The sequence below is a fragment of the Pelodiscus sinensis genome, chromosome 4 (genome assembly GCF_052426305.1).
Source record: "Pelodiscus sinensis isolate ZL-2025 chromosome 4, ASM5242630v1, whole genome shotgun sequence".
NCBI lineage: Eukaryota > Metazoa > Chordata > Testudines > Trionychidae > Pelodiscus > Pelodiscus sinensis.
Genome location: NC_143055.1, coordinates 65,422,411 through 65,956,020, shown reverse-complemented (window position 1 = coordinate 65,956,020; position 533,610 = coordinate 65,422,411). Strand labels below are relative to the sequence as shown.

General features: G+C 41.7%; 5 protein-coding genes, 2 long non-coding RNA genes and 1 pseudogene across 11 annotated transcripts; 4 read left to right on the top strand and 4 right to left on the bottom strand.

Annotated features, from left to right (window-relative positions):
* Nucleotides 1–3,854: 3,854 nt before the first annotated feature.
* Nucleotides 3,855–9,874, bottom strand: SPATA4 (spermatogenesis associated 4). The gene is made up of 6 exons (XM_075930231.2): nt 9,727–9,874; nt 9,517–9,646; nt 8,595–8,713; nt 7,707–7,924; nt 5,934–6,047; nt 3,855–4,449 (listed from the first exon to the last, which is right to left on the bottom strand). Exons 1-6 carry the CDS (start codon nt 9,825–9,827, stop codon nt 4,373–4,375), a joined length of 759 nt encoding a protein of 252 aa, XP_075786346.1. The 5' UTR covers nt 9,828–9,874; the 3' UTR covers nt 3,855–4,372.
* A 20,686-nt stretch (nt 9,875–30,560) lies between these two features.
* ASB5 (ankyrin repeat and SOCS box containing 5) lies at nt 30,561–93,900 on the bottom strand. 3 transcript variants are annotated; one of them, XM_006131593.5, is made up of 7 exons: nt 93,608–93,900; nt 41,069–41,148; nt 38,148–38,255; nt 37,131–37,281; nt 36,852–36,986; nt 33,527–33,718; nt 30,561–31,135 (listed from the first exon to the last, which is right to left on the bottom strand). In XM_006131593.5, exons 1-7 carry the CDS (start codon nt 93,801–93,803, stop codon nt 31,008–31,010), a joined length of 990 nt encoding a protein of 329 aa, XP_006131655.1. In that variant the 5' UTR covers nt 93,804–93,900; the 3' UTR covers nt 30,561–31,007. The 3 variants fall into 3 exon arrangements, with proteins under 3 accessions (XP_006131655.1, XP_006131657.1, XP_025044696.2); XM_006131595.5 differs by lacking the exon at nt 93,608–93,900 and adding an exon at nt 59,607–60,104; XM_025188911.3 differs by lacking the exon at nt 93,608–93,900 and adding an exon at nt 50,797–50,973.
* A 5,980-nt stretch (nt 93,901–99,880) lies between these two features.
* LOC149524525 (uncharacterized) lies at nt 99,881–100,363 on the top strand. The gene has a single exon (XM_089778201.1). The coding sequence runs from the start codon at nt 99,881–99,883 to the stop codon at nt 100,361–100,363; it is 483 nt and encodes a 160-aa protein (XP_089634327.1).
* Nucleotides 100,364–114,888: 14,525 nt separating this feature from the next.
* On the top strand, nt 114,889–124,295 carry SPCS3 (signal peptidase complex subunit 3). The gene is made up of 5 exons (XM_089777907.1): nt 114,889–115,215; nt 117,273–117,348; nt 119,528–119,602; nt 120,888–121,003; nt 121,544–124,295. The coding sequence occupies exons 1-5, from the start codon at nt 115,073–115,075 to the stop codon at nt 121,674–121,676; spliced, it is 543 nt and encodes a 180-aa protein (XP_089634033.1). The 5' UTR covers nt 114,889–115,072; the 3' UTR covers nt 121,677–124,295.
* An 11,221-nt stretch (nt 124,296–135,516) lies between these two features.
* LOC142829630 (uncharacterized) lies at nt 135,517–337,627 on the top strand. Its single transcript, XR_012904248.2, has 5 exons — nt 135,517–135,625; nt 218,760–218,870; nt 316,946–317,041; nt 334,676–334,765; nt 337,492–337,627. It is a non-coding gene; the product is annotated as an uncharacterized LOC142829630 (long non-coding RNA).
* Nucleotides 299,625–414,186, bottom strand: VEGFC (vascular endothelial growth factor C). Of its 2 annotated transcripts, none has more exons than XM_006131592.5 (7): nt 413,168–414,186; nt 341,457–341,670; nt 339,055–339,245; nt 312,110–312,261; nt 307,148–307,257; nt 306,516–306,849; nt 299,625–300,140 (listed from the first exon to the last, which is right to left on the bottom strand). In XM_006131592.5, exons 1-7 carry the CDS (start codon nt 413,309–413,311, stop codon nt 300,026–300,028), a joined length of 1,260 nt encoding a protein of 419 aa, XP_006131654.2. In that variant the 5' UTR covers nt 413,312–414,186; the 3' UTR covers nt 299,625–300,025. The 2 variants fall into 2 exon arrangements, with proteins under 2 accessions (XP_006131654.2, XP_075786350.1); XM_075930235.2 differs by lacking the exon at nt 413,168–414,186 and adding an exon at nt 412,586–413,119.
* A 58,895-nt stretch (nt 414,187–473,081) lies between these two features.
* Nucleotides 473,082–493,461, top strand: LOC112547194 (uncharacterized). 2 transcript variants are annotated; one of them, XR_003090941.3, is made up of 6 exons: nt 473,082–473,159; nt 474,227–474,280; nt 481,410–481,521; nt 490,998–491,089; nt 491,448–491,530; nt 493,290–493,461. It is a non-coding gene; the product is annotated as an uncharacterized LOC112547194 (long non-coding RNA). The 2 variants fall into 2 exon arrangements; XR_003090940.3 differs by lacking the exon at nt 481,410–481,521.
* A 17,285-nt stretch (nt 493,462–510,746) lies between these two features.
* Nucleotides 510,747–512,282, bottom strand: LOC149524524 (zinc finger MYM-type protein 1-like; annotated as a pseudogene).
* Between the last annotated feature and the right edge of the window lie 21,328 nt (nt 512,283–533,610).

The following is a 533,610-nucleotide window of genomic DNA, read 5'->3' as shown; positions in this document are numbered from 1 at the left end:
CATCTGCCTCCCCTGCTTCTTCCAACCCTCCTGCACCATGGAGATGGCCTAGGCTTATCAGATAGTCAACTACTCAACTAGTCACTTACATCCCTAAAGACATGTCCTCATTTTACTAAGCAGAAACTGAAATAGACTGTGGTGATCTGCCCTAAGCTACAGAGGAAGTTAGAACTCAGAAATTCCTGGAATCCAAAGCACATATTCCAGACAAAGTGTAGAAAAACATTTTTATTTTTATTTTAAGTTTGAAGTTAATTTCTATAAAGGGTGTGTTTTTGGCCGCTCAGAGAAATAGGATATTCTAACTACTACCCCTTCTTTTGTAAGCCATCTTTACACCTTTATTTGGGTATCAGAGAATTAGGTATCACTTTATAGCTTCCACCATTTGGGATTTGTTTCTCTTTAGGGAATTAGAGTTGGAATTCAGAAAAAAAGACAACATTAATTTGTAGAGGAACTATAACCTCTCTAGCTGTGAATAAACAATGGGTTACTTTTTTGAATCAGAGATCAGTAGTTACCTTGTGTTGTGTGACTTGTGTGGTAAAAGAAATCTAGGCATTTAACAGATAGGGAAAGATGGAGAGTACTGATCTTCAGTCCTAATGCTTGTTCAACTTTATGAATTGGAAACTGAAGGATTGACTCAACTGCCACTCTATTCTTTAAATCTTTAGTAGTAGCTTGAAGACTTATACTGCTACTGCTGTATTTAAATCTTTAAATAATTATAAATATGTAGTATAACTGCATCTGTTTGTGAAAATTGTGCCTTAATTTGGAACCTCAGACAAATCTTTTTCTTCTTTAGACGCTGAGGAAGGTAAATTATTTTATTATGTTACATTTAGATTATACAAATTAAGTCAAAGGGCAGCTTTTATATTAGAAATATGTCTGCTAATAGTCTTTGTAAACAAAAATTATGTTGCATTTACTTTATGGCAGTCTTACCCTATGTGAAGGGGAAAAATGTCAGGAAAAATATTGTAAAATGTGCATTTACTGTTAAATATGTAGTTGCAACTGTCAAAACATAGCTGCATCAATGTTTTCTAAACTAATTTCAGGTTGTTTGCTAAAATGTGATTTCATTGTCAAGCAGAACTGCTCAACTCTAAGCTATTTCTCCTTCACTTAAAAAAACTCTCTTGTGTCTTCATCTTCAAATAAATGTGCTTGACCTATACAGTGTCTGAATTTCTTTATAGCTTTCCAGGCAAAACTATTTCAAGCCTTACAACTTTTATACCCTGTAACAGGTACTCTGAAAAACCTCGTGATCTTAGTGTTCTTGGAATAAGTGTTAAATTTATAAAATGTCTCAATCAAGATAACACATTTGTCAAAATAAAGAAAAGCCATGTCAAACCTATTATTATTATTGTTCTAAATTTCAGAAACAGGAGGCAAACACAGTTCTAAAGTTTATTACACATCTTAGTGATAAACTAACTTTATGCTGTGATATGAAATGTAATTTTGGACAACTCAGATTTTTTACTTTTGTAACAAAAGTTTATTCAGTACCACAAGTAAAAGGACACTAAATGTGGACAAGGACTACAAAATACTTTACCAAATTCCAGTGATTGAATAGGCCAAAAAGTAAGATTGAAGAAAAAAAAAAGTTGTGTCCCACCTAAAACTGATGATATGATGTTAAAAAAACCAGTTATTTTCCAAGTGTATAAGCAGCAAATTAAAATTCTATTCAGGGTGCAAATAGACAAAGGTATTTTTTAAAAATTAAACAAATAAAAACTTTATTAAATAACTTTAATTTCTTTAAAAGTAAATCTATTTAAAATTTGAAATTGACAACTCTAAATATTAAAATCATGTAAACCAAATAAATGAAATAAATAGCACATTTGATGTAATATTTTAAAATCAGGTTACTGAACTGTTAGGACCCACCTGCTAACCCCCTGGAGCCAAATTTCAGAAAGTTAAGTGTATTAGTCTGTTTCAGCAAAAACAAGGAGTCCTGTAGCATCTTAAGGACAAGCAGATTTATTTGGGCATAAGCTTTTGTGAAAGCTTATGCCCAAATAAATTTTAATCTTCAAGGTGCCACATAGCTCCTATTTTCACCTGGAACCAGAATTTATTGAAGTGCTAATTAGGGCTGTCAAGCAATTAAAAAATGTAATTGCGATTAATCGCGTGCACTGCCCCTTTGAAACGCTGCAGCAGTATTTCAAAGGGGCAGCACTGTGGAAGCCTGGAATCAGCTGGAGTCCCCAGCTGACCCCGGCTCCGTGCCTTTCTGCTACTTAGAAATGCCAGATTGGCACTACAAAGGGGCAACGTAACCCGGAGCCGGGGATCAGCTGGGCAGTGCAGCTGATCTCGGGCTCCACATTGCACTGCCCCTTTGAAGCACCACTCCAGTGCTTCAAGAGGGTAGCACAGCATTAACGCTTGTGATTAATGTGTTTAAAAAATTAACGCATTAATCCTGCCTTGCTTTAATCACAGGTGTTAATGCAGATCAATTGACAGCCCTAGTGCTAAGCAGGTTTGACAGCAGTAGCCTCTTCCAAAGATTCAGAAAGTAATAGATGTTTCCCTTTGTTCAGTAAAACAGCTAGCTTTAAATGCAAAACAGGTCAGATAAAAGTTTGAGTTTTTCATATTTAAGATGGAGGCTGAACCTCTCTAGTCCTGAATTCTCTTGTCCAGCAACATCCGTGGTCTGGCATGATTTTAGTTAGCTGGATGTCTGCTTATGGACGAGACCAAGTTTCCTGCAGTCCCATAAAGTTTGCTTACAGACACCAGTCATGGTTCTCAGTATTTTGTGATATTATTTAGCTCTAATTTACCTCTAAATGTCTTCTGAGAGCCCAACAAGCAGTGAAAGTATTTGTAATGCTTCTAAGCATAAGTATGGTTTCTATGCCTTATCTATTTATTTCCTTGTGCCAATACAGTAAAATTATGTAGCAACACTAACACTTTGTTATGAAGAGAGCTAATGAGCACTGAAATAGAACTTGATACAAATCAAAAGTAGAACATGAATCATCTACTGAGGAATGTATCATCATTTTCTAACAAAAAATGTAAAAATTAAGAATGTGAATAAGTCAATTTCTATGACTTGTGTTATAGAGATCAAATGGATGATCATAATATTTCCTTCTGTCATTGTAATTTATGAAAGCTGTGTTAACTGCTTAAATGGATATATATTGTATCCTTCTGGTAATATCCAAAAACAAAAAACCCCACCAAATTTAGTGTAAAGAATACATTTAGTTGAAAACCACAATTTTTTAAACTTTTTTTCCTGAAAGTACAAAGGCAAAACATGGCTAAAATAAGATTTTAAAGCCAGGTGTCATACAGGCTGATTTAAAGCATGATAAAAATTGATATTTAAATCATTTTAATTTAAATAAGTTCTTTCCCCCTCCTCTCCCTCTTTCCTTAGTCAGATCCTTACCGTGCACAGAATCATTTCTAAGGGAATGTTCAGTGGCCACGGATTCTAAGATTCCAGTAAAAATGTTTGTTTCTAATTTTTCACTCTGAAGATCACCTTCAAAATGTACAGAATTAATATGACCCTGAAAAAACAATGTTTCTCCTGAAATAGAACTACAGTCTTTGAAAGGCATAAATAGGATACGTACTGAAGCAAGAAACAATTTTTATGGCTTTAATTTGAATGTAATAATGTCAAAATCTGTGAAGAGAAAGTTACTTTGAATACTTCAGATCTGTACATTTATATATGAAGGAAATAATCAATGGCCTGTTTTTGAGATAAATATTAATTGTAATCACTTATTTCAAAGCTGCATATAAAAATCAATGTACAGTAGGACAAAAGAACACAAAATGCAACTCTTAATTTATTTAGTTAAACTCATCACGTTACAATATTCAACAAGGTTGACCACAAATCGTCATTACTCATCTTGCACCACTACAATCTGTAAAATAGGAATATTTCAGTGATAAAGAACTTGAAATATTAAAAACAATTCAAAGTAATCAAGCCTAGGAGGCTGAGCTGTAAAAGCAACTATCACAGCAAGCCACTGAAGCCATCCAACAATGGGAAACTTTTAGATGCTGCTTTGTTTTGTGATGTTTTAGCTTGTCACAATTCTACAAATACTAGATTTCTAGTTTGTATTTTGTTTTGGCATTTACTAGAAAAAATACTTTGATTTAGCAGACACTAAAACCAGTCAGGCATTTCTCTCCCAGTGGACAGACAGAATTATAAAGTTGATCTTGAATATTTTCAAAGCTGTGGTTTCTAAGTCTTGTTTTTTCCAGTGTTCAGTTAGAGACCTTTTTATCTTGGTGCTTGGAGCTGCCATGCTTATACATCCACTGTAAAAGTTCATCTGTCTGCTTGTTTCACCTGAATTTCTTTGAAATGAACTCCAGTTTTGCTTCTGATTTCTGGGAGCCCTAGGTCTAAGAAAAGAAGCAAATGAAAAATGTAACCATTTCCTTTTGCTGCTGATTTATGAAATACCACAATTTAACTACAAAAACATTCTGAATACAATGTCATTTATCTCAAATGGTCAACACAAGCTTTGTTTATACATAAGCTTTGTATCCATTTAGTTATATAGTGGTACAACCATCCAATTTATAATCCACTTAATATGGATGCACTTAAATTGGTATGAAGTTGCTTATAGCAATAAAATGTATTTATACTGGTATAGAAATATCAGAAGAATTGTAGCTAACCTTGAAGTTAGGCAAATAACTATACTGAGGGGGGCGGAGGGGAATCAGACCTCTAACTAAAACCGTTAACTCATTACAAAAACTGTGCAGATCAGGCCACAGTATACCTCAAACTATCATAGATTTGCTCCTGAACTCTTCTACAATATTATGATCAAGATTTCGGATCAAATCAGTCACTAGGCAACGCTGCCAATCCTCTTCCCAGAGTTCTTCTGGAGATTGCAAAGAACAGCTGAACTGTGATAGGGTACATCTATGCTGCAGGGCAAAAGTTGAATTAAGCAACAGAACTTGAGCTATGTCAACTGTGTAGCTTAAGTTGAAATAGCTTAAGTCGGCTTTTGGTGCTGTCTACACTAGAGTTTGTTACACACTGACTTTGTTGGGAGTTCTGCTTAAATAGGGACTGCAGGATTTGTCCAGTAGAGAAGAAATAAAGAACAGCTGTTACCACTACACAAAAGAAAAAGAACTGCCTTCAGAATGTGCTGCTAAGTATGGTGGAAGTTGTAATCATAAGACAAAATTCTATGGTGTAGAAAAGAAGCAAGTTTGACTTCTGAAATATAAGCAGAATATGTAGCTGCTATCACTGAACAGAAGAACTTTTTGGAAGCACTGTAGTTATTTCCTAGGGTATGTCTACACTACAGAGTTTTGTCAGAAAACCGCCAATTGCATTCTTTCGCAATTGCATTTTTCCGCAAGAAAATCAAAAGAACAGAGGGGTTTTTCCGGCATTGGCAATCCTCATTCTATGAGAAAGAAGCCTTTTTACAAAACAGCTCTTTCGCAAAAAGACATGTATGGACTGGGAAGAGGGAGTTCTTTCGGAAGAAGAGGAAAGAAGAAATAGCAGAAGTGTCCTGGTGACCAATCCATTCATAGTAATCACAGCTTACATGCGAGAGAGCGTCCATTAAGTCTGGACGCTCTCTTTCAAAAAAGATCACTTTTTCGATGCACTTTTGCAGTATCAATGCTCTCTTTCAGAAGAAATTTTTCCAGAAGATCTCTTCCGAAAAAAGCTGCTTCCAAAAGAAGCCTGCAGTCTAGACATAGCCCTAATTAGATCCAACAGCTTATTTTTTAAACCATTTATAGAATTTGTTTTAGTAAAAAGACCACTTATACATATAATCAAAGTTAAACAACAAAAATTTAGTCCAATGGTAGAGATTAAAATGAAATCTTACTTGACATAGAAGAAAGTTTCTCTCTCTGGATGTTAATTGCACTGCCAGAGAAACCTTCTGCTGCTGGATGACGAACTGCACGTTCTGCCAAGCTTGGTTTAATGTTAAACCGCTCTTGAAAATACAATTACAATTTATTCATTACAATCCATAAAGTCATAGCCTCCATACAACTGGCCACTTATTCAAAGTCATTTTTTTTCCTTATTTGAAGAATATTTCCACCTTTAAAAACTAATTAAAGAAACCAAGATAATCACAAACTTCAGCAAAAGAAAAAAGTGCTCCAGCCAAAAAATAGTGTAATTTTATTCTCCAAAAGCTACATGCAAGGGGGGACACAAAATCCAGCTTGCCCCTGGATCTGGCCCCTGAGGCTCAGGGCTCCCCCTCCAGCACTGGGGAGCTAGCGCTGGCACTTAAGCTCCACTGCCACCCCACCGTGTGACTGGACGCCATAAAATCTAATAGCCTGCTCCTGCCCCCCTTAGGATCTGGTGTGTGAGGAGATAGACACTCTTCACTTTCTCCTTCTTGGTCAGGGGCCACATCAGTGAGGGTTTTTTTGTTGTTTTTATTTTTAACTTATCACTTGTATGTGGCTGATTTTTCTGTGGGTAGGTGGCCCCCAACCCAAAAAAAGTTCCTCATCCCTGCTTTAGGTAAACAAAGTGATGCAGTCCCATTAGAGCAGTGGACCCCAATCTTTCGTGGCTGCTGGGCTTCCAGGGACGGGGCCGCTCACGTGCCGCGCTTCCGGGGGTGGGGCCACACATGTGCCACACGCCTAGGGCAGGAGCCACCCACGTGCCCTGAGCCCAAGGCCGACACCACACATGTGCCGCGCGTTGGGGGTGGGGCCAGCCCAGATGTTTTGGCGGGCGCCATGGCGCCCACGGGCACCACATTGGGGACCACTGCACTAGAGGCTTTCCTAAAGAAACACTGCTTTAGTCAAACAAGTTATGGAATTTCAAACAGATAACTGGGCAAAATATAAATGGCCCCTGCCACACAGGAGGTCAAACTAGATTGCTTATGGGCTCTTTTGACTTTAAAATTCTGTCAATACATACATTAGTATTTGCAGGATCAGGACCCTAAAAGAATAATTTTTAAAAAGACTAGTTGCTTTTAGCAAAATCACCCAAGATAAGAAAAAGTGAAAGATAAGAATAATTGAGCAAGCTCCAGCCCAAGCCTACCGTCCAGTTAAATTAAATTGACCTAATAAGTGGACAGCTAGGTCCAGTACTTCCCTACTTGTGTGTTTTTACTAGCAGGAAATCATTGGAGAACCAAGGAAGATCTCTCTGCTGCAGAAACATCACTTCAACTAGGAGTTAAGCCACCTAAAGAACCAATGGCAATAGTGTTTAATGCCAAGGAATGGCAAAATGGGGATGAATCACTTGTAAGTAATATGGCACTGATGGAAATTGTATCGGTTATTTAAATTATATTTCATTATTGTAATACAGGTTGAACCTCTAAAATCTGGGATTCTAGGATCAGAGAGCTCCAGCTGACCAGGTTCGGGGCTACACTGATGGTGGGGAGTGTGGGGCTTCATGTTATTCATGCCAATAATTCCACTAACTTCAGTGGGGTAACAAGTCATAGTTAAAGAAAACCTGACTTGCCCCAAAGATAGAAAAATACTTGAACTATTTTCCATTTTCAATCATCAGACTAACAAACTAGGACAGCACACGCGGGAAACAATCACTTGCTCAATGTACACCAGTTCTTTACACTGAAAAAAATACTCACTTGGATTTTCTTCCCTCTCTACCAGTCTCTGTCGTGTATGCATTTTGATGATGGCATTAACTTTTTGTCTATTTTTGTTGATGTTGGGTTCTATCATTATTTCTGTTAGTTTAATGTTATTCTTGATAGCTTTTGAAGCTGTTGACCTGGCAACCATTGGTAACTGCTCTTGATAATAGTAGTCTGTAAAGTCAACCTCATCCTGAATATTTTTAATTCTGGGGGGAAGGGAAGAAAAAAAGCAAATGTAAATGAGTCAATTACATTACTACTAATAAATACACAACACATTATTATGCTCAACTTTTTTTGAAGTATGGACCATTCTTAAGAGAGTGTCTTCTGTGGGCCACCTTCATTCACATTCCTAATCATAATTGTGTGACATATTCAAGTCACAATTGGAGCCAGAGAGCAGCAGGAGCTTTCTACAGCTGTCTATCTTGGGGGAGCTGAACATGCAGACCCCTGCTGATGCAAGTTACTTCACTCAAGTAATCATTAGACTAGAGCTGTTCACATGCACATGTAAAACATATATGAATGGTTAACTGTCCAGATAATACTATGTGCTTTGAAAGCTTTAATATACAACACTATGTACATCACCATCAAAGGAACAACTTTGCTTTTTCAATTAATGAATTAGAGCAAAAAAACTGGTATTCTTTGTGATGCGGGTAAAGATTCACAAGGGATTTAAATATTTTATGTGTGAAGTAGGCATCAGATGACCCTGGCCCTACTGAAGTCAAAACTCAGCTGACTAGATGAATATTTGAAAAATGATGAGTAACATTTACTCATTTACATGCTAAAAAAATGAATCATTTATATTGTCTAGTAAACCTTATACGTAATAAATACACTTCTGTAAACAGCACTCACTGTCTATTTGTCAGCATTGAGTAGATGTCTTGTACCAAAATTTCTGCTGCTCCTGGTTTACAGTGAATGGTCCCATCTATTAGTTCTTGGACAGGCTTCAATTTTTGTTTGGAAAAAAACTATAACAAAAAATAAAAACTGAGAGCATTTTAATTCCTAGTACTTGACAGGCATAAGTCCATCCTTCCATGCTTTTTATGTGATGTGTGACTGATCACTTGTTTTCTCTCTGCCCCTTTCCAATACAGTCTCACACTAAAGAAATTATGCAAAACAAGGCGTGAGAACTGAAATATAAACTGAACAAAAATTCAAATTTGTTGTTTTCAAAACAATTTAACCTCCCGCCACCCATTGCTACCTATGAGATGCATTTGTTAACTGTACAAAAACTGGTGAAGCCAAGACTTTCATGAGAGCAGTAGGGATGTGAAGGAATACAGGACAGGATAGTCAACTAGTCGCCCCCCCTCCCCCCCCTATCAGAAAGAGGAAGCAAGGGGGAGGGGGTACTTCAAAGTGGTAGGGCTGCTTGAAGCCTGGGGCCAGACCCGGGCTCCATGCTGCACTGCTGCCTTGAAACGCCATGTGCAGTCCAGGGCCAGCTAGGGTGACCTCAGACTGTATGTGGCATTGCAAAATGGCAGCACCAGGTGGAGCCCAGGATCAGCTGGGGACTCCACTTCAGAGGTGGAGGCTCCCTATGGAATAATCAATGCAAAATGCATCAACTATTGGATTAGTCAATTAGTTGCTATTTAACACCCTTAGTGAGCACTAACCTCATTATTCACATGGCAGATGCTAGGAACAAATCGCTGGGCTTGGCCAGAGCCAGGGGAGTCTGCAGGTAGCAAGGGGGCTGCCCCAGACCAGAGCCGCGGCCGGGCTCTTGCGCCGCGCCCCCCGCCGGCTCCCTCACCTGGGCGAGCTGGGACCAGTTGCTGAGCTTGGTGGCCAGCGAGGCGCCGTTCTCGTAGCTGTGGCTGTGGATGTCGGCGGGGTAGTACCACGAGAAGATCTCGGCGATGAGGTAGCCGTTGGAGAAGTCCCTGCCGAACAACGACAGTAACGGTGAGGCCGAGGGTGGCGCGCGCGGGGCAGCGCCCGGTTCGCCCCCGCCCCCTCTCACCGTCGGAAGTTCCTAGGGAAGAAGCTCAGGTCCAGGCTTTGCAGCCACCTGAGCACGGCGCGAGGCAGCCCGGTGCGCCTGGGCGGGTGCGGGTACGACATGGGGGCGCGCGGGCTGGGACGCTCAGACAACTGCACGAGTCGGAATAGGTTACCTAGCAACCGCCACAAACCATGGAAGTAGGCGGGGACTCATTCGATTCTGCTCACTCGGCAAGTCACGAGTGGTAATTGCCCGAGTGCGCCTGCGCAGCGCTAGCAGTTGAGTGCCTGTGGGCTGCCTGAGGTGAGCGTTCTCCTGGGTGAGGCGGGCGCAGCACCACACAGCTACTTGGGGTGGCGCCAGTGTCCCAGCTGTGAGTCTCCCCCCCCCAGCAGCGTCCCTCGGGACAGACAAGAGCTCGCCCCCCCTATCGGGGCTGCTTCGTGGTAGCCTCCCCCGCCCCCTTCCCCTGCTGCCTCTGATGGGGGGGGATTAAACTGACTCCCCCCAGAACTGGCTGCTGCCCCCCCCATCGCCTCTGATACAGAGGTAGCAAGGTGGGGGGGATGTGGATGAGATTAACCGTTAAGTCCAGGTATATTGGTTAATCGTATAGTCCGCTACACGCTGACATCCCTAAACTCAACTGCACAAATGTAGTAGATGGAAGAAGAAACATGTGGTCATGCTTTTTGGATTCAGAAAAAGCATTGGATATCTTGAAACCCATGTCCGGGACTGCCAGGGCAGTTGCAATCTGCTCCATTTCATCCAAAATAAGTGAAGTCCTCATTGTAAACAGAGGGAAGCAACACTGAACTGTTTAGAATTGGTCAGTACCCTGACCATCCCTGCTCCTGAAACAGCTGAATTTTCCTAATCCCAAATATACACTCATACTGACTTGTATGCTTATTTCACTCCTATATTCCTGCAGTTAGTTCTTAACATGGTATCATAGAATAATTTGAATTCTTTAAATTTATACACACACACATATAAAGAGGAGTATTAGGATTTTTTAAAATAATTTTTAAGTTATTATTTTTCTTTCAGGAAACAGTTATTTTCACTATTCTCTTTTGTACATAGCTTGGAAAGACTTTTCCTAGTACATTAGCAGACATAGATTCATGTTGCAGTTCATGATTGTTTGATGGAATATCTGTTTTGTCTCATTTCCTGTAATTTGCATATCCCATCAAAGTTGTCATTTGCACGAGAAAATTATTCCACATAGATTTGGATTTATGTTTTTACATTCTTGAATTTATTCCACTATACAAATAATAAAGTAGCAAAAGAAAATGTATTTTACAGATTATTTAGCTGTATTGCGTTGAACTGTTGAACTCATTAATTTTTTTTCATTCACTAGCTTCTCACATGAAGTATCACAGCAGGTGTTTATTTTCTGTTAGAGAAGCTTCCAAAAACCACAGCTGGTGGATCAGGACACTTGCACAAATGCAAGAAAAATAAGCAATGTCAGGATGTCTAGAAATCCAAGTAGTATTTAAAGATTTAGTTCTAGATCCTCAAAGGATTTTAGGCATCTATCTTCTTTTAGGAACCTAAGTTCACAATTTAAACTCCATGGCTACGTCTAGACTACATCCCTTTTTCAGAAATGGGATGTAAATTAGACGTATCGCAATTGCTAATGAATTGGGGATTTAAATCTCCCCCGCTTCATTAGCATAAAAATGGCTGCCGCTTTTTTTCGGCATGGAGCTTTGCCGGAGAAAAGCGCCAGCCTAGATGCTAATCTTGTGGAAAATAAAGCCTTTTCCGAAAGATCCCTTATCCCTTATTTCAAAGAGGGATAAGGGATCTTTTGGAAAAGGCTTTATTTTCCGCAAGATCAGCGTCTAGACTGGCGCTTTTTTCTGACAAAGCTCCGTGCGGGAAAAAAAGCGGCAGCCATTTTTATGCTAATGAAGCAGGGGAGATTTAAATCCCCGCTTCATTAGCAATTGCGATACGTCTAATTTACATCCCTTTTATAAAAAAGGGATGTAGTCTAGACGTAGCCCACTAGTATTATCAATACTACTGCTCATTTGCCATTTACTACAAAGTGAATCTAAGAAATCCTTAAAATACTTGAAATCCTGTCAGTCTGCATACACAAAGACTTCTTCCAACAGCTAGGCTACGTCTACACTGGCCCCTTTTCCGAAAGGGGCATGCTAATTTTAAACTTCAGATTAGGGAAATCCGCGGGGGATTTAAATATCCCCCGCGGGATTTAAATAAAGATATCCGCCGCTTTTTTCCGGCTTGTAGATAAGCCGGAAAAAAGCGTCTAGACTGGCCCGATCCTCCGGAATAAAGCCCTATTCCGGAGGATCTCTTATTCCTGCTCAGAGCTCTAGCTCAAACTGAAGCACAAAATACCCTGAAATGGGATTTTCACTCTAGGCTGGGGAATGCCTGTATCATTAGCAGGGCCCCATCCTGTATTGTTGGTCTAATTTTGCCTATACAGGGCGTCCCCACTATAAGTTGCCCCCGTATACATCCATTCCACACTAAAGTCATTGACGTTTGTAGGAACTGATGCATTATAAGTCCTTCCATTCCCCACTATAAGTCATGCAAAACATTCCCCTCTCCCCCCAATTTGCTTAAATGGAAGTCAGCTGCGGGGAAAAAATTCCCCGCTTTAAGTTGTTTCACTCTAAGTCTGAGTTTTTTTGAACATACCTTGGATTTAAAGTGAGGAGGGCCTGTACTTGACCCTGTCAAGCCCTAGTCACCAATGGGGAACAGCACAGCATCCACACAGAAGATGGCCAGGGACACAGGGAAAGAAGTATCAAGAGTGATCCGAAGAGAGAGAGGATTTTAGGCTTTTATGGCATGGACTACATGAGCAACAAGTAACCTGGCTTAGGTACCTAATTCCAGGGAAGGGTTACTTGCTGAGGATTCCTAGTGGAAGAAAGTACCTCTCTGTGGCTTGTCACAGAGGCTGTGTCTAGACTGCAGGCTTTTTATTGGAAGAAGGTTTTCCAGAAGAGATCTTCCGGAAAAAACTTATTTTGAAAGTGTCCACACAGCGAAAGCACCACAAAAAAGTAATGTACTTTTTTGAAAGATAGCATCCAATGAATGTGGACACTATCTTGCATTTAAGTTCTGATTGCTTGGAGGGAGTGCTCACCAGGGCACCTGTGCTTTTTCCTGGAAGCTTCTTCTTTCGGGGGGGAAAAAAAAAAACCCTCTGAGAGGGGCCAGGCCAAGCTGTGCTGGACCAGGCTTTCTCCCCAGCCTCTGGGAAGAAGAGGGGAAGGTTAGGCCATACGCAGCCCCAGACCTCCTTGTAGGCCTTGGGAAAGGCCATGCTGGGAGTGGGCAGGGCTTGTTCCTGAGAATGCAGAGTGATATGATGACATCTCTCTGTCATCCCACAGGAAATTTTTACATATATATAAAAGAGACTTGTATCCATATGAAATACAATATAAATATGCTTGGAGATTTTTATCAGTAAATGGCAATTTTACCATACCCATAGAGAATCCCCAGAATATTTTGATTGATAATAATCCAAATTTACACATAGTAAGAAAAATGCTGCTTACAGTTTAATTTAAGGATATTTATTTGTGTATTTTGACGTGATGTTGACAGATTGTGTTTTAACAGATATATAGTTTTAACACTTTTAATCTGAAGTCTACTGTCATTAAATTGTTTGACCCACCTATTTTCCCATAAGTGTGAAAATTTGAATTAATAAAAATAATGAGCTTGAAAATAAACATCACTATTATCAGTCAAGCCAAGCCTAAATACAAAGATTTTGAAAGAATAAGAGCAAAGCAGTTCAGCTGACACCTGTTCTAATAAATGTGGAATAATGTTTTCACAGTTATTCCATAGTTTAATGTGGCATCCTTCCACAACCTTTGCTATGTAAAGAGAATCTATTTTGCAGGTTCTGAATTTTTTTACTGCAGTGTTTGGATTGTTTCCAAATTATCTCACGAGATTCCCGAAGTTAGTTCTGCTGAAGACACAGTTCTGCTGGAGATGAAATTAACATATATATCATAGACTGCCTAATACAGTGGAAATAGTCTGCACATTCTTAAACTCCAAAATAGTCCCCCAAGATTCTGTACTTCTGCAGTTTAAAATCTAGGCACGGTAGCCCACCCAAAAAGGAACAAATAGTTTTCTGTAATTTTATGTGCTACATTTAATGGGGGAAACAAGTGATGTTTCTACTCATTTATCATATTCCTTCATGTTTCTTGTGATGAATATGTTCTACCACAAGAGAATTAGCATATAAGTAATGGAACACATTTTGATTTAATTACACCAATGTAAGCCTTGAATAACTACCAAAGTCAATTATGTTACTCTGGACTTATACTTGTGTAAATGAGATCAAAATCCAGACCATCTTTTTGTCATATATATGCAGTCCTTCCCATTTAAATCTTTCTTGACTGTACAGCCAGACTTTTAAAAATAGTTAAATAAAAAAACTGTTAAAATACAAGGTGCAGTTTATTTTTGTTGTCTGATCTTGGACCGTGGGAAAATGTTTAGATTTCTTTTCCTTTGTCATGATCATGAGGGTTAGCCAGCAGCCTGGGGATTAAGGGGTTAACTATGTCCCTTACCTAAGCCAGGTAGAGTCCATCTAATAGGAATGTAAATAGGATTTTCAAACTGGGACAAAGGAATTTTTGGGGTTTTCTCTCCTTTGTCCCTGGGCAGTTTTTTTGTTCTCCAGCTAGTGAGGGGAACAGACAGAATGTCTCCCTCCAAGAAGAGACTCTTCACTATCTGCAAGTAGGGTAAAGTTTAGATAAATCTGTTAGGTATTATTGTTTTATGGTTTGGGAGATGGGATCTGATGTCTGCGCATTTAAAAGAATGGGTTTTTGCTCTCTTTTTTAATTAAGTCCTGGCCCATGGGGGTTCCCCTCCCATGGGTATATTAATTTGTGACTTTTCCATCTAGTCATTATGCTTGCAACAGGAATATTGTGGTGATAATAAAAGTTCTTTGATTTGTGTGTCCCCGTGGGTGCTCCACCAAAGGTGTCAGGCTCGTCCCAGTGCTGCAGCTCGGAGAGTTTTCTCTAGCAGTAGCCCCTGGTAGACTGCGCATGCACAGAAGCCATCTCGCCCCATTCGTGCCTTTTCTGCATCACGCGGTCCTTCCTGCCAGTTCCTCCTAACTGTCCATGGTCGCGGACGGAGTTGGAACAAGCTCCTACCTCTGCCCTGAGGAGAAACATAGAATAGCAATTAGATTATCTTTTTCGTCCCAGTTTAGCCCCTACCCTTTAGTTATAGTAGAATTACAGTTCTAGTTAGTTTGTTGTATCTAAAAAAAAAAAAAGTTCTCTCATTGTACATAGTTGTTGGTCAGCCGACCAACCCCCCTTTTTAGCCTTCCTCAATCATCATGCCAGGCTCCCCCGTGTTCAAGAAGTGTGCCTCATGCGGGGACACCATGCCAGTGTCGGATGGCCATTCCTGCTGTATAAGGTGCTTGGGGGAAGGCCATATCCCTCAAAAGTACACTCTTTGCTCAAAGTTACCCGCCCACACCAGACGGGACAGGGAAATGTGGCTGAAGATGCTGCTGTTCAATAAAGCACTTCAGCTGCCATCTACGGGACATACAATGGATGCTCCTGGAGCATGTAAGTCCCACGATGGAAAGAGCTCCACTCCATCTAGGAGTGTAAGTGCGGGAGACGCACTGAGCACATCGGCTCTGCCACCTAGGCACACTGTGGCAAAACCATCTAAAGCCCACAGCACTTCGGTGCCTAGTCCCACGATTTCCTCCGCGCTGGTGTCGGAGTTGTGCACGGCACCACGCCTGGAATTGGCACCGTCTAAAGTAGTACAGGCTCTGGCGGCACTGAGAGCCAAAGCGGCACCGTCTCTGGCACCGAGGGTTGAAGCAGCAGTGACACCGGCGCAGAGGGGCGAAGTGGCACCGTCACGAGCGTCAAAGCGATGCCAAGACTGGCTTCCGCGGCACCAAAGCCTGGCACCGTACTATCCATGCCCCCCGCCTTGTCAGCACCGACTTCACCGGTGCCGCTGTCACCATCCAGCGCTAGAGAGCTGTCGGAACCACGTTTTCTCATCTCCACACCTGCTAGTCCACTACCTACGGTGCCTCCTCCAGCAAGGACTTCCACACTACCAACGAAAGCTCAGAGGAAGGCTCGGCACGTGTGCACACCAACACCAAGGCTGTGTTTTCCCCAGAACCTTCCCCTTCACCGCACCGTCACTCGCACAGACATGACCACGGACGTTTTAGATCACCTTCAAGGCACTATTGGAGATCCCCACGTCGGTCTCCAACGCCTTCACATTATCACCGGTCATATCACTTTTGCTCACCATCGCGCTACACAATGCGATCAAGATCTTCAGGGTTCCCAGCTCATTCAGACTACTCCCATTACAGGAGTGTGAGTTCCTATTCTCCTGGGCATTCCCCACATGCTTACCATCATGGTATTCGCTACACCTGCTACTACCGTGAACTCCCACGCTCCTGCAGCGTACTTCATTCACCATCCATATCACCAGAGCGTGTTTGGTCACAGTCTCTACATATCTCAACCCAGGACACCCTACCTCCAGCGCAGGCTCCTCCAACTCTCACAGGTGATGCGCCCTCGACTTCTACCCAACATGTAAGGGATAATAATCAGTCTTCCATCTGTGAGGAGCAGCATATGGATTCCCCGACTGAACAATCATCCTCTTCACCAGATGACATGGTCTTCCAAGGCAACTCTTCTCCTGTAGATGGTTATAAACAGTTTCAGGAGCTTTTTAAAAGAGTAGCTCACTCTCAGGATCTACGCGCCACCGACGTACGCTCTCCTGAGAAATCTACAGCAGTCACAAAAATTAAAGTTGGCTCTCCCCTTTGATGAAGCCATTCTCGAAATAGCCAATGATATATGGCAAACCCCAGCTTCCATGCCACCCACAAATAAGCATACCGACAAGAAATACTTAGTCACAGCCAAGGAGACGGAGTTCCTATTTACGCATCCCCAACCCAACTCCATTGTTATGGATGCCACACAACAAAAATCAAAGACAGCACATGGCAGGAATTCTGCGCCTGACAAGGAAGCAAAATGGCTGGATTTGCTGGGTATAGAAAGGTCTATTCTTCAGCCACAGCAACAGTCAGGATGGCTAATTACTCGGCACAACTCCTAAATCATGACTTTGACAATTATTCCAAGCTGGCCCGCCTCATGGAATACTTACCCGAACCTAAGAAACAAGTCCTGAAGGCTGTAGTACAGGAGGGTTACACAGCAGCCCACGCAGTACTTCAAATTGCCCTTGATATCACTGACATGGTCTCCCGGACCACAGCAACTTCAGTGGTCATGCGCCATGCTTCATGGCTTCACTTGGCTTCCGTACCAAAGGACCTCCAGCCCAAAGTGGAGGACTTGCCTTCTGATCGCCAATCCTTATTTGCGCAGAACACAGACCAGGTCTTCCATTCCGGCAAAGACTCTCAAACAACCCTGAGAATGCTCGGAATGTACAGTCTGCCCTTCAGGCGAAAGAGGTTTGGTTCCTACAACAGACAATGGTCGTTCTCATGTGCTGCGCCACGCTTTAGACCTTATGATCAGCCAAAACAAAGACAGCAATCTCAACGGCGTCGTCAACAACCCAGCAAGACATCCAACCAACAACAATCCCGGCAACAGGTTTGACAAGTCAGTCGAGAGACTGCGCACTATTCCCCTTCTAGAGGCTCCCCACGACGTGACCAAATTATTTCAACGTTGCTAGAGACCGTACTCCTGGTTCACCATAACCACAGACCGATGGGTCAGAGAGATTATTACATCCTGTCTCACCATTCCATTTTCTACCCGGTCGCCTACCACACCACCTCTCCTCTCCCCTCCCGTCCCTTTTCAGGGACCCCTCTCACAAAAATCTATTGCAACAAGAGGTCTCATGCCTACTTACCATCGGAGCAGTGGAGAGGGTTCCGTACCAATTCAGAGGGAGAGGCTTCTATTCCCGGCACTTCCTCACACAAAAGTAGTCTGGAGGATGGAGGCCTATTCTGGTCCTCCGCGGACTCAACCGCCACTTTCAAAAACTAAAATCCAAGATAGTTACTTTAACCTCTATCATTCCAGCTCTGAACGAAGGGGACTGGTTCGTGTCTCTCAACCTCCAGGATGCGTATTTTCATGGGACGGTGCACCCGGCCCACGGGAGATTCCTCCATTTCACACTTGGCGACGAGCAGTATCAGTACACAGTGCTACCATTTGGCCTCTTGGCAGCACCAAGAGTGTTCTCCAAAACCCTAGCCATCGTAGCCGCTTACCTCCAACATTCTGGCATCACAATATTTCCTTACTTGGATGATCATCTGAAGGTGCCTACTGCAGACGACGCTCGCGTTGCGGTCATCACAGCCAGGGAGACATTCGAAGCTCTGGGCCTCATTATCAACATACTGAAGTCTTCCTTGACTCCTTCCCAGTCTCTTGAATTCATCGGGGCGAGACTGGATTCCACGACCGCTACCATGTACTTACCTCTTGACAGGTCCCACACTATCCAAGACTTAGGGAGTATTCTACTCACTACTCCCAAAACTTCTATACTCACATGCCTAAAGCTCCTCAGACACATGGCAGCAGCTACTTACATCGTCCCCCATGCACACCTTCACTTCAGATGCTTTCAGCATTGGATGCTCACCATTTATACACCAGGCACGCAGAGTACTCGCAAGCTTGTTGTCCCCAAGCATGTGAGAGAGTCCTTGCAATGGTGGCTCAATCCTGGGAATACTTTAGTGAGCGTCCCCTTTCATGCCAAGAGGCCAACTGTCCAAATCACTATGGATGCATTCCTCGTAGGCTGGGGAGCCCATATGTATCACCACCAGATCCAGGGGCTACGGACACATCACGAGTCCCTCCTTCACATAAACTTTTTGGAGTTACGGGCAGTATTCAATGCATGCAAACATTTCCTACATATGATACAGAAAACCACAGTGCAGATCCTCACTGCACCTTCTACTATATCAACCGGCAAGGGGGTGCCAGATCCTGATCCCTCTATGCTGAATCCATTCGCCTGTGGAATTGGGCTATCTGCCATGGAATCACACTCACTGCCGCATACCTCCCCGGCAAGAGCAATATCCTCGCAGATGCTCTGAGCAGGACCTTTCATTTCCAACACGAGTGGGAACTGCTCGACAAAGTAGTCTGCAGCCTCTTCGAGATCTAGGGATATCCCACCACAGACAACAGAAAGTGCCATCTTTACCGCTCAAGAGCGGGCATAGGGAAAACATCTCAGGGAGTTGCCTTTCTTATCGATTGGGGAGTGCACCGCTTGCTATACGCTTTTCCTCCGATCCCGCTCATCCCACAGGTGCTGGAGAAAATAGCTATGGATGGGGCGACGGTGATAATGATAGCACCGTTTTGGCCACGGCAAACATGGTTGACACAGCTAATGCGGATGTTGGCATCTCAACCACGACAACTGCTACAGTCGCGCAACTTGCTGTCACAACAGCATGGGATGCTCCTTCACCCACACATCAATCGGTTACACCTGACGGCTTGGTTCCTAACTGGCTACAAGGTCCAGAGTTAACCTGTTCCCAGGCAGTCAAAGACGTCCTTATGCATAGTAGGTGACAAACCACACAAAAGACGTACCTTCATAAATGGCGTCGTTTTTAGTCCTGGTGTGAGGCAAAAGATATCAATCCCCTATATGTAACCATACAGCTAATTCTTGATTTTATTCTCTACCTAAAATCAGAAAACCTAGCTATGTCTTCACTTAGGATACACTTGGCAGCAATTTCCATCCCCCCATTGATGGCAGCTCAGTCTTCACTCATCCGCTCGCCAAAAGGTTCTTGAAGGGCATTGCAAATCTCTATCCTCCATGCAATCTGCTTCTGGAACCTTGGGACCTAGGCCTAGTCCTGGGCACGCTCACTTGCCCACCGTTTGAACCATTAGTGACTTGCGATCTGCAGACTCTCACCATGAAAGTGACATTTCTGCTTGCCATCACATCCGCACGTTGTGTGAGCAAGCTGGTGGCACTTTTGGCGTATCCTCCCTATACGTTATTTACTGAACGGAGAGTGACACTGCGTAGTCACCCAGCATTTCTGCCTAAGATCAATTCGTCATTCCACATAAATGAACCTATTACTCTTCCTACCTTCTACCCAAGACCACACTCCACTTTAGAAGACACACGTCTACATACACTGGAGGTCAGAAGAGCACTTGCCTTTTACCTGAATAGGATGTGTCCCTTTCGAAAATCACAGCGTCTTATTGTCCATGGAGGACCGTTCTAAGGGCCAGCAACTTTCTTCGCAACGTATCTTGTCTCACATCGTTGCCTGCATCACTCACTGCTACTCTCTGCGTAACAAGTCATTGCCCTGCAAACCAAGGGCTCATTCAGCTAGAAGCATGGCTACCTCTACAGCTTTTATTAAGGGCGTACCGCTGAGTGACATATGCCGCGCGGCTACCTGGTCCTCTACATCGACCTTTGCCAAGCATTACGCCCTTGCAAACATCCTACCTACTGCCAGTGGCAGTGGCTCACACAGTGCTTTCCTCCGTGCACAGACCATAGGGCCGAAGCACAATACTAACACTGAGCTACTACTTCATATTCACCGTTGGTGGAGCACCCAGGGGGACACTACTTGAAGAAGAAGAAGAAGAAGAAGAAAGAGTTACTCACCTGTGCAGTAACATCTGTTCTTCGAGATGTGTGTCCCCATGGGTGCTCCACAACCCACCTTCCCCCCTGCTTCGAAACTATTGTCCTTCTATTTTTCAGAGGTTCCGGCTAGGAGGAACTGGCGGGACGGACCGCGCAACGCAGAAAAGGCGCGAACAGCGCAAGATGGCTTCTGCTTATGTGCGGTCCACCAGGGGCTACTGCTAAAGAAAACTCTCTGAGCTGCGGCGCCGGGACAAGCCCGACGCCTTTGGTGGAGCACCCATGCGGACACACATCTCGAAGAATAGCTGTTACTGCACAGGCGAGTAACTCTTTCTTCCTTCTCTTTTCTTTTTATTAACCTGGTATAGGTTAATTTTTGTGTCCTGGTTTTTACTTTAGGGGTGAGATTTCCCAAGTGATCTCTCCCCTGATTTTTCTTATCATTACTTGGGTGGTGGCAGCAGATTTTATCCCCAAAATCTAGATTTTTTTTTTAAAGATTTTCGGGAGGGGGGGAGTTTATACCAAAGCTGGAAAGATAAGGTTTTGGGGTACTTTTGTGGGCCCCCACTTCTGCATTTATCGTGACAGAGTGGGGAAGAAGCCTTGACATCCTTCCTTTGTGAGACTAATTTTAATGTTGGTTAGTTAGAACAATAATCCAAGGTTGCAATTAATATTTTCCTCTTTTCAGTTTAGATCTACATACTAAATTACCTTTTTTTACCTACATACTACATACTAAATTAAGCTTAGTTGTTTAGCCAGTTGTTCCATCTGAAATACACCTACATAATCATTCTTTCTAATACAATTTGTAGAGTTTAATAGTTCCTGTATTACCAATTATTCATTTTCTTTTTTGGAGTCTGCTTGTTGATAGTCCTTAAGAAGGATCTGATCCTGCAAACCCTTACACACACAATTATCAAACTTATGGTTCCAGTGGGTTAAACAGAATAGCTCCAAGCATTAGATCAGTGTTTCCCAATTTTATTTGGCCATGGAACTCTTTTCAACTCAGAATAATTTTGTGGAACCCCTGACTGACTGTGTGCACAGCGCTGAGTAGTGACATCATCGTCCCCACTCTCTGGCTGAGCTAGCATTACACAGGGACACTTATCGTGGCAAACACAAATGAAAATTGCTTGGCGACCTGTTATCCTTTGGCTAATTTGAAGCCGCAGGAGAGTGTTGCCCTAGGGACGTGGACAAACAATTAAATCAAAATGGCTGACGGAGTGGATATAAAAGGGGAGAGGGAGTCCCTACACAGAAGAGAGATCTGTCCTGAGAGCCGTATCTAATCACCGGTGAACCTTTAGCCACAAATCAGGCATACACAATTTAGGGCCAAACCATGTATTTTGAGTAAATAATGGAACAGATATACAGTTAACAGTAATTTTCAACAAACCAACCCTCCCTAACCCGAAGAAAGGAGATAGGACAGTTCCCTAGATACATAAGGTATATACAAAGCCTGAGGCGATCGATGCCTGCGACCTTCAACCCTCGGGCTATTTGTAAGCCTCTGGGGAGGACAAGCAGGGAGATCCCACGGTAGTGAGTCCTCTGTGAAGAGACGACCCCGATATGGATCCTCGATCGGGAAAGGAATTCCCTCTGGACACAGTCTGATCTGTCCTTCGACAACACCGTCTGCTCCAGTAGGTGAGTAATCCAATAAAGATGACAGGAAAAGAGAGTCCTAGTTCCAGTGACCAGTGCAGACAGGAAAACCTTGTGGGTATTTACCACACAAGGGTAGCACAGTTCAAAAGTCCAGGCCTCTGATTACATAGATGGTATCCAAGCTTCAGGCAAACAGCACAAGGAGCAACTAAAAAAACCAATCCAAGGCTGGGGAATATCCAAGGACCCAAACCCTTGATACCTCAGGGCTCTTATTGGCCCAGAGGCGGAAAAAAAATATGCTAATGAACTTAGGTAAGTATGCTAATGAACTTAGGGGTTGAGTGCAGCTTCCTAGGGGCTGTGTGCAGTGTTTTGGTGCTGAGTGCACCAGATAGTAACGGGTGCACAGCCTGCTTGAGAGGGGTGCACAAGGTAGTACCGTGTGCACATCAACAGTTTGAGCGGGAAAAACCTCCATCATGTAGAGAAAAGGAACTGTCTCTTTCAAAATGGAGCCCACTGAACTAAACTATAATACAGCCCCCTTTTCTAGGGTAACAAGAGGAACAGCCCAGGAGATCCCTCGGAGGCTGGTTGAGAGCGATGGAGTTTAGTTCACCTTCTGTGAAGCCTCCGTCCATGTCGTCTCTTCCTGTTCTTCAGATGCAGCTGGAACTGGCGATTGACGCTAGACTCTCTATCCTATACTTAACCTATCCTAAAATAAAACCTTAACTAATCCCGATGTGCCCGATGAACAGTCTCGACGACGGCCGACATGCGTGGACCGATGCGAGCCTGACGAACATACACGACGACGAGATCTACCCTAACTAAAATTTAAACTAACTAACTAACCTAGCCTATAGGAAGGGAGGGTAAACCTTCTGTTTACCTCCACATCAAAAGATTTCTAGACCTCTCTCATTCCTTTAGCTAAACCTAGGACCAAGACTTTAGACCTCACACACACTCTTTAAGCTAGATCTATGACTAAGCTCGACGCCCCGTCGCAACACCAGAAACGGGCGTTGCTCGGTCTTATAAAGACTAGGCTTATTCATGCAGGCTCAGGTTTAAAATGATTGGTCAAGAGATAATGCTCATTTCCATAGATTTAAAAGGATTCGTTCCTTAGCAATAACACAAGAATATTCATATCAACGCTCGATTGTTTTACATATTCGTAAGTTTTCAAATTCAAAGAGTCAGGTATTACTACATGCCAGATGACTAGACGCTAATGGTCTCTTAAGATGATTGACAGTTTAGGTTACAAAAATGATACACATTACAAGACATGCCATGATACAGCAATACATGATGGATACAATAATGACATTTCAAAGTGAGTCACATACATTAGGCTCACTATTACAGAGATACATTTGTATAAGCCTTCAATCATTGAATACTTTGCAACACATTCCATTACAATAATTCAGGTTGTAATGGAATTTTCTTGAAGAACCCTTATTTTCACTTTGCAGAACCCTGGGGTTCCACGGAATACCATTTGGGAAACACTGCATTAGATCATTCACATGCATCAATATTTGGTAACTCCAGGTGATGTAGTCGTCCACAAACTGAAGAAGTTTTCAATAACAAAGGCTGGTAATGAAGGGCTAATAGGGCAAAACCTTGTCAATTAATAATTCTCTTTTCTTTAAACAAATGAAAGCATTTTTTTCCTCTTCTTTTTCTCTCCTCTCCAGAAAAAGCAATGGAGGGAACAAAGAAGGGCAGGTGACTGGCTGGCTGGCTGGAAATAGAGACTAGCAGCTTCCAAAACTTTCCATTCAGCAGCACCACTGCATGCAATCAGGAAAGGGAGAGTTGGTGAGTCTAATGGTATGCTGACCATATAACCTAAAAGATCCAGGACAGTCCCAGATTTCAGTCTCCTGTCCCAGTGCCTCCAAACTCCCTGAAAAGAATCCCTGAAACAGCAGCACAGCTAGAAGCGCTGCATGCTGCTGTTTCCCCTACCCCCCTTCCACAGCTCTTACTAGGTTTAAAAGGCAGAGAGGCAGCACAGCTGTAGCTGAGACTCAGCTGATTACCAGTCCCACTGCATCTCTGCCCTTTAAACTTAGCAAGAACCAAGTGCTCTTCCTAGATTTAAAGGGCAGAGCCAGCACTCTTCACAAAGCAAGGGCAGCTGATTTCAAGCTCATTTGGCCCTTTCCCGTGAAGGTCTGCCTTTTAAATCTAAGAAGAGCAGCGTGGCTCTTGCTAAGTTTAAAGGACAGAGCAGCAGCCAGATGGGAATCAGCTGATCTTTTCTGCATTTTAAACCTAGTAAGAGACATGCAGGTCTTAGATTTAAGAGGCGGAGCTGCATGGGATGGCACCAGCTGAGACTCCCAGGTACTAGCTGAGCTGCCTCTGCCCAGTCCCCCCATCAGCACCCTGCCACTGCTCCCTGGCAAGACCCCCATCAGCACCCTACCCCCTTCCCTTGGCTAGACACCCACCAGCACTCTGCTCCTGACTCCTTACTCCTGGCCAGACATCTATCCCCAGCTTGCTCCTGTACCCTATTTTCCACCCAGATTCTGCACCCCCATCCCACTTACTGGCAGCCCTGTCCCACACAATGGATCCCTCATTTTTGGCCCCACCAAAATCCAGTAATCCTGGAACCGACGAGTTAATCTGGCCTAAGGCCTTGAACCTCTGTCCTACCTCCCCTCCCCTCTATGGGGCTGGAGTGCCAGGGGAGTGAGGTGTCTCAGTTGGGGCCACATCAGTGAGGCTTGGGTTTTTTTGCATCTCACTTGTGTGGTCCCCGACTGATTTTTCTATGGGCCAGTGGCCCCTGACCCAAAATAGGTTCCCTGCCATAAATAAAGACAATGCTGAAACGTTTCATTTTGGACATAATATTTTATTTAAAAATAAAGCCTGGCCAACAAGCCCCTAATTGGGGCTAAGCCCCCATCTGGCTGCAGCTTTAGAACACTCCTGCACCTCCCACACACCACAAACCTGTGCCCATCATACTCCCAACCCCCCTGCCCTGACCCCTCATACACCCAAACCCAAACTCCTGCACCCCCACCTCCACTAGCCTGTGGCTTGCTCAGCACCCCAATCCAGCACTCCCTAGCCTGGAGCCCCCTCCCTCCTTCTGCACCCAAATTCCCTTCCAAAGCTTGTACCCCTCACCCCTTCCCTTACCCAAATCTTTCATTCCCACTCCAGAGCCCTCACCTCTTGTCTCAACCCAGTGAGAGTGAGTAAGGGCTGGGGACAGCAAATGATGGAGAGGGTGGGGCTTCAATGAAGGGGTGGGGTCTTGGAGAACGGATGAAGTAGATCTTGGCTTGCCCCAACATTTAAAAAATGATCGTGGGTGTAGAAAGGTTGGAGACCACTGCTCTAGATAGTTCCTTGCCCGCAACCCCAGCCCGCTCACTCACCACCCTGTACCTCCATCCTCCCTCACATACACCCTCCACTGAGACCCTACACTCCCAGCTCAGTTCTGCACCCTCCCTTGCTCTTGCACCTTCTTCCTGGCCAGACTCTTCACCCTCACCTCCTCCTACCCAGAGTCTTCACTCCCACCCCTATCCACCTCAGATAAGTTACTTCCCGCACAAGGGGGCCCACAAAATCCACTAACTCTGAAACCCCAGAAAAGTTACTCCCCTCACTGTGAGGTTAAAGCACCAGGGGAGTGAAGTGTTTCAGTTGAGGACAACATAAGAGAAGGTTAGGGTTTTGAGGAGGGTTGGGGGGCAGGAATTAGCAAGCATGGTGGCACGGTCGGTGGGGGTGCTAGAGAGTTTAGCAAGTAGTGGGGATAGCCCACTAATGTAATTGTAAAATTTTATTTTAGTGTTAAAATGAATGCAAAGAGCAGGAAAAGAATGTACACTTTTACTGAGACTTTGCAAAAGGAATATCCTTTTTTAAAGAAACTTGACAATCCACACACAACATTTTGCACCTAATGTAGTAGTGAGATAAATGTTGTTCATGACAGGAAATTTGACACCACATATTCAATCAAAGAAACATCAGTTAGATGTCCGCTCTGTAGCTTCCAGAGCTTCAAAGAAGAAATGTATTATAAAAGATTCTATGAAAATGGAGCTGGTGGCAAAGGAAGCAGTAATTGTATATCATACTGTAAAACACAATCACAGATCTTTAGATTGCACCTCTAAGCTAATTTCTGCATTGTTTGGGCCTAAATTTTCATCTGCACAAACAAAAAGTGAAGCAATTGTGAAAAACATCCTTGCTCCAGAAGCTCAAAAGATTTTGCAACAGGAATTAGGTGAAATTTCATGTGTCACTGTTATGATAGATTCTTCTAACCACAAAAATCAAAATTTTGTTCCTGTCTTAGTAAGATATTTTCATGAAAGTACTGGAGTTAATGTGAAAGTTCTTGAACTTGACATCCTGACACGTGAGACAAGTGATCAATTAAATGATTATGTTTTCTCTGTTCTGAGTCACACCCTTTACTTCCAGTCATGTGCCCATCTCAACCTTTCCAGTGGCAGGTGGGCATGACTAAAGGGAGTTGGGGGCATGGCTAATGTGTCCCTACTTTTGATTCAGAAAATATGGTCATCCTATCTAAAGTCTTCCAGACCTTAATAGAGTTCATCTTTCTATTAAGCAGAGTAGTACCGAGAGAACTTTAAATAGCATAGACGATGTCATATGGCATGTACACCTGAATGTAACCATTACCCAAGTTATTAAATCATTAAAAACAAAACATAGAGAAATCATGGAGTTCAGCTAATCATCAAAATTTACATCATTTTGTGCAGTCATTATAATGCCTCAAAATATCAAGTCAATGAGGGTCTGATGAAATACATCCTAACACAGGCATTCCCAAACTTTTTGACACAGGGACCAGTAAATTCATTCATGAGCTTTTGGAGGACTGGTAACATATATTTGCATATTCATTAAGCAAATGGTGACTATTCAAATAAGTTGTTTCTGGTCCTCCCAAAGCCCTCAGTGCCAGATTTAGTAAAGCTTTTGATATGGTCACCCACAATATTCTTGCCAGCAAGTTAAGGGAATATGGATTGGATAAATGAACTGTAAGATGGATCAAAAGCTGGCTAGACCAGGGTTTCCCAAACTTTTTATTTTAGTTGGAACCTGTTTTTTTTTCCAGTACTGTTTTTTGCAGCCCAAAAATATAAACACACACAAAAAAAGAATTAAAAATGAATAAATTTTCAGTGTTTCACCCGGCTGCATCCTCTACCCAGCCTGAGCCAGGGCTTGGGAGACCTGGCACCACATGGGCATGTCAGGAGGTGGGAGCAGGAGCAGATTGGGGGTAGGGTATCTGGCTAGGAGGGAGGATGCAAGGAGTGGTAGGGTTGCCAGGTGTCCGGTTTTGTACCGGACAGTCCGGTATTTGAGGGTTCTATCCGGGAAACAAATTGAGAAAATACCTTGACTTTAGTAAGATTTTTAATATTGCCTCATGTATCCTTCTCATAATAATAATAATTACTAATAATTAATAAAAAGCTATGGAAATACAACCTGGATGGAGCTACTATATTGGGGCAAGGTACCTAACTGGTTGGAAAACTGTTTCAGAAAGTAGTTATTAGTGGTTCACAGTCAAGTTGTACAGACATATCAAATGGGGCCCCCAGTTCTCCATATAGTTCTTCATTGGTGATTTAGATAATGGCATGGGCAGCAGCACTGCAAGCATCCTCCTCATGCTGCTCCATCATGAGTCTTGCTTCTAAGTTTATTTCCATACTTAGTCTCTGATCTCATTTGGGAGCTACAGACAGTTGCCAACAGAGATGACAATTCCAAACATGGTGGTGATTGTGATGTAGACCTGTTTGCTGTTGGAGATGTATTATATTTAACTATCAAAAGCTGAGGGCTTACCCAAAACTTTTCTGAGGGTCAAGGTCTAGTAGATTTTGTGATTCCCCCATAGGCTCTGGTGCAGAATAAAAAATGAGGGATTCAGTATATGGGAAAGGGCTGCTGGGGAGTGGGCCAGTGTGTAGGAAGGGTGCAGGAGCAGGTTGAGAGTTGGGATTCCGGGGTCAGGGTTGGAGGTAGGGTGGAGGTGTGGAACTGGGCAGGAGTTAGGGCATAGGCTGAGGGAGGGAGTGTGGGGTCTGGACAAGAAGTAGGAATCTGGAGTGGAGTGGAGGTATAGGAAAGGACAGGAAATTGGGGTGCCTACCTGGCACAGCTCTCAGGGGACCCAAGTAGCTACACCAATGAAACCAATGGGGATGGAGCTTGCAAATGAGCACAGTGCCACAGGGATAGAGCTTCCCTATTGGCAGCATGCAAAGCCTCTTCTTCCTTCCACCAGGCAGAACCCACGTGCCTGATTCGGCCTACGGCTTGCCTTGATCCGTCTTGAGGGCCTTGGAGGCTCTCCCTAGTAGTGGGAATCTGGTGCTTGCACTCCAGCCGTATGGGGCGTGGCACTGAGACTCAGCACTCTCTTCCCCGTCCCAGGGGCTGGAGTGTCAACACAGCTTGCCCCACTGCAGGGCCGGTGGCGGGGACAACGTGCAAATCCCTAAATCTCATGGCCCCTGTGGAACGGCTGTTGAATTTTTACCAAAATATTGTTTATTTTTATTCTTGTGGCTAGTCTGCCTTTAAATCTTCTTCAGAGATGAAATTTTGCATTAATGGGTTGAGGTGAAGTGCTTTGATTTAAGTTATTAGAAACAGTGAAATTAAAACATTTTAAAGAATGTTAGGGTGAAATTTTCACACAAAGAAAGAAGCTTGTTTCACACTGACAGTCTTTTGGCTACTTTCAAAAATTTTACCTTACAATTAATTTTAATATAATATATAAAACAAAAATGTTTTTACCATCTTATGAATTAATGTTATGATGCTTTTCTGTGATTCGTTCAATGCACAGTAGGCACATTCTAAATGTTGAAGAGCAAAGAGAATATTTACAAAGAAATATGCAACTAAATTGAAAAATGACTTTTTGTAGAAATAATCCTTTTGTTTCTCCTTTACAAACAGGGCCCATACTCTGTATAATTTATCAAATTTAAAATACTAAAGCATAATTAACACAAGAGATTTAAAGAAATCGTTGTGTGGTGCTTTTGTTTCATTATTGCAATATAATTTCAGTATTTTGCCTAGAGATTAGGTGTTTTCACTTGCTTAAGATTCATGCCAAAATTTTCAATAGGTTGATTAAGTCACAGTCCCTTTTGAGGATTTGGATTTTCAGAACAGCTGGCTAGTCAGGCCAAATGTCCTGATTGATACAAGAAGGTAGTTTCAGGCGGTGTTAAGAAGCCAGCTGTTCAATCAAGATTTTCAAAAGCCACAAGCTTGAGAAGTCAACAGGTATAGTTTACTGTTCAGTAGTCCAGCAACTCCTTTGTTCTGTAATCCTGGGATCCTCAGTCTATTCAGATTTTAAAAAACACGAGCATGGCCACTGTGGTGTCCAACACACTAGCCACATGTGGCTATTTGGCTAGTTGAGTGTGGGTATTAGCTATTTGAGTGTGGCTAGTTTGCTATAGCAATAGCCACTATAGTACTGGTTGGACACTACAGTATTAGAGAGCAAGACAGCAACCATGTAAGCAAGCAACAGTTGCCATAAAGGTCTTGTTGGGAAAGCCGGCGCAGTCACTGTCCGCAGGGAGCTCTGCTGTATCAAAGGCAGTAACGCAGGGTGGCAGACAACCAGTCTGGTGCGGAGTAGGTATGTTAAATGTCAGTTAATTGAATAGTCAAGTAACCTCATGAATTCTTATTGGTTAGTCAAATATTCTCTAGTCCTTGGTGATGGGGCCAGCAGCAATGTGGGATGCCAAGCAAGAGCTAGTGTGCCAGGGGAGCCAGTTTAAAAACCAGCTCCTCTTGCAGACCAGCTATTTGTTGCCCTGTGATGCGGCCTCTGACAGAGAGGCAGCAGTGCAGGGTGGCAGCAGCCCCTGTCTGCGGGAGTGTGGAGTCTGAGCTCCTGGACCTGGCATGAACCGGAACTGAGCCAGGCTGCCTGCCCACCCGGCTCCTAATATACTTTAAAGTCACGATGGGGGTAGGCCCCGCACCCGGTGAGAGCTAGAATTGAGGTGGCCTGCTGGCCAGCCTGCTAAAAAATGTACTGGTTGGGGGAGAGGGAGGGAAATGCATGTAGTCTATAGCATTAACCTACATAAGAACGGCCATACTGGGTCAGACCAAAGGTCCATCCAGCCCAGTATCCTGTCTGCTGACAGTGGTCAATGCTAGGTGCCCCAGAGGGAGTGAATCGAACAGGTAATGATCAAGCCATCTCTCTCCTACCATCCATCTCCACCCTCTGACAAACAGAGGCTAGGGACACCACTTCTTACCCATACTACATAGGGAAAGCAAGAAAGAAAAATTGTGAAATCTATTTATTTTTTCAACTTATAGGATGCACCTATTGCCATATATTTCTAAGCACAAATAACAGGCATTCACAAAATACACAGTCCAAATTGACAAACTCAACATTAATTGTAAAGGAACTCTGTGGGATTTGAGATGTATCAAACAGATTATAATGTACAAATACAATTAATGAACTTTATCGGCAAAATAGCGAATTAGTAAGTGTTAAACTAAAGCTAGCTATACCGTCATTTCCCAGAGTATTAGCACACTTCATTTTACTCAGTTGTATTAGCACCTTGGCACTGAGTCGTTCAAGGGCTCCCAAATATTCAACTTCTGGTGTAAAAGACTTAGTATGGTACTATGTAAAAGACTATTTCCCCAGAAGTTCTTCATGTGGAACCTACACTATATAGACAATATATAGACAAAACAGTACTTGTTCAATTTTCTAAAGATTAGCCGCTATTTTATCTATACTGTAAGAAATCCTTCAATATTGTTGGCAACTGAAGTTGGGGGATAAGATGCAGTCTTGCTCTTCCTATGCAATTTCGGATACATAGTCGGCAGAGTTGGCAAAGAGAGCAAGGAGTAGCTAAAAACAGATAAGAAATTGAATTAAGTAAATATTCAGTATCTTTAGGAGTTTACAACATTTTATATTATTATGGAGTACCTAAAAACATTCATTTTTAAAACTTCTGTTTATCAGTCTTATTGATCTTACACAGTGTAGTCTCTTAGGCCGTGTCCAGACTCAGGGTTTTTTTCGGGAAAAGTAGCCTTTTCCCGAAAAAACTTCCCCTGCGTCCAGACTCAAGCCGCGTTCTTTCGAAATTATTTCGAAAGAACGCGGCTTTTCTTTCGATGGCGGTAAACCTCGTATCGCGAGGAAGAACGCCTTCCTTCGAAAGTTCCTCTTTCGAAGGAAGGCGTTCTTCAATGTAAAGAGGCCGTCTTCGAAAGAGAGCATCCAGACTCGCTGGGTGCTCTCTTTCAAAAAAGCGGATTTCTCTTTCGAAAGATCCGCCTGCAGTCTAGACGCGATCTTTCGAAAGATGCTCTTTCGAAAGATGCTTTCGAAAGAGCCTCTTTCGAAAGAAGCCTGCAGTCTAGACATAGCCTTAGATAAATAACTGAATAAAAATATCATTAAAACTTTATTAATGATTAAGGAAACAGAAAGATCAAGGAAACTTGTGTTTAACTATCCAGAAGAACACATATCAATTAACTCATGATGTTGTGTATAGAGACAGCAAGGGGGGGAGGAATCAACTAGTCAACCCGACTATCTGATAAGCATTTGTTTATCGGATAGTTGACTAGTCCTTAACATCCTTAGTAACCACATAACATTTTAGTGGTTACATGACTGTTCAATAGTTCCCAGGGGGCAGAACCGGCAGCCAGTGCACTCCTGGCCCCACTCTTGGGGAGCCCCTTGCTGACTCACGCTGCTACCTCTGAAACAGCAGAGCTCAGACTCCCACAGACATGAGCTGCTGCTCCATGGGCTGTCAAAGACAGAGACTGCTTCACAGCAGCCTGCTGTGCTAGGGGGAGCCAGCTCCTGCTTCCTCTCCCCCCCCCCCACCTCTGTAGGAGACAGCAAGGAGGGAGGAGTCAGGTCGTGGAGAGGGAATGCACAGCCAGCCAGCTTTTAAGCTGGCTCATCACGTGTCTTGGCTCCCACCTGCCCTCCTTATCCTCTGGGTTGCTTCTTCTTTATCAGAGGCAGCAGCATAGGGGTAGGGGGACAGGTGGATCCAGTGTTCGTGGGGAGCCATCTTAAAGCCAGTTCCCCAGGGACAAAGGCTCCCACTTCCTCTCCACCCTGATGCCTCTGATACAGAGGCAGCAAGGGGGGGGGGGGAATCATGGAAATCTACAGGATTAACCAATAAGCCTAGTCTTAAGACTAGGCTTATTGGTTAATCGTGTAGTCATCTACACACTGACATCTGTACTTCCTTGTAGGCAACACTTTTAGGAGTTAAACAGAAGTTCACCTTTCATGCCCATCCAGTTTTGGCCTCTTTGCTGAGGCTTCCAAAAATGCTGCTGGCTGTGATATTGTGTGTTTGTGGTGTGTATGCGTGTTTTAAGGACATTTGATCATTTAAAAACTAGACCTACATCCTTCAGATGGTGCTATTGGAGTTGAATCAGTGCCAGAGATGCAAAATGCTCCCTCAAAAGTCTCCATTAAAAATGTATCAGCCAGCTACTGTTTTAGGGCATTATGTTATGAAGAGCAGGTTGGGTGTTAATTTGATCACTGTAAGTACTTACATGGGGAACAAATATTTGGTATGGGCTCTTCAATCCAGCAGAAAAAGACATAGGATCCAGTGGCTGGAAGTTGAAGTTAAACAAATCCAGACTGGAAAAAAGCCTTTTTGAGTGTTTGTTAGTGAGGGTAATTAGCCAATGGAACAATTTACCAGGGTCATGGTAGATTTTCCATAGCTAATCATTTTAAAATCAGGATTAGATTTTTTAAATAAAAAGATATGCGCTAGTTCAAAATAATTATTTTGGGGGAGATTCTATTGCCCTCTCTCCTGCCCTCCCCCAGCAACAGACCCCCTCTGGCTCTTACTACATTTAAAAGGCAAAGGCGCAGCAGGAAATTCGCACGAGCCGGGACTTAGCTGACCTGGCTCACGCCCGATCCCCCGCTGTGCCTCTGTCTCTGCTGTTATCCCCCCCTCCCCTGTGGAGATTGTGCTGTGAACCAGCTGCTACCCCCCTTGCTGCCTCTGATAAAAGCAGCAGGGGGGGGGGGGGGAGAAGCGACTATACAAGTAGTAACTCAACTAGTTGCTTACATACCTACCCTTCACCCAAGCCCTGGCCCCAGAATTTTAATTGAGTGTAAACAATCATTTATAAACCCATTATCAGACTGTTTTTCCTGATTCAAGTTTGTGCAAGACAAAAAATATATAATTATCAATAAAAGTATATCTGTCCCACTTACCTTCTTGTAGAAGCAACATTCTCTCCACCACGCTGCTTGGGACAGCTAAATCTACAGGCCGTTCAAAATCTGTATTCTTGGCATTAATGTCCGCTCCAAATTCAAGAAGTAAATTTACTATCTCAGTACTAGGTTGCTGAGCCGCTGCATGTAGTGGAGTGTCCAAATATTTTCCTTTCTGCACATTAGCTCCTATATAAATATATTGGACAGACAGAAACAAATAGATGAATTAACGTTGTCAGTGCTAAAAATTAATGCTTTAAAATCTGGAACAATGTTTATAAAATTAGTGTCTAAAGTTACATTCCTAAGTTTATAAATAGATATCTAAATAAATGATCAAAAATCCAAAAGTTCTGAGCACTCACTAATCAACGTGAGCTGGATGCTCAGTGCCCTTGAAAGATAAACCACCTATTTAGATATTGAAACATGGATTTAGGGGCCTATCTTTAGGCACTTTTAAAAATCTTTGGCTTGGTCTTAGTTTATTTCCACAATGAATTCTGCAATGGATCAAAATCTTAGTGGTTAACACTCTAAAGATCAAACACTGATACTGTTTTAAAAATATTCTGTACTTTAATGTCCACATTTACTAGGTAAACTCTCAAAGGATTACTGATAATTATCTAGCCTCATCTGGTGACAAGTATCAGAGGGGTAGCTGTGTTAATTTGAATCTGCATATACAATTAGAAGTCCTATTGCACCTTATAAACTAACAGATTTATTGGAACATAAGCTTTTGTGGGCAAGGACCCACTTCATCAGATTCACGTCCTCAGCTGTGACACTTACCTAGTCTGGGGCTCCCCATGAACATATCTTTTGCTACATACAGTAAACTTCTGATAATACGGCACCTTTAGGACCCAGGGGGTTCCGGATTATCAGATATGCCAGACTATCAGAGGGGGGGGATGCCACCCCAGACCCCTCATAGCCCCCCCCTTCCGATAGTCCGGCTGTGCCCTAGGCGTCCCTGATTCAGCCGCTGCTGAAACTGACCAGCAGCGGCTGAATCGGAGACGCCTGGGGCAGAGCAGCTGGAGTGCTGCTGGGTTGGTCCGGTAGCGCTGACCCTTGGCGCGGCGAGACCAACCCGGCAGCACCCCAGCTGCTCTTGGGGACGCCTGGGGCAGAGCAGCTGGGGTGCTGCCGGGTTGGTCCCGCAGTGCCGCTCCTCGGCGCTACTGGACCAACCCAGCAGCACCCCAACTGCTCTGCCCCAGGTGTCCCCAAGTCAGCCACTGCTGATACTGATCAGCGGCTGACCCCAGGAAGCCTGAGGTAGAGCTGCTCTGCCCCGGGCTTCCTGGAGTCAGCCGCTGGTCAGTTTCAGCAGCGGCTGAATCAGGACGCCTGGGATAGAGCAGCTGGGAGGCTGCTGGGTTGGTCCCACAGCGCCCAGGTGCGGCACTACTGGACCAACCTGGCAGCACCCCAGCTGCTCTGCCCCAGGTGTCCCCAAGTCAGCCACTGCTGAAACTGACCAGCGGCTGACTCCAGGAAGCCCGAGGTAGAGCTGCTCTGCTCCGGGCTTCCTGGAGTCAGCTGCTGGTCAGTTTCAACAGCAGCTGAATCTGGACGCCTGGGACAGAGCAGCTGGGGCGCTGCCGGGTTGGTCCCCGCAGCGTCCCACCTCGGCGCTGCGGGGACCAACCCGGCAGCCCCCTAGTTGCTCTACCCCAGGTGTCCCCAAGTCAGCTGCTGCTGAAACTGATCAGCGGCTGATTCCAGGAAACCGGGGCAGAGCAGCTCTACCTCGGGCTTCCTGGAGTCAGCCACTGGTCAGTTTCAGCAGCGGCTGAATCGGGGTCACCTGGGGTGCTGCTGGTAACCCTGCAGCCCCGAGGGGCAGCGCTAGGGGACCTACCCAGCAGCACTCTAGCTGCTCTGCCTCCGGCTTCCCCCATTCAGGGAAACTGGGGGCAGAGCAGCTCCAATGGTCTGGCTGCCCGGAGCACTTCCGGGGTCCTGATGGTGCTGGGCCATCAGGAGTGCCGGACCATCAGATGCCGGACCATCGGAGTTTTACTGTATAAAGATGTAAGGGACTCATCAGCTGTGTCTACACCGCAGGCTTCTTGTGCAAGAATTTTTTGCGCAAAAGTTATTGTGCAAGAGCACGTCCACACTGCCATGTGCTTTTGCACAAGAGACGTGATCTTGCGCAAAAAGGCTTATTCCTCATGGGGAGAGGAATAACTCTTGCGCAAAAAGTCCTCTCTTTTGACAATCTACTGTAAACTTTCTTGCACAAGACGGGCTTATAGTGTGGACGCTCCACAAGTTTTTGCGCAAGAATGACTGTTCTTGCACAAGAAGCCTACAGTGTAGACATAGCCCCCATGTAATACTTATAATTCAGTGAAACTAGATCATTTAATTTCAAAGATTGCTAAGAGCCAATTAGATGATAATTCAATAAATTGTTGCTCAATAATTATAAAACTAAATTTCACAGCTGATTAGGAAGTTGGGCTCTAAATGAAAATGAACATTAGTTACCAGATTATTTATGCTAAATATAGCTGTGTGGTATTAACTGATATCTAATACTTGTTTTGTATAAATACTTCCTTTTAAACATTATTTTAATTGCTTTATATCAAATATAAACACAAAATGAAACACATACAAATATATGTACAAAATAAAAATAAAATAGAAATAACAAAATTCAGCATTCATTATTTTAAAACCTAGAAAAAACCCTGAAGCTGTTGACATCAGTTATTACACAGACTGAGCAAATAAATGAGACCATATAACCTATTAATGTCAGGACCCAATTAGGGATGTAAGCGACTAGAGACTCGACTCATCAACTATCCAATAAGCAAATGCTTCTCAGATAGTCAACTAATCACTTCCTTCCACTTGCTGCCTTTATCAAAAAGAGGCAGCGGGGGGCGGGGGCAGGATCCGGTGCTGTGGGGGGAGGTCGGCTTAAAAGCCGGTTCCCCCTACCACCGTCTCTGTGCAGAGAAAGGGCAGGGGCTCAGTGGGGAACTGGTGGCTTTTCCACCTTTGAAATGTAGTAAGAACAGGGCTCTTGGTACATTTCAAAAGCAGAAGTGCTGCAGGGACTCAAATAGTCCTCTGCTCGCTCCGTCCTCCCTGCTTTTGAAATATAGAAGAGCCCCAACAGGGTTCTTGCTACATTTCAAAAGCAGAGGCGCCTTTATCAACTAATCAAATAGTCGATGCAAATTACATCAACTATTCAATTAGTTAATTAATCTAAATTTAATATCTTTAGGCCCAATGTAACAGTATTAAAATATATTAATATTTTAAGTAAATGAACTTGTACCTGCATAAAGGAGTTTTCGAATGCAATGGATCTGCTGTGAAACACAAGCTACATATAGAGGTGTTCCCAGATGAGGAATGTCTTGGTCAACGTCTATGCCCCAGGAGATCAGCACTTCCAGACATTCACTATGACCTGCCAAAAGAGTATGACATAGTTTGCTTGCCTCTTGAGTTGGACATTCCATTTACGAAACCTGATACATTTCGTAACACTATGTAATGTTATTTGTCAACTGTTCTATGTATGCTGTATGTTCTATGTGTGCTATTTTTTTACCTCTACTGGCTGCTTCATGAGTTGGTGAAAGGAGACATGACTCCCACTGAGCTTTGGCACCATATTCCAACAAAAGCTCTGCACAAGACGTACTACCTCTTGAACATGCATTAAATAACGGAGTCACTCCATCAATTGTTGTAGCATTTACCTAGAATAGAAAGATATTTCTAAGATGGGAATGCAGTAAGGGATGCATGTTATGGAAAATTCTGTTAGCACTCCCCTATCTCTATCATCCTATAATTCTTTCTTAGTATTCCACAAGCTCTAAAGTTATTACTATGAGGCATTAGTCTTCTACTCTACACATACCCTCAAAACCCCCTAAATTTAAAATAATTAAATTGATATATATTTTTAAAAATGTGGACTCTCCATTTTAAGGAGAGGGAATTTCTCTGGAAGCTTTACTGTTGGATACGTGTGTGTAAAGGTAGCTTATACCATCAGAAATGAAGAAGCATACCTAAATACGTTTCTTATGCTTTTATTTGTAAATCTTGTGTTCCCTTTTCCCTGTTTCCCTCACTGTTGCTCTCCCTTGCTATGTCTTGTTTCATATTTAGAATATAAACTCTTTGGTAACAGAAACATTATTTTTCTCAGTTTTGGAGGAAATATGTATGGCTGCTGTGGAAACAATACATTTGTGGGTTCTCCGTTGTTGTTTTTTTCTTATCTATTTTCTGTTCTCTTGTCTGCCCATCTTCTGTGTGGTATCTTATCCTATCCACACGTTTTACGTAATCTTCTCTCTCCTCTCTACATCTACAATTTTCTCTGTCCTCCACTATGCAACTATCCCATCATTCTCTTTTGCTGTCTATCAGTAAAGACTTTAAAATAATCAGCTATTACTTTTAAAAAACCATAAAAGACAAACCTGTTATTAACAAAGGAAACTAACATATTGAATCAGGGAAAATGTGGAAATGATAGCTTTGAAAAAATCAAGGAATATGTCCTTATCAGACAAGCTTAGTGCAGTACTTTACGTATAAAAAAGATACTTACATTTGCTCCTGCTTCAAGAAGGATTCTTGCACACCCTACATGGTCTCCCAGGCAGGCTTCATGCAGTGGAGTGACTTGGTCAATTGTCAGAGTATCCACATTGTAACCCTAAATAAAATAGGAGCCGCACAGAAAGCTAAGAGAAAAAAGCTATTCGAAACGGCTAAGTTTTCTACATTATTAGTTGCAAGCACCACAATTTATTAGAGCCGAGTGAATAAAGAATTTTTCAGTTTTCTGGCAAGTAAAAAAAATTTAAAAATAGTTTCAGGTTGAACAAAAACAACATTTTACAAATTTTTCAGTGAATCAAAAATAATTTAGTTTTGATTCAAAATGTTTCATTTCAGTAATATTGAAACAAAATGTTTTGTTTCATCCTGAAAATGTTAAATAAAATGTTCAGGTATTTTGATAAAAGTAATAGAAAGTAGGAGTTAATTTACAAACAAGGAGAGGAGGAAGATAGTCTGCTGTCAGTGTACCTTCTTATAAGCTTTATCCACTAATTAGGGGAGTCAGCTTGGAAGCCCAGATTCAATTCCTCTCTCTTTGTGCTGTGGAGAAGGGATTTGAATTTAGGTTTCCTTTGTATCACGAAATTCCTAGATACTGGGAATGGGATATTCTGATGTTTGGTGCCACCTCAGAGCACTGATCCACTCTTTCCAATGTCCCATCTCCAATTATGGCCATCTCTGACACTTCAGAGGACGGAGACAAAAAAAAAATTCAGAATAAATTTGTGGAAGCCCTGGAGGTGGGCAGCTGAAACCCTAAAACATGAGCTTTGATGAACATAACACACAAACCAGAAGTGACCTGCACAGCTGCTGTGTACTGCTCCCCACTCAGGATGTTAAATATCGATTAATTTACTAGTCAACTTTCCATCGACTTCTACTGGTCGATAGGCACGGGGGCTCTTGTGCATTTCAAAGTTGGAACTCCACATGCAGCCCGGGCCAGCAGGAAGTCCCACTAATTCTGAGCTCCACGCAAGCACTTTCACTTTGAAATGCACAAGAGCCCCCGGCAGGCGGTGTGCCCCAGCGGGGGCTCTTGTGCATTTCAAAGCGGAAGTGCCCACAGGGTGCTTGGGGCCAGCAGAGGGACTCAAAGTCCTCCGCTCACCCTTGGCTTCATGAGATGCTGCCACTTTGAAATGCCGCACAGAGCTAAGGCCAGCTGGGGACTTCGGGTTCTGCAGAAATGCTGAATGGAGCCCAGGGTCAGCTAGGAAGTCTCCAGATGACCCCAGGCTCCATGTGGCGATGCCTCTTTGAAACACCATGGCAGCATTTCAAAGGGCCAGCGCTGCACAGAGTCTGGGATCAGCTGTGCGGTGCTGCCCCTTTGAAACACCACCACAGCATTTCAAAGGAGCAGCGCCACATGGAGCTTGTACCTCAGGCTCCGTGCGGCACTTCTGCTTTGAAGTATCCCCTCTTGCCCCCCTTTGCTGCCTCTATCAGATAGAAGCAGCAAGGGGGTGGGGAAGAAATGATTAGTCAATTAGTCCTTAACGTCTTTACTCCCTACCATCACAAGTAACCTCATCATACAACTACACTCAAATTTGTCCAGCTCTCAAAATTAATTAAATTGTTTGACCGCACAACTCTCATTGGGAGACTATTCCAGAATTTCACTCTGTTGATGGTTAGAAACCGTCTTTTAATTTTCAGCCATTAGTTTGTTCATGTGCTCTGTATATCCATTTGTTTTTATGCCACCAATGTGGCATAAATAGCTTCTATTCCCCACCCCCGTATTTACCCTTCTGATGCATTTATGGAAAGCAATTATATTTCCTTTTAAACTGCTTTTTGCTGCTAGACTAAAAAAATCAACCTCTTCCAGTTTCCTGTCATATGATAGGCCCTCTGTTCCCTTGATCATCTTTATCTGTCTTCACTGTACTTGTTACAATGTGAATTTCTCTTTCTTGAATATGGGTGACCACGATTATACACAGTATTCTAAAATGAGATTTTATATTGCTTTGTTCAATGACATTAAAACTTCTGTTTCTACTGGGAATGCTTCATCTGATACATCTGAGGATCACATTTATCTTTTTCATAGCTACATTACATTGGGGGCTCATAGACATCTATAATAACTGCCAAATAGCAGGTTTGCTGTTGCAATAACAGTAAAACTCCTGATTTTACTTTATCCCTTTGCTATTACAAACTAATCTTTGGTGTATTTTTTTATTACTGCGGTGTACTGGGCTGATATTTTCAATGAATTTTCCTTAAGAATGCCAAAGTCTTTTTCCTGGTCAGTAGACAGGGTGATTGCTTTATTTAGCATACACTAATCCTTTCTCCCACAGTTAGGGCTATAAATTCAGCTGGTGGAAGTTGATATAGCTATATTGAAACCAATGCAATGATATCAGTTTATATCAGCTGAGGAGAGAAGTCAGGGCAAATATGCTGATTTATGGTTATGTGGCTGTAGGCACAGCTCTGAGTAAGGGCTGGTACCTAAATTGTACCACCCAAGAAGTAACCCCAGGATGCACTGTGTTTGTAAGACACCAGTCTTCCTTAATTCTCCAAAATAAGTTTATTACTGCCTTTTTTTTAATTAAAATAAATAGGTAGCATCATTCTAGTCCTTAGGAACAGTCCTAAAGGAGTAACAACATTTGCAAGGAAACAGTTTTTACAGGTTTAATCTATCAAGGCTTCGCAAAAAGTACATTTTAGAAAATGTTTTAAAAGCCAGTGGAAAAGTATCTTGGGATGTCTTTACATTTTACAGGATCGGAAGCTCCCAAATAAAAATATTTCAGCATTATTCACATGGAAACACTAACAGATAATCAGGTCAAATTTACCTTTTAATGGGTTGTCATTAAATAAGGTGTAATAGGAAAATGTTTTAAGAATCACATTGGCATTTACCTGTGACAGTAAAGTTTTTAGAGAAAGGAGACGTCCTTGGCTGGCTGCCTCATGCAGTGGTGAACGATCTGCCCAAGAACCTACAGAATACAAATATTTATTGAAAAAAATAACAGCAATTAGACTTTTCTTAGGATGCACAGAAGAATAGCAGAAGTGGTTAAGGAAAAAATGAACTCAAAGATTCTGTGAAATGATGTAGTCTCTTTTTGAACTAAGCGTCTTAAATACATGTATTCTTTCTGAACTCAGGACAGACAGGCTACATTACTAATATTAAACATCTACACTGAATAATTCTGTTGTATGAAAGGAGAAAGAGATTCTATGTGGGTTTTTTTATTAATGCATTTTAACTACTTCAGCAATATTCATGATGCTTGACTACCAGAGTCTTTTATAATTTTCTATAAAAAGTAAACTACTTGGTGTTGTAGTAGGCATTTCAAAATTTACTAGCTTCAACAGGACACACAAACATATTGGATTCATTATCTGATGCAAAAATGTTGATCACACATAGGATTCCCAAACATCCAGTTTTCAACCGGAATTGCAGGTCAGCACTGTTAACCTGACAATTAAAAGTCCAGTCAGTGGCACAGCACGGCTAACAGGGCCGGACTAAGGGGTGGGTGAGCTGGGCAGCTGCCTGGGGCGCCAACTGATGGGGGGCACCTGATGGCAGTTGTAAAGGGTGCCCCCCTTATAGTGCGGTGCCCCTTATAGCTGCCATCAGGCACCGCATGCCCGGCTCCTGGCAGGCTGCGGTGGCTGCCTGGGGCGGGGGCTGTGTTAACCCCCGCAGTGCTCTTCCCCCTGCGGCTGCGGGGCCCTTCACAGCCAGGTGCAGCCTGCCCAGGAGGCCCTGGGCTGTACGCCAGCAGTGGTGGCTAGGCAGCACATATGACGTGCGCCTGCCCGCGCACCCCGTATGCGCCGCGCACCCAGAGGCGGGCCCGTGTGCCCCTGGGGCAGGCTCACACATGCGCCGTGCACCCAGGGGTGGGCCCACGTGCCCTGGGGGCGGGCCCGCGCATTCGCCGTGTGCCCCGGGCGGTGCCGCCTGCCCAGGGCGCCAAATGGCTCGGGCCAGCCCTGGGGGCCAAGGCATGCTCACTGTCTGTCCTGGCTCCACACACCTCGCAGAAGCAGCTGGCATTTCCCTTTGGCTCCTAGACAGAGAGGTGGCCAAGGAAGCTCTGCATATCACCGCCAGCACCGCCACCACAGCACCCTTGGCCAGAAGCCACAGTCAATGGGAACTGCAAGCAGTATGCACTGCACAGAGCCACTTGACCACACCTCCACCTAAGGGCTGGATGAATTAGCTGGGCAGGCAGGGAGTTTGCCTTAGTCCTACTATGCCACTGACTGGGAGCTATCTAAGGTAAGGTTGGAGCCCACATGCCAAATCCCCTGTCCCAAGTCAGAACCTCATCCCACATCCAAACTCCCCACCAAAAACAATGCTCTATACCTCTTGCCCCAACTTTGAACCCCCTCCTACACCAGCCTCTCATATCTGTCCCTATCCCAGAGCCTGCACACACACCCTAGTCGAGATCTCCTCCCTACTGAACACCAATTCCTTGCTTCAGCCAGGTGAAAATGAGCATGTGGACAAGGGTGGGAGAGAGCAAGTGACAGGTGGGGGGATGCAGTGGGAGACAGAGCCTTGGAGAATGGATAGGGCAGGGATGGAGTCTTGAGAAAGAGGTAGAACAAGGATGTTTGGTTTTCTGCAGTCAGAAAGATGCTAACCTTAATCACACTTGCCTTCAAACACATTCCTGGAAGGAAAAAAAAAAAGGAAAAGCTGTTCTAAAACAAAAAATAACCCTGAATGTCCATGGCTGACAAGACCCATCTATATCCTCCAGCCTATGCTTCCCCCATGAAATCTGCATGTAAATCCCTGTTAAAGGGTTCCCATGGTAAAAATAGGCTTTTAGGGCTAAGCTCTCTCCCCTAGATGAAATCCAAGGATTTATGCTTTTGATACAAAGATATTTTACGGGGCTTGGAAAGTAAATCTAGCTTCCGTCTCAGGCCACAGAACTACTCTGCATTTTCTAATGGAGACAAGAGTGTGCCCAGGTCTTTTGTGACTCTTTTCTACAGGGTTCTACTCTATTGTACAAACTTTTGTAGAGAATCCCAGGAAGTTGGACTCTCCAGTATACCATGAGAATTCCTGGCACAAGCTCTCAAAGAGTACGTCTACATTGCATCCCTAGTTCGGACTAGGGATGTAAATGGAGACAACCGAAGTAGTTAATGAAGCGGGGATTTAAAGATCCCACGCTTCATTAACATGATCTTTCTGGAGCACTAGTTCGAATCACGGCTGATTCGAACCAGGAAGTGCACACCAGGACACGTTAGTTCGGACTAAAGCCCTTAGACCGAACTAACGTTACTCCTCATTTTTTGGTCTGGTAGCACGTTATAGACTAACAAAACATGTAGATGGTATCATGAGCTTTTGTGGGCACAGCCCACTTCTTCAGATGACTCGAGTTAGGAGACAAGATTTGAGGGGCTTGGTAAAATCCTTCTGCACTTTTTTGTGGATCCTTAGCTGCTTGCTTCTGTAAGAGGGTGTTGGCTTAAGGAGAGCTGCAGAATGTTCATGTAACTATTAGCCTGCAGCAACATTGCAGGCACCTACAACATAGGGAGAGGATTCTTTTTCTGTCTAATTGTCTGGGGTGGAGGTTAGGTGTAGGTTTTGGTCTTTATTCTGCAGCATCTTTCAGGAAATTTAAGTTTGATTTTCAATCCCGTTTTCTTACTGCATAAGCTTACTGATGCTGGAATGCCACAGTAGCAAGTATGTTCAGCATATGGAGTCAGATAAAGTACCATGTCATTGTCACTTAATAATAATCCCTTGCTTGATTGGTTTTATTAAATAGATGCTGGAACTACGCAGAGAGTATTGCAATCAATGTGAATTGCAATGAAACTTCAACGCAAACGATGGATTTGTTTAGTTATGAAACCAGAGAAAGTTTACTGCATGTAGGAAACAAAGTTCCCTCTCTCTGTCACAGTTTTTCTTCTGTCAGTTCTCCCTCTGATTTTTTTTCTGGGTGATAAAATTGTTAGTGGGATTAATTGTATGAGAAAGGAGAACAAGAATTTCTAGATACAAGGTTTTGTAATATTACTGTACAGCATCAGATATATTCCAGACATATTTTTCATCAAGCTGACCAGTTAATGTTGTCTGTCTTAAATAAGAAGCTGCTACAAATTTCACAGCGCTCTACACAAGCTTAGTGAATTGGCAACATATGAAACTGAAAGTTGATAATGTGCAAAGCAATACACATTACAGGAAAGTAATACAAGCTGCTGATAAACCTTACTGGGTTCTAAGTTAACTGTATCAATTTAGGAATCAACTTAGAATCATAAAATTCTAGAACTGGAAGGGATCATCAAGTCCAGTCCCCAGCCCTCATGGCAGGACCAAGCACTATTTAGACAATCCTTGATAGATGTCTGTCTAACCTGCTCTTAAATATCTCCAGTGATGGAAATTCCACAATATCCCTTGTCAAGGGATCAGTATCAGTATGGACTAATCAATGAAGACCTTTGCTTTGTCTACTAGTATTTTTGTTGGTCAGGAGTGTGAAAAACACACTCACTGAAGGACATACGTTTGGACAGAGGTGTGTCAGTGGGAGATGCTCTACCACCACCATAGCTACTGCTGCTCTTTGAGAGTGGTTTAATTATTCCAGTGGAAAGAGCTCTCTTCTGCTGGCATAGAGTGGCTACAAAGGAGACCTTACAGAAGCGTAGCTGCAGTGATATAGCTGTACTACTGTGAGGTCCATTGTATAGACATGATCTTAGTCTCAGTGTGCAGTTGTGGAAAAAATAAGGCAACAAAAGTAGTAGGATACATAAGTAATGGAGTGGAGACGAATATGAAAAATATAATGTCATTATATAAATAAATAGTATGGCCTCATCTGGAATACTGTCTGCAATACTTACCATCCTCTCGAAATGATATTGCAGCTTCAAGGGCAATGTGATGTGTAATAAAATGATTACAGCCCTGGAAAACACTCATAGGAAGTGAGATTGGAAAGACTGAGATTGCTTGCTTTAAAAAGATGAATAAGCGGGGACATAATAGAAGCATATGAAGCGAGTGGTAGAGAAGGCAGATGTAGAGTTTCTGTTTTCCTCTCAAGAGAGCAAAAGGACATTGATTGAATGAAGTGTGAATAGTTCAAAACTGATAAAATGAAATATTTTTCATCCCACACATGATTAGACTGTGGAACCCTCTGCCACATGGTATTACTGAGACCAAGAACTCAGCTAGATTAAAAAAGAAATTGGACTTTTAAATGGATAGCAAGAATACTGAATTATATTAATAAATACTAAAAAACAAAATTTGACAAAACTTCATGCATCAGATCTTTAGTGTGTCTTGAATTCAGAGGCTATTTCTACACTTGCACCCTCTTTCGAGAGAGGGATGCAAATGAAGACATTCGAAATTGCAAATGAAGACGGGATTTAAATATCCTGCACTTCATTTGCATATTTGCGTTATGGCACTATTTCAAAATAGCGCTATTTCAAAATAATAGCCGCTGTTAAGACACAATTATTTCGAGAGAAAACCCTTCTTTTGAAATAACTGATAAACCTCATTGTGGTTATGTCTACACAGCAAAGTTATTTTGAAATAACAGCTGTTATTTCAAAATAACTGTACTAGTGTCTACACAAGCCAACTGCTATTTCAAAATTAATTCAAAATAGTGGAGGGCTTATTTCAAACTTGGTAAACCTCATTCCATGAGGAATAGCGCCTATTTCGAAATTGCTATTTTGAAATAAGTGCTGTGTAGACGTGGAATAGGGGCTATTTCGAAATAGGGGGCCTCCAGCCCTTCCCAGGGTGCCCTTCTGGCCACTCTGGCCCCAGCCAGGAAAACTCCTCTCCTCCTCCCCTCCCCGGAGCCCTTAAAGGGGTAGAGTCTGGCTATAGTGTCTGTGCCAGCTCCAGGTCTGCCAGCCCAGAGCCAGTATTCACTGCCCCTGACCCAGTGGCCCCAGCATGAGCCAGGCAGCCAGTGCCAGCCAGCCCTCCACTGCTCCCTGGGCCCAGTCCCCCAGCTCCCAGGAGCCTGCCAGAGGCTGGAGAAGGTGGGCACATTCCTGGTCCAGTGCGAAGATCATTGAGGTTTGGGGGGATGCCTCCAACATCCATGATCTCACACTAGACAGAGGAACATGGTCATCTACAGCAGGATGGCTGCCAGCCTGGCCACCAAAGGCCACATCTGAACCCAAGAGCAGGTTTGGATGAAAAATAAGGAGTTGTGGCAGGCCTATGCCAGGGCCACAGGGGGCAGCTCCCAACCAGGGGCAGACCCAGAGAGCTGCCCTATTTTGATGCTCTGGACTGCATCCTGGGGAGGGAACAGTCTGTGCCCCCCAGGTGGTCATCGACCCAGGGGCAGAGGACCCTGACCAGGGCACAGAGGAGGAGGAGGAGGGCCAGGAGCCACAGGAGCCTGGAGGGAGCATGCTGTGCAGCTAGGACCCCTGAGCCATCCCAGTGGACCTGTCGCCAGTGTCATCCGGGGAGGCAACAACGTGAGTGCCATCATTGTCCCCTTATGGAGGGGAGAAAGGGAGACCAGGGAGTGTGCAGGTGGGCTTTGCTGACCACGGATCACGCAGCAACCTGTGCATGTGCAAGTACGTGCTGTTCCACCCCTGGGCACGTGGCTCCAGCTGGCTGCATGAAGAGACATGACATGCTCCTGTCCCCAGGATGGGACACAGCAGGATGCCCTCCATCCACAAGCCCCCTCTACACAGAGGCAGGGGACATCTCCCCCCACACACTATATACAGCACTGAGGCATGGGTGCAGTCGTGGGGCAGCTCCCACTCCCGGGGATAGCAGGACATTCCAAACATGGCCTCTGTGCAAGCACATCGTCCCTGCCTTGCAAAGGGGGGGCTGGGTTTCACCCACTGTGTCCCCAGGGATAACTAACCACTTCTCTTTTTTCTCCACAGCTTCACCAGCTCTGAGTGCAGGGCACACCACACCACCCAGGACATCCTCCCGCACCTGAGGACTCCGCAGGCCCACCCGTGCAATGGAGGGTTACCAGCAGGATACCTGCAGCTCCAGCAGGAACAGCTTGCCCAGGGCCATGCCATCTGTGAGCACCTGCAGACCCTGGTGCAAAGCTTGCAGCCTCCTGTTGCTCCAGCCCCTGCTGGCTCCCCAGCTACCGCTCTTCATCCCACTCCTTCTCCCCCTCCTGCTTCTTTCTCTCCACCCCACTGAGGATGCTGAGGCCCCCACATCCACAGTGCTGGGAGACAGTTGTGCTGGCGAGACCCCCAACCCTGAGCCCTGAGTTTCTCCTCCCCCTTCCTCTCCTTGCCCCCCCGCCAGCTCCCTCCTCCGAGGTTCCCCCTTCACTCTCCAACCCTCCCTCCTCCCCTCTCCCACTTTCTTTTCCCAATCTCACCTCAGTTTCATTCTCTTCCCCCACACCCATTTTGTTCAATAATGAGACTTTGTTGTAATGAACACATGTGTCTTTTATTGTACAGCAGGAAGGGGGATTAGGGAGGGGTAAGTGGAAGGGCGTGAGGGAGGAATGAGGCACAAGCCCCCAGTGGGGCACACCAGGGAGACTGTTACTGCCTGCAGAATGTGCTGCCAGGCTCACAGCAACACGTCCAGGAGAAGCACCAGAGCGCCCAGGGGCGGCTCCGGCTCCATGCTGCAGAGTGCTGTGGTGCCCTGAGTGAGGGCAACCAGAGCACACAGAGAAAAAAATGCTTTGCTCTCCCTCAGCGAGGTTGGCAAGCAAGCAGGGAAACCTGAGAACTGGATGTCCGGGAGGGCCCTTTAAGCACAGGCTTCAGATAGCCTCAGGCAGCAGCCACACAAGGTAACTCCTGACCTGATGACCTGCCAGAACCGGTTCCAGCTGGCCTTAAATGTGATTCAGCATCCAATCAGTGTGGATGCGCTATTTTGAAATATCAAAATGCTATTTCAAATTGCATTTTGTGTCTAGACTTGTTATTTAGAAATAACTATTTCGAAATAACTATTTTGAAATAAGATATTTCAAAATAATGCTGTAGTGTAGACATACCCTGTATGAGGAATAAGGGTTATGTTGAGAGAAGCGTTTTCTCTCAAAATAACCGCATTTTAACAGTGTCTGTTATTTCGAAATAGCACCATAACGTGACTATGCAAATTAAGCGCAGGATATTTAAATCCTGGCTTCATTTGCAATTTCGAATGTCTTCATTTGAATCCCTCTTTTGAAAGAGTGTTCAATTATAGTCGTACCCACAGATTAGGAAGAGAATCCTCTATTTAACATTCACCTACTGTGGAGCTTCTTGAACTTTTTTTTGATGTGGTGCTGGCCACTCTCTGAGATAGTGTCTTATCCATGGACCACAGGTTTGAGCTTCTTTCTTTCTTTCTTTCTTTCTTTCTTTCTTTCTTTCTTTCTTTCTTTCTTTCTTTCTTTCTTTCTTTCTTTCTTTCTTTCTTTCTTTCTTTCTTTCTTTCGCCGTGTCCAGACTCAGGGGTTTTTTCGGGAAAAGTAGACTTTTCCCGAAAAAACTTCCCCTGCGTCCAGACTCAAGCCGCGTTCTTTCGAAATTATTTCGAAAGAACGCGGCTTTTCTTTCAATGGCGGTAAACCTCGTTTCACGAGGAAGAACGCCTTCCTTCGAAAGTTCCTCTTTCGAAGGAAGGCGTTCTTCAATGTAAAGAGGCCGTCTTCGAAAGAGAGCATCCAGACTCGCTGGGTGCTCTCTTTCGAAAAAGCGGATTTCTCTTTCGAAAGATCCGCCTGCAGTCTAGACGCGATCTTTCGAAAGAGGCTCTTTCAAAAGATGCTTTCGAGAGAGCCTCTTTCGAAAGAAGCCTGCAGTCTATAGCCTTTCTTTCTTTCTTGCTTGCTTTCTTGCTTGCTTGCTTTCTTTCTTCTTGGATCTGGACTTCCAACACTTTGGTCATCTGAAGGAAGTGGGTTGTGCCCAAGAAAGCTCATGATACCATCTACATGTTTTGTTAGTTTTTAAAGTGCTACTAGACCATTGGTTGTTTTTTAAGTTTTTCCTGTTGCAGACTAACTCGGCTACCCCTCTGAATCTTCCTATTAAGATAGCCATATCCTGTTTTTCATTTTGGATTATTTGCTATAATTGGTATTATGTGTCCTTTCTATATATTATTTGATTAAGGTTAAGCACATTTTGCAATTCTTAGTTTTAGTGATAATAGTCAAGAGTTAAAAAAAGGTTACTAGTGATTGTAGGTGATATAACTTTACGGTAACCAACTGGGAACTCTTTGAAGATTTCTGATTTTCAGAAAGTGCTGGGCATTCACCCCTTCAAATCAAGCCTTTGTATGATATTTAAAATAGGCTACACAATATTGCCATCACTTTTGAAAACCTGAAAAGTGAATGAAGATCTAAAACAATGTCTATGCCCACAAAACAGGTAGTGAGTAAAAGTTATCTTCTTGTATCTGCAAATGAGTCTACAAGAAAAATTAGGCGCTCACATTGAGAGCCTGCTTTCAAAAGTGACCTTATATCTCCACTGAAAAAAAATCTCTATTCTCTTTTGGTAGCCTATTCCATTGCCAGTTTAAGATGAAAGAAAAAAAATACTGCCGTATTGTAGAAAACAATCAGATAAAATGGTACATTACACAAAGCACAGAAACATACAAAAAGTCTTCTAAGAGATTTCTGAATGCTGGTGCTATGGACATTTTAGATACAGCTAGATACAAAAAAGGAGGGATATGCAGGCAGAGTTTCTTTCTGCAATCCATGTTTACTCCCATCTTTGCTTCCCTTGCCTGCCTCCTTCACACGTGCACTCTTTGAATTGCTCAGGAAACTGCCTGCTAATGTCATTACTGCAGTGACATGTGAGAATCAAATGATACTAGATTGCATTCCAAGTTCTATTTTGTACTTAGCCCCTCCTTCAGTTGCTGCCCACAAGATCAGTGAAATCCAGCAGCTGATTGCTTCTGCTAAAGCCATTAAATATAGAGGGCTTAGTTATATGATTGCTTCCATTATTATAAACAGCATACAGATATTAAAATTACTACAGAAATATTCTATGCAAATGAAGTTTAGGAAAATTCTACCACTGTCCAAGGATTTGCTTCTGCTTCCATTGAAATCAATAGGAGTTTGTCTTTAAGTACAATGGGAACAGAAACAGACTCCAAATCACGGTCAACTCAGCAAAATGGAGCTTTCCAAATAAAATATCCAAAGATGGCTATAAAAAGCAACATTCTAACTTATTTATCTCTTTGTTTTCTGATGATTTCCAGTCTTGCAATTTCTGCTATCTAGAAAGTGTTAAGAATATTAATAAATGTACTTATTCATAATGCCATCTAAGAGCAATATTAGCAAATAGGGTCTCTTCAAAAACAATCTATCATGTCTCTATGTTGTGGTCTTGTTTTATGCTAAACACAGACTGCCTCTCACTATATTTAGAAATAGCACTAGTTCCAAGACATCTGGTATATAATTTACAGGAACAGCAGCCTATGCTGTTCTGTAATCACAACAGCAGTAAAGTAAAAAAGAATTCATATTATTAAAGACTACAAATAATTATGACAAAAATTCATACAATACCTAAATCTCCATCTCCCCATGGCACATCCAGCCAATTGTAATTATAAATTCTACTCATTTCCTTTTGTGTGAAAATAAAAACCTGTCCCCACTAGCTGGGGCCAATCTTAATACACCTCAGCCATGTTTGGAAGGAGATCAGCAGCTTCTTGTAATATGAACTTTCACCTCTAAAACCTATGAGGTAAACACAATTTGAAGGCATCAGCTTAGGTGACAATAATAACCCACTTATTTTCTTATTAAAAAGCAGCACCTTCCATTTAAAATAGCTATATGAAAAAGTTAACATATTGGGAATATTAATTGCTTTCTATTATTTTTGATCCTGAAATCTCTACACAAGTGAAATTCTAAAGGAAATCAATGGAAACGTTGCCTGAATAAGGACTATAAAATCAAGCCTTAATTATCCATCTTTTACCTTGTAGAATGAGATGAACTTATGAAAATAAATTATTTTACAGGTATCCTCTCAACTCATTATAAATATATAGTCTTATGAGTGGGGATATAGGCAGTGATCACACAGACTGCTTTATTATATTTCAATACTACTTTTAAAAGTAAATAACATTGCTGCTAATTTGTGAACTTGAGTCAAATGTTGTTCTCATCAGTGAGAAAAACAGGATGGTGTTTTTGTGTTTTTCTCTTCTGGCTGTCTTCTTGCTGCTCACTACTGACTGGTAGAAATTCTTAATTATTAGATGTTTATATTGAATTTTGAGCTACTTTTAATGTTATTTTTTCCAACTTTGAATTAACCAAGCATATTGACTTTTTAAGGAAATGAATTAAAATCCTTTCTTTCACATAACAAAGCTTGAAAAAAAAAACTAGTTAGCCACTGTGGCCTGATTCAAAAATTATCATTATGATTATTGGCAATAAAGTAGTACCCAAAGGAACCTCAGCCGGCTCCTTGCCTGACCCACCCCCACTTGGCACTCAGGAAAGCTGACTGCTGCAGGGCCATGTGCTTCTGTGAATGCTGAGAGTGCAGGTGAGGGGGCGAAAGGCTTCTCACATAGCACCTGCCCCCCAGTAGTTCCCATTGCCAGTTTCTGGCCAATAGCAGCTTTCTGTTTGCAGGACAGGCAGCATACGAAGTGCTCCTCCCTCCTCATCCCCCAGTGTTCGCAGCAGCAAACATGGCCCAAAGGCAGAGGACCTGGTTAAGCAACCTGCAGGGTTGCTGGCTGGGGGCCAGGCAGATAAGGTCTCCCAGCTAGAGCTTGCCTCTGGCACCCCAGCCCCTCCCTTTCCCAACCTTCTGCCCCCCTCCAGTACCCATACTCCATGTATCCCAAACCAATAGTTAAACAGACATCGAGAGATTGACTAGTTTGTCCAAAATCAAAACAGAGGACTGTAAAAGCCAAAAAAGAATAGGTCTCTTGACCTCCATTTCTATGCCTTAACCACCAAGACTATCCTTTCTTCCCCATTAATACCTGCTGGTCCTTCCTAGTACGGGCCATATAATAGATTCCTCTTAATCCTCATGTAGACTCTCCAGACATTCTATATAAAACTTTCTTATACAGACCAAACCAAATTTCTGTGCTTTGTCCATAAGAGATTCAGTTTGATGGGATAGCCTACAAATTTTACTGTTTCTTGCCCTCTTCTCAAAAACTGTATGTAATCTGAAGAATGCAGTATCCCAATGCAGAACTTAGCAAATATTGAATCTGACCTTCCCTAAACCTGATGAATGCTTGGGCACTGGGTTTTCATATATCTTCCATGTAAAACACTTTGCTTTACCATTATTATAATTTGTAGGATATAATTACTACAGGCCTTGATCAGGTTGCAGCCCCACTGTGCTAGGTTCATTTCAAATATAGTAAACAGCAATCCCTTCTCTTAATGATTTTACAATCTAAAAAATAGTCCATCATAGTGTTTAAGTCCTGAAAGGTTTGCCAGATCATCTGGTTTGATCTAAGGATTCCTCTAAACTGTGTGGCCATGCAGCTTCCTAATAAGCCCTGTGCAGGAGCTTATAGCTGCCATGCAAGGAGCTGCCACATCGAAGGGAGAGGCATGCTCCTTTGGCCCCAGCAGGGAGCTGAGGCAGCAAGGGAGAAGATTGCTACATCAGCCCCAGCAGCAGTGCTGATTAAGAAAAGAGCGTTAGAGACTGGAGCCCCAAAATCCCTGTGTTCTGGGTCAGTCCTTCCTGGTGGAGGAGAGGGAAAAGATAGCTCTGCATACTGCCATTCCTCCTCCACCTCCGCCCTTGGCTAGACCCACGTCACTCCAAGCGCCAGGAAACTCTGTCCCTGCAGCTCCCATTTCCCTGGAATTGTGGCAAATGGGAACTGTGAGGCAGCACAGAGCCACCAAATGGGAATTGCAAGCAAGTGTCCCACATCCCAACCTCTACTCCAGCCCCGAGCCTCCTTCACCATTCCAGGTCCATCCTAGACCCCGTAGCCCAACCTTGAGTGTCTTCCTGCACCCTAACTCCTGGCCAGACCTCACATTCCCATCCCAACCTCCTACCCTGAGTCCGCTCTCACACTCCAAACTCCTTGGCTTCAGCCTGGAGCCCCTTCTGCACCCCAAACACCACATCCACAGCCTCCAGTCAGATTCCCCACCCTCACCATGGGCGGTGAGTTATATGGGCTCGTGGTGCCCATGCTCCAGCAATAGTCAGAGCCGGGGGCCCTTGTCCACCAATATTTGGAGCTGGGTCTCTCCCCCGGCCCTGCCTCAAGTGAGCCTTGGCCCCCACTGCTGCCTCCCCGCCCCCCACGTGTTCTCCTACCCCAGCCCCAAAGCATCTCCCCTGTCCCTGTCCTGGCCCTGCTGTGCGCAGCTTTCAGTCCGGCTCCCTCTTGCCAGTGAGCACTGCCAGTTGCTGCTGCCATGTGCAGCATTTACAGGTGAGCAGGGAGATGCCCAGGCGTGACGTCATGGCCCGGGACTTTAAAACTGCTCGGTGTGGCATCGCGCCGTGCAGCCTTGCTCCTGGTTCAGTGTCTGGGGACTTCTGGGGCCCGAGCGCAGAATCTGGCCCTGCAAAGTGGAAGGCAGAAGGTAAGGGGAAGGGAAAGGTAAGGTAAGGGGGAGGGGGAGAAAAGGGCTTGTGCGGAGGGGTATGGGGAGGGGGAAAGATAAGGGGAGAGGGAAGAAGGGGTTTGTGCGGAGGGGGAGGGGGAAAATAGGGGAAGAGGAAGGGGCTTGTTCGGAGGGGAGGGGGAAGAAAGTGGAAGGCACCAAGGGACAGCGTGGAGAAGAGACAAATGCCAAGGAGCCAAGTGCAGACAATGAGGAAAAGTGCAGGAGGGGAGGTGTCAGTGAGAGGGGGGACAGGGTGATGCTGGGAGAGAAGTGGAGAGGGGAAGGGCATTGGGAGCTAGAGGGGGAGGCGGAGGTGCTGGGAGAAGGCTTGAAAGAAGGGGTGGGCATGAGAAAGGCGGGGATGGAGCAAGTCGTGTGAGGGCACAGAGGGGCATGAGGGGAACGGAGGCAGAGGGTGGTGAGGGGGTGGGCATCAGGGAAAAAGAGGGCAAAGGGTGCAGGGGCAGTAAGGGAAGGAGGAGGGTGAAGAGCTAAGGGAAGGTGCAAGTGCCAGGGGTTTCTGGGGGTGAAGCAGAAGGGCAGACACCTGCAGAGGAGGGACCAGCACCAGAGGAGAGAAGCAGGGCAGATGTGTAGAGGGAGGTGTTAGAAGAGGGGATGAGGAGGGGTAGCTCACATGATCAGAGTGGGGCTACTGGAGCGGGAACGGGGCAGAGAAGGGCTGGTGGAGGGTGGCAAGCCGCAGGAGGGCTTAGGGCAGTGAGAAGGGCAGGAGTCAGGACAGCAGAGGAGGGTGAAGAGTTGGGGGGCAGCAGGCAGCAGGGGAGCTGATGGAGCAAGGGGAGGAGACATGGCAGCAGAGAGAAAAGGTAAAGGTTTATAAAATATTTATTAAGAACTTGGGTGCCACAGTGGCACATCCAAACAAGGCCTATGAACTCAGTACTGGTGCACAACACAAAATTCATTCTGGAGAAAACTCTTAGGCTATGTCTACACTGGCGGCTTCCTGCGCAAGAACATCTTGAGCAAGGATTCCTATGCAAGAAGTCTTGCGCAAGAACATGTCCACACTGCCATGGGCGAGCTGTGCTTTTGCGCAAGAGCATCCATGGCAGTGTGGACGCTCTCTTGCGCAAGAAAGCTCCGATGGCCATTTTAGCCATAGGGGTTTCTTGCGCAAGAAATCCCTGCTGAGGGTCCACACTGCCCTCTTGCACAAGAGAGCTTACACCTGTTAGAAAAGAGCATAGCTCTTGTGCAAGATGCCCTCTCTTACCACGCCGTACTGTAAATTTCCTTGCGCCAGAGCAGGCGGGCATTGTGGATACTCTGTGGGTTCTTGTGCAAGAACGTCTGTACTTGCACAAAAAGCCGCAAATGTAGACATAGCCTTAGAGGGAACCCAGCCTCTCTGCCCCCCAGTTAATGTCACACACATTGGGTTAATGTAATTGCAGGATAGTTTCACGAGGGGGGTTTGGTGGGGGCCAAACTAATCCCTGTTGGTAGGAGGATAGTGGGAAAAGTCCTTCGAGAGGGGTGACATGACACCTTTTATTCTGGTCATGTGTCCATCTTGCCTCGAGCGTGTTACCTCCAGAGGCCTGGTTAATGGGGGTCAGCGGGTGTGGCTAATGGGGGTTGAGGAGTAGTTAACGGGTTGGGGGTTGGCTAATGGGGCACCACCAAAAATTATACAAACCTGCCGCCCCTGACCCTCACCCCACTCTGAGTCCTCTCCCTCACTCCAACTCCTCTGTCCCACTCATGCCACAGATCATCCATGTGCAGAATGAATTTTGTTATATGTACCTGAATGGAGGATTCCACATACAGACATAAAAAATTATGTCCTGCCTATATATCACAAGGCACCAACACCACCCAGGACTCACACACTAACTTACCTAAAGATGATCCAAAGAAGAAGTGTTTGGGGTTCAGGATGAGGACCAAATTAGGGCAACATTTCAAGTATTGATATTACAGTGCTACTCTTACAAAACTGCACTGAATGGTGGAAATCTCACAATATCAAATAACCTAGAATGATTGACTTCTCATAAGATTAGTTATTCTTTTAAGACTTCTTCTATCTTAGTATGACATCTCTCTAGCACTGTTGTTTTCCAAGACATCATCTCTATCCAAATTCACCAAGAGAAAAGAGCACCTTCCACTTTTGAATCCAAACTGTTAAGCCAATGTTAAACACTTTAAAAAATCCCGGTTTATCAATAGATAAGTGGTGTCCATAAATTTAGTGAAGATAGTACAGCATGAGAGCACAGAAAAAGTATAAGTAGGCTATATAATTTATAAACAGTGTAACACTAGCAAACCAGGTGCTAGCTCATGCTAAAGCCCTAGGCCTCACTGAACACTTACAAAAGCATTGCTGAAAGTGAGACCAATCCACATATGTACTGTATAGAAAAGGTGATTGTTAAATGTATAAGAACATATTTGGTGTTTAAACTTCGTAAAAACTAATGGAATGTTACATACATTATTTTCACTTATCTACATCCTGTTATAATGTAATAGCAAACATATAATTAACTTGGCAAATGAGAAAGAAGTCTTGTGTAATGCAAATGAAGAACTTTAACACTGCATTTGAAAGCAAGTGGTTATATGATGATCAGAGATCAAAGACTTTAAATGTGCTTCTGTCTCTGCCAATGAAAGAAAGAGTCTAAGTGCATACTGACCCAGTCAGCTTGTTTTCTGTAAGAAGCAGTATGCATGGACTCAAGGAGAAAATTATTCATCCCTGGATCATTTGTATTCTAACGGGACAGAATAACTGAACATAAGATAAGAATATAAGAACAGCCATACTGAGTAAGACCAAAGGTCCATTTAGCCCAGTATCCTGTCTGCTGACAGTGAACAATGCTAGGTGCTCAGAGAAGGAATGAACAGAACAGGTAATCATCACGTGTCCTCACCCGTTTCCCATTGCCAGCTTCTGACAAACTGAGGCTAGGGGCATCATTCCTACCTATCCTGGCTAATAGCCACCGATGGACCTATCCTCCATGAATTTATCTAGCTCTTTTTTTTAACCTGGTTAAAGCCCTGGCCTTCAACGTCCTCTGGAAAGGAATTCCATGGGTTGACAGTGTGTTGCATGAAGAAGTACTTCCTTTTGTTTGTTTTAAACCTGCTTCCTATTAAATTTGGTGACCCTTAGTTCTTACGTTATGGGAACAAGTAAATAACTTTATCTTATTCACTTTCTCCACACCAGTCATGATTTTATAGACCGCTATTATATTCCCCCTTAGGCTACAACTACATTGTAGCCTTCTTCCAGAAAAGCTTATGCAAATGAAGCGTGGCATGGAATATCGCTGTACTTCATTTGCATAATTAATTAGCAGCCATTTTTGCACAAGAGGCTTTTGCACAAAAAGGAGCAGTGTCAATGTCTCCTTTTTGCCTATGTCTCTGGCCTGAGCTCATCAGTCAGCATCATATAAGTATCTTAGGAGATCACTGCATTAAAATGCAAATGCTTAAGTATTATCATGGAATGGTATGTAACTTTTTAAGGGAGAAACAGAACTAATGTAAAAACTACAACGTGTTACCTGCTTCAAAGGACTCTAAAAAACAATGGAGCAGAGAAGACAACTTACAATTGAGGTGAATTTTTAGGAAATACTTTGGAAGAAGGGAATGCAAATTACTCACTTCCAGAGCCATCCTTTTAAAGCAGCAGGTTGGAGAGAAGCCTAATTATCTGGCTGATTATCTATTAATGGACTCTTTAAAGCCACAAACTAGATAAAGGAGGGACAGCCCTACTGATGGAGAAGCTAGTTGTGAGAGAAAGCTGTTATGGACTGGTTACCACAGAAAAAATCCTTGTGTGAGGATTGAACTACTAAACACCTGAAAATACTCTAGTCAAAAGGCAGAGACACACAGGTCTATGAGTTCTATGAGTTTACTCCAGAGAGGTGATGGCTGAGCATCCTGCGGGGGGGGGGGGCAGGGAGACAAGTACAGTTGGCCTGAACTATGAGGCTGTGTCTAGACTGGCAAGTTTTTCCGCAAAATCATCTGCTTTTGCAGAAAAACTTGCCAGCTGTCTACACTGGCCACTTGAATTTCCGGAAAAGCACTGACGATCTCATGTAAGATCGTCAGTGCTTTTCCGGAAATACTATGCTGCTCCCATTCAGGCAAAAGTCTTTTTCCGAAAGACTTTTGCGCAAAAGGGCCAGTGTAGACAGCACAGTACTGTTTTCCGCAAAAAAGTCCCGATCGCGAAAATGGCGATCGGGGCTTTTTTGCCAAAAACCGCGTCTAGATTGGCCACGGACGCTTTTCCGCAAAAAGTGCTTTTGCAGAAAAGCATCCTGCCAATCTAGATGTGCTTTTCCAAAAATGCTTTTAACGGAAAACTTTTCTGTTAAAAGCATTTTCGGAAAATCATGCCAGTGTAGACGTAGCCTGAAAGTTTATATTCCTGGTCCAAAATATCTATATTGAATTCCCTTTTCCAGGTTTCTACACATGTACCACATTTGAAAAAACATTATTATTATTATTTATTTATTGTATTATGCTTTTGCCCTTAAAGAAATTAAAGCTCTTTTTAGTATAATCGCTGCTATTTCTATTCTTGAATATATCTTAATTGTCAATATCAACAGTAGTGAAGGTTATCACCATAACACTATTTAAGTATTCTTACATTTTGCCCTACTTCACAACTGTGTTTTATATTTTAATTTTTTTATGCCAAATGTACCCTTTAGGGTGTAACTCAAAACTTTCCCTTTTAGCTCTGTGTCCTTTTTCTCTATTATTTTAACATACACTGTTGTATCAAACATTTGCTGTTTTTTTCTAAAATCAATGCTGCTAAATGTTGATGTTTTTATTCTCCTTTTTTCTCATTTTAATCCTAATTAGAGTATGATTACTATTTTAAAAAATACTCTACCATGTTTATTCCTCCAAAAGTGTTAATCCAGTCTGTCTCTGATAAGTGTTTTATTTTTCTAATTTCTGCTTTAACTATCATGTAACAAAACACTTCTAAAATATTCCCATCATATCCTCAGGCTTATTATTTAAGATATCCCTTCTCAAAATGTCCCAGTTTATGTCCAGGTAATTTTAAATACCTCTACATTCTATTTTGTTTTTCATTTCATAATTTTTCTCTTAATGTTAGTGTCTAGTCTGTTGTTACATTTGAACAGATTATCTGTGGTAAATTCCTAAAATCAATGTACTCTATTCAGTATCTGTACTAAAAAATATAATGGTTCTACATTGCCTGTACTTATTCGAAAAGTTTCCTTAGCTACTTTCAAGCCTCCCTTAACATATAGTTACTTATTCCCTTGAATTCCACTTCTTCGGATCAGGATTACTCTTTGTTTTTAAAGTTACAGACTAACAACACAACTGCCCCTCTGAGACACTTGTAAACAGTCAGCTCTCAGCATTTAGTTACATTGACTTTTGTTTCCTTACTACAAATAAGGCAGATAAACAAGAAAACATACTGTGGATGAGTTTGCAACATTAGAAAACGTACAGTCCAAAAATTACATTAAGCTGTATTATCTCTGTAGTAACCCATGCAAGTGTAATACACTATCACTAATTATTATAAGCATGATTTTAATTACAAATGTGATTATTGAAAATTCAGTTTAAGTTAGCATGCTAAAAAACTGGGTCAGCTTGATATATTTTCGTGCACTGTCAGCTTGTGAAATGGCTGCTATACTAACCTTGGCTGGTCAGAATACCCCAGCAAGCTTTTCGTTTTGCAGGACACTCCCCTATACTTTCTAGGCTTCTTTTTACGAGATTCTGGTTAGTGCAGCTCCTCTGAATAGCAGTACTTGTGATCATAATTAGTTATTTTTTCTCTTGCAGAGTCTGTTTACCATTAGTGCAGGTTCTGTACTGAGGAACATCCACGGATGGATTTCTAACTACTGTTTTCTACCCCTACAGATTTTCACAAAGGATCTTGTTGTACTTACTGTAGAAGGCTAGCTACAATGCTGAAATCCAGTGAGTGCACAGTGGGGGAAGGGAAGGATAGCTCTAGCATTTTCTATTTTTAAAATGGAGAAAAAAATCAGCTTAGATACAGCATGAGTCTTAACTACTTACTGATGTAAGTGGAAAGAACGTAGTCTTTTTTATTGTTATTAGACCAGGGAAGTAGCTGATTATTAAAACATAACACCGTTCATGCTTTAAATGAAGTTTGCATACTAAACAGCTAAAAATAGAAAAAAATATGAGTGTGTTAATAAAAGAATTACGATTCTGATAGATGACAGCCTTAAATAGTGAACCCACCCACCCTCAGTAATAAATACTGTCTCATGACCAGCTTCAATTACTATAAATCTACAGTTGATAAAGAATTTGCATAGGACTTGAGAATTATTCAACAATGCAACACTAATTGTGTATGTAGAGCACAATATTGGATAGAAATAAACTAGAAAAATCTTCCTGAATAAGCAAATGCTTTCATATGGCAGCAGAAATGGTGTAATTGGTAACTTTGCAGGTGGTGTCCAGATATGATAGTAAGATTGTAATCATCTGAAGGAGTCCCAAGTCACTAGTTTTTGATAACAGGGTAAATAGTAACAAGGACAACAAACTAAGAACAAGGCTCCTGGCTTGTAATGCTGGAAACAAATCTGCATGGATAGGCAAAAAGCACAACTAATCCCTGATAAAATGACAGCATGGATTAACTAGAGCAGTGATCTTATTACTGTAGTAATATGTTGACATGCTGTTTAAAAACACTTTTCTCACAGTCTTGTTTTATTAATGTGCAAGCTAACCTGTTCATCAACACTTTTAAAATTACACTATTACTTTGCATTAATATTAATATTAATCAGTTAACCCTCAAAATACCCATTTTACACATACATTCACATAAATAAAAATAATCAAACAAGTTAGCATCTCACAATTCTATACCAAATATAGAAACATAAGATCATTAAAGTAGATGACACTGTCCCACCAATCAGTGAGATATTTTTATCTGTCTTGAAATTAAATTGAGTTTAGAAATATCAAATTGCATTTTTGCCTCTTTTTTCCCTTTATTTCTCTCAAACAGAACTTAAAAAAATGGATAGACTAAAAGTAGCAGGCACAAGAGAGTAAGGGGAGGACATGGCAGAGGGCACAATGAATAGATCCACAAAGGGGATGGAGAAGTGGGTCACTCTGGGTCCTGTGTGAAGTTCTGGACCCTATACCTGTCCTGGATGGCATGCCCTCGCTGATGGGGACATGGGCTGGGGGCTGCACCTGGTCACCCAATACCCTGCCCAGGCTTACATCTGTGCTGTTGGCCATATAACATTGCCTGCTATGGGAGGACTAAGGCAAATTTGGAGATGGGTCCCACAAGCCCCCCACCCCACCCCGTGCCACCCTTAGCTGTCCCAGACATCCAATAAGAAATAGGATTGTCGATCTTCTAGGATTGTCCTTGAATTTCCCAGAATTAAAGATTAACCTTTAATTAAAGAAGTATGTTATGTGATGAAGTATGTCCAATCAAAATTAGCAACTCTATGCAAAGGAGGGGGAAAAGCCAAAGTGTTACCCTTCCCCTCCCCCCCCCCCGAAAAAAGGAGCTAGGCACCCACTAGAGGTACCTTCCTCTGTTCGAGGTTCACAACTGTGAACCTTATTCTGGGCTAAGGTGCTTAAGCCAGATCAACTTTTTTCACAAGCCCAGAGGTTACAGCCGTGACCTAGGATATGAGAGCTATGGGTGCAAATCTTTCTTTTTCCTGGTGTAGAGCAGAGATTTGAACCCATATCTCTCGCTCCTGGTCTATACTAGGGGATAAATTCTAATTAAGATATACAATATTAGCTACGTCAATTGTGTAGCTGAAGTTGAAGTATCTTAACTTGAATTTTAGCGCCATCCACACTACGAAAAGTCAAAGGGAGCACACTCTCCCTTCAACTCCGCCCCCCAACTTACTCCTCATATAAGCAGGATGACCAGCATTGATGGGAGTGCCCTCTCAGTTCAAATTAGCATGTCTTCACTAGACCCACTAATTCAAACCCTGGAAGATCAACTGCGGCTGCTTCAATCTTATCTGTAGCATAGACAGGGCCTCACTTCCTAGGAGAATGCCCTAAACTATAGAATTCTGGGGTAGGGCTCTCTCTCTCAAATATTTAAATAGCTATTGAGCCAGAGAGATTGTGAATGAGAATGACTCTAGTCTAGTGGTTCGGGCACTCCCCAAGGAAGGGAGAGACCTAGGTTTAAGACCCTGCTCATCAACAAGCAGAGGTGAGATTTGAGTGCATATTTACTACATTGCCATGGGTGACTACTCTAACCACTGGACTATCAGGTAAAGGGGCAGCACACTCAGTATTTTGTGAGGTTCAATCAATAGGTGGCCTCTGAGCACACCTACCACACGAAGAAGATGCAGGGGGAATGCTGAGTTTGTGACTCCAACCAAAGGTTAGTCATGATTTAGAGGCCAGGCATCAGGACTCAGGCAGATTCGTGTGTGTCCATGGGTAGAAATTTAGGCATCTAATGGATTTTACTGATATAAACAGAGGCACCAGCCAAGCAGAGATTTTGAGGATCTACATTAATCAATTAGGTACCCTGAAGTGGCAGTTAAGTGGCTAAATCCCTTTGTGGAGCTAGTCAAGGGGTCTTGCACATTTGAACTAAATGTATATGCAGTCATGGGGCCTCGCAGTCTTAGTACATAAAGAGCCCAAAGGAATTAGAAGTGAGAAGTACATCTCATACCATCCTGGCCAGCAGAGCAAAGCTAATGTAGAGGAGAGTACATGCTTCATTCTCTCAAAGATCTTGCAGCTCCTATACATGTATTTTCCTCTGAAGGATTCTCATTGAGTGAGCCAGAATACCTTCAATGTTCCCTCAAATTTTTTATGTATTATTTATACCAATATGGAGATGATGTGCAACACATCACCTCCATATTGGTGCAAATAACAAAACTCTTTATGCATATGGACAATCTGTGGCAGGGCTGAAGCTGAAGGCTTCAGAGTGTGAGAGGAGGCTCAGGGTTAGGGGAGATGAGGACTCTGACTGGGGGTGCAGGCTCTGGGTGGGGCTGGAGAAGAGAGATATGGAAAGGATCGCAGGGGTGGAGCAGAAGGGTTGGAGTGCAGAGGTGAAGGCTGTGGCTAGGGGTGAAGGATCTGGGATGGGGGTGGGGGTGAGGCATTTTGGGTACAGGCTCCCTCTGGAGAAAGGGCTCCCACCAGGACTCTCTCAGGGTATGTCTACACTACAACGTTAATTCGAACTAACTTAGTTCAAATTAGTTAATTCGAACTAAGCTAATTCGAACTAATGCATCTAGAACTAAAAACTAGTTCGAATTAGCGTTTTGCTAATTCGAACTAGCACGTCCACATTAAGTGGACCCTGAACCAGGCTTAAGGATGGACGGAAGCAGTGCTGGCAGGGCATCAGAGGAGGACTTAGAGCGTGGAGATGCTGTCTCAGGCTAGCCGAGGGCTGTGCTTAAAGGGTCCCGACCCCCACCCCGGACAGACAGTTCTCAGGGTTCCCCGCTTGAAAAGCAGTCCTGGCTTGGAGTGCCCTGAGTGCCCACACTGGGCACATCACAGCACTCGGCCATCAGCCCGGCTGCACTTGCCGCAGGCTGCCATCTGGGGAGAGGGGGCAATTGGGGGGCTGCAGGAGAGCTTCCACCCCCAGAAGCCCGCAGAACCAGCCCAGTCCTCCCCATCGGGGGCTCATGCCCCATTCCTCCCTCACCTCCTTCCATTTACCCTTCCCTAGCCCCACAGTAACATGGAATCTGTCTTTATTGAACAAAACTGGGGGAGACTGGGAAAAGGAGGTGGGAGAGGGGAAGAGAGAGGCTGGGAGAGGGGAGGGCAACTAAAATGATCAGGGGTTGGGAACAGGTCCCATATGAAGAGAGGCTAAAGAGACTGGGACTTTTCAGCTTAGAAAAGAGGAGACTGAAGGGGGATATGATAGAGGTCTATAAAAGCATGAGTGGTGTGGAGAGGGTGCATAAAGAAAAGTTCTTTATTAGTTCCCATAATACACAGTTCCATGTGTGTCAGCCCTAACACCCTGTGTGGGGGTTATTAAGCAGTTGTGCCACCACATGTCACATCGCTTAGAAGCAGGGGACTCAAACTCATTTTACCTTAAGGCCAGTGCCAATCCTCAAATCCTGTGGCTCTGGGGAGGGAGAAGGAAGGGTTCTGTGCCTGCCCCCCTGCATGTCTCCTAGTCTCACCTGCTGTTGCATGCATTCCCCTCCTCATGCATCCCTCAGCCTCACCTGCTCCCCCTGGGCAAATAAAGTGCCCTGGGGCCCCCTGCTGCCACTACCAGCAGCACAGTAGGGCTAGACTGGCTTCTGGATGCTAGCTGCTGGCCCGGGGAAGTTGTGTGTAGAGCTGTCTCTTCTGTAGACCATCGTGGTGAAGCACAGTAACTTGGCTGGCCTGGGTGGTGGCAGAGTGGTACAAGCTGCTGTGTCACTCTGCTTCTTTGTGGCTCCCATTGCCATGGTGAGTCCGGGGGCAGGCATCCCTGCTGCTATCCCATATCAGGCCCCTCCAGTAATGCCTGAGGCCACGTCCCGCAGAGAAGAGAGTTTGAGCAAAAGGGTTCAATGCAGGGAAGAGGAAGGACCTGGGATGGGAGGATGTGGGGCAGAGGGTGGAGCAGGGGTTGGATTTTGGGGAAGGATTTGGAACATCCCCCCACCCATGGGCCACAAGGACTCACATTCTGGCAATGGGCTGGATTGTGGAACTTCTTGGGCCATAGATGGCCCACTGGCCATGAGTTTGAGATCACTGGCTTAGAGGAAACTTAGTTAGGGACCACATCAAAAGGAGGACATATCTCTACAGACAAGGGCTTGACTATAAAAGCCAGAACAAAACCCTACACTTGATGGAGGGTAGGTGCATTATAAATTTAATTATAATATTAATAAAGTTCCTTGTTAAATTGGCAATATTCTTAAACAACTAACTGAATTATACATGAGTGAGAATGTCAATAATTTCCCCATCTTTCATGACTTTGGCATTCTTCTAGCTTTCACAAACCCTTTTGACTGTGTTTCCATTTGAAGGGGAATCCAGATGCTTTTGAGAGGAAAAGCAAAGCTACAGATGAATTTGTGATCTAGGATAGGATGCTATTGTTGAAGAAGGGCTGTTGGTTAGGAAGGAAGTCCAGTCTTACATACTTTTAGGGGAGCAATGAGTGCATTTGTCAGCTGAAAATGAGGTTGGCTAGCTTCTCAGGGCAGTTAAGCAAACAGATTTATCAGCTTGGAAGGAATTCAGGTCAGTGTGTTTTCTAAACCTCTGCTATGTTGTCTATGTAATCGTCAGCAAAGGGTGTGGCTAGCAGGAGCAGTAGCAATGAAGTTAGCAGGCACCGTTTGCAGCTAGAATACAGCTGGCAACTGCTGCTGCTTCAGAGGAGTTGAATTGGGATGCCAGAGAAGCATTTTCTCCCTCTTCCCCAAAGAATTTGGCAATGGAGCAGGAGGAAAATATGTGAGAAGAGAGTTGGGATGGCTCAAAAAGCTGGCGTCCTGAAAGCAGGGATGCTGAGAGGTATAGCTCCTTTCCCATAGATAATCAATTAGATAATGAATATGACTGTCCTTATTTTCTACCAACTTCATCAACATATTTTAGATACTTTGGAGGATGTGAGAATATAACACACAAAGAGGTGTGAACATTCTCCTAACTATTTTAAAGGATACAGAATTTATCCTATAGAGCATCCTTGAAATTTACACCTTCTCTGAATGTGTTAGTGCACAACTGTTTTTCTTATGGGCAAGAGTCATACTGAAGCTGTGAAATGGCTCTTTCAAGACTGACAGCAAACTCTTCTCAAAAATAAAATTTTTAAAAGGAAATGATTAGTGGCCTAAAGTTTTCAGTTGGAAACATAAAAGAAAAACACACAGGTGCCAAATGTATGCAAAGGAAAGATGGATTTGTGGTTCACCACTGGGACACAGGACACCTGAGTTCCATTCCCAACTCTGCTATGCTCTTCATGTATTATTTTGCACAAATCACTACTCAGTTTTGCTATTTTTAAAACAGGAATAATATTTCACTTTCTCTTTGGGCAGTTGTGAAGATCAAGCCATTAATATTTTTGAGGTGCTCAGATACTACTGTGAAATGTACCAGATAAAAGACATTTAAACACCTTCAAAATCCTTTAATAAAAACATTTGATTAAACATCCATTTATAAGTACTATATGTTCAGCTGTTGTGATGGACAAGCAATTAATTAATTATTTTTATGTCAGTGTTATCTATGACTGTGATGCTGTGACCATCAGAGCAAAATAATCTAGGGGAAGGGGCACAGTCTGAAACATGTGAGTATGGAAACTAACTAAAGGATGTTATTCATAGGTATGGAATGTTGACACACTTGATTTTCCTAATCTAACTGGTAAACATGATATAATTCCCTGGCTCATATTCCAGTGTTCCTGTCAACATCTGTGAAATTTAAAAAAATATTTCCCATCCATTTCAGCAGAAAAGCATTTTATTTTGAAAGAAGTTGCGACAAGGGGTCGCCTACCTCCACTTGGTGGGACACGCCCCCCTGCACTCGGGGTTCGGGACGGGGAATACATTTGCCCGATGGCCTCAGGCCACTGAGGGCTTGCTGCGTATGCGCGCTAGTGACCTCACAAGAGGGAGCTTTAGGATCCTGGGGAGGGTTGTGCTGCGGCGGGAGGCATCCGGCCGCACAAGAGAGTGGACCGGGGCACTTTTGAGGAGACACAAGAAGGGAGGCGGGGGGAGGCTGTTGCATGAGTGATGTCATCCTCAGGGGCCAGGCAAAAGACTGGTGGTGGGGGATTTAAAAGAGGGCCGACTCCCAAAGAGAGGAGAGGGGACCCCAGCTGGGGTAGTTGGTTGTACTTTCCCTCCTCTCTCCCCCTCCCGGAAGGTGCCGTGGCTATGAGGAGAGAACCAAGGAGCGCCAGGAAGCCAGCGGGCCAGTGTAGCAGCCTCAGGTAGTGGCGAATGGCTGTTCTCGAGTGAGGAGCATGGGACTGAATTTGAACTTTGAATGACCAGGAAGACTTGAGTATCACAGAGGGTAAAGTATCAGAGGGATAGCTGTGCTAGTCTGAATCTGCAAAAGCGGCGCGGAGTCCTGTGGCACCTTATAGACTAACTGAAGTGTAGGAGCATAAGCTTTCGTGGGCAAAGACCCACTTCGTCAGATGCATGTAGTGGAAATTTCCAGAGGCAGGTATAAATATGCAGGCCAGAATCAGACTTCAAAGAGAAACTGCTGAGCTACAGTTCATCTTCAAGTTTGACACAATCAACTCTGGATTAAACAAAGACTGTGAATGGCTTGCTAACTACAAAAGCAGCTTCTGCTCTCTTGGAATTCACACCTTCAGATCAGCTATTAGAAGTGGGTCTCATCCTCCTTGATTGGATCCACCTCATCATCTCCAGCCTGATTCTGGCCTGCATATTTATACCTGCCTCTGGAAATTTCCACTACATGCATCTGACGAAGTGGGTCTTTGCCCACGAAAACTTATGCTCCTACACTTCAGTTAATCTATACGGTGCCACAGGACTCTTAGCCGCTTTTACAGAGGGTAAAGAAAGACTAAAAGGCAGCACAGGGCCTGTTCAGAACCAGACTGGGGGTCTCGGTAGGACCTGCCCTGTCACAGAAGTATTTAAGACAAGTTTCAAAGTGTATTTAACAATAGAAATTTTGTTTTGATATAATTTATAGGAAAATGGGCTCTGCTATTATTTTAATTAAAATAAGGATTATTTTTGTAAAGTTTTGTGCCTTAGTATTAGTACATTAATTGCTACCTTATTCTAACTCCAGATGAATAAATAACATTGAATAAAGTGAGCTTTCTAAATAGAATTCTTTAAATGAGCTATTAAGATCAATGAAAAAAGTGAAAGCTCTTTTATCTGGCATGCATGAGGAATAGGAGTTGCTGATTAATTGAATGTGCGAGATAATAAATCTTATTGCTCTGCTCAGCACATCTGGCTTCCACAGCTCAAGGAAGACTGAAGGGAAAGGAGGCGGCTACTGATGACATCAGCTGGCAGTGCCAGCTGGCAGAAATCCTACAATGGCAGGCTTGACAGGCACAAGTCAGACATATGTGCCTGTAGACATGGTGGTATTGTGGCTAGAGACAAGGCCAGTTAAAGTTTTCTGGTTAACAGTAGGAATATCAAGTCCCAGTTGATCAGTTAACTGGTTAAATGTTACACAATTCATAAGCTTCTGGAAAATCACTGACACAAAATAGTATTGTGATTATGAATAGTATTGAGGTCAGTAATTTTAGTAATTTTGCACAAAAGATTAGATATTTATACAGATAATATCCTCAATTACATGAGACGGAGCTGAAATATATAATTACTCATGTTTCAGAATTTAAGACCTAGTGTTTAACTGGTTAACCAATTAAATGGGATCCGGGCGGAGGACCACTCCAGGCCAGCTGAAGCAGTCCCCATCCTGTGGGGCTCCCACTCGCAGCCCTGCGCTGGGGCTGGTTGCCCGCATGGGTGCCAGGGCTGCTGCTGGCTCTACCAGCTTGCAGCTCCAAAACAGGGCCTGGGACTGCCACCAGCTCACAGTTCCCAGACCTCACTGGAGCAGCCCTTGTCTGCATTTCACATCGCTAGTTAACAGAGTGCCAGAGACACTTTTACTGTGATTAAAATTACTTTGAACTTGTATGGTACATTACTTGAAAAAATCTGAGTTCTTTATAGATATTCAAGAATTATGCCTCATAACATCCATAGATAATAACTCAGTTTTATAGGTTGCAAAACTGAGGCAAGGAGAAATTGAGTCGTGCCTGTGGTCTCACAGATAATTTGAGATAAAGTTGGGAATAGAACATAAGTTTCTCAACTCCCAAAAGATTATTCTTTCTCCTTAATAACAATGACACATTGAATATACATAATCCCAACATGGTGCTTTGCCAAGGAGTGAGAGTCCCTGATGATGCGGTCATTGGGCACTGGCCTACACTCTAGTACATGACAGCCTTCAGGAAACGCTCCACCCCCCGAGATTTCGGAGCTTTTGGGGATCTATTGGACATCAGGTGCCCTGGCCATGCCCTCTTTTCCCAAACTTATTTATCTAGGCATTTATATGGCCTCCATGACCTGTGTCTGAGGGTATGTCTGCGCTGCCCATGCTACAGTGCAGCCATGTCACTACAGTGCTCAGGGGCGGCCCATGACTATAGGCCGACTTGGCTGTCGCCTAGGGCGCCGCCTTCAACAGGGCGCCCGGGGTGCCCGATGATGACGTCACTCCATTGACGGCCATGCAGGCGGGGGGCACCGATCGTACATTCCATCTGGGGCGCCAACTGCCACAGCCCACCTCGGGCCACTCCTGACAGCACTGTAATATGGGAGGTATAGCCAAAGTTTCATAGATCATTGATCACAGAATCATAGAATATTAGAACTGGAAGGGACCTCAGGAGATCATCAAGTCCAGTCCCCTGCCCTCACCAAGCACCGTCTAGACTATCCCTGATAGATGTGTATCTAACCTGCTCTTAAATATCTCCAGTGATGGAGATTCCACAACCTCCCTAGGCAATTTATTCCAGTATTTTACCACCCTGACAGAAAATGTTTCATAATGTACAACTTAAACTGCCCCAACTACAATTTAAGCCCAGTGCTTCTTGTCCTATCATCAGAGGCCAAGGAGAACAAATTTTCTCCCTCCTACTTGTGACACCCTTTTAAATATTTGAAAACCACTGTCATGTCCCCTCTCGGTTTTCTCTTTTCTAAATTAAACAAGCCCAATTCTTTTAGTCTTCCCTTATAATTCATGTTTTCTAGCTCTTTTATAATTTTTGTTGCTCTTCTCTGGACCTTCTCCAATTTCTCCACATCTTTCTTGAAATTTGGTGCCCAGAACTGGACACAATATTCCAATGAGTCCTAATCAGTGCAGAGTAGAGTGGAAGAATGACGTCTCATGTCTTGCTCACAACACTCCTGCTAATGCACCTCAGAATCATGTTTGCTTTTTTTGCAACAGTATCATACTGTTGACTCGTATTTATCTTGTGGTCCAATCTGACCTCTACATCTCTTTCTGTAGGACTCCTTTCTAGACAGTTGCTTCCCATTCTGTATGTGTGAAACAGTTTGTTCCTTCCTAAGTGGAGTACTTTGCATTTGTCCTTATTAAACTTCATTCTATTTACCTCAGATCATTTCTCCAGGTTGTCCAGATCATTTTTAAATTACGACCCTATCTTCCAAAGCAGTTACAACTCTTCCCAACTTGGTATCATCTGCAAACTTAATAAGCATACTCTCTATGCCATCACCTAAATTGTTGATAAAGATATTGAACAGAACTGGTCCCAAAACAGACCCCTGCAGAACCCCATGACAGTGAACTGTTAATAACTACTCGCTGAGAACAGTTATGCAGCCACCTATGTACCCACCTTATAGTAGGCCCATCTAAGTTGTATTTGCCTAGTTTATTGATAAGAAGGTCATGCGAGACTGTATCAAATGCCTTGCTAAAGTCTAGTACACCATGTACACCACTTCTCCCTTACCCACAAGACTTGTTATCCTATCAAAGAAAGCTATCAGATTGGTTTGACATGATTTGTTCTTTACCTGTCATTTTATTATCTTCCAGATGTTTGTAGATGAATTTTTTAATTACTTGCTCCATTATCTTTCTTGGCACAGAAGTTAAACTGACTGGTCTGTAGTTTCCTGGTTTGTTCTTATTTTCCTTTTTTAGACCTGGGCACTATATTTGCCCATTGCCAGTCTTCTAGAATCTCTCCTGACCTCCATGATTTTTCAAAGATGATAGCTAAAGGTTCAGATACCTCCTCTATCTACTTCTTAAATACTCTAGGAAGCATTTCATCTGGTCCTGGTGCCTTACAGACATCTAACTTTTCTAAGTATTTTTTAACGTGTTCTTTTTTATTATTTTATCTTTTGGAACTACCCCATTTCCACTAGCATTCATTATGTTAGGCATTCCTGTATCATCAGACTTCTAGGTGAAGACTGAAGCAAATACGTCATTAAGCACCTCTGCCATTTCCATGTTTCCTGTTATTGTTTGTTTCTCCCTCTTCACTGAGCAATGCGCCTACCCTGTCCTTGGTCTTCCTCCTCCTTCTAATATATTTATAGAATGTCTTCTTGTTACTCTTTACGTCTCTAGATAGATTGAGTTTGTTTTGTGCCTTTACCTTTCTAATCTTGCCCCTGCATACCTGTGTTTTTGCTTATATTCATCCCTTGTAATTTGACCTAGTTTCCACTTTTTATATGACTCCTTTTTGATTTTTGGTTCATGCAAGATCTCCTGGTTAAGCCAAGGTGGTCTTTTGCCGTACTTTATATCTTTCCTATGCAGTAGAATAATTTGATTTTGGGCCCTTAATAATGTCCCTTTGAAAAACTGCCAATTCTCTTCAGTTGTTTTTCCTCTTAGTCTTGCTTTCCCTGGGACCTTTCCTACCAGCGTTCTCTGAGTTTACTAAAATCTTCCTTCCTGAAATCCATTGTCTCTATTTTGCTATTCTCCCTTCTACCATTCCTTATAGTCATGAACTCTATGATTTCATGATCGCTGTCTTCCATGTTCAATTTTTCAACCAGTTCCTCTCTATTTGTTAAAATCAAACCTAAAACAGTTTCTCCCCCAATAGCTTTCTCAATCTTCTGAAATAAAAAATTATCTCCAATGCAGTCCAAGAACTTAATGGATAGTCTGTGTCCCACTGTGTTAGTTTCCCAACATATGTCTGGATAGTTGATGTTCCCCATCACCACCAAATTCTGTGCTTTGGATGATTTTTTTAGTGGTTTAACAAAGCCTCATCCACCTCTTCTGTCTGGGTAGATGGTCTGTGATAGCATGAAATCACCCTTGTTTTTTACCCCTTTTAACAGGCCTGGGAAAAATGTGGCCTGTGAGCTGGATGTGGCCTGCCAAGCCACCAGATCCAGCTTGCAAACATTTCAGGGAGCCCCAAGCAGGCTCCCCACTTGCCTCTCCCCACCCACACACCACTCATAAACATGCCTGTAGGGTGATTTTTCTTTAAAAACTGTGAGTCCGGCGAAGAATTGGGAAAGCTTTAGGAGCAGCTCCTGCTTCCAGCACAATCCCATTGGCCAGTTTCTGGCTAGAAACCAACCGGCCAATGGAAGCGGCTTGTTTCAATAACAGGCAGCCACGAAGCACAAGGGGATCCAAAGCACATAGCTGCAGCCTGTCTGGATGTAGGGCAGACAGCAATGTTCCCTCTAAGCTATGGGGCAGCACAACTTCACAGGGAGCTGACTGACTGGGTGCAGCTGATTAATCACCTGTGAAGCTGTGTAGCTTAGAGGGAACATTGGCTGGCAGGGAGGCTGATTCAGGAATGGGCTGCTGGCTGGTAAGTCTGCTGACCAAACCATGCCTCTGACACCCTAGCCCCTCCCTTTTCCAACTGTCTGCCCCTCACTTCTGCCCCCTATTCCACATACCCATATTCCCTTTGCCCCCCCCCCCCTGCACCCATATCCCCTCCCAGATCTGGCACCCCTATCCCCTGCCCCAGATCACAGTCCCCCCCTGCCATAGCTCACAACCTGAATCTCTGCACACACACCACGTACCTCAATTCCTTGTCCTAGGTCACAATCCAATCCCCAACACCACTGTCCAGTGCCCCAGGTCACAATTGCCTTCTTCACCCAAACTCCCTCCCTTACCTCTTCTGCACCCAACCTCCATCCCAGATACCCACACCTCATCCATTAATATCATGGAAGAGTGTGGCTCTTGACCACTTTCTAAATTCATGAAGTGCCCCCATCAAAAATTATTGCCCCCCCTGCCTTTTAACTTGACCCAGAGACTCTCAACACGTCTGTCTCCTATGTCCATCTCCACCTCAATCCAAGTGTGCACATTTTTAAATATAAGGCAACACCTGTTCCCTTTTCCCCACGCCTATTCTTCCTGCGTAAGATGTACCCCTCTCCCCAGGAAGCATAAGAATCTTACACAAAAAGGGTTTTTTGCACGAAACAGACAGGGCCACACTGCTTGTTTCTGTGCAAAAACAGACCAAAAGAAATTATACAAGAAACGAAGCATGAGAAAATGCTAATCTGCGCATCATTTGCATTGCCTCTTTCGGTAAAACTCATAGTGCAGAAAAAGCCTTAAGGATGAGTGGTATCCAGTGAAACTCCTAGTAGAGACCCAAACTCCTGGCTGTAAATTCAGGCCTATAGTGATTCAGGGCAAGTTCTTAGACTGATTAACCTAGAGAAGAGAATTTCTGGTGCAGTAGCTTCTTGAAGATTTCATAGAATCATCGAATACTAGAACTGGAAGGGACCTCAAGAGGTCATCGAGTCCAATCCCCTGCCCTCATGGCAAGACCAAATACTGTCTAGACCATCCCTGATAGACATTTATCTAACCTACTCGTAAATATCTCCAGAGATGGAGATTCCACAACCTCCCTGGGCAATTTATTCCAGTGTTTGACTACCCTGACAGGAACTTTTTTCTAATGTCCAACCTAAACCTCCCTTGCTGCAGTTTAAGCCCATTGCTTCTTGTTCTATCCTCAGAGGCCAAGACGAACAAGTTTTCTCCCTCCACCTTATGACATCCTTTTAGATATCTGAAAACTGCTATCATGTCCCCCCTCAATCTTCTCTTTTCTAAACTAAACAAACCCAGTTATTTCAGCCTTCCCTCATAGGTCATCTTCTCTAGACCTTTAATCATTCTCGTTGCTCTTCTCTGGACCCTCTCCACTTTCTCTACATCTTTCTTGAAATGCGGTGCCCAGAACTGAACACAATACTCCCTTTGAGGCCTAACCAGCGCAGAGTAGAGCAGAAGAATGACTTCTTGTGTCTTGCTCACAACCCACCTGTTAATGCATCCCAGAATCATGTTTGCTTTCTTTGCAACAGCATCACACTGCTGGCTCATATTCAACCTGTGGTCCACCATAACCCCTAGATCCCTTTCTGCTGTACTCCTTCCCAGACCATCGCTTCCCATTCTGTATGTATGAAACTGATTCTTCCTTCCTAAGTGGAGCACTTTGCATTTGTCTTCATTAAACGTCATCTTATTTACCTCAGACCATTTCTCCAATTTATACAGGTCATTATAAATTATGACCCTATCCTCCAGATTAGTCGCAACCCCTCCCAGCTTGGTATCATCTGCAAACTTAATAAGCGTACTTTCTATACCAATATCTAAATTGTTGATGAAGATATTGAACAGAGCCGGTCCCAAAACAGACCCCTGCAGAGCCCCACTTGTTATGCCTTTCCAGCAGGATTGTGAACCATTAATAACTACTCTCTGAGTACAGTTTTCCAGCCAGTTATGCACCCACCTTATAGTAATCCCATCTAAGTTGTATTTACCTAGTTTATTGATAAGAATATCATGCGAGACCGTATCAAATGCCTTACTAAAGTCTAGGTATACCACATCCACCGCTTCTCCCTTATCCACAAGACTTGTTATGCTATTAAAGAAAGCTATCAGATTGGTTTGACATGATTTGTTCTTTACAAATCCATGCTGGCTGTTCCCTATCACCTTGACACTTTCTAAGTGTTTACAGATTATTTCCTTAATTACTTGCTCCATTAACTTCCCTGGCACAGAAGTTAAACTAACCGGTCTGTAGTTTCCTGGGTTGTTCTTATTTCCCTTTTTCTAGATGGGCACTATATTTGCCCTCTTCTAGTCCTCTGGAATCTTTCCTGTCTCCCATGATTTTCCAAAGATGATAGCTAGAGGCTCAGATACCTCCTCTATCAGCTCCTTGAGTATTCTAGGATGCATTTCATCAGGCCCTGGTGACTTGCAGGCATCTAACTTTTCTAGGTGATTTTTAACTTATTCTTTTTCTATTTTAACTTCTAAAACTACCCCCTTCCCACTAGCATTCACTATGTTAGGTGTTCCTTCAGATTTCTTGGTGAAGACCGAAACAAAGAAGTCATTGAGCATCTCTGCCATTTCCAAGTTTCCTGTTACTGTTTCTCCCTCCTCACTGAGCAGTGGGCCTACCCTCTCCTTGCACTTTCTCTTGCTTCTAGTGTATTTATAAAAAGTCTTCTTCTTTCCCTTGCTTTTGGGCCCTTAACAATGTCTCTTTGAAAAACTACCAACTCTCCTCATTTCATTTGTCTTCATAGTGTTCTTTTCCATTAAAGAAATAAAAGCTTCTAAATAGGGTGCCCTTTAATTGCAGAAAAGCTTGCTTGGACTTGTTTACACCTAGAGGGATGGGAAACTGAGTCACTTGGGGTATGTCTATACTACCACCCTAGTTCGAACTAGGGTGGTAATGTAGGCAACCGGAGTTGCAATTGAAGCCCGGGATTTGAATTTCCCGGGCTTCATTTGCATAAAGCCAGGCGCCGCCATTTTTAAATGTCCGCTAGGCGGACTCCATGCTGCGCGGCTACACGCGGCACGGACTAGGTAGTTTGGACTAGGCTTCCTAGTCCGAACTACCATTACTCCTCGTGAAACGAGTAATGGTAGTTCGGACTAGGAAGCCTAGTACGAACTACCTAGTCCATGCCGCGTGTAGCTGTGCGGCACGGAGTCCGCGCTAGAGGACATTTGAAAATGGCGGCACCCGGCTTTATGCAAATGAAGCCCGGGAAATTCAAATCCCGGGCTTCATTTGCAACTTCAGTTGCCTACATTACCACCTAGTTCGAACTAGGGTGGTAGTGTAGACATACCCTTGCTCACTTGCAAGGCTGTGCCTGATCAGTGTGGGGGTACTGGGGTTACTTACATGCAATTACACTAAGCCTAGGTAGATTAGTGATTTTATCCTCACAATATGCCCATGAGGAAGGGAAGTGCTATTATTTCTATTTTGTATATGGATAACTAAGACACAAAGAATAAATAGTTTTTCTATGGTAACAAAGGAAGTCAAAGGGGAAAACTAGAAATTAAACATAGACCTCCAAGTCTTAACTACAAGACTATCGAGGAAAGGATAACATAGAAGCCAAAGATATCTCAAGTCTAAGTAGAGAGAAAACTTCACATGTCTAGGTCATTTGGCTTAGTGTCCACCTTTTGTGCTCCTGCGTGAGGACAAAATGACTAGGACCTCATTCTGATATTTAGAGGGAAGAGTTTCAAAGAAGCCAAAATACAGAAATGCTAATTATCAACATTTTATAAAAATCTTAGACACTCCATCTGACTAGAAAATTATCAGAAATGTTTTTTGTAAAAACTATACCATATATTTAAATAAACACATGAGCTTTTCCCAGTGAACTCAATGGTAGAGAATTTTTTTCTCTTGCTTTCTAGAACTCCTAATATATTAATGCATCACAGTTTGACTCACTTGCTACCAGTCTGGATTGAATGTTATAGAAATAACCCAGTGATCATCATTGTCACTGAATCGGTAAATTACTCCCAAATTGTAGTATATTTCAAAGTACTAAATAAAAAAAAAACACAAGAAGAAACTAAATAATCATGCATTTTACATTAAAATTGAAGCCTACAAGAAGCAGGATTTTTAGAGTACAAATAAATGTTTTGCCTTGACAAGCTAAATATATATGATGGTTTATTTACAAATATCATTCCTAAATTCCTAACAACATATACTTGAGAAGTATTTTTGAATGCCTAACACTATAGACTATATATAATCTATGAAAATAGCCAAATGTTGGTGTCCTACACACTGAGCAGTGTGAATAGCTATTCTGTGCAACATTCTTTTCATTATCAAATGAATCTCTATTGTATTTAGGAAGCTAGTAAAGGTGTTATATGGCTTTTATTAATAGAATTATGATCTGTGTGGAATGTGAGTTGAGCTTATTTTTCTCCCCAACAACTGTTACTAAATGACATTACCAATTGTAAGAATAGATTATAGGAAAACATTACTGGCTACGTCTAGATTGCATCCCTTTTTCATACAAGGGATGCAAATTAGATGTATCGCAATTGCTAATGAAGCAGGGATTTAAATCTCCCCCGCTTCATTAGCATAAAAATGGCTGCCGCTTTTTTTCGGCACGGAGCTTTGCTGGAAAAAAGCGCCAGTCTAGACACGGATCTTTTGGAAAATAAAGCCTTTTCCGAAAGATCTCTTATCCCTCTTAAAATAAGGGATAAGGGTTCTTTCGGTAAAGGCTTTATTTTCCGAAAGATCCGCATCTAGACTGGCGCTTTTTTCCGGCAAAGCTCCGTGCCGAGAAAAGCAGCAGCCATTTTTATGCTAATGAAGTGGGGGAGATTTAAACAATCCCCGCTTCATTAGCAATTGTGATACATCTAATTTGCATCCCTTTTCATTAGCAATTTACGAAAAAGGGATGCAATCTAGACGTAGCCTACTCCGTTTAACCACATTCACTGCAGTTTAAATGAAGTCACTCTTTTCAGACTGTGGATCTCCAAAAGTGAACTACAATACTATTTATGTCCTATATTTAATGGCTTAGGTCTTTGGGTCTGACCAGCTGTGTTTGTGCAGGCAGGACTGGGCAGGAAAGGTGCTAACAAGGCTTAAAACTATTTTTGTATTTTTATGATCCTGAGAGGAGTGGGAAGCTCCAAGCTTAAATCAGAGCAATCTCAGGGATGGTCTAATTTTACCTATCTGGAGATCACTAGAGCACAGAGTACTCAGCCACAAATCCCATCAATTCCTGACTTCTCCTATGTTGGAGGGGCTCAAGAAAGCTGGTTTATGTCTGTTCTTCCAGAAGTGGAGATTTCTCTACCCAAAGCAGCTAATCTCATCTTTACACAAAGAGGATATATCTGATTTGAGGATCTGACCCAATATCTAGGAGTTACTTGGAGCGAGGTGGAGATGGACATAGGAGACGGAAGTGTTGAGCGTCTCTGGGTTAGGCTAAAAGGGATTAAAAACAAAGGTCATGTCATGCTAGGAGTCTACCTCAGGCCACCTACCCAGGTGGAAGAAGTGGATGAGGCTTTTTTTAAACAACTAACAAAATCATCCAAAGCACAAGATTTGGTGGTGATGGGGAACTTCAGCTATCCAGATATATGTTGGGAAAATAACACAGAGGGGCACAGACTATCCAATAAGTTCTTGGACTGCATTGGAGACAACTTTTTATTTCAGAAGGTTGAAAAAGCTACCCGGGGGGAAGCTGTTCTAGATTTGATCCTAACAAATAGGGAGGAACTAGTTGAGAATTTGAAAGTGGAAAGCAGCTTGGGTGAAAGTGATCATGAAATCATAGAGTTCACAATTCTAAAGAAGGATAGAAGGGAGAACAGCAAAATAGAGACAATGGATTTCAGGAAGGCGGATTTTGGTAAGCTCAGAGAGCTGATAGGTAAGGTTCCATAGGAATTGAGACTGAGGGGAAAAACAACTGAGGAGAGTTGGCAGTTTTTCAAAGGACATTGTAAAGGGCCCAAAAGCAAGCTATTCCGATGTGTTGGAAAGATAGAAAATATGGCAAAAGACCGCCTTGGCTTAACCACGAGATCCTGCATGATCTAAAAATAAAAAAGGAGTCATATAAAAAATTGAAAGTAGGACAAATTACAAAGGATTAATATAGGCAAACAGCACAGGAATGCAGGGGCAAGATTAGAAAGGCAAAGGCACAGAATGAGCTCAAACTAGCTACGGAATAAAGAGAAACAAGAAGACTTTTTATAAATACATTAGAAGCAAGAGAAAGACCAAGGAGAGGGTAGGCCCACTGCTCAGTGAGGAGGGAGAAACAGTAACAGGAAACTTGGAAATGGCAGAGATGCTCAATGACTTCTTTGTTTCGGTCTTCACCAAGAAGTCTGAAGGAACACCTAACATAGTGAATGTTAGTGGGAAGGGGGTAGTTTTAGAAGTTAAAATAAAAAAAGAACAAGTTATAAATCACCTAGAAAAGTTAGATGCCTGCAAGTCACCAGGGCCTGATGAAATGCATCCTAGAATACTCAAGGAGCTGATAGAGGAGGTATCTGAGCCTCTAGCTATCATCTTTGGAAAATCATGGGAGAAAGGAGAGATTCCAGAGGACTGGAAAAGGGCAAATATAGTGCCCATCTAGAAAAAGGGAAATAAGAACAACCCAGGAAACTACAGACCGGTTAGTTTAACTTCTGTGCCAAGGAAGATAATGGAGCAAGTAATTAAGGAAATCATCTGTAAACACTTGGAAAGTGTCAAGGTGATAGGGAACAGCCAGCATGGATTTGTAAAGAACAAATCATGTCAAACCAATCTGATAGCTTTCTTTAATAGGATAACGAGTCTTGTGGATAAGGGAGAAGCGGTGGATGTGGTATACCTAGACTTTAGTAAGGCGTTTGATATGGTCTCGCCTGATATTCTTATCAATAAATTAGGTAAATACAACTTAGATGGGGTTACTATAAGGTGGGTACATAACTGGCTGGAAAACCGTACTCAGAGAGTAGTTGTTAATGGTTCACAATCCTGCTGAAAAGGCATAACAAGTGGGGCTCCGCATGGGTCTGTTTTGGAACCGGCTCTGTTCAATATCTTCATCAACAATTTAGATATTGGTATAGAAAGTACGCTTATTAAGTTTGCAGATGATACCAAGCTGGGAGGGGTTGCGACTAATCTCGAGGATAGGGTCATAATTTATAATGACCTGTACAAATTGGAGAAATGGTCTGAGGTAAATAAGATGAAGTTTAATATAGACAAATGCAAAGTGCTCCACTTAGGAAGGAAGAATCAGTTTCATACATACAGAATGGGAAGCGATGGTCTGGGAAGGAGTACGGCAGAAACGGATCTAGGGGTTATGGTGGACCACAGGTTGAATATGAGTCAGCAGTGTGATGCTGTTGCAAAGAAAGCAAACATGATTCTGGGATGCATTAACAGGTGGGTTGTGAGCAAGACACAAGAAGTCATTCTTCCGCTCTACTCTGCGCTGGTTAGGCCTCAATTGGAGTATTGTGTTCCGTTCTGGGCACCGCATTTCAAGAAAGATGTAGAGAAAGGGTGTCATAAGGAGGAGGGAGAAAACTTGTTTATCTTGGCCTCTGAGGATAGAACAAGAAGCAATGGGCTTAAACTGCAACAAGGGAGGTTTAGGTTGGACATTAGAAAAAAGTTCCTGTCAGGGTAGTCAAACACTGGAATAAATTGCCCAGGGAGGTTGTGGAATCTCCATCTCTGGAGATAACTAAGAGTAGGTTAGATAAATGTCTATCAGGGATGATCTAGACAGTATTTGGTCCTGCCATGAGGGCAGGGGACTGGACTCGATGACCTCTCGAGGTCCCTTCCAGTTCTAGTATTCGATGATTCTGTGAATTACAGTATAGGCTATGCCTCATTCATTTTCAAGTATACTTTTAAAGCAGTCTCGTCATATAGAGATAGGAGCCCTCTCTGTAAGGATATTGTTTTTTTGGTTTGCAAAGTCATTATCCAATAATAATTAAAACACCAAAACGTAAAAAATAAAAACACTATTCAAGAAGTGCATTTATACTAGCTATTCACAATTTCATGTAGTCTAAAGAACTTGGCTTTTGGTCTAAGGCCTCTGAATCCAAGAATTTTGTATAAAAGCACCAATGGTTGTTACTGATTTTTTTTTTTACACCTTACTAAATTCTGACATAAAGGCTCCTAGGTCTGTTAAGCAGAAATGCGTTCCCAATGTTTATAAAAATTAGGGCCAAATTTACTTTTTGTGGGCTCTGATCCACACACATTTGTGGGGCCCCCAGAGGAGCAATGGAATATGACATGGGAAGGTGAGTGCTTGGAGTGAGATGCTGGCCAAGTGCAATGGGCCATGGCATGGCAGGAGCAGTCCCTTTCCGCCCAAGATGAGAATACTTTTTACAAACCGGCAGTCACCAAGTGCACACTGGCCTACTCAGCCCTGTACTGCCAGCATACCCCCTCCCCATCTGGGTGAGTGCAGGCAGTGTCATACAGCTTCCCTACCCAACACCTCCTGGACCTATTATGCCCAGCAACCTCCACTCACTCACAAATGCACAGTACCCTGAATACCACCACCCTGCCCAGTGTCCTTAGCCCCACCATAACTACCCAGTACCCCCACATAGACCCTCCTACTGCTCAGCATCCCAACCAGCACAAATCCACCCCACCCCCACTTTCCTGCACCCTTACCCACAGCCCCACCACCATAACAGGCCCGTATGTGCAGTGTAGGGGTTGCACAGGGTGCAAAAGCATCCACCATGGCCCCCTAAGTAAGCATGCTTTGGCTGGCCAGGGGAAGGCAGGAGCAGCACGCTGCCCAAGCCTCCCTTTCCCATGCTCTGGCTGGCTGGGGGAAGGCTGGGGCTGATTTTCCCGATTACCTGGGGACCATGGGAGGTGCATTCACACCTTTGTGATCCACATTTACAAAAAAAGCACCCCCCCCCCCAAATTCCTGTATACAGAAAACTGAAAACTACAGCGCTTCACACAGACTATCCCTGCTGTCACTGTCTAGCACCCCAAAACACACAAACCTCCTCCACTGCCCGGTGTCTCCCACCTCTCAGCATTCCCTGCACAGATCTACTCTGCCATACCCTGCCTCCAGGTCCTGATGTGACAGTGCAGAACATGTAGGGGGTAGGACAGCAGAAGCTTGGGAGCAGAGAGCAGCTCCATCCTCCAGAGTCCCATGCAGCCCTACTTGCCTGGCACTGGTGCTTACAGTACAGAAGGTGTTTCTTGAATGGCAGGCAGCAGCCTCCAATTTTCCCACTCCTCCACTTCCACAGAACAGCAGGAAAAGGTGGGCCCTGCGCCTAGGGAGCCCAAGGAGTGCAAAGCCTTCTGTGCTCCCAGCTGCCTGCTAGTGCTGGGGGCGGAGAGGAGCCCTCAGCCAGTTGCTGGCCAACAGAAGCAAGCAGTGGGTGGCAGGAGGGGTTATGTGGTGGAGAGGAGCCAGTGGCCCAGGCCAGAGAGTGTAGAGAGAAGTTCTGGCCAGCTGGGCAAGAGGAGCAAATGGTGGTGGGCAAAGCAGAGAAGTGGAACCAGCTGAACTGGACACAGCACAAGTGATCAGGGTAGTGCTCCTTTTGAGTGTGGGCATAGGGGTGTGGCACCATTCTAAATCTGGTACAGGTTGAATCTCTGTTAACCGAGACATCTGGTCCAGCCACATCCGTGGTCCAGCCTGACCACAGATGTTCCAGGATCAGACAGTCCCAGTGGAAGGCTGGTGCCTGGGCTCCCTGTAGCTGGGCTGCCTGGTACGCCACAGCTGGGCTGATAGGTACAACCCAGTGGGGCTGCCTGGTGGGGCCAAGAGTCCGGCTCCCCACAGAGGGGATGCCCAGCATGTCCAGGAGCCCAGCATGCTGCAGAGGGCTGCCTGGTGAGTCCAGGAACCTATACTGTAGTGGGGCTGCCCGGTGGGGCAAGGAACCCTTGCTGTAGTGGGGCCAGGAGCCCAGTGTACAGGGAGCTGGGCTACCTGGCTTAGCAGGGAAGATGGGGACTGGCAGGGAGGTGAGGCTGGCGGACAGGGGAGGGGAGCTGGGCGGCCAGGAGGCTAGCAGCCAATCCAGTGCTTGGGTGGGGGGAGGCGGTAGTAGCGGGGCCAGAAATGACCTCCCTTGGTCCAGCAAAATTCTTCATCTAGAACCACTCAGGTCCCAAGGGTGCTAGACCAGGGAGGTCCAACCTCTACTGATAAACAAGCCTTTATACTCTTATTTCTATGCTCAGCCCTAAGGGTACATCTAGACTACATCCCTCTTTTGACAGAAGGATGTAAATTAGGCACTTCAAAATTGCAAATGAAGCTGGGATTTGAATTTCCTCCGTTTCATTTGCATAATCGTATCATGGCGCTCTTTTGAAAAAGCACTATTTTGAAAATAAAACCGCAGTCTAGACATGGTTCTTTCAAAAACAGAAGCCTTTTTCGAAAGATCCTGTAAACCTCAAAAATGAGGTTTACAGGATCTTTCGAAAAAGCTTTCCCCTCCCACCCTGACCCCATAAATCACAGCTGCTGACTTTCTATTCACTGGTGAGTTTCAAATGTTTACATCTATTAATATGGCTTATATATTTAATTTAAATGGCCTTTATCAGTAGTTTAAGGAAATAGTAAAAATATTACTTCAGTTTTCCCTTAACAGATAGCTATGCTGCTTCTAACTTTAGTTATGAAACCCAATCTTAACAAAAACAAACAAACAAACAAACAAACAAAAAACCTAAGGGAAAAATGTTTCATGTAGACACAAAATGGATTTTTTTGTTTGTTTGGGATTTGTTTGTTTTGGCAAAATGAAAAACACACCAGAAAATGAAACATTTTGTTTAACCCAAAATGAAGCATAATGTTTTTTTCAAAGTTCATTTCAAAATACTTTTTGAAGTTTTAGAATTTTTTTCAGCTAAGATTATTTGCCAAATTCAACAAATTGAACTAATTGAAAATATTTTGTCAAACAAAATTTGCCTTTTTTGCAAACTATTCCTTCAAAAATAATATATATTTTTAAATCCCATGACCATGAAACTGACCAAAATGGGCCTTGAATTTGGTAGGGCCCTACTAATGACACAGCTGAAAACAATAGAAGCCACTATCCAAGTGATTGGTCATGCATGCATGACAAAGTCTGATGAGGCATTAAGTTGTGTAGGATCAGGGGTTCTCTGGTTGCAGCAAAACCTTGTAAGAGACTTTTTGGTTAGGAAGCAGCAGTTGTCCTTGTTATCCAGCAAAAAGGCTTTACTGCTCTGGTCCAACATAAGTTTGCTGCTGGGAGAAACCAGCCCAGTAAACAGCAACCTCACTGTTAACCAATTGCAAAGAAGGAAACAGCTTTACCAGTCACTGAAGAAATGTATCAGGAAGGCAAAATTTAATCTTCAACTAGTCCTTGGGCCTTATCCATGGTTTTAATTAAGAAGAGATGGCAGCACTAGATTCTGTAAGGGCTATGGAAAGCTAAATAAAGTATTTTTGTCCATTACTGTGAAAGCTGGATGCTGTAGTAGGTTCAGTGTGGTTTTCCATGCTAGATCATAAAAGTGATACTGGTAAGGGGAAGTGGAGCTAAGACAAAGGGAAAAGACTGCTTTCACACCAGGACAAGGCCTACAACAATTTAAAATTATGGCATTTGACTTGTGTAATGCAGACACATTTGAGAGGCTTTTAAATAATAGGAATGTTAGATAGTGATTAATGGAATACTCGTCTAACTGCACAATATATTATTGGTTACACAACAATTCTATAGTCCCAGGGGACAGGGATGGCAGAAAGTGTGCTCCTGGCCCCAATCCCGGGAAGCCCCATGCTACCCCACGCTGCTTCCTCTATATCAAAAAACCAATGTATTTAAAAATTGGTTCCCCATGAAGGCCAACTCTTTCCTGCCGCCCCACACTGCTGCCTCTGTATCAGCGGGGGTGGCAGCAGCCCCTGTCTGTGGGGGGTCCGAGCTCTCCATGGACAGAGGCTGTGCCAGCATCCCATGAGGACAGAAGCTGATCCCTGGCCCCCCTCTTCTGTTGCCTCTCTCTAATGGAGACAGCAGTGTGTGTGTGTGTGTGTGTGTGTGTGTGTGCGCGCGCATTGGGGGGCAAGCAGCTCCATGGGGCCAGGAAAGCCAGTTCTCCAGGTGTATTGCTCCTGTCTTGTTCCCCCGACCCTCCCATGCTGCTGCCTCTGATAGAGAGGCAGCAGCATGGGGAGGGGCCAAGCAATTTGTGTGAGCCAATACACGCAGGAAGCTGGCTTAAAAGTCGGCTTCCCATGTGTACCAGCTCCCACCTGCTCCTTTCACCTTCCACATTGCTGCCTCTCTATTAGGGGTAGGAATCCGGGTGGCTCCATGGGATGTGGTACTTATGGGGAGCCGGCTTAAAAACTGGGGGGCAGAATGTGAGTAGGCAATAAGATTAACCAATAAGCCTAGGTTTATCTTTTAATTGTGTACTTGACTACATGCTAACATTCCTACTAGATAAAGTATTGCATTGCGTATCTGTTATAGTAGCCATGGATGACAGATCTTTCATAAAAGGAGGAGCACAAGGCCCTGCCCCTCTGTGGTCCTGTTCCTGCCCTCCTTTTCCCTGGAAGTCCTGTCCCCTACCCAGTATGGAATCCAAAGCCTAGCCACGGTAATAGCGTCCCCGCACTCAACTTGCTGGGTGGGAGGCCTAAGAGCAGCCTCTGATTCATGTCTCCACCCATGGAAAGTTGAGAGTCCAGGGCTCTCCACAGGTGCCCAGGCTTCCCAGGCAGCTATGTCATGTCAGCCTAGCTCCAGCTTCTACCTATGGAAAGGGGAAAAGGACTCAGGGGAGCCAAATATCAGCAGCTGGGCTGAGGTAGAAGCTACCCAGGGAGCCTGGACCACTGTGGGGAGCCCCAGACTCTATACCTGTCCTGGGTGGTGCACCCCAGGGAGCAGGAACAAGGGCCAGAGGCCACTCTGGGGCCCCATTCCCCCAGCCCAGATGAGGTGGATTGTCCAGAGCTTCTCAAAGCTACTCAGGATTCCTACGTGGCTTACCTTGGCATCTGGCCTGGTTGGGGGGGGGGGAGCGGGGCTCTGGTTAGAAGAGGAGGGAGCAGGGGGTGAGGACCTGTCCTGAAATGTGGAAAGGCCATGGTCCCAACTGGCTGTCCTGTTCCAGCACCCTTGTACCTAGATAAGATTGTGGTCCTTGTTAAAAACCTTTGAACAGGAGCAGATATATTTACAGTCTGTGATAAGTAAAGCATAAGATTTTGTCACAGATATTTTTAGTAAAAGTCACAGACAGGTCACAGGCAATAAAGCAAAAGTCTTGAAGCCGTGACAAAATGGGATATTTTACTAAAAATATCTATGACAAAATGGGAGATCAGCTGTGGGAGGCCAGTCAGAGATTCAGGGAGCCCCCTACCAGTGGGGATGGGCTCAGAGCTCCAGGTTCTTCCAGCCACCCATGGAGACCAGGAGTTCCAGGGTACTTCCACTGGGTGGCAGGAGCCCCTGCAGCTTCTGGCCAAAGGGGGGGGGGAGGCTTAAGCTATGGGGGTCACTGAAACGTGCAGATTCCATGGCCTTCATAACATCCATGAAAAAAAAACATTACCTTAGTGACGAGTTTAAGATCACCAATCTGAACCTGAACCAAAAGAAATGTGAGATATTCCAAAAAGAAAAAATCTGTCTTGGATACACAATCAATGACAAGGGAATTTCTGTCATTCAAAGGAAAACAGTGCATAATGGTCAATCCATCAGGCACTTGCAGACATGTAGAGTGGAGACCACTCTTTCTATTACAGAATAGTCATGTTCAACCATACGTACATGTACCCCTGGGGATACTCAGGGGTACATCATATTATCTAGATATTTGCCTTGTTTTACAACAGGCTACATTAAAAGCACAAGCAATGTCACTAAAAACTAAAATTTTCATACAATGATTTGTATATAGAGTAATATAAACAATACATTGAATTACAGTATTTATATTCCAATTGATTTATTATTTTATAATTTCATGTGATTGAAAGGAAATCAGGAAGTGGGGGAGCCCAAGTAGATTCAGGTGGGAGTAAAATCATTTTGGGTTGGTGATGTGAAAGTCTTGTCAGAAAAACAAACATTCTGTAAATATGTAAATAGGTTTGTATAAATTTTAATTTGTTAAATTTCTCTTCTTTTTTCCTTCTAGCATGAGTCATTCAGGGTGTCATCTTTTTAATGGTTGCCAATGGGTAAGCTCCTTTGGTCTGTCACAGAATCATAGAGCTGGAAGAGACCTCAGGAGGTCATCAAGTCCAGCCCTCTGCCCAAGGCAGGACCAATCCCAACTAAATCAACCCAGCCAGGGCTTTGTCAAACCGAGACTTAAAACCTTCTAGGGATGGAGATTCCACCACCTCCCTAGGTAACCCATTCCAGTGCTTCACCATCCTCCTAGTGAAATAGTTTTTCTTAATATCCAACCTAGATCTCTCCCACTGTAACTTGAGACCATTGCTCCTTGTTCTGCTATCCGTCACTACTGAGAATAGACTTTCTCCATCCTCTTTGGAACTTCCCTTCAGGAAGTTGAAGGCTGCTATCAAATCACCCCTTATTCTTCTCTTCTGCAGACTAAACAAACCCAAATCCTTCTGTCTTTCCTCATAGGTCATGCGCTCCAGCCCCCTAATCATTTTGGTCGCCCTCTTCTGGACCCTCTCCAATGCGTCCACATCCTTTCTATAGTGGGGGCCCCAGAACTGGACACAATATTCCAGATGTGGCCTCACCAGAGCCAAATAAAGGGGCATAATGACATCTCTGGATCTGCTGTCAATGCTCCTCCTAATGCATCCTAATATGCCATTAGCCTTCTTGACTACAAGGGCACACTGTTGACTAATATCCAGCTTCTCATCCACTGTAATCCTCAGGTCCTTTTCTGCAGGGGTATGTCTACACTGCATTCCTCTTTTGAGAGAGGAATGCAAATGCAGCTGAGTGAAATTTCAAATGAAGCGTGGATTTGAATTTCCCGTGCTTCATTTGCATAATCACATCCAGGCACTATTTTGAAATACCCTATTGCGAAAAAAGAAATGCAGTCTAGAAGCGGTTATTTCAAAAGAAAACTGTTCTTTCGAAATTACCCTTACTCCTCATAAAATGAGGTTTCTTGAAAGAGGAATGCAGTGTAGACATACCCCAAAACTGCTACTTAGCCATCGGTCCCCAGCCTGTAAAAATGCTTGGAATTCTTCCGTCCCAAGTGCAGGACTCTACACTTGTCCTTGTTGAACCTCATCAGATTTCTTTTGGCACAATCCTCTAATCTGTCCAGGTCACTCTGGACCCTATCCCTGCCCTCCAGCATATCTACCTCTCCCCTTAACTTAGTGTCATCTGTGAACTTGCTGAGGGTGCAATCCATCCCCTCATCCAGGTCATTAATACAGAGGTTGAACAAAACCAGTCCAAGAACAGATCCTTGGGGCACTCTGCTAGACACTGACCGCCAACCTGACATCAAGCCGTTGATCACTACCTGTCGGGCCCAACAGTCTAGCCAGCTTTCTATCCATCTTAGAGTCCATGTATCCAATCCATATTCCCTTAACTTGCTGGCAAGAATATTTTAGGAGACCATATCAAAAGCTTTGCTAAAGTCAAGGTATAGCACATCCACTGACTTTCCCATATCCACAGAGCCAGTTACCTCATCATAGAAGCTGATCAGATTGGTCAGGCACGACTTGCCCTTCGCGAATCCATGTTGACTATTCCTGATCACGGCTCTTCCAACGGCTTCAAAGTGGATTCCTTGAGGATCCCCTCCATGATTTTTCCAGGGACTGAGAAAAGGCTGACTGGTCTGTAGTTCCCTGGATTGTCCTTCCTTTTTTTAAAGATAGGCACTACATTTGCCTTTTCCCCATCATCCGGGAACTCTCCCGATCTCCACGAGTTTTCAAAGATAATGGCCAAAGGTTCTGTAATGACATTTGCCAACTCCCTCAGTACCCTTGGATGCATTAAACTCGGGCCCATGGATTTGTGTATGTTTAGCTTTTCTAAACAGTTCCTATCTTGTTCTTTCCTCACCAAGGGCTGTCCAACTCTTTCTCTTACTGTGTTGCCTAGTGCATTTGTCTGGGAGCTGACCTCGTCCATGAAGACAGAGGCAAAGAAAGCATTGAGTACTTCTGCTTTTTCCACATCATCTGTCACTAAGTTACCTCCCTCATCCAGTAAGGGCCCCACATCCTCTCTGATCACCCTCTTATTGCTAATATGCCTATAGAAACCTTTCCTGTTGTCCTTCACATCCCTTGCTAGCTGCAATTCCAATTGCATTTTTGCCTTCCTGATAACTCCCCTGCATTCTCGAGCAATATATTTATACTCCTCCCCAGTCATCTGTCCAAGTTTCCACCTCTTGTAAGCTTCCTTTTTGTGTTTAAGCTCACCAAGGATGTCCCCGGTAAGCCAATCTGGTCATCTACCATATTTGCTTTTCTTGCTGCACATTGGGATGGTTTCTTCCTCTGCCTTTAATAAGGCATCTTTAAAATACTGCCAGCTGTCCTGGACTCCTTTCTCCTTCATGTAAGCATCCTAGGGAATCCTGCCCATCAGTTATCTGAGGGTGTCAAAGTCTGCTTTTCTGAAGTCCAGGGTGTATATTTTGCCACTCACCTTTCTACCTTTGGTCAGGATCCTGAAATCTACCACTGCATGATCACTGCTTCCTAGGTTGTCACCCACCTCTACTTCCCCTACTAGTTGCTCCCTGTTTGTGAGCAGCAGGTCAAGTTGTGCATGGCCCCTGGTCAGTTCCTTCAGTACTTGTACCAAGATGTTATCCCCAATATTCTCCAAAAACTTCCTGGATTGTCTGTGCACTGCTGTATTGGTCTCCCAACAGATGTCAGGGTGATTAAAGTCCCCCATGAGAACCAGGGCCTACGATCTGGAAGCTTCTCTCAGTTGTCCAAAGAAAGCCTCATCTACCTCATCCACCTGATCTGGTGGTCTATAGCAGACGCCAACCACAACATCACCCTTGTTGCTTCCTTCTCTAAACTTAACCCATAGACTCTCAACAGGCTTTTCTCCCTCTATATACTGGATCTCCAAGCAATCATACGGCTCTCTTCCATACAATGCAACTCCTCCTCCTTTTCTCCCCCACCTGTTCTTCCTGAACAATTTATACCCTTCTCGACAGTGCTCCAGTCATGCGAGTCATCCCACCAAGTTTCCGTTATTCCAATCAAATTCTAGTTCTTCTTTCGGGCCAGGGCTTCTAATTCTTCCTGTTTGTTTCCCAGGCTTCTTACATTTGTGTACAAACACCTTAGATAACCAGTTGATTGCCCTACCTTCTCCATCTGAATCAGGAGTCCTCCTTTGTTGCTCGTTCCTCCTTGTGATTCTTCCTGGTGTCCGAGTTCCTCACTTACCTCAGGACTTTGGTCACCGTCCCCAAACGAACCTAGTTTAAAGCCTTCCTCACTAGGTTTGCAAGCCTGCCCGTGAAGATGCTCTTTCCTCTCTTGGTTAGGTGGATCCAATCTCTTCCTAACAATCCTTGTGCCCGGAGCAGAATCCCATGGTCAAAGAAACCAAAGCCCTCTCTCCCACACCACCTGCGCAACCATGCATTTACTTCCTCAATTCGACGATCCCTACCCAAACCTTTTCCTTCAACCGGAAGGATGGACGAGACCACCACTTGTGCTTCAAATTCTTTGATCCTTCTTCCCAGTGCTTCATAATCTGCTGTGACCCGCTCAAGGTCATTCTTGGCCATATCGTTAGTTCCCACGTGGAGAAGCGGGAAGGGGTAGCAATCCAAAGGTTTAATCACTTTCGGAAGACTCTCGGTCACATCCTGAATGCGAGCTCCTGGTAAGCAGCATACATAGATCTGACTAATGGCTGTACTAAGCACCCTCCTTTCAGGTTAAATGGAAGGAGCAATTATGTAGTGAGGTAGCTGGAAACACCATCCAAAGAGAAACTAAATCCTGGAAGCTGAGGTATTCCCTGCTTGCAAATGCAGGATTAGGATACTGTTTGGTAAGCTGGGGGTGTATGTTCCTTTTCTTTTGTAACTAGAATGACGACTTTACACATTTTTGTCATGCAAAATAATCAACCTTAGGTACCCTTCACCACAAATAAAAGGAAAAACTAGGCACAATCATAAACCTATATAGGCCCTGACCCACACGTTTAGTGCTATATACCTGAGCAGTCTCACTGAGTTCATCGAGACAACTATGAATATAAAGTTGAGCATGTGAATGTTTGCAAGATCAGAGCCAAAGTTAAAAAATAATCCCGGTAATGGGAACTTTATAATAGACCTGATCCTTCTCTCATTGAAGCTATTTTAAAATATGGGTGTTACCATTAGCTTCACTGGGAATGGAAGTAGGCTCTTATGACTTATTTTAAGACATTAACTTTCCCATTTGAAATGGATCCATCAGAAAAGAAAAAATATATTTAATGTCTTATTCGCATATGTGTCTATACATAGAAATTTATTCCGTATGGATACATCTACACTGCATGGCTCTTTTGGGGTATCAGAGGTATCCCAAAATAGCTACCCTGCATTTACACAAGCCGCCCATTATTTTGAAATATTTTTCAAAATAATGTGTGTGCTATTTTGCTATCCCAGTAAACCTCGTTGTATGAGGGATAAAGGATGGCTGTGTAGACGTGCCAAATTTCAAAAGCTATTTTGAAATTGTTTCAAAAGAAGATATGTAATTTGCATAGTACAAATTGTGTATCTTATTTCAAATTTAGGGTGCTGTGTAGATGCACCCTATATGGCTACTGTAATTTATACATGCATATTTATTTTTTGGAACTTTGAACACCCAGATAGAGCTCAGAAATACAAAAGCAACATACATTACACATTTGTTATTTTTTACTCAGAAACTACCTTCTATTTTTTAACAAGAGACCTGCTCATTTCCCCATAGCCCCTTCTCATTGATCTCTTTTCATTAAAATAAATCCACTTTCACCAAATTTAACATTACTTAACTTAAATTACAAAATTCAGCCACATTCTCCCCCACCAACTCCCTGGAAATCATTATTTTTTAAATCAACCCAAAATCACTGCTAAACTGTATTGCAGATAACAGCTAAGAAATCCAAAGTTAAGGATCACATATTGTTCTTAATGAAAACCAATGCTATATAAAATAACTGTTCAGTGCAACAAGACATCATCATCTTTAATCTTAAATATACATGTTCCTTCGGGCCTATTTTTTGGGGGGGGGGTCTACCAACTAGTGACATATCACAAATAAACTAAATAGACAGAAATTCCATCTTCTGTAACTGTATTGACACCCCCACTCTCCAATGGCTCACCTGAAGAACTGGGACCTTTAGATCAGTTCAGACCTCTTAGCCACTTGAGCTAACTGTAGCTTTAAGCAGTAGTAAATTCTTATAATTCACTTCCAAAATATGGGTCTCATCTTCCTATATGGACAAGTCACATAGGAAGATAAGACCCATATTTTGGCAGTGAATTTCAGATAACAAAGGAACAATAAGACTCAGGACTCTTGGGTTTATTTCCAGTTTCTGTAAGGGAATGTGCTATAATGTGCTATAGTGGTTAAAATATTCTTCTAAGCCTGGTTCCACTATCTACTCCAGCCTGTCTCAGTCTTCCTCTCTCACTCAGCACCTGTCTTAGTCTCCCTCACAAGCACTTCACCCCCACTGCATTAAATTCAGGGTAATTCCTTTTCCTGTATGCTACATGAGTTCTAGAAGCGATCTCAGACAGATATGGGAGTAATTTCAGGGAAACTTCATCCCAGAAGTCTTGAGCTGAACAGGAGCATGCTCATCAGTGGGGATGCTGCATGTGCACACAGGAATGATGTAGAGGTTGAACATGCTCAGAACAGATGGACTCTTTGGAGAATATTGCTGTCAAACTGACAAATCTCTGCTTGAGCAAGTGTGTACTGTAATTTTCAGAGGCTTAGAACTTGATCAAATATGGGTGGATTTTTATGAGGATGCTGAAAAGTCCATTTCTGACTTTTTGGTAATATTCCTGCCAAATGTTAAGTCCTTTGGCTATTCTAAAACATGACGATTCTAGAGCGTCTCAAAGAAATGGTTGTAATGATTTTAATATGGGCAAAGCAAAATATTTGTCCTTAATTTGTTGAAATATTCTAAAATACTCTGCCTGAATCAGAAACATGGCATGGAAAATTCAGAAACATGGCATGGATACTTCTGGTATCCTGAAATAGTGTTTTCTGCATCTTGACAGCACGTTATTTCAAAATAGCTTTCAAAATAACAGGCATGCTATTCCAACATCCCTGTAAACCTTGTTCCATGAGAATTAAGGGACGTTTTGGAATAGCGCTTTATAACACTGCCAAATTTTGAAATAAGATATTTTGAAATTAACTTGAAATACGCTATGCAATTTGTATAGCTCAAATTGCATAGCTTATTTCAAGCTAAGGGTGCAATGTAGATGCATCCCAGCAGTGTTATATGAAACAAATCATAGGGCCTTATAATGGAAAGTCCTGGGCAGCCTTAACTGTAGGAGTAACTATCAGTGCTGCCCATAATCATTCAGTTTTATACAATATCTCACACGTTAACCTATAACTCATAACTAATGTTTTCTAATATATGTTTCTCTGGAACATTCCTCCTTGTAATTTTTTGATATAAACAATATCAAACATAAAGAGATCTAATAATTAAATTTCCTGATAATAATAGAAAAGATTCCACCAGCTATACTCACAATATGTGGAGCATTTCATGGAGAAAATTTCTACTTAAGATAAGGATGACAGAATATGGCCCAAAATAAACAAAATGATAATGTTGTAATATGAGCTATCTTATATTGAAAAACAAATCACACACAAGTTGGCTTAATGAAAATATATTTTTTAAATCACATGAGAAGTTAAATACCTAACTCCAACAAAAACAATCCAATGGCAATAAACTAAAATAATAAGTACAAACATACCTTGCCCTTGAGGAATTCCATAAAATTCAGCAGCTATCCTTGCTGCCTCCTTACGATTCCCTTTTACAATGTAGAAATGACTGAGGATGGCAAGGCTGATTTTCACAAAAAGTTTAAAACAAAAAAGTGAAAGTATAGTAAAGTAGACATTGGAGAGTTGCTGGGCAAAAGGGCGATTTTCCTCTATGACAGTCATAGCTGCACCAGAGTGTTTGTCAGTGTTTCGGTACAAATCTCAAATGTGTTAATAAGATCATATGGCTCCAGTCAGGCACTCCTCAGTGCCAGGGACAGCTGGTACTGAGGAAAGAAAATATCAGCTGGTCATGATGCTTGCTGCTCAAAATATGATGATTATTTATACTGTACATAGTATTGAGTTCACTACAGCTCGTGCTGGCCTGATGATATTCAGCTAGAGCAGAATATCCACAAACAATTTCCGACATTCAGTTTCCAAGATTCTTCCATTTAAAAGGTCTTTTTCATTCCAGAATTTTTCTCTAATTATTTCTACTTTTTCTTACTTACAAACACTGTCAGAATTGTTATTTTAAAACCCTTTTACTCAGAGTTGCCAATGAAAGTGCTTTGTAACCTTCAATATGAAACCAATTTTCCCCAGATGTGTTCCCTCTGTTTCTCATGTTATTACTGTTAGGTTTCTAGGATGATGGACTGCTGCCATATATTTTTCTAACAAAACCATATCCTATCAGTAAAGAATTTTTTTTTTAAATATATGGATTTGCAAATAGATAAGAAAATGCAAAGTAGAATAAATTTTGGCCTATCAATTTCTATCAATTTAGTGTGTCTCTAATTCAGGAGTGACAGGAATAATGACATGTTACTCCAGAGTACCTGTTTTGCATCTAGTATTGATGGTTTACCTAACTGTTAACTGATATAATATCAAATAGCTGCCAAGAGAAACAAATCCTGTATTGCTCTTATAATTAGATCTGCTGCTCAAAATATTTAAAAATTCATAGGACGAAGCACCTGTAAATATACAATAGGGAATAATCCTGCACTGGCAGAGATTATGACCCAGTAGGTCTTTTCTGATACGCACTTTTATTATGGTGTGCCATGTTATTTTATATCTATGATGTGGCGGGTTTATGTCTTGACTTGTTTGAATGCATTCCTTAAATTCTTCAAAGAGAACTGATTATAAACCCATTACTCACACTGATCACTTGTTCCATTAGTGTGAGTAACTGCTCACAAGGAAGCAATGACTTCACAATGTGACACAAACAGAAGAGCAGCAGGATAGATCAAGATTCTTCTGAGAGAGCCACAGTCCAAAAATAACATATTAGGACAGAACATCTGTGGATCTCACACTATTCTTTTTTTTAAAATTTTGAATATAAAAAAGGAATTAATATATTTAAACATAATATGAAAGTATCAACCCAAAAATATAGACTGCAACTTCCTACTCTTTCAGAAATTTTAAGAAAGGATTTTTGTTAAACTTATCAGGTCAGATTACTCCTCTAATTTGCTCTAATTTGAGGTATGTAATACCGGAAGACTACTACTACTGACTAGAATCTGTCACTGTGTGAACTTCCTTATTTGATCTGCCGTGCTATATAAATCTTAAATCTGAAACACCCTTTCTACTCTATTCCTGGCTCTTTTGCACAACAATTACAACTCATGCAAACTTCTCTATGAATTTTAGAATATGCAGGAGGTACTAATGGCACGCATGATCCGAAGCCCACTCGATTCAATGTAAAGACCCCCTCTGATTTCAGTGACCTTTCGGTTGGGCCCTTAGGCAGAACTACCAAACATATTTTCATGTGTGACTCAAAATAGGATTTCAATGCATGTTACCAGAGTAAAAATGGCAAAATTATAAATCTACTTACCACGGAGCTCTCAGGCTAAGTTGTTAATGTGAAAAGTGCAATGATTTCTGAAACAAGGTTGCCAGCTTCTAACTGCAGAAAACCAAATATCCTTGCCCCACCCACTGCCCCACTTCTTCCCCATGTACTGCCCCTTCTCCAAGGCCCCCTTGCTCACTCCATTCCCCCTTACTTCCTCTACTCACTCTCACTCACTCACTCACTCACTCATTTTCACCAGATTGGGGCAAAGTGCTGGGGTGTAAGAGGAGTTGAGTGCTCCCAGTTGGGTGCAGGCTCTGAGGTGGATCCAGGAATGAGATGTTTGGGATGCAGAAGGGAGCTCTGGTCTGGGGTCAAGGCATTTGGAGTCTGTAATGGAGTTTCAGGCTGGGTCTGGGGATTGGGGTGTAGAAGGAAGATGATGGCTTCAGCTGGGAGTGTGGGCTCTGGAATGAGAGTTCGGGATATAGTAAAGGGGGCTCTGGACTTGAGCAGGGAGTTGGGATATGGGAGGGGATAAGCGCTCCATCTGGGGATGTGGGGTCTGGGGTGTGGCCAGGAAACAGGGGATTGGGGTACAGGATAGGGCTCTGGGCTGAGGGAGGGGGCTGTGGAGTGGGAAGGGATATGAGCTGAGATGTGGGCTCTGGGGTAGGGCCAGAAATGAGGGGTTCCAGGATATAAGAGGGGGATCCAGGCTGATGTTGGGGGAAGAAAGGGAATGGATCTGACTGAGGGTGTGGGCTCTGGGATGGGACCAGGAATGAGGGTGTGACGGGGTGAGCAAACCCCTCACTAGAATGGGAGGGATGAAAACCCTGTGGGCGGAGGAAGTCCCGCTCCTTCAAGCAGACTGGGCATGCTCCAAGTGCAGGGGCAGTATACAAGGCCAGGGAGCAGCTCAGTCTAGGGTGGCCAGGGAAGGGGAAGGTTTTCTAGATGGAGCTCCAGCACTGTTACAGCCCATGGTCCAGATAGAGGGAGCTGAGAGGCAGCAACTGCTCAACCCCTATGGAGATCCAGGGAGAAATCACTGCAGGGGAACAGGGAGAGCCAATGGCTACATGAGATGACTCCCTGATGGGACTGGTAGGAAGTGACCCAGGGAAGGTGCAGGAGCCGCCCATCCCACCCAGGTATCCTCAGTGTATTTCGGCAGGTGTCCTGCTGAGAGGGAGCGGTAGGCAACTCATACGCTCATAGGGCCCTGGGTTGGGACCCAGTGGAGCAGGGTGCTCCTACCAGGGGCAAAACCCTGACTCACTGACTCTGGCCATTAGGCCTTACTGCCCTGCAAACAGGGGCACTTATTGACTCTGGTCATTAGGCCCTAGTACTCTGGAGTCAAGGACATCTATTGATTGTGACTAGGAGACTGTTAGCCTTATGGAGCAGACTACCAGTGGACTGAGAGTCCTGCACGGGGCAAGGGAGTTACGGACTAGCGAGTGGGCCGGGAGTCTGGTGACCAATCAAGTGCAGCAACCACACATCAGAATAGCCAGTCACGTGACGGGTTGAGCAGATCCCATCCACAGAGAGGGTTGGGGGTTCTGAGGCACTCCAGGCTGGGGCCAAGGGATTCAGAGTGTGGAAGGCGTTTCAGAGCTGGGACAAGAGGTTGAGGTGCAGAAAGGGGGTCAGAGCTGAAATGGAGGTTGGGGAGTGGGAAGGGATGTGGGGCTTGGGCTCCAGAAGGGAGCAGGAAGAGGCCCAGGCAGGGCCGTCCCACAACATTTTGGCACCTGAGGCGTGGAGCTCAAATGATGCCCCCATACCTCCTCGCTTGGGCCAAAACTTAGAAAGGTCTCAGTTCTGCTTTCTTCCTGTTCTACTCCTCTCATGGTACTGTTCTGCTACCTACATATGCACCAGCAACAGACACAATTTTCTACACTCTGGATCCTAGTGATGCCCCCCTCCCCCAGTCTGGCACCTGAGGCGGCTGCCTCAGTTCACCTCGTGGTAGGGCCAGCCCTGGCTAGTGGAGAGGTGTGAGGCACAGGATAGGGTACATGCTCCAGGAGGAAGATTGGGTGTGGGAGGGAACTCAGGGCTTGGGCAGAAGTTTGGAGTGTAGGAGGCGGTTTAGGATGCAACCTCCAGGCAGTGCTGACCACAGGCAGCTCCTAGGGAGTAGCAACATGTATCTCTAGGTCCTAGGCAGAGCATGGCTAGGAGGCTTCATGTACTGCTCCTGCCTGCAGGCACCACCCCTTGCTGCTCCCATTGGCCAATAGGAGCTGGGTAGCTGGCACTCAGAATGGAGGCAGCACATGGAGCCCCCGTGGCTGCCCCCAAACCAGGGAGCCATGCCAGCCATTTCACAGAGCCAAATGGAGCTTGTTAGCCCGTCTGTCCTCCTAAACAGACTGGTCAGCAGTGCTCACCGGAGCCACCAGGGTCCCTTTTCAACTGGGTGTTCTGATTGAAAACCAGACACCTAGCAAAGTGTGAAAAAACCTCTGTGAGCAGAAGGGTGGGAGGAGAACATCCATTTGAGAATAAATATCAAGGTCTTTTGCTGCTTGTCCTTTTAATTTTATCTTAAAGAGAGGAAGGAGAGTTTTATGTTATTTTCTGAAAAAATGTTAATGTTTGCAAAATCACAGGAATAATTGAGAAAGCAATATACAAATAATGTATCTTATAGAGAAAAATATACTCTTTACACTTAAAGTTTGTTCATAGACATTTCAGTGACCAGCTAGCATAAATATTGCTTTCCTAATAAAATAGTGAGAAGCATCAGTGAGTATTTGAGAAACTGCCAGATGAAAAGCCCTCTTTATATTTGGCACATTGTTATCTGATACTGAATTGAAGTGGCATGTTTTCCATAGGGATAAATGTGTACTATGTTCCTACCACCGCTGCCAATTTCCGCTTCAATCATTAACAGAAATTATATTTTCCTTAGTCATACACCCAGTGTTTGATGTTTCATATTTTCCTCCTCACCTTTTTGTGATGTTATAAAAATGTATTCAAACAGATAATCAGTACTTAGCATTCCCCAATGTTTTGAAGCACTTGCCAACTCTCCATTCAGAACAATGAAGAAGCACAATTTGCTGATGAACAGAATTGCTTTCCTCTTGGAGGAGGAAACAGTTGCCCCACAGGTGTACTCTCCCTAATTTCTAGCAGTTAAAAAAAACAGCATTGTGTTAATAAACAAAAACCCAGTAATAGCTACTGATGATGGATGGAACTAGTTGTGACATCTATAGTTAAAGTCACCGAACTCTTAAAACTGCATGGCTGTGTCTACACTGGGCCACTTATTCTGGAAAATCAGCCGCTTTTCCGGAATAAGCTGTGAGCTGTCTACACTAGCCCTTGAATTTCCGGAAAAGCAACGATGCTCTACTGTACAAAATCAGCCGCTATTCCGGAAAAGCTATGCTGCTCCCGCTCGGGCATAAGTCCTTATTCCGGAACACTGTTCCGGAAAAGGGCCAGTGTAGACAGCCCAGTAGTCTTTTCCAGAAAAAAGCCCCGATCGCGAAAATGACAATCGGGTCTCTTTTCCGGAAAAGCACGTCTACATTGGCCACCGATGCTTTTCCGGAAAAAGGGCTTTTCCAGAAAAGCAGCCTGCCAATGTAGATGCTCTTTTTCCAGAAATACTTATAACGAAAACTATTCTGTTTTAAGCATTTCCGGAAATTCATGCCAGTGTAGACACAGCCCCTGTTTATAGGTGCTTGTAACTTTTCCACATTTAAACATTTGACTTGAAGTTTTTCATGCTAGAAATCTGCCTCAGACTGAATGTTTTGAGACATTCTCAGTAAAAGTGACTAAGGGTATGTCTACACTACTGAGTTTTGTTAAGGAAACTAATATTGACATGCAGAAGTCACCATAAAAAAACGTTGTCAAAGCATGTTTACATTTTCTCCCTCTGTCGACAGATTGTGTCAACATCTTTAGTTCTCCCTTCAACAGCAGGAGCAATGCACTGTGGGTCTATGTCTCACAGGGCCTGACAACGCCATATGTCACTAGGTGTTGTGGTATTGCAGAAGAAAGCGCAGGGCATCTTGGGACCATGCAAAATGTCCTTTTGAGCACCACTTTGTTCAGGAACTTCCAGCTTCTTTTTGTGTCCTTTTTCCAACCATCATTCTCTATTGTGCACTTTGGCAGTGAGAAAAAAAATGAATCCTGTACTTTCCCTGAATGCTCTGTTAACAGTTGTCAGGACCTCGCACATGACAGCGGAGATCATCTTGAAGTTATTGACAGAGGAAGACTTGAATAGTTTGACAGTGTGCACAATATGGACAGCAGCAACCTGACATTGCATTTGGCACTCAGAGCAGCTGTACAGGATAGCCCATCATTTCTGGGCTAGAGAAACCAGTACTGATTGGTGGATCACATTGTCATGCAGGTGTGGGATAAAGACCAGTGGCTAGAGAATTTTAGGATGCATAAAGCACCCTTCCTGGAGCTGTGTGCTGAGCTGGATCTTGAACTGTGGCACAAAGACACCAAAATGAGAGCTTCCCTCTCATTTGAGAAGCATGTGACAATTGCTGTGTGGAAGCTGGCAACTTCTGATTGCTACCATCCAGATGCAAATCAGTTTAAAGTGGGGAAGTCTACTGTTGGTGCTGTACTACTGCAAGTGTGCAGGGCAATTAATCACATTCAGCTACAGAGGACCGTGACTCTGGGAAATTTGCGTGACATAGTAGCTGGCTTTACGGACATGGGATTTCTCAACTGTGGAGGGTGGGGAATAGATGGTGCACACATTTTGATTTTGGCGCCAGTCCACCTTGCCACTGAGTACGTCAATAAGAAAGTACACTTCTTGATGGTTCTGCAGGCACTTATGGATCACTGCGAGTGTTTCACAGGATGATGCACACATCTTCAGGGTGAAAAAACTTAAAAAACAACAAATAGTCCTGCCACACCTTAGAGAATAACAAAAAATGTAGATCGTATCATGAGCTTTTATGGTGCATGATGCATACTTCTACAGGAACACTGGCCTGTACAGAAAGCTGCAGGTAGGCACCCTTTTAAGACCACATGATTACAATGGGGGGTATGTAAATACCCATTGTCAGGGCTCAACAAATAGTGTAATCTACTCGCCCGTGGCAAGTAGATTACACCCCCGGAAGAGGTGGCACGGAGCGATCTGCGCATGCGCAGAGCGCAAAACCGCGTGGCTGGCGAGCGGGCCTCGCCGCCGCTCAGCAAGCCCTGCTCACTGTGATCTTTGGAGCTCACCCCTTACAGCCCTAGCTCATGAAACTGTACACAGGGAACCTAGACAGCAGTAAGGAGCATTTTAATAAGTTGAGCAGGTGCCACATGCTGGTCGAATGTGCCTTTGGGAGACAGAAGGTGAGAATGTAGGTGTCTTTATGGCAGGCTAGGACAAATTTCCCTGGTTATCACAGCTTGTTGCACTTTGCATAATTTGTGTCAAAGTAAGGGGGACTTGTTTGCTGAGGGATGGAGCACTGTTGTACAGCACTCACACTATGTCTAGACTGCAGGCTTCTTTCGGAAAAAGCTTTCCAGAAGAGATCTTCCAAAACAACTTCTTCTGAAAGAGAACGTCTACACAGGAAAAGCGCATCAAAAAAGCAATCTGCTTTTTTGAAAGACAGTGTCCATTCAGTGTGGACTCTATCTCACATTTAAGCTGTGATTACTATGGAGAGAGTGTCCACCAGGGCACCTGTACTTTTTCCTCTCTCCTCTTTTTTCACAAGAACTCCCTCTTCCCTGTCCACACACGCCTTTTTCTGAAAGAGCTCTTTTGGATAAAGGTTTCTTCCTCATAGAAAGAGGTTTACGAATGTTGGAAAAACTGTTCTGTTCTTTTGATGTTTTTTCAAAAGAATGCAATTGAAGTGTTGACCTAAGTAAAGTTTTTTTCGGAAAAATGGCCGTTTTCCAAAAAAACCTCTTCAGTCTAGACATACCCTTAGTGAAAGAGTTTGAACAGCCAGACAGAGCCGTTAGAGGAAGTGATAGGGCTGCTGTCAACATCAGGGAGGCTTTGAGTATGCACTTTTAAAATAAAGGACAATGAAATAAACCTCTGTTATAGTTGCTTCCATGTGACCCCCACCCCCATGCAATACATACTTGGGAACATGCTTTTAATGCCTGCACCTGGGCTCCTAGTGATTGGTCTGTGACCTAGTTAAACAGTAAATAAAAGCATAGAACCATTCTAAAATTGTGCCTTTATTCATAGAAAGCAGTGCACTGAAACACAATGGCTGTGTCTAGACTGGCAAGTTTTTCTGCAAAATCATCTGCTTTTGCGGAAAAACTTGCCAGCTGTCTACACTGGCCGCTTGAATTTCCACAAGAACACTGACGATCTCATGTAAGATTGTCAGTATTCTTGCAGAAATACTTTGCTGGTCCCGTTCAGGCAAAAGCCCTCTCACGCAAATCATTTGCGCAAGAGGGCCAGTGTAGACAGCACAGTACTGTTTTGCGCAAAAGCGCGTCTAGATTGGCACAGATGGTTTTCCACAGAAAGTGCTTTTGCGGAAAAGCGTCCGTGCCAATCTAGATGCTCTTTTCCGAAAATGCTTTTAACGGAAAACTTTTCCGTTAAAAGCATTTCTGGAAAATCATGCCAGTGTAGACGTAACCAATAATGCAGCCCTCCCCTCCTCCAGCTGGTAAAGGTGGTCCAGGTAAAGGGTAACAACTCACAGATGTGTGTAGGTCAGGGGTGGGCAATAATTTCTGATGGGGGCCACTCCAAAATTTTGGAAAGTGGTTGAGGGCCGCACTCTTCCATGATATTAATGGAAGAGGTACAGGGCCTGGGATGGAGGTTGATTGCAGAAGGGAGCTTGGGGTAAGGGATTAGGGTTCGGGAGGGAATGTGGGCTCTGGGAGGGAGTTTGGGTGAAGGAGCATTCAAAATCATAAAAATGAACTCAAACACGTTAGCAGCCATCAAGTACTAGATTTCATGTCTCCCCAGTTCTTATATACCACTTTACAATATTTTTAAAGTACCACAACTTCATACTATACCCAATGGATAACTGCCAATCACATGGTGACAAATTCCATCATAACAGTTTGTCTAATATAAAACAGTCCCTGCTATCAGCAACGTCATCACGTGAATGTGTTTGGTCTACTTAACAACTCTATCTATTCATTCAGTTATAATAAGATCACATAACATGGGCCCTGAACATTTGTCTATGCTAGAAAATTGTATTAGTTAAATTGAACTGTTCATACTGCAGCAGGTTAAATAAATGGTTAAGTGAATCCATACTTGCCATCCTGAGTCACATTAAGTACCCTTGCAGATGTGCCCACGCACTAGACTTATATGAAATGCTTTTAGGTTGCTATTGTGCATTCGTCTTCCTTATGACATCTGTATCCTATGGATATGCTTTCTGGATAGTTATTACACCATAACCCCCCCAAAGTAATATATTCTAGAAGATTTTTAAAAAGCCACCTTTGTACTGAGACATTAGAAAGATGACTAGATTGTTTCAGTTTGCATGGTTCCATACTAGAACTAAAACAAAATAGTTCAGACTAGAGCAGTTCTTAGCTTCACCAACACAGTGTTAGCTGTTTGGAACATTTTAGTCACTTGTTCTAGAGAGAGCAAATAATATTTAGTAAAGTACATTTCTCTAGTGTAGATTTAATTTGAGATGAAACTCTTCATGGCCTGATTTTCAGATTGCACATTTTTATGCTTGAAAGTGTGTAGGCTTTTTCTGCAGTCCATCGATCTGGACTTCTCAAGTGAACCTATCAATTTGTTTTTAAAAAACCTGAGTAATATTTGCTTCATTCCCAAAGGAAAACTGATAGTTCCTCACATGCACACCCTGTTTTAAAACTGTATTCTCTCATTTTAATTGAACATTGTATTTTCTCTGTAGCAGTCATAGCAGTAAAGACAAGAACTTTCTAACTCTGAAATATTTCAAAGTGGCTTAATTCTACAGTTCTTAAGCAGGCAAAAGAACAACAGAGACAACAATGAAAACCAGTAACTATGACACATCTGCAAACATCTTGGCTGATAAGAAGTGTTCATAATTTATCAAAATTTACATTGATACATTTTAGCACTCAGTGTACACATAATGCACATACCAAAACTTGGCATTTTGATATACTAAACATTGTTTAAAAATTAATATTTGTATTGCATTACTGTACTGCTAAGGGACCTCAATTAAATTTGGGACCCTATTGTACTAGGTACTGTGTAAATCTAAAATAAATGTCATCCTATTTATTTTAAATTCCTCTTCCTACAGGTACTGGTTTTCACTATTTATAGGTGGTCTTGTATAAACCATATATACAATAAAACCTCCAAACAGGTGTATTACTTTATATTAGAGTACTAAGAATTTCATGATCGCTTTCTAGAATAGCTAATGGTTTGCACAGGGTTTTCTGTAACAAGGCTTGTTTGCAAATTGTCAACATTTCTTTTTCAGTCTTAGTCACTGATTTACAATCATATGCCCCTGGGCTACCATCTGGAGAGGGACAGTTTCTAAGATCTTCTAATGATCATTCGTAATTTCTAAATATTATGGGACTTGTACTCCTGTATCAACTTTTTTTAATGCCTTAATACTTGCAAACCTCGCTGTGACATTCTACCCCAGGATGGCCAACCCACAGCTCATGAGCCACATGCGACTCCTCAAAGAAAAAATTGTGGCTCCTGCACCTGCGGCTCTGAAAGGGACAGCATGTTTCTGTCTGCACAGGATGAAGGTGCAGACTTCAAAATGGCTGCCTTCAAAATGGTCACCTGTGACGGGGCCGACAGGCCCCACACAGAAGGGCAGGGAGTAGTCCAGGCTCAGCTGGCTGAGAAGGCCCTGCCCCTCCAGCCCTGCTGGGCATGTGCCCAGCAGAGCAGGGTATAAAAGCAGAGAGAGCCTTACAGCAAGGGAGGCTGCAAGGGGAAGAAGTAGTCCAGGCTGTGCTGGTGTTTCTGCAGAAGCTGAGACTGGAGTTGCTGCCTGTGTCCGACCCTGAAGCAGAGACAGCAGCCGCCAACCCCAGGGAGGCAGGAACGCACCTGCAACCCTGATGGCAGCCCTGGCAAGTTCTGACTGAGGAAAATAGACCACAGGGGAGCTAGGGTGTGGTAGGAAGCAGCCCAGGGCAAAGGACTTGGTGTGTATTGGCTGGATTCCCCACCGAGTGGGCAGGAGCCATGGTCCTTGCCTAAAGCACCCTGGGCTGGGATGTGGTGGAGAGGGAGGGCCTGGGTCCCCCTACCACCCATTTTCCCTACCCTGGACAATCAACCCCTGGTCCAGGAGAGGCTTCTCTGGGTGGCTAGGCCACAAAGGCCATATTTACCCTGGTAGGGGGGCACTGACTTTAGGGACTAGGCTGCTAGAGTTGTATTTATCACTGGTAAAGCGGCATTGGTTTTGTGGTGGAGCCAAGGGGGGGGATGAGCCCGTTGGCACCATCTTAAAAGGGCAATGCCTGCTCTACTCTTAAAAAGGCTGCTGCCAGGGGCTTTTTTTTTCTCAACAATTTTTTTCCCTCCACTCTTGTCTCTGTATCAACCACTATTTTGGCTCTTCATCTGTAGCTGGTTGGTCATGCCATTAAGCATTATTTTGAGTGAAGCACTTAATTGTTAATATTAGGAGTAAATTTACATAGATTCTCAGGTCCATCTGTAATCTCTCCTTGTTTTGCAGGTCTTGCAATTTATGCAATTGCTTCTATCATTCATGGGTCCATTAAAACTCTTATTGATCTAAATTTATGCAGCTCTATCTGGCATTTGTTACTGTTCATTTTAAGATTTTTTTTTTTCCTTTGGCAAACTGCAGAACATTACATATTTTCATTGTGTTAATTTATTTTCCCCAAAATCAGCAGACTATCAACTATTACTTCCACTCTTTCCAGATTCTGGAAGATTGAGGATGTGCTGTCTTGTCTCTGCACATCAGCCTATTAAAAGGAGAATTGAAGGTGAAGAGCTTTATATTTTGTGTTTTGAGTCAGGGATGCCAAATGTTTTAGTTTGCAATACTCTGGCATTTTGAAACTAAGACATGACCCCCCACAACGGTTTTCTTGCATTTGCTAGCCTTATTACAATCTTTTGAATCTCCATCATTCCTTAACTTATTCAGTTTTACTTAGCAGGTCTTTAAGATAATTGACAGTGGTCTTATCTTGTGTTTAATTTCATGTAAAACAATATTTGCTTGGATCAAATTATTTTTGATATTTTAAATTGTCTAGTAACTTGCAGTCTTCATGATTCCCCATGGAATTTACTGTACACTTCCAATAACTATGTGAGAGCTGCCATTATAGGAGAGGGCAGGATTTCAACCCTCCCTGACTTATCTTCAGTAGCATTTGTTTTCAGAAAAGCGTGAAACTGTCTTGCAATTCTGAGTCAGGTTGTCTGCTAGTGACTGAGAGATGAAGAGGACTACATGTACCCTTTTTTCCCCAAAGATTTGATTAATTTTCTGATACCACGATAAAAATCTGACTGGTGCAGCTCATTTCTGTTTTGTGGCCTGAATTACATGACATGGATTAGATTTAAAAGATTTTTCCACAGTCACGTGAGTTGGTAACTATCCTACTATTAATGTATTTTAAAAAAATCCTCCTGTAAAAATACTATCAGTTAAGTGACGGTAGAGCCCACAAAACAAATCCTGGCTTGAGAAAAGGAATAACAACCTCTAGTTAAAAGTCATTGGTGCTTTGACAAGAGACATAAAAATACACTGTGACAGAGGACAAGGAATTGACTGGGGGGAGTGAGATAAAACCACCGGGAGGTAGATCAGTGAGTCAGGCTTCTTGCCATGGAATGCAAATCACAATGAAGGTCTCAACTAAAACAGTGACATAGGAAAGGACTTTACCTTACAAGGCTTTGTATGCCATGTGGGCAAAAGCAAATTAGCTTGATGCCAAAAAAGTGCTGCCTTTAGCTCCAAAGCATATTTAGAACTGATTTGGGATCCAAGAATATTTGGGGACTTGTCTCTTAACTAGTGTGTTTGTAACCCTTCTGCCAGGTGCAGCCAGCCATAGCCAGGGCCAAGTTCAATATCTAGGATTTCCTCTTCATCCATCCCACACAACTGGTTTGAGCCCCCACTCAGCAACCTGGGAAGTTCTCACACCACCCTCAGGGACCTGTAAGAGGCAATAATTCCCCACTTGAAAGCACCAAGTCAGAGTGTAGAAAAGACACTCTTGATCAAAGAGAGGAAAGTAACTTGGCATTCATTTGGGGGAACACTGCAAATAAAACACTGATTAAATGTCCCACTTCAAGTAGGTTGGGCAATGTCTTTTTTCCTCTCAGTTTCTCAAGTCCAGCAATGTAAATGTCCTCTTCACATGTTTAACCCTTTTCTGCACCCCACTTTCATTGTGCCCTTGATCAGAGCAGCTCCAGAGTTCAAAAACTCTGCAGATGCACCTATCTCCCATCCTGAGTGGAGGGAAGTAAAGAGGCATCTTACTCTGCTAGTCTCTCACCTGTTCACTGCTGTCTGGCACCACCTTGATGGCCATTCGTCTCCTCTCTCTGCTGCTCCCTGGCTAGCCACTCATCATGCTACAGCCCTTGTCACATCTTTTTGCCACCTCCCTGCTGGCTCAGTCATGCTCTATCCACTTCTTGGCTGTGACTTCTGCCCATCAATCTCTAGTGATTTCAGCTCCCAGTGATTTCAACTCTTAGCAAACAGGTTAGAAGAAACAAACTCCAACACAATTAGCGTGCGTCTAGACTGGCAGATTTTGCGCAAAAGCTATTGCTTTTGCGCAAAAACTTGCCAACTGTCTACCCTGGCCGCTTGAATTTGCACAAGAGCACTGACTTTGTAATGTACAAAATCAGTGCTTCTTGTGCAAATGCTTTCACACTCCTGCTTGGGGGGGGGGGAAGCCCTCTTGCACAAGAATACTTGTGCAAGAGGGCCAGTGTAGACAGGAAAGAACTGTTTTGCACAAAAATGCCCCGATGGCTAAAATGGCGATCAGGGTGTTCTTGTGCAAAATTGCATCTAGACTGGCCACAGATGCTTTTGAGCAAAAGCAAATCTTTTGCACAAAGGCACTTGCCAATCGAGGTGTGCTTTTGCGGAAATACTTTTAACTGAAAAACTTTTCAGTTAAAGTATTTCCACAAAATCATGCCAGTCTAGAAGCAGCCCCTATGTAAAAGAGAAACATCTAATGATGCCTGTTTAGTTCTGTTCTTTGAATAGTGGGGGAGGGAGGAGGTGTTTTGGGAGGCTAAGGGGGTCAGCAGCCATACATTCCAGGATATGGTTTGCTTTCCATCCTGTTCCCCGGATGCTAAGGGAGAGAAGGGAAAGTGCTTGAAATCTCTGCATGTCTTTCAGTGAAGGGAGCTCACCAGCCAGGAGTGAGAGGCATGCACGGATTGCAAGCACTTTCCCCTCACTCCCTTAACGTTCAGGGAATGGGATGAAAAGCAAGCTTTATCCTGGAGCACATGGCTGCTGCCTCTCCCCTCCCTCAGCCAGCTGGAATGGCACCCTTGCATATTAGTCCTGGAGAAAGCCTGAGCCACCAAGCTCCTCTCCCATGCAGTCCCTTAGAATGGAAGTTGTTTGTGATTGTAGTGGGTTCCTATTTGAAAACATGGGAAGGTGGGTGGGCATAGCCTGCCACGTTCTAAAAGCTCCTCCCCCAGCCTTGTGGGAGGGATGACTGGATCCATGTTCAGCTGATCATGGGGGACAAATAATGACTAAAGGGTCCTGGGGTTCAGGTCACAGGTTTAAAATGAGGGAACTGGATGGGGACACTTAGCAGAGAACCCCAGACAGCACCCACTGATCCTCAAAGCTATCGCTAGAGCCAGTGGGCACAGCTCAGAGGAACTCTGCCCGGATACGTGAAACCAGGGAAAACGGAAATAGGCCCCACAGTCGCAGAGAACTGCCTCATCCAGCATCCTCCTCCTGGTATTGTAGATGGCAGCTTTTGCTAAGGCCAGGAGGCAGTTGACGAGGAGGTTTCGCGACTTTGTGGGGCCACAGATAGGGTGTGTATAAATGAAAAGGTGTGGGGTAAAGTGCAGCCAGAATCTCAATAAGAGGTTCTGGAGGAGCTGTAATAGGGGCTGCAGCCTGGTGCATTCTAGAGATGCATGTGCCAGGTTGTCCCCCACACCACAGAAGGGGCAGGTATCCGGGACAGGGGTGAACCATGCCAGGTACACACCCGTGCTCACAGCTCCATGCAGGAGCCACCAACTGATGTCCTCAGTGGGCTGTGGGATTAAGGTGGAATATACACTGGCCCATCAGGGTTCCTCACCCTCTATTAATCTTAAATAGTTCTGCCACTTGGTGTGTGGGCAGGACACAAGGGTGAACAAATGCAGAGTGTGGAGCATGAGCATGTACAAGTGTTCTTTTGGCGTGGTTTGGAAACAGACTGGCTGTAAATCCTGCAGCGGGCTGGGGGACCAGGGGTGGGAAGTGGGTGGGTTGGGGGGGGGCCATGAAACAGAGGACCGATAACAATGGATGGAGGGTTTGCAGGAAGGGGGGGGTGAACCCTGTTGCCCCTGCAGGAAATCAAGAGTGGGCTGTGGTAAAGCTACCTTCACCACCTGGACTAGATGCAGGGGCTTTTTTTTGGGGGGGGGGGAGAGCCCTATGCACTGAGTGATGGCTCGGGGTTCCACCCAGTTCCCCCTGTCATAGTCCAGGAGGTCTCCGACCTTGGTGGTTTCTGCCAGGATCAGCCTCCAGTGCACCGAGGAAGACTCCGTCACCTGTACACACAAGGCTGGATTGTGGAGCAGGGGTATCACGTTACTGGATTTTAAGGGGAGCAGCCAGATCACTGCTGCACCCCTAGGGGGGTGTTGGCCCCAAAAGTTGGTACAAAGGGGACCATGTGAGGGGTCAAACAAAAGCTTATTGTCTACGGATTCTGTATATGCTCTTCATATACCTGTATAGTGTGTGTGTGTGTGTGTGTGTGTGTGTGTGTGTGTGTAGCCAGACACAAACCCGATTTGGTCCCCCCCCCCCCCCCCCCCCCAGAGAGCAATGGGATCGCAGGTGTGGTGCCCTGGGAACGCAGGTGTGGTGCCTGTCCCTGACTTTACCATAAACAGAAACCAGACAGTAAATGGGCTAGCTGATGACTGGGAGGTCTCCCGTCGCCATGACGGCTAGTACCAGTAATTGACACGCCTGCACTGTCCCAGGAGAGGAATCTTCGCCCATCACATACCAGAGGTGCCCATTGTCTGCATTTTCCCAGGTGTGAATTATGCTTTGCACCCTTCGTGGGAAACTTGGCATTCAAAGCCATTTTTCCTAATTGGCCACTTGAGACCAGGAAGAAGCCCATGTGACCCAAGGGGTATAAAGAGGGGTTGAGTTGCTGGCAGGTATTGATTGTCTCCCGAGGTCTGTGGGATGCCCAACCTTGCCCTACTTCTTCCTGAGGGATTGAGAGAGAGATGCTGGCCACGCCAAGTCTGGAACGCAGGGGTGAGAATTGTACCTGCAATGTGTTTTCTTTGTGTACACTTTAAACTTACAACAGAGTGACAATTAGTTACTTTATTATAGTTTTCTTAAGTCAAGCTGCTTCATTTCTATTGTAAACTGCCTTTGGTAAGGTGATTTAGCTATAAACTTTGGGAATAAGTGGGGTGCCCTCATTCACTTATAAATATATATATGTATACTGAACCAAGTTTCTTTATTTCTTTTCTCTTTCTTTCTCTTATAAATAAGCCAGTGTGTGTCAAGCTTCTGACTTGAACCCGTGCTGCTATACCCAAACCGAACACAAACAAAAGAACTTCAGCTGGTCAAAAGGGACAGGTATAGGGAGAGCTTGGGCGTTTTGGATTGTCACTCCCCGGTGGCAGATCCATTGGGGCACCTCTCAGTCTTTCCCTAAGGCTGCCCGCTGCGAAGGAATCTTGGATTCTAGCAGTTAAAATCTGAGGTGTAATAAGCTCTTCCTATAAACTCGGGGCATCTGAGAGCCTGTTGGCTGCCTTCTGCGACGGGACCCCGGTCCTAGCAGTAAAGTCACAGACGTTAAACTATTTTTCAGGGCACCCTCCAGCCTCCTAGGCTGCCCACTGCAATGAGACTTTGCATCTCAGCAGATGAAGACTTGGGTGTAACACACACGCACACGCTGCCCTGACCATATTGGCTGACAGTGTGAAGTTATAAATATATACTCTGTGTTGATGCTGAAAGATTCTCTGTCTGAGGCAGAGCAATGGTCCAGGAATGTTTGCCCATGGATATGCTAATGAGCAAAGCTCCATGGAACAATGGACCTCTGGAAGCCAAAGACACACCTGGCCACTGACCATGTGACTCTCTCCAGCTTGGAAGAAGCCGGGGGGGGGGGAGGGGGGCTGAGATATAAATAGGCCATGTGGCTGACTCCATCTTGGTGCTCAGACCTGCTCTTGACCCCAGATGTACACCAAGGACTTTGAAGCCAGCAGTTATAACATCTCTGCTGCAAGGCTGCATCGAGAACTGGGAGATTCGATGCATGTAATGTATGATACTTTAACAACCGTACTCTCATGCTTTCTTTCTTTTAGTAATAAACCTCTAGATTGTAGATTCTAAATGATTGGCTCAGCATGATCTTGTGGGTAAGGTCCAGACTGTAAATTGACCTGGAATCAGTGGCTGGTTTCTTGGAACTGGACAGAACTTGTTGAGGGTAGGTGAGATTGGGTTCCAAAATCCCTTACCTGGGGGCAGGCCCAGGGCTGTTTGGGGCATGGAGAGCACTGGAGTGTCGGAGGGGTTTTGCTCGTGAGGCTTCTGGCTGGTGAGGCAGTCAGCAGAAGTGCTCTGTGGGACTGGTTTGTGGCCTATTTGGAAAGGGCCGCCAGTCAAGGGCTAGAGAGAGCCCTGCATTTGAGCAATTTGCCCTGAGCGGATGTCCTCTGCGGTGCCCAGACCCAGCCCAGTCTGTCACAAGGGGCTCTGCGAGGACACAATGGACCTGGTCACTGAAAACAGTTTCCAGGTCTGGAGGAGTTCCTGATAGAATTCCAGCAGTTCTGAGAGGTCTCACGGAAGACTCCTCGAGTGGATAAAAGAGAGCTGCCGGTCATATCGGAGCCCTCGGAGGCGGCAGAGGAAGACATGTGCCAAAGTGCTCCATGCCAGACTACTTGCACTACAGAGGAGTCTCTGCAGGGCCTGGAGGCGGAAGGTCCAGACCTGGCTGTGCATGCAGACCAGGCCCTCCCCCAGAGACAGAACCCCTGCAGAGACCCAGTACAGTCCTGGCCAAAAAAACTCCAGGGCCATCCTCTGGAATTTGGCCAGGACCTCCAGGGCCGGGCTCAGGGTGTTGGTCCTGTCCATGCTCTAGCACTGGCTCAGCTGATTTTAGCACCAGTACCCTCCTGTGAAGGGAGACACTGGAGCAGTCCTGTCTATCTCCACAGCCACTCACCCACCCTGGTTTCCAAACCTTGCCAGTTTTCCGTCGAAGAAGGATGAATGGCGGATAAATAAATGCTTAGATAGAGAAGCGAACCCGCGCTCCACCCGATGGCCTGAAGTGAGGGTGGGAGGGAGCCTGCCCGCCACCTGTCCCTGACCACCAGACCAGAGCTCTTGACCCAGTTGACTTGGGCGGAGGGTAGGGCAGACATCATCTGGCAGATCCCAGCATCCATCACTCCAACAAAAGAGCAGACCAAAAATATTTCATTATATCAAAGAGTATGAACTTCCTTTTCACCCACCCTCCACCAAACTCCCTGGTAGTCGATTCCGTTAGACACAAATCCAGACAATCCAGTATGAGATCAACACCACAGGACAAGGACCACAAAAAAATGGACATCCTGGGTTCTGGTAAAGTATACTCCTCAGCCACTCTGCTCCTCAGAGCACTAAATTATACCACCCAGCTAGCAGATTATGATTATTCCAACTACTCAAAGCTCCAGGACCTGGTACAATACCTACCTGAACACAATATCATGCAGGAGGGCTACACAGTGTCTTCCATTGTGGACTGTAGTAGACACAGTTGCATGCGTCACAGCCTCCTGGTGGATTAGGTTCTCTCAGTGGGCGATAGGGTAGATCTTGGCTTGCCTTGACATTTAAAAAGTGATCTTGGGTATAAAAAGGTCGGAGACTACTGGTGTACTGTATTAGCTGTTTGAAAGTCTGTCTCTGCTGACAATTGTGTATTTCCAGTTCTAAATGATGTGAGTGATTGGTTAGTTTGTAACTCTGGTGTTCATAATGTTGAGATTCTTCTGTAGTTTACTTTTCCACAGCTTCTGTTTTTGAGTTCTCTCTGTGCCAGTTCACAGTACTTCCAAACAACAATGAAGTGAAATGTGATATATTACACTTGACTTTCATTTCTATTCATAGGGTTCTAAATAGCAGCAGGGAAACTGACCATAGTCTTTTTGATTCCACTGATGTTTAGTGGAAAGCTGTATGTAGCAGCATAGCCAAAGAAGCTATCTACCTGTAGACAAAGGTGAACATTGCTTCCTCTCACATTTTTGAAGAGCATCTTTGCAACCAGAAAGGCTAGAAATGGAGACCTTTTCAGTCCCACAGCTTTACAGGAGAAGCTTTGTACTTGTCACTGCCAAATAGGCCAGACACTTTTTTTTTCAATCACTTGAAAACAAAATCCACTTTTCAGTGACATCACTGGATAGCTTCAACACTTAACTCCTATCCCTATGGCACAAATACTCAAGTACTTAAAACTACACTTGGGACAACAGACCAAAACAATAGCAAATAAATGGTTGACTCAGATAAAAATCAGCAAGCTTGACTGCTACACAACCATCACGCTAGGATCTGATCTACATAGTCTTAACTTCTATTCTTTTGGAGGTTGACTGTTTCTCTAGCTCTACACATGAAGTTCAGTTAAATGTAGCTGAACTGATGCTGCCACCTGCTGTCTGTTACAAGTATTTTTCCCTACTGCAAGCCAAGCCTAACAGACTTCCTTAATAGCACAATGAACTATTCAATGCCAGCAGAGTCTCCAGCACACGGGGCTTGTCTACACCGGCACATTTTGTTGCCAAAAAAATCTTTTGGAAACAAAACAGTGAGAGCAATTTGACTTTTGTTGGGAAAAACACCCAGTTTTGGTGACAAACTTCTAGCCATCCCTTTATTGTTGACAAAGAGCCAGTGTAGACTCTGCTGTTTCTTTTGTTGAGAGAACTGGCTTCCACTTGTACCCCTGATAGATTGTGCTCAGTGTTTTGTGATCTCTGCTACCCTGCAGGAATGCACCCTCTCCCCCTTTCAAAGCTCTGAGAAGTATCTGACAGCTGAGTGAGCTGCTCCATTTGAGAAACAAATCATTGTAATGCTCATGTTCTTCCCTGATAGGAACATAGCAGCAGGCAGATGGCTGCTGTAGGGGGAGGGCTGGAGAGACTGCTATAATGCTTTGACATTCCTTAGCACAGGGAGCTCACAGAGCTATAAGGGGATCCCAAGAAGGGTAGAGGCTCCTATATTAAGCACCAGAGGTCTGAGGTTCAAGTCTGCCTGGTGGTGGTTACAAGTGGCATCTCAACTGGGTCTCTGAAACTCAGGATGTACTTCACCCAAGGAAAATATGTAACCTGCACACCTAGTAGGGTTTGCTATCCCATATAGTGGCACTTGGACCACAGCAACAGCTAAGACAAGAGACCTCAACACACCATAGGCTGAGAAGCAGTTGTAGCTTCTAGCTCAAAGGGTAGAGGCTCCTATACTATATTAAGCTCCAAAGATCCCAGGTTCACATCTGCCTAGTGGTAGTTACATAGGGATCAGCTCTGCCTTCCCACAATACTTCACTGTGGGATGCTTACTCACACTGCTTTGGTCTGTCAATTAGGTGCTAGCAATGAAACATCCACAATGGGAGGCAGAAAAACCAGTTTCACTGTTTCTGACTTTTGCATGTCAACAGCACTTTTGTTGCCAAACTTTCCCAGGGTAGACATAGGCCAGTATAACTGGAGCTGGTAACAGAGAGACCCAAAGCATGGTGCAACAGAGGCAGAGAACAAACGACTTGGCCATCAATGGGCCAGGAAAGAGACTGACAGGGAGAGACAGTCCAGACTCCAAGAGACTGAGAGACGGGTCATTAGCAATGCAGCTCTGCAAGGAGGATAACCCCAGGGCTGGGGGGCAGGCGAGCAGCGTGGCTGGCAGGGAGGGGCGGGGGTGCTAGCGTTGGGTACCAGGCAGAGGCTGGGGCAGCGCAGGAGCTCGATGCCGGGGCTGGGGCAGGATGTCCCGCCTCCCCAGGACTGGGTTGATGCAGCGCGGCTCCTCCCCGCTGGCTGGGCGGGCTCAGGCGCATCCGGCCCGGCCTCTCTCCCTGCGGCGGCGGCTGGGTCTCGCACCGACGCGCTTGCTGCTGCTCGTGGCCCCGCAGGAGCTCGGCGCCGGGCGGCTGCGGGCGGAGTGGGCCGTGGGGCGGCGGCCGGGGCCTGCGTGGCTGAGCGGGCGGAAGGATGAACACGGTGCTGTCCCGGGCCAACTCGCTCTTCGCCTTCTCGCTGAGCGTCATGGCGGCGCTGACCTTCGGCTGCTTCATCACCACCGCCTTCAAGGAGCGCAGCGTGCCCGTCCGCATCGCCGTCTCCCGGGTCATGCTGTGAGTGCGGCCCGCGGGCGGGCGCAGGGCCTGGGGCTGCCGAGGCGCCAACGGCTCCCTGCGGCTGCGGGGGGAACCGCGGGCTACAAGCGGGGGGGCTCTGGCTTGGGGATGTGGGGCGCCCTGCTGCCTGCCCCGATTGCGCTAGGGAGACGCTGCACACGTCGGCACTGCGCGCTCTGTGGCTTGGGCCTCGAATAAGTACCCCAGGGTCTGCCTCTGCAGTTACCTTCCTTCTGCTGCCTCGCTTCCCCTGCCCGGGCCAATGAGGGAAGCACACGACAGGCAACTCTGCTGTACTGCTGTCCTTTCCCCGCCTCCTCTGCCAATACTGTATGGAAGGGAAGGCTTAGACAGTCACACAGGCCAACACTCTTGCTTTATGTGAAGGCGAGCCATGTTAACCTGGGGGAACATCCTCTTCAATTCAGATTCCTTGGGTGATTTCTGTCGGGCTTAATGCTGGGCTTTTCAACATGCCAACTTCCTTTCTTTAATCACTTTCTTTTAAAAAGAGTAGTTGATTATATAAATAGGTACTGACAAACTTTAAATGTCTGAATACCTTTCATCTCTGTAAGACACACTTTTAAAAAAAACCAAACTAGTCACCCAGTCAGAATGGAATTGAAGTTGCATAGTGAGGATATCCCTGCTTGCATCTTTTTTCATACAGGTTCATTAAAATACCATGAAGGTGTTAGGGACAGTTCATAGTCTTCAGAACAAAAGCTTGGGGGCTTTTTTGGCTTCTTTAATTTTGAAGTGAGGAAGGCAACAATGTGGCAAACTTGAATGTTTTGGTTTTGAACTTCAGTTCTGAAGTTTGTGAAGTTTGTTAATAAGCTCAGTTTTAGCCTGGAGCAAATTTTAATATTGGGTTCAAAGTTCTTGAAGTTTTGGGGGTGAGGTTTATCCATTGCCAACCAAATTATGGCATGATTAATTACATAATGACTTAATATTGTGGAGACAGCATAAACTTTCAACTATTGTAATATTTTTTATTTTTGAGGATTGTACATGTTAAGGAAGAGCTTAACTGTGTGTGTGTGTGTGTGTGTGTGTGTGTGTGTGTGTGTGCGCGCGCAGCACAAATATGAAATTAACCAGGGTTAACAGGTGGCTAATGTAGATGGGGAGTGGGGGATGGGGACTCTCTGTGATGTAAAATCAGTTGGTATAACAAAATAGTAGTTACAATCAAAATGCCTGACTTTGCTGCTGCAGATGTTCAAATTGCCATTGACTAGTTCAGGGCTACTCAACAGGTGACCCACATGCATTTGTTTGTGGCCCGCAGTGCAGTTTGGACTTACGTGGGGCAAAACACAAGACCCACGGGTGGGATATTTTGAACATGGCCTTCATTGGGAACACACTCCACCATGGCAATTCAATATAATGGTCTTCTGTTGATATGCATTTCAACAATTAAATTCCTGAACTGTCATTGCCCATTAAAAGTGCTGTCATATGGATAGAAATCGGTTAAATAGTGCATTTTATTAATATCAGCAGAACTGACTTAAATGGGGCCTGCTTGTTGTGTAATCTTGCCTTAATCTTTGTATTTATGCTCATCAGTATCAAAGAAGCTATTGGCATATATACTTGCATGTATATGCAACTTAAGTTGCGACCCTCGCCATGTGCTATGAGTATCACTGTGGCTCCTGAAGCTTCCAAAGTCGAGTAGCCTTGGACTAGTCGGTGATGGCTACATATTCTTGACAAAAATCAAATTAAGTCCAATTTAGCTGCCCATGTCTCTGCAAGCAGGAAAAATTCCATCAGTTATTTGTTACTTATCATTTGTATTCTAATAGTGCCTAAATGTTCCAATCAGAATAAGGGCACAATTGTGCTAGGGAGTGTACAACGAATAAAACAATGTCCATGACCCAAAGTGCTTATGATCGGATTGATATTCATGTATTGTCTCTTAAACAATCAGAAAGGTGGAAAATGTACAAGGGAAACCAATAAGAGTATTCGCTGGCATAAAACAAGTAATGCTAATTTAGTGTTCATGCTTTTTTTTTTTCTTTTTTTAGAAAAAATGTGGAAGACTTCACTGGTCCCAGAGAAAGAAGTGATCTAGGCTTTGTTACATTTGACATTACTGCCGATATCCTTTATATAAATACGTTATTGCTTAATCTATAAACTCTATGTTGAAACTGCTTCCATACACTTTATTATTGTAATATATGAAACCAGTCCTCAACAATTTAAACCAGAAGACATTGGAAAAGTCTTCAAAACAAAAGTGTATCATTTATGGAAAACCAATGTTTGAGGAAAACCACCAATATCTCTGGAAAGCATTGTTATAAAGTAAATAGAGAAATATACTAGATGAGAAATATACTAGATGAGAAAAGACATACACCAGAACATCAGAGTTACGAACATTTCAGGAATAGAGGTTGTTCATAACTCTGAAATGTTTGTAACTTTGAACAAAATGTCATGGTTAGTTAAGTTTACAACTGAACATTAACACTATACAGCTTTGAAATTTTACTATGTAGAAGAAAAATCCTGTCTCTGCTTTTCTTTTTTAAAAAAGTTGCTTATGTATAATAGTACTGTACTATATTTGCTGTTTTTTGTCTCTGCTGCTGCTTACTTGTGCACTTCTTTTTTCAAATGAGGGGTGTGGTTGACTGGTCAGTTCATATCTTTGGTGTTAGTAGCTTTGAGGTTCTATTGTAGTTCTTATCAGATAAACTTTCCAAGCCATTTTCTGGAAATCTCATCAGCAAGGTGAAGAGTCCTCCAACCACCACCAAATATGGTCCAAGTTCAGTCCTTAGTAAACTGTGACCTTGTTTGGCCACGCATGTGTTTAGGATCCTCTGTTAGTTCCAGGTGTGAAGGCTGGCTGCACCTATATTCTGGCCAGTTTAAAATCAGTTCAGAAGGGACCGCGAGCACTGTGGCAAATAAAGCTGGGTACACGCATGGCTGGGTCAGTTAGACTAGTCTCAGATGTCAACCACAGCTTATTCTTCACACTACAATATCTCAGAGAAATGGAAGCAGGACAGAAAGGGCCACAACATTTACCTTGATGACAAGCATGTTCTTCGGTGGATGAAGTAATCTGTATCTAGTGGTAGGCTCAAGATTAGCACTTACCTCCGTCACTCTGGCTGTAGCATTATCATGATGGATGTTGGAGGAATAATATTCTTACTACAGAGAGCCATAGTAGGGGTGTGAGTCTGGTTATGTAATGCATATTTTATGAATGGATAGAGTGCCTGGCTTTTTATTTGACTGTCACCTAAATATCTATGACATGGGTTTCAGACTCATGGGTTTCTATTAGGAAAGCCTGGTTTACAAGTTAAGGACTTATAATATGCATGGGTGTCAGTGGGAGTATTTTTATTAGAAGATTGAGGGCAGAAATTGTCCTTTATTTAACTAAAATATTAAGTATGATTTGCATTTAGCATCACTCATTGGAAAAAACTTACTGAGCAGCATAGACAAGTATATCAAAACTTTTGTCGTCTGTTTTTTCTCCCCGTCTTACTTTCTTCCTTTTCTTTCTATTTTTGATCGCCAGTCTCTTATTTTTGCATTTCTTTTATTTTCCTCTTTGGTTATTTATTGGTTCATACTCTCTGTCTCCTCTATCCCCGTTTCTGGCTCCTTATCCCAGTCCCTTTTGCCCAGCCAATCCCATTTCTTCCTCTTTGCCAGAGCAGCTCCCTTCTGCCTTGACCCAGTCTTTTCCCCAGCTCCAGACAAGAGTTTGAATGATTCTCCATTTCCCTGGTCAGCTTCCACTTTTGCCCAGCCAGTTCTAATGTCCCCACTCTCGTTGCACAGCCAGTCCCAGTTTCTCCCTCCTCCCTGCTCAGGTTATACTAGCCTCACTAGAAACCTTGTCCCAGTCTATTCCTTTCCCTTTCCCCTGGTTTAGCTTTTGTCCCTTTTGCATTTGATCAGGTACCTCTTTGCTTGTCTTTGTACCAGCAGGAGGAGGAGTATTAAGAGCACAGGAGACGCAAATTCCCTGCTCTCAGTTCTGGTGCCTGACTAGAGCAGCTGGGAATGATCATTACAAGGGAAGTTTGGCTTTGCAACTAAAAATAGGTATTATAATTGGAATTGTCAAAGAAAGAAAATCTTTTAACTAGTATACCCTGCGCATCAGATACCAACAGATATTCTGAAATGTAGGAAAGTATAATTTATATTCTACTTGGATATAAGCTGATCTATGTTAGAATTCAGTAAAAATATTATTTAAAAATAAAATTGATATATTATTTCCTTAACTGGTTCACATCTGCAAACTATATTTGATTGGAATGTTAAACAGTTATTTCTGTATTTATCTGCAGAATATTCAACGAAAAACAATGTAAGTATGAAATACAAAATTGAAACAATTAACATTATTTAGTTTAACTGCTATTTAACATGCAGTGGTAATCCTAGGAAAGATTATGGTGCAAAAATTTTATCATCTGGCACTCTGTTAACCAAAACATTTTGTTAACTGGCATTGCTCCCATTCACAATACCGCTGCATCTACATGCATGCATGCCTGACTCCTGCCTGTCCAGCTGGCTGTTGCGGGCTTCTGACAGCTGTTACTGCTGGCTTATGTCATCAGCTGGTGCTTCCTTCCCCCTCAGCTTGCCAGGAGCCAGATCTCCAGTAGGGAGCAAGGATAGAGCATTAATCTTTGTTATCCAGCACAGTCAGTTAACTGGCAAACCCCATTCCCCATCAGTGCCAGATAACACAGCTTTCACTGTACTTTGACTAGTTGAGATGAGTTCATTATCTGGTTTCATATTTTAGAAGTTCAGTTTATAAACAGCCAACTCTTATAAAATAGGTACATTATAATGGCATATTTGTAGGCTCTTGTTCAAATGCATCAGAAGACATTAGACAAAATTCTGAGTAACCCCAAAATCATCATTGCTGAATAAGCAGTTCAGAAGAGATGTATAAAATGTCTTTTATAAATGAGGGATGTAAAGGGTTAACTGGTTACCTAGTAAGCATCACCCGCTAAGTGCTATGTGGTGTTAACCAGTGGCCTGGCTGAGCTGGAACAGCCCCCCTTTTCCTTCTTATCTGTGAGATCTCTGTTTACCAGTTAAAGTTTAACTGGTTAACATTTTAAGAGGGATTTTACATTCCTATTGTAAATTCAAGATACCTCACTGAGGCACAATTGTTCTTTTGGAATTATACTTGAAATCTGAATACAGCAATCTTTCATAAAAACGCTGAAAAATTTGGACAAAATGATGAGCTTTGACTTCAGTACAGCTCATCTTTCAGTCCTGAGACAACGTCCAAATGCAGGTTACATTGCTTAACATCGCTTTTTCATTTGTATTGCTACTAAAAACTAGCATCTTTGGCCTTTCATACTTTTTTTTTGTTTACTGGTAAGTCTTTAAAATCTGCTGTTAAAATAACGTTCTGTCCAATCTGCTATTGCTGTCATATCTAAATATTTTAGTGGTACGCCTTTTTTCTTCTGATAAATTGTTCTGTTATACTCGCAATCCAAAAACCTAAGTTTATGCTCTTCAGAATCAGTTTCTTGACTCAATAATGCTTTTAATTTCCAATGGTCAAATATGCTTTGTTGTGTTAACTCAGTGAATAATTGTAATTGTAGGCCCTGAACCAAGTTGTCCTTTGGGATAAGATCATTTTGAGAGGAGATAATCCAAAGCTGTTACTAAAAGACATGAAATCAAAATATTTTTTCTTTGATGATGGAAATGGTCTCAAGTGAGTAAACTTCATTTCTTTATTATGTAGCTCTTCTGTACTCTGGATATTTGTGTGTTGCTGAGGTTGGGGGTGGTAGAGAGATAAGAGGGAAGGTGAATATTTAATGGTTCATTGTTGTTTTATATCTTATAATTTCAAGACAATTACATCTTCATAAAGCAGCTGATGAAATGTGCTATGTGGCAGAGATCCAGACCTCCATGGTCTGCCCCTCTTATTCAGTGGGCTGAAAAGCAAGTAGCTGCTAAAAGTGCTTGGCTGCTAAGTTTCAGTGTATGACTGAAGTTTCATCCTGTGGCTACAGAACTAGGGTCATGTCCTGCAAAGTATGGAGACTCCTCAATTACTTTGCAGGAAAGCTATCTGAACTCTAGGGCACAGTCCATGCAATAGCTTTATGCAAATAATGTAAAGGAATGCAAACTATGTAAATTTAAAATGCCCATTTCTGGCACACAGAAAAGGTGTCATATTCAAGGTAATTTATGTCTTTATAAGTTGTGTGTATTTCTCTGATGATCCATTTTGATTTTACAGGGGAAACAGAAATGTTACTTTGACTCTCTCCTGGAATGTTGTACCAAATGCTGGCATTCTACCTCTCGTGACAGGATCAGGACATGTATCTGTTCCATTCCCAGATACTTATGAAACAGCAAAAAGTTATTAAGTTATTATGCTGAATCCTAAGCAACATATTTTTATACTTGTATATAATGAATAAATTTTATCATTTTTTTTCCTCCTATCCCCTGCAACCAGAGGTACCTGATTTCTTTGGTCTAATTGAGCAGGAAAAGAACAGCTGAAATTTAGCCCTTACAAAATTAAATAAAACATTGATGCTAAAACTTCAAGGAAAGGTAAACTGCTGGTTTAATTTTTTTGAGAAACTACCTTTTTTTCTTTTGTTGGCCATGTGGGTAGAAAAATATGTTTCTTATAAATAAACATTTAAAATCAAAACAGTTTGATTATTTTTAAATGTATATGAAAGTTCTTTATGTAATCCATCCAAAGTTCAATGCACAAATGTCAGTGTTGTAGTTAAAAATATAGTAGTATTTACATGTTCATAGGCAATGTGACTATTGTATTGTGTTTTTCAGCTGCTGCTAAATAAGCAAGTTTAGAATGCTGCATTAAGGTAGATTGTTTGCTTTCTAGTAGCATCAAAAGCATTCTGTGGAAATTGTGATTCTTTGATGGCTCATAGGTAATAATCAGGAGTATTTTGTTACTATTCCAGCTCAGATTTGATGTTGGTTGGGTGGAAATCCTTATTTGAAAGATTAATGTAACATTCATACAATTTTACAAGAATAGGTGTTTAAAAAAACCACATCTTTTAAGAGTTGTTTACAACACAGATTCTGGAGAATTCGTAAGCAGGGTAAAACAGTAAGAGAATACCTCTAGCATATAATTTTTTGCTTAGTCGTAAAAAGTTTAAGAAATGCACCAAGAGCGTGAATTTTTCTCACACTTGCACAAATAAATAGTTTTGGGTTAATTAAATGAAGAAGATAATCTCCAAGCATTTAGGATGTGTTGTGCAGTATACAAAATAATCCAAAATAAAAAAGTACTCATAGAATGCATGATTTTCTTGTAAAATATTTGGAATTTTTGACTTTCAGTATTCTAGGCAAGCAAAATTCAAATATAGTAAAACTCTGAGGATAACTAAAGTTAGACTTTCATAGGAATAGATTAAAAAAGATTGGAACTACTTAGCTAGGAGACAAAATACTCTATGAAATTAAAAAGCCTACAAATTAAAAACCTGATTGAAGGAAATACTATCTTGTACAATTCATAGTAAGTCTGTGAAGTTTATTACCCCAAAAGCTGAGCAGAATTTTAAAAAGATGCAATATTTATATACATATAAAATCAAAGTCAGTTTTGTTAGTTAAAATAAAACCAAATGGAATAATTGAATTCAGCAAGAAATACTCATTTTGGTAGATTATTTCATAATTGACCTCTGTGAAATATGTTGCCTTCTCCTAAAGTATGTGAGAGCAGCAATTATCAAAAACAGAACAGTAGAATGGACATTTAGTGATCCTCTATGACAGTGGTTCTCAAACTTCATTGCATCATGACCCCCTTTTGGCAACTAAAATTACTGTGTGATCTCGGGAAGAGGGAGGGAGAAGAACAACCACAACAACTGAGCCTGCCCTAGCCCTGCCACCCCAGCCAAGGGCAGGTTGGGGGAGTGAAGGCCATGGCTTTAACCCTCAAGTTTTATCTTCAACCCTGGATGGTAGGTCTAAGGCAGAGAGGTCCTGGGCCCCAGTAAATCTAATAACATTCCTTGCAATCCCATTAAAACAGGGTTCTGACCCACAGTTTGAGGAACCTCTGCTCCATGACAAATCCATGTTGATATAAGTGATTTGACTCTCTAAAAAAAATTCAGACAGTTTGCACAGGATTATCTTTTCATCCCAACAGCTTGTTCTTTGTGAGGAGGCTGGATAACAGCTGTCTGCCACCATGCTGCCAGGGTGTGTAGAAAATTTTGCTCCAATACCGTGTGTCCTAGGTCATCTATGTGCAGTGGCAGTAGGGTGACCAGATGCTCTGATTATTTTAGAGACAATTCTGATATTCAGGCATTGTCTTATATTGGCATCTATTACCTCCCCATCCCCAGTCCTGATCTTTCACAGTTGCTATTTGATTACCCTAATGGCAGCTTACTGTATGTTTTTCTTTCTGGCCTTTTTCTGTTGTGCATCTCCTTCCTTTATGAGAAGGGTAGAAAGTGGATTATACCTCAATGCATACAATTAATAGCATTTAAGAGGGGAATGGATTATGTGGTTTAAAAAAAAAAGTCTGCGTAAGAATGTACATAGGCCAAGATTTTTATAAGTGCCTTGATTTTTTTGGATGCATCTATGTTTGTGTGTTCAACTTGTGGCTCTTTAAAGAGTGCTGATTTTTCAGAGGGTAAGTAAGTGCTCAGCACTTTTCATTTCCAAACTTTCCAGGCATCTCAGGTTGGGTGCTTGAAAATTCATGCTCTTGAAAAGCTTGACCATCCAACTGAAGCAGCTGCACTCAACTATAAAATGTATCTTTGTATTCATGTTTCTTTGGAGGGACTGTTAGTGAGGTTCTGCCAACTTGATTTCTCTGCGCTTAAATGTGTTTACTCTTGCCTGCTTTGCTGCAGAGAGAAAAACACCACCGTTTGTTTGGAGTACTAAAATAGAATTTTGTACTGTGGGCATTTTGAAAAATGCGTTTTAATAAACCGTTTTAAACAGTATTCCTAAGTATAAAGAATCATGCCTTGTTGATATGTTATCTTGTAATTGCCAAAATTGATAGATGTTAATGAAGTTAAAGCTGTATTGGACCAGACAGCCCGGTATTTACAGCATATGTCCGGTAAAACGAAACAGAAAATACCAGACATGTAAAACCCAACATGTTTTTTCTTGCTTGGGACATTCTTCCCCCGGGGGGGGGGGGGAGAAGGGAACGTGGAAGTGTGTGGATATTTAAAGGGGCCGTGACTTTGTCTTTGTGTGTGTGTTTTGTTGATTTAAAAAAAAAAAAAACTTTGGTCCCCATTTTTTTTTTTTTTTTTTTTTTGTGCTCAATCAATTTTTTTTCCCGCCATGTTCGGTATTTTTTGTTTGGTATTAACTAAGTTTAATATTCACACATATGAACAAAAACAATCAAATAAATAACTGCTCTATTCTCCTGGCTTTCCTCAAGGATAAACTGTTCTTTCTGTGTATTTAAGCTTCTTTCTTAGTTTCTTGTTTCAGTTTCTCTCTCGACTTGCAGGGAAGAAAATTCTTGTTGTATCTTAGATTATGATATAGTCATAATTCATAATTTTCCAAGACCTTGTCCAAGTGGTTAAGAACTTGTATTCAGGAAGCTTCACATTAGCTGTACTTTCTTCTCTGGAAAGGATCAAGGTATATTCTACTAGATCTCTTCTTTAGAATGAGTTGTTCCTCTAGAGCAGTGTTTCTCAGAGTGGTCCACAAAACCACTTGGAGAAACCTGCTAACTGGCCGCTCCAGTGTGTTTATTTTCTAGCTCCACAGCCACAGAGCCTCACAGCTCCCATTAGCTCCAGTGTACAGCTTGCAGCCAAGGGGAGTCACGGGAAACATCGTGAGCTGAGCCATGGCTTCCTACAGCTCCTCTTGGCCACACGCCGCAAACTGGAGCCAATGGGAGCCACAAAATAAAGACACTGGAGCAGTCAGGTATCCACATAGAAAGCAGGTACTACAGTGGAGACTTAGTTATAGGCTATAGAAATTCTGTACCATCAGAACATGTTGTAATAGAGAAATTAATTCGGAAACAGAATAATCCATATTCATGTGGTATTGCTTGCCTAGTATCTACTGAGGAAGAAGAAAACCCAGCAGTAAGTGGTGTTGCAACTAGGCCAGGAGAATCAACTGAACAAGTAAAAGTATAAATTACTTTCCAACTATTGAAGTTGGAACAAACAATAGAAATTACAAATTTTATCTTACATTAGATTATAATATTGTTGGGGCAGGGACTTGTCTTTGTTCTGTTTGTACAATGCCCAGCACAATGAGATCCTCATTTCTGACTAGTGTCTAGGCATAAAAGTAATACACATAAGAGACATTAAAAAAGACTGTCACAGTGGCAACTTGGTATACTCTCACTCTTACGTTGAATGTACTGACCATTCGTCACCATTCCATTTGATTTTCTCCAAAAGTAGTATTAGCCTAGAGACTTGAAGGCAAAGTTTGGAGAAAAAAAATCTAAGTAATTTATGAGCCTTAAATCACTTTTTTGAAAATTTTACCTGTGTGTCTTTCTCCATTTGCCCTCCAAGAACCTGCTTTCTCTGTTCAGGTCCTATCTTGATACACATTTCTTTCATAAAGCCTTCTATTGGTCAGGTACTGAAATGGCTTTTACCCACAAAAGCTCATGATCCTATTTATTTTTGTTAGTCTCGAAAGTGCCAAAGAACTATTCATTGTTTTTAAAGAAGGGGGAGTGATGGAAAATACACAGCTTGTGAGGCTTGATGATCTTTTGCATTTAAAATAATTTGCAAGTCTAAGTCGTATGTCTAATATACAATGTGAATTTTGGGGGGGAAGATACCAGATCTTCCTTTGTTTTATAGACTGAATGGTGTGTCATCAGTTACAGATTTAAACAAGTCAGAAGTTGCTTATAACTGACAGATTGGGGACAGATCTATCTCTGTCAGCTCTACATCAGTTCCGGAAACTACTTCACAGCCTTTGCTTTGTATTGTAACCATCATGGGGGGTGATGTTTTGGGAGTGAAAGCATCTATTTTGAGGCCATGCTTTGACCGTCAGAGAAGATGTGACTTGGCAATCAACACCGAGTTACTTCTCCCTGCTGGAACAATGACTTTACATACTTCTCTCCATTCAGTTTTCAGAATGGAGAGAGGTAACTATTGTTGTCCCCCGGGGTTTGTACTGGGACCAATCCTATTCAGCATATTCATAAATGATTTGAAGAAAGGGATAATCTGTGAGGTGGCAACATTTGCAGATAATACAAAATTGCTTAAAATAGTTAAATCCACAACGGAGTGGGAAGAGCTTCAAAAGGATCTCACAAGACTGGGTGCCTGGGCAAGAACATGGCAGATGAAATTCAACATTGATAGATGCAAAATAATGCTTATAAAATATAATCCCAACTATATGTATAAAATGATGGTGTTTAAATTAGCTGTTACAACTCAAAAGGAAAATCTTGGCATTGCGGATAGATTTCTGAAAACATCCATTCAATCTGAAGTAACAGTCAAAAAAGCAAACAGAATATTAGGAATCATTAAGAAAGAGCTACATAACAAGACATATTGCCTCTTTATAAAGTCATGGTATGCCCATATCTTGAATACTGTAGACACGTGACTGTCACATCTCAAAAAAAAGACTGGAATTGGAAAAGGTTTAGAAAAGGGCAACAAACGATAGGAGTATGGAAAGGCTGCCCGATGAGAGATTAATAAGATTGGAATTTTTCAGTTTAGAAGGTAAGTAAGGAAAAAACGTTATTTGCTCCCTCCCATAACATGAGAACTAAGAATCAGCAATGAAATTAATAGGCAACAGGTTTAAAACAAACCAAAAGGAAGTATTTCTTAACATAATGCACAATCAACCTTTAGAACTCCCTGCCAGAGGATGTTGTGAAGGCACTTTAATGGTTTTTTAAAAAAAAAACTAAATAAATACATAGACGTCAAAATCGGTGGGAAAGGCTGAACTTGGACTCTCCCACCCACAACACAGTCAAATGGGGGACATGATTTAAAAAAAATAGATTTTCTATATTTCAAGTTCCCAAGACAGAATTGGAGATGGGACCTGTTGTAGGATACTTACTGGAGGTGGGTGACTGTGTTGCTCCCTGTCACAGTGACAGGGTGGCTGATGGAAGCCCAAGACTCAGCAATGGCTGTCACCCTCTTCCTGTGGGATTCTCTCCCTAATACTGTAGGCTGGGTGTGTAGGATTTGGCAGCTATGTCTGCAGGTGAATAGACTAAGTGGGAAGCAGACAATCAGCTATTTTATAAATTACATGTTTGAAATATATGCCAGGAAGGGGTAAAGGCTCAAAAAAGCCTATGTCCTAGAAAACAAGGTGTGACTGACTGCTGGCTAAGCCAGTTCTGCCACTATTGCAGGGGTGGGCAAAAGGGCCTCTGCAGGCTGGATGGTTCCTGCCACTCCCTTGTTCCCAGGCCAATTAGAGCCTGGGAGTGGGGAGAGGAGGAAGCACATGAAGTTCTCTCTGCCCTGCCCCCACCCTGCCCATGCAATTGGTGCCCTTGAAAGTAAGGGTGTTAAGTATTGGGTAACTGACTAATCAAATAGTCGATGCATTCGATTAGTCAATAGGGCACCTTTGCCTTTGAACACTCCAGCTGGCCATGTACAGCCTGGGAACACCCCAGCTGGCCCCGGACTTCACGCTGCTTTTCAAAGTACCCCCCTCCTTACTGCCTCTGTCTGATAAGTATCAGAGGGGTAGCCATGTTAGTCTGAATCTGCAAAATCGATGAGTCCTGTGGCACCTTATAGATGCCATCATGTACCCCTCTGCTAGATACATCGGCCAAACTAGACAGTCCTTATGTAAAAAAATAAATGGACACAAATCAGATATCAGGATTGGTAATATATAAAAATCTGTAGGAGAACACGTCAATCTCCCTGAACACACAGTAGCCGATTTAAAGATAGCTATCCTGCAGCAAAGAAACTTCAAGAACAGACTTCAAAGAAAAACTGCTAAGCTACAGTTCATCTGCAAATTTGATACCATCAGTTTAGGATTAAACAAAGAGGCTGTGTCTACATTGGCACCCTTTTCCGGAAAAGGGATGCTAATGAGACAAATCAGAATTGCAAATGCCGCAGGGGATTTAAATATCCCCCGCGGCATTTGCATGAACATGGCTGCCGCTTTTTTCCGGCTCGGGGCTTTGCCGGAGAAAAGCGCCAGTCTAGACGGGATCTTTTGGAAAATAAAGCCTTTTCCGGAAGATCCCTTATTCCTCTTAAAATCAGGAATCAGGGATCTTCCGGAAAAGGCTTTATTTTCCGAAAGATTCCATCTAGACTGGAGCTTTTCTCCCGTAAAGCCCCGAGCCGGAAAAAAGCGGCAGCCATGTTCATGCAAATGAAGCGGGGGATATTTAAATCCCCCGCGGCATTTACAATTCCGACTTGTCTCATTAGCATCCCTTTTCTGGAAAAGGGTGCCAATGTAGACACAGCCAGACTGAATGGCTAGCCAACAACAAAAGCAGTTTCTCCTCTACACCTCCACATCAGCTGCTAGAAGTGGGCCTCCCCCTCCCTGCCTGAATTGACCTCATTATCTCTAGCCTTACACCCTTGATTGGTACTCTTTTCTTATGCCTGTATATTTATACCTGCCTCTGGAATTTCCACTACATGCATCTGATGAAGTGGGTCTTTGCCCACGAAAGCTTATACTCCAATAAATCTGTTAGGCTACGTCTAGACTGGCATGTTTTTCCACAAATGCTTTTAACAGAAAAGTTTTTCCGTTAAAAGCATTTGCGGAAAAGAGCGTCTAGATTGGCAAGGACGCTTTTCCGCAAAAGCTCTTTTTGCGGAAAAGCGTCCGTGCCAATCTAGATGTGGTTTTGTGCAAGAAAGCCCCATCGCCATTTTCGCAATCGGGGCTTTTTTTGTGCAAAACAATACCTCGTTGTCTACACTGGCCCTCTTGCGCAAAAGCATTTGCGCAAGAGGGCTTTTGCCCGAACGGGAGCAGCATAGTATTTCCGCAAGAACACTGACAATCTTACATGAGATTGTCAATGGTCTTGCAGAAATTCAAGCGGCCAGTGTAGACAGCTGGCAAGTTTTTCTACAAAAGCAGCTGCTTTTGCGGAAAAACTTGCCAGTCTAGATGCAGCCACAGTCTAAGGGGCCACAGGACTTTTATCTGATAAGTATTTGCTTATCAGATAGTCAACTAGTCCTTCACATCCCTTTTGGAAAGGCTGAACCACTTTTGCAGGGTTTAAAGTGGCTGGAGTATCGGTCCCATTGCCTAAAGAAGGTGTCTGCATCTGCATGTGCCTGGGAGATCCAGAGCAAGCAACAATGACTGGCCACTAACTAGACCAGGGTACTTACAAAAACACGGGGCCCAGGATATGGGACAGTTTACAATAGACTTTGCCCAGTGGTAGGACTGGGCCCAATTGTAATACCATCCATAACACTTTCTATTGATGTGCTTATAACCATCTGTAATGCAAACAGCTCATAGCTATACTGCTGAATATTCATTCATGAACCTTTTATAATAAATGGAACTTTAATATGAAGTGTGAATAAATTAGGGAATAATTAGGGAATAATTTTTTAATAATTAGGAAATAACTTGGTAACTAAATGCTTCTGCAATTAAATCCTTACACTAATGTCATATTGTAAATATAAGTAGTATTCTGCTCTTCTTCATTTTGTACAGTGCACATGTGTTCTCAATTTGTCAGCTGCATGTTACTTTTTAGTGAGGTTGGCATACTCAATTTTTATAACACAAATACATTAAAAAAAACAGGCTACATGCAAAAGGGAAAAAGAAACCATAAATTGTAGTAAATAGCAATTTTTGCTCATTATATCTGTTCCTTTTGATAGTGTAATTTGCATTAACTCTGCAGATTGCTGTCACCAATATAGACAGATTATTTCTAGGGCTGTCGATTTTAATCACAATTAACTCATAAAATTAATTGTGATTAAAATTAATTTGAAATTAATGTATGGTGCTCCCGTTATATTTATATTTTGATTACAAATATTTGCAATGTAAAAATGATAAAATATACAGTATTTTTCAGTTCACTTCATATAAGTACTGTAGTGCAATCTCTTACTGAGAAAGCACACATTACAAATGTAGAATTTTTTTTATTCCATAACTGCACTCAAAAAACAATGTAAAACTTAAGAGCCTACAAGTCCATTCACTCCTACTTCTTATTCAGCCAATCACTCCAACAAGTTTGTGTACATTTGCAGGAGAGATTGTAAACAAGAAGCAGCTGCTCCTAGCATTTTTTGTACATTATTCAACATTTGTAAGCACTTCTCTCATAGAATCATAGAATTCTATAATTAGAAGGGACCTCAAGAGGTCATTAAGTCCAGTTCCCCTGCCCTTACAGCAAAGCCAAGCACTGTCTAGATTGTCCCTGATAGATATCTATCCAGCCTGCTCTTAAATATCTCCAGTGATGGAGATCCCACATCCTCCCTAGGCAATTTATTCCAGTCTTTAACCACCCTGATAGGAAATGTTTTCTAATGTCCAACCTAAACCTCCCTTGCTGCAATTTAAACCCATTGCTTCTTGTCTTATCGTCAGAGGCCAAGGAGAACAATTTTTTCCCCTCCTCCTTGTAATATCCTTTTGGATACTTGAAAACTGCTATCAAGTCCCCCCTCAATTTTCTCTTTTCTAAACTAAACAAGCCCAATTCTTTTAATCTTCTCTCATAGGTCATGTTTTCTAGAACTTTAATTATAATCTTTCATGATAAAAAGAGTGCACTACAGTACTAGTATTATGTGAATTGAAAAATACTTTGTTTTTTACAATGCAAATGTTTGTAATAAATATAAAATTAGCACTGTACACTTTGTATTTTAATTGAAATATATATTTGAAAATGTAGAAGAATTCCAAAATATTTAAATAAATGGCAAGATACTGTTGTTTAACAGCGTAATTAATTATGATTAATTTTTTTAAATTGCTTGATACCCTTAATTATTCCCCAGAATTCTTGCTTACAGTAGTTTATTTCCTATGATTTGGCTTTCAACTGAGAACTATATTAGTTACCATGCCTTTGACAGAGCCTCCTTCTATTAGTCTGAAGGTTGTTCATTAGCCTCTGTGAGAAGTCCTTTTACTAAAAGGAGAGCAGCTACCAAACAAATGCACACAAACATAACTTACTACAAAAATTGGAGAATCTAGTCTGCGAATAAAGACATTTTAATATCAGTGGAATATGAAGAAATAATGTTAATGTTATATGTTTTGCTATCCTCTCCTAATGCAAGAAGAGCCTGGAATGTCACTAATGAAAGCTCTAGCTTCCAGCCAAGACACATTTCCCAATCAATTGTTTGCAGCCAGGCCCTAAGATACAACTGAATTTGCTTGAATCCCACAGAGACAAACACCTACAGGATCTATATCAAGCATTCTTAAAACTAAAATACTCACCTGGAGAAGCAGAAAAACAAATTGACAGAGCCAAACAAGTACCCAGACATCAGCTTCTTCAAGATAGACCGTACAAATAAACAAACAATAGAATTCCACTTATCATCTACAGTCTGCAACTTCCCCTCCACTGCATTATCAACCATCTACAAACTATCCTGGAAAATGACCCCTCACTCTTACAGGCCTTCAGAGATAGGCCATTCCTCGCCTACAGACAACCCCCTACCTCAAACAAATTCTTTCCAGCAACCACGTAACACACTTCCATCATACTCATCCAGGAACCCACCCCTGCAATCAACTCCAGTGTCAACTCTGTCCACACATCTATACAAGTGACATCATCACAGGACTTAACCACATTAGCCACCACATCAGAGGCTCATATAACTGCACATTCACCAATGTGATCTATATCATCAAGTGCCAGCAATGCCCTTCAGCCACGTATATTGACCAAACTGGATGGTCTCTATAAGGGTACATCTAGACTGCATGCCTCTGGCAGGAGGCATACCTGCGTGGTCAACAAATGCCTTTGAAGTCGACCACGGAGTGTCCAGACTACCGCGCTGAGCCGACAAACAGCTGATCGGCTCAGTGCAGTAGGCATTTAAATTTAAATGAAGTGGCGATTATTTAAATCGCTGCTTCATTTTCCTATGCCGGGTAGTCTAATCTACATGCCTCTGTCGCCAGAGGCATGTAGTCTAGACGTACCCTAAGAAAGGATTAATGAACACGAATCAGATATTTGAAAAGGTAACACACAGAAACCTGTTGGGAAACATTTTAACTTTCTCAGCCACTCATTAATGGATCTCTAAGTTACTATATTATTACAAGCCAATTTCACAAACCAGCTTGAAAGGAAAGCTGCAGAACTTAATTTCATTTACAAGTTTGATACCTACAATAGAGGTTTAAACAAAGACCTTAACTGAATTACCCTCTACATTCCACATCAGAATAACATAAAAGGCCAAACACCAGGTACTTAAACATACTTAGATCCCACCCTATCAGATTCATTTAGCATGGAAACTCTAATTATTCTTTCCCCATTTTTTTCCATTCCTTTCCTTCCCCATCCCCTCTTTGCTATTTATTTGGAACTTGAACCCCTTAAACTCCATTCATCTGAAGAAGTGGGTTGTGCCCACGAAAGCTCATGATACCATCTACATTTTTGTTAGTCTCTGAGGGTACACTGCTGGGTTTTTTCTTTTTCAAAGAAAGCTACGCAAAATGCATTCCGCATTTTGTGTAGCTTTTTTCGATCCTTTTGTTGGAAGAGGCTTTTCTGACATTTGGCCCATCTTGACTGGGACAAATGTCGAAAAAAACTCCTCTTTTGGAAGCCCCCTTATTCATCGTAGGACGAGGAATACAGGGGCTTCCGAAAGAGTGCGTTTGCTGTTCTGGAAAAAAATAGGAGAGCAAATGCGTCACTGGACGCAGAAGAGCTTTTCTGGGATACCTGCTTTTCTGATGACTCTGAACACCATCTTGTGTTGAGGATTAGAAATGTAGGCTGTTTGCTATTAAAATGACATATAGTCTAGTAGAACCTTAAACACTAACAAAACATGTACTTTAGATGCTATCATGAGCTTTCGTGGGCGTAACCCACTTCTTCAGATGGCAGTCATAAATTTTCATGGGCACAACCCACTTCTTCAGGAGTGTCATCTGAAGAAGTGAGTTGTGCCCATGAAAGCTCATGATATCATCTACATGTTTTGTTAGTCTTTAAGGTGCTACTAGACTATATGTTGTTTTTTAAGTTTTTCCTGTTACAGACTAACTCTGCTACTCCTCTGATGCTATTAAAATGGGCAAACTGGTGAAAAGCAGTATTTGGCTGAAACAGCTTAAAATTCCTGTGTCGAAAAAGCCATGAACAACCTTAATGATCTTATTAACACTTTGGGTTATAGAAATTTACAACACTTTAAAAACCTACTTTGCTTTTAACGATTCTGGTTGTTTTTGTTTGCATTATATTCATTATAGAGCATGAAAATAAATGTGTTGATATTACATTTGTTTATAGCTGGCTTCATTCTGGTCTTCTGAACCAGATTATTTGGATTGGAAATCCTGCAAAGCAATGTTACTCCTTCGAAAATATGCTGAAATGTTCAAAAAAGAAATTTAATGGAAGCAAGCTTCCATCACATTTAACACTGTTCCCTTACAGCACTGAAAATCAATATATGAAAGACTTTTAGGCAATCCATTAAATGATTAAGGTGTGTGTCTGTAGTTTTGACACTTCTCTAGTTTTGCTAAAGAATCAGGAGATATTCTTAATAAAAAAAACCCAGTATTTTATTAGCAACTATTCACACACACACACACAAATGGTCCTGCAGGATCTTAGAGACTAACAAAAAATGTAGATGGCATCACCAGCTTTCCCCTGATGGTATCATGAGCTTTTCATCTGAAGAAGTGGGTTGAGCCCAGAAAGGGTCATAATACCATAAACCATCTTGTTAGTCTTTAAAGTGCTACATAGTCCTGTATTTTGTTTCATCTACATTTTTGTTAGCCTCTAAGGCAGTGATCCCCAACCTTTACAGCCTGCCGGGTGCCAGGGGGCGTGGCTGTTCGCCTGCTGGGCACCAGGGGGCGGGCGGCCCCCCCCATAGCCGCGTGCTCGGGGGCGGCCCCCGCCTGCAAGCACCACGCTCCCGAGGCCGGCCCCCCCCTGCAAGCGCCGTGTGCCGGGGGCGGGCGCCCCTTCCTCCCCCAAGTGCCGCGTGCCCGGGCCTGCGCTCCTCCTAAGCGCCGCGTGCCCCGGGGCCAGCGCTCCCCCGCCAAGCGCCGCGCGCCCGGGGCCGGCGCTCCCCCCCCAAGCGCCACGCACCCAGGGCCGGCGCCCCCCCCCCAAGCGCCACGCACCCAGGGCCGGCGCCCCCCCCTCTCACCCTCCAAGCTTACCATGCGCCCGGGCCAGCTCCGGCACAGTACATGCTCCATGTGCCCAGGGCCAGGCAAGCCCTGAGCACTTGGTGGGCACACAAAAATGGCCCCGCGGGCACCGTGTTGGGGACCACTGCTCTAAGGTGCTGCAGGACCTGTCCTTTTTTTGTGTGGGATAGGGGGAGGTTCAGTTACAGACTAACAGGGCTATCCCTCTGAGACTTATTTACTCAACAAACATGCCTAAAATCTGAGCAATACCTTGATTCTGCAAGAACAAACACATTCTTAACTTTTCTGGCCCGAGTAGTCCCATTGATTTAAAGCACCTGTTGTGAATGTTCGTGCCTAAATGGATAAGAAAGCAGGTAGCCCAGTAAAAACGGGCTCAGTGATTACAATGGCTAATATTACAGCACTAAGGAATTCTGACAAGGTGAGAGCAGGTTTTATATTTTGTGGGATGCAAAGCTCGTTGGTTTATCAAATGATACCCAAAATGAGTGAGTGAATACTAATTAGCACTAGTATTACACTTGTCATGGAAGGATCTCAACGTGCCTTTAGAGAACGAAAGGTAACTCTCGTCTGCAGAGGCTGGCTGGTTGTTAGGGGCGCAAAGGGCTAAGCCCTGATGCCAATCACGCCTCGACAGGTGCCCGCAATAACAATCACTGTAGTATCTGCAGCTGCAAAGGTGCTGCAGCGTGTAATGCCTCTGGCTGGCTCTAGGGGACAGACGATCCCTCCGCGCCTTGCGGGAAACACAGTCCTCTGGCTGTGCTAATTTAGGTTATTACAGGCACGGGGGTTGGCTGTGGGAAGAAAGAAGGAGCGGAGCCCTGAAAACAGGACGCAGGTTAGTTCCAGTGGGGGTAGGGGACAGGGGCATCAGCTGCGCTTCTTCCTTATAGTAAGTGCTTATTCCAGTTCAGTCCCGAGCCTACCTGGTTTGGGTGGGGCTATGCTGGTGGTTTTGAGGCTGGCTGGGTCAGAAAGGAGACGTGTTTTGGGGCCGAGTGGCGTGTTTTATGCCTGGGATAGATTAGATAGAAAGGTGTGTGTGGTCCTGAGCCTTCCAGGGTAGATGAATGGGAGTTGGGGCGTGAGTCTGAATGAGACTTGAATGGGACAGTGCTCCTGTATAGGCGGGGGCTGGGTTAGAGGGAACTGGGGGAGAGAGGTTTGAGCTGGCATGGCTGATTACAAGGGAGAATATTATAGACTGGTGGTAGATGGGAGCTTGAGACAGCAGAAGCAGTGGTTAATAGATTGGAGTGGATGAGGGTGTGAATAGCAAAGCACACCAAAGTGAGGGGGGGTAGTGATCATACAGGGATAGATACTATTTTCTTCCATTCTACTCTTGCTGTAAAGTTTTCAGTTTTGAGAGAGTAAAATGTGGGTAAACTTAATTTTTTTTCATAGCTCTTCCCTCCCCGTGCCTTGCCTCCCTTATCCCATATAAAATTGCTTCCTCATGACACTCTTCAACTAGTACCCTGTGTAAGTGGGTTGCTTTGAAGATCTGGTCACTTTCCAAGGGAGTGTGGAAAGGCTCTGGTATAGGCATTCTAAGTAAGCCCCATGGGCATCAGGTACCATTGACCAGTTTTATTTTACAAAGGGGAAACTAAATGATTTGCCCAATGCTGCATTCTGACAAACTTGCCTTCAGGTTTCCTGCTGATTTTTGGTTGCTTGGTGGAGTTGTTTTGGTCTCAGGAAGAGAAGTGGGTGGTGTGGTGTGTGTTTTTGTTTGTTTGTTTGTTTGTTTTTGCAAGCACTCTAAATTATCAGGACTTCTTCTCATTCTGGAGTAATAAAGGGATGATGATCTGAGCCACTGCTCCAACAGGAGTTTTTAGGAAAGAGAGCTCCTCTAACTGTCCTGAGATTAAGGCTGTTTCTTTAAAGGCTGGTCTCAGTTTGGGAAGTTTTTCTGCTAGTGAAAGAAATGTATTGGTCCAGTCTTGTAGTTAACATTTGCCAAGCTCTTTGGAAAACTTAAGGAGTGACTTTAACTTCCATTGAACTTGTGTATGTGTGACTATTTGCAGCTAGATGGCACTATAAAGTTACAGGATAAAAATGGTAAAGCACTGACTAAGTCATCAACTATGATGGCTTTTTATTGTAACTTTTTTCCCAATGTTCTCTTTTTTACTAGTTTTGATTTCAGTGGTTAGAATGTTCCTTAGTTTTATTAAATAAAATTGCTTGGATTGGTATGCATGGTTAAAATCGTATATTCACATCCAGCTATTTGAGTTGGTCTTGAGCTTATTATATTCTTGGATCTCTCTTGTACATTTTTGAGCTTGTTACTCCTAATTTACATTTACTTAGTGCTTGTGAGTATACTTCCTAATCTATACATGTGACTTGGGCCATATGTGCTATGAGGGTATCACTCATCTTGAATTGTGGTATTTTAATAAAATGGCCTTCAAACTTGGTTCTGACTAGAAAGTAGTAAGTACTAACCTTTCGTTAGAGCTCAGCTCTAACATCTCCTGTTCTGCTTTACTTCAGTTATAGTGTTCAGCATTCTTGGAAACTAGGTCTGAATGAGAATATTTTGCTTCTTCTAGAAATAGACAATACAGTGTGAGACACTGAAAGTCATTACAAATGGAAGTATTAACACTTGAATAATCCCCCTCCCCATGACATCTTTTATTAGAGAATACCATTAACTGTATATTTGGATTCAGTTTGAGCAAAATCCTCCAGTCTAAGGCACAGTCCAAATTCCCCGGAGTAATGTTTCCTGTCTTGTGTGGAACCTCTGTATGGGATTGCTTATTATTTGCAAATACTAAATGATTATTTGGACAACAAATAGGATAACTTACTGGTAACTATAACCACTGTGGAGTCAAAATATATGCAAACTACAGCATCAGTAAAATTGAAACTAGAACAGATTAAAACTGCTTGCTTCTGGATGCTTTGCTGAAATTCTCTCTTGTATCCAAAAAGCAATGTTGCTCTGACTTAAAAAAAAGTTCAAGGACCAAATATAGGCCCTTATCCTGCAGTCACTATTGCATATACTCTTAAGATTAGGCATGTGAATACTAATTGAAGGCAGTGAAAACTAGTCACATGCGTAGATTTAAGCACTTGGATTAAGTGTTTGAAGGATCGAAACCCTAGGCTGTAATGTGCACATAATATTCAAAGCTTGATGGCATAAAGTTGATGGGGCTAGCGGAAGGCTAGACAAGCAGAACATAAAGTTCCCTGAAACTGTGAGACAGAAAATGTTTCTGTATGTACTGAAAAGGTGTTGGCATCCCAAAACTTTAGGAAACCAATTTTTTTGTCAGTTCAGTGACTTGGACCAGACAAACCAAAAAAATGTTGTTTTTTAAATCAATGAGACTGTTCAGGCTAGCAAGCATAGTACCATCTAATAAATACTTGCACGGCTGAGCTCTCAATGTACAATACAAATACAATCTTTTATCCCCTGTGTGGCACAGGTGCGGTAACTCAAATTTCAACCATTGCGCATTGTATTCAAACAAACAAAAGTTGAAACAAATCCCCTTTCTCCCTGGGTTGGGTTTGGATTGAAAGCCTGTTTGTTTTGGAAACCTGAATTGATAGCACATTTCCCAAAAGTTTTCCTAAGAGCAAACTCAGCTGAAGGAACTGGCCATTCTGTACTGTTTGGAAGAGGATATTTGAAAATTTATCTCTTTTTCCATCAGATAAACAAAAAGAGGCATAGTTACAAATCTGTAGAGAACAGCATATAATAGTGATACACGTGGCAGCAGAGCTTGGCAATCTGCTGACAGACCCTGGGGATATGGCTAGACTACAAGCCTCTTTCGAAAGAGGCTTTTTCGAACAAGCTCTTTTGAAAATGCCTCTTTCTTGTGGCTGTCTAGAAGATCTCTTTCGAGTTTCAAAAAAGCAGTCTGCTTTTTTCAAAGGAGAGCACCCAGGCAATCCATGATCTCTTTCAAAAAAGCCCTGTTTGTGTTCAAGAACGCCTTTTTTCAAAAAAGCTCTTTAGAAAAAAAGGCGTTCTTTCTGATAAAAGCAGGCTTACTGATTTCAAAAAAACCTGTTTTCTTTCGATTTTAATTTCAAAAGAACACGAAAGCAGTCTAGATGCAGGTGAAGTTTTTTTTTTTAAAAAAGGCCATTTTTTTTCAAAAAACTTTGTAGTGTAGACACATCCTGGGAGAGCCTGGAGTCTGTTGTTAGAGAGGCTGACCTTCCCTGATCCAGCAAGCTCTCTCCTTTGGGACAGTTCAGGTCCCGAAGATGCTGGACCAGTTCGGTCCAACCTGTAGCTGATTTGCTAAAACTGGTGATGGTATTTCTTTGTCTAGATTGATATTTGGCCAACATAAGCTACACTGCTATGAATTATTTTAAGGAATACAGATATGTTGGATTTTGCTCATGAATGAGCAATATTCTTTCCCCAAGAGAATAAGGAGAGATCTGAAGGATTCAATACACTCCGTAGCTCCTGAAAAGATCGGCAGAGGTTGATGCTAAAACCACCAAGCTCAAGAGATTTTTGGAAGGCCCCATTTAAAAGTAATTCATCTGTTGATATCTCTGCTTCAAATTGTATGTGTCTCCCTTCCCCCTCCTTACTCTGGCTCTCCAAACAATGTGTGTGTTTTAGGATTTCATCCTATGCATTACCATTTATAAAGATCTTCCTATGTTTTTTTCAGTCATTACAATTTCAGGTAGAATAGTCCTCACTTTAGAACGATGGCCTATTTTTGAAAACATGCATCTGACTTTTTAAAAACTCAAAACACTGTTTTGGGGGAGCAGGCCTGGGCACTGGATGATAGGTGTAAGGTGGCAACTTAGAACTGCATCTGGATCTTCTTGTTGTCGTTTTGACTAAATATGCCCCCCAAAATGTACATACAGGTAACTCCTCTAACAAATAACTTTAAATTCTTCTTGCAAATCTTGGTGGGGAAGAGAGTAATTTGTAATTCTTTATAAACAAAATGGAGCCATCCCTTCCTGGAGAGTTGAATGAGTGTCATACAGAAAATGAAATGCACTTTTATTACTATTAAAACTCAATAGAACAGGGCTTTTTAAAATGTACATGGGAGTATTGCCCTCTGTAATTGTCAAAATATTGATGTACATATGCCCTTGTAGATTATTTTAGCATGCAAGAAGGGAATGTCTGTCTGGGTCTAGTCTTTGGCATGACTGGCTTCTAGGCAGGAGTGTATTTGTGTGTAATCAAATAATTTAAAATCTAAGTACATTGAGGCGCTTTCATTTTTGTGAGAACCAAATCTATCCTGGATGAGGAGCCATGAGCTTTGGAAAAGAAAGTTAACACTTTTACTATTTCTGGTCAGTAGCCACTGGACAGCAATGAACTCTTTGGTTCATAAGGGTGGAACTGAATGTTTAAAGTGTTTTTTTGTTTTTTCTGGAAACTGGGAAGCATTTTATCTAATCTGGATTATAACACACAATTCCTGTCTTCCAAGAGAAATATTTTTTTTAATTGGGTATAATGACTAAGACTCAATTACTGATCACATTTATAGGAGAGGGTTAGATACCCCGGAATTAACAGTGTTCCAGGAAAAACAGAGATCATATCTCTACATACAGTGACTAAAGTCACATTTAATTGTAACATCAATATAACATAATACATACATGTAAAATAATATAGCTCCTCTTCTCTGTGTGAGATGGAGTAAATACTGGCCCATTTTCTTTCTTTTTTTTTTTTTTAACGTGTATTCTGAGGCTAATAGCTATTTCTTGTGTTGGTGCAAATATTGCTTTCTCTTATGACAAGAAAATACTTCTCGTACATTTACAGAATGTTGGTTAATTGTAATATTCTATGTGCAGATTTTTAAAGAATGCCGAGGAGATGAGCTGGGCATTTTCTGTTTGATAAATGCCTCTTCTAAATAGGCTTTCTTTATGTATTTTGTTGCCTCCTAAGGTACTCTCAACAGATAAGCTGTTGAGTAATCAATCAGTTTCTCAGTGACTAACATCATTGTTAAATTTCGTAATTCCAATTAATTAAATGCTTTAATGCTATATGCAATACCTGCTGAGAGCAAAAGGAGGTCATTAAAGTTAACTGTGAGTAGTTAATAACCGGACCAATGTTTTATTGTCATCATAGGACCTACATTAACAAATTTTCAACAGTCTACAGCCTATCCTGGAAAATGACCTTTCACTCTCTCAGGCCTTGGGAGACAGGCCAATCTTTGCCTGCAGACAACCCCCTATCTTCAAACACACTTTTTCCAGAAACTAGGCAACACACCTCCATCATGCTCATCCACGAACCCACTCCTGCAGTTGGCCCCAGTGCCAACTCTGTCCACATGTCTACACAAGCAGTATAATCACTGGACCCAACCACATCAGCCACCACGTCAGAGGCTTCTTTAATTGCACATGCACTAATGTGATCTATGCCAGCAATGCCCCTCTGCCATGTATATTGGCCACCTGGACAGTATTTATGACAAAGGATTAATGGACACAAATTAGATACTCAAAATGGTAATACAGGCAGTCCCCGGGTTACGTAGATGATAGGGACTGTAGGTTTGTTCTTAAGTTGAATCTGTATGTAAGTCGGAACTGGCGTCCAGATTCAGCCGCTGCTGAACCTGATCAGTTTCAACAGCGGCTGAATCTGGACGCCAGTTCTGACTTACATACAGATTCAACTTAAGAATCCCAGGCATCCCCAAGTCAGCTACTGCTGAAACTGATCAGCGGCTGATTCCAGGAAACCCGGGGCAGGGGCTTCCTGTAGTCAGCCACTGGTCAGTTTCAGCAGCGGCTGACTAGAGGATGCCTGGGGCAGAACAGCTGGGGTGCTGCTGGGTTGGTTCAGAAGTGCCAAGTAGCGGTGCTGTGGGACCAACCGGCAGTGCCCCACCTGCTCTACCACAGTCCCGGGGCTTTGCTTCACATTTCCCTGGTCTGCTGGGGGAGGGGGGGGCCACTAGCTGCGCCCCCCCAGGAGACCAGGGACATGGGGACCAAAACCGCAGCGGCGGGCTGCTGCGCCTCTGAGGCTTTGCTCTGGCAAAGCCTCAGAGGTGCGGGACTCCGCTGCCGCTGCCGCTTTGCTCGCGGTGCCTCTGGTCTGCTGGGGACCGTCTCCAGCGGACTAGGGACACCGAGAGCAAAGCTGCAGCAGCGGCGGAGTCCCGCGCCTCCCCGGCTTTGCCACAGCAAAGCCTCAGAGGCGCGGGACCCCTCCGCCTCCCCGGCTTTGCTCCGGGTGTCCCTGGTCTGCTGGGAACCGTCTCCAGCAGACCAGGGACACCGGGAGCAGCTTTTCTAACCCCAGAGGTCGAGGTGGCGGGACCGCTGCGCTCTGGGCGGTTCTGCTGCCTGCGAGCTCCGGGGAGAGAGAGCCCTGTTCGTAAGTGCGGGTCCGACGTAAGTCGGATCCGCGTGACTCGGGGACTGCCTGTACAGAAACCTGTTGGCAAAAAATTTAACCTGGCTGGGCAGTCATTAATGGATCTCAGTCACCATGTTGTTTCAGGCCAATTCCACAAGCCAAATACACAGGAAGCCTTGGAAGTTAACTTCAGTTACAGGTTTTGGACCCATCATAAAAGTATGAATAAAGACATCACCTGGCTAGCACACTACCTTCCACATCCTAATGACTTAAAACAAACAAACAATGGGTACTTAAGAACAATTTGTACATTCTCTGTCTGCTTCATTTAGCATGACCTCTAAATTGACTTTCCCCTTCCTTCTTTTCCCCCCTCCCCCTCCTATCACCTACTATTTATTTTGGAACTGGACTTTTGATATTCCATTCATCTGAAGTGGGTTGTACCCACAAGAGCTCATGATACCAGCTACATGTTTTGTTAGTCTAGCAGCACCTTAAAGGCTATTTGTTGTTTAAGTTTGTACAGAAATAGTAGTTTAGGGCCTGATGTAATGTTAATCAAAGTCAATGCAAGTCTTGATTGACTTCCATGGGCTTTGTATCAGGAGTATAATATTTCTGCCCTGACTTGCAATGAGGATGTATCAAACTCTCACCATCTCTTTTATATCCTTGTTATACTAGTCTGTGAGGGATTTTTTAAAAAGCCGTATGAAATCAAGATATTGTAATATTCAAACTTTGGCATGGTCAGTTTTATGTTTGTACACTTTAAACTGTTTGTTGTTCATTAATTTGCAGTGCTCTAATCCTGCAACCTGTTGTGAGCAGGTCCCTCCATCAGCACATAGCTTCATTCACTTCATGTTGCTAGATCAGAGTCTAAGGCAGAATGTGTTCTGGAGTGAGAGCAGGGACATGAGTAACCCTGTTTAGCAGTGTTTGTCAGGTATAACACTCAGAAATAGGGAACATTGAGAAATGGTTACTAAAAATGTTCACAACCAGTATCCATCTGGTAAAGATGTGATATTTTGTACAGGCCCTTCTTAATTGGTACATAGTCCAACAGGTTACACGGAAAGCATAGATTGCTCACAGGTAACCTGAAGAAGTGGGTTGTGCCCACAAAAGCTCATACCACCATCTACATGTTTTGTTAGTCTGTAAAGTGCTACCAGACCATTTGTCGTTTTTTCTGTAACAGACTAACTCAACTACCCCTTGAAGCTTCTGAACATGCTAGGTAACCTTTGGTGGGTCTAAGTGATCATAAACGTTATTAAAGATGGCCCCTATTAAGATATCTTTTCTTCTTACTGTAATTTGAGGGTGACCCTTTTACTGTTGTAAGATGATCTCAGTATCAACAATCTCTTATTTTATGAACTATACTTTATCAAAGCAATTGAAGTGCTGTACTGTCAGTTCCTAATTTCATAGGAGCTCAGGTACCACAATGATGGATGTGGTATTAAAACCTAGGTAGTTTCTTCACCTTTATTGCAGACTGTGCACACCCATAATCATTTAGGGCTAGAATCAACTCTCATTAAAGTTATTAGACTCCCACTAACTTGAATGGTACATCAGTAAGAGTTGGATCAGGTTTTTGGTCCCCAAGAAATCCATTTATCTTTTAGTGTTCATTCAATGATGTAGCTTAGATAAGACAAGGAGTTCTGTTTTATGATATCCAGAATAACAAGTCTGAGGTATAGCCTTGTTAATTTGTAATTTTAAAAACAACAAGCAGTCCTGTGGCACCTTGGAGACTAACAAATATATATTATTTGTTAATCTCTGATGCAATGTCTACACTCCACATTAATTTCAAAACAAGCTATTTTGGAAGATATCTTTGAAATAGCACATCTACACACCAAACGCGCATCAAAATAGCGCATCCGCACTGATGGGACGCTAACTCGCATTTAAGGCACCCAGAAGCACTTCAGGCAGGGCATTAGGTCAGCAGTTACTTCATGTGGCTGCTGTTTGAGGCCGTCTGAGGCTCTTGTACGGGGGAGGGATCCCTTTAAGCAGCAGTGTCTCAGGCTTTTTTCCTTTGCCTACTTCCTTAAGGGACAGCGAAGCCTTTTCTTCTGCCTGCTGCGGTTGACCTTGTGGACACTTCAGCTTGCCAGGCATGGAGCTGGAGCTGTCTCTGGGCAGTCTATGGCTATTGCAGTTTGTGCTTCAACTCATACAGCAATTTCTGCAGGCTGCAGCCCAGGCGGCTGTTCTTCCCTCCCTCCATTCAATGCGCAGGCCGGGTCCAACAGTGGTGGCATCCTACAGGGAGAGAGCTTATACCCCTACCTGCTTGAGAAGAGTGGGGCAGGATGCTCAGTGGGAGGTGTGTGTGAGCGGCAGATGCCACTGCTCATTGATATTAAGGCTAATTCATCCTTATTATAGATTTATAGAAATGTATGTAGGTCTACTGCAACTGAAGTGATGACCCATAAAAGAGATTGGCCCTTGAAGGGGATGGCAAAGATCTCATGGACTTTGATGGGGGCCAAGATTTTCCCCCATTATTTTTGACTACTTGTGCGTAGTTGGGGAATCCAAACTGTCTGCACAATAAAGATATTGGAGTGAAATTTGACACCTGAATCAGCAGATGCAGCTATAATTGGTTCACAACAGAGGGAACCAATTATTCATTTATGTGCTCATTAATTGGATTTGCCAACTTAGAATATTTTGGAAGGATCCTCATGTATTATTCCAATTGGAAACTATATTTTCCAGATATTCTTAGCCTGACTTAAAAATGTTTTAAACAAGAGAAACAGTCCATTTTTTTTTTACTCTGTAGCTTGAAGAGCATGAGGTATAATAGTTTATCAGGCATTTATGTATTCTACATATGAAGACAGGTTAGTACAAGAAGTAAACATTTGGATGGTGGTTAATTTTCATGGTTTCAACTTTCTCTGGACACATTTTTGGGGGATTTTGAAGTTGCCTACCTAAATTAAGGAACTACTTTTCAAGTAAGCTAGCTCTTAAAGTTGCTAGAGAAACATTTGAAAAAGGGCCACTATATTATAACTCAAAAGTACAGTGGAAACAGTTTAAAATACTACATAAAAATGGAGACCTTTGCCAATTCACATAAATATTACCAGCAGGTGTCACTCCTTCACTTTAGAAAACAGTTGTGCTCAAGAAGTATCCATTTTCACTCTACAGGAAAAAGCCTTCATTTTAAGTTGAAATACGGTGTGTTAGTTATATATCAGTAATTTCCTCACCTAAGATTTTGAATTAAAATAGTGATTTAAGTTTTCTTATCACAGTTGATTTTTTTTTTTTTTTACAGTAAGCTGGGTTATGTCTGACTAGCAGATGTGAATAGCTGGTAGATATTAAAATGCAGCAATGTGAGAAGAATGGCAGGAGATTGGTCCAAAACAAAAGCTCGCATCCACACAACCCCAGATTTTGAGCTTGGTCTAAACTGGAACTGAATTTTGTGGCTTGGTCCCATTGCTATTAATGTGAATATTATTTCTTTTGCCAAATAGATTTTTATAAATAGCACCTATATGGCCACTAAGAAATAAACCAAAATGCTTGCCTCACCAGTAATAGCCTCTCATTTGCCTTTGTCATACTACAAACATGTAGTGATAGTTGGGATTCACATCAACTATGCACTCCTAAAATTTTACCACAGATTAGTTACAAGAGGAAGGATGGTTTTGTGTCTAAAACCCAGAGCTGAAGTCAGGAGTCAGACTTCTCTGAACAGGTTACAGGTGGTGAAATAGAGGCATAGCTTTTAAGTAATATCGGGACAGTTGTGAAACTTCTTGTACAAATTTTAATAATTCAGTTATTTGACTCTGAAATTTTTTGATGGAAGGTGCTATGTAAGCAACTTTCTTTGAACAACAACACAAGGAGGCTGTGTCTAGACTGGCCAGTTTTTCTGGAAAATCAGCCGCTTTTCCAGAAAAACTTGACAGCTGTCTCTACTGGCCGCTTGAATTTCTGCAAAAGCACTGACTTCCTACTGTAAGAAATCAGTGCTTCTTGTGGAAATACTATTCTGCTCCGGTTTAGGCAAAAGTCCCTTTTGAGCAAAGCTTTTGTGCAAAAGGGCCAGTGTAGACAGCTCAGATTTGTTTTCCGCAAAAAAGCCCCCGATCGCAAAAATGGCGATCGGGGCTTTTTTGCGGAAAAGCGCGTCTAGATTGGCATGGATGCTTTTCCGCAAAAAGTGCTTTTGCGGAAAAGCATCTGTGCCAATCTAGATGCTCTGTTCCGAAAATGCTTTTAATGGAAAATTATGCCAATCTAGACGCAGGCGGACTGAGTTCTTCACAGATGCGCTGTCCTAACAAAGATGGAACAGTGTTGCCCTGGGATGTTTGAGGTCACTTTGGTTAAGGAACTGGCTTTGTTTTTTGTTTGGTAGTTTAAAAAACTGGTTGACCCAAATAGACTCTGAAAATTCTGAGAAATTAAACGAATCAGTCAACCAGAAAAGTTTTGACTCTATTTTTAGAAAGCAAAGGAAATGAAGGGCTAGGTTTACAAAGCATCCAGAGAAGGTGCAATCTTTATCCAAGTGGATAAGTCACACACCTAGATTGTGGGTGCCCTGGGTTCAATTCCCCCCCTGCCTGATTTGAACGAGGGTTACCTGAGCTGCTGCACAGTAACTACTATGTTCTGGGCTATTTGGCTGTGGGGTACTCAATTTCTCCTGTTGAAGCTGTTCTGCTGTGCAGTGATCAAAGCAGGGATGGGAGCTTGGGGTTTTCGCATCACAGGGGTCTGAATGAAAATGTCTATTGTGGGCAGTGGGAGACTGCCCAGCTGGGAAAGGCAAGCTCCACCCCTTCAGCAGCCTCACCCCGGCTCTTGCAGCAGTAGCCACTCCCCAACCCAGATAACTCTCTGTCTCTGAACACACTCAGGCCTCTTAGCCTCCTCTTTCCCTGCGAGTAGTGTGGCTCCAGCCCAGAGTGTGGGCAGTTTTGGAAGGCATTGCCTTCCCTTGCCTGTGTTACCCACCGCCCACGCTAGCCACTGGTGTAGAAAGTCATTTTCTCTCTCTCCTTTTTGGCCCAATGACTGTTCACATTTTTTTATACCCTTTCCTACGTCAGGCAGCTGGGGAAATTGAACCAGGTGTCTCCCATGTACTTAGTGAATGCTCTAACCAACAGACTAAAGTTTATAAGGAACTAGTCACTATCACTCCTCTAAGTATTTTATAAACAGTGCCTAACATCTCCTGCCGCTCCTCCTGATTTTTTTTTTTTAAACCAAATCTGTATAATACAAGAGTGGCCTCAGGCTGAACTTTTTTCATGGAATAAAGTATTCATCTGAAATGTCAACCAGTTCTAACTTTGGGGCAGTCTCCAGAGAGAGTGGGCTTCTGATCAATGATGGCTCATTTATTTTTGAGACCATCAGGCTTTATTTTGCTCTTCAGATAGGCCAATAGCTATTAAAGGTTGATTTAAAACCATTCACAGTTTGCATGTGTGAAGTTAGAAGCAAGCAGCTGCAACTTAATCTTCAGATAGCACAATACAAACAAAGGCAAAAATGAGCATGAAACAGCTAGTTTGAGAATACGGTGTGTGTTTTGGAGGGGGGTGTATTTGCTAACATCAGTGCTATATTAACCTTTTTCAGACTCTTAACCACTGGGGAAGTATTCTTGAATTTCAGTCAAAATGAAGCCAAGAGATTAAGATTAGTTCCATGCATCAGAAAACATTCAGACATACTGGATGCTTCCTAAAGCCATTAAATTAATCTCAGTGCTAAGTATAGGTACAATGTAAGAGCATAACATGCTGGAAATGTAACAAATTGGGAGGAGACCTTTTACACGTGATAGCTTGGCTCAGTAGTTTATACAAGGGTGGAGTTCTGTATAATGGTGGGGAGGACAAGTAGAGTAGAACATACTGATAAAGCACCATTTCCTCCTTTATAATAAATACTGCAACCATTTTTTAAAAGTCTTTTTACAGTATATGAAATGACATGACTAATTACTGTCTGTTGAAAACTGCATGTAGCAGATTATGACTATCACAAAACTGTCAGTGGTACTTTCTTGACAAGTCTACAGAATAATTTGGACTTTAGTATCTCTGCATTATCTTAAGACATTCCTGAATGTTCTGAAAAATAGAAAGCATCCCTTTAGCCAGACCTCACACAGCAGTGAAGATTGCAAGGAGTTCAACCAAATTGTTACCCTCTATGGTTTGAATAAAACATTGAAGGCAAGGAAAGAAACCCTAGAGTAATAATTACATTTAAAGCTCTGCTCTGCCTGCAATGGACATGGGATATCCAGAAAGAAAAGTACACATGAAACAGGACAATATTTCAAGACTGCCTGCAGACAAGAAAATTTGGAAGGCAGGAATGATGAAAGCCCTGCAAACCAATTAGTTCAAGTAAACTGTAACAAACTGCACAGAAAGACCCTATTTTAATTTATGGTAATGATTGTTATAGGTACACACAGTTAAATAGGCCTGGAATTACTCTTCACATTCATTTTACTATTATAGTGTTGATAGATTACACTATCTTTCATTTTGTATCCGACAAATAGCTTTAAGCAATACTGTTTGTGTTACAGTTGAGTTGTCTAGATTCTAGTAATCTTCAGATTTCATTCCTGAATATTCTCAGATCTTTCTGTTAATGGCTTTAATATTGTAAAAGGCTTGATGGTAAACATTTCACAGTAAGAAGTTAACATTTCTCTCTCTCTCTCTCTCTCATTGGGATCCCATAGCTTCACTGAAGTCAGATGGAGATTTGAATAAGTAACCGATTGGCCATTGTGTTACGTGACACTGTTCTGTGCTCTAATCCAGAAAGAACGTGAGCCTTAGATGTTTGGGATAAGCTATTACTGTTCAAGGGAAGGATGTAACCCAGTGTTTAATGTTGTATCCTGAATGTACAGAGGGAGTGGGTCTGTTATAATTTTTAGCTGGAGAGGCTGTCTCCCTCACTCAAGCCCTATGAGTCCCTAGTTTTAAATGCTGGTGTTAGACAAAATGGCAGCTGTCACACGTACAGCAGAAAAGTAGATGAAATAAGGCCTCACTCAGGTCCTTAATATATAAAATGAAATGCCTTTCTTAACTTTCCTTGTGAATGTTTGTGGCGGTACCAACACAGAATTCTGAACTCAACTCTTTGAATGTTCTACAAAATAGGAAAAACATTTGAGGTATTTTTAGACTGCCTAAGATTTGCTCATTACTGAATACCTGACCTCAGTTTGTCTGAGTGCTTGTGCTGCAGGAGAACTGGAAGAGTTCGATGCTGGATCCAAATTCTAGCCACTTGGAAACTTAAAAGTATCAGTGGCAAATTCTGAAATGAATTTAATCCAGTAAAAATGGAACACTGCACTGCTAGTAAGTTACATGAATAATTTAAGGTGATCTGTCCTAGGAAGGAGATTCCTGAAACTCTGAGCATACCAAATTGCTTTGGTAAAAACAAGTTTATGCTTTAGAATATTTTCCCCGATAAACTGTTCTTAAATCAGGTCACCAGATGGTGCTATTACATACATAGTCTTATAAATTCTTTCTTGGTGTGTGAGCAAACTTTACTTTATGAAGAAAATGCTGCGGAGGTGGTGTTTTCTGATGTATTTTTCCTTAGGATACAGGTAACGAACAGCAGAAGAGTTTGCTTTCTGCCTTTAGTCTTTCTAATTTGAGTCAATTCTTAAGACAGGGCTACTCCCTTGGCACTGGTGTTTAAGCTGAAATTCCTGGAAGAGGGGTTCACTTGTGTACTATTTGTGATCACTTCTGTTCAAGGCTGGGGTGTATACAACAAGTTGCGCTAAGAACATATCCTGGCTTTTTGTCACTATTTCTTCCCTAATGAAAACCCAACCAGAGTGGCCATGACATTTGCTACCTCTCAGGAAACTTGTGGTGCTAGAGGTGAAAATAAACTGGTATGGCTGGGTTCACTGTACTGGACCACAGTGACCAACAAGATCTAGTATGCTGTACTGGCCCATAGGTGATACAGCATAACGGAGAGACACTGTACTGTGCTCAGCCCCTCCCCAGAGCCACCTCTCCTCCAGCTGCATCTGTACAGCAGTAGCCCTGCAGAACAGGGCTGGGGTGGGGGCTGTCAGCAGTGCAGCAGCCAGAGGAGCTGCCAGTGGTCTGCTGCTTTTTCCTGCTGCCCCTGCTAGTGGAGAAAGGAGCAGAACCCCCAGTCCTCCCCTCTGGCAGAGCTGATGATTCACAGATGGAACCAGAGGAGAGGCATCTCCGTGGAAGTGCAGGGACAGGGCTGGGGCCTCTGTCCTTGCCAGTGGGGAAAGGAGAAGAGTGGGGAGAGCAGCAAAACTGCCAGCATCTCTTCCAGCTATTGTACCTCCCCTAGTCTGGACAATATGGGACGAGAAGGGGAAGAATGTGTGGGACCCAAGGCTGGGAGCATGGCAGAGTCACATGGGGTACATCTACACTAGCCCCCTAGATCGATCTAGTAAGGCTGAGGGCAACTGGAATTGCAAATCAAGCCCGGGATTTAAATATTCCGTGCTTGATTTGCATGTTTCCAGTTGGTTGCCATTTTAGAAACTGACTAGCCCAAAGTAACTGCCCGCGTCTTCACGCAGCAGTGAAATGGGATTCCGATTTAAAGCCCCTAACTCGAATTAGCTGGTAAACCTCATTGCAGGAGGAATACCAGCTAACTCGAGTTAGGGCTTTAAATTGGAATCCTGTTTCACTGCTGCGTGTAGACGTGGGCAGTTACTTTGGGCTAGTCAGTTTCTAAAATGGCGACCGACCGGGAACATGCAAATCAAGCACGGAATATTTAAATCCCAGACTTGATTTGCAATTCCGGTCACCCTCATTAGCCTCACTAAATCAATCTAGGGGGCTAGTGTAGATGTACCCATGGGGAGGTCACCTGTCTCCCTTCATCTACCACTGGTGCTGTCCCCCTCTCATGCTGGGAAGAAATTAATTTTACTTTAACCCCAAAGGTTGAAGACATGGATGAGTTTGTTAAAATTATGACCAATTTAATAAAGGAAGAAATTGGAGTATAAAGCTGTGCTATGAAATGTGGAGTACTAATTCTCAATAAAGTCAGTGAAGGAACAAATTCATAGAACACTAGAACTGGAAGGGATCTCGAGAGGTCATCAAGTCTAGTTCCCTGCCCTCATGGCAGGACCAAGCACCATGTAGACCATCCCTGATAGATGTCTGTCCAACCTGCTCTTAAATATCTCCAGTGATAGATTCCACAACCTCCATAGACAACTTATTCTAGTGTTTAAGTACCCTGAAAGTTAGGAAGTTTTTCCTAATGTCCAACCTAAATCTCTCTTACTGCAATTTAAGCCCATTGCTTCTTGTCCTATCCTCAGAGGCCGCGAACAATTTTTCTCCCTCCTCCTTGTGACACCCTTTTAGATACTTAAAAACTGCTACATGTCCCCTTTCAGTCTTTTTTCTAAACTAAACAAGCCCAGTTCTTTCAGTCTTCTCTCATAGGTCATGTTTTCTAGACCTTTAATCATTTTTGCTCTTCTCTGGACCAACTCCAATTTCTCCACATCTTTCTTGAAATGTGGTGCCCAGAACTGGGCACAATACTCCAACTGAGGCCTGATTAGTGCTGGTTAAAGTGGAAGAAAGACTTCTCATGTCTTGCTCACAACAAATTGTAGTTGATGCTCAGCACCTAGCAAAATCTAGTCCTGTAGCTTGCTTTCTATGCTTATTTTCACAAACGCTTTAACTGAAATTAATGACAGTTCCATAAAATAAGAAGCAAAGAACACAACTCTGGATAGTAAAGGGGAAAATAAGCTTCCAGTTTTCATTTAGCCTATAGGCTATGGTAAAAAGCCTGGGATTATGTGTCTCCTAAATGTTCACCTAGACTCTAATTCCCACTAATCTTAAATATCATGGATTCTCATCTTCAGACAAAAGTAGGGCTGGAACGGTGCCTTGGAATTTCAGTAATTTGTACCACAAATTGCACAATCAGAATATTTAAATATACTTTTCTTTCTTAGTGTAATGGTATTGTGGGACCTCTTAGCATTACAGGATTCTGTGTATTTGTGCACCACCACTGAAATCCGATGCTCACACTGTTTATCTGAAATTATGCTGTGCAAGAAAGCAAGCTTGCCCTACCCCACTGTTGGGGTAAAGGAAAACAAAAATTTGCATTTAACTCTAGCTTAATAGTGCAGTTTGAAAATATTTCATTAAATTTCTCAGAATGTTACCAATAGAGATTTTAAAAACATTGACATTTCCACTAGTGTGTTTCATTCATGAGAACAAGGGAAATAGCGCAGGATGAGATGGTGAGAAAAGTTAAAGGAAACAATAGTAATGAGTCATAAGTAGAGCCTGTATTTTGTAGATTTCCTACCTTAGCAGACTTTCCTTCTGAAGGAAAAGCCGAAAGAATGCATTAAGAGCCAAATTGTTTGAGACATACTATAGTACCCAGAACAAAGCTTTGGTTTTATGCTAGGACAAACTAATGTCCATGTCACTTCAGTTTTGTATTCCCATTGGCTTAGAAGACTCACGATTCCCTTTTTTCTCTCTGAGCCTGATTCTACCAAGTGCTGAGCACCGTCACTTAGCACTAAGTGTCCTCATCTCCCTTCAACAGGAGTTGAGACTTGAGCAGTGTTCTGTAGAAGGTGCTCAGTGTATCCAAGGCTCAGGCCTTCAAAAGGTTAAACTGTCTCTTCAGCATGATAATGCTGCACAGTATAATGTTCAACTCTTCCCTTAAAATGTGATATCCAACTGGAACATAATGGCTAGAAGAACAATGTGCTCTCTAAAGTCATAAACACTAAGCTAATTAATTTTGTATTCAAATTTTCCTTCCCTCTGCACATTTGTAATACAAGTGATGTTTTGGAATGATATAACTTTAGTCTATTCTGACAAATTAACTTTCCTAAGCAGGGTTCATAACCAGCTGCACACACTGTTTGCCAGTGCTCTTCTTGGTAATTACACTCTGGAATCAACCTAGCTAAGTGCTCATTTTCCATCATCAGTGGGGAAAAAAAGATGCTGATGTGAACACCAATTCTTCTCTCCACTGGAAAATGAAAATGTATTAGCTCTTGGGAAAAGAAGGCTCAGTAGGTGAAAAGAGCCACCTAGCTGGTGCTGGTCCTTCTTTCTGCATATGGTTCCTATTAGATGAATGTGTAGAGACTTTTACATTTTCTAATAAAATTGGTAGCTATCATGTTAAAGGAATGTTTATATATCTGGCAGTTGACAGTAACATAGATTTTCTTTAAAAAATAATTTCAGGTATGATTTAGTGTTTGATGGACGGAGAGCTGTTAATCCACTAAATAGAAAGCCTGCAGAGCCTCATGCATTCATTTTCACACTTATTCATCAGTGCTCTTTTAATTGTCTAGCAAAGCCTTTAAGCTGTAGTCTAGTAAAGTGAGTTCTGATTACAAGACTCCTTTGCTTCTCACAGCAGAGAGTAATTTATGACACCATGACTTTTTTTAACAAGGCAAACTAATACTTTCATATACTTCCACTGAGACTCTTTTCAACTTATCTTAACCATATTTTACATTGACTTTTTTGTAAATCAGATTCAACCCATAAAGAGCTATAACTAGATATGAATGTTGTTACTTTCTGAGAATTATACCTGTACATATTCACTTGACTGTTACAGCTACATAATACAAAACAGCTGCCATTATTGTCTAGTTTATTTGCTCACTGAAAATGTTACCGTATTATGCAGTATACCAATCTTTTCAATTTACATTTTTTTTTCTGTTCATGTTGAATTTGTTTTGGTTTTAGATTCTTCTTCTGTGGTCTTCTTGCTATTACACATGTTTCTTTACTCTTCCTTATCCCCATATATAGACATAGATCCCTAGTTTATTAAATAACTGCAACTGGATACAGCCATGCATAGTTCACCAATAATTCCTAAGGGTAGTCTCACGATAATGACCCTATAGCTGAATAGAGTAATTCTTGCTTTCTCACAGACCACATTTGGATTCTTGGAAAGTTAGTTTAGTTCAGGAATCTTGGCTTATATGAATTATGAGTTTCTGGGTCTCAGTAGGGTTTATTTCATATTAATTAGTTGTGATAGTTTTCACCTTGAAACTAATTAAACTAAGCGTGCATGTGTATAAACACTTGCTATCTACAGAGTGATTTATTAGAGGTGGTGGGGAATTTTCTAATGGAATGTTCTTCTGCCAAAAAATGTGGGCTTGTAGAAAGCCAAATATTTTGCAAAGGTGTCTAATTTAACAAAAGTTTGTTTTGAAAGAGGAAAACATGAGGGTGGGCAGAGGAAAAGCATTTTGATAATATAACATTACAACCTTTTGGAGACATTTTGGTTTTCCGTTTCAAAATTACTTTGTTTTATTCAGAATAGTGATAGAAATGTAGCCGTGTTAGTCTGGTGTAGCTGAAACAAAAAACAGGCCTATGTAGCACTTTAAAGATTAACAGGATGGTTTATTAGGTGATGAGCTTTCATGGGCCAGACCCACTTCCTCAGATCAAATAGTGGAAGAAAATTGTCACAACCAATGGATACAATTAAAAAAATGAACACATAAGAAAAGGACAAATCAAATTTCAGAACAGAAGGGGAATTGGGGGGGGGGGGGGGAGTAAATGTCTGTGAGCTAATGATATTAGAGGTGATAATTGGGGAAGCTATCTTTGTAATGGGTAAGGTAATTAAAGTCTTTATTCAAACTTAAGTGTAGAGGATTGCTTAAATTCGACACTTTACACCTAAGTTTGAATAAAGACTTTAATTACCTTACCCATTACAAAGATAGCTTCCCCAATTATCACCTCTAATATCATTAGCTTACAGACATTTACCCCCCCCCCCATTCCCCTTCTGTTCTGAAATTTGATTTGTCCTTTTCATATGTGTTCATTTTTTTTGATTGTATCCTTTGGTATATATGGTTGTGACAATTTCTTCCACTATTTGATCTGAGGAAGTGGGTCTGGCCCATGAAAGCTCCATTTTGTAAGTCTTTAAAGTGCTACATAGTCCTTTGTTTTATTCAGTGTGTCAAAATTGGAATTATCCATATTTCAACTTGTGTGTGAAACTTGGAATATTTTGTTTTTAATCCCACATATAGCACAGGAAATCTGAACTTATGAAATGAAAAATCTAATTCTTGCTCTCAAAGACATTTCTTGAAGCATGGCACTCAGGCACAATTCACAGGTTCATGTGGCACTGAATTCCACACAGGTTTTATTCAAAATGGTTGTGATACTAGACATCATGGATATCAATCAAATCTTGCCTCTGTCTTGACAAATCATAACTTTCTGCAACTGCTTCTTGCACTTCTGCTCCTCTTGTCATATTACTCATCCACTTTTATCTAAAACACTTATAAAATTCCATTGTGCCCTTGTACTCTTACTCTAATATAATGGTTCTCAAGGCAAATCTTTCTGTGGATCACCAGCCAGCAACCCATGATGACAAAATGTCTTCACTTATCTCTAAATACCTTAAATACTAAATTATTCATATTAGGCTACTGGAGCTATAACATAAGGTGGAATATAACTGGTAAGAAGTACTCATCAAAATAATTAGAGATGACACGCTTTAACGTTATCATGTTAGCTTACCAAATTAATTTTAAATACAGTAAAATATTAATTTGTTTAAAGCAAAAGGTTTCAATGTTGTCTTAACAGAGGTGGGGAGCTGACCACAGAAAAATCAGTCAGTAGGGCCACACAAGTGAGAGGTGGACCCACCCCTCAAAAAACCCAATCTCCACTGATGTGGCCCCTAACGGAGACACTTCACTTCTGTGGTGCTCCAGCTCCATGGGGTGGGAGGTGACAGGGGGCAGAGAGGACCAAGGTTCAGGGCTTCCCACAGGCCAGATGAACTTTACGGGGGTTAGCAAACTGCAGTTTAAGAACCACTGCTCTAATGGAATGAGTATGATAAACAGATTCTAGACGAATTATCAGGAATTGAGGTGCTCTCGATCTAAAGGTCTTTAACACTCAGTCCCTTTGCTAGAAGCGGTAGCAAACTCATATTTTTATGTGGCCCAGTCACTACAGGGGACAAATACCATAGAACTCTATATTCTAATCCTGGTTTGCCATTGCCTTGCTTGGTGGCTTTAAACAAGTCATTTAATCGTTCTCCATTTCTTCATTTGAAAAGTAGGGGTAATACTGACTTGCCTTACTGAGAGATACAGGCAGTCCCCGGGTTACGTACAAGATAGGGACTGTAGGTTTGTTCTTAAGTTGAATCTGTATGTAAGTCGGAACTGGCGTCCAGATTCAGCCGCTGCTGAAACTGATCAGTTTCAACTGCGGCTGAATCTGGATGCCAGTTCTGACTTACATACAGATTCAACTTAAGAAACCCAGGCGTCCCCAAGTCAGCTGCTGCTGAAACTGATCAGCGGCTGATTCCAGGAAGCCTGGGGCAGAGCAACTCTGCCTGGGGCTTGCTGTAGTCAGCCACTGGTCAGTTTCAGCAGCGGCTGACTTGGGGACGCCTGGGGCAGAGCAGCTGGGGTGCTGCTGGGTTGGTCCAGTAGCGCCACCGCAGTGCTACTGGAGCAACCCAGCAGCACCCCATTTGCTCTGCCCCAGGCGTCCTGATTCAGTCGCTGCTGAAACTGACCAGCAGCGGCTGAATCAGGACACCTGGGGCAGAGCAGCTGGGGTGCTTCCGGGATGGACCGGATCGGCGCTGCGGGACCAACCCGGCAGCCCCCAGCTGCTCTACCCCAGGGGTAGGCAAGAAAAGCCTGGTCTGCTGGGGGGGGGGGGCACTAGTTGCACCCCCGCCCCCAGCAGACCAGGGGGACAGGAGCAAAGCCGTGGAGCACGCCCGCAGCAGGACAGCCCAAGCGCGCCCGGGCTGTCCCGCTGCGGGCGTGCTCTGCAGCTTTGCTCCTGTCGCCCTGGTCTGCTGGGGGGGGGGGGGTCCAGCAAAGCCACTGGACCCCCCCCCCAGCAGACCAGGGACACCAGAGCAAAGCCGCCGCCTGGACCCCCCCAGCAGACCAGGGGGGCAGGAGCAAAGCCGCTCAGGCGGGGGGACTTCCGCCGCCTGGGCAGTTTTGCTCGGATGTCTCTGGTCTGTTGGGGGGGGTCCAGCGGCTTTGCTGGACCCCCGCAGTAGACCAGGGGGACAGGAGCAAAGCCACCCAGACGGGGGGAGTCCTGCTGCCTGGGCGGCTTTGCTCCGCGGCAGTCTGGCCTAGAGGTTGGAGCAAAAGACTCCTCTACCAGTAAGAGCTGAATCCAGATATAGCAGATCCAGGAATAAAGCCAAGGACTGCAGGTGAGAGTTAGCTCTGAACAATTACAGAGAATTTCTTTTAAAGAAATTTTTCCATGCTAGTGAACTTTGAAAAGTCTAACTTCTTGAGGTGGTAACATCATGGCAAATAAGATCAACACACAAGAGTTAAATTATGACTTCTAATGTTCATCACAACTAACAGACTGTGGTGTCATTTTGGGATCAATTTGGGATCAATTTACTTTTATATTTATCTCAAGCAGTTAACAATGGACCTTACTTTGGTTGCTTGGAAATTAATTGTTGTATGGAGGAGTGGTGGTGTCTGTTAGAAACTTGCTGAAAACTGCTAAGAATGTTTGTGCAAAAAGACTCTAATTATCAGATTAAGTTCTGTTCAAAGCTGTTTATGAAATTTAGCAGTCTTGAGGTTATTTTTAGGCTCAAGTCAGCAGTCAATTAGCTACTCAAATCCTTTCTACAGAGACGGCTTCAGTTCTTCATGCATAAACTTAAAACAAATGTTTTATTGTTTGTCTGTAATCTTTAACCCAGTTAGTCTAGACAATGTGACCCAAGAGCTGAGTGGTTTTCGCCCTGGACTCCCCGCCTCTAATGCATGTATGGATTTTAAACTCTTAGTTTTGTTACTTGTTTAAAAACTGGGAAAGCAGAACTATGCCGCAGAATCAGCTCAGTCACTTTGGATTTTTTTTTTGTTAATCCCCATGTGACTTGTCACCTCTGAAGTATTTGTAATATTCTTACATATTCTACTTGTTTCTGTTAGGGAGGAAACATGCAGATTATACAAGAAGAAAAGCCAGAATCTAATATGTTCTATTAGCAAGTTATTCTTGAGTTTCCTAATTTATACAATATATGCTTGACCAGTCACAGCTAAGAGTTTTGCAGATGATAGAACAGACTTCGTGGTATTGGTTATAATGTAGCTGGTAGTAAAAGAAGGAATCTATAATGATACCATATTTACAACTTGGTGAAAAACAAGCAGGTGAAAATGGAGTTTGCGGTAATGGGGAATGGTATTTTTGGCTTTGTGAATACCTACAAGACCCTGCTGTCTTCTAGGGGCATGTCTATGCTGCAAGGTTATTTTGGGATACCTCCAGTATCCTCCTGCATTTAGACAAGCCACCCATTATTTCGAAATAATGGGCGCACTATTTTGGCATCCTGGTAACCCTTGTTTCACCCTTGGTTAAGGGATGTCTCAAACTAGTGTGGTGTTTAGAAATTTGGTGCTGTGTAGATGTGCCAAATTTCAAAATTAAGCTATTTCAAAATAGATTTGAAATAATATATGCAATTTGTGTAATGCAAATTGCATATCTTATTTCAAGTTTAGGGTGCTGTGTAGATGGTGCACCCTAGATTTGAGCAAACTAAATCAATGGCATAGATCTTACACTCATTTTGAATATGAGCCTTTTATCTCAGATGCCTGGATTACCAACATGCTTCCTCAATTTATTTCAGGTCCTTTTTAACACTATAACAAAATTTGGTCCATTGGGGCTGGATACCACACTTAAAAGATCATAATAGTTGGAATCTCAGTATTGTGCTTCCAGTGTTCACTTAGCTTTTTTAAAATTTGTAATGCTCTATTGTTCCCTTTCAATTATCTGTTTAATTCATCAGGTGAATTCAGTCAATAAGCTTTAGATTAAGTCACTGTAAACCATTTATCTGATTACAATTTCTTAGCTGAATGCTAAAGTATTTAAGCCAGACAACATAACAAATGGTGTAATTCGGGATAGGAAAATGTGAGTGTAATAGTAAAATGCTGCCTTATGCTGTACTTTTCTTTACAGGCTTCCATAGATGAGGTATTAATAAATTCTCTAAAAATGTTTCTAATGGATTGGAGTTAGATGTTAGCAGCAGTTAAGCCTGAAGATGGATTAATCTTTTCTACATTACAGTACATTGGGATCACAGTTGGAAAATGAGAATTGCCTATTTCCAGACAATGATAGTTAATCTAAACTAGAACTAATTATAATGCCTATACTATTATATAATTTTGAAGCTGGACTGACTAAATTTGCAAAAGTGGCACAGAATTTTTCAGATTTCCTGAACAACTGAATGTAAAAGATGGCATGCACACATGTAAGGGCTCCTTTTCTGGATGTGCATTATAATATCTTTAAAATTGTGTAGGCTTTGAGGTTGAGGGATAGGGTCACTTAAAGTTGCTGCCATAACTTTTTGATACCACTGGCTTAGGTCTTTTAGATTGCTGTGTTAGACCAGAACTACACCATGCCATTTTCCTCTTCTCACACTAAATACATTAAGGGAGAGGCAGAGACTAGGAGCCAACTGAAAGTGCAGATTCACCAGCAGGGAATTTCCCCTTTAACCACCAGGAGAATTTTCTGCGTGGCGTTTGTACGTCCCCTTTGTTGCTCTTCAAAAGAACTGTGGGGGTCATAACTCAGTTTGTGAATCTGTTTCATCATCTATTTCCTCTTCAGGATGGCAGGCAAGCTGACGCATGGTTTGTTCTGTGGCTCATAGTCTGTCTCAAGAATCCACTGGCTGTGCCTTCATCCCCAGTACACCCTTATGTACAGCTTCAGAACTCTGTGGAACACTGATCTGCAGCATGCTGGTAACCAGCCACATCCTATGTAGGCTTCCCAGATTGAGTCCTGCTGTGCAAAGGAAATACTCTAGTGTGTCAGTCAATGGAGTCACTCACATTTGCATAGAGTGGGAAGGGGATTTATTCCATTATTTTGCCATTATTCTGGTTGATATGTAGGTAAGGTATTTATTACACACTTAGAAAATATCCTGAAAGACGATCAACAGTTGTCCGAATCTTAATGTGGAAACATCTAATTCTGTTTTGTTTCCTGAGGTGACTTAAAGTTTTCTGTTGGAACTTGCTCAGATATTGCCCGGAAGCTTTTAAGAGATCATTGTGTGTACAAAGTTTTTCCTTTACACAGAATGGAATTTTCAGATGTAAGCTAGTTTCACAAACATGCTGTAATTATTGCTTACTTTCTCTTTGTTGGTGAAAGAGAACATAGAATGGGAAATCATTTTCATCTTTGCCATTTAGGATGGCAAGTGCATGGGGGAAGGATATATACATGTTTTCACAATGGCTCATAAATTCAGAATGCTTCAGGGTTTAATAGGTGTCCAATGTTAGATACCTAAAGCCTAAATTTAAGTGGTGCTGACCACTGGCAGGCCCTAGTGAAGTCAACGGGAGCTGTGAGTAATCAGTATCTCTGCAAAGAAGGTCACGGGAATGGGTTCTATTCTTTTGAGGTTCTTATGCCTCGCTTATCACCACGCTAGGGCTACATCTACACTACAGAGTTTTCGTGCAAAAACTTGCAGAGTGTCCACACTACAAGCGCATTTTTGCACAAGAAAAAGTACAGTAGGTAGTCAGAAGACAGGGCTTTTTTTGCACAAGAGTTCTTCCTTTTTCTATGAGGAATAAGCCTTTTTGCAGAAGAGCTCTTGCAGAAAAAGGTGTGTGTGGACTGACAACAGGGGTTTCTTGCACAAGAAACACCTATCAGAAAAAGCACAGGTGCTCTGATGGCCATTCTATTAATGGCCATCAGAGCTTTCTTGCACAAGAGCACATGGCAGTGTGGATGTACTCTTGTACAAGAACGTTTTGTGAAAGATCTCTTCTGCAAAAACTTTTTGCACAAGAAGCCTGCACTGTAAATGTAGCCTGTCTGCTTAGTAAGCACTCACTATGACTACACATCTGAGATGTGGTTGTTCTCTCTTCCCCAAGGGAAGTATGACCTGGGTAGACCTGGTTGGGATTTTTTGGAAACTTAATCCTTTTGCAGAAAATGGTCAGTTCTGGAAAAAAATTTTTGAGGGGGAATTGTAATTGTCAAAATGAAAAGAGAATTTTTTTCAAGTCGCAAACGATTTCCTGTTTCCCAACCAGATCTAGTGTCAAGTTTCATATCCAAAAATAGTATTGTCTTCTGACACTACTATTTTTGGATATGATCATCATATATATTAGATCACTTATTTGCCATATCTATATGTTTTTATGTGTTGTTACGTAATGAACACATTTGTGATTGGATTGATTTCTTTTATATAAAATGATGTTAGGCAAAAGTAAACTGTAAAAACTTGGCGTAAGTAAAAATATAGTAATCTCTAATACCATAATTCCTTCTCTGTAAAATGGGTTGGTTAATGATACTGATCTCCCTTTGTAAATAATTTGATATCTGCTGATTAAAAAGCACGATATAAGAATGAAGTGGCATTTATTTATCTTGGTTAAACAGGAATATAATGCAATGTGTATGGGCTTTATTGGCTTCAGAGTCACATTACACATTGAACAAATGAGCTATAAAGCTCACATATTAGCTTACTGTATGGCCTGTTATAAAATAAATGCACCTCTAGGTTATTTTTCCTCATAGCAGCAAATACAAAGTCCCCATTAAATTCAGTTCTCTACCGAGTACAGTATAAATCACAAGTGCCATAAAAAATATTTCCACTTAGTGAAAGTTGAGTTCCTTTGTTCTTTCTACAGCAAATATAATATTTCATTGGATGCTAGTAGAGTTTTACAATACATACTACTATAATATATCATTTTTCAAAGTGAAGTTTGGGTACTAGATTGAGTTTCCTTCCTTTTGACTCGCACATAAATAAAAGCATTAACAGCTCAGGATTTGCTGATTTACTTAAAAAATCATCGTTTCCATAAAACCAATAACACACAAGAAAAGAGAAATTAATCAGAAATAATCTTATTTGAGTATAAACTTGAATTTTATTTACTAATAAACTGTTTGAACAGTATCTAGGGTACAGTCCAGTTCCAAATTAGCTATATTTCTTTTTGTACATTAGTGGTGATAAGACATTTTCTGATGCCTCTATAAAGAATGGTAACTGAGGATAGTTTTGTTTTACTATGGTGTGTTAAAATGAGTGTACTTTTTTTTTTTTTTTTTTTTTTTTTTATGAGATGTAGAAGAAAGTTGCTGTTTGGGTAAGAATGATACTCTACCTTTAAATAATAAATATCTCTGAACTGTTGATACAACAAAAAACTACAACTCATTAACTTCCCATATCTTATGAATTTTGCATAGGGCGATAATAAAAACTGATATGCTGTACCTAAATTTACCATATATATTTTATTTCAAGTGATGCAATGCAGTAAACAGTCTTGTTTTTTTATAATGCTGAATTATTGCCATTTAGAAAATCAAATTAACTTTGATACTGCAAGGCCACTGAGGGTATGTCTACACAGCAGCGTTATTTTAGAATAACTAACATTATTCCGGAATAACACAGTGAATGTCTACACTATAAGCCTTTATTTCAATGTAATGTCTAACTGGAGGACTTACTCCAACTCATGGTAACTCTCATTTTACGAGGAATAAGGGAAATTGAAGGGAGAGTGTTCTTCCTTCGGCTCCTTGGTACAGATAGTGCCAAAAGCCAAATTAAGCTGTTTCGACTTAAGCTACGCAATTGACGTAGCTTAATTGACGTAGCTCAAGTTATGTAGCTTAATTCAGCTTTAGTCCTGCTGGGTAGATGTGCCCTAATATATCAGCCATCTCTAAATAGATGTTCAAGGTGACCTGTAAATTCTCTGAGGAGTGTACTTCTGTTGGTAGCATTTATCCTTTAAATATGTAGTGTCTTTTACTCCAAAATATGGTTAACTTGTATCTAGCTTTATGTGCTTGAGTTTGAGGATAATGGTGAAATAAAATTGAAATAGTAATAGTATATAGGTTACCCAAATATATCTGGCAGGTTGAGCTGCCTGAATTTTAATTTGGCTGGTGTTAGTCATCAAGATATACTGTCCTGGGCTATTTTAATGTCCAGATGGATGGTGAGTCCACCATACTAGCTCAATGACTACCTTAGGGGAGTTTTGAAGGTGGCCATAGTGCCAATTTTATTTTGGAGCTTTGGACAGTGAAGATGACATCCTTTTCATGATCTGTATATTGTCTCATTCTGTATGAGACCTGGCTCTCAGTGTCAGCCTACACAGTTGGATTTCATAATTCTGAGAGAATTCTATTCAACCACATTCCACTCTTTTGGTGACTTTACAGTGTCTGATAACCATGGCCTAAAATACTTGTATGTCCTTGTCATACATGCATGTTCACTTGTAATGGGCCTTTTCTTCTTTCTCATTCTCTCAAGCTACCATTGCTTATGATGTGAGCAACAGTAGATGGAGTGTGAAGGGAGAAGGCTAGTGCCAGTTGGACCAAATGCATTCGGAATGTTATCACTCCTAGATAAATGGCATTGATATAAAGTTTTCACTATTACCACAGCAACATATGCGAGGTTCAGTTTGTGTCTCTTGTACTCAGCTCAAATATAAAGCCTTAATTATTTTATCTTAAGAATTTGGTTTTTGTATTTTGTGAACAGGCTTGATTAGACCTGGAATATTTGGACTGCTTGCATGTAACAGAACTGTGTTGGGCAATAAGGGCAAACTCCTCTCAGCCACACTTGATCACAGAGGTTCTGAAAGTTCTGTGGGCCTCTTGGTCGTGACTCACAAGCTGAACTTGGAAAAGGTGGCGTACATAGCTGTAGCTATTCGGTGGGGATAAAACTGCATTCTTGATACATAACCAATCACCTTGATACTACCAGAGTTTCTAGTTTTTGCTCTGTGTGTCTGTTTTTAGGGAAAACAACTGAAGGTTGAAACTTGTCATATTGTTGGCCCTGAGCTATTGCAGATGCTGTGGACACTGTTTGCTCTGAGATGGTAGAGCTAAGGAGTTGCTTGCCTGCATCCAGAGCATTCTTGTGGGATACCATAGGTCAGCTCTTCTCAGAATGGATGTGAAGCAAGAAGGGATAGAAAAACAAACTATAGTGCCATCAATATGTCGATACTTCATTGTGCAGTAGGTCTCTCTCTTATTAGAACTGAGCAATGAGTGTCATTTGGCTATGCCAGAATCTGGCTAAGGTTAAGGCTTAGTGGGCTGGGAAAACATCCAGAGGACTAAGTGGTACCACTATTTGCACTTTTGATTTAGGGGTATCGGCCCACCTCTGTTATAGTTTAACTCATTTTCTTAGCCATTTATGGGATTCTATCCAGCATTGTTTGTGTGGAAATGGGGGAGGGGGAGGAATAGCTCAGTGGTTTGAGCATTGGCCTGCTAAACCCAGGGTTGTGAGTTCAATCCTTGTAGAAGCCATTTGGGGCAAAAATTCATCAGGTATGGTACTTGGTCCTGCTGTGAAGGCAGGGGACTAGACCCAATGACCTTTCAAGGTCCCTTCCAGTTCTAGGAGATATGTAAATAAATAAGGGAGATTGCCTATTAACTGCATACTCAATATATCTTTATTATGTGCCTTTCCAAATGTGTCCTGTAACATGAGTTGGAAAGTGAGGTTTGGTTTGACTGTGTAATGCTATATGACTGAGTGCTGCGAGATGGAGCATGGGCCAGCATTCTCTTCACTATGATCAACATTTAGATTTCCTTGAGAAGGTCTAATTGGTCAGGGGCATGCCTGACACCTAAGCTAGACTAAGTCTAGGAAGGTAGCTAGTTGAGGCCTGAGCAGATACAAAAATGTGGGTTTGCATCTGTCAGGCTCAACTTATTATTCGATCCTCAGTCAGGACTTTACTTGCATCCACACAGCAAGTAATCTGGAGGGGAGGGGAGAGGGAGCACTGATGAGTGAGGGGAGGGGGGTGGCAGTGTTTTGCAGGGAAGAGGCAGGCAGCATCAGAGCAGGGATTGGGGATAAGGAGCAGCACGGGGAAGGGTGAGGGTCTTCAGAGGGGTGAAGGAAGGAGAGGAGAGAACAGACTTGCATCATGTGCTGTAGCAGCTTGTGTCAGATCACAGCAGGGCCTGGGGTGAGGTGAGGTGGGATGGGAGGGTACTGCCTTCGAGTCCTGCCTGATTAAATTCCTATGGTGGGGGGACTCTACTGCCCAGGAATTGGTTGGTTCCCAGGGCTCTGCCCCCCATAGCATCAGTCTCAGGTCCTCTCCCCTGCCCCGCCCTACAAACCAGGATAATTCATTACTTTGCTGGGAACCCTCCTCTTCTCCCAGAAATGAGTTGCCTCCCCCACACATGCTCCCAACTGCACCAGCTGGCAGCACAGAACAATGTGTGGGATGGGCAGCATGTGTCCCTAAGATGAATGGGGTTGGGGCTCCCACAAGTCAGTGCCCATCAGGTGGGGGTGGAGGGAGTGGAGAGCTAGACTGGGGCAGCACACGGCCCATCTCCTTCAGGGAGATTTAAGGGCTTGTTGCATCCCTTCCTCACTGGCAGTGTAGGGGCCTGCCCTAGTGCCCCCCTCTGGGTATGTCTACACTACCCTCCTAGTTCGAACTAGGAGGGTAATGTAGGCATACCGCACTTGCAAATGAAGCCCGGGATTTGAATTTCCCGGGCTTCATTTGCATAAACTGGGCGCCGCCATTTTTAAATCCCTGCTCGTTCGAACCCTGTGCCGCGCGGCTACACGCGGCACGAACTAGGTAGTTCGGACTAGGCTTCCTAGTCCAAACTACCATCACTCCTCGTGGAAGTACGGTATGCCTAGATTACCCCGCTAGTTCAAACTAGCAGGGTAGTGTAGACATACCCTCTCTTAGTGGATACTCACACAGAGCTCTCCCCTGCCAGTATCTGCAAAAATGGTCGTGGAAAGGATATTCATGAAGCAGCAGGGCTCTAGTTATTAGCTCATTTTAAGGAACTAGATCTGGAGGGAAAGACTAAGGAGCCTACAGTGGAAAATGGCACTGAGAGGGAGAAGGAGGAGCCCTAAAGAATTCTGACAGGGGCTCAAGTCACAGTCTGTTCCCAGTGTGGTTGTGAAGGACACACATACAGAGTATTATATGCAGGTTTCCAGAATTGTTGTGACTGGGCCAGGACTCTTAGGCAAGAAATAAAAAAAGAAATTCCTAACCTCTTATTAATGGTAGGGGGAAGGTACCAGAAGGTCCTAGTAGACATGTCTCTAGCATGTTTATTAATCTAGTGAAACCTGACTGGCTACTTGCTATGGATGGAGTCAAAATGGAATGTGTACATGGGGACAAGAAATTCTGTTTAATGCAGAGGTGCCTTGGCAGTCAAAGTGAAGTTTAGGGTGAAACACATAGGAAAAGTGGTTGAATTTCCCCATCCCCTTATATTGAGTGTGGATTGGGAGCCCTTCCAAGAGAAGAAAAGGGCTATACAGTGTTCCCCTGGAACAAGATAAGTAGAGAGGGGCTGGAGAGACCTAGAGACACAGATACAAGCTGTAGAGAGAGAGCACTGAGGGAAGGAGACAGAAAACAAAGAAGATAGCTCAAGCTCATCCATAGAAGTTGAACAGTGAGCTGAACGCTTATCTCTAGAATGTTGGGAGTGGGCATCCCTGGAACAGTCTCTTCCTTTTCTCTAGTGGGGGGAGGGATAGCTCAGTGGTTTGAGTATTGGCCTGCTAAACCCAGGGTTGTGAGTTCAATCCTTGAGCAGACCATTTAGGAATCTGGGGCAAAATCTGTCAGGGATGGTACTCCTTCCTGCTGTGAAGGCAGGGAACTGGACTCTATGACCTTTCAAGGTCCTTTCCAGTTCTGGGAGATAGGCATCTCCATTCATTTCAAACACTTTGGAGGGTTGTGCAAAACAGAAACCCAGGGTACTCAGGAGGCAAAAGGACAAGAATAAACAGACACCAAACAAAGAGTGGAAGGGAGGAGAATAACTCATCAGGGCTGCCCTAGTTGTGAGGACCTGTGTACAGAGACAGAACTAGGGGGGCAACCTCCTTTCACAAAACATGACTTTTGTGGGGGGAGAGTGGATGGATCCTAAAGGAGGAACCAAGATGATCATCTAGATAGTGAGGCATGTCAATGCTTTAATAAAACCTCCAGAAAATGAGAGAGTAATAAAACTGCCTTATGTTAGAAAACTGGGGAAGGTATGAGATGCTGCTATGAGATGGGTCTTGAACCAGCACTCCAGTCACTCTTTTCCCCAATTAGGTTACACTGAGAAGGCCTAATTTATCAAGGAGTGTGCCTGATAAACTTTCTAACCAGTTTGTCCTAGTAATGAGCTAATTAGCCCACTAACAGGCAAGTGATGTAAAAGAGCATAGGAAGTACTTGGAGGGCAGAGAACCTGAGAAAAGGAGCTCTCTGAGTAGAGAAAACTCAGCTACACCACCCAGGAAGTGTTGGCTGGACAGCTGGAAAGTAGTGCAAAGGTGTGGGTGCACTGGTACGTACTGGTGGAGGAATTAAGACACTGCAAATATAGTATACAGCAACATTTATAAGAAAAAAGGTCTAAAAACTGTTAGCATTTGTGGAGGAGGCAGATATGGCAGCTGTGCCCTGTCACAAGATAATACATCCCAACCCTGCAGATGTGCTCCTGGTAAACATCCACTGGCAGATTTGTTTACCTAGTGACAAAATAAGTTGGTTTTATTCTCAGTCTTGCAGAGCCCACACAACTAATTTAGAGGGTGCTAAATTTTATTTCTCCTTCTCAATAATCTGTTGTTTTCATTTACACTTGTGCTTTACAACTTTACAGCAGAAGAAAATGGATAAGTTATCATTTAGGGCCTAATTTTGGCATGTAGAACAATTGTTACTGTTAATGTTTGAGAGTGATATAAGCCAGTTCAGCTTTTAGATTCTAGGTTGAATTCGCAGCATTGACACATGATGTTCCTCACCCTGCTCATTCTACTTCTCAAATGTCATGTACATAATTTACATGAAAATTTCGAGATGACAAATGGAGTGCCCCATAATGCTATCTTTAGAGCATTTTTTTTTTTCAGAGTAAAGCTGCAGATCTGAACATAAATTGTTTTGCATTACACTTATTTAACCAACAGCAAGCTATTCTTGAGCTCTTGATTTAAATGTCTATATTTAACTGGTTCATAATACTGATGTCTAAAGAAAATTGAATCCTTTTCATGCTTGCTTAGACACTTTTAAGGTGCAATGGAACAGCTCTCAGTGATATAGTATATTTCTGGTTTCCTAGAGACCAAGAGTTAAGTGTATTTTTTTTAACATTTCCTGCTATTCTTTTGAACTATAAATACTGTTCTTGTAAATTGAAAAGACCTGTGTAAGGAGAAACTCATGCAATTTTCCCATCTATTAAAAATTAGACTTCAGAATGAAGAAGCACTAAAATACCATTTTACACAGAAATTATGAAGTACTGTAGATGGCATTTATACTGATCATTTACAGGAGACAAATTTAGAATTGCTTTTCTTGTGATCATTTTGAAGAAAAATATCAGCATGTCCTTGCTAATCAAAGGCAGCTTCTGATTTCAGAATTGATAGGAATTGATAGGAATTGGTAGTAATATCATTAATTTCAGTGAAGATACTCTGGAGCATTTAATAGACTAGGGTTTTCTGCCTTTTTTTTTTTTTTTTTTTTAAAGAAAGTTCTTTGGTTTATAAATTCAGATGTTGTAATTCTTATATTACACTACTTGTTTAGCATTTGAAATTACAGCCTGTTAAAATATAGACTGCTTGTAGCCCCTGGCTGTGTCTAGACTGCATCTCTTTTACGGAAAAGGGTTGCAAATTAGACACATCGCAATTGCAAATGAAGCGGGGATTTAAATCCCCCCGCTTCATTTGCATAAACATGAATAAGGGATCTTTCGGAAAAGGCTTTATTTTCCGAAAGATCCACGTCTAGACTGGTGCTTTTTTCCGGCAAAGCTCCGAGCTGGAAAAAAGTGGCAGCCATGTTTATGCAAATGGAGGGGGAGGGGGATTAAAATCCCCGCTTCTTTTGCAATTGCGATGTGTCTAATTTGCATCCCTTTTATGGAAAAGGGATGCAGTCTAGATACAGCCCCTGTGTATAATGTTTGTGAGGATCTGATATTTATAGCAGGACACAGCTGATTTGGGGTAAGGGAGAAGAAATGATAGTCTAGTTAACATTAGTGTTAATTCTACATGTCAGTCTGAAGATGTAAAGGACCACCCATGTGGAAGACAAGTGAGGATAACTTTTTCTCAGAAATCTGGCTGCTTGGAAATGAAGAATCTTACACGACCACTGCAATAAAGACACTAATCAACTTTACATACAGGTATATTCTTAAAACTTTCCATGCCTGAAATACATTCTGTAGCTTATATTTATACACATTAATTTTGAATAAAAAACAGATGTCAGGCTTGATTCATCCCCCACAGGTGCAGAAGAATGCAGACTGCACTCTGTGACACTTCAGAAGGTAGATAGTTTGTGCATTGCTACTCCCTTACAGGGGTTTTGCCAAGGAAGAGCAGCTTTCAATTGTGGTTAAGGCTCCACAGGTGCTAGTAGAAGATGCATCAAACATTTTCTGAATGACCATGTGCTATTATTGCTGGGAGCATGGCCCCTCCAAGTTGTGCCATATGCTTTTGGGATTGCTCTAGCTAGCTCTGCCTCATCAACAGCCTGCATTCCAGGTGTTCCTGGGTTCCTGTGACCTCATTCCAAGCAAAACTTTCATTCTTGTGATTATTACATCCTCCTACCAGCAGAAAGCAGTCTAATCCAAGGTCAGATGAACTTTTATGAGGAAAATCTTGAAGCCAGAAACAGGACACAGGTGCAGATTGGCTGGGCCATGGGTCCCAATTCTCCTATCAGCATATGCATAGTGGATCATGCCTATTCTCCAGTGCAGATTCTCTTTCACCTTGCCTTAAAGCACCCACATTCAATTTCTGTCCATACCAGCCTTTCTCCAGAGCAGATATCCTACTAGCCTCTTTAGTAAACAATGTGTGCTTTTTGCCTGACAACGAACAAGACAATCGTGGATGCTTTCAGCATCCCAGATATTCTAGGTGATCTGTGTCCCTGACAAGATATATGAAATGAGTGTAATCAAGGAACTTCAGGGCAATGGCAATTGGTACTTCTTCCAGGGCCTTCATAAGGTTTCTACTGTTAGTGCTTCACGAAGACCACAGTGATGCTCATGCTCATATGCAGAAAGTTTGAAGATGCAGCTGTGTTTTTCTTTTGAAAGTTTGACATCTGAAAGTAATGTACTCGCGATGTGTGCGCTTTGTTCTTTAAAATGTTGTCTGGTTTACAAAATGAGATTTTTTTTTTTCAGACTCGCTGTGAGGCCTGACTTGATCCTGCCAAAAGCCCAATCTTCAAAAGCTTTCCCTTTGCTAGATATGGTAGAGTGATGTGTCTCATCATAGATCTCCTCTGTTGGAGAGAAAAGGGGTAAAAAAAAGGGAAGGCATTCGAAAGAGATGCCTTTCTCATAGCCAAAAAATGGGTTAGTGTCTAATTAATAGAGGATTAGAAGATTTGCAAGATGAAGCACTGTGTGGGAGTCTATTAATTCCAGTATATTTTGCTCAGCCTTTCACTTGTAGGCTTTAATATTGTGGGGTTTTGTTCATATAAAAAGAATACCTATAAAAAGGTTATGCAGCAAATAAATAAGAGCAGTGAGGATAAACATGGTAAAAATACTATATGGAAATGGCAGAGGTGCTTAATGACTTCTTTGTTATACTTGTCACCAAGAAGGTTGTTGGTGATTGGCTGCTGAATATAGTGAATGACAGTGAAAATGGGGTAGGCTCAGGAGCTAAAATAGGGAAACAACACATTTAAAAATGACTCAGGCAAGTTAGAGGTCTTCAGATGAGGTCATCAGAGGGCTTGATGAAATGCATCCTAGAATGTTCAAGGAGCTGACTGATATGAGCTATTATCTTTGAAAAATCATGGAAGATGGGAAAGATTGCAGAAGGCTGGAAAAGGGCAAATACAGTGACATAATTACAACCCAGTGAGTTATAAACCAGTCAGTTGAACTGCTGTATCAGGAAAGATAATGGAGCAAATAATTATTCTATTTGCAAACATTTAGAAGATAAGGTGACCAGGAACAGTCAGTATGGATTTAAGAACAAATCTTGTCAAATCAACTTGGTAGCTTTCTTTGACAGGATAACAAGCCCTGTAGATGAGAGGAAGCCATAGATGTGGTATAACTGGACTTTATTAAGGCTTTTGATACAATCTTGAATGACTTGTCCTCATTAATAAATTAACTTCCTCTATTTCCCTACCAGAAAATGGGTGCATAACTAGTTGGATAACTATTCCCGTAGAGTAGTTATCAATGGTTCACAGTCATGCTGGAAGGCATAACAAGTAGAGTTACACCTGGACTGGTTTTGGGACTGGTTCTGTTCAATATGTAATTTAGATAAGGGCAGTAATTTAGATAATGGCATAGAGAGTACACTTATAAAATATGTGCATGATGCCAAGCTGGGAGGGGTTGCAAGTGCTTTGGAAGATAGGATTGCAATTCAATATTTATAATTATATAATATATATTACATGATCTGGCCAAACTGGAAAAATGATCTGAGGAAAATTGAATGAAATTCAATAAGAATCAAATGCAAAGTACTCCATTTAGGAAGGAACAATCCATTTCACATGTACAAAATGGGAAGTGACTGCCTAAGAAAGAGTACAGCAGAAAGGTATCGAGGGTCATGGTGGGCCCCAAGCTAAATATGAGCCCACAGTGTTTTGCCCCCCTCCCCCCCCCCCCACAAAAAACCCCCATCGTTCTGAGTTGTATTAGCAGGAGCGTTGAAAAATACGAAACTATCAATAATTCTTCTGCTCTATATCCATTGATTAGGCTGGAGTATTGTATCCAGTTCTGAGCACCGCACTTCAGGAAAGAGATGGACAATTCAAAGAGAGAGACAATTCAGAGATAGTCAAAAGAAGAGAAACAAAAATGATTAAAGGTCCAGAAAACATGATCTATGAGGGAAGATTGAAAAAACTGAGTTTGTTTAGTTTAGAAAAGAGACGAATAAGAGGGGACATGATAGCAGCTTTCAACAACCTAAAAGGGGGAGACAAGGAAGAGGGAGAGAAATTGTTCTCCTTGGCCTCTCATAATAGAACAAGAAGCAATGGGCTTAAATTGCAGCGAGGGAGGTTTAGGTAGGACATTAGGAAAAAATTCTTAATTGTCAGGGTGGTTAAATGCTGGAATAAATTACCTAGGAAGTTGTGGAACCTCCCTCACTGGCGATTTTTAAGAGCAAGTTAGGGATGGTCAAGATAGTGTTTGGTTCTGCCATGAGTGTGGGGGACTGGGCTTGGTGACCTCTTGAGGTCTGCAGTCCTATGATTATATGATAATAGCAAAAGTACTTGTCTGGATTGATTTTAACCCAGATAATACTTTGCACAAACATCATATGATGAGTCTCATCCAATAATCTTATGCCATTTAATTGTCTAAATATTATCTTCCCCTATTTTACAGAAGGATCAAGTAGTACATAGAAGCAGTTGCCTAAGTAACACAATGAGCTGAAGTTAGAAGTCAGAGAACTTGGGTTCAATCTGACACCCAGCCTCTTTCTAAGAAACCATGACTATATATTTGAAGCTACAAAACCACAATTGTTTTCTTTATTTTTTTTATCATTAGATTTTTAACAAACATTAACAGGAAAAGGGCTTTTATGTAACTACAAGAATATATTTTATGTCCGTGGAAATATCAGTAGTTGCCATTACATATGAGTGATGGTGCCTCCTAACAAAGACAAGAAAAATACTCAAAGAATAAATTTATAACTTGGGAATGGCTGTGCCTCTACTTCTGATGCAGGGTTGCTTGTCTGTTCTGTTCCGTTTCTTAAAGCACATTTGCCAATGTAGAGTCTGAGCATCTAAGGCATAAGAGTATTTCCTTCTCCCTCTTCTCTTCCAATTTTATTTTCTTGAGTGTTCAGAATAATTCAGAACTACTGGAGAAATCTTCATTGTGGATGCTGAGGGAATCCATACACAACAGGCTAAAATAAAAATCCATCCATTTAATTAGTTGAAAGGTGGGTGTTATAAATACTTGTAGCAGGATCCTTCACTCATCTGCCTTAGAGTTCCATGGGTTCTGGAAAAATAAACAAAACATTTCTGGCATTTTGCTATGCTGTACTGTATTCATGATTTTAAATTGGTATGGAATGTGTTCCTATAAATGTTTATGGAATAGCCTAGCCAGGATGGTAATATGGGGTAGGAAAGAGGAGAAAGTATTCAGATATCCTGAACCTGAAGTAAGATTCTCAATTTTTTTCCCATTCCACAATGTTCTCCTTTCTGCTTCCCACCAAATCCTGTTTCTGATTTAGTAGTATCGGATGAGGAGTTGTGGCTAGAACTAGATGCCAGCTAACGTATGCTGGTGAGAGACGGACTGTATGCAATAATCAAATGACCACCTATTGTGAATTATGGCAGTTAACAGACCCCCATAACAGTTTACTGTTTGGAACTACCCACTTATCAATGTGTAATCTATGCATTAGATATTTTATGGTGTGTTCCTCCAAGAGATGGCATTGCTAAGACTTAATCTCTCTTCCATTTCATGTATAGAACTTGACCTGTGAGAATACTGTATAACTTATTGCACTTGCCTAGTAGACCTGAGTTCCAGCCCTGCTTCAAAAAACTTATGTAGCCAAAGTAGAACATTTCCAAGAGGAGAAATTACAATAGCTATCCTAGAAGACTTTTTAGGTTGGTGCTGGAAAGGCAGCCAGACCTGCTCCATAGTAGGTATTTGAACATGGGCTTCCCGTATTAGCAGTTAAATCACTGGGCTATTTGCGTATTTGTGGCATTTTACTTGCTTGGCTTTTTATTAAAAACTAGCCAATAACCTGTTCATACAACGGGATTTTTTGGGACTCTCCTCCCCATGTCCGTATCTCTCTCCTCCTCCTGCCTTCCCCCCCCCCCCCCAGCTCTCCTCCACCTCCTGCCTCTTTCTCCGTCTCTGTTTCTCTTCTCCCCCTCCTGCCTCTCACTCTCCCTTTCTCTTCTCCTGCCTCTCATTTGGCTGGGCCCCATCCCCTGGCCATGTACATCACCACCCTACGCTCCCACCTTGGCTTTTGGCTGAGTTCTGAACTGCTCAGCTGGACCGCGGCGGGGGAGCAAGCGGCCGTTTGGGGTCTGCGCTCCCCATGCAGCACCCAGCTGAGCGGTGCAGAACTCAGCTGAGTGCCACGGCGGGAGGCAAGAGCGCCTCCCCAGAGGTGAGTCTGTAATGCTACAGCAGTACAGACTCTCAGACATTGGGCTACTATATATCTGATTCCCCAAACACAATGTTTTGCTCGACTTAAAAGCTTTTCCAAGTTTTCTGACTTGCTGATAACTTAAATCAGCTTTTTTAAACCCAATTCTCCTCCCCCATCCCAACCTGCCACTGAAACAAACAAAAAAATCTGTATGTGTGTGTTTGTGTCTCTTTTTCCCTCCCTTTGCCTCCAAATCTCTATAAATTACTCTAGAGATTCAGGACAGGGAAGTTACAAAAGTAGCTTAATGCCACCCAACACCAGTACTGTGATTTTTTTTTTTTTTTAAATGCTGAGTTTCTAATCTAATATATTGGCTGTGCATATATACCAGTTCTTACAAGTTCTGCTCCTATGAACTTTGAAAACTTCTATAAGATGTCTAAAAGTTAGCTTTATAGAGATTACTGGTGATTCTAATTGCAAGATCACTGAAAAAGTCAATTAAGTGATTGTTCTGTATTGTTTGGGGGTGGGGAGGGAGGGTCTTAGCAGGAGTACCTTTGATTCTGCACATTTATATCTTAAAGTTAAACAAAATTAATTTATATCAGAAATTGGGTTTTGTAATAAAGGAGAGACTGCATCCTTGACATGTTTCTCCAGGTAGTGTATTTCCTCAAAGTTCTCTCTGAAGTTATTTCATGACCTTTTTCCAATACTTCAGCACATTCAGAGGCAATCCCTGCATCAGTCCTTTTTTTTCTTACCTTTGTGTTGGTTACTTTTTTCTGTCAGTTGATATCTACTATCCAGTTTGACACAGAGGTTGTTTCAGTTTCTTTCTCAAGGTCCAACTTTGGGCATCATACTTCCCCTTGATAGATCTCTTCCTCATCCTCAAAATATGTCTCGTCTGTCAAAATTGCTTGCTTGTAAGAAATGTTAGGACATCAGTAGTCCAATAGAGCTCTATTCTATATGTCTTTTTGGTAAAACATGGGATAGAGAGTCTGTTTCCAATCCATTAAAAAAGTTAACCAAAACAAAGAATCAGATTCAAATAGTGTAACTTAATTGACTCGAGCTCTTTGGAATCACTGTTGATAGTTCTCTGAAAAACATCAACCACATGTGCAGTGGCAAAGTTGGCAAAGTTAACAGTCTTAGGAAATATTAGGAAAGGGCTAGATAAGAATGTAAATGTCATAATGCCAGTACATAAATCCATGGTATGCTCATACCTTGAATATTGTATGTAATTCTAATCTCCCCATCTCCAAATAGGTATTTTAGATTTGGAAAAGGTACAGAAAAGAACAACAACAACAACAAAAGATTGCGTATCCATATAATGAGAGATTACAATGACTGAGACTGCTAAGCTTGGAAAAGAGAGGGTGAAGGAGGGATAAGATGGAGGTTTATAAAATCATGTCTGGTGTCGAGAAAATGAGTGGAGTTTCCTTTACCTTACACAAGAAAAGGGGTCACCTACTGAAATTAATAGGCAGGAAGTTTAAAGCAAACAGTGTGCAATTAACCTGTGGAACTTGTGAAAGCCAAAAATATAACAGCATTTTAAAAAAACTAGATATGCTGATAAAGGAGAAGTCAGTCAATGACTGTTAGCCAAGATGGTCAAGGATCCAACCTCATGCTCTGGGCATTCCTTGTCTATTACTGCCAGAAGCTGTGAGTGGACAACAGGGGACTGGTTCACTTGATAATTGCCCTATTTTGTTAATTTCTGCTGAAACACTTGGCATTGGCCACTTTTGAAAAATATGGGTTGGACATGCTGGATATGACCAGTGGTGGTCCTCCTGATTGCAATGCATTTGTGCTGGCTTACAGTGTGACTGACTTTGGCCAGTTGGTGAAAGTGAACAATAGTTCATCTCCTAATGGGATGTGGGCTGTACAATGGAAGAGCTGCCACTGGCTTTAGTAGGATCAAGATTTAGCATGCTATACTGTACAATATTACTGCATAATCTTGGTAATATTTTCAGTCTATATTTGGGAGCAAACTTGCACTGGAATAACATGAGTACATGACACTTATAGAAAGTAGTAGAGGCTATGGATGTTGCAGGAGGTTCTCACAATTGTCTTTTCCTGCTGCTAGTCATTTACTTTTTAAAAGCTCTAAACATTAAAGCTATTTGCATATCTACACACACTTCCTTTGATCAAGTATACACGAGTCATTTGAAACAGTGAACTCTGTGATTGATTAGAATAGACATTCCACTGGAGGCCACTGTTTGTTTAGATCTCAGCTGTAACTAAAACTGTAGTTAACTTTAATAGTTAACTAATAATAGTTTCCGAAATGGCCGAATAGAAGAGATCTGATGTAATGAAGACTAGTACTAACTTGTAAAGGGCATATCTTGCCTCAACTCTACAAAGAACTCACCATTGCAAATATTAGTAAATGGATATGTTTGATGAGGCTTGTTATCTAATATTAAAGTACATGATGGTGTTGAGGAGAGTAAACTTTCTCATGTAATTAAGATGCAACAGCAGATGCTCTGCCCCTCTCTGGATCATACATGTCATTACTTTTTTAAATTGCTTCTCACAGTGTTCATGAATAAAGAGTATAACTACTTGTCAGTACAATTCTAATATAATATATATGACCAGATTTTCCAATGTTGTTAAAATTCTAATATAAAAATGTAAATTGAAGAGAGCACATATATAGAAACAATTACAATTCTTCACTTACTGTACCAAAATCTAAAGTCTATTAAAAGACATTTCTAGTCAAGGACAGAAGTGTGAGCTGCAGAAACAATAAAAACTTGTATACAGATCAAAGACCATCCTTGTTCAGCACATACAAGTGAATGTGGTTTAGTCAATCAGCAAAATAAAGGGGATTTGAGTCTCTTCTATTTTGCACTAGGAATTATGTTAGTTATTGGAACTATATATTGTGTAAAACTGGTATAAGTATAATATCAGGCCATAGTGCTTTGTGATGTGTTCCCTACACAGAAAACAAAAAGGTTAAGGCAGGGCCCAAGAGGCTAGTTATACTACCTAGTTGTACCTACAGGGTGGGCCAGGATTAATTAAAGATGAAACTCAGCAGAGGAAGAAGCTGGGTGGTGGCCCTAAAGAAAGGAAGTGCAGATTAGGAGGAGGCTGCAGACAGCACTTCACAAAGGAGCGTCATCAGCCCCCAGCTTACTCAACAGAATGGCAAACTACCTCCCACAAAGGATGAGTGCAGGAGTGAACATTTCCTTTTTTTTGCAGATGACTGTGCCATATGGGCTAAAGTCAGAAACTAGGAAATAGCTGAGAAGTGAATTAATGAAGCTCTTAGGAAAAATGTGGAATGGGGAAACATAGAGCTTTTAATTTTCAGTTCTCCGGACTAAAGGAACAGTATTCACTAAGAGGAAAATTAAACCTGTTATCTGGCTCTGTATGGATAGCGAATGGGTGTAGTTAAAGGCTATGTATTTCTGGATGTGGCATTTGATAGCAAGCTAACATGGAAGGATCACGTTGAAAATATTGTAGATAAATGTGAAGGTAAAATCAGTCTAATTAAATATATTTCCAGATAAAGCTGGGATGCGGATAATACAACATTAATAAGAACAGTTTTTGAATATGGATGCCAAGCATTTATTTCGGCATCAAAAAGTAAACTGCAGAAGCTAGAGCCAAACAAAGTGCAAGCATTATTCATCATATTTGGTGCCTTTGCCATGGCCCTCTTGTATATAATGCATACAGCTGCTGATGAAATGCCTGTAACATTAAGCATTTAATTATTGGACTTTACCTTCTTGGCAAAAAGGGAAGCTGGAAACACTATATAAAATATCAAGAATGCTGGGCAGTCAATGGACAACACAGAGGGTGGAGAAGTAAAAAATGTCTTTGATTAAATCATGTACAAAGGAACTGAAAGAAAAGAGAGAGAAAATAAATTAGCATATATAGTCGTTGGAAAATGTGTGATAGGTGGAAAATCTTTTCTCTGTGCCCTGTAGACAATATAAATGAAGAACTACATACTGAAATTAAAATAAGAAAGGAACAGTTACGTGTGTAGGTTGAACCTCTAAAATCTGTGACACTCTGGTCCAACATCATCTGTGGTCTGCCAAGACCATAGATGTTGCTGGACCAGAGAGTCCCAGCTGCCCAGGTTCAGAAGCACAGCCCAGGCTCGGGTGGAGGTTGGGAGCACATCCCCAGTGGGGCTGGCATGGTGGGGAGCACAGCCCTGGCCAGGACTTGTGGCAAGATGTGCAACCCTGCTGAGGCTGGGAAACTGCCTCATTCAGGGCTGGTAGGGGGAGGGAGGAGGAGTGGCGCAACCCTGGTCACGGCTAGTGGCAGGGAGCGCAGCCCCAGCCAGAGGTGGAGTCAGCAAGTAATGTTGGCATTATGTTGAATACTGGATATGTGACCTGTCTCCATTGTCATCTTGTCTGATTCTCTATCAGGGCTATAGGCAATCAGAAATGGGCATTGACATAGCAGAAATGATACAATTAATGCTTATTGATGTAGCAGAAAATGAGGTTGCAGACAGAGTAACAAAAATGCTAGATTTTTTTCCCCCATTTTTACAATGATCCCTTTAAGGGATCCGAAGTTTAAAACCCTAATTTAAAATGGACTAAGAAGGGAGTGGCAGGAAGCATGGACAAAAAACTAGGGGAAAACATTGAATGAAGTATGCCTTAGAACTGAAAATAATATAATGCAAGAACCTGAGAGTGTGTGAAGTAATTCTACTCTGAATACTTGCTGGACAGTGGCTCTGTGGCTTAAACAGTAACTTGCCCTTTTATTAATAACACAAAGATTGGCTGTGTGAGACCTGCAAGGTTAAAGAAACAATTGATCTTATCCTCTAGAAGTGTAAACAATGTAACCTTGTCAGGGGCTTTTGTCTGACAGGCTCAGGTACTTAAAAGTAACTAAATTTATACTAAAAACCTAGTATGGGCAACAGGAAAACTATTAATAAAGCAGTATTATAATTAAAAAAAAAAAGGGGGGAAAGAGAGAGACTATAACACTATATAATGAAATCCAACACCTGGTGTTAGCAGACACTGGTGACATGTGGGAGCATGTGCCCTATCGTTATGGATGGGAGGGGCAGTGAGCAAGCCAACAGCTGGAAGGGGAGCTAGCGGGGAGGGGGTGCAGGTGCTTGCAGCATGGGTCTGCCCTCCAATGCGCTCACTAGCAACAGCGTGGCAAGTGGAGCAGTAGCCTCCAGCTCATTGTGCTCCTCTGGCCACATCGCTCAGGGGTGGGGTGGGATGGGATGTGTGGGAAGCAGTGACACAGCTGGGGGAGCAGTGTGAGCTGGGGCTGTGTTATTCCATTTCCCCTGCTGCTGCCAGTGATTGCTTGGGGGTGGACCCCTGCTGCCATCGCCAGCCCCACTAGTTTCCTGTGCAGCATTACTTGGGGATGGGGGAAGAGGTGTGGTGAGGGTGGAGCAAGGAGGGGGAAGAGGCGGTGTCTGGGGCAGATTGGTGCTATCTCAACTCTTCCCTTGGCTGGGGGGGGGGAGTGTCTTGTGGCCAGTGCTCCCGTCTACCTTCATTAGTTGCCCCTGGTTGTAGTCATAGTTATACATAGTACACAAGCCACAGTAAAGGTTTCACATACACACTAATGTACAAGCTGAAACTTTACTACAGTGGAAGACTCAAGCTAATCCTATTTAGTAAAGAGCACCATGCAGGACATTCCCATTTCTTCCAATGTGCAGACAAACACATTCTCCTCACAGGGCTATAGTGTGTGACATTGTTGGTAATTGATCTAAATGGATGTGAAACTATAAAAATGAGTTAACTGAAACACAAACTCCAATTTAATTTTGTTTTTAATATAGATTTCCCATCACTGTCCCTCCCCATACACACTTCCCATCTTCTTCTTGGGCATTTCTTTATGTCCAGAATCAGAATTAAAGGTGCTGGAATACAAAGGAGCTTTATACATTCAAGATTAGAACTCAAGTCACAATCACTGAGTTTATGAAATCTGGAAAGATTATTAATTGTAATGGCTTCTTAATTTTCATTGGAAAAGAGCTACCCAACTGTATGGATGCAGGGACATTATAGCAGATGGAGCTGAAAATTGACTTGCTTCACAGAATGAAGAACTGTTTAGAGTCTCTTTAACCACAAACTTTAAATGATTCAGTTTATACACTATGTACTTTTTACATTCTTTTAGAAGACCAAAAAGGGTCATTAAATCAGAGATTGACCTACTTTTCCTTCTAAATCAAATAGCTTGTTTTTTCCAAATGGTAACTCTCTCCTGATGTTCTATAGCACCGAAAAATAAGTATAGAAGAATTATATGGTAAACCACAGCAGTGAGTCTCAACATGTATACCATGGTATAAATAAACATGTAGGGATATCCCCACTCCAGAATATCCTTGTTGCAACTGATTTAATATCATACATGACTCCTATGTTCTTTTTTTTGTTTTAAACTAGATACCAATAGGATTGAGGAAATGTAATAGCTTTACTATGTAACTCTTCAAAAAAATACACTTGTATGGATGTTACTGTATTCTCCATCTCAAAGGAGCATTCTTATTTCCTACAACACTGATTTTAATTCATCAAAATATTTCTTAACTACAAGTAGAATATAGGATTCAGCCTCTCACTTGATTTTAACCATGAAAAGACAAGGCAGCATAGGGAGCAGCAGCTGGTTCTAACTTGTAAAATACTATAGAAAATACAATAGAGCAATGATGGAGACAATAGGGTTTGTTTCACTTATATTGTCATGTTGAGTATTGGATTAGGCAATACACTCTTAGGTTGTGCATCAAATGATGCCTTTTGAATCTGATGCCAATGAAAACAGCAAGATTCTTAGCTGATGAAAGCCCTAAAAGAGGAAGATTTTTCTCTATTTGTTAGAAGTGAAGGGTGACTGACTGCAAGGCTAAAGTATATCAGAACTAGGGATGTAAGCAACTAGTTGCCTATCTTATAAGCATAAGTTTATCTATATGTCTATCAGAGAGGCAGCAAAAGGGGGAGCAGGAGTCAGTGCTGGGATGAGCCAGCTTAAAAACCAATTTCCCCCACGGGGGGCAGGACAGGCCATGGCTCTCTTACATTTCAAAGGGATAGCGAGCACCCCTCTCATCGAATAATGAAGTAGTTGATGGAAATTCCATTGACTACTCAATTTAGTTGATTTATCAAAATTTAACATTCCTAGTCAGAATCTACTTAGCATTGAATGAAATGGTATTTTGGCAGGCAATGAAATAAAATTGAGTTATGTGATATGTTTCTTACAAGTGATCTGACAATATGATTGGATTTAAGAATCTTATGTAAACAGTGATTGAAAAGTGGTGTTGTCATTTGCAGGGAAGCAAAAAGAGACTAACTCAATATCATTCATTTTGTCTCTGAAGCTCTAGCCAGGAAAAAACATGTTTTGGTGGTGTAATATGAATATTGTCTCTTTAGGGTTTGTTTTTGCTATCAGTGTATTAACTAAATGTATAAAATGTAGTGGCAATTTTAACTGTTAAGGCTGACATTAGATCCTTTTTTATTTCAAATTTGTGTTTTGAACATAGTAAGTTAGAAAAGTCTTTCCAAGCTGGCCCCTGTGCATAGAAGGCATACAGACAAGAGATTAGTGGTGTTGGGAGAGCCAAGGGAGATGAAAGATTTATGAAACAGGGAAATGTGAATATCAGGGTTCATTACATTATGCAGCTCTGGGGTATGTGTGCAACATTGTGGAAGGGAAGTAAAAATGATCACTTCTCAAGCAAGTGGTGGAAGTCCCTTTTTGCAATCTAGGCTGGGTAAAGCACTGGCATATGTACTGTGCAAAACTAATCCTGCACTAACATAAGAATTGCTATCTTGGATCAGACCCATGGCCCATCATATCCAGTATGCTATCTTTGACTACGTCCGATAACACCTTCTGAGTGTTTTTCCTAATCCTTGGTAGTTAAATATTTCTCCTAAATTTTGAAGCATGAAGCTTAGGGTAAATCTACACTACATGCTTATTTCAGAATAAGTTATTCTGGAATTTATTTTCTGGAATAGCTTATTTTGAAATAGAGCATCTACACACACAAAGTGCATCAAATTAGCGCTTAGGTATTTCGAAATAAAGCATCCACACTGATTGGATGCTAACTTGCATTTAAGGCTACCTGGAACCAGTTCAGGCAGGGCATCAGGTCAGCAGTTACTTCCTGGAGCTGCTGCCTGAGGCTATCTGAGACATGCGCTTAAAGGGTGCCCCCTTCCCACTCTGTACAGCCATTTCTCAGATTCTTCTCCTGCTTGCTTACTTCCCTGAAGGAAAACAAAGCATTTTCACAGTATCTTTTGGCTGCCCTGTTATTGGACACGACAGCACTCCCAGCTATGGGGCCGGAGCTGCCTCTGGGCACGCGGCCCCGACCGTCATGCTGCAGTTTATGCTGGCTGCCCTCCTGAACCTGCAGGAGCATGACCCCAGCTGTTTTGAGGAGACCCTCAAACTCTGTCTGGGAATGCAGCTTTTCAAGCTGCACTCCACTGTGCACGGCCACTTCTGGCGGCTGGACACCCGTTCTAACTAGTGGGACCGGCTCGTGACAGAACGATGGGATGACCAGCAGTGGCTCCAGAATTTCCTCATGAGGTCGGATACCTTCTGGAGCTGTGTGCCTGGCTTGCCCCTGCCCTCACACGATGGGACACCCAGATGTGAACTGGAAAAGTGCATCACCATCGCTATCTGGAAGCTTGCCACACCGGACAGTTACCAATCTGTCGGGGACGAGTTTGGCATGTGGAAGTTGACAGTCAGGACCCTCATCATGCAGGTATCCTGCAGTTATGGGGTGTGAGAAGTGCTGGAAAGGGGAACCCTAGGGAAAGAGGTAGGTAGGAGCAGGAGGGGGAGCCCCCTTCCCTGGTCGGTTCTCCAGTACTGCCCTCACACAGTCCTCCTGGAGGATGGGCTACATAGGGGGTGGTTCCTGGTGTGGTGGGGGGGGGGGTAAGGGTGGAGGGCTCATGACCTCCAAAGGGCCCTGGCACCCCTTTGATTCTCTTTTTTGTTTGTCTCCTTCTTTAGGTAGTGAGGGTCATCAACACCATCCTGCTGTGCAGAGTCATCCACCTCGGCAATGTGGACCCCATAATCGCTAGCTCTGCCGCCATGGGCTTCTCCAACTGGGAGGGGGGGCTATTGATGGCACCCACATCCCCATCTAAGCCCCTGACCACCAGCATGGAGGAGGGGCAGGGGCTGGCATGGGAGGAGGGGCGGGGCAGAACCGGGAACTGGGACTGGGGCAGATACGGCAGCAGGAGCAGGAGCTGGCTGCGGGTGGGTGAGAAGAGCCTGCATGGTCGTGCGCATGTTTTGTCCCTGCTGCAGCAACTCAATCCAGGTTTCTCTCCCCTGCTATATGTCCTCATGGACCTTCTGGACCTTCTGGACCAGTGTCTCATGCAGGACCTGGAGATGTGCTCCTGCATCAGTTCCTCCTGCGTTCTCCAGCACCTGCAGATACCCCGGTGTCTGGCAGTAGCCTGGGGTGGTGTTTCCTGCCTCCTCTCTCAACTGGTCTGGCTGGGGAGGATAAAGAGAGATGGTCAGTCACCCTGATCTATGCTGTCCTTGCAGCCTTGCCCTAATCAGTGAGCTGAGACCAATGGTTTGTGGGTCAGATGAAGGTGATGTCCTGGAAACAAGGCCATGTGTGGTCTGGACAGCAGACAACTTTCTTACTGAGGTCCAGACGTCCCCAAGGGAGCATGCTTCCCTCCTCCCACCTCACCTCCTGGGGACAAGCAAGTAGTTGCCGGCTACATTAGGATCCTGTGGGCCAGGAGGGGGACCTTGGGCTGGCTGGGCTTGCCTTGGTGCTGCATACATGCTGGGTCCGGCAGTAGTGGCATCTCAAGAGGAGAGGACTTGTAGCCCTGGCTGCTAGGGGAAAAGGGATGAGGGTGTAGCGGGGGAAGCGATTCTGATCAGGAGACATACCTATACCTACACGTGACAGGGCTGTTCCCAGGAGTGTATGCTGCCTTGAGTGTGCAGGCATGTCTGTGTGCTGTGTGTGGCACTCCAGTGTGTGTGTGTGTGTCTCTCTCCTTGGCCCCAGCCTCCTCCTAGCGGTGGCTTGTGGTCTGAGGGTGTCCCGTGGTCTGAGGGTGTCCCATCCGGTTGTCTGAAGTGTGGCCAGCCTCCCCAGACTCTGAGCAGGAGCCCAGGGGTGCTTAAATGCAGCCTCCTGGGGCTGTGTGGCACAAACTGCCACTGCACGTGCATCCATGTTCATGGACTGCAGTGTGATTCCTCAGGACGAGAAGGCCGAGTGAGGAGCGCCCCTTGTCACCTGCCACCTCCATCCTGTCTGTATGAGGAATATAAGGTCACTCACTTGATGTTCCCTCTTGGGCCTTGGAGGATGCCTGGGACCCATCCAGGCCATGGGCTACCGAGGTGACAGTACTGGCTTTGTTGGGGTCATCGTCATCCTCCTCCTTACCAGTTCGAAACCCCGGGCGGGCAACGACCAGCATCTCTAGTCCTGGGTCAATCACCAGGCATGGGGAAAGGGCTGTACCACCCCCCAGGATTCAGTGCAGGTCCTGTGGGGTTCTGCCCTGGAGAAGGAGCTTCACTCCCTCACCCTGGCATAGCTCTGTCAGAGTTCTTTGACTTTCATCCATACCTGCTCCTGGGTCCAGATATGGCCTTTGGTGGCCAGGCTATCGGCCATGTGGCCGTAGATGTCTGTGTTGCACCTTCTGGAGTGGAGATCCTGGAGGTTTTCCTCCTTGCCCCCAGGGTTGGTCCTAACCAATTGACAGCCCCAGATGACCACCAGGCTAAATTTGAGTGCAAAAAAAAGGGGAGGGGCCGAAATGCAGCCCCTTTAATTGCCGTGTGTCCCGAGCAGGATTCCGTTAGGCTCTGTCGGCAGCCCCTTCAAAATGGTGGCTCTGGGTGACCGCCCGGCTCACCCACCCCTAAGATCAGCTCTGCTTGCCTCAAACCTCAGTGAGGCCAGCATGTCCACCCCAGACCAGGCTGGCGCACACCTCTTGTGCATCTGGCAGGTTCCTCGGAGTCATCAGAGTACTAGTTCTCCCTGGGAGTGGGGGAAGACTTTTGGGGGACTCAAGTGTCAGCCATACTGGCCCTTTCAGTCGCTGTGGCAGCTGCGGTGTGGCTGGATGCTGTCAGGGCTGGCTTCCTGCCACAAGCCTTTAAAACTATGGCTGCAGCTTTAAAAGGTATAGGGGAAGAGGAACTATAGAGTTCTGAGGAGTGTGGATGGAGTGGGCAGCAGGGCACCTGTGGGATTTCCTGGAAGCCCCTTATTTCAAAATAACTCCCTGTGCCATGTCCACACAAGACTTATTCTGAAATAGCTATTTTGGAAGAGGCATTATTCCTCATGGAATGAGGTTTACAGAAGTCAGAATAAGCCGTCTGTTATTTCAAACTTATTTTGAAATAATGGAATTGCTGTGTAAATGCCCACATCGTTATTTTAGAATAACGGTCGTTACTCCGAAATAATGGTGTAGTGTAGACGTACCCTTAATGTCTCTTCTAGAATGCAGTAACATGAGCTGTTATAACGCTGTATGTTCCATATCCCTTTTTGAATTTTAAGTTTTGGCCTCAAAGACATCCTATGGCAATGAATTCCACATTTGTCTTACAGGTTCAAAAAATCCTCTGACCTAGTTTCATGCACAGTTCATTTTATATGCTTTCACCATGTCTCTCCTTGATCTGATGAATTATATAATTCTAAATCATCTTCATCTGTAATCTTTTATTCTGTGGTAAAACAAAAGTCATTTCTTGTTTCCCTTCTAAAATATTGCACCAATGCTTACAGTACGTCAGGAGTAGAACATTGTCTTCCATTTTTAATTTAAATGAAATAACGTGGTGGATTTGGGGAATAATTTAGTTCCATCAAGAGAAGATGGCTGAACTGCTCAGATTTGTCAGTTGCTTCTGTTTTTCTAAAATGCTACAAGAATTAGTTGTCTCCATAGTGGAGCTGACTACTCAGGAGTTCACTTTTTTTCCTGGCACTCTATGGCTCTCTGTGTTTGAAAATTGGAGGTGAATATTTCATCCCCTCTGGGCAAAGGGTAAGGAGAAATTAAACCCAAAATTTTATTGGAGATGCAGAACTTACAAATGCAATCGAGACACTCGTCCTCTGATGAATGTCTGCCTGCCACAGGATCTATTTGCGTGATCTGAAGTTTATCCGAATACAAGAGCAGTAGAGGTCTCACAAGTGGTGGGAAATTTGTGTGGAAAATATAAAACTCTTGCATGGATTGGGCTTGCAGTGAATTTGGAATGCATGGCTAAATCCCTGTGGTTAGGACAAGTGGGCAGAGGAGAACTGTTGCCCAGCTGTACTGCTTCTAAATTTGGTTCTGAACTTGAATTTATTCAAAACTCATTTGGGCTCCTCCCCTCCAATTCCTCCTGCCACTTGTTAAATTTGAGAAACTCACTCCTAGTCAGATGGACTTCAACATGTCTATCAAAATGGAGGTCCTCTTAGGAGAACCTCAAGAGGCTCATCAGAAGGAGCGGCTGCACTAAGAGCAGAGCTTCAAGCTCCATTTCTCTGGCAAGTTAGGTTAGAAGTATCCCTCATTTCCTGTCATGGTGCCTTGGGTCAGGACATGATGGGAATGGCCAGTAATTGAAGGCAGATGAGGGAATACCACAGGTTAAATTTTCAGAGACATGGCGCTTGCAGCTTGGCTATGGAGGCAGGTGCTCTGCCAATTGGGATGTGAATGTTGTCTTAATTGGTATAATTACTGGATTTTTTTTATTGCACTGACCAATCCAATTTAGCAGTCTCAACTCAAAGTTAATGGATCATTTTTCTGTGGCATATTTTTAGATTGCAGTATTTAGTGCCTGGTCTTCATGAGCTAGGAGCTCAATTTCTGAGGTCAAAGAAACTCTGGTTTAGTTATAGACCCTAACAATATGAATACACAAGTAGAAAACATTGCTTTAAGCTCTTTCTTTCAATCATCCCAGGCACATTTCTTTAGTACTTTAAAGACCATTTCCTCCTTAGCTTACTTTCACTTGGTAGTACATGAAGGAGCAGTCATTATCTGTCTATCCTATCGAAGAGCATATCCACGTACAATTTAACAAGGTTGTGTTGGAACATTAATAAAGTCAAGAAAGCTTAAGATATCATTCTGGGTTTTTTCTTATTCGAAAGACAAAATCTGACCCCATAGGCTAATTTGAATACTAATATGGCATCATACGATGCCCTGCAGTGACACTGAAGTGTTTAGGCATGCTCAAAATAGTTTCCAAGTTTCTGTTCCTTTCTAATTAATATCACTAGTTGGAAAAAATATTACTACCTATGGTAGCCTAAATATTTGCTTGTGATTTGAACTTGACATCAAATACATTGTGAACAACATTACTATGGCTAGCTATAGATAAGGGGTGGCCAACCCCTTCCGGGCATAGAGCCAAGATATCAGTGGATCCAATATAGAGAGAGAAAAAAGGACTGCCCCTTTAAGAAAACGTGTTTTGAGTCTTTTGGGCCACATCAGGCTCCCGACACCATCTTTAATACTCCAGCTTTAATGGCTGCACCGGACAGCTCGCCTACCCTGGTAAGCACAGGGAGCTGGGAGGAGAGGGCTGTTTTCAGGGGCATGGGGGCAGCTTTATGAGTGACAAAAGGGGGGGGGGCTTCGAGAGCTGCTCCCGGGGGGAGGGGGGGAGAGGAAGAGCTGCATGCGTCTCGCAAGCCATAGGTTTGCCATGGCTGGTATAAATTGTTGTAAATGTTGACATTGGAAAATACCCAGAATGATGGTGGGAAAAATACCACTTCCAGGTCAGGGCATACAGAAGAGACACAAGGGTCATTATTTACGAGCAGAAATGCAAACCATTACATATACTACAGGAAAGAACACAATGAAAAGAATCTTCAAAAGACTGCTGATCAATATATTTGAACTGCTCTGTCAAAAAGATTAGTACCTTTGAATATACAGTTTTTCCTCTACCTCTCTGCAATGGACACTGCCATGTTTTCCACCATTCTTCAGAGAAGGACTTGCCACAAAGGTAAATCTTTCTGAGGATGACAGGACAAATTCTGTCCTGACTTGCCTCCAGTGTAATTCTGTTTGAAGTAAGATTATACAGAGTGAATTGTAGCTCCACAGCTTCTCTACAGATCTTGCCAAATGTTGTTGTTGTTTTTTAAGGATATGGAATGTATGTGTGTGAGGCACTCTACATTTGACATGTTCTAACTGCATAGTATTGAAATACAAAACCAGATGTACTACATAAAGAATCTTGGCACAATTTTATTTTTTAGAATTGACTGATAAAATAAATGTTTGTTTTAAAAGTTTTTTTTTTTAAGATTTGTATCCATTTAAATTTTCAGTTATGGGAAACTATGGGAGGAGTGTCAGGTTATTGGTTAATGACATTACATATGGAGATTTAAAAAAATCAAAGCTTTATAAACCAATTGGCACACACATTGCCCACTTCTCTAGTCAAAATAGACAAAGTAAATATTCTGAAATAAAAAATAATTTGTAACAAGCCAAATTCAAAAGTCTAAATCTATTTATTAGTTTGCCTGTCTGAATTTTCTTTTTGCATGTTTATGTTAAACTCTGATATTGTATTTAATGAGGTCACCAGAACCCTTTGATGTAATGTATCTTCGTTACAGGGTTAATTATCCATTATTACTAGAACTAGAGCTATCAGATTCCAAGGAGCTGAAGTTTAAAGAATTGACCTTTAATAGTCTAAAAAGGGTAGAGTGGAGTGTCAAAGCTTGTTCTGTGTTGAGAAGTGAACTGCATTTGTATTTGTAGTCTACAAGATGGGATATAAGATTAGGAAGCCTATCGGCTACCCTTAGTTCACAGTTGAACCCCCTTGATATAAATGGCAGGTTTGCACAAAGATCAAAGCTAGCATTTGGCCTTTATGTAGTAACCAGATATATAGGTGCCAAGTTGTAAATCAGCCCTGTGCAGCCTACAAGGGTGTGAAGGAGAGCAAGACATCCCTCCCTGCTCTATTGCAGACGTTGCTGGTACCCCATCATCTCCTCTTCCCCACCATGTATATAGACAGAGACTGGATGGATAGAGTGGGAAGTGGATGGAGCCTTTTTTCAATCTTTCCCAATGGGCTATTTATCACTGGTGGGAAGGTGTCTAATTACAGAAGTGTAGTTTTCTGCTACTGATCAGGAACTAGGGATGCAAAAATGCACTTAAAAATGTAACTGTGTCACTGCTAAAAATCCTAGTGGTTACGCGCACTGTGGGCTCTGCAGTATAAACCTTAACTAAGCTTTATACTGCAGAGCCCACTGCGAAGCCTCCCCAGGCGTGGGGCTGCTGGCAGCCCTGCTGCTGGAGAGGAGGCTCTGGTGCCAGCTCTGATTCTGCTGGGGAGGAGGCTCTGCTGCCAGGCCTGTTCCCAGGGAGGCAGCTTTGCTGCCACTGTAGCCTGGCAATCACCCAGGAGTTTCACTGCTGGCTCTGCAGCCAGCTCCCAGGGAGCCAGGGTGTAATATGTGGTGGTGGGTTTGTGTGTGGGGGGCCAGGCACAATACGGACAGAGGCTGCTCTTTGGGGCTGGAGGAGCCCCATCTCCACCGTGCCTGGGGAGCTGCTCCAGCCCCATATTGGTTAACTTTACGTCCCTATAATGAGCTATGTGCTGCTTCTTCCTCAAAGGGACAATCTCATTCTAGCTCTTGGTTATCCTTATTTGTTCATGCCTTTATTGTTACACTGAGCACCACATAATGAAAAAATATGTTCACCTGTATCACCACTGCTGTTTCTGACCTTTATTACATTTCATTCTCCTACCTCCAGTCTCTGCTTTCTTCTAATCCCTTTACATTTTCCTGTTTGTCATGCCTAATTCCCAACCTCACCACCCATTTCTCTCTTTTTATATAAAAAATTGACTCTAGTCTCTTGAGGACCAAAGGTGGCTCTCCTTCATCCCCGCAAGCCCACTAATCGGGCTGCTGCTCCAGAGCCCAGTGATTTAAAAGTGGCCCAGACTCCTGGTCATTGCTGCTTCAGCAGCTGTAGCCCCTGGTGGCACATGCCCTACACCCTGGCAGAGGCACTGTTGGGCTAGTTGGGGGAATGGCAACTTCTAGCCCCGTCCTTTCTGCCTGAGGCCACACAGCTTTTTGGGTCCTTTGAGGCCAGCTCCCCCCAGGACCAGGTGAAGTCTCAATTCAGCCCTGCATGCCTATCATAGTCCCTGAAGATATAGTACAGAATTTAGACCTTAGTGTTTAAGCTATCATGCAGAACACCATGATTTATACAGGCAGTCCCCGGGTTACGTACAAGATAGGGACTGTAGGTTTGTTCTTAAGTTGAATCTGTATGTAAGTCGGAACTGGTGTCGAGATTCAGCCGCTGCTGAAACTGATCAGTTTCAACAGCGGCTGAATCTCGACACCAGTTCCGACTTACATACAGATTCAACTTAAGAACCCCAGGCATCCCCAAGTCAGCTGCTGCTGAAACTGATCAGCGGCTGATTCCAGGAAGCCCGAGGCAGGAGCTTCCTGTAGTCAGCCACTGGTCAGTTTCAGCAGCGGCTGACTTGGGGACACCTGGGGCAGAGCAGCTGGGGTGCTGCTGGGTTGGTCCAGTAGCGCCCAGAGTGGTGCTACGGGACCAACCGGTAGCGCCCCAGCTGCTGTACCACAGGCGTCCGGAGCAAAGCCGTGGAGCACGGGGGCAGCGGGACAGCCCAGACGCACCGTGGCTGTCCTGCTGCCCGCGTGCTCCGTGGCTTTGCTCTGCTTTGCTCCCCGTCCCCCTGGTCTGCAGACCAGGGGGACGGGGAGCAAAGCCGCGGCACACGTGGGCAGCGGACAGCTCAGACGTGTCTGGGCTGTCCGCTGCCCGCGTGCTCCGCTGCTTTGCTTCCTCTCCCTGGTCTGCTGGAGACCAGGGAGACAGGCCCCGTTCGTAACTGCAGATCCGACATAAGTCGGATCCGCGTAACTCGGGGACTGCCTGTACTCAGGCAGCATACAAAGCACTTTTCCTGTACATCAAATTTCATATTGGTATGATACAATAATTCCAAAGTCAAGTGACTTGGGAGTTAGTCATTTGTCCATTTTGTTGCAATTTCTAAAGTGTGTTTCATGAAATGCTGTCGTTCCCCAGTCCTTTTTTACTCAATGCTGTATGTGTCCTCTTACTCTTTGTTTTGGCTATTGGCATGGCAGAAAAATTAAGCTGGGAATATTGCCAAATATGTTTTATATGGATATATAATATTTGTATCACCCCTGGCTCACATTTCTTGCGATATGAGAGTGACAATCTTTGTCTCTTAAGGTTGTAGATTAATTTAATCTTGACTGCAAAGCTTCGTAAAGCTGTGCAATAGACTTCTGGACAAAAATATCCAAGAAAGGACATGGAATCATGAATATGGTCCAACCACAGAGATTTTCAAAGATTGCTTGGAAACCACAGAATGATTACATGATAGTGGATGTTGTCAATCTGTAATATTTTGTCCATGCCTGGGGAACTGAATGACTGTCCGTATTTAGTTTTGAAGGATACAGTTTCACGTTGGCCTGTTGACCAAGAAAAGTAGCGTATGAGGTTCTGGTTTTATGATTTTAAGAGCACTGAGGGAGGTCTATACCATCTGTGGTGTAAAGAGATGTGCAAAACATTTGGGTTTTGATTAACAACTCTTTTGCTTCCTTTTTTCCTATGAAATACATTCTCTTCAGGTTTTCAAAATAAATAAATCGTAGTGTAATATACTTGCACAATAGATTTAGATGTAAGTTGATTCTGGAATGAATTTAATGCATAAAAATAAAAACAGTATTCTTAGAGTTTGGGTATTGTAATGTTTTGGCATAACATAGCAGAGGAGAGGAAAGCAACAGCTGTGTAACCTCATGCACAAAAGAAATTGAAAGGACCACACTATGCATTCAAGACGTGGGAAGCATGACCACTAGCCTTTTCAGAGGGAGAAGGGCAAGGATTATTGAGAAGGGGGAAAAAGAAACATAATTGGGAAAAGAAGCAGAAGGACTGTGTGTCCTCTTACCAGCCATGAGGATGGCGCAGATTTCAAAATGTTCTCAAATATGTTCAACCAGTGAACTTGTGAGGAATAAAATGAAACTGTGTATATACTTGAACAGAAGCCAGAGCGAAAATGGTAAAGTCACTGACCCATTTATGAGCCAACCCCAAAGTACAGACTTTCAGTCCCAGCTCATCCGTGCCAGCTGAGGGACACAGTCTGCAGTCCTATTAGCTTCCATTGGCTGATGTTTGCTGTTCCCAGTGAATGGGAGCTGAGAGGCTCGGTGCCGGCAAGTCCTTCAGCCTATGTTGCTTTCTGAGCTGTAGGAAGAACCCGTTCATAAGCTAACCCCTGCTCTTAATAGTGGGATTTTTTCCCCCAAAAAAGTTGTCTTATGAATGAGTATATACAGTACTTAATATTTTTTAGCTCAGCAAGTGATATGATGTGTGCTTTGTAATTAGTCTTGAAATTTGCATCTGAGATCAGCTACAAAGGGCCAGATTTTATATACCCAGGAGAAGGAGCAAGACTCTTGATCCTATGCCATTGCAATCTTTTAATCACTTTCCTTCAGTCCTCTTAGTTTGGTATGATTTTTATAATCTTCAGACCACTGCTTCTTCATCCCATTCTCCCTTCAGAGCAGTTGGAAAGTGTTTGTTTAAAGAGGAGTGTGGAAGTAGCAATACATAGTCTACTTTAAATAGCCTTTGCTGCAAGAAAGTTAAAAAATTAATTGGCATTGATGTAAGCGTTTTTCCTATATATTTTTTAATGAGTTGGACCTGAATATAGAAGGTGTGTTTTGTTTTGTTTTGTTTTGTTTTCCAATGACAGGTCTATTTTGACTTTCTCATTGGGATAACCATTTTAGTCTGCAAGAACAATGAGGAATCCTGTGGAATCTTAAAGACAAACATTTATTTGTGCATAAACTTTCATGGGTAAAAACCACTTCGTCAGATGAATGGAGATAGTGATTTTTATCCATGAAAGCTTATGCACAAATAAATCTTTAAGATTAGTCTCTGAAGTGCCACAGGACTCCTCATTGCATTTTGACTTTTAGTAGTTACAGTATTTTCAGAGTCTCTGAATACCTGCTCCCATTGTTGTCTGGTTGGATTTGGATACCAAGCAGAGTGCCCCAGGTGTTGGTTCTGGAACTGGTTTTGTTCAACATATTAATTAATGGTCTGGATGATGGGTTGGTTGCAGTGCACGCTCAGAAAGTTTGCAAATAACACTAAACTGCAGGGAGAGGTAAATTAGCTGAAGGGTAGTGATAGGGTCCAGCATGACCTAGATACATTGGAGGATTGGTCAAAAAGAAATCTGATGAGTTTCAACAAGCACAAGTGCAGAGCCCTGCACTTAGACTGGAAGAATCACATGCACTTTTACAGGTTCAGGACTGATTGGCTAAGCAACTCCTGTGCAGAAAAGGACCCAGGGATTACAGTGGATGAGAAGCTGGATATGAGTCAATAGTGCGCCCTTGTTGCCAAGAAGGATAATAGCATATTGCGCTACATTAGTAGAAGCATTGCCAACAGATTGAGGGAAGTGATTATTCTATTCTGTTTAGCATGGGTGAGGCCACATCTGAAGTATTGCATCCAGTTTTGGACCCCCTACTACAGAAAGAATGTGGACAAATTGGAGAGAATCCAGCGGAGGACAAAGAAAACAGCTAGGGAGCTGGGGCACATGACTTATGAGGAGAAACTAGGGAACTGGGTGTTAGTCTGCAGAAGAGAAGAGGGAGGGGTGTGAAGGGGGGGGGGTTCCAAAGAGGATAGAGCCAGACTATTCTCAGTCACTGAAAATAGACAAGAAGCAATGATCGCAAGTTGCACTGCTTTGGAGGAAATCTGATGAGGTTCAACAAGGACAAGTGCAGAGTCCTGCACTTGGGACAGAAGAATCCCAAGCATTGTTACAGGCTGGGGACCAACCAGTTCTACAGAAAAGGACCTGGGGATTACAGTAGATGAGAAGCTGGATATGAGTCAACAGTGTGCCCTTGTAGCCAAGAAGGCTAATGGCATATGAGGTTGCATTAGGAGGAGCATTGCCAGCAGATCCAGAGATGTCATCATTCCCCTTTATTTGGCTCTTGTGAGGCCACATCTGAAGTATTGTGTCTAGTCTGGGCCCTCCACTACAAAAAAGGATGTGGACGCATTGGAGAGGGTCCAGCAGAGGGCAACCAAAATGATTAAGGGGCTGGAGCATATGACTTCTGAGGAGATGCTGAGGGAATTGGATCTGTTTAGTCTGCAGAAGTGAAGAGTGAGGGGGATTTGATAGCAGCCTTCAACTTCCTGAAGGGAGGTTCCAAAGAGACTGGAGAGAGGCTGTTCTCAGTAGTGATAGATGGCAGAACAAGGAACAATGGTCTCAAGTTGTGGTGGGAGAGGGCCAGTTTGAATATTAGGAAAAACTATTTCACTAGGAGAGTGGTGAAGCACTGGAATGGGTTACCTAGGGAAGTAGTGGAGTCTTCATTCCTAGAGATTTTTAAGCCTTGGCTTGACAAAGGCCTGGCTGGGTTTATTTAGTTGAGATTGGTCCTGCCTAGGGCCGGGGGCTGGACTTGATGACCTTCTGAGGTCTCTTCCAGCTCTATGATTCTAAGATGGAGGAGGTCTAAGTTGTATGTTAGTAAAAACTTTTTCACTAGGAGGGTGGTGAAGCACCAGAATGGATTACCTAAGGAGGTAGTGAAATAGATTAAACTACAGAACAATAAAACTGGATTTTAACAATAAGCTAAAGCTACGCTTTCTCATTTGGAGCCTAGTCTCCCGCTGGAGTTATCTGGTCTAAATCTGCTTTGTGAGGCTCTGATATCCCTTGACACTCTTCCCAGGTTTAGTTCCTCCATGCTGAGGCCCTGATATTCTCTAGCCTCTGCTGAAAATGACTTTGTGATTCTTAGATGCTTCCAAACTCTTATGGGTTTTGCTTGCATTTGGCAAAATGTTTAATGCTCCCTTGGTGTTGGCATGCTTGTTAGTTTCCTCACTGCAGTGGGTTAAGGTTTACAGTTAATTGTCCTGTGTTACTGGGGTCTTACTGTTCTTGCCTATGCCTGATGCCCTGGCAGAAATGCTTGCCCCTGCTGCATTACCTAACAACAAGCATTAATGGGTAGCTGCAGAAGTCAAGCCCAGGGGAGCTGTGTAAATGTTGTACTTCTACCAGCAGCAGTTGGCAGTAACAGATCTTTAGTGACCCGTCAGATATCTAAAAGCCAAGCTCTTACCTAAGGCCAGTTATGAATGTATTTAGTATTACTGGGTCAGTAATTTACCAGAGGTGTGGTTGACCATACAAGATGGTTGCTGAATGGGATCCAGACAGGAATTTGGCTCTGAATGGCCAAAAAGAAGTGGGCCTCCTCTTAAAATGTTCAAACAAAAATGAGGTGCACTGTTACGAAGGAAATACTACAATATTTGAAAACCTCGTTTCCCTCTGATATAGGAGTTGTAGGAAATGGAGCTCAAGGTAGTAGAAACAGCTGCTTATCAACAATCTATATTTACTAGCATGAACAAATGTAATGACCTTCATCTTGGTAATCACTGGAAAGTGAACCAGAAGGCTTCCAGAGCTAAATCATGAACCTTTATCATTTGAACTAGGACTCAAGGAGTACAGTCCCTAAATGTGAGGTGAAATATCCTCATCCACATGAGAGCAAGCACAAAGGGGAATATGTAATACACATGGAATAATGGGTTACTCAAATATCTTTTGAATGTTTAGTGGCCTAATTATGATGCATTTTCACTGTATATTTAAATAGATGGCCATACAACCAAACCTTTTTTCCTGCACTCCTGTTCAATGAGCACTAGGGTATTGGGTTCTCATTTAGCCATTAGATGCTCTTAAGACCAGCATTTTCAACAGAAAAGAGTAGGTGGTATACTATATTGGAGTCTAGATACATTTACCAGAATAGGCTGCACCTTCTTAAAATCCAGCAGTTCACTATTTTGAAACCAATGAATTACCATGTGTGCAATAAATCAGTTTTATTCATGCAGCTAAGATTTAACCACTATCTTCTGTAACAGAAACATGTTATATAAATGTCAGTATTGTCAACATATGTAGAGAATAGCAAATCACCATAAAATATAAATATATTTTCTTCTGTGAAAAGGGTTTATTCCATGTTTTAAAAAATGATCTGTACAGGCAGTCCCCGGGTTACGTACAAGATAGGGACTGTAGGTTTGTTCTTAAGTTGAATCTGTATGTAAGTTGGAACTGGCGTCCAGATTCAGACACTGCTGAAACTGACCGCCAGTTCTGACTTACATACAGAATCAACTTAAGAACCCCAGGCGTCCCCAAGTCAGCTGCTGCTGAAACTGATCAGCAGCTGATTCCAGGAAGCCCGGGGCAGAGCAACTCTGCCTGGGGCTTCCTGTAGTCAGCGCTGGTCAGTTTCAGCAGAAGCTGACTTGGGGACGCCTGGGGCAGAGCAGCTGGGGTGCTGCTGGGTTGCTCCAGTAGCGCCGCTCCTGGGTGCTACTGGACCAACCTAGCAGCACCCCATCTGCTCTGCCCCAGGGTCCTGATTCAGCCGCTGCTGAAACTGACCAGCAGTGGCTGAATCAGGACCTGGGGCAGAGCAGCTGGGGTGCTGCCGGGTTGGTCCAGTAGTGTCCAGAGCGGGCGCTGCAGGACCAATCGGCAGCGCCCCAGCTGCTCTGCCCCAGAGTCCAAAACAAAAGCCTGGTCTGCTGGGGGGGGGGGAGCACACTAGCTGCGCCCCCCCCTCCCCAGCAGACCAGGGACACGGGGAGCAGAGCCTCTGAGTCTTTGCTCTGGCAAAGCCTCAGAGGCGCGGGACCCCCCGCGCGGCTGCGGCTTCAGTCCGGGAGCCTGTGGTCTGCTGGGGACGGTCCCCAGCAGACCACAGGCACCCAGATTGAAGCGGCAGCCGCGGCGGTTCCCCGCGCCTCTGAGGCTTTGCTCTGGCAAAGCCTCAGAAGCGCGGGAACCCGCCCGGTGCCCCTGGTCTGCTGGAGACGGTCTCCAGCAGACCAGGGGCACCGGAGCAGCTTACGAACGGGGCTTTCTCGCCCCGACTTCCGGGGCGAGAGAGCCCCGTTCGTAAGTGCGGATCCGACGTAAGTCGGGGACTGCCTGTATATCAATCTGAGTAAGTATTTGAGGATTTAAATTGATTCTTAGTAAAAAAAAAATCTTAATCTTATGACAACAAATAATGTTTGCATTTTACTTTTGTCAAATTTACAGGGTTTTTTTTAACCCAATGGTACAAGTTGTAGCATTTACTTGCTTGTTTTAATTAATGTATATCACACACAAAATTCAATGTTTTAAGAGTGAAGAAAGGAAACTTCTGTAATTACTTGATGAATTTGAATACTGTCAAATTTGGCAGTAACACCTACAATGCATAAACAATCCTCAAACTGTATGCCATCCTCCCAGTACACTGACTGTGATTAAGAGGGAGTGTTCTCTTCTTCACAATAAGAGGAAATGTCACTTGTTAGATTGAGACTTTTAATATTATCTTCATAAGCACACTTAACAAACACTAGCTTAATGGGAAATATGTGACTGAAGAGGAGGAACAATGTACAATTGGATAATATGATCATTTTCCTCATCTTCATTACTTTTATTTTTTTAATTGCTAAAATAATCTCTCTTCTATCCTGAACTGAGCCCAAAATCCCCACAACATGTTTTCAAACAGTTTTTCATATTTAACCTTTATATTTGAATGGAACATTAAATCTTGTACCCATCAGCAAAGCTGCAGTGGAACCGACCATTTCTACTTCACGTTCATCTAAAACGATCAGGTTTTTTTCCTTTGGACAGTTTAAATACAGGGGGAAGTTCAGGGGATTTAGATCTGATATCTGTATCCCTGATCCTATACCTCTGATTTATGGGATATTTGCCATTCACTTCACTGAGCATAAGATCAACATGTCCTGAATGCTTGGGCAACATGTCCATAAACTTGTGAATTACCGTGCTTAGAATATAATGAAAAAATAAAGTCTAAACAATATTTCTCAGCTATGCATTGCTGGTTATTCCTACATAAAGATGATAAACAGTAATATTTTCTACTAAAATGTCTAAATATCTTAGACATATTGAATTGTATAGGAGACTGCAATCAGTTTAATACTGAACAGGTTCACATTTGCAGGAAGAAATCCTAGACTTGCAAAGAACTGTATCTGATGATAGGGTGGTCCTTATCCATCCAAATAATATGATCCTCTATAAAATGACAAACATTTCTACATAGGTTTTGTAACATTATTTTTTTCCAGTTCTTATTGATGTGGCTAAGTGAGCTTTACAATACAATGCTTTACAATAACCAATACAATGCTTTAAAGCAATGCACAGAACTTCCAATCTGACTTTGTCAATGTTTTCTACCTGGTAATAGATGCTTTAAATAAAAAAAGATACCTGGATGAAGGGTGGACATTTTAAAAAGGTACAGGAGTAGAGAAACCAGAGGGCTGGGGTTCTGATTCTCATGTACTATTGAAAAATCATATATCCTCTGTTTGACTCAACTTATTCTTTAAAATGGAGAAGATTCTTCCTTACAACATGGGATGTACAAGGATTAGCTTACTAAAACTTGTTAAAGCACTTTAAAATCCTGGGCTGGAAGATGCTATAGAATTCAAAGTACTATTTTTAGTATTAGTATTATTGAGGCTAGTTTATAGAATGTTTTGCCTAATCATGTGATAGTGTTTTCTAGAGTAGTAATACCCATTTGGATAAAATGAAACAAAAGGAGGAAAATATGTTCTATAGCAGATGCAAAAATACAAGTAAGACCATAACAACCTTCAAGTCAAATATTTTTATAAAGCCGAGAAACTTTATATGGCAATATTTCCACTATCACTATCCTGTATCATATTACATTACGAAAATCTATTTAAACTCCCATTGTATTTCAGGCAACTCAAGCAAATTCTCAATGGGGTGACTTTCTGCCATCTTAAAATAGGAAGAAGGAAATAATTAAGTGCAGAATTACATGTGTGATAGATGATGTGATTTATGGGATTAAATGTTCTGCTGGAGTAGTGTTGTGGGTGGGTGAAACTAACACACTTTTAAATAGGGATTACAGAACGCAAAAGTACTGTAGGCAAACCAGACAAAATACCACCTGTGGCCATACATTTTGTTGATGAGAAACATCAGGTTACATCCGGGAGGCCTTTTTTGAATGCATCATGTGAGAAAACAAAGTAGAGGCAGTTATAAGAAAACAGACAAAAATCTATAGATTCCTTGAATACAGGCTTGAGAAGAACTGTTATACTGAAAAAAGAATTTTGAACCATGATCTCTGATAGAAAAGAGTGGGAAATAGGGTGGGAAATAGGATAAGTGTAAAGTATGTGTCCTGGACAAAAATAACTAATCCATGTAAAGATGGAGTTACATTTCAGAGTATGGGTCAGTAATTTAGGGTAAAGGTCATTACATAGATCAGGGATAGGCAATAATTTTTTCCTAGGGGCCACTTCAAAATTTTTTGAAGTTGTTCCAGGCCACAGCGGAAGGGGCGGGCCCTTGAAAGGGGCGGGGCCAGGATGCTTCCAGGTTTCCTCACCCACAGACCATGATTGGTCTGGGGGTGTGGGTGCCCCTTTGCTTCTCCCAGGTTCCCCCTAGGCACCCATGCCCCTGGTGGGAGAAGGAGACTTCCCGTGCTCCCCCACCCCCAGACCAATAAAGGCCTATGGAGGGGGAGCTCGTGAAGCCGCCTTCCACCCTGCCAGGAGCGTATGGTGATTCCAAGTACCGCATGCTCCTCGCAAGGCGGGGATAGGGCAGAGGAAACTTCATGTGTTCCCTCCAATCCCAGGCCAATCAGGGCTTGGGGGCGAGGGAACATGTGAAATCTTCTCTCACCCTGCCAGGCGCATTCAGCACTTCAAAGCACTGCATGCTTCTGGAAGGGTGGAGCAAACTTTGTGCTTCCTCCTGCCCCCAGCCCCAATTGGCCTGGAGCAGCAGGGCCTTCACAGGCCAGATCAACCTGCTTGGCTGGCTGGACCCGGCCCACAGAGGCCCTTTTGCCCACTCTTGACATAGCTGATGTAATCTCTCTTTATATATAAAAAGTTTTTTCTGCCAGGTGATAGAATGACATCATCACACTCTCTGGCTGTGAAGGAGGGCAGAGAGCATGTGTGTGGGGGCGGGGGATAGTGAGCATGTATTGATTTAAGATGCTATATACTGATTGTTGTCTGAATTTAATAAGGTAAAATGGAATGTTAGAATTGGTTCTGTCACTTATATTGTGATCTGAGGGAGGATGAGGTAATATGAAATTATTAATATTTTATTTCAATGTATATTTATATAAATAGAGTCCAAATTTGTGTCTCAGTAAGCTTTGGTGAACAGTCGTCCACCAGAACTAACAATAGAATCTTTCAAATTGTATGCCAAGAAAGTTAAATCTATGACTTGTAGCATAGCCTCTTCAATTTTAAAAGAAGAGTGCACTGTGTAAGAATGCTTTATGCGCATACGTGTTGTTGTCCATAAGTTCTTGGAAACGCTCTGACTCATAGGGATACAAAGAAAGTTTGGAATCAGTTTCATCTGGAAGAAAAGAGGATCCTTATTAGCTTGATTCCCAATTTTTTTATTCAGAATGGAAATCTGTTCTGCAGAGTAGCACATGGTGTAAATCAACTTCATGGGCTTCAGTGGGGCTATTTCAGTAAATCAATATTGAGGTACTTAGAAAAAGAATGAGAAGGGGTTTAGAAACCTTTAAACAATTATTTGCAGGGAGTGGGGGCAGGAAGTTGAAGGTGCCTTATTAGCAGCAGCAGCAGAAGAAGATAAAGATTATAACAATTAAAGAAAGAAAATATCTGTTTGGAAATTTAGAGGGCGATGCTTCTAAACATTTTCTGTGACTTTCTAGCAACAGTGCCTTCAGAAAGAAATAAAATTTTAGTCTTTGATTTTTTAAAAAAAATATTAAAGGACTCAAAATACAACAACATAAGGCCATGTAAGAATCTGAGGAAGGGCGATCCAAAAGATGGTGTAAATGGACACAAATAACCAGAAAAAACTAAACTTGACTCATTTCAAGTGTATCTTGTCAGGGCAATGTCACATTTTTCTTTTGTCCGTGATTCAGAGTTAGGTACTTGGGATCTAGTATATATTTCAATATGTATAACATGCTGCAACAACTTTTAATTTTATTCTTGTGAGATGGTATACAGTAAAATAATTTTAAGTTCAGATATTCTTGATGGAAATACCCAGAAGAAAGTAATTCTGAATGAAAATGGTGGTTGCTTTTTAAATAGTTATTAGCTAGCCTTTAGTACTGCACCAAACCCAAAATACTATTTATTTTTTATTTTTTGGGCCACATCATGTCATTGGGCAGGAAGATGATAGGCCCTCTCTATAAAACTGATAACTCACCTGAAACACTGCTTGAAGTTATGGCTCATAAGTACCCAAAAAAACCCATATTAAATAACAGGAAATTCGGAAGAGAAATAAAAATGGGGAAAGGTCTTGACTTATGTGGAAAGAAATTATTACTTAAGGAGAAGAAGAAAATCTATATGTAGATTTGGAGAGGCGGGGGGGGGGGCTTTACAAATACCTGAAAAATATAAATCCTGTTGGAGAAGAGGAATTTTTTTATGGTTGTCCAAGGGCATAAATCTTGAAGTAACTTATCTGAAATCAAGAAAGGGAAAACATAGACTAAATATCAGTGAATTTTTACAAATGATGGGGCCTGAGAAACTCTTTCTTGGAAAGTGGTGAAGCACTTCGTAATCATAATAATCAAAATTCATGAGTGGTGGATCATCTTATAAAGGGCAATATAGAACATGAGAATATGGTGGAGGAAATAGTTCTCCATCAACAAGGAGATAGACTCAGATGACTTAGGTCTTACTCTGTTTTGTAAAGCACATAAATAAGGAATTGACTTTGGATTTTAAGGGCAACCAAAGTAATGATTTAATGTGTTTTTTCATTAGAAAAAACAAGTATTTTTCACAGCCTCCCAAACACTCATTATTTTCTTCCTTGTTTGGCACTACATAAGATGTAAGTGCCATAGCTGTCATCAGAGCCTTGGCATAAATTACAGGATTATCTTGCTAGATCTTCAAGTTCATGCCTGAACTGAGGGGGCTATGTTGGGTTCTGCTCTTTTGAAATATGTAGTGAGGCATTCCTCCTTTGTATTCTTTGGAAGATATGCTGGATGCTTTAAAAACATATGTTTCTACTCATATGTCTATTTACTAAGTTCACAGTGGCTTGTTGGAAATTGGCAGGTATGTTTTTCAAGTTTAGCGGTCATGAAAAGTATCAAACTTTGAAACACTTGATAGACAACACTGACATACTTAGAGATGGTCTATAAATAGCAGATATGCAAATAAGCTACACCGGGAAGCTGCAACGGTTTTTATAGTGGGGGTGATGAAAACCATTGAACAAAACTGCGTATAATGGACACATGTTCAAGTCAGGGGATGCTTCACTACCCAACACTCCCCAAAAAGCTCCAGTAAGTAAACCCCCAAAAGTAACATGTTCAGGAATCTTTATCTTACTCTATCAGAATATGCTGTGCCAATTTCATCCTGAAATATGTAAAAGACTTCCATGAGGACTGGCTCAAAGTAAATCGTAAGAAATGGTGATGTACGTTGTATGCCATTTATAACTTAAGAGCCATCAATGACTGTACAAAGAAAATATATTTTGTGCACTGAAGACAGATGGAGATATAAAGGGAGGTAAACTAAGAGGGAATATAATTTTAAGGTTAAGGGTGCTTCACTTACATTTAAAATAAATAAACTTTATAGCTTGTGGGCCCATTTTGTCTAAATGACTGAAGATTTTCAAATCTGAATATTTAAAGTTAGATTCCCACATCTGTGTTGAGGCACTTAAATTTGGCCTTATTTTCAAAAGGATAGTCATCTATAGCTCCCATTACCTTCATTGTAATTTGTGGGTGCTCGACAATTCTGAAAATTAGACCATTTCTATTTAAACATACATCCCTAAATCATTATTTACGATTTAGGGATGCATGTTTAAAAAGAAAGGGTCTAATTTTATCCCAACATAATTATTTGTTTATATTCATCCTTTGTCATTTGACGTAGTTTCATTTGCCCTAGTTTCTACGTTTTGTTGGATTTGAGAAGTCCTCAGGTCCAGCCCCTTGCACTGTGTCAGGGACCAAGTAAACATTCATAACCATCCCTGACAGGTGTTTGTCCAACTTTTTTTTTAAATGCTTCCAATGATGGGGACTCCATGACCTCCCTTGGAAGCCTGTTTCAGAGCTTAACCACCCTCATAATTACAACATTTTTTCCTAATACCTAACCTAAACATCCCTCAGTTCAGATTAAACCCATTGCTATGTGCTCTGCCTTCAGAGGATATGGAGAATAATGAATCACAGTTCTCTTTATAATAACTCTTAACATATTGTAAGATTGATATCAGCTTACCCATCAGTCTCCTTTTCTTAAGACTAAGCAGGGCCAGTTTTTTAAGCTTTCCTCTTAAGTCTGACTTTCATAAACCTTTTATGATTTTTGTTGTACTTCTCTGGACCCTTTCCAATTCATCCACATCTTCACTCAGTTGTGGTGCCCAGAATTGGACAATAGTCCAGTTGAGACCTCACCAGAGCCAAGTAGAGTGGGACAGTTACCCTTATGTCACAAAATTCCTCTTAATATACCCAAGAATCATATTAGATTATTTTTGCAGCTGCAACACATTGACAACTCCATATTCAGTATGTGATCCATTACAACCCCCAGTTCATTTCCAGCACCACTACCATCAAGACAGTTATTTTCTGTCTTGTAGTTGTGTGTGCAGAAGGAAGATAGAGTGAGGTTGATAGAGTAGTGGAGAGGGGGGCTTAGATTTGAGTCTTGCAAAATTCAAGTTGGAGCTCTGCAGCAGTTGCTTTTAAAACAGACTTTTCCTTTATGTAATAGGGTCGTCTAGACTATGGTGCCCTCTTAGATTTCTCATAAATTAGGTATTTTTGGTTTACGTAGGTATTAACAAACTGATTAGTGAGATGGATTAGAAAGTATAGTTAGAAACATTAAGAAATTGAACACAATATTGAAAGGCAAACATTATTGCTTTGGACAGAAATGTAATGACTAAATGATGGCATTTCTCTAGTAACTGTAAGTCCTATAGCAGGTAAATGAACTTACCTTTATTGAACGCAAATGCCAAAACAAACTCATTTGAAGCGGATGCCTATTCTTCATCAGATATATTTCATTTGAAACTGAAACAATAAATGTATTGAAGTGAAGCCAGAAAGACCAGTTAATCACAACACCAGACCCTTAAACAATTATATTCTTCTATTGTATGGAAGCTTGTATCTGGCTGATGAATTGACATTAATCTATTTTGATGTTTTAGTTGCATTACACCTTTGATTATGGCTCTCCTGATTTAATAAATGGGTTTACAACATAAGCAGCTGATTAAATAACCACCTGGATACCAATAAACATCAGAACATAGAAACCAAAGATTGAACTATGCTTGTACTGTAGCTAAAAACTGATAGGGAAAGAGGAGTTTCTAAATACAGGCACAGGTCAATTACTGTGATCAGTCATCTTCCCAGGTTAAGACAATGTAGATTGAAGTGTTTTCCTACTGGTATTTATACATTATCATTCTTGATGTTTGATTGGTGTCTGTTTACTCTTTTGTATGACCAATGGGCAGAAGGGTATTGCTGGCACTTGAAGGCATATATCACATTAGTAGATGTACAGGGTGAAGGAGCCATTGATGGTGTGACTGTGGTTAGGTCCTTTGATGATGTGGCTTGATTAGATGTGCTGGCAGAGGGGTTTGTTGCAGGGATTGGTTCCCGGGTTAGTGTTTCTATGGTGCACTCTATGGCTGCTGGTGAATATTTGCTTCAGGTTGTGTGGGCTGTCTGTAACTGCGGACTGGCCTGTCCCCCAGTGTCTGAGAATCATGATGTACAGGCAGTCCCCGGGTTACGTACAAGATAGGGACTATAGGTTTGTTCTTAAGTTGAATTTGTATGTAAGTCGGAACTGGCTCCAGATTCAGCCGCTGCTGCTGAAACTGACCAGGGGCTGACTACAGGAAGCTAGAGGCAGAATTGCTCTGCCCCCAGCTTCCTGGAATCAGCCACTGATCAGTTTCAACAATGGTTGAATCTCGAGCCTGGGACAGAACAGCTGGGCTGCCAGGTAGGTCCCTGCAGGACCAACCCGGCAGCACCCCAGCTGCTCTACCCCAGGGTCCACAACAAAAGCCTGGTCTGCGCCCCCCCCCCGCCTCCCCGGCTTTGCTCCGGGTGTCCCTGGTCTGCTGGAGATGGTCCCCAGCAGACCAGGGGCACCCGGAGCAGCTTTTCTCGCCCCGGAGGTCGAGGTGGCGGGACCGCTGCGCTCTGGGCGGTCCCGCTGCCTGCGAGCTCCGGGGCGAGAGAGCCCCGTTCGTAAGTGCGGATCCGACATAAGTCGGATCTGCATAACTCGGGGACTGCCTGTATGTCTCTTTGCAAATGTAAATAAACTGGGTTCTTCATCATACCATGAAGTTCATTAGCCTCAGGTCCTGATACATTTTTTTGTAGTGTATTCCAAAGAGGAGGGTCTGCGACTCAAAGAGCCTATCTGAATCTACTCTCACTTACACCACTTCTACAGACATGTAACTTCGTTTAATTCAGTGAAGTTATTCCTGGTTTAAATGAAAGTAGGATCTAGTCTGGTTCAAAATATCTGTTCTAATCGTAAAATGCTTTCAGGGGATCTTAACTGCAGCAATGACATTGGCTTGGGTACCAGATCATTTTAAGTTATCACTAGCAATACACATGACATCCTGATAAAAAAATGAAGCCAGTTCTGACACTTAAATGAAGGTGTTGTTAATTCACAGGTGCCTGCTTCAGTTAAAAGTAGGTAGCTGTACTCTGAACCCACTGATGCTTGTTGGTGTACTACAAGGGTTGACCTAATACAGAACTCATTACAGAAATTAAACCTGGAAGAAACTTTTATGTAATCTGAGAATTTGTTTTCCTGGAAATCACAAAAATATGGAAGACAATTGCAATGTCTGTACCTAAGAGGAATAACTACAGTTTCCTGTCTAGCTTATTGGGTAAAATACACAGTGGGCCACCCTTACTTGAAACTATAGGACTTGTGAGGAAGATTATAGAAGACTCCCAAGCTACCTACCAATTTGCTTAAAGGTTCTTATGCAGTACACCATCAGCAGAAATTGCAAACTCCTCTTACCCTTGCATTTAAATAGAATGTGACTCGCTCCAACAAGAATTCTTCAAACTTATCTAGGTTGAGACAGAGAACCTTTGCTGAGGTTAAGGTTCTTGTGTCAATTACTTACTTATTTAGCTTGTGGTCCACTCTGACCCTTAGATCCTTTTCTGCAGTACTCCTTCCTAGACAGTCGCTTCCCATTCTGTATGTGCGAAACTGATTGTTCCTTCCTAAGTGGAGCACTTTGCATTTGTCCTTATTAAACTTCATCCTGTTTACCTCAGACCATTTCTCCAATTTATTTAGATCACTTTGAATTATTACGCTATCCTCCAAAGCAGTTGCAACCCCTCCACGCTTGGTGGTATCTGAAAACTTAATAAGTGTACTCTCTATGCTGATATCTAAATAGTCAATGAAGATATTGAACAGAACCGGTCCCAGAACAGACCCCTGTGGAACACCACCTGTTTATACCTGTCTAGCAGGATTGTGAACCATTAATAACTACTCTCTGGGAACGGTTATCCAGCCAGTTATGCACCCACCTTATAGTAGCCCCATGTAAGTTGTATTTGCCTAGTTTATTGATAAGAATATCATGTGAGACCTTATCAAATGCCTTACTAAAGTCTAGGTATACCACGTCCACTACTTCTCCCTTATCCACAAGACTTATTATCCTATCAAAGAAAGCTATCAGATTGGTTTGCCATGATTTGTTCTTTACAAATCCATACTGACTGTTCCCTATCACCTTATTATCTTCCAAGTGTTTGCAGATGATTTCCTTAATTACTTGCTCCATTATCTTTCCTGGCACAGAAGTTAAACTGTCCAGTCTGTAATTTCCTGGGTTGTTTTTATTTCCCTTTTTATAGATAGGCACTATATTTGCCCTTTTCCAATCTTCTGGAATCTCTCCTGTCTTCCATGATTTTCCAAAGTTGATAGCTAAAGGCTCAGATAGCTCCTCTATTGGCTCCTTGAGTATTTCTAGAAGTATTGAGTATTAGACAGTAATTGCTCACACTGGTCCCTGCTGAGGTAAATAATTGCTAACTAATATGAGTAAGAGGTTCACTATACAGCTTTTAGTGATTTCTCCTCTCCCAAGTCTATTTTGTTACCAATTGCAGTGAAGACACTTTTGAATGGGTGTTGAGAAAAAATACGTTAAAGCTTGTGAGGTGCTTGAATACTAAAGTGCTGGGAGCCATTTAAACAGATGAGCAACTTTGTGGGTGAAATTTCCAGTTTCAGAGGAAATAATTTCCCAAGACGTTTCTTAAAATTCCTTTGTGTTTTCTGGCTCTCCACTCAATAATTAGTGATAAGATAAGCAGGAAACAATGAAAATAATACAAGGAAACCTTTTCATCAACACCCATCCCTAAAGCTTCATCCAACAAGTCATTGTTTTGCTTTGTTAGTGGACTGTTCACAACACAACCAATGTGGGAATCTCTGATCTTAAACCAAGCCAATGCATAATTTTTTCAAACTGACATAAGCATGTTAAGTATTGCCAATTTCACATCTATTTAAAATGTCTTTTTTTAAGAGCTGCATGTTTATATTACAAGTGCGCTCTCTCTCTCTCTCTCTCTCTCTCTCTCTCTCTCTCTCTCTTACATACACACATTCTCGGGTGCATACACTGTTTCTTGCATATGCTAGAAAGTAACTCAATGGGTAACAGCAAAATATGACACAAACAGAGATTGTTTATGCAATGCATCAGTCTATAGTAGTTTTTAAATGTGTCCAATATTAGTCCATGTACAACATGACTTTGTATTATTGAACCCTAAGTTCTCCTCTTGGTGTAAAATGAAGTTTTTCCAGTATTATCAAATTTTAGCCTATATGGGAGGGAGATAGGCTTGCTTTATGTTTCTAAGATGAACAGGCTTTAGCTGTCCCTTTAAAATCAGAATAAGTGTTGCAAACATTTTAAAGGAAATATGAAAAGCAGTCTCTAATTAACCTTAAGGAGTGTAAATCATACAACACTATTTAAGTAGTCAAAGTTACGTGATAGGGAGGAGGCAGGATATCCTAGTCATCAAACACTTTCCCTATAATTATGGATCCTCATAAGTGCTTTTTGCTCACTTTTTACTCAAGTAAAACTCTTACCAACATCAGCAGGAGTTTTTCCTGAGGGACTGCTATCCTGGGCCCTGCATTAATGATTACACTATTATCCCTCTATGTGTTACTAGTGCTGAGATAGAAATGAAGCATCTGAATTCACCCTAACACTAGCTTCTTCTGTATTGAACTGAAGAGCTTATGAAATATATCAGGCATTTTCAGGGATGTCTCAAAATCTTGTGCGAGAGTCCTGCAAATTTGCAGATATCTGCTTTGTATCTGCAGATCATTTTTGCAGATGCAGATACCAGTTTTGTATCCATGCTGGGTTCTAGCTACTACTGGAATTTGCCTACAGGAAACTGGGTTTACCAGTATGGAACACATGGCCTTTCCTTTCTGAAGCATAGCAGATAATGGTAAGCATGCAAAATAATGGGACAATATCAAAGTCCACTGTCAGCTAATCAGCTTACTGCTGAAGATGGCTCCCAGAAGTATTCTACACTGATTCCAATGTTCAGTGGAGCTGAACTGATGTTAGGCAATGGTGGCATTTATTTAAAAAATCCTTAGTGTAGCAAATGTATTGACTTCAGTAGTAATCTTCCAGGTTTATATTGTCCAAGAGAGAGAAAAAGCTAGTACTGAAGATCATCTGTCATGCAGCTTACTGACTGACTAGTTATAAAATTCAAACCCAAAATTTAGTTATGCAACTATTTTTCAGATTGTAAAGAAGATTCACAATTTTTGGGGGTCCAACATTAGTTCACGTAGGTTATGCATGTTTATTTTTTCACCACTCAGCACAACTTCAGTAGGAGTCATCTGTATCCCTAATGAGAGAAGAGAATAAAATAATTAAAAAGTATTTTCTGGCATTTCTTGCAGAAAATAATGCTTTTGACCCTTCCTATCTAAAATTACACACAGCCAAATTTTGCTCAGAGGAACGCACCTGTACAACTACCATTGACTGCAATGGGAGGTAAATATGTATATTTGAGAGAAGAGTTTATCCTTCAATATAACCTATTGTTCGACACTCACATTGTCACACATCCCAACTTCAGGCAGAACAGTACTGATCGCCTAGCTGCTGTGACTTTTTTCCCCCCCGTCACGATCTGTTATTACTTTCCTGAGCAGCTTCTTTGATATATTGTGTGTGATTTCTTTTGTTCAGCTTAAAAAAACCTCTTCCTTTCTTCTAAAGTTGAAATGTAGGTTATATTTACCCATATTTCTTCATTTTAGACCATTTACTTAGAGTAAATTTTGGGGGCCCAACATTAGTTTTTAAATCCATATTTAGCCACCTAAATATTGACTTTTTTTTTTCCAGATAGTTTCAAGCACCCATGAATCACACTAATGTCAAAGGGAAATGCAGGTGTTCAGCACCTTTTTAAAATCATAATATTTGTATTTAGCAACTTAGACCAAGTTTTTTCAAATTGGGTGTCTAAGTGATTCTGTATTACAAGGATTCTCTGAAAGTGCCTTACCGCAGTGTGTCAGATTGATGCTCCTTCATTTCATTCCCTTCTATGTTGATGCTAGTAACTTTGCTCTTCTTTGACAGTGTTTTGCTGTTCTCCCATTCTTTGTTGATTCTGGCTACTCCTTGTAGATGTTTCCATCTTGCACTCCATGAATAAGCCATTGGTAAAGATATGGATAAATTCTACTAATTTAAGAAGTGCATAGGCTAGAATTGTAATCACTTTCACGTTGCTATCATCAGAAGTGAGATGGAGTACTAAAAGGGTACCCTTTACATGACTCCCAAACTTTACAGTAATAGTTTCCTGGTAACGCCAGTGTACGTGCACTTTACTTACAAAGAAGAGGTTCCCTGGCTCTCAGTAGGGTGTTGATGAAGAATACAGTAGGCTAGCCCCTGTAGAAATGTATTGCTTGTTGGTTTACTCACCTCCTCCAGCCAATAAGAGAGTCTGCTCACTAGTTGAGAGAGAGGTTTTTTTTAAAAGAGGGACCGAGTGCAACTCCCGTTTTACAACCAACTTTAAAATTAATGCTTTTCCATGGACAGTTGGCTTATACCAGGCTTGTAAGAAATGTCCTATGTATGCCTTATGTTTCTAGTTGTGTTCCAAATGGCCTATGTTTCTGATTTTGTTTGCTAAATAATTACAATACAAATTATTCTCCTAGTTATTGGCAGAGAATGAGTCACTCATCATAGATACAAATGAAAATTTTACAAATTTTGAATGCATATTTGCAAAATCAAAATAACACCATCTCTTTTAGTTGGAAATCTGCAGTGCAGGACTTCAATTCTGGCACTACAGTACTAAAAATAGAACCTGTGAAACTGAGTTCATAAGGCTGTGGATATCAAATTCCGGAAAAGCATTTTAAACTACAATTTACATCTGACTGACTATTTTCTATTGCTAATCTGAATTTACTCCTGGAATTGCTCTTTAATAGATACTGTCCATTTTAAAATAATACCTATTCATTTTTCCTTTCTCTAATGATAAATTACACTAATCCAGTGTATTTTCATTGATGGTAAGAAAATGTTATATATTAGAGTAATAATTTCCCAAAGAGTAACTCCCAAGGAAAAGACACCAAAAAAGTAGATTAAATATGAAATCAAGGACAAAATGCACCCAAGTTGCATTGTGGCGATGAGCAGAATTGGCTTATTGCATGACTTCATTTCTGTTCTATAGTTATGTGAATTTAAAGTATACCGTTTGTGTGTTTTATAGAATTGGTGTTTTCACAATGCTGAAGGTCAGATTACCTCTAAAATTTATGTGTGTTGCAATTTAAGACAAAGTGATAAAGACTTTGTGATTTACCTTCAATAATATATTATTCAAGAAAGAGGATAATGGAGACTTGTCCAAATATTGAGTATCTCCACTGTTCTGTCCCATTCTTAGTATTATTGATTGTATCTAATAACTAGATAACTGTAAAGTCCAGGGCTGGCCTTACCATGAGGCAAACTGAGGTGGCCATCTCAGGTGCCAGACTGTAGATGGGGGGCACCATTAGGACCCAGAGTGTAGAAAATTGTATCTGCTGTTGGTGCATACGTATTCTCTCTGCTCTGCATGCACACAGATGGTGGAGTGCTGTGCTGGAGGAAGGAGTGCACAAGAGACACAACAGGCAGGCAGGCGAAAAGGTAGCATGAGGGTATCATTTGAGCTCCCCGCCTGAGGTGCTAAAATGTTGTGGGCCAGGCCTGGTAAAGTCAGTGTGGTAAGAAGTGTCTTTGCAATGTGACACAGCTCTTCAATATTTAATAATGGAATGGTAATTTATCAACTTAATAAAGGCAAGTGATAATTTTCTACTTATATGGAAATATTTAAAAAATCAACTTTCCCTCTTTGTTTACACATTTCCTTTTATGTTTAAAAGGTTCCTGTCCAACACTACACCCACTGACCTAAAAGGGTCAGTTCAGATTTACATAGGTGTCATTTGAGACCAGAAAATGACCTTAATATTACATAGTACACCAGGAGGTTTAATTCTAATATTTTTGTATGTGAGCTGAGGTAGGTAGTTAAGTTCTGATTCTGGAAATCTTTATTGCTCAGGATTGAATAGGCAAATATCTAAAGCAGTGTGATGATTTAGCTAGAACCCTTGAAGTTCAAGGAGGACCTCAGTTTTGTCCTGTCTTTTCAATATCTCAGGTTTTATTCTTCCAAAAATGTTTTATGATGGAAAGTTCTGATTTTCACCCATGTTCATTACTTAAAAAAATCAACAGGCCAACTGTAATGATTGTTTTAAATGTTGATCTGTTGTGGTACAGGCCCTCTACTTAGGCTTTCAATAGTCACATAAATGATGTAATATTAAAAACCAATTGCATTTCATTAGTTAGTGATGGCTACAAATCAAAATTATACATGAGAAATCTTAATTCCTATTGCATCCTTAGCTGCCAACATAGTCATTCTCTAAGGGTACGTCTAGACTACCGCCTTTTGTCGACGGAAGTTTTGTTGACAGATACTGTCGACAAAACTTCCATCGACAAAGAGCGTCCAGACACATTGTCGACAGAACTCAAAGCAAGCTGCTTTGTCGACAGAACTCCGTAGTCTGGACGCAACGTTACAGGCAATAACACCTTCTGTTGACAGAGTTCTGTCGACAGAAGGTGTTATGCCTTGTAAAATGAGGTATACCAGCGTCGACAAAACTGCTGAGTTCTGTCGACGTTATGTCGCCAGAACTCAGCGGTAGTGTAGACGCTGGTATAGTTTTGTTGACAAAAGTCCACTTTTGTCGACACAACTAGGTAGTCTAGACACACCCTGTGGCTATGTCTACACTACGAGTTTTCTTGGCAAAAAAATGCAAATGAGGGACTCATTTGCATGAGTCTCAATCTCATTTGCATATTTTCTGCTGAACTGTTTTTTTGCTAGAGTTTTTGCACAAAATCAAGCAGAGTGGACATTTTCATTTTGTGCAAATACCCCCTTTTCCCGCAAGATCCTTATGCCCCAAAAAGGAGGTTTACCAATCTTGCGGGAAAGGGGGGTTTTGTGCAAAAAGAAAACATCCATGCTGCTTATTTTTGCACAAAAACCTACCGAAAAAACAGATAGGCAGAAAATATGCAAATGAGACTGACTCATGCAAATGAGTGCCTCATTAAAATATTTTTTGCCGAAAAAAAACTTGTAGTGTAGACGTAGCCTAAAAGAGCCCTTTCAAAAATTCTCCTCACTGTTCACCTGTACTTGATAAGTGACTTCATAAATTATAGGGACTTTCTCAAGTCCTACTGCTACTACTTTGGGGTGCCCTACCAAACTGTGCAATAACAGCCTGAGGTACTGGAGTAGCTGTCATAAGTGAATCTTTCATACAGAAGATTAATGCACTATACTAGTTGTTTAATAGCTGCAAATGGTACTGGGAGTTGGGATGAGTGACACTTCATATTTAGATTTTATTTTATTTTTCTGAGTGGAACCATTTCTTTTGGAACAACACTACAGTTCCTGAAGTGAAGAGTTTGACTTCTTTTACTGAACAGAATCAGCAGAGAAGCAAAATTCAGTTTCCAGAACGAAGTTGACTAGGGTCTGAATTCATTTCTTTATATTAATACAAGTCTATACCTTCAGGTTTCACTTGTGAACCTAGATGGAAACAAGATATACAGGAATAAGGATTCTTCTCTTGTCCTTTCATCTAAAATTTCAAGTTGCTTTGCAAAAAGCTAGAGGAGGGAAAGCATCTCAATAGTGCCAGTCTTCATTTCACTTACTTCCTCAGTGCCTTCATTGTCTAGGCTGTAAAATCTTATGTGTTATCAGATTTCATGTGTCTACAACAAAGATGACCCCATCATGTTTGCCCATTGTCTGATTGCTCATCCGTTTACTCATGCTTGTCAAACAAATAATAGGTGATGGTCCAATGGGCTGATACTTCCTTTTCACTTCAAGATGTACTGATAAAAGTTGCATTGCTTGCAGGTCTTCTCAGAAAATAGCTAATTTTTTTCCTGTGCCATAAATAAATAATATGGCAGCAGTGTTAGAAAATGGTTCTAAAGGAAAAATACTTTTAAATACAAGGTTGTTTAAGTTAAATTTCACTTTAGGTTCATTATAGTTTCCCATCCTTCCTGAAGAATAAAAAAAAAGTATTTTGTCTTTCTATTCATAGAATATTAGCTGCAATTTGATCTGTGACCAGAGCTTAACTTTATAAATAACTGTCGAACTACGCTTACTTAAAAAAAAAAAACTGCCCAAAAGCTACATGTTTAACATGTTTAAAATAGTCTGTGAACTTAAGTTTTTTTTTTCTCTGACTATGCTTTTAAGAATATGACTATGCTTTTAAGAACCCAGGTCTTAACTCAGGAAAGAAAACTGAACACTACACGTTGTATATTCACAATTTGTTTATTCATAAAAATAGAAAAACAAGTTTGGATACATGAAAATCATGACAACACAAATTAGGACATGATCCCACTTTTAAGCAGGAAAATTGACATTAATTTTGGTGACAATTTTACAGGAACATTGACTGTAAGAACAGGTAATCAGTGATTTCTGGTCATATTTACTGACTCTTTAGTCAGGATCGGCAAATAGGTCTGTTCTTTTAACTTTTCCTACCATGCTATGTTGGATTTAATGTTAGAATCATATATGGTGAATTAAAATTCTGCCATGCATTTGCAGCCCATTAATGATGGTTTAAAACCATGACCTATGGATTTTTATCCTAAAAGTATCAATTATTTGTCAGCTGTCTGAAGGTACTGTTGCACTTTAGTTGAGTGGCAAAATCCTCAACATGTATTGAGCTAAAGATTAAGAATTATACATGATTATAAATATTTACAGATAGCTCCAAGTATATGTAGCTCTTGCTTAGTGTTGGAAAATCCACTGTGAATTCCTTACTCTAATATTAGAGGGTGGAGTGGGCTGTGCCACCTCAAAAGGAATAGGGTGTATGCAGTGTCTTAGTTGAAATTCATGCCAAAGTTCACAAGATGACCTTTTTATGCACTGAACAACACTGACTTCGGTAACTGATTTGCTGAACGTAGCATCTTAGCTGTGAATTGCTCCCAAAGGACCCAGTCTTCCAAGTGGCACTGTGTCTTCAACTTACATTGATGTTAGTTGGTGTTAAGGATGCTCAGGACACCAAAGAGGCAGCTTTCAGGGCTTAAGCAATACTGAGGAGGGGACTAGATGGCTCTAAGGAGACCTCAGTTCAATTTGGGGGTGTGAAGAGCAGTTAGTGTGAAAATGAGCTTGTGGAAGATATTGTAGATGGAGAGAAATAATCAGGTGAGTTACCTGTGAAAGAAAAAGCTGGTAAAATAAGAATTGATCTAAAAGATGTTTAACATAATAATTTAAATAATGCGCTAGCTCCCTCTTCACTAGTTTGCTGTGAGATTGCCTGTAGTTGTCAACTGCAGAAGAACTCTTTACATGTGAAGTATAGGGGTGATGAGGCCTGCATTCTCCCCATTTCTACATTCTCCCCCTCCCCTTCCCTACTACTGATGAGCCAGATGCAAGCCTCTAGGAACGTACGCCATTGTAGCAAGAACGAATTGTAGATAAGGGCGGGAACATAACAATCTTGTTTACTTAAATGTACTGATCATGTAAACAAAGTCAAAGGACAAGCAGTACAGCTGAGCCATACTGTAACAAGCAATGAGTAACCCCCAGAAATTTCCAAACTGCCACAAACAAGGTAGAGACACAGTATTTAAAGCTGAACTAGAGCACAACAATTTGGACTTCACCGATGAGCTTTAGGTACCAGCGCTTCAGAAGCTGAGACAGTCTCCCACTTCATCTGCAGCCAAAACGGGTTCCCTGGCTAGCAGAAGGGATGTAAGAAATGCCGCTTTTCCTATCATGTTCTTTTAGTTAAGGGGCACAGCTGATAGCTGTCAGGAAATAAACTGCTTGTGTTTGACAGATACCCGTGTAGCTTTTTTTGTACTTTGAGAACCCAGTGTCAGACCTCAGACACACTCTTGCCAGAAACATTGCCTGTAGCAGGTTATGCATTTATCCTAATTCTGCATTTCCACAGTTTAACAAACAATTCATCAGTTTTTATAAATTCTTTTATTTTTATATCTTAAAAAAATATTTTTAAAAAATCCAGTTAATATATGTATTTGTCTCTGGCACCTATCCATATTCTAGTGTTTTACCATAATTTAAAATACAGAATTCAAAAATTCTGAAAATATTCAGTTAAATATTTGATTCATGATATTTCCAATTACTGAACTCTCCCACAAATGCAGAAACAAAAGGAAAAACTATGTAGCACTTCAAAGACTAAGAAGATGGTTTAATAGGTGATGAGCTTTCATGGGCCAGACCCACTTTCTCAGATCATATTCTGGAAGAGAATTGGCATGACCATAAAATACCAAAGGACTACAATGAAAAAGTGAACACATTATTTAACTGACAAATCATATTTAGTACAGAAGGTGGGGTGAGTGAGAGGGAGGGAGGGAATAGCTATTCATGAGTCAATGAATGGCTAATCAGGGGCGATAAATGGGGAAGCTATCTTTGTAATGGTTAAGGTAATTAGCATCTTTGTCAAGGCCCATTCGTAAAGTGTCAAATTTAAGAATGAAAGAAAGTTCTGAAGTTTCCTTCTGTAAATCTGGTGTTAAAGTCTCTTTGAAGTAAGATGCATGTAGAAAGGTTGTTAATATTATGTCCAGGTAGGTTGAAATGAAAAGCAACTGGTTTTTCCTTGTGAAGATGTCTGTCTGATTTGATGTCTGATGTATATGTGGTCATGCCAGTTCTCTTCCAGAATATGATCTGAGGAGTGGGTCTGGCCCACAAAAGCTCATCATCTATTAAACCGTCTTATTAGTCTTTAAAGTGCTACATAGTTTTTCCTTTTGTTTTTGCAAGATCAGACTAACATGGCTACCTCTCTATTACTATTCACAAATGCAGTAGTCACTTTATCCACGGATATCATGACTCCACCTTTCTTTGAATTTCCCTGGAAATTCCACTGGTCCACCTATAAACCTGTCCTTTCTGTGCATGCCTGTGGAAATAAATCTGGTTTTGGTGTGAACCTGACCAGTGTTGTGGCAGGATGATTTATTGGATAAATAGTCAGGGAGTGAAACTGGGGGTATGTGGGTGACTGTGCTAGGAAGCTGGGGCAAAGAATGAGGGAGATGGACTAACTGTATGAGGAGACAGATGAAAATGAATCTGGGAGTGAGTTGGGGAAAACAATGGCATGAGGGGAACAGGGAGCTAGTAGGGGCTGGGAGAGAAGGAAATGCAGGTAGAAAGCAATGAAAGCCACTGGAGGCAGGTTTTGGGTATGGAGTTGGACAGTCAAGTTGAATTTGGACTTTTCCTAACTTCTAAGTGCTTTTCTATTTAACATAAAGGTTCTTTTAACACAGTATTTTGTACATAATTCAGTAGGGAGCAAACATCATTATTACTCCTAGATTTAATTATCTTTGAACTTTTGGTTAGATTTTTTTTTAAGGGGTTGACTTTGTAGGTTAAAGACCTAAATGGAATTGGAGCAGCTTATCTGAGAATCCAATTTTTTCTCCATGAATGTTAAAGTTGCAGCAAGCAGATACACAAATGGCAGATTCCTTTTGATTAAGAATTATTGAAAATTTCCTATAAAAACTTTTTTCCCAGTGGGGCCAAGTGTGAAAATGGTGCTTCTGGCTGGCTGCAGGACCTCAGACAGAGCAGTTGCTGACCGGGACCTTGGCAGCAAGAAGGATTCAACCAGAACAAAGACCTGAGGTAAGGGTGACGAATGTGCTGTGGCTGTGGGGATTGTAGCAGTGACATAGGTTAGTTAAAGGGTCACATATAGGATCCCTGAGCTGGGATCTGGAGTAATGGGGGGCACAGGACCCCCCATTACTCACTGATGAAGTGTCCTCAATACTGAACTGTGATACACTCTCAGAAAGTTAACTGTTTTGTGGTCCCAGCTCTCTAGCTGGACCACTAAAGTCCCAAAGGAGTGAGGAACCTCTGGGGAGGAAGACTTGGGGGCATGGCCCACAACAGAAAAGTTGAGACAGTCCCTCGATCTTCAAACAATTAGAAGGCTAGCCTGGAAGGCCTGCAGGATGACACTGACTGTCTGAGGGCTACTGGAATAAGCCTCTGTTGGACTTTATCTATTTGTCATTTCACTGAGTCATGACACAAAACTTACTGCAAGACAAGGAGAAAGTGAAAGTATACTCACTTTTCACAAGTGTCCCTTGGCTGAGTGAGTGCTTCTCCTTTGCAGTCCGTATAGTGTCTAAAACTTCTGACTGACTAAATAATAAGCTAGGAGTTCTGGTTTCCATCTGCTTTGAAAATTTAGACTTCAAGATCATACAGACTTCAAGTGGTACTACTGGTTACAACCTTCATGGAATTGATAGCTACATTTTTTTCCTTTAAAGAAAAAACATAGTTCTGACAGATTATTGTGTAACTGTACATACCTATATCAAATTACGAAGTCAGTTTTGTTTTGTGACGGTCATCTTAAGTGCCACCTAATGTGCCTTTGCTGTTGTCTCAATGCAAGGCAGAGTTTCATCTCTCAAAGGAGGTAAGTAAAAACAAAAGACAGGACTATGTAGCACTTTAAAGGTTAACAAGATGGTTTATTAGGTGATGGTTGAAGTTGGGGGAAGGCTGCTAAAATTAGGATCTGTACTCCAGGAGCATTCTCAGAGCCAGAGACCATTCCTAGACTCTTCTCAGACCAAGTGTAGTCGTCAAGATTAAGTCTCAGGTCCGACACTGGGTTCCCAAAATACAAAGGACGCTACACAGGTATCTGTCAAACACAAGTAGTTTATTTCTTGATGGCTAACAGCTGTGCCCCATAAATGGAAGAACAATATAATAAAGAAGCGGTATATCTTATGTCCCTTCCTGCAAGCCTGGGATCCCGGGTAGGCTGCGGATGAAGTAGGAGGTTTTCTCAGCTTCTGAGGAGCCGGTACCCAAAGCCAATCGGTGAAGTCCGATTTGTTAGGCTCTGAAGCAGCCTTAAATACAGTTTTCCTGCCTTGTTTAGCAGTTTGGAAATTTCTAGGGGTTACTCATTACGTGCTGATGTAGGGCTTAGCCGTTAGTTATCGATCTGGTTCTGATCAGGATCTTCTTGTTCTTCGGCCCAGTTTACGTGATCAGTACGTTAGGGTAAACAGAATTGTTTATGCGTTCTTGCCCTTTACCCTTATCTCATACTTGTTCTTGCTATACTGGCAACAATGCTTATCTTAAGTGGTGTATGTTCCCAAAGACTTGCTTCTGGCTCATCAGATATAGGGGAAAGGGAAGGGGGCGGGGGAAGAATGCAGGCTGCACCATCCCTAAACTAGCACATACAAAGTTCTTCTGCAATTGACCACTATACCAACCCACCTCTAAGAGTATGTAAGTTGAAGTACAGCAGTCTAGTGAGTATCAATGAGGTTGGGACTCCTCAAAGTTGTAATGCTAACTATGTGGAGTATTAAATATTTCTTTTGTGGAGCAGAAATATGTTTTGTCTGTTTCTGAGAGAGAAGTCTCACTCTCTCTCACACATATATTCCTTATGTCTTTAAACTGGATATTGAATCTGATCAGAGTCTAGAAGCTGAATAAAGCTAGAGGATTTGACTAGTAGTTTTTATGAACCATTTAAAATATACGGCTAGTTTCAGTTGATTTGGTAATGGAACTGGTAAGGGAAATCTTATATAACCAGCATATTTCAAAATTCAGTCTCTGTTGATCAGTAGCATGGTAGATCTTATATGATAGATCTCTCCTCATTCTCCACCTACCAGACTGTGATGGAATTAAGGGCTTCTGTCCTGCACAAGTGGATTCCTGGGGCTTTAGTCGTGTGTGGGGGAAGGGGGGGAAGAAGGGGAGCTCGCTGGGGCTCAGGGTGTACCTGCTGGAACTGGGGCTTGAGCAGGACTGAAGCCCCAGGCATGTGTATGCCCCATGGGACAGAAAACCCAGGCCCTGGCAAGCGTGACCTGCAGCTCTCAAACGTCTGAAGATTATCATATGCTGCTTGGAAAGGTAGTTTAGCCATCCCGGTTGTAATGAAAATCTCTATCTACAGAATCTGTCCAACCACGTTATGTGCTTTTAATTTGAGTCTCAACAAGTATTTGAAAGACATGTATTGACCCATAAAAATGTGTCTGAGATTAGAAACCTGTTGTGCTATGCACATTTTTAAATGGTAGATGAAATGTCAGAAGTGTATGTGGATGCATGTCCGAACTTGCATAACAGAAGCATACAGCAATGAACTGAAACATGGATTTTTTCTGTGAATATATTGTAATACCTGTAATATTTGCATTTAAAAATGACTTGCAAATGTTTCCCCCCAAGCTTGTTCATTTGTTCAGCTTGTGAGTGTCATGATCCAGAAAGATCCATTTCTCCTTTTTAATTTTTTTCAGCCTCCCCATTCACTGTGCGCTCGCTCTCTCTCTCTCTCTAAAAAAAATAATAGCTCACTCTCTCCTTTGATAGATTGCATCTGAGATGGTGTCTCTGGTGCTGTAATAGTATATAAAGGAAGGAGGGAATTACTAAAGACTTTTTGACTAAGTTTCATCCAATCCCAGTTAGAAGTTTTAGATTCTCTGTGGGAACTGAAACTGACTTGACAAATTGGATCCATGCCTTTTGTAGCTTCTGGAAAAACAGTGGAGACTTTTTAAGCCTGTTTAATGGGGATCATAAAAGCTGACTTGAGAGAGGACAACTTGTTAGCAGCCTTCACATAGGTAATGGCATAGTTGTTCTGCAAGAAACTGTCTTGCCAATAAATGTCATTGGCAGTTAGTGCCTTATTACTAATCCTATTTTTTATGGTAAACATAATTGAGAGAGGTGGTGGCAGGCCAACTCCAAGAGCACTTGACACCTTTGATTGTTTGAATGTTTGCAAAACAGGCGTCAAGCCTGGAGACTGCATGAAAATAAGGTGAATCTCATAGATCAATTTAGTATCCCCTTGTGGCAATGAACAGAGAATTGAGATCTTTGTGCTAGTATATCATAGATGTTTTGGCAGTATTCAATTCCATTGGCCAAGAAGTGCCGTTTACTCTGAGATGTGTTGAGGTGGAGACAGGTTTACAGTAAAGTGGTTCCATTCATCCTTGTCAGGGAGCTCTCAGAAGGTAGTTATGTGCAATAATTTTTCATTCCCTAAGACCCAGCTGCAGAGTGACACAGAGATCAGCCTTTTTATCTTTTCTGTTCAACATGTATCTTAAGCTGATGCAGAAGATCCATGAACTAACATAGATTAGTGGTGGTGTTTGTGTGTTTCTATACTTTTTTTTCCTCATTTGACTTAGAGCAGTTTCCTTTCTTTCCCATTATTTGATTGAGAGAGAGAGAGATAAGGACCAGAATCCATCTGGTTTAGTCTCTATCCAGAGGAGATTCATGCCTATTGTAACTGTACACTGTAGGGGTATAATCTGTAAAGTCAAAATGGCTGAGAATTAAAAAACTGGATTGTAACAGATCATGAAACCTAGTGATGATTCAACTTAATGATATTCTGAACAAAAAGATCCCCCTTTGGATTGCTATTTTATAGATCTGTGATTAAAAAGCAGTGGTGATGTATTCAAATCATGTGCAAAGTGTCTCTTAGTTGTGTTAGGTGTAAATGCTGAACAGTCTTGAAGATATAAACCAGAAAGCTCACTCCTTCAGGTGGAGTTCTGGGAGAGGACTTGTTTAAGCTGTGAGGGAAAGTTGAGAGGCCAGCACTGATTCCAAGGGCTGGGTGGTCACCTGTATGGTTTAAGCTCACGGGACAGAGTGCACAACAGAGAACCTGCACTTTAAAACTGCATTTTGAGGTCCCCAAGATGAGGACAGCACCTAGACCCTGATCACACTCTGCATGCTTAACACACAGTATCCAACAGCTGGGTCCCTTCTTAGTAGTCTGGTGTTATGCATAACTAGGATATGGTTGGTGTGACCTAGTGGAGTTGGCAGTCAGCCTGGGTCCAGTAGCATGAGGTCAGCGTCCAAGACAGCCCAGAAGGAAACTGAGTCAGGTTTGGCAGGTAGGGTTCTACCAGGAGATCAGCAGCAGGCAAGAGAAACTGGTATCATAATAGTGATAGAAATGTAGCCGTGTTAGTCTGGGGTAGCTGAAGCAAAATGCAGGACAATGTAGCACTTTAAAGACTAACAAGATGGTTTATTAGATGATGAGCTTTCGTGGGCCAGACCCACTTCCTCAGATCAAATAGTGGAAGAAAATAGTCACAACCATATATACCAAAGGATACAATTAAAAAAATGAACACACATGAAAAGGACAAATCACATTTCAGAACAGGAGAGGGATGCGGGGGGGGGGGGGGGGGAAGGAAGGAAGGTAAGTGTCTGTGAATTGGCGATATTAGAGGTGGGGAGAGTGGGATGTTTGTGAGTTAATGGTGTTAGAGGTGATAATTGGGAAAGCTATCTTGGTAATGGGTGAGATAGTTCAAGTGTTTGTTCAATCCTCTTTGGAGAGTGTCGAATTTTAACATGAATGACAGTTCAGAGGATTCCCTTTCAAGTGCAGATGTAAAAGGTCTTTGTAGCAGAATGCTGCAGGTGGTTAAGTCATTGAGAGAGTGTCCTTTCTGGTTAAAATGGCAAGAAACTGTTTTTTCTTTGTGATCTTGTCTGATATCTGTTTTGTGGGCATTAATCCTTTGGCGAAGTGTCTGAGATGTTTGTCCAATGTACATAGCAGACGGACACTTTCGGCACATGATAGCATAGATTATATTTCTGAATGCGCAGGAATATGTGTTCTTGATCTTATAACTCACTTGTTTAGGTCCAATAATGGTATCAACAGAATAAATATGTGGACAAAGCTGGCAACGGGGTTTGTTGCAAGGGAAGGTACCAGGGTTGGTATTAGTGTGGTATGTCCTGTGGTTGTTGGTAAGAATCATCTTGAGGTTAGGTTGTTGTCTATAGGAGACTATGGGTCTGTCTCCCAGGGCCTCTTGGAGTATGGTATCCTGTTCCAGTATAGGCTGCAGTTTATTGATAATGTGTTGGACAGGTTTAAGTTGGGGGTTGTAGGTGATGACAAGTGGTGTTCTATTGTTGGTTTTCTTGGGTCTTTCTTGAAGTAGATGGTTTCTAGGTATTCGTCTGGCTCTTTCAATTTGCTTTTTTATTTCTCTGGGTGGGTAGTTGAGGTTTATAAACCCTGGTACCTTCCCTTGCAACAAACCCCGTTGCCAGCTTTGTCCACATATTTATTCTGCTGATACCATTATTGGACCTAACCAAGTGAGTTATAAGATCAAGAACACATATTCCTGCGCATCCAGAAATATAACTTTCTGTTCCTGTATTTGGGTTAAATAGTCACTGGGGTCCAGTCTGGGCCCCCAGGATTTCATCTATTAGATTCTAGAACTGGAGTCCTCTGCTATAGTTGAGTAGTTCTAGCACATGTCAGTAGGTCACTGGGTGGCAAGTAGGGTCTGACTAACGTTTAAGAGCCTTGTGGATTAAGGTTGAGAGCCATGATCCCGAACATCTGGCAAGAGGCCAGGAAGAGGCAGACAACTAGAGCTGTGAAAAACTGTGATCCACATACAGAATTTGCTACCATTCAACTAATGGGTGAAAGTCAAGTGCTTGGTTACCATAAACAGATGTGTGGGACAGATTGTGTGACCCTGTAGTGGGGTGTGCCTATCCTGATTTAATAGAGCTTAAGGAGGCAAGATGTGGACTTGATGGGATGAGTTGTAACTTCTGTTTGAGGAAGCTTTATTGAAGAGAAGTTCCAAGAGACAGGAGAAAACTCCTTCTAAAATCTTCAAGAAAAGGTCACAAGCTGTCAAGCTGAAGGACCCTGCAGTGGGTTGAGACAGGAGCAGACGGTACTGAGTGTGGATAGATAGATCTGTTGACTGTTTTATTGGAGAAGACTGGCTGGAGAAAATTGATCTCTTTGATTACTTTTGCTTTCTTTTGATTGTGCTTCAGAAAGCCCCAATGAACTGCTGCTGAACTGAGGCTCCTCAGACTGGTTGTGGGGAAGGGATTGCTAACTGTCCGTGAATCCTTTATAAGTAGCAAGAGTGAGAGACTAAAGATCCCCATTGTTGAACTCCGAGAAAAGGGTTCTTAAAGGGACAGATCCTGTTGAATGAGACTCCCCTCCCCTTATTGGGGTAGTCGTCTTTTTAGCCTTACTCATGGTGAGTAGTACTTTGTGAGCAGTCATGGTGTTTTTAGGGGGACAACTCACAAAATAAAGTTAGATAGGTTTTACTCTCCAAGTTTAATTTGCAGAAAAATGAACCCAAAGACACTGTTCAAGCTTATTGAACAGAGAACATGAAGATAACATAAGAAACACTTGTGGAAGAAAACATTGTCCTCACTCTGAGTTTGTAAGCAACAAGTAACCAGAGGCAGTTTTATTACGAGCTGCAGCAAGGGAAAACTGGTTCGGACGGGGGAGGGGAGGAAGGCCCCTCCCCCCTTCCGAGGCAGATCTTCAAATACAAGCAATTATGAAGCAGTTTATATACTGCCCATCAGATATAATAACAATTAGTCTCCTTCCCATTACGAACACCAATGGCTAACAGTTATTTTAGTTTCACCCAGATGCTCTTTATCTCAAGGTCCCTGCCAGAGTCAGCATTCTATCCTTATCTCCGTATGGAGGCAAGAGGCAAAGGCAGCATCTACTTACAGATCTCGCGTTGTCAGGCCACAGACTTAGCCTGACTCTTGCTCTCTTATTAACAAGACCAAGATGTCTGCACACACATTCCCTTATTCCCTTTTCCTGTCTCCACACGCTACAGGGAACATCAAATTGCAAACCATAGGAAAGTGATAACACAGATATAATATACCTCCTGCTTAGTCCACTTGCGATGACCAAAGATTTATTACAGTCTCTAGAGCCATATCCATACCTAAATCTATCCTATGTGGCCAGTATGACTTGGGATATCACACTCCTTTGCCATATCTCCATTCTCCCTGTGCATCTAGTCTCATGCAACTCAATAACAACCGTTTACATATTGGGGTAAATTCTAATCTGTTTCTCCATTGCTGTATTGCATCATGGATGAAGGGACAACTGAGAGATACAACGTAGCAAGTAATGATTGGAGTATATAAGAAGCAAGAATATACTTCAAGAACATAAACTGACCACTATATCTTTTGAATATCTTACATGTAGTGGTGAATGTAAGTTGTACCTAATAGGGATTAAGAGATGCATGTGAAAAAGATATAGCCCGTAATAAGATGTTTTGGATCTCTCTACCTCAGATCCATCTTTTAGCAATGTAGCCAATACACGGTTAAGAATGTATTGTCTTAGGGGGGAAAATATTATATGGTAAAGGCAGGGAAACAATAATACTTTTACTGCCAAAGAACACTTATACTGGGTGGGTGGTTGGCTCGAATAGTCCTTAACACTTTAATTAAGTGCATTTTTCCTGGAAATTCCCTGTAGCACTTTATTTTTCAGTTGATACCACATCTAACCTGTCTCTAAGGCAACTGTTTGATTTTATTAACTTGTAAGACAGAGGATCATAAAGCATGCATTGTGCACATGTAGGGACAATAGACATCTGTAGGGAATTTGAGCAGTATCCATGGGGCTCTTCGTTCCCATCTCTCTGCGGTTGTCCATAAGGCCCATTCCTGCAGCTCTCATCCAAATGTGTAGTTCTAGTTGTTGCATTAATAAATGCTTTAGGATTAGATTTAAAGGGATACATTGTATTGTGGGGGAGGGAATCACAAGAAAATCGAGTAAATCTTAGTTTTGGAGAATTTCATGGGATTAATGGAGGTAACTCAGTTTTCAATTCATACCAAGCAGGTATTATCAGGAAGTCTAACGGCTATAGAAGTGCTAAATCTGGAAGAGTTAGGAGAATTCTGATAAAACCCACAGACTCTATGAGAATGCCTTTGAGCTGAATGGGGTTCTGTCTGGGACCAGAGGTTGGATATTATTATAGTAAATGGTCAATATGTGATGGGATTGTAGGTCATTCTTCTTCACTTATGCCGTGTTCTTTCTTTTACTTTACCTAATTAACACCTTGTTTGAGTGCAGGCTCAAGCCCTTTAGGGAATACTAATAACATGTCTTTGCACCACTAAGTAACTCCTTGATCTTTCCCTAATGTAAAAGGGGGCAGATGAAGAACAGAGAGGTTTTATGCAATTTTTCATTCAGTGGCTGCAGCCTTTCTTTTATTATTGATTGTACTGCAAAAATGCTTTGTTACTTTGTCATTGTGTGTCACAGATACTAGCCAAAGTTGAGAGTTAGTGGTTAAATTACATTTTGAACATGTCTAAAGGAGTCTATGTTAATGTAACTTATAAACTAAAAGGACTACACGCAGGTGACTCTGTGCTTAACTTGCCTCTGAAGTTGGGGGTCCTGTATTTTGTGCTATATATCAGGGATTTCTGGTAATAGTTAGCATTGACGGGGGAAAAAATGCAGAGAAATGGATTAGCTGTTAGGTCAAGTTTGGATTACAGTATTAAATGTTGTAATAAAGTTTGCTGCCATGTGATAGTTTCTCTTCATTTCACTGTAATGCCAAACTCTGTCCCTTTTCCATTTTAAAAGCTTTTGAGTGACTCCAGTTATCATTTTTGTGACAAATAGAAATATAATTTGAGAAGTTGATTCTGCATGAAAATGCTCCTTAATGCTTCCCAAGAAAATACAGTATCACTTGAAACTTTATTTTTAGTTCTTAGATTGTAAAATTTATTTGAAGGGCAGTGGTTGGATGAACATATGTATATATTTTTAGTGGCAATAGGAGCATAGTATCTTGTTTAAAGATTAATTGTCCATAAAAATTCAATAAAGGCAAACCCAAAGAAAATTAAGTTAACAAGATAAATTTTTGGGAGCTGCCAAGTGGTCTTTGGAATCATGGCTTTGTGGATAGTTTTTGAATCCACGCCCACATGATGACACACAAATAGGAAGGACAGCTTCTTTGGAGGATATAAATTTCTTTATCTTGAGAGAATATTTTAACATGACAATGTCACAGATAGCTCTCTAAATGTTATCTTACACTCGATGTCTGTTTCACTGTTTAAATCTTCTGTCTCTTTGATGAATGTGTCCTCCAAAACGTATTGTGTGCTTGCATCTCATTTATGCATGATTAAAAATGCTGTTAGATTTAGTTTTGATTATACAGATTATACATTTACTTCAACTTCCTTTGATTCACTTCCTTTTCCATTTGCTGGCTTGCCACAAGTCAGATAGTACTGTAGACATTTTTGAAAAAGCTGTTGTATAAGATTCGGGTGGGGTTTCTCTATTTGACAGATGCTTCATTTAAATAAACAGTTACTGTGCAAGAAAATTATTTTTGAATAACTCGTACCATTATTTCATAAACACAAGGAAAGGCATCTTTCTGTGACTTCTGTAGTGTTTCCTGAACAGGTTGGGGCAAATGGCATGTTTAGAACTTGGTATTCCTCTACCTCAAATAGTCCTACCTAAAAAGTAGTCCTATTTTTTTTTTGTTATCTATGTAAAGTTTATTCTTTCTTTTTCTAAATTTTTGTTGAAAAATCATTTTCATTTACACTTCAAGAACCTAATTCTTCCTTTTTTTTTCTTTTTACAGTAATATCACTGAATAACTTTACTCCTGGGTCACTTTAAAGATTAACAGGTGTATTGTTTGTTCTAAATTAGACACAATGAAGTTTAACAAAGACATGTCTCTACTTGTATCTGTCATTATGAATTCAATATTGTATATTTTTGAGGTCCTAGTAACAAATATTGAGGGTAACACAGGAAATACATTTTCATGTTTTGGCTTTTTAGGAGTGTTGCAAAAGTCAGGAAAATTGTTACTATAGCTTTGATAATGGACAGAGCAGGAAGGGAGAGACCAACCTTAAGAGCTTAATATATAAAATACTTTTATGCAACCTAATTGGACCTTGCAGCTCATGATTAGTACAGCTTACCACACTTATTCAGTAGCAATAATCATTTGCGATTTGTGTTGCTTTTTAATTTGTAAAGTTATATAACAGAAGACATGAAATGAGCAAGTCAGATTCAATTAATGTTTTACTTATCCCAGGCCATCGTCTGTTAAAGGTGAAGAGTGTAATATGCTGGTAAGTGTACCCTGTCACGCTCTAATCATTGGCCCATGTGAAGAAGAGAAGCCTAATACTGCTACTGGCTAATAGTTCATTTAGTCCAAGAAGCAAATGTTTGTTCTCTGGTGCTGAAAATAAGGGCTCTGTACCTGATGACAACACATGTTGCATGGTGAGCACATGGAATTTATTCTTCCCTCTTCTGCTTGATTACTCCTCTAAAGCCAAATAGTGTGAGCAATGTGTAATTTGTGAAAGTGCTACTCAACATAAATGTTGCACAGTTATTTAACAGCGCTTTGCTGTTAATAATAGCTTAGTAGTTATTTCAGCGTTTCTCAAACTGTTGGTCGTGACCCCAGGGGTCATGAGCAACTTAGACGGGGGTCGCAGCTGGATTCGGTTTTTCACTTGTGACCCCTCTCCCCCGGGCCCCAAAGAGTGGCAGGGTGGTGGAAGGCAGCTCCTGGCAAGCCGCGCAGCATGGCCGGGACTGTGGGACTCCAGGAGTGCAGCTCAGCTGCAGGAGGAGGCAAGGCAGTGGAAGAGTGAGGCTGGCGCCAGAGCACAGTTGCTGGGTGACCGAACACTTCCCCAGCTGGAAGAGGGCGGGGTCCCTCAGGCAGCGGGCTAGGGGATTGGGTCGAGGCAAAGGACCCGGCGGTAAATAAGGGCACGTGGGGGTCAGAGGAGGAGGCAGAGGAGACATAGGAGAGGAGTGGAAGATGGAGGAGAGGGGAGAGAGAAGGAACCAAAGGGACACAGAATGGAAAAAAGGCCTAGAAGAGAAGGAGATGGGAGGAACGAGCCTGAAGGGGCGGGAAGGATGTTTAGGACCGCAAACGCCTTGAAGGAACCCCAGGAGGGCAAGGAGTCTGGTGAGAAGGGGGGAGGAAACGACCCAGGGCAGTGAGGGTGGGATGAGGGGCTTTCACAAATTCATTGAGCATTTTAGGGGGTCGTGGTATCACAAAGTTGAAGAACCCCTGATTTATTGGATTAAGATACTAGTATAGTACTTTACATTAAAACATTTTGTTTACTATTTTGAGCTGCACTACATTTCTTTGACATAATTGAATCTTTTGGCTTTGTGTCACCAAATGAGGAGTTTTCATTTGACATTAACTCATTTAACTAACATCAAAATTCTAACCTCTGTCATTTTTCTGACTCACCCAACTGGCAAATTTTTATACTTTTGTGCTTTATTTTAGTTTGCTTAAAATAATTATATACAGCACTTCTAAAAGTAATATTAATAGTAAAATTTAGTCTATTAGATGAATGCTATTTCTCCACAAAGTGATCAGTGCTGAATATGACAGTAAACAATATAAGTTGAGCTGGTAGTGAACATGTAGGTAAATTTACCTTAAAATTTCTATTACAAGTTCTGGTTTTCAGTTGGTTATTGCTTTGCTCTTTAACCATTTGGACTGAAACTTTTCATACTATGTTCATGTCCAGGATGATTTCTTTAAAATTCCACAAAGACAATTTAGCTGTTTCTGAGGGAGAGAGGCTATACAGATTGGTTTGCCCAGATGTCATGGAGTATACAAATCACCCACTGGCCAGGAATGGGTTAATATTTTGCCATGGGCTTAATCAATCCTATTGCACTACACCTGCCATAGATATCATGCTTTGAAGCAGTGATGAAAAGGGAAGAGCACAGCTCCATTTGAAGGTTGGCTGAGGAGAGCAGACGCCAACTCTCACTCCATGATCAAAGTCTGACTGGAATGGTTTACGAATCTGTTGCCTGTCACAGCCTCTCTGAGGGAAGGTAGACCTGTTGTAGGACTAATTTTAAGATGTGATGCACCATTGATGAGTTGCTTTAGAGTCAATTACCTAACAGAAACTCGCTACTAAAGATAATCAGTTGGCCATTAGCCTAGGGTGAACTTGTCATACCATGTTCACGCAACATCGTCACAAAAATATTCCACGTGCTGGGTTTTTTCACAGGATCTCTATGGTATCATTCAATGCACAGGATGGACTGTGTTTATAGTATAAATCAGGCAAGTGAATAAGACTGTTGTATGTAGGAACTCTGCCTCTCTTTGTTGCAGAAGTTGGAAGATGAGAAGTGAATGAGGCAGCAAATGGAGGGTTTATGGCTAAGAGACTGGAATAGTTATAGACGATATGGCAGTTTCCTGAAATATCTTTTAGGACCTCTTAATACAGTAAACTTATGTACTGGTATGGACTAGGGAGGGGAATAGACCCTCCTCCAAGAAGTAAAAGCAGTGGGGTATGATTTGACAATTTCATGTAGATTGCAACACTTCCCTCCTCAAGTTTAAACTGGATTCTCTAGAGCCCTGCTGACAAAACACTTTTGGATAAATAGCCAGAGTTTGAGCTGACTCAGAGCCTTCTTTCTGATTTAGCAAAAGAGTGGGGCATCTATCCAAAGAGGCCCCTAATTCTTAGGAAAAGTTGTGAGGAAACTGGCAAGGACCTTTGCTGGAAGTGGAGGGTGAGAGCAATCTGTGGTCAGCTTTCTTAGTATAACAAGCATGGAACAAACATACATTTAAAAAAATAATTTTTAATGTTTTTTTTCCGGTAACGTTCGAATAAATATAATTGCTTGTGGTGAGCTATGTGGTAACTTATAACTGGGCAATTACAGCTGTTTGTAGCCTTTGAAGAGAAAGCGAAGTGAAAACTCTGGTCTTTTGGGTGTCTGACTTGCTTGGGAATTCATAGTTTAGACAGGGGACTGTGCAGCCTTTCGAAAAACTCTGTCAATAAGCAGATATGTGTGTATCTGTCCAATAATGATTGGTACCCTTGCAGGACCAGAGAGAAGAAATTCAGGTGCTGTTGCCCTGAACTGTGACAATATCATCCTGGAGAATTGGATTCTATTCCTGTCTCTGCCATAGAGTTTCTATGAGATAATGAGCAAGTTAGTGACACCAAACTTTTTGCAGGTGTCACTTAATTATGGGATCTGCATTTTCTGTGTTTCCAATTGATTGACACAAGCATTGATACTTGATTGACACAAGTATTGAGCATGCCCAGTTGCAACCAAAATTAATGAAAACTGTGCTCTGAACATGGAACATGCTATAAACATTAGGTACTCTGAAAAATTACACCTTTCATGTCTCTAAGTTGGCAGTAGCACTGGAACAATTTTGTACAGACTGGTGTGTGTAGGTGGGTGGGTGGTGGTGCTGAAAGATATTGAACCAAACTCTAAATCCTATAATCAGTGGTTCCCAACCTTTTTTATGCTGGGGACTGGCAAACCCATTCACAAACTTTTGGTGGACTGGGAACATTTATTTGCATATTCATTATACAAATAATGAATATGCAAATAAAATGTTACATGACCACCTAGCTCCAACCCAGCCCCTTGTTCCCAGTGCCTAACGCCCTTTGACCCCTTCGTCCCATATCCTGTCACACTTTAACCTCTGACTCCTATAGCCCATGCCAACACCGTCTTGCCCCGTGACCCCACCATGCTCTCACCCAACACCCTTTTGCCCCTACCCCACCACCACACTCCCCAGAGTGAGTCTGCCCCCCTAGGGAGCATGGCTGTTACTGCTGTGTGGGCAGGGGGAGTGGTCATTTGCAGCATGTGTGCTCCCTCCTTCACACCCCCTCTCTCCCCAAATGTGTCTTGTGCCCTTATGGGCGTGGGGGCACAAAGCTCTGGCTGGGCCACCATTACCAAGCAGAGTGGGAGGCGCTTCATCCTCTGCCGCCTCCTCTGCCACCTCAGCCACCACGGCTGCCAGAGTTGAGCCGCCGCAAATAGCCAGCTTGAGCTCCAGCAGTCGCTGTGGCCCGGCAGCCAGTGGCTCACAGACTGGCGGTTGGGAACCACTGCTATATATGATAGAAACCACTTCAAGTGAGGGGGTGCAGTAGCAGTCCCCACCCCATTAGTTCCAGCACCTACGAAAGCAGGTGCCCAAAAGTAGTGGAAACTTCTGACAATTTTGTCAGTATTCTCTCTGACCTGCAGTTCCTCATCTGTAAAATGAGAATGATGACAGCAGCTCATCTTTTACGAAGATGAATTCATTTATGTTTGTGGAGCACTCAGTGACATAGAAAAGCCCCCAAGGAAATTAATAATTCTGTGTTCAGTGCGGGGTTGGCTTGGTGTGCAGTAAATAAAGCAGAGACCACACACAAATAGTAAGGATAAAAGAAAAACCTGTTCAGTAAGCACCGTTCATCCTGTGCAATGAATGAGGTCAGGAGTATTGTGGCAAACATAGTATGTGATCATATAACTAGAGACTGGAGCAAAATGTATATGCACAAAGAAGACAACCGGAGATTGTATGGGCAACCTTCTTTTTGGCATTTCCTAACTTGTGAGTGCTTGATGTGAATGCAGCCTTAATGTTCTTTTTAATGTGCTTTTTATATGTAGTATGTAACTTTGTGGGATTCCTAGAATGATTCTGAGCTCCCAATCCTCCCCCTCTCTCTTTCTCGCTCTCTTTTGATTCTTAAAACAAGTCAAGCAAGTAATACATCTTTCCAAATACTGGGGTTACTGAGTTACACAGTTGTGCTTTAAACCCATAAGTACGAGAAATGCAGGAGCTAGTTTTAGTTACTGTTTCCCCCTTTCCTTTCATTCCACCCTCATGCTTCCTTCCCCATCTATATACAGCATAAATAATCAGTATTCCCTGTGCACCCTGTATCTCTTCTCCCTGGCACATCTGACATTTGATTAGAGTAAGTGATAAATATACTCCCATGTCAATTTTACTTGCTTAGATGGTGATTAACAATGGTACATTTGTAAAGCATTTCTGATTAAAGGAAAATGCTGAGTGTTTTATATCTCATTCCTCTGAGTTCTTATGTAGTTTTAGTTCACCTTCACGCAACAGGACACAGGTAAAGAGTGAAAGGGGGATACAGGAGAACAGAGACTACACTGATTTGATTTTTTTTTTTAGCATGTCACATTCCTGCTTTTCAGTTTCTGTAACACATCTTTGCCCTTCTGTAGAAATGTGGGTTGTAGAAATGTTTGTGTGTAAATGACAGTACTGCAAAGTGTAGGTCTTGCAAATACAGAGCAGTCAGTCCTTTGTGGAGTTCTTCTCAAATAGGGAAACTGAGATTCCTCTGCTATATCTGAATTTATTTAAAAAAAAAAAAAAAAAACCACCCAAAACACTGCTGACAGCATAAAGGCAATGACCTGGATGCCTCAGGCATCCATTATAAAACCAAAGCCATATGCAGGGGCATTGGGAAATGAGATGCTTTCAAATGCAGCACAAGACAGTACTAAAATGCAGTAGGTGGTGCTGTAATCATAAGAGCATTGTTTTGAATTGGAAATACTGTCACTGGGAACTAAATTTAAAAAAAGAGGTGTACACACTTTTCTTTTTTGTATTTTCTCATCACCCAGGAATAGTTTTATAGGTTGCCTAATAATTTTTTCAGTTACAAAATATATATACAACCTTTTTGAGACACTCAGATATTCTTTATTCACTGCAAGGACATAGATAATTTACCATGGGACTAAAAAAAAGTGCTTTTGCTTTCTCTCCTGAAATTCCGTTCTGGCTTGGCTAAGATGTGCATTTTTTTAAATCACCAGTTTGTGTTGTCAGTGAAGTCTTGGCAGGATGCCAAGACAACAACTGGCTATGAATATTGTAGACTAAGTTTGGTCAGTAGCATATATCGCATTGACTAACCCAAGAACACACAGATCCTCTGTGGCGAAAGAGAGCCAAGCTGTCCACTCCCCCCACCCAATATTATGCTCAAAACACAGACCCAGCGGTCCATCTCATCTGAGAGAGAACATAGGGGGCTGAGCTAGAGGGGAGGGGCTGGAAATGTCAGGAGGAGGTTGTGATCCAGCTCCCTGTCAGATAATATATTGTACAATTCCTTTTCACAGCCTCCTTAAATTCTGATTAAAGTATCTATTTAGATTCATTTTAAATTAGTATGTAGGAAATTTTATTTGTGCTTTTTACTAACAAAGATATCTATGAACTATTGCACAGAGTCCAGTGTATGGCTTATTTACATGACAGACAGCAGTGTGTCAACACTGTGTGCACCCTGCCATGTACTCCAAGGTTTTCCAATTTCTCAGATGTGTCTGACTCCTCAGCTGGAGCATGATGCAGTATGGTCATAGTGTCAAGATAAGCCCCTTTCCTGTAGGCCTTTTTTCTGCAACCATGTTAAGACAACTGCAGCCAGGAGCCAAGAAGAAGAAAGTCACATACTCCCATTACATCTAAATTACATCATAAAGATGTAATATTGGGCTGTTAAGAAGGTGATCCTCTTCCACCATCACTAGATTAAAAATACAGATCTTACTATGGTTAAAGAAAAATTTGTTTGATGGCATTCTGTCCAGCAAGAAATTACTTAACATTGTGGTTGTGAAATCCCTATTTCTTTCTTGTTTTTGTCTTTATGTTCTCCACTTCTCTATTGTTTATCTGGTTCTTTGCTTGTTTCTTTCTGTTGCAGACTAATTTTGATTGGTGTAAATCAACTAGGCTGGTGCGGTGTGATTGATTAAAGAATTGTTTACGATTAGGATTAGTTAGGATTGGTTAGAAAATTAAGTAGTATTTTAGTAAAATGATTGGTTAAAATTAAGCAGGACAGAAGTTCACTATATATACTGAGGTCCAAAAGGAAGTTCTTTGGAACCTACTCCAAGATATAACCACAAGATGAGACTTGCTAGACTGCAATACTTAGTCCTGAGATGACATGATTCCAACTGGTCCACTTTCCATCAAGAAAAGTTCATCTGCCTTACTGGGAGTGGTGAGCATTGATAGCTTAGAATGTGCATTCTGTTTCTGTGATTGCATAATATTTATTACAGTGTAAAGTTCTTTCACTGATGATAAACTGCAGAAAATTAAGCCTGATTCCACAGGGAATAGGTGTTTACCTAGAGCCAACAGAGTAGTACAGTTGGGTGCCTTTCACTGAGCCTTAGGAATTGGGAAATGAAGGTGCCTAAATAATTTGGGTTTTTGCCTTAGGAATTATATAGAGGTGTAAGCCTCGAGCTCTAGGAAGAACGTAAAGGTGGGATGTGCAAGCAGTGTGTCCAACAGAGAATTAGATTGATACTTTGGCCTATCTTTAGTGTTCTAAGCATAGTGATGTTTAGATTTGTTTTTGTTTTTAAACAAAAAGAAAAAAAGAGGAAATCATTAAATGAATAACTATTCAGAAAACTTCCATATATCACGAAGAGAGCCTGTCCCCTCTCTATCTGGGTTCTTAATGGATATTATCTAGGTAGCTGTAGATTATCCAATTACTGTGAAGTATTCATTTGTTAATGCATGTCTCCAAGAAGATTTCACCTTGGTGGATGGAAAAAATAATTAATTTTAAATAATGTAGATGGGCTGGAGTATTGCATTATATAACGTAATAAGCCAAAGTGAGGAAATGTAATTAATTTCCTACAGGAAATTAAAACAATGAATACCTATTTTCAGATGAGAGATGCTATCAGTTTAAACAGATGAAAGATCACATTACATTTTACAGTTTTATGGCTACAGAGTAAATTTACTTAGAAAAGGGCTTAGAAACTGTTACATTGGATCTGGCAATCAAACTGAAGCCGTTGTACTAAACAATACATTTTTGTCAAATATTTGTCTAGTTTCTTGAAATGACTTTGAAAAATCCATATTGCATACAGTGGTCTGTTCATAAATATTCTCAGCATGAAGCCTGCAGAGACCTTTACATTTATGTGCTCTGTTTTTTTTCCACTTGATGCAATGTGACCATACAGTGGCATTCCCTTCATAATTATATACTCTAGATTTAAGTCAGGTTTTGTATTAGCTGAGCGCACACAGATCTCATTCATTTTCCCACTCAGTCTCTGCAGTTAATCTTGGATTTGAATAGCGTAGAGAAGCTAGCAAACAACCACCTCAAATGACACCTGTTAGCTGCTGGCTCTCTGGATCCTTATCAGTCAAACTTGCTGCTTTGGTGTTTGACTTCCTGCTGTCCATGATAAGTAAAGTACATTTAAAATCCTCTCGCTGGACCTCTCTGTGCTATTTGATGCCACTGAGCACCCAAGTGCCCAAGATGCTGCAGGGATGAACAGAGACTCCCTGTAATGGTTCAAGTTCTCCCACCTAGACCAAACGCAGAGAATAGTTATGGGCAACTGCTACTTGAGCTCCAAAGTCCTCAGCTGTAGAATACCTCAAGGCTCAGTTCTCTCCCATATTTTTTCTACCTATATAGGATGTCCTTGTGAAAGGCTTTGAATTGGATGAGTGAGCGAGGATTGACAGTCAGGAAGTTATGATTCTAATCCTCTCTCTACCACTGACGAAATTAGTACACAGATTGGGAACGCTCAATCCCCTGGCAGCAACTCGGTCTTCAACTTGTCAGAAGTTTGAGTATCATCCTATCAGATAAACCCTGATAAAGTATTTATGATCCCTTGCTTTGATTATTGCAACTCATGTTTGTCAGTGAAGCCATTCTGAAGGAGAAAGATCTGTTTTAAAAAGTCAGTTTAGAAACATAGATTGCTATGATCACAGAAGCCGTGGGCTTCACACTGTCCTGTCCCCTCCCCAACTGAAGCAGAGGGTCCAGTTCAAGGTCTCTGTCCTGATTTTCAAAGTCCTGCATTTAAGTAGCTACTTGAAATATTGCTTCTCCCTCTGCAGTTATGACTTCACGTGACAGTTGTGTTCCACTGGAACAATAAACTTGTCAGATAAGTGGGGGAGGCTTGTGAATGCAGGAAACAGAACTTTCACAGGAGCTGGACATAGACCATGGAACTTACTCCTACAAGGAAAAAAAACTGAATCTTCGTTTTCAGAATTAAATGCAAAATTCATGTCAATAGTTTCTTGACACAAATAGACCCAAGCCTTGGACTCAAATCAGGCGTAACGAAGCAAGCAAAGCTATAAACTAACCAAGCTATTTCTTTCAGGGTATGTCTACGCTACCAAGTTTTGTCAACTAAACTTATGTCAACATCCAAAATTTATCAAAACAAAAATAGCCAGAGCATATTCACACTTGTTCCTTCAATTGATACATCCTGCCCACACTAGGGGCACCATCAACAGTGTGAGGAATGCATTGTGGGTATGTATCCCCCAGTGCTATGCTGTGGGAAAATGGAGCTGTGCATCTTGGGTCTCCTCCTGAGTTTTCACACGGCCTCCTCAGCTGCTGGGAGCACCGTCATGAGTAGCTCTGTGAGCTCTCCCTTCTGAGCACTGTCAGGGAAGCACAGCAGCCTATCCCTGCCCCTCTGCATCAGTAGTCTGCCTGCTGCTCTGTTCCTAGTGCAAGGAAGAAGAGGAGCAGGCCAATGATTTACTCTTAGTTTGTTCCCCAAACAGAGAAGCTCACTCAGCTGTCTCATGCTTCCAGGAACTTTGAAAGAGGAGGGGCACATGCCTTCAGGGCACCAGAAATGACAAAACAATGAGTAGAGCTATCGGGCAGGAATTGTGGGATATTTGTGGAAGCCAGTTCTGTCAACAGGACATTCAGCAGTGTCTACACTAGCTCTTTGTCAACAATAATAGAAAGGGGAAGAAAAAAGTCTCTAAGGCTACGTCTGGACATACCCTAAAAGAGATGGAAGTTTTTGTTGCTGAAACTGGGTATTTTTCCTGACTTTCACTGTTTTGTTGCCAAAAGTTTGTGTTTTGTTGACAAAACTTGGTAGTATAGACATAAACGCGAGAAAATATTAATAACTTGGTATATAGATAGAAATTTCTTTTCTAATGCCATCTTTGAGATCAGATGTAAAACTGTGGTCCTTAATATCTGTCACGAATAACTCAATGGTAACTTTTTTTTTTTTTTTAAAAGGGATGTATTAAATTTCCTGGCCAATTTGCAGTTTGGGGTAATAAAATTCTGAATACTTATAATCTGTATGATTTTAGTTGGAAATAATCACTAGCTATCCTAAATTTATTGTTGTATTATCACTGTGCCATATTAGGTGGCTATGACATAACATCTCATAGGTTGTACATATAAAATATGGGAAATTGAGTTATTGGACAAATTCTGCTGATGTCTGGAATAACTCTGTTTAAGTCACCTTGGTTTTTAATGGCTTCATTGAAGTCAACTGAAGAAAGTATATTCAGAATCTGTGCCATAACTGAATTTTCTGACACTTTTGTATGTTTCAGTTATGAAGTGCTGAACGGTACCCACATATTGAGATTGTCTGAACTCTAGAGAACTTTTGGAAGATGGATAAAAAAGACTAGATGCATTAGGAGAACCAGACCATGAAATTAACTCAAAATAACGTTTCAATTCTGCAGTTTTTACCTAGCCCCACAACTTGATGAAATCATTGAGAGGTTTTTATCAGCAAAGCAAGAAGAATTGTGAAGTTTTTTTTTTTTAAATTTAACACAAAGTTTTTTTTCTTAATTTCATTTCACTACAGCTTCTCCAGTTGTATAAAAATCTCAGACATTGTAAAACCCTGGGAAAAGGAAAGAGAGGCGTATTTGGGCACCCCCATTTTAAATGGTAAGGAAACCAAAACATTCACTCTACAAAAAATGCTCACCATTACTATGAAATTCTAAAAGTTTAAGCTAGGTAATATGTATCACTCTTACATATTTTAATAAAAATGCAAACAATGAAGATAATGTACAAACTCTATAAAATACTTCAAATTTACTCCAGTATAACAGATAAAAATGACTCATCATTCCCACAGAAACCACAACTGAGCCCTTTTGACATAAATCTTTCATTTTATAAATGGAAGATTAGTTTTATAATTTTCCTATCCACAGGGACACCAAATTCTTACAAACTACTAAGTGATTTATAAAAAAATAAATTTTATGACTGGATTACTCTGATTCATTAACAAGTTATTAAGTTTGCAGATGATACCAAGCTGGGAGGGTTGCGACTGCTTTGGAGGATAGGGGTCATAATTCAAAATGATCTGGACAAATTGAGAAATGGTCTGAGGTAAACAGGATGAAGTTTAATAAAGACAAATGCAAAGTGCTCCACTTAAGAAGGAATAATCAGTTTCACACATACAGAATGGGAAGCGACTGTCTAGGAAGGAGTATGGCAGAAAGGGATCTAGGGGTTATAGTGGACCACAAGCTGAATACGAGTCAGCAGTGTGATGCTGTTTCAAAAAAAGCAAACATGATTCCAGGATGCATTAATAGTTGTGTTGTGAGCAAGACACAAGAAGTCATTCTTCCACTCTACTCTGCACTAGTTAGGCCTCAGTAGGAGTATTGTGTCCAGTTCTTGGCACCGCATTTCAAGAAAGATGTGGAGAAACTGGAGAGGGTCCAGAGAAGAGCAACAAGAATGATTAAGGGTCTAGAGAACATGACCTATGAAGGAAGGCTGAAATAACTGGGTTTGTTTAGTTTAGAAAAGAGAAGATTGAGGGGGGACATGATAGCAGTTTTCAGGTATCTAAAAGGGTGTCATAAGGAGGAGGGAGAAAACTTATTCATCTTGGCCTCTGAGGATAGAACAAGAAGCAATGGGCTTAAACTGCAGCAAGGAAGGTTTAGGTTGGACATTAGGAAAAAGTTCCTAACTGTCAGGGTAGTTAAACACTGGAATAAATTGCCCAGGGAGGTTGTGGAATCCCCATCTCTGGAGATATTTAAGAATAGATTAGATAAATGTCTATCAGGGATAGTCTAGACCAGGGGTGTCCAAACTTTTTTCAAAGAGGGCCAGATTTGATGAAGTGAACATGCGTGAGGGCCAACCATTTTGCCTGACATTCTTTGAACCATTAAAATTAAATGCAAATTAACTATTTTATGCAAAGTTTATTGCAAACGGCAAACGACATAACACCAACTATACATGTTGTGTCCAAATATATTTATAACTGATTTAGACCAACTGACATTAACTGAGATTTTACAATGTATTCATCTCAATTGAAAAAAAAACTTGCCTACACTAATGTGAAGGGTGAAACTGAGATCTGGACTGCAGCACATAGGCTAGGTCTGGTTCAAAGGCAATGGTTTTGATGCGCAAAATGTCACGCAGGTGAGAGTCACTTAGTCTTGTCCTCACGCGGTTCTTGTTAAAGTTCATAGCAGAGAATGTCTTCTCTCACATATATGTTGAGCCAAACAAGCTCAGCATTTTCTTAGCCAATGTTCGAATCTCTTGAAACTGGCTCTTATCCAGTTGGCGGTAAAAGTTCACAAGAGAGAGCTGTTGGTGACGACTGCGTAACTCGCTGTCACAATGCAGCTCAATGAGCTCGAGCTGCAGCTGATCTGGAGCATCCTCGGGGTCAACAGAGAATGGAGAGGAGAAAAGGCTGATCTCCTTTTCAATAGCTGCAAAGTCCTGAAAGCGCCGTTTAAACTCCCCAGCCAGAGATGCAATGTCTGCTGCATACCTGCTCGTTTGCGCACTGATATTGTCCTGTGGAAAACTGTTCATTATTTCCTGCAACGCTGAAAAATGTATGGTATTGGGCTGTGTTTGTGACAACTGCCTTATGAAAAGTCGCAGCTTTGTCCCAAAGGCTTTGAGGTGTGAATAAAGCTGGTTCTTTCCCCTGAAGACTCGTGTTCAGTACATTCAGATGCTTTGTTATGTCAACTAGAAACCCCAAATCAGCCAGCCAAATAGGATCAGATAGTTCTCGCATTGGTTGTCCCTTTGTTTCCAAGAATTCTCCGATTTCCTTTCTGAGAGAGTAGAAACGCTGCAGTGCAGACCCCCGACTGAGCCATCTTACATCGTTGTGATATAAAACATCTTCGTATTCAGCCTGGATGTTCAGTAGAAACTGTTTAAACTGGCAGTGGCACAGGGCTTTAGAGCGAATAAAATTAATAGTCTTTAGCACCGGTTTCATAACCTGATCATATTTGAGATGTTTAGCATAGAGAACTTGTTGATGAATGATACAATGGAGTTTAATAGCTTTGCCTCCTTCTTCGATCACCTTGTTACAGATTAGGGTTGATGATCCACTTCGTTCACCAACCATGGCAGGTGCCCCATCAGTAATAATCCCAGTAACTTTGTTCCAAGGCAGTTTCATGTCATCTATGGCGGAACTAACAGAAACAAATAAATCTTTTCCTCTTGTTTGGTCCGTAAGGCTCTGGAGGTCAAGTAGCTCTTCAGTCACATTCATTTCATCGTCCACCCCTCTCATAAAAATCAGCAACTGAGCTGTGTCAGATAGGTCCGTGCTTTCATCACAGGCTATTGAAAAGAAGTCAAAATCCACTCCTTTGGATGTCAACTGTCTCTTAATATCTGATGAAATCTCTTCACTTCTCCGTGCTACAGTGTTACGAGCCAGGCAAATGTTGGCAAACTCTTGCTTCTCCTTGGGACAGATATTCTCAACCATTTTCATAACGCATTCTTTGATAAAGTCACCCTCAGCAAAAGATTTGCAATTTTTAGCAATTAACGTTGCCACCTCATAGCTCGCCCTTGTGGTATTTTCATTTGACTCACGGGCTCTTATGAAAAATTTCTGTTGTGACATTAAAACAGCTTCAAGTTGCTTCAACTTTTCACTGCGGTCGTGCCCTGTAAGCTTGTCGTATGTGCTATGTCTCAACTGGTAGTGTCTCTTGACATTAAATTCCTTATAAACAGCCACAGTCTCTTGGCATATCAGACAAACACAGTGATTCTCTATTTCAGTGAAGAAATATTCCACTTTCCACCTGTCCTGGAAGCGGCGGCCCTCACTGTCAACTTTCCTTCTCTTATTTACAGTCGCCATTTTTTTAAATTGACCAGAAGGGGAAGGGATCATGTGAGCGCAGTGCCAGAGGTTTAATACACTGCCCAAGTAATACGCTGCACTAATACACTGCCCAACAAGAATTCTCTTGCCTTTGTGGCTGTTTGTGGCGAAGTCTCTAATGATGAGCTCCACGTGCCTGAGCCCGTTTGTGGCGAAGTCTCTAATGTTCGCAGCTCCACGTGCCTGAGCCCGCCAGGAAGCTGACAGTGCGCAGGGCCAATCACAGATACTGAGATTGAGCAGCTGCGGAGTCCGTCCCTGATCTCAGCAGCTGCCGAGTCCGTCCCTGCACTCTCAGCCCCAAGGTAGAGGGCCTGCAGGGTCAGAGGCGGGCGGAGAGCGCAGGGCACGCTGGCCTCACAGCGGCCCGGGGGCAGGGCGAACCCGTAGCCGAGCGGGGCTGCGGACGTGCCCTACATGGAAGACTTTAGGACCGCAGCGGCCGCCATGGACGGCGGCGGCGCGGCTGGAAGCGGCGCCAGTTCAGAGGAGCGCCGGGGAGCCAGGAGAGGGGGAGGAAGCGGGGGCTGTCCCCGCACTCTCAGCCCCAAAGCGGAGTGCAGGGGCAGGGTTTGAGACCGCGGCGGCGGTGGTCCAAAGCGGCGCGCTGCGCGCGCCAGTTTAAAAAAAGCACCGGGGAGCCGGGAGAAGCGGGGGGCCGTATTAAATCCGACCGCAGGCTGCATTTGGCCCGCGGGCCGGACTTTGGACATGCCTGGCCTAGACAGTACTTGGTCCTTTCATGGAGGCAGGGGATTGGACTCGATGACCTCTCGAGGTCCCTTCCAGTCCTAGTATTCTATGATTATAAGTTTTTAGTTCTTGTTGGAACAAACGGATCCTTTATACAGTCTATCTTTCCCTCTCCAGACCACCGTGTCTCAGAGTCCATATCAAACTGAAACTTAACATTCAGTTTAAGTTCACAGGAGAAATAGCACTAGGCCCCTTTTTCCATAATAGAAATCTCATCACAGCTAAGTAAAGAGGGGAAGAGGAGAAAAATCCCTTTGAGCAAACACTAGTTTTAAACCTTTTCACCCTTTATAAGTCAAGTACATGCCCTCTGACCAATTTAATTCCTAATCCAAACACATTTACTGGGGGAGAGGGAGAAGTAAATGAATAAAGAACAAAACATCAGTATTTCAGTTCTTAGCTCTTTTGAGAGTACAAAAAAAATGTTCCATTTACACCTAAGGACCTTCAAAGGGGCACAATTTGACCTATAATGTTTTCCTAAAAAATGTACTGAGTTGTGTGTTTTACTTTTTTGCCATTGATTTTTCAAATGATAGCACCGATTTAGAAAAAACGGCTATAGCTGGTTTTTGTGAAGTGTCCTCAGGTTTGTGCAATCTAACTGTAATGGACAGATGATTGTAACTATTTGTTAATTAAAAATATAACTCTTCTAAATGTCAACAAAGCCCTTGCTAGGGAAGCTGCTGCCTTCGTCTTGTGCTTGTTCTCACTCTGTTTACAGCAAACTGACGTGACATTTTTGTCTGTTGACTAAGCAGTGCAGAATGTTTATTCAGAAGTGAGCTGGTCCAAAAAAGTTGTGTGTACTGTTTCAGACTAATTTTCTGGTCTTCCATGAAATGGGAAGAGTTTGATTTTACTTCAGTCTTGGTTACGCTTGAAATTGATTGATTTCAGAATTGTTCTGCTTCAGAGGGAGAAATAATATATTTAGTCATTAGACCCCTTTTGTCACTTTCCTTTCTTCCTAAAACATGTTGGAAAATCATTAGCTGATGTACAGTGAGCAAGAGGTGAACTGCTCACCTTTTACTAATATTTGCACAGGTGTACAGAGAGAGGAGAATTTACAAGGTTGCTTGGGACAAAGAGAGGAAGGCAGGATTCTACACCAGAGGGTCATAAGCGTATCCTAACCTAGAGTAATTCTTTGTTATGCCAGTTTTGCATATGTTAACTTGCATTGATTTCTGATTATAAACATTCTTTCAAGAAAATTGCTTACTTTGACTGTACCTGTATTTGTTTCTGCTGAGTAAGTCCATCCAATTACATCTGTTGCTCTTTGTCAAAACACATCTGCTGACTTTTCCTCCATCTTTTGTTATCCAGTACTGAATAAGTTTTGTGATTAATATAATTTTCAGTATAAACAGACTGTGAAAACACATGAACATAAGAACATAACATAATAGAAGAACATCCATACTGGGTCAGACCAAAGGTCCATCTAGCCCAGTATCCTTTCTGCTGAGAGTGACCAATACCAGATGCCCCAGAGGGAGGAATCACAACAGGCAATCTTCATTTGTCACCAACCTCCAGAGAAACAGAGGCTAGGGATACCATTCCTACCCATCCTGGTTAATAGCCATTGATGTACCTAACCTCCACGAATCTATCTAGCTCTTTTTTGAACCCCGTTAAAGTTCTAGCCTTCACCACATCCTCTGGCAAGGAGTTCCACAGGTTGACTATGCGCTGAGTGAAGAAAAACTTCCTTTTGTTTGTTTTAAACCTGCTGCCTATTAATTTCATTTGGTGACCCCCTAGTTCTTTTATTTTGGGAATACGTAAATAACATTTCCTTACTCACTTTTTCCATACCAGTCATGAATTCATAGACCTCTATCCTGTGACCCCCCCCCCCCCTTAGTCTCCTCTTTTCTAAGCTGAAAAGTCCAAGTCGTCTTAATCTTTTTTTCATATGGGACCCATTCCAAACTCCTAATCATTTTTGTTGCCCTTTTCTGAACTTTTTCCAATGCCAATATATTTTTTTTTTTTAGATGAGGTGACCACATCTGTACGCAGTATTCAAGATGTCGTCGTACCATGGTTTTATATAGAGGCATGCAGAAGGATTAGGATTTTTTTTGAAAGTGCAAATAAGAGAGAAACAAATTGTATAAAGGAGAAAATGCTTAACATTCAAAATGTGTTTTGAATGTTATACATGGAATACATGAAAGTACTGGTTAGGGAAATTGCCCTTTAAAAAGTATGTTCTTCAGGTTAGTACTGGTGTGAAAATCACTCTTTACAGTAAAACTAGTGGATGATGAAGGCTTTTATCAGAGCACATGCAATTCACGTACAAGTTCTCCCCTCTCCTTCATTTAATTTCTTGTCCCACAAAGCAGACTGCTTTAGCCAGAGAGAACAGGCTGGTTTTTTTCATTTACACAGATAGTATTGATGCCCCTCTTTGAATGAGATTTAATGTAGCTCAGCTACATTTTAAAAATTATGCCCTTTTAGAAGACATTCTTTGAAGTTAAAAATTGAGAGCCAAAGATGGTACCCTTTAGACATACAGTACAGGTCCTCTGTTTGGATGTATAATCATATTCTACAGGAGAGCAATTTTTTTATAGTTTACAGTATAATGTGATCAAATGAGATTACATTTAAAAAGTAATGTGGGGGTTTGTATTTGTTTTAGTGGATGTTGATAAATTATTCTCCATATCTACAGAGGGTCATACAAGAAGTACCTAATCTTCTTTGCATCATGGGCAGTTTAGGTTAGATACTAGAAAAAATTGTAAGTGTAAAGATAGTTAACCATTCAAAATAAGTTACATAGTAACAGTATAGATAATAAAATCTGCATTTTATACATAAAGACATGGTAGTGATATGTGGTGGTGATATTTTAGAGTACTGTAGTATTTTTATAGGGGCATGAAATGTTCTGATGAGACTTCATATGTCCTCATCAAAATTCTTGCAGAACTGTGAAAGGCTAAAAAGCTTTGGTGATTGGCATTTGATTATTCAACTCATGAGCAATATTGTTTTCTTCAATAAAAGTAATGTGTAATCTAAAAGATAAGCATTAGATGTATCATACTCATCTCTAGATAAATTGTTCCAATGCACCTACACTATCTTAAAGGGACATTCTTTCTAGTCTGTCTAGCTTCACCTTCTAGCTATTAGATCTTTTTTCCCTTTTTGTGCAAAATTAAAGAGCTCCCTGCTATCGGAAATTTTCCCACCTAGCTTTATATAGATTATTACCAAGTTACTCCATAAACACGTGGTTGTGAGCTATGTCTGCGTGTATGAGGGTTTCTGCACCTGGTTGCTGTGCTAGATTATCAGTTTTAAGTACATAATTACACAGAACTATATGGGCTACCTTCGGCCAAAACCACCACTTGAACAGGTGTAATTCCATTCCTTTCAGGGGAATTGCAGATGCTTAGGTTGGAGTGAATCTGGTCTGTTGAAAAGTGTTCTATAAATCCAAAGGTGAAGGCTATCAAAATGACTAGTCATTTTGGATGCCTTCATTTTTGTGGTTAATCTGAAACGCTTCTAAAAGGGGGGGGGGGTTGATATTTCAGAAAGTGCTGAAAGTCCAGCCTCAGAAAATCAGACTCTTCTAAGGTGCTTTAAGTTGGTCCCCCAAAATTGGGACCTCAAAATCACTTAATTTCACAGCACAGAAAAAATAGCCCAAATGTCGTGTAAGGATTCTTCTTATGTGGTAACTAATGGAAATATTTATTTCAATATGTACAGGAGGAATAGATAAATGGTGAGTGGTAGAATCGTGTTAATTAAATGTGTTGTGGTACTTCTATCTTCTACACTAGGTTTTTAATACTTTGGGATTTACTGCACATAATTACCTAAGGGCATGGACAGTCCTCCCCCATAAAAACATGCTGAGAGAAGCAAGTTAAATCAAACTCCTCAGCTTTTCTTCTTGCCACGTGTATGATGCATGATTTCCTCCTCCTTGTCTGACAAGGCTATCAGAAATGTGGATTGGATGGAAATGGAAGCAGTAAAAAGAGGCTGGTGGTTCTATAGAGCTTTGGGCAGGATTCACTATGAAGCCCAGTTAGACAAGACAAGACTTTCTCCTCTAATTTATTCACTATATCTACATGTCCTGATGTGTTGCCACTGGCTGCTGCTAGCTATGCTCAGTGTGATGAGTTTATCTTCGTTGCATTGGTGTCACTGAAATGTAAATCTAGATTTGTGCCTCTATAGCAGCGGTGGGCAACCTGTGTCCCGTGAGTTGCATGCAGCCCACTGGGGCACCACCAGTGGCCCATGAATTCTCCATGTCTTCCTTCCCCTTCCCCTACATGCCTCTCGTACACTGCGGCCCCAGAGCCCCGAACTACCTACTTCTCCCCTACCCTCCCAGACTTTTGGAATGTCATGAATCTGCTGATTCATGTTCTGTCCTTGCTCCTCCCTTCCCTCGGAGAGCTGGAATGCCATGAATTAGCTGTTTGTGTCTGTTCAAGCTCTGGGAGAAGGGTGATTTCTGTCACTCTGAAAGTGCAGGGAGGGAAAGGGAAGAGTAGAAAGTGTGGGGCTCTGGTGCCCCAGTGGGGGAGAGGTACATGCGGAAGGGGGACAGAATGGGGGTCCATGGGCTGAAGATGAAACCTCAGTGGACTGTGAGCTGCTGTGGTCCACTGAGATGGCGGATCAATCATATGGCCTAGTCATTGTTCTTGGTTCCACATTGCTGCTCTATAGGATTATGTAAAGTTGAAGGCTGAATTAACATTGCTCTCAGTGGAACTAACTAATCACTGATTATTTTTCCCAATAGATTTTATCTCTGGACTCTGCAAATAACTTTGTGTGTGAACTTGGGGAAGTAACTTAGTCTCTGTATCTGTTTCCCCATCTGGAAAAATGAGCACTACTTAACCAACTTTATAAAGTGCTTTAAGATTCTTGGATGATAGGTATTGAGTGTGGAGAGGTTTGTACTCCTTCTTCGAGTGGTGTCCCCGTGGGTGCTCCACTCGAGCCTTGCAAAGCAGTTTCCCTCATTGGGCCGTGCATGCACAAGAGGCATCTTGATACACTCCCTCCTGATTGCTGGTCACGTGGCTCAACTTTTCCCTTTAAGTTCTCTTCAACCGCCCTCGTGAGTGGATGGAGCTAACAATATCTCCTTGTCAGACTCTTACCTTCTTACTGTTAATGAATTTTTAGTCATAGTTTCCCTTGTTTTTATATATATATATATATATGAAGGCAGAAAAGAGAAAACTAAGGAGAAAAATTCCCCCTCAGGGGATCTGAACACTCTCCCACGCAGAGCCTCTGCGAACTGGGGCTCTTCCAGCTTTTCTTTTACCACAAAAAAAAAAAAAAAAAAAAAAAAGATAGACAAACACATGGAAAGAAGGAGAAAGAAAGATATCACTTCAGACAACTGAATATGTCTGGCTCCTCTGGGTTTAAAAAATGTGAGCAGTGCCATAAGCCCTTGCTGGCATTGGACGGCCATACGCTATGTATACGGTGTTTGGGGCAAACCCACATACCACAAAAATGCGACCATTGTTTTTCCTTCATGGCGAGAGCCAGGAAAGACCGAGAGCTCCACCTTAGAATGATTTTATTTGATAAGGCTTTACAACTGCCTGAGGTGCAGAATGCCTCCTGACGGCCACAAAAGCCTCCAACGCTTTCTAAAGGCACTTCAAAAAAGAGAACCTCACCATCACACTCTTTCCTTTCCCTCCTCCCCAAGAACCAACAAAGGAGAGACAAGGGGTACTACAAGGACCCCCGCTAACAAAGTGGCTGGGTGATCCTCGGATTTAGCACCAGGACCAGGGTGCGCTTCCTCGGTGCTGGCAGAAACCCGAGAGTGCTCTACACGTGTGGCACTGCATGAGATGCCAGCGCCGCCGCAAAGAAAAGCAGCTCACTCCGCAAAAGCCGAACTGACCCTAGCGGTGCCGAGAGATTCTATACTACCACAGAGAGCGACCATGGAAACTGAACCAGGTCAGGCAGCATCAGAACTGCCACAATCCAATGTTGAAAGTCAGAGCAGGCATCAATATCCATGCCCTCCTTCTGTAGAGCACTTTTTTCAGTGCATTCAGTTGCAGCATGCCAAAAGGCACATTATGGATTCTTTTGTGTCAAACTGACAAAAATTCAGTTTGCATCTCTAAGAGGAGAGAACTTTAGGTGCAGAAAAATTCTCTTGTACTGCTCCCTGAAACATCAAAAGTGAAGAGATTCTGTACTCTTTCAACAGCCTCAAATGTGCTAAGGCTGCATTTGAAAACCCAAGTATAGATGGAGAACTGCAACTTTGTTTACTTTCACAAGAACAAATGTTGTCAATTTTGTCCAGCTAAAATGTAGACACAATAAAATACACATTAAAATGAACCATCTTAGCTCACCAAAATACTGTTCAAGAACATTTTATCCTTTTAAAAAAAGTAACTCTTGCATCACTGCCAACAGTGAGTGCTTGCTTTATTTGTGTATGAATCGGCCACGTCTCTTGATGCAGCTAACTGGTGCACCTGATTTTTCTAATTAATTGCAATATTTTTCATTTGTGACAATTTAAACTTTTCTTCTTTCCCATCTGTCTTTTCCTGCATCTCAGCCTACATAATAGCCAGATCTTTTCTTAATGGATGTGAGATTTTGTAATTACCATTTGCTTGTGTGACAGACTACTGGCTAAACCAGAGCTCTGCCACTATAGCCTGGCTGGAAAGGACAATTACTGCCAGCTGAGCAAGACCAGGCCTGCAGGGCTAATGGAAGCAGAGGACTAGATAAAGCAGCCAGAGAATAGCTGAGTGTGTGCACCCCATCCAGAAGGAGAAGGTAGCTGAGTTAGCTGGTGGGAAAACTAAGCTCTGTAAATAAAAGGTGGTGGGAAGTTGGCACATGCAATACAAAGACACAGGTGACTGTATAAGAGAGGATCTCCTGGTGATTTGAGGCTGAAGGAGGAGTCCCAGGGCCAGAGGCCTAGGCAAGGTCCTTGTCACACTTGTTATTTATAGATATGGAGAACAGAGCTGTAATTAGACATGTTAGTGCCCAGGGTGAACAAGCATATTTGCATTCCAAGACTGCTGCCTTCCATTTAGCACAGAGATTTTCAAACTAGAGGGCAACTTGAAAACTTCTGTGCTAAATGGAAGGCAAGAATCTGAGGGGAGCATGTGCCTCCCCATGCATCACCTTTTGTCCTTCTGCCCCATTTTTTCCACCCCTGTGGCTTTGGGTCCTGAGTTGCTGCCCAGCTTGTCCCCACCCTGGTAACAGCCCTAATGAAGAAGTTATGTTCCTTGAAGCAGCTTATACACACTCACCCACTCACTCACATAGAGATGCCTGCCAGTTGTAGAAATCAAGAGGAAAACCACTGGATTCTGAAGCCAAGGCCTCACATGGCGGTGAATGGCATGGAGCCACAGATTTACAGAGCCTTTAAGAAAATGGATTGCAAAAAATATGTAAAAAATTGACATAATGGAAAATAAGAGATTTCAAATTAACTATAAAATCAGTGCTTGGCCGTAGTTGCAGGCAGTGTATAGTTATCTGAATTATAATTATATGCCCAAGCTATAAGTGCCAAATTTTAGCATTAGATGCATATTGGTATTTGAGTCCCTACGGCTGGGAAAAGCTGCTATGTACTGAGGAAATCATATACCCCCACTGTGTTAAAAATGTATGGATGGTCATGCATGGTGACTCGTAACGATGCATAGTTCAGAAAGAGGCATAATTCAGGCAAATTATGGTGCACAAAGATACCAGTATAAGAGAAGAGAGCTTGTTTTCAGTCACGCTAGGATCAGCTTGTGCACTGGCTCAACTAGAATAGAGCACCTTAGATGCAGGATAAAGTGCCTATAGAATGGCATTGTGGGTGTCCAGTAGGGATATGCATCACCTGACGAAACAGCTGTACAATCAGTCGTGGAAGGAGCTGGTGGAAGTGTGTGTATGTTCAGGCAATAGGCTTTGTTCTGAAGATTCCTCAGTCACAGCATTTTAGAACAGCAGATTGAAGGATGGTGAAGAATTAGACTGAAAAATGAAAAGACACCAGCGAAGTTAATCTCCCATCCTGCAATGTGTTCTGATTGTAGATATTGGTCACAAATGGGATTGTTCACATTTTGGAATTTCTTGGGCCAACCATCAAGGCTCTTGCATGAGTTAACATTCAACTTTTGAAACAACAAATGGTCTGGTAACGCTTTATAGACTAACAAAACATGTAGATGGTATCATGAGCTTTCGTGGGCACAGCCCACGTCTTCAGATGACCGGTAATCTGAAGATGTTTATTCATTCCAGACTTTCATTTATCGTTGGTAAGAACCTCAAACATTTGGCAGCTAAGCATTGCTTTGATAATTGTTTGGATATGCAACTGACCTAACCATCCTTCAGAGGACTTCTTTGCTCCTTACTTGTATGGAGAAGTAGTTCTCTCTCTGTCATGGGGCAGATGTAGTCTTTCAGTGAGCCTTTTCCATGCAAGAATGTTGTGCTTACCCTATTCCAATGGCATTGGAAGTATGAGTGGGCAGTCCTTTCACAGACTGGTAAACACTGCCCCTCTCACTTGCAATATTTTTATAGTATGCTAATTGCTGCTGTGCTTTTCAATATCTGCTGTGCTTTTCAATGTCCTTCAAATTTTCTTTATGCACGAGGCAGCTGGGAAGCCTCAGATCAGACAAGATTTGGAGATGAAACGGGAGGAGTTACAGATTGCCTTAGACACTTACCCATTCTCCAAACCAAACATTTTATGAAGTATAACAGTTAAAGGGTTTAATCAAGCCAACTAACCTGTAGCTTATTAGAAGGGGATGATAATATCTCGGGTAAGAATGAATCATTAGAAAACACCTAGATGTTGATTTTCATAAGTAGCAGGAGACAAATTAAGAGGAAATAAGCTCAGTGCAGCTATTGGAACCTTTTGCTCTGTCTTGTTGGAGGGAAACAAACAAAATAAAACCCTTCCTTGCCATTGTCCTAGTCTGTTACATTTGGAATTGTGGGAGGCAAAGCCTGCTGCTGGCACTAAGAAATGCAGAATTTCATCCCCTGTGATGATTCTTTGTTTTTAAAGTTGTTAAAACTGTAGGAAAATTATTTTAGCAGCTGTCAAAATTATGCAACCCTGGAGACTAATAAAAAAATAAAGTGGAAAGTTGACACTTCATAATAACATCCTTGGGATATGGGACAGCATCCAATTTGTGCTTTGCCTGATGCACCAGGTATGCGTGGTAGCACTTGAGAATGATAATCAAGTTAAAGAGACATAAACTGTTTAGGCTCTAAAACCATACAATCTTGTAAATCTGTGTGGTGTGATGAGCAGGAAAGAGAGTGAGAGGAGTGAGTTTGTGTGCATCAATTTTTAGATCAATGTGGATTTCAGTTTGGTCCCATACAGGGCTCCTTTCACAGGCTGAATGCACCTTGACTACTTTGTAGCTGCTTGTGTGTGTGGTGTTGTGTTGTAACCCTCCTGGTCCAAGGATATTAGAGACAAGATGGGTAAGGAAACATCTTTAATGGGACCATTGAATATTGAAAAGCAAATGAAGTATTCTCACATTTACACTTATACTAATGTACCTGCACTAACTTATTTACCAAGTTACCCCTCATTTATACAGATACATTGTGAGAGGAGAATGGGGCTCACAGGCAGAGTCAGAAAGAGGTAGTTTACCAGGGTTAGCCGGCATTTATTTACCTGAGCATCCTCAAGTATGATTGTTCGCAGCTCCTGTTGACTGCAGATTGCCGTTCCCAGCCAGTAGGAGCTGTGAGAAGCAGCACAGACTGGGACATCGCTTCCCACAGCTCCCAATTGCTGGCAATGGCAAACCGCAGCCAACAAAAACGCAAGTAGCCGTACCTGCGGGTGTGCAGGTAAATAAAGCACCAGCAACCTGCCAAGGGCTAACCCTGGTGAACTACATCTGGCCCATGAGCTGCTTATTGCCCACCCATCCTCTAATGTATATTAGCCACATTATGCTGCAAAGTGCTGGAAAATGTCTAGACCTGACTAGCTAAGAGAGCCTCTAGTGCGATGAAGCTCTGTTATGTATGTTAGCTCTGCACCGACTTTTTCATGACCTCAACCTGGTTCAAAGGGTATGATGGAGATGAAGAGCATGTGGCTGGTATTGCCCTAAAATACTTATACCAACTCAGAGCACAAAAGTACTGTGGGATTGACAATGCTGCGATACTAGTGTAAGCTGTCCCCAGTGGTGTTCTGCTGTGCTAAAATGAAACTCTACATAGTAGGGAATATGGATCAGAGTGTCTAGGTGCTGCAGAGAATCAAAGGAGAATAATGGATCTTTTGATTTTGTATCTATTCATTAATGAAGCGATGAAAACAATCAGGGGAGTGTATTATAGCTGTTTGCAGAATTATCAGTTTTTCTCTGTTTCTCTAAGCCAAATTAACCTACAGAAAATTTTGTTTTTAAAATTATTTATTCCAAAGAAGCAGTCTTTGTGAGATTCAAGTCTTTCCTCCCACCATGTCTTTGCAGACATGCTGTCCTAATCTTGTTGATGAGAACCAGTCCTATACTCTGACTTCATATCTTCTATTTTTTACATTTTTTCATTTGTTTTTAAATCATTCCACTTTATACCTGCCATTTTTTGAAGAACTCTAAACTCTTCTGCCATCTGATGTTTGTTTCAATTAGCGCATTTGTTTCCTGATGACTGATGTGAAAAGTAACTTGGCAACAAATGTAATATTTTTATAATGTTCTATAATATTAGTCAATTTCTTTGCAGCACTCACAGCACATCTCCTTGTAACCTCATTGTTGATGAAACTGTCAGGTGTGATCAAGTTTACTAGGTATACATAGCTTCTTCTTCAAGGACTGTCCCTGTGGGTGCTCCACCTTAGGTGTTGGGGTGCCTCGTCAGAGATTTTTGGTAGCGGTGCCCTCCGGTGGACTGTGCACATGGAGCAGAGGGCATGTCCGGTGCCGCTACTATGCATGCTCAGCATTCGTCCCTTCAGTTCCTTCTCTGCCGCCACCGGTGTCAGTTGGAACCTCTGTGCTCTCCAACATAGATTTCTGTTTTAGAGTAGGATAGGCACAGTTACCTGTTAGTTTTCAGTTTTGTACTTGATAGTTAAACAGTTAGCGTTCATTCTTTAAAAAACATTTTTTTCTTCTATTTTGGTCCACGAAGGCCACATTTCTATGCCTTAACAATCCACCTCCCTTGGATGCCGGGTTCTCCGGGCTTTAAAAGCTGCCTCTCCTGTAGACTCTTTAGTCCTATTTTGGATGGGCAGTCAGTGTGTTCGGTGCCTGGGCCAGGTGCACGCCACAGATCACTGCCAGCATTGTAAGTAGTTGATGGCCCAGACACGGAAGGCCAGGGAGCTACAACTGAAGTTGTTCTCCCTAGAAAGTACAGTAAGGCCAGCCTCTGAGTTGGAGCATTTTATTCCACCTCAGCAGCCCTCTCCAGTGGCTATGTCTGAGAAGGCAGCCCCATCTGCCTCTGCCACTCAAGACTCTTCCCTAGAACCATCCAGGAAGAGGTCTTATTCTTTGGGCAAAGGTGACTCCCCCTCAAAAAAACAGGGACAAACACCTAAAATACCCCCAGCACTAGGGGATACACTCTAGGGTCCAAGATAGGGAGGTACGGGGACCATCATCATCTCATGGCTCCCGAGGGTCCAAGGACCTTGCAAAGACAGCTGATAGGGCACTGGACAAGCCCAAGTCAAAGTAGGCACCAACAGCACTGCCCGCCTCTGATTCAGCACCCAATGAAGCCAAGCCAAAAATACATCACAAAGACATTCCATCGGCACTGAAAAAGCCTAAGTTGCACACCACACAATCGGTACCTATGCTGCCTCCGGTACTGAGACCACAAAAGCAATCTGCTGCTTAATGGGTGTCATCAGCACCTCAGGTACCTGCCAGTACTGCCATCTTCGATTCCATCGGTACTATCAACACCGGCACTGCTCCTGCTGATAATAGATAAGGAGCTCAGAGTGACATCCACGACGACCACTCCGTTATTCGGCACCAATGGTACACCAACTTCTAGAAAGTTTACCTTATTGACTTTTGTAGGCTCAGCACCACCATTGTCAAGCAATGAAGGTGATGAACCCGTCAGTGCTCATACACCGAGGCACTCCTCACCTCGTCTATAACACTGGCAGCAGAACCAGTATCCCAGTGGGTCCCACCTCCAATCCCTATGCCAGCTAACTGGCCATATTGGGCTCCTTACAGGATCCAGCAGCCACAACAGATGCAGCCGCAGCCACAACCAACCCCAGCTGTACCACTGATGGTTTCCATACCATCACTGGATACATCCTGGTAGCAAGAGGAGGACAAGCCTCCTTCTACTGACGAATCTACAGTTTCTTCACACCCAATTACACACACATCGTCTTCTTCCCCCAATGATACTCTGATGCCTCCGCCTCCCACAGTGGGAGATGGCTTTAAATCCTTCCAAGAACTGTACATAAGTGTAGCAGACATTCTTGAAGTCTCATTGGTTAGCTTCAGCATAAACTAATATCCTGCATGCCTCCCTAGCAGATAAACTGGCACTTCCTATGGACCCAGCCCTCATGGATCCAGCCAAAGTGCTCTGGCAGACACCAGCTATGACACTATCTGTCTGCAGAAGGTCAGACTGCAAATATTATGACTACTTATTCTCGCATCCAACTCCAAATTCCACGTAGTGATCTAAAGGGGCAAACAGGCTTTGACAAGAACTACCCTATGTGAAAGAGAATGGAAACACCTCGATCTCATGGGGAGAAAGGCATATTCTTCTGTGTCCCTATTGCTGTGCATCTCGAACTATGCAGCTATGCTGGTTAAGTATACACACTACATCAGTGGTCCCCAACACGGTGCCCGCGGGCGCCATGGCATTCGTGTGCGCCCGCCACGTGCTCGGGGCTGGCCTGGCCCTGGGCACGTGGCGCATGCACAGTGCCGGAGCCGGCTCCAGGCGCATCGTGAGCGCCCGCCCCGGGCGCGCGGCGCTTGGGGGGGAGAGGGCGCCGCCCCCGGGCGCTTGGAGGGGGGGGGGCACCGGCCCCCGGCAACCTCCACAGGTTGGGGACCACTGCACTACATCTTCGATTACACATTTTATTGAAGCGCTACCTAAGGACAAAAGAGACACATTCAGGGCCAATATTAATGAGAGCACCCTGATATCATGCACGGCTCTTCAAGCTGTGCTTGATGCTTCTGACACTGCATCCTGATCTATTGTGACTGCAATGATGATGATGAGGTTGTCTTGGCTAGACCTGTCTGGTTTTCCATACGAGGGTCAGGCCATGGCTGAAGATCTCTTTTCAGGGATCCAAACTCTTTACTGACACCACAGATGCCTCCCTGAAGGACTCCCACGCTACCTTAAAAATGCTTGGTATTCATGAAAGAAACTTTACTCAGAGCAACACTTTTCAGTGACGCACAAAGGCAGTTTGACAACAGAAGATAACTCCAGACTAGGACAAAGTTTTGACCAACCCTCCACTTCCCAACTGCCTACTTCAAGACAAATATTTTGAAGGTTATGTCGAGAGTCTGGTGGTAAATCTCTTTGTTCGGGGCAACCTCACCCCCTTTTCCTGCTCTGGCAATATCTAGCACCCTTTTACCACCAATGGTACTCCATCACTACCAACAGATGGGTACTGTACATTGTAAAGAAAGGGTACTGCATCCCCTTTTCTTCTACTACTCCTTCCCACTCACCTTTCCCATCTCTCTTCAGGTACACCTCTCACATGACTGTCCTCCTCTAGGAGATCGATCATCTACTCCATCTTGGTGCAGTGAAATATGTACCACAGCAATATGAAGAGAAGAGGTTCCATTCCCACTACTTCCTCACCACAAAGAAATCGAGGGGAGGCGAAAGGATGGAGACCAATTCTGGATCTCAGGAGGCTCAACAGGCATACATGACCACAGCAATTCAAAATCGTCACCCTATCCACCATAATCCCCGCCTTGACCAAAGACAATTGATTATCGACTCTCAACCTCCAGGATGTATATTTTCACATGTCCATTCACCCCTCTCACTGCAAATACCTCAGCTTCACAGTCGGCAGGGCACGCTTCCAATATACAGTGCTTCTGTTTAATCCAACCTGCACATAAATGTATTGAAACTCAGGGAAGTATTCTACACATGCCAACACTTTCTACATCGAATACACAGCTTCATGGTTCAGATTTTTACGGGCAAACTGGAAGCAATGTTTTACATCAACAAGCAAGGGAGGAAAAGATCCTACCATCTATGCAGGGAGGCTGCCTCTCAACTTGGTTCATAGATCACAAAATATATCTGTAGGCCTTATACCTACTGGGAAAGGACAATCTCACTGCTGACAACTTAATCAGGAATTTCGAGTCCACTCATGAATTGGAGATGGACATGATGATCCTACAGCAGCTGTTTACTCATTGGTGGTTCCCCATGGTGGACTTGTCTTCAACCAATGCCAACAAGAAGTGTTCACAGTACTATTCACGTGTGGGCATTGGCAAGCATTCCCTGGGAGATGCATTTACAATACAGTGGAACACAATGCTTTCCTATGCCTACCAGTCAACAAAATCAGACTGGAGACAGCCACAGTAATCCTTATATCCACAAGCCGACTATGGTGTCTCCCCCTTCTTCCTCATCTCCTGACCCAGGAACATGGGCATCTTCGTCACCCCAGCCTACAGGCACTCCACCTCCTTGCGTGGCTCTTCAATGGTTCACCTCGCTAGAAGCAACATGCTTGGGACAAGTCAAACAGATCTTACTGAACAGTTGTAGAACATCAACAAGAAAGGCTTTCCTTTACAAATGGCAGAGTTTCTCACAATGGACGGAGAAGAAGGTTGGAACCAACCACAGTTCTGCTGATGGCAATTTTACAATATATCCTGGAGTTAAGACTCGGGTCTGTCAGTCAGCTTTCTGAAGGTCCATCTGGCAGCCATAATAGCTCTTCATCAACCTATTGATAATGAATCAGTCTTCACCTGTCCAATGACCAAATGCTTTTTAAGGGGTACACAGAATACTTACCCCCCTAAAAGACCACCTACTCCGGTATGGTACCTTAATTTGGTTCTGCAGGCTCTCATTACTTAACCATTTGAACCTATGGCAACATACTCCATGCTCCAGCTATCCATGAAGGTGGCCTTGCTGGTAGCACTGGTATCTGCTAGGAGAGTCAGTGAGATTGGTGCTCTCATGGTAGACCCTCCATTCACAATATTCTGCAAAGACAAGATTGTTCTTTGTCCTCACTCAAAGTTCCTCCCCAAGGTCTCCACCCCCTTCCACTTTAACAAGCCTATAGACTTACCTGTCTTCTTCCTGAAGCCCCATGACAATGTCAGGGAGGCTGTGCTGCACACTCTAGACACTTGTTGGGCGGTTGACTTTTACTTGGACAGAACTAAATTGTTCCACAAAACAAACTATTTGTCTTGACCACAGAGAAGTCCCTGGGCATGCCAGTTTCCACTTAGAGAATATCTAGGTGGATAGTAGACTGTATCAGATTAGCTTACTCTACTTATGATCAACCACCTCCTTTTCAGATGTGGGCCCACTCAGCTAGGGCCATTTCAGCCTCTACAGCCTATATATACAGTATCCAATTCATGGACATTTGCAGATTGGCAATATGGTCCTCTGCTCATATATTTGTGAAGCACTATGCTTGGGACAGTCACCCCTCACTGGTTAACCACTTTGGACACACTGTCCTCAATGCGGTGCACAATGACACCTCACTGAATCACTTGCCTGCTTCATGGGTACTGCTCCTTAGTCACCTAAGGTGGAGCACCCACAGGGAGACCATCACTGCCTTGGTTTCCTCAGCTGTACTGAATATTTAACTTGAAATCACCGCATTAAATATTGCAGTTAGCCAATGGATTGTAGTGTGTGGGTGGTTTTTTTTTTTTTTATTAAATGAACTGTCTTTGTAAGACTAAGCTGTGCTCTACTGTAGAGGATTTTCCGAAATTTACAGCAGTTTTAAAAAATTAATTATTTTAATATTTTGATTGTATCCCTCTCTCTCTTACAAGCTATTTGGGGTGGAAGGAATAAATAAATAAAACAAAAGAAATAGCCAGAACTGTGATGAATTGTTCACAAGAAATGCACACTAGCAAATGTTTCCAAAAATCGGATGGGAGTCCCTAGGTGGAGATTCAGACCGTGTGCGTGCGCATACACATCCGTGTGAACTTCAGTCATGGAACACCTTTCAGTGTCTCAGTTTCTGCATTTGTCAACATGACCTACCTCATTAGGAAGTTGTGAAGCTTAATTCATGCTTATGGAACATTGTCAGAATTATGGATGATCTGTCTTGCAATTATCTATCTACGTTGCAGACTGCTCTTTGGATTTTCCAGAAATTGCAATCCGTGTCCAAATAGGAAATGTTCACAATTCTTTGTGGGCTTTTCTGTTCAATGTTCTTTAATTTAAAATACTGCGGGAGGTTATGCCCTCTTATCCCACCTCACCACCTTATTCCAGATTCCATCCTGACCAAAATCCTGTTCAGAATCACCAGGAGAACCTGATTCTGAGAGCTACATTAGGGCTTCAACAACATTACTTTTAGTTTTTGCAGGTCCTGTACTTTAGTTGATTTGTCTCCTCCTTTGCTGATGTATGGAAGACTTCAGCTTCACATTTAATCCCAAATATTTTGGGGCCACAGCAGTCAGCTAAGGAAATATTGTAGAAAAGCTCATTTGCCAGAGTGTTCATTTCTTGTGAGCAATGCACCACAGTTCTGGCAGTTTCTTTTAAATTGTTTCACAATTTAGTAGTAGGCAGCCTTGCAGAGCTATCTAGAGAGAGGGTGTGCTTTAGTAACTGAGGACTGGGAGAGAAGAGAGATTTTCAGTGCCTGGTTCTGTCACATGCTTTGTGACCTTGGGCAAATCACTTTCTGCCTCTCACTAGTGAGGAGTTATGATGACAAGAAGTCACCTTGAAGTCAACATTTCTGAAGCAGGGAAAAATTATTATTCACATTTTACAGATGGCGTCTGAGATACAGAGTGAGTGAAGGCTGCACTACGAACCCCTTAATCTTACTGGTGTGTCTTCGCTCATATGAGTTATCATATAGAATTAACAATGTTTACTTTCAACAATAGCAAATCTCTGTAGCCCAGGACAAACAGAGGATTTCTTCCTTTCTGAGGCAGAATGCCTCTGGACTGTTCACTGGTGGGATGGACATAGGCCAAGGCCTATAAGCCACAACTTATAGCATTTGTGTGACAATAATTGTTCACAAATAACCAAATACAAGTTACATTTAGTATAGTCTTCCCCCCACCCAAAATGCTAGCTATTGTATAATGAATTCATTCAGAGAAGAGAGTACAGCAGATTGCCACCTTGAGAAATGTCAAATACTTGCTTCCAAAATGTTTGACTAATTAACATAGTCAGATGCCTACAGGTTTCTCCCACAACATAGCTCTCACTTGCTTCTCCCACAGCATTCCTCTCACTGTGAAAACAGAGAAAAAGCCCAGCATCTTCACTGGTTTCTAATTCTTTCTTTGTTTTGAAAAATTGTTTTGAGGCAATGAGCATTGTGGATTTTTTTTTAAATACCCTCTTCTCTCTGAGAAGAGTTCTTTCAGAATATTCCAAGTAGATCCAGTTATGTCAGTTTGTAGCAAAAGCACCCATTTTCTTCCCATAAATGCTTACCAATGATAAAAGGTCAGCATAATCAATGAGTCTTGTTAAAATTAGTTCATAACCAGTAGTGAAATATAGTTGCAGAATTGTTTACAACTAATACTAGTTTTAAAAATAACTGCATCGAGTAGCCAGGTAAAAAGCTTTAAGTACAACACAGTGTGGCAACTTCCCTGCATTTTCATTACCAATATCTAGATTGTAATTTAGTGTCAGTTATTATCTCCCCCTCTCCCCCCAAGCTTCTGTTGAGATTTCCAGTTGTTACGACAACTGTGCTGATGGACTTTGTCAGACAGACAAATTCAAAAGTAACTGAACTATTATTGCCATCTAATTTCACACAGGCCACTGCCCAACCATGTGGGTGGCAAATTCACTCTCTCAAAAGTAGGTGGAGAAACCAGGCGGAGAACCAGGACGTGCCAGAGGGGGGCAGGAGTCAGGTGATGGGCATGGGAGAGGTGCAGCTCCAGCAGCCAGGAGAGAGGAGAATAGTCATGTCTCCAGCAGACTGCAGACAATTCCATCGAAGTTTACTGGTGTGACTGAATAGGGAGGCCATATTTCCCTATGGTGAATATGGGATACCTGGTAAATATGAGTAATTTTAAGGGAGTTAAATGGTAATCAGCTGGAACTATGCAGTACTAACATTCAAATTAACATCAAGTTGACAGAGTCTCTATTAGAAAAAATACTGTGTACATGAACAAGAAGCAATGGGCTTAAACTGCAGCAAGGGAGGTTTAGGTTGGACATTGGTAAGAACTTCCTCACTGTCATGTTGGTTAAACACTGGAATAAATTGCCTAGAGAGGGAAGGAGACTGGACTTGATGACCTCTTGAGGTCCCTTCCAGTTCTAGTGTTCTATGATTCTATGAGATCTTTTTATTTGCTGCCTTATCTTTAAGGTTTGCATGGGGAAAAGTGACATACCCTTCCCTTACATGGAGATGGGGTGACTGACCAATCTGATCCAATTCTCCCTGCACAATGCTCTCTGCCCTCCATGCCTGACTGAGCTCCAGGGAGGGACCCATCTTTCCTGGTACCTGGCATTGTGTCTTCTTGAGGCATCATTTGGAACATGTGGGAAGCACCTGGGTAACAGCCCCCATGATTTCTGTCAGGATTCACACTAGAGCATAGCCAGCAGCAACCTTTCAGAACTGTGTGGGAGGGAAGGGATGAAGCTGTTTGCAGCCATGGGAAGTGGGGGTGGGAATGGAGAGGTAAGGATGACCTGGCCTGTGTTTTTGCAGAGGTTATCTCTTCCTTCCCAGTCCATTGCTCCCCTGTGGCTGAAACCAACTTGTTCCTTTCTGCCTGCACTGTATCTGAAGGCAGCAAACAGGTCCAAGCCGCTCCTGGCTACTGTCATAACTCCTTCCTACCCACTCATTAGCCAGGGGACAGGATTATGGGTTAAGTCATAAGGATATGTTGTGCACCAGGTCTCAGAGAATCTGTCTACAGGGGCCAGAGAAATGGCTTAGCATTGGGGGGGCAGGTTTTAGGGCAGGGGAAAAATGTCAAGAGAGTGCTATGCCCTTGTTTTGGGGGGCTTCTGTGGAGCCAAAAAAATTGTGGCACAAACATGCCGGAAATAGCTTTCTCCCCACCACTGCATAGCTTAGCTGAGGGGTGGAAAACCTTCTCCATGCCAGTGCTGTGGGGGGCTTTAGAACATGCTGGGCTTTGCCTCTCCTAAGCCAGCACCCAGGCCAGCTCTTGAGCTTTCCCTGGGTGCCACCCCAATGAGAGGCAGTGGGGGACAAAGGAGCCTGCTAACTAGTTTGTTGGTAAGCTGAATGATCCAACCAGAGGCTGGTTCCTCGCACAATGCTGGGAGTGAGGCATATGCTTCTGGGGGTGATATAGGGGAGCAGTGGGGCTTGGGTGAATGGCACAGCAGTGGGAGCAGAAGTGTGTAAAGGGCCAACAGATGGGCAGCAGAGGTGACAAGTACCCAGCCACCACAGGAAGCAGCCAGGATGGGGGAGCGAGAACCTGCTGGCCAAAAGCCAGCATGCAGCAGGGAGTGCACTCATGGACCAGCAGGGTGAATGGGCAGCCCTGCAGGCTGCTGCTCTGTCCAACAACCAGCCTTGTGTTCTCAGCCTCATCATCAGCCACTAGACCCCATACCCCTGTCTCCAAGGGTGGGTCAGAAGCTGGTGAGAGAGGATCCAGACAGCCGTAGGACTCACCAGTACTAATGGAAGAGGAGAGTAAAAAAATAAAGGACAAATGGCCCACTTAAAAGTTGGGGTGCCTGTAGGAGAGCTTAAATATGGGACTATCCCTTTAAAAATGGGACATCTGGTCACCCTCTGATGGGACATAAGTTGCATAGCCTGTACAGAGTATCAAAGAGGCGAGCTTAGTTCAGTTTTCAACTAAATAAAATGTTGCAGTGTTTCCATAGTCCAGTACCTTTGTCTAGGAAAAGTCCAGAGGCTATTGGAATGTGAGCTGTCAGTCTGTCCCATGACACCGAGGGAACAGATATTGTCAGTGAGTTTAAAGAAAGGATGATATAAATAAATATAGCTATGGTTGTCAGAACATAGTGTGCTTATAGGAGGAGTCTTTTCTTCTCTTTACTTTTCTTTCCCATTAGATGTGAGATGGGAATATTGTCTTGATACTTTGCTTTCTGCATGTTGTTTTGCTCTAGTTAAGTGCTACATCAAATTGGGAAAGAGACAAGAAGGCAAATAGAAAACATTAGTCACACTTATAATATTCATGGCGTAGTTTTAAACTATATTATCAGGACTTCTTTGAGCAACAGGTTTTCTCACTGTTTGTCAGGCTAACCAGGAATTGCCTCTAAGATGTATACTTGATTGCTCAATACTTTGTGTGTGTGTGTGTGTGTGTGTGTGTGTGTGTGTGTGTGTGTGTGTTGGTTTAACTATGATCCTGTTGTTTATTGATTAACTGGGATTCCAGATGCCTGCTGTAGGGCTGTGAAACAGACAATAGCTTGTCTTTTTAGTTAATGTTTTATCTGGCACGTGTCTAAATTTGGAGACAGCTGTTCTGAGAACAGAGCACTACGACAATTTCAGAGAGTGCAACTCTGAGCTCTCTCGTTCTCATCTCTCTGGCCCAACTGGAGCAGAATTGTCTCTTGGCTGTCTTCTCACACAGCCTGGACAAGTTGCAAGTGATGTGGCTTAGTTAGGTTACCACTTTATTAACAAACTTAGCTGAGAACTGTCCATGGAGGTCATGATTCCTTCCTTAATCATTTCTGTCCAGTGGAGGGCTGCCACCAGAGAATCACATCTCCACAACTGCTCCCATCCTGTTTCAGGGCTCCACTGCCTTTTCCTCCTGTAAGGGTTAAGGTGCTGGGGAAAGAGTGTTGCCTCCTAACAGACATTAGGAACCCCAAACCCATTCCCCACTGCCTTTATTGCTGGGATGGGCAATAAAAAGATGGGTTAACTACAGGCAGGTGGCCACTGCTATAGTTACTTATCTCTCCACAGGTAGGGACAATTGCAGCTCCCATTTGCCACAGATCACCATTTCCAGCCAATGGGAGCTGTGGGAAGCAACACAGACCAGGACACCACTTCCCACAACTCCCATTGGCTGGAAACAGTGATCTATGACCAACAGGAGCTTCAATCAGCCATACCTGCAAAGGTGCAGGTAACTATAGTGATGGCAGCTCATGGGCTGATATTTGCCCTTTACTTTGAGGGATGGATGCCTTCTCCTAAATCTGTTTCCAAATTCAGTTTATCAGGGAACTGACGCGTACTCCTGGAATGAATATCTGAATTCATGCCAGCACAAGGCACTAGCAAGTAACTTGGCTGCCTACCCTCATCTTTAGATGGGTTCCTAAATAGTTATCCATTCCTTCCTTAACACTGATCAAAATTATATATTTGTTCCTCAGGTGGAAAGTACATCTATTGTCCCTGAATAATTCAGCTCCCCAGTTCAAGATTTCTGGTAGATAGCTATTGATCCTCCCTGTTCCAGATGATTCATGTATCTTTTGGTCTTGTCTTCTCCTGGAGACTTCTTAAGTCCCCACCATGCCTGGGGCTGCAAACTTTGATACATCCCTGGGAAAAGATCCTGGATGTGCTTTAAGTATCTATGCCCTGGCTGTCAAAGATTATAACAGGGGCATCAGCTTGTCCCAGGGCATTCCCCTCTTATGCCAACTCAGATTTGCCTAGCCATCAAGATGCAGCTTTGAACTTCCAGAAGAACTGGCTGCCTGCCTCTGGGTTCCAAACTTCAGTGCTCCTGACTCATTCCCTCTCTTCCCCTACCACACCTCTCCTTGTACATTTTTAAACAGAATTTGGGTGAGGATGAGAGCTAGCTGGCTGCAACTTCATCCAGACAAAACGGAGTTGGAATGGGGGATACAGCTGAAGAGTTGTCAGAGCATTGGTTGGCATTTTCCACTAATGGATGGTAACCATCATTTGTAAAAAAGGATGCAGATTATGATAGTGTTGTCAAATCACAGCCTGGACCTGGATACAGGCAACAATTGTAATGACAGTGTCTTTTTTTTTTTAACTGCATTTGGTGAGAAGAGGACAATCTTTTCCCTCCAAAGTGGACTTTGCTATGATTATCTCTGCTTTTGTCACTTCGAGATTAGATAGCTTCAACTTCTGTATGTTGACAAGCTGTGGGCTAATGCAGAATGCGGCAGCATGTATACTAAAATAAGTCCTAAATTGGGAGCATAATGAACCATAGTCTTCAATTATCCACAAATATTATCTGCCAAAGAGCAGTAAAGAAAACTGGCAAATGCTTTAAGTAGGTTTGGTTTTGTCTAAATTTTAGTTTAACTTAAAATAATTTTTTTTTTACAAAAAAGTTTGTTTGAATGGCCATCCCAGAATAGAACAAGTTTGAATTGCATCAGGAATTCTTATTCCATTTTTTATACCAATGCAAAAAAAAGCTATTTTAAGCCCAGTAAAATAAAGTGATTAAGATATTGAGTAATACTTTTTAATTAAATATTTTTAGAAATTGTATACTACTTTCAAGGCTGAGGAACTAAAATTTCATTCATGTTCAGCACATCACATGCACATCCCATACAGTTCAAAGTCTTGTTTTAACACTTCAACACTGGGAATCGGGATTTCCCGACACAATGTGGTCACGAAAAATGAATTACCACTGACGCAAAGCTCCTGACCTCCTTGGCGCCAAGGGGCTACATTTAGCCAATTTCCTGCAAGGAGCTAGGTCAAGGAAAGTTTCTCATTGATGCCTAATTTAATTTATATTACCACATTGCTTTTTTTCCTTTTACTTTATGGGAGTGACTTAAAAATACTTTTAACACTTACTTGAGTATCATTCACTGGCCTAAAGCAAGATTAATCCCATTGCCTTTGTGTCTGCCTTGTTTGCCTGTAAAGTCAGACTTTTTGTTATTTCAGCAGCCTTCAAACCTGTAATAAATAAATTTCCACTGGGTTGGCACTTCCTCTTTACTTCCTGATGCAGGGATTGATTGTTCTTTGCAACTCTCCTGGGATTTTATGAGCTTTCTCAGAATGACTGAATTGACCACAGATTCAGCCAGCATACTTTTCAGAGTATGTTCACACAGAAAATCCAATACTGGCAATTTATAGAACAATAGTAGCTGCTGCATATTGTCTGAGATCAAATACATTCTCAGGTTTAACAGGCAATGAAAATAAGGATGGAATGTACTTTAAATGTTGTTGCATATAGGATCTTAAAGTCCATTGCAGAAAGAACCACCATACTAAGTGATATTTGAGTACATGAATAAAATAAAACTTCCCTTGCGTTTTAATCCTGTGACTTTCTTCCTTGTGTGGCCACATTAAAAACTCTCATTCACTGGCAGTTTGAAAGAAAAATACAAACTATGAAGGCTTCACTAAACAGGGAATATGCTTCATTGAGCCTATTTAGTACTTTTTAGTATATAGAGTAAGACATTTTTATTAAAAAAAAAAATAGTGCCTCCATCGCAGTAGAGTTCATTTTGCTTATCTCTGAGACCTCTTCCTCCAAACTAGTGCTCCCTCATGGGGTATACGTTACAGTCTGGGTGTATGATTGCAGCAATACCTGAGCTAGCTTAGCTTCTACAGCAGGGAAGCAGGGGCTTCAGCATGGGCTACAGGCCTATCCAGAACGCTGGGTACTCAAGCGGCTGGTCCACACTGAAGTCCAGATTGCCATGACTTTAGCTAAAGTGTGTGCCACTAGAAGTAAATTAAAGTTGAATCAGATATACCTACACATGCTGCAGTCACATCTCCAGAATAACTTGCTTCTTCAGCACCACTTCTTCTTTTCCCTAGTTCAGCACACTGGATGTTGAGAGCTTCAAATTCAGGATGGGGTGTTCATCTGGCTCTGAGAGCAAAGGCCCATACAAGGCTCAGTTGCAGGATCAAGGTTTTAATTTGTTTTATTGTCCAACATTGTAATTTTTTGAACCAACATCTGCACATTTTATTAACTATACATGCATGTTTATGTGCTCAAGAGAGGATTTAAGGAAAATCTTTATTGTTTATGGTCAGTATGAAGTTTAATGACCATGTTTTACATTTGTAAAATCAAATTAATATGTTTCTAAACCAAGTATAGGCTCACAATTTCAGAGTCTGATTTCAGTCTTTTTTGCATTAGCCCCACTCAAAACATTGTGGCTAGAGAGGGTTTTTTAAACCAAGAGAAGTCACTTTTACAGAATACTGTGTAAAGGAGCAGGTCTCAGATTTGCAACCAACCAAACCTGGAGCAAATAGAAAAAATCAGAGCAAATTTTTAAGTTCAGAGGAGATGAAAACCAAGTTACAAGGAAAACTGGTTTGCAACCTTAGCTACAGTGGTCAATGTTATAATCACAAAATAACTTTGTTTACACAGTTACATAGTCATACATACCATTGAACACTAAGCAAGCTACAGAGATTCATGGAGCAAAATATTATTTACCGAAGAATGAATTCCCTAAAAAGAATATTAACTACTACCTTGTGAGGATAAGAACAAACTCAAACTCCAAACTGGAATTGCTGTGTGACACTGTTAGGCTGCACTTAATGACTGCTAATGTGTCTAGGGTCCTTCCCCCCACCCTTCAACTGTGGAGTTCTCCAAATGAGAGACACATTTAAAACTATTATGATTTTTTCCAAACAAATTTTATTTCATATATATGGTGTTATAATTAAGGATAATTTAGTAAAAATCACACCTGATATAACTGTATGCAATTATAATGAAGTCTGTCACATTACAATAGCCAACATGAGACTGAATCTTCACATCTCCTTTCTGCTTTATCTGAATGAAATCTTCAATATTTCAGGAAGTTTAAATAAGAACTCCACCATCCCAGTTTTCCTTCTTCATTTTTGTCAGAGGGATCAAAATTAATGTGGGGAAAAAAACCCAGCAAGCAAATGGCCTGGTAGCACTTTATAGACTAACAAAACATGTCTATGGTATCATGAGCTTTTGTGAGCACAGCCCACTTCTTCAGATGACCAGAGTTATGACTAGAGGATAAGGAAACTCAAAATAAATAGGAGAAGGAAGCGGGGAGAGGGGAGGGGGGAAGAAAGATGTTCTGTCGCCCCCCCCCCCCCCCCCCACCTCTATGCATAAAGTATCAGGAGAAAGGGTGCTAAACCTGAGTAGATAAAGATCAAAGTCAGTGGATGGATAAGGCAGGAAAGATACCATTCAGAAAGTAGTTAGCGCCTTTATTTATAAAGGTTCCACCACCCCATATCTTGATTAAGTCCATAATTAATTGAATCGAATTTGCATACAATTTTCCAATAGGCTTTTACTGGTACTTGGATATTTTTTGAAACCAGAACCTCATGCAGCTTTTCTGTAACAACTGCTCCAGGCTTTTGTTTGTTTGTTTTGCCTTGTGGTAAGTAAAATGTTATTGAAGTTATAATGACATCTAGCAGAGAGGGGCTATTATATGCACCGGGGCCCAGTGTAATTGAAATGAGAATGCAGGACAGAAAGTTGCACAGCCACCACCTTCTAAGAAGGGTGAGGAGAATCCAAGTTCTTATCTGGCCACTTACCAGAGAAAAGTTGCACTTTCAATATCTTAGTCCCTATTACCATTTGTGGGGAAAAGGGTTTGTCCCCAAAAACTTTAAATGTTAAAAGTGCCTGAGAACGGGATTGTTTTGGTGAGAGAAAATAGTGGCCCATGGGTAAAGAACAGTCTCCTATTTGACCTTTGGAGTAGTGTTCAGCATCTGTGGGTATTTAAAGCTGAAATTAACTTTGTTTCTCAGCTGTTTTGTTTCCACACGAACTAAAAAGAATGTATATAAATAAAACCACAGACATAAAGAAAGTAGGAAAGAATTAAATGTGATGGATGCTAGTATGTTACTTAATGCACTTGTAAGCCACACACTTAGGCTATGTCTACACTGGCGAGTTCTTACGCAACAATGGCGGTTCTTGTGTAAGAATCTGCAGAGCGTCCATACTGCCTGCCTGCTCTTGCGCAAGAAGATTTATAGTATGGCGTGGTAAAAGAGGGCTTCTTGCGCAAGAGCTATGCTGTGTTTTAACAGGTGTAAGTCCTCTTGCACAGGAGTTCTTGCACAAGAAGGAGGTGTGGATGCTCAGCAGGGATTTCTTGTGCAAGAAAGCCCTATGACTAAAATGGCCATCAGAGTGTTCTTGTTCAAGAGAGCATCCACACTGCCATGGATGCTCTTGCGCAAAAGCGCAGCTCGCACATGGCAGTGTGGACGTTTTCTTGCACAAGATTTCTTGCACAAGAACCCTTGTACAAGATGTTCTTGTGCAAGAAGCTGCCAGCGTAGACATAGCCCTAGTGTGGTTTACTGTCCCTTATAGTGGCACTTAGACCATTTTCAGCAAGAGAGAAAAACAAGGGAGCGCTACAGCCTCAATTGAAAACTAGCTGGCTTTATAGCTCAAGCAGTAGAGATTCCTAAGCTAAGCTCCAGAAACCCCACGTTCAAATCTGCCCTGTGGTGGTTACACACTACAGAAAGGTGCTCAGCCCCTGTGCTGATGAAAATGAAGTAATAAGTGTGGGTTCTGAGTGCATCAGGCTTTACAGAGTTTCTGCTGCCAGTGGACCTCTGTTTTGAAGGGTCTCTATTTTGCAGTCACGTGTATGGTCCTGCTGAATTGGCTGGTACAGACAACACTATCAATGGCAGTTGTGTAAGTATCTTGGGGAAAAGGGTGACAATGAACTTTTATTCTAACTAGAAACTGCAATGGTAATGGCCTGGTAGTGTTTAACTTTGGGTACATAATGTCTTATAAAGTAAATCACAGAAACCCCCAAATCAAATTTATAGCTGCCTAAAGCCAACACAATTATAAGGCATGCCAGAAAATTGTCTTGGTTAAGATGAAGAGCCGTGGAGGGAAACAGAATGCTGGCTGCTTAGAGTAAAGGATATTATAACCATAGGAAGTACTGAAAGTATCACATAAAATGCATATGTTATTAAAATATTGACCATACTTACCTCTGATAGGAAGATAAAAAAGCATTCTTCCAAAAATTATAATTCTACTTTTCTGGTGTTTTTGTCTGCACAGGCATTTCTTGTTTGTAGCAGCCTACTATCTAGGGAAGTCTATCAAATAAAAATGTACCTAAGGTTCCATCTTACAAAAATTGTCACAGGCTGCAAAGGGTGCATATACACAGCAGTACTTAGCTCAATTTGCGTAGCTTATTTCGAGTTATGTCAATTGCATAGCTTATTTCAAAATTGGGAGTTTCTACACAACACTTACTTCGAAATAGAAGTTGGAAGAAGGGTGCTCTATTATACCTCGTACAATGTGGGTTACAGGAGTCAGAGTAAGAAGTCCTCTAGCTTGATAGTCTTTTGACATTATTTCAAAATAACTGCCTGCTATGTAGACATGGGCCAAGTTATTTCAAAATAATGCTAGTTATTTTGAAATAATGTTGCTGTGTGGACATACCCAAAAACCTTTCCCAAATCTTGGCAAACTAAGGTGCTCCAACTTTGGTATCTGAATCTACATTTTGGGTGTTTAATGGTGTAAACAGATACGTGTGTCTAACGTTTGACACCTAGTTTCAAACTGTTGGTTCTTATGTGGGGTATTTTGATTTGGAAAGGAGGGAAGACATTACTGGGATCTCATAAACAGTTCTTTGAGCTAAGGTCTGGATGAAGTAGGCTATTAAAACCAGAATCTTTACAAGCATTTGAACTGTTACATAAATTATACCTTTAAAAGTAAATATGATGCTCATTAGGATTTTCCAGGAAAAAGCTTGATCCCCCTCACAGGCAGTGGGAAGTCTGCCACTGACTTAAACAGACCATATTCTGGCCGTGAGTGTCTCAGGCAGTTGGCTAAAATCTACAGCTACTTTTGAAATGCATTGTCTTTTGAATGTTTGAAACATTCTCCTTCCAAAGAGAGAAAGGGTTTGATTCTTTGCTCCCAGCCTGGCTCCTGTCTACTGTCAAACCAAGCTGATAGCTTTCTTTAATAGGATAACAAGTCTTGTGGATAAGGGAGAAGTGGTGGATGTGGTATACCTAGACTTTAGCAAGGCATTTGATATGGTCTCGCATGATATTCTTATCAATAAACTAGGCAAATACAACTTAGATGGGGCTACTAAAAGGTGGGTGCATAACTGGCTGTATAACCATTCTCAGAGAGTAGTTATCAATGGTTCACAATCCTGCTGGAAAGGTATAACAAGCGGGGTTCCGCAAGGGGTCTGTTTTGGGACCGGTTCTATTCAATATCTTTATCAACTATTTACATATCGGCATAGAGAGTATGCTTATTAAGTTTGCAGATACCACCAAGCTGGGAGGAGTTGTAACTACTTTGGAGGATAGGGTCATCATTCAGAATGATTTGGACAAATTGGAATAATGGCCTCAGGTAAAAAGGATGAAGTTTAATAAGGGCAAATGCAAAGTGCTCCACTTAGGCTGTGTCCAGACTCAGGGTTTTTTTCGAAAAAAAAGTAGCCTTTTTTCGAAAAAACTTCACCTGCGTCTAGACTGCAGCCGCGTTCTTTCGAAATTAAATCGAAAGAATGCGGCTTTTCTTTCGACGGTGGTAAACCTAATTCCACGAGGAAGAACGCCTTCTTTCGAAAGTGCTCTTTCGAAAGAAGGCGTTCTTGAAAGCAAACAGGCTTTTTAGAAAGAGAGCATCCAGACTCACTGGGTGCTTTCTTTCAAAAAAGCGGCTTGCTTTTTCGAAATTCCGCGTGCAGTCTAGACGCTCTCTTTCGAAAGAGGCTCTTTCGAAAGTATTTTTCGAAAGAGCCTCTTTCGAAAGAGGCTTGCAGTCTAAACATAGCCTTAGAAAGGAACAATCAGTGTTCCTAGACAGTCCGTTCCCATTCTGTATGTGTAAGGAGTACAGCAGAAAGGGATCTAGGGATTATAGTGGACCACAAGCTAAATATGAGTCAACAGTGTGACGCTGTTGCCAAAAAAGCAAACATGATTCTAGGGTGCATTAACAGGTATGTTGTGAGCAAGACACAAGAAGTCATTCTTTTGCTCTACTCTGTGCTGATTAGGCCTCAGTAGGAGTATTGTGTCTAGTTCTGGGCACCAGATTTCAAGAAAGATGTGGAGAAATTGGAGAAGGTCCAGAGAAGAGCAACAAGAATGATGAAAGGTCTAGAGAACATGATCTATGAAGGAAAATTGAAAGAATTGGGCTTGTTTAGTTTGGAAAAGAGAAGATTGAGAGGGGACATGATAGCAGTTTTCAGGTTTCTAAAAGGGTGTCACAAGGAGGAGGGAGAAAACTTGTTCTTCCTGGCCTCTGAGGATAGAACAAGAAGCAATGGAGGTTTAGGCTGGATATTAGGAAAAAGTTCCTAACTGTTAGAGTGGTTAAACTCTGGAATAAATTGCCTAGGGTGGTTGTGCAATCTTCATCTCTGGAGATATTTAAGAGTAGATTAGATAAATGTCTATCAGTGATGGTCTAGAATAGTACTGGGTTCTGCCACTAGGGCAGGGGACTGGACTCGATGACCTCTCGAGGTCTGTTCCAGTCCTAGTATTCTATGATTCTATGATACTGTAATAGAATTGGAAAGGGTCAAAAATCCTAATTCAACATGTGGGGATTTGGAATGGGGACAAATCTCCACCATCCCCTCTGGGTTCCATCCTGGCACAGGGTCATGTTTCCAATGGGAGAGGAGATATGGCTGGTGTCTCTTTTACGATGGTGAATGGCCCCTGGAGGATCGTGTCTTGCTAGCATACATTGATGTGGCCCGGTTTCTAACTGGAATCAAGGGATTACAAAAGTGGTGTAAAGTCACTGGTATCCCTAGCTACTTGGGTCATATTCCAAGATATGCTGACTGGACTTGGAAATCTGGTACTTAAAATTCAAATCTGAAAATCATGTGCGTTTTATACCAAAATCTAGAGGTAAGCAATCATTTTACTTTTATAAATTTTTATCTTTGCCATGATGGAGACGAGTTGTTCATTAGGACCAGTGAAACCTGGATTTTTTTTGTGTTCATTGGCCTGAGAGCTTGCAGTCCTTATTTTACTAGTCACTGGAATGAAGCTAGAGTCTCAGTACACAGTGCCTCCACTCAGTGTTAATGGGAATATAGGAATGTACATTATTTTCTCTACAATCTCTGGGCATTAAGAATGAGAAACAATCCATAAGAACCTGTTTTAAGAAGGAACCAATATTTCAGTTGAGGAAAGGACAAGGTTTTTAAATAAAATGGAAAAGGAAAAGGTAGAAGTTGGAGGTAAAAGAAGAGGCAGGAGAATCAAGGGGGAAAAGGTGAATGACCAATTAAACCCACAACAATAATTAAAATATCCTACTAACTAAATAATCAAAATGCCACACAAACTAAGGAGGCAAGTGAGTGCAACCCCAGCATTTATTTTCAGCTCTTGGTTGATCAGTGGACACACAGCTAGTCTGGAGTTCTGTGTACTGGAGCTATATACAAGTGACTGAACGTATATATATAAATTACAGTAAAATGATTAAAAGAACAAAGCACCCCTACCACTGCCAATGTGCAATGTGATGCCACATATTGCTTCAGTTTTGGGCCATCACGCATTAGGACTTTCCTCATCCTAGAGCCATTTCCTCAGTGAAGTAACCCCATTACTCCCTGTTAAGGCAGATTTTTCATTTTGTGAAGCAGGGTCTGTAGGCATTCAAATCTTTCTAGAGCACTGAGAACCTTTGATGTGATCATGGCAGGCTATCCTATCCATCTCAACATAAACTTTAGGTTCTCTTCCTCGCCCATCACAAGCAAGCAGGGAGATTGCTTGGAGAGTCACAAGCTTCTCGCCCAATCCCATCCTTTCAACAGCTTATCTGCTTTGTGTACAAGTCGCTGAGGGGATTCTAGTTAGCCAGGCTCCTTTGTCTGGGATCCCAAATGAAATTCTCCCCTATGCAGCAGAGGACAACTGAGAAGCTATATCTCTTTAAGCTACTAGAAGCCAATCTTCTAACACAAAACAAATTACCCAAAAGATAAATGCCAGATTTGTTTTATATCTATTATCTACATTAACAAGAGCACATCAGTTTGTACATATGATTCATGGAATAAATGTGCTAAATAAAGAGAATAAACATAGTTGTAAAACTTTTCATTCTGTACCCAAGCAGCTCATAAATTGTGGCAGACATGCCATGGGTACCTATTTGTTTTTAATATTTGATGAAAAAATATTTCGACATGCCAGCTTTGTGGTGAAATGAGACTCAGGTGGATATGGCTCCACTTCCTTTGACATTTCTAAAAAAACCCTTAAAAAACAACAAAGAGCAATACCTTAAAGACTTAGCTTCCTCTCCTGTCTTTCAAAACAGAAATGTAAGACAGTTGAGTATAGGGAGAAGCACTGGAAATACGTATAAATACAAAAAGATGATCTAAAGCTGCTAAGCAGACTTTATGATTTGTTTCTTTAATCGGAAAATGTGTCAAATCTAGCTCCATAGAAAAGAAATCTAAATACAGTAGTTCTTTTATGGCCCCAGCATTAATTTCAGAAAAAGAGCATATACTTTTCTAGGACATAATCAAGACTTTATATTAAATCAGTACACATCATTTTTTAAAGTCTGATTGACGTAGTTCCAAGAACCCTTGGGTTTCATTTTATAGTTGTAAATTAAATAAATTTAGCTTTACCTTTACCTTTCCAGATCTCTGAATAGTAGTAATAGTTGATATGTCAAGTGTTACTTCTCAAAATCCTAGTTATTAGGAACTTTTATGTGACAGTTTGTCCTCTTGGGCAGGAAGACGTTAGGAGTGCAACTTTAGGTCTAAAGCCTATAGTTGCCTTCAAATGGTTAACATTAAGCCTATGAATAGTCCATTAAGACAATGCTAATATTTAAATACTTAAAATGAAGCCTATGTATAAGTCTCTGTTTACAAGATCAGAAATTTAATTACCATCTATCGGTGTACAAAGAAATTTATTGCAACAGAAATTGATAGGGTAGGTCAATTTTTCAAATCAAGTATCTTCAGCGGCGAGAAGAGCATCATCAGGTTTCCATCAAATTTCAGTCTGTAACTGCCTTTTTTACCTCACTTCAAAGACTATGAAGTTTGTGAATTTGTTAGGATGCCCCAAAATAGAGCAGCAAAGATGAATAAATTAGGAAATATCTTATTAATATAACTTCAGGTTGAAACTCTTTAGTTTGGCACTCTCTGATATGGCAACGTCCATTGTCTGGTATGATTTTAGTTATCAGGATGCCCACTTACAATGGGTGTGGCCAAGTTTCCCATAAAATTTGTTTAGTCATCAGTCCTGGCTCTCAGTATTCTGTGCTGTTATTTAGCTCCGATTTACACCAAATGTCTTCTAAGATCCTACTAAGCAAGTATTGGTAATGCTGTTAGATAAGACTGACCTCCCATAATTCAACAAATTCTCTGGTTTGGCACCACTCAGTTCCAGAGGGTGCTGGACTAGAAAGGTTCAACCTGTAGTGGATGTCTAATTTAGACTTACTACTCATTTTTATCTCCTATAACAAATCTGAAGTTCTTGTCTGTAGCTGTTTGGGTGATTCTGACAAAGTCAGATACATGCCAATCAGATTTTCTTAGTGGGTTTATCAATGTAAGAAGTCAGCATTTGCCAATAATTTACCAGAATGTGATTCCACAGTTATTTCCTATAGTAAATAGGGGACAAAACTGTGGTATCTTATTTATGCCTGTGCGATAACTCTGGGTAAATAAAATCTGTTTAATGGTGACCAATAATTCTTGTGAGTAGAGACAGAAGTGAACAAGCTCACAAACACCACATGACCAGCATTCAGGGAATTAACATTAAGAAACACTTTTGAGTACAGGTGTACACTAGAGATACAAAATAAGCATCTAATGTCAATTTAATAGGAAAGTAATTGTGTTGAACAGATACAATAATTAGAACATAGCTTTTGACTCTTAAGCCCTAGGCCTGGGACTTTGTAGCCATTACATAGCTCCTAATCCATATTAAATATGTTATACGGTCATTGACTTGGCATTTATTATATAAAGCTGAATAGATTTTCCATGCAGGATAATATGACTACTGTTAATGGGAATAGCATAAATAAGTCAGCATACTTATAAGCTTTTAGCTTATTCCTGTTTTATATCTGAACTGAATGGTGGGTTCAAAAATCTTAATTGAAGATATTAACATTTTTGTGTAATTGCATTCAATATCAATTCAGTCATTGGTGTTAGTATATTCAGGTAGGTTGACTACTGTGCAAACAGACTAATGAACTGAATTGAATGTCAGGTAATTTTCCTAAATTTCTCCTCTAGAAAGAAGACCAGGGCTTTGGTCCAAAGCAATCATGTTTCCTGTTTTGGACAAGTAGCTATGTAGTTTTACAGTGCTACGTGGAAAGATGCAGCTGGAGTGATAGTTCCATATATTGTACAGGTTGAACCTCTGTGATCTGGGAATCTTTGATTCAGCAACATCTGTAGTTTGGCAGGTTGCCACTGCCTAGGAACAGAGCTGGCTTGGCAAGTGAGGCCAGCAAGGCACCAGAGTCCACCAATGGCCGGCCCGGCAAGCTACCAGGAGAGCTGGAGCCCTCAGGGTGGGGAGCCACCAACCCTGCAGCTGGTAGGGCTGGAAAAGAGAGGGCTGCATAGCTCACAGCTAGGAGGACTGCAAGCCGCCTAGGCTGCCGATGGCATTCCTGGGTCTGGCGGAGCTTGAAGAGTTCCCAGGGCTGCTGGAGCTTGTGGGCCTGCAGGAAATTGTAAATTACAAGGGGGCAGAGGGCAGTAGTGCCAGGTAACTGGGGAGAGGAGCCCACTGTAGAGGCTGGTGCCCTCTCCACAAACCTCCCTTGTCTGGGAACAGTTAAGTCCCAAGGGAGCCGGACCAGAGAGATCCAACCTGTATAAGCCAATACTCTCCCTGTTCATTGACTTCCACAGGTACAGGTTTGTAAACACCTTACGAATTGTCCTTTTCTGAAAAGAACGGAAAACTACTAATCACGAGACACACAAGGCAAGTGAGGCGGTTTCTTTTATTGGACTAACTTTGGCTATCATGTCCTGGACCAAAACTTGCCACAACACTGTAAACTGTTTATTAAGGTACATTAATGTAGCTGTGACCTATCTAATGGAGATTGTGGTCTCCTCAAATGCAGGGTTGGTTGAACCATTGCCCATGGCATAACTTTAATATAACTTATTTATAACCAAAGTAAAAAAATAAAACATGGAAAGTGAAATGGAAGAAACTGTATGTTCATCAGAAACTGTTTTCCTACCCATCCTATGTAAATGTAGCAGGGAAAAAGTACTAATCAGCATAGGGGTTAGCTTTTGTTGCTGACTATTTTCATAGGAAATGAAATGTGTGGCAGGGTACTTACCTTATGATAATTCCTTTGCAACGTGGATATGCAGACCTTGCCTTCACTCTACTTAGGTGAAGCTGTGACAAGTAACTACCAAAATCGGTAGAAATGGTAGCTGCATGTTTTGGGACATTTGTGAGCATTTGGAACTTTACATTTCCTTGCTCAGTTAACTATCTGAAATAATGCAATTTCACTAATAGGGACATTTTTGAGATATTACATTCAGCCTCTCTTTGGCAGATTCCCTAAAAGAACTCACTGCTACAGAAAGACAGTACTGAGTAAACAGCAGGTTGTAGTTTCAAAACACAGAGTGGTGTAGACAAATGGCAGTAATCCCAGTACAGAGTTAGGCAGAAACTCGGTTGTGCTCGTGGAGTGGAGGTACGTAGCAATGCGAGAAGCCTGGATTTTTCTAAAGGTCACTGCAGAAAAGGTAGAAGTTATGACAGTAGGGAGAAGAAGCATTTGAACAGAATGGCAGGTTCTCTCATCTCTATTATAATACTGCCAGGCTGTCATGGGGAATGCACTCGCCCACACGGCTCCTCCCACTGGTTGCTCCAGGAATCAGCACTCCTGCCTCAGAGTGCTCTCTACTGGTTGGTGTCCCAGCCTCTGGTGCGGGTCTTCTGCTGGTTCAGTTCTGTGTCCCTTCCTGGCCACAGTGCCCTTTCCTCCTCAGACTTTCCTAGATCAGTACCCCTGCACTCTGGGGTCCTCCACTGCCAGAGGTTTCCCCATTTCCCCTATGTCTACCTTGGCTCAGTGACCCACTCACTGCCAGTCATCATCTAGCCCCTTAGCTTGGGGGCAAACTGCAGTCTGAAATGGCCACTCATCATTGGGAAGGGGGTGTGGACCTGCTGCCTTTTCCCATGCTGGCTGTCTTCCTGAGCCCTAGAACTCTCAGGCCTTGCCTCAAGTCCTGCAGCAGGGGAGTGAGGTCAGGCTAGACCCCCCCCAGCTCTGGAATTGGGTAACAGGGCTCAGGGAAATGATCTTTGAGGATGCTGAGCATCTTCAACTCCTCCAGAAATCTGCTTACATCCTTGGCACTTAGGAGCTTTCCACATATTTCAGAGGCTCAAACCCCAAAAGGAGCTGACTTGAGCACTAAACAATCACCTTTGTGGGTCTGAAAAGGTTTATGTGAGAGCGAGAAGCCACATCTTGAGACTGTTTTACTTTTGAATGCATGTGTCATTAAAAACCTGTATTTATTTTCCTTTGTTGAAAAATGTATGAATAGTGTTATACCTATAATTAATCATATTCAGTGATATGAAAACCTTGAAATGTTCTTTGCATAATTTGTAGTTAAGACTCTCAAGGGTATAAGTGTAACATTGTTTTCTGTAATTTACATTGACATGGGAGCAAGATTAGATCTTTAACATAATTACACAATGTTTGGCAGATTATGAGGGTAAGTTTTAAGTGATTAGAATAAAGGAATAAGTAAAACAAAAAAGAAAATAGCTTAAAAGCAAAGTTTAGTTAAATACAGATTTATTTGACGCTTACTCCCCTCTTATCAGGGTATATTGGAAAAGGCAAAATTCAGCGGAGAAAAGTGACTTTCCCTACCTGCCAAATAGTTTTCTGTTCAGCAGAACAAACAACCTGGACAGAGTGGTGTTTCTTCTGTCCACAGTCAGGCAAGCAGAAAGATCATCACAGAATTTATCTCCATTGAATAGCTTGATTTAGATTTCTTCGTGACAAGTTCCCCAGGGTCCTTAGATACTATACACCACAACTTGGAAAAAAAAAACCACGTTGAAAACTGTGCAACAGGAATGACCTAAAATAAGCAAAGGGTAACATTCTTACAGGGAGAAGACACTATAGGGCCTTCTAGGAATAGAACATGTGAAGGCCCCAATAGAAACTAGTTCTGTGGGCATTCCGGATTTTATTTTCTCTATAGAAAACTGTTAAAAGGTATGAGGAAGTCCCTTTTCTGGGTAGCATAGGCTCCAGTTTCAACAGAGAAGCCATTAATCTTAATTCCCATGTGAACTCTGAAGATTAGAAGCAAGATGTGTTTGTCTGCTGCTGAGATTTTACATCTAAAAAACAACATCAGCTTCACTTTGTGAAGGCAACTGTCTAGATAGATGAGACACCCATCTAAAATGGGTACTCCAAAAGATAATCAACAGTCATGAGCCAAAGAGACTGTACTTGTGTAGGATTTGGAAAAGTCTGGATTATTATGTTTAGTTTTGAGAATGTACATACATTTGTGAAATCCTCCCTGTCCCATCTAATCTGTGCATTTTAGAAACAACTTGGATCTCTATTATTCAAAAATAGAGACTTCTCTTTTGGGCCCTTGTGTTAGGATTCATTTTCTGGGCTCTAACAGCTGAACTTTTTTTTTGAACAATAGCATTTGCAGTGGGCACGTATTTGTGGACTGCTGTAGCTGGTCATTAACAGTAAACTGCAGTCTTGAGATCCCAACTATGTGGTGATGATCCATTGCTCATGTTGCTCAGTTTCCTTATAGTTGGAGATATTTAGGCAAAAGGTTCTATCAATGAAGGGCTACAACATGGAGAGCAAGCAACGTGGTTTTATAAGGTAGCATTTGTGGTGGATACAGTGTTCACCACTGAAATCTTCATTTCCCATAAAACCACAGATTTTTCATATATCTTACATAGGAGGCAACAGTGTGATTTCATTTGGCAAGTGCTGATATTTCAAAGGTTTTTACTGTGTTGTTGTGACAGTTTTACTATGTGAGGTGAAAATGTTACATTAACCAGACATTAGAAAACATAAGGGCTACATCTACACTGCAAGGTATTTGCGCAAAAACCCGATGAGCGTCCACACCTCAAATGCACTTTTGTGCAAAGAAATCAAGAGTAAAACAGAAGAACAGAGGACATTTTCTGCCGTAGGTAAACCTCTTTCTACAATGCATAACTCCCTTTTGCACAAGAGTTCTTGCGAGAAAAGGCAAGTGTGGACATTCCAGAGGGGTTGTAACCCCTAGAAACTCCTATGGGGAAAAAGCACAGATGCTCTGATGGCCATTCTATGAATGGCCATCAGAGAGCTTTCTTGTGCAAGAGCGTCCATGCAGTGTGGATGCTTTTGCACAAAAGCTTTTTCAATGTGCTTTGTAGGTGTGGATGTGCTCTTCCGCAAGAAGTTTTTGTGCAAAAACTCTTGCGCAAAAGGCTTTTTGTGTAAGAAGCATGTAGTGTAGATGTAGCCAAAGAGATCATCTCCCTTTACTGAGGAAGAAGAGGTGTCTGCCTGCCCTGTGCTGGGAAGTTAGCACATCTGGAATATTTTAGCTAATACCTATCCCATGGTGAAGTAGCAACTTTAAATGGACAGAACTTGTGTTGGGAAGCTGTGACAGACCGGACCAAAGTTTGGGCACCACTGAGGGCATCGGTTCAGGGCAAATTGCTCAAACACAGGGCTCCTTACAGCCCCTGACTGGAGCCCGTTCCCAAATAGGCCACAAACCAGTCACACCGAGCACTTCAGATACCAATCCAGCCAGCAGGAAGCCTCACGACCAAAACCCCTCTGATACGCCAGTTCTCCTTGTGCCACAGGCAGCCCTGGGCCTGCTCCAAATTGGTCTTTCTGGTCCCAAAGAACCAGCCACAAATCCCCAGTCAATTTACACTTTTGATCTTACCCACAAGATCACGCTGGCCCAATCCTTTAGAATCTAAAATCTAAAGGTTTATTAATGAAAGAAAGAAAATCATGAGAGTAAGGTTAAGGAGAATACATTCCATGCATCAAATCACCAAGCTCTCGATGCAAACTCTTAGCAGAAATATTACAAACTGCTATCTTAAAAGTCTCTGGTGTACATCTTGTGTCAGGATGGGCCAACGATTCTTCCCGGCTCGATGTTCCTCGCAAGGCTGCATCTGGAATCAGTAGCAGAATTGAAGGCAAGATGGAGTCCACCTCGTGGCCTTATATCTCTCTCCTGACATCCTCCTGGCCAGAGCAGGTCACATGCTGGCAGCCATTATGCCCTGGCTGGTTTGCAGGTCCCAGACACATTCCTCAGGTGTGTATTGGGCACTTTGAGAGACATTGTCCCTGGAGCCTTGCTAATTAGCATAGTCATTGACTGGACATTCCTTCCTTATAGCAGGCAGTTCAGGCCCATTGCTCTATCTCAGGCAGAGAACACTCACAGTATCAGCACAGAGTCCACATTCATAACTCCATATACATATATCACACAGGTACATAAATAGCATATCTAGACTCAGTAGAATATAAGCTTTCGTTTGACGCCTCACATGGCCCCCTTTGTATAGACTTTGGGGCAAACCCCCCCACCATAGGCACAGCAGTGATCTGGCTGCTCCCCTTAAAATCCAATAACGTGACAGAAGCCATTCAGAAATGCTTTTTCTTGTAAGAATGAAGGACGCCATCCACTATATCCAGGTTGACAAATGCTGGACAGTAACCTGTGAGAGGGAAGTAATATGATCTCAAATTACAGAATGTAAGTATAATATGTGCTATTAAATGCTGTTGTATAAATGTATTTTTTTAATTTGGTAACAAAATTTATAAAGAGCCAATCAATTGCATTCTTGATATGCTTCTTCAGGCAATGAATAACTGAACAATTTAAAATTAAAAGCTGTCCAGCTGTTTTGTTAAAGGATATTTTGGTGTGGAAAATTACAGCTCTCTATCTGCATAAACTACCTTTCATTTTAAAAATAACAGATTTTTATCCATCATTCAATTTGGGTTTGTAGTGTGAGCTTGAAGTGGTGTTATTCGTTTTATTATTGTTTGTTTGCAAGTTATTCAGGTAAGGAGAATGTTTTCCCGCAGCAAACTATTCTCATTAGTGCAGCCTGTGTGTGTGTTCACATCACCATATACTTTCTCCCTTTTTTTGACATAGCAAAAGCAAATAAACTTTGAAGAGGCCCCTCAAGGGACTTGTGAACTGGTATGAAACTGACTCTTCAATTTTAGCAAAGTCTTTTTTTTTTTTTTTTTTTTAAAGTGTGGTGTGGAATTATCCGTCTGATTTCTGTCTGTATTCGTTAAGGAAATTCTCTCACCAACTTAACTTTCAGTATATAAATACTTGTAAAGCAGGAGTGGGGAACTTTTTTTTTGGATCAGGGCTGCTGACACAGAAAAATCAGTTGGGCCCAGGCTAAGTAGATTTTGGCTCTTGCCCCAAGCAGAGGGAGGGGAATATTAAGGAGGGGGCTAGAGTGCCAGCTTGGGCTCCCCAATGCTGAGGGGGAGCTCTGAACTTCAGCGACTGGATCCATACAAGCCTTATGTTCCCCACCCCTGTGCTGAAGCAAAACATGCAACTTTTCTTAATATTCACTTGTATATTATTAAAACTTAAGAGGACTTTCCCTATTTTAAAAAAAAACACAATCAAAAGGTATTTTTCTGCTATTGCTTAAGAAGCAGTTACTGAAGTTGAAGTTAGACATATTGTGTGACTCTTCTTTTAAAAATTGGAAATGGTTTGCTAACTCCCTCGGTCCCCTTAACTTTGACATTTATGTAATCTGCATCATGCAAATATCAGTTCCTTAGTCTGTCAGGCTTTAAGATTCAGAAAAGTTCCTTAAATAGCTAGGTAATGATTTTGAGCCACCCAACCTCTATCAGTCTTCTATAGAAGAGGACTGGAAGATCTAAATATGTGCAAGATAGGACCTCTCCAATCCAGTCAGTTCATCCTTTTTGCACTTTATGATCTCTTTTTTACTTACTTGTCACTTGCTTGCACCTTGAGCTGGAATTTGAACAGGAATAATTTTGTTTTTAATTTAATCAGACTTCGCTCCAGCTGTCATTTTTCTAGCAGTCCATCCACAGCAGACAGGAAGTATTTAAACAAACACAAAGTCTACCCATCTGAAGCAGTTAAGCTTTGTTTTCTAGATGATGTTGTACATTTCAGTCTGCTACGCACACTTTGCTGTGCAAAAAGTTACTTAACTATTACAAGGAAGGAGGCATTACAGGCAGTGGTCTGATGGAGCTTGGGGAATTGGAAAAAAAAATCACTAGAAACCACATTATTAAGATCAGCTGTAATATTCCCAGTGATTCAAGTGAAACTAGAAGTTGTCACTCCTAACACCTCCTGGCAAGCCTTTATTCATTTTTTTTATATTAGGTAGTTCAACGGAGTCCAGATGCATTGCCATGCTGCCTCCGGTTGGTCACACTGGGCTCTAGTCTGACCTCACTCCCCTGCTGCCGGCAAGGCCTGAGAGTTCTAGGGCTCAGGAAGACAGCCGGCATGGGAAAAGGCAGCAGGTCCACACCCCCTTCCCAATGATGAGTGGCCATTTCAGACTGCAGTTTGCCCCCGAGCTAAGGGGCTAGATGATGACTGGCAGTGAGTGGGTCACTGAGCCAAGGTGGACATAGGGGAAATGGGGGAACCTCTGGGAGTGGAGGACCCCAGAGTGCAGGGGTACTGACCTAGGAAAGTCTGAGGAGGAAAGGGCACCATGGCCAGGAAGGGACACGGAACTGAACCAGCAGAAGACCTGCACCAGAGGCTGGGACACCAACCAGTAGAGGGCACTCTGAGGCAGGAGTGCTGATTCCTGGAGCGACCAGTGGGAGGTGCTGTGCAGGCGAGTGCATTCCCCATGACAGCCTGGCAGTATTATAATAGAGATGAGAGAACCTGCCATTCTGTTCAAATGCTTCTTCTCCCTACTGTCATAACTTCTACCTTTTCTGCAGTGACCTTTAGAAAAATCCAGGCTTCTCTCATTACTACGTACCTCCACTCCACGAGCACAACCGAGTTTCTGCCTAACTCTGTACTGGGATTACTGCCATTTGTCTACACCACTCTGTGTTTTGATACTACAACCTGCTGTTTACTCAGTACTGTCTTTCTGTAGCAGTGAGTTCTTTTAGGGAGTCTGCCAAAGAGGCTGAATGTAATATCTCAAAAATGTCCCTGTTAGTGCAATTGCATTATTTCAGATAGTTAACTGAGCAAGGAAATGTAAAGTTCCAAATGCTCACAAATGTCCCAAAACATGCAGCTACCATTTCTACCGATTTTGGTAGTTACTTGTCACAGCTTCACCTAAGTAGAGTGAAGGCAAGGTCTGCATATCTACGTTGCACAGGAATTATCATAAGGTAAGTACCCTGCCACACATTTCATTTCCTATGAAAATAGTCAGCAACAAAAGCTAACCCCTGTGCTGATTAGTACTTTTTCCCTGCTACATTTACATAGGATAGGTAGGAAAACAGCTTCTGATGAACATATAGACTCATAGACTTTAAGGTCAGAAGGGACCATTATGATCATCTAGTCTGACCCCCTGCACAGTGCAGGCCACAGAATCTCACCCACCCCTCCTTCCATATAGCTTCTTCCATTTCACTTTCCAGTTTTATTTTTTTACTTTGGTTATAAATAAGTTATATTAAAGTTATGCCATGGGCAATGGTTCAACCAATTCTGTATTTGAGGAGACCACAATCTCCATTAGAAAGGTCACAGCTACATTAATGGACCTTACTAAACAGTTTACAGTGTTGTGGCAAGTTTTGGTCCAGGACATGATAGCCAAAGTTGGTCCAATAAAAGAAACCACCTCACTCGCCTTGTGTGTCTCGTGATTAGTAGTTTTCCGTTCTTTTCAGAAAAGGACAATTCTTAAAGTGTTTCCCTGTTCATTGACTTCCACAAGTACAGGTTTGTAGAGTATTGGCTTATACAGGTTGGATCTCTCTGGTCCGGCTCCCTTGACTGGTCCCAAACAGGGAGGCACCAGCCTCTCCAGTGGGCTCCTCTCCTCAGTTACCTGGCACTACTTCCCTCTGCCTCCTTATAATTTGTAATTTACAATTTTCTGCAGGCCCACAAGCTCCAGCAGACCTCATTCTTGTGCCTTCCACCGTGGCCTATTGCAGCCTCAGGTTTAGCCCCTCATCTTAAGGACAAGGACAAGCCCCAGTCCATAAAGGCCACTCTTTAGTGTGACTATGTGCAGTGCAAGGGAGAAGGGAGGAACTCAACCCAACCCAGGGTACCTCTGTCCTGCCCTTCTTCTTTCCCCCTCTATTGCCTCTTGTTCCCTGGGCCACTTCCCTGTAAACCCTTCACCTCCCTGGCCTGCAGCCTGGCAAGTGTCAGACTTGAGCCTCCCTCTTTCTTCCCTGAGCCTGCTCAGCACTACTTTCTCTAGGATGCTTCCTTGGGAACTAGTCCTGTACCTTCCCTTGTCAGGCCCGAACTGCTCTGCTGAGCAACTCTTACAAGGGCAAGGTACTGGGGAAAGAAACCTATGGGAATATTGAAGGTCCATGAAATCAGAAGAGAAACCAATACTCTTGGTAAGACTACAGTAGTAATGTATGATGACCTGATTAATAGAGTGGTGCATGTTCACACTACCCTCTTTGAGTTGGTTGTTAGTATCCTCACCAGGAGAGCTTCCACCATCCTAAGAGGTGCTATGTGACAAGCTCAGACTCTCAGCTCTGCTGGCAGCTCTCTGCCAGGAGCCTGGCTGTCCCACAAGCTAAGAACTCCTAGAGGGCTGTTCCCTCCCTCCACTCCTCATATCCTGTCAAGAGCCAGGGGAAAGCTTCTGGATTCCATGACTTGTTAGGCCCTCTGTCCCACCATGGTGAGCTGGGTGGCCATGTCAATTTCATGACGCACAGAGGCAACTGGGATTTCCCTCCTTAGGTCCCAGCTGAGAGCAGGATCCAGTCATCCAATTCTCCAGGGGAGCTGGTACACCTGGGCTCCAGCTGTCAAGCTTTCATGTCAGTTTTATGTCTCCTGTCATGAAACTGACAAAACAGTCAATAGACGGGCACAGTGTCTACACAGACACTTCATTGCTCTAGCTACATTGACATAAGCGTTATGGTGAAGGTGGAGTTATGTTGGTGTGATAGGATGCTAACAATGGCAGGAGGAATGCTGCAGTGTAGACACTAACAAAAATTAGTTATCTGTGCAGCAGAGACCAGTCCTAAGACTCCCAACTGTAAGATCAGGTTCCTCTATTCTTAGACAGCATTGGATTGAAAGGTAGGCATTTTCTACTCTCCTCCCTTCAGGTGGGCAAAAAAATCCTTCTCATATGAATAAAGTGATTTATTTAAAATTGAAAGAATCGATATTATCCCAAATCTGATACACAAATATTTTGTGCTCAGCAGAGTGATGGAAAAAGAGAGTGTGAGAATTTGCAGGTTTCTTGCTGAAGTAATCAAATGCTAAGATACTTACATCATATCCCCAGGGTTGCCAACCCACAGAAATTTCATTTACGGACAAAATAGGAAAAATATACGGACAGACACATTTTTTTAAGTACGTAATTTTTATACTATATTAAGATGACATAAATGACCAAAAGTGAAAAGTAATCGTTGTCATTCATACATCACAAGAACAATATGACATTCTTGTCATAGATTTTGACATTGTAAACTTTAATGGCAAACAATATTAAATTACCTAAACAATTTCCAATTTCGCCTAATTTTTTATGGACTGTCCATAAATTTACTGATGGTTGGCAACCCTGCATGTTCCTCACTGCTGTATGTGGATGAATAGACAGCCTTCATGTTATAATTATGGAGTCTGATTATTCTCCTCTCACTGTTTTTATGCCAGTGTCATTCTGTTCATGTCTGCGGAGTCACTTCTGATTTACACCAGCACGAAGGGAGAATTGAGGCCACTGGGCTACACTCCCAACATTTCTTGCTATAAGTATAAGAGCAGAATTTGGTGGTAACAGTTTTTTACATTTTGTTTCACAGCCTTAGAAAATGTAAAAGGAAATTCTTGTATTTAAGGATTTTACCCCTGCAGACAGTTGGCTTTGGTAATTATGTGCAAGTAGCTTGACTAATATGGATTACAGAATTACATAGGAAGCCTGTCAGATTTCTGCCCTGAGTTACTACTGTGGAACCAGTGACAGCTCTGCATTTAATGCTAGACAGACTCTTCATGTTTATTTATAACACATTTTGCCATTTAGAACTTTGATTTTTTTTCCTAGAGGATTTGAGGAAAAAAAGTTAGAATTATTAAGGACATGGAAGCAAATTTATAGCATTACTCTCCTGTCTTCAGGGCATTTCACTCCATTTGAGTTTAGGTAATAAGATTGTTCTGCTCAAAACGTTTTGCATTCCTAAGTCATTTTAATTGTTATGCATGAACTAAAAATCAAGGCAATGCCTTTCTCATGGGAAATGCATTGGCCTCTAGAAAATATATAATATTCAATAATGTTTATCTATGTCAACATCTATAATGATATACCAACAGAATGCAGCAAAAGAACAAAGTACACACAATGTAAAACAGAGTTCCCAGTTGATGAATGTAGCAAGTTCTAACATTAAATGTATCCTACATGTTAATGAAAGTAAAGCCAATATACAAAACATTGTAAATGTGCCTGTAATGCTTTATGGAAATCCTGAATATCACATGAAAATAAAGACATTAGTCAAAGGGCCAAGGAACATGTCTTATTTATGCTAGTACACGCAGTGCGGGTTAACAATGGGACTACTCACAGGAGCTAGATAGACTAAAAGGATTTGCTCTTAGACTTGCTATAGCTCCAGAACTGCTGAGCAGTATAAAGTGAAGTCTTCTGGTAACATTCAGGATGTCATCTTACACTGAAAATTATGCAAGAAATTCTAGCATTAACACAGTTATCAGCATGATATGTAAATAGGTTATATAATTTCACTACTGCTCACTAGACAGTAAAGGAAGAGGTCATGCAGGTTCTTTAAAATGCAACTGCGACAAATTGCATTTGGATAGGTGAAAGAGTGAAATGGGGCACTGTCCATTTAAAATTTAAATTACAACAAAGCACAAAACCCAAGAGCAATGTTGTAATGATCGTAGCCACAACTATTTAATGTGTTTGAGTTTTTAAATTGAAATGCAAAAAATTATTTTTAAAGAAATAAGCATTGCATTGCAAGCTCTGGTACCCAAACACTGGAAATCTGAAAGCAAACCTGATTATAAACCAAAGTGAAACTGACAACTTTTTACTGACCATACTGAGAGCGCCTGCTCCAGGCATTGGAAAGTCAGAGGAAAGGGTTCCTTTCACTCTAATACATAGAGGATATAGATGTTTTAATCTTAGCTCCTTTCACCTGGCTTTGTACTTTCTGGTATCAGTGACAACACTGGGAGGGAGGCTAGTATTTCTTTGTGCTACCTTAATCCATGAAACCCTTTTGAATTCTGCTGTGTTTTCTGTGCAACTCTTCATGGCAGCTGAGGAATGGAGCAATTGTTCTGTGAATGATAAGGGCTGGCTATTGGCGTCTCCTATTAGCATGCTTTTAGGCTACTTTTGTAGCTTATGAAGGAAACTGGCAATGCTCATGATATAGAAAATTATTTCTTTTAAAGCAGGAGAACAAGGCAAGAGGCATTAGCTACTTAAGAGGCTAGTGGGTTTCCTTACCCTGAAAATGTCTTACACTTGTATTTTTAGAATGTTTGCACAGTTCTGTAAATGGTGGCAGTGCTTAACTTTCAAAAGTGTCTGTCTCTGGAGCACCCCAAAAAAAGAAAATGTGAAGGCAGGCTAATTTTTAAAGTATTCAGGTCAGTAGCTACTTGTACATGGGTGAGTGCTATCAATTGCGCGGTCGATCATCTGAGGGCATCATAGTAACAACATACCATACAATGGTACTGGGAAAGCCTGGGTCTTCATTCAGCCCAAGCTTTCATCATTCCTCCAGACTGTAGTTTGTTACCCTTTATTAGTGCTGCTGTCGAAGCCTGTGCTGCCAAATATCATTCAATGAAGTTAAAAACACTGTTCCAGATGTAGGAAATATAAAAGACACTCTGAGAGGAAACAGACTTCAGCCAGAACATTTTAAATTATTCCCATTTACAGTAAAATATGTTTTTAGCTTAGTTAATACTTTAACTGTGGAAATTTAATTGTGCATCATGTTGGAATTTTTTAAAATTTTCCATTGCAGTATCGGCTCTTAGGGCAAGAAGAACTTTTACAGAGCATCTTGCTCACCAGCCAGCTTCTTGCAAACTCGCCCAATTCTCTCTCCTTCAATTTTAGACTTTTCCCACAATGTATGCTTTGAACGCCATCAGCTGGACCTCCTATTGTCCATCTTCCTAAAAACCTACCCAGAATTTCAGTGGAGACCTGTAAATTTCATTTTGTGTAAAAATAGTGGTAAAAATTAAATTAAAAGAAGCTACAGATGGATACTGTCTCCCAGGTCAGCTCTTCCCAAGCAATGCGATTTCTCCAGCAGCTGCTGTTTAGGATTAGGTACTTATGAGTCTAATTCTACAAGCAAACTCTATACTAGAGATAATATATTGCTCTTTCTCCCTTCCAATTAATCAGACATGCTGGAATGACCTGGATAGCATAGGATTGTAGGTATTTTTTGCCAGATCTTACTGTCATGAACATATCATGCAACTGCATTTAAATGATACCATATGATTGATAAACAGTGGTTAAATCACATTCAAACCAATCCTGCACTTATTCTAATGAAAGTATAAATATTTCAGTGAGTTAGAAATCACACACCTTGTTGATTTATATATATATATATTCTCAGCTGAGTTACTCACTGTGCATGTATATTGGCACTTAGCTTTCTTGTCATGTTTGCATGTCACTAGCCACAGCTCCATGTTGAGTTACCCAAAATACTTTCAAATCCCTGAAATTTACTAGATTGATTCATATCAAGAAAGCTCCCATTTGAAATGTTTTGACTTCATTTTGACCTCCACTAGCCACTGCTGTAGCCCTACATCTTTGCTATTCTTTGCATGGCTACTAGATGATCTATTTTGTTTCTGTTCTGCTGGAACCTTCATTTCTCCAGCATCGCTTCTCCTGCTACAGATTGCATTACTAATGAGTATGCATAAATCTTTTGTTTACTTGACTTGGGCTCTGCTTGCTGCTCAAAACTGCCAACGACACCATTTCTTCACATTAAATTACAACATCATAAAGCAATGAAACTTCAGCAATATACTCCTTGCTTCAGAAGGATTAAAGGATACCCTTACATCAGGCTGTCTTCTGCAAGTTATTTTAATGGCATTGCATTGCTTAAGCCTGGAGAAATAATTTCAGGGTGACTCATGTGTGAGGCATAGCACAGAACTTACAGCTTCCTGAGTGGGAGTGGGGTTACTGGTTTAAGAAATCAGTATGATTTCTTAATGCTGGGATCCCTAGGGGTTTTCAGAAGACAGACTTACACCAGTCTTCCTCAGTCCCTGCATTACGGGAATCATCCCTCTACTCTAACTGGAGTATGAATGGGCATCTGTGTTTTCAGGATTGGTGAGGTATCTTACTGTCTCATCAAAGTGTGCATAATGTTAATGGAATTTCTGTATTGGGACAAAGATAAATTTCCTTTCTACTTACCTCCAATATTGGTACTTCTGCTATCACAGTGCTGTCTGTAACTTGCTGAAAGCGAACCAATACAAAGAAGTACTATAGCAATTAAAATATCTATCCAATATATAGTAATGCTTCCCTATAGAACTTATTTTTCTTATATAAAACATGGTTTCTTTTCGGAAACTTTAGTTATTAGCCATAATATAAAATGTATCTCATGATGCCTCATTGTTCCTCTTTTTGGGGAGGAGTAGTTACTCTATCATGTATCTAAACACCATTTAATGCTCATTCACCAGGAGGCAGTAAATTTAAATCTTATCATAGTAAAAGCAATCAGCTTGGTTTTATTTAAGGAAAAGATTTCAAAATCTCTCTCTCAGTGAAGTTAGTTAAGTTGCCCTCTGGAATTTAGCACTGCCACCTATGAAGGATAAAACACTGGAAAATTTTCAGGTGTATGGGTTTTCAGGCAGCAAAGCAATTTGGTATGTTTCACTGTTAAGTCCTTTTAAACAGATTTCTTCAATTTTCTGAGGATTAAAAAAGAGCACATGATGTAACTTATTTAAGACTTTGTTTGGTATTTCAGAAACAAAGATAATTTGCTGCAACAAAAATGTTTAAGGAACTGATCTGAATGATGGAAGTACTAAAGTGCAGTGCAGGACTCAGACTAAGATGCTCCTCACCAGGCAGCATTGAGCTCCCGAATGTCAGAGGTCATAAATTGGTCTATTTTACATAGACTTTTTTTGTGCAGGATGTTTTTGACTGCAAGGTTTGCATAGGCAGAAACTCAGTGTTGCCTACAAACAGTACTAAGATGGGTAGATGGGCTTTGTATATACACATTGTGAGGTTTTGAGCCAGTACTTTAAGAGGTTGCTTTGAGCCAGTGCTTTAAGAGGTTGTAGTTTAAATTATTACTAATCAGTTACAGCTAGACCATGCTCAGCATTGGGGTGGTGTAGGGCTGCCTGGATGGTAGCCGGTGGATAGCATGAATTTAGGAAATATAATGCAGGAAAAATGGCAGTGCTTAGCAAGAACTTGGATGCAAGGAGAAAAGAAAATGAGGAGTCAAGACTATAAAGCAAGTTAGAACTGATACTAGAGAGCAAGTGGAAGAGGAAAGAAGGACAATTGAAAAAGACAGGGTGCACTGTTATGGAGAGAGTGAATTTGAGACAGTGACCAGAAGTCCAAGATGAGAGGCTTTTAAGGATGTGAATGTTGGACAAGAGGAGAGGTCAGGTTCGAGAGAGATATTTGGGGAATCATCTATATAATAGGAATGGAAGAAATAATGGGGCAAGATAAATTAATCTAGGATAAAAACACCTGTAGCAGAAGACCTTAAAATAGGTCTTAAATGGGACCATGGGCTAGTCCTCCATATAGGGATCAATTTCACCCGTACAGGCAGAGAGGACAAGGGCCAACTTTAAAGAGGGATCGGAGCATGCTGAAGATTGGAAAACTCTGAGTGGTAGAAGCTTAGAGCAGAGAGGAAGTGTAAGAGAAGATAAATGAGTAACGATGGTAGAAAAAGCAGCAGACTGATGAATAGAAACAGATTAGTGTCTTCTCCACCTAGCTAGGATGATACAAATGGAAATTTGACCAACTGACTGGATTTGTCTAAAAATCATATCCAACTAGAGAATCATTTCATTCAAAGAGACAAAGGGAAGAGAAAAGGAAAGAGTGGAATGTGTGTGCATGGTTGAACACACACTGAGAATGTTACCAAGTCTATGTGGCGTGGCCAGAGATGTTGATCCAAATGTAGAGACGGAAATAGAAATTTTGCTGAAATTGAGATGAAAGGTTAGTGTGTGTCAAGAATAGATACAGAACTTTTACCCAGAATAAAAATATGAACATATAAACTGTGGTTTTGATGAACTTTGCTGAAACAGGAAAATAGTGCAATACTGTATGCTGAAACAAGGTAATAGTGCAATAAAATGACTTACAGAAATTTCCAAAGAGGTTTGCCAAACAAATGCTAATGTAAGCAGCAATGCATTGTTTTATGATATAAACCTTTTCTCATAGGGCAAACCACTGAAATTCTCTCTCAGATCCCCATACTAAATTTAAGTTCACTTTTTAGCTTTAGGCACTGGGTAAAACAATATTTATTATTACTATAACAAATTACTGAAATATTAAGTCATACCACTCAAAACTACTGTTCATTTCCAGCATTCGGATGTAGGAATACATATGAAATAAATCACTATGCATAATATTGTGGAGACGTTTTAAAGTTTATTAATGAAGTAAATGATAATGATAAATATAAAACTAGAAAGCTTGATTTTTTTTTTTACTCATTTTTTAAATTCCATCCTGCACCTATAGAGAACTCTACCCTACGGAGCTGTCAAGCGTGAATCTTTCACAAGCACTAAATTAATTTTTTAGTGCTTTTTGCACCCCCAACATTATAAATGTGATTTTATACCTGGCCAATCTGATTATGGTAACATCAGCAAGGCAGCAGAAGATTCTGGAGAGCACAGTGGCAACACAGATTATTTGGCTCCTTTGATTTAGGTACAGGAGTGAAAACAGTGGTCTTATGTGAACAAGCTAAGTAATTCTGCAAGGGAAGCGCATTGCAAAGGCTTTGCAAGGAATGTCCTATCACAGGAATTACGTTTCATTGCACTTAATCATATCTGTTCATGGTTTTGGAAACAAAACTCCATGAAAATGAGGAAACATGGAATTAAAGGGCAATTGAAGTATATTCAAACATGGAATTAAAGGGCAATTGACGCTGCCATTAAGATACAGTCTATGAAAATCATAAAGATCATTTGGAGAGTCAAATTTCTATGAGGAGGGCCAATCAAAAGTGACATAATCCAAGTTGGGCACCAGAAACTTTTCTGCTGCTCCTTCATATGGAGATAAGAGAATGAACGTAGCAGTTGGTTCAGTAATATTTTGTAAGCCCAACTTTGTGTTAACCTTAGTGGAGCTAAGGACACAAATACTGTACATAATCAGTCTCCTAGCCACAGTTAGTTCAGGAAGAGAAGTTTATTCACAATTCAAGTTGTCTTACACAATGAGATGACTGCTTCACTAGAATTGCTTAGGTAAAAAGTTACGACTCATTCTTCGTACATTACTGATATAATGTGTGACATAAGCTAAATGTTTTGCCTTAAATGTTATTTACAGAAATTGTTAGCATTTTGTGCCTGACTGCCAGTAGTTTGTCTACATTGGTATTTCAAGATTTTAAGTTACTGTGTTTAACGTTAGTATGGAGACACTTTTCATAGATGGCTGCATGACCTTAATATGTAGGATTGGAGTTTCCAAAACAGTCTGAACTATGCTTTGATGGTGCTGAACCACTTAGTATATAAAATCTGTATTGGCCTACAGATTCAACTCTTTTAAGGTTGTGCTTGCTGAACACTGCACACTTCATTTTTAAGTATGAAGCAATAAAATTGGAATGAAAATAGAAATTGTTGTAAAGTACATATTCAAACAATGTTAAAAAATGTAGTATAGCCAAGTATAATCCCCATATATCACCTTCACACAGCAGCAGGAAAATATCAACTTTTACACAGCTTGCATCACTCGTCTTAAAAAAAAACCCTCTATATTTTGCATCCAGGAGTAAACTATTGCTGTAAACATAGCCAATGTCTTGAAACACTGGGACATTTTTATAAGATGGAATGGAGATCTGCAGGCTAATGCTAATTCAAATAATTATTGCTAGCCTATAATTATAGCAAATGAAAAAATACTGTTTAAAACAAAAAACATTCAGGATATGACTTGCAAAATCTGCACTCTTATGCTAGAACACAGTAATGCTGTGCATATACATACCTGGGAGACTGGCCACTTATGCACTTGCACAAATAACTAATTTGTTTACACAGTGATGCCAAGTGCATATGGAAATTAAACATAAATGTATTTGGGTCCAGATTTGTAAATCAAGCTCTTGCTTTTGTCACAATTTTAAAAGCTGCCTATTTTAATGTGTTTAGCTGAAAAGGAGATTTGGCACTTGCTCATACATTGTGAAAATATATTTCAGAAGCTAAACAACTTGAAAAATTGTTAATCTTCTTGATTGTTAATGTTTTGTATTAAAGTGGGTGTTTTCTGGTCTCTGGCCTCATTTTCTCACTCTTCCCATCTGTGAGGAGGATGCACTAAGAAATGGTTGCTTTGGTAATCTCTCTATATACAATATGTCCAATGGGAACTCAAAAAGTTTTAAGTGGAATAGTAATCAAGCAGACATTTCATCTCATTTTGACACGTTCACAGTGCTGCACTTGTTCATGTGCAAAATGAACATTTGTTTAGCTTCAACTTTAGTTGATCTTCTTTATTGGTATCCCTTCTTCTCATGCACTTTAGCAGCGTACAATGGGATTTTTATGGTCCTTGCAGAGTTGACTCTTGGAATTGCTGGCTCTGGTTCATCGGTGTTTCTTAGCTTCTGAGAACAATTGGATTTCACTGCAAGAATAGAATTAAAATCTATTATAAGCTGATTCACCACAGCCTCTCTTCTAGCTTTGTTGACCTGTTAACTGGAAAATTTACTTTACAGTACCGTGTAAAATTTTGTTTTGATGGTGAAGCCAAGCACAATTATACTTCATCATCATTGATTTTTAATTATATCTTCTGCCTGCCTGCCTGTCTGGTATTCACAAATGGGATGTCTTGTTCTCCAACTTTTTTGCCAATACCTATATGTTTATGCAACTAAATGGAAGTGACATTGACAAAATCAGACCTTGGTGATTTAAGTCACCATTCGGTCAATGGACAAGAAGATGTATGCTTTGTCATGACTCAAGGTAGCACTTTGACGCTGATCTACCTTCAAGGGGTTTTCACCCTCATCTGAGATGAGATTTGTTGATTTATTACATTACTTCATCTCCTTAGTATTTGTATGACTGATTTCTATCCAATTTGGATGATTACAGCTGGCCTCATAGGAAGATTTTAAGAACACTAGAATGTCTCAAATTCTGCTGCTTATCATTTTCCCAAGAAACATCAACCTATCACCCCTCTTGCCTACATATTACACCAGTTTTATCTTATGCTTATTCATTTCACAGGGCAAATTGATTTATTCAGTTTTATGAGCTATGATATATAAGCATTCTAGGGTCTAAGGAAAGTTTAGCAACATTTAAAAAAAACATGCATTAGCTTTCTAAGAAACATGGATTCATAATATTAAAGAAAACAAAAAAAGAAACCTGGATAGGAGCTGCTGTTTGGAACCAGTGCATTAGGTGCAATAGTTTAAAATTTTAAATATTGCTTCGGAATAACCTATAATTTCCAGGAGTACTTCTTATGTATATTCCTCTTCTGGTAGCACAAGCTACCACAAACCTGAGACTGAAAGGTTTTTGGTAGTAATATCTATTTTCCGGCAAACTTTGTCACTTCGGTTACTTCTCACACTTTTGTCCTAAGAAGATACTCATATCCATACACAACTGTACTCTTGGATAGCTTTTTTAAATTCTTGTGTGTATTTAGCATTATTGAAGTTATTATAGTTTTAATCTTTTATGGTTAATTAGAAATAGTTTTGTTTGGTAGAAAGGTCTAGATCTGGGGGTTATGTTCTCTATTTCCTGGCGCCAGGAACCTGTTGATTATACCCAAGACTCCTGATTTCAAAAACTGTGCCGTCTGAGCCCATTGCCTTTCAGTGATGACCACAACACTTATTTATACAGTACTACTTGAGAGAGGACTCACATCACCCCTAAATGCAGCATCTGCCACTCCTTGTCCTGATAGACAAGAAAGGATGGGGGGGGGGGGGATTTGTCCAAAAACATTCCTCATGGACAGAGCTATAAGAGCAAAGACTGATCCCAGTTCCAGGGGATCCCCCATTACATTGGCCTTAAGAATCCAGGAGTGCCCTGTCGAGGTTAGCTTCAGTTGATTCCACAGCCTTCAACATTAAGCACTTAGATTCTGGTAGAAAGCTGGGAAATAGTGCGGTGATGTAGACATCTCCCTCACCCCCAAATAAGCTAGATCTTACTTCCATGCTATTGTCATCTTCAAAAGAGAAGAATAGCTACATTCCACTCCAAAACTCTGGAGGTTTTGTATACCAGACAAGGACAAGTACATCCAGTGCTGCTAAGGAGCCAACACTCTGATCAAGCTGAAGACACACACTGTGCCAAATAGTACAGGGAAAACCAGCATGGTCTTCTATAAAGAGAAGGTTCTCCTAGTGGAATCACTCCCAGACCTGAGAACTACAGAACCACTTCCCACTCAGTGCATGCAGAGAGGTTTCAAAAGACACAAAGACTTCACAGCAGATAAAGGTTTATCCTGAACCTCAGGCTACTTACCCCTTACACTCAAAATCTAAATTCAGGATGCTTACACACTCTGCAATAATCCCATCGATGGATCAAGAGAACTGGTTTACAGGCCATCACACACTACAGGTGAAAACTCTCCTATTTCAGGCATTTTGAGTGTGTGCACAATGGGAAGTGGAAATGGAATGACTACTTGATTACTATTAGACTATCCCATCCACGTTATTTTTCTATACAAGTTAAAAGCTTACCTCTTTTTCTCAAGTTTGTATACAGATGTTATTCTGGAGACTCTCCATGTACAAATGCTCTGCAACATTTGTTTGTACAGAGATTACAAATCTAGACTGGCTTGCTAGAAGTCTTTTCTGGTACACAGTGGAAAGAAAAACCCATTACTCTCTCTTAAAAGCATATGGCATACAAGAGACTTCAGATCATGATCATTTGACATAAGTATGAAATAGTAAAACACCAAATAATTTTAAACTATTTTGTTTTGAATTTTAGACAGTCTAAAAATGCATGACTGTTATTGCCATATGTAAATATTTTAATGAGATTTTAATTATTCATTGTATCTGCATAAATACTTACCATATATACAATATTTGAATATATAGTGGCATGCATATATGTGACTATTAATAGCTGCTGCTCTCCTATGGACAAGGTTTGTTTCTGTGCAATGTAGAGGCTTAATAATTTTACTAAACAGCATCTGTGCTTAGCTAGTTTCAGTATAAATAGTAAAATATCATTGACATAGAAGTTGTAAATATAATTTTTTTAATATCTCAGCCTAGATGTTTAACCAGATACAAAAAGTTCACTGCTATTTCATTTACACTTGCTTTCATAAAATCACTTATTTATATTGGATTTCTAGAAATTATTTTAAGAACCACCATTCACTTTGTTGCGCTGTGGTTGATTTGTACAAACTGGGTCGTAAAATAATCAATTGAACATTCTCACCAGTATATAATACAATTTTCATTTTATTTAAACATACTTTGCATGATATAAAAATATTGATCACAGTGAGCTTTAACAATTGTTATTGCTATAAACAGGAATGCTGCACAATGTTTTTAGTGGAAATAAATTATATAGTCATTATCTCTTTTTAAAAAAAAAATCACAAGGAGGAAAACCAAGGCTGTTTGGTCATTGGCAGAAAACAAGTCCTTAGTGAGTTCTTTACACAACATGAGCCCCATTAATGTCTACATGTGCTTTCCACATTTCTTGGAGAAAGATCATGATGTGACTGTCTCTGTGAGCCCCACAGGGTCTCTGGTGCACAGTTAATTCCAATGTTAGCACAGTCTTTTTTTATGGAAAAAATGTACACCAAAAATGGCAAGTAGTGCTTTCTTCGCTAATTAATAAGCGGTCTTTTCCAATATGTGGGTACACAGCGGCATACTTCTTCACTATAATAAAATCCAGGATCACAGCGTTTCGTTCTAACTGTACATGGTGGTCTGTAGCAACTGGAGGAAGGAAAAAAACAGGCATTGGTAAAAGAGGGCAGGCACGTGTGTCAAAGAGAAATATATATATCTGGGTACACTTAAACTGCACTAATACCAGAGGGGATCTCTTTTATATTAGATGGGCCTGAATATTACAGATGGGCATGAATATTGCTCATTTGCAAACTATAGTCTATTCTCACAAATACTTCTAGAATGTTTTTCTAGTATGCAACCCAGTTTAGGATGCCACTATTGAAGCATGAGCTAACACTCTCTAATGAGTTGATGTGCCTTTACTTCTTACTTTACACTTATGTGCATAATAGAATGGATGGATTTTCTATACTATGACCCACATCCTTCATTGAGGACTGCCCAGAGAAAACCCATATACTTTCTCTTATTCCCAGTGAGTTCAGCAGAACTATGTTTGCTGTATTGCACCATGTGATGTTAATGTAGGATCCAAGCCCATATGTATATGGTAAATTTTACAGGAGAAGAAAGGGTAACAATAACAATATTAACTGAAATAACTTTAATGCCAATAGATCATTAAACTACAGATATCACTAAACAAGATGTTCCTCATTAGTAGATATTTGCTTGTACAAGAAGTTTTACAAAGCCAATTCCTTGGCTTCCCCCCCCCCCTCATTTTTTTAAACAGTTTGACCTAAAATAACCTTACAATAACAATGCCAAATAACCTCTGGTGTGTAATGGAGACAAAGTACTAGTCTGTGGCTTTTTCAGACATTGGCAGTAACTCAAGAAAGAAAAGTGTATGTTTCATGTTTCAACAGTTATATTTTAAACTTTCCTTGAAATAATGTGTCTGTTTTATGAAACATACTGGCGTAATATGTTCTATTGTAATAATTCTTGCTACATATTTCTGTTTACAGATACTACACATCATAATATTAAGGTACTTTCTGTATTTTCTTCCCTAGGCAATTATTTATACTAGACGTGCTCTAATTATCATTGCAGATGGGTTTAGCACATGAAGTGTTTATTTTGGACACTGATTTGCCACTTTACTGTAATGTGTTTATAAAATGAGGTCTTGGATTACACTTGCATTAATGCAAGCCAATTAATTCAACCAATGAAAATGAATATGAAGAAATCAGGAAAGAATGAGGAAGACACAGAAGCAATGGTAGTTATTGACTAGCCGTATCTTGTTCAGAGATTTCAGTGTAATTTGTTATAATGGTCTGATTCATTGGCATGTTTTATATAATTCTGAGATTCGTGTTGTGCCATATCACTTAAAACTCTAGAAATATCTTGGATAAAATTAGCAATTTTCAAGGTATTTCTCTTAAATTTGCCTAGTACTGAATATTTTGTAAAATATATAACACACCTGCAATTCAAGCTCGGCATGTCAATATGGCAAAAGAGTTGAGGATGTTGAAGTGAGGAAGAGGCAGAGCTGATCCCTATCCAACATAATGGGGGGATTCATTTATGTGCCATCACTGAAGGGTGTGACACTATCTGAGCAAATAAACAAAAAGAATCAGGAGTAAGTTGGGACTGGAAAATTCATCTTCTGTGGATACAGAAATAGGGGTGGAGTGGCTGTAGAATTTGTTTGCCTTCTGACCTGCATGTTACAATGTTTTGTCCTTCAATAGTGCCTCTCATTTAAAGATTTCAAAGCATTTGTATGAACTTCCCCTAGAAGGGCATACCACCTCAGGCATTGATCTTTAAGGCAAAGCCCCAAAAACGTATCTTTTGGGATGTATGTCCCAATGTGCTTAAGCCAAGCAGAGCAGTTGGATAATATGGATAAAAAGTAGAAAAAGACTGTCATCCAGGGTTGATACTACCCTCTAGATACTTTCATCTGGCCCACAGATCTCTTTGCCCTCATTGAAATAATCTGGCATTGGGCCAACTCTGTGCTTAAAAGTTAGGTCAATATAGCAATGTTAGTCCGGTATGAAAAATCCACAACCCTGACCAATATAGCTATAGTGGCCTAACTTCAATATAGATTCAGATACATTGGTGGAAGAATGCTTCCATTAATGTTGCTGCCATTGTTTGGTGTTCCCACACCAATAAAAAACAGTTTCCATCATTGTAGGTGATGACTACACTGTGATTGCTAGCATAACTACAGCAATGCTGATATTCATAACTATGCTGATATAGACTATATAGATAGGAGGTATGAGGGATGAAGAATTAATTAAAGAGGGGCTGATCCTGTTATCACGTGTTTAAGGTTGCACACTTCTCATTATAAAGCAGTGCGTTCTGTTGCTTATAACTTGGTCAAACTTTAACCATATGGACGGAAATTTTCAACTTGTCTTTTTTCAGAAATATTCAATCAAATTGCTTTAGTTGTTTCTGAGACTAGGGTCAAACAACTTTTCCCCATGTTAAAAAAAAAAAGTTCTGGGGACCTTTCATTCAAGTGGCTCTTGGTGTACCTATGCTTTCAAGCAGGTACTAGCAATGTGCAAGAGGAATCACTGTTGTCTTAAGGATGTGTCTTTTGCCATCCCCATTAAATTATGCCTTCTCATTCAAAATCACAAGAGGAACATGCTCAAGAGAGAATGCCAGAACAGATCAACTAATGTTTTAGGAGATTGTCTTCATGGAGCATGTTTAGGCCTTTTACAACTCTTAGTGCTGACCAGACTGCCCATATGCCATCTCCACAGATGGATCAGGAATGCTCCAGTTCTAGGGCAAGCCAGAGATCCCTATACGCATCGCTCCTAGCTTCTCTGATATGATGGGGTTGGGCCAAAGCTGTGGAATTTAAAATGGAAGCCCATTTCTCCTAAACCCAAGTAGCATGGTGGAGGAGGAAGCAGTCTAATTAAATTGTAGAGGCACCCGAAAGCTGCAGCATGGGAAGGGAAAGGAATAAATTGGGCTAAGGAAACTGGTGAGACTAGGATTGTGTGGGCAAGGAGATGAGGCAGATCAGAAGTTGGAAAAAGTGGAAACTGGGAGCCCTGGATGGAGGACACTGGGAGCAGGAGAGGGAAACTGAAGGGGATACTGGGAGTACAGTGAGATGAGATAGGAGGGAAAACAGATGGGACAAAAAGTGGGGTGTAAGAGGAGATCTGGGACTGATGGGATGATGAAACTGGGCCAGGGAAGGAAAGCCAGTACCAGCGACTGTCTGAGCAAAGGCAACTGGGATTGCATATGTGGAGGGAGAGAGACTGGTAACTGGGAATCTGACAATGTGGGGATATCAACCCCCCTTTACAGAAATGTAGAAGATAAATTGTGAAGAATGCTATGGAAAAACACATAAAGAAGTGAATAACTGTTTTCAGAGCAGGATTTTACTAGTGTGCAGTAAATAAGGTTCAGGGCCAAACACACACAATAGAAAACAAAATATTATTGAGGACCATCCATCCTGTGCACTCAAGCCATAGTGTGAAAAAAAACTCCATGGAACCTTACAATTAAAGATGATTATAATAATTCACATGCACAAAAGGGTTGAAATGAGGGTACGTAGGCAAACAAAGTAGTCTGGCGTTTCCCAACTTTTGAGTGCTTGACTTTAGAATCTCAGATTCTTTTCATTTTGTTCTCTGCTGCATAATGCCACTAGAGATACATTCTGTGTTTGGAGAAGATCATTAAATGTGTCTCTTACCAGTGAACTTTATTTGTCAGGTGCATAGACCACAACCTGAAGTGTAATTTCCATTGTACTCCAGTAGAAATTTTATACCCATATACTAAACATTGATGAGCTCTTTGAGGCCCCCATTCTACAAGGTAGTAAATACCTAGTGGTAATTACCCTTATCTGCCATTAAGTCAGGACCAAGGAGTGGCCGGGGTTGATTCTGGGCATACAATGGAGACAGTAGAGATGTACGATGTGAGCTGTCTGTCCCCATGCCTGGGTCCTGAGCAGGGAGCAGGAGGAAGCCACTAGGAGCTGTCTTAAGACACCTTATTTCACCCTTATTCCCTTACTTTCCCCCCTTTCAGAGTGAAGATTAATGTTCTCCTATAGGAAGGAGCTTGGAGGGGGTTTTGTGTGTGAAAGAAGGGGAACCAAAATGGACAAGGAGTTTGATTGAGGTCACCCTATTGTCACGTAGTTGAAATTGCAATTTAGAAATTCTGTATTTTGATATAGGTTTCTCTATATTTGATTATGTGTGTTGCCATTTTAGACTGTAAAATCTTCAGGGCAGGATCCATTTTCTATTCTATAACCCACCATTCCTGTTAGGGGCTCTTTAGTTGCTGCCAAAATATTTATAATTAAATAAAAATGTAAATTTTGTAACAATTTCAGTGGTTTTAGGTAATTGGTCAAATATGCATCTCATACTAGGTCTATTATTGCTATAATAATATGAATATTTATTATTACTACTATTTACTGAACTTCGTGATCTTGTTTTTCCTAGCAACATTTTCTAAATTATATCTGCTTAACTTTACGTACAAAACAGATTTAGAAAGGCGATTCTTGGGAAGAGGCAGGTTGGCTGTGGAGCCCTACAGCTGGCGGCCAGGAGGTCAGCTCCATGAGGCTCCACTTCCACCTCCTTTCCCTGAACTTGAGTGTTATAAATGAGTTATTTGCAATGCTCCCGAAGCCATGGGAGAGCAGGGAAGGAGTTGCTGAGCACAGGACCCTGCTTTTCCTGGTGAGGGCTCCAGCCCAGGAGCACCACGGGGATGCCAGACTATGAAAGTCTGGACTATAGAAGCTGAGCCTGTACTTAGTCTCTACCTTCCACAATGACCTCCAAAAGCTTTAAAACCTGTATGCCAGTTGCTTTCACCCACTGAGATATAACAACCACCATCAGAAGTCATCCTGCACCACAAACACTACACAACTAATTTTAGGATGGAATATAATGAATAATTTCTCCAAATTAGGTTCTGAAGTAGATTTTGCCTGTAGTTTAATTATCCAACTTGGATATTGGCCATTCCAGCTCTGGTGAAAGGTATACTGGGATTTTTAAGGACTACCAGTAGTTTAGAATTTAGTTTTACAGTATACCTCAGCTGAAAGATACACAAAAAGAGTGTAAACTCATGCTGTTTTTTCTACCTGAAATCACAGTCAATAGCTAAGATCAAAGCAGACTGAAAAGCTCCAAAAAGATCTCACCAAACTAAGTGATTGGAAAACAAAATAGCAAATGAAATTTAATGTTGATAAATGTATATAATGCACAGGGCTCGACAAACTATGTAATCTACTTGCCCGTGGAGAGTAGATTACAACCCGGAAGAGCTGGGTTCGGGCGATCTGCGCATGAGCAGAATGATCTGCGCATGTGCAGATCACCGGACAGTGTGGCTGGCAAGCGGGGCTCGCCACGGTTCGGTGAGCCCTGGTAATGCACCTTGGAAAAATCCCAATATGATGGGGACTATTTTGGCTACAGCTACTCAAGAGAAAGATCTTGGAGTCATTTTGGATAGTTCTCTGAAAACATCCACTCAGTGTGCAGCGGAAGTCAAAAAAGCAAATGTTAGAAGTCATTGAAAAAGGGATATATAAAACCATGGTACAACCACATCTTGAATAATGCACACAGGTGTGGTTGCCTCATCTCAAAAAAGATATATTGGCATTGGAAAGGTTCAGAAAAGGGCAACAAAAATTATTAGGGGTTTGGAATGGATCCCATATGAAGAGAGATTAAAAAGACTTGGACTTTTCAGGTGAGATTAAGGGGAGGATATGATAGAGGTCTATTAAATCATGACTGGTGTGGAAAAAGTGAATAAGGAAAAGCCATTTACTTATTCCCACAATAAAAGAACTAGGTTCACCCAATGAAATTAATAGGCAGCAGGTTTAAAACAAACGAAAGGAAGTTTTTCTTGACTCAGTGCATAGTCAACCTGTGGAACTCCTTGCCAGAGGATGTGGTGAAGGCTAGAACTTTAACAGGGTTAAAAAAAGAGCTAGAGAGATTCATGGAGGTTAGGTCCATCAAATGGCTATTAGCCAAGATGGGTAGGAATGGTATCCCTAGCCTCTGTTTCTCTGGAGGTGGGTGACAAGGGAAGGAATATGTGAGGATTACCTGTTGTAATCCCTCCCTCAGGGCATCTGGTATTGGCCACTGTCAGCAGACAGGATACTGGGCTAGATGGACCTTTGGTCTGACCCAGCATAGCTGTTCTTATCTATAGGGTCCAAGGATCGCAACATGGTTTTCAAACACTGAATAAGCCTCAGATTGTCCTTTTATAGATGGCTAAAAAGAGACAAGGAGAGCCTAAGGTCCTAAAGTAATTCCATGGCAAAGGTAAAAACAGAGCCTAACAAATGTATTCCCTGTCCATTGCTGTAACAATTAAATTAGAGATTTTTTTAGTCATTTAACTCACCTGCATGTCTGGTGATGAAACCTTTTTCCTTTTAAAAAGCATTTATTTGGAGATTCTATACATTCACAGATACATTTTGCAGAATTTAGTGGCTGATGTTTAGGGCAGGTTCTTTTACATACACACTGGCATTTATCGTCATCAAATTCTTTGTTGGGACCACAGGAACTAGGCAAAAGTTTGTTTTTACATGTACACTGGCATGATGTTCTATCCAATTCTTTTTGGGGTCCACAGCTTGAAGGGCGTACACCCCCTTTACAAACACATTGACAGGTTTCTTCATCAAGCTCTTTGTTAGGTCCACAGATATCATGGAATTCCTCAGCAGTATCTACGAATACAACAGAAAAAAAATCCATGCATTCCTTAAAATGGAGAAACCATCTATTTATTTTACATTTCTCAATTAAGGAAATACTATGTATCCAATTTTAAAATGGTGAAAATATAATCCCATGTTGAGGATGTTTTACTTTTTTTTTAATATTCTAAAATACCATTTGGTAAACAACAGATTACAAAGTACTAAAAATATTCAAATGATTTAATTTGCGTAGTATTAAAGTTTTATTTTTCTATAAATTAGTACAGAACAACTACATTTAATCTTACAAAATATAAGTGTTTACCAGTGTCTCCATGGTGGGAAGAGAAACTGAAGTCATGTTGTGTCAGACATCTGCAAATCTGATTATTCCAGATAAGATTCTTTGGGCAAGTCTTGTTTGCCACATGACACCTATAGATGAAATCACTTTTTATTTATTGCCATAAAATACAAAAGACAAATAACTCTGTGTCTGGCTATCAGCCATTCTTCTCTTAGCAATGTAACTGATGAAAGTTTTGATTTCATTCACATTTTCATCATATTGTACTGTACAGCTTGTTTTTTTCATATCGGAAAAACTTATTTTAAAACAGTTTTATGATGTAATTGCATGTACAGTACATACTACTACTGTGCATAATAAAATGGCTGACAATTGGGAAGACAGGCTTAAGGACAAGTACAGTTTGATTGATTATAGGTATTAAGAGGAAAAGATGTGAGTAATTAGCACTGGAATTACCGGTGAAAAGTTTTCAGCTTTGTCTTTTTAGCATATTCAGAATTCACTTAATCCTTATTGAATCTGGAAATGTTTTTCCATTTTGGAAAATTTCCTTGATTTGAAATCCAACCCTGAACTGAAAATACATGATTACTCATGACATTTGTGTTACATCTCTAATTTAATTAAGTCTAGTTTTCTAAGTCAGAAAAGAATGTTTCAAATTGGGGACTGGGACTAGTAAAAGAGAATACTGTAAAATATTTGAGAATGAAAAACATTTCCTTCTTAAACTGGTTGCAAAATTAAATTGGAATATTTCACATTCAGTACCTTGTCACCAGACCACTAAAGATAAAATGAAGCTCATTCATCATTTGCTAAGAGCTGATAGGATCAGAATACTATAGCTTTTTAAGGAGGCAAAAGTGTTAGCTGAGCACTTACAAGCTATGAGATAAAGCCACACTTCTATTATTACTCAACATAAAGTCCACTTCTGTAGGTAAACCATATTTATTGGGGGGCGGGGAGGTAAATTCTGTCTACTTTTACAAAGAGTTTCTTACAGAGAGTTGGTCTCTCCCTGCATAGAAGACTATTCTGAGCTAAGACAAAACAAACAGGAAAAATAACTGATCTATGACAAAAAGATTTGAACATGGTATTGGAATCCACACTGTGGGATTATATATCCACATGTTCATCTCTAATATATGCAAATCACATTAACTTGATATTTTTTAGAGATTACAAGCTTGGATGATAAAAGTTACTGTGTTGATATATTTAGACTTCTGTAAGGCATTTGACCTTGTCTTTTAATTAAAAGACAATGATTTAAATTTCACATAGCACACACATTGAATGAAATAAAAACATGATTAAATGATAGGTCTCAAAATGTAACTGTATATGGGGAGCCATTATCAAGCTGGTGTATTTCTAGCACAGAGCCTTGCAGCAGTTGGTTCTTGTCCTTGCACTGTTCAATGTTTTTATCAGGGATTGAAAGAAAACAAAATCATCACTGATAAAGATCAGAGGACACAAAAATTGAGGGAGTGGCAAATAACGAAGAGGACAAGCTACTGATTCAGAGTGAGTGGGATCACTTGGCAAACAAGCAAACAATGTGTTTTTGTAAATAGACACATCTAGGGTGTGTCTAAATTATATGGCTCCGTCAACGGATCCATGTAGATTAGGCAGGACGGCAAAGGGAAATGAAGTGGCGATTTAAATAATTGCCATTTAATTTAAATAAAAATGCCGCCGCGCTGTGCCGATCAGCTGATTGTCGGCACAGCGGAGCAGTCTAGATGGGGATCTGCCAACCCCAGAACACTTTGTTGACAGATCCTTTATGCCTTCATTTCCCTTTTTCGAGTAAACTAATCTACATGGCTCCGTTGATGGAGCCATGTAGTTTAGACGTACCCCTAGAAAGAAAGCAGGCCGTACTTAGAGGATGAGGGGCTGTATCCTGGGGAAGCAGTGACTTTGAAAAAAAAGACTATTTTGGTAGTGGGGTGGCTAAACAGCTGAACATGAGCTCCTATTGTAATACTGTGCCCAAAAGAGCTACAGTAAACGTGGGATGCTTAAATATGGCTATCTGGAGTAGACAAGTTTTCACCTCTGTATTTGACACTGATATGACTACCACTGGAATACCTAGTATAATTCTGATGCCCATGAGCCAAGAACATTGATAAATTGGAGATAGGCTCTGCTCTAAACTTACAAATGGTTTAAAGATTAGAAAAACATGACTGTGATAGGGTGTCTACCTGACACAAAGCCCAAATAGGTAAAAAGGGCCAATTAATCCCATGAAGGCTGCAGTGGGAGCAACAGCCAAGTTTAGGCCATTTCGTTAATTCATACCGAAGTATGCAAAAATGCAATATTTCATGACAATCAGAGTTAAGTCAGTGTAATTTGCTGCTTCATTGAAAATGAAGTTTTCTTCATGGAAAACTGACCTACATTTTGGCTGGGACTTTGGCACCTAGCTCCCTTTGAGAATCTCAGCCTTTGACTATAAATTCCTCCCATAAAGGTATCTTAATGGTGTTATGTATAAATTCCCAAAAGGAATCAAGTGCCAGTTCTGAATATTTTCAGGACTTTATATGTGCTCAACAGCTTCAGTTAGCACATCTGGTGGGACACAAGGCTGTGTGAATAAAGGTTGAATCTCTAAATTGCATTAACTTGTAACTACTTCCTAGGGTTATGTCCAGCCAAACCCCGTCATACCCATAGTATGCTTCCTATCTGAGGTTCCCCCACCCCAGAGAAATCCTCAGCCAATAGCTTACATGACCCTAATTACAGGCTATAATCTATCCTAATTATCTTCCTTTCTCAAACCATTTATATAACGTATAGACACTGATAGTACTTCCCCACTGCAGTTTTGGTCATGAAATGCAGGTGTCATCAATTATAAAATATCATTGATGTTCTGCAACATAATGCGTGATTGGTTTTAATTAGACATGTTGCTATCAAAAGATACTTGATGATAATTTGTGTACAAAGAAAGTATTATGATTGCTTTTGAGAAGAGAAGATTTCCTATTTCCAAGCAAGTCCTAAATCAGTCTGACTTCCCCCCCACACACCACATATCTGTCACCATTTTTACACCTAAAGAAAATGGGGACTTTCCCTTGGATATTATGACTGCTCCTTAATAAGACTGCAAAGAGAAATGATGCGAGGACACTTCTAAGGGTTCAGTAGGTAACCTCAGCTGTCTTCTCAAACATCTGTAGCCTGAGCAAGAGCGTGACAGAACCAGAACCAGATACACACACTCTCATGGTTGACTGCCCCAAATATAGCATAAAACACAAAAACCAGATCACTGTCAGCCACGTAATTTGATCTCCTCTCCATTAATTTCTCTCTCTGTGTATTTTCATAGACAGTCAGACCTATGATCTGGGCACCATTTTTAGATTTGGGCCTCTCTCTACGGTGTGTATCAACTATTTGCTGTTTCTACCTACATCATATTTATGGACTTCAGCCTAGGCTGTCCAAGCCTGCCTGGAAACCTAGGTAGTTGCTTGCATTCCTAGCATGTGCTGCATCTGTGTCAGTATATCTTCACTGCTATTTTTAGCTATGCTAGCTAGATTAAAGCTAGTGCATATACGTTTGCTTGAGGTGCAATCACTTTCTTCAACAGTAGTAGATATAACCCTACTGAGAGAGAGCAAGAGAGCAAAATCTCTCAAAGATTTTCTTTAGTTTATCAAAGAGGTTAAGAGAGGATTTGCTCACAGTCCATAAAAACCTCCATAGGCAATACATATCTGATATCAAATGTCTCTTCAATCTCACCGAGAAAGACATAACAAGATATAAAGGCTAGAAGTTGAAGGTAGACAAATTCAGACTGGCTATAATATGCATCATTTTTAACAATGCAGGTAATTTGGGACTATTTTCCAGATATTCTGGCAGATTCTCCGTCACTGGCAATTTTCAAGATTAGAGTCTAGTACAGAGCATATATTTTAGAAAAACGTCCAAACAGTAAGTCCTAGGGCCTGTGTTATGTTGGAGGTCAGGCTAAATGATCTTGGTTACTCCTCGTTTTATAATCCATGAATATTATATTAATCCTCTGATTACGTATAATTTGTATTAACGTAGCACATAGGAACCTTAGTCATAGCCCATGTCCCCACTGTGTTAGGCTCTGTACAAACACAGAAACAAAAACAGTCTCTGTTCCAAAAAGCTTATAGTGTAAGTATAAGCAAGAGATGACAGATGGGTACAGCTGCTTGGAGGACAGAAGTAAACAATGATATAACATAGGTCATCATGATATGCTGTGGTCTCTGAATGCCAACAGGCCAACCACTGTCAATTTGTTGTACGCAAAGGAGTGTAGACATAGAGCTTGTAATAGAAATGTGGACTGATACATATAGAGCTATGTTAAACAGATATCTTGTTTGTCATATTCTTTCTATTTTTAATTATTCTTAAATATGGTATTTTATATTCTTTCAATTCAGATAATTTCTGGAATTGATCAGCACAGTACCACTGGTTTCAGATACAATAACTGTATTCAGCTAAATTCTGACATACATATTTAGACAAACTCTTAGTGAGAGTTTGCCTGACGAAAAAAGTGAATGAAATGTATTGTCTTGTTTACCCATCTTGTCTGTAATTTTGATGAGGTAGACTGTTCTGTTCCTAACGAATGCAAAATAGTTTTGATTGTTCTTCAGCAAGCTGGCTGCTTTTGCAACTTGATGCTTTATACAGAGAAGCATAATCATTATTCAAATGTATAAGCAAGTCCATGATTTTGCTGATTAGGGACTAGTCATAACCCAAACTATATGTAGTACTTTATGTTTGTCATATATCGCTATAAAATGACTACTTTTACTGAAAAAATCAATAGTTGCACTACAACATTGCATTGCAGTCCTCCTCTCATGGAAGTACAGGTTTTATGATAAGGCAAAAGAGATATGAAAGTCGTTTACTTACTGTGATTGCGTCACAGGCAAGGAGCGTCTAATGATTGAATGAACTTGTCTGTAAACATCCAGCTTAGACATGCATCGGCAGGATGTGTGATTGGCAAAACTGATTGTTATGGGTTTAGGGCCATGAGACAGTGGCACTGTAATCTCAAATAACTACAAAAAGGGAAAAGAGAAAAGAACCACTTATTAATCACTGTATACTGGAAAAGAAAAACTCGGTGTACAAAATGAAATGTAAATGAGATTAAATCATGATAATGTTCTCCAACAGTATTCAGTACTACTGACTTAGTACATTACCATTATGCATCTAATGAGTGTAACAATTAGGTAAGTATTTTCTCTGCATTACAAAAACATATTGTTCAATGGAAAATGACTTGCAACTTGCTGGTATCTTTAAAACCAAAAATTAGTATTTGCAAGTTGCTATCTTCATTAAACGATCATGTCTTAATAATAGCTTTAAAAGTGGCACATTTACAACATAATTTATTGGTTATGCAATTACAAAGATGTGTAAAACAGTAATACTGGATTTAGGCCAAAACATTTCTGTGTGAAGGGAGCATCTTTATTGTGTACTGAAGCATGGGTGGTTTTTTTGGGGGTTGGGGGAGAGTGCTTCTCCTTGGGTGGCAGTAGAGTCCTGGGCTCCCGCCAGCAGTGCAATATAATTATTAACTAAAACTGATCAGACTGAAGCATTAATCGGTTAACCAGTTAAACGTTTACATCACTATTTGGCAGTAGTGGGGCCTTTTCTTGACAGATTTAGCAGATACCAAGGACTGAATGGACAAAATAATTTTCTTCTTCTAATAGAGGGCTATGTCTATTTCTTCTAATAGAGGGCTATGTGAGGCTTTTTGCGCAAGAACAATTGTTCTTGCACAAAAACTTGCGGAGCGTCTACACTGCACACGCATTCTTGTGCAAGTATAAATTTACAGTAAAGCGTCAGAACAGAGGCTTCTTGCGCAAGAGTTATTCCCCACGAGGAATAAGCTCTCTTGTGCAAGAGCTCTTGCACAAGAAGGCAGTGTGGATGGGCAACAAGAAACCCCTATGGCTAAAATGGCCATCAGAGCTTTCTTGTGCAAGAGAGCGTTCACACCGCCATAGACACACTTGCGCAAAAGCACATCTCTTGCACAAAAGCACATGGCAGTGTGGATGCGCTCTTGCACAATACCTTTTGTGCAAGAACTCTTGTGCAAAACAGTTCTTGCACAAGAAGCCTGCAGTATAGACATAGCCGAAAAGTTTGAATTACCTCTGCCTGTTACATCTTTTCAGTTAATAAACAGAGGACTTTTATTCTACAGTCCTATGAGTACAGCAATTTTGGGAGTTTTAAAATTTGGGATAATTTGCAACAGAGTTTCTAAAGACTGAATAGATTTGTCTACTGTTGTGCATTAAAAAAATAATCAGAAAACAGATTCACTGATTGTCCCACCTGATGAAATCGTCATCTATCTACAGAGCTACTATGGGAAGAATGGTGTCATCTAATTCAGTGCAAACTACTAATTAAACTATTAACATTTAGACACTTGCTTCAGTTGCAAAAAATAACTGTTAGATTTGAAAAAATGTAAAAAACAACAATGGTCCTGTAGCACCTTAGAGACTATCCAAAAATACATAGCATCATGAGCTTTCATGGGCACAACTCACTTCTTCAGCAAGATAAAGTCAAAGGAAAAGTCCATTTCAGTGTAAAGATTTATGTTATTAAAGTGAATTCTAAACTGATAACTGTGCTTGAGAGAGGCAGACATCACCAGAGACACCTCCTGGGTCTTCACTAAGAGTTCAACACAGACTTCTAAAAGGAGGCTACTTATCAAGTTTTTATTACACTTATAATCCCCCTTTGGTTTAGGATCCACTGCTAGCCCTTCTTTATCCTGCCTAGTATAGCTGTATTATCAAATTAATGACTGCACACATTCTTACCATTATGTCACATCTGAAAAACCGCCCTAAAATAATTGTAAGTACACAAAAAAACCCTACATTTCTACTTTGACTAATCTGATTTTTATATGGCTATCATTCTCAGTGCCTATTTATTTGTCTAAAAGATATTCACCAAATACAGACTGTGGTATTTGTTTTTGCTACAATCCACTGTCTGTACAAACTAGTTAGAAGATTATTCCTGTTTGCTTGCGTTAGTTTAATAGACACAAAGTACCAAATTTTCAAAAGTGACACTTATTTATGTGCACACAGCTTCACGCACACTTACACACATACATATATAATTGATACTAGCTTCTCTTTCTTTTTGGGTTATAATTCACACACAAGTCCAGTGGGTTTTATGCAAAGTCTATAACTTGTGCATACCAAGTTGTGCGCGCAAGAAATGGAGACCAGGTTTGGGCCCTTTGACAAAAAAAAAGGACAATATAAAAAGATTTACAGATGAGAAAACAGGCTTTGCATATTGATTCTCTTATACATTTATGAACTTTTGGAACAAGACAAGGTTTACTTCATTTTATATTACAGTCACAGAGATAATATTCTGTTTTCCCTATTCTCATATATAAACAATCACCAGCCCCAAAGTCCTAACTGATACAATACTATAGATAGAACTGGCAAAACCTATTAACTGAAAATTATTTACTATCTGATATCTGAGACCATTTCACTGCTGCAGCCAAGCTGTGATTGATGCAGAAACAGGGATGGGAGACAAATGTGAGTTCTACACATTTTTTTGCCTCCTTAGGCCAGTTGGATGCCACTCCAACCCAAGATGTAAGTTAGAATGTTACCCTGGGTATAGGGTGTGCATATACCCCAGAATATAATCAAACTAACTATAATCATGTTATGTGTATTCAGCTATCCAAAATTAATAAAATAAAAACCCCACATAATTAAGAGTTATTTTAAAAACAGGCTTTCAAAAGCAAAGTCAAAATAAGCTACAGTTTCTGATGATCAAAATAAAAAGGGGACAAAAGTAAACAATGAAGACTAAAAACCTTGATGGTTAAAAAAAAAGAACCCCTTAAATCTAAACACCTCTAATATTAAAAGTAATAACCTAGCAGGGGTCATTGTGACCTTTGTGTTTGCAAAAGCTGTTAAAAAATAAAATGCACTATAAAGCAGCACTCTTAAGAGACTTTTTCTGGACACCGTTTTTCCCAGGCAGATGAAGAATTGGCCACCAAGAACCTGCTGTTAATTTACTCAGTATCATTCCAAATGTTAGGTAAATTACCTAATCTGGAGTGTTCTAAATCTATTGCTTATGTCTGTGTGGTCTTAAATCTAATAAACTGCAAGAACATGACAACTTGTATTTAATCCTTAATCACACAATAGCTGTGTTCACATTAATTTATTCATAATGCCTGGGGTTCCACCATGGTTTTGAAAAGCAGCAACAGGTCTTCCACATCCAGCTCCTATGAGCAGCCAGAGGGCTCCATACACAGCCCTACTCCAAGTACCAGCTCAGCAACTCCCATTGGCCATGTTAGCTGTGGGGGCAGCATCTGCTGAGCTGTGCCTCTGCCTAGGGGCTGGAGAGGAAAGCGAAGTTACTCACCTTCATACAGTAACTGTTGTTCTTTGAGATGTGTCCCCCCGTGGATGCTCCACATTAGGTGCTGGGCTTACCCCAGTGCCGCAGGACGGAGATGTTCAAAGGCATAGTCAGCTGGACTGCGCACGCGCGAGGGGGCATCTCGCGGCATTCGCGCTGTCCCACGCTGCACAATCCAATCTCAACCAGTTCTTTGGACCTGCTTCAGGATCTGCGAAAGAGAAACAGATTCCAAAGCGGGAAGGAGGGTGGGTAGTAGAGCATCCACGGGGACACACATCTTGAAGAATGAGAGTTACTGCAAGAAGGTGAGTAACTTCGCTTTCTTTTTCAAGTGATGTCCCCTTGGGTGCTCCACATTAGGTGACTGAGAAGCAGTACCCACCCTAGTGAAGGTGGTGGGATTTGGATGTCACTATGTATGTAAAGAGAGAACTAAGGATGCTACAGAAGAATCCGAGATCCATCTAGATTGAATGGCATAGTGTTTAGCAAACATGTCATAGGATGACCAGGTGGCAGCCCTACATATATCAGAAAGGGGTACACCTTTAAGGAAAGCAGTAGTAGTAGCCACTACCCTAGTGGAGTTGGCCCTGAGACATTATGGGAGGGAAACTTTCCCAAGTGTATAGCACTGGGTTATACAGGAAACAATTAAGTTAGAAATTTTCTGGGATGATAGGGGTTGTCCCTTCAACCGTTCCATGAGGGAAACTAATAACCTATTGGTTTTCCTAAATGGCTTAGTACGCTGCAAGTAAAAGGCTAGGGCCCTATGTACGTCCAGTTTATGGAGGGTTGCCTCGCATGGAAAAGTATGAGGTTTTGGGTGAAAGGAAGGTAGCACTATTGGCTCGCTGAGATGAAACTCAGAGCAAACCTTAGGAATAAAGGCTGGGTGATGTCTTAGAATAACACTACCCTTATTAAAGGTGATGCCATTAATGCTGAGATTTCACTTGCTCTGCACGCTGAAGTGATGGCAATCAGGAAGACCAACTTTAGGGTGAGTGTCTGGAGAGGTATGGTAGCCAGAGATTCGAAGGGTCATGTTGTTAAGGTGGTAAGTACCAAGTCCAGATTCCATAGTGGGGTGGGAGCATGGAGAGGAGGGTTTAGATTTAATAGACCTTTGAGAAACCTCTTAGCGAGGGGGTGAGGGAAGAGTGAAATTCCCTCTATTGGTTGTCAGAATGTAGTCAGTGCTGCGAGATGGACTTTTATAGATGCTAAGGCTAGTCCATTCTGTTGCAGGTGCATCATATAATCTAGGATGATGGAGATCGGGACCATTTGAGGATCGAGGTTGCGTTCAGAACACCAGGAAGTAAAATGTCACCATTTGGAAAGGTAAGTGATGCATGTGTTTTGTTTCCTACTGTGTATAAGAACATCCTTGACATGGTCCAAACATAGGTTCCTCGGAGGCGTTCAGCCAGCTATGTACCAGGCTGACAGGTGAAGGGTATATAATTGTGGGTGAAGGGGAGAGCCTCGCTCCTGGGTCAGGAGGTTCTGGATCACCGGTAGGTAGTATGATGGACGTTGCGCCAGTCACATGAGAATTGGATACCAATGCTGGCGAGGCCACTCAGGCATCATCAGGATGACTGAGGCTTTGTTGGACTTGATCTTCTGAAGAACTCTGAAGGTAAGTGGGGTAGGGGAAAAGCGTACATGAGGGGACCATTCCAACTGAAGAGAAAGGTATCCCCTAAGGAGTGGCGACCTAGGCCCACTCTAACAGAATCTATGACACTTTCTGCTGCTGGCGGTGGTGAATAGGTTTATTTGTGGGGAAACCCCAATGGCAAAAAACGGAATGGAGAACGTCCCGATCTATTTCCCATTCGTGGGCCATTGCAAAATTCCTGCTGAAGGAATCAGCTATCGTGTTGCTGATGCCAGGTAAGTAGGATGCCACAAGGGTAGTGCTGTTGGCAATGCACCAATTCCATAGTTAGGTTGCTGCCATACACAGCGATTGGGATCGCGCACCTCCCTGATGATTTATATAATACATGGTCGCTATGTTGTCCGTGAGGGCGCCCATTGCGGAGTTGCAGAGGTGCGTATGGAAATGTCTGCAGGCATTGGCAACAGCCCTCAGCTCAAGGAGATTTATGTGTAACAGAGATTCCTGTGGTGACCAACGACCTTGTATGGAAAGATTGCCCATGTGAGTGCCCCAGCCGATGAGGGAGGCATCTGTGGTCATGTGAAAGCAAGGTAGTGGGTGATGAAACAGAGTGCCCGAAAGTAAATTGTCGTCGACCGTCCACCAGTGGAGGGAAGACCTGACCATGGACAGGACGGTTACCCACTTGTGTACGTTGTACCTTATGGGATCGTATATTGTGATCAGCCAGCGTTGTAATGGCTGAAAGTGCAGCCTGGCATGGGGAATGCCATATGTAGTGGAAGCCATATGACCCATTAATTTGAGTACTGTTACGACTTGCACTGAACGTCTGTATAGAAGTTGGTCCAATAGGTCTTGCAATGCCCGAAACCTGGTAAGGGGTAGATATGCCCTTGCTGTGACAGAGTCGAGGCGCGCACCTATAAACTCTAGGTTCTGAGTAGGTATCAAGGTAGATTTGTCTTCATTGAGAAGGAGACATGCCTACTTCGTGATAATCAAATTCCTGAAGCATAACCTACTACTACAGGAAACATTACTACTGGAAATTATGTGTTTAATGCACAATAATTCTACAAGGCTTAATCTTTGAAAATTTAAAATATATCAAACTCCAAATTCTGCTCTCAGCTATGCAAGAGCAGTACCAAAGAAGTCAATGGAGCTGAAGTGTAAGTAGGATTTGGCTCCATATTGTTCTCACTATGAATCAATTAAACAAGGTTTGGCGATTAATAATAATCAAAATAATAATCCTCTCTTTTGTTTGCTTCTTAATTCAATTCCTGATAAGTCTTTGTTCTCTATTTGATCTAAGAATGAACCGAACATCTGCAGCCACTATAGGGCATGTTTGGCAGCTGTAATAGCCAGTTGTCAAGCTCTAATATAGGCTGTCCAAGAAGAAATGCAGCACAACATCTGGTTTTATGGCTAGCTGATTGGCTGGCTTCTTTTTTGGCACCACTATTGGCTATCTTGTGGATATGAAATTACCTCTGGGACTGTCCAAAGACTAGGCAGCTGATAGTCTGAACTGTCTTATTACTTTTATTGTAGTCACATAAGGCCAAATCCACTCTGTTCCCTCCATCCCTATCAAGAGCACGTTTAATGCAACAGGACTCTTCAGGCAAGAGAAAAAAAACCTTCTCTGAGGCTTGCCATATAGATCTATTTACATAGAAAAACTCAAAAATCTTGGGTTCCATTCCTGGCTTTGGATTGGAATATAACCTTGTGGCAGATTCTTCTGTTCCATCCACTGCAACCAGCTTCTTTGCCCAGCCGGACCCTCATTATGATTCCTCATCAAATGTGTCTCTCCTCCCTGATTAGCCAGTCCCAGTCCTAGGTTCCCAGTTCCCACTGTGGCGCTCCTTAGCTATCGGACCCAGTTAGCCCCAATTTCCCTTCCCGCAAACAGCCTTCAGTCCCAGTTCCCACCCACAAGTTCCTTTTCTTAATCTTGGCAAGGTTTTATAGTAATAGGCATTGCTACCAGCTCCACATAATACTATATCTTAATGAAATTTTTGTACATATCATAAATGTACATAGCATATATTACATAGCAAATTCATGTACATAGCATAAATGAAAACAATTCCTCATTCCTGATGCCTTTTGAGATTCCTGGAGGATGGAAAAATAGCACGGTTTCTGATATGAGTAAAATATCGTATCTCTATCTTCTAGTAAGGAGAAAAAGATGGAAGATGATAAAATATGGATAAGATCAGATGAGAAAATCAAATGAAAAAGAGTAACCCATTAGGAAATGGCAGACAGATAAAGAGACAAATTTTTAAAGTGCTTATGCACAAATGCTAGAAGTCTAAATAATAAGATGGGTTAACTAGAGTGCCTCGTATTAAAGGAGGATATTTATATAATCAGCACCATGGAAACGTAGTGGAATGAAGACAATCAATAGGACACAGTCATACCAGAGTACAAAATGTATCGGAAGGACAGATCAGGTCATGCTGGTGAGGGAGTGGCACTATATGTGAAAGAAAATGTAGAATCAAATGAAGTAAAAAATCTTAAATTAACCAAAACGTTTCATAAAAATCTCTATGGGTAGTAATTCCATGCTCTAATAATAAGAATAGCAGTAGGGATATATTATGGACGACGTGACCAGGATAGTGACAATGACTATGAAATGCTAAGGGGGGTTAGAGAGGCTATCAAAATAAAAAAACTCAATTGTGGGGAATTTCAACTATCCCCATATTGACTGGGTACATATCACCTCAGGACAGGATGGAGAAATAAAGTTTCTTGATATCTAAAATGATTGTTTCTTGGAGCAGCTGGTTCTGGAACCCACAAGGGGCGAGGCAATTCTTGATTTAGTCCTAAGTGGAGCGCAGGATCTGGTCCAAGAGGTAAATATAACTGGACCACTTGGAAATAGTGATCATAATGAAATAAAATGTAACAACCTATGGGGGGAAAAAATCTCAGCAGCCCAACACTGTGGCATTTAACTTAGAAAGGGGAACTAAACAAAAATTAGATTAGTTGAACTGAAATTAAAAAGGTACAGTGACAAAAGTAAAATCCATGCAAGCTGCATGGCAACTTTTCAAAGACATCATAATAGAGGCCCAATTTAAATGTATACCCCAAATTAAAAAACACAGTACAGCTACATATACACTGCATGATTATTTTGGAATAAGCTATTCCAGAAGAAATACTTCAAAATAGCTTATTTTGAAACAGTACATCTACACTACAGGGAAGACTGTAAATTATTCAGGCTCTCCTAATGTGAATGTCCTATCTCAAATTTAGAGCCCCAAGAAGCACTAGGGATTAATGACTTAGAACGGTCTAGGAGAGTGTCTTACTTCAGAGGCTGGGTCAGCCAGACTCTGCTCTCAGGTTCGGAGGGTAACCAAGAAGACACAAATCACTTAATGCGAATAAATGCAAGGTTTATTAGATACTACAGGTGACATTAAAAGAAAAGGCAAGAGAAGGCTTACAACATCCCTTTGGCTTCCTGGGACTCTGACTCAGCAAACAAAGGATAGATTCCTGGGTCAGGTCTCAAAGACACCTCTGTGCAGTTCCGGGTCCTTACAGAAGTCCAAAGGGTATTGGCAACATGACATAATATATAGCCTGTACATAAAATTCTAGAAACAGCAACTAACCATGTGCAGAGGAAAACACCAAAACCAAAGCTTATCTAAACTATGTGATGAGCTCACCACACTGAGCACAGCCTAACTCTCTAACAAGCTAGCTAGCTGGGAATTTTCCTTGCTAACAGCAGGCCAAAGACTGTTTTCTAGTTTGCAGACATGAATACTGGGAAGATTCACTAACTCTTCAAAATACAATGGTCTTCTGGTTTTTCAACCACAATAGGGAGGAGCTATTTTGAAATTGCAACTGTGAAGTGTTCACACTACGGCTATTCCAAAATAGCTATTACAGAGGTGGTGTTATTCTCATAGAATGAGGTTTACAAATGCTGAAATAAGCTGCCCATTATTTCAAAATAATTTTGAAATAATGGGTTAATTATGTAGGCGCTTGCATATTTATTTCGGAATAATAGACGTTATTCAAAAATAACGCTGCTGTATAGACATACCGTAGGAGAACCAAAATAGTGCCACTGTGGCTCATGAACCGAGTAAAAGAAGCATTGTTTAAAAAGAAGTTAAATCCTAATGAGGAAAATAATTTGACAGAGTTTATGTTGCTAAGTGTAAAAATATAAGAAAAGCCAAAAAGGAGTTTGAAGAACAGCTAGCAAAAAAACTCAGAAAGTAATAGCAAAATGTTTTTTAAGTACATCAGAAGCAGGAGCCTGCTAAACAACCAGTGTGGCCACTGGATGATCGAGATGCTAAAGGAGCACTCAAAGACAATCATAGTTTCTGTAAAAGGAAATCATGCCTTACTAATCTACTAGAAGCTTCAGGGGGTAGCTGAGTTAGTCTGTACAGAAAAAAACAACAAATGGTCTGGTAGCACTTTATAGACTAACAAGACACGTAAATGGTATCATGAACTCATGATACCATCTACAGGTTTTGTTAGTCTATAAAGTGCTACCAGACCACTGGTTGTTTAATCTACTAGGGTTCTTTGAAGGGGTCAACAAATATGTGGACAAGGGGGATCCAATGGAAACAGTGTACTTAGATTTCCAGAAAGTCTTTGACAAGGTCCCTCACCGAAGGCTCTTCAGTAAAGTTAGTTGTCATGGGATAAGAGGGAAGGTCCTCTCATTGGTTAAAAGACTGGAAACAAAGGGTAGGAATAAATGGTCAGTTTTCAGAATGAAGAGAGATAACTACTGGTGTCCCCAAAGCATCTGTATTGGGACCAATCATATTCAACTTATTTATAAATGATCTGGAGAAAGGGGTAAACAGTGAGGTGGAAAAATGTGCAGATGAAACTAAACTGCTCACGATAGTTTTGAGAGATGTTTTTTGAAGCTTTTCACAGTCTGCTTTGATCTTAACTAAGTTATTTGGTTAACAAAATAGAAAATGAAATTTCATCTTGAAAAATGTAAAGTAATGCACATTGGAAAAAATAATCCCAACTGTACATAAAAAATGATGGGGGCTAATTTAGATATAACTACTCAAGAGAGATCTTGGAGCCGTGGTGGATAGTTCTCTGAAAATATGCAACAGCAGTCAAAAATGCAAACAGAATGTTAGGAATCATTAAAAAAAGGGACAGAGACAGAATATCTTATTGCCTCTACATAAAACCATGGTATGCCCTCATCTTGAATACCATGTACAAATGTGGTCACCTCATCTAAATATATATATATTGACATTGAAAAAGGTTCAGAAAAGGGCAGCAAAAATTATTAGGGGTTTGGAACAGGTCCTATATGAAGAGAGATTAAAAACACTTGGACTTTTCATCTTAGAAAAGAGGAGACTAAGGGGGGGGGATATGATAGAGGTCTACAAAACCATGACTGATGTGGAAAAAGTGAATAAGGAAAAGTTATTTGCTTGTTCCCATAACATAAGAATTCATCATCAACAACAACCGTGGGCTCAACGCCCGTTGGTATCCAATACCTCTTTCACTATTTCCATCCTTCTTTCCCTGTCCAGTATGGAGTGGCTTAGTTTCTGTAGACTAGCTCTGCACCAATCTACTATATTGTCTACTCATTCTCTGTGGGGTCTGCCTCTCCTATTCGGACCATCTATTATGCCGAATACCAGGGTCTTAACTTTTTGCTCATCGTTCATTCTGAATATATGCCCAAATAGCTGTAACTTCTGTTGTATAACCTTCTGTAGTAGCTTCTTTTTTGGCTGTATCTTCCTATATAAATTCCTCATAGATGACCTTCTGCATCCATTCTATTCTCCGGATCTTTCTACAACAACTCCTCTTGAATCCCAATATCCTTCTTTTCAAATCTTTCATTATCACCCATGTCTCACATCCATACAACATGCTGCTAAATACACACATTTTCAAGATGCTCAGCTTCATTCCTAAGTTAATTGCTTTACTTTTCCAGATCTTATCCATTGCCTTCAAACTCATTCTTGCTTTCGCTATTCTAGTCACTATTTCCTTCTTACAGTCTAGCTCATACATCATGTTGCTCCCCAAATACATGAACATAAGAACTAGGAGTCACCAAATGAAATTAATAGGTAGCAGGTTTAAAACAAATAAAAGGAAGTTTTTCTTCATGCAGCGAACAGTCACCCTGTGGAAATTCTTGCCAGACCATGTTGTGAAGACCATGAGTTTAACAGGGTTAAAAAAAAGAACTATATAAATTCATGGAGGTTAGGTCCATCAATGGCTATTAACCAGGATAAGGTAGGAATGGTATCCCTGGCCTTGTCTGGGGCTGGAAATGGATGACAGGAGATGGATCACTTGATGATCTTCTGTTCTGTTCACTCCTTCTGGGACATCTGGCATTGGCCACTGTCAGAAGACGGGATACTGGGCTAGATAGAACTTTTGTCTATTCTAGTATGGCTGTTCTTATGTAAAATCCATATACTGTTTGTAACATTAACATAATTCAAATTCTGCCTCAATTCTTTTGCAGTTGGGGGAACTGTATACTATGTGAGCTCAGAGTTTAGTTCCATCTGTTTATACATATTTTTTAAAGTTCATAATGAAGTTCTCTGTTGTTGAATTATTATTTGCAAATTTATTTTCTGTGTTCAGTGTATATTTAAGGTAAAACTTGGCTCACTTTCTAGTCCAGGTGCTGATATACAAAAGGATTTTTTTGTTTTTGTTTTTCACATTTGCTCCCAGCTAGAGATCATGCACAATAAACACATTTGGTTTAATAAGAATCAAATACAAGTACCTGTTTTGTAAAACTATTAATAAATACTAACAAATGTGCTTCACCTCCAAAATCATGTTCGCTTTTCTGGTTGCATTTTCCTATCATGAATACTTGACAGTTATTTTTGTATTTTACTTCTCAAGGCATTTAGATAAAATGGTTAATAATAGCATTTACACATAGTACTTTGAAGCATTCATTATCAGATAGCTGACTTTACTGGTATGCTAAGTGCATGAGATTTTACTTTGAAAAGAAGGCGTTGTTTACAGACACATTATTATAATGTGCACTTTGATGAACTTTATTGTCTAAATATTTATAAAAACTAGCTTTTCAGGAGTAGTTGTACACATTTGTCTTATTAATTTATAATATGTTAATTCTTTCTGAATGGAAACTAACAGACTGGCTGGTAATCCCTTATCAAAATTGGCTTTTCATTCCAGATATCTAATGCAACCACTACAATCAAATATGAGGGTAAAATAGCTTTTATACGGTATCTTACCACTTAATTGTTCACCTTTTAAAAATAAAATCCTTATGTTTCAGCATCAGGAACCTTATTTTTTTTTCTCAGTGGGAAACAAAGCTGTGTGTAAAATGTTATCTGGGAGACTATATAGGGACATCTTGGAAATCAGCTGAATTAGCCATTGATACATTTCATTTTCATTATAGAAAGCTTTCAAAAGTACCAGACAAAAGCTGAATATTTATAGCTATATTTATAGGAATTTTTGTACAAAAGTAGTTTATAGTAAACCTTCATTGTCTGTCTTATTTTTACAACCATTATTGCAAAATGAACTGGTAGAAGAATACAAAAAAAATCAACAAAAAGCTAGCCAAATATTTGAAAATGTATAAACACAAAAATGTGAACATAGGGACATTACAGCAGATCACTGATTCATTGAATTCAGGATCATCCCAGATAAAAAATGAAGATCTGTATCTGGTTATGCTATGGCTGCCTCACCTAGATTCAGGTCTCAGTCAGTACATTGCTGTTGATGGGCGGTTGGAGACAGTGGCCAAAGAACACTTCAATACTACCCCTTATAGAATGTTTAAAGGAAATCAGGAACCTAAAACACCACAACTCAAAACAGAGTCAATCCAACAAATCTTGGGTTAGGCCATTTCTTTCTATTCTGAGCTTCTCTTAAAACAGTTTTTGTTCAGCTGCACCCCCAGTCCTGGCTGTGCTTTCTGGCATGGGCTTACCCTCTGGCAAGCTAGCTCACACTCTGGGCTACAACCAGGTTTTTCTCTCATCAAGAGAAGCTGCTTCTGTTCTCCTTCCTGGTCAGCTATGAACTGCATTCAGTTTTCCTCAGTTTAGTGCCCTTTGTCATGCCTCACATTTGCTGTATGTATAATGTAGTGGGGTCAACTGGGTACACAGGCTCTCCTTAGCTATCTCCTTTTCAGTGTAGAACCTAACTGCTTCATCATCGTGGAGGACCATGAACCCTTTCTTTCACACACCAACACAAGCTCATGCACACAGACACATACACCAAATATGCCTGGAGTTGTTGCTTGCCCAGAGCTTTATCATGGGGGAATATTTATCAGTTCCAAACTATTCAGTCTTGGAACTTGTGCCCTCAATCTCCTCTTTCTTTCCTTGTAGAGAATTATATAGATATGCAGTACATTATATGTGAAAATGTAGAGAACTAAAAGAGGAAAGTAGGTGTGAGGATGCTTAATTAAAATTTAACACTCTTCGTTGTTGTTTTTAAGTATATCTAAGTCTAAGACATAGGCATCTAGAACTGCATTAGTACAGATTGAACCTTTCTAGTCCAGCATCCTTGTGATCTGACCAGTGCCAAACCAGAGTTTGCTGAAGCATGGGAAGTCAGTAATGTCTAGCAGCATTACCAATGCTTCCACTGCTTGCTGGGTTTTTAGAAGACATTTAGAACTAAATGTCACAGAACACTGAGAGCTAGGACAGGTGGCTGTAAACAAACTTGATGGGTGTGATGGATAGGAGAAGTGCTGTCCTTTTTTGAACATCCTGGCATTCAGTAACCAAATGGTTAAATCCAGGTAGCTAGAAAGTGTTGGCAGGGAGCAGAAGAACTAATGAGAAGAAAGTATGGAGATTTGAACTGAAAGGGATACCTGCCTGATGTTTTCCTGCGTGTGAGTATAAGCCAAGAGCCAGAGAACAAAATGAATTGAACCTGGCAGGACTTACCATGCCTACAAAGAATACTGGGCATGGAAATGGACTGACTTGAAGCATGGATATGTGAGTAGATAGGGAATGTTTATTTAGATGCAATCCGGTTATTTTCTTTGTTTTGTTGTTTGGTTAAACTTCTCTGTGCTAAATTCATGTGCACCCCCAATCCACTGTAACTTTAAGATGAATCCCAGGGAGAAAATTCTCCGTTTTAATTTGTTCGTTACTCAGTTGCTTTAAAACACTTAACTACCAAGTATGCTTTACTAAGTATACATTTTTATTTTTTAAATAAAGTCACCCTTTTTAAGGCTATGATTTGATTCTTGTGTCCTGTAAGGTAATAGGAGGTCTGTGTGAGTGTGTATAAGACTGAGAGGTCAACTATCGGAGATTACAGTTTGTTTCCATTTTTTTCTAGCACTCTTGTGGTAAAAGAACTTGAGGTACCCCCTGGAAGAATTTCCTGAGTGCTTTCTTCCTGAGTTCAAGAAGAAAAGGTGTTTTTTCTCACTTTGGTGGTGGCAGCTACCTGCCAAAGCCAGGGAATCTGTGACCTTGGAAAGCTTTTAAGCCGAAGCCTGTAGAGGAAAGGTATTTTAAAGATCTTTTATGGGCCCTACCTTCTGCATTTAAAGTGCCAAAATGGGGACCAGCCTTAACAATGGGATCATAAGAAATTTGGTCACACGCACGATAAGTGCACATCCAGCTAACTAAAATCTTGCCGGACCACAGAGTGGGGGACTACAGAGTTCAATCTTAAGCTAACTTCTCCATCAATTGAACTGCTGAGTCTTCTCCTTACCTATTATTATCTGTCTTATGTCACTAGATCCACATGTAGCAGAAAGGACCGAACTTCACTTTTAAGAGGAACTATTTCAGTGTTGAGAGGTATGCCCATGGCATGCTCCAGGGAGCCTTGGAATGTTAATTCCCTCACTTTAGCAATGAAGGGGGTAGTATTGCGAATCAAAGTGGGTATCACAGAATGGGTTCTCTATTTCTTATATCCCTTCCTGTATTTTTCCATTTTTGTATAATTTAGTATCTGGGATCAAAGCATATGGACAAAAGCACTTTGCACTTAATAGTATCAAATTATTTACTCTGGGTTTTTGTATTCAGTTACTATATGTGCAACCAGGATAAAAACAGCTGGCTTAATTTTCAGTTTTTTCTTTCATTTATATTACATTCTCATATGCTTATTTTATAACCTAAAATGAAATAAGATATCATCATAGTGGTGTATACTCAATGGACTGCAATGATCTCCTTTGAATGGGAGATATTCTCTAGAGACTAATCTTTTTGATTGAGACCATATGAAGAACACATTTAATAATTGAAAAATAGCAGTGGACAGACTTGACAGCTCTTCTATCTTTCACTTCTGTTATCTTATTTACAAATGTAAAGAAGGCAAAAATAATAGTTGAATATGTCAAACTATACTTTACTTCCAAAGCAGAACAACCAAATAAACAGATCAGAGATTTTTTTCTTTCAGAGTTCTAATTTAAGTAGCAAATATATTTACCTCAGGCATAATCGGATATATTATTCTATTCCATAACTTAAATACAATCCCCATAGCCAACAGTGCCTTGCCTTCACCTAACACTTGCACTTTTGAAGTACAAGCAGTTATGGCAGCTTCCTCTGTGTGTTTGAAAGTCGGAAAGAGAATACTTACAGCTTCTTCCTTCCTGCATATTTGCACAGGAGAATTTGAAATTTGGCCTATAACTTTAAAAGATTCAAACATAAGAATATTGTCCAACATTTCCTAAAAGCTCAGATAAATTCAAAATCTGTACAAAAAGCCTCTAAAACAATGTACCCAAATTATAAATTTACACAAAAAATAAAAGCTTTACTATAATACTCAAAAGTTGTACCCTCCAGAATTCTCAAATCCTGGTCATGACCCAGTAGGTGTCTGATAAAAAAAAGAAAAGTGTTTAAATTTATTTATAAGACATAATTTTATCAAGTGTCAGAGTCTCAAGCCACATTAATCTGTAACTTAAAAAATGAGTAGTCCTGTGGTGCCTTAAATGATTCAGGACAACATGGCCTAGAGTATATAGAGCACTGAACTGAGATTCAAGAGACCTTGTATTCTATTTCTATTGGTCTGCTGTGGTATGTCTACACTGCAGCCTCCCATCTCAGAGTGTACTAAAAACAGCAGTGTGGATGTTGCAGCTGTCTAATCTCAGGAATCACATGGGCCTGAGAGCTCAAGCTACAGCCTAAGCTGCACTGTCCACATTGCTATTTTTAGTATGAAAGCTTGAGCCCTGCTAAGAACAGATCAAGCTCCTCTAGTATAAGTTTGTCTACCTAAACTGGGAGGGTCACTCCCAGCTATAGTGCAGACATACTCCTGGTGATCCTGGACTTGCCACACCACCACCCTCTTACTTAGTTTCCCCATCTTTAAAATTGGAATGATGACACTGGTCTTCTTTGTAAAGTGCTTTGAGATCTATGAAAACGCAAGGTAAGAGCCAGGTAGCAGTATTGTATCATCAACTCACAAAATACATATGTTCAGATTTACCAAATGAGATTCTATTTTTTTAACACCACCTACCCCCTGTGAGTTGCAATGAAGAACTTTTGGCTGAGAACAAGGGTAAAACTATCATCAGAGACCTTGTACAAGCATCTGTGTGATTGTAACAAAATTGCTTTAAGGAAAATAATTTTTAGCTCTATATGTATAGTGTTTGAAATCCTTGAAGATAAGGGAGTAGATTCTGTACCTACAACTCTTGAGAAGGCACACCTGAGAAGGGCCAGGGTAAAGTACATTAATAAAAATAATCCACAACTGCCTCTCCAGAAAAGCTATTAAAATCCAAATAGAAGCAATGATTAATATAATTTCCACATATCAATCTTTTTATAAGTCTCATATTTCTGAGTCACTGGTCAGTTTTTAACACAGATTATCTTGAGATAATGCCATTCTTTCTGGCACAAATAAATTAATATTATGATAATTTACTAATGATACAATTATAATTAAAGCCCTCATCTTAAGGTAATGCTCTGTGTAAACTTATCCATTTCCCTCTTGCTGTGACACACCTGCATATCCCAATTTGTACTGTAGTATTCTGATGGTTTCTGGTTTCTTTTGTCAGCTTTCCTGCCAAGTAATTGATTCATGGTTTCCATGACGTGATCTGTGCATTTCCTAAACTGACATTATAGACTGAATTATAAGCTAAGTATTCCAGCGTAACAGAGTAGAATTTGTCTAGAGTTTTTTCCATCTACAGGACAAAAGTTTTGTTTGGTTCAAAAAAAAACCTTTCTATATTACAAATGAGGAAAATAAATTATAGTTGATGGCCAGTGAATTATAGTTCATCCTTTTATGATTGCCTTTAGGTCGCATCACTCTGTTTTGAAAGACTGCACTGACCTTAGTGGGTAATATATAAACTGATAGTGTAAAAAAATCTCAAGTCATATGATAAATTTAACTTCTGATAATATATTAGATTTCATTAAGCCACCTTCTGAACTTTAAATCATGTTACACGCTGTAAAATAATTATCAAAACATCACAAGAAAATTTATTTACGCTGTACTGATATATTAGCCAATATTAGCATTACTCAATAAATCATCATTTTTGACAGACTAAACAGAAAAGATACATGGGAAAACCAGGCCCATAGTTCTTAAATAACTCAAACATTCTTCTGTTGCAATACATTTCTACTCTGTGCATATGAACAGAACGTGTATCAAAAACTGCAAGCAACTTCACACTGGTAGCATATTTCCTATGAGAACAATTCCTCAAACTTATTTCAAACTATTTAGACTTAGAAATATTTTCCCTTGAAAGACTATTATTGTAATCAGAAAACTAAATTACTTAGAACTTTATGCACCCTTCCACTTCAAGAATCAGAGGGAAGTGAGGAGCTATGGGTCTTGCCAAGAGAGGCACAACATGGGGAAAGATGTCAGTAAGGCAACAGTCTTTGAAGATGTGCCTTTATGGGCACTGTGGCAGACACGTGGGTGAAGTATAACTGGGGAACTGGTTGCTTTTCCACCAGATTCTGCGATCCCAGCCTAGGAGTAACGCAATTTAATTGCTGTTGCCTTACCCAGATAGTACAGAAATAAATACTTTATAAAATGTGTAAATCAATAAAAAGTCAGTTTCTTCATTGGACAAGCCACGACCACTAAACTTAAGATGTTACTGAAAGACAGAAATTAGACAAGTAATATGTCTAGCGAATTAAGTTACCTAGTCCAGAGTTTCTCAGATATTGTCATATGGTAGACCACAACTGAATATTAAAAAAAAAAAAAAAAAAAAAAAAAAGATCTTGTGGACCATTTCTCCTGTCATTTGTATAATCTCCCTGTGGCAACTACATTAATTGCTTTTGTGGGAAAAGTGATATTATAAAAGCGTATGTACATATTTAGCTGTCTTTTAGTTGCCAGTGTCCAGTTATAGCAGGAGTAGGCAATTTTTAAAATTAAAAATTAAATTTCTGAAGTGGCCCCAGGCCGCCTCAGAAGGTGCAGGGTCTTGGACAAAAGGGGCAGGGCCAGGAGACTTCTCATGCTTCCCCCACAGACCCTGATTGGTGTGAGGGTGGAAAAATGTGTGAAGTCTCCCCCCATTCCCAGCACCTAGAGAGACTTATCAGCTGTTTTAAAACAGCTGGTGGTTCCTTCTAGGCACTGCAACAGGAAGAGACCTCACTCACTCCCCCTCACACTTCGGTCAATGAGGGCCCGGTGTGGGAGGAGTGCCCCAAGTCTCTTATCCTCTGTCCTCTGCCCTGCCAGGGGTGTGCAGCAGCTACCGTCTACTTTAAAACAGCTGGCGATTCCCTCTGATGATGTGTGCCCTTGGCTGGGGGAGGAGACTTCGCAGGTTACCACCACTCCCAGGCCAATCAGGGTGGATTGGCCTGGGGGCAGCAGGGCAGGTCTGGGCTGGATCCACTGGCATGGCAAGGCCTGTGTGCCCACCACTGAGTTATAGACTCTAAATACTGCAATTTTGCATTGGTCTGTAGGATTAATCTGTCATCTTACGCTTCTCGTAAGTGGTAACAGTAGCTATCCTGGGGAATACCAATGGATATCTACTATGGCAACTGTTATGATGGCTGTAATGGAAACAAACCAATGTATAGCAAACAGAACAACTTTTCTTATTTCATTAGGGAAATATACGGGAAAAAGAGGTGAAAAATGTGGGGGGCATTTGAAATTTTAGCGTGTGTCCCTTGAAATTAGAGCTGATTTTTTTTTTGTTAATCCTCTTTGCTATGCTTTAATGAAATGAGCAATATGGAACCACTGTTGTATTACTTTAATACTGTAATTTTCAGGTGAGCAAAAATGAAAAAATAAGGATGTTTTAAGTTTGCTTTCTTTAAAAGGAAGTTTTCTGAAAATCTCTCTGGTCTCGGAAGACATATACCAATTCTAAGGAATTTTGCCAATGGCTTCTTTCAACATTAGGAGGCTAGGAACCTAAATGATGAAATTCTTCAGCTTTGTGGAATAGGTAACCAACCAACCAAAAACCAAAACATACCACCATCATACAGGGTTCCGTGCTACCCGTGGGTGCTCCACTATTGGTGTTGGGCTAGTCCTGGTGCCACAGATCAGAGACTCTCAGAGAAGTGTTCAGTCAGGCTGCACGTGCATGAGTGTTGAGCAGCATTCCCACCTTTGAAATTAGCGTGTGGAGCCCGACTCCCCTCAGTTTCTTTTCTGACGCCCTCATAGCAGATTATTAGTGCCTGAAGAAGTGGGGAGAAGGACGAGTAGTGGAGCACCCATGGGATACACATCTCGAAGAACAATCATTACTGCACAGAGTGAATAACTTCTCTTTCTTCTTTGAGTGATTTCTCCTTGGGTGCTCCACTGTTGGTGACTATATAGCAAAGCCCATTTAGATGGAAGGTGGGCTTTGGCTAATTGTTACAAGCTGCAGAGAGGACTGCAGTGGCTACTGCAATATCTGCTATGGAGCATGGTGGATATTTAAAAAGGTGTGATTGGATGACCATGTGGCTGCTCTGCAGATTTCCTGGAGTGAGACTCCCTCCCTTGAGAAAGGCAGTTGACATCACCATCCATATGGTGGAATGGGGTTTGAGAGTCACCAGTAATGCCTTATTCTGGAGTGAATAGCAGGTAGTAATACAGGATGTTATCAATTTCGATATGCTCTAGGAAGAAAGTGGTGTTCCCTTGGACCTTTTGGCTAGGGATACCAGCAATCTTTGGGAGAGTTGAAAAGGTTGAGTCCTATCCAGATAGAAAGCATTGGCCCTTCTGACATCTAAAGTATGTAATATGGCTTCTTCCCTGGAGTGATGTGGTTTTGGGTAGAAGGTGGGAAGGACTATGGGTTCATTAATATGAAATTAGGAACCAACTTTGGAAATAACTTTATGCCTGCGAAAGGTTGTGTGTGAAAATGAGACTGTGAGAGCTGCAACTGTCCTTGTGGACGTGATTTCCAGAAGGAACATTTTCATGGTGAGAAAGGTAAGTGATGAAGTTGCCATTGGTTCGAAGGGTGGTTTTGTGAGTGGAGGAAAAATTCTAAATCCGACATGGGGGTAGGGGTGTACGTGGTAGGTGAAGGTTCTGTAGGCCCTTCCAAAAATCTCTTAGGGTATGTCTACACTGCAAAGTTAATTCGAAATAACAGCCGTTATTTCAAATTAACTGTAATAGCGTCTATACATGCAAACCGCTATTTCGAAATTAATTCGAAATAGCGGAACCCTTAATTCGAATTTGGTAGACCTCATTCTATGAGAAGTAACGCCAAATTTGAAATAGCTATTTTGAATTAAGTGCTGTGTAGACACTTAATTCGAAATAGGGGGCCTCCAGCCCTTTCCAGGGAGCCCTGATAGCCACTCAGGCCACAACCAGGAAAACTTCCTCTCCTCTCCCCCAACCCGAGCCCTTAAAGGGGTAGTCTCTGGCCACAGTGTCTGTGTCAGCTCCATGTCTGCCAGCCCAGAACCAGCAGTGGCCATCAAGGCCCCAGACCCAGTGGTCCCAAAACATGAGTCAGCAAACCACTGGCAGTCCACCACCACTCCCAGGAGCAGTCTGCCAGCTCCCAGGAGCCTGCCAGGGGCTGGAGAAGGCGGACACCTTCCTGGTCCAGGGTGGAGATCATGGACCTTATGCAGGTCTGGGGGGGGAGGGGGAAGGGGATTCCCCCAACAGCCATGATCTCCACACTAGATGGATGAATGCGGCCGTCTGTGGCAGGATAGCTGCCAGCCTGGCCACCAAAGGCCACATGCAAACCCAGGAGCAGGTTTGCATGGAAATCTAGTTGGTCCAGCGAGACCTCCAACCCTGACCCCCAGTTTCCCTTCCCCCTTCTTCCCCTTGCTTCCCCCTTCCAGCTCCCTCCTCCCAGGTTTCCCCCCTCTCCCACCTCCTTTCCCAGTCTCCTCAGAGGTTCATCTCTCTCCCCCGCCCTTTTGTTCAATAAACCCAGTTTCTGGTTTTGAACATACATGTCTTTTATTTGACATCAGGAAGGGGGGCTAGAGAGGGGTAAGTGGAAGGATGTGAGGGAGGAATGGGGCACGAGCCCCCAGTGGGGATGACTGGTGAGGCTCTGAGAGCTCCTTGGGGTGGATGCTCTCCCACAGGGCCTCCTGGACCCCTCCCCCCCCCCAGATGGCAGCCTGCAGCAAGTGCAGCTGGGCTGATGGCAGCGACTCCATGAGACGCACTGGTGTACCCAGGGGCATCTCTGGCTCCATGTGGCCGAGTGCTGTGGAGTCCCAAGTGCGAGCACTCAGGGCACTCCAAGACAGGGATGCGTTGCTGTCCCTCATCGAGGTAGAGAAGCAAGCAGGGAACCCTGAGAACTGTCTGTCTGGAGTGAAGGTAGGGTCCCTTTAAGCACGGAACTCAGTTAGCCTCAGGCAGCAGCCTCATACACGAAGTCCTAACCTAATGCCCTGCTGGCACTGGTTCCGGCCAGCCTTAACTTTGGTTCAGGGTCCACTCAGTGGGGACGCGCTATTTCAAAATAGTTTGTGTGTGTAGTATGCATCAATTCGCATTACCTTAATTCAAATTAACTGTTTTGAATTAAGATAACTCAAATTAATGCTGTAGTGTAGACATACCCCCATGAGGGAGAGGAGCAGGGTAGAAGGCCGTAATCGCAGCCATGTGAATCCAGAGAGTGATGAAAGGGATAAATTTTGTTGTTTCAGGTATATGATGTATTCCAGTATCAGATGGAGTGGAGCTGGCTGGACTCCCGTCTGGGTGCACCATTGTGTACACCGTTGCCATTTGTACAAGTAAGTCTCGCGTGTCGTTGGTCTACTGCCATGCAGTAAGACAGATCTCACTTGTTGGGAGCACTGAGGCTATTAGAATCACACAGGCCCCATCTGTATCTTTCAGAGAACTCTAGGGACAAGAGAGATAGTAGGGAAGGCATATAGTAGGACTAATCCATGGGAGAAGCATTGTGTGTCTTAGAGAGCCATGTCTTATGCCTGCTCTCTAACAGTACTGGGGGCATTTGGAATTTTGTCTGGTTGTAAAGAAGTCTATTTGAGGTCGATATCAGCATTGGAACAGATTGTGGGTGATCTGAACATGCAGTTCCCAGTTGTTTTCTGTGAGATAGTTGCAGCTGAGGGTATCGGCTGTGATATTCTCGTCCCCAGGTAGGTATGCTGCCATGATGATTACATTGTGGCGGATATACCAACTCCATCACCAGATAGCCTCTGCCTTTTGAAGGGGATTTTGCACCCCCTTGGCAGTTGATGTAAAACAGTAGTCATATTGTTGGTGAGGATACGCGCCAAAGACCCTCAAATATGTGGAAGAAAGTGCTTGCATGTGTTATGAACTGCTTGAAACTCAAGCAGGTTGATGTGGAGTCTGGACTTTTCTTTGGGCCACTTCCCTTGCATGTACTGTTGTTGAAATTGTGCACCCCAGCTTAGCAGGGAGGTGTCCATAATGATCTGTTTGGACGGTTGATCCTGGTGGAAGGGCACCCTCTTGCAGAGGTTCTGTGCCTGGGTCCATCACTGTAAGGAGGTAAGGACTTTTTGAGGAGGCACAGTGTATCTGTGGACGTGGCGGTTGGTTGGTGTATAAACTTGAGGAAATCCAGTGTTGGAAACATCAAAAGTGCAGTCTGGCATGTGGGACAACATATGTGGTAGCTACCATGTGCCCCCTGAGTTTGAGACAAGCTAGGATGGGGACAGTTGGGCTGATGGTTATGATTGTGACCAGGTTTTTTATATTGTTGAAATGATGACTGGGGAGATTCCACAACAGCACGCGCCTATGTGAGCTCCTATGAACTCTAGGGATTGCGTTGGGGCACAGTGTGGACTTCTGGTTGCTGATAATGAAGCCTACTGATTGAAGAGAGGCCTTTGTGATTCTGATCATGTCCCTTGTGGTTGTTGGGAGGGACCTTGGATGAGGCAATCATCCAAATAGCCTATGGTGTTTTTTGTGCACTGCAAACCTCCTGACTGACAGCCACTCTTTTGAATAAATCCTGGAATTGTTTGAGGTCGTCACTAGGTGTTGGGTCATTTGGGATAATTGCTTCATCAGGATCAGAGGAGGAGCTATCATTTGGTAGCATGTCTGATTGTTGCTCTCAGGCTGCTGCTAGACTTCAAAGGTGGAGGTGCCTTATTAACTAGTCAATTAACTGATACTTAACATCCTTACTTTGTGCAGGTGTAGGAGGGGCAGTGGAGGGGTGTCATGGTGCCCAGTAGTGATAGAGGGACCATCAGTTATTATGCCAAGAATAAAACTGCCAGTCAGGGTACCACGGGGGTACTGATTGCCTGTATGCCCCATATGATGCATTTGCTCTATCTGGGGAGGAGTGTTGTGAGGAGAAAACATTCCTTGTATTCCTGTGGTAGGCACTGAGTTGTGATAAAGTTGGTGAGTGTGGTGAGGGTGGAAAGACTCTCATTGATAATGGGGAGCAAGAACGGTGACATGCTGAAGACTTCTTGGGAGATTTGGTTCTAGTTTTCCTGTCATTTATTGATGAAGCATGGGGAACAACGGTGGGTTGATGTCTTGTGCCCCATTGCTGAGTCTGCTGGTGCCTGTGGTGGAGGCATGGGTCCAATTGATAACCTGAGAGATCTGGGGTTATTGTGATGCACAAGAGCACAGTTAGAACTAGCCTAATCATTTCTTTGCACCCGAGGTGAAAGCTGCGCCGGGAGCAGGCTCCACAGTGGGGATATCGACTATGCTGGAGGCATCATGGATGCCAGTAGTGCCAATGGTGCCTCTTAATTCAGGGCCCTTAGTAGGTGCCCTTTTTTAATGGGTGGGTAGCTGATTTCACAGCCTATTTAGAGCACACTTTTGAGCCTGTTAGTGAGGAGGCTCAAGATTTTGCCATGCCCAAGGTGCCAGGTTCATCTCCCTTACTCATTGTGATGGGAGGAAGTGGACTGGTCAGGGGGTGTTTGAGTGCACCGAGGTGAAGGGCTTGAGAGGTTCCCTTGAGGGGATGTCGTGCCCAAGCTCTTATTGCCCCCATTATACTTATGGGGGTCTAGGACTTTGTCAATAGACAGCATGCGTATTCTGCATGAACTCTCTTTCCTGGTGAGCTCTCACTGTCAGACTGTGACAATGGACATTTCTGTGAAACATGCGTGTCCTACAAACAACTTATGTATCTGCTGTGACCATCAAAGTCTGCCACAGTCTCGCCATGTGTCACATCTTTTGGCGGTAGGAGATTCTGGCATGTCTCCTGCTGGCAGACTATGCCACTTGTGATGGTATGAGTAGAACTGTGTATGTTTGGTTTCTTTCTTTTTCTTTTTTTTTTTTTGGTAGTTTGTTGCAGCTTGCTGCTATGCAGCACTAAACTGCTAGTCTCACTAAACCATGAACATGCTAAAGGGGGGAAAAAAAGCATTTTTTTAAAAGTTTAAACTGTATTAACAGGGGGGAAAAAAGTATTGGGCAATTCTACACTAACTACTACATCTTTGTTTTTCAAAAGTGGGCTGAGGAGAGGGTTGGAACTCTGTCTGTAGCTGAGGATGATGAAGAAGGAACTGAGGGGAATTGGGCTGAGCACACTAACTTCAAAGGCAGGAACGCAGCTCACTACTCACACCTGCGCAGCCTGACTGAACATTGCACGCAGATGATCCCGACCAACAATGGAGCACTTTACTTGAAGAAGGTTACTTTCTTAAGATGTTGAAAATGAGATCACTACCAGTATCAGAAATACAAACTATGTTGTAAACTGATCTTGCTCCACTGATATTAATGGATTATGTACTTCAGCTGGGAGTCTGGTTCTGAATCTGAAAATCTGCTATAATTACATCTGCACTAGGCAATCGCTTATTCACGTAAGCAAGACTTGGAAAAAGTACATACCTGAGACACTACCTACTAAAATAGTGAAGCCATAGTTCTAAATTGTTAGTAGTGTGAAGATTTATCATTTGTGTATCTCAACCAGCTGGAGTAACCGTGGCTTTGAAACAACAGTTATTTTCTTAAAAAACAAAACAAACACGCAATGTTTGACTTGTTGGTATGCTAGACTTGCTCATATTCTACACTGGAAATTTTTGGTAGAATGCACAATTTCAGACCAGAGTGTTTGAAAAAAGGCTTTCAGGACCAAGATAAGATTATGACCATTTATCTTTTATTCAGTGACTCTTCAGTCCCTTTCCTTAATCCTTTCCTTAGCTGGACTGTACACTAAGCAGATGGCTAAGTGGCTACTTACTTTGGCTGTCACTCCACAGCTGCTACTGCTGTGTTGAGGTTCCAACTGTACCCCTCCCTCTCATATATCTACAGTATTTCACCAAAAAGGGAACTAGGTGATAAAGGAGCTATTAACTCTAAAATTAGATCATCCTCATTTAGGGCATTCAGCAAGAGAGAAGAAAAAATATAAGCTACCAAAGGAAATCAGTGTCATCTGATCTGAGATGACAATAGTGCATGTCTATTTGAGAGGTTCCTTAACTATGCTGTTCAATGATGAAATGTATGGTTCTTGTAACTGCACATAACAAACAAGTATTTAATTTTAGCTGTTTTTCCTTAAAAAACCCCCCTCTAGAAATTGCATTAAAACCCAAATATGTTAAATGAATGGCATTTAAGTTGGATACATACACACTTGAAAGTTAAGTGTCCCTGTGATCTCAATTCTGCACCCTTTCATGTATGGTATGATACAGTCTTTACTAATATGATCACATACTTCTGTTTCTATATCACTGTCTACCTCCTATCATGCAAAGTGTGACACACCCAGGAATAGCCTTAAAGGTTTCACGGGCAATCTTAAATCTGGCATTGTGTAACTTTCAAGTGCTTGATTTTCCAACTTAAATTTGTTTTAACATAGTTTCCCTTGTTCTACCATTAGTAATGTTAGCTGCACAGTACATAAAGGTAGCATAGTTCTGGAAACAGTGTGTTGAAATGACTGGGATATGTTTTTCCATATATTTATGTATTTTAACATATTGCTATCAATTTACTTGAAACACAGACAACTAAGAATGTAACTGGAATAAAAACCTACCGTTTTGCTGATGTAACTTGTGCTGATATTCATACATTGCAGTCCCTCACTATTGCAGCAACCTCCACATCTGTAGATGGATACACACGGGGGTTTAAAGAAGGTGTTTGTTGTTGCTCCAAACTCTTTCCCGACATCCACACACACCTCACGTGGCATGCACTGAGTTTTCCTCCATTCATTATCAATACCTGCCAAGTTATAGGGAATTCCATATGTTATAAAGCAACTAGTTAAAATAAGAACACCCCACCGTAGTTTAACAGGAATTTGCTTAAGGTTGGAATCGGACTAGCACATGACTTCATGTATTTAGATGCCTAATTCAATGAAATACACATTTCTGTAGAGAAATAGAATTCCTTCTCAGTAACTTTCCAGAATTCAGTTTCCTATCCCTACCTGGCTATATTTGCAGAGGAGAATCATCTGGCCCTGAATAACATTTCAGAATTTGAATCATACTCTATGTAAAAAGTCAGAATGTCAACATGTAGCTCATCTTATCAGTTAATCCTATCGACTACACTCCGCTCCTTGCTACCTCTGTATCAGGCATCAAGTTGGGGGGACAGGGCGGTGGGGGGGGGGGAGAGAGGAGGAACAGGCGCCCATGAGCCAGCTCCCCACAAGCACTGAATCTCATGGATCCTGTCTTCTCCCCACCTCCACACCACTGCTTCTGATAGGTAGCAGTGCAGAGGGTGTAGGGGGCAGGCTGGAGCCAGTACATGTGGGAAGCCAGCTAGCTTTCAACTGATTCCCCACATATATCGGCTCCCGTGGAGCTGCTTGCTCCCTTCCTGCCTCTCTCTGAGGCAGCAGCACGGAGGAAGGGGGACAGACGGGAGCTGATATGTGGGGAGCTGGCTTTTAAAAGGCACTGGGAGAGGCATGGGAGAGGCATGAGCCAGTGCTTAAAAGCTAGTTCCCCATGAGCACCAGCTCTGCCTCCCCGTTCCCCCCCAATGCTGCAGTAGTACAAGGCAGAGAGGGGCAGGGGAGGCTGCTTCATGGATGTCAGTGCAGCCTCTGTCCATGGGGAGCTCAGGTTCCCCCCATAGATGAGTGGTAGGGGGTTCCTTGGGAGTAGGGCTGGGAGTGCACTGACTCCCAGCCCTGCCCACGGGGACTATCAAATAGTTGTGTAACTGCTGAAATTTGAAGCGGTTACATGATTATTCAATTACACACTATCTAACATCCCTAGATTTATGTTCTATACTATTAAGGTAAAAACACATTCAATTGGATGATCATTTAGTTTTGTTAATTACATAATAATAATCTCTGGCATTTAAAATTAAGGAAAGAGCACAATTAGGCTAAACCCTTAGACACTGTCCAAAGCCATGCTTAGATTTCCTGACTGGGCCTTTCTGACAAATTGTAGTTGTGCACAGCTGAGGCCTCATCACTAACAAGTTATGTAACTTACCTCATCACAACCCCCATCTTCTGTCTCGGAGCAACCACATATTAGGATTGTGGTTCAAAGAATTTCACTCCCCACCTGTTATTTAATCTATTCCTCCTATAACAGTTCAAACTTACCTATTGTATTGTGAATTTTACTCCTGAATTCTACATTCCCTCAAAAAAACCCTTAAAATATTTTTTCAGGCAGAATGATACAAACAAAAAGAATTCTGTTAATGTCCCTCAATTCTTCAACTGCTTTGTTGTAGAATAAGTCCCACTAAAATGTGCTTTATTTAGCTACTCTAGGTGATTATAGATCCTTTGCCTTAAATCTCCCAGTTCATCTGCGGCATGCATCAATAGCTAATTCATGCATGCATTATTCTGGGTAAATGCTTAATTGAAGTAAATGAGGGGGGAAGACACAAATATTTGCATTTTTTTTCCAGTGGATACATTCTTTGGGAGTCACAGATTAATGCCTCCTGCAAAGTCTTCAAAGTCACAACACAGCAGAGATTCTTTCCAGCCAAGGACTTCTGGATTTAATTTTAAATCTGCTGTACAGTACCATCTGAAAATGGTGCAATCACTTCCTTTTGGATCAGTAAATACCTCACGCATCACACTGAGTTCACAAAATGTGTCAGAAAAAATAGCCATAAGGATTAGTCTCTTAGCCATGCTTAATTTGTGCCAGGGCTGATCCTCGGCATCTCTAGGCTTGGTAGTTCATAGTCCTAGCACCTCTAGGACTTGCCCTAATAGTTATGAAAATACAAAAATTTAATGAGCCCTGGCACCTCTTTCATTACAAATTAAACACTGGTCTGAAGGTCCTAACTTGTGGATTCCTATCAATCTAAGGATTTAGCCATTTTTATTTCAGTATTTAGACTTTAAAAATTTTTTTACACAACTGACATTTCTTCAGATTTTGATTTACAGTGTTTGGTACACCTTTTATTTCCTGCACTTACTTTTCAAGATTTCTGCATTATAATGTGCTGCTGCAAATTTTACTGAATCATCTGATCTTGTGTCAAAGCTGGAGTGTTCCTTGTTGTGTTGCCAGCCCCCTCTCCTCAACTGACATTTGAACATTTTCCAGTACTCGGGATAAAGTACGGTCATGAGTTCATCCACACTGGACACAGACCGCAACTGCTCTTCCAGGTCTTTACTTGAATGAGCCTGTTAAAGAAATATGCAAGATTAATTATTTTCTGCATTGCACAAGTTTTGCTGTAAATTAGTTTGATGAACAAACAGCTAAACATTTGTAAAATTAAGTCTTCACCTTTTGAATCCTCTTGTGAAAAACACTATACTAATGTTGTTCTGTAGCATCTGATACTACAATGCCTTTCTACCATCACTAACTCTTACTCTAACATGTTGTTCAAGATAAGTATTACTCATGAGAAGAGAGAAGCAGATATAAACCTTTGCACAGTACAATTTGCAAGATAAGGCAATGGGGTACATTTTGCACTATGGATACCTGAATAATTTTAAATACTTTTTATTTCCTCAAACAAAATCAGACAGATTTTATGATTACATGCATATTGCCTAGTACCATGTACATTAACAAGGATGACAAAGTAAAATTTTGCACGTTTTCCCAAAAATTCATGAAAGCAAAAAATAAGTGCAAAAATGGGTGAACAAGAAATTAAGAGAATTTTTGGAAACTGCTATTTTGTTGTTCATCTTCAGGGTCCTATCATAGGTATTTAAGGAAATTCCTGTTCGGCATCAATCATGGCTTTGCCCCAATCTCCATATATAGGAGCCAGTGTGATTGCCCATTGTCTCAAATGCAGACTGGGAAAGAGATTAGTACTCTGAATTACATTCTGCCTTGTGAATCTTCTGTGCCGCAGGGAGAGTATGCACCTCCCGCCCCCCCAATACATCATGCAGAATACATACCTGATCAATACAGTGCACCCATTTCCTGCCAGCTCTTTAGTCAAATGAACAATGGTGGTGGGAAAAACACACACATAGGTTCTCTGGAACTTCTTACCTTCCAGAGTGCAGCATAGGTAGCCAGCACAGAGGAGGGAGGGATGCCTTAGAGCTCCTCATGCATGGGCATGCTGGTGTGGGCAGCAATATTAGAGGCAACATAACCAGTCTTTCATACACAGTGTTTATTGACTGAGGCCTCTGTACATATAAATACACACACACATATACTGGCTATTATCTTCTGCATCCCATACTGGCTATTATCTTCTGCATCCCAGAAAGAAACAGCCACATTAAAAATGTTTCCATATTAGTGTCTAACAATTTAAAACAGATCCCCTCCCTGCCCAAAAAACAAGGAGTCCTATGGCACCTTAAAGACTAACAGATTTATTAAGGTATTAGCTTTCATGGGCAAAACCCACTTCATCAGATGAACTGGAGTTGAAATTACAGAGCCAAGTGTATATATAAGAAAAGAAGGAAGTTAGTTATGTGTAGGATCAGCGTTAATGAGGCTAATTAAGTTTTATTCCTTTCACAGTTCCAAAATATTGCTCTATTTCCAACTCTCATGATTTTCTTGTCAGTCTTGCAATATTTATGGCTTTACTAAAATACCCAGTCCCCGGAGCTGACATTAAGAAGCACAACAGAACCTTCTAGCATTCCAGGCATTGAGGAAAACCTTGAAGTACACAGAATCTAAGGCAGGTGTGGGGCACCTTTTTTGAGTTGGAGGCTACTGACCCACGGAAAAATCAGTTGGGGGCTCTCACACAAGTGAGAAGCCCATGAATATGAGAGACTCCCCACATTCCTCTTGCATACCAAGGCCTGGGGGCGGGGTCCAGGCTAGTAGATTTTCAATGCTCCGGACCTGTGGGAGAGTTGCTGGGGGGCTGGAGTGACAGCACAGGCTCCCAAATGCTAAGTCTTAGGGGCTAGATCCAGCCTCCAGACCCGAGGTTCCCAACCCCGATCTAAAAGATCAGAAATCAGAAAGGAATATTCTGGAGCTCGCAGGATCCTAGAGCCTGGTTCCAGACCAAACCCAAATGCCTACATCACAATGCAATTAAACAGACCCTTAGTGCAAGTCTGAGGTGTCTGCAGTGTAGACATACCCAAAGTTACCTAAAATAAAATTATGTTCTGAAGGCATATAAGTGTGAAATTGTAGAACTACTAGCAGAGATATGTAACCTATCATTTAATTTCAAATGACTGGAGGATAGTTAGTGACACGTATTTTTTTTTTTTTTTTTTAAGTCCAGAGCAGGGATGAGTAAGATACATCTCGGGGGCTGGATGAGGTCCGCCAAGCACCAGATCCAGTCCATAGACTACCCAGCTGAGACCCTCAGGCATGCGGCAGCTGCTGTTGTTAGCACAGGGCTGTCCCATGTGGCTCTCTGCTCTAGAGGGGGTGGGAAGCTTTGTGTGATCTCCCCATCCCCAGCCCAATCCTCAAGCTCCTATTGGCCAGAAATGACCAGGCAAGAGGAGCTAAGAGATTGGCCTGGGGGACAGGGGCAGTGCAAGCCTCTTCTCCCTCCCGAAGCTGAGAGCTACATGAAAGGAGCAGCCTGCAGTTTTAAGTGGTCTGGGGCTGCAGCAGACAGGGAGTCCATCCTGCATTGGGGGTGCTGCAGGCCTGCTGGTGAGGAGATGCTTAGGTTAGCACCTCCAAGCCAAAGCCTGCCTCTGGCACCCCTGCCCCTCCCACCCACACCCAACTCCCTCCACCAGGACACCATCCAAACCCTCTGCACTCCCTTCCCCAAGTCACAACTTCCTCCCAGAACTTGTATCCCCTCCTACACCCCTTCCCCAGGCCATTATCTTCTCCTGCAGCTACATTCCCTCCCTGACTCTACACCTCAATCCCCAACTCAGGTCACATCCCCCTCCTTCACCCAAACTTCCTATCAGACCTCATACCATTCCTGCACCCTTGTCCCGTACCTCGTGCACTCTTCTACACCCAACTCTCCATCCTAGATCCTGCACCTCCTCCACAGAAAAGTGCAGCCCTTGACCACTTCCCAAAATCTTGGAGTGGCCCCTCACCAAAAATTATTGCCTACTCCTGGACTAGAGGCAATCCTGGCAGTTACAGGCCAGTAAGCCTAACTTCAATACTAAACAAATAGATTGAAACTATAGTAAGGAACAGAATTAACTGACACAGATTAGCACAATTTGTTGGAGAAGAGTAAACAGGGCTTTTGTAAAAGGAAACCATGCCTCACATATCCATTAGAATTCTCCTGGGATGGCGGCAGAGGAGGGGGATGTCAACACACACATGGACAAGGGTGATCCAGTGGGTACAATGTACTTCGATTTCCCAAAAGCCTTTGACAAGGTCCCTCACCAGAGGCTTTTAAAGCAAACTAAGCAGTCATGAGATAAGAGGAGAGGTCCTCTCATGGATCAAAAACTGTTTATTATAAAGGAGAGAAAGGATAAGATTAGATGGTCCGTTTTCAGAATGAACAGAGGTAAACAATGCCTCCAGGCATTTGTTTGGGGACCATACAGAGCTTATCATCATATACATAAATAATATGGAAAGATAGATAAACATTGAGGTGGAAAAATTTGCAGACAATATAAAAATTGCTCAAGGTATTTTAATCCAAAGTAGACTGCAAAGAGTTACAAAACGGTGTTAGTGGGAAACAAAATGACAGATAAAATTCAATGTTGATAACTGCACAGTAATGCAAACTGGAAAACAATCCCAACTATACATATAAAATGAATTAAACTGTTAGCACTCAAGAGATATTTGATTCATTGTGATTAGTTTCTGAAAACATCTGTACAGTGTACAGAAGCGCTCAGAAAAACTAACACTGTTATGAGCCATTAGGAAAAGGATAGCTAATAATACAGAAAATATCACAAAATGCCACTACATAAAACCACAGTATGCATGACGCTCACACATGCATGAAGTTCTGTTCTTCCATTCTGAAAAAAAAAAAATAGAATTGAAAAAGGTACACAGAAGGGCAACACAAATGATTAAGGGTTTGGAAAAGCTTCCATATGAGGAGAGATTAAAAAAAGATTGGGACTTTTCAGCTTGGAAAAAAAGATGACTAAAAGGGTGTTAGATTACATAATTATTCAAATACATGGTATCGCATAAAATTTTAGTGGTTACGAGACTATCCGGCAGCCAGTGCACTCCCAGACCCATTTCTGGGGAGCTCCCTGCTAGCCTGCAATCCTGCCTCTGATACAGAGGCAGCAGCATGGGGCAGTAGAAGCCCCTGTCTGGGGGGGGAGGGCAGCTCCCTGTGGACAGAGGCTGCACTGCATCCCACAGAACATCCTGTTGTGTCAACCAAAATTAATAGGCGGTAGGTTTAAAACAAAAGAAAGTACTTGTTCACAAAATGCACAGTCAGCCTGTGGAACCCATTGATGGTATGTTGCGAAGGCCAAAGCTATAGTGAGATTTAAAAAAATTGTAAGTTCATGGAGAACAGATCCATCAATGGCTATTTAGCCAAGATGGGCAGGGATACAGTTCTATGATCTGGGTAACCCTATCCTCAAACTAGAAGAAACTAGATAACAGGAGATGATTCAATACCCTTGAATTCCCGTTCCCATCAAAGCACTTGGCACTGGCCACTGTTGGAAGACAGGATATTGGGCTGAACAGTCAATTGGTCTTACTCAGAACGGATGTTATGATGTTCTTCCGATCAATGCAAGATCCATCATCAACAAACAATACACGACCTCATCAGTGAAGTACTCAAGATTGCCTGTATCCTGGAAACCAGGCTGGACATCACTACGTCTATGTCTACACTGCAGCACTATTTTGGAATACCTGCAGTATCCTGAAATAGTTATTTTGTGTCTTTTGAGCTTGCCTGTCATTTTGAAATATACTAGGGTTCACTATTCTGACATCCCTGTAAATCTCACTCCACGAGGAGTGAGGGATGTTTTGGAATAGCGATTTATTTCAAAATAAGTGCTGTGTAGAAAGTGCCAAATTTCAAAAAAAGTTATTTTGAAATAAGATATGCAAGATTTAACTTTTCAACTTTTGGTGCAGCGTAGACATATCTTACAAGCCCTGTGCTAGCCCTCATCATCCCATCCCTCCCCACTACTAGGCCTATAGCAGACCAAGATGAACAGGAGGCACTGCATTCATATTCTCTTCTAACATAAAATTTGAAAGAGTCATCTCAGGTAATAAGAAAAAGTCTTCTAAATTTCAGCAGCAGCAACCAGAGCCAAAGCTAACAGGTTACTTTGTTCATTTACAGATCACCAAAGACCAAAGGATTCATAAAGGAGCTAACTCAAATTTTGTTAGGGGTGGAGGAGCTTCAAATGTATCAGACCCCTAGTAGCCAACAATTAGGGTGCAAGCACAACTACCTCAATAGGAATCTTTGTCCTTCCCTCAGCAAATCCTGGGCTATGCTGATAATTTTTTCCCAACCCTGTGTCAGCTCATGAAGCTAGACTAGATGACCTCTTGAGGTCCCTTCTACCCCTACATTTCTACTATTTCCATGAGCTAGAAATGCAATACATGTCCCAAGAGAAGCTTGAAATCTGCAGATATGGATGTCTTATGAATCCCAGCCACTCTTGTGAGGAAAAAGTTGCATATTCACTATTGGTAAGTATAATTTTCAAGTCCTGATCTAAGATATAATGTGAAATCATGTTTTTAAAATGCATTTACATATGGCCTTCTGGAAAATCCATAGGTAATATTAACATAATAGTGTTTACAATTTAAACTGTCCATTTAAAGGAAAACAAAATGAAGCCTGCATCCATTTTTCACACGTATGCAGAAAGGAAAACACAATGTATTTATAAGATACATTACTGTAAAATTAAGTCCTGGTGAAGAAGCAGTGGGGGAATACTAACTTGATGCTTGCTGAATAAGTGCAACAAGATTATTTCATTACAGCTCCTTAAATTGTAGGAGAGTGATTAAAATAGATTCACTGGGAGTATATAAGTATTTTGATTATAGCAGAGGGAAGTTTACTAATATTCTATACTAGGTTTAGTCTATAATTAATACATTTTATTCCAAATTCCTATGAAATTGGGCCTATAATTCTGTAGTTACAAGTAATTGGAATAACCACAAAATCAGTTTGTTCTTAAGAATAACTTACTATTGAGCTTAATTAATGGACACTCTTCTTTTTTAAAGTGACTGATGTTTTAAGTCAGTTTTATATGTACAATATAGGAATCCTATTCAGTCACTGGATGGCTTTTGCTATTTCTCCTCTTCAACCAGACAAGGAAAGTAAGGATAAAAGCTAGCACAAACAGAAAGGTTCACACACTGTACTAAGGGTTGTAACCAGAGCCCTCCAAAGCACCATTAACATTTTAGAAGAGAAAGAAAAGGAAGCTTGTATGTTTATTGCCAGTATGTGTCTGCAAATGTATGTCAAAATGTGTGTTGATCTCTCCTTGCTGTAGTCATTATTCATCTGTAAAAGGCATAAGTTTTGAACTGTGGCAAATTAGCCAAGTCTTTATAACTGGTTTATGCTGAACACGACAATTAGAGGCATTAATGACCTATGTAGTAATTTAATTCTGGCATAGCAATCAAACAGACACTGCCGCCAAAATTGTACACACAACTAAATCTTAATTTCCACTTGATTAAATGGAGGACGCCAACAGCGTTTCTAACAATAATTGAGTTGGCCAAGGAACCTTGAGCTGGAACATGCTGCCAGCTATGTTTGATAAAGGAAAAAGTATGTAGTATAAAAAAATTAAATACATTTTATAGCCGAACTATAAAAACAGTTCTAACTGATGCTTGAAGATTTGCAAAAATCTCTCTCTCCCCCTCCCTCCCGACACCCACACAGGATTTGATTATTCATCCAATCAAACCAGCTAATTTTTTGTTTGTTTGTTTTGTTTTTTAAATCTCAGCTCTTTGCTCTGCTGTTGATTGTACAACTGCTTTGACACGGTGCATACCAGAAGTTATCATTTTAAATCTTAAGGCATTTGCCTTCATGACAATTAACACCATAATAACTGTTCAGAAAAGCATAATATTAAAAAATCCAAAATAAGAACAAATATACTGTAAATTAATTAATAGAGCCCTTGTATTTAACAGTGTTATGTTAGGTCAGATTAACAAGGTTTGCAAATGATTAAGGTCTGGATATTTGATTACTCACACCATGCTAGTCCTTCTCAAATGAACTATTAGATGTAATCCTAAATTTAAAATAAAGACATTGTACTAAACATAACTGCTATGTTGCCATAAAATAGCACAATCAGGTTATTTAGATAATGGCAATTCTAAAACCATCAGTGCCAGACTGTGACCTTTGATTAATGTAAGTAGTCTGCTGATTTCAAAGGGAGCCTCTTGCATATAACAGAGACTTGAGCCAGCTTCACCTCCTTGATAGGAGGGGACAATGCTACCTATATACCAGCGGTTCTCAAACTTTTTGGGCTCCGGAGCACTTTACATGCGTAAAAATGTATGCGGAGCCCCAGCGGTCCATTGATTGTATGTGTTGTACCTATCGATGTTTCCAGTTTGTCAACCTCGCGGAGCCCTGTGGCTCCGCGGAGCACAGTTTGAGAAACAATGCTATATACCATGCTCCTCTTTCTCTTTCTATCATCTAATTGAGCTCAAGGAAATATTTCACTGATCCATCCTAAAATAAATATTCAGGCCAACCATAGGCATAGGTGTGTGATCATGCTGAGTACAAGCTGGTTACATTTTGGAGGAAAAGTCCCAAAAATTCTTTCAAAGATCAGTTTCTACAATGGCAAGAGTGACTGTGTGAAGTTGAACAACTGAAAGAGAGTGAGAGAGCAGAAAATCCCACAAGACGAAGCTCGCTTCATTTCTTCTCCTCCACATGGTTTATTGAGGAGCAGGGATGAAAGGCCCCTAAATGAATCGAGGGATGAATCTTCTCCTTCTACATAAAGTAACATGACATAGTAAATAAACTATTCCTCACAGTAAATTACTTATAGATCTATATTTCCACAGTTCTTATTACTGTGCTATCTTAGTAGCTTTGTGAAATAGGAAAGTATACAACTTGATTTTCTTATATCAAAGCTGCTGCATATAATCTTACTGTATATATTTTAGAAATGTGCATCTGTCTGCCCATCTGTGAGTCTGTACAAGAACTCCTCCTAATTGGTAAGAGCTAGGACCACCAAATTTTGTATGCCTCTTATAATTTAAAGCAAAGCTAGGGTTTCGTTGTGCCCAGATAATGAGATGCATGTAGAATTTGATTATTTCTTTAAAAAATGGAAAGAGGGGGTCTGTTGGAGGGAGTTAAACTGCAGAATGACCACAGAGGGGCAGCCAGAGGTCAGAGATAGGGACTGGGACAGCTATCTCCCCATTGGGCTAGCAAGGGTCAGAGGTGGAGAAAGGGGACGGCTCTCTACTATATATTTCAGAATGTTTGTGTGTCTTTCTGTCCCTCACTGGGGACAGGCACCCCTCCCCCGGCTGTGCCCACTGCAGCTGCACATGGATAGACACGTCTCACCTGGCCTAAACCTGCTGTGGTGAGAGGGCTGGAATAGTCCTCTTTTCCCGGGGAGCCTTCACACTGAAAACTTCATCCTTAGCCTCTTGTCAAATGACTTCTATGTACATTTTCATTTTATTTTTCAACCCCTCCCCATCACATTAATGGATTTTAATATGAGCAGGCAGGTTATTGTTGAACCCTCTAGTGGCTGTTTGCTCCAAATTCTGTACAAAGTGGGCCATGTGAAGTGTCAAATGAAAGCTTATGCTCTACAGATTCTATGTATGATACTCATATGCTTGCATGATTTTTGTATGTGAAGTTATGAATATGGGCTCTGATCTTATATTTTAATGTTTTCTGTCTAGGAAGGAGGAAAGGGCCTGGACTGCTATCGTGAGGAAGTACTGTTCAGTGAATGGCTGTGCTAACAAATAATGCTTCATGGACAATGGCCCTCAGGGTGGCCAATGTGTCTCACTCGATAACAAATAGGATGTCTTTCTGTCACCCTCCTATTTGTGGATCCGTTGATGGCTGACCAGCCCAATTCTGGAGTCACAGGCTTTATTGCAGAAGGGGCAGGTGCTGGTTGCTATTGGAGGGATGCGGACCAGTTTTTGCTGCTCTTTTCTCCTTCTCTGCCTCTCCTTGTCTGCGCTGTGGTGGGACCTCTCAAACTGCACCACCCCCTCACAGATTACCATTCTCCACTGGGGGCGGTCCTGGGCAAGGTTCTCCCAAGCATCGATACCAATGCCACAATTTTTAATGTTTGCCTTCAACATGTCCTTAAATTGCTTCCTCTGGCCCCCACGCTCCTCTGTCCTTCCTTCAGCTCGGAAAACAGAATCTGTTTTAGGAGGTGCTGATCAGACATCCAGATCATATGACCAGTCCACCAAAGTTGTTGGTGGATAATGATAGCTTCAATGCTGGTCATGTTTGACTCTTCCAGGATGCTAGTGTTCGTGTGCCTGTCCTCCCAAGGGATATTTAGGATTCTCCTTAGGCAGTGTTGATGATATTGTTCAAGTGCCTTCAGGTGACACTTATATGTTGTTCAGGCTTCACATGCATACAGCAGTGCTGAAACAACAACTGTGCAGTACACAAGGATACATACCTGAGGAATGCATCTGAAAACCTGCAGACCAGCCAGTGCATAATGGCTACTTTCATGTGAAACACAGACAGGTCACTTGATCATGTGACCAGCTCCAATTTGGGAGGCATGGGGAATATAAAAATGCAATGAAGCTGCCTCCATCTTGTCTTGAAGCCTGCTCCTGATTCCAGATACATCCTCACTTGGGACAGAGAGCTGGGAAAGATTAGCTGACGCATCCTGTTACAGGATGTACACCAGAGAATTTTAAGCTAGCAGTTGGTAACATCACCGCTAAGAACCTGCATCAAGCACTTGGTGACTGATGTATGTAATGGATTCTCTTTAACAATCTCACACTCAACCCTTTTCTTTCTTGTTATTAATAAATCTTTAGATTTTAGATTCTAAAGGATTGGCACAGCATGCTCTTTTGGGTAAGATCCCAAGGCATAAGTTGACCTGGGGCTGTGGTTGGTCCTTTGGGAACTTGGAGGATCTGTTTGGAGTTGGTGAGACTGGGTTTTATAACCTCTCACCTGTGTATAAGATGTAGGTCTGGTTCTGGCGCAAGTAAACTTGGGGTGTCTGAGGAGTTTTGCTAATGAGGCCTCCAGCTGGCCAAACTGGCAGCTGAAGTGCTCTGTGTAACTGTTTTGTTGCCTACATAGGAAAGGACTCAGCTGGAAGTAGCCCTGGTTTTGAGCAATTTGCCCTGAATGGACTCCCTCAGCGGTGCCCAGACTCGGCTTGGTACATTTCCCTCTGCTCCAAATTAAGGACCTGAGCAATGCCAGTAAATCTTCTAGTTATCTAAATTTTGGAAAACATTGTTCTTCAAAATAGATGTAGAACATCATGTGATATTCCAACTCTATAGAGAGTTAAGTATTTCACAAAATTATAATTTACAGAAGAACGGTATCTGGAAGGTTTAAAAAAAAAAACTATGAACAAAATGAAATTTATAACATGTTTTTCCATCTTTACATTTTATGTCTCCCTTACAGACTTCTCTCTCAATATAAAAGGTCAAAATGCTTAGTATTTGGTAGAGACTGAGATACATAATTGAAGGTGCAATTTATAGTAATATTAATAATAAGGAACATCTGCTGTGATTGTAGTGGTCAGTGTATTACATTTTCAAGGATATTCTTAATACGAAAATTCTGGCTATAAAACAATCAATCAATTTATTGTATATGTATACTACTGTACATTTATTGGCCAATTGAATTATATTGGGAAAAAAAACCACAATTAATTCAGCATAGTGAAGCAAACATATGTAAGTAAATGGAAACACTGCTGAAGACAACTGCGTGTAAACATTTCTCTTGCTTAATCCTTTAGAATTATTGTAAATTATATGTATTTTTCCTTTAGAATTCTGATGTGATTAATGTCAATTAAATGAAAATTTAGCAATTCCAGTTTAAGAAAAATCTAAACTCAATTGTATGATTTAAAAAAATCAACTTTGCTATATATCACTTACATATAACTGAATACGAGGCGCCCAATTTTGATGTACAGGCAGGCCCCGGGTTACGTCAGTCCGACTTAAGTCGGACCCCTAGTTACGAATGGGGAGGGGGGCGCAGCTAGTGCGGGGTGCCTCCCCCACTGTCGCCGCCTCTGGCGGCGTGGGGGACGCTTCCCCCCAGCAGACTAGGGAGACGCGGAGCTAGGGCCCCCCCACCCCCACCCAGAAGACCAGGGAGACGCGGAGCGGCTTTTCTCGCCGTGGAGGACGCAGGCGGCGGGACCGCCGAGACGCGCCACGGTCCCGCTGCCCGCATCCCCCGCAGCAAGAAAAGCCGCTCCACGTCTCCCTGGTCTGCTGGGGGGGGAGGGCGCAACTAGTGCGCCCCCCCCCCCCACCCCCCCGCCAGCAGACCAGGCTTTTATCGCCGATGCCTGGGGTAGAGCGGCTGGGGGGCTGCTGGGTTGGTCCCACAGAACCGAGGTGCAGCGCTACTGGACCAACCCAGCAGCACCCCAGCTGCTCTGCCCCAGGCGTCCCCAAGTCAGCCGCTGCTGAAACTAACCAGCGGCAGACTACAGGAAGCCCGAGGCAGAGCTGCTCTGCCCCGGGCTTCCTGGAATCAGCCGCTGATCAGTTTCAGCAGCGGCTGACTTGGGGACACCTGGGGTAGAGCAGCTGGGGTGCTGCCGGGTTGGTCCCCGCAGCGCCGAGGTGCGGTGCTGCGGGGACCTACCTGGCAGCGCTCCAGGTGCTCTGTCCCAGGCGTCCAGATTCAGCCGCTGCTGAAACTGATCAGCGGCTGATTCCAGGAAGCCCGGGGCAGAGCAGCTCTGCCTCGGGCTTCCTGTAGTCAGCCGCTGGTCAGTTTCAGCAGCGGCTGACTTGGGAACACCTGGGGTAGAACAGCTGGGGTGCTGCCGGGTTGGTCCAGTAGCGCCGAGGAGCGGCGCTGCGGGACCAACCCAGCAGCACTCCAGCTGCTCTGCCCCAGGCGTGTTCGATTCAGCCGCTGCTGGTCAGTTTCAACAGTGGCTGAATCTGGACGCCAGTTCCGACTTACATACCTATTCAACTTAAGAACAAACCTACGGTCCCTATCTTGTACGTAACCCGGGGACTGCCTGTAGTATAAATTAACTGGTTTACAAAATCATAACAATTCTTTTTTAATAGTTTTAAATATTTGTAGAGTAATACAACTTTGCATAGCTTCTTACAGAAATCAGAAGACGACACAGACTCTGATTCTCATCTGTATGCTAATTTAAATCATGAATAACACCACTGAAGTCAATTGGACTATACCAGTATACAACTGATATGAGTCAGATCAGTACCAGATCCATTGCCCCAACACCAAAGAGCTTAAAACCACATCAGACAAACAACATAGAAAACTAAGAAAATGATAGAAAAGGAAGTGAAAGAGAGGGTAAAATAAACATATGAATTGCATTATACTTCAAATGAGCTTTATACATTTTGATATTTTTAACACTGAGAATAGGACTGAGGAAAGGAAAATGAATAGAGGCTGAAGTAAAAGAAAAGCAAAATAAATGAATTTGAGAAGGGATCTGAAGAAGGAGAAAGAAGTTAGACACATGAAGGATTTAACAGCAGGTAAAAGGAGGATGAAAAGGTCTACAAAAGCATTATTTCTAAAAGAAAACATACAAATCCTTTAGTTTAAAACAAAAACAAAAAAAAGAAAGAGAAAGAGAGAACACATTGATAATCCGGCCTGAAACAAATCAGACATAAAAACTTCAAAAACAGACTGCAGAGAGAAATTGCTGGGCTAGAATTCATATGCAAATTCGACACCCTGAACCAAGGTCTAAATAAACACAGAATAGGACTCACATTACAATAGGTAATTTCCCATTCAGGTATTCTCACCTTCTCACCACTGCTGAAGATGAACCATACCCATTCTGATTAAACTAGCACGGCTGTCACACTCCCATCTCTGTATCATTTTCTTTTTTTCTTCAGCATCTGAAGAAGTGAATTGTAGCTCACGAAAGCTCTAAAACCCTAATAAATTCCTGTCATCTGAAGGAGTGTGTTGCACCCACGAAAGCTTGAGATACCATCTACATGTTTTGTTAGATTAGTAGCACCTTAAAAACTATTTGTTGTTTTTGTTAAGTGTTTCCTGTTACAGACTAACTCAGCTACCCCTCTGAAGCTTTTAAACATGCAAGGCACTGCATTCATATGGAGTAGAAATCCATCAACTACACAAAGAAACTCGCACAGATCCAAAGAGACATCATCTTCCTTTCCAAGTGCAAACAGATGATCATACCCAAGGCTATGTCTAGACTGCAAGCCTCTTTCGAAAGAGGCTCTTTCGAAAGAGCGTCTAGACTGCACGTTGAACTTTCGAAAAAGCGGCTTGCTTTTTCGAAAGAAAGCATCCAGTGAGTCTGGATGCTCTCTTTCAAAGAAGCCCTATTTACATTGAAGAACGCCTTCTTTCGAAAGAGGAACTTTCGAAAGAAGGCGTTCTTCCTCGTGCAATGAGGTTTACCGCCATCGAAAGAAAAGCCACGTTCTTTCGATTTAATTTTGAAAGAACGCGGCTTGAGTCTGGACGCAGGGGAAGTTTTTTCGGAAAAAGGCTACTTTTCCCGAAAAAACCCCTGAGTCTGGACACAGCCCAAGGGACTGAGTGTGAAAAACCCACTGCAATCTACGTATTCCACAGACTACAGCTAGTGATTATGCCACACACTCGCAAAGAAACTCAGGAACCACCTCTCAACATTGGAAACGGTCATAAAAAAAACAAGCTTCCACACACACTTCATCTTTTCCAGACTTTACTAAAATTCAACAAACCACCTACAAGGATCACTTCATCTCCCTTCAGAAGAAAAAGGACAATAAACTATCCAAACTTCTACATGCCTCAGGATCTCTCATTCCAGATACTTTCAGTTCACCTAGCAACATTGTCAACCTATCCAATCACTCTCTTAGCCCAGCAGAGAAATGTGTCCTATTTTGAGGACTCTCCTTCTGCCCCACTCACCCCTATGAATAGGATTCAATTCTGTGGAGATCTGGAAGCCTATTTTCACCACCTCCACCTAAAGGAATATTTCCAACACACTGATGTACAACGCACTGACCCTGCTGCTCCTCCCCACCGCCAAACCCACAAGAGGAAGGCTTCTATGTGGACCCCCACTAACAGTCTTGACTTCTACATACACTGCTTCTGGAAATGTGCTTGAGCTGACAGTCAGCAAGCAACAGCATATATTATACAACCTCAGTCATGCGAAACGCAATGCTATACACAGCCTCCAAAACAATTCTAACATTATAATCAAAGAAGCTGATAAAGGGGACGTTGCAGTCATCATAAACAGAACAGATTATGAACAGGAGGCAACCAGACAACTCATCAACACCAGATTCTACAAGCCTCTCTCCTGTGATCCCACTAAGGAATACCAAAAAAAACTTGAAACAACTACTCATGAAGCTCAGGACCAACGAACACCCCTCCTGCAATCCCCGACCAGGAATTTTCTATTTGCTACCCAAGATACACAAACCTAGAAATCCCAGACAACCCATCATCTCAAGCACTGGCACACTTAGAAAAGGATTATCAGGCTATCTTAACATAAGAACGGCCGTACTGGGTCAGACCAAAGGTCCATCTAGCCCAGTAGCCTGTCTGCCAACAGTGGCCAGCACCACGTGCCCCAGAGTGGGTGGACTGATGACAATGATCAAGTATTTCTCACCTGCCATCCTTCTCCAGCCTCTGACAGACAGAGGCCAGGGACACCATTTCTATCCCCTGTCTAATAGCCTTTTATGGACTCACAAATTATCTAGCTTCTCTTTAAACTCTGTTATAGTCCTAGCCTTCACAGCCTCCTCTGGCAAGGAGTTCCACAGGTTGACTACACGCTGTGTGAAGAACTTTCTTTTATTTGTTTTAAACCTGCTACCCATTAACTTCATTGGTGTCCTCTAGTTCTTCTATTATGGGAACTAATAAATAACTTTTCTTTATTCGCCCTCTCCACACCACTCATGATTTTATATACCTCTATCATATCCCCCCTCAGTCTCCTCTTTTCTAAACTGAAAAGTCCCAGTTGTTTTAACCTCTCTTCATATGGGACCCGTTCCAAACCCCTAATCATTTTAGTTGCCCTTTTCTGAACCGTTTCCAAACCCCAAATATCTTTTTTGAGGTGAGGAGACCACATCTGTACACAGTATTTAAGATAAGGGAGTACCATAAGGGCAGTAAGATATCCTGTGTCTTATTTTCTATCCCTTTCTTAATAATTCCTAGCATCCTATTTCCCTTTTTGCCCGTCGCTGCACAGTGTGTGGAAGTTTTCAGGGAACTATCCACGATAACTCCAAGATCTCTTTCCTGATTTGTCATAGCCAAATTAGTCCCCATCATACTGTACGTATAGTTGGGGTTATTTTTCCCCAATGTGCATTACGTTACACTTACCTACATTAAATTTAATTTGCCATTTTGTTGCCCAATCACTCAATTTGGTGAGAGTGGTATCTTGGCTCTCTTCTCAGACCCTACGCTACCAGCACTCCTAGCTATCTTTGTCTGTGTCTAGACTACATGCCTCTGTTGTCAGAGGCATGTAGATTAGACACATAGGCAAAGTCAAATGAAGCTGCAATTTAAATGATCGCAGCTTCATTTAAATTTACATGGCTGCCGCGCTGAGCCGACAAACAGCTGATCAGCTGTTTGTCTGCTTAGCGCGCTAGTCTGGACGCTCCCCTGCCGACATCAAAGCCCTTTGTCGGAAGCCCCGTTATTCCTCGTGGGATGAGGTTTACCGGGGCTGCCGACAAAGGGCTTTGATGTCGGCAGGGGAGCGTCCAGACTAGCGCGCTGAATGGACAAACAGCTGGTCAGCTGTTTGTCGGCTCAGCGCGGCAGCCATGTAAATTTAAATGAAGCTGCGATCATTTAAATCGCGGCTTCATTTGACTTTGCCAAAACAACAAATCTACATGGCTCCATCGACGGATCCATGTAGTTTAGACGTACCCTTTGAGACACCACCGATTTCCTGAAGCTGTCATCTGAAGAATTGGGTTGCACCCATAAAAGCTCATGATAACCATCTACATGTTTTGTTAGTCTTTAAAGGTGCTACTAGTCTATTTGTTTTTTTTTTTGAGTTTTTCCCTAATAAATTTGTTAGTCTTTAAAGTGCTACCAGAATCTTTTTTGTTTTTGTTGAAAAAGACTAACATGGCTACCTCTCTGAATCCTATCCTCCATTACTTAATTTCGCCGCACGTCTTGCCTGGTCTACTTAAGAGTCTGAAGAAAACAACTGGTCAGAAAATAGAATTAACCTTCCACAAGAAATTCTGATATTTTGAAATGTCTTTTTTCCCCCCCCATCAGAAAAAAAAAATTTAAATTTACTGCAAAAATTCTTGAATGTTTTGGAGGCACTGAGAAGATCTGCTTAAATTTAATCCCTTTTGTTTTTTATGTGTATGTGTATTTTACATGTGTCAAAATGATAAAAATTAAAACAAAATGTTTTAACCTTATCAAAACATTTATACGATTTTCAATAAAATTTGACAAATAAATATGTTCCAATTAAATATTTCAAATAAACATTTTCAGAAAGCAAATTGTTCCACAGTAAAATTTTCAGCCAACTACCCTGAAGAGTTACTATTGTTGGTGAATGTAATCAATAACCACTTCCAAATGCTTTTGAAAAATATCTGATTTATTTTATAATTATGTATTTTCTCATAAAGTGCTGTTCACTGTCTAGATGTAATCTGATTCTGAGGATAGGAAATTATCAATCATAAAAACCAGGATCAGTTTTACATTTAACTGTAAAAGTAACATAAATAAGTATTAACTGAACAAGTGCTGTCAAAGTGCTTGACAGTGCCTAAACAGTGAATGTTTAGATGAAATAATTTGAACAGACAAGTATGTATATATCTTATATGCATGTGTATTCTATAATGTTGGGCAAACAACTTCTCAATACTTCTGTTTCCCCCGTCCTTTGTGAAGCTCTTTGAAATACAGGCAGTCCCCGGGTTACGTACAAGATAGGGACTGTAGGTTTGTTCTTAAGTTGAATTTGTATGTAAGTCGGAAATGGTATATATTGTAGGGGAAACTCTAGCCAAACATTTCTCCAGAGCTCAGTTTTATTCTCCCACACCTCACTTCCCTCAGTCCTTTATTCTCAAGCTGAGGTGTCTGCTGAGAAAAGCCGGTCTGCTAAGGGGGGCGCTAGCTTCGCGTCTCCCTGGTCTGCTGGGGGGAAGCAGCTAGTGCAGGGTTGCCTCACCCCGTTTGTAAGTAGGTATCTGATGTAAGTCGGATCCATGTAACCCGGGGACTGACTGTATATGTATTTCAGTTTATTTTCAAGGTAGGACTCATTGCAGCAGATATCTTTTTTTTCTTTCCTACTTCACTAAACAAGAAAAATTCTGAGAGCTTTGAGACTCTCTAACTATCAATACATATGAACTCACAGTTTTTTTTTAAATTGGAAGACAAACTTGATATTTTATTTAAGAGAAAAAATTCTCTAGCTAAATATGTTGTCAAGATGGAAATGTGACTGGATAATGTGAGCAGTCAGGGTTTCCCAGTGAGTGGAAGAATTTAATTCACACTTGTAAACTATGGCACAGTATGACAGGCTTACCAAAAAAGATGAAAAGTTTCAGAAAGGTCGCCGTGCTAGTCTGTATCTGAGAAAAAGAGGAGTCCTGTGGCACCGTAGAGACTTAGAGCTCGTCTACATAGCAAGGCTAAAGCTGAATAAGCTATGTAACTTGAGGTACGTCACTCTTCCTCAGACTTCCCTTACTTCTTGCACAAAGAGGGTTACAGGAGTCTGAGTAAGAAGTCCTCCAGCTCGACATTATTTTGACGTTATGCTTGTAGTGTAGACATGGACTACATGTAGTGTAGACATGGACTATTTCAGAATAATGTCAGTTACTCCGAAATAACACTGCCGTATAGACTCAACACTGCTGTATAGACTCAACTTAAGATTTATTAGGGCCTAAGCTTTCATGAGTAAAACCCACTTCAGCAGATGAATTAGAATGGAGTTTACAGAGGCAAAAGTGCCCTCTTTACACAAGTCCCCTCTTTCTTTCTTTTATTTATACACACACACACACACACACACACACACACACACACACACACACCCTCCTTGCACAGCATATAATATTTTTATTAGCCTCTTTCAAATACATATTATAGAGTCTGGTGTTTGCAAATAACTTAGCCTTAAAATCATAGAACACTAGAACTGGAAGGGAACTTGAGAGATCATCAAGTCCAGTCCCCTGCCCTCATGGCAGGACCAAGCACCTTCTAGATCATCCCTAGGAAATGTCTGTCCAACCTGCTCTTACATGGAGTGACAGATTCCACAGCCTCCCTAGGCAATTTATTCCAGCGTTTAACCACCTTGTTAGGACTAGAAGCAACAGGCTTAAATTGCAGCAAGGGAGGTTTAGGTTGGACATTAGGAAAAGCTTCCTATCATCAGAGGTCAAGGAGAACAATTTTTTTTTCTTTCTCCTCCTTGTAACACCCTTTCAGATCCTTGAAAACTATTGTGTCACCTCTCTGTCTTCTCTTTTCTAAATTAAACAAGCCCAGTTCTTTCAGTCTTCCCTCATAAGTCATGTTTTCTAGACCTTTAATAATTTTTGTTGCTCTTCTCTGGACCTCCAATTTCTCCACATCTGTCCAGAACTGGACACAATATTTCATGCCTAATTAGTGCAGAGTACAGTGGAAGAATTACTTCTCCTGTCTTTCTCAGAACACTCCTGGTTAATGTATCCCAGAATCAAGTTTGGTTTTTTGCAACAATGTTACACTGTTGACTCATATTTAGCTTTAGGTCCACTATGACCTAAATCCCTAGATCCCTTTCTGCAGTACTCCTTCCTAGACAATCATTTCCCATTCTGTATGTGTGAAATTGATTATTCCTTCCTAAGTGGAGTATTTTGCATTTGTCCTTGTTAAACTTCATCCTATTTTCCTCAAACTATGTCTCTAGTTTGTCCAACTCATTTTGAATTATGACCCTATCTTCCAAAGCACTTGCAACCCCTCCCAACTTGGTATCATCTGTAAACTTCATGAGCATACTCTCCATCATCATCATCATAATCAACAACCATGGGTTCAAGACGCCCATTGGTGTCCGATGCCTCCCTCAGTATTTCCTTCCATCTTTCCCTGCCCAGTGTAGAGTGTCTTAGTTTCTGTAGACTAGCTCTGCACCAGTCTACTATATCATCTACCCATTCTCTGTGGGGTCTGCCTCTCCTATTCTGACCATCCATTATGCGGAATACCAGGGTCTTAACTTTTCACTCATTGTTCATTCTGCAGATTTGCCCGAATAGCTGTAACTTCCATTGTATAACCTTCTGCAGTAGGTTCTCTTTCAGCTGTATCTTCCTATATAATTCCTCATTGGTGACTTTCTGCATCCATCCTGTTCTCAGGATATTTCTATAGCAACTCCTTTTGAATGTCAATATCCTTCTCTTAGCCATCATCTAAATAATTGATGAAGATAATGAACAGATCCGATCACAAAACAGGCCCCTTGTGGAATCCCATGTTATGCCTTTCCATCATGACTGTGAACCATTAAAAACTACTCTCTGAGAATGGTTACCCAGCCAGTTATGAACCCTTCTTAAAGTAGCCCCATCTAGGTTGTATTTCCCTAGCTGATCGATAAGGTGGTCATGTGAGATGGTATAAAATACTTGAATAAAGTATACCACATCCACTTCTTCTCCCTTAGCCACAAGACTTGTTATCCTATTAAAGAAAGCTATCAGTTTAACATGGTTTAACATAATTTGTTCTTTACAAATCCTTGATGACTGTTACCTATCACCTTATTATCTTCCAGTTGTTTGCAGATGACATCCTTAATTACTTGCTCCATTATGTTCCCTTTCACAAAAGTTAAACTGACTGGTCTGTAGTTTCCTGGGTTGTTCTTATTTCCCGTTTTAGAGAGGGGCACTGTATTCACCCTTTTTCAATCTTCTGGAGTCTCTCCTTTCTTTCATGACTTTTCAAAGACGATAGCTAAAGGCTCAGATACTTCCTCTATCAGCTCCTTGAGTATTCTAGGATGCATTTCATCAGGCCTTGGTGACTTGAAGACATCTAACTTTTCAAAGTCAATTTTAACTTTTTTTTTTAACTTCTAAGCCTATCCTATTTCCACTAGCATTCATTATGTTAGGCATCCCTTCATCATCAAACTTCCTGGTAAAAACTGAAACAAAGAAGTCACTTAGTACCTCTGCCATTTCCAAGTTCCCTGCGATTGTTTCTCCCTCTTCACTGAGCAACTGCCCTACCCTGTCCTTGGTCTTCCTCTTGCTTCTAATATAATTGTAGAACATCTTGTTACCCTTTATGTCTCTAGCTAGACTGAACTCGTTTTGTGCCTTTGCCTTTCTAATCTTGCCCCTGTGTACTTGCGTTGTTTGCTTATATTCATCTTTTGCAATTTGGCCTTGTTTTGTACAACAACTTTTTGTACAACTCCTTTTTTATTTTCATATCACGTAAGATCTCCTGGTTAAGCCAACATGGTCTCTTGCCATACTTTCTATCTTTCCTCTGCAGTGGAAGAGTTTTGCTTTTGGGCCTTTAATAATGTCCCTTTGAAAAACTGGCAACTGTCTTCAGTTGTTTTTCTTAGTCTTGACTACCATTCTCTGAACTAACTGGGAGGGCAATTTGTGATGAAGAGGCTGCATGCAGGATGTCTAATAGTTTCAGATGCAATTTTCACCTCCTGAAGGGGAATCTGGAGTGTATCAGCAACCCTTTTAATGAGGTCTTCAACGAGTTTTAAAATTATCCACCACTGATGGTGGAGGAAGTATCACCTGTTCGTCTGCTGAGGATGAGGAAATATACGCTGTTAGGGGAACATCCTTTACTAAATGAGGCTCCTCCTCTCCCTCCTCCAAAGTATGCACATGAAGTGCTGGAACTGGTCACTGAAGGTGCTAGATGGAGGATGATTGTAAGAATGCACAAGAATCCCAATATGGCCCGTCTGAGGGAACTCTACATCGGTAGAAGTTTAAGTTTTATTTCATGGTCAGGGCTCGCCGAGCCGCGGTGAGTCCTGCTTGCCAGCTGCGCTGTCCGGTGATCTGCGCATGCACAGATCGCCTGAACCCAGCTCTTCCGGGTTGTAATCTACTTGCCCCGGGCGAGTAGATTACATAGATTGTCGAGCCCTGATCATGGTTATTCCTGGTCCTGGCCTTTTGCCAGACAGTGCACTTTCGCTAAGGCGAGCCTCTTTGAGGCATCAAATACAGTACGAGTGTAGGTAAGCTGGGGGAGCCATTCACCATGATAGGGAGAGGTCCCAGTGAGGGGTTAGGGAGAAATGTGTCAACAATGATAGAAAGAAAAAGAAAAATAGGGAAAAGAGAACAAACAGAAACTCTACTTAGAGACTGTAAAGAACGGAAAATGTACTGCCAGCTACAAAATTACAATGCTAACTGAAATTTGAATTGGACTGCTGATCACTCTGTCTCAGGACAAAGGAGGTTCACCCATGCAGCCCTAGATATTCGAGGCAAAGCATGAGACAGGGATAGCACATGTGCAGAACAAACGAACGCTGCTGTATAAAATCTCCAGTGGAGATGGAGCAATACACATACTCTTACAATGGAGTAGCCATAGGAACACTACTTGAAGAATAGGAGGTTATCTTTTATAATGCAAGTTCTAGCATCCTTTTTATACTGTGCCTGGACTGAATCCTGATGATAGAGCATTCCAGGACGATGAATGATGTCATATAGCAATTCTGTTGTTCCGTAGAGATCAACTTGTATTCTAAAAATAAATCCTGTATTTTTTTGGTATTCAGACCCAGATAATTAACTAAAATTAATCACAAACTTCTGAGGAAGAAGATTTATAGATGCAAAAACTGGAGTTTAAGAGATTTGATTATTTTCTTGGAAATTAAGGTTTTGTCTATATGGTGTGGCATTCTAACAAACATGCTGCACTCTAACTAATTGGATGAACTCTGTTGGTGTGCTCTAAAAGATACCTAATTTGTGTTAATGCAGTCCTAACACAATCCTGATGGACTGTATATGTGAACTAGATACCTTTTAGAGCACCTGGGCAGGCTCCACACAAGGCAGTTAGAGCACTGCACATTAGAGTACTTTACAAATCATACCCCTATAATGTGCGGTGTTGATAAGCCCTAAAGGTACATGCATGCTTATTTCTGAATAAGTTAAGCTATTTCAGAGTTTCTATTCTGAAATAGCTTATTTTGAAGTAGCACATCTACACAGCAAATGCCTGTTGAAATAGAGCTGAGCTATTTTGAAATAGAGTGTCCACACTCATTGGATGCTGAATCGCATTTGAGACCATCCAGAAGCACTTCAGCAAGGGCATCAAGACAGCACTCACTTCCTGAGCTGCTGCCTGAATCTATCAGAGGCTCAAACTTAAAGGGACACCCGTACAGCCCTGACTCAGGCTCCTCTTCCTTTGCCTACCTCCTTGAAGGATAGCAAAGCCTTCTCACTGCCTGCTTTGGTTGCCCTTGGGAACACCACAGTGCTCCCAGCCATGGAGCCAGACCTGCCTCCAAACAGTCAATGGCTCTTAGACCCCACGCCGCACATCGTGGTTGTGAGGGCCATCAACACAGTCCCGCTGCGCCAGCTTGTCCTCCTGGGCGACATAGACCCCCATCATCGATGGCTTTGCTGCCATGGACAACTGGGTGTGTGTGGGGGGGGGAGGGGTGGCATTGATGGCATCCATATCCTCATCTGGGCCCCTGACCACCAGGCCTCTGAACACATCAAGGGGGTAGTTTTCAATCATGCTGCAGACCCTCATGGACCACTGAGGCTGGTTCACCAATATCAGGATTAGGTAGTCAGGAAGGACGTACAACACCAGTGACTTCCACAACTCCAGCCTCTATGAGAAGGTGAACACTGGGACTTATTTCGCCTGATTGCATCATGTGGATAGGGGATTTAGATATGCCGATGTGCATCATGGGAGAGACAGCCTACCCTCTGCTCCCCTGGCTTATGAAACTCTACACAGGACACCTGGACCAAAGCAAGGAACATTTCAATGCCAGGTTCAGCAGAGCCTGCACAGTTGTGAAGGATGCCTTTGGTCATCTGAAAGGGAGGTCCCGCTGCCTCCTCCCCTGCCTTGATCTCAGAGAGCAGGAGGTCCCCCAAATCATGGTGGCGTGCTATCCCCTGCACAATATATGCAAGAACAAGAGGCAGAAATTCCTGTCAAGTTTGAGAGTGGAGGCCAAGCAGTTGACCAGACCTTTGAACAGCCATGTATGGCTGCCATCCAGCAGGCCCATCAGGCAGGGGTGCGCATCCAAGAGTCCCTGAGGGACAGTTTCACACAAGGACCCCAGTGACACTCCCCTGGGCCTCCCCACAAGGGGCCTGTGCAGTGCCCCTCTGTGCCTTTCCTCCCTCACCCTTCCCTTCCCCAGCCCTCTATCCCTCCCTTTCTACCCTCTCCCCTTCCCCTGTTGATACAATAAAACAGATCTTTTGTTTCTGAAACAAGAACTCTAGTTTTAGTTTACTTGGGGTAAATGTAACTGGGGAAAAAACCTGGGGAAGTGGGAAGGAGAGGCCCAAAGGTCAGGCTGGGAGTGGCACCTGCCTTGGGGCCCTCAGCAGCCACTGGGGGAGGGGCAGGGATAGAAGCCAGAGGGGCAGGAATGGACAACAGGCAGTTGACTGCAGTGGCGTAAGCTGCGCACATAGTTTGGACCTTCTGCAAGAGCTCCTGCTAGGTGGTGCAGCACACCTCCATGTCTGCCTCCAGAGACCGCTGCAGGTCATGCAGGGCGGTAATGTGCTCCCACTTCAGGTCCTCATGGGCTTGTCTGTGGCAGCAGCTCCCATGGGGTCGGGAGGCTGGCACGAGAGTTATTGCAGGCACCACACTCACAGCTGGTCCAGTTGTGAAAACCAAAGAGAAGGGTAGGCATCCCATGAGACAGGATGACACTGAAAGGTGTCAGGGTCAGAGGAAGGCTATGTGCTTGGAGCAAGGCCATCAGTGGCCTAGACAGCAGGCCCCTTGCTACACGGGCACAGATGTCCCCAGGGGAAGCCTTGCTACCTCTTCGCCCTTGGGACAAGTGGGCATGGAAGAGGGATGACAGGGTGGCTTGGCTTCACTCTGTGCCATGCACACATTGGGACTGGCAGTGGCAGTGTTCCGCAGGCAGAGGACTTGTACTCCTACCCTCTGGAGGCTGGGGGTTGGAGGGAAGATGTGTGAGAGCAGAAGATGCCACTTGCCAGGGAGGATGCTCCTGGGGTCTCTTCCACTTCCTTCCTTTCCCAAGCTAGCTCCCCTAGCAAGGGCTCAGTGTTCTCTGCCTTGCCTGCCCAGGAGCGGATGCTGCCTCAAGAGTGCAGGCCTGACTGTGTGCAGCACTGCTCTGTGTGACAGTGTATCCAGGACCCCAGCCTTCTTAGTGGTGGCTTGTGGTGGGAGGGTGTACTAGCAAGGGGTCAGGATTAAGGCAGGCCTCCTGGGGGAGAGCACTCCGGACCAGCTGTCCATGTGCACAGGTCACTGCGTGATGGCCAGGCCGAGAAGACTGAGCGAGGAGCAAGCAGCCCCTCGCTGCCTGCCTCCCCCGGGTGTGTCCAGGAACAGACATGGAGCTCACCTGATGGGCCTTCCCTGGCTTCATCCTATCCCTGGGCAACATCCTGGGAGGCTGGTAACAGCTTCAAGTATAGGGTGAGATCACAGCTGATTGGCATCATGGACCTTCTGCTCCTCCGCTAGAGGCTTGCCCTTCAGGAGGGTGACAATAGGTGTTTCCCATTGAGAGTCCACACTCAGGGGGGAGGGACTGACCCCCTTCCCAGAATGTGGTGGAGGTGGTCATAATATTGGCAAATTTGGGGAGCTGCCCCTGAGTGTAGGCCTGCCTGAGCTCTTTCACCTTCATCTGCACCTGCTCCTGAGTGTGAATGTGTCCCCTCTGCCCCAGGCTGTAAGCCATCCAGCCATAAATGTCCATATTCCTTCATGTGGTGTGGAGATCCTGGAGGTTCACCTCCTCTCCCCGGATCTCAATGAGATCCAGGATCACCACACCCGTCTAGGATGGTGCCCTCCTCTTCTGCTCCATGGCAGGGGCTTGGGCACTGCTTGCAGCTGTGCTGGCAGCCATGGGGGAGCTCAAGTGCAATGCTACGATCTGCCATGGCAGCAGGGTTCTCAAATCTGGGCACTGCTGTGTGGCATGGTGCAAGCTGGGCCTGCTGTGAGAGGCCCAGCTGCACCTTTAAAGCCTGCAGGGGAAGAGGAACTAGAGAGTCCTGATAAGTATTGACAGAGTGGCCAGCAGTGCACCTGTGGGAAGCCCTGGAGGCCACTTATTTCAAAATAATCACAACTGCGTTGTCTGTCTACACTCACCCTATTTTGAAATAACGCAATATGCCTGTTATCATAATTTAAAGCAAAGTTAGGGTTTGGATGTGCCCGGAAAATGGGATGTATGTAGAATTTGATTATTTCTCATAGGCATTATTCCTTGTAAAATGAAGGTTACAGAATTCGGAATAAGATGCCCATTATTTCAAAACAATAGGCTTGCTGTGTAGACGCCCACTTTGTTATTTCATAATAACATGTTATTTTGAAATAACGCTGCTGTGTAGATGTGCCCTAAGAGAACCTTAGTTAGGAACTGCAATATCCCTTTACTAGTTTAAATTCTGAACACTTTTTCAAGAACATGCAATGTTATTTAGCTTGTATTTTCTTTTGGACTGTCAGAAGCGTCTTACTAGATCAGCATACGAGAGTAAACCAGTCATTTATATTCTGTTGCTTTATTACCATCCTTACCTAGCTGACTTCCCTTGATATTATCATTATTTCTATTAGCAATTTCCAACTGCTGAACCACTAAAAGCAAATACAGTATTGAGTGAAATTAATGTAGTGAATAGCTATACTCATGAAGTGAACCATTAATATGCTGAACACTGGAGTCACCTTTTATCAGTGGTCAGCTGCAATACAGTTGGCCACAATGCAAGAAGCTGCTTTATATTCTCCAATCAATGTTCTCATTAGTAAACTCAAGTGTTTACAATATCTGTATGTAAGAAATTATATTATTTCATTCTGCATGCCAGCTCACACTTGGACATGATTCAGGACGGACTACACGTTATGTGAAAATATGCCAGACTGCATTTAGAAGGATTAAAGATAAGAATCCTGGCTAGCCATCAAAAGATGGACTGTGATGGAACACTACCCATAGTTTAGCTGGTATCTCTCTAGAAATAAACTCTTCAGTTTAAATTTTTAGTCAGTCAGTGTTCTAAAAACATTATATAAAAGTTTATGTAGCAGTTGGATTAAATTAATTAGTAGTAGTTACATATTCTGAAAAATAGTATTCCTGAAATGCCTCTTTGATCAAAAACAATAAATCAGAATTAGTGCTTTTAGCTTAATCTGAAAAACTTCACTTAAATATTCTACTTTAATTTCTACATGATACTCCTATGTACTGTGTAACTATTTACAGGATTCAGCAACTGAATCTTAAAGGAAAACAACTCAAACAGATTTATCAGAAGAAAAACTCAGTCCTGATTTTAGACAACATTTGAAATTTTATACTCAACTCAGTTGTTGCATTTTTGACAACTTGGATGTTTTTATGATGGAAGTTATTATTTAAACACATCTCACATATTACTGCTTATAATGTCCCTTTTATTGTAAAGCAACCATCTCTTTTTGCCAACTCTTTAAGAATTACTAGTTATAAAATTCGGAACAAACAGAAGTAAGCTACAGTCTAAATATTTAGCAACAGGTCACAGAAATTACTTCAACTAATTATACATTTAAAGCAGTTCTTGGAAAAAAATCATTTCCATAGTCCATGAAATGACAGCAATTGTGTTTCAAGGCAAATGTTGTACTTAATTCCTAAACAAATGTCCGAACATAATAGGGCATTATTTCTGAACTGTTAAACAATCCTTGTATAGTTTATAAATCTGAGCTGTAATATTAATTAGCAGACCACCTACCTTGTCACATTGCCTATTCTAACAAGTATTTCGACTATAAACATTCACCAATAGAAAAAAAATCTCAAAATGAAACAGAATATATTAATGGTCCAATTAGAACACAGTGACTTTAACAAAATAGTTGCTTTAAATAATTCTAGGCAGTGTTCCTCAAATGACAGAGAAATTCCAGAGTTTCTATGGATAAAAATGTTACATTTGTATAAAAAAAAAATCAGAAAGTATCAGATTTGAGTCTACTTGTTAAAATTCTCATTAAAATCTCTATTACATTCATAAGAAGCATACGGGACTAAGCACCAAAATCACATGACTACAGCATTGATACCTAAGCTCTTTACAGTAAAACTCCGATAGTCCAGCATCCAATTATTCGGCACTCCTGTTACTCTGGCATCAAAATGTCAAGCACGTGTGCTGATTAAAAAGCCTGCCGCCCAGCACACGTGCTGGCTGTACCCAGACCGTGCATAAGGTTGGGGGGAGGGGGGAGGGAGAGTGGGATCGTGTTACAGTATGGAGAAGAGCGTTTTGCTTCAGCAAAGGGGAAAGGAGAGGGGAGGAGAAGCAAAGGGGAAAGGGAAGGGGAGAGGGAGAGGGGAGATTGTGTCCCGGCCAGCTGTTAAGCCATGCGGCTGTACCAGGACCTCCCGATACACCGGCATATCTGATAGTCCGGCACCACCTAGGTCCCAAAGGTGCCAGATTATCAGAAGTCTACTGTACTTCTGACTGAAGATTTCAGTAAGAAATAGAAAGTTAGAATTATTATTTGTGATGTCAAAAACTGGGATCTTACCCAGACATGTTATAAAAAGCCATTCATTAGTACAAAATAGATACACTTAAGATATCTTGAATGTAGGCAGATTGTGGTGGAAATAGAAAGCCGGATACTTGCCACCCTATTTCATTTTGAAGCAGTGTCCAATTTTCCTTCATTAAAGCAACAATAAACCTTGTGGGGAGGGAGGAGGTAATTTGGCCTGCCCTAAATTGTTATGATTAGGAACATTATTTGGATCTTCTTTGACTTTGTAAATCTACCATATGTAGCAAAGTAGTTAAAACAAAAACAAAGGCCACTATTTATACATTGATCCTACAGTATTTACGTTTTTGATGCTGCAAAGTCAGTTGGTCAGCAGAAGAAAAACACAAGTCAACTGTCTAACCATAATCCCCCAACTAGACCAAAGAAGAGGACAAGAAGAAAGTGAATAATATAAGCCATATAATAAGCAATTTTTAAAAGCAAGCTTTCCATATAGAATGGCACAATCAGAAAATAAGTTTCATATTCAAGCATCCTAAGGAGAATTTTGCAAATAAAGGGAACACCAAACAAAAGCAGAAAAAAAATCAAATCATTACATAAAAATTAAGTAAATTAATCAAATAAATAAACTAATTTTAAATTAAGTAATGTTCTAAGACTATTTAAGCACCATGGAAAAGTCTGAGTTGGAATGATATATTTGAACAAATCTCTTGACTGTTTGATTATATGTAACCTCTGTGTACACTCAGAATATAAATCAGTGGTTCATCTTATGTGCCTCCACAGGGAAGTAAGAAGACTTAAAGCACTGGTCTCTTACTCCCTTTGTGTAGAGTACCCACTGCATGTCACAGCGTGAAGCTGCCACCACAGGCTGCTATTCCTCTTCTGCACACATGTACAAGGACTCAGAAGAGCTGGGACTGCTGCAGCTCTGTGTTTTAAATGTAGTAAGAGCTGGGGAGAGCCGCAGAAGTCCCAGACCAGCGTGGACAGCCACAGCTCACACCAGATCCATGAGCTACCCCTGCTACAGCTCTATATTTTAAATGTAGCAAGACCATAAGTTACCCCGGGTCTGTGAGCTACCCCCAGGCAGCTCTTAGAAGTTCCAGCTCGTGCCACTCTGGGACCGCTGCAGCTCTGCATTTTAAATGTAGTAAGATTTAAAATGAAGAGCTGAAGTGGTCCCGGACCCGAGGTGAGCTAGGACCAAGCAATCCCAGCTCACGACAGGTTCCGTAGCCCCTGTTGCGGCCAGCCCCAGCCACTGTGAACAGAGGATGCTCCAGCAGTAGCCCTTGTCTGCCCAGGCTGCCACGGACAGTTCCTCGCTGATTACCCTATGGATGGGGCTTAGGGTTGCCAGATGGTTTAAACAAAAATACCGAACACTCCCCCTCCCCCCTTGTTGAAGGGTAAAAAAAGGGGGGGGGGGAGAGAAGAGATCAATGTTCTTGGGGGGGGCGGGGGAAGAGGACTCCAAGGACTTAAGCCAAAAAAAATATATTTTTTAAAAAATAAAACAGCATGCCCCCTTTAAGTGCAGGGATAGTGCTCAACAGCTCCCCTGTTCCTAAGACCTGGGGGAAGCATTTGCTTCCCCTAGGTCTTTTGGCCAGCAGCCATTTTATGCCGGCAGATTTGCAGAACCAGGTAAGCATGGAGGCTGGGGGGAGGCCAGGCGCTGAGTGTCTGTAGGGTTGCTAGGTGCCCGACATTTTTGCCTCTTGGACGGGGAAAAATTCAGAAAATACTGGACATCTCAGGTGTCCGGTATTCTCTGAATTTTTTTTTAAACCGGACAGGAGCCGAAAATACCAGACACCTGGCAACCCTTTTGGGACTGCTTTACGGCAGCCGCCCCTACTCCCCCATCTGCTGCTGCCTCTGCCACCAGTACTGGCTCAGGTCCCCCCCTCCCCTGCTGCCTCTTATACAGAGACAGCAAGGGAAGAAGGGAGTAGTCGAGTACTTGACTCGACTACTTGCTTACATCCCTACCTGGCTCTCAGTGTTCTGTGCTGTTATTTAATTCTAATTTAGCACTAAATGTCTTTTAATATCCCAGTAAATAGCGGAAGTGCTGGTACTGCTGCTAGACAAAATTGACCTTCTGTAGTACAGCATATACTCTGGTTTGGCACTAGTCAGGTCCTGACGAGAAATTTTCAGCCTGTATCTAAACCTAGTCAACCATGTTAGTGTAAGCCTGGTTAGTACACCGGGTGCTGTATGTTAGCACCTGGTCTAAGAGAAGGGTATGGCAGGTTTCTAGGGAAGTAAAGCACAAGAATGAGCCCTATTTGTAATTGTAGCATATACAATTTATTATAAAAATCAAAACAAAAGCTCTTCACTCTTAATTAAATGAAGTATGTACTTCAACCATATCATAAATACCTTTCAGAAATATCTAAATAATCTTAACAAAACTGCTCAGATATTACATTTTGAGGGGAATCACCAAAGTTTGAGTTTTTGTACTGATTTGTAACCAAGCCAAATTTTAAAATATTAACATGAAATTGAGTTTAAACAATGTAATAGAGTTGCAGAACTGTGCCCCAACAGGGTTTTTTTCCGCATGTTATAAAATAAAGTGATCTTAACTTATCTCTTAAAGCAAATCAGAAGTGATATTTAAAGCAATTTATAATTTACATATGCACAAAAAGAGTGGTAGAAGCATTGTTTTGTCTTTATGTTTCAGTGGAATTATTTGTGCATAAAATTAAACAGATTCATAAATCTTTGTAGGACTATAATCCTGCAAACAGTTATCTGTGGTGTTTGTTTACTCATGGAGCGAGTCCCTTTGAAATAAATGGGGTAACATGTGGCAGTAACAAATTGAAAGACTAGGCTATAAAACACAAACTTAAATAACATGGTTAAGTCCGGTATTTATGTTAGAGAGCCCTGTAATTTCATTCACACTTCCTAGCTGAATGTCCAGTCTGATAATGAAGATTTTAATAGATAGTGATTGGAATAGATGACATAGTAAAATATTTTTCACTCTTCTGGTAAAATAAATTAGATTTTATTTTAAAGGAGAATTTATTACTTGCTTCCAAATTTATTTAATAGATATGAATAGGATTGAAGATGAAAAAATAAGCAATATATGAACTTTGACCAGTTTTTATAAGCATCATATACTGTAGCTTTCATTCTAAAATTGTTTCAGAAAATAGAATTATGAAAGCAATCATTCAAATAGCTCTAGAAATTCATACTATTTGTGTTCATTTACCTGAATTATTATTTTTCAAGACATACCAGTCCCTCTATGGTAAGATCCATCATTAACTTCCATTTTTGGAAAACATCAAACTGTTAGGGTCACATCTTATTGTTCTCTCTCTGCATGCAAATGTTCAACTAATTAAATGAGATTTTACATACCTATCTGTGATACCTATAACCATTCAATCATCCCCCAGTTCCATTTTATCCGGTTAGATTCACAAAGGGTGTTCCATGTCTGCCACTTTTGGTGCCTAAATTCCAGATTTTGTTGTCATTGGTATTCACAAAATCCCTGCTGCCAAACTCCGTAAACTCCTAAATTCACTCCGCACTTAATTTTTCACACTAGAAGCTCCCTAGGTGCCTATGTTTCTGCCTCTGGACATGAACACTGCTCTAGATATCAAGATGCGTAAATATCAGTATGAGTCATGAAGAAGAGAAAGACAGCTATTCCTCCACCTAACTCACCTGGAAGGCCCAATCAGGTAGGTGTGCTCTGAGCACATTTAACTGCACACAGAACAGGTGAGGCTGGAAGAGATCTCACTTATAACTTTTAGCTATGTGGCTAGTGTACTCACCTGGGATGCAGAGTATTATGTTTTCCTTCTTCCTGATAATACGAAAGGATTTACACAGGGATCTGCCACCTTTCAGGTGAGTGCTCTAACCACTGGACTATGGGATAGTCTAAGGTGAGTGTGTTTCACTCTCTCCTGCTGAAGCTGTTCCACTTTAGATAAATGTTTAGAGTTACTGAGGCAGGTAGACTAGATTCTGGGGGAGTGCTCTAGTCAACAGGCTACAGTCATTCTCTCTCTCTCTCACTCATCCAATGAAATTTATTTATCCAAAGTGTAACAGCTTCAAAGGTTTTATGAATCTCAGTGATTTTCTGAGCACTGAAGCCTCTTTGAGAATTTGGGCTGATGAGCGGAGAAGGAAAGGGAGGACAATTGTACCAGAGCCCTGAGCGAGGGGGGCTGAAGGGAGATGCCAAAATATTTGCAATGTCTGTGACACATACCAGGGCCCAAAATTTCTTTCTGTGGGCCTGGGAGTCTTGAGCCTCAATGATCCATTTTCAGTGAAGCTGGTCAAGAAGGCTCTGATGAAACAAATTTCTATTGGAAAATGCTAATTTGTCAAAACTGAGATGTTTCTTGAAGACATTTTGATGAAGTTCCAGCAAAAAAATAGCCAGGGTTCAGTGAAAAAACCTGCCTGCTTTAATGCCAGCTCTCCAAGGGGGCTATTGGGAAGCCAGGGCTTGACACTCTGGGGCAACCCTGCCAGGCGGACTCCCTCCGACCCCCACTCAGGGCCCATGACTACAGGGCAACCCTGCCATTTAAAACTACACTGAATTTGGGGATCCCAGAACTTCCAGATCCATAGCTTCAGGGCAATCCTGAATGGGCCTTAATTGTTTTTTCTATTGGGTGATATGATATGGAAAAGTGTTAACAGGTAGTTATCCTTTTGCTACTCCAAGCATTTAAAGTAAAATACCAGAAATTTCATAATGAAAATTGGCTTGACGAAAACACTGAAAACACAGACTTTTTCCATCACCCATGTGCATTTCATCCTCTATCACCTCTATCGTCCACACTTAAGGAATGGTATTAATGTCCTGTTTATAATAATACTAAAACACTGTTATATAGGGTTGCCAGATGGTTTAACCAAAAATACCAACCCCACCACCCCGCCCCCAAAAAAACCAACCACCAGGGAAAAAATTCTGTAGAGGAAAAAACAACGGGAGGGGGGGGAGAACCAAAGTTGTTGAGAGGGGGGGAAAAAAAGAAAAAAAAGAAGAAGCGATGAGCCTTTAAATGCATGACTCATTTATTAAGAAAAAAAATCTACAAATGAATACGGATTAAGATGTTTGTCTTTTGATATCCTAAATCTGTAAAAATGCTTTTATGAGCAAGATCTCGTCAAAAGTGATTTTGCCTGTTATATATTATGAAAAACAGAAGAGAACCATCACGTTCAACTGACCATAATATATCAATAGTTAAAAGTATACCATACTATTTCAGAATGTCTGTTCAACCTGTCCAGTATTCTGCTGGTTTCTTTGATTTTGCACTGTGAAAACCTAGTTGTGAAAGATATTTCCATATCAGTGCTTCAAGCATAAAAGATAGCATTCAAATAATGATCAGAAACACATCAGTCTACGTAAGATGGGCCTGATCAGTAAATTCAAACTCATAGTGCTCAAAAGAAGCAACCCGATTTAAAAAAACATCAGGATACAGAAACAGATTCTGTACTTCATTTGTTCCATATGCAAAATTTCTGTTTGGGGGAGTTTATTTTTATGTAATTGCACAAAATGTGGTCATGTTCAGGGCTCTCTCAAGCAGTACTATATTAGAGCACACTAGAGAATTAAAGTACACTAGACCAATCAGGGTCTACACAGATCACTTAATGTGCAACATAATAATGGGTTTCAGAAATCCCCTTTGTCTCCTCTATAAGTTCACATTATTATCTAAATAGAGAAGCTTTTAGATACAAGTTATGATCTCTTATGTTTTTCAGGTGTTTTCCAGATACCATGTAATTGTTTCCCCTGTTGGAATGTTTTATCAGTTAAAAATCTGAAGTCCTAATCATATGGCAACTTAAATGCTAGGAGTGTGTCTACACAGCACCCTAAACTCGAAATAAGATATGCAATATGCATAGAGCAAATTGAGTATCTTATTTCGAATCTATTTCAAAATAGCTTATTTCAAAATTTGGCACACCCACACAGCGACAAATTTTGAAATAACGTGCTATTTCAAGCTATCCCTTACCCCTGTGCAACAAGGTTTACCAGTATGGCAAAACAGCGCTCCTGTTATTTCGAAAACAGGCTTGTGTAGACATGGGGTAGCTATTTTGGGATATCTCCGGTATGCCGAAATAGCTGTGCAGTGTTGACGCACCCAAAGTGAATCAACTTTGGCATTAGCATACAATTTTTAATTTTTTTTGTAATAATATTGTTTACTAGGGAATCTACAAATGAGAACTCTTGACATGTCTCCAGTCTCTTTGTACCAAGGATGTATTAAAACTAACAGAACTATTACCTGAACACGAACTGTTCAGGAACTGTTCAGGAATGGTGATGACTGGTTGAAAGTTATCAATGATATGACAATGGTCCCACTTAATTGTCTGAGCCCCTGACCGGACTATGATGATTGGATAAAAAGTGTATTTTCTGTGGATTTTTCACATTCTATATTCAACAGTATTATAAAAATGTAGCATCCCCTAAAGAGTTTGAATCCCTGCTTTGCCTTTAACTACAAAATGAAACCCAAAATTAAATATGTAGCCACATCCAACACTGTCGTCATATTATAAACAATAGAGTAGGGAAAAATAATCTTAAGGCCAACTGTGTCAACCTACTGCTGATGAGCACTTACTCATATGAGTATTCCCACAATATGAAGCTTCCATTTTAAGTAATCATCCACAGGAAACCACCCCTGTAATAAACTATGGTGCCAACTCTGTCCACACATCTATATAAGCGACATCACAGAACCAAACCACAAGTCATCAGAGGCTCATACAACTGCTCATCCACTAATGTGATTTGTGCCAGCAATGCCCCCCTACCATGTATACTGGCCAAACTGAACAGTCTCTATGACAAAGGATTAAAAGACACAAATCAGATATTCGAAATGGTAACACACAGAAACCTGTCGTGGAACATTTAAACTTGCCCAGGCACTCAATGGATCTAAAAGTGCCTATAGTTTTACATAGCAATTAAAAAAAAAACAGTTGGAGAGAGAAGCTGCGGAACTTGCCTTAATTTGGAAATCTGACACTTTTAAGCAAGGGTTGAACAAAGACATAAACTGGATGGACTGCTATATTCAACCCCTAATAACATCAAAAGCTAAGTATCAGGCATTTACAGTCCACTCTATTAGCCTCATTTAGTATGGACACTCAACAAGATTTTTTTCCTTTTCTTTTCTTCTCCATATCCCCTCTTTTTCTGATATTTATTTGTACCTGTGGACTCCTTCCTTCATTCATCTGAAGAAGTGGGTTGTGCCCACAAAAGCTACAGGTTGTACCTCCCTTAACTGGGACTGCCTGGTCCAACAAGGACCACAGATTTTCCTGGACCAAAGAACCCAGAAAGAGGGAGGTCTGGTGGAGGGGCAGGAGCATCGTAAGGGACACCAGCAACTCAAGTGAGAGCCCAGTATGTGTGTGTGTGGTGGTGGTGGTGGGGGGGGGGGTGACAGATATGAATCCTGGGAAGCATAAGGAATTAAAAAGACTATGTAAACATGAATTTTTGTGCCATCTTGTTACTTAGTAGCTAATCATGCAAACTACTGAAGTGTAAGAGACAAACCTTAATAAGTATTTTTCATATCCCCTCTGATGGCACCTCTGATCCATAAGGATGATGAGTCCCTTGTTCCTTCCTTACCTCCCCTAAGCACCAATAAGCCCTGTGCTCATAGTGCTCCAGCTAGTGACTTGGTATACAAATGACTAGCAACGTGTTCATTGCTTGGATATTACCCAACTACTTTAAGCATTAAAGCTAAGCACATCCATGGAAGCAGGTTTAGGATCCTGGTTGGCTCTATTTAATGTACATTTTAGTATACAAATCTTCACATAATAAGTCATTCCATTATCATGAAGCACTTTTCCATATTCAGACACTAGGCCATATCACACTGAACATTACAATCAGACTAGCATAATACTAGGACAAAATTTCCAACAGTGAGGTCTACTGACCTGTAATTTCCCAAGAGAAGTGGTAGAAGCTTCCTGGCTGGAGACATTTGAGGACCAGAAAATGCAATGGAAAACACTATAATGAACAATTCTGTACTGGCAGTTGTGAATACGGTTCTAATGATTTTAAACCGAGCCATTATAGTTTGTAGCTCTGCTCTAACTTTGTCCTGTGCAATTTCATTGACATCAATGGGATTGCATGGGGCATAAATTTGACTTAGAGGCCACTGTAGCTTAATATGTATTTACATCAGAATTATTTATAAATTACTGTGAAGTGCTCTAAAGCACTTGGCACGTTGTTTAATAAAGTCTTTCAATGGTTTTGAGGGCAAATCCCACAGGCACATTTTCAGCAAACCACAAATTTGTAAATGCAACAATGAAGCGTAAGCTCACTTCCAAAAGTTGTGGCCTGCCCATATCTCCGCCTTGTCATCAGCAGTAATCTTTAAAAATGAGCAAAAAAATGAATTGTTTGAAAAATATAAATCAGTAGCTGAACAAAGACAGTGTACGAGGCTTAGAGACACAGTCTAAGCTAACCCATGTTATATTGTAACTGCTTTTTTTAGAAACTTCAGTCACGCTACAAGCTACAAAAAGAAAGATCTTTCATTTACTTTTTTATATTTAAAAGAAAAACTGTTCAGTATAAACTTAAAGAACTGCAAAGGGAGTGGTACTTAAATAACCCACTAAATCTCCACATTTTCAGGCAAAGACAACTTTGTTACATAAAGTGTGTTTTGTACATTCTTTTCTGCCCTCAGTTGATTCTGCAGTTGAGACGTCATTGGGATTACTAGTGTGTAAAGGCAGGGAAATAAGCATTTACAGGATTGGGGCCTAAGGATTATGGCTTATTGAACTGCTATATTCTGCAGGGATGTAAATATAGTTCAAAACAGTTAACCATTTAAATGATTAAAACTATATCTTCTAGCCAGTTAACCATTTGCTATTTTCAGAGGAGCCCAGATGGGCGTCTCTCAGGGCTACAGGTCGCATTAGCATGGCTTCTGTGCAGTGACTGGGGTCCCAATTACCCCTGTCTGGGAATGCTGGAGTATAGCTGGTGCCAGGGTCCCATCTACCCCCACTCAGGGCACAGTGGGGCCAGAAGGACAGGAGCCAGGGCTGCCACTGCGGCATGGCTGTGCTGAGTTCCCATCTACCCACAACCCAGGGCACGGATCTGGGGCTGCTGGCGTGGCCATGGCCAGAGCTGCCACTGCAGTGCATCTGGGCCGGGGTTCTGCGGTAAGTCTAGGGCTGCCGGCATATCCAGGGCTCATTAAACTTTTTGCAGTTATGGTACTTTCTGACAGACATGTATTTTCTCAGTGCACACAGTTAAAAAAAAAAAAAAAAAACACACCCATACACAGTAAAAAGTTTCAAAACATTTGCCAAAATATTTTCAATGTGGAAAAAGTTATTTTTCTTTTTAAATATATATATATATCCATAACTTCCTGATTGACATGTATTTATCTTTCTTTTTAAATGCACCCAAATAAAGACATAACTCAGTAAGTTTTGACTACAAAGGAAGGAAATCTCTATTACCAAGACAACAAATTTGAGTCAACTAGAGTATGACTTATGCCACCTGTGTGCTGCCATTTGGTTGGCATAAGTGATGATTTTTAGACTTTTGCTAATATGCCATTTTAGTTCTCCTACAGTGAGCACAAATCAGATCAGCACAACGCATTCTGTGGAAATACTTTTGTTTCTAGGGATATCCTTAGTATGAGTTGTTTTAAAAAGTCTACACACTGGTTTGCATTGGCGTAAAACTCCAGAAAAATGCATGAAACATATTTTAATGATTTCAGGAACAAGTTTACAACTTGAACCTAGTTGCCCTCAAGTCCCACTGATGTCTGTAAGAGTTCAAAATGCTCAGTTCCTACTAGCTTAGCAGCTTTCATAATCAAGCCTTTAATGAATATTTTTTATATGATGGTAGTACAAAAATTCTGTAGAGGTAAATTTACCAAAAAGTTTGAAAATCTGTGAACATCTACATCAGCACATTAGCCACAAAATACAGTTCATCTGAAAAAGTCAATTGCAAAAAACAAATCACTCCGATATTATCGTGATGGGAGTCATTAAAATACAGTGCAACAGACCTGGGCAAAATATGGCCCTATGGGCCAGATTCAGCCCAGCAAGCCACCAGATCCAGCCCACGGACTCTGCAGGGAGCCTCAGGCAGGCTCCCTATTTGCCACCCCCACACCACTCAGACATGTGACTGCAGGGTGGTTTTTCTTTAAAAACTCGTGAGTCTGGAGGGGAGCAGGGGAAGCTTTAGAAGCTGTTCCCATCCCCAATACAATCCCACCCCCAATACAAGCCTGTTTCTGGCAAGAAATTGGCCAATGGGAGCTGCCTGTTTCAATAACAGGCAGTCAAAAAAGCACCAGGGGCTCCAGAGCACATGGCTGCTGCCTGTGCATGGGTGAGTTAGGGTCACAACTCCCTCCTTCACCCAAATTCCTTCCCTAGATCTAAGCTCCCTTCTTCACTCAACCTCCATCCCATACCCACACCTCTTCCATTAATATCATGGAAGAGTGTGGCCCTCGACCACTTTCCAAATTCTTTGAGGGCCCCCCCATTAAAAATTATTTCCCTCCCTGTAGTAAAACCCAAAAAACAGACGCCAGAGTTTACAGACCTGCTGGTTAATTGAACATCTTTTGGAATGGGGAGGAGGGAGGCGTAAGAAGTCAGGCAACAGTGCGCACCCACCCACAAAAACCCCCAATCCCTCCACCAGCAAATATTGTAATGTCTTGAAGCATTAGCCCTGGAGTTCAAGGCTGCAGCCACTGAGGAGCTCAGGAGGGAGTGGCGGGGGGAGGACTCAGATCCTTCTGACCCTCAGGAGCACTGGGTCTCAGGGTTTTAGATCAAGGGAAGAACTGAGGCTTAGGGCTTCAGTTCTGTGGCTCTATTCCTGGTTTCAGCCCCACGGGGGCCAAGGGTAGGCACGGAGACTCAGGCTTTCGGCCATGGGGGATTGGTGCTGCAGCCATGGGATGGGGTGTGTGTGTGGCGGGGGGGTGGGGGAGGAGGAGAAGAGAGATGCACCTCCGAGCTTCTGACTTTTGGGAGCACAAGGGCTCAGGGCCTTAGACTAGAGGAGGTGGGCAGAGGGAAGTGGTGGGGCTCAGAGGTTCAGCCCTACAACTCTCTAGTATTAGGCCCAGTGCTCTCTATGTAGCTAAAGCCCTGAAGCTAAGAATGGCGCTATGGGGAGCCTCAAGACCTAGCAGCCCCTGCGAGACTGAAACCAGGAGCAGAGCCATGGGCCTGAAGTCCAGCACTCACTCTGGTCTAAAGCCCTGAACCCCAGTACCCCCCAAGGGGAAAAAGCCTTGAGCTCCCCCTCCTGGAGCCCTGACTCCCATTCTATCCTGCAGCTCCAGCTCCAACCAGTCTATGACTGAAATTCATAACCTATTCTTCAGCGTTACAGACAGTCTCCATTCCTGAAGTGTCCTTAATTCTGAGGTGCTACTGTATAAGATGAGATAAAATAATCACCTTAAGATGGCTTCACAAAGGGATGCTCAAATATCTGAGGATAAAAGAAAATCTATACTAGATATGGAAAGAGAGGGAACCAAGCAAGAACACTCAATCATGTACCAGTGTATTCAATGCTCACCATTTTACCACAAGTTTTGTGATATTAGAATGCTCTGATTTTTAGGGTCTTATCAGCTTTCACTAAACAAAAAAGTTTCTAACCCTGATGGGTGAACAGAAAAGCTTGATAATTTGAACCCTAATGGCTCCTATAACAGAAAGCAAATGTAAAGATCTCAACATTTACAAATCGTATTATTTATAAAATCCCATTTTTACACCAAAGTCATGATTTTTCAGGTGTGACTTATTTTTGAATACCTGTGGATGGCACTGCCGAAGGTTTTTAGGGATAAGATTAAGATAGCCAAAAAACAAATGAATACTAACGAGTAGAATTAAATAGAATAAAAGGGGGCTTTCACAAATTAAGTACATCAAGAGAAAAAGTTGTACTTGGCAGAAAATAAGGTTTATAAGTATGGATGTTAGTGTGTATTTGGTTACACGATTAACCAATACACCTGGGTTTATCAGTTAATCCTAACAACTACATGCATCTCCCCTCCTACCCCCTTGGTGCCTCTGTATCAGATATAGCTAGGAAGGGGGATGTGGGAACTGTGGCCCATGGGGAGCTGGCTCCTTGCACATTGGCTCCTGTGGAGCCACCTGCTCCTCCTTACAGCTGCCTCCTACAGAGGCAGCAGTTCAGGGAAATAGGACCTGGTGTTCAGGTGGGATGCAGGTTACTACAGAGCCACTTGTCCCCGTCACCCTGCGCTGCTCCCTCTCTGATAGAAATGCAGCAGTGCAGGGGGTGAGAGTAGCAGGTGGGAGGCAATATGTGCAGAAAGCAGCTTTCAAGCCAGCTCCCCGCATGTGTCAGCTCCCATGGAGCTGCCTGCTCCCAGTGCTGCTGCCTCTTTATCCGGGTGGAGGGGCTCAGGGATTCTTTATCAGAGGCAACAGTGTGGAGCAGGTAGGAACCAATTCTCGCGCCCCTCCTCCTCAAACTACTGCCTCTGTTGGAGGAAGCAGGGGGTGGAGGGCAGGCAGCTCTGCGAAGCTGGCACGCTCAGAGAACCAGCTTTCAAGATGGCTCCCCACGTGTATCGGCTCCCAGCAAATTGCCTGCCCTCTCGCTTCTGTCTCCCACAGAGGCAGCAAGTGCCAGGGGATTGGGGAGGTGGGAGCCAGTACATGCAGGAAGCGGCTTCCAAGCTGGCTACCTGCACATCAGCTCCTGCAAAGCCACCTGCCCCCTGCGCTACTGCCTCTATCAGAAGCAGTAGGGGGGGGAGCCATTGCTCATGGGGAGCCTCCCCTCTGTACTGCTGCCTCTGGGAGAAGCAACAAGGGGGAGTAGACAGCTCCACGCAGCCAGCACACACGGAGAGACGACTTTCACAAATATACAATAGTTGACTTTTATCTGCTATCAATAATAATGTTATGACTGAAAAAATGCCAGAATAGTGAACATCTTTTAAAAATATGTCTTTAATAATTTAGAGTTCATAAATAAAGAAGATGGATTCTGTAACAAAATAAGTTACAAATATAAAATCAGTTTGTCCAGAACAGTGATTCCCAACCTTTTTTATGCTGCAGACTAGCAAACTCATTCAAAATCTTTTAGCGGACCAGTATAGAAATATTATATTTGCATATTCATTATGGTAATTAATTTTAAGAGGTCACATGTATTGTGTGCTTACAGATGAAATATAAAACAACATGTCATTGTAATGGATTTTTTTTATTATTATCCCCCCACAAAAGTATTTTACGTCCATCACTGTTAAAAATCATACAGAAGATATCACTGGTTAGTCTAGCTAAATAACATGAAAATGTATGACTCGCTGACAAAATCATATCACTGAGATCATTGGGTTTGTGTGCCTGACACAAGCAAATTATATTGAAGCATTATGCTTGACAGCGAGTGTGTTTCTCACATCAAGCCTATTCCAATGTCTGGTCTTGATAGCAATCATTGCAGAGAAACCCGTTTCATACAAAGGTATGTAAGATGGAAATGGCAGCAAGGTCTTCAGAGCTAGGATGCTGAGTTCTGGATATTCACACTTTATTTTAATCCAGAAGGATGACAGAGTGTTACGTCTATCTGTCACATGCCAGCTCAGTCAACTGATCCTCTTGCTGCGATGGCAAGGACAACTCCCTATTGGTAGGAAGAAATGGATCATGGATCCATTCTTTCCCAACTCTCAGATCTTTTGAATTTGGGAAATATTGCTCAAATGCATCCAAGAGTCACTTCAGATGCTCACTTACTAAACTTGGAAAGTCCAACAGCTTCTCCTGAAAAATCCACAGAAGTATGAAACATGTCAAAAATTTCCCTATCCTCAAGTTTCCAGATTTATTTTGAAGCCAGTTATTTTATCTGCTATTTTAAAAATGGATGCCATTCTTCTTTGCAGCAAAAGACTCAGTTTCTTCAGCTCAGTGAATATGGTGCTCAAATATGCAACTTTAGCAAGAGCCAGATCTTGTCATTAAAATGTGCAGCTAATGGTGAGTCTTTATATGTAAGAAATCTCTTCAGCTGTTCTCTTACAGACTATGATCAGGGCTTTCCCTCTCGACAGCCAAGGAACTTCTGTATGCAGGAACTTCTGTATGCAGGAGAAGCTGCTTGTATTTGGCATCCATATCCTCACACAGAGATTCAAATAAATGTGAATTTAGTGGATGTGTTTTGATATTAATTATACAGATCACATCATGCAAAACATTGAGAAGTTCAGGACAAAGTTTTTGTCTTGCCAAAATTTTGTGATGAATAATACAGTGGGTAGACTCACATTCAAAGTTCTCCTCTTTATCCTATGGCATATCATTGTCTTTTTTCGCAGAAGCACTTATTCCAAAAAAGAAATCCATGGACGTTTGCTTGATCATCTCTTAGCCACTATATTAGACAGAAATGACTAGACACAGTTACCACTGTCCAATTTAAAGAGCTAACAGAACATTTCAGGGTACATCTAAACTACATCCCTCTTTTGAAAGAGGGATGTAAATTAGACCTATCGAAATTGCAAATTTGAATTTCCCGTGCTTCATTTGCACAATTGTGTGTCAGCATTCTGTCGAAATACACTATTTCAAACGTGAAACCATGTTCTAGAGCAGTTCTTTCGAAAAGAAAAGTCTCTCAGAGTACAGGATCTTTTGAAAAAGGCATTTCTTGTTGAAAGAACCGTGTCTAGACCCCGGTTTCACTTTCAAAATAGCATTTTTCAACAGCACGCCATGATGCAATTATGGAAATGAAGCACAGGAAATTCAAATATTGCAATTTCAATGTGTCTAATTTCCATCCCTCTTTCAAAAGAAGGATATAGTTTAGACGTACCCTAATTGGCTAAGTGAAAACATTCTTGCTGAGCAAAACAAGATATGGGCATGGCCTGGCATTCAACAGTTCACAGCCTGGCACCGGTCCATGGACCAGTGGTTGGTAACCACTGGTCCAGAAGACCTGTGTACTGAGTGCGAGCAGATAACCAGAGGTTTGAAGGGCTTGCCCATGAACGCATAAAGGACTAGGTGAAGATTCCCACTGTGGGGTCGGGTGTCTCAGTGTGCGAGAAGTTTTTGTATGCTTTTGAGAAAGTATTTACTGAGAGGGAGGAGCAAATATATGTCCATCTACTTTGGACAGAAAAGTGGTAATGATAGTTAAATTCACTCTGAATGCGCTAACGGGGAGGCATGATTTTTTTCCAGCATCCACGTGTAGTCAAGTATTGTGGGTAATGGAGCCGTTTGAGGGGAAACTTGTTTGTCCTGTCACCATATGGAAAATCATCACCACTTGTGTACATGTGTAGTCAGTCATCAGCTTTTCATCAGAATAACCTGCACTTCAGTGGAACATCATGGTTCCAGGGACATTAGCCATGGACTAAGCACACCCTGAGATGGAAGATTAGAATGTTGTGGGTGACAGAGGCATCCTGCGTGAGCAAATGAGGCATGAGGAGAAGAGTCCATTGTAGTTGTGGCCATCTGGGTCAGGTAGGGAAACCAGGTTTGTCTGGACCATACTGATGCAATCAGGATTACTCTGGACTTGTCCTTTTTGATTTTCCAAAGGACAGGAGTCAGCAGTTGAATGGGAGGAAAGGCATACATCAGAGGGGCTTCCTATTTCATGAGGGAGGTGTCTCCCAGAGAATTTTGTCCAAGTCCTCCATAGGATCAGTATTGTGGGATGTCACAAAAAGGTTTTTTGAGAGAAAAAGCCACTGTTGGAATATAGTGTTCAGGGTTGCTGGGTCCAATCTCATTTATGCACCTAGCAGAAACTTCTCCTTAGGTCATCTTCTGTGAGTCTGGCTTCCAGGTAGGTAGGCTGCCATGAGATCTGTGTTGTGGGAGATGCACCGTTACCAAAGATTAATAGCTTCTGCACAGAGCAGAACATGCATTCCAAACAACTTGAAGTTCCAATAGATTTATGTGGAGCATGGATTCCACAATGGACCACTGGCCCTGGATGGTGTTTTCAGGCAGGTGTGCACCCCACCCATAAGAGAGGCACTCATGGGGACTGTTACTCATGAGTTGTGTCACTGAATTAGGACACCAAGGCAAATGTTTAATTGTTTTGTCCACTAGGAGAGTGAGCCCTTTATCTTGCTTGGCATTTTCAGTTGTCTGTGGATGGACTGCCTGTGAGGAATGTAGACTTTATGGAGCCATGTTTGTAGATACCTCATGTGGTGCCTGGCATGCTGCACAGCAAATGTGGCCTGACATGTGCCATAGGAGTTGAAGACACGTTCTTGCACACTGTCGGGGGGCTCCCCCTGGTTTGGGGTCGCCGCCCCCATCCGGGGCATAGTTCGGCTCACCCGGTCCTAGTCCCAAAGTGCAATGCCCCTCTTTTAGGGGTAATACAGCCCACTGGCCTAGTCCCAAAGTATGCTGGCTCTGCGACCTAGTCCTCGGGCCGAGCTCCCCACTCGCCGGGGTTCAGGGCAGGAGGGGCAGGGGGACCTGGGCCCTCCCTCTTCACCGGGCCCCGACCCAAGGCCCTATGAGCAGTGGGTGACTCCCACCACTGGCTCAGCGGGGGCTCCTCCCCACAACGCGCCGAGCCCTCAGGGGCTTTTCCAGCTCCCTGCCCTGGGTCACTTCCTACCCCGGCCCCGCGCGATCCCCACCTGTTGGCGTTGGTCGGGTGGCTGTAGCAACACTTCCCCAGTCAGCGTCGGGGTCGGCAGAGTCCAGTCCGGTGCCTGGGTCACAGGGGGTCGGCTGGCGGCTCCGTCACTGGGGGCCTGGCAGCAGCACGTTCAGCCCTCTTGGCGACTCCCTCTCTGGCAGCTGGGTGCTAGCTCCAACTCGGGTCGTGGTCTGCCCCTTCTGAGCAGGCCAGTAGCCTTTTATACCTTGGCTCCCCGCGGAGCATGCCCAGTAGGGCTGTGTGGGTGGGGCCCTCACCGCCCCCGGCTCCAGGTGGTTTCCCTGGGCTTGAGTGCAGGGCGGGGCCGCCCCGTCACACACACACACACACACACACACACACACACACACAATTTGTGGATTTTTTCTTTTTACAATTGTAATGAGGTTCATTAGGGCAACAAAGCTTTGCTGAGGTTGTTTTCCTGATGCTGTGATGCAGTCAAGATGTGCACTTATAAACTCCAACTGTTACACTGGCATTTGAGTGGATTTCTGGAAGCTGATTTGAATGCCTAGTCTTGTAACCAGGATTGTAGTGAGGGAACTATCCACTATGATCTGGTATGCTGATGCTTTCAACAGGCAATCATCCAAAAAATAAGGAAAATCATCACCACTTGTGTACATGTGTTGTCCAAAGATAGGGAAATATAATTACCCCCTACCTGCAAAAGTATGCAATGACCACAGTGAGAATCCTGCAGAAGGCTCACAGGGTTGTGGATAGTTCAAAGGGGAGCACTTTTTACTGGTAATGGAGGCTCCCTAGTATGAAGCAGAGGAATCTTGTGTGTGCAGGATGAACAGTGACATGGAAATATGCATCCTGGAGGTTGAGGGCCAAGAGCCTATCTCCATTGCCAGAATGATGGTTGTAAAGATAATCATCTTGAAATGCTGTGTTCTGATTAACTTGTTTAGCTTCCATCAAGGTGGGACTCCATCTGCTTCTTTTCCTCTATATAAGGAAATAGTGTGAATAAAACCCACTCCCCCAGTGTTTGGCAAGTCTGGAATCTACAGCACTGAGTTGCCAGAGGGGGTTTATTTCCTGTTGTACTAGGTGCTTGTGAGATGGGTCCCTGAAGAGGGACAAGGCGGGGGAGTGGATAGGCAGGCTAGAAGTGAAGGAGATGCAATAGTCCTTGTCTATGATGCAACAGGTGCCCAGGCTAGGTAGAAAAGTTAGGCAATCCCCAAATAGGCTGGAATTGAGGAATGACTTTGGCAGTAGAGTATGTAGGACTCTCGTGCCCTCGATTAACACTTCAAAATGTTTCTCTAGAAGTGGTTGGTTAAGATGTCGTTGATCACTTTTCAGCTAGCCACCGTCTCATCTGGCATTTGTGATGCTTGTCATAACATCTTTGAGTTGTGCATATGGGGCAGTGCAGAAGTGCCAGGTAAAAAAAGGGCAGATTTTATATTAACTCCGGGTATATATATTCCCAGGGTTCTCAGCATTGCACAGGAATCTTTGAGGGTGTGCCAGGCTGAATCCATGGTGTCCACAAAGAGCTTCTGTCCCTCAAAAGATAAGCCCTCAACTGTAGCCTGTTTGAGAAAACCCAAAAGATGGAGCCATGAGCCCCTCCGCATGACTACAGATGTGGCAATGAAGTGGGCCGCCATGTCAGTGGAGTCCAAAAAACCTACTAAGCATTCTGGCAGTGAGGAAACCCTCAGCAATATTAGCTTTATATTGTTCTTTCTTGTCAGTTGGAAAATGGTCAATGAAGGTAGACCTCTGTGAAAAGATGTTGTGTGAACACTTTGCCAACTACTGCACGTTACTGGCACTGTGAAACTGAAGGGCCACCTTCTTGACAACCAGGTCAAGACATTTCCAATCTTTGCTGTAAGGGGTCCAAGAGAGTTATTGCTTTTCCTTTTGATTGATGGGAGCTGTAGCTGGCTCTGTTGGACAACTTTTGCTGGGTTCATGATGATAGAATTGATGGACAAGGTAACCCTTGGCAGCAAGAGAGGCCTGGAGAGTATCAGTCAGCATATGCAGTGTCTGCAGCAGCTCTTCCAAGGAAGTGCCGAAGGAGTCAGTTACAAGAGTAACACAAGGAGTACACAAGAGAGCCCTCCCAATAGAGATGTAAAAGGTTGTTGGGGGGAGGGGGAGAGCCGGAAAGCCAGTGGAGCATCAGGACAGTAGGTGGGGCTAGCTGCACAGTAGGTCAGAAGAAATGACCTCCAATGGTCTGGTAAAATCCTTCATCTGGGACCAGTTGGGGTGCTGGACCAGGGAGGCCCAACCTGTATCACTCTATTTTTGTCTATAAGGTACATGGCTGTAGACTAACAAACATTTATGATATCTCTGTTACAATTTCATATTTCAAAATATTCCACACATTAAAATCTATGGTACATTTTATATATTTTTACAAAAAAGTGTAAGGAACATTGGCATCTTGTTGATTAGTAAGGCACAGAAAAATGGTTTTGTGAGCCACAAGAGGGAAACAATTCCTGCATCCATCAGGCTACATGCAGCACAACTGTACTGGAAACCACTCCAACATGCTTCTTATGGCAGGCAGAGGGAAGATTCAGTCTCACAGCCCCACTAAGGAAGATAGGTAATCTAACCTCTGGAACATAAAGTTCAGAGTTGCTGCTGTCAATCGTATTTAACTGAAGTGTAGCAGCTCCAACAGACAAGCTCAAAGGGTCCCTTGCCTCCATCACGATAGCTAACTGAACAACCCAGGTATGTACATGGGCTACAGCACATCCCTCTTCCCACACACCCTTTTTAGGGAGGACAAAAGGAGAATTGATCCAGCAGCTCCTCTAACACACCAGAGAAGCCCACCACTAGCCTGGAGAGCAAGCCTCATACACCACAGAGGAAATTAAGATGGCATAATACAGTCAATTAAGTCAGCTCAGTTAACATGTCAACATTTTTAATAAATATAAAAAGTGAAAAAGACATGCCAAATTGAATGCTCCTGTTATAGAGATGTAAATGGGGGTACAGCATGCATTCTATCCAAAAGGGACTTCCTATCTCATTAAAAAGAAGAGTTGTTGATATTGAAAAAAAGACAAAAGGGCATCAAGGCTGGCAACACTAAGGAAGGATGGTGTATTGTTATAAATTCTTATGCTAATGCACATACAGGGACTTTTCTAAAGGTAAGATAACACTATACATGCTAACGTAATGAAACAAGAACAGCTACCTTAATTTCAGGCAATGTCAGCTCAATCTTCCATCCATCCAAAGCAGATGATAACCCTAGTCAACAAGGTTAGGAGATGTAACATTTGGGAGGTGGCCAAATTTATAGGTAGCACTGGGACTGGGGTGGGAGCTGTAATTTATAGATAGCACTGGGACCAGGGCACCAGAGTTATTCAGAAAGGATACAGTCCACTTGTCAGACTTGGGAACTGATATGTTTTGGCAGATATTAAAAAAAAAAAAAAAAAAAAGCCACCTAGATATGTCCGGGAACCTTGCTCAGTAAGGGGCACAGGCAGCAAAGCTAACTGTTGGTGTCTCCTAGGGGTAGAAGTCTGGGGCAGGTACTTTGTAAGGAAGGAATGCAGTGGTCAGATAAAATGGACTGAAAGGATTTAAAGGAGATATTCTCCAAAGGAATGGAAACAAGGGTGGGTGATAGATTCAGGGCTCCTGTGCTTGGAACATCATGGAAATCAACCCACTCTCCTTTACCTTGATTTAAGAAGAGGAGTAGCAAGTTTCCAGCAATGGGCTGGCTGGGGACCAGGATGGATAAAGGGTGAAGGCTGACAGCAGGCCCACCTCTAACCCCAATATACAGGTAGTCCTCAGACTTGCAACACATTTGGTTCCAGAAATTTGCATCGTAAATCAAAATGTCATAGTTTGGATCCTCATTGTATTCCATCGTTGGACCGAGCATCAAAGTCGAAACCAATGTTGTAAGTTGAATCAGGCTGTCTATTCAGAAACAGCGTAAGTTGAATGCTATAAAGTAGAGGAGTGCCTGTATATTGAAATGCTTATGAAATTACCTACACTGTACAATTGTACCTGTCTGGTACTCCCGGATATTTAGGAATAAAGTTGTGACCTTTAATTAGACCTCATTCTATAGCACCTCCTAGCATAACTGAATAATAGATACTCTGAATTCCTGCCCTTCCACTTTATCTCTTCACCCTCCCTGCATGTATTGCAGGTACCCTCAGAACCAGATACAAATTCAACAGACACCAGCAATTTTTTAAATATAGAAAAATGTGTTCTACTCATCCTGATGGTGCAATGGTGAGGGGGAGACACCGCATCCCCCCTAACTGTGCATGTTGAAACTTATGGACCTTATTCATGCTTATACAAGGTACTGTTGTGCAAGAGAGAACTAAGCCCTTGGGACTACATCATGCATTTATAAGTATGTATTTATATACAAGTCACTTTTTTCTGCCCCTTGCTCTGCTTTCATCCATTGTGGCACCTTGCCCAGATCATACACATAATAATAATTCCCAAGGTATACTTTGATTTCATTTCTTTGGAGACTGCAGAGACTATTTTAATCAACAAGCAATCTCTATTTTCTCACTAAGGCCTATGTACGCATTTTAAAAAGAAAGAACAGAAGACATTGTATTGGAGAGAATCCTAAAGTTCCCAAAAAGATTCCTGAACAGAACGTAATCTGAGTAAGGGCTTGTTTGTCAAAAGTAAATTAACTGGCTTACTTATTTCACTATACAGGACTATGTAGCACTTTAAAGACTAACAAGATGGTTTATTAGATGATGAGCTTTCGTGGGCCAGACCCACTTCCTCAGATCAAGTAGTGGAAGAAAATAGTCACAACCATATATACCAAAGGATACAATTAAAAAAATGAACACATATGAAAAGGACAAATCACATTTCAGAACAGGAGGGAGATGCAGGGGGGGAGGGGAAGGAAGGAAGGTAAGTGTCTGTGAATTAATTATATTAGAGGTGGGGAGAGTTAGATGTCTGTGAGCTAATGGTATTAGAGGTGATAATACCGGGAAGCTATCTTGGTAATGGGTAAGATAGTTTGAGTGTTTGTTCATTCCTTCTCAGAGAGTGTCGAATTTTAACATGAATGACAGGTCAGAGGATTCTCTTTGAAGTGTGGTCTGAAAAGGTCTTTGAAGCAGGGAGGAAAAAAAAAAAAAAAAAAAAAAAAGGTCTTTCAAAGACCTTTTCAGACCACACTTCAAAGAGAATCCTCTGACCTGTCATTCATGCTTAAATTTGACACTTTACACTTTGTTTAAACCTAAGACATTAATTATCTTACCCATTACAAAGATAGCTTCCCCAATTATCACCTCTAATATCATTAGCTCACAGACATTTACCTTCTCTCCCTCTCCATCCCCCTTCTGTTCTGAAATTTGATTTGTCCTTTTCACGTGTTCATTTTTTTTTAATTGTATATATGGTTGTGCCAATTTTCTTCCACTATTTGATCTGAGGAAGTGGGTCTGGCCCACGAAAGCTCATCACCTAATAAATCATCGTGTTAAAGTGCTACATAGTTCTGTTTTTTGTTCCAGCTACACCAGACTAAGACGGCTACATTTCTATCTTTATTTCACTATAGTTATACTAGTATAATTGCTGATCTACTCTTGGAAAAAGTCCACCCATCTGAGCAGAGTAGTTAAATAGACCTAAAATCCTATGCAGACAGTGATAGATCATTGGAAAACTTTTTCCACCAGCCTAACTACCGTTCCTCAGGGAGCTGGATTATTTACACTGATGGAAGAATCCTTCTTATCAACGTAAGTAGCATCTACGCTGTAGCATTGTGTATATATTCAAGCCAAAGGTCCCCGCTCTAATTCTGGAATATGCTGCTTTTTCTAGTTTAGTTTATGCCTCTTTCAAAGTAACACGAGCTAAACCAGACAGAGCCACACTTAAACTGAACTAAGGGTATCAATGTAGGGAGTTATGCTAGTATAACTATAGAGGTAAAATTATGTTGGTAAAATTTACATATGCAGCCAGTTTCTAAGTAAAACTGACAAACTCAACTGGAGAAAACGTTGCATTTGTTCTTCCCAAACACAGTTATATCACCACAAGGGCCAATGATCTGGTATTAAGTAATCTTGTCTAAAAAATAGACTAAACACTTCTCACAGTGTAAGACATTCAACTCTGTCACTTAATAGAGACAACCAAGATGCTTATCCCCTAGAAGCAAAATACAGGACTATGTAGCACTTTAAAGACTAACAAGATGGTTTATTAGATGATGAGCTTTCGTGGGCCAGACCCAATTCCTCAGATCAAATAGTGGAAGAAAATAGTCACAACCATATATACCAAAGGATACAATTAAAAAAAACAACACATATGAACACACTTTTTTTTAATTGTATTCTTTTTTAAAAAATTTTTTTTTTAATTGTATCCGTTGGTATATATGGTTGTGACTATTTTCTTCCACTATTTGATCTGAGGAAGTGGGTCTGGCCCACGAAAGCTCATCATCTAATAAACCATCTTGTTAGTCCTATATTTTGCTTCAGCTACACCAGACTAAAACAGCTACATTTCTATCACTATTCCCTAGAAGTCTGTGCAGTCACTGTGGTTATTCTGCTAATAGGAATACTTTTCTATTTCAAAATGACTGGAGTGACAAACTGTGGATGTTTAAAAGGATTTGGGGAAAGCATGTGACTAATACTGGATAAAAGTAAGCATTTTAAAACCAACTTTGGCAAGTTAGTGCATTTTTTAATAATCATAAGGGTGGGTTTTTTACAATTCTCCCTCCTTCAAAGATTTGTGCACAGCACTCAATCACTGGCTTTTTTCTGTCATAAGACCAGCTACGAAATCTAGATGTTAATAGAAGTCCATTTCCATATATTAAATACCTCAACACTTTACCATAAATTGAGAAAGAAATCCCCAGTCAAACTGTACTAGATACTTAATCAACACACCTTACTATACATCACTACGATCTCTTTTATAGCTCCGTTGAAAGGCAGTTAAGCTAAAAATATGTGAACTGATTTTCTAAAAGCATGATAAATCTTTGAATGAGCAGCTACTGAATAAAATGAGATTTTATCAGCAATGTATATATAGAATAAAAATTATGAAGAAAGAGGCAATTGCGGGGAACGGACTGGCAACATCGTGTTCAAAGAAAACATCTTTGGATCTGAAGTCCTTGTTCAATGTATGATTTACACAACTCTAATACAGAACATTGTAAATAATGGCATAAATGAATATAATGCCATAAAGGCTGAATTAAAATTAATTATTTTTATTGATCTTAAGAAAGTTTGGGATACTATACCTTATGGGAAGATTACTACAGTATCACGTTAATTTTATTACACGCAGTCGATAGACCTTTGCTGGTTTTGGACCAGTCACATTCTACAAAGGCAAGAGGAAGCTCTGTATACTTCAGTATCTGTACTATACAGTAGCAGCTGTGGATAAAAACAAATGCAAAAGCAATAAACAGGTACATTTTTTAACCTGACAACTATTTTCTGGTATGTGCCAGAGCAGATCTTTGGGATGTACTTTCCTGGCTATCACCCAGGCAGGAAGCTTCCCATCACAGAAAGATGTTCACATGTTTCAACTCTCACTCCTGCTTGCTGTTTCTCCAGCTAAAGACCCTATACCACTCCTCCTAAGACATTTGCCACTTTACACAAGTGAAAAGCCCAATGGCTGTCTGCACTGCTTTGGGGATGTTCTTGAAACATTTGCTAATCTAACACTGGTCTATAGTAAAAACAACAGAAACACATACCCATCACAAAACAGAAAAAAAGAGCTAAAATACGATGACAGATCATAATCTGTCTTGGAAATTACTCAGAAATATATTTTTCATTTAGACAGTTATTTTCCATGTCTTGTTAGCCAAAATCTGAAAGGTCAGTCATTCATCAGATCACACTTCACCCTTCTCAACTGGGCCCTAGAGGGAGGACAGATCTCTGAAATAGAGGTTTCACAGGTATCTAATGATATTTTTCCTGAGGGGAAGAAAAAAAGATCTCCAAATACTACTGTGGAAGGAACTGGAGAGATGAGGAAGAAGCCTAGAAGACTTTTAGAGAATGTTCTTTGTGGGAGGATGCAGAGTTCACTAAGGGGGTAATGTAAGGAGGTAGTTGAAAGAATTTATCCAAAACTGTCAGAGAGGGGAAAAAAAGGGGATCAGAGATACCCTCTGCTAGGGATGAAATCGGTTGATGTACCGATAAGTAAAAGCTTATAGATCAATGCTATAGACTACACACATTCCCCCACTCCCTCTTGCCCATACATTTTTTAGCAGGCTGGCCAGCAACCTGGCTTAGTCCTGGCTTGCGATGGGTCCAGGACCTACCCCTGCTGCGTCTCTGCATTTAAAGAATATTAGGAGCTGAGTGGGCAAGCAACCCAGCTCAGTTCTGGCTTTTGCTGGATCTGGGAGCTCAGACCTCTCCCAGACAGGGGCTGCTGTATAGAGTGACAGGCAGCGGGTCCGTGAGGGGAGCTGGTTTTTAAACTGGTTCCCCTCGCAGACCAGCTCCCACTTGCTGCTTCTGATTCAGAGGCAGCAGCCCAGAGTGGCAGGGGGCCCCTTGGGAGCAAGGCCAGAGCACATTGGCTGCCCCACCCCTGGGAATTCTAGAATAGTCAAATAACCAATAAGAATTCATGAGGTTACTCAACTATTCAATTAACTGATATTTAACATCCCTACACTCAATCCAGGCATGTTGGAAGAATTTTATAGTGGAGGTACTGACAGCCACTAAACTAAACTGTAAATCCTGTATATAATGGAAACCACTTCAAGCCAATTGTGCTGCATTTCCCCCTCCCCTCACTCTAAAGTTCCAGCACTTATGACTATACCTCATTCACTGAAATTCCCCTTATTGCTCCTTCCTTTCTTCTCTATTGTTTGTTGAGACCATAACCATTGGGAAAGGAACAGGACATCCAGATAATAGAGAGGTGAAAGGATGGGCATGAAAATCATCTCTTTTGATTGGCTGCTTAGTGTCTAAGGCAGTGGTCCCCAACCTTTCAAGGTTGTCGGGCGCCAGGGGGCGTGGCCGTTCGCCCGCCGGGCGCCAGGGGGCGGGGACACTTGCGCCCTGGGGGCGGCCCCCACCATGCGCCACACGCCCGGCGCTCCCCCCGCCATGCGCCTGGTGCCAGGCTAGCCCCGAGCACCTGGCGGGCGCATGGAAATGCCCCCGCGGGCACCGTGTTGGGGACCACGGGTCTAAGGCCATGTCTACACAGAGATAAGATCACATTTATTAAGGTTGATTTTTAGCACCCAATTTGTTAATGTCTAAGGTTCATATACCCATTGTATGCAAGAATTCAATGTAGTTCGAAGTAGTGTGTCCTCAGGAGGATAGCTACCATCAGCTTGGAGAGTGATGCACTCTGGGAAGCTATCCCACAGTGTCTGCGACCCTTTGCATCTCAGGCTATGTTCTCAGTGCATGCTGGGACCAGTACTGTGCAGTGAGTGTTTCTGGGTACATGTCATCAGCAGCCCATAATTCACTCGTTTCCTCCCTTTCCCTCTGCTTCAGACGGTATATGGCAAACAGACTTGTCACACCCTTTTTTCTCTTGTTGGTTATCTGTGCAGACATCATAGCAGCATGACCATGGACCCCACTGTGGATCCTGTTGTGCAACAAAGCATGATGCTGATGTTAACCTTGGTGCACCTGATGCTGGATTTCGTCCAGGGCATATCTAGGGTCTGGTGGAATGAGGAAGAATCTCAGGAAGCAATGAACATTCTCTTCTGCAAAGAATTTGAGTTGAACGAATTGCAAATTACACCAGCAATCAATTGTCTGGACACAGTGGTATGCCGGTTCTGGTGCCATCAAACAAGCACAGACTGGTGGGAATGCATAGTTATGCGGGCATAGGACGATCGATCATCAGCGATTGCAAAACTTTCGCAGACTTAAGGCCGCTTTCATGGAAACTTACCAACTGCTTTTCCTCACCCTGAAGCACAAGAATATCAGAATGAGATCCACTCTGACAGTGGAGAAACACATGGTAATTGCCCTGTGGAAGCTTGTAATGAGACAGCTACCAGTCAATTAGGAATCAATTCAGAGTGGGAAAATTTACAGTGGGGGCTGTTATGATCCAAATAGCCAATGCAATCAGTACCCTTCTGCTATGGCAGATAGTGACCATAGACATAGTAGGTGGCTTTGCCACTCTGGGGGTCCCTAACTGTAGTGGGGCGATAGATGGAATGCACATCCCCATCTTGGCACCCAATCACCTTGCAAAGGTGTACATAAACTGCGAGGGGTACTTCTCAACGGTGCTGCAGAGGCTGGTGGATCCCAAGGGTCATTTCGCTGACATCAACATGGGATGGTCAGGAAAGCTGCATGACATGTTCACCTTTAGGAACTCTTGTCTCTTCAACAACCAGCAACTTTTTCCTCAAACCAGAAAATTAGAATCAGAGAGGTAGAAATGCCAATAGTGATTCTTGGAGACCCACCCTACCCTTGCTCCCATGGCTCATGAAGCTCTATATGGACAGCCTAACTGCAAGTAAGGAGCAGTTCAGCTACATGTTGGTGGTACAGAATAGAGGTAGATTGTGCTTTGGGGCATTTAAAGGGAGGGTTCTACAGTTTACTGACTAGGTTAGACCTCAGTGAATGCAACATTTCCATTTTGGTGGCAGCCTGCTGTGTGCTCCATAATATTTGTGAGAGCAAGGGGAAAACGTATCTGTCCATGTGGCATGTCAAGGCACAGTGCCTAACCAGGGCTTTTGAATACCAGACCACTTACTGCTGGCTTGGCATAGAAAGGTGCTTTGAGGTGGAGGAGAGAATAAGGCAGGCCTCCTGAGAAATCTTGTGAGAAGGTTAAAGAGTTCCTCTATTATGGAGATGTGCAGGGAGAATTCTCACTCTGTTTCCAGACACGTTATTAAGCTGTTTAAGGGACCCCCTCTGTGTAGGCGGAGTATCTGCACAGGTCACACCCAATTGTCTTAACCCACTTTAGGCAAGATAAAAAACATGAACTTACCAGAAGTGCCACCCCCCCCCCCGCCCCGCCCCCCAGGATCAGTGCCAACTGTGAGACAGCCTGAGAGGAGGGATTGTCTCCAAAGTTATAAAAATGTTCTTAACTCCCGGTGATCTCGGTTGCCCTACTCGCCTAATGAGCATTTTCCTCCTCCTCCTCCACCATCCTGTCCTCCACGCTACTGCCCAAGGCTGCCTAAGCATCTTGGGAGGAATCCACAGACTGGGCAGGGAAGCTGGTAAATCCCCCCCCTCCCCCGAATCACAGGTATTTGAAATAATGCTCCACTGTCCATTTTCCTCCTGTGTCTTTTGGTATCACTGCCTCAGCTCCTTTATTTTCAGACAGTACTGCTGTATGTTCCTGGCATATCCTCTCTCCTCCATGTCCTTGTCTATCTTAGCATAAATAGCTGTGAGTCTTTTGCTAGTTTATAGTTCTACAAGAACAGATTCCTCTCCCAACAGATCTACGAGGTCCATGATCCTCTGAATGCTCCATGCTGGTACTCTTCTGTGACCTCTGGAACTCATGGTCAGTGTGCTGCTCAGATGTGCTGTCTGCGCTGAGGTCTGCCACTGTGGTCACACAAGAAATTAAATTCAAATTTTCCTAGGGTTTTTCCTGTTCAACTAGAAAGCAGCAGAATTCAAAGACATAACCAGCACAGTAACTGCAGGGCACTTCCTGCAGTTCAACTAGAAAGCAGCAGAATTCAAAGACATGACCAGCGCAGTAACTGCAGGACACCTCCTGGAGGCCAAAGACTTTGACTGCACTACTGGAGAGTTGACAATGCAAGAGCGAATTTAGGGATTACTCCTTGTGAAAGCAAGAGTACAGAAATAGACTTTAACGGCCCTAAAAGTCAATGGCTTAGTAGACTTATTGGTTTAGAAAAAAAAAATCAACCTAATGCAGCTAAGTTTGACCTAAACTCTCAGTTAGACTAGACCTAAGTGACATCCAGAAAGAAACATACCTAGTGTCCACATGGATCTGACCGCAATGCAGCAATACTTTTATACTTGGTTAATTAAAATACACAAGATAAGAGTAAAAACAGTGAATAGAAAATAAGATGCCCATATACATTACTCCTCCAGTTTGCTTTTCACGTGACAAATGTGAATGATACCAACTAAGGTTCCCTCTAAGCTGTGCAGTAGCACAGCCCCACAGATGCTTAATGAGCCCTCCTCTGCCAGGAGCTCAAAGCTCTGCTTCCTAGCTGGAGGATGGCAACTTCTCCCTCAGCTACAGCAGCAGCTCCCTGCTGAGGACAGAGTAGTGAGTCTCTCCCACATCAAACAGAGGTATTATGTAGAGGTCATGTCTACATAGCACCCATTTGCTTAGATCAAGTTGTAGGAGTGAAAGCTTTGTCGAGTGATATCTAGAAAATATTCCATAATTATTCTCAATTAATTTCAGTACTACATAAAAGTGCTCTGGGCAACTTTTAGTATGCATCAAAAGAGTCTACCTAAATCAGTGAATATGCAGCAGGTTAATGCACTTTAGAAATCACGCCTTGAAGTATGCATTACTCCATTGTGTAGCCAAGCTCTCAGAAAGTAAAGAATTCTCATTCTCACTCTCGCTCCCAAAAATTGAGGAAAGCAAAAATCACGTCTGATAATGCAAAGTATCTAAACAAAACTGTGAAGAAAAAAAAATCTAGCAACTCTATGTACCTAAACTTGTCCCGCCCTCCCCCCTGCAACAGAAATATTGTGTGCTCATAGTTTAGAAAATGTTTCATATTATGACACGCAATTCAATTTGTTTTAAAATGTGGACACTTAATATCTAAGGGTTGGTCTACACACACCAGGAAAAATAATACAAAATTAACTAAAAGCTGTGAATTTCAAGTGCATTTTCCAAATCATATTAAGCTTCCAAAGTGAATTAAACTGAACTCTGAATTAAAGCTACTTTCATTCTAAATAAAAAAATCCCTGTGTGGATGCACTACATGTCTTAATGAATCCACTTAAAAATTTCATTAAAATTAAGCTTCCTGAATATTGCCATGTACACAAAGACTAAGGTGACATTTCTGTAGACCAGGGGTTTCAAACTCCTGGCCCATGGGACGCCATCAGCTGGAGTAATTGCACTACCCAGCCTGGGCATCCTGGAATCCCAGGGAAGGAAGGGGATACTCTGTGATCATCCCACTCCAAACCCCACTTCTTCCTATCATCACCCTGCCCTTTTCTACCCATGGCACCCCATCCCCCGAGAACATGGCTTCAGGGGTCACCAGGAGGACCTGGTGCAGTGCGGCATCAGCAGCACAACAGGGTCCATGGGGAAGCAACACACAGTACAGCAAATGAGTGATGGAGTATTTCCTGATAATATGGAGAAGCTTCCATGACTATGTATTCTAGGAGGTCTCTAGATCTTGTGGGACAGCTGCCAAAAATATTATTTAGAGCCTTAATTGTCAAGACCTGAATGAATCAATGTGGCAGAAGTTGCTCAAATTTCTCCACATAAATCTGATGATGTTTCAGAGTAGGACTGAGAAACATCTCTATAAACCCCCATCTGAAGCTTCTGTGCAACATCTGTCATCTTAAATATTGGTCTATTTTTTAAAGTGTTGACATCTGAGCCCTAGAAACTCAGACTGGGACTTATACCTAAAACACTGGACATGGAAGACAGTGCTGTGTAGTCCACCAAAATCTGTCATGTGTCTCCCCAAAAACAACCACCACCACCCCCCTATGAAATAAACTGGTAGCATAAACTCCAGTCCCCAGGAGGACAAAAAGTCCTTGGGATCTCACATGTCCAAACTACACTGTGAAATCAAGAACTAAATTTTGTTCTCTTCAGCTCCTTCCTTCCCCCAAAACTCGGCACTTGAAATGTTTTGGATTAAATTATCAAAAATTGGTAAAAAAAAAAAAAATACTTACTCTGACTTCCTCCTAATTTTAAACTATTAATTGATACCAATTAATTACTAATTTTTCTTTTTTGTTTTTGCAAACAACATATCCCATTTGTTTTCTCGCTCTCATTTTGTGTGTGCGTGCGTGCGTGCGTGTGTGTATATATATATATATATATATATAAAAAAATGAGAGGGGGGATGTTGAGTATTGGGTAACTGACTAAATTGAATAGTCGATGCATTTTGCATCAACTATTCGAGTAGTCAATAGGGCTCCTCCACCTTTGAAGTGTAGCAACAACTCTAGGGCTATTGCTACACTTGAAAGCGTTGCATAGAGCTCGGGGTTAGCTGGGGAGTTCCCCACTGACCCCGGTCTCCGTGTCGTGCTGCTGCTTTGAAATGCCGTGTTCTGCCCGATGCCGGGCTCCACACATCATTTCAAAGTGGCGTGCTGCACGTAGCCCAGGGTCAGCTGGGGAGTCTCCAGCTGATCTCGGCTCTATGTGGCACTGCTGCTTTGAAATGCTGCATGCAGCCTGAGAACAACCCAGCTGGCCCTGGGAGGCATGCAGCTTTTCAAAGCGGTAGCGCTGTGTGGAGCCTGGCATCTGGCCCCAGGCTTCAAGTGGCACTGCCGCTTTGAAGTACTCCTTCTCCCCACCTCCCTCCCCCGCTTGCTACCTCTATCTGACAGAGGCAGTGTGTGTGTGTGGGGGGGGGGGGGGGGAGTAACAACTCTACTATCAGATAAGCATCACTTTGATATGCTGTGGACAGCCTGGCGTCTGGCTGCACATGGCATTTCAAAGCAGCAGCACCGCGAGGACCCCGTGATCAGCATTTGCTTATTGGATAGTCGCCTAGTCCTTTACATCCCTAATTAAATAAGTTTCTCCGGCCAGATGACAGAATGTTCCAGCCGGGTGACAGAACAACACCATCACATCATCAGACTCTCTCAGAGAAACATCAGCGGCCGGGGGGGGGGGGGGGGGGGAAAGAGAGTAGTAAAGTGTAATGAGCATAGGGCACAGCCCCTTAGTAATCTCTTAAACTGTAATACCTTGATTTCACAGTGGCATTGCATGTAAAAATTAGTAAGTAATGGGTTCTAAAACAGGAGAAAGAGTAAATAAATGTGCTACTGACCATCAGGATCCGATTGGATATGGTCAGAGACCTCTTTAATGTTTTTAATTAAGCAAATACTATAAGGAATTGTGTTATTATGGTAGACTTTAAACTTTCCAGATACAGATTAAAGGACAAGTGCTACTAATAATGGTAGGTCCCAAATATTCCTGAATGTGATAACTCTCCTTCCTCACCAAATAGTCAGCAAACCAGTAAGAGCTGACGCCATTTTAGATTTAGCGTTGGTGAATAAGGAGCACCTTATAGAAGAATAGTGATAGAAATCTAGCCGTGTTAGTCTGGGGTAGCTGAAGCAAAATGCAGGACAATGTAGCACTTTAAAGACTAACAAGATGGTTTATTAGATGATGAGCTTTCGTGGGCCAGACCCACTTCCTCAGATCAAATAGTGGAAGAAAATAAGTCACAACCACATATACCAAAGGATACAATTAAAAAAAAAATGAACACATATGAAAAGGACAAATCACATTTCATAACAGGAGGGGGATGCGGGGGGGGGGGGGGGGGAGGAAGGAAGGTAAGTGTCTGTGAATTGATGATATTAGAGGTGGGGAGAGTGGGAAGTCTGTGAACTAATGGTATTCGAGGTGATAATTGGGGAAGCTAAGATAGTTTGCATATTTGTTCATTCCTTCCCGGAGAGTGTCGAACCGACTCATACAGTTACCTACATGCTTCCAGCTCCCGTCCAGAACACACCACATGATCCATCGTCTATAGCCAAGCCCTTCGATACAACCGCATCTGCTCTAATCCCACTGACAGAGACCAGAAGCTTCAGGATCTCTACCAAGCATTTATAAACCTCAACTACCCACCCGGAGAAATAAAAAAGCAAATTGAAAGAGCCAGACGAATACCTAGAAACCATCTACTTCAAGACAGACCCAAGAAAACCAACAATAGAACACCACTTGTCATCACCTACAACCCCCAACTTAAACCTGTCCAACACATTATCAATAAACTACAGCCTATGCTGGAACAGGATACCATACTCCAAGAGGCTCTGGGAGACAGACCCATAGTCTCCTATAGACAACCACCTAACCTCAAGATGATTCTTACCAACAACCACAGGACATACCACACTAATACCAACCCTGGTACCTTCCCTTGCAACAAACCCCGTTGCCAGCTTTGTCCACATATTCATTCTGCTGATACCATTATTGGACCTAACCAAGTGAGTTATAAGATCAAGAACACATATTCCTGCGCATCCAGAAATATAATTTATGCTATCATGTGCCGAAAGTGTCCGTCTGCTACGTACGTTGGACAAACATCTCAGACACTTCGCCAAAGGATTAATGCCCAGAAAACAGATATCAGACAAGATCACAAAGAAAAACCAGTTTCTTGCCATTTTAACCAGAAAGGACACTCTCTCAATGACAATCACCTGCATTCTGCTATAAAGACCTTTTACATCTGCACTTCAAAGAGAATCCTCTGAACTGTCATTCATGTTAAAATTCGACACTCTCCGGGAAGGAATGAACAAATATGCAAACTATCTTACCCATTACCAAGATAGCTTCCCCAATTATCACCTCGAATACCATTAGCTCACAGACGTCCCACTCTCCCCACCTCTAATATCATCAATTCACAGACACTTACCTTCCTTCCTTTCCCCCCCCCCCCCCGCATTCCCCTTCTGTTCTGAAATGTGATTTGTCCTTTTCATATGTGTTCATTTTTTTTAATTGTATCCTTTGGTGTATATGGTTGTAACTATTTTCTTCCACTATTTGATCTGAGGAAGTGGGTCTGGCCCACGAAAGCTCATCATCTAATAAACCATCTTGTTAGTCTTTAAAGTGCTACATAGTCCTGCATTTTGCTTATAGAAGAACTAATTGTAAAAGACAACCTTTGATTTGAGCGATCAAAAACTAATTTAGTGTGAACTAAATGGAATAAAAACAGATCTGCAACAAGTGTCCTTGATTCCAAAAGAGCTAACTTTAAAAAAAATTAAGGGAATTAGTTAGGGAAGTGAACTAGACTGAAGAACTCAAGGATCTGAATGTGGAAGAAGCTTTGAATTTAAGTCTCAGTTGCAGAAACTAACTGAAATCCGCATTCCACGCTAGGGAGAAAAAAAAAATCACAGGGAAGGCTTGTAGACTAAGCTGAATGAGCAAGCAAGCATCTCAAACTGGTGATTAAAAGAAAACAAAATGTCTACAAGTAATAAAACACAGGAGGAATCTGCAAGGAAAGCTACCTCTTGGAGGCCAAATAATGTAGGGATAAAGGAAGAACTGCCAAAAGCTAAGCAGAATTGGACCTTGCAAAGGGAATTAAAACAAACAGTAAAAGGTACTATTGCCATATACATACAAAACCAAGAAGAAGTGGGAGTACATAGCACTGAGGAGGAGGTAGATACTAAATGTAATCTAGGTACATCCCAATACCTAAACAAATACTTTACCTTAGTTTTTAATGTGGTAGAATGAAGCTAACATCTTAGGGCTAGTGGCAGGCTGGCTAATGGCAACGAGGATAAGCAGGCAGAAATGACCCCATGTGAAGTGGAAGTCAAACTAAAACAGCTTAACGGAACTAAGTTGGGTTGCCTAGATAATCTCCACCCAAGAATATCAAAACAACTAGCACAGGAAATTGCCAATAGCAAGGATTTTTAATGAATTGATAAATTTGGGGGTCTAGATCAACTTGATTGCCTTTGAGAAGACAACTTTAAAAAAAAAAAAAAAAAGGACACAGAAGATCTAATCTACCTGAATTTTCTTTATTTCAGTAAGGCATTTGACACCGTTCCACATGAACCTTTATTAGCTTAACTGGAGAACATGGAGATTAGTATGAGATAGGGATGTGAAGAACTAGTTGACTATCCGATAAGCAAACGCTTATTGGATAGTCAACAACCTTGTCAACTAGTAGCTCCCCCGCCCTTTGTTGCCTTTATCAGAAAGAGGCATAAAGGGCAGGGGAAAAGAACAGTAGTTTAAAGAGAAAGCGCCACATGGAACCTGGGGCCAGCTGGGGACTGATCCTGGACTCCACGCAGCACTGCCACTTTGAAATGCCACGGGGAACCTGACTCTGGGCTCATGCGGTGGCATTCCCCAGCTGACCTGGGCTCCACATGACGCTTTCACCTTTAAAATGTAGCAACAGCCCTAGGGCTGTTGTTACTAGGAGGCGCCCTATAAACTAGTCGAATAGTCGCATTGTCTGTTCAATTAGTCAGTTACCCACAATTTAATATCCCTAGCATGAGAACTGAAAGGTGGATAAGGAACTGGTTAAAAAGACGACACTACAATGGGTCACACTGAAAGATGAACTGTCAGAGGTTACTTGTGGAGTTCCTCAGGGATTGATCTTAGATCAATTTTATTTTATATTTTTATTACTGACCTTGGCACAAAAAGTAAGTGTTCTCTAATACAATTTACAAATGCCACAAAGTTGGGAGGTACGGTCAATATCATACAAAAAAAACACCCGAATAACTTGTAAACTGGAGTAACTGAAATGGGATAAAATGTAATACTGCAAAGTGTAAGATCATGCATTTAGGGACTAGCAAGTTTTTTTGCTATAAGATGAGGGTGTATGAGTTGGAAAGGATAGAGAAGGAGAAAGACCTTGGTGTACTGATTGATCACGGGACGACTATGGAGCCACCTATGTGATGTGGCCGTGAAAAAGGCTAATAAACTAAATTAGATATATTTTAAAGCCAACAGACAAAAACCACGTATCTAAAGTACAATAATTAAAGTATAGCAAAGTATTGCTAGTTAGCTAAGAGTAAGGGGCAGAGATACAGACTTCCATCTCTAATCCCTGGGTGGTAAAATGGAATTGAGTGCAAGAAGAGGCCACCCCATTCTTTAAGTCTTCGACTATAGGGAGTAATAAAGGGAGTAGATAGCCACAGCACAAACTGTTATTCAAAAGAATACTCTCTCCTTCTCCACTACTGATTACACCCTTCAACTATTTGTAGACTTTTGTACCATAATTAGGCAAACTATAATTTGTCCTTTTAATCATTGTAAGACATTCATGCCAGTTTCTTAGTTCTTTTGGTTATTCTGCTCAAAACTGGAGGCATTTTTCAAGTTACAATATAAATAGGGTAGAGAAAAAACATTTCATGTACAGGCAGTCCCCGACTTATGTCGGATCCGACTTATGTCGGATCCGCACTTATGTCGGATCCGCACTTATGTCGGATCCGCACTTACGAACGGGGCTTTCACCACCTCGACCTCCAGGGCGAGGATTGCTGCCTGCGAGCTCCGGGGCGAGAAAGCCCCGTTCGTAAGCTGCTCCCGGTGCCCCTGGTCTACTGGAGATCGTCCCCAGCAGACCACAGGCACCGGGAGCAAAGCCAGCAGCGGTGGGTTCCCGCGCTTCTGAGGCTTTGCTCTGGCAAAGCCTCAGAAGCGCGGGAACCCGCCGTGGCTGCGGCTTCGCTCCGGTGCCTGTGGTCTGCTGGGGACGATCTCCAGCAGACCACAGGCACCGGAGCGAAGCCGCAGACGCGGCGGGGTCCCTCGCCTCTGAGACTTTGCCAGAGCAAAGCCTCAGAGGCGCAGCACCCCGCTGCCGCTGTGGCTCTGCTCCCCGTGTCCCTGGTCTGCTGGGGTGGGGGGGAGCGCGCAGCTAGTGTGCCCCCCCCCCCACCAGACCAGGCTTTTGTTGTGGACCCTGGGGCAGAGCAGCTGGGGCGCTGCCGATTGGTCCTGCAGCTCCGCTCTGGGCACTACTGGACCAACCCGGCAGCACCCCAGCTGCTCTGCCCCAGGTCCTGATTCAGCCGCTGCTGGTCAGTTTCAGCAGTGGCTGAATCAGGACGCCTGGGGCAGAGCAGCTGGGGTGCTGCTGGGTTGGTCCAGTAGCACCAAGGAGCGAGGAGCGGTGCTACTGGAGCAACCCAGCAGCACCCCAGGTGCTCTGCCCCAGGCGTCCCCAAGTCAGCCGCTGCTGAAACTGACCAGCGCTGACTACAGGAAGCCCGAGGCAGAGTTGCTCTGCCCCAGGCTTCCTGGAATCAGCCGCTGATCAGTTTCAGCAGCAGCTGACTTGGGGAGCTTGGGGTTCTTAAGTTGAATCTGTATGTAAAAAATTACAGTCATGATGTAAATAAAGTTACCGCTACCTGCCTGAAGTGGCACTAGTTTGAGTCTGATGACTGTAGTCTGGAGCAAGAAACCTGGCCTGGTCTCTTGCAGTATTAAGATAAACAGTAAAGCATACTTTACAAAAAGTAGCAGCAGGCATATTTTGCCACCCAATCTGTATTTTTCCAAACAGACTAGAAAGCAGGAGCAGGTAAAGCTACTGAAGTCTGTATTGTCCACACTATTTTTGCTCCTGACCATGCACTAGAAATAGTTAAAGCCACTTTGCATTAGATATAATTTGGCAGCTCTTTAGAATAAGCTCACTTATTAAGACAGATATATCTCAGCTGGGACAAAAATTGGGACAAGAGAAAGGGAATGCAAGATTCAACTTTTCCATAGAAAAAAAAATGATTTATAATGAAAAAAAGTTCTGTATTTCATCAATCTAATCTTGTCTGGATAAAGAAATTAAATTGTCACCTTTCAGTATGAACTTTAAAATTGGCAACAAGTGACATACTGGATTTATTTATTTCCACCCAAGTTAAGAATTCTTGCGTAACAGTTGTGAAATCAAGCTATATCTAAATTACTGATTTACAGTTTTGCTTTAAACTTCTGAAACTTTATGTAAATAATTCATGGGAAAATTTCATCTCAGAACTGAGGCATTTAGGATATAGCCAAATGTGGACCTTGATACATGGAGGAGTGAGGAACGTACTTAGGCCTCTTAGTGCCATACATAACTCTTTCCCAACATTAGCAATTCCATAGTAAGGATGACATGCATCTGACGAAGTGGGTCTTTGCCTACGAAAGCTTATGCTCCCACACTGCAGTTAGTCTATAAGGTGCCACAGGACTCCTTGCCGCTTTTGCAGATTCAGACTAACACGGCTACCCCTCTGATAGTAAGGATACTTAGGCCAGAGTTGAAGAAATGCAAAAACAGCATGCAGTGCCACCATGGTTACATCCTAAGGATCTGTGTATGGCAGTTGAAAGCTTGTGTGTCATGGGAGAACCGTGGCAATGATAAGAATGCATCATGTGGAGCTGCCACACTGGAAAGAGGTATAATCAGACACAGGACTAGAGAGTGAATGGAAGAAGGGAGGCTTGGGACTGGTAAGAGAGAATGTACCACCAATCCTTCCAAGTCAGATTTATTGGAAGAAAGGAGGACTGTCATAACTCCATTTCAGAGCCATCAATATCGTTATTACTGCAGCTGCACAGCCCTTTGTAAGGTCTTTCATTCATGTATAAGAGGATATAGGTAAAGGGAAACATGACCTAAGAGATGGTAGGATAGGTTGCAATCAAAGGAAGATCAATATTCATAGATAAAAGGGAAGGCTTCCTAGTTACATATAATATGCTTTAAAACTGTGGATGATTAAGGTGCATGTGGTATATATTAATTTTAAATTTGCTGGCTACTACATTCAAACTGCATGAAATCTCAGGAACAGCAGTACTGAATCTGAGTATCTCTCAACATTGGCTGATTGCCAGAAACACACTGTATTAGTCCAATCTTAGAATGTTCTAAAAAAGCCTTTTAAAACCTTTTCTTGTATAAAGTAATAGCGATTCCACAACTTTCACAGAATCTAATGTTACATAAAACTATGTTATAACATTTTATATTTATACTTGTAGAACATATATTCATAGTATCCTTACTTTGAAATTGTACTATTTACAGATTATTTTGCCAACAGAAATGGATTTGAAAAAATAATTGTAAAGAATAATTTGGTTCTCTATCCTTCTTTTTCTTGTGTCTGTAGTACATATTCAGTATATGGATTATATGCTATGTACTGAACAGGTGTAATTCATAATGAAATTAAAAGCACACAAGATCTTTCCTGACAGATGCTATTGTCTTCCTTCCCAGAGGAAACCAAAGTTTCAAGCCATTTGATGCTAGTCAATTGTTTCCACTTCTGGTAAGAAAAAGAGAATTTCTAAAACTCACATTTACTTACTTCATTCCTATGGGAAAAGGATTGCTTATATTTCTTTGAAAAAGAAAATCTCTAGCAACATCTGCTGGATTCCATGAGTGCATGTTTGAAGGAGTAAATGTCTGTATAAATCAATAGGTTTTGTTTCAGTGAATGGGGTTTACTGTAGGTTTCAGAGAACATATGGAAATAATTGTCAGTTAAAACTAAAAGCCACAAAATAACAAAAGCAGGTGTAACATACATGGGAGTCTGAAAACATTACAGAAAGTGTGATAATTAAATCAAGTGCAAAGTTTTAAAAGTTTGCTTTGATGAAAGTTACACATTAATATACACGACCCAAATTTTCCTCTGTTATACCTCTGCATACTCCAGTGGCTTTAATGGTGTTGCACCAATAAAGAGAGTCAACTCTCACAGGATTTGCAATAAACTAAATATTATTTTCTTAGAGTTCACTTCTATCAATCCCTCTTTCACTGTATAAACTTAAAAAACAACAAATACTCTAGTAGCACTTTATAAACTAACAAAACATATAGATAGTATCATGAGCTTGTGTGGGCACAGCCCACTTCACAAAAGATCATGATACCATCTACATGTTTTGTTAGTCTATAATGTGCTACCAGACCATTTGTTGTTTTTTAAGTTTATCCTATACAGACTAACTCGGCTACCTGCTGAAGCTTCTCTATTGAATTGAATTTAACTGAATTAAAAGTGTTTTTCCTGAGCCACCACCTGTGATTTTTTTTTTTTTATCTGAAGCACTTGAATCTGCTTGGGGAAATGGTGAAGGGTTCTGTCTTTCCAGCAATCTCCCACTTTTGTGTGTGTGAGACATTTCAGGATCGACTCCGATTTAATCCAAAATTCTGTGAGGAGCAGTTGTCCCTTTCCTGCTATCACTGCTCAGCAGCTCCTCTGCTGTCAGCCTGTTGCATCACAGGGGAATGAAGAGTGTAACAAAGTTGTCTGCTTCTCAAAGGATCAAGAGAGCCACAAGGGCTATGTCTACACTGGAGTTCTTTTTCGGAGAAAGGTACGCAAATTGCAAACTGCAATTTGCATACCTTTTTCTGATTATTTTTTCGGAAGAGGCTTTTCCCACATCTATACGGGGCCAAATGTGCGAAAAGCCTCCTCTTTTGGAAGGACCATTATTCCTCATAAAATGAGAGATACAGGGCTTCCGAAAGAACGTGCTCGCTTTTTCGGAAACTGATCTGAAAAAGTGGATCCATTCCTTGTATAGACATAGCCAGGGAGAACAAGACAGAGGCAAAACTGGTTCTGCCTTAAGCTACGGGAGCACCTAGCAAAGAATGGTGCGCCTTCCCCACACAACCCCTCAGAAGAGTGAAAAAAGAGAAACTGAGACCCAACCACCAGTTACAGTTCCTTCATTTTCTGCCCTGCACAGGTCAGAGCAGTCTAGTGGCTATTCTATTTTATTCCAACTGTCTGTGGCTCCCGAAGGACTGTGAGCTGTAGTTATTTTCACCATAACATACCTCTGTCACTTCCCTATGCCAGGACTGTGGAGTGGGATGCAGAGGAGTTAATTACAGTTGTTCTACACCTTGAAACAGGAAGAATCCACAGCAGCATATTTGCAGGTTTATTCTGTTGGTTTTATGCTTTCTAAAGAATTTGTCTTCAACAGTATTGTCCCCTCAGGCTAAAAAAGTTGGTCACTATTCCTCAACTTATCAATGTCCACTTGTTGCACCACGTGTGCTTGAGGCAGCAATATATGAAAAAATACTATTGATTTATTACTGACATTCAGTTAACTGCAAATGTCTAGGATAAGTTCCAACTTTCACAGAGTCTTCTATATTGAAGACAGCATAGCCGTCCATATACTTTTATACCAATGGCACCAAAGCAATCTTAGTAAAAGTTTTTGAAAAAAAAGTGTAGATTCATGTACTTATCTCAACCACCTATGTAACAGAATAGCATATGTGATGTAAAGTGAATAACTGCAGTGAACCCACATGAATATTAGGACTAAAAGGGGTCTCAAGAAGTCATCTAATTCAGTCCCGTGAATTTATGGCAGGACTAAGTATTATCCTTTTAATACCTTCAGAAGCTTGCTGATTCAGTCTCTCATCTCACAGGGAGAAATAGTTAACCAGGACCCAATCCTGAAAATTTTACTCTCCAGAATAGTCCAACTGAAGTCAATAGACTCATTCATGAGTAAGGACTTCAAAGGTACCTAAAGTGTGCCAGATTAAGCCCTAAATGTCTAGGCACTCACATAGCAACTCTCCTTATACCCCTCACCTCTGGTCACTTATTAAGAGAAAAGTTTTTTTTTCTAAGACCCACCTGACACCTGCTTTTCTACCCTCTTCCTGTTTCTGATTCTTTCTTCCTTCAGTTTCCTCATTGCTCCAAGTTTTCCACTAAGCCCTTGTATTTCTGCAAAATGCAGCACAATGATGACTAAGATTTTGGCATCACTTTCAAACTTGTAAAAAACAGAATTGATCGTCTATAACATGGACATGTATATATACACATCAATGTTCAACTTTCAGGAGCATTTCTTTGCTGTTCTACCAGATGTATGTTGTTCCATCACTTTCAAAAACTAAAGTACTTACACCATGTTTTTTTCAGCACTTTCATGAGTTTATAACTCAATCATCAAATCCACTTTGAGCTAATATCTGGTTTATACAGTTATAGCTAGAAAGGACTGGATCCCCTGTACCAAATATTAAGAAGTTTTAGAAATAGCATTAGTGATAAACCCTGTTGAATGATTGTGTGCATATCTTTTTACATTTCTATGATTTAATGATGTGACACACATTTACCTCATAATACTGTTTCGCTAATTTTTATGGTTTAAAGAAAACTAAATTTCTAAATTCCGAGAGATTATAAAAATGGCCAGACTCTGTTAAAGTGATACAGTATAAACAATTAGTTCTTTCATAGAGAATTGTAGTGTGTATTTAGAAATACAAAACAAAGAATCCATGCAATATGGGTAATATACAGCTTGAACACAATATTAGCTTAACTAGTATGCATTATAAAAACATCAGTTAGGTATATTATTGGTTTTCTACATAAATACTGTAACATGTTTTACAAGCCTGATATGATCTTTTACTAAACCTGTATAAGTAGTATTAGGCTATATTATCAATCAAATATAACATAGCAAATGTCAAAGTTAAGATAGCCAATATTGTTGGTCTACATTTCCACACTAACAAATCATAGTGTCAATACTGCTGTTGATGTGTGTATCACAAATTTAACACTGCAGTATTTAAAAGGGAGGTGTTTAGACATGGAAACCTCTACACCAGTGATACATACTTTATACCCTTTTTTCTGCATTGACACAGTGCTGGAAACTAGATGAACAGGGCATAGAAGACATGATGAAAGTTCCAAGGCACTTACATTCTAAATTAAGGATCTGAACACACAAGTACAAATGTTTACAAATTTAAGAAACTTCTGCCTGGAAACTGAGAACAGCTCTGAAATCATAACTGTATATTTGGGCAACACTTTCATATTCAAGGGTCAGGTTACAAACCATGTTACCCTTCAGTAAATCATTATAAATTTCAGAAACTTCAAAACAGACCTAGAGAAGATAAAAATAAACAATCTCCATTTTTATTATTATTCCCGTGTATCACTTCCCCTACCATATCATTCCCAAACCCACCAATTTCTCGAAATGCATCCAAAAAACTTACTCAGATCCAAATCGGAAAGTTTCAGGAATCCACACAAGCATCCACTCCAACGAAACAAACCCACATGGCACCCTGAAGCTTTGCCCTTGACGAAGAAACCTCAAATATATCAGTGACCCACCTCACTGCCAACACCACGCTAACGGCCAAACAGTTTGCTAATGACTAAACTAGATTGTCAACCCCTTAGGGGACAAGAAGCGGGGCCACTTCTCTTTCTGTTTGTACAGTACTGAGGACACCACACAACCAATATACAACAGCAACAAGGAGAAAAGTGCTCGCTACATTCACTTCTTACGTGAGCTGAGCCACTGGGTTTAATTCTGCGTATCAGGTGTCTCCATTTATTTTAAACAAATTTGTATCACCTGCTACAACCCACTAACTTGTAAGTTTCAACCTTCTCCTTCCCCTCCACACACACACACACACACACACACACACAAAAAGCAGCCTCGTGAAGAATCACAACACCAGAAGATTTTCCTCGTATATTTTCTCCAAACAAACTGATCCAGGAGTCACATGCCTGAGAAAGTGGAGTCCTACCTGCTGCAAGGGTATGGAGGTTGCACCTACCTTTGCTTCCCCCAAATCGGGCTCCTCCTCGTAGTAGCCCTGCCCGGATTCATAGGCAGCGACGGTGGCCCGCTCCCTGGGTCCCAGCAGCAGAGCAGCAGCAGCCAGATAGCAAACCAAAGAGAATAATCCCAGCAAGTGCATTGTGCACGGAATGGATGGCAGGGTGGATGCGTGGCGGGGCGGGGGGAAGCTCGAGGAGTGTACGGGGGGTCGGGAGGCTCCTCGGTTTTGTTCCTTGCCTCCCCCCAATATCCAAGGCGGTGAAATCCCTGGGATGGAGAAGATGCAGCAGCACCAGCTGCCTGCAGGGGAGCTCCCAGCGTGCCCGGACGCTCTGCAATTGCTCACCGAAGTTGTCTGGAGTTTGCCAGGTGAAAAGCCACCAGGAAACCGGACATCCGAGCCGGGCTCGCTCAGGAGCTGGGAGGTGAGGCAGGGCAGGGAGAAGGGAGGGAGCGCAGCTGCTCAAACCTCCTCGTGCAGCAGCAGCAGCCCCCTGCCTGCACACAGGCAGCGCAGCCCCATGGACTAGGCGAAGCAGGCGCGGGGAGGGAGCCGTCCCACTCAGTCTCCTGCCTTAGCTCGCAGGACGCCTGTCAGCGGCAGCGGGCTCCGGGGTGCAGCAGCCTTCTCAACGCGTGGAGCTGAGCGGCAGCATCGGCCGCAGGGGGCGGACATGGCTCAGGCGCCCTCTGCCTGTGCCTGTGAGACTGAGCGACTGGCTGGCGGCGGGAGGGAGGGAGGGAGGGGAGGAAAGGGTGTGAGCTGCCCCCCCGGCCGCCGCCTCCTCCAGCTCCCGCGCGTCCCACAAGCAGCCACTCGCCGTGCAACGCCTTTCCCGGGGCGGAGGAAATGCAAGACGGGGGACGCGCGCCTGCTCCGGGCAAGCCCGGCGCGATAAAGCCACACGCTACGCCTGCCTCTCCCGCCCGCCGCTGGCGGCCTCGCACCTTTTTCTGCCTCGCCTCGGATTTGCGGTGCCCCGAGGTGCAGAGCGAGCTAACTGCACGCGGGCGATTAGTGCTCGATCTCACAGTGACACTGGGCACTAACCCCCAGCTCCGAGCGCTTCATAAACTCTCTCCTCCACGAAGCACCCTGCACCCCCCCCCCTTCTTCATAGGCCGGATTACCGCTGGCTGCAGAATCAGACGTTTAGGAAGTGTATGTATGGTGTATGGTTCAGTGCACAAGAGTTGCTCACATCGTAGATGGACAAATCCTGAAGGCCTCAAGCAAAACTCCCATTGACTCCTTCCAATCAGTTGTTTTTGGGGAGGAATCACTGAGAGTTTATGCCTAAATTAGATGGGGAGGATTTGGGGGGGAAAGGGGAAACTAATTTTTAACTGATGGCCCGAATAAGATTTTGCCAGGGCGAAGGGGCACTCACTCCCCAATACCTTCTGGCTGTGTCTACACTGGCATGAATTTCCAGAAATGCTTAAAATGGAATACTATTCCGTTTTCAGTTTTTCCGGAAAAGGAGCGTCTACATTGGCAGGCTGCTTTCCAGCCCTTTTTCCGGAAAAGCGTCTGCGGCCAATGTAGACGCGCTTTTCCGGAAAAGAGCCCCGATCGCCATTTTCGCGATTGGGGCTTTTTTCCGGAACAGACTACTGGGCTGTCTACACTGGCCCTTTTCCGGAACAGTGTTCCGGAATAAGGACTTATGCCCGAGCGGGAGCAGAATAGTTTTTCCAGAATAGCGGCTGATTTTGTACAGTAGAGCATTGTTGCTTTTCCGGAAATTCAAGGGCCAGTGTAGACAGCTCGCAGCTTATTCCGGAAAAGCGGCTGATTTTCCGGAATAAGTGGCCCAGTGTAGACACAGCCTCTGTGTCGTGCATCTTCAAACTGAGCAATCCTCGAATTGAAGTTGTTTTTCAGTAGGAAGCCACCCTAAATGAAACAGAGTACATACCTACTGCATTTCACTGAAGCTGTGGTTTAACAAATAAAGCCTTTTAAAAACCACACATTTCTGATTAAATTAAGGCGATATACTCTTTGTTTGATTCTTGGGTATATGACAGGAAGGGGTTTTACTCCCTACATACATTTCCCTTGGAGTCAACAATGTTATTGAAGAGCTACTGACACATATGGAAACTTTTGAAAATCATTATTGAAAGGATTTTGCTTATGTATCTCAAATGTTTTGTATGTCTTTCCCCCGATAAGGGTATGGGGGCGAGGGAGGGGGAGAAGAATCTTGGTTACTGGGGGTTGGATTCTGCCACAGTAATTACTCAATCACTCAAGAACAACATACTATCCAGCATAAGTAAGGGTTGCAGTATCAAGCCCTAAGAGTTTCTCTTCTGTTTTACTCATCTTAAATTATAATCATCAGCCCCATCACAATTTGTTGCTGTGGAAATTATTTTGATGACACAAAGAATTACCACTTCACATGTGGGTTGGATGAATTACACACTTAAGAAACAAAGATCTGGATTTCATATAGATTAAAACAAATAACAGAAAAAATACAGTGTATAGACAACTGCAAGTGACAAATATTTTTCACAGTTCTTTAGAAATAATGATAGAAATGTAGCCGTGTTAGTCTGGTGTAGCTGAAACAAAATGCAGGACAATGTAGCACTTTAAAGACTAACAAGATGGTTTATTAGATGATGAGCTTTCGTGGGCCAGACCCACTTCCTCAGATCAAATAGTGGAAGAAAGTAGTCACAACCATATATACCAAAGGATACAATTAAAAAAAATGAACAAATATGAAAAGGACAAATCACATTGCAGAACAGGAGGGGGATGCGGGGGGGGGGGGGGAAGGAAGGTAAGTGTCTGTGAATTGATCATCAATTCACAGACACTTACCTTCCTTCCCCCCATCCCCCTCCTGTTCTGCAATGTGATTTGTCCTTTTCATATTTGTTCATTTTTTTTAATTGTATCCTTTGGTATATATGGTTGTGACTACTTTCTTCCACTATTTGATCTGAGGAAGTGGGTCTGGCCCACGAAAGCTCATCATCTAATAAACCATCTTGTTAGTCTTTAAAGTGCTACATTGTTCTGCATTTTGCTTTAGAAATAAGACTTCTGTTTTCAGAGTTTATAATGCCATTTTTCAGTTATTTTTAGCAATTTGACTTTTGTGTAGATGTGTAGATGTCCAAAGATGTCCATGATACCATCTACATGTTTTGTTAGTCTATAAAGTGCTACCAGACCATTTATTGTTTTTTTTCTGTAACAGACTAACTTGGCTACCTCCTGAAGCTTCAGAATACACTGTAATGAGTAATGTATACATTACATTATCAGTGCATACTGTAATCTCTTTATGTTCCATAGTGCAGTTTAACATACTACCGTTTCAAACAGCACTATATTAAAGCACACTGGGACATTTAGTTCACACCCACCAGTTTTAATATACATGTTAGCACACTTTAGAAATCACACCCCCATTCTCCACACTATTGCTCTATGTGGACAATCCCCTAGCTAGAAGGAACCATTTCCAGTGACTACTAGATAAACACCAATTTCTTCTTTTTTTTCTTTTTTCTTTTTTTGTATTGGGGGAGTTTTATTGGTATGTATCTGTTAAAGCCTAAAATCAGAAGCCATATTTATAAAGTACTCGTAAGTCTGAGTGGTGTTACAGCCTTCTTGGCCCCAGGTTATTGGAAAGACAAGGTGGGTAAGGTAATATCTTTTATTGGATCAACTTCTGTTGGTGAAAGAGACAAGCTTTTGAGCAACACAGAGTTTTTATTCTTGAAGAAGAAGTCTTCTATTATCTTTTTCCATCAACAGAAGTTGGTCCAATAAAAGATACTACCTTACCCACTTTGTCTTTTTGGTACATCTGTAGTTTGTTCACAGAAAGCAAAATAGCTGCATAGTGGGAACTATGGTGGGAGTTGAATGAAACAAAAATGGATAATGTTCTTCAGATAGTACTTTACAAAGTCATCAATTGTTCACTGTGATCTAAGCAAATGGACTTTTGTGCCTGTGTAATACAGCTAGTCAGAGGCCAGGAAAAAAAAGTGTATTCTCTGAATGCAGCACCATACAAACCATGAACAGTGTTACTGGTTTTAATTTAAACATTGCATGATCCTTCATCAAAATGGCAGCCTATTGAAGAGTGTTTTTAAACAGTAACATAATCCTACTTTACAAGGAGGATTATGTAAAACCTACATGGTTTCTAATTACAGTCATTGGCCTCTGGGGAAAAATGTTTATGTAAATATAATTTATCTTTAGGTAAAGGATTTTTCTAGTAGTTCAGTAGTGTCTTTTGTTAATAAGAGAAAGCAACCCCCCAAAAAGTTTATCTTAAACTTGAACTTTAATAATTGGAAAGAACTGAAATTTTCACAGTTAAAAATTCCAGAGCTCCAAATCATAATTTATGTGGGAACATACCAGGCCTTCCATAGTCACCATAAATTTACCTGGTTGACACAAATTCAGATAACGCTATCCCAATCCCTCAGTTTCAGGCAAGGAACAAATCTTAATTCCCTAAAACTAAAATCAGGACAAGGTAAAACCTTTGTTGTTCCTAGTTCCAGCTTCAGAATTTCCCCAGCTCCTTTTAGATTCTCATTCTGTCTATATTTTGACTTTGCAATTAGAACCCTAATCCTCCAAAGACATGCATGTGAGTAGTCAAACTGAGTTAAATGGGATGAGTCCAAAGTATAAAGTTAATCACACACTTAACTCTGCAAGATAGAGGCCAAAAATTCTGAACCTTGCAGAGTCCACAAGTTCTAAATCTTGCACTTCTTCTCATCCCCAGTGGTAGATGCTTTGTATTCTCTTCATGCAGGTAATGAGATATGCCACTGGTTGTTGGGACTGGCTGCTGAATAGTTCTTTCTCAAGATCTTTTCTGAATTCATGTTTTATGTTTTTTCAGCCTAACTAGAGAATGTTTACAGTTATTTATAAATTAACATACAAACTTTTAAACAGCTAAGTTAATAAAATTGTAAAATATATCATTTTAATCTAACCATTATATACATTATTATGTGTAAACATATATCATCTTATAGGTTGATTAAAATAACCAAAACCATTTAAAATTTACATTTTCAACAAATCCAAGGAAATCTTTTCATCTAATCATCTGAGAAGAGTACATTTACAACCAAGTATCTAGAGTTTTCAGAGTAAGTGATCAATATTTCTCGAAATACAAGAATTAAGGATCATCAGATAAAATTAATAGGGTAACAGATTTAAAACAAAAGGAAATACTTCTTCAGCAATGCACAGTCAACGTGTGGAACTCCTTGCCAGAGGACGTTGTAAAGGACAAGAATTTAACAGGGTTCAAAAAAGGTAAGTTCATGGAGGATTGGTCCCTCAATGGCTATTAGCAAGGATAGGTAGGGATGGTGTCCCTAGCCTCTGTCAGAAGCTGGAAATGGGCAACAGGATGGATCACTTGGGCTATATCTACACTTCAGGTTTTTTTTGCAAAAACGGAAAACCCGCAAAGCTTCCTCGCCTCAAGTGCATTTTGTGCAATAAAATTTATTAAATTTTATTAAAATAAAAATGGCAGAACAGAGGGCTTTTTGTGGTGTAGGTATATCTCTTTCTACGAGGAAAGTTCTTGCGTAAAAAGGTGTATGTCGATATTCAACAGAAAAAGCACAGGTGCTCTAATGGCCATTCTGTTAATGGCCATCAGAACTTTCTTGCGCAAGAGTGTCCATGCAGTGTGGACGTTCTCTTGAGCAAAAGCACATCACTTTTGTGATGCGCTTTTGAGGTGTGGATGCGCTTTTGTGCAAGAAGTTTTTGCAGAAGATCTCTTCCACAAAATGCTTCTTGAGCAAAAACCCTGCAGTGTAGACAAAGTCTTGATGATTACCTGTTCTATTCATTCCCTCTGGGGCAATATTGAAGACAGGATATTGGGCTGACCTTTGGTCTGACCCAGTATGGCTGTCCTTACGTTATAATTCAGTTACTTTGAGCTGGTCAAGAAAGCAAGTTTAGATATGAGCTTTTTGCCAAAACCTGGCAGCAGATGCAGATATCTAGTAAACAACAGAATAACTCTGACTTTGCTGGCTTTTGTGAAAACCCATAAAATATGAAAATACAGAATAGTTGATTTCAATATTTTTTACTACTGAGTACTTAAAAGTGTGTATCCTCCCCTCACACTCAAATCAAGCAAAAGAATGTGATTCAATTTTTAAGATATGTGTGTGTTAAATAAGGATGAATTTCACTCCTATGGAGTGGACCAGTGGAAGGCCAGTAGCTGACTTATTTTAAGGAGTTGAGTGGTATTTAATAGTGCATAGACCTTGAACTGACCATCTGTATAGAAGTGAGTTTCATATAATATAATATAATATATAGTATAGGATATAGCTGAAGGCGTACATGGCCATTTTTCAGTCTGCCCACCACAACTCTATAGATGCAGTACTAACTGTGATGGGGTGCAGTCACAGAAGCCTCTTTGGGACTGTTCCCCAGTGTGCTGATTATGCCACTGACACTTGCCTTCTTGTTTGCTGAGGCCCCCCTCCACTCCACTGGGCCAGATTCTCAGGTCTCCCCCAGGCAAGGCACAGAGTAACTGCCCCTCCCCACAAAGAGCAATGCAGACACTGAACCACTTCAACTCTGGGAGAATGCAGTTGACAGCACAGCACCTAGGAAACCAATCCCCAAAAGGAATCAAAGCCAGGAATAAATCCATCTTTCTCTGTGTAAAAATTGTATACAATGAAAGTCCATTCTGGTAAGCTCCCTTTATCAATTAAAGGAAGATATGCACATTGGTTATCCCTCCCCGCGCAGGTAACCGTTATTTGCACTGGGCTTGATAGTCAACACAAGTGTTTTTATTAAGTACACACAGTAGGATTTAAGTGGTTGCAAGTGAAAACAGACAGATCGAAGTAAGTTACAGAATTAAAATGAAAAAACACATAGCCAATTCTAATACCCTAAAATATATTGAAGATCATTTCTTACCTAAAGACCTGTTCTAGTCCTAGCCATAATCTTAAATTCAGAGACTCCCTTTTCCCTGACGGGGGTCCCTAACCATCCTTCCATCTGTGCCACATAATTTAAGCCAAAGACAAAGGAACTGATAGCTTCCCATAGCTTAAACAGACTTTTTCTTGGGCATGAATCTTTTGTTCTACATTTCCCTCTCCCCTTCCATGGAAAATTGCTGCATCCAACTGGTATCCCAGAGTGGTAAGGTTACATCTCTTCAGTAGCCTAATCACTGCTTAGACTTAAAGGGCAAATAAGGCTGTTTACAAAAAGTTAAGTTGATCACCCAGTTGTTAAGGCTCCCCCACCATCATCATTGATGGCTCTCATTAGTACATTCAAACTATAAACAATCTCATCCTTCATATTTTTAACTTTACATTCAAGAATTATACATGCACTAAAATAAGATATGCAGAGCCAGCAAACTGTGACATTTACATTGATATGTTACATGAGGTATTTTGTCCAAAGTATCTTTGAGTTATGCATATTTATATTCATAAGCCAATTTCATAAAACATGGGAGGGAACCATCACACTAATTATGATTAGCAAACAAATACACTCTTATATGCTCTTATTTCAAACCTTTTTTCAATGTATTATTTTAAGAAAGGTTGAAAAAAATCAAAATGAACTGTCTTGGTGTTTCAGTATACCAGGTATATCTGTAAAGCACATTCACTTATGTGTCTAGACATACCTGATATGTCCACATGTTCCTTCTGAATGAATGGAGATAGAAAACAGTTGTGGAAACATGCACATTTCAGAAGTAGGATACCTCACTGATAGGAAATGTCATATGGGAACTGCAGTAAGGAAAACATGAGCTGAAAGGGTGGATTTGAGGAAGTGTATCTAAAACAGTAGCAGTAAAATCAGTAGCTTATTATTATAACATGCTTTTCTGCTTCTTGTTCTAGATTTGAAACTACAGAACTAAGAATCTTATTTTGACCATTTTTTTTCTTTTCTGATTTTGTTTTTTCCTTGTATTTAAGTCTCATCTAGTCACTGAATTTAGTTTCAAAGTTAGATTCAAAGTTAGTTTAGATTCAAAGTTAAATCTGCTTTACATTATGTCCCTAAATAGACTCATATTTTATAAAATAAGAGGTATTTCCAAAAGATAAAGACAAACAGTGCTATTTTGCTTTTGTTCTTATCTTTAGTTCTTGCTAACAGGTTCCATTTAGTTTGTATATAATGCAAGTCTGAATGAAAAACTGACAGCACAGCCCTTGCAAATCAAAAGAATCTTCTGGTGCTTTTTTGGAGTTGTTCCCAAAGGTGAAAGTGTTATTATAAGCCTCACTTTGCCACCCCCCACACACTGTTTTTCTTTGTGTCTATCTGGATGTTGGCCAAGATTTTCTTAAGTCATTAGTGATTTTGAGTGCCTCCTTTTTCAGAGGCCCATCTTGAGATGCCCCAAAGGAGCCTGATTTCCGGAAAGTGTTTGGCACCGAACTTCTCCCCCCCCCAAAAAAAACCAACCAAACCATTTAAAATGAACTTCAAACTGGGCACCCAACATTGAGAATCACTTGTAATTTCAGAGTATCTGTGTCTTTATGTTTTAATGCCCATTAAACATTACATTCTGTTCTTCATGTTTTACTGTGCTTTTGCCACTGAGAAATATATTACACAGGGGAAAACACTGAGATTCTGTCACATACCAGTTGCAATCGTAAAGTTAAAGGTGTAGTCTGATTCAATCTATACTTCCTTTTCCTCTACTATCTCTTGTGTGTATTTTATAGAAAGGAAGTATTTAAACATACTGAACCATTTTACTGCCTGTGTGCTTAATGTACTCTATTTCTTTCTTCACACACTCTAATTTACAAGAGTAAGGTTGTGGGATTTTTGTTTTTGTTTTGGCTGACTCAATGGTTATGTTACCATACCTGATCCCAGTTAGGGTCCTGAGCCCAGTAATTTGAGACTTGATCTAAATCGCTTTGAAATCACTGGTGTCTTCCCACTGACTTCAGTGGGCTTTGGATCAGGATGGTATGAAGTAAATCATGGAATCACAGAACACTAGAACTGGAAGGGACCTCGAGAGGTCATCAAGTCCAGTCCCCTGCCCTCACAGCAGGACACAGTACCATCTAGACCATCCCTGATAGATGTCTATCTAATCTGTTCTTAAATATCTCCAGAGATGGAGATTCTACAATCTCCCTAGACAATTTATGCCAGTGTTTAACCACCCTGACAGGAAGTTTTTCCTAATCTCCAGCCTAAACCTCCCTTGTTGCAGTTCTTCATGCCCAAGAAGAAATTGTGCTATGCATCTGTGATACTTTTGGATTCTAAAATGTAGATTTATCCATTTCTCCCCTCTAAAAGAGAAAATGCCATCGTGAACAAACCTTTTAATTCAATTAGAAAGATGCTGCTTCTGCAAAATAATTTCTTAAACTGATACTTTGGTCTATAATATATGAGGATTTTATTTATTTTTGTTTTATTTTGAAACTTGTCCTTATTTATAATCAATTCAGTGATGATCAGTAAGATTCTGACCCTGCAAGCCCTTGATATGAGTTCTGCATGCAAGGGCTTGCAGGATCATGCTTTGAATTATATCATTCTCTTTGGATTCAGTTCCTCTTTCTGAAGCTGTCAAAATGCCTCTGGCAGTGGAAATTATTTGTGAATGATGAGTATCAGAGTACTTCAGACACTTGAATCCTTGAATCCTAAATGGCTTAGATGTAGCTGCTGCACCTAGAAGTAGGCAGCACAGGCAGCATGCTCCAGGGAAGTGTTTGTTCAACAGTAGTTGTTGGGAAGGCTCCACTGACAGGGCCAATACAGATCTTTAAAGTTGTTCCTGAGCTGGAATCCCTGGGAGAGGGCAGCACTACAGAGCTGTGTCTTTGACTTTGGGTTCAGTTGCACCACAATAGGAGCGAAGGCTCTCTTTTTAGTGTAGCTAATGGTTTAATAAGCCCTGCACATGCATTGGTATGTGGGAAATATTGGTTTTATTTCCTATTAAACTATATCTGCACATAATAATGCAGTTCATAGTATAACCTTTGAATGTAAGCAATAAAATTACTGCTCTTGAGTTTGTACTGCTTCTTAGCTGAACATTCTGTACAATCTGTGTATAATCAAAGCCATGTTGTTATATAAATAACTTCAAAATCAACAGAAAAATATTAGTAGTCAATATCACATGACTACCACACACATCACATTACATAGTCAACAGTGTGTTGCTCTTCAAACTGACAATTTACTCAGAGAGAAAGAGAGAGCACAAAAGCATTCAGAATCCTTTTACTGCTAGTGTTTATAAAATGTATTTGGAATGTAACAGAGGAAAACAAGTCCCAAAATAATTGAAAACAAATTCCTATGTAATTATTCAACAGATGGCCAAATTCAATCCTCATGTGAGTAGGTGCAACTCCCATTACCTTTGTTTTGTTTTGTGTATGTGTGTGTGAGTGTGCACGCATGCACGCACGCCACTTTCTCTCTACTGTATGTTGTGGTGTTTGTTTTTATATGTTGGTTTCCTCAATACTGGGGTTTCCTTAGTTTAAGCTTTCTGTTTAATTATTTGGCATAATTTTAGAAAATCAGAATGCAGTAAGTTCTCCTCTTGACTTTGCCACTTATATCCAGAGGGATAAGATGTAAACTTTACTGAATGTGAAAATTATTTTCAGAAAGTATCACCTTCTCAAAGGCAGATGTGCACTAATCTTGTGGGTAGTGGGTCGAAATGGTAGTAGGCATTATATTATCCTCAGATCTCTATTTATCATAGAATGCAATCAATAGAATTGACTGGGATTCCTGACTTAGTAATGGCCTTTGCAAATCAACTATTAGTTTAATATTTATGAGGAAGTCAGATGCATTATTAGTGAAAGCCTGAGATACAGTGATTACAAATCCAAATATTTCAAAGTTCAGAGATTATGACAGAGATTCAGAGCCAGAGACCATAAAGTTTGTGATATTCAGTTTTCATAGTTTTGTTTGGGTCTGTAGTGGGGTGGCTGCCCCCACTCTAGCTGGAAGGGGATAAAGCAAGCTAGAAGGAGCCTGCGCAGAGCCCTGACCAGTCAGAGGGGGTGCTTTTAAGAAGCCAATCAGAGGGCAGCTTGTTGGGACAATCCTGTTTATAAGGAACTGCTCAGTTGAAAGAGCAGTTGGGTGCTGACCAGGGAGGGTGCCGGACTTGTTCCTAGGGACGCACCTTAGAGAATGCAGTACTGGGAAGGCTCAGGGGAGCTAGGGAGAGTTAGGCTGTAGCTTGACACCTACCAGGCTGTAGGTCAGGGGTGGATACAGGCCAGAATTTTGGTCCACAGGGTTAGTCCCTAGCCACTGCAGGTATCAGAGGATCACAGCTCTCACTGGCTGTAAATCACCATTCGCAGCCAATGCAATCAGCAGGAAGCAGTGTCTTAGTCCGTGATACTTCTTGCTGCTCACATTGGCTACGAAGGGCAATTCGCAGCCAACCAGAGCTGCAGTCCTCCGATACCTGCAGAGGTACAGGTAAGCATATGGGCAGTGGCAGCCCTCCAGGGACTAAACCCTGCAAGCTGCCATTTTTTTACTGAACTCCCCTGCTGTAGGCCTTGATACCAGGCCGAAGGAGGTGCACTGTGTGCTGCATTCATCATGTTTGCTGGAGAACAAAGGGGGCAGACAAGCTATGCAGTTTGTTTTTGCACCATGACAGGAAGGGGAAGAGCAAGCATCCCTCTCTGCTCACCCCCCTACACACACAGTCCCCTGTCTAGAGTCCCTCTTCATCCCCCACTCCCCCAGAACCCTAACTCCAACACCCTCTGCTCTCAGACTCCAGCAACACCAGGTAAATTTGCCTGTCTCTTATAAACATGAAGCAAGAAATATTATAAATCAGCCAGGAGGCTGCCTTTGCTATCCAAGTTACTATATGTTGCATCAGTCGTTTTAGACTTGGCAACATACATTACTGGACTCCTAGCTAAAGATTTGTTCATGACTAAACCTAATGTTTAATACAACTTGTAAACCTTTTAGAGGGAAAAACTTTTCATGTTTTATGCTGATTCACTGAAGCATTACAGCCATTTTCAGAGATGTGCCCACATCTCCACTCTACAAGCAGAAAGATGGGGAACCAGGGCTGCAAACATTCCAAATTCACTCTTTGTCTCTTTAATTCTAAGAGCCATTATAGCAGTGTATTTTATATATGGTTACACTGAATTCAAGAGTGATAGTGCACTAATTTTCATATTTTGTCTTTGGCTTGGAACACTTCAATCATCTTCAGAGGGCCAGGAAACATCACTTTTCTTTCAGATGAGGACTGTGCCATCAATCCACATATTCATAATATGCAGACTAAGCTACTGACTGCCACCAAGAAGCTGAGGCTCACAGCATAGAAACATAGAATACTAAAACTGAAAGGGACCTCAAGAGGTCATTGAGTCCAGTCCGTTGCCCTCACAGCAGGACCAAGATCATCCCTTATAGATGTCTATCCAACCTGCTCTTAAATATCATCAGTGATAGAGATTCCACAATCTCCCTAGGCAATTTATTCCAGTGTTTAACTACCCTGACAATTAGGAATTTTTTCCTAATGTCCAACCTAAACCTTCCTTGCTGCAATTAAGCCCATTGCTTCTTGTCCTATCATTAGAGGTGAAGGAGAACAATATTTCTCTCTCCGCCTTGAAAACTGCTAACATGTCCCCTCCCTCTCAGTCTTCGCTTTTCTAATTAAACAAGCCCAATTCTTTCAGTCTTCCCTCATAGGTCATGTTTTCTAGACCTTTAATCATTTCTGTTGCTCTTCACTGGACCTTCTCCAATTTCTTTCTTGAAATGTGGTGCCCAAAACTGGACACAATACTCCAACTGAGGCCTAATCAATGCAGAGTAGAGCGGAATAATGACTTCTTGTGTCTTGCTCACAATACTCCTGTTAATGCATCCCAGAATCATGTTTGCTTGTTTTTACAACAGTGTCACACTGTTGACTCATGTTTTACTTGTGATCCACTATGACCCCTAAATCCCTTTCAGCAGTACTCTTTCCTAGACAGTTACTTCCCATTCTGTATGTGTGAAACTGTTCCTTTCTAAAGTGAGTACTTTGTATTTGCCCCCCCTATTAAATTCATGAAGCAGGTCTCCTACTTCTACTGACATGAACACAGCACAACAGCACTGTCAAAACTACTGGATGCCTCTTTCCAAGTGAAATCTAAACAGCTTCTCTTGGTCTGTAAGGCAGTAAGAATTCTAGGTCTAAGTTAATTCAGAATTTGCACCTAATCATAAAGGTTCAAAACAGCTACTCTCTACAGCAACTCTTCAGCTAGACTGGCCCAGCATACAGTTCTTCAGTACAAGAGTTAGACTAGGGCCATGTGTACACTAAGAAACTATTTCAAAATAACTAACTTCGACTTAATTCCCAATTTTACAAAGTTGAAATAGTGAGTCCCCACTACAGAAAAGCCTTGAAATTAGTCTGAGGCAGGCTCCATTAATGTGGATGTGCTACCTTGACTTAGAGCCCCACGAAGCACTGGGGAGTAATTAGTTCAAATTACTCTGGAGAGTAGTTATTTTGAAATAGTGGCACCGGAGCATCCACACTAATATTTCAAAATAACTATTTTGAAATTAGCATTATTCCTCAAGAAAAGGAGGAATACAGACATTGAAATAAGCAGCCCTTTATTTTGAAATAGTCTTGGTAGTGTGTACACGCTGCTTATAAATTCAGCCTAAAGGGGGTTATTTCAAAATAAAACCCTAGTGTAGATCAGGGCATGCAGAGCCTTCTCAGTGGCTGACCACAGATATTGGCACACTAACAGAGGAGACTAGATTGAGAATGAAGTTGTGTTTAGTCCCAACAACAAACCCACTTCTTTAAGAAGCCTTCCCTCAGTAATGGCATTGTCCCAGCACCAACTCACAGATCAGAATGGAAGAAGTAGGAAATTAAAAGGGAAAACATAAAGGAAACAAATAATACACTGAACAGGAGAGGTTATGAGAGTATAGCTGTTGGAAGCACATTCTGTACAACCTTCATTTGTTGTAAATTAATTAGATCTGATAATAGGTAACTAGTTTAGATATTGGTAAAGTGAGTTTTCAAAAAATATTAGTTGGATTTTACTTTTTTATGTTTAAAAATTGAGGGGAGCATGAAAGCCAGCCTTAAATTTACCAAATTTAAAGGTCCAAACTGTGCCTTCCCTTCCTTCATTACCCTTTCAGGGACCAGGCACAACTGCAATCCTTGCACTTGCATGAGAACAATCAAGGGTATTGAAACAATTTAGATAGCAGGGGTGCTGAAAGCCATTGAACCAAACTGTAAACTCTGCATATGATGGAAACCACTTTGAGCAAGGGAGTGCTGGAGCACCCTTAGTTCCAACAGTGTAATGAGTACTTCTGGCTAGTAACACCCAAATAGGGTAGAGAGCAGATGGGGCTATATCTTCGCTCTGCCCTCCTGCCCCCTTCGAATAATCCTATCCAGGTACAATGACTGACAAGTCTAGTCCTGCAGTCACAGAGGTGTATATGCTGTATTCACTGAAAAATAGCCTAGTTTCTATGCTTGTTGAGAGGCAGGCAAAATGAATTTCTGGAGTTCCTACTGCAGAGGTATATGTGGGCAGTGTCAATACAAGGACACAACTCATGCTCATCATATAGTAAAGCAGTGGTAGGAGTCTCCCTCTCTCCCCTACCCCACTGTACTTATTCAAAATGCATTCAGGGAAGAATTTCAGCCTTAAATCCAGATTTCCTTTTTTGGGGGGTTGAATATACTGCAGTTATAGACTCAGTTCAACAGGTTGAGATATACCATCTCAAGAACTGGATGGGACCTTGAGAGGTCATTGAGTCCTCACAGTAGGACCAAGTACCATACCTGACAGATTTGCCCCAGATCCCTAAATGGCCCCCCTCAGGAATGGAACTCACAACCCTAGGCTAAGCAGGGTAATGCTCAAACCACTGAGCTATCCCTTCCCCCAACATAATATGGATTATATTTATAACATGGATACTTTACAGTTTATAATATGGATACTGCACATGGGTCCGATTATTAGCTGTATTTAAGTTGCATGAAAGCATGGTGGTGGTTAAGGTCAGGGTTTCATGATGTTGACTGAGGTAAACAAATCCTGAATCATGTGCCCTAGGTGCAAGCTAAACCTAGATGAGTGCAGCTCTAACTAACAACACATGGTCTTATGCTAGTGGAGGATCAGTCTTAGTAGAGTTCTGCTCTGCCACACCTCTCCATGCCACCTGCTCAAATGAACATGTATGCATAATTTCAAAATAAGGGACATTATTAAGCTCTTTGTAACCACTATTTGCAACCTGAAAAATTATAGACATGCACAAATTTAAAAAAATACATAGTAATAAGACAACTTTAATAAATTTGTCTAATGGTCTTGTGTACTGACCATTGTAAAACAACCATGATGTTGTTTTATGTGACAGACTACTGTTTCTTCTGGACTGTTACAGTCCACCATTTTACTCTAGGATTTTCAAAGCAGCCCAGGTGAATTAAAATTAGGTACTTAAATGCCATCGAATTTCAATAGACACTGAACACCTAGCTTTCTTAGACTCCTTTGTAAATCTCAGTCTAAGCACTTTCAGCTAAAGAAAAGATTATTTTAAAGTGAATTTTATGCTAGAGTGCTCATTTTCTTCCTTACTTAGGTATATATCTATATTTGGAAAAATTTCCAAAAAGAGGACCATGGAGTCTCATCACATAGGAATATAATCTGAAAATTAGTTACTTAGGCTTTAAGAATGGGATTAAAGAATCTTTCCTCTTTCATGGCAGACAGGATTTACATTTTCAATATAAACATGCATACAAGGCTACAAAATAGAACTTGAAGTATAACAGGTTTGGTGCTATTGCGGTGTCTTTCACATGACACATTGTCTTGTAAAACTTTGTGGCAAATGCTTGATTAAAAATCCCAGCTGAATGTGAGTGGATAGGGAGAAAAAATCATGACTTCAATACATTTGCTGTCAAGGTCAAACAAGAGCTCTGAATCCAAATCCTTACGTTTCTTAAAACCCACCACACATACCCTACTGAGGCACATATTTGAGATGAAAGTTTCACCATTTGAACAGTTAGCCAGCTTCAGGTTTTCACAGCACAAGGAGTATTATAACACTGCTCATTTCTTTCAGGTTGACTTGAACACTTGACCTTGCATGTAAACTATTTTCCTAAGGTGCTCAGCTAAACATTGTAATTTTAGCTAAATCAGCTTTTGGTTTATCAACCATAACAAAACAAAGAGCTGGCAATTAAACATTTCATGACCTATTTAACCTTAACCCTTCATTGAAGGAGCAGGACAGCTTGTGTTAAAAACAAACAGAGGGCTACAAATATATGGTTTATACCATGTCTGGGTTTAGATATTCAGAAAATTTCTCATCATTGATTTCCTCCCCCATCACACACACACACACACCCAGTGCAGCACTTGAAACAGTATTTGTTTCACCCATGCCTGGGTTTAGAAATAACAGTGGGTCCAGGCTCTCAAATTCATGGAAATCCCACAAGTGTTAGGAGGCTTCCAGGAAGCTGGAGTGCCCAGCACCTCCCTACAGTTTCCTTGATAGCCTTCCAACCTGATGTCAGCAGGCAGTGACTGTTGGAGGGTTGCAGCCAGGAGGAATTATTATTGTTCTAAGCAGCAGTGACATGTGGGTGAAATAGAAATTTGCCACACCCAGGAAAGCAAGCCAAACCCAAACCCAGTGTCTGCCTCCAGATTTTTCTCTGTTCCACTCACTCTCCACCAAGGACCGTAATTCTGTGAAGAAATGGCCATGAAACATGGAAAGGTCAGGGAAAGAATTAAGTAGAGCCATGGGACTGGCTCCTAGTATGGTGCATTTTGCTACCATTTGCTCCACACAAATCCACTACATTTGTATCTGGATTCACTTATGCTAGTCAATCTCATATCTGTCAAACAACAGGAATGTCTGATTGTAGCAGTAAGTCAAAGTAGAGATTTTTTGGAATTGCTGGTTGAGTTACCTACATGTCAATATCTTCAATTTTTCTCTTACTCTTTTCCATTTACCTAGGCATTTACTTAAAAAAAACCCACACAAATAAACCAGACAATAAGGGGATTTGGAATTCAATGAGAACACAGAAATACAAATGACCCTATTTCTCATAATTCTGAGGGACTAATAATCATCTATATTATTTGTAGATTAGAAACTCTAAGGACAGAGAACAAAAATTCCTTCTGATGGTATAAAAAGAATTCATGGGAATTAACAGGATCAAATGAAGAAATTTTTTTTCTTGAGAGAGATGTAATAGCCTGCAGAATAGGATAAACTAGTTTGGACAGGGCAATAAAAATGCAATAAAGAGACAGCGTATGCACTGAATACACTAATTTCTGTGATTCACTGATCCTCCTTCATTCTGAGATTGGAAAAAAGTCATGGAATCATTCATTTGCATGATCTGTTACCTCCCATAGAACTTGCCAATTATAGCAGCAAGAAAAATATAGTCCAAAAGAAAGTGTTCAGAATTATACGTTTCCTTGTTCTGAATCAGTTACGTCAACCAAGGACCTGCTTTCAATACCCTTATCCTTGTCTGAAGAATGCTTGCCATGAGTATAGACAGAAAGAACATTGAATCTCTCTCTCTCTCTCTCTTTTTTGACATAGTCATTGTCCTCCATACTTCCAAATGCCCCAGACTTTCAACTAAATACTGATGGGTATTGTACAAAAATCACTCATTTTAAACATTAATAAGCAGTCTCAGGACAACCCAGGCAATAACAGGAGCTCTGATGCCACAGACAGAGGCACAGCAAGCAGAAAAATGGAGAGGCAGCATTGCTCACATTGTGAATCCTACATTCATGGTCCTTTTGGGCTTCATACCCTCTAAATCCCTTGGACATACAGGGTATGTCTAGCTTACATGCCTCTGCCGACAGAGGCATGTTAATTAGACTACCCGACATAGTCAATGAAGCGGGGATTTAAATATCCCCCGCTTCATTAAAATAAAAATGGCCACCATGCTGTGCCCGCTCAGCTGATCATCGGCACAGCGCAGCAGTCAAGATGCGGATTGGTTGACAGGGAATGCCTTTGTCGACCGCTCCTGTAAACCTTGTTTCACGAGGCATAACGAAGAGATTGACAAAGGTGTTTCCTGTCGACCAATCCGTGTCTTGACTACCGTGCTGTGCCGACGACCAGCTGAGCCGGCACAGCATGGTGGCCATTTTTATTTTAATGAAGTGGGGGAATTTAAATCCCCGCTTCACTGACTATGTCTGGTAGTCTAATTTACATGCCTCTATCGGTAGAGGCATGTAGTCTAGACATACCCACAGGGGGAATCTTAATCTTTGCCTACTCAGCAGTCTCCCAAATCCCTCCTTTCTGAGGTGAAATTTAGGAGAAAATTCTGCAGGATGGACTTCACTGATATTCCCTGCCTCCTTGATAATTTTCCACAGTTTTTCCACACTACAGCAGTATGTTTTCTTTCATTTTTCCTTACATTTAAAACTTCTGGAGACATTAAAGGGTCGAAACCTGAAAGATTGCTGTCCTAGTCATCAAACCCACTGCAACCAATAATAGTATAGCCTTCCTCATGGGCTGAGCCTCTGAGACAGTACAGTTTTCTCTTGACCTTTCAATGGGGTGAATGTCACATTTTTAGAGTGGATGACAACAGGGTGAAATCTTGCCCCTACTGAAATGAACGGGAGTTTTGCCATTGACTTCAGTAGATCCAGATTTCATCTTGGATATATATTTTTCTTGTGTATCTGAATTCAGAGAAATTCCTGGGAATAAAAAATGAACAACGTCTAGCTAATTGTAAACAAAGCAGTTAAAATGTATATTCAAGGGAAGATCTGAACACTACTGGAGCCTAACTGTGTTAGCAATGATAGAAGTGGTAGAAGCTTCCACTAGGTCACTGGGTATTATATCATGTGAGAATGTTCTATTCTAGTCTGAAACAGGAGAGAGTTTCATATAGAGTATCCACTTGATGCCTCAAATATTCAATTCTGAAGTGTTACATTTTCAGCTTTCCTGCAGAAGATTTCCAGTCTAAAAGGTGAGTTCCATTAAATTGTACTGAGTTTTACAAAACAAACAAAAAAACAACCCACATCCTTCCTACAGATTCAGTAGACATTAAAGTTCCAGGCCTGTAAATAAAAGTAGAAATGTAAACAACATATTTCCAGATACTCTGAAGCTAAGCTAAATGTATTACTTCTTTTTAACAATAACATCCCTGGTTTAAGGACAATGACTGACAGGAGGGCTTTTTTTTGGCAGTTAATGATGTGTGAGCAGAGGTGAAATCCTGAGGTGGAGTCTGTTATTATAAACTTTTAAGAGTGTAAAATAATTATAAAGAAGAATATTAAATAAGTACCAGCTGGAAAGCTAAACAGTGGTCACTGTTATGGATACAACATTCTATTTTCAGCACTGTATTTTTCTAGAAGTTAATAATCAGTATAATCATCAGGAGCAAATGACTTTCATTCTGATCAGTTTAACTTCAATTAGTAAATTGGTACATATTTTACAATGTCCAAATTGTGCACAGTGCTTTATGTGATAAACCAATACTTCACTCTTTTTTTTTCCTTCAGAAACTGCACCAACTCCACCAGCTCTGCACTCACTGACTTTAAGTTCTCATCAATACCACCACAGTCCCATGCAACAGTCTGTTTACAATAACTTTTCACCCTCTCTTTAGGACTTGAGGGAAGGGGGGGACAGAATCTCCTTTCTCTGAAGAAATTGCTCCACCTCCAGCACTTTCATTTTTTGGAATTTATGCCCACCAGCCTGATTAGATAATTACCCCAATCAGCTTCCTCTGGGGAACTAATTAGCATCTAAGTGATCAGAATGCAGGTTCAGAGTGTAATTCACTCCAGGGATGCAACTGGTTACCTGGTAAGCATGACCTTTACCAAGTGATGCTTACTGGGTACCAGTTAAGTGTTACCTGAGAGCAGCCCCCCACATGGTCCACCGTGGGCAGAAGGATGCTCCATCCACATGGGGTAGAGAGGCTGGACGTAGGAGCTGGCTGCCTGTGCATGCAAGGGGTAGAGGTGGGAGTGGCAGCCCCATTCACAGAGTGTCGAGGAGCAGAAGCAGCCTCCCCCATGAGGGAGGGGAGCCACAGGAGTGGGATCCCCATTAATCAGTTAACATGTTAAACTTAAGGTTAAATCAGGATTTGACATCCCTAGTTCACTCTTTGCATTCTGTGGTATCTGGTTTATAGAGCTCTCAAAGTTAAATTTTAGATACAATATGGTGCTGAGCTAGAGTCAAAAGGTGATAGGGCAAGGAAAGCTGAGGATGAGTGATACATTATAAAAAAAAGGAAGGTAAGGACACTGATGTATTTGAAAATTTCTAATGTGTGTATTTGGTCCCAAATAATTTCTAATTTAAAGAAGTATTGTCCAAAATACTGATTGGAACATGGATAAGGGCTGAACATCTTTTAGTAATTTCTCCTAGCAAATCCAGCAACTCATGCTACATAAAGTGACCTTAAACTATAATTATGCTACAAAAAAATCTCTTTAAAAATGTCATCATTGGGCCGCATGTTTATCGTTACTTTGTTACTCCAGATCAAAATTTCTCATTTTACAAGAAAAATACATGCCTTTTCTAACTGCCAACCCTGTAAACTCAGTCTGGAATCTCAGCGTCAAACTAGGCTCCTTCTAGTCCAAGAATCATTCCTGGTAAAGATTTTGCATGTGGAACTTTGCTACAATTCCGTTGATGATTCATTATTCATGATTCACATAAAAGACCCGTTCATTTTCCCATGCGTCTATCTTCTGCAAGACTAACATGAGTATGTTAAAAAGTATTTTTCTCAGAGAAGTGAGCAGATTCAGCTTGCAGGACACATAGGGACCAGTTCTGTCAAGGAAAAATATTACATTTTTACATAGTTTCTCTGAGTGACATAAAAAATATATTAGTCCCCCTTTCCACCTTATTTTTTGGTTCCACAGCATGCTACAAGCCCAACTTACAGATAAACATAATGTTCATAACATCAGATTAGAATACTTGTAATGTCTTATTGGAGCCTGGGGAATCATAAGGTTTTTTGAAAGATTTTCTATGTAACTACATAAATAAGCATTTAAAATTCCTAGAATTTGTATATGTTTGCCAAACAGATATCTTCCTATGATATATTTACAGTAGAACATACAACACGCTGTACTAAATTACATTTAATGTACATGCCAACTCCTTCAGATAGAATAGAAAAAGTTACATTTCACAACTATGATTTAATTTCAAATATGAATGGTATTTCAATAAGGTAAATGCAAAACTTCCTGGATGACACCAGAGCTATTAAAAACACCAAAACCACATAATTTTCCCCTGGCAGGTGGCATTACTGTCCTCGTGAAAGATCTGGGAGCTACTAATCTCACCTCACTGAAGCTTTTTATCCATACAGGGTGAAAAGAGTATATCAGGACCCGTTCCTCAGGAGAGAAGCAGTCCCTGAGTGTGGGGTTAATTCCTTTCTCCAAAAGTTGTGGAGAGGGGCCATGGGATAGAGAGGCTTGGGCCACCTGCCTTTCCATCATTTGAGTAAGTGTAACCCACACACCTAGCTGGGCTGGAAGCCAGCTGGTTTTTAGCTCAGAGGTAGAGGCTCCTATAGTCAGCTCCTGAGGTCTTAGGTTCAAATCCTCCCGGTGGTGGTTGTATAAGCACCACTGCAACCCTATACACCAGGTTTCAAAATCACTCAGTCATATTTATCTACAACACCCCATTGTAGAAAGGTGACCAGGGCAAACCTGAGTGGTGCTGCAAGTGTGTGTGTGCCAGGTCACAACAACCAGAGTGGAAACTAGGCCCAGCCATGCAGGACAGAGCTGCCATTGAAGGGTGAGTTTTTAGTTTTTTACATTGTTCATCATTTTATTTCATGCTACTTTGTATTGGTAAAGAACATGGTGCTCTTCCAAAACTATTAGCTCTTCATTGATGGTTGCTAGCTTAGGCTAGATCTGACCTGGAGACCAAGGGGGCAAAATGCCATGTGTGCTACTATTAGTTTTCTGGGCTATTCACCTCCCACCCCCTTATTATTTTTAATTTGCTCATCACTAAAATACAATATTCCATCATGGCCAAAAATACCACAATTTTTAAATATGTGTACAATTTTTTTTAATGTATTGAGCACACAAATGCATGAAGATGAGTTGCCTGCCCAAAACGGTTTCCAAAATCTAAATGTAAACTTTATGCATTTGCTATTTTTAAATCCCTAAATAAGTGGCCTGATTTTATTTTTCAGAGGGGACACAGTTCAAATGTAAAAAATGTGAAAAACATCAGGGTGCTTAGATGCCTAATAAAAATGAATCTAGGTGCCTAACTTTTGACCCACAATTTTGAAAATTTTAGTCATTATATTTGCTTCTACATACAGACTTATGAAGGTGATACTGTTACATTGTATACCTGAAGCCCTGTACTTTTACAGAATTCATTTGGAATGCATCATATGAAGAAAAATTTCCTTGGAGAGGTATTTTTTCTGAACTCAGTTATAAAATGTGGCAGTGAATCCAGTAGCTGCAGTGATATTTTCAGCTTCTCCACTGTGTACCACTGAGGTCCTCTGCATTACAAAAATGACTAGAAAGTAACATATCCCTGTCTGCTTTTTTATTATCTGTTATGAAGGCACACTAAGTGTGAATTTATTAAGAGAATGATGAAAGTCAGTAAAAACATGTCAACCATTCCTCCCGCACATTTATCACTTTTACGTGAGGTACTACTGTAAGAGGTTCTAACAATTGAAATGGAGTCTATACAAAACCGTTTTGTGTACAGGGTTTGTGTGTTCTTCCTACTATGCTGAACTTTTTAAAAAATGTATCAAATGTCACATGCAATTAATCATAGGGATCTGAGTCTATCCAACTACTACAAGAAGTCTATAGGATTGGCTCAAGAGCCATTCTAAAGTACAGAGCTATTAGTGAAGCCTTAGCTGCTCTATAGATATATGTAATAGACATTCTCACGTGGGAATCAACTCAACGGAACCAAGCAACAATAAAAGGGCAGCAAAAGCCTATGGCCTCTGCTCTCTGATTCAGTAATGCAAAGAAAAAGTGGAATGCACTAGGACCTGTCAGCTTTGAAACATCTCATTTCAACTTTATTTCACCAAAGATCAAGTGGAAAAGGCTAATCTTGTTTTCTAGACACTTAAATCCCATTTTCCCAGGAAGCTTTACCCCCTGGTTTGTTTAAATGTGTCTTAAATAGAATATCTTATTCTAAAGTGTCTTTTATTTGAAGTGTGACAGGCACAATAGAACTGAATAAATCAGTGTCATTAGTTATTGTTTCCAAAAGTTAGATTAAAAAAGAGACTGTAAGCCATCTATTGAAATCCTAGAGAGTGTAATTAATACCCCAAAAGGACACTTACACTTTATGAACATTTTTATTCATTTTCATTTTAGAAATCTTCCATTCTTGACCCTTTACTGATATTTAAATGGATACATATTAAATACATATCCTGAAAGGGGGAAAAAACAACAGTTCTTTATTTGGAACTATGTTTTGAGGGTCTACAAGTTTTTTGTAGCCAACTAAATTTGGCTCATGTTTAAATATAAAATAGACAGGGCTGTGGTTTCATTAATGTCCAGTGAACATGTTAGCTTGTATACAAATGGTGTCCTGCTGCTCAATCAGTCATAGGCATGCTACCAGAATACTAACGCTTAAATAAGCAAACCTTATGGTTACAATCAGTTTAGTTGTCAAAAGAGATTATTCATTTTAAATTATTTAACTAGCTACAAAATATGAGAAATATGGACTTTTCAAAAATACTGGAAGAGATAAGGTTCTTTTTGTGTTAAAGCTGAAGTATCATTTGCAATAATCATTAGTGTTCAGATATTAAAAGTGAAATATAGAGTGAAAACAATCCAAATATAACTAGGCAAAAATGGCACCATGCTACTCAACAGATCTGCTCTCTGCATAATTGAATTGTATCTGTTTATTTTAGTAAGCAAAATGAAATAGTACTGCTTTTCCTTCAGAATCCAACAGCTGAGGCTGAATGAAAATGCGCATTGTGCATCATTGTTAGGACAAACTTTTATGTTGTACTTTATCATGAGAAATAGTTACCAAGTTTCAATCAGTCAGTTCCATTTGTGCATGCCCATTGAAGTCAAGGAGATTGTACATTTTCGACTTAGGGTATAATCTGAAGAAAGCTCATGCTGGCAACCATAATCAGATTTTTAAAAATTGATGAAATCCTGGCTTTATTGAATGTCAATGGCAAAACTCTCAGGGTGCATCTACACAGCAGCATTATTTCGGAATAACAACCATTATTCTGAAATAACAATGCAAGCATCTACACAGCAATTCCATTATTTCGAAATTCAGTCAAAATAATGGATGACTTATTCCAGCTTCTGTAAACCTCATTCCACAAGGAATAACCCTCTTCCAAAATAGCTATTTCAAAATAGCGGTAGCGTGAACGCTCCACTGCTACTATTTCAAAATAGCTCCTCAACAGGGCCATTCTAAGTAATTATTCCCCAGTGCTTCCTGGGGCAATAAATCAAGAAAGTGCGTCCGCATTAGGGGAGCCTGTCTCGGACTAATTTTGAGTCTTCACTATAGTGCAGACATGCTATTTTGAAATAAGCTATTTCAGAGTATTTCTTCTGGAATAGCTTATTCCGAAATAGGTGTGCAGTGTAGACATACCTTCACTGACTTCACTAAGGCCAGGATTTCATCATATGTGTTTTGCTTCTTAAGCAAAAAGTGAGGTATTCAAGAGTTTTTTTGCACGTTGTATATAGGCTTTATATAAAGGACTTCTGTTTTGCATATGGTTTTTATGTTTAATTATAAATGACCTGTGTAGAACAGCTACAAAGTTCCAGCCCTGGTATTGCCAAGAGAGTACTGCTAGTTCTCCATCAAGTGCAGTCCTGTATGGAGATTAGTGGTAATACTTTTTTATTTTCAAGTTGGTAAAACTCAATACTATGACTTTAAATTTCTTCATTCTATAGAATGGTAGTTTAATGTACACTGACACATAATGAGGCACACTGAAGGGTTGCACTATTGTTATAAAAATGCTCTCTTTTGTAAATAAAGAATTTATATTTTTTATTTGTATCAGGGAGAACAGAGAATTGAGTGAGATGCTGCCAATGTTTTAACAAATGGTTCCCATGAAAATATTTTTCTTTAACCTGTGAAAAAACAGACAGTAAGAGGGCTCAGACAGTAAGGATATGTCTAGACTACACGGCTCCATCGACGGAGCTATGTAGATGAGTTTACTAGACATAGGAAAATGAAGCGGCAATTTAAATAACTGCCACTTCATTTACATCAAAATGGCCACTGCGCTGTGCCGATCAGCTGTTTGGAAGCACAGCGGGGCAGTGTGGACACGCTGCGGTCGACAAGGGAAGCTTTTGTTGACTGCGCCGTTATGCCTCGTGAAATGAGGTTTACCGGAGTGGTAAAGAAAGGCTTCCTTTGTTGACCGCAGTGCATCCAGACTGCCCTGCTGTGCCACCAAACAGCTGATCGGCACAGCACGGCGGCCATTTTGATGTAAATGATGTGGCAATTATTTAAATCGCCGCTTCATTTTCCTATGTCTAGTAAACTCATCTACATGGCTCCATTGACGGAGCCATGTAGTCTAGACATATCCTAAGAGTGGCTAATTAGTCATTTGTTTTCCAACTAAAACAAAATTACTGTTTCATAACCAAAACAAAGGGAAGAGGCTAGGCTCGGGAAAACCAACTAATATAGAGCTGCATGTGGCTGGAAATTTATAACTTGCTCCTCAAAAGAATATACTGAGTACTACAGGTATCTACAGGCATGTGCTACTGCCAGAGAGCAATCTGTAAAGTCATATGAAGCAACAGTGACTGCTTGAAGAAAATATTAAGCAATAAGCATAAAAAATGCAAAATATGCATTTTGTTAAATTGCAATATGCACGTGTCCGCTTTAGTTCCTACCATCCTAATTCAAACATTCCCATATGTAGCTATTTTCATTTTGTGCCAGGCAGAACTTAATAGCTTGAGTGCCTTCTGTTTGTTTTGAATATTGAATATGAACTTTATTTATTTTCATGGCACATTTCACCAATCTCCGTATACTACTGTACCAATAGTTAAAGTAGGCTTTCACCAGAGTCTGTGTTTGGATTTTTATTTCCCTCCATTTTTCGGTGACAGTTTTTATTATAATTTGATTGAAAAGTCACCTTTAGTGTACACAAAAACGCAAAGTCTCTCCCTCACAACTCAGACTTCATCTATTTTTTCTTCACTTCTAGGATAGGAGAACTTCCACTCATTTCCTGTTACTGTCTTTACCCAGCAGATACACTTTTCTGGCTCTTGCTGTCCCAAGACTTCTCTATTTAGGGGACATGTTGTAATAATAGGGCTTAGCTGTGAGTTCAACTTCAGAAAGTGAGTGTAAATTCATAAACTATCACAATAATCTACAACAAAATGTTGATTTGTACAAAATGTTGATTTGTAATTTTTCCAAAGTGAGATTAGATGACTGAATCAGTCCAAACAAAAAGGCCTACAGATATAACTCAAGGACTGAGTTAAGATCATGCCTATTAAACGAAAAAAATCTGTGGAACTAGAGATCAAAATTGGTGTATCACAAACTAGGCCAACTTGGTGGACAGAATAGTGAGGGGACAGGCTATGCTACCTATCACTCCCTTGTGGGGTCCTTAAGTGAAGAGACTTTGGGAGAAAATGTGCTACTAGAGTTTCAATTTCTTCCAAGTATTTTATAGGAGAAATTAGAATGCCTAAACAAAACTGTTTATAGGCCAATCCTCCATTCATTAAACAGGAAAAACTCACTTAGACTTTAAAGGGAATTTCACCTAAGTAATATCTGCAGAATCTGATCAGACATGTAATTTTATTTCTTTTGGGTCTTAGGGAAAAAAGGCTAAAGGCCTTAATCTGGCTACCATTGAGACCTTATTATCTTCTATAAAAACTGACTCTTTCTTTAACCAAATTTCCTCATTTTATAAGAGGAACCTGCTAGAGCACCATGATATAAGCTATAGCTTATTTACATGAGTGCTGACTAGAAATTGGGGAACTATTGGTAGCAGTTTATTTAATTTCTCCTGTAACATCTGTAAGATGACATCATGAAGGGATGCTTTAGAACTATATAAGCTTGAACATTTGGAGACTCTTGCCATTATAGTATCATATAGGAGAACCCATAAAATCACGGTATTTAGAGATGGAAATGGTTCAGTAGAGCATAAAATCCATCTCCCTACATAGCTGGATATAGTCTCCAATATAAGTCAAGATTCTCAACTCATATAAATCATCTAAACCCCACTGACATCCATGAGCTACATTGATTTAGACCTGCTAAGGATCCAAAATTACAGATATTAAAATAATAATATATATGATTTGTGCCTTACTACTTCTAAAGAGAAATGTAAGTTAAACAAGTATATTTTGTTTTTATCTACAAAAGATTACAATTTGGCCTGCTCATTTCCAGCTTCAACAAGACCAGCCCTATGCAATGTAAATAATACAGGCAGTCCCCGGGTTACATGGATCCGACTTACATCGGATCCCTACTTACAAACGGGGTGAGGCAACCCCGCACTAGCTGCTTCCCCCCAGCAGACCAGGGAGATGCAGAGTGGCTTTTCTCAGCAGACACCTCAGCTTGAGAATAAAGGACTGAGGGAAGTGAGGTGTGGGAGAATAAAACTGAGCTCTGGATAAATGTTTGGCTAGAGTTTCCCCTACAATATGTACCAGTTCCAACTTACATACAAATTCAACTTAAGAACAAACCTACAGTCCCTATCTTGTACGTAACCTGGGGACTGCCTGTAATTCAATAAGTAGGGGAAACTCCAGCCATTTGATAACTTCGGTTAATTTATAAGAGATAATCTTTTTCTTTGAAATGTGCAAGTAAGATAGGAAAGGGTGGGCTGATTGTCTTCCAAGTCTATGGAAATTTAATAGAAATTGTGCTTTTAGGATAGATTTTTCCAAGAGCATAATCTTGTTATTTTTCAACTGTTAATATCTGTTATGAAAAAGCATTGGAAAATTGTTGCAGACAGTTGGGGGCTAGACACTGAGTTACAATAAAACATATGCCAGTAATATAATAAATAGCTGACTTTCTTCAGAGGTATTTTACGACACGGGTATCAATAGGAGGACATTCTATACTTGAAGATAGACTATATTTAGTTACTGAGTTATAGCAACACAAATGTTTGTGTCGTCACATGGACTAGATCCACTCCATTTGGAACCAGAGTATTCATTGTCTTTGACTGGGCCTAAATTCCTGTATTTTCCACTTCTAACAATAAACCTGCCAAAGTTGAAAAGGATTCAGCTCAGGAACACATGTTTTTTAGCTTAAAAATGCAACTGAATTACAAAGTAAGGCCCCAACTAGGCAAACCTTTATAATTATGCATGTTAATCATATTCCTAGTTTCAGTGAAGTCAGTGGAACTATTCAAGTGCTAAAAGTTTTTATTTGCAGAACTAGAGGACGTGTGTATGGGTATTTCAATTTTTTAAAATTCTTTTGTAACCCAAACATGATACTTGAAAAATGGTATTTAGTAGGGTCTTCACTTAGTAGGTAAAACAGACAATTTTCTAAGTAGAAAACCTCCAGATAATTAATGCTAAAAAAAAGTCTATTTTAGCATGATGAGAGAATTTTGGAGCTGTTAAATTGAATTCTAGGAGCCCCCATGATTTAAGGCTCCCATATCCTTAAAACTATCCTTTCACGGTAAGTTTTATAATACATGTTAAGCAAACAACCATAATATAGTAATGATTACATTATTCCTGTTATAGATTAATATGATCTCAATGATTTCCATAGTTTAGTATAGTAGTTTTAGAAAAGGTTTAAATAACATTAGAGTTCCAATACAAGTTTACAAGAAGCTGTAAATATGCTTGAAAAATCAAGCAAGAGAAACGAGAATAAGCTTAGGGACGAAGAGAGATTTATAGCATCTGAAAATTCAGTGCTGAGATTTCAGACATTTTTCCATTATGGTAGATATGTCATCCTGGAAAATCTACTGATAAAACATTAATTTTGGTTGTATTGTATTAGTTAATTTCTGCTATTTTTGAGGGGGAGGGGCCAGAAAGAACACAAGTCAAAGCAAAAAGAACCAAAAGTAATATGCAACTAATCCTAAAAGAGGTTTTAAAAAAGTATCCACTTCAATATGAAATGCAGAATGTATGCTGTCTGAATTAGATCCTAAGTTTGTATTTATCAAGGCAGAGTGCGTGGGGGGAGCTTTGGTTTTGTATGGTCACATACTCTATATTTAATTAGATCTCACACTCTTTACTATTCCTTATTCTTAATAAATGATTCAGTAAATTAGACAACCTCAGAAAAGCTTATAATATAGGAAGTTCAAGGTTCAAAAAAGGGTCACACAGAAAATGATGATGATTTTGCAAGATTGGTGCTAAAGAAAATTCATCAGAGGTGATGGTAGACTGTAATACATCTTAATAATGGTGGGATGCAGAGATGGCCTAAATTTGAAATACTTGATACTCTTGGATGCTGCCAAAATAACCACTAATAACATGACTCCAGAATTTCAGTCTAGGTGGCTGGAACTCAAATTAAATACCTTACAGTGACTTAATGATCTTGGATAAAGTTTCATTTGATCAGTTTTCAACATCAGAGCACATATAAAAAGGATATAAAATAGTTTTCTCTTAATTATGTTCTGGAATTGCTTTCCAAGAACCATTCTCCACCATCCTTCACCCAAAAACAAACCAACAATAGCACCTCAAAAACTCATGTATTTGATACTTATTCTTATGATATCCAAAGTGTGTGGCAAGTCTACAGTTCTGGTGTAAACTCACGGATGTTTCTAATCATATCTGTCACTTAGGGTGTGTCTAGACTACATGCCTCCTTCGACGGAGGCATGTAGATTAGCCAGATCGGAAGAGGGAAATGAAGCCGCGATTAAAATAATCGTGGCTTCATTTAAATTTAAATGGCTGCCCCGATCTGCCGATCAGCTGTTTGTCGGCAGATCGGGGCAGTCTGGACGCGACGCGCCGACAAAGAAGCCTTTCTTCATCGGCACAGGTAAACCTGGTTTCACGAGGCTTACCTGTGCCGATGAAGAAAGGCTTCTTTGTCGGCGCGTCACGTCCAGACTGCCCCAATCTGCCGACAAACAGCTGATCGGCAGATCGGGGCAGCCATTTAAATTTAAATGAAGCCGCGATTATTTTAATCGCGGCTTCATTTCCCTCTTCCGATCTGGCTAATCTACATGCCTCCGTCGAAGGAGGCATGTAGTCTAGACACACCCTTAGGGTGTGTCTAGACTGCAGGCTTCTTTCGAAAGAGCCTCTTTCGAAAGCATCTTTCGAAAGAGCCTCTTTCGAAAGATCGCGTCTAGACTGCAGGCGGATCTTTCGATAGCGGAAATCCGCTTTTTCGAAAGAGAGCACCCAGCGAGTCTGGATGCTCTCTTTCGAAGACAGCCTCTTTACATTGAAGAACGCCTTCCTTCGAAAGAAGAACTTTCGAAGGAAGGCGTTCTTCCTCGTGAAACGAGGTTTACCGCCATCGAAAGAAAAGCCGCGTTCTTTCGAAATAATTTCGAAAGAACGCGGCTTGAGTCTGGATGCAGGGGAAGTTCTTTCGAAAAAAGGCTACTTTTTTCGAAAGAACCCCTGAGTGTGGACACAGCCTCATTGCGGAACTCAACAGGACAGTTGTGTCATCCAAGACGATTTTTCAAATGAATTTTTAAGAATAAATGTTAGGCACCTGACTGTGACTGCTGTAAGAACTGTTCTTTGGTAGATCACTAGACCAGCAGTACCTAGGTGCTTTGAGTGACAACTGTCATTCCAATGATTCATTCAGTAGATGTGATTCATGCAGACTACCTATGATGAACACAATCTGCTGAAGATGTAAAGGTATCTGGCATTTGCAGACATAATACAATACTCCATTCTACTTGTGAGACGAGGCTCATATTTAATTGTGTCCAAAAGTCTTTAGAAAACTAACACTACTTGTGCTGTAATGCTAATGTGATTTATTCCTGACTGGGCTGAAAGCATTCTGCTTTGTGATGTGCACAGTGACATGCATACACCTGCCATAGATGCTAGGGTAAAAACGGAAGATGTAACCTTTATCATGGATGAGGAAGTGTTGCCAGAGCAGGCAACCATAACTGATATTTAAATAACTTACTCAACTGATGATCTTATATGGAAAATTAACTTTGTAAGTGAAGGCCTGCATGTGTCAGATAAGACATTCCGTTGCATTTGTTATTGAGATGTCAACTGTGGCTGCCAGTTCTGGGAACATTTCCTTCTTTCATTTTGAGCTGTCCAACATACAGGGACACTCACAAAGCTCATCTTAAGTACTTCTGGTATTAACTTGAGGGGTTTTAAACACAAAACAGGAAGGGCTGCACTAGCAGAGCCTTCTGCATGTCTGGTATAAATGCCTGGAGTAGAAATTACACCACTGGTTGACGAGAGCTCCCAAATGAAGTTGAAAACCAAAGGAAATGCTATTTAGTAACTCAAGTGGAGAATTTAATCTGTATCTTAACAGAAAAATGGCATAAAATGAACTAATGTCAAGAAGCTGAAGACAGACACATTCAAATAAAAACAAGACACACTTTAAATAAACAGTGAGGGTATATAACCACTGGAACAAACTATCAAGAGATGTGGTGGATTCTCCAGCTTCTGGTATCTTTTTGGAAGACACACACTAGTCAAAATGCTATTCATTAGGCCCAGTCCTAGAGTACCAGGATGAAATTCTATGGTCTCCGTTAAGCAGGAGATCAGTCTAGATCATCTAATGGTCCCTGTTTAGCCTTAATATTTATTAATCTATTAGCTTGGTGTAGTGGGGGAGAGTGACTGCCCACTGACCTGGAGGCAGAGGAACCCCTTCGGGAGCCATTTTGGACACAGCAAAGCCTCTGCCACTCACCTAACAGGAAGCCAGGAAGTCAGGGGGCATGTCCAGGGCTATAAGAAGCCAGCCTGGGTGCTCAGAATGGGCCTCTGACTCGCACTGACCCAGAGGGACCAGAGGCCTGTGCAGTGCTTCCAGCCGGGGAGGCTAAGGCTTGGCCCAGACCTCCGACTGTGGCTGCCCCGGAGGACCCGCCTGAATCCCTGCACCAGCCAATCCCCTGGGACCATGTGGGCCTACCGGACCTGCAAGGACCGCCAGTTGGGCTGGATCCCAAGGACCAGCTAGATCTTGCAGACCAGTCTGACCCAGAGGACCATCCGGAACACCGCCTCCTGCTGTGGCCCAAGCACCAGCTGGGACTGCTGAACCTGCAAGCGGCTGAAGACTGGATTGGGCTGCCAGGACCCCAACCAGAAGAGACTACCCTTGACTTCCCAAGCGACCTGCTGAAAGTCCAGGTACCTGCTGAGGGGGAGAAGGGAAGTGGTCCGGGGATACCCAGGGCTGGTAAAGGCCCTAGGCCAGCACATTTCGGGCTAGAGTTCCTGCTGAGCCAGCAGTAGCTGCTCTGCTGCATCTAGAGCCCTGGGCCGGGGTGCAGTGGAGTGGGCGGACCTGGCAGTCTCCCCCTCTCCGCTACTGCAGGCGAGCTGCCTTCTGAACAAGGAGACCCCAGACCTGTGTTTGTTTGCTGCTATTTCCTGAACCAGGGCCTGGTCTCCCTTTAAAGTGACTGTGTCGGTTTGTTGCCCACCCTTACCCAGGGCAGGGCTCACCAAACTGCTAAACTGTTCATTTGTTGTCCAGCCTGGAACAAGGCCTGGGCTCCTAAACTGGTAAACTGTTCGTGTGCTGCCCCGCCCTAACCAAGGGCCAGGGCCTCCTGAACTGACTGTGTTTGCTTGCTGCCCCGCCCTGACCTAGGGCCAGGGCACATGGAACTAACTGTTTGTTTGCTGCTCGCCCTGCCCTGAACCAGGGGCTGGGAACTTGACACTTGGGTTTAGTTGCTGACCGCTCTGACCGAGAGCCAGGACTCTTGACTGCTGTTCAGGTGGGCCTATCGCCTGCCTGAAGCAAAGCCGGGCTCCTGAACAATTTGCCTCTCATCCCGACCTGGTTAAGACTAGGTTATTGAACAATATATTGACTTGGAGGGTTATTTTTAAATGACTGTGCAGTGGGGCGGAGTGGCTGCTCACTGACCCAGAGGCGGAGGAACCCCTCCGGGAGGCCTAACCGTCTTACACCTGGATACTAAAGTCTCATTTAAATGTTCCAGAAGGAGTGGAATGTTGGCACATAAGAATGTGTGTTTGTAATACTGCTTTATTCATGGCTACTGATATAAAAAATATTCCTGAAAGGAGGCGGAGACATGTCGCAATGTTCTCTGCTCATGGCTAGGGTGCCTCCCTGGGGTGCATCTGGGAGATAGCTCTGACTGGACTGACACCCCCTGCTGCCTTGTTCATGCTGCAGCTGCTCTCACTTTCCAGGGAATTTCAGTGCTTCTCCTTTGTAACTCAGGACATTTCCTCTTTGTGCCTTTGGCCAGTGGCCAGATCGCTATTGCTTTCCCCTTCCAGAACATCAAAGCCATACTGTCTTTTCTTATGAGTTATTGTTCCTGACCTTCCTCCAGTTTAAGCACATGCCACTTTTCCAATGGCAGGTAGGAGAACCTGCACCCACCCATTATTCCAGGTTCCAATCCAGGACCCCTCAAATTAGCAACCAAGGTCTGCAGTGTTGCAAACTTTGCTCCCATCTCATGGAATCTTTTCATACTTCCCCCTTAATCAGACATCTATTCCACCACTCCTCTATGTATGCTCTTTCTTCAGGGCTAGGATCCCAGGGTTTCCCCTGGCCCGTGAGTTTTCTCCTTTCCCTCTCTAAGACTAGAGTGACTATAAGATTCTATGCTGCAGCCCCCTTCTGTCCTCACTTTCTGGTCATATACCAGACCTTGTTTCAGTCCAGCTGGGCTCTGTTCTCCACCAGTGGTTGCCTGTCAAGCCTACCCCTACTTCAGGTGTGGCTTACCAGGTTACTTAATCCCTTCTGAGTCACATTAACTCTTTCTGGGCTACAGCAGGGGTTAACATCCCACGACAAGGGCAATATCCTCCTCTTCCCTCACCACCACAGTCAGTGTACAAAGCAATATGCTTTCATCCCTGGGAATGCACAGAAAAGGAGACTGGAAACCGCAAATAGCCAAGGTTGCTTTAATACTGCTTTAATAGATTTGAACAGTCATACTTACAAGCTTTGTCTTATCAGCAGCATGTAGTGCTGAATAATTTCAGTAAATTGAATTTACTTGAAGACTGTGTTGATGCTAAAAGGTCTGCACATGCTAGATAAGAACTTTGGCTGAATTAGTTATTGAGATATCAGTTGTGGCTTCCCATTCTAGCTCTGTTGCCTCTTCCCTTTTTTGAGCAATGCATCATACAAGTAGTTAAAGTACATTTTAAGTGTTGCTGGTTTGACATCCAAAAGACTTTGCACAGCCTCAGGGACTGAGCTACAGGTTGAGCCTTTGTAATCCAAGATTCTCTGGTCCATCAACATCTGTCATCTGGCAGGACTCCATGGAAGTTCCAGGACCAGAGTGTCCTGGTGGAGAGCTGGCAGCTGGGCTCCCTGCCGCTGGGCTTCCTCTCTCTCCATAGCTGGGCTGCCTGGTGTGCCTCATCTGGGCAGCCAGGCATAACCCGGTGGAGCTGCCCGGCAGGACCAGGCATGCTGCAGCACGGCTGCCTTGCGAGGCCAGGAGCTTGGCATGCTTCAGCAAGGCTGCCCAGTGGGATCAGGAGCCTGGCATGCAGGGAGCTGGGCTGGAGCTGGGTTGAAGTTGAGCTGCCCGGCATAGCAGGAAGGAGGTGGGGGGACCGTCAGCGAAGCGAGACTGGTGGCAAGGGGGAGTCGGCCAAGAGGTCATCGTCTGGTCCAGGCCTGGGAGGCGCTGGTAGCAGGGGAGGCAGATATGACCTCCTGTGATCTGGCAAAATCCCTCATCCAGGACTGGCTGTGTCCCAAGGGTGTCAGATCAGGGAGGCCCAACCTGAACTGGCCTACGTTGCAAGGTCAGGGCCTAAGATGCCTTTGAAATGAGCATTATAAATTATAGCTAATTAAAGTGATAAGAAGATTTGCTCCTATAATTTTCCACTTCTTGACACATTGAACTGTGAACACTCTTGTTGCCCACTGCTTCCAGGAAAAGGTATTCTTGCTTGTGGTAGCTAGGTGTCAGTCCTTCAGCCACTCATATACTTTCCTCTGTACTTATGCCCACCCTATCTTTGCCTTACAGATTAACAAGATGTGCACCCTAGCTTTCAAACCCATTTGAATAATTCCCTGGTAATATCCAGCCCCTGAAACTGGCTACTCAAAGAGATTCCACATCCTCTGTCCCCAAAGGTACAGAGGTCACCAAAATGTTCCCCCATTTACCAGTTTTACCTTAAACTGAAACTCCTGTAAGCCACACAGCACTACTTGTGAGCACTTGTGATAAAACAAAAGGAAATGTATTTACGAAAGAATAAACATTTAACTAGAAGTGAGAGAAAGAGATGAAAACAATTGATTATAACACAAAACAGAACTACAGAACACACATTTGGGTCTATGCTTATCAAGTTACTTTTTCTATATAATAAAGTAAATGCTTCCCGCCCCCAAGCAGCAGCATGTCAAGTCATGGCTTGCACGAGTTAGTGCCAGCTTTGGCAGCTCTTCAGGTGTGGCTGTACCACCTCTACCGCCACCCACTGAAGCAGACTCCAGACTCACTTGTAGCTGTCCTTGCTTATGTGTGCAAGTGGTTTGCACATCCCTGGACAAGGAGATGCATACTGCTGCATTGAAGGGAGCTCTGTTCAGAAGTGTGCAAGCCACTTATACACACTTGTTCACCTCCTTCCCGCCACACACACACCAGGGGTTTCCCTCAGTGAATGGATGCACAGACTTTTTAACCCTTCCTATGCCTGAATGGGGTGAACCCAGTCCATAAAGCATACTTTTCTATACTACATCTTTTCTCCCTCTTTCTTTCTCTCCCCTTTAAATATTGCCAGAAACTGGGCATGGAATGGATCACTGGATGATTACCTGTGCTGTGGGTATCCGAGGCAGAGGAAGGCATAGCCTTCCCAAACTGCCAGGTATGGCCCCATGCACTCCACCTCCAGGCTCCCTCTCGCTTCAGCATGGCTCCCTTCACCTTGTGTTGCCCGGAGGACTGGGAAGGCTGAGGCTGTCCACCCTCCCCCACCTGAGGCTCTGTGGCTGGGAAGGATGGAACTCTCTGCCTTCCATGTGCTCTGGCTCTGGGACTAGGAAGGCTGGGGCTGCATGCTGACTATTTTCCTTGTGCTTTAAGGCCGGGAAGGCAGGAGCTGCACACTCTCCCCATGATCCAGGGTCAGGAAGGCTGGGGCCTTGCACTGCCCAATCAGGGAGATTGGGTTGGGGGCCTAGCCCTACAATTTGGAGAGGAGGGTGCTTGGCTCCCACAGGAGGGCCGTAGTGGCAGGAGTGGGGCTTTGGACAGCAGGAATGAAGGAGGGGCCAGCCCTAGGTTCATTCACTGCCCATGTGTTCTGTTCAGTCTCTCTGAAGCACCTGGCATTGACCACTGTCGGAAGACAGAATACTGAACTAGATGGACTTCTGGTCTGACCCAGTATGGCCGTTCTTATGTTCTTATTACTCATGTGTACATCTCACAATGATTTAGGATAGTCAAGACAGAAGCAGACTATGAGGGACTTCAAAAAGATCTCACCAAACTGAGTGATTGGGCAACAAAATGGCAAATGAAATTTAATGTGGATAAGTGTAAAGTAATGCACATCGGGAAAAATAACCCCAACTACACGTACAGTATGATGGGGGCTAATTTGGCTACGACAAATCAGGAAAGAGATCTTGGAGTTATCGTGGATAGTTCCCTGAAAACTTCCACACAGTGTGCAGCGACGGGCAAAAAGGCAAATAGAATGCTAGGAATTATTAAGAAAGGGATAGAAAATAAGACACAGGATATCTTACTGCCCCTGTATAAAACTATGGTACGCCCACATCTTGAATACTGTGTACAGATGTGGTCTCCTCACCTCAAAAAAGATATTTTGGCCTTGGAAAGGGTTCAGAAAAGGGCAACTAAAATGATTAGGGGTTTGGAACGGGTCCCATATGAGGAGAGGTTAAAGCGACTGGGACTTTTCAGTTTAAAAAAGAGGAGACTGAGGGGGGATATGATAGAGGTTTATAAAATCATGAGTGGTGTGGAGAGGGCCGATAAAGAAAAGTTATTTATTATTTCCCTAAATAGAAGAACTAGAGGACACCAAATGAAATTAATGGGGAGCAGGTTTAAAACTAATAAAAGAAAGTTCTTCTTCACACAGCGTGTAGTCAACCTATGGAACTCCTTGCCAGAGGAGGCTGTGAAGCCTAGGACTATAACAGAGTTTAAAGAGAAGCTAGATAATTTCATGGAGGTTAGGTCCATAAAAGGCTATTAGCCAGGGGATAAAATGGTGTCCTTGGCCTCTGTCTGTCAGAGGCTGGAGAGGGATGGCAGGAGACAAATCGCTTGATCATTGTCTTCGGTCCACCCTCTCTGGGGCACCTGGTGCTGGCCACTGTTGGAAGAGAGGATACTGGGCTAGATGGATCTTTGGTCTGACCCAGTACGGCCGTTCTTATGTTCTTATGTTATAAATCTTAAGAAGCTATGAGCCTTCCATAGATACCTCACATTGACTTATCTATAAATATCCTTCAAGTTGTGTTTGTTCTAATGAGTTTGTCAGGTTTGAGGTAAGAATTGTTTGAAAAGAACAAGCGACCCTTTGCTAAGGGTCATTGAATTGTAAAGCAGTAAGTAAAATATAATAAAATAAATAATAATTATTCAAGAGTTTCACCTTTCTTTTTGAAAAATATATTGATGAAGATACACATAAATAGTTTCCATCCATTTTGCATATTGTCATATAGCATTCTAGTTTGATATAAAATGAATTCTTTAGGGATTTTCTTGAAAAGCAAAAAAACCCCAACAAAATTTCATTAATGCATTTTTTTTCTTGGTCAATCAGCAGATCAGGAAAGTCTGTTTTTTGACAAGATGTTGTGAATTAGCTTTTTTATTTCATTGAAACAAACATTGAATTTCTTCTGTTTTGATAGGACAGTTGATGTTTATCCAAATAAATATTTTGAAAACTAAAGGCTTCGCATATGACATAATTTATTTTTGGTCGTATTTTTAGAGGAAAAACAAACAATTTCAGTCTCAATAAAACGGAACTACTTTTATCAATTCAAAACAAAATATAGAAACCATCTCTTTTGAAGTTTTAGAATGGAGTTGCAAGTATTTCCCCACAGCTCTGTGATACTAATCTAATTTAAATTGTAAAGTGTTTGGGCCCAGTCCAACTCTCGTTTAAGGAGTGCTAAATCAGAGGACTTTTGGTAGTTTGATGAAGTATCTGTTAAAAACCCTTAGTTCAGTTTTCTTCTGAACTACTGCTACAGCTACAAAAGGGTTTTTGAATGTTTAGTACCATGCCACTCAAATACTCTCAGGCCGGAGTGAGATTCCTTTTGGACTTCATGGGATTCTCTGCTCTTCTTTTTTTCCCTAGACCTAGGCAGCTGTATAACTCCAATTGCTTTATGTAAGAGAGAAACTAAAAAACAGTAAGTGATCTTGTAGCACTTCATAGATTAACAAAACATGTAGATGATATCCTGAGCTTTCATGGGCACAGCCCACTTCTTCAGATGACTGGAGTTTTGAGTTTAGGATATGCATACCCAAAATAAATAGGGGAGAGAGGAGGGAAGGGGAAAAAAAGGAAGGGGACGTGAAACAAGGAGCAGAGGGTATCAAAGTGTGCAATGGGGCTGGATGTAGATGTAACTATACATACGTGGTGTTGATCTATATCAAGCTTCTTCTCTGTCTGAAGGCTGTGGATGTCTGAGTTCCCCATGCAAGCATCTATCTCTATTCAGCAATGCATTATAGCACACACTTATGGTTAGGCAGAAGCCTAAGTCCCTGTTAGTGGGATTAAAATGATACTCAGAAGTTGCTCATCAACATTCAGGATATAGTACAGAAGTGTATATTCAGAATACTGCCATGTTTTTGTATTGTTATCCTTTGCTGCATATCCATGCAGCTGCAATGAGGTGATAAATGACAGATGAATTGGCAAAATCCTTTCCTGCAGGAGGTAATTGAAGTTAACCAAACTATTTTTCTCTATTCTAAATATTTCTCCTGCATAAGGTAGTCAGATCTTCTAAAATCAAGAAATGAGATTCACAGACTAACCATCATGCTTTTTAGAACACTGAAGTTTTAAAGTTAAATACTGCCTGTGAAGTCAGCATGGATTTGACTGCTGTCTAAACGATAGCCTAACTCAATGAATCATTAGTTACATGCATTTTTCACCTTGAAGAGGTTGATTGCTAAGATGAATGTGATATGTATGATTCACATACAGAACGGTGAACAGTCTAACTAAAAAGGTGCTATTTTTAAAAAGGGTTTTTTAAAAAATAATTATTGAGCTAGAGAATACCCACACAACTGCAGGGGCATGGCATAGGCATTCAAATGATTATTCAAAAGGATTTGAAGTGGCCAAACTTTATGTACACAAAAAGGCTGAACATTTCTTGTTTCTGGGTCACAGCCTATCAAGACCTTTGACCTAAAAGCTATAGATCTCTTACCAAGGCAAATTACTTACACTGGACTACTTCATAAACAACAGAAGCTTTAAGTGTCCCACCAGGCATTACAAATAGGGTGGCATTACCCATTGCTGGTTTTATTTGGATGGAAATGAGCCTTCCTGGGAAGTCTACTTAAACCTTTTAAATAATGCTTGAGTAGTGATTTTACAACAACTGTATTTAATCTGTGATGAGAAGGAATGATTCCAAGTGTTATTTGTCTATAACTTCATCCATTAAACTTATTTTAATGCCAGCGCTTAACTAGCCCAAGACATCGTTAAAATTTTATTCAATCAGTTGCAGCTCTCTATATTTTGACTTTAACACATATTACTTGTTAGATGTAAAGGGGTACTCTGTCAGTCCTGCATCTGTCACTTATTTGCATTTTAGCTGAATTCAGTGGGTTTTTTTGAGTGGTTTTTTTATTCCATCCGTATAGTCATAACACAGATCTGTGAAGTCTGATGCTCAAACAAGAGAACCAATGAGTGAAATGAAAGCTGGTTAGAATTTCACTCTGGTGGGTCTGCTTAATTTAGATCTTCACTTTATTCTATAGATTTTTATAAGTTTTATTTACGAAACAACCAAAACAAAAATAGTTACTTTAAAAGCCTTCTTGAGGCTCTCATATTCATCAAAAATAGTCTCTTACATTTCTTAATTTTACTCCAACTATTCTAATCTGACACCGAAAATGATAATGGCTCATATATCTCTGGATGTTACAGTAAGATTGAATATAGATGTTTCCAATAAATTATATCATATCCTTTATGACTTCCCCAGCTATCTCAAATTATTAATTATTATTAATAATAATAACCATTTTGATAGAACCATATATACAAACGTAGAGAACAAAACAATTAATAGTCTAATTTAGATAAAGACAAACCTAAACATAGAACAACTAGTGAGGAGCAAGAGGATCTATAGACTACTAAGAAAGAGATGGAAGGGACAAAAAGATTTACACCAGTATAAAATATATTGGTTTAAATTCACACCTTATCTTAAACTGGTATAACTTTCTCATGCAGACAAGGCCTTCCAGTTATATGAAGAGATGAGAATGAGGTCCATTTAAAACTGATACTAGAGAAAATAATCAACAAGACAAGGAGAAGAAATGTGAAAATGCAGAGCAGGAGGGGTCAAGAGACAAGAAAAAGCCTAAAAGGCGAGACTGTCAAACTGCAGAGACAGATCAAGGAGGAGGATAAAGAACCATGTTTTCCACATAAAAAGAAACCAGTCATATGACTCAGTGTCACTTCCTACCCTGCCCTCCTCTTTTTTGCCCCACTATTCTTGATCGTCCTTCCTCATTTAGACATCATCACTCATTGGTTGCCTTCTTCCCACAGCTGCTTGCTGCCATTCACTCACAGATGAATAAATTTGGTATCCTCAGGCAGTTCATCAATTATTTTAAAGATAGCAATGTATTGCATAAAATATTCAGACCACTGACCATCAAAAGGGGCAAAATAGTTGAAATGCTGCTTTTAAAAATCATAAATACTTTGAATTGTTGAGATTAACAATTTAAATATTTGGAAATTTATAATCAGACACACCTATATCCACCAGATTTTTTATTTAATTGGCTTTAACTTGACACTCCTCCTGTGCTGTTATCTCTTCTAAGACTTAGTTTCTTTATTTCAATTAGTACTAAAGAATTTAATGCTTTATTTTATGAAACACCTCTCCTTTTTAGGTTTTATAATAAAGAAAAGGTAAAGACTTCAGCCTAATTTAGATGCAGAGAAACCTAAACATAGGACAACTAGTGAGGAGCAAGGGGATCTATCGACTAATAAGAAAGAGCCATGAAGACTGAAGCAAAGAATTCATTTAGTTTCTCCAAAATGACTTTATTGACTTTAAGTGCTCCTTTTGTATTTCGATCGTTCAGGGACCCCACTGGTTGTTTAGCAGGCTTCCTGCTTCTGATGTAGTTAAAATATTTTGTTATTACCTTTTGAGGTTTTGGCTAGCTGTTCTTCAAATTCCTTTTTGGCTTTTCTTATTACATTTTTACACTTAATTTGGCAGTGTTTATGCTCCTTTCTATTTACCTCAGTAGGATTTGACTTCCACTTTTTAAAAGATGTCTTTTTATCTCTCACTGCTTCTTTTACATGGTTAAGCCACAGTGGCTCTTTTTTAGTTCTTCTACTATGTTTTTAAATTTGGGGTATACATTTAAGTTGGGTCTCTATTATGGTATCTTTGAAAAGTGTCCATGAAGCTTGCAGGGATTTTATTTTAGTCACTGTACCTTTTAATTTCTAACTAACCTCCTCATTTTTGCATAGTTCCCCTTTTTGAAATTAAATACCACAGTGTTGAGCTGCTGAGGTGTTCTTCCCACCACAGGAATATTAAATGTTCTTATAATATGGTCACTATTTCCAAGCAGTCCTGTAATAGTTTCCTCTTGAACCAGATCCTGCGCGCCACTCAAGACTAAATCAAGAATTGCCTCTCCCTTTGTGGGTTCCTATACCAGCTGCTCCAAGAAGCAATCATTTAAGGTATCAAGAAATGTTGTCTCTGCAACTCGTTCTGAGATGACATATAGCCAGTCAATATGGGGATAGTTGAAATCCCCCATTATTATTGAGTTCTTTATTTTGATAGCTTCTCTAATCTCCCTTAGCATTTCGTAGTCACTATTACTATCCTGGTCAGATGGTCGATAATAGATCCCTACTGTTATATTCTTAAAGCAGGGAATTACTATCCATAGCAATTCGATGGAACATGTTGATTCATTTAAGATTTTTACTTCATTTGATTCTAAATTTTCTTTCACATATAGTGCCACTCCCCCACCCACACAACATATTCTGTCCTTCCGATATATTTTGTACCCAAGAATGATTGTGTCCCATTGATTGTCCTTACTCCACCAGGTTTCTGTGATGCCTATTATATCAGTATTCTCCTTTAACATGAGGCACTCTAGTTCACACATCTTATTTTTTAGACTTCTAGCATTTGTGTACAAGCACTTTAAAAACTTGTCACTGTTTATTTGTCTGCCCTTTTCTGATGTGTCAGATTCTTTTTTATGTGAATGTTTGTTTTTCATCTGATCTGGCCCATATTTTATCCTCTTCCATCCTCTCCTCCTGACTAAAATCTAGAGAATCTCTATTAATAGACTCTCCTGTAAGATACCTCTCTGACCAATCCACTTGCGCCTCTGCACCAATTGGCTTTCCCCCATCTCTTAGTATAAAAACTGCTCTGTGACCTCTTTAATGTTAAGTGCCAGCAGTCTGGATCCACTTTGGTTTAGGTGGAGCCCATTCTTCCTGTATAGGTTCCCCCTATCCCAAAAGTTTCCCCAGTTCCTTATAAATCTAAACCCCGCTTCCCTACACCATCGTCTCATCCATGCCTTGAGACTCTGAAGCTCTGCCTGCCTACCTGGCCCTGTGCATGGAACTGGAAGCATTTCTGAGAATGCCACCATAGAGGTCCTGGATTTCAGTCTCTTTCCTGGCAGCCTAAATTTGGCCTTCAGGATGTCTCTGCTACCCTTCCCTATGTCATTGGTACCTACATGTACCACGACCACCGGCTCCTCCCCAGCACTACACATAAGTCCATTTAGGTGCCTCGAGAGATCTGCAACCTTTGCACGAGGCAGGCAAGTCACCATATAGTTCTCTCAGTCATCGCAAACTCAGCTATCTACACATCTAATGATGTAATCTCCCATTACTAACACCGGCCTTTTCCTAGTGACTGGAATTCCCTCCCCTGGAGAGGTAACCTCAGTGCGAGAGGATATCCCAACATCTGGAAGAAGGGTCCCAACTATGGGAAGGTTTCCCTCTGCTCCCGTTGACTGGTCTCCTTCCCTGAACCTTTCATCCTCCTCAACAGCACAGGGGCTGTCTGACTGGAGGTGGGACAATTCTACAGTATCCCAGAAAGCCTCATCTAAGCCTCTGCCTCCCTCAGTTCCTCCAGTTCAGTTACCTTGGCCTCCAAAGCCCGTATGTGGTCTCTGAGGGCCAGGAGCTCCTTGCACCGAATGCACACATACACCACCTTCCCATAGGGCAGGTAATCATACATGTTACACTGAGTGCAATAAACAGGATAGCCCCCACTCAGCTGCTGGGCTTCTGCCTGCATTCTCTCCTACAGCTACCTAGGTTATTGATAGGGTTTTTAGTTAAATCAGGAAGTTTTAAACTAAACTATAAAGAATGGCAAGTGTATCTTGGCCCCTTCCTGCTCCCCTTCCAAACTCCCTCTCAAAACTCCCTGTTCGCAAAGTTCAGCCATGAACTATCTTAAGTCTGTCTTATTTATAGGTTTAAATAAGAAGTTTGTTAATATAAGAGGTATAATATAAGAAATATGAGGTATATTTCCAAACTCCCTTCACAAGTTACTTATGTCTCTTTGTTCCTACACAAATTTAACATGAGGTACTGATTGGAGACCAAGACTGAATCTCTAGTTCCTTAAGTAAGTCAAAAAAGGCTATATTTTGCCCTTATTTATACCACTTGCCATTTTGAATAACTTCAGTGAAGATATGAAAATAGAACAGCAGGATTTAGTGAGGATTCAGTGGAGTTAAATGGGTACAAGAAAATAAAGATTTTATCTTAAATTACTACCATTACACAAATGGAATTGTTTTGAGATCTCTTTGAGCAATGCCTTAAAATGTTCAAACCAATTAAAGTCATATGCATATATTCTTAGGACAAATTTACATGCATGCTTCTCTATGGTTAACAAAAAAACAAATACACAAAAAAACCCTGTTATCTGAGAATTCATGTCAGATGAAGGATACCTTGCTTTATATATTGAGACATTTGTTTGAAAGTTCATCAAACATGCATAAGATTAATGCATTATAATTATTCTCCATGCTAAGAGAAAATACTTCATGTTATATAACTGTGTTTGGGGGAGTAAAGGGTTATCTTGTAACAGAAAAACCCTCACAAGAGGTATTTGGTGAAAACTTGAGATAAAGCATGGTAATATTGCTAGTAGCTATTCTTAGGAAGAGTAGGGTCAGGAATGTAAAAAGGCAATAATTGTTTAAAATGTAAGCAAAAGTAATTATAATATAATACAGTGCACTTTTAGAACACCTTCCACTTGAGAATCAATACAGCCTTAGTTAATTAAAGAGCCTATACAAATGATAACTTTAAGTATCTTTGTAGTCTGATTGAAGTTACAGGTGCTTAAAATTAGGCATATGCTCAACTGCTTTGCTGGATTAGGGCATAAATGCTTTACAAAGCCTCACAGAAGCATTGTGAGTATGTGTCAAATTAAGTTAAAAGAGTGATGGAATGTTTCATCTACATAAATAATCACAGTGAGATGCCACTCAAAAATGTGAAAGTGAGTGCTAGCTGGGCTCCTTGAATTTGGTTCCCCCTTATGAGATCTGCCAATATATGTCTATGCATCAGGGGCAGATATAGGGCAGGGCGAGCGGGGCGGCTGCCCTGGGCCCCACACTTCAAGAAGCCCCATGCATGTGCCGTGGCGCCAAGGGGGGCCCTGCGAAATTGTGCTGCCCTGGGCCCTGCGAAATGGTCATCTGCCCTTGCTATGCATCAGTTAAGAAGTGTAATTGTGGCAGGGGTAGAGACACCAAAGCACATTTTGATTGTGCTAACTCTTTAAAAATATAATTGTAGGTGTAATGGTTGAAACAGTAACTCAGGCCAGTGTCACAAAAATAATCCCTTGCAGAGCCCTAGAGACATATTCGGGTGGCTAGCCTGTGCTAGCATAACAACACTATTTGCAATGAGCTAGTTCGAATACAGCTAACTTGGACAGGTCTGTGGGTGCTTCCCCAATTGCAGAATAGATATACCTCTAGCCTCTTGATTGGGGAGAAAAAAAATGGTGATGTCTTCCAAACCATACCCACTTGAAGTGAAATGTTATTCAAAGTATATTTAGCACATCTGTGAATCAATCTCTCCATTCTTAAACGATGAATGAGTTAACAGTGTTGACAAGTTGATAAGTTTAACTTATCCATCTCTGGACATCTAAATCAGCCCCTTCCAAGGTGAATGGGGCAGCTCATAACCCTCTGAACTACTGTTCCAGGCTTTTTGAAGACCATATGGACATCTCTGCATCAATTCATATTTGTGATATTTTCTTTACAACTATAACAACTAATTACTTACAAATGAAAAATTGAGGTTTTTAGAAAAAAAACAAGCCAATCAGTTTTGAGAGGTGCTAGTATGCCCTATCATTTCATTGTGGCTGAGTCTGATTCTGCTTGTGAGGTAGGGGGAAAATTACTAATTGCATTTTGTAGATGGGAAACTGAGGCAAAGGGAATTACTTTCACACTGGAAATCTGGGGAAAACCCAGGAATAAAACTTTGAACTGATAACTTGTCACACACTATATCACTAGAGTAGGCCTCTTCATTAGGGAAGCATTACAGAGTTAGATACCTGTTTGCCATACTACTTTACCCCACTCACCAAAAGTTTAGGATCGTTACGTTGAGGAGCTTATCACTATTATATCAGCTACATGTTAGTAATAACTTATCACTATTATATATGCTGTACATTAGTATACACATTATAACAGAGTGGGAAACACTTCTATTTTCCTTTTAGAAAGTTTAATCTTTTCATTCAGAGGCATGCAACATTTTTTAAAGACTTTGAATAAACTTTTCCCTTCTCAAATGGACAATGGGCAGAAATACCAGAATTTCAGCAACAGAGTGGTAAATCCCATTTTATGCAATCTTTCTAAATTTGTTAATGATCACAGAAGATCATAAGGCAATTTGCACAAACACCTTAAATAGGTCCTTTAACATTTCATGTCCTGGTCTCCTGGTACTTTTTGGTTTGTATTATCTAAACATAATTATTAAACATTGACCTATAATTTGCTACTTAGCCTTGATTTTAAGCAGATCCAATAAGCTGATAGACTTTTGGCTTTGTATTCATCAAATATTTCTAAGTAAAACAGGAAGGGTTTGTGAAAATGTTCAGTGGTATTTATAATGCCCTCCCCCCCAAATAGTATGGCATGTAGCTGCAGGGTTTTAGATAACAAAACTCTCTCTGATTTCATATAAAAGCTTTTAATCGGCAACTACAGTGTTTAACAGTTGAACAATCACTATAAATATCTCTGTGTATATGCATGTGGAAATTAGAATAATTTTTGGTCTGAAGTACATATTTGAAACAAAAAATTACCACAGCATTCAATTACCATGTACCATCAACAAGTAACATGCAAGTTTGCAACATAATAGAAGAAATGATGGAAGCTGGGAAAAGATATGTTAGAATAATATTTTTGGCTTCAATTTCTTGATTTTTTTGCACTATATTATGTTTGTGTATTTTCAGAGTTAAAAGAAGTTTTCATGCTTTTAGGTTTCTTTCTTTAAACAATATTCAGACTCAAAGCTTGGCTTTTCATTGAGTACACATTACATTCAAGCTCACTGACCACCTGACAGAAAAGACACTACAAGATATAAACAAAATTAGATGTCCCAGTAATTAATAATTCAAGAGTTTTTCTTTAGATAAATGAGCTTTTTTGCATTCTGCATAGTTTTACTTACGTGATTCCACTTCATTTGTTCAGTTTTACAGTCAAGATAAACATAAGAAAATGTGACATGTAACACTGGTAGCATATCACAGAAAGATTAATTCTGAACAAGGACCTATTTAACAATTAGAAAAACAGTATTATCTGTAACATTACACCTTCCCTATCTCTGCTTCACTGCTGAGTTTCTTTCTAGTTCTAGTCCTCCCTGTTCTGTGAAGCTTTCAAGGATACACTTAACCTCAAACACAGAGCAACTCAGATAGGGTTGTATAAAATATACTTTTATCCAAACTAGTCTGTTTTTTTCATCATATACTACAATGCCCTTCTTCAAAAATAAATTTAATTGTTCTTTGAATTCCTATACAAATAGTGCTGGAATTGCATTTCCAAGTTTACTTATTCTGTTTATCACTTTTAGAATAAAGAAAGTTCTCCAGAGTTCCCTTATTCATTCTTTTAGTTTCTTGGCATTGGATCAAATTCTGATATCTTTACATAGATCATTTTTGGCAGATGTCATTCATTTCAATGGGACATCTTAAAAGTGCCTAATACAATAACCATTGAAATCAGCGAGTAAGAATTAAATAAAACGAAACAAGATTTTCAGGATTGTGGCATTCTAAATTATGGTCACTATTTTTTACCTCCATACATACTAATGTTAAAAGTGTATTTTTCTTTTTTCTTCAAGTCAGTTAACAACTTTAAAAGCCTCTAATATGTCTCTTTGAAGAGTACTCCCCCTTTCCCAACATCAAGAGAGATCTTAGCTCCCTTAAATTTTCCTTATAAGACAGATTTTTAAACTCTTTCTTGCTCTGTGCCCCTATCCAAGTGTTAACCCTCCTTGCACTGGAAAGTGATCAGTGCAGTGTAGGCCCAGTGACAGGTGAAAGGGGGTAACTGCCCCAGGGCCCAGCTATTCAAAAGGTCTTAGGGCTGCTGGCAGCTGCTGCTGCTGCTGCTGCTATTGTGGCAGTAGCAGCAGCAGTGGCAGCCAGAGCCCCAGGCCTGTTAAATTGCTGCCAAAACACTGCATAGCACTCTCCAAGTAGTTCTGAAGACTGCCTGGGTGGGGGGGACATGGTGCCATATGGTCCAGGCAGTACTGAAGGCTCACTGCCTCTAGTCCTGCCCTTCCGGGATTGTAGAGCTGCCCTATCCCACCTTGCTTCAGAGCTTGGCAAGTCTGTTGTCTCCTCTGCTGCTGTGTACAATATTCCAGATGATGAGCTTTAACACGGTCTTAAAAAAGAAAAGAACCACTCTGAAAGCACCTCTGTACTCACACCTTTATATACCATTTTAAGGTTTATACCATTTGTACAAAATATGCCTTGTGAGGCTTCATTGGAAAACTATTAACTTGCTAGTCAATAATATCATGGAGAAATGTGTATAGCATTGTTAGATGTAAAGTTATTGAATCCTCCTCTATGATGGTGTTAGCACATGTTCAAAACCACACAGCCCTACATATGCCAAGTTGCCAAACAAGCATGTCCTAATCAAAGGAATGTGTCTTTACCTCATTTTGGGGGAGGAGATGGCAGAAGACAAAGCAAATTTGCATTTTAACAAACATAGTGAGAAGAGAGTTCCTGGATCCTCCTTTATCATCAGACCCTACCTGACCTTCTTTTCTACCTGAATAAGCTCAGAAAAATCCACTGTAAAGGTTTTTGGACTATAAAAGGAGGGGTAGAGAACCTCAAATTCTTCCTCTTTCACCTAAGGCAACAAAGGCAGCAGCACTGTTGGGCATCTGGGAGTGATCCTGGCCAAGGAAAGGTCACCATATTACTGGAAAGATTGTGAGTGAGAGAGAGGCTATTTTAAACAAAGACATGAACTGAAACTTGCTATATTTAAGTTTTAGACTTTTAGATGAGTGTTTTCTCTATTTGCTTGTAATCGTTTTTAACTGTCTCATATTTGAATTCACTTAAAAATCTTTCTTTTTCTGTTAGGCTATAGCTACACTGCAGTTATTTTTCGGAAAAAGGTACGCAAATTACAAACTGCAATTTGCATACCTTTTTCCAATTCTTTTTTTGTAAGAGGCTTTTCCAACATTTGGCCCATCTACTTGGGGCCAAAAGTGGGAAAAACCTCCTCTTTCGGAAGAGCCCTTATTCCTCATAAAATGAGGTATCCCGGAAAAACCCTGTAGTGTAGACATGGCCTTAATGATTGTGTTAGATTTTAAACCAATCCAGTGCTCTGTTAAAACTGAACTCTTCAATAACATCAGTGAAAATAGCAATCTGTTGAATATTGATTCTTTATAGGCGCACCAAACCTTTTATAACTGAACTGTTCAGGGGAGGGCTGGGGAGAGCAGAACACATGTTTTTGGAAATATCTGTGACAAGGATTACATTGAGGTCATCCTGCAAATAGTACCCCAGGCTGGTGAAAGCCAGAGTGTAAATGGTATATTGCTGACAGGTTGTTGGGGTCAGAGCTGCTAGGTCAGTTATACACAGAGACACTAGGAGTGTGACCTGCATGCTTTTAGGCTGTTTGTGATCAGCTCACTTTGGGAGCTATAACAACAAAGCACTGTGAGGCACCCAAAGTTACCAGGCAAGGGACCCTTCATTTGCACTGACCCCAGAATGTGACAATCACCTTCTTTGTTTTATAGCTTATAACACAACCTAGTATTGTCTTTGTCATTTATATCATCACTGTAGGGAACTCAGCCTGACTTTCCATTTTTGTCATCACTGTATAGTGAGTTACTAGTTTGAATGGGTTTTCTGTAGTGAACCCTAAATTACTTTTGAAAACCACAGGGAAGATATATTTGGCACATTCTCTAAACTATTTTTTTTTCTAATTTTCTGTTTGCTGAATTGCACTTGGCACCTGTTATTGAATCCAGATCTATCAGAATTGTTCTTCCCATTTTGTGACTCCAGAGGCCAAGCAGAGATGAAGGACTAAGGGGTATGTCTGCACTGCTTTTAGATACTCATGCCTGGTTGTGCCAGCTGACTCAGCTTGCAGGGTTTAAGAAAACAGTTTAATTACTGTGTAGACAGCTAGACTTTGGCTGCAGCTGTCTTTCCCTACCTCCACTCAAATGGTCTGTTCCTGGCCCCTGCAGCAATTCTCTTGAAACACTTCTTACACCACAGAATTCACTGCTTCCTTTCACTAGGAATTCTAGAAATTTCTCTTTGGGGATCTTCCTGCTTTTTGTAGGTCCTATCTCAGATCAATCTTCCCACACAGGCCCTATGCTTCTCTCTGTAGGGGACTCAGCCTGACTTCCCTAGACTCTTCAGAGGTGAACTCCCCTTTCTGTTTAGTTCTTCACCTATGTAGAAACTCTGAGGCTGTGTCTACATTGGCAAGATTTTGCGCAAAAGCGGCCGCCTGTCTACACTGGCCGCGAGTTCTTGCGCAAGAACACTGATGTTCTAATGTAAGAAATCAGTGCTTCTTGCGCAAGAACTATGACGCTCCCGCTCAGGAATAAGCCCTCTTGCACAAGTGTAAAATGGCCATTGGAGCTTTCTTGCGCAAGAAAGCGCCTACACTGGCACGGATGCTTTTGTGCAAAAGCACATTTCTTGCGCTAAAGCACATGCCAGTGTAGACGCTCTCTTGCGCAAATACTTTAACGCAAAAACTCTTGCATTAAAAGTATTTGCACAAAATCTTGCCAAAGTAGACAGCCTGATTTAAGCTAACCATGTGATCAGGGGGATCACTATATTTTGGCAGGCCTTTATATCTATTTTTAGAAATAATATGCTGTTTTTCCATAACCTTCTTCTTTTGGAGATCCCAGCTCTATTTAAGTAGAGCTCTTCCTGCTTCATCACCACAAAGGAATGGTCAGTCCCATTACAACTAGATGGTGTCGCTAATTAGTCTTGATGTTGCCAGGTTAGTGAGGCTGAAGGATAGCTCCTAAGTTAAGGGCAATGCTGATCCCAGCTTGCCTTAAAGGGAAGCCAGCTCATGACAGGGAGAGACACAAATATGCTAAAAGCCAAGTTCAAACACAGTCCCTTGGATTAATTGATTCAGTATCCTGCTGCAGTTCACTTAGGAATGTCTCTTTTTAATTGAGGGGCTGAATTATTTTGTTTCTTATCTTCCCTTTCTAGTTCTCTTCTCCCACGCAAGAAAGCTGAAAACACAAAAGAGATAAAAGAGAAGACTTGTTGCCACAGAGTCTGGCTTTCAGTGATTTTAACATGAAAGAACAATACATTTGCATAGCTGTATGTTATGCTACATCACAAATTTGGAAATATTTTTAATGCAAGAGCGAGCTTCCAAGAGTACTACAATAATGAAGAACAACTCAACATATTTAGTTTATCAGTAGTTTGGCAAATACAGACTATTTTAATATTTTTCATCGTTTTCTATTGGTAAATCATTTTTCCTTCCCACTTCCAGTGCTGGGATACATTCTCTTTTCCATGAGAACTAGACCCTACAAATCCTGATATGTGCTGAGTGCTCTAATTCCAATGGGGCTCAGTGAGAACAGGTGGTGGCCAGCATTTCCAAATACCAAATTATCCTTTTGTGATATGTTGTGACAAAGAATCTAATATCTAGACAGTAGGTCCCATGAGTAAATTCTCAGAAAAGTTCTTCCCAAATGTTCATTCAGTAATTCAATGTCTAATGTGCTTCAGCAACAGCAGTGTAAACTACAAGTTGTGGGCTACAAACTGCTGCATGTTGGGAGAAGCTTTACTTGCGCAGGGCCTGCAGGAAGGTGCTTCCTGGACACATTTCATTCTTGGCCCTCTGGACATTGTCATCAAGCACTTGCCCCATGATCTCTCTGGCTGCACAGTATCTAGCCCATCTGCCTCTAAATGATACCCAGGAAACACTTATGGCTGTGTCTAGACTGCATCCCTTTTCCGTAAAAGGGATGCAAATTAGACACAGCGCAATTGCAAATAAAGCGGGGATTTAAATCCCTCCTGCTTCATTTGCATAAAAACGGCTGCCGCTTTTTTCCGGCTCGGAGCTTTGCCAGAAAAAAGCGCCAGTCTAGATGCGGATCTTTCGGAAAATAAAGCCTTTTCCGAAAGATCCCTTATTCCTCTTAAAATAAGGAGTAAGGGATCTTTCGGAAAAGGCTTTATTTTCCGAAAGATCCACGTCTAGACTGGCACTTTTTTCCGGCAAAGCTCCGAGCTGGAAAAAAGCGGCAGCCATTTTTATGCAAATGAAGCAGGGGGGGTTTAAATCCCCGCTTCATTTGCAATTGTGATGTGTCTAATTTGCATCCCTTTTACGGAAAAGGGATGCAGTCTAGACACAGCCTTATATGTACTTCTGCTTCACACCATTCAGTTCTCTCACGCCCTTATCCTTGTGACCACTTAGCACCCCTCACAATCAGACCTCCCAACCAACATCTCTCAATTTTCCTGCTAGATCTTCTGTGGCTCAGTATTACAGCTAAGTCTATAATAGTTCCCTATCCCCTACAAGAATAACTAAAGGTCCAAACTAACTAACGTTTACCTACAGTATCCTAACTTTATAGTTCTTCTGCCTTAACTCAAATCTTCTGTTTCCTGCCCCCTGTAGTGACTCTCTTGAACCACTTCCCTCACAGAATAGCAAGACACACTGCCCTCAAGGAGGGCAGGAACACCAGTGGGCTAGTCTGCACTCCAGTCTGTTGTCATGTCCTGCTGCAGATATAAACTGGCTGCTCCTTCATGGAGTCCTGAGCATGGGTGTTGTTACCCAGGGAATGAGATAACATTAATTTAGAATAGAATTAGACTCACTCTAACTGTAAATGATCCCTGATCTAGAAGCGAGAGTCATCTGGTAATCTGTATCTCTATCACCGGCGGACCACTGATCCAAATAATCAGGCAAAAAAGGTTTAGGGCCAAACCATGTATTTTAGAACATTGAACAGCAAAACAGGAGCAATATCACAACCCACCCTATCCCAAGATATAAAAGAGATAGAAAAGATCCCAATACAAAAGGCTATACTTTACAAAATGTCAGGCGATCAGTGCCTGCGACCTACTACCTCTTGGCTAATTTTAAGCCTCGAGGGAGGACTAGCGGGGAGATCCCCCGACGCAGTATCCTCGCCTTCTGGCCTAGGGCTGCCTAAAGTTCCTCAGTCATCTAGGATAATGGCTCTCCCTCGATATGGTACTGGTTGGCTCTTCAGCAAAACCATCTAGTCCGGAAGGTGAGTGGAATGATGACAGAGTCCAAGTCCAAAAGTAATAGGACTCCACCTCAAAAACCCTTACATGGGAGTTCTCCACACGTGGCTGGTATGAGAGTCAAAAACCAAAGGCTACACCACAGTCCATTAAACCATAGATGTTACATGAACACAAAAGGGTATGAAACCTAAGGAACCCACAGAGCAAGAGGGACCAAAGGAACCTGAACTCACCTAAATCCAAGCCGTTTATTGGCCTTGAGGCGGGAAAAGGGCTCAACGTGCTGAGTGCAAGATTTTGGGGCCATGTGCAGATGATTAGAGGGATGAGTGCAGCTAATTGGAGGGCGAAGTGCAGCTTTGGTGCAGGGTGCAGCACTATGGTGATGAGTGTACATGATGTTGCGATGAGTGCATAGGTATAGTATCGTGTGCAACACTGCTCTTTTGGCGGGAAGCTACACTGGTAAAGACATCCCTCATACAAAATGGTGGTTTCACAGACTCCATTTTGTATACCCATATTCATAGCATTTACACTCAGGGTAACAGTGTATACCTGCAACAGATCACTAACTCTCCCAACACCTGTCCCTGCTGACTCCTTACCCCACTATTTTCCCCCAGGCTGGCACACACCAGGCTCATTGAGAAACCTCAGGCCTACCGCCCAAAGCAGCATAAAATGCCCCTTAGTATCTTTCCCAGACCTGAAGAATAACTCTGAGTAGCTCAAAAACTTGTTTCTCTTACCAACAGAAATTATCCAATAAAAGATATTACTTCACCCAACTTCTTTCTCAAATAAGCCATGAGGCAGGCTTGCCCTTTCCTGAACAGCCTCATGCTCAGATGGTGAACATCGGGGGGGGGGGCGGAGAGGGGGGGGCGCAGGGGAGGAGGGTTAAATTATTTTTCTGTTATGCTTTTCACATCCAGTATCTTTTATTTAAGATAATCGGTTCATCTGAAGAAGAATGAATAAGTTATCAACACTGCTTATGATCAGCTGGCTAGCAGAAGTCATCTCTTACCAGTGATGTGTCAACATGTTTTGGCAAGCTTCATTTCCCATTTACTTTTAATTTTAGAGACAGTGTACTATCTTTCAGCAAGCTTTTCTAGGACAGTTATTCTATCACTAGATTTCTGAAGTATGAAAAAACTCATAAGATCAAACATCAAGAGTTAGCTAACATTTGGTTGACAGAAGTTTCATGAACCAGGATTTTTATTAGACAGTCAGATGTAGAGACTTGAGCACAGCAAACTCCCACGTCTTGTGGATTAAAAAATTGTTCTTTTTAAGGGTGCTGTAGCAAAGCAACATACTACCCCTGTCTTGTGGTAATCTTAAACAGACTATTCAAAGATGTTCTACGACTAAACATCACTATATACGCTATAAACCTTACTCTCCCACAATCTTGACTGATCAAGGTGCCACATTTACAGTATCATTTTCTCTTCAGCCAGCCCTCTACAGAGGGCAATAGATTTCTCTGCCTGGAGATCTTTTCCTTTCTGTTTCTAACTTTGTTGGCCTATGTTTCCCCTTCCAGCCTTTCCTTCTTGTACCTTCTATTTGCTGCATTCATGGTCTTATTAGTTCTTTAGACCTCCTCCTCATGTCCTAAGCTGCTAATTAGGCACAGTCGGGTTCATGGGAACATAATTGATTACATGATCAGAGTTCTGGTTTAGGTGTTGGTTCCTAGCACTTTGTAACCAGTGGGGAAAAGTTGACCTTGCAGAATACTGTCTGACAGAGTCTGCATTTGCAAAGTCCTCTTTTTGTAGCAAGAAACTCAGTGTGGGACAGATACAAGGCACTGGTTTCTTAAGTATTCATATGCCACAGAGTTGATTAGATATAAGCAAAATGATCAATACTAGAAACTGAAGTCTAAATCAAGATTTTTTTTTAAAGACTATTTTTCATATCTTTAGAGCGAAGGAGTTTTTTCACAGGAAGATCTAATTTCTTTTAATCTCTTCCATTTGGTTTCTGTTGGTTTTTCTTTAGTTACTGATTGGTAGTGCAGGTACAGTTTCTCTCACTTTCCAATTTCTGTGACCTGTATTTTTTCCACATGAATGGTTTCTCAGATTGCAGCAGCAACATCTGAGGCAACCTTTTAAAAACACTATAATGGAAACTGTAGCAAAGTACTGTGCATGTCTGCATATTTATCATAACACTTGTGACAAAGGCACCGATAGGACATTGCTTGTTATATTTTTTAAAAATGATTGTGCAATAGATCCTGAAAACCTCACAGAAAAAACATGTTCATTGATAGAGTTTTCCCGAAATGCAAATCAGTCTCTGTGGCTACAGCTTACATCTATTTTAGTCAAGTCTCCAGCTAACAGTCTGTGGCAGCTCATTCCCAAAGCAATGCCTGCAACTATGAAATAATTCACTTTTGCAGTGTATTGGATGTTAAAACAAACCCAAAAAAACAAACAAACAAAAAAATCCGGGATGTCTCCTGCACAGCAGTGCAAGGACTAACAATCTAACCCAGTGATTTCCAACCTTTTTAAGCATAAGAACACTTTTTGAATTTAAGTACAGTCCAGGATCTACCTCAAACCCAAACATCCTTGCCACACCTCCTTCCTGCCACTGCTCACTCCATCCTCCCTCCCCCATCCACACCCACTCAGTCTGGGGGCAAGGGCTTTGGGTGCAGGAGGGATTCAAGACTGGGGCCAAGGTTCGGAATGCAGGCTCCAGCTGACACCACTTACCACAGGTGGCTTCTGGGTGGTGGTGCAGGGGGGTAAGACAGTCTCGCCCCTACCCTGGCCCTGAACTACCCCCAAAGCAGTCTGCAAACTCTCTCCATCCTTGCCCCTCTCTGATCTGTAGAGATGGGGTACAGGGTAGAGGGAGGGGCACCCTGACATCAGTATCCCCCTCTTTTCTCTTCTTCCCATGCCCTGCACAGCAAGCAGGAGGCTCCCAGGGATAAGAGGCACCTCCAAGGTAAAGGGCAGGAGCAGCACCGCAGTGCGGAGAGGGGCAGATCAAGTGCTGGCACTTGATAGTCTCTCCACCAAACCTGTCAGAATCACCTGTAAAAGTTTCCGAGATCTACCAGTAGATCCTGACCTACTGGTTGGTGATCACTGATCTAACCCAAAACCCACTGACCTAAAGGAGAGTCTGTGTGTGGACGTCAATGAGTTTTGGTCAGGCTGCAGCTGTCTAAAAAGATTTGGGCCAGATTCTCAGATGGCATAATTTAGCGTAACCATACTAAGGGTACGTCTAGACGACATGCCTCTGGCGCCAGAGGCATGTAGATTAGGCTACCAGGCATAGGAAAATGAAGCAGCGATTTAAATAATCGCCGCTTCATTTAAATTTACATGGCTGCCGCGCTGAGCCGACAAACAGCTGATCGGCTGTTTGTCGGCACAGCGCGTTAGTCTGGACGCGCGGGTGTCAACATCAAAGGCATTTGTTGACCACCCAGGTATGCCTCCTGGAATGAGGTATACCTGGGTGGTCGACAAATGCCTTTGATGTTGCCACCCGTGTGTCCAGACTACCGCTCTGAGCCGACAAACAGCCCATCAGCTGTTTGTCGGCTCAGCGCGGCAGCCATGTAAATTTAAATGAAGCGGCGATTATTTAAATCGCCGCTTCACTTTCCTATGCCTGGTAGCCTAATCTACGTGACTCTGGCGACAGAGGCATGTAGTCTAGACGTACCCTAACTTTATTTGAGCGATGCTGATTCTGACCCCTTTTCTCCTAACGTGTCATGGCACAGATAATTTAGATATTAGCTGAAGAGCTGTCCAGTGTTGTATTGGCAGTTTCTCAACACAAAAATATGTTGCTTACTGTGCGACATAGTGCTCCCTATTTTGTCCTGCTGCGTTTTTTGTTTGAGTTTACACTGAACAATTATAAAGAATGGAGCAAAATAACTGATCTTAAAGTATGTAAAAAATTGCAGAGTCCAGCTACAGATTCAGAGAAATGTGTAACATTTCTCAGATGAGGGAACAGCTAATTTTGAATATCAGCATGCCATGCATCCTGGAGCCGGAGCCTGATCCTGCTTCCATTGAAATAAATGGGAGTTTTACCATTGGCTGTAATCAGATCAGGCCCCAGAAATGCATCACATGAGCAGATGATGTATACATGTGTAAAAACAATCCTATTCTATAACATATAGATACACAAATTCCCATTAAAATGCTTCTAAACTTTTCTCTCATTCACTGCAACAGGAGCTTTGTCATCTGAAGAAATGTTACCAAATTGTAGTTGAGTATGCTTTAAAAACACATTTCATAGTTAAATAGCTCAACTGTTTCAAAACCCTTTACATACCAAATAGACTTAGTCTGTTTTATGGAATAATTGGTTAAATTTTCTTAGAAAAATTAAGCCCTCTTATTATCCATATTTTTGAATCCATATTTTTGGCAGCACTCTATCAGACCAATGACTTAATAGATTTAAGCCATATTTGGTAACAAAAATTACCCAACAACTAAGAACTTGCATGTTAACCGGATCCATTTTATAACTGCCAAGATATTAAACCACTGCAATAGGAGCAGAATATAGCAAACCCAGTTGCCTTGTAATTACCATATATAATCATAAATCACAGTACATTAAAATAGGTCACCACCTAGGTTGAGATACACTTGTAAATCTTAACATCTTTTCCTCAGTCCTCTCTTCCTAAACAATGCATCACCTATGGGGATATTTTCACCCATTACATATGGACACCCAGGCATATTGATACAGACCCTGTTAAATTTTGAAAATATTATTTCCTACTGTAAAAATACAAAATTTAACTAATATGATTTAAATTGATGGCAATTTGTATACAAAGATTTAATTCCTTAATTTACTGCTAAGGACCAAAGGTTCTGCATAGCTCTTACTCTGGTTTGCAGTAGGAGTGAAGAGGGAAGCATAATAAGGAACCTTCCCTGCCAACTTTCTGTGAGCTAGTCCTGCAGCCCAGATGGACTGGAACATCAACACCAAATTAAAAAAAGAAGGAATCAGCCATATAGACAAGATCAGTGCCTTTCCCTTTCAAAATTGCTATGACGTCTCCCCTAAAACAAAAAGAAGATATCACAGCCAGACCCACTTGATGACAACTGGGTAGATTTTTTTTAAAGCTCCTAACATTCATCCTTCCTTTTCCTGTATTCTTAAGGCTATACATCCCACTGAGTTCTGTCTAAGATATTTATTAGTTTGTTTTTGAGCTGGTCAGATTACACTTAGATTCTTACACTCATTGATCTTAGAGATAGAAAACAGCAACCACAAGCTGAAGGAAAAAATAGAGATAAATAAGAAGTCTAGCAAAATTTTCAGCTAAATAGACACAGGAAGTCATGGAAAGATTAAAAATGAAGCAGACTTTCAAAAATAATTCTAATAAGATAAAAAAGAAACAGGATTAAAAATAAATTCAGGAAAAGTAAAACAATCTTATCAACAGTGTAGCTGAGATTTTCTAGGGAGCCCCAGTTAAGCCTAGATAAATGTTTATTTCCCTAATTGTCAGGGGATATTTTTATCAGCTAGTTTTCACTTGCTTCAACTAGCTCTGTATTCTACTGTGCCAAAGACATGCAATCTTTACCTCCTATCTCTCTGGAGGCAAACAGCTGGATTATCGAGCTTTAGACCCAATTAATCGTTTACCATGGGCCTATATACCACCCTCTTTTGACAATGTAATCCAACTCCTAGAGTTCCTAAGCCTGAGTAACCTCTCTCTATACAAGTCAGATTCTGTCCCCAGCCTGGCCTTCCACTTCATAATCAAAATCAAAAGATACATTCCACATTTGTATCCTTGGTTGCTATGACAACCCCAGGCACCAGTTAAACATTCTATGGCACCTGCTGGTGTTAATGTCACAATTAATCAGAATCTGCATTCAAGTGTGTCCTCCACAATGTTAAAAGATCTGTTCTGTTTAAGGTAAATATTTCACCTTTTAGGTTTCCAATATTTGTTCATTGAATTGTTCAGGAACTAATATAAAATATTCTTATTGTTCAAATAAAAATGTTTCCTAGTGCATTGAAAACTGGTTACGAGGGATGTGGCAGTAGAATTTGCAGAATAATAGAAAACAATTCATAAATAACAGCTGTATCACTATAGTTCATGCATTTATATTGTTCATTATTTGCAGATATTCTGAACAATGTCAAAATACACAGCAGTCATTACTTTAATAGATTTTTTTATTTGGCAGTATAGTATAAGAACCCACGCAGCTTTACTTTGCTTAATTTTCTCAGTTTTTAGTTTTGATAGGAATTTTGGCAATTCAAATTCACATTCTGAGAGACATCTCAGAGAGAGAAGGTTTTTTTTACATTTTTGCTCAGTTTCCAAATTGTAGAAATTTGCAAGCCAGAAGCCAAAAATGTTTTATATTAATTTTAACCTCCATCTTCTCTGAAACTGAACAAAATATTTTCCTCTGTTTAGAAGTGAATTGAAATACTTTAGTGCCAATTTTTCAGAGGTGTTTTTTTTAAGCATCAGTTTCAACCTATTTACTGTAGCTTAAAAAATAATGATTTGGATAATGTGACAAAATTATGCCATGTGACAGAACTTGACATGAATACATTTTCAGAACGTGGCGCCATTTCCAACTGATATTACTATACAGGCAGTCCCCGGGTTACATGGATCCGACTTACATCGGATCCCTACTTACAAACGGGGTGAGGCAACCCCGCACTAGCTGCTTTTCCCCCTAGCAGACCAGGGAGACACGAAGCTAGCGCCCCTCCCCCCCCCAGCAGACCAGGGAGACGTGGAGCGGCTTTTCTCAGCAGACACCTCAGCTTGAGAATAAAGGACTGAGGGAAGTGAGGTGTGGGAGAATAAAACTGAGCTCTGGAGAAATGTTTGGCTAGAGTTTCCCCTACAATATGTACCAGTTCCGACTTACATACAAATTCAACTTAAGAACAAACCTACAGTCCCTATCTTGTACGTAACCCGGGGACTGCCTGTACCTCTTCCAGATAGCCAGATACAACTGCTGCAATAGGACCTGATCCAGCAAGAGTCATCAGCAAGTATGTGACTGAGCACATGACTAATCCTATTTATTTTAAAGGGACTTTAGAATTATGTATGTGTTTTTTTTAAGATTATACAAATAAATTATTTGCTGTGAATGCAACATTGAATTCCTTCCAAGGCCTCAAATTTACCATCTATATGTGATGGCTGATAAATAATAGATATTTTGTTCAAAGTAGATCACATAATTTAGTAAATAGGAACAAACCACAACATGTTTAATTCTTACCTAGAGCTGGGTGGGCAATGGTTCCCTTATGCCACAAATATTTTTGAGAGTTTGATTTTTTTTTTTTTTACTATCTCAAAAAATAGTAATCTCAAAAATGTTCAGAAATTGAAAACAGTTTTGGTTTGGTTTGAAAAATTTAATTTCAATAACTTTGAAATGTTTTGTTTTTACTTCAGCCTTTTTTTTCTTGTAACTTTTTTCAGTCTAATTAGCTTAAATTTTGAAACAAAGTAGTTTAAAAATGGAAAAATACATTGTTTTCATTTAGAAAATGCTGAACCATTGATAGATTTGAAACATTTTTCAACCTTTCTCAAGGAAGGAGATTTTGTTGAAACTACCTCACAATCATATATAATGAGGCTCTTGTGATCTCATATATACTTGTTCCATTCTTATTGAAAAATATTATGAGGTTTTTAAAAACGATTCATAGATTTTATGGCACATAAGACCATAAAGCTATCTAATCTGACCTCCTATATAACACAATGTAGAATCTCATCCCATTACTCCTTTATAAATCTCAGTAACTGGTGACTGCCTAAAGCATATCTTTGAGAAACCATCTAATCTCAATTTGAAAATATCAAGGGCCGGAGAATCAAACACTTCTTAGAAATTTGTTACAGTGCTTAACCACTTTTACAGTTTAAAATGCATGCCTTATTTTTTAATTAGAATTTGTCTGACTTTAATGTCCAGCCATTGTTTCTTTATATGCCTTATTAGATTAAAGACCACTTTAGTATTCTATATCTGATCCCCATAAAGGTAGTTATACATCATAATCAGTTAACCTCTTGGTCTTCTTTTTGCAGGCAAGTTATAGCATTTTTATATTTTCCATTGTCCATGTCTCTTCTTTCTTTTAATATTGTTATTGAAGTGCAATTTTGTTTTTGAAAAAAAAATGTGGATGAGTATTGCAGAGAAACATTTAGTAGCAACCTAGTTAAATTAATCCCATAATCATATATAGCTTTCAACAAGGCTTGTTGAAGTCAGTTTGAAAGATATTTTAGATCTCTTGCCCAGTAATAGGAGAGAAATGGAGAAAATCCTATTTGCCAGTGATAATTGACATGCTATATTTAATGAGATTCTTTAAAAGAGACTTTTATCTCTGTGTTTGGATATAGAAGGTATGTACATGCCTATCTAAAAAGGTCTATGAGTCTCTTCTGCACTTTGACAGGCTCACAGAATGGGTAACAGTAGAAGGAACAAGGATGTAGTGCAGACATGCTAGATCCATGTTCAGACAGGCTATGGGTATGTCTACACTACAGTGCTATTTCAAATTAACTTAATTCAAAATAGTTAATTCGGATTAAGCTAATTCGAAATACCGCATCTATACACAAAAACTTTTTCGAAATAGCATTTTGCTATTTCGAAATAGCACGTCCACACTGAGTGGACCCTGAACAGAAGTTAAGGCTGGCTGGAACCAGTGCCAGCAGGGCATCAGTTTAGGACTTAGCCTCAGGCAGTAGCCCCACACACTAACTGAGCTCCATGCTTAAAGGGACCCTATTCCCACCCTGAACAGACAGTTCTCAGGGTTCCCCGCTTGCTTTTCTACCTCGATGAGGGACAGCAAAGCAGTCCTGTCTTGGAGTGCCCGAGTGCCTGCACTCGGGACACCACAGCACTCGGCCACAAAGAGCCAGAGCTGCCCCGGGCACGCCGGTGTGTCTCGTGGGGTTGTTGCCATCAACCCGGCTGCACTTGCTGCAGACTGCCATCTGTGGGGTCCATTGGGGGGCTGTCAGGATCCAGGAGGCCCTGAGGGAGAGCATCCACCCTGAGGAGCCCTCAGAGCATCTCCAGTCCTCCCCACTGGGGGCTCATGCCCCATTCCTCCCTCACATTCTTCCACTTACCCCTCCCTAGCCCCCGTTCCTGATGTCAAATAAAAGACACGTATGTTCAAAAATAGACACTGGGTTTACTGAACAAAACTGGGGGGGGGGTGGATGAACCTCTGGGGAGACTGGGAAAAGGAGGTGGGAGAGGGGAAGAGAGAGGGTGAAAGAGGGGAGGGGGAAACCTGGGAGGAGGGAGCTGGAAGGGGGAAGCAAGGAGGAGGGGAAGCTCAGGGCTCAGGGTTGGGGGTCTCTCCAGACCAACTTGACTTTCATGCAAACCTGCTCCTGGGTTTGCATGTGGCCTTTGGTGACCAGGCTGGCAGCTATCCTGCCATAGACGGCTGCATTCCTCTGTCTAGTGCGGAGATCATGGATATTGGGGGTTCCTCCCCAGACCCGAATAAGGTCCATGATCTACACCCTGGACCAGAAAGGCGCCCACCTTCTCCAGCCCGTCAGGCTCCTGGGAGCTGGCAGACTGCTCCTGGGGAGCGGTGGAGGCTACCAGTGGCTTGCTGGCTTATATTTTGGGGCCACTGGGTCAGGGGCCACTGCTGGCTCTGGGCTGGCAGGTTTGGAGCTGGCACGGGCACTGTGGCCAGGGTCTACCCCTTTAATGTCTCCGGGGCTGGGGGAGAGGAGAGTAAGTTTTCCTGGTTGTGCCCAGCGTGGCCACCAGGGCTCACTGGGAAGGGCTGGAGGCCCCCTATTTCAAACTAAGGGTATGTCTACACTACAAAGTTAATTCGAACTAACAGACGTTAGTTCGAATTAACTTTCATAGGCGCTACACTAGCGCTCCACTAGTTCGAATTTAAATCGAACTAGCGGAGCGCTTAGTTCGAACTAAGAAACCTCATTTTACGAGGATTAAGCCTAGTTCGAATTAGCTAGTTCGAATTAAGGGGTGTGTAGCCCCTTAATTCGAACTAGTGGGAGGCTAGCCCTCCCCAGCTTTCCCTGGTGGCCACTCTGGCCAACACCAGGGAAACTCATCTGCCCCCCTCCCGGCCCCGGACTCCTTAAAGGGGCACGGGCTGGCTACGGTGCCTGTGCCAGGTGCAAGCCTGCCAGCACCCAGCCAGCAGACCCTGCACCTGGCACAGATCGAGCCAGCCACCCGATGCCCCCCAGCCCTCCCCCTCTTCCCGGGACCAGGCTGGCGGCTCCCGGGAGCTTGCCCGGGACCGCAAGAGGCGGGCACCCACCTGGGCTAGTGCAGATATCGTGGACCTCGTCCATGATCTCTGCACTAGGCACAGGAAAGTGGCCGTCTAGGGCAGGATAGCTGCCAGCCTGGCCACCCAGGAGCAGGTGTGCAAGAGAATCAAGGGGGTCCACTGAGACCCCCAACCCTGAGCCCTGAGCTTACAATGGCTGTCCTGGGTCAGACCAAAGGTCCATCTAGCCCAGTAGCCTGTCTGCCAACAGCGGCCAACCCTAGGGACCCTGGAGGGGATGGACCGAAGACAGTGACCAAGCCATTTGTCTCGTGCCATCCCTCTCCAGCCTTCCACAAACCTTGGGCAGGGACACCACTCCTACCCCCTGGCTAATACCACTCCATGGACCCAACCTCCATGACTTGATCTCACTTCTCTTTAAACTCTGTTCTAGTTCTAGCCTTCACAGCCTCCTGCAGCAAGGAGTTCCACAGGTTGACTCTTTGCTTTGTGAAGAAGAACTTTCTGTTACTAGTTTGAATGCTGGCATCTGGCCGCTCTCCTCCACGGCTCCCAGGAGGGTCCGGAAGAGGACCTGGGGCTTGGGCTGCCGCAGGAGCTGCCAGGCAGTCTCCAGCGCTTTCTGCCAGCCTTGCAGCAAGACATCCAAAATGTGCACTAGAGTGCCCAGAGGCAGCTCTGGCTCCATGATGCCGAGTGCTGTGGTGTCCCGAGTCAGAGAAAAAAAATGCTTTGCTGTCCCTCATCAAGGTAGGCAAGCAAGCAGGAAAGCCTGAGAGCCGGCTGTCCAAGAGGGTCCCTTTAAGCACAAGCCTCAGATAGCCTCAGACAGCAGCCACACAAAGCAATTACTGACCTGATACCCTGCTGGAACCGGTTTCAGTGTCCAATCAGTGTAGATGCACTATGTCAAAATAGCAAAATGATATTTCAAAATGCATTTTATGTGTAGAAGTGTTATTTTGAAATAACTTATTTGGAATTAACTATTTCAAAATAAGATATTTCGAAATAACGCTGTAGTGTAGACATACCCTATGGGATATTCTCATGTGGATTGTTCTTCAGTGCTCTTGCTGAAGTCTGTTCCACTTTAATAATAATTGAGCCAGAAAGAAAATAATTGAATAGCATATTGATTAGGGTAGTGAATTGAGAGATTGGAAACTCCTATTGAAATTCTGTCTCCTTATCAGACTGAGAGAAGGCACTTGATGTATGGATGTAAAAAGTTAACCGGTAAGCATCAACCTTAATGGTTAACCAGTGAGGGCTGGTGCAGTTCCATTTTTCTGCGGGTGGGGGGCTGCTCCAGTCCTAAAAGGTCTGTCACAGATAAGGGATCTCATGCTGAGCTGGAGCAGCTTCTGTTTGCAGTGGGTATGGATACGTCACCAGGCAGGGGCTGTTCCTGCCGTCCAGAGCAACCCCTATCTGTGGTGGGCCCAGGCGCACTGCAGGTAGGGGCTGCACTGTCTAGGCTGAAGCAACCCCTGCCTGAGGTGGTAGGGCTCTGCGCCCACCACACTTCCCATCATTTAATTGGTTAACTGGTTAAACATCACCTTTACTTGGTTAACCAATTACATGGGTTTTTATATCCCGAACGTGAAACATGGTCCTCTGTATCCCACATGAGTATCCTTTCACATGGGTGAATGTTTACAAAGTTTACACTTTTGTATTCCCAGCCCTCAGCTGTTTTGTACAGATTTAGGCACAAGAAACTATTTAGGCACCAAAGCTGCTTGATTCCAAGAAAGGCTTTTCCCAGTTTTAGATCCCAAGCAGTGATAGAGGCCCCTGCAGCACAGACATAGATGCCTAAATCCATGGGAATGGCAGAGCTTAAAACACACCCATCTCATCAGCATCTCTCATTGTCTAATGTAGGGTGCTTCCCACTTAGCCTGCTGATATCTGTGAATCTCATTCTTAGGAGCCATTCTGTCCATATAGGATCCTTAGGTAACTAACTCAGGTTCTGTGGACCCATTGTTGTGCCATTCATTTTTTAGGAATAGAGAGGTAGCTGTGTTAGTCTGATCTTACTAAAACAAAAGGAAAAAATATGTAGCACTTTAAAGACTAACAAGATAGTTTATTAGGTGATGAGCTTTCGTGGGCCAGCCCCGCTTCTTCAGATCATATTCTGAAAGAGAATTGGCATGACCATATATACCAAAGGAATACAATGAAGAAAGTGAACACATTATAAACTAAAAAATCAAATTTTAGGACAGAAGGTGGGGCGAGGGAGAGGAAAGGAGGAAATATCTTATTGTAAATCAATGAGTGGCTAATCTGGAGTTACTAGGACTATCAATAGGTGGGGAAGCCACTCCTATACTTCACACGTACAGAGTTCTTCCACAATTGACCCCTACAATCCCATCTCTAAAATAGTTACTGCAGAAAATAGCAAATGTTTCGTTGCAGTTGAAAAAAGGGATTAGAAGCATGGAGAAACTTTTATAGTGGAAGAGACTGAAAGAGTGTGTGTGTTTTGTTTGGAGCAGAGATCAGTTGAGCAGGGCCTAATATTTACATGAAAAAATGAATGACCTAGACTCTTCCATGCTATAACCATGGTGTGAAATACCAACTTATCCAAATCAATAGCAGATCTAGCCATTTGTTAACTCCTCTATCATGTATCATATAAGGTCATTGTGAAATGAGGAACATCATATTTCAAGGGCTCTGGAACAAAATGCAAAGTGACATATTCAAATGCAAATTAATGGGTCTTCATCACCAACTGAAGAAGAAACCCAGGGTATACCCATATGTTGCTCAGGCATCTGGAAAAGGCCATTGCAGTGATTCATTCCTAATTCACTGGAACAAAGAATAAAAGAGAATTGCCACCTCTGGAAATGCTTTCCTGTTTCTGCTTGTACTACACTGAGGGCTGTGATACAGGAAGGGTCTCTTTTTTGAGTAAGTATTTTGTTTAATTCGAAAGGGCAAGTGATCAGTGCAGAGGAGCAAGTTCTGTGTTCCACTCCACTCTACTCCCTCTTTGTGCCTTCAACTGCATCCTCTTAGCTGTAAATTCTGCAGGTGTGAGGGAGTCCCCCTGTGGACATGCATTTGACATGGCTGACTGCCAAGCCACCATTTCCTGGTGAACTGAGTATGATAGCGGCAGGAGATGGGGTCAGATCATGCTGTATTCCAGTTAACATTAGCTGTCAGTCTCTCCCTCGGGGATGCTGTAACCTGTCTCTGGGACTGGGGCTACACAGAGAATTATGGAACTCTAATAATCTCCCAGTATAACTTCTTAATTCTGCCATTATTTGTCATGTCCATTCTGATTTAACTAGCTCTGCTGTCACACTCCTATCTCTGTATTTTTCCTTCCTTCTTTCTGGAAGTGAGTTGTAGCTTACAAAAGCTTATGCTCTAATACCCTGAGACATTTGTTAGTCTTGAAGTGCCACTGGACTCCTTATCTTTTGTACTATTGCACAAGGAGAAAAAGGGCATAGAAGGGCACTGCACATAGTATCCATCAGAAGGCATTCTAGTTTGGCATACATAGAAGGGCAGATTTTTTTCTTTTTCGAGGGTGTGTAACATCTGCCTTCCTAGTTGAGAAGGCTGCAGATATACTGTCAGAAGAGGTAGGAAGCTAGAGTATTACTGATGTTATAATGACTGAACCAAGGTTCCCTCTAAGCTGTGTGGTAGCATGGCCCCGTAGCTGTTTAATGAGTCCTGCCCAGTCAGGGGCTCCTCCCTTAACTAAAAGCAGCATTTCCCTGCTAAGGACAGAGCAGCAAGCAACTCACTCACTCATTTGAGACTGACTTTCATTATTTAGAAATTTTCTGAACTCCCTGATTTGCAGAGGACCTGAGAGCTGGCAAATCCCAACAGGAGAAGCTTGCGTGCAGCACCTTTGAAAATCTGGCTAATGATGCTTGAAGTCATTGGTAAATAAATATGATCACATTTAATCTTGACTTTATTTCAAACCATTCTCCATCATGCTGTTTAATACAATATTAACATATGTCCCTGTCTTCAAATATCTACTGTTGTAGCTTGCTTGTACAGGCTTATTTTCATAAAACAGTACTACTGAATTTAATTAATTAATTTAGTTAGTTTTCATTAGAACAGATTTCTCCAGCATGAAGACTTGAATTACCACTTCTATGAAAAAGATACTAATGTATAGAAAATGCTATAATATACACCTGAATATTAACAAGCAAAGAATATAACATGTTATCTTTCGGTGCTGATAAAAATATGACAAACACCACTGTTTTTATAAAAGGAATATTATAGTATGAAAACAAAAACAATAAAAAACCCTCAGTTGTGTAACAGAATCTTTTCTGTATAAAACTGTTACAGAGTTAACAGTTTATAATTTAAGGAAGCATTAGTTTGCCATCAGCCTTCTGTAATAAGTTAGAGGTTTTCTTTCTGGAAGACAGCAGACAGTACTTAAGCATTGCCCTGACACGTCACATTTCTTCAGACTATATTCCCTGTTTACAAGATTTTTTTTGCACATATGTGTGTGGCATGTGCTGCAAGTTGGTGTGGCAGCATACCAAGAGGGAGGTTTTAGCTATCTAAACTTACTCATCACTGCACTGAGTTATAAATTATAAAAATATGATTAGCCCAAGGACTGTGCTTCCCTGTTAGTCTCCTGAGACACTAAGAAGATGCATGTGGTGAAGTATTTTAGTCCATCTTTGTGAAGGTTAATGAGTACAGACAGATCTTTAATTCTGTTCTGGAGATGATAAAAAGTGTAGTTGGCCTAATATCTCATGAAAGGGTTTTCTGTAGTTACTTGCCAGATGCTAAGATGACTTTTATAAAGGCATTTCATCCTTGGTATGATGAAGTTCTGTCTCTGTCCTTGAAGAGCACAGTTATTGAGGCAGGTCATGGTCACTGAAATACAGTCTCTACTCAAAAACCCAGATCACTTAGAATGTTTAAGGTTAAGACAAGGACTTTAAATTGGGTCTGGTATTGGATAAGAAATCAGAGAAGCTTGCAGATTCCTGGGGTGGCACATTGTTTAGAAACATATGGTAACATCTGGAGTTTCTTTCTATCCCAGACATTGTGAATTGCAGAATTTGAGCCAACAGATCACCATGACTCGGCTTTGCGTCTGAAAGAAGCGGACATGGCCTCTTGCCTTAGAGAAGATGTCATTAAACAGTTCCAGTTGAAGAGAGCATGACAGTCCAGGACTTATAAGGAATCTAGAGGGATCCCTAGAGTGCACAACAAACAGACGATTGGAGGACAGATGTCCCCTTTTAGCGGCAAAACTATGGCTTGGCTTGACATATGCAGTCTTGTCCTTTCATATCCATTCAGAATGTTGCTACGAAGATCATTTCCTAGCTTATTGCTCTATCACCACTCTTTGCATCCCTTCACTGATTCCCCTTCTATCACAACAAACATAAGCTGTTTATCTTCAGTTTTAAGGACCTATATGACCTATATCCATCCTTCCAGTCATCTCTCATTCACTATTGATAGATCCACTAGATCAGCCCATCCACCTCTCTCTTGCTCACTTGTCACCTATGATAAATTCCTTCAAATTGCTCCTGAAAACTATCCTTTGCCATGATGCCTACAAAAACTAGGCAATTACAAGGCCAGTGGAGTCCTAACACTAATGGCTATCATGCAGAACAATATTGTCCTCGCTGTTTCCTTGTACTCCCCTGTCTGTCTGTCTTCATCTGTTGTCTCTTGCCTTAGCCCATAAGTTCTTTGTAGCAGTCACTGTCTTTCTAGGCTGTTATGCTAATACAAATAAGTAACCAATTATAACAGTTCTTTAGAAACATTTTCTCCACCATCAACATCACTTATGTCTTCACTGAATTATTTTTCATCCAGCTGCTTTCTCCGGGAGCTTTCCTTGCTCAGGAGAACTGTTTGATGGTATTATATATGTGTGATGTGAAGGAAATACAATGTTAGGGGTTGTCCATGTTTTTCTAAAACTGAAGTCCATGACACATCACGTTATCCCCAAGGGATTTAACATCTATGTTGAATGCTAAAAGGGATAAAATTCAATTATGTAGGACTCCACCCATGAATGTTCCCAAGTCAGAAGAGCAGGTGCCCCAAAAGGACCCTCTGAAATCCAAGTAACTGAAAGAACAGCAGAAAGTACATATCAGGTCACTCTAATCCCTGTGGTAGGTTTCTCAGATAATTTAGTAGCACCCTATGCTACCTATGCCAATCACTGATGATAGTTCTGTACTAGAATAATCTATTTTTTAAAGGAATTGGTCCCCACTCTTATTAGAACCAGCTCTGTTTCAGTGAATAATGCATTAATAATTCTGGCAAGCAAGAGCTTTTCATTATTCATTATCAACACATTTTTTATTAAAGAATGAACTTGCCCTACTTAAGATGACAGTGAAAAATTGCTATTTAATTCCCTATGCTTCTCTTAGTGTGCCTCGGGTACTTTTTGAGCTTTCAATAATGTGTTTCTAAGTTGTGTGACATAATGTATGCCATTAACTGACTGCACTTAATGTAGTATTATTTAGAGTTATGAACTCAACTGATTGTTTTTTAATGTTGCCAGGAATGAAAGCTCAGAGAAACACTAGGTCCAATCATCACCATCTCATTGCTTTTTCTGCGGGAGGAGGGAAAAAAATATGTTGGAAACTTAGGTTCACCTTGCAGAGTTTCCTCCTTAGTCTTTTCTCAAGGGAGGATTCTATTTGAAAGAGTGTGACGATCCAGCCGAGGCCCGCACTGGAACCCACGAGGTGCCAGCCATGGCCTCGGCAGGAGGGCGAGGAGGCGCGACGTGGGCGGCCTGGGGCAGAGAGCTTTTGGCACCCATGGGCTGATGTGTTACGGGGTGGGACTCCGTCAGCTGAATAAGGGTTGTTCCCGAACCCCATAGGGCCCTGGGCTGGGACTTGCTGTAAGAGGACTCTACCAAAGTAATTTCCCGCAGAGCCATGGGCTGAAACAGTATCAAGAGGGAGTCCAAATTTGCTATGTTGGGCCACTTCCTACATCTGTGCCTTTATTTTGGTCCAAAAAGTTTATAATATCCTGCCTGCAGTAGTGACCCCTTGCGGACTCAGGTCCCTGTGAGCAGGGCAGATATGAAACTGGAGAGGCCTAGCGCCACACTGTTCTTACAGTCAAATAAAAAATTTGACTCATCGTTGGGTGCTCCCCAGTCTTGTCAGCCATCTCTGTCTTCTTCCCCGTAGCTATCCCAGCTCTCGGGCTTGTCACAATGTTCCTCACATATATAGGCAGTGGATACCACCTACATGTTTTTTTAGTCGTGGGCGCTACTAGACTATTTGTTGTTTTTGAAGTTTTTCCTGCCCCTTTGTCAATCAGTCCTGAACTGAGCTAGGTCCCTCCTCCTCCCCAACCTGGCACTGGCTGCAGCTACAGCAGGATAGGGCTTTCTGCAACCCATTTTCTAATGCTCCATTACAATTCTTTACCAGAATTTGTGCCTTACTCCCGTTGAAGGGATTAGAAAGTGCAGCGAGGAAATTTATGCTGTTTATGGTATTAACCTCTGGGAAATTTAAACCAGATTTCAAAATGGAGAGAGAACTATGGCACATACAGTGGATATTCCCCCATTTCCTCAGTGTCTTCCCCCCATACTTTTTCTCTCTACCTATATGGCCCAATCCATCCATGACTATGGAGAGGCTTGCAGGTATTCAGGGAAAGGAGACAAAGGTGTTTATGCCACACATCTAGTACTCCTTTTTCACGCCATGCTGCTTAGTCCTTTTGGTTTCAATTTGTATCCCTAAATTTAAGCAAAGAAGAGGATCCTGCTCACTATATTATACATAAAAATGGAAAATTAGGGATGTAACATCTATATTTAAATTAAGACATTAATTTACTAGTTTTGAACAAAGAGTATCCAGAAAAATACACTCTTTACCAAGGCTGAGGATAGTTCTTGAGGGGAAGAAAACAGATAAAGACCCTTTCAGCAGGAGAAAGATTTCTGGTCCTTACTAGACAGCTCCTTTGAGAAAATATGGCTTCCCTATGTAGAGTTGTAATGACATAGTGTTTTTCTTCTTTATTGACAGCACCTAGTATTACTATTAAGTATTTTGAAACTGAGAGTTTAAAAGTCTGAACAAAATGCTTATTTGTGATTCAAATGTTTTTGTCACAGAAAAGAGCAATGTACAGTTATCTAGAGGATGTACAGGTTACCCACGACAGTTTAAATCAAACCAACTAAGCTTTGGTTACTGATATTTTACAAAAATATAAGACATTATAAAGTTTGTGTGTGCTTCACTGGCGACTATTTTGCAAACAAGTATTGATAACTTGTATTCCAAATAGCCTGTTTGAGCTTTGTAAATGTAACATGTACATGCTCAGACTTTGGATAGACTCAACCAGAATTTGACACAACCACAGCCAAAAGGCAAAGTAAATAACAAATGAAGCATGCAATGGACAATAGTGCAACTGAGAGGAGAAATAGGAACAATAATTAATTGGCTTTGGCCATGTATGCTACTTTTTGTTATATGACGAGCAGGTTCCCGTGAGTAACTGTGAGGCCTGGGCAATTCCTATTTTCTAGTTGTACCTCAGCTCATTGAGCAATGTAAAAAAAGGTAGAACATGGTTCACCAAGTCCAGTCGCTTGCTATCACTGGCAACCCAGAAATATAACTTGCTCTCCTGCTAGCTTTGATAACAAAAGACAAAGAGGTCTGAAGTTCTTGGGAAATGGGCACATTGCAACATGGGAAATAGGAGACTAATTTATATTAGTTTTCCTCCTCCTCAGCTACTTCACAGTTCTCAGATGTGAGGCAGATTTATTTTAGGACTTCTGTGGAAAAATTCTCTTTTGAATAGCTAGGCCTACTGTGGATCTGCAGTCTTATAGGCTTACATGACTCAGAAGGTCATGAGTATTTTGTGCTTGATCAAGCCCTAAATTGCTAAAGTCATTGAGGAAGGAGGGAATGATTGCAGCTGGTATGCATCGCTGGTATAGATGTTTTCAGACTTGCTCCTTCCATACATTCCATAAATGCTTTGTAAATCGGTTCCCATTAAGCAAAACAGCATGTGCTTGGGGATTTCAGTAGTTGATGGAAGAAATTACTTTTAGCCAATCAAGTGAGTTTTAAAAGGGTATGTGTTTCTGTATTATAAACATTACTGCTATGCATCAGAAAACAAAGCCTTAGCTTTCCCCCTCCCCTCCACTTAAGTATATCCCTGCTCTGGAATGTGAGACTTTTTATCCATGGTTTCTTTTATCCTGAAGTTTTTAGTCATGCTACATTGATGGGAACAGTGAAATCAAGTCTAGAATTATAATTTTATTTAATATCAGTAGCAAATTCTGGTTGAGGGTATAGATTGCAAAGAGGTGTTTATTGAAATGAACCTTTTTTCATTATGTAAAGACTTTTTTCTGCTTTTACTCCCCAGGTTAATTAACAGCACTTCCTTTGTATGAAAATTCAGCATCTGCTGAAAACATTCACTCTTGTACAGTATCTGAACAAAGGACTAATTTTAATGACTACTGAAATGCTTTCTCTCATCCCCCTCTTACACAGAATGCTATAAAACAGTCATTCAATTTAAAATATTTTCAAGGTATAATCTAGATCCAATAACCTGTTTTGATTTGAAAAGATTGTTTTGATACATTATTTTTATATTTTCATCTTTCAGCATGCACCATATTTTGTTATACTTGCTAGCTCTATGACCTATAAAAAGAATACATGTACTGTATGTTACTGATCTTTTCAAATTGTGTATTCCTGCCAACTCACACTGACAGAAGCACTAATACCCCTGGACTTCAAACCTTATTCTAATCTTCTGCTATGCTTCTTTCTTAAAGTCTGCTGTGCAGTGTTTATATCTTAAAACCTTCTGATACACTGAGCTGCTTATGCTAACCGCAATTTGTGTTTTAAAATGTTACTTTGATTGTAAATATAATTATAGAGTGATGCCTAGTTTTGTTTTTATATTAGGACATTGTGGAGAGGGTTTGTTAAAATATGTTGAAGTTTATTGGAAAGGCAGGAAAATATCTGCAAACTAGTGTTCTCTAGGGTCAAAACAAAATTTACAGTTTTGCTTTTTTCCCTTATTTTGGCCATAGTCTCCTATTTTGGGCAAGCAGCAATTTGCTTGTGGAAAACAGTGTGGGGGATAAATGCATAGTCAAACTCCATCATCATCCCTTCCCTCCTCATGGGGTCGAGAAGAGAAAGATGCACTTGAACTTCTCTGGCAGTTTTGTTGATACACTTATTACATTAGCAACTTGTTTCTCTTAAACCAAATTGTGAAGTCATTCCTCAGTGTTTACTCACTACTTCAAGAGGATTTTTCCCCTGAAGGACTGAATAAAGAGTTCAGGAATTGGGCCCTTTCTGAATTATCCATAGGCCTATCTTTTGTGGAAGTGTTTAGCTGATGTGCTTGAGAAAAAGCCAAAGATGGAGGAGCTTCTCTTCTCTTCTCTTCTCTTCTCTTCTCTTCTCTTCTCTTCTCGTCTCTTCTCGTCTCTTCTCTTCTCTTCTCTTCTCGCCATTAAAAAAGAGAGGATCCAAAGGGTGGGGGTGGAGAGAGAGAGTACTGAACAGAAGGATGGAGCACAACATTGCCTGTTAGTCCCAGACCACAGAAACACAAATTTCCTTTTCACATTTTTTAGTGCTCTGCACTCTATTAGAAGCCTAAAAGAAATCTTGCTAAGATCATTGAGGTGCACTGTTATTAGCTGGAGTTCAACTCCTGGCTTGACAGTTCAAGGACGGACCACACAGTTTACTGCATTAGTGAACCAACTTTATTGCCCATTAAATGGCTGTTAAACCAGCATCAGGGCAGAAAAGATATATCTTGTATGTGTGTTTTGTCTCAAGTTGATAATTAGACAAAGTATTTCCTTTCAAAATTCATGATGTTTTAAAAATACATTTCATGATTGTAACAGAAAAGCACTGAATTTAATTTACAGTACATTCTTATTACATGTACAGTACTTCAGATAATTTGCTTATGTATTTCGGATTTTCAGTTCCAGAAAGTCTGTAGTTTTTTTTTTACTTCTTTGCATGAAAAATATTATATTGAACTCTGATTTTTGACTTCCAGTCACAATTTTGGATTCAACTGTTAGCCTGTGGTAGCTGTGCAGATTATTTTTAGTGTTTATAGAGTAACATGTTAATTACAAAAAACATTATGAAGAACGAAAAAATGAAAACTTTTTGGGGAAACTGCATCAGACATTCCACATGCAATCCTTCCCATCACAACTTTGTTTCTTTTCTATCTAACTGCCCCTTAAAATCTGTCTTATATCTGTGTGTTTCAATTAGCAAAGGGCAGCTGTAGGTATGAAAAGGTACTGAGTGCATTTTCATTCTGCCATTCAGCTTCAGTTGGAAAAGGGATACTTTTATACACTTGCTGGTATTATTTTAAGTTTGTAAAACCCTTTGGGAATAAAAGCCACTCTATAAATGTAAGGTCATTATGAAAAAACTTGGCATTACCGAATAAGGAAGTTGGGTCAAGGCCTCCAAGTTTGAAAGGTAGTTTTATATTCATTGATAGAACCTTTGATGGAGATGCTCATCAACAAGACAAGCTGCCGTTGTACCGAGTTAAAGACCCATGCTGTAGCACATATACCCATTGTCACTCAGGATTTATTCACCCTTTCTGAATAACAGCTTACTGTCAGTATGAGCTACCAGTCCTGCAAAACATAGCAATCTTCCAGTTGACATAAAAGGTCTTTCTTACTCTCCTTGCTACAATGGAGAAAATAAGAACAAAAGCACTTGTTTTTTTGGTTATTTTATGAATTGTACTTTTGCCTTCTAGTCTAAAGCTCAACTGACAGAGCTGTTGAGACATGAATATTAAAGAACTGAGTTTTCCGAACAGAGTCCAATACTGTAGAAACAATTTTGTGCTGTGTCTTGTAGATATCATGTCACATAGCCCAAACTTTCCTTTCAGCCAAATGCAATACTTAGTTTAATTCAGAAATGAGTCTGAACCAAATCTCCAAAACTAACTAATTCTGGACTATTTAAATTAGAACTTGGATACGGATATAAATTTTGCAAATATTCCCACTTTTTTATTATGCTGGCAATTGCAAAAAACCTCCCAGAACTCACTGGCTAAAAACAATACACTACTGCTAGCTCTGAAGAAGTGTGTTTTCAAGGTCAGAAATGATAATATACGGTATGAATTATTTTACAAAAGTATTCATTTTTACATTGTATGTAGGAAAAAATCCATTAGAATGCATATTGATAAGTACAGCACTGGTCCTCCTGCTTCATTTTGGGTTCGTCATTATTCTGAAATAATAATGCGAGAGTCTACATAGCAGTTCCATTATTTTGAAATAAATTCTTAGCTCCTCTCCAGGGCCATTCAAAGTAATTACTCCCTAGTGCCTCCTGGGACTCTAAATCGAGGTAGCGTGTTGACATTAGGGAAGCATGCGTTGGACTAATTTTGAAGCTTCCCTGTAGTGTAGACATGCTATTTCAAAATAAACTATTTTGGAGTATTTCTTCTAGAATAGCTTATTTCAAAACAAGTGTGCAGTGCATACCTTTAGTGATTTGTCTTGAAATAACAAATCATGCAACAAACCAACCTTTTTAGGCATAATAACCTAATATGGATTGAATCCTTCAAACCAATCTGATCAAATCACTCAGGGTATGTCTACACTACCCTCCTAGTTCGAACTAGGAGGGTAATGTAGGCATACCGCACTTGCAAATGAAGCCCGGGATTTGAATTTCCCGGGCTTCATTTGCATAAGCGGGGCTCCGCCATTTTTAAATCCCCGCTCGTTTGAACCCTGTGCCGCGCGGCTACACACGGCACGAACTAGATGGAATGAGGAGTAACGGTAGTTTGAACTAGGAAGCCTAGTTCGAACTACCTAGTTCGTGCCGCGTGTAGCCGCGCAGCACAGGGTTCGAACTAGCGGGGATTTAAAAATGGCGGAGCCCCGCTTATGCAAATGAAGCCCGGGAAATTCAAATCCCGGGCTTCATTTGCAAGTGCGGTATGCCTACATTACCCCGCTAGTTCGAACTAGGGGGTAGTGTAGACATACCCTCACTGGCCATGAGAGGGATGGTGGTGAAGTAGGGGCATTCAGTGATAACTAAAACTAACTAAAGTTGCTTAAATAACAGAATGATGTTATGTAATTTGCCTCTGAAACAATGCAAGCAACCCAGAATCTACAGGAAAAGTAATATACTCAGAAGGTCTCAACAGCTATGAGGAGGAGAGGGACATGACTACAAATTGATTATTTTTATTTATTAAGCACAGAAAGACCGCCCAACAAAACAAAGAAATGGCATGAATCCTGTTTCGAGTAGCTTATGAAGGATAACACAAAACCATAGAAACACAGAGGTATGTTTTTCCTTGTCAAATATATATATTGCTGAAAATCCACTTCTTCAAAATGTACAAATATCAAACCACTGCAGAAAAATGCTGTCACCCTCCCTTATAAGGGGTATTCATAGTTATTATGCAGGTGAGCACTTGTGGAAGAATGGGAATTTTGAAGAGGTATATGAAGGAGAAGGCATAGGGAAGGAGTCCCACTTATAAGGGGCAATATGGAGTAAGTCACTAAGAAGGGGGTGGGAGAAGGTGACAAAGGTATAGATGAAGCAGGATTCACTGGAGTGAAAGCAGTTGAGAAGAAGCAGTAATAAATGAAAGCCAGGATACTAGTGGTTCAGAGATGTGCTGGGTCTTGCAGATAGTATTTGAAGCTTGAACCTGATGTGGAAAGAGAGAGGAAGTCATAAGAGAGATCCGGTGGGAAGTGTCATGGTCTGAGTGGTAAGTGAGGATGTTGATTTTAGCTTTTATTGTCTGAATGGACTGGATAAGAATAAGTTAAGAATTGGAGAGACCAGAGAATGAGCGGCAGTGGAAAAATAGCATGGGCTCAGTTCTGGTGCAGATCATTCAGTCTTATAGAGAGGCTACTTCTACATTGGCATCCCTTTCCGGAAAAGGGATTCTAATGTGATGAGTCGGAATTGCAAATCCACGGGGGATTTAAATATCCCCCGTGGCATTTGCATTTACATGGCTGCCGCTTTTTTCTGGCTTGGGGATAAGCCGGAGAAAAGCGCCAGTCTAGACGCGATTCTCCGGAAAATAAGCCCTTTTCCGGAGGATTTCTTATTCCTACTTTAAAGAAATCCTCCGGAAAAGGGCTTATTTTCCGGAGAATCACGTCTAGACTGGCGCTTTTCTCCGGCTTATCCCCAAGCCGGAAAAAAGCGGCAGCCATGTAAATGCAAATGCCGCGGGGGATATTTAAATCCCCCGCGGATTTGCAATTCCAAAGTGTCTAATCTGCATCCCTTTTCCGGAAAAGGGGTGCAGTGTAGACACAGCCAGAATGTTTATGGAGTTACACTGCTTTGCAGGACTGGTTTATTCTGCTGCGCTGACCTATTACAGCCCACATATCAGGTCCAGGAGTTCTATATATCATATGAGTAAAATTATTAGAAACAACCTACTTGTCTGTTACCTCCTATTAATTATCATGGCCATTTTTAAAATTAAATTGCAGCTTTATTTTCCCAAACGATTATTAGCAAATCCCATTATTTCAGAAAAATGACTTGATGCATCAAGTTTCTTTCTGTTTTTTAGACTGTGTCTATCACAGATACGAAAGTGGACAAAAATAAATTTAACGAGAAGGAGCATCACATAACATGAACTGCAGTCGCATAAAACTGCTATTGTACATAGAACAAATGAATAGCGTTTATATATGCTATTCTTCTCACTGAATGTTGCTGTACTTGTCTGTGGCTACAGACACAGAGAGAAGCACCCTTTAAAAACCAAACATTTTGTCTGTAAGTTCACATAGAATTGCAGTTTCCCCACTTTATTCCTATAACCTGAACAGGCATCATCCTGAAAGTATTTTGGCATGATAGCAGAGTTTTACAACTCTGGTGAAAATAATCCCACTATTGCTCTCACTATTCCCTTGACACTTTCATAAAAACGTTAAACCAAACAGAATCTCCTCAGGAAATTCCTAAACTCTAACCTTTCAGGGTCAGAGAATGCAGCAGACAGTTTGTTGTCATGAAAAGTGACCTCAATACTGTTCTACTCTAAACAAACTTTCAGATGTTATCTATGTATTGTCTCAAGAGACTTCAGTGCTAACCCTTGGAGATCAACAGTAGCACTTTTTGTACCACTTTCTTCACTTTCTATAAAGAATGGCATTTATAAGGAGGAGACCCTTAAATCTAATTTTTTTTAAACATTGTAGTTTATTGATCTGTTTTGTGTAGTAACTGATTATATAAAATATCTCCATTGTAAAATGTTTGCAAAGCTAAATGTGTAGCATGAAATGAGGTCAAATAAGATATATTATAACACTAAAATCTGAATAATTTCAGACGATCATCAATATTTCTTCCACACAGATAGATATGCAGAAATCTATTAAATACAGTAATGATACTATAGATTAAACTTTTTACTAGTATCTATTGTTACTGTTGAGCTTCATGTAAATACAATTATAGGAAAAATATTCTTTTTATCCCAGGGAACGTATTTCTGAGATGTCAGATTCTGCCTAAATCTACCACTCTTATTGACTTCTAATGGAATATCATGTATGGATTTGAAGAGAAACATTGATCTGTATGTTTATTATTCAAAACAATCCATTCAAAACAGTAACAAAAATAAATTCTAAAAAGCTCTCTAAAAACATCATACAATGTGTCCATTTAATCAAGAAAGTCTGTCAAATTAATATCATGTATGTTGAAAATATATATCATAACAATCACCACCCACAAGGTTTTATTCATTTGGGATAATATAGTTTCTTGGAGAAAAGTTTTAGGTTTTTTGGTAACTCATACAATTATAATTGCTTTGGAAAAACTTCTGTAAATTCTTGAGGCTTCTTAGGAAAACACACTGTCCTAATTTTTGTCATTCTGTGTTAGAAAAGCTACGCAGTGAAATTCCTTGCTGTTTTATACATTATTTTCCTCCCAGAAGGCCAAAACTTAAAGATCCTCAATGCAGTTCCAGCTGTAAAAGCACATCTGTCAGTTTAAATTAGATTGACAGGTTCCTATAGTCAAGGGGCAGACTAATGCCATTAACCTTCTAGCCTGAAAGGAACATTTGGCATTCAGTTTTCAAACATGCTACATACCAACTTCATGTAAAGATGGAAAATGCTAGGTGCTCTATATGAGGGAATGAACAAAAAATGAACTACCAGTGAAAAAATCAAAGACAGACTTGTGGGATAGGGGAGTTTCTTAAAATATTCAAATTTCACTTGATGTACCAGGCAGGCAGAATTTTAAAAATTTTCTACAAAGTGGCAGTTTTTTATATTTCTAGGAATACAAAAAATGTAGTCAATTTAATCTTCTACAGTGTACATTTGATAGGTCATTTATTTGAGGTTCCTTTGTGCCTTATAGTTACTGGTGTGGGAAGGGAACAGGCTGGAGTTCTCCTGTTTAGGGGCAGAGGAAGGAAGCTCATCCATAGCCACACTCCTTCCTGGCTGCAACATACTCATCTTGTACATTTGGTGTAATGGGGTGAGGACTGGAACCATGTTCTACCTCCTCCTTCTCCATCTCTATCATCTGAAGACATGTCCTGCACACAAAGGCTATGTCTAGACTGCAAGCCTCTTTCGAAAGAGCCTCTTTCGAAAGAGAGCGTCTAGACTGCACGTTGAACTTTCGAAAAAGCGGCTTGCTTTTTCGAAAGAAAGCATCCGGTGAGTCTGGATGCTCTCTCTTGAAGAAGCCCTATTTACATTGAAGAACGCCTTCTTTCGAAAGAGGAACTTTCGAAAGAAGGCGTTCTTCCTCGTGAAATGAGGTTTACCGCCATCGAAAGAAAAGCCACGTTCTTTCGATTTAATTTCGAAAGAACGCGGCTTGAGTCTGGACGCAGGGGAAGTTTTTTCGGAAAAAGGCTAATTTTCCCGTAAAAACCCCTGAGTCTGGACACAGCCAAAGGGAGCAACCTCTACATTCCTGAGAGCACAGAAAGTTTTAATGTACATGGCTGCCTCACAGGAGTCAATATAGTTATGTCCTCCTACAGCTTGGTGCAAAGTCAAGTAAAAATAAAGTAAAATTCACTCTTTCTTGCAACAAAGCCAAACAAAGCCAGAGTGAACAAGTATTGTGCTTAGGAATAGTGGCTACAGCTTTTCATCCCCTCTGTATGGGAATTGGGCCTCTGGATTCACTCAAGGGAAAGCAAGTGACATCATGCCAGGCTTTGGGCACTGGCCTTAGGGATCAGCAGGGATTCCCCCTTAGGGTATGTCTACACTACAACGCTAATTCGAACTAACTTAGTTCGAATTAGTTAATTCGAACTAAGCTAATTCGAACTAACGCGTCCAGACTAAAAAACTAGTTCGAATTAGTGTTTTGCTAATTCGAACTAGCATGTCCACATTAAGTGGATGGCCGGAAGCAGTGCCGGCAGGGCATCAGATGAGGACTTAGAGCGTCGAGCTGCTGCCTCAGGCTAGCCGAGGGCTGTGCTTAAAGGGACCCGACCCCCACCCCGGACAGACAGTTCTCAGGGGTACCCCGCTTGCAAAGCAGTCCTGTCTTGGAGTGCCCTGAGTGCCCACACTGGGCACATCACAGCACTCGGCCATCAGACTGGCTGCACTTGCCGCAGGCTGCCATCTGGGGAGAGGGGGCAATTGGGGGGCTGCAGGAGAGCTTCCACCCCCAGAAGCCCGCAGAACCAGCCCAGTCCTCCCTATCGGGGCTCGTACCCCATTCCTCCCTCACCTCCTTCCACTTACCCTTCCCTAGCCCCCCTTCCTGATGTACAAAATAAAGAAAACGTGTGTTCAAAAATAGAATCTCTCTTTATTGAACAAAACTGGGGGAGACTGGGAAAAGGAGGTGGGAGAGGGGAAGAGAGAGGGTGGAAGAGGGGACGGCAACTACAATGATCAGGGGTTTGGAACAGGTCCCATATGAAGAGAGGCTAAAGAGACTGGGACTTTTCAGTTTAGAAAAGAGGAGACTGAGGGGGGATAGAATAGAGGTCTATAAAAGCATGAGTGGGGTGGAGAGGGTGCATAAAGAAACGTTCTTCATTAGTTCCCATAATAGAAGGACTAGAGGACACCAAAGGAAAGGAATGGGTAGCAGGCTTCAAACTAGTAACAGAAAGTTCTTCTTCACAAAGCAAAGAGTCAACCTGTGGAACTCCTTGCTGCAGGAGGCTGTGAAGGCTAGAACTAGAACAGAGTTTAAAGAGAAATGAGATAAAGTGATGGAGGTTGGGTCCATGGAGTGGTATTAGCCAGGGGGTAGGAGTGGTGTCCCTGCTCAAAGTTTGTGGAAGGCTGGAGAGGGATGGCACGAGACAAATTACTTGGTCACTGTCTTCGGTCCATCCCCTCCAGGGTCCTTAGGGTTGGCCGCTGTCGGCAGACAGGCTACTGGGCTAAATGGACCTTTGGTCTGACCCAGTACGGCCATTGTAAGCTCAGGGCTCAGGGTCGGGGGTCTCAGTGGACCACCTTGATTTTCATGCACACCTGCTCCTGGGTGGCCAGGCTGGCAGCTCTCCTGCCCTAGACGGCCACTTTCCTGTGCCTACTGCGGAGGTCGTGGACGAGGCCCACGATGTCCGCACTAGACCAGGTGGGTGCCCGCCTCTTGCGGTCCCGGGAAAGCTCCCGGGAGATGCCAGCCTGGTCCCGGGAAGAGGGGGAGGGCTCGGGGGCATCAGGTGGCTGGCTCGAGCCGTGCCAGGTGCAGGGTCTGCTGGCTGGGTGCTGGCAGGCTTGCACCTGGCACGGGCATTGTAGCCAGCCCGTGCCCCTTTAAGGTGTCCGGGGCTGGGAGGGGGGCAGACGAGTTTCCCTGGTGTTGGCCAGAGTGGCCACCAGGGAAAGCTGGGGAGGGCTAGCCTCCCATTATTCGAATTAAGGGGCTACACACCCCTTAATTCGAACTAGTAAGTTCGAACTAGGCTTAGTCCTCGTAGAATGAGGTTTACCTAGTTAGAACTAAGCGCTCCGCTAGTTCGAATTAAGTTCGAACTAGCGGAGCGCTAGTGTAGCACCTATGAAAGTTAATTCGAACTAACATCCGTTAGTTCGAATTAACTTTGTAGTGTAGACATACCCTTACTTAGGTCTCAGATGATGCACGGTGATGCAATGCAACTACTTGTTCCTCCCCAAATGTTTTGCATAGTTCTAACACAATACCTAAGTAGCATGTGGGACCTTCTATGTGTGCTCTCATTGCAAGAGTGAATATTAACTTAGGAGAATAATACTTTAACTAGCACTCATTTTACAAGTGCCATATTGCAGACTTCCATTCAGGAGGCTGCCTTCAGTAATCACCATTGTTTAGAAGATACTTTAAGATACACTTTAAAGGGGAAAGAAATTAAAGGGTTTAGAAGCTTTCCTTGTTTTATTAATGATTATTACCCATATGAATTGTAATACCCAGTTCCAGGGACCTACTGTTCCAGAAACTGCATGAACTTAACAAAGAGATGGTCCCTTGCAGATAGATCTTACAGTCTATGAAAAGAAAAAGGACAGAGAGATGGGGCACCACAAAATAGCAACTGTGTAAGTGAAGAGAGTCCCAGCACACTAATTCCCTATCCGCTTTCCAGTACTTCATAGGAATTATACCAGAGGTGGGTTTAAGGAGATGTTTAAATGATGACAAAGGGGTGACTGAATTTTTTCAGAGGAATGTATATATAAGGAGAGTGGGGATGCCATGGGGTCAACAAAATTTGACAAATGGTCAATCAAGGGCAGCAACATTGACAGAGGAGAGGTGGGGTTCCACATTTTTATGTCATGGCAGTGACCGGGTAGAAGAAGGTCAGGAAGAGTATTTAAAATGAAAATAGGTAGTTTGTGCTTGATGTGGTGGAGAAAAAGGGAGTCAATCCCAGAGGGATACAAAGAGAATAGGGAGACATGGAAAATGTGATGAGGCAAGAAAATGATTTTGCAGCAGTGTTTGAATGAGGGCAATTAAGGCATTTGTCAGGGCTGGAAGGGAGCAGAATGAGATGGCTGTTTTAGATGTGCTGATGAAGAGGAAATGCCAGATCTTGGAGATTCTGTCAAGATATAGACACCGCCTGAATGTGTGAGTCCAGGGGAAGAAGTCAAACGTGATGGCCTGAATGATACAGAGTTATTGTAATGTTGTCCACAGTGACAGAAAAAGGGGGGAAGGGAGGTCTTATGTAGAAGCTCAAGATCTCAGCTATGGACATGTTGAGCTTGAGCTGACAGCTGGACATCCATGAGGAGATTCTGGCCAAGATACTAGTTAGCATAGAAGAAGAGAGGTCCGGAGTTAGCATAGATATGCTAATTAAAAGCCAATTTTATGAATTAGGTCACCAAGAGAGACGGCATGAGAGGGCCAAGAACGAACCCTTGTGATTTGTAGCTCACCCTTGATTTAAAGTGGGTATGCATATTCTTTAAGGGTATGTCTACACTACCCCGCTAGTTCGAACTAGCGGGGTAATGTATTCATACCGCACTTGCTAATGAAGCCCGGGATTTGAATTTCCCGGGCTTCATTAGCATAAGCGGGGAGCCACCATTTTTAAATCCCCGCTGCTTCGAACCCCGTGCAGCGCGGCTACACGGGGCTCGAACTAGGTAGTTCGGACTAGGTTCCTATTCCGAACTACCGTTACTCCTCGTGAAACGAGGTGTACCGGTAGTTCGGAGTAGGCACCCTAGTCCGAACTACCTAGTTCGAGCTCCGTGTAGCCGCGCTGCACGGGGTTCGAAGCAGCGGGGATTTAAAAATGGCGGCTCCCCGCTTATGCTAATGAAGCCCGGGAAATTCAAATCCCGGGCTTCATTAGCAAGTGCGGTATGCATACATTACCCTCCTAGTTCGAACTAGGAGGGTAGTGTAGACATACCCTTATACTTCAGTTGGTCCTTATTTTGGATGTATTAAATACTGAAAACAAATAAGCAAACAATGTTTTACAAGGTGCTGAAAATTGCAGGACCCAAACCTATGGCAAAAGGAAAACGTAGGGTATGTCTACACAGCAAAACTTTACTAGCGTCTACACAGCCAAACCGCTTTTTCGAAATTAATTCAAAATAGTGGAGTCCTTATTTCGAATTTGGTAAACCTCATTCCATGAGGAATAACGCCAAATTTGAAAGAGCTATTTTGAAATAAGTGCTGTGTAGACACTTATATCGAAATAGGGGGCCTCCAGCCTTCCTAGGGACCCCTGGTGGCCACTCCAGCCTCAACCAAGAACACTCCTCTCCCTCCCCACTCCCCGGAGCCCTTAAAGGGGTTGACTCTGGCCACAGTGCCTGTGCCAGCTCCAAGCCTGCCAGCCCAGAGCCAGCAGTCACTGTCATAGACTCATAGACTCATAGACTTTAAGGTCAGAAGGGACCATTATGATCATCTAGTCTGACCCCCTGCACAGTGCAGGCCACAGAATCTCGCCCACCCCTCTTAGAATAATCCTCTCACCTATGTCTCAGATATTGAAGCCTTCCAATACTTTGAAGGCCCCAACATGCAGAGAGTCCTTCAGCTGTGATCTGTGCCCAATGCTACAGAGGAAGGCGAAAAACCTCCAGGGCCTCTGCCAATCTACCCTGGAGGAAAATTCCTTCCTGACCCCAAATATGGCGATCAGCTAAACCCTGAGCATGTGGGCAAGACTCACCAGCCAGACACCCAGAAAGTTCCCTATAGCAACTCCTATCATCCCTCCATTGACCTATTTCCAACTGGAAATGAATGGTCAATTAGTTACCAAGATCATGTTATTTCATCCAACCATCCCCTTATCATAGAATCAGAACTGGAAGAGACCTCAGAAGGTCGTCAAGTCCAGCCCTCCGCTCTAGGCAGGACCAATCCCATCTAAATCAACCCGGCCAGGGCTTTGTCAAGCCGAGACTTAAACACCTCTAGGGATGGAGACTCCACTACTTCCCTAGGTAACCCATTCCAATGCTTCACTACCCTCCTAGTAAAATAGTTTTTCCTAATATCCAATCTGGACCTCTCCCACCACAACTTGAGACCATTGCTCCTTGTTCTGCCATCTGTCACTACTGAGAACAGCCTCTCTCCATCCTCTTTGGAACCTCCCTTCAGGAAGTTGAAGGCTGCTATCAAGTCCCCCCTCACTCTTCGCTTCTGCATACTAAACAGACTAAACAGACCCAAGTCCCTCAGCCTCTCCTCGTAGGTCATATGCTCCAGACCCCTAATCATTTTGGTTGCCCTCCGCTGGACCCTCTCCAATGCGTCCGCATCCTTTTTGTAGTGGGGGGCCCAGAACTGGACACAGTACTCCAGATGTGGCCTCACCAAAGCCGAATAAAGGGGAATAATGACATCTCTGGATCTGCTGGCAATGCTCCTCTTAATGCATCCTAATATGCCATTAGCCTTCTTGGCTACAAGGGCACACTGTTGACTCATATCTAGCTTCTCATCCACTGTAACCCCCAGGTCCTTTTCTGCAGAACTACTACTTAACTGGTTGGTCCCAAGCCTGTAACTATGCTTGGGATTCTTCCGTCCCAAGTGCAGGACTCTACACTTGTCTTTGTTGAATCTCATGAGATTTCTAGTGGCCCAATCCTCCAATTTGTCTAAGTCACTCTGGACCCTATCTCTGCCCTTAAGCGTATCTACCTCTCCCCCTAGCTTAGTGTCATCTGCAAACTTGCTGAGGGTGCAATCTATCCCCTCATCCAGGTCATTAATAAAGATATTGAACAAAACCGGTCCTAGAACCGAACCTTGGGGCACTCCACTAGAAACCGACCGCCATCCTGACATCGAACCGTTGATCACTACCCGCTGGGCCCGGCCTTCTAGCCATCTTTCTATCCATCTTACCATCCATTTATCCAATCCGCATTCCCTTAACTTGCTGGCAAGAATATCGTGGGAGACCGTATCAAAAGCCTTGCTAAAGTCAAGGTACACAACATCCACTGACTTTCCCATGTCCACTGAGCCAGTTACCTCATCATAGAAGCCAATCAGATTGGTCAAGCACGACTTGCCCTTTGTGAATCCATGCTGACTATTCCTGATCACTTTCCTCTCATTCAAGTGTCTCAAAATGGATTCCTTTAGGATCCCTTCCATGATTTTTCCAGGAACCGAGGTAAGACTGACCGGCCTATAGTTCCCTGGATCGTCCTTCTTCCATTTTTTGAAGATGGGCACTACATTTGCCCTTTTCCAATCATCCGGGATTTCGCCCGATCTCCACGACTTTTCAAAGATAATGGCCAAAGGCTCCTCAATGACATTTGCCAACTCCTTCAGTACCCTTGGGTGCATTAAGTCTGGACCCATGGATTTGTGTACGTTTAGTTTTTCTAAATAGTTCCTAACCTGTTCTTTACCCACCAAGGGCTGTCCATCTTCTTCCCATCTTGCGTCGCTTAGCACAGAAGTCCAGGAGCCGACCTTGTCCGTGAATACAGAGGCAAAGAAAGCATTGAGTACTTCAGCTTTCCCCACATCCTCTGTCACTAGGTTACCTCCTTCATCCATTAGGGACTGCACACCCTCTCTGATCACCTTCTTTTTGTTGACATGCCTGTAGAAACCTTTCTTGTTATCCTTCACATCCTTAGCCAGTCGCAACTCCATTTGCGCTTTCGCCTTCCTGATAACCCCCCGGCATTCTCGAACTATACATTTAAGCTCCTCCCTAGTCATTTGTCCAAGTTTCCACTTTCTGTAAGCTTCCTTTTTGTGCTTAAGTACACCAAGGATTTCCCCTGTAAGCCAATCCGGTCTCCTACCAGGTTTGCCTCTCTTGCTACGTGTCGGGATGGTTTCTTTCTGTGCCTTCAATAAGGCTTCTTTAAAATACTGCCAGCTGTCCTGGACTCCTTTCCCCTTCATGTTAACATCCCAGGGAATTCTTTCCATCAGATCTCTGAGGGAGTCAAAATCTGCTTTTTTGAAGTCCAAGGTGTGTATTTTACTACTCTCTTTCCTTCCTTTGGTCAGGATCCTGAAATCTACCATCTCATGATCACTGCTTCCCAGGTTGTCACCCACCTCTACGTCCCCTATTAGTTCCTCCCTGTTTGTGAGGAGAAGGTCAAGCTGTGCACGGCCCCTGGTCGGATCCTTCAGCACTTGTACCAAGAAGTTATCCCCAACATTCTCCAAAAACTTCCTGGATTGCCTGTGTACTGCTGTATTGGTTTCCCAACAGATGTCAGGGTGATTAAAGTCCCCCATGAGAACCAGGGCCTGCGATCTGGAAGCTTCGCTCAGTTGTTCGAAGAAAGCCTCATCTACCTCATCCACCTGGTTCGGTGGCCTGTAGCAGACACCAACCACAACATCACTGCTGTTTGCTCCTTTAAACCTGACCCATAGACTTTCAACAAGTTTTTCTCCCTCTTTATACTGGAGTTCAGAGCAATCATAGTGCTCTCTTACATATAGTGCAACTCCTCCTCCTTTTCTCCCCTGCCTATTCTTCCTGAACAATCTATACCCTTCCATGACAGCGCTCCAGTCATGCGAGTCATCCCACCAAGTCTCTGTTATCCCAATTAAATCATATTTCTTGGCCTGGGCCAGGGCCTCCAGTTCTTCCTGCTTGTTGCCCAGGCTTCTCGCATTAGTGTACAAACACTTCAGGTAACCAGTTGATTGCACTATCTTCTCCATTCGAAACTGGGGTCCTCCTTTCTCGCTCCTTGCTCTATGCATTTCTTCCCGGTATCTGACTTTCCCACTCCCCTCAGGGTTTTGGTCACCGTCCCCCGACGAACCTAGTTTAAAGCCCTCCTCACTAGGTTCGCAAGCCTGCCCGCGAAGATGCTCCTTCCTCTCTTGGTTAGGTGGATCCCATCTCTTCCTAACAATCCTTCCGCCCGGAACAGAGTCCCATGGTCGAAGAAACCAAAGCCCTCTCTGCGACACCACCTGCGCAACCACGCATTTACGTCCTCAATTCGACGATCCCTGCCCAGTCCTTTCCCTTCAACAGGGAGGATGGACGAGAACACCACTTGCGCTCCAAAGTCTTGGATCCTTCTTCCCAGCGCTACATAATCCGCAGCAACCCGCTCAAGGTCATTCTTGGCCGTATCATTCGTTCCTACATGGAGAAGCAGGAAGGGGTAGCGATCTGAAGGTTTGATCAGCTTGCTAAGCCTCTCAGTGACATCCCGAATGCGAGCTCCCGGTAAGCAGCACACCTCTCGAGATTCCAGGTCCGGACGGCAGAGGGATGGCTCAGTCCCTCTTAGGAGGGAGTCCCCGACCACCACCACCCGTCGTTTCCTTTTGGGGGTGGTGGCCGTGGAACCCCCATCCCTAGGACTACGCATCCCATGCCTTTCAGTAGATGGTGCTCCCTTCTGGTTTCTACCTTGTGAGGTCCCTTCCAGAGCATTCAGCACTGCAGAGCCTGTGGAGAGAGCTTGAAAGCGATTGCTTACCTCTATAGCATCGGGGGAATCCCGTGCTGGCCTTTTTCCCCTTCTAGAAGTTACATGCTGCCAGTTCTCCTCTTGGGCGCGTACTGCCCTCACTGGCTCCTCTGCCTGCCGTGCTTGAAGGATCAATTGCTGCCTTCTATCGAGGAAGTCTTCATCCTCTCTGATCAAGCGTAAGGTCGACACTTGGGCCTCCAGTCCTCTAATTTTTTCTTCCAAAATCTCGACCAGCTTGCATTTGGTGCAGATGAAATCCGTTCTTTCTTCCGGGAGGAAGACAAACATGACACACGCCGTGCAGGTAACAACAGCAGCAGACGCATCATCAACCATCTCTGCTGTCCTGGAGAAGGGATTTAAAAAGAAAGACAAGAGAACCTCCCGCCCTTCCCTCTCCCCTTCAGAACTCCCTCTCAAAACTCCCTGTTAGCAATCACCTGTTCGCAAGCTCCTTGGTCGCTTGCCCACTGCCTTATAAAGCCCCTCCCCCTACCAAGGCTCAGCCAATCAGCAGAGGCTTCTACTGTCCCTGACCCAGTGACCTCAAAACATGAGCCGGCAAGCCACTGGCAGCCAGACCTCCATCACTCCTCAGGAGAAGTCTGCCAGCTCCCAGGAGCCTGCCGGGGCCTGGAGAAGGCGAGCGCCTTCCTAGTCCAGGGTGGAGATCATGGATCTTATTCAGGTTTGGGGGAGATGCCCCCAGCGTCCATGATCTCCAAACTAGATGGATGAATGCGGACATCTATGGCATGATAGCTACCAGCCTGGCCACCAAAGGCCACATGCAAACCCAGGAGCAGGTATGCATGAAAATCAAGTTGGTCCGGTGAGATCCCCAACCCTGAGCCCTGAGCTTCCCCTCCCCCTGCTTCCCCCTTCCAGCTCCCTCCTCCTAGGTTTTCCCCTCCCCTTTCCCACCCTCTCTTCTGCCCACTCCTGCCTCCTTTCCAGGGCCAGACTGAGGGGTGGGCGAGCTGGGCAGCTGCCCAGGGTGCCAACCGATGGGGGGTGCCTGATGGATGCTGTAAGGGGTGCGTGGCATCCCTTATAGCTGCCATCAGGCTGGCGCCGCGTGCCTGGCTTCCACAGCGCTGGCCAGCAGCGCCCTTCCCCCCACAGCCACGGGGTCCTGCATGGCCTGGCGCACGCACCAGCAGCAATGGCTGGGCCAGACTGGGCTGCGCATGTGCTGTGTGTGGGCCCTGGGCTGTGCGGCAAAGGCCGTGGCCAGGCTGCGCATGCACCGTGCACCCCAGGAGCAAGCCCGCACATGCGCCATACGCCCGGGGGCGAGCCCGTGCTCCCTAGGAGGGGCGGGCCCATGCATGCGCCATGCACCAGGGGGTAGTGCTGCGCCCCCGGGCCCAGGGCACCAAAATGGCTCGGGCCAGCTCTGCTCCTTTCCCCAGTCTCATCAGAGTTTCATTTCCCGCCCCCCCAGTTTTGTTAAATAAAGGGAGTTTGTGTTTATGAAAATACATGTATTTTATTTGACATCAGGAAGGAGCGTTAAGGAGAGGTAAGTGGAAGGACATGAGGGAGGAATAAGGCACAAGCCCCCAGTGGGGCAGATCAGGGAGGTTCTTAGTGCTCCACAAGGTGGAAGCTCTCCAGCAGGGCCTTCTGGATACTGACAGCCCCCAATGGACCTCCTGGATGGCAGCCTGCAGAAAGTGCAGCCAGGCTCACAGCAATCCTTCCATGAGAAGCACCAGAGTGCCCAGGGGCAGCTCTGGCTTCATGTTGCAGAGTGCTGTGGTGTCCTGAGTGAGGGCAACCAGAGCATGCAGAGACAAAATGCTTTGCTGTCCCTCATCGAGGTAGGCAAGCAAGCAGGGAAAGCTGAGAACTGGCTGTCTGGCGGGGAGGGGGGGGTCCCTTTAAGCACAGGCCATAGGTAGCCTCAGACAGTAGCCACACAAAATAACTCCTGACCTGATGCCCTGCTGGACTTGGTTCCGGCTGGCCTTAAATGCAATTCAGCATCCACTCAGTGTGGATGTGCTATTTTGAAATGCATTTTGTGTGTAGAAGTGTTATTTTGAAATAACTTATTTCAAATTAACTATTTTGAAATAAGATATTTCAAAATAACGCTGTAGTGTAGACATACTCATAGAGAATAAAATAACTTGCTTTTCATATTCCACATTGTTCATTATTCTAATCTAATATTGCACTCAATAGGAAGTTGTGCCAATGAATTACTATACAGGCAGTCCCCGCGTTACGTACAAGATAGGGACTATAGGTTTGTTCTTAAGTTGAATTTGTATGTAAATCGGAACTGGTACATATTGTAGGGGAAACTCTAGCCAAACATTTCTTCAGAGCTCAGTTTTATTTTCCCTCACCTCACTTCCCTCAGTCCTTTATTCTGAAGCTGAGGTGTCTGCTGAGAAAAGCCGCTCTGTGTCTCCCTGGTCTGCTGGGGGAGGGGCGCTAGTTTCGCTTCTCCCTGGTCTGCTGGGGGGAAGCAGCTAGTGCAGGGTTGCCTCACCCCGTTTGTAAGTAGGGATCCGATGTAAGTCGGATCCATGTAACCCGGGGACTGCCTGTAATAATTTTTGGTTTTATGAGCAAGATAAAGAGTTTAATTCTTTAGAACATTCTTTATAATTCAAAATTAAATTCTTAAATGAGGCTTCTAAATGAAGGATCAGGCATTTGTCCAGAAACAGTTGCCTAAATTTTCAGCATCCTATTTAAACTTAAGACTACTCCCATGTTCTTAATGAAGCATTAATAATATCACACTGTTTAACTGCCAATTTAGATAGCTGTTTGCAGCTACAAAGCTTTGACCTACTGGAGCATGTTGGTTACCAACACTATGTGAATGAGCACTGACTGCACAATATCAGTAGCAGCAAGAGCTGAAAAACACAGTATTGTTTAGCTGTAGTGGCATGAAGCAGTGTAATGTGATTAAGACAATCCTTTCCAAGCCCTTGCGGGTAATGTATATAGTAAGATATACCCTATATTTCTGAAAACAAAGGACATTTTTTGCTGTTTAACAACTGGTGAAATTCACATCTTTTGATCTCTAAACATGCCTATACAATTGCATTTGTACATTTCTCTTCCCCTTTACTGGTTTTCTTTTTCCTCTCCTAGAAAGAAATTGGTGCATCCAAATCCCTTTGTGTAGCATTAATCTAAGCCAGCAAAACATTTTTGGTAAGCATTCAGACTGAAGCCAGCTGAGAGAGCTTTGTTCAAGCAAGATTTACAAATTCTCACCTACTTTCTAGTGTTTATTTCTCAGAGTTATGATTGTGTCTTTCCAGAAAGCATGCTTGAAGCTGAAAAGTTAAATAGCTAGCTTTAATTAAACACCTAATTCCATATAATTTGGCCTATTCTTGTAGTATAAAAATAGCAATGCTGATATATTAATTCCCAGTGCTATTTATGATCACTAGCAAGGAGATAGATACATATTAAGGTGGTGCTGTGTTTCTGTAACATCAACATTCCACATGTATTTCTAAAAGATACCAAGAAATGCTGTTATTATTGATAGTGTGACCATAGTCATGGGCTAGAAGCCCATTGTTATTGGCGCTGTTATTGGTGTTAAAGGGCTGTGGAAGGTGCTGTCAAGAACCTGGCCCCAAATGCCCCCGGGAACTATCATTTGTACAGTGTTGCTCCATGCAATCTAGTTTCCATTGCTGTGGCATCTGTACCGACAATGTTATCCAAAATTGTGCCTGTAATTAATAGATAATGTTGAATTTAATGTAATTGGGGAAGTAATGCTCATCCAAAGGCTGCTTCAAAGGGTATCCTATTTGACTAAAATGTCATATTTTTATAATACTGCAAGTTTGAGAATGAAACATATTAAACAACAATCAATGACCATATGTATTTCAAAATGTTAATACCTTCCAGTCAGGCCCTCTCAGAGAATGACAGAGGCCCAGGCCACTTTGAATTTAAAGGCCTCAGTTCAGCCCCAGGCCTCTGATTATCTAACTTCTCATCCACAGGGTCATACTGAAACCAAAAGAATACATGAAAATTAACCCTCGAGACATTTATTTATTAAAAATGAAGTAATTATACCTATAGCATGTATATTAAAAATGCAATTTTAATTGTGAGTTTCCACTGCAAGCAAAACTCTTCATTTTAGGAATGCTTTTCTGGCTTCGTTGTGTGCAAACTCATTTATAACACTGCTCTACAGCCAAAATGCTTCTGAAATAAATGTAGTCAAATTTTACTAATTCTGGGTCACCGAGAATGAAAATAATGTTTAAAATTGTTAATTGGCTCTAGTTTTCAAGATATGCTATTGGGTCAGTATATACGACCCTTGACTTGCGAATGGGAGTTATAAAGGGAAGGGATCTCAATTTAAACCAGAAATGACTAAAATACATCTTTGACTGGATCTATGAATAAATCTAATAAATGGACAGTACTTGCTTTTTAGGCAAAACAATGAATGATGCAATCTGAAGCTGGTATTGCGTCATACATGATATGAATTGCATCATGTTATTCCTAGAAGTCATGGATGATGCAATCTAACAAAGCTTACATCACTCTGCTGAACAAATTGCCCTATATCAGCTCTGGAAATCATACAGTGTCGTGCTCTCTTATTTGTCAGTGTTTGATTTTGCAAAGGGACACATTTCTGTTTAGCCAAAGTGAGCAATGATGCCTCATACTTGTGTGAACAGTGCAGATAACTTCTGCTATGTTTGTGGTGAAGTGACTTTTGCATCACAAAAGCGCAGTATAACCACTATGGTTAAAGCCATATCACCTTTATTTTGGCTGCAAAATTGGAGATCAGGACAAGAGATGGGCCCCACACATATGCTGCAACACTTGTGCAACAAATATTTGCCAGTGGTTGAACAGGAAAAGGAAATCTATGCCTTTTGCATTGCCAATGATTTGGAGAGACACAATAGATCATACCAGCAATTGTTACTTCTGCATGGTGCCTCCAGTTGGGAAAAGTATGTCAAAGAAGAAAAAGTGGACCGTGCATTATCCAAACATTCCATCAGCTATACGCCCGGTACCCCACAGAGAAGGACTGCCGGTTCCTGATGCCCCAGAATCATTCTCACTTGAGTCAGACGAGGAAGAGGAAGAGGATGACATTTCTGGTCCTGAACCATCAATGTCACAGGACCCACATTTTCTCCCATCCTCCTCCTCTGAACCACACCTCATAACACAAGGTGAACTGAATTACCTTGTCAGGGATTTGGAACTACCCAAGAGTAAAGCAGAGCTGTTGGGCTCCAGACTACAGCAGTGGAGTTTCCTGGCAGGTGATGTTAGGGTTTCCATGTTCCGTGACTGTCAAAAGGATCTTGTCCCATTCTTCTTCATGGAAGGTGATCTTGTAGCCTGTAACAACATTGATGGTGTGATGGCAGCCCTCAACATCGTTCACGATCCAAATGAGTGGAGACTGTTCATTGATTCATCGAAGACGAGTCTTAAAGCTGTTTTGCTGCATAATGGCAATGTTTTGCCCTCAATTCCAGTTGGTCACGCAGTCCATATGAAGGAAACCTATGACAACATGAAACAACTTTTGAGGTGCATAAACTATGACCAACATCAGTGGCAGCTTTGTGGCGATTTGAAGGTTGTTGCTCTCTTGCTTGGTCTGCAGACTGGATACACAAAGTACTGCTGTTTTCTCTGCAAATGGGATAGTCATGCAAGAGATTCCCACTACATCAATATAGATTGGCCACTCCAACAGTCATTGGAGCCTGGGAGGAAAAGTGTTCAGCATCCACCACTTGTTGAATCAAGGAAGATTTTGTTACCACCCTTACACATCAAGCTGGGTCTGATGAAGAACTTTGTCAAGGCCATGGATAAAACACAAGCAGCTTTCAAGTACCTCCATGGAAAATTTCCAAGGTTAAGTGAAGCTAAGATAAAGGAAGGTGTCTTTGTTGGTCCTCAGATTCGTGAACTTCTTCGAGATGATGCATTTGACCATGCACTGCGTGGCAAGGAAAAGATGGCATGGAAAGCCTTCTAGTTCGTGGCAATACATTTTCTCTGAAACAACAATGCAGACAACTACAGGTTGTTGGTGGAAGACCTCCTCAAGGCATACAAAAGCTTTGGTTGCAACATGTCACTAAAGATAAATTTTTTGCACTCTCATCTAGATTTTTTTCCACCGAACTGCGGAGGAGTGAGCGACGAGCATGGCGAGCGATTTCACCAGGACATTGCAACAATGGAGAAACGCTATCAGGGCAAATGGAATCCATCAATGCTTGCAGACTATTGCTGGACAGTGACAAGAGATGCTCCATTTAATGAATACAAGAGACAAGCCAAGAAGCGCCGAGTAGACACTGAATAGGACGAAACTATGTACATAATAGTTTTTTGCCTTTTGTTTCATAATACATTTTATTTATATAACCCTTTTGCTGATTTTTAAAGTGTTACATAAACAAGACAGGTGAAATATTATCATGTAAAGCAACCATAAACACATGAAAAGACCTAGGTTTACAATTTATGATTAAAACTACTATCTACACAATATACATAGACGTAAAATGTAAAAACATAGATATCTTGGAAACAGTAGCCAATCAGTTGTTTTGATTTTCATATTTGAATTCAGCACATCAAAATACATAATAAATAGCACATTTGATCTCTGAAGCAGATGACTTCTAAAAAATTGTAGACCAGTGTAATTGAAGAAAATATGTATGTGCAACATCACTATTAATGTTAAGCATTGCAAGCCCATTCAAACACTTGTCCTATTGTAGAATGATGATAGTTTTTTATTTGTTTTAACTTGCTGAATGTGCGTTCACCTGAAGCCACTGATGCAATGAGGCTGACAAAATGTGTACCGTGTTTTAGCGCATATAACCTGCGGGTTATACAAAGTTTTACAAACCCCACAACCCTCCCATGGGGTATATATGTCTACGGGGTATATAAGTTTATTTTTACTTGCTGGGGCATGAGTGTGGCTCCCCTCCCACAGGCCAGCCAGCTTGCCTGTGCTCTCTGTTCTCCTCTCCCGGAGGAGGGTGGATTGTGGCTGGCTGCAGCTGCGCAGAGCCTAGTCACGAGTGCAGCTCCCTTCCTGCAGGTTGGCCAGCAATTACCAGGTACCTTAAAGTAGCATATTGTGGGCTATTCACGTATGCGGATTATCTTAGACTTTTTTTTACACATTTAGGAAAAGCCACGGGTTATGCACAGGTGTGGGTTATACACGGGTGTGGGTTATATACGCTAATTTACGGTAATGCAATTGTGATATTAGGAAATACAGTTGACAGGCTGAGATCAAACATTTCTTGAAGCAGTTCTTTTGGCAGTCCAATTTAAAGTGGTTGGAATATATATGTTTCCGGAACAGATCTCTTAATTGTGGGTAGAATGTATGTTTCAGGAAGAGATCTCTTGACATTTCATTGTTGTACCTTTGTTGAAACTATTCAGCCACTGAATTTAGATCTTCATCACATAGTTTTCTGAACTCCCCAAGGAATCTAAAAAGGGTACAAATTTGTTACAGTGACTCAAATCAATGTGTAAGTCCAGATTTGATGGAGTCAATAACAACAACAAAAATGGACTCGATAGTACCTTTCTGCGTAAGATTGAAATATTAGGCTGCAATTAGTGGAAAACTCAAATGAAATGTCAATACCCTATGCTACTGATTTGGACTCAGAAACGATTGCGTCTCATTAAGCACGAATCTTTTGAATATCTTGAAGAAGTTGTTCAATGTCATTGCTCTAAATATCTGATGTACTGCATGCTTCAAATACAGGATTAGTTTCATGGATTGTTTTCAGCAGCTTCATCCACATGGACAACATTAAAATGCATTCACATTTGGACATATACCTCTGAATTGACTTAAGCTCAGCGTGAGAGATTCAAGCTCTCTTAAAGCCTTTCTCACAGAGTCCAAATGCTGTGCCACTGGTTTAACACCATCAGTTCATGATGACCATCTCATTGTCGACATGCTGTGAAAGGAAACAGGCAGATGATTCTTCAGAATTTCCCACTTTTGAGGACTGCTTCTGAAAAGGTTGTACAATTACTGGATTGTTTCAAAGTATGTGATTGCTTCATTGCATGATTCAGCACAATCAATGCTGGCAAGATTTAGTGTGTGGTTGCCACTACTGGAGAAAATACAGTTTGGATTTTGCTCAAGGAAGCCTGCTTGTACTTCGTTGTACTTCCCAGCCATATTGGATCCATTGTCATAAGTTTGGCCAATGAAGAAATGAAAATTTAATTTGAAGCCTTTGAGAATTTCTAATGCACGAGCAGCAATTTCTTTTCCAGTTTTTTTCATGAAATTATCAAACAAAGTGAATCATTCTTCAGTTGAAACCGTTGAACTTCCTGCAATGTTAACATATTGAACAACCAAGGTCATCTGTTCTTTATTAGAACAGTCTGGAGCTTCATCAATAATAATTGAAAAGTACTTTGTATGTTGTATCTCCAAGAACTGTTGTTTACGCAAATGTCCAACACAGATCAATAAACTCGTTTTGTATTCTGTTAGACAGATAATGAACTTGCATGCATTTTCCACTCTCTTGTGATTCAAACAAGCTTAACATGGCCTGATAAAAGTGAGTTATACTTACTAAGAAGCTCAAGTATATCAAGAAGGTTTCCATTTGTAGGGTCACCGATACATTGACTGGAACCGAACAAAGCCAATCCCCGTTAAGAAAGAAAAAGAATGACATTCAATATGCACTCAAGGAGTTTTTTACAGTTATCAGTTTCTGTTTATTTTACTTAGGAGTAATTTTCAATTGCACTGTCAGCTAGTGTTTCTCTACTAGCTGATTTCCATGTAACTGAAGTTTAATGTGCAGGTATTTGGCCTTTCAACTTCCTCTAAGCTGTACTAATGCTCCAAGCAGATGAATCAGACAGTACTGATGCATTTGAAGTATTACTGCTAAAAATCAAACAGGGTACACAGTACAGAGCCTGCTTTTCCATGCTCCAGCAGAGACAGTCTCTTGTGCAGATCTCTCCATTTGGAAGAGTTTTTTGTCAGCAGATGAGTGGGAAAAGCATGACTTTCAGCATCTTTCAATGTATTACCTGGCATTTGAAAACAACTAGAAATGACTGTATTTGAGCAACTTTGTTCTTACCAAGAAGTCCAATATCAGGTTCTGATGCCACTGTTGTTACACTGTGTCCCTGTGTTATTCAGAAGTTTTTGCTCTTGCTGCACAGCATCTCCAAGGTTCTCATTTTCTGCCTTCACAGTTTCTAAATCAAACATAGATTCTGCATCTATTGCTACTGTTGGCACTTCTGTGTTTGGGTTAATGACCTCCTTATTTTGGGGCAGTGGCATTGAAATGTCATTTTTGGGTACAAAGTTTTCATCATCAGAACTGGAAGTGTCACTGTCAGTTTGGTCACGGTCTAATGGCTGAGGCATTTTTTCTGTAAAAAGTGATGTTATTGGCTTTAAATTCTTAACTGCTGCTTCACCCTGTTGCTTTTGCCATCTCTTCTTTGCACCACTTTCAGATCTTCCCTCTGTTTTTATAAAGAGGTTCTTTTAAAACACAGTAACATACAATACTTTAATTTGTTAAAGGCTATTGGGTATACACAATTTTAATTGTATATACTTCACAATGAATATTATATAATAACAGTTTGGGGGTGTTATTTACTATGGCCCTTATAGCCTTATTTCAAAGTATTGAAATTCTGTCTGCTAACATGTTCCCGGTATTAAATTCCTCTAATAACTGGTGAATTATTGTGAATATGAACATGAGGTGATTGCCAGATTAGATAAAAAGTGTATTAAAAAACAGAATTAAAAGTTTATCATCACAAAAATGCCTTTAAAGGTGAATCTAAAACTGGATGAAGAGGTGTCTTACAGCTGAGTCTGATATGATTATTGTATATGAAGACACACAAGAAAAAAACAGGAATACGAAAATCTCCTATGCAGAGATATCCAATTTAAAGGTTAAACTCACCCTCAGACCAAGCAAAATTACTTTACAGTAACAGAATTAATTATGACTTTCAAAACCGCTAAACTATGCAGAGACTGTAAGCAGCATTTCATAACACAGAAACACTAATCACAGAAGCTACTCCAATCTCCAGGCATGAAGATGAAAACTTGGATGTGACTGAAAAATTGACCAAGGTCCCACAATGATTTAAATCAGTTTTTTGCAGGTACATAGAGCTTCTTTTGTTGTCTCTGTTATAACTGCAAGGTGTTTAATAAATGGAAATGACTTGATAGAAAAATGTCAAAATTTGAGGCCCCTTTGTCTTCTGAGGCCCGGGCCAAGTGATTCTCCTGGCCTCCCCTCTGAAAGGGCCTGCTTCCAGTATTACATATACAATGTACTCAACAAATTCTACGAGTAGCTGCCTTTGGAATAGAAATGCATGTGTATGTTTTGAAATATACAAAAATTCTAGTTAGCTCCAAAATTCTGATACAGGATTTTGAATAAGATAGTATCAGGAATGACTCACGGAGGATTCGTGCCAGTAGTAGTTAAGCAAACAATAACAAACAAAAACAACAGTAACAAGAATGGGGAGTTCTGTTTGCAAACTGATGGCATGACAGTATTCTTCTGGTATTATACACAAAAATCCATTAAGAAAGACCTTGCCAAGGATTTTTTTCCTCTAATGCACTAACCACGTAAGCACTGTCCACAAATATTGCAAATTCTTTGTGTCAGGCACTATTCTTTACTAGTTTAAGGAACTAAATCCACATCTGCACAGTCCTAGTACACTGCCATAAATACAAGGCCAACCTTTCTCGCAAGGAATTCCAGCACATGTGAGACAATCTACTTGTGGTTTGCTCAATAATAGTTAATTTCTAATTTGTCACATTATATTTATTTCAATTTGTATTTGTGAATAATGTGCTGTTTTTAGCTCATGGTTTCCCCCCTACATCACGTGCTTAAGGGAATTTGCTAAAACTTTACTAATTCAAAAGAAATTATTTGTATAAAGAACTTATTTGGAAAAACTAATATGTGAAATAAAAAAATCCATAAACACAAAGTCAATGTAGTGTGGTTGAGCAGTATCAATGTAGACCAGGCCAGGGCAAAATACAGCCTGTGGCCCACATCCAGCCTGCCAAGTCACCGGATCTGGCTCGTGGAGGCAGTGTGGAGCCCCGGGCAGGCTCCCCTGCTTGCCCCACAGCCCTGTATGCTATTCAGAAATGCAGCTGTGGGGCGCTTTCTCTTTCAGTCTGGAGGGTGGAGGGAAGATTCAGATACTGCTCCAACCGCAGCACAATCCTATTGGACAGTTTCTGGACAGACACTAGCCAATGGGAGCTGCCCATTTGAATAACAGTCAACCACCCTCCTGCTCACTCACTCAGGTGAATGGCTGAGCAGGCAGAAACATTTTAAACTCTACAAGCAGGCTGAGTTGGCTGCTAACTGGTAAGTCTCCTGGCCAGAACCTACCTTCCCTTCCTCAACCCTTTGCCCCCACTCCTGCCCTGCTACTCCACATGCACCCATAGTCCCTCCCAGGTCTGACACCCCAATCTCCTGCCTGAGATCATAATCCCCTCCTATACTAGACCACATCCCAAAACCTGCACCCCATTTCCATGCCTCAGGTCACAACTTTTCACCCAAACTCCCTCCCAGACCCCATTTTTCCTCCTGCACCCCAATCCCTTACCCCAAACTCCCTTCTGCACCCAACCTCCATCCCAGACCCCGCATCTCCTCCTTTAATACCATGAAAGAGTGCAGCCCTCCACCACTTTCCAAAATCTTAGAGTGGCTCCCTATCAGAAATTATTGCCCACCCCGGTGTAGACACTACATTGCGTATGCTGATTGTTGCTTACTTTTGGGAGTTTTCCCACAATGTCCCTCACTGAAAATACAATCAATACAAGTGCTCCTGGTGAGGATGCACACTGACACAGCAACTGTAGGTATGCAAAAGTAATGTAATTACTGTGGTGGGTGTATGCCGACATAAATTAGGGTGACTTAATTTTGTAGTGTAGATATGGACCATGAGCTCACTGTGAAGAAATGCTGAGTTTTTACGTATGCCGTATTATTACAGCCAGGCTGTAGGATATTAGAGAGACAAGGTGGGTGAAGTGATATAGTGTATTGGACCAACTTTTGTCAGGGAGACAAGCTTTCTATCTTACACAAAACTCTTTTTCAAGTCTGGGAAACTAATTTAGTGTCAGAGCTAAATAAAAGGCGGAACAGATTGTTTAGCATAAGTAGTTAACATATATATCAAGGTATCATGGCCTGTTAACAACCCTTCAGTCAAAGGGAGGAAAGGAAGAAAGGAGGGAAGCAGTTGTGGGGGATTATAAATGGGTTTTATAGATTGTTGTAATAAGCCATAAATCCAGCTCATCTATTTGGTTCATGATCTTTAGTGTCAAGCACAGCTATTAATTTAAGTTCCCAGGCTCATCTTTTGATGGTGGTGTTCAAGTTGCCTTTGAGGATGAGGACTGATAACTCAGCTATAGAGTGATCACTTTGTGAAATGTATTCACTGACTGGTGATGTAATGTTTTGGCTTTTTTCTTATATTTTAATTTTTTAAATAGATATTCCTGACCACTTTATATTTTTAGGTTTAGTCCATGTTGAAAATGTACTCTGCTGAGTTAATTGAATCTCTGAACATTTTCTGCCTTCAATATTTCTCTTTTACTGTTTCTGAACATTTGGGGTTTTTTCATTTTGTTTTCAGCTAATTTTTTCCTTTTCCCTAATTCCTTATTAATATTCCATTGTATTATAATATTTACTTAGTGTTATGCTTCTTTTTTATACAAAAAATAAAATAAAACAGCAGCCTACTAATTGATTTTAAAGGTCACAGAATATCACAAAGGTCAGCACTGCACAAAAACAACTATCAAGTCAAAATCCCACACATTCCAAGCCCTCAAATGCTTTCCTTCTTTAGGAGACATGAGACCAGGCAATCTGGTTTACGATTCATTAGGTTATCTGTTTATAGTTGAGTGGTTATGCTTCAATATACAGTGGTAACAGAACACTTCTGAATGACCAATACTGCACTCTAAATTAAACTGTAGCCTCTCCAAACATAATCTACATATTTCAGTGTAGAAATGTTTGGTGCTACACCAAATGCAAAAGAATTTAGATTGGACTGTAGTCAGTTGAATTATTTGTACTTGATTCATCTAAACATGCATTTTCTTTACAAATATGTTTGTAATTTTTCATTTAATGTAACAGGATAATGTAGCACATAGCATGACAAGCCTCTGATTACGTGATAGTGTTACTTCTTATCATGTCACATTCTGACACATCTATGCTAGAAGAACTGACCCATAGTTCACATTTGTGTATATTTCACAAAAAGTAGGAGGAAATTTATCTATTACAACAGTCTGGCTCATTAATTCAGCTGTGAAAACTATGACACACAGTGAAAGTGTTTTTTCCCATCTGAACAGCTACATATGGTAACATACTTTTTTCAGTAAGCAGATGCACCATTAGAATAAACATTCCTTTGAAGCCAAATGCATCAGGTGCTAGGGTCTGATACAAAGTCTACTGAAATAAATAGAAACCCTTCCTGTGATTTCAGTGGGTTTTGAATCAAGCCCTTAATGAAATAATAGAAGTCCTTAGTTGGTACTTAACAATTCAAGAGTGAAAAGATAAAAGATCATGAGAAGGGCTTAAAAGTCCAAGATGACCACTCTGAAATTAGTATGGGCTTTGTCTGGCCAGCAACAGAATGGAATCCTAACTGGAGTTTTATGCCTTCAGCTTATAGGTGTTATTACTATCCAAGCAGCAGCAATTTATAGAAGCTGTAGTCTATGTATTGTGTATGTTCTTAGATGATGAACAATGGCATGAAATCATAGAACAAATGGGAGGATATAAAGCCATGAACAAGGATCTAACAGTCACAAAACAAATTCAGGACATATGTTATCAGTCAACAGGCAAAGAAAAGGTAGCAGTATTCAAACTCTTATAGACACAGAATTGGCAGTTGTTTCTTCCAGACTGATCAGCAATCAAATAGTTAAGTAGTATCTACATTTAGATTATCTTCACTGGGCTTCAAAGATAACTAAGAGAGGACTGATGCCTGGTGCCCAAAATAAACAGTAGGACTGGAACCAGCAATTAGATATCTATCACAAAAACATAGTCATCTCCCAAACAAACCAGCCATCTAGCAATTTGCGTGTCTTCCCTTTCCCATATTAAATGAATTTCTGACTCCCCCAATAATTCCTCTGCTCTCCCACTTCTCTTGAAAATGCACTGCTCTGCTCCCTCCCTGGGTCTCTAGTTCCCCCTTTCAAACCTATCTTCCAGATCACCAGCTGCTCCTTGCTGTCTCCTTCACTACACTGTAGCTAGCTCATCTGCCTTAATTTCAGCCATTAGTGCTGCTCCTGAGCAATGTTCCCTTTAATTTTTTTCATCCATCTGCAGAATAAATGTTGTTATGTGCACCAAGGCTTGTGTGGATGTGCATCATCAGTAGAAATACATGCTGCCAGCTATGGGAGAGTGTGGGTACTTTGCTAATCAGCTCGGTGGCATTTGACTCCTGGGCGGCTGCCCAAGAGCTCAGCTGAAGTGGAGCCCTGAAATAAAGACTGCACCTGTGCTCACATCCTTTGGGACAAATCTGCTTTAGTCTCAGAGGGGACAGAAGAGGTGGCTTGTGAGCATGCTTAGCTCTCAGTGGCATTTCATACTTCCATTGGAGAAACAAACCTCCACAGAAGTTGGAAATCCAACTAGCATCATCTGCCCATCCTTCCCTTGACTGAGATCGTTGGTGCTGCCACGTAGAAGCTAGTGTCTGCTTGTTCCCATACACTTTGCTGATCTCCTCTTTATGATGCTGGAGAGAAATCAGAAAAGAAAAAGATCTGCCACAACGTACTGACTTTGTCCAAGGCAGGGGAGCTCACAGGTTCACACGCTAGCCTAGCACTTGAAAGATATAAGTTCTGAGCCCAGCTCTGCTACTAGTTTGCTCCGTGGCCTTAGACATGTTGCTCTCCTGTTCCTTAGCTTCTATCTATAAAACTGGGGTAATGATACTCATCTTTGTAAAGTGCTTGGAGATTTATTGCTGAAAAGTGATATAGAAAAAAGAGCGAGAGAGATAGGCATCATTTGTTTAAAGGAGAAGGACTAAGAATTAATGCATCCAACCCCTCATTGCTAGCTGCTACTGATGAAGATGAATGGCAGGTGCAGACTCAGGAAGCCAGCAGGATATCAATTTACATTTGGAATGTTATCATCACAATCGTTTTTGTTGTATTTTGTTTTAAATAAAAGTTTAAGATGAGGGGGCATGAGAGAAATGTGAGTTATGGGGTTCCATTGAGTTCTGGCTGCTCCTCAAAATAGCCCTAAGTCAGCAGCAGACAATCATGCAATTGAAAAAGTGTAATTTTTATAGCCTGTTTTATAGATCATATATTATTGTTAAACATAGTGCCATAACCAAACCTTCCAGTTAGATAGGTTATGTCTTCTGAGGAAGAGTAGGTAGTAAATCCTAATCTTTAGTGTAATATCATGGCAGTCATTCATTTAGATTCTGTCATCCTGAATTTAGTGGACAGTATATCATGTTTACTCTTGAATAAAATACGTTCAACAAACAAATGTAGCAGAATGTTACACCAGTGATTCTCAACCCCTCCCCCCATTTTGATTTAAATTTTTTCATGGATCCCAAAGCCAGCTTCTGATTTTCCCTGGGAGTGCTCAAGCCCTTCTAAGTCCAAGCCCCCACTCTATCCCATGTTTCTCCCTCCTCTTCCCCGCCTCTTTTGTTCCCTTCCCCCAACCACACTCATCTCCACTAAACAGCTGTTTCAAGGCACACAGAAGACACTGGGAAGGAGGAACTGATCTGTGTGGGGCTGGGAGCCCTGCAGATGACTCACAGACCTGAGAACCACTGCGGTACACTACACGTCACCAATTGATTAAATCACTGTACAGACTGAATTGAAGAATAGTGTTTGTTAAGGGTGCTCCCATATATCTGCTACATTCCTGTTGTTTGTCAGTTATAAAACTGTGCCTTGCAATTATGTATTTAACCCTTTCCTAACACAGAGTGATATCCTTTTAGCACTAAGCTAAATGTAACTCCTTTTGGCTGTTTTGTCATCTGTCATTTATTTCTTTAAGATGCATCTGATTGTACAGATAGTGACAAAGTTGTTAACAGTATAAATATTTTTATTGGTGCAACCAATGAAAAGGTTTTCAAAGCAAATACATCAAGAAAGCAGTTGGACTCTGGAGAACACCTGCCAAAATCACGTTATTTGGGATCTGTCAATATTAAACACATGGTTTTGATCCATAATTAGCATTGATGCTTGGTTTTTTCCAAACATTCATTAAGAATTTATTGCCTATTTTTACTGCCATTCAATACATTGTTAATACTGTACACTGAAGTGCTGAGCACATATCAGAAAAAAATTAAAATATTTCAAGGTATGTGTAATGAAAGGAAAAGTTAGTTTAGGACATGATACTAAGTAATAATCAAATACTCAGTGTTGAGTTGTGATCAGTGCTGAGTAGACAGAAGAATTACCTGTTGTGTCTTGCTTACTACATTCCTACTAATACATTCCAAAATGATGTTCACTTTTATTTGCAAAAGTCATACTGTTAACTCATACCACTGCCAGCCCCACTGCCGGGGCCAGTCTAGCTCCCACTGAGGGTTCCACACGGTTCCCTGGCCTGGAGCGCCACAGCAGCTGCCTGGCCTGGCTAACACCCGGGGTTCCCTGGCTAGGGTGAAGGTTCCCTGTTCCTCACCTGGTCCCACTGATGCCAGGGTTCCCCAGCCCCCACCTAGCTCAGCTGCTGCTTACCTAGCCAAGGCTCATCAGTCCTGTGCTCTTTCAGCCTCTGGTGAACTTTGGTCCAGTAACATCCATGGTCCTGCTGCACCAGAGAGTCCTGGATTTGAGAAGCTCAACGTGTTCTCCTACTCAGGCAGTCATTTCCCATTCTGTGTGTGTGCAAGTGATTAGTCCTTACGAAGTGGAGCACTTTGCATTTGTCCTTGTTAAATTTAATCCTGTTTACCTCAGACCATTTCTCTAGTTTGAATAGATCATTTTGAATTTTAGTCCTATTCTCCAAAGCACTTGCAACCCCTCCCAGATTGGTACTGTGTACAGTGTTGATGAAAATATTGAACAGACCCAGACCCAGAACTGATCTCTGTGGGACCCCATTTGATATGCCCTTTCAGCTTGACTGTGAACCACTAATAACTGTTCCTTAGGAAGCAGGGGAGCCAACGGTCTCCACGGGCCCTTGAGCAAAGGGGGGACAGATTCGTTCTCCTGGAAGGGATGGGACCTTGAGAGGAAGGGGCAAGGCCGAAGCAGCCATCCCTCCACATCATTTAGGGGCACATATCACCAGCCCGCAGAGCTGCACAGAGCATGAGACAAGGCACTTCATCGGCAACTTAAAAGGCTTGGGACTCAGCCACTACCACTGCCACAGTAGCAGTGATAGTGGGTGGGAGCCTGGACCCCTTTGAATCACCAGGCCCTAGGGCAGCTGCCCCCTGTGCCAGCATGTGTGATAAGATGGTTATTGTTGTTGGATAGCCGTACTGAATGAGACTCATTCTCAGAGATAATCAGGCTGTCCACAGTGGTGCTGTTAGTTGGATGAACATAGGAAATCCAAGAGGCATTGCTGTGAATTCTCAATATCACTGCAAGTCCAGGAGGGGAAAGCAGCTGCTTCCAAATTGCAGCAGTGAAAGGGACAATGAAAATCTCCCATTGTTGATGTAAGGATCTCTCTCAGTAAAGTTTCAGTAAAGCATGATGAACACTTTACAACATAGTTGTGACTCCAAGTGCATTGCCAGAAACATGGAAGTTAATCATGGAAAACAATGAGTTCATTGTACAGAAAACACTTGAATAGTGTATATCAATATGTCCATACAACAGCATATAAGTAGCAATTTCAATGATCATTGCAAGTCATGTCTGTCCCCACCATTTGTTTGTTACTACCATAGAAATTAACATTTTTATTGAATCTGAAATGCTTCACGATATATTTCTAGGAAGCAAGTAGCAGGGAAATGTTCAGCATCCTGGGTAGGAAATTAGACGTGAAAAAACAGGAGTTGCACTTAAAAGTCAATGGAAAGGGTTTGCTCAAAAGTCAATGGAAAGATCTCATTGATTGCAAAGGGTTTATGATTAGGTCCTTAGTGGCTTTCCCTGTGAATTGAAAATGTGCCATTGAGCATTCTGACCTGCTCAGTGCCTTTGTATGTTTGTCATAAAGTAATATGTTTTGAGATTTTAAACGGCAGAACAAATAAAATACAAAGCATCATTCAAAATATATTGAATATTTTAGATTGGACTAATTACATTTCATGCTGTTTAGATTCATTTGAAATGTATGAACCAGAAATATGAATGAGAAGATTAATAAAATGAGTCTGGGATGAAAAATGAGAATGTAAAATACGATAAGTATGAAAAAGAATTAAAAAAAAAGTTTTGCAAAATACAAAGAAAAGAACGTGAGTCTAAAATTGAGAAGTCCTATGTTGCATGTGTAATTGGCAGGGTTGAATTTAAGAATGCAAAGGATAATCTTCTAATTTACAGTAAGATAGGAACATAATGACATCAGTCAGTAACCAACAACTTGAACTTTTGTAGTAATTATAACGCTTGCTTCTTCAGTTGATGCTAAAATTAGTTGATTTATAGTGTAAGTAATCAATCCAAAATAAATGTCTTTATCATTTCATATGGTAATAAATAACTCAGCTCTTGAAAAATATTATGAGACTGTACAATGCAGCATCAGATATATTTCTCCCATTAGATGACAGTTCTAATTCAGTTCTCTGACACATTGTTGATAGGCACAAAACTAGACAAATTAATACACTATCACATCTAATGCATCATGACTTTTCAAAAATATACCTTAAGTATGAGGCAAAATAATTTTGAATGTACAAATTAAGTTGGAATAATCTGACAAAAAGAACTTAGACTATTTTTACTACACTAAGGATCTGATTAATCCCCCAGCAAAGTTAAGGAACAAATTTCCATTGGGTTCAAAGAGAATCAGAATGGCACCTATTGGAGAAATTTTCAAAAGCACAAATGGCAGTAGAGCAGTCTTTGAAAATATCCCCCGGCATACACAAAATAACACAATCTTTCAATATAGAAATTTGCTTAATATTGTTCAGTAGGCTCCCTTATTCCTGACAACTGGAACAAGGAACTAAATATAAACTAACAATCCAGTTCAATGCATTATATGATTACGGTTAAAATTTCTGTTCCAATGTTTGTCCTGCACAATCATGAAAAGCAATCACTCATATAGGAATTTATAATAGAAATGTAGCCGTGTTAGTCTGATGTAGCTGAAGTAAAATGCAGGACTATGTAGCACTTTAAAGACTAACAAGATGGTTTATTAGATGATGAGCTTTCGTGGGCCAGACCCACTTCCTCAGATCAAATAGTGGAAGAAAATAGTCACAACCATATATACCAAAGGATACAATTTTAAAAAAGTGAACACATATGAAAAGGACAAATCACATTTCAGAACAGAAGGGGGATGCGGGGGGGGGGGGGGGGGGGAAGGAAGGTAAGTGTCTGTGAATTAATGATATTAGAGGTGGGGAAAGATAGATTTCTGTGAGCTAATGGTATTAGAGGTGATAATTGGGGAAGCTATCTTGGTAATGGGTAAGATAGTTTGGGTCTTTGTTCATTCCCTCCCGGAGAGTGTCGAATTTTAGACACAGGAATTTAGACACAGTTACCCTGTATAATAGTTATCCTAAAAAAATGGTTATATTAAACTTACACACAAAGGAGCTTTATTTTAAAAAAAAATGCTGAGCTCCCATTGAAGTCAGTAAGAGTTCAATGCCTCTGAAAAACCAGGCAACATTTTGTTATTTTGTTTCACGTGCATATATCTATAAATTTGTGATATGTCTACACAGCAGGGCTAAAGTTGAATTAAGCTATGCAACTGCAGCTACGTTAATTGAGTAGCTTAAGTCGAAATAGCTTTTAGCGCTGTCTACACAGTAGGAAGTCAAAGGAAGAACACTCTTCTTTTGACTTCCCTTACTCCTCATACGATGAGGGTTACTATGAGTCAAAGTAAGAAGCCCTCCAGCTCAACATTATTTTGAAATAAAGGGATGTAGGGTACACGCACACTATGTTATTTTAGAATAACATCAGGTATTCTGAAATAACGCTGCTGTGTAGACATGCTCTTGGGAGTTTTGGCTTCATTGAATAGTTACCATAGACCATTAGGATAATGAAGTCCATATATCTCTAGAAGACTATTGCAATTTGTAATATGCAAAAGGAGTCAGAAGAAGAGAGCTTATTCTGTAATTTTACAATCTTGACCAGATTATTGGTCATTCTAAAAAAAAAAAAAAGAAAAAGTACTTCTGAGATAAGAGGGTCAAGTAATGAAACTAAAATTTTGAATCTAAAAAATGTAAGAGTCTATTCCAAGCTAAGACCTTGTGTCAGTGTTTGATCTTAGACCAATAATTTGACCTCCATGTGCTTAAATTAATTTAACCATTTAACTAGATGAGAAGGACCTCACTGAGAACCAGCTATTTAGTCTAGACTGAACTTTCTCAAGTTCTTTCTTTAGCATATCAGAAAGCAATAAAGCAACGTTAACTACTAAGTAAGTGGAAGGCTAGCCCATCCTGCTGAATGCATGTTGTATTGGAGAATGCAAATACTTCAGATTTGATCAACTGTCATCTAATATATTCTCCTTGGCCTGAACTGTGCTAATAAATATTCTAAGGTTCTCATGGGCCCCCAACCACTACTGTGTTAACTGAGCACTTCATAATCTTTAATATATTTATCCTCTATACCTTAGTGGGGCAGGAAATTATTATTCATGTTTTAAAGATAGAGAACTTAGGCACAGAGAGGCAAAGTGTCATATTTTTAAAGGTATCTAGGTGCCTAAAGATACAGATAGATACTTAGTGGAATTTGCAAAAGTACCTAAGCACATAATTCCCAATGAAATCAATCAAGTTATGTGTCTAGGTATCTTTGAACAGCTCACTGAGTTGTCCACCTGCATTTTATACACCGACATATCTTTAAAAATCTGGTCCTCAGTGAATTGGCCAATATGATGCAAAGTAAATGGTAGAGCAGGAATTTGGACTCATAAGACTATAAGAATGGCCATTATAGTTGAGAACTCAGGTCCATTTAGCCCGGGATCTTGTCTTCCAACAGTGACCAATGCCAGGTGCCCGAAAGAGAATGAATAGAACAGGTAATCAAGTCATCCATTCCCTGTTGTTCACTCCCCGGTTTCCAGCAGTCTAGGGACACCATCCCTGCCCATCCTAGCTAATAGCAATCGATGGAATTATCCTCCATGAATTTATCTAGATCTTTTTGTAACCTTTTTATATATTTGGGCTTTACAAAATCTTTTGGCAAAGAGTTCCACTGGTTGACTGTGTATTATGTACAGAAACACTTCCTTTTGTTTGTTTTAAACCCACTACTTATTATTTTCATTTGATGACCCCTAGTTCTTGTGTTATTAGAAGGAATAAATAGTACTTCCTTATTTACTTTGTCCACACTCATCATGATTTTATAAATCTCACTCACATCCTGCCCTTAGTCATCTCTTTTCCAAGCTGAAAAGTCCCAGTCTTTTTAATCTCTCTACAAATGGAAACTATTCAATACCCTGAATAATTTTTTCTGTGCCTTTTCTAATTCCCATAGAGGTTTTTTTGTTCAGGATGTGGGCATATCATGGATTTATACAGAGGCAATATGATATTTTCTGTCATCTTCTCTGTCATTTTTAAATTATTCCAAACACTCTGTTTACTTTTTTGACTGCTGTTGCATATTGAGTGGATGTTTTCAGAGAACCATTCACAATGATTCCAAAGTTTTACTTAATTGGTAACCACTCATTTAGAGCCCTCATTTTATATGTATAGTTGGGAGTATGTTTTCCAATGTGCATTACTTTGCATTTATCAACACCAGATTTTATTGCCCAGCCAAGCAGTTTTGCAAGATTGCTATGCACTCTTCAGTCTGCTTTGGATTTTATTGTTTTGAGTTATTTTGTATCATCTGCATGTTTTGCCAAATCGCTGTTTGTCCCCATTTTTAGATCATTTATAAATATGTTGAATAGTACTGGACCCAGTACAGACTTCCTGCAGGATACCAACATTTACCTCTCTCCATTCGGAAATGTGACCATTTATTCCTATACTTTGTTTTTTTATCTTTTAACTTGTTACCAGTCCATAAGAGAACCTTCTCTCTTATCCAATGGCAGCTTACTTTGCTCAAGAGCCTTTGGTGAGGTATCTTATGTAAAAGGCCTCCTGAAAATCTAAGTGCTGCACATTGACTGGACCCCCCTTGCCCACAACTTATTGCCAACCTTAAAAGCATGATTTCCCTTTAGAGAAAACACATTGACTTTCCCCCAACAAAGTACGTTCAACTATTTGTCTGACAATTCTATTCTTTACTATAGTTTCAATCTTTTTTGTCTGGCATTGAAGTCAGGCTTACTGGCCTGTAACTGCCACGATCATCAGCTCTGGAGTCCTTCTTAGATTTTGCAATCACATTAGCTATCTTTCAGTTATTTGGTAAAGAAGATGGTCTATGCTAGCACCTGACCAGACTAGGGCATTCATTTATTCAGTAGGTGTTGCTTTGGAACTGATGCCTCGTGAATCAGGATTAAAATATTTTTAAGGAACCTTTTGAGAACAGCATTTGAGATGTGAGACTATTTGTGCTTTCTTTCAATAATAGGGAAAACAAAATTGCAAGTGCAAAAGCATCTAATTTGGGTAAGATATTTGAGCCTGAGGTCACATTTAAAACATAGTATGAGACTCAATATTCTCAGGAAGAAAGGGATAAGTTAAAAAGCAAAACATCATGTACTCATTGTAGCCTTTAACATTATGGAGACAAAGGTTATTGTAATTTAACATACAGGAGACTCCGTGGTTCAGGAGTATTTTCAGACATCTGCTTTCCTCACTGCTATTTCTCCTTTTTTTTCTCCAAATTGCCTATGTTCTCTTTCTCCTCTTCTTTCTTTACCTCACTTAGTAGCCATATATTATCAGCCATCAGTCACATCTTTTCTAACCAAGTACATTACTTTCTATACTACTTACATTCAGTGGCATGACTGATCATGTGCATATATATAAAACTTGACTTTGTTTCTCAAACCTGTTCATGCTTCAATACCAGGATATGACAAGGCAGATTAAATAGAGGCTAACTATAGTTTTATATAGCTGCAGCCTCACTGTTTTCGGCAGAGTTCATCCTGACTTTTACAGCAGTGTTAGAAAAGAATCAGATCAACATGTTCTTACTTCTGTTATTTTATTTGGTGATTTATAAATGTGTGTGTGTGTGTGTGAGTGTGTGTGTGTCTCTAATGTAAAATACATGGAGGAAGATAAGAAACTAGCTTCAACATTATTAGTGATAGAAGTGTTCTTTATAGACATATATTGAAATACTGTAATCATGTTTAATTTAGGTTCTAACCCAGAAAAGCAATTAAGCACATGATTAAATTTAAATACATGATTAGCCCTACTGAAGAATGAGGATACATTCGTATGGTTCAGGATCTTCAAAAGTTCCAATAACATTTTGAAGAAGCTAGAAATACTTCTCTGCTGGTCTAAGCATTGGTCTGACATTTGGGATCCTTCACTGAAAATGCAGTTAAGAAATTAAGTGAAGGAGATCCTTGTAGGATGAGGAAAACCAAGGTGGTATTTTAACCACTTCAGTGCTTTTTAAAATTCTGCTGCTAAAGGGTTTCTTTATGACACATATATGTATTTGGTCTCTATTTGGACAGCTGGATCCATGTATAACACCAACAGGCCCTGGTCAGCTATGGGTAGACCTGAACCTGGGACTTCTGGAGATTAGTGTATGAGCCTCTACTGCAGATGTTTCAAACTCATGCCCCATTGGCCATCCCCAGCCAGAACAGTTGTGCAATCTCTCCCAGGAGTTGGGGGTGAAGGAGGGAAGAGGGGAAGAGAGAGAAATGTTCATTCCCATCTCCCAAGCCGCACTGGGACTCCTAGACTGGATTGCACAACTGCTGTAGCTGGGCACGACTCACAGGCTGTGAGTTTGAGATCTCTGCTCTACTGCATGAGTTAAAAGCCAGCTGGCTATTAGCTAAAGTTGTAGAGCAGATGCATTATTCTCTGTAAGTGGTCTCAGTGCCAATAGATGGGACAGTACACCATACTGAGGAGATGTGTGGGTTACACATGGATGGTCAAATAGTAAAACTGTAAGCTCATGAGCAGAGTGCTCTACTGGCAGTTCCCATTCTTCAAGAAAAGAATTCTCATTAATATCCTCTCTTCTGTTATCTAAAAATCCTTATAAAATAGACATAGCTGAATAGGTATAGCCAAATACATCTAATACTAGTTCATTTTTTCTCCAGCCATCAATATATGGACTAATTAAGCTGCACTATGGCTCATTACCTACTCCACCTCCCTTGCCACAAACCCACCACACTTGACATAATATGACTGAACATATAAAAGAAGCCTTTAATATATTATATATATCAGCACTTCTTCAGTTTCACTTTAAGAACTGTCTGTAATATAGATGCTATTTGAACTAGTGACCTTATCCCATAACAATGAGTTCAATGTTTCATGTCAGTGTTTCAGAGTTTGAATTCCTTCTCCCAACAATAATTCTGAGGTTTCATTTTAAACATCATTCAAAATCTGACTGTCATGTTGCTACTTCAGAATGCTGGTAATGTGAACGAATATCTTCGTACTCCGTGGGGACTGGAATTTATGATAAAAGGAAGGCAAACCCTGATTAAAAGCAATGCATTCTATGCATAAAGCAGAGGGACCATCAGTTACACCATAAGTATACACCAGTGATGGAAAACAGAATAGTCTTTGATAGGCTGTAGATATGTAACTATGTATTTCTTCTCCATGAAAAAAACCACACTCTGGAATTATAGGAAGTACTGTGAGCCGCAGCATTAAAATTCATTTCAGTTCAGCAAATAATGGGAATAAGATGTGCTAATAAACCGCAAAGTGCGATAAAAAATGAACAAAAGAAAATTCAGGCTTTAAGTTTCATTCTAATAGATCTGGCCTCATTTTATTTAAACTCTAAACCAGTGGTCACCAACCAGTAGATCAGGATCTACTGGTAGATCTTGGTGATCCTGACTGGTTTAGTCAGGAAGCTATCAAATGCTGCCACTTCAGTTGTCCCTCTACCCACTGTCATGCTGCTCCTGCCTTCTTCCTTGGAGCTGCCCCCCTCCCGGGAGCTTCCTGCTTGCTGTGCAGGGTTTGGGAAGGAAAACAGGAGGGAGAGGGGGTGCTGATATCAGGGTGTCCCTCCTCCCCCCACTTCTGTACCCAATCTCCACACAGGGAGAAGGGAATGGAGGGAGCTTGGCAATGCAAATCTGTCACTTTCACACACACTCTGGCTGTGTCTACAGTGGGCCACTTATTCCGGAAAATCAGCCGCTTTTCCAGAATAAGCTGCGAGCTGTCTACACTGGCGCTTGAATTTCCGGAAAAGCAACAATGCTCTACTGTACAAAATCAGCCGCTATTCCGGAAAAACTATTCTGCTCCCGCTCGGGCATAAGTCCTTATTCCGGAACACTGTTCTGGAAAAGTGCCAGTGTAGACAGCCCAGTAGTATTTTCCGGAAAAGCACGTCTACATTGGCCACAGACGCTTTTCCGGAAAAAGGGCTTTTCCGGAAAAGCAGCCTGCCAATGTAGACGCTCCTTTTCCGGAAAAACTGAAAACAGAATAGTATTCTGTTTTAAGCAGTTCCGGAAATTCATGCCAGTGTAGACACAGCCTGTGTGTCTCTGACTTTCTCACAAACACACACTGTCCTTCACTCTCATCTCCTGACCCAACACATACATGGGGGGTTGTTACTTCTGTTACTGCTCGCAAAGTGGGTTATTTTTGGTTTTCGACTGGTCTGTGCATTTCATCATTTTCATTTCTCTCTTATGCTTAAATTTAATTCTTTGAGTAGCGAGTTCTTAAAATGCCTAATGTTATGGCTAGACATTATTCCTATGGTAATTGCTGTCCCTGGAAGTAGCTGGCATTTCCATGCAGCCCCTAGAAAGGCAGAGCAGGGGGTCTCTACATGCTTCCCTTGCCTGCAGACACCACTCCTGCAGCTCCCATTGATCAGCAATGGGGAACTGTGGCCAGCAGAAGCTGTGAGATCAGTGCCTGTAGATGAGCGGCAGCGCATGGTGGCATGGAGCCATTGATGTACATGCCAGCTGCTTTCAGGAGTGGTGCAGGGCCAGGGCAGAAGTAAGCCTGCCTTAGCTCGGCTGTTCTACCACCCAGAAGCCATCGCAGTTAAAAGGAGAGCCTGTTTCCTGAACCCCTGTCCCAGCCCTGAACCACCTACTGCACCCAACTTCCTACCCCAGACACGAGTCCCCCGGCACCCAAACTCCTTCCCAATGCTTGCAATCTGAAACCCCTCCTGGACTCCAATTCCCTTCCCTGGGCTAAGTCCGGAGCCCCTCCCACACTTCAGAACTCTTGGCTCAAGAGCAGAGCCTGCACCCCAACTCCCTACTCCAGCTTGGTGAAAGTGAGTGAGGATGGGGAAGAAAGGCTGATGGAGTGAGCAGGGTAAGGCCTTGGAGAAGGGGTGGAGCAGGGATAGGGCCTCAAGGAAGGGGTGGGAAGGAAGTGGGCCCAGGGTATTTAGGTTTGAGGTAGATCTTACATTGCACTCAAATAGAAAAAGTGATCTTGTGGTTAAAAAGGTTGGAGACCACTGCTCTAAACCATACCTTTCAGTTTGACAGTGTCCCAATGTGAGATGCAATGTATTAAAAAGACCTAAAATAAAACACAAAAAAGTTGTTACTGTAGCAAATTTAAAAGGACACAGGATCTATTCCTTTGCTTTCCATAACCTAGAATTCGTTATTTTTCATTTCTGACAAATCATTTAAACAAAGAAATGTGGGGCATTGTTAATTTTGTAGCCAAAATGAACAATGAAAGATGTTTGAGAGGTATATTGCAAATACAAGCCTGAAATATCAACAATTCATTGGCAAATAGAAGCTCTCCATTTTAAGATAATTAGGAGGATAGCAAAGAACTTTTTTCAGATGTTCTAATCTATGGTCAAGGACGACAACATTTTTAAAGATTATGGAGTATGTCCTGATAATGAGATATTAAAGAATTTAGCTGGCAGTCACAGAATTTTAGAAGATAACTTCTTAATTTCAAAGCATGCCAGCCAAAGCTGTACAAATAGAGGAATATTCTACATATGTTTCACATGCAGAACCCTCATTTATATCAACTGGAATTCAGTGTATAGTGAGGGTATTGAAAGTAATTTATAATTAACTGTAGACGTAGATTCAGAGTCAATTCCCATTTCTTATTAACAAGGTATCATTAGATATGTTTTAGAAAGATCATTTAGAGCTTCTTTTTGAGGTAATTAGCATAAAAGACTGGATCTCAGATTAACTGGGGAGGATTTTCTATGTAAAATTCTTATTGTAAAGGGGCCTCTTCCCTTTTAAATGTCTCATTAAATGAAAACAGAAGCTCCCATCTTATCTTCTCTAGCGGTCAACAAATCCTAGACCCATTATTAAAAAACTGATTTCTTTGTTCCCATGTCAGCCAAAACGATGAACCCATGAAGAAACCTTTTGTCATGTATAAATTTAGAAAAACCTCCCTCCTCTCCCCCCCCCCCCCCCCCCCCCAACACCAAGAACTATAGACTTACTTTAAGTGCTTATAAGCTGGCAAGATTTTGTTTAGATGAAAATCATGGTCAGGTCACGGAATAGATTTAAAGCTGAAGAAGTGTGGTGGTGCTGACATAAAGCTAACCACTCCCGCAAGCAAGCTTTGATCCCAAATGTCAGGATTGAAATCAGCTGCTCTTGCAAGATTTGAACCAATTTTGAGGGATTTTCACAAGAATATCTACTTTGATTATAGTTTAAGTGTAGCAAAACAAGAATGCTAACTGAAGGTTTACATCCAGAGGTATAAATCTCTGCTTCTTCCTCATCCTCCAAATTCAAAGAAATGAATTCATATGAGGCACTGATATTTTATTGTGTATTTATGTTTAACTTGATTTAAAAGTTCCTTAAATAATCCATAGTAATGTCGTATCCCCATCTGTTTCATAGGGGACAGTGATGGGCTGTTGACTAATGAAAAAAACAATTTGGGACTTAAGTTGCCGCTCAAGAAGTGAACAGGGTCACCAGTTATTAACAAACAGTATATAAATGCTAAAGGGCGAGTGAGAGGTGAATATGTCAGTTCTATGTCACTGAAGATATAACAGCTATAATCACCTCTCCTTAATCTGTATTTTTAGCTGTCATTAAGAGGGCTCAGCAATGCCCTTATTAATACAGCTAATTTTTGGACCTTTTTAAGTACAGTTTTCACTGAGAGAGTCAGTTTCCAACCCTTTTCCCTTTGAAGATAACCAAACTGATATTAACTTTATCGGTACAGTTGAAAGGATCAAGCAAACTTCTGCAGCAGGTGTTGTGGAGACCTGATGATACCACCTATACATACATTTGTTATGTAAAATGTATCAATTAAGCTTGAGGTGTAGCCAAAGAATCACAGCAACCTTCCTTAAAAGCCTTAGGACAGCCTTGAGCATTTTAAATATTCCCAAAATACAAGCTTCTTGGAACCCTCTCCAAAGTTTTGTCTGTGTCTCGTTTCTCACTGGTCTTTCTGACAGACTGTGATCTCATTAAGTAAGACAAGTTGTTCATTTTGGCATAGCCAAAGAAAAAATCCAATTAAATTTGAAATGTAACAAATTCTTTAGGGAAAGGTCTGTCTTAGTGCAACTGATAACATTGCTTTTAAGGCAATATATTCTTCATAGTCTTAAATATTACTATTTTGAGCTTAGAGACAGTTCTAATAGTCTTTGCATTGTTCACGGATGTTTACATTTCTCAGTAGTCTGATGAAAGAGTTTCCTGGACCTTTAGATCTCATTTTTTACATGAAGTTTGTTTTTTATATGAAGTTTGTATTTATACTTTCCTCTACTACAAGATTTATCGTATTAGGAGAAGAACTATTTATCAGAATGAGAAAGGAAATTGGACTTAATTTAAGTCTAAATTCCAAACTGAGGTTGGATGATATATGGAATTTCAAGTGTTTCTGTGTACATGAATGCTCCCATGATCTTTTGAAATTTAACTTAGTTTCTGTTTACAAGAGGCAGACTAATAATCTCAGAATTGTTAAGGAAGATAAACTACTTATAAACTATTTAGGTAAAATTCTACTCTGATGTAAATATAAATTCACATTTTACAGAAGTACTCTAGATTTTGTACTCTTATTTGCACTATTTAGATTGTTATCCTCAGATGGAAAATGATTTGATGGCTCCCTGAAATTTCAAATGGTGTGTTTCAATAAGGGTCACTACAAATTCTAATAAATTATTAACCTTTCTTAGAAAGAATTTCTGGCCTGTGGTGACACTACACTTGACATCTCATCTATTTACTATTTGGGAGAAACCAAGGACTTGTGTTTGTGCTACGAGTCCAAATATTTTGATAACTGGTTAAGTATGTATCATCTAAGTGACTCAGTCTCAGTATGTTCTTCACTTCATCCACTCTAATTAGCTGATTCTTGATAGAAGAATTCAAATTTCTTCTAAAAACTGGAAAATTGACCGGAGACAGAAATGCTACAGGAATCTGAAGTAATGCTGCACATAAATAAGATTAGGTTTAGACCCTGATTTTAGAAAATGTGCATGTGCTGTTGAGCACTGAAGGCATGGTCCATAGTCCCACTGAAGCCAATGAAAGTCTGAGTTCAATGGACTTTGTATTAAGCTCAAGATTTGCATGCATATTTATGGTCATGCTGTCAACAGTAGCTCAGCAACTTGGGGCAGATTGTGAAGAAGCAGGCATAAACCTCAAACTGTTTCTGAGTTCTAGAATTAGATTTCACTATGTATTGAATATTTACCCTGCAAGTGCTTATC

Bases quoted from the DNA above. Each gene is read 5' to 3' on its own strand.
- SPATA4 (XM_075930231.2), bottom strand. From the start codon at position 9,827: ATGTCGTACCCGCACCCGCCCAGGCGCACCGGGCTGCCTCGCGCCGTG. The intron at 9,647-9,726 runs GTGAGAGGGGGC...GTTGTTCGGCAG, and splicing joins TTCCCTAGGAACTTCCGACG to GGACTTCTCCAACGGCTACC. The intron at 8,714-9,516 runs GTGAGGGAGCCG...TTTTTGTTATAG, and splicing joins ACTGGTCCCAGCTCGCCCAG to TTTTTTTCCAAACAAAAATT.
- ASB5 (XM_006131593.5), bottom strand. From the start codon at position 93,803: ATGACTGTCATAGAGGAAAATCGCCCTTTTGCCCAGCAACTCTCCAAT. The intron at 38,256-41,068 runs GTAAATGCCAAT...TATTTTATTTAG, and splicing joins TAAAAACTTTACTGTCACAG to GGTTACAATGTGGATACTCT. The intron at 37,282-38,147 runs GTAAGTATCTTT...TTTCTATTCTAG, and splicing joins TTCTTGAAGCAGGAGCAAAT to GTAAATGCTACAACAATTGA.
- LOC149524525 (XM_089778201.1), top strand. From the start codon at position 99,881: ATGCAGGTGTGGGATAAAGACCAGTGGCTAGAGAATTTTAGGATGCAT.
- SPCS3 (XM_089777907.1), top strand. From the start codon at position 115,073: ATGAACACGGTGCTGTCCCGGGCCAACTCGCTCTTCGCCTTCTCGCTG. The intron at 115,216-117,272 runs GTGAGTGCGGCC...TTCTTTTTTTAG, and splicing joins GCCGTCTCCCGGGTCATGCT to AAAAAATGTGGAAGACTTCA. The intron at 117,349-119,527 runs ATCCTTTATATA...ACTGGTTCACAT, and splicing joins CATTTGACATTACTGCCGAT to CTGCAAACTATATTTGATTG.
- VEGFC (XM_006131592.5), bottom strand. From the start codon at position 413,311: ATGCACTTGCTGGGATTATTCTCTTTGGTTTGCTATCTGGCTGCTGCT. The intron at 339,246-341,456 runs GTAAGTGCAGGA...ATAACTTGGCAG, and splicing joins TAATGCAGAAATCTTGAAAA to GTATTGATAATGAATGGAGG. The intron at 307,258-312,109 runs GTAAGTAAACGA...TTTCATCTATAG, and splicing joins TTGCCTGTGACGCAATCACA to GTGTCATGTGGCAAACAAGA.